The sequence below is a fragment of the Ambystoma mexicanum genome, chromosome 9 (assembly GCF_040938575.1).
Source record: "Ambystoma mexicanum isolate Mex_15411 chromosome 9, UKY_AmexF1_1, whole genome shotgun sequence".
Lineage (NCBI taxonomy): Eukaryota > Metazoa > Chordata > Amphibia > Caudata > Ambystomatidae > Ambystoma > Ambystoma mexicanum.
Window position 1 is genome coordinate 949,504,665 of NC_090931.1, and position 576,716 is coordinate 950,081,380.

A 576,716-nucleotide genomic window follows, 5' to 3' on the forward strand; every position below is an offset into this window, starting at 1 on the left:
GGTGCGGGTGGTGGGAGACATGAGTGGGGACCGGGTGGAGGGTGCCCCTGCACTTCTGGGGGGTGGGGTGGTGGGAGACATGAGTGGGGGCCTGGTGGAGGGTGCCCCTGCACTGCTGGGGTGTGGGGGTGGTGGGAGACATGAGTGGTGGCCTGGTGGTGCTGCCCCTGCACTGCTGGGGGGTGGGGGTGGTGGGAGACATGAGTGGGGGCCTGGTGGAGGGTGCCCCTGTACTGCTGGGGGGTGGGGGTGCAAGGGGACATGAGTGGGGGCCTGGTGGAGGCTGCCCCTGCACTGCTGGGGGGTGGGGGTGGTGGTAGACATGAGTGGGGGCCTGGTGGTGCTGCCCCTGCACTGCTGGGGGATGGGGGCGATAGGGGACATGAGTGGGGGCCTGGTGGAGGGTGCCCCTGCACTGCTGGGGGGTGGGGGTGCAGGGGGACATGAGTGGGGGCCTGGTGGAGGGTGCCCCTGCACTGCTGGGGGGTGGGGGTGGTGGGAGACATGAGTGGGGGCCTGGTGGTGCTGCCCCTGCACTGCTGGGGGGTGGGGTGATACGGGACATGAGTGGGGGCCTGGAGGAGGGTGCCCCTGCACTGCTGGGATGTGGGGGTGCAGGGGAACATGAGTGGGGGCCTGGTGGAGGGTGCCCCTGGATGCTGGTGGTGGTGGGAGACATGAGTGGGGGCCTGGTGGAGGGTGCCCCTGCACTGCCGGGGGGTGAGGGTGGTGGGAGACATGAGTGGGGGCCTGGTGGAGGGTGCCCCTGCACTTCTGGGGGGTGGGGGTGGTGGGAGACATGAGTGGGGGCCTGGTGGAGGGTGCCCCTGCACTGCTGGGGGGTGGGGGTGGTGGGAGACATGAGTGGGGGCCTGGTGGTGCTGCCCCTGCACTGCTGGGGGGTGGGGGTGGTGGGAGACATGAGTGGGGGCCTGGTGGAGGGTGCCCCTGTACTGCTGGGGGGTGGGGGTGCAAGGGGACATGAGTGGGGGCCTGGTGGAGGCTGCCCATGCACTGCTGGGGGATGGGGAGGCATGAGTGGGGGCCTGGTGGTGCTGCCCTGCACTGCTGGGGAGTAGGGGTGGTGGGAGACATGAGTGGGGGCCTGGTGGAGGGTGCTCCTGCACTGCTGGGGCTGGGGGTGGTGGGAGACATGAGTGGGGGCCTGGTGGAGGGTGCCCCTGCACTGCTGGGGGGTGGGGGTGGTGGGAGACATGAGTGGGGGCTTAGTGGTGCTGCCCCTGCACTGCTGGGGGGTGGGGGTGGTGGGAGACATGAGTGGGGGCCTGGTGGAGGGTGTCCCTGCACTGCTGGGGGGTGGGGGTGCAGGGGGACATGAGTGGGGGCCTGGTGGAGGCTGCCCCTGCACTTCTGGGGGGTGGGGGTGGTGGGAGACATGGTTGGGGCCTGGTGGTGCTGCCCCTGCACTGCTGGGGGGTGGGGATGGTGGGAGACATGAGTTGGACGTGAGTGGGGGCCTGGTGGAGGGTGCCCCTGGATGCTGGGGGGTGGGGGTCCAGGGGGACATGAGTGGGGGCCTGGTGGAGGGTGCCTCTGCACTGCTGGGGGGTGGGGGTGGTGGGAGACATGAGTTGGACATGAGTGGGGGCCTGGTGGTGCTGCCCCTGCACTGCTGGGGGGTGGGGGTGATAGGGGCCATGAGTGGGGGCCTGGTGGAGGGTGCCCCTGGATGCTGGGGGGTGGGGGTGGTGGGAGACATGATTGGGGGCCTGGTGGAGGGTGCCACTGGATGCTGGGGGTTGGGGGTGGTGGGAGACATGAGTGGGGGCCTGGTGGTGCTGCCCCTGCACTGCTGGGGGGTGGGGGTGATAGGGGCCATGAGTGGGGGCCTGGTGGAGGGTGCCCCTGGATGCTGGGGGGTGGGGGTGATAGGGGCCATGAGTGGGGGCCTGGTGGAGGGTGCCCCTGGATGCTGGGGGGTGGGGGTGGTGGGAGACATGAGTGAGGGCCTGGTGGAGGGTGCCCCTGCACTGCTGGGGGGTGGGGGTGGTGGGAGACATGATTGGGGGCCTGGTGGAGGGTGCCCCTGCACTGCTGGGGGGTGGGGGTGGTGGGAGACATGAGTGGGGGCCTGGTGGAGGGTGCCCCTGCACTACTGGGGGGTGGGGGTGGTGGGAGACATGAGTGGGGGCCTGGTGGTGCTGCCCCTGTACTGCTGGGGGTGGGGGTGATAGGGGCCATGAGTGGGGGCCTGGTGGAGAGTGCCCCTGGATGCTGGGGGGTGGGGGTGGTGGGAGACATGAGTGGGGGCCTGGTGGAGGGTGCCCCTGCACTGCTGGGGGGTGGGGGTGGTGGTAGACATGAGTGGGGGCCTGGTGGTGCTGCCCCTGCACTGCTGGGGGGGGGCGATAGGGGACATGAGTGGGGGCCTGGTGGAGGGTGCCCCTGCACTGCTGGGGGGTGGGGGTGCAGGGGGACATGAGTGGGGGCCTGGTGGAGGGTACCCCTGCACTGCTGGGGGGTGGGGGTGGTGGGAGACATGAGTGGGGGCCTGGTGGTGCTGCCCCTGCACTGCTGGGGGGTGGGGTGATACGGGACATGAGTGGGGGCCTGGTGGAGGGTGCCCCTGCACTGCTGGGATGTGGGGGTGCAGGGGAACATGAGTGGGGGCCTGGTGGAGGGTGCCCCTGGATGCTGGGGGTGGTGGGAGACATGAGTGGGGGCCTGGTGGAGGGTGCCCCTGCACTGCCGGGGGGTGAGGGTGGTGGGAGACATGAGTGGGGGCCTGGTGGAGGGTGCCCCTGCACTTCTGGGGGGTGGGGGTGGTGGGAGACATGAGTGGGGGCCTGGTGGAGGGTGCCCCTGCACTGCTGGGGGGTGGGGGTGGTGGGAGACATGAGTGGGGGCCTGGTGGTGCTGCCCCTGCACTGCTGGGGGGTGGGGGTGGTGGGAGACATGAGTGGGGGCCTGGTGGAGGGTGCCCCTGTACTGCTGGGGGGTGGGGGTGCAAGGGGACATGAGTGGGGGCCTGGTGGAGGCTGCCCCTGCACTGCTGGGGGGTGGGGAGGCATGAGTGGGGGCCTGGTGGTGCTGCCCTGCACTGCTGGGGGGTGGGGGTGGTGGGAGACATGAGTGGGGGCCTGGTGGAGGGTGCTCCTGCACTGCTGGGGGTGGGGGTGGTGGGAGACATGAGTGGGGGCCTGGTGGAGGGTGCCCCTGCACTGCTGGGGGGTGGGGGTGGTGGGAGACATGAGTGGGGGCTTAGTGGTGCTGCCCCTGCACTGCTGGGGGGTGGGGGTGGTGGGAGACATGAGTGGGGGCCTGGTGGAGGGTGCCCCTGCACTGCTGGGGGGTGGGGGTGCAGGGGGACATGAGTGGGGGCCTGGTGGAGGCTGCCCCTGCACTTCTGGGGGGTGGGGGTGGTGGGAGACATGGTTGGGTCCTGGTGGTGCTGCCCCTGCACTGCTGGGGGGTGGGGATGGTGGGAGACATGAGTTGGACGTGAGTGGGGGCCTGGTGGAGGGTGACCCTGGATGCTGGGGGGTGGGGGTCCAGGGGGACATGAGTGGGGGCCTGGTGGAGGGTGCCTCTGCACTGCTGGGGGGTGGGGGTGGTGGGAGACATGAGTTGGACATGAGTGGGGGCCTGGTGGTGCTGCCCCTGCACTGCTGGGGGGTGGGGGTGATAGGGGCCATGAGTGGGGGCCTGGTGGAGGGTGCCCCTGGATGCTGGGGGGTGGGGGTGCTGGGTGACATGAGCAGGTGTGCAGGGTAGTCCCCTGTGGTGTCGGCTGCCTGCAGGGGCCGTGGAGGGTGTACAGGGAATACCTGGGAGCACACAGCCAAATCGCGTGTAGAATTTCCCGCGTACCCCTGTCATACACGTACCCAGCCAAATCGCGTGTGGAAATTCCTGCGCACGTACCCGGCCAAATCGTGTGTGGGACTTCCCGCACACCCCTGAAATCCACGTACCCTGCCAAATCGCGTGTGAGACTTCCCGCGCACCCCTGAGATCCACGTACCCAGCCAAATCGTGTGTGGAAATTCCCGTGCACGTACCCGGCCAAATCTCGTGTGGAACTTCCCGCGCACCCCTGAAATCCACGTACCCTGCCAAATCGCGTGTGGGACTTCCCGCGCACCCCTGAGATCCACGTACCCAGCCAAATCGCGTGTGGAAATTCCCGCGCACGTACCCGGCCAAATCGCGTGTGGGACTTCCCGCGCACCCCTGAAATCCACGTACCCTGCCAAATCATGTGTGAGACTTCACGCGCACCCCTGACATCCACGTACCCAGCCAAATCGCGTGTGGAAATTCCCACGCACGTACCCGGCCAAATCGCGTGTGGAACTTCCTGCGCACCCCTGAAATCCACGTACCCTGCCAAATCGCGTGTGAGACTTCCCGCGAACCCCGGAATACACGCACACGTTATTTTTCAGTCAGCGGGTGTCCGTGTTTGTGGGTACCCCTTTGCACGTCATTTGTCCTGGAGGGCCACAGTATAGGACATTCATCATGGCTGTATATAGGTGCTATTTGTTGGCGCACCTTTTGGCGCACATTTATTAAAGGGGCAGAGACGCTACCGCCTGCTTTCTTGTGGCGGTCGTGTTTGTGCCTGTGCGCTGGTTTGACCGTGTGCTTTCTTGCCCTATTAGATTCCATGAATACGTGTTGCAGGCGAGCGAGTGGGCGTTTCGCGCACTTGCACCCTGTACTTCCCCCGTGATGCCAACATTTTGGCAAGTTGTTCCCCATTCCGAGTGTTACGCCCCTTGTTCCGCCTACTTTTGTTGTGTGCGCAGCGCTATGTGCGATTTTCGCTGTGGCCTGTGCGATTTTCGCTGTGACCTGGCGCACGCTGTTAGATGGCCTGTGTGCCAACGTGCGCCGCGCACTTTTTTAGCGCACATCCGATGGTTTTCTCGCGCACGGCCTTCCATGAATCGATGTGCGCTGCTTTTCGTGCGATTTTCGCACTTGCACTGCGATTTTCGCTATTCCGCTGCGAATCGCACGTTTTTGGCCACTTGCGCCGCGCTAATTATTCCATGAATCGGCTTGTAAATCTCATGGATACTTCTTTGTTTTGTGTACTTAAATTTCAAGTATAGATATGCACAACAACGCTAACGCTTTGGTTCTAATAATTTTATGTAGGCATTTTTTTAGGCATTCTAGGTTTGTGTGATAGCTTAGAGTCATTGGACACATGCTATTCTACTTTTGTGCGCACCCATGCTGTATAATATTCACAATGAATAGACATACCTTCATAGAATATGATTGGACATGTTTTGAATGTTTTCTTACACATTCATACCTGACCTTTCAAGGCATTTACAATTGCAGTATTAATATTTGTAGCATCCATTAAGTATCTTAAGTATCTGTGGAGCATAATTAAAAGATCTTTTTTAAGTTCAGAATTTGATGTGATGATTGCAAATAACAACCACACTGCCAACATATCATATAATGGTGAGCTGTCATTAGTAGACCAGCAAAGTGAACACTTTTGTGATCTGGCACTGGGGGATATAGAAATCTGTCCAATGGTTCTCAACAAACTATTTGTTCATGACATTGTGGACAATCATGTCTCCATTCTAAAATGCTCATATGAAATGTCTGCACTTTCGTTCTCTTTTTCTAAGACCTGCATCATACTCACTCAAAATGATTGGGCATTTTCATGACTTTTTCCAGAAAATTACATTAGTTTGTTTCATAGTCACTGCATGTCAAATAGACATTGCAGAATGTGTGTCTTGTGGTCTTTCATCAACTGATATTTTAAGAGTGGTAAGTTCAGCGCATTGCTTTATTTCAAATGTTGAAGTTACTATTTGCTTGAGTGATGTCATTTGAAACAACATACACAAAGCTGCATTTGAATATCATGCAACCCTGGTTTCATTACTAAATCTACATTGGGAATACTGAAACTCTTTCTTTAGTTTCTTTCACTGCTACATCTGGATCTTTTGTAAAAGCATAGGAACATTTCCTTTGAAATTGCTTTGTAATGTTGCTTATTTTTTGTTGCGATAACTCTTACAGGTCTTGGTAACAAACCAAGATGAGAAGCGTACAGTGCAGGTAGTTTATTTTACACTTAAACACATTAAATGTCAGCTACCACTTTTGACTGATAAAAGTTTACTTAAAAAACAATTATTTTTTATGTTTTACTTGTGACAGTGCTATATATGACATTCCTTCTTTAAAAACAGTTTGACCTATGTCTACCAGGGCAGCATCCAAAGTCAGTGCTTAAGATATATGTAGTTATTGCATATGTAGAACACAATGGATACAGTGATCTTTTTACAAATATATCTTTGAAAATCATGAATCGGGCAGAGGTACGACAATCAAGTTGAGGTTCCTCTACAGTATCAAATGTTACTAGAATGTACTCTACACTCTCCCCATTGTTCTATTCACCAAGCCATTTTCAACATTCTAGTTTCGTTTTAACATAACCCATGTGTTTATGGACTTCTTTTTTTTTTTAACTTTTTTTTATTTGTCTTGACAACTCACGGACACAGGGAGCCACATGACTCCAGCAGCGATAACGATACACATACGTTATTACCAGTATACATTGAACATCTTATGGAAGAAAGCAGGAGATTAGATAGCACATAAAGCATTGGCATTCGAGACAAAGGTGATCAAGATCACATAATGAACACATTATGGGGAACAACCTGGAGAAGAATGAGCAGAGTTTGAAGTAGAAGCCATGGCAGACATGTAAACACGAAACCTTCGCCAGATGTCTCTTGGCCTTGTGTGTGGGTGCTGCATTGCACACCAGGCTTCTTCCGTGTCATGTGCCCATCGTATTGTCCTAAGCCACTGTGTGTATGTGGGTGCCTTGGGCCGGGGCCAACATAGCAATATACAGCGGACCGCCAGTAACATACAGAGCCCCGCCAGTTTCTTCGAATCCCGTCCCAACTGGGGGAAGTCATGAAAGAGACAATGGCCCTCATTACGACCCTTGCGGAAATCGGAAAACGATGGCGGAAATGCAATACCGCCATCGAATAGCGCTCGGTGCGACTATGACCCGTCACCGCAAAGTACGAAGCCATTAGCGACACCGTAGTGAACGCCAACGCTAACTGCACCAAGCACGCGCGCGCGCGCCATGCGAAACCGCAAACACCACCATGGCGCAACGGTACGCCAATTCCGACCCTAGCGGACATGTACCTAACGCCATCAGGCATGGCGTAATGTACCATTCCGCCATGGTGAGAAGTACGGCATCGCGAATCAACCGTAAACGGCCCCACTGAGTGCCTGTACACCGCTCCCTGCCCACAAAGTACAACTCCCCGTAGGTGCAATGAAGCCACAATGCAACCATTGAAATGTACAAGTCACCCATGCATGGCAACGAACAAAAGAAACACAAGAGGGGCCAATGGGAGCTGCAGGGCACAGATGGCACGAATACAGAAGCCATCCCAATGGACATGACCACAGTCCCCCACCAAGAAACGCACGCAAACACAGGCACCTGTGACCAGCCATATTCCGAGAATCACATCATTCCACCAGTCCACCTGGCTGACCGGCATCTGTTACACAAAACCCAATCCCCCGCCCCTGAGCATGACAACATTCAAACTGTCATATTGGCAGCCCCCATCCCTGACCTCACGGGCTTAGTAGGCAAACGCGCCCAGTACAGTACCACGCAACTAAACTCCGAAGCTGGAACCCAATGCAGATCTCCTCACAATACATCGCCCCCCAAATAGGCATATGCCACATCACTTGCAAAGAAAAACGCTACACGGGCCAAATCAGAATAGAAATTTAATGCACATCAAAGTCACCAAGCCGTTACAGCCATCAGGCCATGAACTCCTAAACACCAATCACCATTGTGGGCTGCATCCGCAAGAAATGACCAGCCACTACTTGTGTGTCGTCCTGTTCCCTCATGGTACACAGAGCCACATTCACGTACGAAAAGGCAACATGGAAGCGCACAGAACCGCAGGGCCGTCCCAATGGGGAGGCACTAGTCCAGCTGAAAGGCCGAAATGTTGCTCCGAGCCACCAGTACTGCGTAAGGGCATGTGGGCCATTGGCGATCGTCCCATAAGATCGTAATGCTGCTCCACTGATTAACACGAAGCAGCAGGTGTCGGGAGTAAAACCCATCTGCAGGAGTGGCATACAGATGGCAGTGGCAAAAGGGGAGGAGACACCTGTCAACCAAAAGAAAAGAAAAAGAACAGAATGGCCATCAGAACTACATTCCAACAACTCACTTCAATGATCACACGAAATCCACAGCCATATGCATGCTAGCCCACTCCAAAGGATCATCACCACCCCAAAACCACTTGCGACTCCTAACCATCTATATCGAGGTGCAAACACCATCACAAACGAGTGTACCTGTGCATGCGTCTGTCAAAACAGAATCCATCAGATGGGAATGTTAATGTGCATGGACACAAGTGACTGAGGGCGTGTCGAGACAGGGAGGGCTCAACAAGGCCAGATAGACGATGGTCCCACCATGGCAGCCCTGCATCACATAGCGTAGGGGAGGCGGATAGATCCCAAGAAGCCCTGTACATGGCAAACTCTGTATCAAATCACCTGCCCATGCATCCATGCATCATTCCCTCATCCCGGAATCAAAACGCCTGAATAATTACTCACATAACATTAGAAACATCCATTGAGTCTGTGCGTTATGCAGCCTGCAAAATCCACAGTGCCCCAGCCCGTAATTCCAGTGTTGTGAAGTAACATGTATTTGGGAACGGCCGGCCTCATCGCCCACGTAGCAATTGCGCATCCCAAACTATTCATATCAATCATTGCTTCCTCGCCATGGGCCCTGTCTCAAGGACATTGAACAACAGAACGTTATATTTGCAGTCAGACCTGTGGGCATCTCCTCGCCGCTAGCTGGAAACCGAAAGCGCCGCCCTTCGCATTCCACATTTGCAACATCACGTCGAAGAGGCATCTGTGGCCGTTTGAAATCACTAATTAATCCATCTAGTGCGGCTGTGTGTGAAAATGGCAACTGCCTTCACCCACAAATGGGACGCCCCGCCCGTCATTGCAACTCGGTACAGTGATGCATGAGGGCCCACCGTTACTCGAGTACTACGTTCCACTGACCCTTCACAAGTCTGTTCGCGACTGCACAGATAGTATGTGCAACAATGGGACCACAGCAGAATGAACATGTCAACCAATGTTACACGGCCATCGGGTACAAATACATGATTGCAATAGCAAGATGCCATTCCCCGATTTGCAGCGTTGTGCGCGGGACGTGCTCGGCCAAAGGGGAGAGCAGTTTGCACAGGTGGAATTAATCACCACAGGTGGAGGCCATACAGCCTGAAAACACATAAATTGCACAGCCAGTCTCCTCCCACAACCACACCGAAATGCTACCGGCAGGACTCGCGATGTTGGCCCTGGGGGACCTGATAGCACTGCAAGTACTCCAACTCCAAGAAGAAGACGAACACCAACTGCAACCGGCCGCATGAAGGAGACGCAGGAGGAGGAGGAGGCCAAGGCAGGGCCAGCAAGGGCCGCCAGCACAGCCACTACCACCACGCAGGCAGCCCGCAATCCCACGCCTCCGAGCACATCCGTTCAACCTCACTGATGAGCAGATCCACACCCTCTACCGTCTGGACCGGGACACCATAGCCGCCATTGTGGACATGACACAGGCTGACCTTGTCAGCATGATAGATAGCCCAACCGCCATCCCACCCCTACTGAAGGTGGTGTCTGTACTCCACTTCCTGGCCACAGGCACCTACCAGCACACAGTCGGACAGTTGCATGGCATTTCTCAGCCACTGTTCTCACGGACACTATTGCAAGTGCTCGATGCCCTCCTGCAGCACGCAGACGACTACATCTCTCTACCACGCTCGGAGCAGGAAATTACCAACACAAAAGTGGGATTCCATGCACTTGCCGGCATACCGGGTTGCATTGGTGCCATCGACTGCACCCATGTGGAATTGGTCGTCCCACATGCCATGGAGGCCCAGTACCGCAACAGAAAACAATTTCATTCCCTGAATGTACAAATGGTGTGTGACTCCAACAGGATCATTACACATTGTTGTGCCCGATTCCCTGGATCAACCCATGATTCTATGGTCTTGAGGAACTCTACAATACCACGCTACATGGAGTGACACGCAGGGAACAGATCCTGGCTACTCGGTGAGTCTCATTACATGCATGATTATGTGGGGAATGTGATTTGGCAATGACCTGGCAGGAAGGGGGGGGGGTGCGTACGTAGCAATGGCATTCCACATCATACGTTTCTCGTCCACATACAGGTGATGCTGGATATCCACTGAAGAGATGGCTCCTCACACCAGTCCGGAACCCACGGGACCAGCATGAGGAGGACTACAACCATGCCCACTCACGTACCCGTGTAGTCATTGAACAGGCATTCGGCCTACTGAAGACTCGTTTCCGCTGCCTCAGCAGGTCTGGCGGGGCACTCCTGTACCGCCATGAGAAGGTTGCAAAGATGGTGATGGCATGTGTCATGCTCCACAACATGTGCGTACGTAGAAATGTGCCCATGCCCCCTGACGCAGAACTGCAAGCACCTGATGATGGTCATGATGAGGGTGGGGATGTGGCAGCACCTCATGGAGTCTGCGAGGCACCGGAGGCCCGTGACATTCGTCAGCATCTCATTGATGTATGCTTCTAGCACTCACGCCTGGTGGCTGATACATGGACACGGGACTCGTGGCACTGTGCGTGTCTGGGACATGCACAATATGGACTGTACGCCTATGATGGCCTAGTACACAAAAATCAATGTCCACACATCTCATTGGTTGATCGTGCACTTTTTATGGCATATGTGATGTCATGTTGAACACCCTATCGACCCGCCACCCAAGTGAGCCCAACACACCCCCTCCACCCTCCTACCTCCCCCCCGAACCCCAGTGTCCAAAGATGCTCATTGTCAGTGGGCTGTCGCTATTGCAAGCCCCCTCTGCGGGTATCAGGGGCACCCCTGCCTGTGGAGCGCAGGTTCCTTCCAGATCTACGTTGGGGGCTGCCCTGGACGGAACTTGCAACGGATGATGTGTCTGCCTGCTCACGTCCATGCATGTCCCTAAGGGTTTGCGAGAGCTCAGTGAGCACACGGCGCACTGCGGCAAGTTCGGCACATACGTCTTTGGACGTCGCATGCAGTTCCCCCCTCAGGCTCTCGGTGCTTCTCTCCATTTGGACTCTCAGGCTCTCGGTGCTACTCTCCATTTGGACTCTCAGGCTCTCGGTGCTACTCTCCATTTGGACTCTCAGGCTCTCGGTGCTACTCTCCATTTGTGCCCTTAGCGTCTCTGTGCCTCTCTCCATTTCTGCCCTAAGTGTCTCAGTTGATGTTTCTATGTCTGCCTTAGTGCCCCCACATTCATCGGCATGGTCCTTGAGGAGCGTGGCCATTTGCTGCTGTTGCACGATTAACTGGTCGAGGGACTGTTGCCTCTGCTGGGCCATGCCCATTTGCGGGGGTGTCACAGAGGGGCTGTTGTCCTCATGTTGCCTTGCCACAGGGCTTGTGGGGGATGTCCAGTCGTTGTCTTGTGGGTGCCCCTGTGTGGTATCCTCATGTTGTACGGGATGGGACAGACAGGGGGATTGGGACAGGTCATGGATGGATCTGACTTCGACATCCCCGTTTTCTGTGTCGGAGCATGCTGCCATCAATGGGGTGTCACCTATGGTGCTGCTGCCACCAGAGGCAGTGCCTTCTGTGGCATCCATTGGGGGGACCTGTGGTGGTGGTGTTGTGGGCATGCTGGCTGCTGGGGTGCCTGTTGATGTTCCCTCCTCTGTGCTGCCACCTGATTTGTGCTGCTGCCGTGTCTTGATGCGTGCAGCTGAGGTGGAGGGTCTCTGGCCGTTGGTCTTGGCCCTCTTTGCAGGTGTGCTGGTAGGGGTGTCCTGTAGCTCGTCGTTTGGATCGGACCCTGTGGTGGAGTAAAGGAGGGCGAGGGTTAATGATGGGTCTGTGGGAATTGGAATGGCATTGTATCACATGCTCTGGGGTGGTACCTGAGGGTGATTTGGGTCGGGTCCTTGGAGGTGCTTTGATTTGTGTGTGGAGTGAGGGTGCAGTTGTTTGGCAGCCTGCAGTTAGGGTGTGCCTGCTGCACGTGTAGTGCGTGTATTAGGGGTTTTTAATTATTTATGTATTTATTGTGGGTTTTTACGTGCGCTATCAGGCCGATGTGTGTGGCCGTTCTCCTGGACATGTGTTTCTGTTGCACTATGTGGACGCATGGTACTTCACATGGATGGACTGTGTGGATTTGGCATTGTTTTATCTGGTACACCTACCTGAATCTTCGGATGTCTGCACTCCTTTCTCCATCCCTCCGACTCCCTCTATGCTCTCCATTCCGATGGTGGAGGCACAGATTTCTTCCCAGGGGGTCAACTTGATGGGTGATTCAGGACCTCCCCCGGTGGCTGTGGCAATGTTGCGGTTGGCAGAGAGTATGCTGCGGACGCGTATCCGCAGGTCGTCCCATCGCTTGCGGCATTGCTGTGGGGTGCGGGGTGCGGTCCCCACCGCACTTACCCGCTGTGCCACCAGAGCCCATATGGTCTTCTTGTTTGCAAGTGCCGTTCTGGTCATTTGCGTGGAGAAGACAACGGCAGCATTCTCCTGGAGGGTCTCGGTTAGCACGGTGAGTTCCTCGCGGGAGAAGTGGACCTGCCGCTTGCGGTCGCACGCTTTCTTCGCTACTTTTCCCATTTGTCTTGGTTTCGCTAGGGTGGGTGACGGGTTGGGGTGTGTTTCAGGGTAGTGATTTTAGTGGTTGTGTGGTTTTAGTGGTTTTATAGGTGTACGCCGGGATGTTTCCCGTTCCGGGCCCATGTTTTTACTTCCGTTTCCGTATATTTCCGGTCACCGTACTTTCCGGTAGGCGCACACTGCGGTGACCGCTAAGAGGGGTGGCGGTATTGCACCTAGGGCGCCGTACGGCGGCGGTGTGGGCCGTTTTGGGGTCATTTCCGCCATCGCGGACTTTGCACTTCCGCCGTGGCGTGGTGCTCGTGCCCGATGGGTCGGAATGGGCCGCACTTTGCTCCTTCGTGCAATGGCGGAAACGCTATTTACGCTGTGGCGCTCCGGTCAGTCACTTTCCGCCAGGGTCGTAATGAGGGCCAATGTAGTGGGGTGGGGTAATCATGTGTTCCAATACATCTGATAACGTGGTGCAGATGTCAGACCACAATTGGGTCAGGGACGGGCAGTGCAAAAGCATATGTATGTAGGTAGCCTGATCTGAGCCGCACCTGGGACAGTAGGGAGGGGATTCGCTAAATATACAATGTAGTCTCTGAGGCGTGTGATGATATCTCTGCAGCACTTTGAATTGTATTAGCTTCAATTTTGAGTTATAAGACACATTGTGGGTGCGAGCACACATTCGGGACCATCTCTCGTCAGTGATCTCAACTTCCAGGTCCTCCTCCCAGCTGGGCCTCAGTTTAGTAAAGGGTGGAGCCGCCCTAACCTGCAGTTGGGAATAAAGCCTCGATACCTTGCCCCTGAAGGAGGAATAGGAACAGAGTTCCGCAACTATGGGTTCATCAGGAGGTAGTGTGGGGATGTCCGGGTATCTCGATTTGAGGTTCCTCCGGACGGAGGAATATTGTAACCACGCTGTGGGCCGCCGCTTGAGGGAAGGGGGGAGTTCAGTCCACTCAATAAAGTTGCCCTGTGTGTATATGTCGCGGAGTGTCAGGAAGCCAGCATCTGACCAGCGGTTGATGATGGATTGTGAAGCGGATGGGACATCAGGGGAAGAAGCTCCATAACGGCAGGTCTCCATGGAATGGGTGACGTGTATCAACCATGGCCCACAGCTTGGCCAACGCTAAGGATGTACTGGCTACGGGGTTTGCAGAGTCGAGGTCGGGGTTTAAGGATAAGGGAACCAATCACTCGGTCAGAGACTGTCAGTTTCTCTAATTGAACATGTGGGGGGGTCAATGGTATTGAACCAATGAGATGCACATTGGGATTGAGCTACCACCCAATATCTGGTGAAATCTGGGGCGTTAAACCCACCTAATTCCTTAGGGGTGGTCAGTGTTGAGAGTTTGAGGCAGACTGCGCCCGAGTGCCACAGGAAGGTGTTGCAGATTTTGCGTAGTGATTTGAAGAATGCGTCCCCTAGCCATATGGGCAGATTGGTAAAGCGATAAAGAAGTTGGGGTAATACCACCATTTTAAGTATTCCAATCCTGCCTGCAAGCGAAATGGGGAGCCTAGTCCAGCTAGAAGTTTTCGTGACCAGGTTCTTCAGATAGCTCTGGTAATTATCCTCACACAGCTGTGATGTGTGCCGGGAGACCACCACCCCCAGGTAAGTGATGCTTGAATGGGACCAGGTGAATCCTCCGAGGTCCAATGGGGGTTGTGTGGAGTCCGTGAGTGGGAATAAGACAGATTTGGAGCGGTTTAATTTCAACCCAGAGATGTCACCAAATTGGACGACGTCCTTAAGGATAGGGGCCAGGTTGGTATCAGGAGAGCGGATGTATAGAAGAGCGTTGTCTGCATATAGGGAAATTATATCGGTCTGACCCGCCGTACGTAATCCCTGGTAGGAGTGTGATTGGTGAAACATGTCGGCAAATGGTTCAATGGTGATGGTGAAGATTAGTAGGGAAAAGGGCATCCCTGCCGCGTCCCTCTGGATATCTGGAGGGGGTGGAGCACCTGCCCTCTGTGCGAACTCTAGCCGAGGGGGCTGTGTAGAGTAGCTTAACCCAGGCTCGAAAGTTGGGGCAAAACCCGCATTTCTCTAAGACTCGCCAGAGGTATTTCCAAGACACCGAGTCAAATGCCTTCTGCATGTCCAGGGTGGCTGCTACCGCCTGTGTAGTGGGGTTGAAGAGCCTTCTTAAATTTAGGGATTTGGATCTACCCGGGACAAGTCCTGCCTGGTCAGGGTGGATAATGTGGGGCATGACTGGGGCTAAGCGTTTGGCCAAAAGTTTGGCGTATATTTTGATATCACTGTTAATCAGTGAGAGGGGACAGTGCGAGCCACATTGGGTAGGGGGCTTGCCGGGTTTGAGGAGGACTGTTATTAATGCCTCGCGGAGGGAAGGACTTTCGCATGACTCTTCCCATAGGGCCAGGAGGTGCGGGACCAGGAGTGACTTGTATTGCTTATAAAACTCCATGGGGAGCCCATCCAGGCCGGGAGCTTTACCCGACGCCAACGACTCAATGGCCTCAGTTAGCTCATCAGTGGTAATGGGGCGTTCCAGACAGCAGCCATACTCCTCGGATAGGACTGAGAGGGGGAGATTATCCAAGTATGAGTCGATTTCTGGTATTGGGGAGCCATTGTCCTCTGAGTATAGGGAGGTGTAGAACGATAGAAACTCAAAATTGATGTCCTGAGGGGAAGTGGCCAATGAGCCATCAGACCTTGATATAGCTGTGATATTGGGAGCTGCGAGTTCACGACGGAGCAGTCTAGCCAGCATACGGCCAGGGCGCTCCCCCTCCCCATATTTCCTTACCGAGCGGGGAGAGTCTAGGAATTTGACCTCTCAAACCAGCCAGGCAGCGAAACTTGTCCAGTTCCGTGCCTAATGCTGACAGCATGGATGGGGAGTGGTCTAGAGCATACTGGACCTCAAGAGTGGATAGGGTTGATTCACTAACAGAGATGTCTGCCCGGATTCCCTTTAGGATGCTACATCCCTTGGATATGGCAATACCTCTTGTATACGCTTTGAAGGATTCCCAGAGTATGGTTTGTGTCGTTAGAGAGTCTACGTTAACCTCAAAGAACTCCTCAATGGAGGATTAAAGTTTGGTAGCGAAAGCCTGATCTAGAAGAGCATGGGGACCCAACCTCCATTGTCTCGTCCTTTCAGCGTCCGGGCCCCAGTTTAGCGAAATAAGTACTGGTGAGTGGTCTGATACCGTTCTGGGAAGGATACCCTGGTAAGATATGGACCTAGCTAGCATGTCAGTTATGGGCCACCGGTCTATTCTAGAATGGGAATCATGGACCGAGGAATAAAACATGTACGTGCAGGAATCGGGGTACATTAGCCGCCATGCGTCTACTAATGCCAAGCGAGGGAGCGTAGTGATTATGGTATAGGCTGCTTTGGAGAGTTGGCGGGGTCGAGAGCCCAACCTTTCTAGGATGACATCCAATATTTTATTAAAATCGCCTCCCCATATAATCGGGATTAGGGGGTAGCTTTCCAGGACCAAGGCTATGTGCAGATAGAAATCGGGATCGTCAACATTCGGGCCATAGATGTTTAGGATGGCTACCTCCTGGTGTTGTAGTTTGCCGATGGTCAATACATATCTACCTAGGGGATCAGCATTTGAATGGGTACACACAAATTTCAGGCTTCTGTGAATTAAAGGGAGCGTGCCATGGCTCTGCGTGGAATAGTTAGTGTAATATCTTTGGGGACCCCATTGTTTAGCAAATCGTTTGCATTGTTCAGAACGAGCGTGGGTTTCTTGTAGGCATAAACTTTTAACTCCATGGCGTTCAGCAAGCAGCTGTATCTGCCGCATCTTTTTGTAGTTGCCCAGGCCGCGAACATTCCAACTCATAAACGTCAGGTCGTTATTCGCCATTTGTGTGGTAGTGTTATTTGAGATTCTGGACAGAGACTATCAAGCAAAAGGAGAAGAGTCATTCTGGGTGTACGTGGATCCCTACCAATGTATTCGTGGTGTGCTACTGTAGTGTACGCGGCGTACCTGGTGGCTGTCAAGAGTTTTTTAACATAACATTCCCCCCTCGACCCCACACCCACATCTCTCCCCTAATCAGAGAAACGAAACCTCAACAAACCCAACCCAACCTGAAACATAACAACAGCAAACTTTTCGGCATCAACGCCTGGGGGTCTGTTAGCTGGCCTAGCATTGGCGCGACAGACTATGGCGAGAGTGAGGAAGGTATTAATACAGCTGGAGTGGTTAATGTGTTCAGCAACAATTACTTATGCACTGGGTTGTAGGTGACGTCAAGAAGGGTTGCAGCCAACTATCACTGCCTAGCCTTAGTGGATAGGTTTTATCATTTACCATAGTAAGCATAATCTTTAGAAGTCGCGTGCATATTTTATATCTAAGGGAGCGCCGGGGTATCAGTAATAGTCAAACACAATTAGACCATACATTGCAGTGTGACCGGAGATGCTAGAATCAGCTGAACATGGAAAACCAAAGGAAAAAACCAATAGCTTTTTTTGAATAATATAACTGACATTCTGAGCAAGGCTACATGCAGCCTATTACTGGCATAGGATGACTTCAAGGTATCAAAATCAATTGGACCTCCTATACGCAGCTGAGGGATCAGCCAGGGGCGTGCTCGTCGAGGAATTTAGAGGCCTCCTCCGGGATCGTAAAAAAGAAAGTTTTGTTGGAATGTTCGATCCTCAGTTTGGCTGGGAACTGCATGGAGTACTTGACTCCCAGGTCTCGGAGTCTCTTTTTCACAGCAGCGAAAGTTTGACGTTCCCGCTGCACAGCCACGGAGTAGTCCGGGTAGAGGTGGACCCTGGCCAATCCCAGCACAAGTTCTCCTTTGATCCTGGCTGCCCGTAGGAGGGCGTCTCGGTCCCGAAAGTTCAAGATCCTGGCTATAATGGGCCGTGGGGGAACCCCCGGTATGGGTTTAGCGGTCAAGGATCGGTGTGCTCTCTCAATTGCAAACTGCGGGGAAAGCTTGGGGGTGTCGAGGAGTGTCATGAGGATGCGTTCCACATAGTCCTACATGGGCTCCGTGATGTTGTCTTCGGGTATTCCAAAGATGCATAAATGATTACGTCTCGAACGGGATTCGAGATCATCATTTTTCCTTTCCACTGCAGCCACCCAATTAGTAAGAGTGGAGACCGCGGCTTGGAGAGAACTCAGGTCATCCTCAACGGCTCCCACCCGGGTTTCAATTTCAGCGACTCGGCCGTCTGTTTTTTCAATATGGGCTTAAATGGAGGAGATGGTCCCATTCATATCGTCTAGCTTAGTATGGAGTGTGGTGAATCCATCTCGGATGTACTCTAGCAACTTCTGTGAATCCTCTGAGCTCGAGGGGGTTGAGGTAGTGGGCGGTTCCTCAGGGGCATCGGGCGCTGGCTTGGAAGGTGTCTTGGTGAACATGTTGAGGGAGCTTTGTTTTTTCCCAGCACCGGCCCCCTTGGTCATGGTGGAGATTAGGGCTGGGGACCAGGTGTCCGGAGGAGCGGGTGATTAGAGGTGGAGGAGCACCCCAGTGGAAGCAGCAGAACCAGGAGTATCAGAGGCGGTAGTTATGTGGGCTCCCAGGCTGCCAAGCGCCCCCTCCGTACACGGCCAAAGTTATATTCAGAGGGCCCCTTAGGTTTGTATGTCTGTGTCGCTGCAGTGGACTCCCGCGCCCATCCACCTTGAATTTGGCGCGGGGGAGAGTACCACAATAAAATAGGCCAACAACCGGTGCAACCACCGTGGTGGGTCTCTCGGAGTTGAACTGGCATAGGTGCTATTCCCAGTGGTGAGGACCCCAAGGCCGGTATTGTGCGAGGCAAACAATGAAGAACTGTAGTCAAGGAGTGCGGCTCCGTTGAAGGACACACGGTTGGGCCTGCCAGGTCCGGATCCAAGGGCAGTTTGGTCTCAGAGATATCCCCCTGGCCCCAGGCCTCAGCCTCCACGGCGGCACTCGGCCCCACAGAGCATTCAGTCAGTAATGTTGGAGGGGGCCAGCAATCTCCAGTCCAGGCGGAGGTGTCACCAGGAGGCGCCCTGAGACTCAATCTCCTGGGGGGATGGGCCATATGTGACAGAGGGCTGACGTGGTGACCCCCCGGGAGGATCGTGATGGAATGAACAGTAGTATTGGGGGGATGCCCCGTGTTTAAAGGCCGTTGGAGCCTATCCTCAGGCAGTGGAGGGGGAAGGGGGCCCTAGGCAGGCCCACAGCTGCAGGAGACGGTGCCCCAGCACCGGACAGACAGCCGCTCTTAGTCCCCCCCAGGCTCCTTACCTCCACGTGCGGGGGAGCGGGAGAAGGCAGGCGAGCGGTCCAGTGAAAAGGAGCCAGCCGCGGGGGCTCCGATCGTCCGCGGGGCCAGTTCAGGGCGAACAGAGCATCAGGTGCCTCAAGGAGTCCGGTTTCCAGGATGCGGTTGTGCTGGCCGATCCACCAGCGGGGGCGTCCGACAGGCCCATGAAGGGATGGTGCACTGAGGAGCGCCGGGCGGTCCCACCAGCGCACCGCTGTTGAGCGCGCTCACCGGGCCTGGGCGCCCCTCCCCCACAGAGGCCACCTGCGCCGGGGCGCTGAGTGTCAGTGCAGAGCCGCACTCGTTGGAGCCGCGTCCAGGGGGTAATTCAGGTGTTGGCAGCTTCACCACATCGGCGGTCACAACGGTGCCCACAGGGGTTCCCCCAGTCCAGGAGTAGATGCAGGTGGAGAGTAAACGTTCATGCAGTGGTCACTACAGTTTGAGAATGTGTCGCTGTATTTGCGAGGTGAAATTAGAGGATATATGCTCTGGCAGTCTGGAGCTCCCAACTCAGGCGGCCATCTTGCTTTCGGGGCAACAGCGCCCCCTGTTTATGGACTTCTTTAACACAGACTCTAGGCCTGCTGTTTTTAAATTTATTTTTCTAATTTATTTAATCATGCTTTTGCTTTTTTTATCTAATTCCTTGGGCACAAGCTTGACATCAAGAACATCAAAAGACTTTGGGCCGTGTCACGAGTATGGTGGTATCTTGGCAGTAAATCTGGCAGATACAACAAAATAAAATTACAGTTACTGCCATTTGGTTCAGCAGAAATATCGCCAGATTACAAGTGGTCGTAGGTGGTCCTCATTAAATGGAGTCTATTGGACTCCATAGACATTTCAGCTGAATTACCACAGGCAGTGATTCTGCCACATTACCGCTGATTTTTCCCACACCACCCAAATTGTAATGAGGCCGATCCTCACTACAACTGGTTCCTTCTCTAAACTCACCATTACAGAGATGAACTTATCACACTCTGCAATTGTAGACATCAAAGCAAGACAAGAAATGTTCTTCTATTGCAGATTCAACAAGACATCAGGTCCAGTTGAACCTGCATGAAACATGTTGGAAATCAGCCTAGTTTTCAAAACTGTTTGCACAAGATCATCAAGTAATCCTATGTGAATGCTTTTTAGCATTCATGCATACTCAAGATCTGCAGCCTCACACACATAACAGTACATTCCTAGCATTTAAAATAATTCTAGTGGTTTAGATTACCAATTATACCAATAGTTTTTTGGTTATCCTTTGAATTAAGCATTGAAGTGTTTGCCGAGTGTTTGGAAGGAGAAGGAGAACCTCTGTTACGTGCTGGAAGGAGTTTGCCCTTGCTACTGGAGTTTGCTTTCTGTTTCCATCAAATCCAGACTTTAAAAATACACTCCTAGATGCGGAGCTTCGTGGAGTGTTTGCCAAGTGTTCGCCTATGTGTGAGCAAATGGACCCTGAAGTGATTAATTTACGCACTCGAAGTAAGGTACGTGCCCTTGATCTTGCCCTTAAACAGTGCCCTACTATTCCTCCTCCAAACACAAATACAAACTCTGACTTCAACACCAGTAGCGCATTATTCCAAACACCTTTGACAAATTGCTCCTGACCCCGGCTTGATGTCTTGTCCTCACCGGGAGGCTCCCTGGTTTGCTCAGAGCTTGTTGTGCCTCGATCCCCGGGTGCGCCACCCGGTTTGTATGTGGCCAGGCACAGACTGGGTGGTGTTTGTGGGGTCCCCGGGGCAGTCGTATCTTTGCGTGCTGTTGGGCTGGCGAGCCCGGATTGTCTTTCTCCTGTAGAGGCCCGGGAGCTATGCTGCACCCTTGGTGGAGCGGGCACGGCTTTTTCATCCCTGTATTGTAGGCCCTTGGGTGGCTTGTGTGGATGTGCGGGGGGCGGTCGCTCGCCGGCTCGGGGGGCGTGTTTGGTCCTCATGTTGCTGTGCCTCCCGTGGGCGCTGGCGCCCATCCGCTGCCTTCGACTTCAGCTCACGTGTGTGTCTCGGCAGCGTCTCCTGAGCCCATTGAGCCTATTGAACCCATTGAGACCATCGAGGGAGGTGACGCTGCACACCTCCCCGTGTCCATGCACACAGTCTTGAACACTATAAACGAGCCAAAGCTTAAATGAAAGTACAAATATGCCACTCTCTAAAAAAGTCAACCTTCCAAACACATGCGCCATTGTACAGATCTTCGAACGCTCCAAAGACACAGAGAAACTGGGAACACACATTTTAAAAAAACAATCAAAAAAAAGATGCCACTCTAGCTCAGAGATTGGAACTTTGAGGTGGCATTTTAATAGAAAGTTGCCCCCAAATGTTGAAACGAAAATGCAAAAAACCTAAAAATGTCAAGTTCCAACAAACTTACAAAGAAGTGTATTCCTAAGAGCCATATCACAAGATGCAAGCGAGTTGCCCGTTACGCCAGAAATAACTGACGGTGACCTATTAGTTGAATTGAAAGAAACATAAAGGAAAATCCATCTCGGAAAAAATTATCACTACGACTGCAGTTCTGGAAGTACCTCCCGGTCGAGCAAACCGGGATAAAATAACACCTAAAAGCAAAAATTCACCAAAGCAGAATGTGTCAGATGCTCTAAATGAATCATGGGCTCCAAAACAACCTCGGATGACTTCACTTTCAAACGGAGCTTCAAAAGTTATACAGCTTGAGCCTTCTATCCCTATAGAACTCCTTGCATCGCCAGCCAAAGACTCCCACCAGAGTTTCGCTGAGCTAAAATCGCAAAAGACTATACTGTGGAATTAAGTGACTCCGCCTGTGCCAATCGAAATTGCTCTTTGGAAATAACATCATTACAAGAACAAATTTCAAATGTTCGACTACACACAAAAGCTAACTCAAAAGAGATGCTATCACCTGAAGACGATACCTCCTCTTCATTGGAGTATAGCTTAAATGAGAGCAAAAGAAGCATAGAAATCACTCCAAAAAAACATAAGAACTATACTCATAAAGGAGCAGCAAATGAATCAAGACGGCTCAAAGAGGCTCAGGAATCTCACATAGTTTCAGTAGCTATAACTATGACCCCTTTCCTTAAATTCTACAAAATTCTGAACGACAATAAGCGAGACCAAACCACCATGATCGCGCTAATGAGCAGCAAAATTATTTATGTCAAATCAGTTATGGAAGCAATTAAAGAAAAGCAAAGCAGAGAAAAAGAAATGGACGGAGTAGTCTTAAAAACGCTGATCGATTTGCTACAGGACGCTAAATCAGACAAGCATTTTTTCCTAGAAAGCATCCGAGAAATTGTCTCGAATCTATCATCACAAGTAAAAGATAAAGGAACGCCAGAAATAAGAAATACAGCAAGCACTGTTGAGCCAGCCAGTGACTCTCATACCATCCAAATCACCGAAAGTGTGGTACAACGAATTTTGATGCCTCGATTACCTCCCTCTGGAATCTCTGATACAACATCTCAGATCCCAAAGACTCCAAGTAGTGAAACGGTAAAGAAAACCTTTTCTGAAATCCCTGAGCTTATGCCCGATAAATTTGTGAGGCCTCCTGATCAAGTTTCGACTAACCCCTTTTCAATATTTGATCCAACTGCCACTCAAAAATCGGAGGCAAAAAAGTTGGACAATATACAAAAAAAAGCCTAAAACGTACATGCAAATCAAAACATTTGAAAAATAAAGACACAAAAACATTTAGCCGCAATCTCTATCCTCTGATGACTCTAGTGTATATGATGCTAGTATCCAGGAATTGTTGGATTGCTCTGTCTACGAAACAGAACATTTGCTGGAAAATGAAACCCAAGAAAGGGTGATTGTGGATTTCAATATATACAAATCCGAGGTTGTATGTATAGATGCCACAGCAAACAATAATAAGATCACAGAAAAATTGTTAAACCTAAGTGAGAAATGGGAAAAATGCATATCCAAATGCATAGAAGCAAGCAAAGAGCCCAAGATGGTACCACCTCGAAATGAGCCTCCACAGCAAAAGCTGAATAATCTCAAAACATAAATCTCAGATAGCGTGCTGCCAATACCAAAAGAAACACAAAGAACATCAAAAATAATTGGAGTAAATAAAAAATGGAATAAACCGAAGCAAAAACCTCCAGTGAATACAGTTGTGGTCCAGGAACGTATGTCAAGAACACCTGATGGTTTAATATTGAACAGATCAGCTATTATGAAGATTCTACAATAAATTCCTCAACTAAAAACCATAAAATTAGAGGAAATTCTGTCTGTATGTTTTCCTATTGAATCACGAGTTGACCTAGTCGAAATTGTCACCAACTCTGTGATAAATGCATCTATTATGATAGAGGCCACTGAAAACTTCAGATTACTATGCTTCATGATTAAAAAAGGGAAATCCAAAGCTTTGCATCAAGAATACAACAGAAAGGGTAAATATAGAAACAAGTACAACTCATTTCCAAGAAAATGAAAACAGAGAATCCCAAATAACAAGCCTTGAAAAACTACACCTAAACAAAATAAAAATAACCATCAAAAGCTTTCAGAATATAGCCCAGCCAAATGCTACAACTCAAGAATCAAAAGATGTTCCTAATACTGGAATTGGTTGGTTGTAACGAAACCAAAATTGTATCTGCCCCACAAAATAAATTCAAAGAGATCAGTGAAAAATAGGGAGCTAGAATACCAGAGGCTTCAGACACCTTTTTAATGATTTCAACCAAAATCTTAACAGCCTTGAAATCATTGATATCCAAGAATCATGGCTAATAATTGCACCTATCGTAGATGGATACAATGTGTTATTCAACCGGGCTAAAAGTGGTCTGATTGGTAGGCCCTCTGCAAGCCTAATAACCATGATTAAAAACGGATCTGGGATAACAGTGATTGAGTCCACAAATATAAATCCATATATACAATCGACAATAGTGCAAATTGAGTCTGAAATACCAATGCTACATCAATCAAAAAAATTGTCTGTAGAATATGAGGTGTCTCTACAGAGTTTTAAAGAAAGAACAGGAAAATATATAAAACCAAAATACAAGAAAATGCCTGGATATGACTTAGAAATAGTGACACAAAAAAAACATTTGTGGAAAGACCTATATGCACTAACAAATCAAAATCATGAAGAAAAAATAGAAATGATATGGAAAAGGAAACAAAAATACAAAAATTGGCAAAAGACACATAAAGCGTCACTACTACAACATGATGCTGTATGTCTGCAAAAAGCCTTGAACAATACAAATAGCAGAACCCTATGGGACCTGTTAAATGAGAAACATTCAGCCTCAAGCCTTATAAATCCCATTTCAGAGACCATCTGGATTGATCACTTTACAAAACTGTCCAATGAAACAGAGCAACCATGCTTAACAAACAACAATAAAGATGAGGCTGTTGTTGCATGGAACATCAAGTTCAACAATGAAGACCTAAAAATGCTGATCAAGAAAGCAAGTACATCACGGGCCCATGGCCCAGATGGCTTATCAAATTCAGTGTTAAAAACAGACCCAGAAAAATGGTCGAAATACTGCGGGATGCTCTTAAATAGAATTGTCAACGTTGGAAAAATTCCTAAATCATGGAAGTCGGCCATCGTTGTTCCTATTTTAAAAAAAGGAAATCGCATGGAGCCTAAAAACTACTGACCAATTGCTTTGCTACACTGTGTTGGAAAGACCTACTAATGCATTTAAAAAAATTGATTAAACAAGCAAATGCCTATGACAAACGCCATTCCGGTTTTGTTGAACAGGTAGGTTGCAGCTTGAATCTCTTACTTTTAGGATTGATGAAAAAAGAGCCTTCACAAACAAATAAAAATTGTACATGGCCAGCATTGATTTGTGTCAAGCATTCGATAGTATAAATCGAAAACATCCGTGGGAAAAACTGGAAGCAAAAGGGTGTCCCCTGGATTTACTTAAAGCAATAAAAGAATGACACTCTAACACACCAATAAGAGTTAAATTAGATCAAAGTGCCAATCTATCGAAAACATTTTTGACAACAAAAGGCCTGAAACAACTCTTTCTGTTAAAGGCCACACTTTTTTGCTTTTATATTGAAGATCTGCAATATTCCTTGGACAACAATTGATCCTTCTGCCCAAGAATAAATGATAGACCAGTTGACCGTCTATTATAGGCTGACAATCTAATTATATTAGATCATACCCAAATTGGCCTACAAAGAGCTTTAGCCCAGGTCGGAAAATATGTCAACGATAAGGACATAAAAATAAATGCTGAAAAGTCAGAAATTTTGATGTTTGGTGACAGAAAATGGAAAAAAAGTAAAAGCGACAGGTGGATCTTGAACAGTATGCAAATAAAGCCAAGCAGCGAAATAAGATACTTAGGTGTACAACTAAGTGGGACAAAGAATGAAGAACCTTAGAAAAAGATGTTAAAGATGAAAACAAAACAACTTAATGTGCAAGGAAACATCATTAACAAAAGATATGGAAAGTTCTACCTCCAACCTGTAATTACATTCTACAGACTTAAAGTAATACCAACACTAACATATGGTGGAGAAACTTGCATGAACATCAGAGAAGACTTCTGGAATGCCTTAGAAGGGTTATTTTGGAAAAACATTTTACCAATACCGAAAGCCATCCCAATGTCGGTGATTCGCCATGAACTTGGCTTGACAGCACTATATGCATATATTATGTATAACAAGCTTATGCTCTACAGAAAATCAATGAGTAGTATAATGCCACCTCAATTCGAAGTGTTCTGCGAAAACAACAACTGCACAGAAAAGGCAGTCAGAGACTGGAAAAAAGAGAGTGATCAGACTCTTGAAGATTTGGGCCTGAATAAAAACACTCTAGCAGAAAACCCAAAGTTAGTTAAAAGAACGATATGGGCCGAGGATTGGTCTAAAACTGAAACAAAAAGAGCATTATCAAAGACTCATACACTTCTAAAAACAAATTGTGGTGTGATCTCTATAACACCTGAATATCTGAGAACATTTCCAAATTGTAAACAAAGAGACCTATTACTGCGTTTTTAGACTCAATGTTTTGCATAATAAAACACCTATGGCAAGATATTACAAAGAACCAATATGCACAAAGTGTAGATTAGCAAACAAAATGAAGAATCTCTTAGACATTTGGTACTATTTTGTACAAAATTGAGATATAAGAAATATATATCTCAGGAATAACATTGCAGATCTATGTGGCTTAGATTCAGAAAAATGGTGGAATCTGATATATGATTGTCGAACACCAAGAATCAATTAGGCAACAGCCACATTCCTGGAACAAACATTTAAAATATTAGAACATTGCAGTGAAATGATAAAAAATAGAAGTACCATCAGGTTGGAATAATAAGCAAAACAGTCATTGTACAGCTAGACAAAACCAAAATGCTTTGTTTGATTTAATGTTGAAAGTGTAAATCAATTATTGTTTTGTGTGCGATTTGGCTGTTCTTATCTTTGTGCATGATCTCTTTTACACTAAAGCAGAAATTTTGAAAGGTTTGTAATAAACCATATACACTTAATAATTTTTTTATTTTTACATGAATCATCTCGAGGAGTGGTTGGCCTTTCACAGGAGTTAACTGTAAAAGATCTCCAAAAACAAATACATGAATGCCTCCAAACAAAACATCACAATAATTCCCCAAGATGTCTTGCATGTGCAAGGGATCACGCTAGCGTCAAGTTAGACACCATGCTCACTTCATCCACAATCAATACTTGTCATTTTTTAAGAACTCATCCTACTTCTCATGCTGCATTAGGTGCAAGTTTTTGGTGCTCACGTTTATTATCATGCCTCATCAGTAGGATCAACAATCAATGTCGAATAACTCCACCTATATTGAACACTGTCAAGCCTGCGGGAGCATTCACAATACATGACCAACAAAACTTGTTCACATTTTGTATCATTGATCTCAAATCATGAATTTGAAATGATTTCCCAGTACCAGCTTGTCCGCTCACATAAATAAATAAAGGCTGGTAATGGACAGAGGAACATTCATTTGTATCATATATAAGATCATGGTCAAACCTATCTTTTATCTTACCATACATTTCATTCTGCTCTTTGTTTGGAGTACACACTAAAGTCTCCACATTCGATGTGAACTTTTCATTTTTTGAATTACACTTTTGACTTCCTCCATTGTGATTGCAACATCTAATTGATTAATTGGATCTCCTACCACTTTTTGAATTCCTTGAAGAGAATACTCACTGCCGTCTGGTGTATCCTTTGCAAGTCCAGCTGACAATAGTTCTTCTTGTTGTATTTCCTCTTGCAATAATTGTAAATATTAGTTAAACTTTGTATATGTGAAATGTCTTTTCTTTGCAAGAAATGCTGCTTCAAAAGTTTGAAACGTCCAAGAAGATATATCTCATTAAATTTCTCTGCAGTTTGGAAAGACAATTTCATGTGGTTGATGAGACTCACTTTTTCATGTTTCACCATGCAACCAGTACATCCATTTACTTTATGCCATCCTCTTTCAGTGGCACCTTCCACATTATGATATGAGTAGTGTCCTGCTACTTCATAGAAGCAAAGGGGTTCTAAATGCAACCACGTTATACGAATGCCATTTCGCTTCAGCATGCTCTATACTCTAGCCTCACAAGCAAAGAATACCTTTTAGCCCTCCTCTCCTACATCGCAACTATATTCCGCTGCCTGGTACTCGGGCTCCTACTGGTTGTAATACTATACTCCCATAATACTTAATATGTACTACTGTTACCTACTATGCCACCCACTGCATACCAACTTTGCTTCACGCTGTACCCAGTACTATGATGGCACTTATAGTAATTAATGTTCTGTCTCTAACACGCTCAACATTTAACTGATTTGTCCTATGTATCCAATGTAGTTCCCTACAAGAGGCGAATGTCCCATTGATACATATACCTATCACCTGATTTGGCCTATACATCTAATGCAATTCCCTATAAGAAGCGAATGTCCCATGGTTACATATACCTATTACCTGATTTGTCCCATGTATCCAATGTAGTTCCCTATAAGAGGCGAATGCCCCATTGTTGCACATACCTATTCAATATCCGTGTCATCATACCTAGCTGTTTGGTCTGATTTCGCTAACTGTTATTGTTCTTTGCTATGTATGCAACTCTCAAGTTTTTCCAGCGCCCAGTTACCTCAGGGTTCGGAGCGCGATACAAATAATAAACAAATACAAATACAAATGTGAAGACCTATTTGGATAATAGGTATCAATTACATTTTTGAGTCTATGTACTTTACTGAGAAATGTATCCTATCTGCAAGATCATCCCAGTCATACTCTGTGCAACGTATAGTCACAAACCAAGTAGGGGGGGGGGCACGTTTTGCATCATGCATTGAACCTCAGAATGTCAACTGTACCAATATTCCTTGAGGCCTCTCTTTCTGGCAAGGATATCTGTAATCTTTGCTTCTAAAACATAATCTGTTTGCTTGACCTGCTGTACCATCTCATTAGCAGAAACATTTTGAAATGTAGTCCCTGTTTGAAGTGTATGAGCAACAGAATAGCTCAGAGTTGAAAATTCACTTTCATAGAGTAAGTGAAAAACATATTCAATATTGGTGCAGAATCTGGAATCCTCAGAATACATACATGTACAACAGTATTCTGAGGAAGAAATTGGGGGTCATTCTGAGGATGGAGGTAAGGTAAAAACGATGGCGGTAATGCATTACCGGCATCGCTTACCGCTATGGGCTATTCTGACCAACCAGACCGCTATTTACGGCATCATACTTTATGATGCCGTAAATAGAGGTCCAGGCGCGCGCGCGACACAACATGCCAGCATTACCGGTATGCCGTAAACCGGAGCTGATCATAAGCCATGTGGACATGCAAATAACGGCCTACTGAAGCCTGAAAAGTACCTTACCGGCATGGAGTAAATACCGGCATCTCCGAGAAGGTGTTAAGAACCCTGAGCAGTGTTACCAAGAGCCACAGGTACACACAATCAGCACAGGTGGAGGCAATGGAGTCTGGCACAGCACAAAATGAGCACACCCACACACCACACCCCCCCCCACACCAAGATGATACCAATAGTAGTAGCATTACTGGAGCTGGAGGCCCTGCTTGCAAGGCAGCAACAACAACCACAGCCCTCACCACAGAGGAGACACAGGAGGAGAAGGAGGGTGAGACAGGCCCAGCATGCTCCACCAGTGCAAACACCGTTACCACACCGGCAGCCACCAATCCCTCGCATCAGAGCCACCCCCTTCAACCTAACACCAGAGCAGATCCACACCCTGTACCGGCTTGACTGTGATACCGTCACCACCATAGTGGACCTGATACATGACGACATAGTGAGCCTCATTGAAATACGCACCGCCATCCCCCCTCTATTGAAGGTAGTGTCTGTGCTCCACTTCCTTGCCACAGGCACCTACCAGCAGACAGTGGGGCACATGCATGGCATATCACAACCCTTATGTTCCCGGATACTAGATACCCTCCTCAAGCACACAAGGGACTACATATCCCTACCACGGACTCCCCAGGAGATATTCGATACAAAAGTTGCCTTCCATGCACTGGCAGGCATGCCAAATTGTATAGGTGCCCTTGACTACACCCACGTGGAGTTGGTGGTCCCGCATGTCATGGAGGTGACATATCGCAACCACAAGCAATACCATTCCATCAACGTGCAGATGGTATGCAACGCCAGCAAGATCATCACATATTGCTGTGCCCGATATCCAGGATCAACTCATGACTCTTTGGTCCTGCGGAACTCCATGCTACCACGCTATATGGTGCGACATGCTGGACGACGTGCCTGGCTGCTTGGTGAGTTGCCTGACTGGGCCATGGCAGTGCATCTGGGTTGTGAGGTGGGGCGCTGCATACCCCACCTGGGTGGGAAGGGAGGAGATGCATACTCCACCTGGGTGGGAAGGGGGGAGATGCATACTCCACCTTGGTGGGAAGGGGGGAGATGCATACTCCACCTGGGTGGGAAGGGGGGATGAATACTCCACCTGGGTGGGAAGGGGGGGAGATGCACACTCCACCTGGGTGTAAATGTTGACGCCAGTGCACGATGTGCACCTCACCGAACACTGTGCCCCAAAGCAAGTGAAACGGTACATGACTACCAAATCCCACAGTGATGAAGTAAGGCCGACACCCAACACTACATGACTAACAGGCAACCAGGCCACATCCCACAACACATGCACCACTCTTCGGCAGCCCTCACACACTGTAAGGGCATCCTGCACTATGCACTGCATATGCACTATGTCGCTGCCTCCAGCATTTCACCACACAGGACAGTCATCCCTGGGAGTGCATTGAAGTGAGCCTAACAGGGATACCACAGCGTGTCACTGTTTCCGCACACCCATAGGAGTGCTGCAAGTCACCATGGTACTGATCAGTGCAGAATGACAAATATGCTAGTGACTACAGCCAACACTCCCTACTACCAAATCTCACAGAACACAACACATCAATGATTTTACTACAACACTGCTGCCTGCATATACAATGCACGTGCAAGAAGCTGTGAGTGCACACCATAACCCATCTTGAAGATGCTACCCCCTCCACCATTCCATTGCACAGGACACACAGCAGGGCCAGAAATGAGGTCAATGCACCCAGGGACATGTGCGTATGGGCAGAAATCACCTGCTGCCATGTAAGACCAGTACAGTGGTCCGCCATGAATGTACGAACACTTACCTTCATTCCCCTCTCGTGCAGGTGATGGTGGCTATCCCTTGAAGCCGTGGCTCATGTCTCCTGTCCGAAACCCACAGAACAGGCACGAAGAGGACTACAATTGTTCCCATTCCCGTACAGGTGTGGTGATTGAGCAGATCTTTGGCCTGTTGAAGGCACGATTTTGTTGCCTCAGCCGGTCGGGTGGGGCACTCATCTACAGCCATGAGAAGGTGTCCAAGATCACCATGGCATGTGTAATGCTGCACAATATGTGCATCCGTCGGAACGTGCCCCTGCCCCCTGACATGGAACTGCTACCACCTGATGATGAAGAAGAAGGGGAGGAGGAGGAAGAAGTGGCAGGACAGCATCACAGTGTCGATGCACAGGAGGGACGTGCCGTGCGGCTACCATTGATTGGACAATATTTCTGACACACAAGTCAGCAGAGGGTGTGAGGATGTCTGGACATAGGGCACTGGGTGTGGGGTTACATGTACACTATGCACTGTGCAATATTAAATGACACATGTGCAATGATGAATGTCCATACTGTTTTTTTTAGATGAACAACCGGTGTATTTAAAGGGAAAATTTCAACGTGATAAACAAACCGTCCACCACCCTCACCCCCCGCCCCCTCCCACCACAACTCGCAAACACACCCTCACCCCCCTCCCCCTCCCACCACAACTCCCAAACACACCCTCACCCACCTCCCCCTCCCACCACAATAACCCCACACTAGTCCCATAGGGTGCACATAGCCCACATGTGGATGGCAGTATTGTCACTGTGCGCTCCCAGAGCCCGGGAGAGGCATGTCCTGATGGTGCATCGTACGGAGTGACCAATGGAGAGGGCTGGTCTGGGTTGAGTTGCTAGTTGAGGGGGTGTCCTCATTCTGGGGCTGTTGTGCAGGATGTGCAGCCTCCAGAGCATCTGCTATCCGGCCAAGGACCTCACAGAGCTGGTTGGTGCTGTCTGTTATGACCTGGCCCAGTGCCCTCAGTGCATCTACGGCTGATGTTGTGGCCCTGCTGGGGATCGGGCTCACGTGTGTTTCCGGCGCTTCCTCAAGGGAACTGGCCACAGGACTGGCATGTCCCTGTGTTGCTCCTTGGCCAGATAGCTCAGGTGTGTCGGTCTCACCAGAGTCACTATAGGAGACCTGGGGGTTGGAGTGGGCATCAGGGGTGTGGACGACTTCAAATGTGTCCTCCTCAGTCGCTCCACAGATGGAATTGGGGCTGTCGGCAACATCGAGGGGGGCCGTGGCTGCCACCTCCCCAGCCACACTCGACTCCTCAGACCACGGCGTAGGGCATGTGTCTGCCGCCAGTGCAGGGTGGGGTGGGGGTGGGGGTGGTGCAACCTCCACAGGCCTTGCTGGGGCCGGTGATGTGCGTTCAGGTGTTGTCTTCCTGGCTGGGAGACGGTAGCCCCTGCCTTGGCCCCTGGAGGTGCTGGGGCGGTTGCTCTCCTGCTCCTCACTGTCATGCTCACTACCTGTGGGGGCGGAAGAGAGGGACGGCATGAGTGATGATTTGAGAGGCAGCATTTATACATGGCTATAATAGCACATTCAGATACTTGTGGGTTATCAGCATTTCGGTGGGGAACGGCACATATTTCAATACTTGGGTAGTAGATGCATGCATATGTCTGTGTCACTCATGTTGGCCGGGTACTGTGTTGTCTAACATGCACACTGTTTACATCAACTGCCTTTGCGGCAGTCCTTTGTGGTGCGGGGGGTGTTGCCCACAGCGCTCACCTTCTGCACCAATAGTGCCCAGATGTCTTTTTTTTTAGCAACGCCATCTTCCGCAGGTCGGTGCTGAAAACGGTGTCCGCATGCTCGTGGAGGGTGTCCACTAGCATTTGCAGTTCGTCAGGGCTGAACCGTTCCTTTCGGAGGCGGGCAGCTCCCTTTTTCGGCACTTTGGGCATTCCTCAGTAGTGGTGGTAACTCTCCGGTATGTCAACAATGTGCCAGGTGTCCTGTCTGGTGAGGATGGCAGTGGATTGTGTTTTTAAAGATGGCCGCCGTGCTCCTTCCAGTTCCTGTGCGATGACGCTATTTCCGGTTCTGCAATTTAACGGTGACCGTAAATAACGGTGACTGCTATTTGCAGTCAGCGCTAATGCCGCATTGCTCCATGGCGGTAGTGTTCGCTACGGTGCGGTTCATGCCGGTAGTGGGTTTTTCGGGCATTTTTGCGCCATGGCACTACGTCCATTACAGGCATGGCGCAAAGCTTGTGCCCGCAAACTTGTAATAGTGTGCTTTTAGCTGTCTATTGCCAGCTCGGACACGCTATTTGCACCATGCCGGTAATGGACGGAACTTACTTCCAAACTCGGAATGAGGGCCATTGACATTTCACCATCATCCAATATACCACCTTTCTGTAGGAAAAAACATAGGTAAACATTGAGCTTCTAGATTTTTTTCTCATATACTGGTGCACCTTTTATTTGTTTAATGTGGTATAATTCAAGACTGTCACTCATCACTTCTCTTGAGTGTAAAGGATGAATAGAGTAATGTTCATACACACTGTTCCCTTTGGCAACAGTCATATGCTGAAACTGACCTTCATTCTGCTTTTCTGACACATATGGCACATTCAGATTTTCTATATATAGTTTATTGTGTGTTACTAGATACTTTAAAGCTCTGTGAGGAGCAAGGAATGAGACATGGGCATGTTTGTGGCTACAAACCTTTATTGAAATAATAATGGGGTGGGGAAAGGCCTTACTGTTCCTAATCTAGGAGGTATTTCCCTACCTAAATCAAAAACGAAAGGAGTCTTTCAGTTGTAAAGATGTCCAAAGCAAAAAATGTCCTGTGTTCGTTATGCTATCCTTGCCCTCTCACAGTAAAAATAACAATGACGTGCTTAGGGTAATGTGTTTGGCTTGAAAGAGTGCACAAATATTAAAGTTCAAAAAAAGCTACAGAAATGGATAGTGTTCACAGTTCCAAGGGTGGGCTCCCTTCTCCAGGTTTCTCTTCACCAAAGTAAAATGTTCAAAAATAATAACCAAGTTCAATTATTCCAAAAGGATAACTCCCTCCTCTTGGTGTTGCAATTCACTTGTGGGGAAATGACTCCTATGCCTAGGTTTTCTCCTCATGGAATGCAGCTCAAATTCCTAAGGGTATGAATCTTCCTTTGTATTCCCTCTATAGCATGCCACAACTTGGATGCGGGTTCCAGACTCACAGAACACCTGGTATACTCCCCTGCCAGGTCTGTTGTACAGTTCTTTTCAACAAGGGATATTGCTCTTCCTTTCTGTTTGGCTTCAATTTTCTAGTTTGCCTGATATACGCTCCTGCCAGGACTTTCAATTTCAACGTTATGGTGCGAGTTCCAGACTCACTGTTCACCTGGTGTACTCTCCTGTCAGGACTTTCAACACAACAGTCCACAGATTTGGGACCAAAGGGGTTAGTTAGCTTCCCCAAGTTCCCTTTCCATTTGGGGTACTTGTATTTTCCTTCTTCCCACAGAACTGGGACTATGAAGATTAGCCAAGTAGCAAGCCGTAGTGATTCCCATCCCACTTGTACTTAGGGGTGAATTCTCCCACCTGGTGCCCCAGCCTTTTACTACGGGTTCACTGGTGCTTGCATGGCTTCTGTAGCTTCTCTGAGCGCTGTTTGGGTCCTGCTTTGTGTCTGCTTTCTCTCTTCAGTTTGGACGGCTCAGCTCTGCGGCAGATGGCATTTGGGCATTTGGTTGCATCAGCTTCTCTTGCCGGCACAAAGCTTCCTCTCTGCTTCGCATCCCTCGTCCTCAACTGTGGTGCTTGTGGGAGTGCATCGCCAACACAGACACCGCCTTTTCTGCTCTTCAGCATTGTTCGCTTCCTCCTTTTCCTCCACGATTCTCTTGTGCCTGTCTGTCCTCCTGACAGATTGGTTTACCAGGCATGAGCTAACTGGTCAGATCTCACTCTGTTACTCAGCTATCCCAACTTTGAACTTTGAATCCATCTGGGAAAGGTCACATTTCTCCAACAATTGGACTGCTTGTTTTGGTTCCATTGAGCAATCTTCATTCTTGTTGCCCTCTTCTTCATGTCAGTGTTTGTCAGTAGGTTGGTTTCAGAATAGGGAAAGATTTTGTCAAGATGCTTTGCGGGTTGCTGAGGGCAATTAAAATATGCCATCAACATTTTTCCGGAAGCTGCACAGGTTCATATCGAAGTGCATTCGGAACAACAAAACCCCAAGGCCATCCCAAAGCATTTTAATGACTCCAAATATTATCAGGCTGCATAAATAAGGGTCCTAAAAGATTGGTCCATGGGGGAATACAGGGAAACCATGGTTGCAGGTGCGTTGGGTAGCCAATGTCTTAGAGATGTTCTTTGGCTGCCGAGATCCTAATATACATCTCAGTGAGATTATGGGGACAGTAGTGCATACATGGAATGATGTCATTAAAATATATCACCTAACAACATACCCTTACCCACTCATGCCCTTGTTTAACAATCCACAATTAACCCCTGATCTCGATCCCAATGCTTTTAAAGAGTGGAAGCGCGTGGGTTGCGAGAGATTGAGAGATAGGTTCCAGCGAAAGGACATCAAACCATTTATACAATGCAAACAAGAGCCTGCTTTGTGGGAAACATCCCTATTCCAGTACTTCCAAGTTAGGCACTGGATTTTGGCCCCACCTGTTAAGGAGGATGCAGTAAGAGATTTAACATCTTATGAGAGATTCGTAACTTCTAACCCTGGCAACAACGCGTTGATCTCAAATATATATAATCATTGCTGGTAGACTCCAACATTAGGGACTCAATAAGGTACAAACAACTATGGCCTAATACTCTGGGGGAGGAATTATCAGAGGACGGGGAGGCATTATGGATAAGGATACCTAAACTTACTAGATCACTCCAACTGAGAGAACTTTGATACAAACTACCAGTGCAATGGCACAAAGAAAACCTGTTTGTTTACAGAGAATGTTACCATCTATCTCTGATAAATGTTGAAGGGAATGGAATGATAGGGGATTGGGAACACATATGCTGGAGTTGCCCAGTTGTGCAGCAGTACCGGGATGAGGTCACCAAATGTATGGTCGATATGTTTTCTCTGTGTGTACCCAGGTCCTTGAGATCATGTCTTCTGGCGGTCCGAGATCTGTAATGAAAGCTTTCGTTATATTACAGTTATCTGCACTGCTGGAGGTAGCACAAAGATGGAAAGGGAAAGAACCACCTGAAAGCACTGACTGGCTCTCCAAAGTTTGGAATTTCTTGGCACTGCAATGGTTAACGTATTCTATACAGGGATTTCATGCTGAATTCACCAAAGACTGGAATGTGATCCTGAACTTTATACAAAAAGATTACATGGTTAGACAATTTCCTCAAAAACTATGTATTTTAGGTATTGCATGAAAATGTGGCCTTTGGAAAAGATTGCATGGTGGTCTGGCATATATATTTGAAATGCTTTCATTTTTATGTATGCACTCTGGATTTTGGAATGGAGGGCGGGGAATGGGAACGGGGGATGGGTTGGGGTACGAAGGGGGGTGTTTGCTGGTTGTAATATGCTGAATACTCCAAAAAAACGAATTAAAAAAAAGATATACCATCAAAGCATGTGGAATGGAGTGGATATCGCTAAGAGGGAACGGAGGATACCATGTCTCATACAATAATGCCTCACTCCCCCATTAGGGATCCCTCCTCTCATGTGATCCTCTCTCAAATATCCACCGCAGCAATAGGATCAGCTAGTGGCTGCTGTCCCCTGACCACATAAGAAGAGACTACCTCCGGGAAAGGTGTGATGACATCATCAGATTCATCACTGCTCCCTAACTTTTCCAATATTTATAAGCTGTTCCCATGTTTGTTTATCCCTTGTTGCAACACCGTTCACCAAAACACACAAATAATCATCAATGTGATGTTTTATTTTCAGTGTAGAGGTAAATATACAACTGTACCTTTCACACCTCGGGCTAATTCCTTTTTAGGGAAATTTGATGTATTTAATTGTAGTCTATCAATAACTCCAAAATGATGAACAGTTTGCAATGCAATTTCATCAAACACATTCACATGTTGATGCACAACAGGAATTTCTAGCACATCCATGTTGTTTATTTTCTACTTGAAGGAATGTTTCCTGTTTGGAATTTTTTTTAATAATATCTATCTACAAGTTTCTTGTCACTTCTAGCGAACCGTTCTTCTACAAACAAATGCAGATTAAGTTATTTCCAAACATCATCTGCATTGTCTCTTACTTTCTCTTATATGTACAGTTTCTGGACTTGATATTTGTAGAATCTGCATCAACAAGACACACAAACATACTCAGGTTTTTCAATTGAAGATGACGCAAAAAGTTACATTCCTCGACCATATTTCTGAAAAATGTGATCCTTTGAAAACATAGGATCATCATGTACACATCCTAGAAGTGCTTCTTCAGATTTGAAATAAGAGGTTTCTATCATCTCATTGTAGAAACTGGAGTTTCTATACACCCAGTTGTCAACACCTTGTTTAAAAGTGCAAAGACATCCGTGGTGGTTTGCACTAATACAGGTAAAAAAGATGTATTTTGCTGTGATGTGCAGTCAGCTTACCCATGTGGTGAAACTGACTATCACATCTCCCTTTCACAAAACATTCTAAAGAATGACCCTGAAGTCCAATTATTTTACAGATCTCACAGTCATCAATTGTTTTGTAGTACCCTTATTTGACGTTTTAATTGTAATTTTTGTGTAATAATTGCAGGAATGGCTCTACATGAGTAACATATACACAGTGAAGAACATTTCCAAGTAAGATTTTCTTTTTATTTCTCTTGACCACTGTTCAAAAGTATTTTCTTCATTTCTCCCTAATCCTCTTCACTTTTAGAAATCACATTATCTTTACCTTAGTTTCCTTTCCTGTTTGTGTAATAGTAAGTGTCACATTTCATTTTTAATGTAACTCTCTTCACTGCAAAATCTCTCTGAATGAGAAGTGTGGAAGCAATCTTCTCTAAACACATCACATATGTTTTCTTTATTAAGTACTCTAAACGATTTACTTTTTATCAAAGAATCCCTTATTCAATCGATTTACTGCTAACATTAACTATTTTCTTTTTACATGACATGCTTTTGCAATGAGTGCCTCTAATTTCTTTTTCTGCAAGAAACGCTGGAGATGAATGCAATTTGGTTTTTACACTCTTCAAAAGATTTGAAACCTTTTTTTACACACATCCCTAATTCTGTTCATTAAAAATAAAGCAGAGGAGATCGCAAAGAGGAGCAGACTGACTGTAAGTGGGAGCTCCCACTTCCTCCCATTAAATGAGATTATATTGTGCCATAGTTCCACCACTAGAGTTGTCGACCCTGGGAGGGGGTCCCACGCGGCCAGTTGGCATTACTGTGAAGGGTGAGGTGGGTTCTGAGTGTATAGAGATGACTTGGCTCCGTCGAGGTCAGTAACTCGAGTGAGCAGTGCGACCCAGCCCTCGGATGGTGACTTGGCCTTTGAAGTATGGTAGTGTCCTCATCAGGGAACCCACCCGGGTAGACTGCCAGGGGCAAAACTGAAAAGACCTTGTTTTCGCCAATTCGGGGAACATGCCTACAGAAGAGATGTAGGTGGTGCGCAGCAGGTTGAATGAGAATGGAGGACCGGAGGGCCAGTATGGTGGATGGGCAATGCCCCACTGAGTGAGTGGTCTGCTACAGCATTGCCCAGCTCTCAGCAAGCCGGCTGAAGAAGCCTGGCTGCTGAGATTCATTGATACGACTGTACAAGACCATGGAGTAGCGGTGTATTTCTGGAAGGGGTGACGACATCCAGAGGATGGGTCAGTGAGCTGTTTTGGGAGGAGGACTAGGTGCGGAACCACAGGCTTTGAAAAGAGTGACTGTGAGGGGTGACACGTCTGTCACCACAGAAGCACAGTGAGCAGCAGGCAAGTGGAATTAACCCTGAATGGTGATGGGGAAGTGGCGTGACTGAGTCTGCTGCAGATCAAGAGTTGCAGGGGCATTCTGAGCTGTGTGGTAACTCCTGAGAGTAAGAAACTGATGACAGAGGGGTGGCTTCCTTCGAGGTTGGGCTGTACATAAAAAGCGTGTTTTGCAGTGCAGGAACAGGCTCTTGGAGCCTACAGGGGTCCAGCCTGAATGCTGGACTGAAAGTGTCTGATATTATGTTGGAGTGAAGGGTCTGATATTATGTTGGAGTCAAGGGTGCCACCCGAACTGAGCTGCAGTATCACCACCATTTAGAAATGTAAGAGAGAGTATGAGATGGCAGCGGAAGGGGCGCCTCCATTGTTGGAGGCACATTCTAGTCTGGTTATGAAAGAAGACATTGGGGCATCCTCCCCAAAATGTAGGCATTGCGTGCTGACATTCAGACCTCCATAGCTGATCTGAGAGGCCGGGTACAACCAATGGAGGCTATAGTAGAGGGTCTCGAAAATAATCAACTGAACGCATATCAGGTGGAAATGTGACTAGATGCCAGGCTTAAAGAGATCGAGGTGAGAGAAAAAGTGGTGCTTCTCAAGCTGGATGATCTTGAAAACCGGGAATGAAGGAACAGCATCAGAGTCCATGGTATATGCGAGTAAAACGGTGAATTGCCTCTTAAAATAGAGTGAAAGATAAGAGAGATGGTCAACCTCCTGTTTGAAAAAGACGGTGGGAAAGAAATACTGATAGAGAAGAGCACACAGAGGAGGGAAGGCAAATAGTAATGAACATGGAAATGAGGAATATAGGATCACTCAGCCACAGAGGCAACTCAAGCATTGAGTCAACTTTCTGACCTGATATCAGATGTTCGGCAGCCCTTGAATAAGGAGGACACAGGATGATGTCCTCAGCCTATGGGCTCGACCCAGGGGAAAAGAGGGACAAGAGGCAGGACATTTATGATACTGGGCACTCCATCTCCTGAGAAAGGACGTTGAAGTCTGTAGTCACAAAGGGGAAGAAGGTGGACGAGATGTGTGATTGCCTTCTATGAGATCATTGAAGGTGGACCTAGGATTGAAGGGGTACGAGGGAGTTCGACCCAAGGCACCTGCCTTTTTGAATAGGGTCTCTTGAGGGGAATATTTGTTTTATTATGGTTGAACTTGTTGATTTGGTTTTGGGAGGGCATGGAAATGGGAATAAGAGGATTCATGGATTTTTAAGGGTTTTTTATCAATGGAAAGAATAAAGGGGCTAAGGCACTAGGGAGTTAGTAATGGATATTTCTTATGCAGACAGTCAGAAGATATGGCACCCAAAGTGATGGTGACATCGGAAGGGGTACGGCTTAGGATAGGAACACTGAATGTTAAGGGGCTGAACTTGCCTACGAAGAGCTTGCTGGTAGTGCAAGAGTTCCCGAGGACAGGTCTGGACATACTTTTTGCACAGGACATGAGGTTCTAGATGGGGAAGAGAGACAGGTGAGGGGAGTCTCGATGTGGGAAGTAGTTTGGGCATCAAGAACACTGAAGAAAGGAAGGGTTGGGACTCTCTTCCAGAGGCAGTTGCATTTGCATCTCACAACATTGTCTAAACTGATGTATGGGCCCCTCCCTATTGTACAGGGTGTGCTTGGGGGAGTGTGAGAGGTAATGGCCTCAGTCTATTGCCTGAATCAGCCGCATAGGAGGCCATCCCCTAAGCAGGGAAGTGGGTTTAAGTGGATCATGGAGATTAGAGGACAGACAAATATATAAAGGGATGCCCACCCCTAGAGGAGACGGCTTTACTTTTTTTTATGGCCCGCTTGCAATCTGTACAAGGATTGATTATTTGCTCATGGCACAGAAGTTCAAGAATAGGGTCTGCCAATGTGAGATAAGACCGGTCGGATGGTCATAACATGACTTGGTGTATTTGGACATTGAGTTGTTGGGCCTTAGTAGGGAGTATTCCAGCCAGAGGTGCAAAATTTCTCTCCTGCATGACCGAGTGTTTGCGGAGCAGCTTTATCAGTGCAATCAAGAGTACTTTGCGTTCAATGAGGTGGACACACGCACAGTGTGGGTGCAAGGAAGGTTACATGAAGAGGCCTGTTGATAAAATAGGGGGTGCATAAGAAATGGGAAAGGGCACTGATTGAAAACACACCACCTAGGGAAATAAGCGAATTGGAGAGGAAACTATATGAGGTACTGGAATAAGTAGAAGAAGAATGTTTTAGGCAGAAACATTGAGTATTGAAGTCTTTAGGGATGGGTGATACAGTTCGAAAATTGTGTTTTTTAAAAAAACAATACTCTGGAAAAGGGGACAAGGCAGACATTTTGTTGTCCTCAATGCTTTGATCATAAAAAGCATAGAAAAGGGTAGACAAGATACAAGATCATGAAGGGGAGGAATATCAAACCCCATAAGGCATTGCTGAGAGTTTTGCTAGGTTCTGCGTAGAGCTGTATAAAGAAACTGGAGGAGGAGCAAGGGTGGAGATGGATCACTATCTTGAGGGGGCTTCCTTGCTGTTCCTGTCCCTCAAGGAAGTGTACTGTCTGGATTCCCCAATCACAACAGAAGAAATTCAGAAGACAATCAACATACTGCTGACAGGAAAGGCCCCTGGGGAAGATGGATTCACTATTGTTTTTTATAAAAGGTACGCAGGGCCATTGTTGCCAAACTTAGCCAAACCATTAGAGTCCGGAATGGGATGTCGTCCAAACTGAAGCACAGGACCTAGAGGTCCTCTGGCAGAAACGGAAACAGAGAGTAGAGTATTTTGATTCTGCTGAAGGAATATGGTGGAGTGGGATTCCCGAATATGTATATTTATTTTAGGGTGGCACAGTTTACGGCTATCGTCCTGCATCTATGAGTGGATAAGGACAAGCAATGGGTAGAACTGGAGAATCACTGGCTAATGCTGGCAACAATTGGAGAATTGTATGGATCCTGAGGAAGGACGTGATGAGGAGAATCCAAAGGCATGCAATGATAGGCATATACCGCAACCTCTGGTGAAAGTGGAAGGCCATGAAGGGCGTCATCACCTGGCCCTGACGCTGAGTCATCTTTGGACTCCTCCAATCAGGGATGACATCACTTTCACCCTTGGTTTGAGGTTGGTTTGAAGAGGGTAGGGGAATTGGTGAAAGGAGAGGAATGTGTCTCAATAGAGGTGTTGGAGGAGGGTTTGAATATAGGGCAATTCTTAGTATTTATGTATTTACAACTGAAGGGGGTCCTTGTGGCCAACAAATGGAAATTGAATCTGCAAAGGAATGTGACGGGAACTAAAAGCATCTTTAATACCTATTGTGCGACCATGGGCCAGATATCCAACCTTTATCAGTCCCTGATACTGGTCTCAGGGGGAGGAGCAGGGAACTTCAGAAAATGAGATGAGAAGGGGACCTAGAAATGAGAGGTTATGGGCGAAGTTATGTGTCATGCACACACAACTTTGATTGCTTGCCAGTATAAATTACATGTAATTGCTTTACAGATGGCAATACGACCCGGTACACCCATCAAAGATATTCCCTGTGGTGAACCCTGGTTGTTAATGGAAATACGGGAAAAAGTCCACATACTGGCACATGTGGTGGACATATCCGAAGATGCAATGTTTTTTGAAGATGGCGCTTCGGTGGATCAGGGACCTAGATGGGATTGAGAGAGGTCTTAACCCTATTTTGGTGTAGTCTGGTTTGGAAGAAGTAGAAGGGGAACGGAGGCACCTCCCACATATGTCCCACTACACCCTCCTGGTGGCCAGAGCATATATTTTAATAGGGTGGAAAATGGAGTCACTCCCCAGTGAGAAGGTATGGGTCTTAAAGGGGAGAGAGATATAGGAAATGGAGAATATCATGGGCGACCTCCACTACTTGAAACCATCACAGGAAATGGAGTGGTCCGCATTCTTGTGGAAATACCACATACGTAGTAACCCACCACCAATACAGGGAACTGAACGGGTGCATAAACGACATCATTGATTGCCGTTTCAATGAAAAAGGGGAGTTAGGTTCCCAGGGATGCAGAAGCTGAAAGGTTGTTAGAGCTGGGAAACTACACGGCTGATGTTATCTTCTAGATTTTGCTTTCTTGTGGCATATATTGATGCTCTTCTTTCAGGTACCTCTGAAGGAGGGGTAGGGATAGAGGATTAGGGAGTGGGAGTGGGTGAAAACCAGTAGAGAATGTTTATGTTTATACAATACTATCTGAAATACCTGGTATTGCCCTGGATTTAATTTTCTCATAGGTACTATTTGTCAGAAATACCTTAGGTAGCTTTACACATTTCAGAAAGGCTCCATAAGGAAGCTGAAAAGAAAAATTCACTAAACCTTTCGTTTGTTTAATATTTTGAAAATGTTTCCTTATAAAGACTACACAACACAATGTTTAGTTCTCCTTAAAAACTCATCCTAAACGTATAACTGTACATGCGAACAACATGGCTATTCCTGAGCAGCATAATTGGCGACATGATGCCGACGGTCCCAACAACTATGGACCTAAAGTTGAATGTTACCAAAGTACATGTTAATTGTAAGGCTTGTTTATAAACAACATTTATTTTTGTTCCAGTTGGAGCAAAGATATACAACTGATTCGGGGAACCCACTCTACAACACGCGACATGTAACTGTGGGAGACACATGGGGATTCCAAGTTGATACCAGTGCACTTGATTGACTGGCCCTGTGCCTTGCTGATCCTCATACCAAATGCCAGCCTGACAGCAAACTGTAGGCGCTTGAAACTGAATGGCCTGTCTGTCGGAATGAGTGGAGTGCAGGGATGAATACATCTCCTTTTCCCTTCTCGGTCAACACTGTCGCTTCAATTACGATGGGCAGCAATTCTTTTATGCACTGCATTGTGCCATTAAACAGCCTAGCTAGGTCGAGATTGCGAAGCAGCATGATGGGTGACCGTACTTTCAGTCGAAGATGATGTGATGATATTCCTTCGGCACGATTCGTAAGAGAGTTACAGAAATGCCTGTCACAACTCTTTGTATAGCAACAATTTGGAAACTTCTGGAATGCTATCTACCTTCGCCTCTCAGGTCCATTTGTCTTCCATACACCTCACCTCAGCTTCCATACAACTTTGTTTCTTGCCTCTCATACGCCTTCATGTCCCAAACGCCCAAGCTTCTCCAAGCCACAAACCCACAAACAGATTTTGACTTTTATATATAGATGTGAAATGGATAGTTTGTTTGTGTCATTGCAATAAACTTACATTTCCCCCCACGAAAGTAAAGCAGTGCTGGGTTTTGTTTTTTCAAATGTCGCCTGCTTTTTTTAAAATTTGCTGTAATGACTTCACTGCACATTTTGTATTCAGTTTCATACTTACAATTAATGTAGTTCCATTTGCTTCTGTATTTGATGTGGCTTTTTATTGACATTCTCCATTTCACATACTTGCTCTTTAAAATGCCTCACAATACTTATCTCATTAAAGTTTTGTACATACAGAACATGTAACACGAGTCTCAACATTTTCAGAATTACAAACTTTACTTCCATGCGGAAGTCTTCCTTTCTTTTCAAAGACTTACTCCATTTCTTTGAAGGCATTATTGATGTAGTCTATAGAAAATAAAACAGGCTCACAACAAAAAAATAGCCAAGCATATCAATCAATAAATGTAAAATCAGTATAATACATGTGGTAAAGGACTCGCATTACTCAACAGAATAACCCACATCTGTGTACTATAGTGATCACCCCTACTTAGGGGGCATACAGGTCAGGAAATGGCCTGCCAGTCAAAGCCTAGGTAGGCCTGAGTGAAGTAGAGAAGTGGTTAAAGGGTATGGTAGGTCTAAGAGGGATGAGGAGGGTGATGCGGCAATAGGGACAGGCTTCCTGTTGCTTCCCCTCAATCAAGATGGTTCCACCACGCGAAGGGCTTTGGGTGGCTGAAAAATATAAGCAGCACACTGTGTGTTGACGCCTGCATTTCCAGCCACCTTATTGATTGAGCACCCTTTCCCAGTTCCACATGGCCTAACAGCTACTACCAGCAGATATGCTCACCAAGTAATAGTGCCATTGTAATTCACAATCCAGTACAGTACTGAAAATGCCTTCCTTTCTCTCTATAGACACACACTCCCCTTATTATGGATACACCAAATGCAATCTACCAAGTATAATTAAATGAAATAAAGGGGTGTGGAAAAAGTGAACGAAGTCTAAGGAACCAGAAATGGGTACAACATGTGATAGAAACATAGAGCATCTCCTTGCTGCATTCCCACAATACAATTAAAACTATTGGGGAAATCCTCAGGTGTTTTTGAAAACATGGGATTACTCTGTGAGGTTTGAAAACCATATACACACACACCTGATTTACTAACATTTCTTCTCCAGGTGTAAATACACAATTCATTACACATCCCACAAAATGAGAACAATGTAGTCTATGAAAACATACACACCAATACTCTGTATGTACAAATCAATCATATATTTTCAATGTGCTCATTTAATTTAATAACATTACAGAATTAAATGGTGAATACCCTTTTCTATTCATTATTAAAAGGAACATGCTGCTAACAATAAAACATTTTAGACTTACAGTGCCCAAATGTAAAGTATAATTATAATTACTTAAAATCAAAAATCAAGAGAAACAAAATAATATATTCTGTCTCAAGGAAAGATCCCAAAAGGAAAAAAAAACCCTACTTGAAATTTGGAAACTACACTTTAAGCCCTAATTATCACACTAAATTGCATTATCATTTAGCTCTAGTTGTATGGTCTACTCGACACGAGTCTGTCTGCCTCCATCACCCAAGACCACATACAATCCCCACCACAGCCATACATAATGTAACCAGTTTAGAGAAGAACACTTCACATTTAAACAAAAATGTCATTTAAACAAAGATGCACTACACTCTACATGCATATTTCATGTAGCAACCTGTGTAATAGTACACATGAAACATGTATTAGTGATGTACAAGTGGTTATTACTTCAGTTAGCATTATACTAAACTTAATGTGAACCTGCTAAGTACAAGAATATATTTTATTTTTCTTCATACAATGACTCTACACTTATTATAAAAGGAAATCTCCACTCTAGCTAGTCAGATGAAAGAGAAGAAACACTTGGAAAGGTCAGAATAATGTTTTGTGGCAATTAGACAACAGTAAAAAGATGGTCATTGCTACTGGAGTGAAGCATGCAAGATCATATTCTATAATTTAGGCACAAGTGAAAGGAGTAGACAAAATGTAATCCTTTCATTTCCCCTCATCCAATTGTGAAGTACCTCAGAGCACCATGGTGAAAAATGCAAAGCAGCATTACAGAAGTGAGAGGACAACACTTAAAGAAATACACTATGTTGTCTTCTTACTTACATTAACATACATTAGTAAATAAACATACTAGTCAACATAATGTATTTTATTATCACATCACCACATGGTGTTTAGAATAAAAAATCAGTCATATTAAAAAGTCATATAATCAATCTGTACAAATAATGTTAAGTAGAAAATGATTCCTATTCATAATACAGAAACTGCAATTTAAGCCTCCACTATAACACTTTATTACATCATTATGTAGCCCCTGGCTTTTAAAATGTGCTCCAAAATATGACACCTGCAGGTTAAGCCTCGATTATAACACTTTATTACATCATCATGTAGCCCCCAGGTTTTCAAATGTACTCCAATCAAGAGTGCCCGCCTTCTTCAGTGCACAGCAGAAACAACCCTTATAACAATCACCACTTCCTACCCATCAGGGAAGTTAATTAGAGAAAGATATTCCACCTCTAAAATAAAATTGCATTTAATAAGAAATAATCTACACCCGGCATGCATTTTTTAATTAAAAAAACGAAATTATTTTCCTCTTTAATAAGATATATCTGTTATATGAAAATAACTTACCAACACCTTCCATAAGGTTGCTCTCTAAATTGACATAATTACTGACCATATTAATTGATAAACACGGCTATCTTTCAATGTACACCTAAACAAACAGTAACTTTTCACAGCTGCCACATTTCTACCTTAGCATATATAAACATACCAATTACAAACACAGAACTAGTGACACAATATATGCACCACAAGAGGTGATACAAGAATTACAAATCAGCTTTCATTTTTGCAAAAATGATTGACAGAGTGCAAACATGATCATTCAAGATAAAACTGTGTAGTTTGTGATTGACTATTCAGTGTTTTGGTTAATGACGTATTGTAGAAATGTACTTATTGACATTGATCTAAATTTACCTGATTTTACAATTAAATGGTTTGGAATGCGAGAAAGAAGCAGAGAGCAGCCAATTGTCAAACTCGTTCATTGCGGAGGTAATGATATGGGGAATGTCCAATGCATTCCTCTGTCTTGTTTTATTACTTATTGTGCTTTCAGTCAAATTCTGACTTTTTACACAAATTTGTCAGTTAATTAATTTTGAAACAATAGCAAAAAAGACAACAACAAAAGAGGAAAAGAAGAGAGTTAACACACGAAGTAGAACAAGTGATCCACGTACAACATTGTACCAGGACCTCTGGACTGGCAGCACCTGCGAGCTCTCTGCGATTTAGGACCCATCCCAGCCTGCACCAACTGCACGGGACCCTGAGACGAATCGGCCCGTCCACCGAGACAGCCGACAGAACAAGTGCCATTCATGCACCGTCTATCCTGCATTCTTCATGGGTGACCCTCATAACAGCCTCCTGCTACCACAATAGCAGACACAACGGACAGCACCGCCATAGGTGCATCTCCTGACGAAGGCCAGCGCAAAGACAGGCGCCATTCTAGCCTCTTTCTTGGCCGAAACACACCCCGTGTCGATCCCTGTGTCACAACTCCACCCCCCTTGTGTACGTTTCATGTAAATTGTGTTGTGTGCACCATGTGTTTATCATGCCTTGGACTGACGCAAGTCTGAGAGCACACCTTTCCCTGCCTACTAGGGTTGTTACCCCTTCCAACTGTGGGAAATCTGTTTTTGATTGAAGTTTTGACCTCTGCAGTTTCGAGGTCTACACACATATGTGTTATCACCTTTTATAACTAAACCTTGTCCGTTCACATTGTACCTTAAGCTCTCCGCGCAGGCCTCGATGAAACAAGGTGGCATGAGGGGTGTTGAATTGTGGGGGGGGGCAGTTAACAGCATAGGCAAACTGTCTGCTGGGTGAGTCTAACCACAGGGACATGAGGGGTGTTGAATTGGGGGGGGGGGCAGCTAACAGCATAACCAACCTGTCTGCTGGGTTTGTCTAACCACAAGGCCATGAGGGGTGTTGAATTTGGGGGGCAGTTAACAGCATAGGCAACCTGTCTGCTGGGTGAGTCTAACCACAGGGCCATGAGGGGTGTTGAATTGGGGGGGGCAGTTAACAGCATAGGCAACCTGTCTGCTGGCTGAGTCTAACCACAGGGCAATGAGGGGCATTGAATTGTGGGGGGAGCAGTTAACAGCATAGGCAAATTGTCTGCTGGGTGAGTCGAACCACAGGGTCATGAGGGGTGTCCAAACATAGCATAGCATAACATGCACGCGGAGAACATGTACACACTGCATGCATTAATCTATCATCACTCCTGCAAAATACCTGTAACCATTACCAGGTATCCATTGAACTGCAGAGAGACTGGGTAGGCCAATAGAAGGCTAAGTAAGATGAGGAATAACACCAAGCAACCAGAGGATGAGGATGACGATGACGATGAATGGACGTGCGACACAGCAAGAAAATATTGAACACTACGTTTGATGGACTGTTAAAGACACAGCACTGGGCATGGGTCACACTGGGCACTGGACACTGTACATGATTAAATAGACACACACTGAATAAGCAATATCCTTTCATGTTTGTTTGAAACACTAGGTGTTTTGCATCAAGATGAACTAAGTACAGATGTGAATTATATTGCCTAACACTATTATCCCATTTTATTTACCCCACACACGGTTCCCCAAAACCCCTCCCCCACTACTCCCTCCCCTACTACCCCTTCTCCCCCACACCCTCTACCCCCACAGCCCCTCCCCCACCACCCCCACATCCAACAACCCCACACCCACAACCCCCACAACCCCTTCCCAACTACTCCCTCCCCACATGCACTAGTAACATGGCCTATTTACACCCCCTTTTTGGAGGATGGGGGTGAGCCTCTGGTGGGTGATTCAGTCGCTGTAACCGATGCACAGGGTTACTCTTGTCAGTGTTGTGCTAGAGGATGGCCCAGTGGGGTGGTGATGTGCCGTTGTTCGGCTATAGCATTCACCAACATGTTAATTGACTCAGCCATGGCAGACATCACTCCATTTCCCTCCCGCACACGCCCCGCCAGGTGATACACACCCTCCCTGCCGAGTAGTCGTCCCGTATTACGTAAAGTGTCCTGCATAGTCTGCCATGTCAGTTGTGACTCAGTGAGGTACTAGGTGACCAAGGTGTGCATTGCCTGCTGCCGCTCTTTCATTCTAGTGAGACGCCCCTAAATGTCTTGTATGTGCCGGAGTCCAGGTAGTGGCAAGGGAGGTGGGCTCCGAGGGCCTGGGGGAGTAAACACAGCTTCCTGCTCATGGCCACCGTCGCTATGTGTGTCGGGCCCACTGGCCTCCACAGTGATCTGTGCTCCAGAGCCTTCTGTTGGTGTTGCAGGATTGTGCACCTGGCTGGGTGGTGGGGATTCAGGCTCTTCCTGCAGGCTGTGGTCTTGGGATTCAGGCTCTCCCTGCTGATGGGCTTGCTTGGCCGCAGGTGTTGTTGGCTGCCGGGGCTGCTTGCCGGCTGGTGTTGGTGGCTGCCGGGGCTGCTTGCCAGCTGGTGTTGGTGGCTGCTGGGGCTGCTGTGCAGCAGGTGTCTGCTGGTGACATGGGGGCTTGGCGGAAGATTTTGTGGCACACTCCGGTCTTGCTGTGGAGGTGCTTGGCTCCTGGCTAGAGCTGGTGGATTTGCTGTGGCGGCAACGTGCACCAGTGGACCTGGATGTGGTGGCATGTTCACCCTTGCTGTCAGATGATGTGCCTGTGGGGGAAAGTGAGGCAGGGCATCAGTAATGGGTATGAATCCATCTGACAGACAACAATGCTAGTATATTCAGAGTCATGTGCATTGTCATGGACATGGTGGAGGGCATGGCATGGTGCACACATGAATATGTGGGGGATGCAGTATGGCAGCATCTTTGTGGTGCGGCCAGGGAGTGTGCAGTGTCTGTTGGCTGAGGTACTGGTGTCTAGTGGGTTGGGTGTTGTGGCCATGCCACAGGGGCTGTGTGCTTGCGAAACAGATGTGTTTCACTTGTGGACATTGCTGGGTTGATGTTGACACTGCGGGAAGAGACATGGTGGATGTGACAAGTGTGCGTCTGGTGTAATTGATGTGTGCATCTTGACATGAGGTGGATTTGGCCATGTGGTGGCACGGCGGTGACGGCAGCAGTTGGACAGCGATGTGTGTCTGTGTGCATTCAGATGATACTTGAGTGGACAATACAGGGGACATGTGGGGTGTGTCATTGTGGTTTGTTTCTTGTCTTCCTGCCAGGTACATTGTATTTGTGTGGAAGGAGGTTGTTGGTGGGTGGAATGGCAGCAGGGATCTGGTGCCACTTACTTCACATTTGGACTTGACCATTGGCTTTGGAGATACAAGATGTGTGATGTGACTTTGGGATTAACGTTACGGACACTCACCGGCATCATCAGATATCGCTGCTCCCATTTCTGCATCTCCAACTCCCTCTATGCTCTCCATGTGGAGGACGGTGCTGCAGGTCTCCTCCCATGCTTGCAGTTTGATGGGGGATGGTGCGCCACCTCCTGTAGCCAGCCTTGACTGCGCACTGCGGCGAGGAGCTTGCGGACACAGAGACGGAGGTCATCCCACCTCTTCCTACAATCCCACACATCCTCCCAAATGGCCTTTTTTCTTAGTTGTGCTGGATGCTGCAGATCAGCACGGAACACCACATCAGCATGCTCCACAAATGTGTCTGCTAGCATGTTCAGTTCCTGTTCACTGAACCAGGGTTTGCAGCGACGGATGGCAGCTTGCCTAGCTGACATGTTCCTCTGTGTGGGCATGTACTTGGTTTTCGAGTCACATTCCTGTAGAATGAGGATTGCAATGGATTGTGTTTTAATGATGGCCGTCGGTGCATATCCTGTTCCGGCGCTATAATTACGGCGGTGTTGGTGCCGGAGTCGGTGTCTGCGGCATCGACGGTGCCGGTATCAGGGGTTTTGGGGCCATTACAGGCATGCCGGTGCTAACGTTTCCGGCATGCCGGAAAGCGTGTGCACGCTGACTCAGAATCTACCGCAGATTCCGGCAGCAGTGCTACACAGACACAGTAGCACCGGCATGCCGATAATTTTCTTCTTTTTAACCGGCAAACTCGTAATGAGGCCCATTGACTTGCACTGTCCCGATTTGGCTGAGGTTGGAACCGCAGCTACTTCAGTGGTTTTTGAGGGATATAATTTGCTTTAATCACAAGGCACCATGTTTTTGCATTCCTTGCACACATTCTTTTCTTTTTAAAGATAGGAGCAATTTGCATCTGCTTTTGCAGGACCAGTGGCGATTCTCCTGTTTGGCAACCGGTGCTGGTCTTTGTCTTCTGGTCTACGTGCTGAGAAGTGGTTACTTTCAATTTGCACTCAGGAGAGACATCACAATTGCTTTTATTCTTTTCCTTTGCTTGTGTGGCTAAGGTAATATCATTGCTTAAAGCGTTATTTTTGTTTGAGCGACCTTCTAAGTTAGAGATTTCATTAAGGGCTTTAAAATAGTTCATTTTACTGGATTTCCTCTGCGTCTTCAAATTTGTTGTTTTTCAGCAGGTTTGGCCATAATGTCCTTTGCTGCAACTGCTAACTTCTAATTTTTCTTCCAACCTTTTTTCTTTTTCCCCCTCTGTTGGTGATTTTTTAAAGTGCCTGTGCCGGCACACCTTTCATTGGCTCCATTTCGGCGATTTTGGGTATGGAAGAGTTGGCAGACTTATTGTTAATTATTCTGCCAATTTCAGATTGATCCAACTCTTGATGGTCTAACAATTGTGCCAATCTCATAAATTCCTCCAGTGCAGATGTTGAAAGCGGAGTGTCATCCCCGTAAAAGGATTTGTTTGTCTCTACATCAACAGTTACTTTTATACTCTCTGGCTGTTTTTTAAGATCTATTAATGAAGATATAACGTCCTTCCACATATATTCATTCTGTTCTTTCTGTTTATGGTGATACATTTTTAACTCATTGAGTACATTTGAGTGCTCTTTGCTGATTCAATACAATCGGTATATCAGATCTTTTACTTGACTATTACTAGCTGGACCTACCAACGACGATTCGCAAATACCAACTTCTTTCGAAAGTTCCATACCTGAATAAATATGTACCTCATTTTTCAAGAGAGTCAAACACATTAACCAAAGAGTTCTAATGCTTTCATAGTGGTTTCTTGTGTGGGATCTGTTGGTAATCTACTTTCTGGGATGGTGTTACTCCGCTGTGATGGATTTCCTCTAAGGGTTGTACTTCCACTGGATGGATCGAACTGGATGTTATGCAGAGTTGTCGTTGCATGGTGATTTCGATCCTCTTTAGTATCTTCATATTTCCTCATATGTGGATTTCTGTGGAATTCTAGAGGTATCGCACCAGGTAGATTTTTGTTAGAATGAAGATCTGGTTCCCCACTGGAACCCATAGTAGTTTGTGGTGCTAAAACACTATTATCCGCAAAATTGTTAATGCATCTAGACTTCGGGATAGATGCTTGCTTCTTACTAATTCACATATTGTGTGTTTCACTGTAGAGGTTGAGATTGTGTACTTAAGGTTTTGATTGTAAGCTTTTTTGATCAGATGGCTGTGCACAGGAGAGAGTTCCAACAATGTAGAACTGTTGGCAACTAGGACACAATCATCATCCAAGTCATTGGTATTTGTCAAATGTGGGCCTCCTAAGGAAGTCAGCATAGCACATGAGTTAGATATACTGAATTGAGTATTCTCTATCTCTCCAGATGGATCAAATTCTGGTGCTCTCAGATCATCCATCATTGGTGCACTTCTAAGATTGTACATGTTTTGTGCAATGTTGACGCTTAATAATACAGCAGCATATTTAACAGATTCACACTTGTACTTTCCTTAAGTTGTGACCTTAAAATGGCATTTTCCACATACCCTATAAGTTTTTTCCCAAACTCCATCTAGGCGTATGAGGCACTGCTGAAGTCAGGATCAGTCCTGTGTGCTGTACCGATGTCGCAGCACCCAGGGCAAGCTGAGGCTGAATGTGAATGTATTACCTCGTTCGTGATGGGCCCTGTGGCTCTCCAGCGAACATAGCAAAACACACATGCAGCACTCCGCTGTGCTCCGCTTTAGGTGGCGACTTTATACTGCAAACTCCACAGGATCCGCCTTTAGAAAGGCAATAGAAGAAAGACTTGACACATGTCCAAAATCCTCAGGGAAAAAGATAGTGACACGCAGCTTGCAACAAACACACTTACAGCACTCCGCTGTTCTCTGCTTTAGGTGGCAACTTTATGCTGCAAACTCCACAGCATCATCCTTTAGGAAGGCAAAGGGAGAAAGGCTTGACACAAGTCCAAAATTCGCAGGGAAAAAGATAGTGGCACACAGCTTGCAGCAAAACACACTTACAGCACTCTGCTGCGCTCCGCTTTAGGTGGCGACTTTATACTGCAAACTCCACAGGATCCACCTTTAGAAAGGCAATAGAAGAAAGACTTGACACAAGTCCAAAATCCTCAGGGAAAAAGATAGTGACAAGCAGCTTGCAGCAAACACACTTGCAGGACTCTGCTACACTCCGCTTTAGCTGGCGACTTTATGCTGCAAATTCCACGGGATCTGCATTTAGAAAGGCAATATTAGAAAGACTTGACACAAGTCCAAAATTTGCAGGGAAAAAGATAGTGACATGCAGTTTACAGCAAACACACTCACAGCACTCTGCTGCGCTCCGCTTTAGGTGGCGACTTTATGTTGCAAACTCCACAGGATCCACCTTTAGAAAGTCAATAGAAAAAAGACTTGACACGAGTCCAAAATCTGCAGTGAAAAAGAAAGTGACACGCAGCTTGCAGCAAACACACTTGCAGCACTCCCTGTCTATGGCCCTCATTACGACCCAGGCGGTAAATTACCGCCTGGGCCGTGACTTTACCACCATGGCGTAAACTACGTTTACGCCATGGTGGTTGGCGGACTTACCGCCCCATTCCGACCTTGGCGGGGCGGTAAGTCCCCAATCCCCATTTACCCTTCCCCATTCCCATTTTTGCCCCATAGGGCATAATGGGAGTGGGGAAGGCGTTAATTACGCCACCGTAATTTACGGTGGCATAATTAACTCCATGGTCCCTTAGCGCCCTGGATTTTAACACCTGCTAAAAGCAGGTGTTAAATCCGCCATGGCGCTAAGGGACCTCGTACTCAGGCGGTAAGGGTCGGCGCTGTTTACGGCGCTGTAAACCCCTTACCGCCTGAGTTGTAATGAGGGCCTATGTCTTTGTTTAGAAAACAAAATTTGGCACACACCACCTTCATTTTTGCCAATATAACTCAGCAGCAAAAGTGGAAGTGGACCACCAAATTGAATTCTAAAATTGAGAAATCACAGAGAAATGTCCACTACGTTGTTTCCGCTTTCATCAGAAATCACAACGTTGTGGATTCCCAATAACAAAATACATTTGTATATGTCTAACCACTATAGACATGACAGAGTACATTTAATTGATGACTGAAATGCACTCTTCCTTAGGAACATTCAGTCAACCAAAAAAACTCTGTTAAAAAAATAAAATTAATATAGCTCAAACAGCCCTTTCAAGGACTACCTAATATATGTATATATAAATGTAAATCTACAAACCAAAATTGTTTCTAAATTACTTCATTCCCACAGGAATGATGCAACTATAAATAAAAACACAATGACCACACTATATTTTCAATGAGTATATACCTTCTACAGATTCTATTCAGAGAACACGTCTCTTGTCCAATTTCAGTATTACATTCTTTCAAAGAATTCAAATATATTGTTAGAACTTGCCTGTGCTCTTTTCTCAATTGAATTATTCATTTTATTTTGCCAAAAAGGTCAAATCCTGTGCTGCCAGTCAGACATATAAGTGCAAAGGCTTAACACAGACATCTTTGTTCAACCACTCCATCCAAAGATATATGGTAAAACCAGAAAAATCTGGTTCGCCAATTCTTTTCACGCAATTGCCCTATACTTTCCATATCGCTGTTAGTTCCATTCTCCATAGTAGATGTTTCCACACAATCTTCCAAAAAAACAGAATCATCATTTGACAAAGCAATGAAGGAGTTTCCGAAATCTGTTTCAGAAATTATATTAATTTTACTACCACAAAAATATAACATACATTTCCACCACTACTACATGAACAGTATTGAACTTCATATATGCAAATAACACGCCACTTCCCGAGGAGACTATATACAATAAATAATATCTTCCAATTACACTACTTATTTCAAAACATGCCTTCTGTAAACCAATGACAACATGATTTCAAACTCATTCTGACATTGGCTGAACTTCCCAACTTTCCCAACTTCCCAACTATCGAGGTCATGAAAATGAAATAGAAATGAAATAGAAATCACTCATCATATTACTGCAGCTACTGAGACACAGCATTCCCGCAGCATTGAAACCCTGCCTAAAAAAACAAAATGTCTTTTGGAGGCACCCCGGTCAGTCACGACCGCAGCTATCGAAAAACGTGGAAATCCTGCAGCTACACAGTTGATCTGAAACCAAGTTTTAAATTATATTTACCAACTAGAGTACCATAGGCCACACCACAAATAAAAAGTTGTAGGCCACTATATACACCAGAAAAAAAATTGATTCATTTTCAGTTTTTCCGCTGTTGGTTCAGCCTGTTTACATGTCTTTCAAATGCTCCCGACGTTCATGGTCTCCGAATTCCTGCAGCTATCTAATAAATGGGAGCCCACCAAAAAACCACACTGTCCCATTGTTGGAACTCCTATAAGTTATGAGCGTGACTATTGCAAGAGCAGAAATCCTGCAGCTACACAGACTATCCAAAACAACATTTAAAATGACATTTGTCAACTAAACTGCCATAGGCCATGCCACAAAAAACATTTCTAGACCTTTGAAAATGTTAAAATGAAGATAATCCTGTCCTTTTCATTTTTATTCTCACTTAGTTTGGCCCATTACCGTGGCTATACATGGCGGACTCCCATTGTGGCTTTGAAAACACGGAAACGAAGAAAAACCCATTATTTTTGGCTTTTGTTTCACTTTGTTAAACCCATTTATCGCAATTCAGCATGAAGACGCTTGCTGCGACTTTGCAATGCAGCCTTTGGTTGGTTCTCTGCCATACCCGCGGTAATTGCACCACACCCCAGGAAATATACATGATTCTTCCTTTGCTTTTTTACCTTGAGTTGAAAGCAAGTCTTCTCATCCCTTTTTGTCTTCCCTTCTCCCTCAACCTTGCTCGACAGTCGTCAGGAAATGTCCAGTTGAATAAGTCCACTGTCCAAAACTAAGCCTAACTGACCCTACCACTATTCTAACAAACTAAGATCAGGAGAATGTTTCCCTTCTCCCGATTGTCTCTGCGGGCAATGGTTTGCCTCCTGCTTCAGAGGTCTTGTTAATAGGATATTCTTAAACAGTCTCTTGTCACACAATGTATGAGTTCTTTTAATTCTTTCACAAGGCCCTTGGACTTTTCCTTCTCTTTAGGGTTTGTTCTCCAGGAACCACTATCTACGCTTTGCTTTATGCTTCGGTTCAGACTAGCCAGTCTTGGCAGTTTCTGTAACATACACTTTCTTATGAGTGGTATGCTCTCTTTGCAATTAATGTCCCCCTTTACTTTCTGGGGTTTGTTTTGTATATCTTTTCTCTTATGTGTGTCCCTGGACTTTACGTCATTGACTACTCTTTAGGGATTGTCCCATTCACTGTTGCTCAAACTTGGGAATACATTCCCTCCTTGCCAAGGTGTTGGATCGTCAGACATTAATGATCTCTTTCTTAGATTCCATTGTGATTCAATTTATGAAATTATTAAAGTTCACCTTTATCAACTTTACATTGTCATTTTCACTGGGATGAGTTTCTCCTGTTGAATAACGATTCCCGGTGCCCCCTCACCCCTGTTACCTCTGTTCTTACAGGGGAACATCTCCAGGGCTTCAACTCACTCAGGCTCTTCTCCTTCGTTCTGCCTCTCTGTCTGTTCATTTCCACTGGTTTGCCACTCTCTGTCCTCTCTCGCTCTACATCACTGTGGGTAAGCGGCTTGTTCAATGAATTCTCAGCCTGATGGTTTTGGCATTGTTGGTCGAGCATATGCCTGCCACAAAATCGTCATGGCCACACCACCCAGAAGGGGATAGGTATCCCCTTCTCTCCCATTTTTTGCTGCAGGCAAATGCTAAGTCTCCAGCAGTCCGTTCTGGGTGTCAGAACACTTCTGAAAGTTGTGGGCTCCACGGCTCTCCTCGACTCTGTCTCTCTCAGGTGGTGCGCATTCTGGGGGCCTCCCCTGCTTGCATATGCATCTCTCTTTCCCACTTTGACTCAGAGTGTCCTCCTTTTTTGGTTCACTTGTCCCAGTTGAGTGGATGTCTCTCTTTAAAGAGACAGAACCCTTTTCCTTATAGCAACAACAACTTTTAGCTTTGCCTTCAGCCAAGTGTCTGGATTTTAAATTGTTCTTTAGGTCAGACATTCCCATGGATGCTGCCATGGGGAACGGCTTAGGGAAATCCTCAGAGGAACAGGAGTCCTTGTCCCCTATGGGGGAGTCTATCCCAATGAGGTCACGCTTGCCCAAATCCCTAGGGAGGGTCTTGCGAAGTGGGCTCACCTCCCTAGACTCAAGAAGGGACGGATTCCCTCGATTCATCACACTGTCCACTGTTTTATGGGAGACCGTGGGCTCTCCATGATTACATGACCACATAACAATTTTTAAGTGGTCGAACAGATTCAAGCCAAATTCAAACCTTTAGAAATAATAGAGGTTTAAAATGGCTCAAAGATGGCTAGAATGACTTCTCTATGACCATTCTAATGATTCCTGGGAGTTTAAGGGAATTTATAGGGCCTGCACTTCCTGCCTGGATCAGTTGCTTTGAAGACACACCAGACGGAGAGTGGAGATGTACTTAACCCATAGAAATCCTTTCTGTCACCCCACATACTCTTTTATAAATGTATTTTATTTCTGTAGTTGAATGTATTTTTATTTGAGAAAAGAGTTTTATTTTCATTTACTTTGGTTTAGAAAGACTGGAAAAAGAAATAAGTGCATGGTTTATTCAGGGCCAATGTTTTTAGAGCACATTGCTGCTCCCTCATTTTGAAGATGATTTTCTTTCCAAAACATTTAAAATTGGCAATACTGTGCACATTCCATGCTTCCATGCACTGCATCTGGTTGTCACACCCTTTGTGAACATATGTCAAACTGTAAAGCAAATGGTTGCAGTGGTGCAAAGGATCTGCACCCATTTCAGTCAGTTCTAGCATGCAATAAATGCACTGCACCAATTACAGGTGTACCACAAGTTGTTACAGGGACAACCTAAAGACATCAATGACAAGTTGTTGGAACTCCACTTTACAAGTTTTGGCGAAACTGCTGGAGCAGTGCAATGCCACCTCAGACTATTGCAACACACACAGCAAAGCACTAGATAAGGTTTGCTTAACACCAAGCCAGTGCCAGACGCTGTCCAATGTCTGCTCTGTGCTGCAACCTTTTTTGGAGGCTATCAAGAGGGTCAGCCATCACAGTGTGCTTTGTAGCTTTTTGGCATTGGCTGCAGTTTAGTGGTCAACATATTGAATAAAACATTGCTTTGTCTCAACAAGAATCTCTAGTTATGTATTTCTTTCAACCTAAGAATAGTACAAGATCACCTACACCATTAACATACATTGCTCTGGCTCTTTAGTTAGACTAATGGTGTGCAACTCACACCGCTGACTTTCACTAGCCAAGGTCCACAGTTCTGCCATTATTTTGAATGCCCCATGCAGAGGCATTTTTCCAATGGGTATGCACCCCTCACTTTGACATCAACCAGAATTACCAATAAACTATTGCGAATACTGAACCTACCCACAGCGGTACCCACTCACACCTAGAATTTGTTTAAGCCATCACAGTGTGTCACTCAGTGAAGATCTCTCTCTGGTATACATCATTGAACTAAACCTCTCCAACGAGGCCAAGGCCTGCAACTTTGCAGGTGATGAAGAGATAGCACAACCTGTAAGGTACCTGCTTGGAGCCTTGCGTTGGGATCCACAGGTTGTTGGAATGAAAACTAACATCGAATACCTGCTGCTTCCTTTTTAGACCCACATTTCAAGGTGAAAGTGCCTGCTTTTAGTCATTCTGTTTTGGAGGAGGATTTCCAATAACTATTGAAAGGAGGAGGCACTTTAAAAGCATCCAAGGATGCATCGCTGCAGCGTTTCAACAGCAATTTGAAGAAGAACGTGGGCAGCAAGAAGAGTTGCAAGCACCCCTAAGTTTGCCAACAACACTAGGAATGTCTGAATGGAGTGCACCAATGGCCGCAAAATCACTGATACAAGATGATAGCTTCTTGACCAGTGCAAGCTTAACCTATGGAGACGAAATGCTTTGAGAGACCTTCTCACTGGCTCTGGCCTCTTGAATACTGATAATGCATCGACAAGACCAGACTGTGGACCATCAGCCACACAGACACTTGATGCCTATCTACTGGACACTTCAGCCATGGCAAGAGATGATGGCACATTACAATATTATAACAGCAAGTGGTCCGTATGGCCCACAGCATTTATGATAGCTTGCACTGGCACTGCTAAATTGCTCACTTACAAGTGTGCAGTTGGAGCTATAGTCTCAGAGTGCAGGAGGAGCCTATCCATGCTGCACGTTGAACAATTTACTTTAAAAAAAATGAATCAGCACTTAATTGCAGAAGACTCTGGGAAGTCAGCTACCCACAGCTGATATAGCAGCTCAGGTGAAAACAATGAGTTGTCACCTGTCGCTGCAGCTACCTGTCTGACACAAATAAAGTGGAGCATGGTTGTTTCATGGTGCATGTGGTTGGGACACTGACAAATCTAGTAGTAACTAGTTACTGAGAGGCCATTATCAAGTGCTGACTTCCTGATGATGAGGACATGCCATCATTTTTGAGCCTGTAAAGGGTTACCATCCAACTGTTGTTTGTCACAACTGTCCAAATGCATTTACTTCTCCGTCCTCATTTTATATTTCACCCCACAAAGTTAGAGCATTTTTAAGTCAGTGTGTGAGCTTTTAACAGGTTGTTTTGTTCACATCGACAGTGGTCTGTTGTTAAAAGATCTGATATTCAAATGTATTCTGTTGTCAGAAGCATTTTGCAGCTGCTGTCAGTAGCATTTTCAGGCTTTCTTTATGTTTTCAGTTAATTAATATATATATAGACACATATATAAATATATACATATACATATCACTTCAGAATTATTTGGATGTCAGCATAATTCCACGTGGCCTAAGAACCTTAACCTTGCCATCATTTGAGGAACAAGACCTGGAAATGTTAAGAGAATGGGGTGACTCTACAAATACCTGCTCAGGACCGTTTTTGAAAACCCTCATTCAATATACACGGATAGATAGAGAAAGAACATTGGTCAAAATGGAAGAAATTAGCAATCAATTTTCAGAAATACCAGTAAGCAAGGAAGGGACGAAGTTAAGAACAAGCATTGAAGAGAGCTTAAAGCTATGTGAGGAAGATATTAAATTACACAAACAAAGAAAATGTCTTTGTGACAAAGATGACTACGAAAAAGGCAGAGTTTACACCTTAAGGACAAGGGGAAAAAAGAAAACAAGGAGGGGACAAAGGAGCAGGCAGCTCAGAGTCAGATGGAAATTCAAGAACGCGCTCTGGGAAGAAGACTGTGAAGTAAGCCATCACAGTATTCGACAATAGCATCATTAACCTTTCAATGATAAACAGATCAAAGTTCTCCAATATGGATTCAACTTTTGCCCAACCTTTTCATACGATTATGCCAAAACTAGAGTTGACTTCTACAAATACATACATGTATTACCAGATCTAGCAGAACTAGAATCAAGTGGATGCTCTGAGGAAATTATTTCCCTAGATACTCTTAACATCGACACTGACTGGCCTATAACTAGCAAATTAAAGGCCAAGTCAAAATTCAATCCCCAGTTTCAACCGGGTGGCAAAATAGAAACCTTTCAGGATTTAGTTATTCATAACCTTAAAAAAGTAAGATCCCAGAGGAACAAAATAAAATCTAATTTCTCATTTAGAGAGAGACGAATTCTGAAAGAACTGCAAGAAGTCAACAACATCATCATTAAAGCCTTGAATAAGGGTACAGACATTGTTATCCAGAAAATTATGTGATGCACGCAAACAGGCAATTGTTGGACACAACTTGTTATGAGAAACTGGAAAACAATCCGACAGACTCAATTAAACATAAGGTGGAGTGCTTTGTGAAGAAATGGCTTGACCTGTGTATTCTTGATGAAGATGACTGCAAGTTGCTAGTTAACAAATTTCCCACTATACCTACCATTTATTTTCTTGCTAAAGTCCATAAAAATCCTACTCATCCTCCCGGCCGACCCATTGTTACACTTAATGGAGCTTCTTTGGAAAATATGTCCAAATACGTAGACCAAACCCTCTTACCTCTGGTCTTCACCTTACCCTCATACTTGCATGACACCAAAGACTTTCAGAGCAAGATAGAAGGAATTGCATGGGAGAAGGATTTTATGTTTGCTATACTTGATGTAGTCTCCTTTTATACCTCCATTCAACATAGTGATGGCAAGAGAGCCTGCAAATATTTTCTTGACAGCAGATCGCTCAATTATTTAACTCACGGGCAGATGATTATTGAGATGGTAGACATGTGTCTTACTCATAATGTTTTCCTGTTTGAAAATGATTATTATAACCAATTGAGAGGAACTTCTATGGGTACAAGTTTTGCTCCCGCATATGCAAACCTAACAATGGAGTGGTGGGAGAAATTTGTTGTGTGGCCAGAAAGTAACAGCCAATACGCAATGATGATTTATTTGTTCTTTCGAATGGTAAAATGCAGGACTGGCTTAACTTTGTGAAAATATTAAATCTCAATGACCTCAACTTAAAATTCACTGAAACCCACAGTCGGGAACAAATAATCTTTCAAGACGTGTTAGTCAAGACAGACAAAAAGGAAATCATTACCAAACTGTATCACAAGCCAACCTGCTTGAACATGCCACATTTCACCAACAGTAACCACCCCACATCACTGAAGTGGAGTATACCGTCTGGAGAATTTGTAAGAATACGACGTAACTGTAGCAAACTAGAACGTTTTGACCAAGAATGTAAATATACAGCTATGAAATTTGTCAAACAAAGATATCCCAAAGCTGTTTTGGAGAGAGCATATTTTAAAGCTCGTGACTTAAATCGCACTACTCTGCTCTCGACTAACAGGATATCAGAGAAAGAAAGAGAAAATGATAAAATCAGGCTCATTCGCACATACGGTGCACATGCTAATATTATAAGAAAAATACTGCAGCGTCATTGGCATGTTTTACAGTCAGATGAATCCTTACCGCCATTCCTTGAAGAACGTGTCGATATATCTTTTAGAAAATCTGCTTCCCTTAAAGACTTGTGGGTCAGCAGTTTTTTGCCCCCTGCATTGAAAACCTCGAACAACATTTCACGGTTTAAGGAGAAAACCAGTGGTTTTGCCAAATGTACAAAATGCAAAGCATGTAAATATGCCCTAAATAGAACCAGCTATACACATCCTGTACTAGGTCACTCAGCAGAACTAAAAAGTCAAATCACATGCAATACTGAGTTTGTTGTATATGCTTTATTGTGTTCCTGTAACCTGTGGCACAATTGGAGTACCATAGGCCAGCGTAAATTAAGAATTTTACAACAAATGAGAGCTATAAAAAACTTTGATCCGTTATATCCTCTGGCGGTTCATTTTAAGGATGTACATCAGGGCAAACTCGAAAGCTTGAACTTTTTTGGGCTTTACCACATCAAAGCCAATCCCTGCGGGGGGAATTGTGAACTTGAACTGCGCCAAATGGAGGAAAGGTGTATTTTAGATTTCGAACTAAAACACCTAAGGGACACAACCTTGATGAAGAGTTATATACATTCCTAGGGAGCTGAGTAGTTTAGATTGATCTTTTTGAACTTATCTGATTTTTCTTTTTCTCTGCTCTCTTTGCTTTTTCTTTGGCTCCATAAGTATGCAATCTATATATGAATATTTATGAAATCGTTGGTCTGACTTAAAACATCATGGTTGATTGCTAATGTGTGGTACTTGTCTCTCATCAGATTGTGTTTAAACTCACTGTTTTTGTACAGTTTTTGTACAGTCTCTATTCTCTATATATCTTTTTCAATTTAATTGCTATTATTGTCATTAACGTCGGAGGTTGGTACTATTAAATGCCAAAGTATTTTGTGCCCTAAGCCCAGGGGTCAACATGGATGTCAACCTTTTAAGTTTTATAGCTAAGAATATTTTAAACAAGATAGCTGCACTATGCACTTTATAAATAGCTCTTGTGTGACCTTTTTGTTTACAGTTAGAAGTATGCATTGTGCACTTTATCCAATGTTTACAATACAAGCACATTGTGCTTTAGACATTGCTCTGAATAAGAGGTTTCTTTAACATTGAAACTAAATATCTATGCATTTAGCACTCCAGAGATCTTGTACGATCTGATTGTTTACAAAATAAGAGAATGCGCTATGCACTTTACCATAATGTTGACAAAATATCTCATCCTTGACATAACCCATGGCCATAGACAAATGCAAATATGTAAGCATTCTGCACTTTGGTCATGAAACATCCATTTACAGTAAGAAATAGGACATGCTGCGAGATAAGTGTCGCATTCGATTCCTACTGCATTAGGCTATTTGGATTTTTAGAATTTTGTATGAGCAGCATTTTATATGAGCAGCATTTTAAACTTGTACACACAAGGCAGCATGGGGCAATCTCAACTATGCAAATTTGCCAGGCCGCCATTTGCTGCAATTTTATTTATAATAAGTACTCTTAATTGCTGTGTTTAAAGAAGAGGCTGGTTAGCAATGACCTGTGCTAAATTTATTGGCATTTTAAAGTATCTTACCTTCGATGCAGTCTTGCCCTCTGCAAAACAATATTCCTGATGGTTCTTTTTGGCAATATTTGTTTTATAATCAAATACATGGAGGAGTGTGTAAAATACAACTACACGGAGTCACTTTCCTATTATAAAATGAGTCTTATTACAAGAACATATGTTGGCTCAACTACATTCCGAAATGGCCATAGCTTTAAATAAACCTTTGAGCTGACGCACTGTGAACCTAGTGAACCAAAAGCAAAAAAGGACAACACATTGAAACTACCATAGAGACTGTGACTGTTTGTAAATATATGTGAATTCTCTCATACACTTTTTTGTATGTGATCAAGCAGCAAGGTGATGTGAAACACGTTGTACCGTGTTTTATTTTATGCTGAATGCTGAATAAACTGGATACTTAAAGGATTATATGAATATGCTTTTGGTGATTTATTAGGAAAGAGCCATATGCTGGCGTTCGACTTTGTTCTACTGTGTGCCATCCCCTCCGGGAGAGAAAGCAGTTACTTTCCCTTGGTCACATATATACATTTATATATATATATATGGTAGCGTCCATGTAGTTATGGATAAGTTGGTGTTTCCATAGGAAGAGCACTTTTGGGTGGCTTATAACTTCGCTCCCCCTGGACGAATCCTCACCAAACGTTGCAAAAAAAGTATATGGCCCACTCTGAATTATTTTGCAAAGTTTGGTGAGGATTCGTCCAGGGGGGGGAAAGTTATTGGGGGGGTCCCAAAACGTTTTTTTTCCCATAGACTGAATGGAAAAAAACTTTGCGCACGGCTACAGCCTGAACCGCTGGACAGATTTACACCAGGCAGGAGCGGCGGCCTGGTCCCGAAAGCGTGCTTTTGCAAATTTGGTGTAAATCCGTCCAGTAGTTTTTTAAAAAATTATCAAAATGTAAGGCAAAAAAATTAGTGATATCTGTGTTCGCTTCGCGGACGGACTTCCCTGTTCGCTCCGCAGACAGCACCCCAATTGGCCCAGTGGCTTGCGTCATGTCCGCAGACATGCGACGTGTTCGCTGATTGGTCGGCGTGGTGCATGATGCGCGTCAGATTTTCTGTCGCGCCCGCCATCTTGCATTTGCGGACGTCCGCAGACAGCGTGGTGAAAGTTTGTTCAAAATGTGCATTTAGTAGAGTGTGTTGGTGTGTAGATGTCTTTGGGGAGGATGGGGGAGTATGAGATAGGTTCAAAGTTGCATTTTATTTATGTGCTAGACGCTTTTGTTGTGTTCGATTTGTCTGCGGACAACACGGCTGTTCTGGAATGTTCGTAAATAAACAGAATGGATTCGCTGTCAACTTCTAAGAACACTCGTGGGGTCTTGGAATGTTTGCAGGGGGTGTCCTGGAGACGTTGTCTGTATTGTTCGTTGACAAGGTGAAAATGTTTTAAGAACAATCGCAGTGTCCTGAAATGTTCGTACATAAAGAAAATGGGGGTGTCCTGAGGACGCTGTTTGTATTGTCCTCTGGCAAGTTGAATGTGTCCTACGACCTTCCCCCTGTCCGCGGACATAAAAATGGTTGCAATGCTTGCATCTATGGGTTTGATATGCTGCGGTGGTTGTGGCCAGAGTATAGAATGTTGGGTGCATGGCCATTTGGCCATGCACCCAAGAGTGTATGCCCTGGCCACAACCACCGTAGCATATCACAGCCATAGTGGCTTTTAACTTTGGGTCAAAAACTAATTTATAAGGAACAATGTTATAAGCTTGTATGGGTGTGATATGGTGCGATGGTTGTATTTATCTTGTTATACATACTATTTGGTTTAGTAACGGGAGTCCATGTTTTTCTTGTTCATTTCTGTAATAAAAGAAAATAGCATGTTAGTATTAGTATTTTATAATTACTTATTATATTGTACAATCAACATTTTCTTCTTTTTATTGACCTTCATATTTAGTAGATTACAAACTAGAGTGCTGTGCAATTTGCAAAGTTTCTGTGTTTGTTGCTAAAATCATTGGGTCTGTGGGAGAAAAAAAATCCATGTTGGATTAAAAAAAAAACCCTTTTTCTGTTATGCTACAGTTTATTTATTTGTTTGTTTTCCGCGTTTACTTGTTCTTTCTGCCTAATGCTTTATGCATTGGATGGTTTCAGTTTTTGTGAGCAGTAAGATATTAGGTATTTGTTTGGATATTGTAAAATTTTGGCCCAGTTAGATACCAGTAGGCGTATTCTAACTGTTTATGTTTTGATATAATTTCGTGGTATTGATTTATCTGTTTGCATATTTGTAAATTTTGGGACAGTTAGATACCAATTGGCGTATTCTAACTGTCTATTTTTTGCTCTATTTGAGTGGTATTATTTTATCTGATTAATTGTTGTAGAATCTTTGGTCAGTTAGATAGGTTTTGAAATATTGTGATAGTTTATATTTTTTTACTACAAGTGTACTTAAGGTTTAAGTACAGTTCAGTTATCAAATTTTGGTTTTAAGAACATTAAATACGCGTTTTTAAGATTAGCTGGTAATCTCTGCTTTAGAGTAACGGTACTATCATTACATTCAAACTATCCACATTTTTTTTTATATATGCAGTGTAGTTCCCTGAGTTGGTTGTGGCTCCTGCGTGGTAGATTATACCTATTGTTGTGAAGGTTTTCCTACCAAGTGATATTTGACCATGTGTGAATCCAGTCAGCTTGCAGTTGTTTTTCGTACCATCTGCATTGCAACGTAGAAGCCTTAGTATTACGTATTTACTATGTGTTTGTATTAGTAATGTGGAGCGATTATCCGAATTGCATGTAGAACTTAATCTACCGCGGTTTGCATTTTGTACAAGTTGCTGAAATGGAACGGATTCACAATTAGGTATTGATATATAGACAAAGCGCTCATTGGGGATTTGTTCTTGTGTCACATTGTTGCAGAGAGTGCATGTATGTTTCCACATGTATGAAATCTGGAAGATTTCATTTATAGGTATGTTTTTGTTTTCCAGTACTAATAGTAAGTACATTAGAAATTCTTGTGGATCTTCCTGTGAGTTTATAGTGAATTTCACCATTCCAGCACAGTAGTCCAATTGTTGTCTTATTCCAAAAACACTATACGTGTTGTCAGGATTGTTTGCTGCAGTTCTGTGAAGTACTAACATTTGCAAACACAATGGGTCTGTACTCTGTAAGTAAATGTTGTCAACAATTGGTGGTAATTGAAATGGAATATTCATTGCTACATTTGCGTAGCAACTTACACCAACTATATTTGAGAATTTAAATGGTCCAGGTAGTTCTGTATCTAACTGCTTTTTTTGGAGTTTGTCTTCCTTCTTTAAAGAAGTACCTGGCTTACTTTCCCTAATTGATTCTTTTTTGCTTGTGGTACTTGATGAAGTTTTAGTTTCTTTTAATCTCTTTGGAGGATTTGCAGTGACATCCTGTGCATTTCTGTTTGATTTAGTGTTCTTTCCAGAACATTTTCCTTTTTGTGGAACAGGATATGTTTGTAGATGGGGGGTGTATAGTGAACGAAGTCTGTTGTATTCTAAAATGCAAGGAATATCAGCGTTTACTTTACTTGCATCAAAGTTTATTAGAAATAGACCGTCAATTGTACGTAGGCGTGGCAGTGCTACGTAGCTCATCGTTCTTTAAAGCCTGTGTTACCAATGTCTATCATTGCTTTGTCTAGAGTAAGACCTTGTGATTTATGAATGGTGACTGTGTATGCAAGAGTTAGAGAAAATTGTTCTCTGCGTACATACATGTCTTTGAAGAGAAGGAATCGAGCTGTTGAGCGTCCTATTCTTTTTACTTCTGAAAGTTTGTCAAAGAGAATATTGACAAACTGAATTTTGTTATCACGTGGGTATGTTTGAAAGCCAACAACTGTACCCAGTGCTCCATTAACTAGTCCTTGGTCCACGTCAAGGTTACGTTTAATCATTACTCTGCAATTTAAGGATACTTTTAATATCTTTTCCATGCCTGCTGTGTTTGAGATTGATTTTTCTAAACTATTTAGTCTTGCTGTGGCTTGGTCACACATGGGTAGTGTCATCTAGTTTGTCTGTGGCGCTAATTTCCATAATTGGTTGCATTTCTTTGCTTAACATTATTTCATTGAATTTGAAAGAGCTTGCAAGTGTTGGCATTAAGGCCATGCAATTGACATTTTTGTGGACTAATTGTTCCATAACATCTGTAGCACATGCATTATCACCATAAAGTGCATGAATGTGCCGGGTTTTCAATATTGCTTCTGCTTCTCTAGAAAGTATACCAACTCTGATACTTTTTAAGATGTTGGCATAAGTGAGATCTGCAGATTGGCGCATGTTTTCTGTTAATTCTCTGTATTGGAAATGTTGCCAAAGGTTGACATTTCCAATGCTGCCAACAGTTTTACGGCATAGTTTGTGTCCTAATGTTTTAAAAATAGGTTCACCTTTTACAGGTGTCAATTGAAGAAGATCTCCGAAAACAATGATGTGTTTTCCTGCAAAGAGCTCTTCATAGTTTGTTTTGAGTACTTCTTGTAATCTGAGGTGAATCAAAGCCAACATTAGGTTGGACACCATGCTCACTTCATCTATTAGTAGCATTTTCATTTGTTTCAATACTCTGCGTACTTCCATTGCAGCTTCTGCAGAAAGTTTGTAATAATCTAACTTGTTTTGCTGTTCTACTGGCAGGGGTAGTAATCGGTGTAAAGTGACACCACCTATGTCGTAGGCAGATAAACCTGTGGGGGCAGTGACAACAGCTGATAGTTTGTTGTTTGTCAATTGTTGAAGGAACTTACTGATGATTTTGATTAGGAATGTTTTGCCAGAACCAGGTTCACCACTGACATACAATAGTGTAGGTTTGTAATTTTGGCAGGTGCATTCTTTGTTTTCATGTTGCACACCATGTGCAATTTCTTTTGTTATTTCTTGAAAAATGCTACGTTGCTCGTTGTTTAGTTTTGATTGTAGTGTAGTTAAGTCTTCTTTATCTGCATAATGACACATGGTGTTTTCTACTTCTATCATAGCTAATTCTGCCTCATTTGTTATTAGTGGTTCTCCCAGTGGTTCCTGGCTTCCTGTGACAGAAGGTTGACTACTGTCAGGAGTGTCCTTATCTAGTTGGGCCTGGAGTTCCTCTTCGTGTTGCTGTTCATTGTGCAACATTGTTTTGTACTGTGCAAAGTTTACATCAGTTATACTGCTTTCATTGGCTTTGAAAGCGTCTTCATATGAGTCATAGGTATCTAGTATTTCTTCTTCTTTTCTCCATGGTTTAAAGAGTTGTAGCAGGGACATGTAATATATTTCTTTATGTTGAGGAGTCTTTAATGACAATTTGATATGATTAATTAAATTTGGTTTGGTGAGTTTTACTAAGCTGCCATCACAGTTTGTCACTTTGTATTTACTGTTTTGCTCATCAGGTTTTATATTATTTTTGTATGTGTAGTTTTGGGCTATGTGGTATAGACACATGGTTTCCAAAGTGCTACTCCTGTTTGGGTAGTATGTGTCCAATAAATTGTTTTTTTAAAATGTCTTGGCTGTTGGGATCATGTTTGGCTATTGTTTCTATATCTTCGTATGATTTTAGAACTCTTTTTCTAGATTTAGCTGGACCAAGACTTAGCCATACTATGTTTGCAGATTTACCATACAATGCAGTACCAGTTAATCGATCAGCTGCTTCATAGGATCTACATTCTCTATGGGACAGCATTTTTATGCCCAAGCTGTATAATTTCTGAGACACTGTTTTATCTGATGACAGGTCATTCCAGAGGTCTTGGAGCTCTGTCTTTTCTGATTTGGTTAAGTATGCTGTGACATATCGTGCAACTGCAGTAGAATTTTCTGCAATGTACTGCACATCTATGTTTGCATTCCACAAGTGGGCAATGATTGCATTGTAATCATTGATATATTTTTCTTCTTCTTTTCTTTTTATGCAATATGTATTTTTAGGTGACTTACCTTTAACACTATGTCTAACTGAAGACATGAGGTTGTTCACTTGACCTGTATTTGTAACTGGTCTAGGGAAACCAAATCGGCATTTGGTGTAGTATTTCCCTTTGTTTTTGTATTTGCGACGACAATATTTGCCACATTTGTGTCTTTGGAATTGTAAGATTTTTGCATGAAGATCACTATTTGTGGATTCTGACGGAATTTCACAAGTGACATATTTTTCAATAAACTGTAAAACAGTGGCATCACTGTCTTGACCAAATTTAGGAGCATCTTTAATCCATAAAAGCATGTGGACATGTGGCGCTCCTCTGGCTTGGTATTCTTTTCTCCAAAAGAAGTGTTGCACTTCTCCAAGGGGAGGAACAGTTTTATTACAAATAAAATGTAGCATAGCAATGAAGCGATGGTGAAAATATCTAGAAACATTAACAGGATCCTGAGAACAAAGTTCTCCAGGTGTTAGTATATCTATGTTTATTTTGTTTTTGTTTGATATATGTAGGAACGCATGTAAATCTTCCCATGCATATTCTGCGCAACTTAATGTAACAAACCAAGTGGGTGGGCCAAGGTTTCTGATCATACAACGTATATCTCCATGGCGTTGAAACCAGTACTCTTTAGTACCTCGCATATTTGCTAATAGATTTGTAAGATTTGCCTGTAAAACCTCATCTTTTTGTTGAACTTTTTGTAATAATTGTGTGGCTGTCATATTTTGAAAGTGTGATCCTGATTTTAATATGTGTGCAACTCCGTAACATAAAGTTGCTAGTTCACTTTCAAAGAGTAGGTGGAATATGTATTCCACATTATGTCGAAATCTGGGATCTTCAGAATACATTCGTAATGAGCGATATTCTGATGCTCATATTTGAACAGGTCTATCATCGTATCTTCCTCCTGTGCCAGTAGGAAAGAGTAGAGGAAAAGCATGTGCTTCTATACTTTTTTCCCATGTGCTGATTGGTGATCCTTTTGTTTGACTCATTTGGTACGTTTCCAGTGCATCTTCTATGGTGTCATTAGAGTGCAATGGGTGAATTGTATAATGGTCTAAAGTGTTTGCTATTGTAGCAGGATCAAATTGACCAGTTTCTTGTGTCTCTTGAATTATTTCAGTTGTATCTTTCAAGTTTTCTTCGATATTAATTTCTTTGTAATAATCATTTTTCTCTTTGAGATATTGCAGGGCTTCTCTAACTTTATGTAAATCTACCAATAGTTGCCAAATTTTTTTGTCTTTTGTAGGTACTCCATTTACCAAGATAATTAAAGATTGTTGCATTGGACGTTGCACTCCTAGAGTGTGCACATTTTATTTTAGATCTAATGGTAAATGCACTACTTTTCCACAAATACCTTGCACTAATTCAGAGGGAGGTAATTTTGCAGTTTTTGGTTGAAGGCGTATTATTGCTTGAAATGGATGAACTGTTTGAATTATGATGCTCTCATATAAATTAAGTTGTTGAAGGAGTTTTGGTAGTGGATGTAATTCCAAGTTATTTGAGATAGTACGTGAAGGAGTTTGGTTGTTGTCAAGTTTGGTAGTGCAGTAACTGCAAAGTATTATGGGGTCAGTTATTTCGTATTTGTTTTCTGCTATAACGTAGAGAGCTAATTCAAACCATTTAGAATCTTCATTGTCTTCTATTTTGTATGAAAGGTCTATAGTTTTTGTGTTACTTTTATAACACGTTCTGCGGCAACATACACACACGTGGTTTGGTACTCCAGCTGAAGTGCTTTGAAATTTTAGTATTTCTTTTTTGTATGTGTGTAGTGAAAGGTTGCCATGTGCAGATTTGTTACGAAGTTGGTTGACAGCTAATTCATCTTGTAAGTGGGTTTAATTTCCAAAATTCTTTTTCTGTATATACTCGATTTCTTCTAGCAGGTCTTTTGGTGTACCATGTAGAAGAATGTTATTTAAATTGGCTAGTGCTAAAGCAGGACTTTTTGCATAATACAGTTTATAAACTAGATTTCTTATACTTGCATGATGTGTTGATATCCTTTTGATATCATGGACGGTTGTTTTGCAAGTAGCTCCTGATATGCAGGCCAACGAATGCCCTTGCAGTTCTGTGTGCTTGCGTACTGGACAAGCATCCATACTTTGCAATATTTTAATTTTGATTTTGTCTTTGCTTTTCACATATTGATTGAGGAATAGGCGTAAAGATTTGAACATTTTATTGGGAATGTTACACATTGACGTGCATGGCCATGTGTAAATTAGATGTTCTGATTCAGTTGAATGGAGGGGTAAATCTAAGTTTTCAGGGCATATTTTTGTAAGGAGTACTTCTTGTTCCATTATGGTATTATTAACTTTTTCATAACTTCGACCACTGCTATGTATGGCAATTGTATTTGTTTGCTTTTGTTTGTATGCTTCTTCATTAAAGTATGGTTCTGTGCTTGTAGTGTGACTCCATTCACCTCCACAGATATTTAAGAAGTTATTTCTGTTCACATTTCGTTTATTGAGAAGTCTTTTTTGAAATTTAGTTATTAGTTTTGTTAGTGGTTTAATTCTGTTTAACACAACAATAAATACGTTTCTTTTGAGAAGAATTGCACTGTCTATCAACGCTTCTAAGATTACTTTCCTACGATAGGTTTGAAGTGTTGAACCTGGTTTCTCTCCTGTTTTTATCAGATTTTGAAGGACTTTGTGACGGAACATTTTGGCTAATATACTTTTCTTGGTATGCTTACTTTGTACTATATCAAGATTTATAGAAGATGTTTTATTTGTAGTGATAGTTGATTTTCTGTTAATAGTTTTTTGGGTCGTTTTACTTTGTGATAGAGGAGGCAAAGTTTTTGCACTAGAAACTTCTGTTTCACAACATGACTGTGTTAGCTGTTGTGTTTCAACGTTTTTTACAAATTCTGCTATAGATGGGTGTTTATGTTGGAGACTTTTCTTTTCATTTGCTCTACTTCTGCGTCCCTTTCTACAGAGTTGCTTTTTGGTGTGCATTCTTTAGTGTCTGTTGAAAAAAATACAGAAGGTATGGGTTGGGGTTTTCTGCAATGCATGTGTGTTGTGTGCATGATTGTTTGAGTAAGATGATAAAGATGTATGTAATGGTGTGTGATTGTGAATTGGGAAGTTGAACTACTAGGGATGGGCATTCTTCAATTAATGTGTTACTAAACTGGGGTTTAGATGGCAGAAAAAAGTAAGCCGGTGGTGTGGAGAAGAATAAATAATATAGGTAAAGCTATACAATTAAAACAGTTGTTTGTTCTACAACATCTACATTCTAGCGGCTGAGTTGGGTAATTTGTGTGCCGAAAAATAGGAATTTGAGGGCCATTCTGACAGGAGATCACTGTTTAAGACGGGGGGGATTTTTGGTCAGAATGGTGCAGAATCTCTATTTTAGGCACAGAAATACCATGAATGCACCGTACAGTGCGTGTGAGTTATAAATCAAATATTATGGTAACAATCTACTTACTTTTTTTTCAAAAATTAGTAGTTTGCTTCTTAGTTGTTCTTTGTAAATCAAAATCGGCTGCATCTATTCAGGAGAATGGGCTTCACTGTAATTGTAAAAGAAAGAAATTAGTAATTTGGTTGCTATATAGCACTGTTTTCATTTTAGACCTAGATTTTTTTAAATTGAAATGCTCAGCGCCTTCCTGAAAACCATTAAAACTATATTATGACTAAGAGTAGGAAAGAAAATATCTTTACTATGGTTTGTGGAATTCATAATCTACCAACGTATACCACTTTTCTTGTAACTAAGCTTTTCCACGTAATAGTGAGTCATTGTCATCATAGCTCTCAGCCATGTGTGTCGCAAAGGCTGGTGAAATCACCTGATTTTGTTTTTGGCGGGTGAGACGCCCATTGGAATGAATGGGCATGCAGGAGGCTTGGCGGGTGAGTCCGTCCTTTACAAGGCGGGTGACACCCGCCAAAAGCGTTTGAGTTGAGAGCTATGTGTCATAGCCTGCTTTTGCACGTAATAGTGAGTGAATGTCATAGTCTGCTTATCCTATCTAAATGTATGTAAGTACTTATATAAACGAAAAAAATTAAAACCAATTATGTGTTTGTACAAATATTATTGTTTGAGATTTGATCATAGAGTGTGTATGTTATTTTGTGTGATCATATGTCGTGTATATATTTTATTTAAAAATGTTAGTTTAATAGTATTGGCATGTGTGTGTGTATGAAGAAATTAAACGATATAAAGGTTTGTAAGTGACAGGTCATTTTAGGACAATGGAACAATGATCGTCCATTCATTTTTCAGATTATAAAAGGTAAAAGTCGGTTAGAAAATGTTTTCATGTACTGTGTAGAAAATATGCATACCTGTACGTTCTGTTCATGTATATGGATATGGACCAAGCTGCAAGTAGAAATATTGGAGATTTGTATAGTATTTCTCGTAGATCGTGGTTGTCAATGGTATGAGACTTGTACTCCGAGAGATACACTGTACATTTGTAGTGCTGCTCTATGATGATGCAGTTACATGTAGAGTTATTAGATTTGATTGGTGGATGGTCATGTGATTGCTTAGCTACATCCAATCAGGGAATGGCACAGAGAGTAGAATTGAAATGGTAGAAGGGCTGTACATGTTACGATACGTTCGCGGACATGGCGGTAGTTCTAGGACACCGCATATTACATCCGGGGAATTTGGGGAGGGGAGGTATGGAAATGAGATTGGATGAAGCAAGGGATTTGTCAGTAAGGTTTAGTGAGTGTGTTGTGCTAGGAGAGGTTTTCTCAGATATTTTTTTTCCAGAGAGAAGAACAGATAGCTATGGCTGAGTGTTTCAAAACACAGATTGTATGGATTTTGGGAGACTCGTGGATTCATTGGCTGAAGGTGCATGCAGAAAGCTGTGGAGTATCTATAGATCTTGGATTCCCACATGTGGAAGTGCACTGGCATGGAGTGCGTGGAATGAAGTGGTTGGACTTGCTACCTCTCTGTACAATTTTGTAGAGGAACATCCAGACATAAATGTAATTCATTGTGGAGGGAACAGTTTAGGACATGTGTCTGGAATTTCTTTGCAATTTGCAATGAAAGAAGGACTTCAGAAGATAATGGACATGTTTCCAAACTCTAAAATAATTTTTTCACGGATTGCACAGAGACAAGTGTGGCTTTGTTCTTTCTCATGTGGTCCACAAATGGAGAAAGCAAGGTGTAATGTTAATAAGGCTGTTTGTGCCTTCCTAAGAGATTTTGGCATGTCCTCTTTTAACAATGAAAATATTTTGTTTCGTAGTACATACATTTTTCGCAAAGATGGAGTCCATCTTACTTATGCTGGCAATCAGATTTTTCTGAGAAATGTACAAAATGCATTGCAACCTTTTTTAGAAATACAGCATTCGTTTTAAAGTATGTCTACATAGTTAAAATGTTTTACATTCAAACACCTTCCAACGGCTCTTTTCAGAGCCACCATTTCCTGTTAGAGAAAAATGCATTGGTTTCAATAGGGTAGCAATGCAATTGTTTTTCTGTTCGCGGACCGTCCGCAGCCTTTCACGAAATGGAAATGGCTATGCTTTATGTATCTTCACTTCTATTTTTTAACTGTGAAAGGCGGCTCTGAAAAGAGCCTTATTTTTTTTTTTATTTTTGTTATTTTGTATTTTTTTTGTTCTTTTTTATACACGACACACTAGGAGCGGAGGGAAAGGAGGATAAAGGGAGGGGGACACCAACCAAAGGGATAAGAAAGGGCGAGCTGAGAGAGGAAGATGTAGAGTGGGTTTTATTTGGGTAGTGAGCAGGTCTTTTGGTGCTCTGAGACGATCGTCTCAAAAGCACTCCGAAGTCGCTCCCCCCTGCAGAGTACTGAGTCACAGTACACACATACAACTGTGACCCTCGACAGGTAAGGGTCATCAGAATTCTGTATGGCCTGTGAGGCAGCTTGAGGAAGACGCTGTCCCACAGAGGTGTTCCTTGTGGTGACAGGATCAGGAACGGAGGATGAAGTAGAGGCAATCAACCTACTACGCTTCTCGCAAGGTACAACCTTGCGAATGGCCCCAGTGTGGAATCAACGCAGGTGTCGCTTCATGGTAGTGGTCCCAAAGTTATACGAACCATGCTTCCCGCGACTGAGTACCATTTTGCACTCATTACAGGTGACACGGTTCGCATGAGACTTAGGACCGTTTCCATGAACGGTAAACAACCGCCACACCCAAGATTGACGCCGACGGCGGGTAGTAGGGATTTCTTCTACCTCATTCTCGTCATCCTCTTCTTCCTCCTCTGTATCCTCACTCCTGTTCCCCTCTTCAGGCCCTTGGGGAAGTGGTGGTGGTGGAGGGGCAGGGGGTGGTGCTGAGGCAGATGTAGCACCATGTGGTAATACTCGAGCCATGGATGTCATAGGCTTGGAGATGGAAATCTCAAAATCTGCAAAGTATGCAGCAAAATGCAGTGTGCTCTGTGGAATAGTCAGTAACACAATGAGAATGTGCTCTAGGGCGTGGTCTTATATCGGGGTGCTTGTGCGCGGGTCGCGGAGATGCGCGCCGTCCGCAAGACAGATTGAACATCAAAAAAGGTTCAAAAAGTCACAAAAACTATGTGGAAAGTTAGGATTAGTATGTGGGATTTGTGGTATGGTGATCTTTTAATGAGAAATATTGTGGATTACTTGGAAATGTACTTTTAAACTGGCCGGGGACACGAACAGTGTCCGCATTTAGAGCATGAGATGAGTGTGGGCGCGGTTACATGATTGTTTTGTGAGCATGTTCGCTAAGGTAGCGGTCGTCCGCAGGACACCCAATGTACGGACATTGTTTTGCGCATGCATGTTGATGTTCTGCGGACAGTGTTCGGGTCCTGAACTAATTAAAAGTGCGTCACATGTAAAACGAACAGTTACGGACAGCCGTTTGTTCTTAGCACATTTTAATTTATGTGCTAACAATACGGACAGACATAACGTTTCAAGCACACCCCCATTTTCGTTTATTTACGAACAATTCAGGACACCACGAGTGTTCTTAGAACAGTTTCTACTTGCTATCGAACACTACGAATAGGCATAGTGTTCTTAAGTACACCTCCATTTTCATTTATTTACGAACATTTCAGGACACTACGAGTGTTCTTCGAACATTTTCAACTTGCATGAGAACATTACGGACAGATGTAGTGTCCTCAGGACAGTTACATTTTCGTTTCTTTACGAACATTTCCCAACAACCGCGGTGTCCGTGGACACCTAAATTGGTTTTATCACACGGAACTGAAAGTAATTACAACACAATATAAGAAAAGTAACTTCATTTCATATATATATACAAATTATGACTGGGAAGGTGGGGCAGAAACGGAAACAAAAACAGGAGAATTAGGGATATCTAGATAACTGGGATCAGGTGAAGAAGGGAAGGAAACCTCATCGAAACGCTTTGGTCCATAGACAGGGTTTGGGGTTAACTGCGTGGGATAGGGTGAGGGGGGACAAGTGCAGGTTGGACAATGGTGTGCTGTTGGGGGTTTCACATAATTTTCCACAAAGTTTTTCAAATCCATAAAATTTTGCATAAGGCCATCCATTTTTTGATTAATCTGCTGTAGAGTGATATCCTCTGATTGCTGTTGTGAGATGCTTGGAATTTTTGTATGGTCTGTAAAAAAAAAAATGTATATGTTAAATGTATAAATGTATACAAAATTATATTTATTAATTGGTTTATATAGTAAAGTGTGTACCATTAGGTGGACTATTTTCTAACATTTCCTCTCGTGGGAAATGCTCCTCTAGCCAGTCAAGAGTACTACACATTTCTGTGAGAAAACAAAAAAGTAATCTGTTTTTTTTTTCTAATATAGAAAGTTTATAAATGTATGAGTAAAAAGAAGTGCACTTACTATGTCTGGTGAGATATGTAATCAGTAGTGTATACGTCTGGTCTTGCTGTTGGTTGTGGAGCATCTGTGAGGTAATTATGGTGGAAGCCACTTTATCTTCTTTTGGTATATTCCATTTTAAAACATATTGTATTTACATGAATGGTTAGTGTGTTACATATATGGGTAACATTTTTTAAGTATTACTACATATACTTTGTATGTGTGCTGCTTTGTGAATTTGTTAAATGTTCCTATGTTATGATATAACTATTACACATACCTGCCCAGATTTTTTAGGTGGTGGTCCTGTTGTCCAAACATGTCTGCGGACCGTCAAATTCAGTAGAAAGGGTTTGGTATGTTCCATATTATATGTACATAAAGTCAAAGTTACAAAGTTATTATTGTTAAGTTGTGCTACTAAAAAACTATGAAATTCAGTAAAAAAACTTTGTTAAAGGGACGTTATGGTTAAGTTGTGCTACTAAAAACCTATGAAATTCAATAAAAAAACTTTGTAAAAGGGACGTTATGGTTAAGTTGCGCTACTAAAAACCTATGAAATTCAGTGAAAAAACGTTGTTAAAGAGACGTTATGGTTCAAAGTAAAACTGAAAACCCCCTGAAATTTGGCAGTTATGGTAAGATAAGCAACCATAACTCGTGCTACCACCGTGCACTGCTAACACTAACACCCAGGACATCAAAGATGACATCATAAATGTCATTGATGACATCACTGATGACATCACATGTGCATTTACCTTTCATGAAAAGTCTGTACAAGGGATTCTTAGTGTAATATTAATAAAAAAGTGTCAAAGATTATTGGAATAAATATCAAGTGCTAATCAGTGCATTAAGCTATGCATTGATATAAATAGCATTCTATTATTAACTTCAATCCAGTATACTAAGGTACTCATGTAGAAACATAGGCATTGTGTGCAGCATACATGATGGAGGTGCAATATTCATAAGCTTGCCATGTTGAATATTGAACTGATAATTGTTTTCATATTAGAGTTTTGCGTACAGTGAAATGTGTGATAAGTAGGTAATAAAACCCACTTACTACATAATTGCATTATTATACACAAATCACAAAGAGACAACACCACATACAAATTTGAATATATACAAGGGAATTGAAGTAGGAAAAAGAAACAGCAATAGTAGCAGAAAGTGTTCATAACCTAACTGATTACCTTTATGCAGAGAAATGATTGCTCTGTTTCAAAGCTGTGACTTACCCTATCTATATATATCACATGATGTGTCTGGACCCTAAGGAAAATAGTGTGAGTACAACATATAAAAATATGAGCATATACAGGGAAAGTACAGTAATAAAAAAACATCAAAAGTATCAGAAAGTGCTGATAAATCTACTGATAATTTTAATGCACAAAAAGGATTGCTGTCTTTCAAGGTTGTGACTTCTCCTATGTATATATTTCATATGATATGACTGGACCATAAGGGAATTATTCTAAGAACATACTTGAAGGATAAGTCTACGAATATAGTCATTTACAATTTTTAGTTCCTGACTGTTACTGAAGAAAATCATGTGGCCTAGATATGTCAGGAAAGGAAAAAAAGGGAGAGCCAGCCACGTGATATCATCAGTGATGTCATCAATGACATTTGTGATGTCATCTTTGATGTTCTGGGTGTTAGTGTTAGCAGTGCACGGTGGCGGCGCGAGTTATGGTTGCTTATCTTACCATAACTGCCGAATTTCAGGGGTTTTTCGGTTTTATTTTGAACCATAACGTCCCTTTAACGTTTTTTCACAGAATTTCATAGGTTTTTAGTAGCGCAACTTAACCATAACGTCCCTTTAACAACGTTTTTTTACTGAATATATATATATATATATATATTTCATAATACCTTGTAAAAGAAGTCTCTCAGAAAAAGAATGCATTTGCATCTTCACGTTGGCTTTACTGGGATGAATGTATGGATCCCGGCCTAAAACACAATTCAGGTGTTCTGGCTGCGCATCCATATGGTCTCTCAGAAAAATGATGTAAGGGCATCTTCACTTTGGCTTCACTGGGATAAATGTATGTTTCCCAGCTTGAAACAAAATTCAGGTGTTCTGGCTGCACATCCATGTGGTCTCTGAGAATAAGAATGTACGGGCATCTTCACTACTTTGGCTTCACTGGGATGAATGTACGGATCCGGGCCTGAAACACAAATCAGGTGTTCTGGCTGCACATCTATGTGGTCTCTCAGAAAAAGAATGCCTGTGCATCTTCACTTTGGCTTTACTGGGATGAATGTATGGATACCCGTCTGAAACACAATTCAAGTGTTGTGCCTGCACATCTATGTAGTCTCTCAGAAAAAGAATAGGTGCATCTTCACTTTGCTTTCACTGGGATGAATGTATGGTTCTCGGCCTGGAACAAAATTAAGGTGTTCTGCCTTCAGATCTATGTGGTCTGTGAAGGCATCATGAAGAATGACACAGACAACAGATTCCAAATTCAAAATAACCAAGTTTATGTCAGGAAGAAAAAAGATCTAACTCACCCTATACTTGAGTGGGATTTCCCTACTTAAATATAACTATTTAAGTGGCCCGTCCGATCACAGACTCTCCCCCACCAGGCAATGAATGGCGCGGAAATTTGTAAAGACTTTCACTTGCCACACATCCGTTCTGATCTGAGCCTTCATTTCCATACTACAAGACCCAACTTCACAACCTTGAAACCTCGGAACCAAATCTTCTGAGCACTTTATGACTCTTTCTTGTAAAAATCATATTTTTTGATTATACACAAGTAAATAAAAAATAAAAAAATATAACTAAGGAAAGTCTGAGTCAAAGAGTTCAATTTAGGAGTCTGTGTCCAAAAACTATGCTTGCCCTCCCAACCATAACTATACAATGTGTAGGGATGTAAGCAACCGAAAAGAAAACAGTGTTCAACACAAAGTACTGAGCTTCTTCCAGCTCGCACCTCTTTCGGAGCTCCCTTCCCCAAGTATGAAACAGTTCAGCAAAGTAAAGTAAAGTCTCAGAATTTGCTTCCGAGAATTAAAATGTATTAGCCTCTTCAGGTCTTTTCAAATCTAGCTCAAGTATTCCGGGCCACACATTTTGCGTGGTCTTGCAGAAATTAAACGTGCGTGCACTTCACTTTGGCTTCTCAAGGATGAATGTATGGTTCCTGGCCTAAAACAAAATTCAAGTGTCCTGACTGCACATCTATGTGGTCTCTATGAAAAAGAATGCCAGTGCATGTTTCTGCGTTTACTTCACTGCTGGGAATATGTGGTTCCATAAATTCGGGCTGCACGTTTCAGTGATTCCACAGAAAGAAACATATGTGTGCAAGAAGATATAGAAATGCAGAATAACATGCCTTATAAACTGGGAAATATTTTTTTACATTTTTTCAAATTGTTGATTTTATATTGTTTTTTAAATTCTTTTGCGGGAAGGATAAAAACCAGGGAATGTAAACTTGGACAAAAGAAAACATAAAATAAAGGGAGTTACTAAGACTGCCTCAAATGGCTCTGCCATGGGGCACGATGATATTTTTTGAGGTGTGCCACCCTGGTATCGTCCTTCTCCCTTACAGTGGTCTCCGATACCACAGAATGACAAATACTGCAGACCTGGGAGAAACTGTCCCTGGAAAGCTGGCAGTCCCTGTGACTTTCAGGGGGGAAAGGCTTCCTTGCCTGCCGCTGCTAGCCTTTCGTAATGGGTGAAATGGGAAGCATTTCTCCTGGCCACCACCTCTTCACCAAGGTTGCACATGACCATGGCAGCCTTTTTGGTGAGTATCTGTCAGGAGCAGCAGGGAAGTATTCCCAGGCTCCCGAGACCCCCAGTGATATCTGAGGTGGTGGCTGCTGCACCTCAGCAGCCTGGGGCACAGACTGCTGCTGAGTGGCCTGGGGCAGTGGAAGAAAGCAACCCCCTCTTTATTTAACTTGCTTTTTATCTTCACCCTTCCCCTTCAGCTGTGCCAGTATCTTCCCCTGTCTGCATTTGAGAAAACCTTGTTTTTAAAACCAACCAAAGACAAAACCGTTCCATACCACACACCTAGTTCATGCTCCCTCTTGCTCTATATTGTGTCTCTTGTTTCACTCCCAGTCGCCACCCAGAGGCAAGAACAGGAAACAGGAAGTTTGTAATTAAGTTTCACTTTCTCTTTAAGTTGCACCAGTTAGACACAGTTTGGACTACTAGATACATATGGTTAGAAAAAGATCAAGATGATTTGAATTTATATGTTCATTTAAAAAAGCTGTAATCCAAATCGAGCAACAGAAACCTATTGGTTTGAAGTTGATTGAGCTGATTCTAACTGCATACAAGTCGAATCAGACAAATCAGAATGTGAAGTCTTGAGCAGAATCGAACCACTCCAAAACACTTTATGGTGCTATTGATTTTAAACATTTCCAGTTGGCTAGATTCGACCCAATGATAAGACCTGTGGTTCGGACTGCAGGACAGTTTAAATCACTGTAAAATAGTCGAAAATCTCATGAACCAATTGGCAAAAGGTTAGACCAGGCAGACCACCTGGTCAAAAGCTACATAGTTTTACACTGGCATTCTCCTCATCAGAGGCTCAGCATATTTTGTGGATGCACCCATGGATCTCTTGGAGACCTGAAGTGTTTGGGATCCCCAGTGACCCCAATCGGGGCTTGGGGGCAACATACACTTCTTCGACCCATCACATACATTTCTACACAACGTTCTTGTTACGGTTTGCATTGAAATAGCAGATTGGTCAAGAAAACAGGCAATTATAATGTTTTCTTATCGCCCTAGAAAGGTGGTGTTGAGAGGCAGATAAATACGTCTTCCATAGCTTCTGCCCCTCCCCCAATTCAATACTGCACAGATGAGAAACGTTAACCACTAAGACAGCCGTACCGCCGTCATAGCAGGCAGGCATAGAAGGAGATGGACACAATATAAACTGAAGATAGCACGAGTAACCACACTAACGATACAATAGATGTGCATGCAAATTTGCACTCAACCAGAAGTAAGCAAACATTAGGTAACAGATGCATTTATGCATGAAAAATAACATAGCATCCATAAGGCATGAAGAATACTAACATAAGCAATGTATAAGCAACATGAACAACATGCAAATATAGCTCACTCACTTAGAAACGCAACAGAAAGGGGTAGCCATCTTCTCCAAAATGGAAGCCACAACACGCTTCAAAGTAAGCAAAATGCTGAAATAATAAGCTCAGACAGTAGCTAGCAACCTAAGTCAAGGCTACAATGAATAAGGGAGGGTAGGAACGGCAGAGAGAAAGCACAAGATTACGATTCCCAAGACGCAAGCCATATATTCTCTGATTAATTAAGAGTACAACCAGCCTTTGTCGGCCAAGTGCAGGAGAATTATAAGCCAAAAGACTCCATGAAGAATAACTCAAGGGTGGTGGTAAAAGAAACCATAACACTTGCACCAATATTAGCTAACATCCTAATAAATGTAAGGTAAGTACTTCCAGTAGGTAGGTAATACCAAACACGGTCCCATCACACGTGACACATAATTGAAGAACGCTGTCTATTCATTAGCAACAAACAAAGATAAGACACCTGCCTTACTCCTTATACATATCTCCAAACACGATATGGCATCCAAGGCCTATACAAAGAGATCAAGCTGGCTCATGGCCTAGAAATGAGGGATAGTATCTTCTTTAATTGAAAGCAAAGCAGTCTGTGGACCTCCTGTCTGCCCCATGCCTTCACAACATGTCAGTAGTCCAAGGTTGGTCAGTAGAAAGCCAACCAATCAAAACATCTGATTTTAGGCTGCCCATTACGTACTATGCCAACCAATAGCTCATTGTAGAGATGATGGGCCTCATCACGAGTTGGGTGGCAGCCCTTAAATGCGACAGTAATGCTATTACCACTGCATTTAAGGGTCCGTCTGATCACTAGTCTGGCAGTATTTACCCCCAGCTCTAAGTTGGGGGTAAATGCGTCAATTTAACACCCAATTTTGGGCGTAATTAGCACACGCCAATTGCGCAGAAAATGCCCCATTGGGTCACATGGACCCAAAGGGGAACATCCATTACCGCCCAACCCTTGATCTGGTGCTAATAGCGCCAGACTGGGTGACAGTAGCCCTATTAGCCCAGGTGGTATCCCAGTGGTAATACTGCCGGGATAGCGCCCAACTCGTGATGAGGCCTGATGTCTTTTTACCTTTATCAATTTAAAGGTGGTTTCAGGAGGAGCCATCAGACAAGCATTACCCAACCAGAAATGTAACTCCCATAGAATGTATATGTAGACATCACTATTAACTAATCCCAATGACCCATAGGTGTTGGTAACTAAGATTACAGTATGATGTCAGTTATGATGAATATTGAATATATAAACTGTTTTTGATAAGAATGTTAAGAGTGGAAAGAGTTTTATGCTTGTATGCTGTCCATGCTTGATGATAATAAAGCTGGTTTTTGCCATGCACTTTGTCTAGTCCGGGTGGATCTGGCTCCAGAACATCTGTGTAATTTGGGACTAACCAGGCATCTTAACAGTGGAGTACATTTTTGCAATCTCTGGAAATTTAGCCCTGACTGATTAATTTAATTTCCTTCCCCACAGTTGGTAAATATTCTGTGAAATGGTTCGAAATGTTTTCAACTTTACTGAATTAATATACATTTTGGATACCAGTTCTTTCTAGTAAATATCTAGTCTTTTTTTAAATTATTGTCCAGGTTTTTGTTGAATACTTGAAGTATTAGTTTCTTGATTCCCTGTTTAGTCCAGATGTTCGCTAAAAGGATTTTCTGCTTTAAGAAAAGGGTAATAATCGGGCAATATAACTGTGGAGGTGGCCTATATCGGCTGGTAATGGCCATGTTAAAGGCCGAGCAAAGCTTGGACCTTAGGGGCCGATTCATGGAACAAATGTGCACTGAAAAAAGTGACGCAAGCTGGTGCAAGGTAGCGCAAGCGTGAGAAAGCAAGCGCACGTGTGCGATTCAAGGAAGGCACTGCGCGTGTTTTCCACTGGTTGTGCGCCAAATCCCTGCGTGGCGCACACGGGCGCACACATCATTGCAACAACCTGAACGCCGTGCGCGCACACACCAAAAAGGGGGCAGGACACGGGGCGTAACACACGGAATGGGGAACAACGCGTGAAAAAGAAGGCGTAACTGGGGAAGTACTGCAGGCAAATACACGGAATGCCCACACGCAGGCGAACAACTCTTATTCATGGATTTGAATACGGGAAACAAGTGCATGCTAAAAGATGCAAACAGGCGTCAGCACGTCTGCCACAGGAAGGCAGGCGGAAGCGTCACCGCGCACAGTATAAAAGCACGCACAAACAACAAACACGTACATACCGCTACGATGAATGCCCCATTTGTCGCAGCACTGATCGTGGGACACCGCAGGAGGAGGAGAATAGCCAGGGCCCGCATTTTTCCCCCCAGACTAGCCTTTTTGGGATGCCTGACGACCAGGTCTACGGCAGGTATAGGTTTCCACCTCGTATCATCCTAGACCTGGTCAGGGAGTGGGAAGATGCCATTACATCCCCCACCCTCTGCTCCCAAGCATTGAGCCCCTTGGAGAAGCTGCTCAATGTCCTGCATTTTTTGGCCACTGGGTCATTTCAGCGGTATACTGCCATAGTGGGGAGGTCTCACAGGCCACGCAGTCATGCTGCCTACACCAGGTGTTGGCAATCATGACTGCGCGCCCCTCAGTCCGCAGGTACATATACATGCCCAGAACACCTGCAGAAAGGCAGGCCGTTGTCCAGGACTTTTACTGGGTGGCACACTTCCCCAAAAGCCTCGGTGCCATAGATAGCACCCATGTGGCCCTACATCCACCTAGGGCCACTGAGCACATCTACCGAAACCGCAAGCACTGGCATTCTATCAACGTGCAGGTGGTATGTGATGCCAAGGGAATCATCACCTCTCTCTATGCAAACTACCCTGGCTCCACCCATGACAATTTCATATACAGAATGTCCGCCCTGAGCCGGGCCCTGGAAGCTGGGCAGCATGGCGACACATGGCTCCTAGGTGAGTACAAATGCCGGTGCACATGCATGCATGTCACACACAGACAAATACACAAACCCCAATAATCACAACCATTATCACCTCTCCAGGGGACAGTGCCTACCCTCTGAGCAACCACATGATGACGCCAATCCGGAACCCCACCACACCACCCCAGGTAAGATACAATACTGCCCATATTACAACCAGGGCCATAGTGGAGCGCACATTCGGAGTGCTCATGTCACGCTTCCGCTCCCTTGACCGCTCTGGTGGGCAGCTACTCTATGCACCCCCAGTAGTGTGCAGGATCATTGTGGCAGCATGTGTCCTGCACAATGTTGCAACACGGCAGGGCGTACCGGTGGACATGGTGGTGCCCCCACATCTCCAACCACAGGCACAGGCACTGCCGATGGGAGGGGATAGGCCACGTGGCGAGGCAGCCCGGACCCAGCTTGTGGCCACATTTATTGCCTAAACTCCCACCCCTGCGGAGTGCACACAGGCCTGGTACATACCAGGTGACAATCGATGATGACAAAGAGACAGTCAACTGTCACAACCTTACCACCCTTAGAATGTTGCCATAGAAGTGCCACATTGTGTGCATCCCTAGCTACTCAAAGCTAACCAATCCTGTGTGACCACACATGCAAGGTGTGTATCACACAGACCTGCAAAACAGGCCATGTCAATCACTGGTATGTCACACAGAGCCACCAAAACCACAACATGAAATGGCAAGCAATAGCAAAACACCAACACAGTAACAATGATGTACACATTGACATGTGAAAAATGCAAAGTGGCGTCAGACAATGATGCCTGACATGGCATCAGATGAAATTACTGACCAACAACCTCCCACACAAAGCAAGTCATACCCAAATGCATAACAACAGTTGTAGCTTGAACATAACAATGAATGCCTGTACACATGCACATTGTGCATGGCAAAATCAACACTGCATAATACGTGTGTTGTATCCATCTCCTCCAACACACTGCTCAGCACACAGCATAGTGACCAGCCATTCTATGCAACGCACACCCTGAGCATCACATGAAATAGACAAACGAAATAAAAAAAATCACGCATGTACAGGATCCACAAATGGTCATAGATCATGTGCTGCAGGGACACAGTGGGCCCCAGAAAGAAAACTGAGTGCACATGTGAACATGGAAGGGTGGTTGTACATGTTGTGGATCATAGTGCGAGTGTGTGTGTCAGTAGGGACATGCACTCAATACATGCATGTGCAATCAAGTGACCATCAGTGTCCTCATCACATGTGAACATTGCCCATGTGTACACCCCTGCATGTCAAACCACAACTATACCCTCACACCTGAAAGGTAAACACAACACATGAACAGCCATTGATCAGCAGAATACATCATGTACATAGGATACCACAATTACAATGTCAGGGTGCCCATCACACTGTGGGGCAAGGCAACTGTCGAACAACAAAATACCCCCCCCCCTTCCCTCACATATCACCATGACCCACTAAACTACTGCGCATAGGGTATGTAGCCTCCATCCTTGAAGTTCACCTGGCCACAGGATCACCCTTCCCCTTTGCCTCCATCTTCCACCTTGCGTGTAAAAAGTGTACCGCACCCTCATAGACCACCTTGACTTGCAAAAACACAAAATCAAAGAGAACTCAAAGCAGGCAAACACAGAAGCCAAGCAAAAAGCCTGCAGGCAGCAAAACAAGCCAGAAGAGCATCCAGTAGATGACTTGAAGAAGCAGTACATCACAAAGGCCAAGTACTAGCACAATGATGGAACAACCAAGGTAGCACAGTAAAACAATGTCACAACAGGATGTGTACCATGTGTGGTACATAATATAGAATGATGCACCACGAACTGATGTGTACTGTCACAGCTCCTGTTTACAGCTGCAGGAGTGGCACGAACCAACCACCCCCACCGTGGTCTGGGTGCCTGCAAGGTCAAACTCACACAGGCCTCTGAGACCCTGGTGGGGAAGGAGGGTCAGGGATATGCATTCGGGACAGGCATTGGTATACTGAATAACCGGAATGAGGGGCAGGAGAGGGGAGTAGGATTGACAAGGGAAAGTAGGGAATGTACAAAAACATAAGAATCACATTAACACATACACAATCAGACCAAATGTGTAAATCATGCACATAGTACCAAATTACTCAAATTGAAGTCAAAGAGAAACTTATCTCTGGGGTGAGTGCTGGCCTCCTGCCTGCGCACTCTCAGGTCTGGTAACATGAGCAGTTCAATGCTGCAAAGAGAGCCAGAGTCACTAATCTGTGCGTGCCCATAACACACACACACCACCATGCATGCCCCAAAGTAACACAATACGGTACAAACAAACTATCGGGTGTGGTGCTTCGTACCCATACGTAAGATTCCCCCCGTGATGGTTCATACACAGTCAATGCAGTAAGTCAGGCGCCGGTGGGTGCGTGGCAAATGGAAGACCAATGTGTCACGATTCACACACCATCCAATGTTCCCTGGGTAAGCAGCCAGATGCATTTAGCAAGGTACGACTTCAGTAAAAGTCGTGTACCAGCATAACCTAAATAAAGTAGGTAGTGCATGTGGCAATTTCTACCTGAAAATGAAATGCACTGCACACAAGTCTGTCCCTCGCTGTCTGTCCCTGTGAGCTGCTTCTTTCCCTGTCTTGGAACTCTACATGGCTAATACAACTGCCCCAATGGACCATGGTGGACTGGAGGATATGTGCCACTGCCCCTGCATGTGCCCCTGATAACTTTCCCATCAACTAGCCATTAGTCCACCAACGCATCTTAGCTGTACTGTGCGCTTCAACACCAATATCTGTCCAAACTCACCGTCAGTGGTGCTACTTCGCATGCATGTGCAACTGGCCCGGTGGACGGTTGGCTGCGGTGTGGCCCCCTTGTGCTACTCACCTTGCCTGGAGTTCCTTGAAACACGTCAGCTTCTGTAGGATGTATGAGCGCAATCCCTGTGGCTCTGCCTGCGCACACATGCGCATGTCTGCACCACTAAACGTGGCCATCTTCCAGACGTCCAATGGCCCATGTCTGCTGGGAAAGGTGGTCTAGAGGCTCATCGCCCTGCAGAAAGGGCAGAAAACACATGATTAATGCATGAAATTTCCCTGTGTGTGTCTCCTCAGGCATGTCATGACTGGACCATGTCAGAGACGTACATCAGAAATCACTCCATCAGTGCGACTTTCACAGGCAAAGGGTGTTAGCCACTGTTTACAGCATGAATTGCATCAAGTACATGTACAGCAAAGATAAGAAACATACTACACAAGTATAGCAATTAATGCACACATGAATCATGAAACCACCCATCTAGCAAAGGAAGAACTGTGGTCAATATCACCCCTATTATTCCCACTAGGGGTGTCAACACAAGTAGTACAGCAGCAGACATGCCACATATATGACAGTCCAAAGCCCTTGTGTAATAGGCTGTAACAGCGAACCATCCTTGCGAGCCCATGGATAAGGGAAGCAGGAGTGGCATATGTGAGTCAGGACCCCAAGCTGCAAACACATACACGAGACAAGCTTGAAGGGACCAGCTGGAACAGGCAGTGGATGCTTTCAAAAGCCACACAGTACCACGCCGTCACATGAAAGCACAATAGACAAGCAATTTTAAACTATATTAACTAATTAGACTAACTATGAAAAACCTACATTACCTAATTAAAGTAACTATCAAATTAAAAGTTAACTAACTAAACTAAAAGAAATATCAAAAATGGCCACATACGACCCAGGAGAAAGGACCCAGGAGGGGGGAGGTACAGGGTGCTGCTCAACACCCACATGCGATGATGTTGAGGAAAAAAAAAAACTCCATGGGCTTAACGCCTGCACAGCCCGACCTATGTGGGAGATACCTCATCGTCTGAGTCTGGCTCTTCCTGAAAAGGAGGATGTGGCACAGGAGCCTGACCACGCCTAGCCGCAGCTTGCCCCTCGTCGGCAGCAAGTCTGCCGGACGGGTGAGCCTGGTTCTGTGTGGCGATGACACGTAGGTCTGCGTGCAGAACCTCCCGTGATACATGTGCTTCCTCTTGCAAGGTAACACGTGTAACACAGAGTTCTTCCTGCAAGGCCTGGCAGGACAACTGATGCACCTCCCGGCAAGCACGTAGCTCAGCCGAGATGGTACACTCAAGCTGCTCAAACATCTCCTCTGACCACGCCCTCTGGGACATCAAGAGGACACCCAGATTGGATCTGAGGTACTCATACTCAGCCCTCAGGGCCTCAATGTGTGCCTCTGCGTGACCAGCAATTGCTTGACGCAGAGACATTTCAGCCTGGCGTGCCCTGTCTGAGGCTGCCATTCCCAGCCTGAGCGAGCGAACCGTGGACCGTGCTGCCCGCGGCTGGAGAAGCACCTGCCGAGCAGGGGGGAGCATGGATTGGGCCACACGCTCCATGCTCACAGCGATGTTCTCCATTGCTGCCCCCTGGCGTTCAGCATTGGCAGTCATGTCTTGCTCCCACTCAGTATACCGCAGTGACACGCGGCCACCGCGTTGCTGGGCTTGACACCTGCGGGACCCAAGGACCGGGTGTCCTCGTTGTGTTGGCACCACCCACGGCTGCACGACTACATGCCCCGTCGACGTGATGGCCCAGGCACATCAGTGACTGGTGTGGAGAGTGACCCTGCGTCCCAATCCACCACAGGCAGAGGTTCCAACACTGTCTGACCCCTCAGTGCAGGTGTTGTGGACAGAGGAGTGCCCACATCAGAATCACTCACCCTGACATATGGACCTGATGCACATCCAACTCGACATGGACGTCAGAGTGGTCATCAGGGCTGGACTCATTGCCAGCCAAAGACAAGATGGACTGTAGTACATGTGGGTTTTTGTGGCCTACCACCCCACGGCCCCCACTTGTGCCAGGTTGCTGTAGTGATAACAACCCTGTGCCTGGCATGACAACACCATCCTCTGGCTCCATTGCGTCATCATCTGAAAAGTAGAGAGAAAAACGGTCACTACCATGTTAGATGCACACAACACACACACACACACATAGACATCACACAGACACCAAACACATCAAGCAGACATGTCACACACAAAAGAGAACCTGCCATGCATGCTGGATCAACTTGACATTGCTTCTGTGATTAGGCATGTAGAAGGCTGTTATATCGCTCAGAAGTGGGTTGATGCAGTGCAGCAAATTTGTACGTTACTCACTATCTACATGTACAAGTACTTCATGATGTGTATCAGAAAATGTGAAGGCAGTGCAACGTCAACTTCAGGCATCACGTGCAATGTGCATGAATTGGGTAGCATGGCTACAAGCAAACCAGCCCTCCTCCCAAGTGCAAATGCAGGGATGCCTTGCATGATATCAAAAGGATGACCATAGACCTGTGTATTGACAGACAGTGTTGACTAGCATCAATTGCATCATGTGAGTCAAGTGACAACACAGCTGCTGATGATAGGACAGTAAGCAGGACACATGATGAAACCTCTGGAGTACACCCACGTGTGAAGAAGACACTACACCAGTTGGACAGAGTCATTGCGCATGAAACCGTCTGAGATTTGTGACCTACACAGACTGTCACACCCTAAACATGTGTGTGACACAGGACTGAGCCACAGTGGCCATGGGAAGGCTGATGAAATGCCATGTAATGTAGGTCACCTTGGACACGTACTACAATGATCATCCAGTCATGGACACATAGGGGCATGCATGGAATGCACATGGAGCATGGTTGGCCACTCATGTCCCTGCGGAGCATCTGACATCTGCACAGTCCAAGTGAGACAACCTGCATTAAGTACAAAAGTACAAAGGATGTACCACACAGCATATGTCTGGCAGGTTGGCTGATGGAAGTTAGCATGTAGACACGACGCATAAACAGGTAAGTACTTAGCAGCAAAATTGATGCAGACCAGTGCAAAGGTGAAATTGGTGTGCAGAGGGGGGTGGAGGGGCAAGGGAGCAAGCCTATGTGGAGTACCCACATGCAGGCAGAGGACACATGCACGTCAGTCATGCTATGACATAGTCCCAGGGCTGAGAAGAAGGTCCCCCCAGGCTACATGCAGAAGGGCCAGTGAGCTGGAACACGGACCGCAGGGGCATCCTGGTGACCAGCATGTGAGTAGGGTGCAATAGTGGTGATGCGGACAGTCCCTGTCTGCTCCACATGTCCACCATCCTGCAGAGCAGCCATGCATCAGTGAAGCATTGCATTACATGCACATCAGGACCATGTACACACATCACACAAGTAAAACACACATGTCCTCAACAAACACGCAGCAACACTCACTGGACTGGGCATCAAAGGCTGGCATCTCTCCCACTCCTTTGACCAATTCAGGTGGTATGAACTCCGCAACAAGTGACTCGTGCGGAGTGAGGTCTTCCTCCTCAGGTGCAGGCCCACTGCCAGTCACCAGAGTCAAGTTGAAATTTGAGGCACGCTTAGCCTTAGCACTGCGTTTGAAGTCATTCCAATGCTTTTTGCACTCTTGCGCCGTGCGCACCTCATGGCCGAATGCACTCACATGTTCCTCAACTTGCTTCCAGTGGGTATCATGGTGGGCAGCCGTAGTCTGACAATTAGGCCACACTAGCATGTCACGGCTGTGGTCCCGCACGTAGTCCACGAGAAAGTCCAGTTCCTGCTTGCAGAAAGGCTTCTTTCTCGACATGCAAGAGGTCGTGGCTGTGTGTGGGGTCCAAGCCTGTGCTGCAGGTGCACCCTTCCTCCTCTTGGATTGTGGCGCAGACCCTGGCTGGCAAATGTCGCCCTGATCAGTATGGCCAGTGGCACCGGTGGATTGAGCAAGGGAGTGGCAGGTGGAGGGACGACCAAAGGCCTGACTTACGTCAGTGGCAGCTGGGTGCCCTCTAATGGACCCTGCGCAGCAATATCCACTGTGGCAGGGTCATTGACCGTGACTGTCCTGGTTGGTAGACTCACAACCGGGGTGTTGTTGGCTGCATCTGCCCCTGCACTTGCCAACACCCAGCTGGTTGGGGCAGCAGATGACATTACTGCCCCAGGGACACATGTCTCGGTCAGGGCAGCCCTGCGTGCACCTATGGTTTGCCTCCTGCCCTGTTGGAAATCTTCCAAGGACTCTTCAGGTGCCAACGCAGCCTGTGCTGGCAGACCCTGAGCCTGGGTGGTGGTGTCCACAGCTGCACCTGTAGCTACCACTACCCTTGGGCCCGAGGCAATCGATGAAACGGACTGCCGGGTCACATGGGCGCCAGTGCCAGATGCAGAAGCTGCATCTCCCGGAACCACAGTGGGTGGTGGCATGACTGCACAGACACATGGCACAACATTGTTGACAAGTGGCGCACCCCTGCCTCTTCCCCCTCTGCGGCCACCCTGGACACCCTGGAGTCCCACTACTCCCCGGTCTCCCCAGCCATGTCCCGACCACGCCCACCATGAGGAGTATGCCCAGCTGAGGCGCCCCTCACCTTTGGTGGCCTCCCAACCATGGGACAGATGGAGTAGTGCCGGCACAGATGGAGAAGTTCCAATGGGAGGAATACACCACAATTGTCCTGGGCAATTGGGGTGAAGGGGGTGGGATGCAAGATGTTAACAGCACCCCTGCACCTGCAAGGCTGTATGTGACCCCGGTGATGAAGTGACAGGTCACGCAACGCTCAGAAACCCCAAAACTGCAGTAAAACCGTGCACGCAACCCCTGCAGCCTACGTGCGTGGAATTAACCTCCCGCAGTACGCGGTGGCACCCAGGAACACGAAAAATGCCTACGCGTGGGACACGCAGGCTACTATGACCTCAAAAATGGGTACGCGATACACAGGGGCACCCGCAGTCAGAAAAATAGCGTGCATGACTCACCGTCAGACTAGCGCGATGATGAAAAACACGCGTAGCCAATACCCCCGCCAAAATAAGAGATACGTCCTTGATCCACTGTGAAGTTGTGATGGCGCGCGAAACAACACAAAGTAGCAACACACACGTCAGTCTCCACGAAAGGCACGTACAGCAAACTGCTGGCCCAGCTCACCTTTAACCCGTGCTGAGGGAAACGCCCGCATCCATCACATCACTTACGCTCTTAGGCCCTTTCCTCGAATTACACGCATTTCACGTGCTGATCCACTATGCACCTGTGTTGAGGGAAATGCCTGTGCGTGCTACATCACAGATGCGCTTACGCGCTAAGGGCCTTTCCTCGAATTACACGCTGACGTGCACTTTTTTCATGTGCCAAATCACTCTGTATCAAGCTGGCCAAGCGAAAACACACGGAAGACCACGCTCCTGCCCAAAAGGCCATTTTCTTGCCCCCAAGAACCCCGAGCACGCTCCCACCTGCCATCTGATGCTGCCTGCCTGCTGCCCACGTGCCCTGCTATTTGGTGCCTGCACGTCATCCATCTGCAGGGGTCCAGTTGCTGTGTCCACTCCTGCTGGAACAGAAGACTCCCGACTGGGATACCATCGCTCCACAGCCCAGCCCCAGGACCCAGTTGCCCACCCACGCCTGCCTCGGGGGTCGCCATGTCGGGGCAAACACCATCTGAGTCCACTGGCGACCCCCAGCCAGAGAGGCAGAGGGCCACCAGCTTCAGTGAGAAGGAAGTTGGTGTCCTGGTGGAGCATGTCCTTGGGCATTATGATGCCCTCTTCGGAACATCATGCGCCAACAAGGAAGGACGAGAGAGGATCTGGGAGGACATAGTGGTTGCCATCAACGCAGAGGGGGTGGCAACCCGCGACATCAAGCACATCTGGAAGCGCAGGGAGGACTTCAGGTCCAGGACCCTCTACAAGGCCTGGCACCTCGAGAAGGCAGAGGATGCAGAGGGGTGCTGGGTCAGCCTGAGCAACATCCAGATGAGGGTCCGCGCCCAGATCCTTCGGAGGCAGACCCGTCTGGAGTTGAGCGGTAAGTGACCAAGCATTGCTGTGTGAGACAGGGCATGTTGCAGTGTGCTGGTAGTCTGATACTTGCCTGTATGTGTGACATAGGCCATGTATGGATGTGTGTGTGCAGGGACATCATGGTCATGCATGTGAGACCAGTAATGTGTGAGCCACATGGATGGTGCATGTGTTCCAATGCAACATGGGGAGCTGTATGCGGAATGCACACATGAATGCATGCCAGTCTATGTTCTTGGACATGGAGGGGGGGTGAGGGAAGGGTGCTGCTCTCATCTACATGTATGGTGCACATGTATGTGTGTCTGAGAAGTGTGTGTGTGACTTTGAAACGTCATGGATGCATGACACATGTCTGTGACGATGTGTAGATTCACTAATGAAGTGCGGTCACCGTTGTATCCACTGTGTCTGTGGTGTACGAGCCATGATGCATGACCCTCCGGTGATGTGTGTGCATGTGATCAGTATGAGCCATGTAGCATGTGAGTTTTAAGGCAACATTTTGGTTAACAGAGGCCCTTGTACATGGATGCTGATGTTGATTGCATGCGCCGTGCCTGTTTCTGCATGTGTGATGTGTGCATTCACCCATGTGTTGGGGAGGGACAGGATGGAAGTGTCGTTTGACAGTGCCTCTCATGTATTATTGCTTCCTGTCTAGGGGACTATTGTACAGTACCCTGATGCTTGTGTTCTATGTCTCCCTCTACGCAGCGTCAAGTGAAGAAGAGGGCAGAGACGGCGCTGTGGAGCTAAGCGGCGCGGATGCCTCCACCGGGCGGCGACGCAAGGCCCAGTCACCCTCCCAGGAATTGCCATCATCCGGGAGAGAGGGGACTGGTGCCGTGTCTGCCATTACGGCTGTAGCGGAAGGGAGAGCCCCCATAGGGGCTTGCAATGGCGGAAGACGGTGCAGAGACATCCAGGTTGGTGGTCTCCACAGAGGAGGGGGAGCCCGCTACTGAGCCGCACATGGGGCCTGGTGGGGGTAGTACCACTGGTGCGAGTGGTGCAGTCCAGGGCCAGGGTCAGGAGGCAGCACAGGTCGCCGTGGAGGGGCCTGTGCATGTCGCTGTCCCTGACCCTGTGACTGCACCACCATGCACCAGCAAGGATTCCCCCTCCCAGGCCCTTCCGCAGGTAGGGGGGAGGCCGACATCATCTGCCTCTCCACTACCTGCGGACGAGGAGTCCCATGACCGTATGGGCTCCGTCCTGATTGGGGTCGCCTTGCGCACGCGTGTCATTTGTGATGACGTGCGTGCTTCCTGGGGGGAGAACACATGCCATCACGAAGAGCAGCGTTGCACAGTTGAGAGGTGCCCTGGTTGGTGGGTTCCCATCCCGGCCACAGTCGGGAGTCAGTGGTCCAGCAGGGGTGTACACCCCAACAACAGGAGACCAGCAGATGGAGGATGTGCAGGCATCATCGGACAGGGCACATGGACAGCAGGAGCAGAGCAGGGTCTAGGTGGGAGCAATGATGGCTCTGGGCCATCCACATCAGAGGGGCAGGCATCGGCCTGAGGGCAGGAGGACCCTGGAATGGGTGTGTCTTCTGTGTGGCTGCGGTTGGGCCAGCGTATAGATGCAGAGCGGCGACAGGCGGAAGAGGCACGGCTCACAATAGTCAGGGCGGAGAACTCCATGCAGAGAGCACTGAGGCATGGCGAGTGCCTTGAGGCTATTCGCAGGGAGTTGGAGTCCAACGTGGCATCGTGCCTGCGAACCCTCGGGGCCATGGAAGAGGACTGCCTCCAGGACATTGAGCAGGAGTTCGATGATGCCCTGGCCCGGGACATCGGAAAGTGAGCCGTCGGACTAGCCTGCCGCCATTGTAAATAGTTTTTAGTGTTAGGTTTCATTTTCGTTTTCATTTCTTTTGGGGTGATTGGACTATGCCCCACACTTTTGTATATAGTTATTTCTTAGGTAGTTTCTTAGATAGGTTTCAGTTCTTTTGTTGGGCTCATGGACCCTTTGAAAATTGCTTGTACATAGTTGGACATTGGATTTATGTGTACATTTTCTTTGGATTTCACCATGGAGCAATGGAATTTGATTTTTACGTTTCCTTTGGATTTGTTTTGGTGGACAGAGAATTTGGACCATTTTTCTTCAGGATTTATTTGGATTGCATCTACATTTCATTTTTCATATTTTTGGACATGCATTTCATTTCATGTTTGTATTATTTTTTTGGCTTTCATTTCATTATATTGATTTTGTTAATAATACATTTTGATATTTTAATTCCATGTGTGGGATTCGCTCATTGGGCTCATGCATGTCAAAATGTGGTTTTACACAATCTATGGCAAACAGTGTGTGTGTGTGACGGACATGTGTTGATGTACATGGTTGACTCATGATTTGTGTCCTGACATAGGCATGTCGGTGTGGGGTGCATTGGTGAGAACATTGCATGTCGAGACTGGGGTGATTTTTGTGCACATGAGGCCCATGATTGTGCAGCTTCCTTTCGTGTTGCAGGGGGACATGAGTCGGGGCCTGCTGGCAGGTGCCCCTCACTACTGGGTGGATGGGGGTGCTGGGGGATATGAGTCGGGGCCTGCTGGCAGGTGCCCCTCAATGCTGGGTGGATGGGGGTGCTGGGGGACATGGGTCAGAGCCTGCTGGCAGGTGCCCCTCAATGCTGGGTGGATGGAAGTGCTGGGGGACATGTGTCGGGGCCTGCTGGCAGGTGCCCCTCACTGCTGGGTGGATGGGGGTGCTGGGGGACATGAGTCGGGGCCTGCTGGCAGGTGCCCCTCAATGCTGGGAGCATGGGGTGCTGGGGGACATGAGTCAGTGCATATGGGCTGGCTGGGGGGCTTCGCCAGGGTGGATGGGCTGCCTGTGGGGCATGGCCAGGGGTGCAGTGTGTACCCCTGTGTTGGGGTCTGCCTGCAGGCCCTGGGGAGGGGGGAGAGGGCACACCTGGGAGGACACACACTGCCAATTCATTGGGGCACCCCCGAAATACACGTACCCCGCTTGCACAGGGCCAATCGGATGTTAAACTTCCCGTCCCCCCCAGAAATACACGTACCCCGCTCGCACAGGGCCAATCGCATCTGAAAATTCCCATGCACCCCGAAATACGCGTACCCCGCTCGCACAGGGCCAATCGCGTGTAAAACTTCCCATGCACCCCCGAAGTACACGTAAACCGCTCGCACAGGGCCAATTGCGTGTAAAATTTCCCGTGCACCCCCGAAATATACGTACCCCGCTCGCACAGGGCCAATCGCATGTAAACTTCCTGCGCACCCCCGAAATACACGTACCCCGCTCGCACAGGGCCAATCGCATGTGAAACTTCCAGCGCACCCCAGAAATACACGTACCACTCTCGCGGGGCCAATCGCGTGTGAAACTTCCCACGCGCCCCCAAAATACACGTACCCTGCTTGCACAGGGGTAATCGCGTGTATAACTTCCCGTGCACCCCCGAAATACACGTATCCCGCTCGCACAGGGCCAATTGCGTGTATAACTTCCCACACACCCCTGAAATACACGTACCCCGCTTGCACAGGGCCAATTGCGTGTAACACTTCCCACGCAGCAGGGTATGTATATTCGGAGGGGTGCGCAGGGATTTTTATGGACATTTTCGTGGTTGGGGGGCTGTATGCTGGTCCACTGGGCTGTGCGCCATGTATGGGATTTGTGCGCTGTTCATGGCGCACGGGGAGGGGTTGGGGACGTAACTGGCGCTGCTGCAGGGTCGCTGCGCTTCTCTGCGCCACGGCTGGTTATGGATGTTGAAATCCATGAATACGCTGTGCGCGGAAATGGATTTTGGCGCACGCGGCTGGCGCAGACTTCCGCATGCACACACTGTGCGCCAGCCGCGTGCGCCACTTTTGCGCTGAGTTCTATGAATTACCCCCTGAATACCGAGCCCTCTTGTCGTTACCTGCGGATACAGTCCATCCTGGCGGGCAATTTTGCTATTTGCACCGTGGGCCTGAGCACCATAGTGCTAATAGTCTTTGTGTGTAATAATAAAACTACAACAAAAAAAAAAACTACACCAGCGGTGCATGTCTGGGTCAGTGATCATAGAAATGGAAGACAGGCCACATGAGGAGCCATCTTTCATTTCTTTGACCAAGACGGTGGAGCCGAGGATGGCTAGCACCATCTCCCTGGATGCTAATGAGAGATGCGAAACAAATCCCCAAACCAATCAGCAGTTATTTTACCAAGACTTACCAAATGACCAGGTTCACCCAGCAAGAGCACACTTTATTGAAAGTGGATAATAATAGGAGTATGCTAAAAGACAGCTTAGTAAATAAAAGGTTGAAGGGCATGGGACTTGCTTTCCACTGTTGGGAGAGATCAATAACCAAAACAGGCTCAGCAGTAGGCAATTGCAACGAATGGTAAGCAACAGTACATGATATTACCTCTTTGAAAATAAACATGCTACAGGCAAAGACATGTTAGCTAGGTATGGGTAATATGTGAATAACTCAATAAGGTGTTTTGTATCACACATACAGTTTGCCTTGTGGCCACGTAACCCCATGGCGCTGCAAACATATGCCTGTGCTCTGTGCTCCTGTACTCCACAACCCCAAGGTAAACATATCTCATTATATTAGATATCTTATTTTGTAGAGATTCGAAGATTTTGACTGTACCTTTCTTACATCTTGCAAATATAGGCGTTTTGGAGGACTCACATTTGAAATGTATGCCAATTAAACTAACATATGTTGATTATCCTTGCCGAAAAAGCTACCGTACGAAGAACTAGCACTGTATAACTAGTGCACCATACTGCCTTTCTCATCAGCGACTATATATGGAGAGACAAATGGTGAGCAATCAGAAAACACATTTGAGAAACAAAGCACACAGCAAGGTGACAGTCTCCATTTCACTGACTGCTCGGCTTGCTCTGGCTGAATGCCTCTCCCTCCCCTCTCTGACACATACTGTCTGCACACATTTTCTATTATATTTTCTTGCTACTTCTGGAAGCTGATTGGCACGTTGGGCACCCAGGTTCACTACAGCAAATTGAAGCCTGACAATTTGGATGGAGTTATATCTTATTTAGAACTGTTCACCCGCATAAGCAAAAAAAAAAAAAAAAAAAGAACAACAGGAAAACAATTTGAAAGTCAGCATTATTAGAGGCTGTTAAAGCGAAGGCACGGCCGTAGCAAAGTATCAGGAAACGTATATAAATATATTTTTTAAACTATCGTTCTGCGAGTGAATTGTCAGATATATATGTTTTCAATTCAGTTGAAGAGTATCCGTGCTACTGGAAATCTTAGTCCCAGACAGTCAGATGCGTTCAATCTTATACATCATTATACTCGAATGGTTTCTGTGCTTACATTTGTTTTGTGGGGGAAACCAGACTGATATGTAAATTGACAAGTGTCCTTGTCTAAAATGTGATTGTAGATATTCCTGAGTAGGCCCCATTCTACAGAATAAGATGTTTAGCTTTGTTCGTTCTCAGTCAAAGGGGCTCTCGCACGTCTGGAAAGGTATATGTCTAATTGGATTGCAAGGTACATGTACATGTTGTCAAGATATGTGAGGAAAATGAGTTCAGCACATTTATAAAAGAGTTTATTTGTCCAATTTATTATGAAATGTATTGGTTCAAACATGAAAGGTGATACACGTTGCTGAATAAACTCTGGCTATCATGTTTAGTTCTGACTGAGAAAAGGCAGCAACCATTCTGCAAATGCAACCCAATGGGTTGGAATTTTGCTCGCTTGATATGGCCTTCCTCTGCCTGCTGAAGACATACCTGCCCAGTGGTCTTAGGGGGGCACACAGTGGAAGTATAGAGTGCTGTGTTTAATCTACTATACACTTAAGAACCAGAGAATTGTTAGTCTAGAGGATCGGTGCACCCCAAAAGCTATGTTTGGACCACTCCATCACAGCTCCAGCATATTTTCAAATGTGAATAGTTATGAACTAAATGAGCTGAAAATGGCCTACAATTAAACGAGAAAGCTAATAATAAGAGCAACTGTTGTACAAGGTAACATGTTACATCTAAGAAACAAATATAGGGCTTTTGTAGAGCTACGGATCAGCCATTGAAACAGGGTTTGAAGCAGGCATCAAGTCCTACAAAACAAAAGACGGGGGGGACTCTTTAACATGCAGTGGGGTGTTGCATCACCAGACATGTGCATATCAATGTGACAGATGAAAATGTCATTCAATTGGCTCTCCATGACCATATACATTGCAGAGAATGAATGGCATTTGCCTTTCATAAAGTCAACACCCGCAAAAAACGAAGAGACGATATTTATTTCTAATAATGTTTGAAAATGTTGAAAGGTGTGTATGTTTTAAACTCCAACAATCAATGACAATGTTTGCCCTGGATGATGCAGTCCTGAAATATGTCATTTAAAGTATAGTTGTTTTTTCATGTTTATAAGGTGCAATGGTGAAGTGCCAGGCCTGCGAACCTGCTGACTGTGGTTCGAATCCCGAGGTCGACATAAAATCAAAGAAGACAGTCAAATGTTCTCATTTTACACAAAACTTCTAAAATACACAAGGGACTGTGTCCACCCTCGGAAAAAAAGTGGGTGGACTCTGTCCACCACGTGTAGCCTCGACTTGAGCCCTGGTTTGACCTACTGCACCAGGGTGCTACTTTTTTCTCTTAGTTTCTTGAATGCAAAGTGATTACCTATCAAGTGGTGCCAAGTGGTAGTGATTATGCAAAGCCATTGGTGAACATTATCAACACCAATCTCTTGTTGTGGCAATGAGCTAGAGAAAGCAATTTGAACCATTGCAGGTGTAATATAAACCAAACAGCCTTTATCAATGTAGACCTTCAAAAATGCCATGTGTCCATAAACCACTACACACCATCGCAAAATCCAGGTTTCATTTTTCACCACTTTCAAACTAACTCCAGAACATTCCCCCGAAATGATTCTAAACTTAAAAAACGCATTAGTAATTATTCAAAATCACATATTTAACTAACGCAGTTTCATAACAAACCATAACAAATGGGAATATAATTTTAAAGTAACATTTAACAACACACACCAAATGAATATTTCAATCATCTGGTTTGATGTTTACATGCCCATGTATAGATTTGTAAAAGCATTAAAACTAATATCCTACCTATCAAAAATACACTTACAACATTACCAGAAACCCTGATAAGTAACATTACTTTACTTTGACTTCTGCGTACATATACCTCGAGAACAATCCACCCACTCATTCAATAACGACCACAACATTCTAAAACTATTGAAAGCTTCAACTGGCTTGATTGGTTACAATATAAAACAAATAGTATATCAATACATCACCAAAAACCAACACCCCTTTACTATTTGTGGGACAAACCGTATATATGTGGATCAATAACAACACCAACTGGCACACAGCAACACAGTAGAGAAAATATGCATGGCACTTCAAATGACGCTCACAGGAAAGCTGTGAGGAGTCAGATATGAACGTCTGAAGGCAGGCTTAGTTTGGGTTAACGACTTGTATTAAAGGAAATGGGGTTGGGATAAGGCCTCTATGGGCCTCGTCACAAGTATGGCGGTAGACTTGCTGGTAAAACTGGCAGGCTGAAGGCAAACTTGCAAATTTTTCCGGTGCCCGCGAATGGGCAATTACCGGGTCATTACGGCTCTGCTGGGCCCAGTAATTGCCCATTCACGGGCACCAGAATGAACTGCTCCCCATTCCCATTGAGTCCCATAGGGCTCAATGGGAATGGGGAGGTTGGAAGTACCGGCACCATTCAGAATGGTGCCGGTGCATCCAACATGCTCTGCTCACGGGTGCCGGTATGCCTGCCAGGCCAGTCCTGGTGGGCGGGAAGGCACCCGCGAGCAGAACTCGTAGTTTGCCAGTAAAGTAACAACAGTACCGGCAAGCTTACCAGTATCGTTGTTACCGGACCGGCAAACTTATAATGAGGCCTCTGTCCCTATACTAAGAGGATTTTCCCTACCTAAAAACAAAACTAAGGATATGTCTGTGTCAGTCTGTCAAAGCAAACACTGTCCAGTGTTCACATTTCTATTCTGACCCTCACACTAAAACTAATGTCTAAGGTGAAAAGGGGGAAATGTCTTTAACCTTTGCCAGTTTGGAATAGCGTTCATAAAGGAAAAGATAATTCAAACGAAAGTTTCTTCAAGGTTGAAGTTCTTGACTCCAGAGGGTAGTTCCCTTCCCCTGGATTCTTCTTTTGCTCCTTGAGGGGTTTCCACACACAGCTGTCTTTTGGGCCTCTCTTGGCAACATATACTACGTTCACAAAATCTGCCTGGTTTCACAATCTTGGTTTCTTTCAAAAACAGTGCTTTGGGCCTTTTATGGCCAAGCACAACATTTACACACCAACTGTTTGACTTCTCGTTTGGTTTATCAAAATTTTCTTAAATTGCCTGGTATACCCCCCTGACAGGACTTTTGTGCTACACACTTCAACTTGCCTGGTGTGCTCTCCTGCAAGGATTTCTACTTTCCACAATTGAAATTGCTCGGTATATTCGCTAGCCAGGACCTCAAATAGCCATACTCGTGTCACTGCCGTGTATACTCCCCTGCCAGGACCTCTACTTATTCGGGTCTCTCACCCGTTCCAAAAGTTCTTTATATACGAGATTTGATAATGTATCCTTCTGATACATTATCCTCATTCTGCTTGCTTCGTATTGGCACTGTATACATTCACACATCAGAAAGGGTTTCATTTTTATTCAAATACCCTTTTCCCAATATGTCCACAATCTTGCTTTCCTTTATGTAAGTAACATTCGATTGTTTTCATCCGGAATTTATTCTGATACTCACTGGTGTCCCCGTTGCTCTCAGTGGGACTCCCCAGTCTCTGGAGGCGTTGGTTTCTTCTCCCACGGTCGGTCAGTAGAGGAATCTCTTACGCTTCTCTATCGTGGTCTGCTTTTCTTTGTTCAGCAGACCTCTGTGGCTTCCACCCGGCTCGCCTGCTGTTCTCTCGGCTTAAGTCAGTGGAGAACTGCTCTTAACCTTCATTTGAACATCCAGGAAGGCTTTACCAGTTCCTGGCGTTCTCACAGCATTTGTAGAGAAGCCCCTCAACCCTCACAGCAGAAAAGATATAGCTCACTAGGGGCAAAGGCCCAGTATACCTCTTGCAAGGAGAACAAAGCTTTATTTCTACAAAAATAGAAATGCGCCAGCAAAGCACTCTGCTGCCATGGAACATTCTAGCAAAATAAGCACAAAAAACACTTAAAAAAGGCACACAGTGTCATCACTGATGTAAGTTACATAAGTTACAAATCCGAGTGGCTAGTTGGCGCGACCCTATACCCAGAGACGTTGCTAGGGGGGGCTAAGTGAGCGATAGCCCCTGGTCTTTTGGTTGTAGCCCCGAATAGAATCTCAGGAGCTACAACCAAAAGGCTAGCTAGCCCCCAGTCTCAGCAGTTCTGACATCAGAGTATCCCCGGGTCTTTTCCAGACCTAGCAACACCCCTGCCTATATCTAGGCTACCTGCTCCACAAGCGATGCAAGGCCAATGGTCCCAGTATCTTCATCAACTTGGGCTCCTCCTCACATGTCAGAGAGCATGAAGTTACACTAATTGCCAATTAGGAAATAAAAACAATACATTCTACTTCTCTAACCTAATGTGCACCTGCTACTGCAGACAAGGGCTAAGAATATACTTTAAGACCATGCCATTTCACACACTAGTTTGATTCCAGACACGTCGGCGCCCATCCAATGCTTCCCTCCCTCATTTTAGTCATGTCTGTGTATCCCTCCAGGCACCTCGCAGCACAAATCAAGTGACCTATGGTGAAGGCAACTGATCCCTGTTTTTAGATCTTTTCTGACCGATTGGGGGCTTAACAGTTTTATAGCCGGTGGTCTGGGACTGACTGGTACCTTGGAACGCTAGGGGGTGGGGGCGTTTGGGTGCTAATACTTAGAGCTGGGACAGGGAAGGTCGGGGGCTTGTGCCCTCCTTCTCGTGAGATCGTTCTTCGCAAAGGGCTCTCAACTCCCTCGTGGCCTTGCAGGGCGCATACTTTCTGGCATACAAATGCTGGCAACATGAGACAATGAAGGGTCCATGAATTTCTGCAGCTCTGGCCTTTCTCATCAGTGCCCATGCTCCCACCTATTCCTGCACGCATACACTTATTTGTCTGGCTGCAGCGCAAATCTAGGCCTCAATTTCAATACGGCCGCTACAAACTAAGATGGCAATTGATTGCCAATGTACATACAGCTAAAACATGCATCGCCCTCTGCACACTTTACTCCCTGCTAACCTCCCATCCCCCGTAACCTCCCCGAGCCCCTACTACAAAATAATCTCTTAGAAAAAGGAAGAAATCAGAGGGAGACATTTTTTTTTTTAAATACAGAAGGCTACTATAAAAGTTGCAAGGTTAGTCTACAAACATTGCAAATGCCAACGGGATGGTTCAAACAATTATTAAACACTAAGCATAAAATAAAAACAAAATTGTTCAAACCTTAATTCACCCGCACAAGTAAAAAAGTAAGATGGACTCACATGTACATTTTAGATCATCTTTACAACATAGGACATTTAAATCGGAATAATAAACATCAATAAATTACCTCAAAACATCCACCCCACATTCACTAAAATAACGGGCTCACGTCAACAAATACTCTTTACTGATGCAAAGTACAAAGTAGCATACAGATAAAATAAATTTACAAACATAACTCACAACATTACTCATGCATTAACACACTAACAATAATCCACAACAAAAGACTAAGTTAAAGGCATGGTCTAGTAAAAATTTTTATTGTCCCTACGGGTCCGCCATGATTTTTTAAGCCTAAGTGGCTCGATTTTAGAAAACTTTCCTATGGACCTTACCCGAGTTTTCGTCCATTTTCTGATAATCCTATCTTTTCCCCGATCGCCCTGGCTGACCTGCTTTTGCGGCACTAAATCAATTCCCCTGCCCCTGAGCCTGTCATCAGCAGACTCGTACCGCCCATTTCCCAACGCCAAAGCACGTCTCGTGTCAACATTCGCTGCGCTTCAGCTAATGACGTGTCGCCATGGAAATGGCAGGACGCCTCTCTCCTCAATAAGTATAAACAGACCGTTTCACAACACACAGCAGCCGATTTTCGATTCCATTCCTCTCTCTGTGTTACTTTGAGTATTCTGTGACTCGTTTCTGTGCTCTGGTCAGCTACCTTCGCCGCTTGTAGCCCCTGCGAACAGATACCAGTACCACCGCTATAAATTATTTTAGTTTGTTTAACACACAATGGCTACAATAATGCCCTACATGTACGAGCCCGAGTATACCGAGGAGGAACTACTGGAAAGGGAAGCACGCGAAAACGATGGGGATTCGGACGGCAGTTGGCAGGACGAATCAACAGATGAAGAGCCTGGGCCTAGTCACATGGACGGCGTCTCCACCTGGTGCACATGCAATCGGTGCGAGCTAATGCCAACTGAGGACGACAACTGCTGCTGCCGAGAAAACTCGGGATGCCTGGCCTACATTTCGGAAGGCGAGCCACGACCGCAATGCATCACCGAGCTGCCAGACTTCAGGGCAGCCTGCCTCACACGGGCCGTGTGGAGAATAATGATGGTGCTTATGCACGAACTTCGAGCAACTGTTCGTCCTCGTAATCCGAGTAATGAGTAAGAATACTCTGCTTGTCATGCCACTCCTATTTCATGGTCTTCTACTATATCCAAAATTACATCTACATATCATTGTAACGCATGTAAGTCGTTGAATAGTGTGCATTGTCTAGATAGCATTTGTCCGTGTAAAATGCCATTAGTTACAAGAATTGTCATTGACAACAAATGTTTATTAAACTTATCTTGGCCATTTAAAAACAGTTTGTTTCATTCCTTTTCACAGGTGGTACAGGCTGGTGGCCTATCGTTCCTTTACATGGTGGCTTCACGGGAGGCTTGGACACCGCGTTCGAAGAGTGATACCCGCCTGTGCCATTCGTGCCATTAGAGAAACGTTCCCGAGTGACAGCGGTCAGTACAGGGGATTTTCTCTCGCTGTGCTGCAACCTGACCTGTATAATATTTAAAGTCTTGTATTTTTGTGTCATGAAAATGAGATACAAAATAAAACACCACATATATTTTAACAACGGTTGTCTCGATTTTTTAAATGAATCAAGTGTGTCTCCATTCAAGGATGGACGTCAGACATCTGTGCTCCGAATGGGTGAAGGTCTGGTTGCTGTGAAGCAGGGTGGTCACTATCTATCTAAACTAACATAACATATTCTCGATAATGCATGCACTAAAACACACTTGTTCAAAGTCTTTCAGTAGGTTATGTCTCTATAAAAGTCACACATATATCTATAGTAACATTTACCATTGGATTATACAGTCTTGACCACTATAATACACCGGTTGAAGTGTGGGTCTGTGCTCACAAGAATCTCCGGTATGTGGCATTTGTTATTGATAAGCAACGATATACTATCATTGATATAAAGGCGATATACTGTATATTGATATAAAGGCGGTTCGTGACGGTGGATGAGCGCTGGCATGGGGGGCTGTCAGGGGCGCGAAAGGCCAAGGTGCCAAACTGCATGTACACTTCAAAAGGTAGACCACGCCAAGGGGCCATTGTTCACATGGTCTTCTCAGACCCCGTGTCTCCAGGCAGGCCTCTGCTGAGGCAGGCCGCCCCCCTGCAATACACATAAGTGTGTCTCCATTCAGCAGTCTTCCTGTGCCTTATCTGCACGCCCCAGGCCCATCCATCCCACCCCCCTCTATCAAAGGCGGTTCACACCCGGGGATGAGCGCTGGCATGGGGGCTGTCAGGGGCACGAAAGGCCAAGGTGCCAAACTGCATGTACACTTCAAAAGGTAGACCACGCCAAGGGGCCATTGTTCACATGGTCTCCTCAGACCCCGTGTCTCCAGGCAGGCCTCCGCTGAGACAGGATGCCCCCCTGCAATACACACAAGTGTGTCTCCATTCAGCAGTCTTCCTGTGCCTTATCTGCACGCCCCAGGCCCATCCATCCCACCCCCCTCTATCAAAGGTGGTTCACACCCGGGGATGAGCGCTGGCATGGGGGGCTGTCAGGGGCGCGAAAGGCCAAGGTGCCAAACTGCATGTACACTTCAAAAGGTAGACCAAGCCAAGGGGCCATTGTTCACATGGTCTCCTCAGACCCCGTGTCTCCAGGCAGGCCTCCGCTGAGGCTGGCCGCCCCCCTGCAATACACATAAGTGTGTCTCCATTCAACAGTCTTCCTGTGCCTTATCTGCACGCCCTAGGCCCATCCATCATACCCCCTCTATCAAAGGCGGTTCACACCCGGGGATGCCCGCTGGCATGGGAGGCTGTGACGGGCGCAAACGGCCAAGATGCCAAACTACATGTACACTTCAAAAGGTGTCCCCCACTAAGGGGCCATCGGTCACATGGCCTCCTCAGACCCCGTGTCTCCAGGCAGGCCTCCCCTTCAAGCAGGCCACCCCCCTAATACCACGACATACATACGTCATTCATTAACAAACACACCCCAGTTTCTAATACTTTAAAAACCACTCGATATGTCTCATGAGAACATCTTTGTGCTTTGCAAGTCAACTCCTGAACGTGCTACCTGGGAACCACTGAGATCTATGCTAATCTGCTCGTCGTCGTGCTATCCGTGAACTTCTGTGACCGCTTCGAGCATACCCATCAGTGCGCTACCTGTGGCCATCCACCTATTCTCCCGCAACATACTGCTCTGCTTGCTGAATCCAACTGTTTGTTGGTCAAGGTAAGGCCATGTATCCCGGTCATATTTTGCAGATTTTTAAATTTCTATCTATTTTCGAGTAGAGTACACAATAGTGCTATGTTCATTAGTCTCATTGCTATTGACTTGAGTTTCCATTGCTATGCTATCAATAGATCTATTTATTTTCATCTGTGTCTATTGTCATTGAATTGCATCCTTCGAGGGTCCAGTCTATAATGTAAGCATGTTTCCTTCTCGTGCAAGACAGAACATCCAAGGGACGAGTCACATGTTCAGATTTCAGTCACATCAATTATACATTTCTGCAACTTATGCAAATACTAAGCAGCACATAATGAACTGGTATAGTTCCTGCGACCAAAACAAACCTTGCATTGATCATTGTATGATTCATTTACTTTTGTATCAAATCTTTACTCTTGAAGATTGTATAATAATGTTGATATTTACTTTTCAGATTTATCAACAATGCCTGCCTGTTCGATTAGCGGTTGCCCTTCGAAGACCCATGCGAAATCTGAAGGAACTACAATGCATGTATTCCCGAAAACTGTTGATCGAATAAGAGAATGGGTCAGACATTGCGGATAACCACTGGATGAGCTGGAAAGTAGAGTCCAACAAGTCTTAGAGGACAAGAGGGGTGATCTATCCGCATCTGCAGCCGGCACTTTTCCTTGGACATGTACACAACTTCTTGGGTAACAAAGAAGAATAAACGGCGAACGACACGGAAATTGCGCGAAAACGCTATTCCCACTCTATTCGTCCACATTCCGCCACCGGTGAGTCAAGTGTCCGGATTTAGCTTTCGGCCTTGCGGTAGTGTGTAGCCGAATGGATTAATTGATATTGTAGGTGTTCTATCCCTTGTAATAATTTCGATATTGATATGAGTGTATCGTTTTTTGAATAATGACATTTATCAATATATTCTTTTTCGATTTCATAACCCACAAACGCAATGTATATATATATGGGGACAGGGAACTGTGCTGTATTGAGCATTTTTCAAGTATTCTGTCGGCTTACATGGCTATTTTTAATATTGGCATTTCATTATCAATCATTAATTGACCTTTACAACTTCTTGACTATCCCTTTTATCTGAAGCAAGAACATTCTACATCCTTGACGTGGTCGCAGTTATCAACCACTTCTAGCGCGTATCAGGTAATCTTACTAGGCTAATCCGCTACATACTTGTTTTATGCATGTCAAGTAATAGTTTTATTCTATTGTGTAATTATTTTACCGAATGTTTGGTTACTGCTTTCCACTGGTGTTTGTTTTCAGTTATAATTAGTGTTATCCATACTAATGCAAGTACTGTCTTTCAGGGAGATGCTGAAGCGTCCGCCACATCTACAACATTTCTAGATGTTTTTCAACATCAGGAGGTATGGATACTGACAGCTCCATCGAGCATCATCATCAGAGCTGGAATTCTTGTCGTTTCATTGTTCTACACAATGTTTCATTCGTGGTTAGCCGTTGATATATACCTGTGCTGTCGACCCCAGGTGTGTGTTATGTTTTCACAATTGTAATCCTCACTAATGCAAGTACTATGTTTCAGGCAGTTGATGGAGCATCAACCCCTGCACTTGATGCAGAGCCTGACATTCAAGTATACGAATCGCCGCAACAGCTTTCGGAATTGCGCACTACATTTGCAACATCCATAGATATTCTTCAGCTGTACGAGGTATGGATAATGACAGCTCCATCATGCGTGATCATATAACGTGATTCCATTTGCTATACTTTCTTCCCTATTAACGCAAGTGCTGTGTTTCAGGGAGACGACGAAGCTTCCACCACAATCACAACATCTCATTTAGATGATGCAGATGTAAAGGAATCGTTGAAATAAGTCGATGAAATGTGATCATATTTGGATTTTCCTCGATTCTTTTGGACAATGCATCTTTCGCGGTTATCTCTTTATATGTACCTGTCCGTTCAACCCCAAGTGTGTGTTATGTTTCCAATATTGAAAACCATACTAATCCAAGTATTGTGTTTCAGGGAGACGACGGAGCTTCCACCACAATCACAACATCTCATTTAGATGATGCAGATGTAAAGGAATCGTTGAAATAAGTCGATGAAATGTGATCATATTTGGATTTTCCTTGATTCTTTTGGACAATGCATCATTTGCGGTTATCTCTTTATATGTACCTGTGCCGTCGACCCCAAGTGTGTGTTGTGTTTCCAATATTGAAAAGCATACTAATGCAAGTACTGCGTTTCAGGGAGATGCGGATGCCTCCTCTCCAATACAACCATTCATGGCAGTCCATGCAGAGCCAGAGGTATGGATACTGACAGTTCCATCGAAATAGATCATCACTGGTCGAATACTTGTCGTTTGATTGTTGCACACAATGTTTAAATCGTATTTGGCTATTGAGATGTACCTGTGTGTTCGTCCTCACGTGTGTTTTATGCTAACAATATTTTGATACATAGTAATGAAAGTACTATGTTTCAGGGAGACGATGGAGCCTCATTCCGTGCTGTCTATGCGGATACAGAAAATATAGTCGTTGCAGCGCAAGAGGAAGGGAAGACATGCGGAAAAGAATCAGAGCTACAGAGTTCAGATGTTGAAGGTCGAGTCAAAAACGCTGCAAAGAAAAAAAAACAAAAAAAGGTTAGTTACAAACAGTTCATAACTTTAAAAAAATGTTTGTGCTGGGGACTATTTTATGTTTTCTTCCAGTCAATTCTACTACACTCCATCTTGTGTTTAAACTGAACATCCCTTTACCGTGGGTGTCAGAACTATACACACACAGGCAGTGAAGCGAATGAGAGATGTGGCTTGCCAGACCGTGTACACTATGGAGGAACTATTAATTGAGGCGAGGCGTGTTCAGGCTCGAGATGCTCATGTCCAATGGCCAGAACATGAATTAATTGTGTTTGGAGACTACAGCAAAGTTGCATTGGACCATAGCTACAGTGCGACCGCACCACCTCAAGAAGATGTTATTGAATGTATTGAAGATAGCTCTGAACTAGTTGCAGATCAATTTACACAATCTACACCCGACAAAAATTTGCCACCAAAAAACCTGTCGACATTGTTGTGTTCTCCCATCAATGTTGAAGTAATAGATGTTGAAATGATAGAGCATGAACCAGCCGCAGCATCCATAGACGCATCAGAACTTGATATCAGCGATATTACTTTCCAATGTGTTGAAATCTCCACAACGTCAAAGGCCGAAACAACGTTGACGCAGGATGACAGTCTAATGAAAGACAGCAAATACATTGTATTCGACAGTTGTTTGATGGAAATTATAAGTATGCTGAAATGTGTGCATTCCATTAGAGGGAAAGTATGTGGGAAGCCATTGATTAATGTGACTCGTCAAATAAAAGGCAGTAACGTCAAAATAAATGCCGCCTGTAGATTAAATTATAGGTTCTCATGGTCTGCACAACCGATGCTGGGGAAACTGCCAGCAGGCAATCTACTGTTTGCAGCTGCATCACTTTTTAGTGGCTCCAGTTTTAGAAAGTTAGAGGCTTTCTTTCAGTTTGTGGGACTCCATTTCATTTCTAAAGCACTGTACTACACATACAAACGTGATTATCTGTTTCCGGCCATTAGTGATGCTTGGAAAATTGAACAATTGTCTCTAGCAAGTACATTCGAAGGCAAACTATTCAGGCTAGCCGGCGATGGACAGTGCGACAGCCCTGGATTTTCTGCCAAGTACTGCACCTACCACTTTCAGGACCTGGATAGTAAGAAAATTGTGAGTTTGGTGGTCGTGCAGGTAACACAATGTACATCCTTAGTGGCCATGGAGAAACTAGGTTTTATAAAATCAGTGGAATATCTACAATCGAGGGGAATGCACATCGACCTCATAGCCACGGATAGACACGTTTCAATTGCCAAGGCAATGAGAGAGCAAATAAATGCCGCCTGTAGATTAAATCATAGGTTCTCATGGTCTGCACAACCGATGCTGGGGAAAATGCCAGCAGGCAATCTACTGTGTGCAGCTGCATCACTTTTTAGTGGCTCCAGTTTTAGAAAGTTAGAGGCTTTCTTTCAGTTTGTGGGACTCCATTTCCTTTCTAAAGCACTGAACTACACATACAAACGTGATTATCTGTTTCCGGCCATTAGTGATGCTTGGAAAATTGAACAATTGTCTCTAGCAAGTACATTCGAAGGCAAACTATTCAGGCTAGCCGGCGATGGACAGTGCGACAGCCCTGGATTTTCTGCCAAGTACTGCACCTACCACTTTCAGGACATGGATAGTAAGAAAATTGTGAGTTCGGTGGTCGTGCAGGTAACACAATGTACATCCTCAGTGGCCATGGAGAAACTAGGTTTTATAAAATCAGTGGAATATCTACAATCGAGGGGAATGCACATCGACCTCATAGCCACGGATAGACACGTTTCAATTGCCAAGGCAATGAGAGAGCAAATAAATGCCGCCTGTAGATTAAATCATAGGTTCTCATGGTCTGCACAACCGATGCTGGGGAAACTGCCAGCAGGCAATCTACTGTGTGCAGCTGCATCACTTTTTAGTGGCTCCAGTTTTAGAAAGTTAGAGGCTTTCTTTCAGTTTGTGGGACTCCATTTCATTTCTAAAGCACTGAACTACACATACAAACGTGATTATCTGTTTCCGGCCATTAGTGATGCTTGGAAAATTGAACAATTGTCTCTAGCAAGTACATTCGAAGGCAAACTATTCAGGCTAGCCGGCGATGGACAGTGCGACAGCCCTGGATTTTCTGCCAAGTACTGCACCTACCACTTTCAGGACATGGATAGTAAGAAAATTGTGAGTTTGGTGGTCGTGCAGGTAACACAATGTACATCCTCAGTGGCCATGGAGAAACTAGGTTTTATAAAATCAGTGGAATATCTACAATCAAGGGGAATGCACATCGACCTCATAGCCACGGATAGACACGTTTCAATTGCCAAGGCAATGAGAGAGCAGTTCCCACATATTAAAAATCAATTTGACGTATGGCATCTTGCTAAATCAATCAATAAGAAAATCTCGGCTGCAGGGAAAAAAAAGGTTTTGAAAGTATTTTGCAGTGGTCACATTCTATCACCAACCATCTTTGGTGGAGCTCAAAAACTTGTGAGGGATCAGTGGAAATACTACTTGAAAAATGGCTGTCACTGATGTACCACTGTACCAACGTTCACCGCTGGACAGCAAATTAACATTTCCAACAATGTGAACATGGCCCTTTGTCCCCAGAGGAGGCACGGAAGAAGTGGTGATTCCATCTTCACCGACACACAAAGCCATTGAGAAGATTGTTTTCGACAAAACTCTATCAAGAGGTTTGAGAGGACTGACAGAATTCTGTCACACAGGAGATTTGGAGGTGTTCCACAATATGTGCCTAAAGTACAGGCCAAAGCGCTTGCATTTTAGCTTTCGGGGCATGAAACATCGCACTCTTCTAGCGGTCTTGGCCCATAACAGCAATGTCGGACGTGAACAATCTAGGACTAGGGGTAAAGTAAGGATGCCTCGCTACACTAAGGTGTTTTCAAAACGAAGTAAGCAATGGGTGATCAAACCAGTCTATGATGAAATGCAGTTCAACTTTGTGAAAGGCCTTATTGTTGCTGTGTTAGAGAAGCACAGATATGGAATTTTGGACGTTTCAGTGCAGAGCAGTGATCCATTGCCACCGAACATTGCGACTGTGCCATGCCCACCCGAAGCACAGCTGATTGTGAAGTACAAATCCCGGTTTAAATAATTGCAATACGATTGTCTTTTTGTAAATAAATGTTATTGTACAGTGTACCTGTAAACCTAACCCCTACAATCACCATCATGGGTGGCGAACAAGCTGGGTGTCATCTTTGAATTCTCTCTATTCACCTCACATATGTGTATGTATATATTTTTCTCATGTCTCATCTCATGTAAATGTAAATGCTGCGCACTGTTAACGGAGGGGAGGCTTGCATATGGCAAATAATAAAACAAACAAACAAACAATAAATCTCACTTTTAATTCAACTCCTGTGGTACTTTATACTTTCCCTGACCTTCCGCCAAAAATTAAATGTCTCAATTTGAGCTGCAAAGCTCGCAGACAACGGGGACAAAATTGGGGCACTTAGAACACGCCAGCCAAGCGGGCCGTGGCATTTGGGAGAGAAGCCAGTTCGCATTTGCACATTGAGGCGCACTACATAGACGGATTCTAAACTTCAAGTTCTCACAGATGCCTATACTACGTGATGTTGCAAATAAAGAATGCGAAGGACAGCGCCCAGATGAGGCCCACAAGTTGCACTGGAAGTATAAGGGTCTATTGTTTTTTGACCTTGAGACAGGGACCATGCCAAAAGAACTACATTTGAAGGGAGTGCGCAATAACGTAAGAGACGATAAGGCAGAAAATTCAGAAACTAGACCGAGTTTCATTTTAGTTCAGTATACGAAAAATCGTTGTCAAGAGCACGGTCCGTTTTACAGACTGCATTACGAAGAGACACAATGGAAATTTCAAATATAATGTAAGTAAATCTTTACATGCTTTTATACCGGAATGAAGATTTAATGAATGGATGCATGAATAAATGAATGAATGAAGAGCTAGGAAAAGCAAGTAAAACTGTTCGTAGTGGGCACATGGGCATGCAGGGCCACTGGTCTCACTGATCTCGGTCCTTGGCCCAGCCACTTTTCCCTGCACTGCCTACCTGCACTACGGGACTGTCTCTGTATCCTTCAGCCCCTTCTCCCGGCATTTACCTTGCACTTGCCACCAGCTGGCCCTATTATTTAATTTGTATTCAACTAACCATGTACAGCCCTTCCCCATGTGCGATCAGAAAGACACCTGGCCTAGTAGGATCGTTGTCTGTCTGCCCTTGTTCCCCACCTGCTTCGTCACGCCTAGAAACACTTGAGTATAGGCGCGTTACAAATGCCATATCATATATCATATCATTCCTCACGCATGTAGACTGTTGTTTATCATTGTGTGTTGGCCTCAATTTATCTCGTTACTTTTCACATTGATTTTAGAGACGAACATACTCCATTGAACTATCCTTGCAAGCAAATAGTTTCTGATCGGCCGTAATAAATAAAATGAGTAATATTAATGAAGTTTGGCTAGCAAGACTAATTATCATTTTTTTGTTTTCATAACAGGTATTTGATCCCTTTCTGCCACTGCCATCTGTTTGAGACACCGGCGGATGGATTCTTCAGCAGACACCTGCAGCTTTGTGTCAACAACTGGAGCATGATCACCATATTATGGGACGATCGCCAAGGGCCCACATGCCCTTACGCTGTAATAGTGGCTAGAAGCAACATATCAACCTTTAGGCTGGACTAGTGCCTAGTTGATGGAACAGCCTTGCGGTTCATCGTGCTTCCAAAGTGATTCTTTTTACGAAAATGAACACCCTGTGTACCATAAAGGAACAGCGCGTGACTCAAGATGAAACGGAACAGTTATTGCGGATACAGATAAAAGAAATATGTCAATTGCTGAATATTCTCTAAATATTTAATGTCAAATAAATGTACTTTACCAAATGTACCGTGTTGCTGTTTCATTTTAAAGTACAGTTTCATATTCCGAATTTTGGCGCGCTGTGTTGTGAGTTGATCTGTGTTGGTTTCCGGGTTCTGTGTGGAGTCACGCAGAAGACGACTGGGCGCGTTTGCCTACACAGCACAGTAAGTCACGGGGAGAGGCGGGGAATATGAATGTTTTAATAATGTCAGGCTCAGGGGCGGGGGAATTGATTTAGTGCCACAAAAGCAGGTCAGCCAGGGCGATCGGGGAAAAGATAGGATTATCAGAAAATGGCGGCTTTCTGGTGCTTGTTTTCGCGTGCATTTAATGGACGAAAACTCGGGTAAGGTCCATAGGAAAGTTTTCTAAAATTGAGCCACTTAGGCTTAAAAAAACATGGCCGACCCGTAGCGACAATAAAAAATTTTACTAGACCATGCCTTTAATAGGTTAAACTTTAACGTTGGCATTCACAACATTTGTAACTTTTTTTTCTTTAGATATTAAGTGTACCTTTTTTGTGAAAGGTTTTGCCGATTATGTTTCCTCTTATAAGCCAAATTATGCAAATATGTTAATGAGTTAGTGTGAGTTGGTTGTTGGACAGAGGAGTCTATGGTCTGGCATGAAAAGATTGATGGCAAAAAACAGTAAATATACAATGGTGGTCCTACCGAGATTTAGTAACAGACAGAATATATCAATGTTATATTGACAGCTGTCTGTTGATCTGTACAGGTTCTACATAGGAATATCACAGGAATAGGTCAACATATTGAAGTAGAATGATGTTAAAGTACAATTTACGATGACATATAGCAGACACAATTGTGTTGTTTTTGTGAAATTAATGCATTTTAATGTAATGTACTGTAAGCTTTATATGAAACAAACCAATGTTATTTCTCTTGTGTGCATAACAAAATTAGCCATCTGGCCTCTTTGAGGAAGAGTAGTCCTTTAAGAGAATATTTGTGAGAAAAACATATCTGTAAAAACAATGAACATTTTACAACCTAAGCAGTTAATGTAACCTCAACGTTCATCCAAAGAAACTATACCAAAAAGCTATCATGAAAAGCTTAGATAATACTTTTAAGCCTGAGACCAGGAGGGGGAGGGAACCTAGTACTGCCTAGTACCTTGTGAATAATTGCTGCCAATTTATATATGTACTTGCCTGAATCAGTATATTGGTATTAACATATGTGTGACACAAAATTTCTTTAAAACGTAGTGTCATTTAACCAGGAGAAGAAAATAGGAAATAACAGAAAAAATTGCATTTCAGACTTTCCTAAATCCTTCCTCAGGGACCAGATCTGTCTCTGTCCTAGTAATTCATCCCCCCAATATCCATCTGACTCTTAAGGTTGTCCATAGGGTAAACAATAAAGTAGCTATTTGGCTTTTCTCTTATAGTAGCATGAGAGATCTATTTTATTGTTTTCCTTATTGACAACTATTATGTCACAGATATATTAGTACCAATATACTGATTCATGCAAACAGAGATATACATTTGCAGTGATTATTCGCAAGATGCCAGGCAGTACTAGGGTTTTTCCCCTGGTCTCAGGCTTAAAAGTGATTGATTTACCACTGTCTAAATATTGAAAGAAACCTTATTAACTAGACTTTATCCATTTCATACATATCATAGGTATGGGCTTAGATAATACTGTCATAAAGGAGAAATATGTGTTACTTAATAGGCATTACGACTAAAACTAGAATTTACATAATGAGACACGGATGGAAAAGAAACCTTGAAAATGCATTACCCAATACAGAGAGCAGGCCAGTCACTTAAGAAGCATACCAAATTGAGATTGGAATGTCTTAATATTAGATCCAGATATTCAGGATGAAATATGTAACTCAGTTTCATTAACATTCTCCAAAAGTCCATCTTTGAAGCTCTTTTATTTCCTAGTCATTTTAAATGGTTTAGGAAAGAAGCAAGTTGATTGACCAAAATGCCACATGAAGGAGGATTTGATAAATGTAAAAAAAATCAAGCATAACGTATGGAAATTGAATTAGATAAGTTCCTCTATTCTGAAACAAATAACTTGAAATAACACATATTAAGTATATCTGCTTAGATGCCCTTGTAGGTAATTTCATGCAAGAACAATTTACATGCTAAATATTACAATCCTGCAATATTTTTGAGCCGTAAAAATGTATAGATTAAGTATCATATGTGGCAGTCCATTTTTAGCAGGAACATGACAATGATACAAGACTGCTCAGGTTCCTTGCGATTGATGTTGCATATTTGTCAACCAGGTGTGGTGCCTGTAGTCAGTGTTCATCATGAAATTTGATACAGTACAGATCAAGGGCCATACAAAATACAATAACCTTTTTGTGCTTTTGGAACAATTACAAAATATCTGATCTTCCCTGGCAGTGTTTAGGCATGGCTGACTGAACCCAATTGCAAATTTGAATTTCCCTAACAGATATGTGTAACATTTGGACCACATATTGAAACACTTAGAGCATTTTTCTTATCACAGTCATTCTGCTGAGGTGATCTTTCAATTATACGATTACGATCATTGGGTTCATCTATGTGATTTGATTGTATGTATTTAACAAAACATGCGTTAGACATAACGCCTTTATTTGGTTAATCATTGTTAAGTGTAACTTGTTTTAATTGTGTATTTAACAGAAAATAACTTTTTAGGCACTCTGCCTTTATTTTCTCTAATTTTAAAGAATGATGACTTGATTTTCCACCATCATTGCATTTGTTCCATCCTGGGGTTGTGTCCCTGCTTCTGCACAAACCTTAGTCACTACTTGATTGTTATATAACCACTGCAGTTGAGATCAATTGCAATTTTGACCAAGTTATCCTGATTTAGAAGTGGAGGTTAACCTTGCTTTAGATTTTGACACTGTTTTTAACAAGTTGTAGTTTTTCTAACAATTACACATGTGTTCTTTTTGTAAGATTTTTATTAAGAAAAATACATTTTATGTTTAGTGCTTCTGATAGACAGTATGAATTGGAATTTTTGAGAACATTGTATTTTTGGTTTGAATTGTTTTTTTACAACTGTTTTCTGTTAGAACATATTTATGGAAGTCCTTTGTTTGATGATTACACTGAATAAATACCATTGTTGGATGAAACATGCCATGTAGCATATGGTTTGCGATATCTGTCAGCCATGACTACCTTTTAATTGTGGAATACATTTTATCACAATAGTAGGATGATGCTGAAATATCTCTTACTTTCGGAAGTTTGGGGAATGTTTATGAAAAAGCATTAACGGTGTTTAGGCATCAAATGCTGACTCCAAGCAAGGCTTCGGCAGAATGCAGACCAGAGGATATTTGTGCTGATAAATATCACCATACAAAAGTTTATGGGTAATTGGAACCGGAACCCATACCTAATGTTACCCCAGATTTAATTCCCACATTCATCTTCCCTCGCATCACTTCATTGTTAAGCCATAATATTTGGCATATAAAAGATGAACACTGATTCATATAAATTTGCTACCTCATTTTCTGGACATTTTGGACCTCAGACATGGAGGATGTGTGGTACAGGTATATGGTTGTAATTCACAAAAATGCATTTTATTGAACAAAATGAAAAATATAGAACAGCATTGTAAATGCAGCAGTGTTTTCAGCCCCAATATTTCACTGCCTACCAAAGCTAAATAATCAAGTCAAGGTAAGCATGTATGACTGCCAGTTTTTAACTGCTTCAACCACCTGATTGAAAGCTTGCAAACTAATTGTCCAATAGTTCCACAGTTAAAAGATTTTAAAAAACATGAAACATTTAATATACATGTATTTAGCTAAGACAATGGGTATAATCATATTAATAATTGTAACACCAAATTGCCCCTTAAATGTTCCCAATTTACCACAGGAATTATCAGATATGTTTCCTGTTGAAATGTGCATCACAAGTCAGTAATACCGCAAAAAAACTAAAACATTGTATGTATAAAAAGATCCATAAATACTGCCATGTGCAAAATCTTGAGCAGGATAGACAAAAAATGCATCATATGTACAAAATAAACTGCACAGTATGCCAAGAATTATCTGTGTTCTCCAATTCAGTTTTTACATTACGGGATGGCCTATACCAAAGACTATTGCACTCCCTAACAAAATCCTTTTATATTGATATGAACATTCATTTATAGATGTATTGATTTATTTATGTATGTATTTATTTATGTATTTATTTATTTATTTATTTATTTATTTATTTATGTGTTGGTGCCTATACAACAAAATGGTGTCTCCAGGCACCACAAGGCAAAGTGGGGAGGGAACAAGGGGAGTAAATAAGGATGGCAAAAAACAGTAAATATGCAATTGTGGTACTACTAGGCTTTGTAACATTCAGATGTGCAAGTTCACTGAAGAGAAGTGCAGGAGATAGGGGGGCAAAGAGGGAGCAAGGTATGGGGAAGTCCTGAATGTGAGCCCGAGTACGAAGTGCCGATGGGTGCCGGGGAGGAAGCCGCTGGCTAAGGTCTAGTGCGGAGGAATCCCATGGGTGGGATGTACAGCCACAAGGTAGGGGCCCAAAAAGGCAGTGCTCGGGGTGCTGGTGTCGACTGGCAGGGGCATGGTAACCTGAGAGATTCATGAAGTTCCAGGCCACCACTGTCAGCAGCAGTGCAGTGATTAACAAGGAAGGGAAAGAGGCAAAGAAGTAGAGAAAAGCAGCGTTTTGAGGGATTTCCAACACTTAAGGAAGACCAGCTCAAGCCTGAGAGGGGCAGGGAGGCTGTTCCAGACAGAGGCACCAGCCGAAGATAGAGACCTGCCCCCCACTCTCTACTTGGAGAAACGTTTGATAAGCAGAGAGTTGGAGTTAGAGGAGCAGAGGGCTCTAGCAGGGAAGTGTTTTGGGAGGGAAGGTTGGAGATAGCGTAGTTTCAGGCCCCAGAAAGCCTTGTTTATGATGTAGAGTGTCTTGAATGTGATCCTCGCGGCCACCAGGAGCAAGTGGAGAGATCTCAGGGCTGGAGAAATACGGTGCCAGGCTTGAAGCCAAGGATAAGTCTTGCAGCCCTATTCTGGATTAGCTGAAGGGGGTATAGATAGGAAAGGGGGAGATTAAGGAAGTGGCTGTTGCAGTAGTCCAGCCTATAGAGAACCAGGGCTCTGGAAACATTGAGCTTCTGGGGAAAGGTGAGGAAAAGGAGAATGCCTCTAAGGAGGTCAAGCTGGAAGGGGGCCTTGGTACCAAGGTCCAAGATGTGAGTGGTTTAGGAGAGAGAGGAGTCAAAGATGACTACATGGTTTTTGGCCTCACAGGATGGTGAGGGTAGAAGGCACAAGGAAGGCAGCTAGAGGGTGCGAGGGAAACAGAGTGCAGGTGTCCCAATAAGAAGGATCTCCGTCTGACTGGCATTAAGACAGAGGTCGTTAGCCACACACCAGGCCTGGATAGCAGTCAGACAGTCAGGGATGACAAAGGAGCAAGAGGAGGTAGTAGAGGGACGTTTGAAGGAAAGCTTTGTGTCATCAGCATAACACGGGAAATGAGGAGAGAAGGAGGAGATCAGGTGAGCTAGAGGGGCGAGATAGATATTGAAGAGCCATGGTGATAGGATAGAGCCCTGGGGGATGCTGCAGGTAGAGAGTGAAGTGGGGAGGGGAAAGGGCTGAGCTGCAACTGGGAAGAGCGGTTAGGGAGGGAAGAGGTCAGACAATCCAGAACCTGGTCCATGATGCCTAGGGTATCAAAGAGCTGTTTTATGAGGATAGAATGATTGACCATGTCAAAGGCAGAGAAGAGATCAAGGAGAATGAGAACAGCAGGCGAGTTAGAGTCAAGATTTGCAAGCATGTCTTCACTGGTGTTCAGGAGAGCAGTTTCCCTGCCTCTGGATGCCCGGAATCCAGATTGATGGTCATGGAAGCCACCAACAAGTTCAGTATGAAGGATCAATTGGGAAGGAAGAACTTCTTCAAGGGTTTACCCTGAAAGGGGGTGGCAGAGATCAGGCGATAGTTACCCCGGCAGGAGTGGTCAGACATGGCTTTTTTAGGAGAGGATGCACAAAGGAGTGCTTGAGGGATAGAAAAAAAGAGAGAGTGGCGAAGGAGTGGTTACAGAAATTGGCAAGAGCCGGGGCAAAAGAGGAGAGGTTGTCCTTAATGGGTTTAGAAGAGCAGGGGAGCACCTGTTTGGATGAGACCTTCATAGAGTGGACAACTTTAGAGACCTCATCAGGTGCTACGGGCAGGAGGGGGAGAGTGTGGGTGGTGGGTGGAAGGTGGAGGGAGCCAATGAAGGCAGGAGAGCAAGAGCGGGAGTGGAGGTGGGGAGGTGGAGCGTGAGGACAGCATGTCCTGAATTTGAGATGTGAAATGGGAGGCAAAGCTGTGCAGAGAGCCTCGCAAGGAATGAGAGAGGTGGAGAATGCAGTTTGATTGGCAAGTTCAAAGCAGGTTTTGAAAAGGTCAACCATGTTGTTAGTGGCTCCGGAGATGCAGGCTTGGATGTGGGCCCTCTTCTTGGAGCGGACAGAGAAACGATATTGCCTTTGGAGCAGGCAAGAGGCCAGTTTGTCAGGGGATGAACCTGAGATCTGCAACTTCCATTCAGCAACTCTGCACTTATGTTTCAGAGATGCTTGATTGGAGTCATAACAGATGTTGCACTTGGAGGCAAGTTTCAGATAGTTCCTCATGACACGGGCAAGGATGTTGAGGGGGTTAGAGATGGAGAGGTGAAGGTTAGCAAGGCCAGAGTCCAAGGGAGAGTCAGAAGGAGGGGAGGGGGATGAAAATGAAAGCAAAAGCAGCGACTGATACTTGCTTCATCCGTCGAATGACGACAAAGTAGTCTGGCAGGGTGGGGGGCGGCTCAGATGGAGGACTGAGGGGCCCCAAGAGGGAGGAGTGGAGAGAGTGGTCAGGCCAGAAACAGGGGGTGATGACCAGGCTAGAGATAGGGATGTCTCCAGAGATGAAGGCATCCAGAGTGTGTCCGGCTGAGTGGGTCAGACCGGAAGGAAGAATAGTGAGAAAGAGGGGGTCACAGAGGTCATGGAACAGTGAGCGGGGTGATTCAGGAGAGTCGAGGTGAATATTGAAGTCACTGAGGAGGAGGAGTTTGGAAGAGGAGGTCAAGAGGGATGAGGTGAGGTTGGCCCATTCAAGTATAGATACCAATAAAAGCTATGTTAATGGATAATATGATTTCTTACTGCTGCAAAAACCAACACTATTTATATCATCATGTTTTGCCATCACAAACATGTAGCTCCAACAAGGCCAACGTCTAATAAAAATGTACAATGCCCATACAGTATGTCAAGTTCACATGTCCATGTTATTTCATAAGCATAAAATAATGATCAGATCGGCTGTATAAACCCATATGTAAATATCAGACGAGATCAAAGGAAGGAACAAGTGCAAGAGTGTACTATTTGCTCTTTTGAGTAGTTATCTTTTGTGTAGTCAGATATTCAAATTTGGCTTCTGCTAAACACATTCTACCAGGATTCATGTTGTAGGTCCAAAGTATGGAAACTGAAAGCAGACTGTAGTGTGTTTATAATCAGTGTTGGGGAGCACCGTTCAACATATTATGCATCAATATCAATACCATCATATTATGCAAAACAACGCCCTCAGAGCTGCCCTCAGTATCCCAAAGAGAGATCACATCTCCCAGGCGAGGAAAGTTGCCGACTGGCTCCCCATCAAAGAACATATAACATTCAATGCCCTCACGATCATTCACAGGTGCCTCTCTCAGACTGCCCCAGCCTACCTAGCAGAAAGAATACACCAGGCTCCAGCCCACAGACCAAAACGAGACCAATACTCTCACCTACTCTCAGTCCCAGCCTTTAACAGAGCAAAAGCTGGCGGCACGAGCTTCGAAGTTCTAGCCCCAAAAGCCTGGAACACCCTCCTGTGCAGCTTAAGAAACGTAGAATCTCTCACAGTGTTCAGAAAAATGCTAAAGACTGAACTTTTCAACTAGAACGCCGAACATATTGTCTCAAACTCTGTTCCTCTGTAACCTCGGAACACCCTTTAACAATGTTCATTACTTCTGTGTTCTCTGTTTTTTGTACTATTGCTTTCTAATGTTTTGCCCTAAAACCTGCTAAGTGAACATTTTGTAACACTGCCACGATGCCTCCGTGCCGTTGGGTGCTTTATAAATCCAAATAAATAAATAATGTGATCAAGCACCAAGTTGGTGTGAAACGTGTCATTGCAGCTTTTCTTTTTCTGCCTGCTGGATTCTCTGACACTCCTTTGTCATTTGCCTTCCTTGGAAATATATGCATATATACTTTTTTTTTTAAACAGCTCAACCTCAAATGCTGTTTCCTAGGTTGCAAAACAGTTAAATCAATAAACAAAAACGTGAGCACACTCGGTCTGTATGAAGAGCAAAATGCTTTCATTTTATTTTCTCACAAAATCAGCATAAAAAATGTAACAAAATCAGCATGGATTTACTAAACAGTTTGTGCAGTCCTAAATGTGTAGAATTACGTCACACGTTCCATCCCAATTATAGACTATTGTTATGTCCAGTATGTTTGCAAATAACACAGTAGAAATAGTAAAGTTAAAGGCAGACAAGCGAGAGCTCTTAATAACAAGCAAATAAAAGGCACTTACAGCACTGTTGCCCAAGCATCAAGCCGCACCTATGCCGTTTCAGACACCAGATCAAAATACCACGTTGCTAACAAGCTCAAAGGCCTTCCAGAAGCCTCTATCACTCACACACCAGGTAGGTTCTCCACACACAGTGTTGCTTATACACCAGCAGCAGGTCAGGGTCGAGCTCCCAGGCCCCTCCCTCCCCTGAGTGTAGATAGCGATGTCGGTGAGTACGCCAATCCTAAAAACAGCAGACTTTCTGTACACTGCACTAATGCTGTCACCTCCCTGCAACAACAATACCTGTGCCGGTAGGGCCAGAGAAAAGCAGCAAAAGAGCAAGCCTGGATGCCTGCAACCAGGCGGCAGTTTCTGGATTTCAACTGCTCACTCCAGGCATCGCACACCTACGTTCAACGCTCCTTTCCTTTAGTCGACAAAGCTAGACAGCGCTAGAGGAACGGACCCAGCAACGCACAACAGCGTGTTAAGCTGCACTGAATGAAAGATGGTCAGCTGCTTCCAACAAACCCAAATAGGATATCCCTTTAGCTCTTATGAAGGACCCTACTCGGTTTAATGGACACATGATTGGATTGTTAGCCTTGCGGGGACAGAGGTGGAAGATGTCTAGAGAACATTGGTCTGGATAGGTAGGGGAAACAGGGATGGGTTTCCTACAATGCTTGTTTTGTTTTGCTTTGTTTTGTTTGTGCATTTCATGTCTAAACTTTTGTGCTTGTTATTGTGCTTATATTTATTCTTCATGCGCTCAATCACAAAGGGTAGGTTAGTTCTTTCACTAACAGTTACCTGCTTGTTGACAAACGATTGCATGATACCAAAATCATAGTTCTCTTATTCTACACCAACAACATAACAACAAATATAAGCCACTGCTCCTTGGTATTCACAATTAATTAACTGAAAGACATATTAGTTTCATTAGTACACTCAATGTTTGTCAGTCCCGGGAGGATAGCTCAGCTGCAACGTGCTCGCCTTGGAAGCAAGACGGCCCGAAGCAAGATAACACGAAGCAACACAGGTTCGATCCCCGGGTCTGCTCTTAGAAACCTCTGGGTATTTAAGCGCGTTATAAATATGCAACTAAGACAAAAAAACTCCTGTAACAGCACCTCGATGCCCCCGGGCTGTGTGAGCGCTTTAAAAATGCAAAAACTAAATAACAAAATAAATGTTCCTTAGTAGTATTGGGATGTGCAAATTAGGCTTTGCTTACATTTGGCAATGTGCTCCATAATTATGCAGAGTCTTCTTGTAATTGCTGAGTCTACTTTGCAGTCTTTTGCAGTGGGGCTGCTTGCAGCGAGTGCACTATGGAAATCACAACACTAGCATTAGTCCAAACTCACACCTCAACATCACTTGATAAATATTACACAGGACAGTACTGAACTCCTCTTAGGAAGCATGTCACACACCTATAATCAGAACTTTGAACCCAGGACTTAGCTAGACTTATCAGTAGAACTTGGGAACTGATAACTGGGATCCTAGTGATTATTCAGTGCCCTTTTTCCTAGACATGTGATGCTATCAACCCCACATATCCCTCCAAGTATCAAGCCTGAATACTGAAGGAAAGACTTGCTTTTGGTGCAACCATACTCACTATCGCCAGTTACACCAGCAACTTCATCAGTCATTCAGGATGATGTTGCCTCCTGTGATTTATAGCCCATGCATAATTGTATCCCTGCATTACAACACAGATAGTCCTGATCATCACATGGAAACTCTTGGAGACTTACAAATGGCTCAATAATCCGAAGAAACAATACACAAGCATATATGTACATGACATGTTCTTTTAGTTGTATGATGGTGGAACCTGCGGCTCTCTGTGACATGTGTTTGTGGAATTTTCAAGGTTGGAGTTGGATATGTGAACAATGACAGGAACAATGGTGGATGAAGCGTACATACAGGCTGAGGCTCCCTTGATGCAAAGGGAGATTCCTGAAGGTAAGATTACTGGAAGGACTGCTGCCTGGAGGAAGTCAGTGCATGTGTGGCTGAAATGAGAGAGGGAGAGCCGCTAGTTCTTAGATGTCCTTGGATGGAAGGTTGACCAGAGGGATTCAAGTGCACCTTTCAGATCCTTCAGAGCCTGAAACTTTCCAGCAGGGATACTCACAGAAGGAGAGTGGGTGGCCTCGACCCATGGCATTACCCATTAAACCTTGAAAACTTAAGGTCTAGGAGAAATACCTGTTGTGAATCCTGAGAACGTCAGGGTCCAGGGGGGACCTGTTCTGCATTCTGAGACACCACAGGTCTAGGAGCGACCTGCTGTGCCCCTCTAGAAACCCAAGAACCAAGAGGGACCTGTTCTGCATTCTGAGACACCACAGGGCTAGGAGCGACCTGCTGTGCACCTAAAGAAACCCAAGAACCAGGAGGGACCTGTTCTGCATTTTGAGGCACCACAGGTCTAGAAGCGACCTGCTGTGCACCTCACGAAACCCAAGAACCAGGTGGGACCTGTTGTGCATTCTGAGACACCACGGGTCTAGAAGCGACCAGCTGTGCACCTTGAGAAACCCAAAAACCAAGAGAGACCTGTTGTGCATTCTGAGACACCACGGGTCTAGGAGCGACCTGCTGTGCCCCTCTAGAAACCCAAGAACCAAGAGGGACCTGTTCTGCATTCTGAGACACCACAGGGCTAGGAGCGACCTGCTGTGCACCTAGAGAAACCCAAGAACCAGGAGGGACCTGTTCTGCATTTTGAGGCACCACAGGTCTAGAAGCGACCTGCTGTGCACCTCACGAAACCCAAGAACCAGGAGGGACGCGTTGTGCATTCTGAGATACCACAGGTCTAGAAGCGACCTGCTGTGCACCTTGAGAAACCCAAGAACCAGGTGGGACCTGTTGTGCATTCTGAGACACCACGGGTCTAGAAGCGACCAGCTGTGCACCTTGAGAAACCCAAAAACCAAGAGAGACCTGTTGTGCATTCTGAGACACCACGGGTCTAGAAGCGACCTGCTGTGCACCTTGAGAAACTCAAGAACCAGGTGGGACCTGTTGTGCATTCTGAGACACCACGGGTCTAGAAGCGACCAGCTGTGCACCTTGAGAAACCCAAAAACCAAGAGAGACCTGTTGTGCATTCTGAGACACCACGGGTCTAGAAGCGACCTGCTGTGCACCTTGAGAAACCCAAGAACCAGGAGGGACCTGTTGTGAATTCTTAGAAACTCAGGTCCAGGCATCTGTTGTGAATCCTGAGACTTCTAAGGTCAAGGGTGACCTGCTGTAAAACCATATTAAGGCGAAAGCCTGGGAAGACTGGTCAGTGAGTTTTGTCAGGCTGAGGGAAAGGGCAAAATGCCTTTGCATGGCCTTGAGGTGCAAGGTGAAAGCAGACATGCCTGAAGAAGAGTCAATAGTTGGATTTGAACGTTTTGCTGGGCTGTTGGCTGCCCTCCTACTGTACCCCTTCCCCAATATATAGGAAGACTTTTATCACACTCCCACTAGTCCCTGACTCTGTGGGTGTGTGGGAGCACTATCACAGTACCAATGACTCCTGCTTCTGTGGATGTATGGGAAGACTGTATTACACTCCATCTTTCATTTGGACAAAATGTCAGAAGGTTCTCTACCTCTTGCTGGTAACCCAGTTGCTTGTGGTCAACCATGAGTGACTGACAGGTTGCCTGAGCTGTATAAGATCCAGTGCCGGTAGCGACCCCCGCCAATCACTCCTCATATTGGATATAGATGGTGTCAGTATTATTATCCCCACCAAAAATATTGCTGTACATATGGTTGTCGGGAACGGCCATAGCAATATTTTAAGTGGGGATAATATTAGGGTTTTTGGGAGCGGGGGTTGTGGGGGTGCCCCTGGCTCCTTTTAAAATAATACGGGGGCTACAGGGGTGTCCCCCGCAGGTTCCATGCCTTAATATCGCCGCAAAAATATGGCGATATTTTTGTATGGCAATATTTTTGCGGGGATATTAACACATGGAACCGGATAGACTCTGCGCTCAGATCAGCGATGGGTACTCCACACTGCCGGTTTTGAAGATCCTGCTTCCTATTTCCTTCTTAGCGTAGAGACTGGCCGAGCACCTGGACACTGAGTGCTCTTGATAGTGGAAGACCAGTGACGTCATTAGGATGAGTGGAGTCATCTTCAGCCAAATGCCTCTTGTTGACCCTGAATTGCGTGGGTTTGAAATTAAGTTGGTGTCACCATGCTGAATTCTCCCCTCAATTTTGGAGTGAAGTGTACTGTTCAGGACACTGTTCTGCTCTCACCTAATAGGTGAACTGCCAAAGGCATGAAAGGGGAGACAAGGCGGGAAGCAATGACGAATCTGTATGGAGTGCTGTTAGCGGGCCAGGTCCTATTACAGCACTGTGGGGGCATCAAATGCTGAGTACACTCTCTGTGGGGACCCCCACATTTAAAGCAAGATGAAACAAACGCGAGCTCCAAAACCTCTCACGAGCAGCCTTCAAAGGCGCAGACAGGCTCTGACTGGATTAACATTTATTGACTGCGTAAACCGTCTTTGTGCTTTCGGACAAGGGATACATGTGTTTAATTGCAGAGGCTGTTCTGCCATCTGATCATCAGAGTGGAAACCAAAGTTTTACTAATCGGTCCCTAATTAAAGATTAGAAAGTCTCCATTACTAAAGAAATCGGGCATGCGCGGCCCGTGACCGAGCAGTCCGCCGGAATTACAGCCAGTTTACGCTCTTAGCGCACTGGAAAACGTATTACGCCTTAGCGCTGAGAAAGCACTTTGGTATTGATTTTACAATACACAGGTATTATGATTTATGGAGTGCTGGTGTCACTCTAACAAGCTGAAGGACACACAATATCATCTCCAACATCATTAAAATTCAGAAGCCTCTAGAACTAACTCATCAACCGTCGTGCGTTGTCACCGACTACGCAGACACACTCCACTTTTATAATGCACTCAGCTTTTATGTTAGTTCTCTCCTTGGATATTATGTGCACAAATTATAGGCTAAAATTAATTTACGTGCTTTATATTTGTTTCAGCTAACATAATTGGTTCATAAATTGTTATTGCATTTTCAAAGAAAACTATTATTTAGCAGTGACCTCAGCCATCAAAATTACAGCATACATAAATATATATTTATAAATGTACCAGTTATCTTTACACATACAGGGAGGCTGAATTGGGAATCGTGTTGGGCTGGACCGCAAATAGCTTGTATGGTACATTAGAGCCCCCTATGGGTCAGGCAGGGACATTGACAGGCAAAACCCATACGCGATTGCGATGAAAACTGTGCCTTCCAACATTTTTTGCTGCTGTTGCTTTTCTCTTGCTGTGTTGTTAAACAGAAAGCCGCATCATTTGGCAAATTTCTGTTTGACTGATTTCAATCTACGGCAGGAAAATGAGTGCAATTTACGAAAATGCAGCACACGCAGGGATCAGGCAAACGCGCTCACTTTAACGTGGGGTTATGAATACCTTCAAGAGAGAAGACACGCACACTCTTTAAAAATGCCAAATCTAGGGAAACACTTATTGGGATGTTGATATTAGGATTTTTTTTTACAACATGTTAATATTCATTTTCATAAAAATATTGAAGCGAGAAAAATACTAACATATAAACGGACAGGCTGGGTGTATTCTGAACTGGCAAGACCGAATAACAAACATCAAATTTAAAGGGCATAATAGAATATTAAATTGAAGAAAATAAGCATAGCTTGACAGGTTCCATTGCAGATGGATACTCTGCGTGTATTCATGTTTTGAAAACGCAGTACATACTTAGCCGAGTTTAATTCTAATGAACATGGGAGTACAGGCCGGTGCAGACCTCTTGCATAATGTACCCTCAACTGTATAATACAGACACCTTGCAAAGTGTCAAGAAGTCCTGCCACCTTTTAAAGTCACAGAGCCACAAGGCGATTTTTAAATATATGTATAGTGCTGGTGTTTTATTCCTTATAGTAAATGGGAGGCAGCACGTCCCTCGTCTAAAGCCCTGGTGGCATTTTCCCTTTCCCCCCTTATTTAAATTCAGAAATTGTCCTGCTCCTTCTTGTCTTTTGTTTATTACCTTCTCCGCCTCTCCTTCTATCACTGCGCACCAAATGTCATTCACAAACTCATTTGAAGTAAGGCGAGGAATTCAGCGAAGTGGACCGCCATTAAGTTCGCATCTACGGCCAGCGTCGGACGAGTTTAATGAGCTCCGGCTGGGGCAGTGAGAGCGGCTGACAGGATCCCGGGCCTTTTACCGCATTGGGCGGGAAATGGTCGCTAATGGCGCCCGCCGCGTTCGAACATGTCAGACATGATTACAAAGAATCTCTATGGATTCCTTCTGGGTTGTTTTTTAAAGTTGGAAAACCCATTCGTAAATCCACAGGGATTCGTGCCTCCCCATCCGCACCGGATGCAGGCGGAGCAGAGAGGTGTTGTTTCCTTGGCAGAGCAGGGAACTAACTCAAAACGAGGCTGTGTTTGCTTCCATCTCTTTCCAGTACGATTGTGCTTATAGGATTTGTGAAGCCACAGAGCCATGTAGAAATGTAGAAAGGGGCGCCGAGTGGGGGGAGTGGTGTGGGGGGGGATGCTGGTGCTGAGCCCCCCCCGCAGAGAGAAGAGACACAGTATGGATGGCCCTTTGTTCCATCCATACTGTGTCTCTCTCTGGCGGCCCGGTAAAAACCGGGACAAACGATGTTTAGAAATTGTGGGACAGATGCAAAGCTAGAGGCTCTTGCTTTGCATCTGTCCCTCAATTTCTAAAAATCGTTTTGGGTTGGGTATACTTCTACATCTGTGCACCGGGGTTCACAGATTTAGAGGTACACCCAACTCAAAACGATTTTTAGAAAAGGAGGCACAGATGCAAAACAAGTCTCTCCCTCAATTTCTAAAAATTGCTTTGGGTTTGGTGTATTTGTACATCTGTGCACCCCTCTTGGCAAGAGGGGTGAACAGATGTAGAGGTACACCCAACCCAGAAGGATTTTTAGAAATGGAGGCACAGATGCAAAGCAAGTGTGCCCCTCAATTTCTAAAAATCATTTTGGGTTGGATGTATTTGTACATCTGTGCAGCCCTGTTGGCAAGAGGGGTGCACAGATGTAGAGGTACACCCAACCCAAAACGATTTTTAGAAATGGAGGCACAGATGCAAAACAAGTCTCTCCCTCAATTTCTAAAAATCGTTTTGGGTTTGGTGAATTTGTACATCTGTGCACCCCTCTTGGCAAGAGGGGTGAACAGATGTAGAGGTAAACCCAACTCAGAAGGATTTTTAGAAATGGAGGTACAGATGCGAAGCGATGGAGGGGGAAGGGAGCATGGGCAGGGAGAGGACAAATAAGACTGCATGTTTCTGAGTGTGCACGTGGTGGGGGTGAATGCTATGAGCGGGGAGCGGAGGCGTATGAGCCATCACTTTCTAGTAGAGCTGTCATATTTGAAATGAGGCAATGCTGGTACTCCTCAGTTAGCTAGCTATACTCTTGATGGGATAGTACTGCTGTTACAGGGCTTCTATAATTGTTGAATCTTCTCAGCGATAATACTATGCTTTTGTTGAGGCAATGTTAGTTCATCTTAGTGATGCTGCTATACATTTGATTGGACAACATCAGCACTTCTCAGTTGAGCTGCTCTTATTGACAAGGCCCCCGCACTTCTCAACAGATGTATTTCTTTTTATTTTAATTGGTTATTTATAATGCGTGTACTACCCAGAGGTTTCTAAGTGCGGACCGAGGGAGTGAACCTGTGTTGCGCAGACCGAGGGAGTGAACCTGTGTTGCTGTGTGTCGTCTTGCTTCCAAGGCGAGCACGTTGCCCCTGAGCTATCCTTCCCATACTCTAAAGATCTGAAGTACATTTAATGATACAGAACCAGAACTATTGAGCAAGTCTGTCATCATCAGAATAACTCAACACTGTTGTGGTTATACAAGAGCTCATATATTTAAAGGGATGGAATTACTCAGAATGTAGCAGCACTATTCAATAACCCAACGTTCTTAAACATAGTTAATGTGAAAATACCACAATGCTCACCATTGGGACAGTACTACCACTTCTCACAGAGGCTTCTACACCTTTTATGGGGCAGCACTGCTCCAGCCTACTGCTCACATGCTCAGAATTGTCATTTCTCAGCAGGACTGCAACACTATACCATTGTGTTCATTGTGTTCTGTATGTTGAGTGCTTCTTCACCACCAATGTGGATTCATGGCTCTCTCCCAGTGTCTAAATAGTAGATCTGTCTACATTCAATTGGCAACAGGCAGGTCCGGAGCTGCCTGCTGTCCATAAACTGCCTCTCAGGATGTTGGGAGCCGTGATGGGGCAAGGGATAGAAGGCTCAAGCCTTTTGGATAGCAGAATCATCAGGCTCTTAAACCCTGCTCACTCCTTCTGGAGGGGCCATGGGGCAAAATGAGCCTCATCCCACACACAGGGGGTTGTTACCCCTTTATCTCTCCTGAATGAAAGAATGAGCTCTCTCAGACACAAGTTATTTATTTAACATTTATAAAGGGCTCACACAGCCCGCAGGCATCGAGGCGCTGTTACAGGAATTGTTTGTTTTTCTTAGTTGCGTAATTGTGTTTTTTTTTGTCTTAGTTACGTATTTATAACGCGCTTAAACACCCAGAGGTTTCTAAGCGCGGACCCGGGGATTGAACCTGTTGTTGCTTCGTGTCGTCTTGCTTCCAAGATGCGCACGCGCACGCTGCCGAGTGAGATTACCAGCAACGGTTGATACTATGCTCCAATGAGTGAGGTGCCCACTGAATATATCACACTGTTTATAGGTGTGAGACCCATCCTGAATGCTTGTCCAAAGAGCCTTGGCCGGAGTTTCACACTGAAGAAGTGAGCATGTGATCTGGGATCTGAAGCCCACACACGTGCAGGGGATTCCCTTGCTCCCACTTGCGAGATTTGCACCAAATTAGTGAGATTGTGCTGCAAGGTAGGAGGCACACGCACAGTCTTTGCTCTGACATTTGACGCACTCACAGGATGGGACGGCACTTCATTCTCCCATCCTAGTTGTGTTGCTCAGCCTTTTGAGGGCTACTACAACCTGGATGATTATAGAGGGGTGGAGTAGGAGCAGTGATGGCCTACTGGAATGCAACTCGAAGGCTTAAATCTCCTTCTTACTTGACTTTAGTATATGCAGTACATGCTAGCCAATGTTTCCACTGTTCTGCGCTGCGTGCGCCTCCACCCCCCATGCGCCGTTGCACCAAGTTGGCGACTACATGAAAATTTGTGGTCCTATAACTGCCAGTGATGTCACTTCCTGTATTTGGGCCCCCTCCTACCCTCCCGGGAAATTCATAAGTCGGCTTCCCTGCCTGTAGGTAGTGAACATGCTGGGAGTTTACTAGTTTGGGTGCAGGGGTAGTGAGAAGCTGGAATGGATAGAGAGTTTCTGTTTTCCTATCTTAGCCATTTCTTTTTCCAAACAACGTTTCTTGCATTTACTTAATTTATTTCTGTTCCTCTTTTTTCCCTGTCTCATGTTTCTGCACTTTGTGTTGTCACCACCTTTCTTCTAATTTTGTATTTTTCTACCATTGCTTTTCTTTTTTCTAGTTCTATTCTTTTCCTTGAGTCCTATTTCTGTCTCTTTTGAGCATCCACCCACCTTTTCAAGCGGTCGTATTCCTATTTGCTTCATTCTTGCTGTCTTCCTTATAACGCGCCTTGTAGACACTCCCTGCCACGAACTAGAGATCCTCTATCCGGACATGCAAAAATACCACAATAGCCATAACTAAAGGGCAATGGTAATAATACAGCTGTAATAGGTTATTGCATTTGGGTCATGACTTATTCACTCATTACAAGTGAATTGTGGCATCACAGCTTGCTTGCAATAACACCACGAATAACAATAAATTCTAAATGTACCACACTGTCCCATTTATCGAACACGCGAGTTAAAGCTAGCTCTGGCAATAAAAGCAGCATTTCCTCTGAACCCGCTACATCTGTAATTTTTTTGTTAAAAGCATGCGCGCACAGATATGTATTTCTTTGTTTTGCATTTATTGCAGCGCACAAAGCCCTGAGGCATCTGGGTGCAAGTTGCAGTGGATATGGTGTTACAAGATGTGGTAAGGTCTTACAGACATGTTTTATATGCAGCCCAGGGCTGAACGGACCTAACCAGGTAGGGTGCAGGCAGTTACAAGTACAGCACAAGGCTCCTGATTCAAGGAAGCCTTATATAGTGGCACAATCCCATTGGAAGACGCTCTTTGAATCAGGCCCATAATCAGGCAGGTTGCAGGCAGTTACAAATGCAATGCAAGGCTGATATGGCAGAATCAGCACAGTGGAAAGAAGAGAGGGGATAATAGTCAGGTTTTAGGTATTAGTGAACGTGTATAGTGGGGTGGTCTTGCCTGGTAGCAGAACCCAGCAATGACTGTTATCCACTAGTCCGTCAGTGAATAGAGTGCAAAGTATGGGTTTGTTGGGTTGCGTACGCCTAGCTCTAGCTTAACCTAGTCATTTCTACAAGTGAGATTTTAAATCTATTATTTTATTGGTTCTGAAGCAAAGTCAGATTACAATTCTTTAGAAATGATAATCCTTTACAAAGGGAAGCACAGTCTACGTCAGCTGACAAAGCCTCACCGGGGGACAGGGGCTGCATCTGCAGAACGCGGCAGTGGGGTCGGGGGTCAAAGCTGTGATGGCGAGGGTGATATGGTTTTTTAGATAGGAGACTACCTCTCTATATGTGATATGTTTTTAATGAAAGACAGCACAGTTTCACTTTTCTCAGCACACATATTGTGGCAATTCCAAATTGATGTTTTTGTATAAATTAAGCAAAACATAACAGTAAATGTACAGTAAAGAGGAATGTTTCTTTTGCCAGTTGACACTATGTGCCACTTTTGGTAAATTAGGTGGCGGGATTAAAGCAAGGAAAATGATGTCATTTTATGAACATTGCTGTACAATTGGTAATGGCGTCTCATGTTCAGAAATGATACAATGTATGCGTTCAAGTGCTTTCAGGTGCTAGCAACATCAAACAGCGCCAAGAGACCACTTCATCGGTGAGGGCCAAGCTCTCCATGTGTCCCAAACCATTGACATTTGCAGTCACAAGATGAGCACACACCCTTTTGAGACATGGTCAAGATAACCTAGAACCGAGTCGTCCAATGACTCTGACTTATAGGAGTGCTGTGAAACATCAAAACGTTATTAAAAATGGCATCTAGGTGACACAATAACACTGCACAAAAAACGCTATGTTTTATGGCTTCTCCTTACTGATTTTCCATGATTAAGATTGCAAATGCGGCCTTGCTGTGTTAGGGAGAATCTTCGAATTGTGTGTTTCATTGTATACATTTCCAATTATTTTACTGCTGGATATATTTTATTTCATTGCCCAGTTGAACTATTAAGGTCTGGCTAAAGAGGGCTTCAGATCTCTGCGCCAGTTCTTTCGGCAGGACGGTGTCCTTCAATGGCTCTGTGACGCAGAACAAGTGCATCAGGGCGAAAGCTCTGGTAGGGTCTCAGTCACTTGTAGAAACCAGTTCAAGGGTATAAGTGGGTCAGTGTGCTGTTGAATGTTGCTTCACATCCTGTTGTATTTCTTTTCAGTGTATTGCACTGAACACACTTTCCAAAGTAGAGCAAACTGGGTGCTAAAACACCTTTTCCGGATGATTTCAAACCTAGGTAGACCATGATAAGTTTCATACCACTGTCCAACTCATCCCTCCACTCAATTCCTTGTTATCCGCACTGCGTGAAACTATAACATGACGTACTGAAATAAAGCAGCGCTACCTGGTCCAAGCAACAGGGCTTCACGTTTATGCAAATTAGACCTGAGGGCTTCTGTAGCATGCATGTGCTGGCTAGAGGAAGTAGTACATATATGATGCTGTAGAGAAAACAAGGAGCCTGTTCCAGGCAGACATGATTAAGTGAGAGCATTGCTAATTCCTCATAGTGGTGAATGGCCAATAACATGCCTTACCAAACCCCAATAAGTCGCGATGGCAAATATAGAGGATACGCCTTTTTCCGTCCAGCGGGTACATTACAAATGGCTGTTGTCCTCTGCAACAGCAGAGCCATGCCTGTTGACTAGGCTAATGCGTGTTTGGAACGTATTCCAATGCTGAATCCTGGTAATTCTGACGAGTTACAGTGGCTTTCTTCTTGTCTAAAAGCTTTCCACATTCCCCTTCTAGAATACATTCTGACTGCAGTTGTGTGCATGCATGACACACACTGTGCAATCGTTTATCGGATGCATAGTATTTTTAACCTAGAAAGCTGAACTGTCATTGCAAGCAAGATGTACACAATTATATAAATAGGGATAATAAAATGAGCAGTGATGAGACTGCATTCTTGCAGGTAGCAGGTGAGTACACAGGGCCCGACCTGGTGAAAATGGGCCTTTTCCCCACAACGTATACAAAACGATTTCACAAACCATACTTGCCGGTGGGTATACACGGATGAGCATGTAGAAAAGGACTAACACTGTTTGTTTGGTTGACAGGAGGCAGGCACATGTGTGTGACACGCATCTATGGTGCTGCCACTACTGATTGAATTCCTTGCCTTCCTGTGCTTCTGGACATGTTGTTATCTGTGTGTGGGGGCCGCATTCAGGGTCAGACTGTACTACACTGTGCTAACACCAGGGATTGTGACTTGGAAGTGGGGGAGGGTAAGCAGCCTACACACAGGGAAGGGAAGTATGATGCACTCACCTAGTGTTTAAATCCCCTTGTGTCTTGCAGGTCTGTATTGCGCAGTGTTGCTACTGACAGATGCGATCCAGAAACCAAAAGCAGGCGCTGCGTGTGACAACGGTGCCCGTGGCCAATAGACCAGCTGGCCCACTTCATTGATCTGACGTATGTGCATATTTTAGACCTGCCACAAATGTTCCCGTGTTGGCAAATCACATTTCTATGCTGTGGGGCCCATCAAACGTATGGTTTGGATTCTCGTAGGAATTTGTTTGTGTCTGATGTTCATAACTCCTCATGGTGTGATCTATTTATTAATGGCCATTTCTATGGCGCCTGTACACACGTGTTTCAAGGCGCCACAAGTCAGAAAAGTGGTGTGAGTTGACAGGAGAGAGAAACAGCAATACATGGGGCCTCATTACGAGTCCGGCGGTAACCGCGGCAGTAAAACCGCCTGGTTACCGCCGGACTCGTATTACCATTCCACCTCCGTGATTCCCAGAATTACCGGGGCATTACAACCCCGGTTTTCTGGGAATCACGGAGGCGGAATGGTGTTAATCCCCATTCCCATTGGGTCCGATGGGACTCAATGGGAATGGGGATCATGGAAACACCGGCAGCATCTCGTAATGCTGCCAGTGTTTCCTCGTCTGCCTGCAGGCGGGCGATGTTAAACCCGCCAGGTCAGACCTGGCGGGAACATCACCTCCCGCCTGCAGGAGTCGGGATCAGGTGGTCCAGAAACAACGGTGGCGGCGGGTTTACCGCCACCGTTATTTCCGCACCGCCTGAGTTGTAATGAGGCCCATGGTCTTACTAGGGCTTGTGATATGCGGTTCATGCAAGTGCAGAAGAAGTAAGTGCATGGTGAGGGGGCAGGACAGGACAGAAGGACTGGGATAAGGGAAAGGGGGAGGGAAGAAGGGCAGGAGGGATGGGGCGCCAGGGGCAGGCCAACTGCTGAGTGGAGCCTGGGGGGGGGCAAATGCAAGGGGAAAAAAGACAGGGGTAAAGGTTCACAAGGGCGAGGACAGGGGGACCAGATTCTGGCTGGTCGGGAAAGGGTGCCCGACGGCAAGTGCTGGTTAAAGGATGCTGGGAGGACTGGACAAGGAGGGCCTGGCCCCTGTATGGCACATTAGAGACCAGGCGTCAGTCACAGCAGTAGGGGACATTAGCCAGGGAGGGTGAAGGAAAAGAAAAAAAGGAAGGTCTTGAGAAGTTTCTGGTACTTAAGGAGATCTGGCTCAAGTGTGAGAGGGCAGGAAGGGTGTTCTAGAGGGAGGCTCCTGTTGAAGAAATAAATCTACCTCCACTCTCTGCTTGGAGAAACGCCTTATCAACAGAGAGTTGGAACTAGAGGACTGAAGGCCTCACATACCCCCCACCGCCCTTACGTGCTCGGGCTCATGGCTCTGCTGCTCCTTCATGTCTCTGTCCACAACCATAGATAAAGAAAGGAGACTTGATCCTATTTGTATTTTCTATGGCAACAGCATCCTTGTTTGTTTTTTCAAATGGAATTGGGCTTGTGCAATATGCATGGAACCCATCACCCTTGAAGAAAAAAATTATTCACACCCGAATCGAGTACCTGGATGTGAATAGCTATCACCCCTACTTGGGGGGCATACCATGTCATTAACGCCCCTGATCCCTCCACCCCTAGGCTCAGGCTAGCAGGCCGTCACTAGCCCAGTATGCCCCTGACGCGAGGGTGATTGCAATCTTGAACTGTGCAGCCAGTAGGGGTAACCATTCTTTGTTACTTGCCCCATGTTCTTTAAATCAGGTCCTAGCACCCCTTTCATCAAGCTCTCCTTTCTTCTCTTGGCTCTCTTTAAAAGGCCCCAAACCACTTTTGATCTTATATCTTGCTCTTCCACCCTCCGAGCCCACTGCCTTTCTCCTTCTTCATGTTGTGGGAGTCCCCTCAATGTCGGGCTTGAAGTTGCTTATTCACTCCACTCTCCCTGTGATTGACTGACCGCTCTTGCTCCTTGTCAGCCTCACAGTTAGTATTCTGCTTCACTCCCTTCCTACTTCCTCTGGGGCACCACTTCCTCCTAGCTTTTGCTCCATATGGTTTCCATCATTGCGGTTTTTCTTTCTCCTTTGCATTTTATTTCGGTAGCTCTCCACAGTTACCTCCATGCACCTGTGATCTTTTGGCTTGACTTTACCAAATGCATGATTTGGAGGAATGGGGGGTAATGCATTCACTGGGCACTGCCTCCTTTGTCAACCCCTTCTGCCCGTTTCTCTGTCTCTTGCCACTCTCCCTCTTCTCACATTCATAGATGCTATTATCCTCTCGCTTCACAGCACTTTCATGTCTCTCATCACTTAGTGGTTGTCTGCTTTCTACATGTCCCACTACTCTCTTGCTTTGGCAAACCCTGTTTTTTTTCTGCTTAGTTTGCATACTAGCCACCCTTCTAGTCGTGTTCACTTACTTTCCCGTGCCTCCATTCTCACCCATCCACTGTTCTTTCTCCCAATACTTCCTTTTCTATCTTGGGTCTGCTTTCTTGCTCCTTCTTGTTCTTCAAACATCCTACCTTTCTTATCCATTAAATACACATTGAAATAATTGCCACATCACACCTCCAACCTCCATTTGACTAATGTGGTGTCCTGAACATTGCTTCTCAATAGTGTATCCTGCTGGTTGCTGCTCCAAACCAGGCAAGACAAAATACAAAGAACAACTCCTCATTTGCAACCCTAAACTGTCTAATGGTGACTCCTACACTACACCACTTCTGGTGAAACAGTTACTGATATACTAATTTATTTCTATGACCTAATAGAGTAGGAATCCCTCATACTTCCCAAACTCAAGTTGGTTTGATATGTTGAAATAAATGGGGTAAATGAAAGGCAGCATGTTCTGCAGGAAGCACTCACTTCCATGAAGTTGGTCATTAACATTTACAAGAACGGCATTTCTACAGTACATGCGAGTCATAAGAACCCTATTATCTTTTAATCCCTCCTCCCTACTCTTCTATGCGCCCTTTCTATCATTTCTACTTTCTTCCCTCCATCTTCGTCACATGTTTTGTATGCTCTGGCCCTGGACTCTAGACACCAAGATTACTCCAATCATCAACCACATCTGCTGCCCCTGACGTGCATCAAGCTACTTTGGATGTAATTACCTTTTCTTTAATCTTCCTTCCCCTAATCAATCCCTGAAATTGAAACCTTTCTTAATATTGGTACACTTAACAACAGATCTGCAAATTAAGGGTATTCAGTCAAAATATCTGAAACATAACACAGAGGCAAATTTCAGAGTGGCAAAAACACAGAAAAACACAGCGACCATTAATTAAATAATTAAATGGTAGTGGGGTAAAGGGGTAAAAACTGGCCGGGATGGGATTGGGGTGGCGTTTTAAGGGTTAAAAAACAGGGAGGATGGAGGGATCCCCCAAATAAAATAAAAAAAGTATCAGTGTTTTTTGGTATTCTTGCCTCAGTGAAAATTGACATTCTGTAATTATGGTTGGTAAGATCACATATAACCAAATTAAGTAGCTGCAAATGTCCCTAATTTACTAAAAGAATCGGAGATTGATTTCCATCCCATAACCAAAACTTGTTTTTCTAACAACTAAAATACACTAATGGGCATGCCCCAATATCCACTTCGACCGAAGGAAAAACAAGTCAAGGGTGGTGTAACCCTTGATCTACCCCTTCCAGTTTTCCTGTCAGTAGGATTACTTGTCTGATACTGTTTCCTTTAAAAGCATTGCATCAAGTGTATTCTCAATACTTGCATCGCAATAATCACCTTTTTTAACCCCCCAGGCGAAGTCTTGCTTTGCAAAAAAGATGGCGCAGGCTAAATTTCCGACCTGCATCAGTATCTAATTCCATCGGCATCCTGGTAGAATTCAATATTAGCTTGACTGACCAGCTATAAACACATGTCATTATTTGTATCTGAAAATTCGGCCACCTGTCTCCCCCCACATTGGAGGCCACATTTGTATGCCATTGTTTTTCCTCACAGCTAGGTTTTGACGATGTCTGATTCACCCCTTTCCAAAGAAGCCTTTAATCAACCAGTTCATATCTGACTTTGGGTTCATTCAAGTGTAACCTATGAAGCAGGTCTCCACAGAACCCTCCCTTGTAATTAGGTCACCCAGAGACCTTTCTAGCCACCCTGTTTAAGAAGTTCACCAGGAACGTGGACTTTCTAACTCCCATATTCACCAAACAATCAAGCCTCCTTCTGAAATGAAACCTTGGTTTTACTTTAAACTAACTTTTCTAAAAAGAACAAACAGAGCACTCATGCAGAAACTAAAACCTTGATGACAAAAAGCTTGTTTTACACAATTAAAATGATATGTTGCTACCATCAATACTAAAAAGAAAACCTTCCCACATGACTGCATTGCACAAGCTAACAAGCCTGCTGCAGCAGTGTTTAGAATATACAGAAAGACCCCGTGGTTCAGGAAGGAAAGAAGACCATATCAGACCCCTCATAAAATATCTAAACAATCACTGATATCTCCTCCTCTGGAGCTGCCCCCTCTCATAATCTGACTTTACATTCCAGTCCCTCTGCTACCTCTTCACCCTACATCTGACCCATGGGTGCATCCCCTTTGTACAGGGCGCTTCTCAGCTATTTAAGGTTATATGTGATCTTACCGTCCACAATTACAGAGTGGTAAATTTCATTGTGGACAAAATACTGAAAAACAACGATTTGTTAAAAATTATTGGGTGGGTTAATGGGGTCCCCCCTCCCAAGTCTGCAGTTTTTTACCCTTATAACGCCACCTCAACCTCTTTACCCCATTACCCTTTATTTATTTAATTCATATTTGCAGTGTTTTTCAGTGTTATGGTCCACTCTGAAATTTACCACTCTGCAATGTTTTAGATATATTGACTGGATACCCTATTTAGCCGTGTTTGTGCTTTATAAATCCAATACATACATACATAAGGTCCATCCAGGAGTAAAAGTATTCACCAGTAAGACCGGAATCTGAGCATATAACCTCTTCTTCTTTCTTCACAGACAGAGTACTTCTGTTTAAACAACTATTGCCAAAAGAGCAAGATTATCTGCTGATCTTCCTGCACTGGTTAAAAAAGGCTTAAGCCACCTTCGTCTCCTTCAAATCCACCCCTCAATTTGACGTCACCTCAATAGTAAGAAAACGAAACCATCATCACAGCAGGTATACCATTGCCTCATAAAATCACATTAAAGACTATGTAGGCTCCATTGCACATTCCTTAATTGGCCCGATGAACTGCTCTTACGAGTCAAGCATGTTTCTCAGCCTTCTTAAATGGACACACATTTCTCAACTCTCGAGGAAAGCCAGATATGGTCTGAAAGATCCCTCAAACTACTGGTGCATTTCTAATGCACCCTCCATTGGCAACACCCTTGAAATTCCTGCCACCCATCAGCCACATGCCAGTGAATCCCACAATCTTTTTCAGAGACACAAATCAGGATTTCAACCATCCAGAGGTATATATTCAGCCCTGCTCCACATGAGGGAGGAGCTTATGTAGTTCTCCTCCTTGCCATACTTATCCTCTTATGCTGTTAGACGTATCCGCTGCCTTTGACACTGTCAAGCATTCTACCCTCATAGGCCACCTACAATCATCCTTCTGCGTTGAATACAATGCCTGTAAATGGATTTCATTCTTCTTGTCGCATAGTGAACATCTGGTTAGATCGTGCACTTTCCTCTCTTCAACCTGTCCTGCACTGTGGAGTCCAACAAAGTGTTATACTTTTGCAGTGGTCATCCACCAAGTAAATAAAGCCCTTAGCAGATCTTATCACTCTATTTTCTGCTACATTCAAAACATATGCTGACTGCTTTCAGTCTTAGTGTCTCCTCCATTGGTTCACTCTTCATCACATCCTGCCCTCTCCAATTACACAACTGGATGATAGATAATTGTCTGTGTTTCAATGCCACATAAACAGAGAACACTTCCATTCCACTAGCTCTCCCAATTGCCTCCTTCCATTGGAGTGCCACAAGCGCTTTCCCCTGCTGCAAAAACATAGGAGTTATATGTCAAGGTTATCACCAGCAAATCAAACTTCCAGCAGCATGTACTAAAATTCATCTGGTCATTCTCTAATTTCTCAGAAAGAACACTGGTTACAACAGCTAAACTGACATCTCATCTGTATAACTGCGACATCCTGCTCCTGGGGCTCCCAAACACCTAATTCACAATTCCCAGATCATCAAGACAAGGAGCCAAGTTGATGCTCCACTTGGAACCAAAAAAGCAATGGGTGGAAGATTTTGAATGAATCTGAACCACTGGCACTGCTCTGTGCAACCTTCCACACAACTGATCTTTAGCCTGCCTGAGCCATTGTAAAAGGGGTCCAGCCATATGCAAATCACTCAGTTTAAAGGCCAAAGCTAGAACCAACTCCTCAAATATAGTCAAATATCACCCAGCACTAAATACACATGTTCCTTTATTTAAAATGTATTACACCTTGCACATAGATTAAGTAGCTCTACCTGGAAATGAAATACATGTGTCAATATGTTCAGGTTTTGTTGAGGTTAGCAATCACGGAAGTGAACTACTGATATTGCTAAGTGTGAAGCTATGAAACTGCTTAGTTTTCGATTTGAGATTTGGCTTCTTAAAGAACTTCTTGTACCCTGTACCTTTTTGTGGAATTCAAGAACTCATTTTCTTTTTTAACGTTTGTTTACATCTTGTTGCGATTGCAGTCCGTTTGGGCTACATTATCCAGATCACCGTGGGCTGTACTTACTGATTATCCTGGTGCTTCTACGCCAGCGCTTCTGGGGCAAGCCGGTCTTTCCCGGTCTGTGCTGAGTCACGATGGCAAGACAGTGGCTTTGTCTGTCCTCCAATGCGCACTTGAAAAGAGTGTGGTAAGAAACTAATCTTGTTGTTTGATTCCAACGTTAATTATACTGTGGGAATTTACCCTTGAGAGCCACTTGGATCCACTTATTCATCTCAAGTCATGTCTCCCTTAATTTTCGTCTCTCAATTATCATGGGTTACCTTGACAACCTTGATCCTCTACTTGCAGCTCAGAAAGCAAGACAAATGCCGGTCGTCGATAAGTATCTCCACATGAAACTTGACTCCTTGGCTAGCACCTCTCCTGAGCAACCTTCTCTGGTGCTCCTCTACTACCCCAACCGAGTTTCTAATTCAGAAACATGTGCTTTTGGAAAATCAGTCGACCCGGCTACATATCTACCCTACACTGACTTGGCTTGCAACCTTACTCCTCCTGCACCTCTCCGCTCAGTGGTCTCACCTCCCTTGGTTAATTCTGCTTCACAAAATCTAAGGTAAGACGCCAATAAGACAAGTACATTGCTTTTACCCAGTTTTATGGTACTAAATTCACATCCTTGAAAACGCTGCATAATAACTGCATCCCAGCAACGTCACTGAGGTGCGATTTGCTAAACACTCGCTCTGTTATTAAGCACACTATAAATATGCATGGTTATATTCTTGAATTCGATCGGGACTTAATATGCCTCACAGAGACCTGGACTACAGACACAAGGGGTTCAGTAATTTCATTAGCCATTCCTGAAGGTTATGCCATTGCTTCCCAAATCAGGCATCAGGTCACGGGGGCATTGTGGCCACCATTGCCAAAAACCATCTGAACCATTCCCAGTACCTTGTGATTGTTCCTATTGTGAAACTCGTCATGTTAAAATGTTCCCTATCGCTTGTAGCTGTATTAACTTTGTTCTAGTTTATCATCCACCTATAGACACGCCAAACTTCAACGAAGAACTTACACACATCCACAATGGTTTACAGGGACCAAGCTGCTCTACGCTATTGGTTGGAGACTTTAATCAGTGGGTCAATAATAGCTCTGATAAAGAAGCCATGGGACTAGAAATAGCTTTAAATAATATTGACTATCATGTGTTCAACATCATACCGACTCATGACAAAGGCCATATACTTGACTGGGTAGTGGCTAGGAACCTTACTGTGCAAATTGACAGCACAACACCGTGTACCTGGTCACCATTACTCCATATCCTTTCAAATTAATTTACAAAATCCACTTCCAAAAGGAAAGAATTTAAAAAAACGAGTTGAAAATCATAACTTTAAAAAAGTCACTGTCAGCCACTTGAAAGAATGTCTGAATTTTATTATGACTTCTACCCCAGAATCAGATTCCCCAACGATCCTCGTTGATGTATTTAACCACACTCTGGGTTCTATGCTAGACAGAGTGGCCCCTATAAAAATGTAATTAGTTAGAGACAACGTTACCCATCAGAAGTTATACACTCAGGAACTTAACTTAATGAAGAAAAAGAAAAAGACATGCCGAGACAAAATGGCATAAATGCCCGACTGAAACAAACAAATACACATGTGAACTTTTAGACAAAACGTAGAAATTGGCAATTTGTGAAGCAAAAAAGAATTTCTACAATAAGCAGATTGGGAATGTGAATAATAACCCCAGAAAACTGTTTGAAATAATTAAATCATTGGAGAAAACGGACACTCCTCCCATAGGTTTCTCTCGAACGAACCAAGATTGCTTCAACACATAACAGGCCTTGAGGCTAAGGAAGACGAGGCCTGCTCTATGATCAAGCACAAATTATCTAAAAACTTGACTAATATACCCCCCACTCAGAAAACTGTGCCTAAGAAGAAACATACTGCATTGCACTTTTCCTCTACTACTGTACATGACATGAATATGTTGTCATCACTATGCCCCTTTCTGTGTCCAGAAAACACAATTCCTTCTAACTTAATCCTTGATTATAAAGAAGTCTTTGCCCCTTTCCTTGTTAGGCTTGTAAATTCATCATTTTTTAGCTGTCAGGTTCCTGATGGTATCAAAAAGGTTTCCATCACACCCCTAGTTAAGAAACCCAGGCTTGATCCTAAAGATTCTAACAACCTAAGGCCCATCACAAATTGCAATTTTTTGCTAAACACCACCCAGTTCCAGTCATTTGTCGAAGCATCAAATATCCTACAGGTGAGACAATCTGGTTTCCGCCCACATCACAATACTGAGACTGCCCTCCTGAATCTGCAAACTCACACGTTGAACATCGCACACAAAGGTAAAACCAGAATGATTGTATTATTAGATCTGTCAGCAGCATTCGATCTTCTGGATCCTGACCGACTCCTCCATACTCTGAGAGATATAGGGCTATGCAGCCCAGACACCATCAACTAGGTGTAGTCCTTTTTCTCACATCGGACTTCCAGAGTCTGTTGAGGTGATGCTATGTCACCCCCAGCTTCTATTAGCAGTGGTGACCCACAAGGGGCCATAATGTCTCCCCTGCTTTTCAACCTTACCTCAGGCTGCTATGTGACCTCCTCAATGAGTTAAAGGTTTTTTTCACTAACTACACTGACGATACTCAGCTAGTGTTCGAGCTAACAGGAGACTCTGACATTGATTTAATCAGTTTACAAACCATCTATAGGTGCATTGAGGCCTAGATGAATTCAAATTGAATGTGTCTCAATGGGAATAAGACCGAGTTGATGATATTTGGCACTGCTTGTACCATTTCTAAACTTAACCCCAGGTACCAGTCCTTCTAAATCCATGACTGTAGTTTTCAAGTGTCCAAAAGGATAAATACCGTAGGCTTCCATCTAGGTTCCCTGCTTAGCTCTAAACTCATGTTAACTAAACTGTGAAAAACTGCTCATACTATTCGAGACTATTGAGGAATCTTCGACCTTTCCTGCCTGAATCCAACAGCTCCTCTGTTGCACGGGCGACCATTCTGTCGAGATTGGATTACGGAAATGCCTTTCTCATTGGTGCCCTTACGAAAAATCTACAGGATTTACAGGTTATACAGAACGATGCCATACACATCATCAAAGGGAATTCCAGGAGAGAGCACATCACTCACAGCAGACAAGACGTACATTGGCTCCTGATCGCTGCTCATCTGCAATTTAAGACGGCAAATCTTATCCATAAATCACTATATGCCTTGATCCCAATGAACATCAAAAACATAGTGTCCCTTTACGAGCCTTCAAGAAAGTTATGCTCATCTACACTAGCACTGGTTAAAACACCAAATTTTAAACTTTCCAACAGCTTAGGAATATTCCTATAATTGCTGCCAAAACATGGAATCCTCCTGATCTCAGATTCCTTAAGGAGCACTGCACTTTTCGTTGGCAGCTAAAAACATTACCTTCCCACTGAGGCCTCCTTAATCCTTTTCCTTTGCCTACTTGTCCCATTCTATATGTTGTACACTTGTGTTTTTGTTCTGGTGCCCTATTGCCTGTGGGTTTCCGGCGTCTTATAAATAAATAAATACAAATAACTAAATAAATATGTGAGTTTAAAACAACACACACCTATGCTTTGCTGGCTTTTTTCTTAATTTGTAACACAACGCAACTTTTCAATAATAACACTACCTCCTTTACCCCTAGAATGTTTCTCAACTAATGTCACATTATTACACAATCACACTTTATGGATTATTTGTAAGGTAGCTCAAGATAGAAATGTAGCTACAGAATTTCTTTAATATGTGAATGTAAGTTATTTCCAAAATATAGAGAACACCCCCACCTGAGAGCATGGAATAACTTTGGTAAAGTATCATGCTATATAACATTTTATTTGCTGTTTCTCATGTAAAATAAAGCTTCATAGCATAAGATTAAACATATTCTATTATCCGAAAACTCACCTGTAAAACACAAATTCTTACAAAAAACTGTCAATGGACTCCCCTCTTCATTTTACCACAATAAACATTATCTGTCCAGTTCTTAGTTATCTGCAGACTCAATGATCGAAAATCTGAGAATGGAATAACTGAAACTAAAAATCCCAAATCTCTTTTTTAAAGCAATATTAGTGGCTCTCAAAGAAGCATTTTGGATGTCTCTTTTCACAAAAAAAGTTACCATCTGCACACCCAAATAGCATGTGCATTTTTGTTTTCATCTCAGCAGCATTTTCGTTAAATAACGGTTCCCTCGTTATTTAACAAAAGTGCTGTCGAAATTCTGCAGTCCACCTGTTTCCATTAGAAACAGGCAGATTACAGCGAAAGCCCTGTCGTGCTTTGCGAAGATGCCCAGGCTCACATGAGAATTTTATAACAAAAAACAAACAAAATCCTACCATGTGTTGTTACATCCCCCACAGGACTAGCTGCTTACTACATAGGTGAATGGCCTTATATTAACTCCTACTGCTCCAAGCTGGGTATCAAAACTTACAAGAATATCACAAACTTTTTGAAGAGGCAGCAATTAAAGTATGCAGAATTCTAAGTGAAATGGAGATTCTCCTAATAGATTAATTCATCACAGAATGCAGGACGTAGTTAAGACTAGACATGAAGACATTTTTGCAGAGAAACATATTTCTGTATTTGGTGATCTGGTACAATTAGCCCTACTCAGCGGTCAACCTGTTTTCAAAACATTAGGTCATAAAAAATGTTGTACACTACTTGGAAACACAGGAGATGGCCACATCTGGTGTAACCTTTGCTTCAGAGAACTACTACAACATATGTGTCATGCAGCAAACCCTACCTGTGCTAGAATAGTAAAGAACATCAGAATAGATCTATTTTCAAAGCATGCCAAAACCACTTCAAATGTACACTTGTAATATAAACTGTCCAATTGCGTAACATCCTGTGCCACTTTGCACTAAATATTATTTTAGATATCAGTATCCAAGTATTAGCTGGTTACGTTGCCCATTGCACTTCATAGCATTATGACTTCTATTAATAATGCTTTACTATTCGTACAATATCTTGCGGACACTGTTTGCGTGGCACATTGCACTTTAAATTAGTTTGGTTTCAGCCAAAAATGCTTATTTGTTTGGCATTTTGCATCATTTAATTGTACGTAGAATGCGATTGCAGCATAGTTTAGTATCCTTTACAATGTATTTTATATTGAAACACATGCTGTACTTAATAAGGAGTTTGCGATTGCATGATACATCTAATACTGTCTTTGGATTTTATGACCTAAGTAAATATCATATGCATGCACATGAATCATGTAATAGAAGGCACAACAATGAATTCCAATCTGCAAGAATTACGTGCTATTTATAGAATGTATTTATAATCATGTACGGTTTGTGTGCTGCAACAGATAGCCAATGAGAGTGGACTGTGTATATTTAGCAATGCATAAATAAAGTATTTTACCTGTGCATATAACATTCAAAGATGTCCGCTTGCAAATGCACAACTGGTATCTAACCCCGGTTCAATCCAGTTAGCAGTGGTAACAAAAACGTAGGACTAGTCCTGGACCCATATGCATTGCTAGCATTCAATCCCGATGAAGCCGTTTCAGGGCGAAATGCGTTATTTGTTTTTTCCTACTGCCCTCATGTCCATGGAAATCTATTAATAAAGGACTATTTTTGGCAACTACTGATGGGATTGAGTTTCCAATTTTTTTCTTCCATATTCCAGCCTGAGTGCCGCTGCATCCTGGACTGCTTTGCAGTCAACCTTTTGCTTTTTGTAATATAAACTATACAGAAAACAAATAACAGGCCCTGAACTGATGCACCAGTTAACACACCAAAAATAATAATCCATGTGCTTAATGTTTAACCTTGCAGTTTGTGTCCAATTTAATTAAATATGCTTCAAAATGAAAGCAGCCCATCTTCCACATCAATAATAAAGACAAATAAAAATTTCATGGAACAGAATTTCCTAGGGCCAACAAGCGACTGTGTGCCTAAAAAAAAAGAAACATTTGTACCAAACAATGAAGAATTAGAAAAAGTATTTTCTCTCTACCTCAACTGCAGCATGTGTATCTCAAGCAACCTGGGCATCGGCCAGGGTTTAGTTCATGCTGGAATGTACTCAGTTAGACAAGAACAATTATCTATTTATCTTCTGTATGCTGCAACAATTCTCAAGTCTCAAGGTCTAACCCTGGACCATGCACTGGTAGACATAGGCAATACAGTCTTTAGAGAATAAATGATTTACATGTCATTCTCACTTGTTTGCACGCAGGTCTAGTGTTACTAAACTTCAATGCAAGTAAAGTAAAAGCAAATATTCCTTGTACTCTGCAGCAGAATGGGCTTCATCATGTGTACACTCCACACTGGGAGGTATAAACAGTATCCGAAAAATGTAAACCTTCAAAAAGACTAAATAAAAAGTATGAAAAAAAATAAGAGCTCCATGAGGTATCTATTAAAACCATAATAAAAATGTCAACATCCTCAACTCCACATCCGCTGGTATATTTACATTTCAGAACAGCACCGGAGCAAATTGTTATACAAACATTGCTATCAATCTGCTGTTTCAATTGGCATCACTTGTTAATAGCATTTACTTGCATGGCTCACAACAGCTATGTGCTGCAGTAGCTCACAGGCACAGAAATGCAACAAACAATCATGATACAAATCACACTATATCCTGCATAAGAGATTTAGTGGATACCTTTACGGAGATTATGAAATTCACTCTAAACTCACAAGAGGATCCCTTGGAATTTCTCAGGTACTTATTATAAGTGTGAAAGAGAGACAATATTCCTGCCAATGAAACTCTGGTGATTGAATACACTTGGAAACATACATGCAGTGTCTGCAAGCATGTTTCAAACGTCAGTCCCCCAAATTAATGATTTATGCATATATGTTTACAAAACTGTGATAGTGTACTATTACAGCACTTTTTTATAACAGAAAACACGTCACAGCATGCTGTCCTCTTCTCTTCACTATAAAATAAACAAAAATTGCCTATTTATCATACAGATACTTCTACGATATATAGCAAATGGAACAAAGAACAATGGTAAACTTATCAGCTTTGCATATGGAGAAGAGTCTCTTGGTGAACAAATACTCACATAGTTAGCATAATATATATAATGTAGGTTTTAGTACAACATATGGCCATTACATGGTGCATGTAAAACATGTGGGTGTTTGGTTGGAGCGTAATGATACTTGCTTCATGAATAAACTCTGAGGAACTGAAAGTGTACAGAATTCCTGCTTAATATCTTTAAACCAAAAATCATATTATAATTGCATACCTGCAGTGTTCATTCATTTTAATGCAACAGTTAGAATACCCATCTTCAGAATACACATATGTGTGTCTAACAGCTTTACAAGATTAAGCACACAACAAAGATGATTACAGAAACGTATTCATGTACTGTTACTTTTAAATTTATAACATCAAAAGTATTCCGGCATTCTGTTTGACATAAACTACATTGAAAAGAAAGCCTGCAATGTAAACACATTAAACTTGAGATCATAAACTTATGCCTGCAGTGTTCATTGTTTTTAACATTAAAGTTAAAATAACCAAACAATTGTCTAACTACGCTACAATGCTGACTACACTGCAATGGTTTATGGCAAATATTTACCATACTTTTGTATTGAAACCTTTAATATTGCAAATAATACATTCTGTTTTCAATAACCAACATTCAGATGAATATCTTGATTTCTAACTAAACTTTACATTTAATGTAATACTGCCATTGTTCACTAAGGTTGACATAATAAACCTATACCTGCAACAGCCACTGTTTTTAACAGTACAGTTAGAATATGTCAACAGGTTGCTAACTAAATTAAAATGTTAGCTACATTGCAGAGTTGGTATTATCATATACTTGTAACTAACAACTCTTTGTGAACTAAACATGTGTGTGTTTTTTAATCACTCTTGGATTTATTTCCTTTGACCAAGGATTATAACTATGTAACTTTAACACCAAGCTGCTAAATTGTTGTATTAAAACATGATACATATAATGTACTCTCTATGAGGGTAAAACAAAAGACTCATGTTCTCCACATTCTATTCCATTTCAAATGGCTTTTTCTTTGTAGGCATAACAGTGTATACACTCTCATTTCACCCTGGCACAGAGCATGCCAGAAATTATGCAACTACAACCACACCCACTGGCAATGACTGCTTTACCACAGGAAATACAATGGAGTGTAAAAGCCTCATTCACCGACCTGCAACTAAACCTGGTGTAAATTGATTTATCCACTTTATCCTAAAAGAATGGCAAAACACACTAACTCTTTTACCCTGGCACTGACAATGGCAAAAGACACTGTGGGCCTTATTCACAGAGACTTTTCCTATTGGATTGCACCATGATAAAACACTTCAGTGAATTAGGCATAATTCTGCAGACATGTCCTCTTTACAACACTGCAACCACAGCATTGTCAAGGCCAGGGTAAGGTGGCCGGGGCCCTGGCCTATAACAAGGCCCCGGGGTCATTTTAGCCTAGCGCAGGCAATTAGAAGATCCACTATCTTCTATACTGAATTTCCCACAGACACATTACCCACCCAACAACTCTCACCTAAAGTTGTGACGCAATGTAAAAGAACAGTCCTAGTCCTAAGACTAATCAAACTGAGCATTTACCAGGAACAATGGTCACTTTACCCTGACACTTATGTTGACAACATTCACTAACCCCTCTTCAGAAGTACCACCAAGCCTACCATAGACTCAACCGTTGCCACCTGAGCTTTTTCTTTTGTTTTTACTGAAAAAAGTCTGCAGACACAAAACAACATTTTTGGGACATTTGTTTCTGTTCCCAGATAGCACCACATTTTCTGCTGACGCTTCCTCTTTACAAAACTACAAATGTGCAGCATCAGTAGGTTATAATGAATGGGCTGTGCCTAGAAAATAAACTGTAGAAGGAAAGATACCATCCACTGCATAGAATAGCTCCATTTATTAACTTAAATGTGGGACCAATGATGACAAGACCTACTACTCCTTTTGCAGAACTACCACCCAACCACCTACACACCCACATTTCGAACACTACCTCTTAACAATACTTAATCCAGTGCATCTTCACTGCCAGGGAAAAGTGACCATTGAGCCTCCTCTGTGTCAGGCCATGTGCCAATATACTCTGCCATTCATGAAGACAAGACATTCTAACCTCTTTACAGAAATACCACCCAACCTAGTATGCAGCCTATAACTCCCACCAGAACGTTTTTCTTTTTTTACTCAAAAGCTTTCTGAAGACACAAACAACATTCTGTGGACATTTGTTTGTATTCATAGATAATGTGTAAAACAGTGGCTTTTTGTATCCCTTAGAATATTTATTCCACCTCATCCTCACCAACCCAGATGTTATTTTACATGCAACACTAGTATAAATAACATTGTGTTTTCAATTATTTTTGACCACACTGTTTGCTGACTGTCTATATAAATATTTAGTTTGCAAACCAAACATGCCTTTGATTTCAAAACATGTTGGCCTTCCACCATCACCTAACTGACCAAATTGATTCTTTTGTTGAATCCAGGAAATTCAGAGGTCCCTCTGATAGGTTGAGATGCGTTCACCGATACAGAATCAGTCAGGGAGTCCATGGACCGAGTTGAGATATCGCAAATTATTTTGGGTCCCACCTTTTGAACATGTTTAAGCAAACATCGATTTGAAAACACTGAATTTACAAAAGCATGCTTTCAAGAATAATGCCGATCCGCAGAAAAATTGTGTGAAAATCGACCCAGAGGTACAGACTGTAGGCAAGACAGACATTTTGTAATGCAATTTAATGGAGATTTCATAAAGTTTGTCACCTCCCCGACTTGATGAAACGGCCTGAATATTTTCCCCAAAATGCAGTCAGGTTTGTAATTTCTTTGAAACATGTTTTGTGTGGAATTGATACATTGTGCCAAACTTATAAGCTATTCAAAATGTGCTTTAAGGAGAGCAACTTAACCATAACGTCAGGGTTTCCATCGCCAGTAAAAAATAATATATTCAATCATTTTGATATGTATACTATTTCTACACGTTGTTTTTTTTCAATTCTAAAGTAAATTTACTTCAATTTGTTGTCACTATTTTCTTACATATTATTTAAAGATATCATTTTTAGTAATAGTGGATCTATTTCTAAAAACAAAAAAAATATATTATGAAAATGTTAATATTGTTATGCATTATAATACATCTTGTGGAATTTTACTGAGCAAGCACTTGAATCATTTCACTTTAACAATACATTAGTAATATGTCATTCTTTTCAATTGATTAAATGTTTCTAAACATTACAAATAGGAATGTAACGTCATTTTACATTTATCTCCATGTTATAACAATGTGTTTGGTTTTTTTTCTCATTCATATTCTTTTACTGTGACTTCAAGGAGATTTGAAGACATTGTGAATGACCCATGGAACATTCCAGGATGAGCATAATAGCAAGTTGCCTACTCACCAGAATACAAGAAAGGCAAGAGGGGTTGTTGACATTGTCTGTGACCCCATAATGTACCCGCACATGGGCAGTCAGTCGCTGGAAGCCTTGGCCTCATGCATCAGGTCTTTGTGTGGGAAGAGGTGCAGCAGTCAACACTGAGCCAATCCAGTATAAAAGGAGCCCTGTGCCCTTCTGCTCCCCTCTGGTTGTAATGCAGCAGAGGAATCAGGACAATGTCTTCCTTCATCACATATGGGGGGCTGTGATATGTGTAAATGGCCTGGGCATGGTTCCCTAAGCCACACCGTGGACCCACACATCACCAATGTTCCATGCCACATGCCACATAGTCAATGCTGCAACCTTTTGTTTGTATCACAGCAGTCAAAGGTGAAATAAAAAGAATCAATATATATAAGAGACAGAGCTCAATAGAACAAGTTGCACGGAACACTGATGTTTCTAAGAAACCATATATAAACTTTAATTAAATACACATAAAGAATTAAGATTCACACAACTAATAACAATCATCAAGGAATTCCTATAAAAAATATCTATTAAGATAAACATATAAAAAAACACAAGGATTTCGTCAATTCCAAACGAATGGTGAGGTAACAAAAGATGTGAAATACATTCAGCAATCTACTGGCAATGTATCAGTTTCTAATAATTATTCGATAACTCAAGTTGTTGTATTCCTGTATACATCCAGGAAGGTGTCTGGACATGTTTCTGTTCTTAGAAAATTTACTCAGAGAACATTCATCAGGAGGGTTGTCAAAATCACGAAAATCCAAATTAAAATCATCAACTGTTTTCGGAGTAGATCAGTATAATGTACACGTGCAACCTTTCGTGGTGCACGTGGGGGCTCACACCGCCAGTAAATCAGGTTGTGGTCAGCTACAAAGTAGCTGTAGGCCTGAATGTAAACAGATCCGTAATCAATTAGGAAAGGAGATCCGTAGTCAGTTTGGAAAAGCAGGAGGAGAAGTCCCTTAATGTGGCTCCTCTTCAAAGACACGGGCCACTAACATTGGTAAGTAATTCTTAGTCACAAGACCAATGTCATCTCGTTATATAAGTGGTCTGTATCTCAGAGTGTGCCAGTCTCGCATTTGAGCCTTTCAGTCTGGAGTTATCCACTTCAGACCAATACATGCATTTGTGTCTCGAGTGCAGGAAGGCGGACGTCTGATAGGTACGCGGATAATTAAAAAGGCAATTGCCCCTAAGACTCGGCACACTCCGGCGGCGTCTCTAACCAAGGGCAAATGGCAGGGGACTCTGTGTATCCCTGTCGCTATGGTGATCGTACGTGGGTCCGTTATCCCGCTATCAACATAGTGGAATAACCTGAGCAGGAGCTGTCCTGGGAAACAGGAATCAAAGGGCCCTACACAAAAGGACTATCCGCACATCAGGGTGTCGCATGCCAAAAGTGCTTTTTATGCTATGGACCAGTGAAGGTGGTCAAGTTACCACAAACAGAGGGAGCTCAGTAAAGTTGGAGGAAGATTCCACCATCATTTTTCTCAATCTCTTCTCTCTCCTTTCTCTCTCATCCACTTCTATTAGCACAACACACTTTGGGTATGAAGCAAGCAGGCAAAACCCTGTCACAAAAAGAGGGATTGGACCCTTTAAAGTTGGCCTGCTTTTGTCCAATCACTTATGGACTTTCCCCTATAGAATAGGGGGTTTCCGACTGCTACTTTGATTCACCTTTGGACATCAAGACATAAGGAAGAATTCATATAAACCTCCTTTGGGAAAATTGCCCTTTCAAGAGCCTTCTTCAGGTGAAGAAGGAGGATTCAACGGCAGAGGCAAGCTCAGCTCCCTATACACTGTAGCATATGGCCCCACAGGGCCCAGTAAGTGTGGCTAAATGCTTGTCCCCTGAGGGAACACATAGAAATAAAAACGCAAACATCAGGGTAATAAAGTTTTTTATTTAATGTGTAGTGTGGTTTTATTTCTTTGTGTCCTGTGTGTGTATGCGTATTTTGGACTGAACCATCCAGCCCACCATGGGGCTGGATGGAATGTTTAAAAAGAAAAGAAGAAAGGAACAATAGAATATAACTCCCCTGCCCAAGAATGGGTTGGGCAGAGGAGAGGAAAGGATTAAAAAAGGATTTAAAACAAAAGGGCAGATGAACAAAGACATTTGGAGAACAGAGAAAGAATGGAGAAGCTGAAATAGACTTACATGGTGAGGGTGCTGGGGGTTGCTGCCTCGAGAGGCCCCCCAGAGCCTAAATCATAAAATTGGCACCAGGCGGCGCATGGGGGCCCTCCCTGGAATGGATCCAAGGGGCTAAGTTGTTGATGTCAGGGGTAGCTCGGCCACCCTGGGGCTGTGGTGAATCTCCACCCATCCGGGGCTGTCCGGGGACCAGACCAGGTGGGCCCAGCAGTATCTGGGACCAAGGCAGCATGCCACGTGCTGCCTGGGCCGATAAAGAACAGCCCAGCCTGGGCCGTGTCTCGGGGGGCCAAGACCAGGCTGCATGCTGCATGGCCATGCCCCCCGGATGGCCCACAATGCAGCCCCTACATTGAAGTACTCCCAGGCTGCATATGTTAGGAGCAACCCGGGAGATCAAGTGAGGGAGCAGTGGAGTCCACTCTACCCAAGAGGGTGGAGTACTGAATAATGAAGTTATGGGTTGACACTCACAGCCGACCCACGTGAAGAGGAGAAGGAAGAGGAGGTCCCTGGCTGCTTCGTGGAGTGGTCCAGGTGAAAGAAAGCCCTGGTCTGCACATTTGGGACGCCTGGATGAAGATCGTGACCCACCCCCAGTAGTTGAGGAGAAAATGTAATTCTGTGGGATTTTAAATGAAGGGAAGTTTTGAATACCATGGTTGCATGGCAAAATAAGTATAGAATCATGTATTACCAGGTGTTTTGTCTGAATTTTTGACAGAGGGACTGTGTGACATCATTAGTCCAAGATTGCCGCTGCTACAAGTCATGAAACAGAATGTGATCTACAACTCCTTTCAGTGTGATCCTATCAAATATTTTCTGAGGTCTTTTTTTGTACACCAAAAAAAAGAATTAAGATGATCCTTAAACAAATTTGATATCTCTTATTGGTAAGAAGTTTCTGTTCGCAATTAGTTTTTTATGATTTCTAAGATAAAGTGTCCTATTTTTGTTACAGGTTCTGGTAATTGGCAAGAAAATGTGAAAATATTTAAGAGCAGTTGACACATGAAATTTGAATCTATCTTCCAGTAAAATATTTTTTTTAAATGTCGATACCTCCAGATAGCAAAAGTAATTTAAAAGTAGAACTTCCACCATCAGCCAAAAAAAAAAATGGATAACAGAGTTTTCCTTGTGTATCTTATGTCAACAATTAAATAAATCGCCCCAGGTTAATCCAAAAATGTTATGAAATGGTTTTAGAGTGTATTAAGAAGAGAGCCAAGTGGAACAATAATGACTACTTGAACATAAATCTACAATTAGGCAACTTAACACCTGAAGAACTGAAAAATGAAAAAAGCATCATGATACTCATAAGGCAACCATGGATTGAAGCAAAAGATTGTATGGAGAGAAGTTATGTGTGGCAAAGACGTCTATCTCCAGCCATGAAAAAGAGGAAGAAGTTAAACAAAGCTACACTACATGATCACTATGGACAATGATCACTTTTGCAATAAAGAAGGAAAAAGAAGAAATCAATTATATTTGATACCAACTGATTCAGGAGGCATCAGTTTCAAGAGAGAAGTTCAACTGTCTAATAATGACACATTGGAGATTCGTTTTAGCGATTATAGAAATCCTGGAGACCCTCACACACGGGAAATTACATATCACAAGCTATGTTGAAACACACATGTAGTGAATGTCTTACAATGCAAGCCGACACTAGGCGGAAAGATGCAGCTAACTTCACAGTCTTACGAAGCACCAAAAGTTGCATTTGTATCTTCAATCAGTGATTTTCTCCTTGAAGGCAACGAAACACCAATGGGGGAAATTGCAAAGCTTGCATTGAAAATTGCAGCTAACAATGGTTTAGAAGAAGAATAGATGAAAACAAGAAAATAAATCAAAGGTTTCATAGAGGAAGAACTTGAATATATTGCCACTATTTTTAGTAATCCCAAAAGGTTAATTGAATCACAACAAGTCCCACTGAAAGTAACAGCAGATGAAGAATTTGAGGATATTAAAAGAAATATGAAAACCCTTCTTGAAGCAGCTAGGATTTTTACGGAGAGACATACTAACTTGTGAAAAATGGAAATTCACTGGAAGTTTTGGATAAGTGAATGGGGCAGATTTTGTTCCAAGGGAAGTTGTTCTTTTTTACAAGTGGTGCTGTCAAGGACAGATAGACATGAAAAGTAATTCAGAAAAGCAGGCTACCACTGTAATGGACAGGGCTCATAAATTGTCACAGATGTTTATATATGAAATGTTATCACCACAACAAGCTTCCTACGTGAGCATGTCTAGCACACAGCATACCAGTGAAATGCCCCTGCAACTGGCAGTTGGGCTCACAATGCACACAGCTAACCGCAGAAAATCCATCATTGAATTTCTGCATAGCATAGAATAGATTACGCCAGAGTCCTTCGGTTTGAGACCCAGATGGCCACAAAGATAATAAAATGCCTGGATGGGTGTGGAGGATCTTGGGTTCCCTTAGAGGTGGTCAGAGGCAGATTTATCTATTGTGTTTCTGACAACATTGACTTCCTCAAGGATACTCTGTATGGTAAAGGAAATGTGAACGGTACAGTTATGGTGGCCTATCGGGAGAAGGAGGAGTCAGATGTCAAAGCCCAATCGAAATATCAGGACCATCATCACTTCGATCACTGTAGAAGATTCCTCAGTCCCTGTCTGATGTCATGTTTCGTAATATTACCAAAGTGTGTAGATCACAGAATCCTGTAAGCAGCCTAATCCCTGATTATACAAAGAGGAAAGCATTTATTTTAAATACCAACAGGCTTGAGGATCTAGTTTGGATGATGTCAGAAGTCTTGCCGTTGAGTGATTATCAAGAATGTTTCGATGAGGTTGATGGCTACACATTGTTATCTCACTGAAGAAACAGAGACTGATGTATGTGAGACAGAGTCACAACCACTCACTACAGTTCTGACTTGGTCAAATCACTATTCCAGTATAAGTGATCCTCCAACTTAAGAAACTAGAGTCTGCGTACTCCCACACATAGATGCAAGCCCAACCAGCACACAAAGACAACTCACATTCATGAAGAAGTTGCAGAAAATAACATCTGTTGTCACCCCAGAATCAAAAACAGTTGTAACCTTGGATCTTGGCCATTACAAGCCTGTTTTAAAACTGAGTATGTCTAAAAAAGACTTGTCGAAGAATTGGATGCTTAGACCAGGTGAGCAACTTATAGTAATGGTGATCCTTTGAATTATTGTTTCTTTCTTGGATGGTACAGGAATTGATGCCATCTAACTCTACTTTATGATGCGAATGTTGTGTTGAAGATTCTATCAGGGAAGTGCATAAGGAGAGCTGTTGAAGCACACTTGGCACTAAGGCTTGCACTTTTCACATGCATTATCAATGAAGTCTACAACGAGGGTGGTGAAATAATCAAGGAAAGGATAGAACCTGAGCTTAAGAAGTTACTTAAAAGTTTACACGTGGATGATTCCCAAGAAACAAAATCAGTCGATAATTACTTTGTGAAAGTTCTGACAAATTTGAATGTGGTGGCCAAAATGGGAGCATTTGAGGCTAAAGAATCTCTAGAAAATCCAACACTAAGAGTTGCTCTTCAGTACATTCATATGGTGGACCCAATGCTTTTATTTATCAGATCCATCTAAACTGCAAACTGAGATGTACACCTTATACTACTTTTTCACCCTCGCTTTGATAAAATGCGCAAGTGTGATAGCCTGGTACTTAGCAGAAATGAAATAGCTTGAAAGCAAACACCCGGACTTGTGTAGTGAGTTTCAGAAAGGAATTGGATAGTAAGCAAAATAAAAGTACCCTTTTGTGCTTTAGATTCAGATGAAGCCCTAGAACATCAAAACCGTGCAATGAAAGTACTTGGTGGTGTGGTTAATACTACTCAAAGGAAACAGGCTCTAGCACGATTCTTTTTAGCCTTGCATGAGGTGTCAAGGTTGTTTGCAGAAGCAAAACAAATTGTAGGAATCTCAAATTGCAAACGGTCAAAACATTACCACCTAACTGCATCTGAAGCAACATGCCAAAAGGAAAATGTTGAACAGATCTACAACTCAATCATGACTAATCCTGTGAATTATGATGGAAAAGAACTCAACATCTCGACAAAGGCGGGTTTTGGGGCAAAAATTCTGAAAGACACATCAAGAATGACAGAAAAGGTTTGCCAAATGTACAACAATTTTAAAGAAGAACGGATTGAATCAGACAGTTGTAGCCTGTGGGCACCAGTGAAGAAAGAGACCCTTCTTCTGTGTAAAGGTGCATGCAAAGTTGTTAAAACAAAAGTATCAGACACCATAGTGCAGATCTTTCTTTGTTCACAAATTTGCTGCTTGCTTCACGAAGTCGAACTGACATTGATCTACAGGACTGCTTGAGTAATTATGGATTATCTGCAGTACTCCTTTCAATGTTGGACTTAGATGGTACATTGATTTTAGTTTTTAAAAAAAGCAAGCTGATGAATTTACTGGAAGAGGAACAACACACAGAGGTTTCCCACAACAGAGGTCTCTTCATTTGTTACTGAGGACACATTATCTGAACCAGACCAAACACGTTCAGCAGCTGTCCTTGACGGAATGGCTGAAATGCAAGCACTGCAGAAACCATCATATGTGAAGACATGCCCTAACCTTGCAATTGAATTCAGCAAGAAAATAGGACCTTTTTTTGAAACGCATTTAGTATTTGATACCTACACAGAAAATTCATTCAAGGACTTCATGTGAAGGAAAAGTGCAGGAAAAGCAAAAACTGTTGCGTACAAAATCATGTATTCTACGAATATTTATAATGTTTCCATGAGAACCCTCCTATTGCATTCTAAAACTAAAGATGAGGTAAGAGCTTACATTTCAAGTAAAGCAATTCTGCATGCACAGATGATAAAAAGAAGCCTGGTAGCCATTTGGAGAAATGAAGCAAAGCCATCAGATGGAAATGATGTTGGAGGCATTGAAAGCACACATGAGGAGGCAGACACAAACATAATTCTTCACTCCCTTTATGTATCACATTGTCATGGTACTATCCTCCATACTTTTTTCACCTGATACCGATGTTTTCGTCCTTTCACTGTGAAGGTCACTGTTTTTCCCATCTGACAGCATGTTTGTCACAGGAGTTGGAACTAATAGAAGATTTATAGATCTCAAATGTGGGCGCTCCTGCCTAGGGCCTACACAAGTGCAGGCATTACTAGGCCTTCATACTCTTTGAGGGTGTGATGTTACGGGGTGCTTTACGAAGAAAGGACAACTATATTTCTGGAAAGTTTTCAAGAGTTTAGAAAAATAAATCCTTGAAGATTTGGGAAGAGTTCAAAGTCTAGAAGAATTTGAGAAGTAAGATGAACAATTGATAGAGTCATTCATTTGTCAAGTTTACTCGCCAGGAACAAAGATTTCATACATTGGTCAACTGCTTTGGTGGATATTCACAAAAAAAGAGATGCAAAGTGAAAATCTGCCACCAACAAGATCCCCTCTAATACCATACATCTTAAGGACTCGTTACCAGGTGATGGAGTGGCAACACGCTGATCAACAACACCCGAATCTCCCAAAGCCATCACAATTCCAACAACATGGTACCTCCTCTTCCGACCAGAAGTAAGAAGGATATAACTCCTGAAAATATTATCCCCCTCCTCCTTCCAGCTATATCTGGATTGGAAAGAGATGCTCCAATCAAATTGCGCAAAGCTAAACAGGAGGCCCACTTAAATGCCTGGTTTACGCCTCATCTTAAAGCTCTAAGATTACAAAAAAGAAAGCTCCAATCCACCTGGCGCAACTCACCCACTGAAAACAACAAAAACAACCTAACTGAATTTGCCAAATTTTACAAAAAAGAAATAATCAAAACCAAGAAGAATACCTTTAATGACAGGATTACGAAAGCTAACTCTAATACTAAAGAGCTATTCGCCATCCTCTGTGAAATGGAATCCCCAATTCAACCTATAGACAATGCCCCTAAAAACAAAGTATAGTGTACCAACATACAAAACGTCCTTTCCAACAAAATCTCCTCTCTTCAATGCAAAATTGCAAAAGAAAAGGCCACACTATCACCCTTGGACCAACAAACACCTCAACCGCAGGAGGATAAGACTACCACATCCTTCAGATTCAAGACCATGGGCCTCATTGCGACCCTGGCGTTAACCATGGTGCTATTAGCGCCATGGTTGACGCCGGTATTTTACCAACTCCGCCATGGTGAACGGCGGAATTACCGCCCCATTCCAAGGTTGGCGGGGCAGTAATTCCCCATTCACCATTGGCCCTTCCCCATTCCCATTCTTGCCCCCATAGGGCTCAATGGGAATGGGGAAGGCGGTGATTACGGTACCGCAAATTGCAGTACCGTAATTACCTCAAAAGTCCCTTTGCAGGTTCCTTCCTTAACGGCTGGTAATTAGGGGTACGGGTTTAACTGCGCCAACACCTTTTACGGCGCCGTTAACCCCATACCGCCTGGGTCGTAATGAGGCCGCATCTCCATAATCGACACAGAAAAAATAATACTCTCCCTCAAACCCTCAAACTGCAAGGGCGACTCCTGCCCAGCACAAATAATAAAGGACGCAGCTAGGGACCTAGCTCCCTTTATCTCCAAGCTTATAAACTCATCCTTTAAATCCAACACGGTACCCACCAACCCCAAAGAATCATGGGTCCTCCCATTACTTAAAATACAAACCTTGGACCCCACCATCCCCACCAACTATAGACCAATCATCACCATGCCATTTTTACTTAAAATCCTAGACAGAGCTGCCTACATACAAATCCAGGACTACTTGGAAGCTAACCACCTGCTTGGCTCACAGCAATCTGGCTTCCGCCCACTCCATGGCACGGAAACAGCTCTGCTAGAACTCAAGACACAAATTGAGGAACTAAAGGATAATGGCAAACAGCCTTGCTCCTCCTACTGGATTTGTCGGCAGCTTTCGACTTGGTGTACCATGCAGTCTTATGCAACCACCTCAGATCTGCCACCAACTTCACCGGAGATGCCATAGCATGGGTCCAATCCTTCTTAGCTAATCGCACTATGCGAGTCTTCTCCACGTCTGACTCTGCTGACCCTATCAAAATAACCTGTGGTGTCCCACAGGGATCTTGTGTCTCCCCCACCATGTACAACATCTTCACCAAGCCTTTGTTTGACAAGTTGGACAGACTGGGTGTCACCTCCCATGGCCTCTGCCTGAATGACAATAAAACGGAGATACTAATCTTAGGCTCTGAAACTAACGTCCAAAAACTAAGCCCAAACTACACATCCTTCAACATTGATAACAACCCTATCAAGGTGATGTCTGTGGTTAAAACCCTTGGATTCTATCTGGACTCCTCCCTTACTCTCAAGAAACAAGTCAACTCCCTTGCCTCTTCTACCACCTACACCTGCAAACTCATCCGCGCATCCAGACCATACCTCTCCAGTGCTAGCTGTATCACTCTAGCCAATGCTCTTATCATGTCTAGGTTAGACTACTGTAATGCCCTGTACTCAGGAGCCAATAAATACATCACAGACAAAATTCAAAGACTGCAGAACAATGCCTTGAGAGCAGCACTAAACATCCCTCCCAGAGAGCACATCACCAAATTCAGGAAAGAGGTTAACTGGTTAAAGATAACTGACAGAATCCTACTCAAAACAGCTTCCCTCACCTCTAAATGTCTAAACAACCTAGCTCCCCCATACCTAGTGGAAAAAATCACGAGGAAAACATCCACGCGCCCCACGAGATCTGCTAACACCTTTAAATTAGAGACTCCTAGGTTCAAACGCTCGACGGCGGGAGGAACTAGTTTTCCTGTCAAAGCGGCTCACTGCTGGAACAAGTTACCACTCGACCTTAGAACTGAAGAACCGTACCCTAAATTCATACACAAGATACTTAAATGGCTGCGTGCCAATGACACATAACCTGACTGACACCTAGCCTACTTCTACCTGGCCCATTCTGAACCTTCTGCTTCCATGAACTATTCCGTACTTGAGACAGCTGAGCATGCATCTCCACCTACCTACCTAGCCCATATATGATACCTAATCTTATGAGTCTGACTTATAAACTTGTTTATATATCTGTCTGTTAGATAACTTGCTAGAGTGCCCTGGACACCTCTAAGATATGCCCTGTACTTGCACATATGTTTGTATATAGTCTTGTATATATTGTTTGCCTATGTTTGTTATATATTCATGCCAAATACTGTAATAAGCTTAAGATTTCTTATACACTGTTGCGCCGGCTGTAAAGACTGGAGGGGGTGTATCTGTACTCCTGACCTCTAACACCAAGACTCAATGAAGAACATAGGCCCGGCAGCGGGCATCGGGTGTCAGCGTCTATGTCGACGATCGCGACTTGACCACGGCTGGCTTTTGGATCTTTACTTGTCACCATCTTTGTGGACTTCGGGGGGTGGGAAAGCCACTGGCAAACTTTCCTCAGTCGTCGAAGACCTTGACTTTCTCTGCCGGGACAAAGTGGTCGACGATGATGGCAAGGGAGCCCTTGGTTTAATGATCTTAGGCAAGGTGGAGCGGTGTGTCTCCAGTCGTCGAGCAGCACAGCATCAAGCTGTCCTCGCTTCTGGACAACACGACTCAACGGGTTTCCAGTGGTTAGGGAAATCCTCCAAACCCCGGTCGATGGCGATGGACTTCGATGGCCTTGATGTCTTAGTGCTTTACTTCAAGATTTCTCTGCGTACCCCATCTCCAGTCAACAGCCTTTCGGGACTGACTTCCAGGGTGCCTCGATGAAGATTAGCTTCTGCACAATGTTCCCTCATAGCTCAGGAAGAGGTCTCCTAGACAGGTCCTCTTTCGGATCAGTCCTCGACAGACTTAACAGCTTTCACATTTAATCAAAGGAAAGCAGCAGCAGTTCTTCGTCTACCAGCTGGGGTTCACGGATAAGCAGCTTCAAGTTACAACTTCAGCTTCTGAACAAATTGGGAAGTGAGAGGTCCCAAGATATACACATCTGTCCCTCTTTCACTCAGCTGAGCCACGCTCAGTCAGCCAATCAGACAGAAGGGCATTTATACAGTCAGGCAGCCAATCAGGCTCACAGGCATTCAGGCTATTCACTTCCACCCAGACACCCATAACATGGAATGTGGATTGGGACAAGCACATAAACCTTTGGCACACCACACTGCATTCATGTCAGTTTCAGGCATCGCTGTCTAATTCTTTGTGTCACCCACACAGAAACTAGACATGCATATTTGTCACACACTCTATTCACACAGGTCCCACCCCAAGGTGTACCCACAACATACAGACACTGGGAAGGCTCCAGCCAGTCGTGCCTAGAACTCCCCCGAATACCATATATGGTTCTTCCACCCATCAGCCAGTCAGGGGAAGAGACAGAGTCAGGGTCTCCAAGGACTTTGGGAAACAAGCTAACAGGCAATAGAAACCAAGCGACCACAGGGACCATCTTGCCTTCTATCAGGAATCCATTGATTCCTATGGCAGTGCCTGGGTATCCCAAAATGGTGGATACTCAGTGCACCTGTCAAATTCAGCATGGCGCTGCCACCAGCCCATACCCTGTTCTGTGGGTCACACAGGTGCCCAGAGACACACACACTAGGGGCACAGGGTTGTACCCCACCCATGGGTGTCATAAGGGTATCCCAAGGGTCTCTGTTCACCACAACCAAAAAGAGGAAGAACTGCACTGCCAGGATTCCCAACTGGACTCCTGTGCAGAAAACAACACAGAACACACATGATAAGTGAGTACAGGACAAGGACATGGATGCCCTGTCCCGCCAATGCATTTCCAGCATCACAATGGCACACAGGCCCTCTGCCACAAATTCAATCAAAACAGCAATACATCATTGTATATTTAATTATCCATGCATCCCCAGTAGGCATACTTTGCCTTCATTCAAAATCCCATGGACTAGATAAGTGTAACAGATGCCCCTCAACTACAGTTTCAGAGTGGTGCCCCCAGCCAACAGGGCCCACACTGACAATAGCAGATGCTGTGGGTGCATTGATGAGCCAATGGGGCCCACCCTGAAGATGCTGAATAGCCGCGGGATATCGCAATGAATGTGGCCCCCCTCCCCCCTCACGTTGGCAGCCTGCCATGGGAACTGTCCCTGACCTAAGCCAGGAATGGATGCTCCGTTGCTTGGGTTAGTGCCACTCCCAGGGGACATTGAAGGTGACTCTTGCTGTGGATCAGGACCTGCACCAAACCTCCTTAGGATGAGAGAGAAGAACCTGAAAGGACTACCCTTGTCCTAGAGTGCCTGTAGTGGGTTTTGCAGCATCCTGTGATCCAAGACAGCCAGGACCCCTTTTTTCACTGTTCAGCCACCTCAAACAACCTCCGATCTCCCTTTGATGCCACAAAGCAAACGGCAACCACTAGTCCTGCCTTTGGCATTGGCTCAACTTCGAACAGCCACGCTCACATCCTCAAATCCTCAAATCAGCTCGACTTTGCAGTACTCCAGCAGAGTCTGCTCACCTGCCTGGCTCGAATACCAGTTCACCACGCTCTTGAATCCGAATCACTATGCAGCTGGACTTGAACAACTGGATCATTGCATCACGCATCGTTCTGAATAGGTGGTACTCATCATCTCGAAACACACTCAATCGTTTAACCCCTTCTCGTGATTCCTTCGACCTGCACTTCCCAACGCTGCTTAGAAATCACAAGGAGCATCCGCTCAACTAAATTCGATGCCAACTCACAGCTGGGGGCAACACGACTCAATGCCTTCAACACCAATTCGACCCACAGACACAACCGCTTGCAGTCTGGTTCAACGCAATCGACAGCGAACATTGGTGGGATTTAATAGTGTTTTATATGTACAGTTGTGTTCAATTTAAGTATACGCAATTTTATAGAACCTTGATTCCTTAGACCTTCCTTTTAGTTGAGGCTGTTTTTAATTCCTGTTCGAGTTGCTACAGGATCACATTCACAGCCCTTCTGAGAGTAAAGCTTTCTTTCTGCCCACATTACACAAACAGTGAAGGAGGTACATCTCTTGAATGTGCCTGTTTTGGCTTTATGATTGGGATCACTGTTGGTTTGAAGATGAGTGTGGGCTGAGTAAACAGTTTCTCCACACACATCCTTATACTCCTGCAGAGCAGAAGTGATTTATTCAAACAAGTCTTCTTCAACTCCATCGATTCTCCCCATTGAGTTGATGCTGAGGCTTTCCTGGGACAGACCTCCCAATGCAAGTGTACACAGTATATGAGGCATTAAGAAGGCAGGTGGTCGGGAGGGATTAACTGACAGTTATAGATTATTTAGTAACAGCCTGTCCAACTGAGAAGGGCGAGTTTGTGGTTCCTAGCAAGGGTGAGAGGTGCTAAGAGAATAGAGGGATGAGATGATGCAGACAGTAGAATGGTAAATTTAGAAGAATGCTGTGATAGAGGAAAGATCGAAAGTTGGCGCTTGTTTACGTATATCCCTTAACTATTATTTAGCGTATTAAATCTCATTTAGATATTTCTAAACAAGGATAACTATTGACAACATTTTTGTTGACTTTAGAGATCTTCTATGGGTAGGGGGATTTCAAGGTTTAAGGTATGAGTTCGCTCAATATTATTTTCAGGGTGAAACATATTTAAAAACTGCAGTTTCTATACGTTCTAAAATTACGTTACAAACAGCATCAATTGCTCAGAAAACCAATGTCCTGTTGTGTGATTCCTTGAGCCTGTACTGGCCATATTTTGAAATTTGGGACAATGTATGTTGCACATTTTCCACTAATAACTATTACATGGGTCAACTTGGCATCTAGCTGTAAGATGCGCCATAATATCTACAACACTGCAAACCTGGGTGTAAGTAAACTGTAAACCTTTCATTAAAATGTAGATGCTGCTAAACAATATTATTGGCCAAATGTGTTTAAAATGCACCATATTCCATAACCTTCTTACACGTTGCTTGATGGTGAGCGCTCATTTCCCTTGTGAAGTGGCATTTAAATCCTGGCAGGTGGTGACCAAAGTGTGTCACCGAATAAGATTTAAAATGTCTTTGTATTTGTATCGTCATACAACAATTACCCACATGTTTAAATACATTCGTTTTTAGAGTTCCCATAGTTATTCAAAGTTTATGGGATAGATGTACCGGAGGCGATGGAAAAAGGGATTTTGATATTCATATGTAGGCACGTCTGTGAGGTTGTTGCTACAACAGGTATAGCAGGCTAATCAAGAGGGGGGAAAGGAACTTTAATTGTATTGAATTCTAATGTATATTTGCATACTTTAGGATTTTGCCAGTGTTGCCGGATGTTCATATTTGGAAGAAATGGGTGTGAAACACACAAAGGATGGACACATGCATTCACTTTACACACATGATATTAACTGATACAACCTTGGTTGTTGCTGACCATTTCAATCATAGAATATGGAATTTTGAAATAAATGACACCTATCCATCGACCTTCAGGTGAAACATCGGGAGAAAGTGCATGTCTGTGGGTTCATCAGCAAGTGTGATGCAGGACCTTCAGTCATCCTTTAAGGAATAGTAGATAATGCCTTCTTTTTGGAGAACATACTATGTGGAGTGCTGTTGACACACATAAACATCTTTTTATGCACAGGACATCCAAAATCATAGAATAACTATGGGCAACCATCAAACACTTTTATCTGCTGCAGCATTCACAGAGAACCAGATACTGTCTTTATCAGAACCCACACCATCAATGAAGCCATCACGCCCATACAGATGGTCTGAGCGCAGCTCAACTGGTAACTGAACCAGGTCCTCAGACAAAGAACAAAGTAGAGCTGCTTTATGTCATAAGAATGTTGAGGGTAAAGGCCCTTATTAGAAATGTTTGTAGCAGAAACATTGATCATGTTAACAAATTCTCCTAGTGATCATTGAAAGAAATGCAGCTGTAACCAACATGTGAGCTCAGCCTACCATCCTGATTTCCTTGCCTGTAGCATGGATCCTCATGACCTCCATGCCTTTGACCTCAACTCTGTGCCCTTCCTACCTTTAACATGGATCCATATTACCTCACTGCAGAGATTAGTCATAATTGGGGGATGTAGGATGGCAGTGCAGACTGGTGCTATCTTGTTTTTTATTGGGGGTCAAACGACAACTCTGTAGGGTGACTGTTCTGTGAACACTCCAGTACCTATATTCTTCACCAAATAAAACAAATGTGTTGTCGCTTTCTTGACTGAATCATTACCACTGTTTGTATGTTGAAGCAACACCACCCTCAATGTACCTCAATCCACATCAATGAGACCCCTGAAGGTGCCATAGAATGTTGTAGGTTTGGTGTAGAGATAAAGTAACATTCAGTTCTAGTACCCCCACTTGGATACCTCCTGCAAACTAATGCCAATAATGCTGTGGCATTAAGACAACTTTATAGCTGGGTTACAGTGTTCTGTTACCATATATAGGAAGTGAAACAAAAATGCATAGTGTCCTCATTTATACAGTGCAGCAGTATATCGATAGTTGAATGTTGTCATCCCCCACTTGGACATAGTTTTCAAGCTTAGAAACTGCTGTTTCATCGTAGTTGATCATTTTCTTCATCTAGGTCCTGTTTAGTACATTGTCTAAATGTAATCTGCTCACATGTTTTGCCACAGAACCCCCCCGTAGTGTACACATTTCAAACAGCATGTAAGCACTGTTAACCACCATTCATATACTGTGAAATAAATCTCACAGTTTCCTTCTTTATTAAACATCTATAGTACACTAGCTGTTGCATGCGGCTTCGCTTGCATGGATTGGGATTTGGTGCAATTATTTTCAAAAGAGTCAAAAGACACATGAGTTTTTTGTATGAGCTCACTCTGGAACAGGCCACGTAAAACTGCCCAAGCAAGAAGCAGTCTTCCATTAGGTCAATACCTGCTACCTTTCACGTCTGCCCCTGAGATTTGATGATGGTCATGGCAAAACAAACCTTTAAGGGGAACTGAAGTCTTTTGAATTCAAACGGATATTCTGAAGGTATAAGTGGTATTTGTGGAATGAACACGGACTCCCCCTGGCCAGAACCGGTTAGCACCGTAGCCTCAATCACGTTTCTGTGGAGAGCTTTCACTTGCAATCTGGTGCCATTACAGATCTTAGGTTGGTTGAGGTTCTGCAATAATATCACAGGTGCTCGACCTTGAGAAGACATTTTTGTTCGGGAAGAGCAGGAGAATTTAAAGTGTTCAAGAACTCAACAGGGTTGGGGACTGCATCATCACTTTCAACCACTGAGTTTTCAGATTTGTACTCCATTTGGACTCCTCCGAAAGAATTACTATGTATCTTATTGATTACAGCAGCCATGCGGTTCTTTGGCATTAAAATGGCATGCTCACATAACCATTCTGTGGATTTCAACATTAGATTTTTTATGGCAGGCTAAATTTGGGATGTGAGGTTTGCTAGGGAATTGACGACTGTGCCTATGTCAGAAGAGATGACAATTTTGACCTCACATACAAGATACTCTCCATGACCAATTTATTTTAAGAAGTAGTTCGGAAACTTACTTTATAGATTTAAATGGGAATTTTTACTTTTCTAACGTCTTCGGTTTCTGAGTTATGGGTGTCCTTAAACAAGAATTCACCCCTCTTTTCAACCTACCATAACTGGATTTTCGGCAAATGGTAAAACACATGTTTTTCTATTTTTTAAGAAGAATTTGCCCCCCCTGTTTGCCCCTTCGGGACGGAATTTCCAAAAATCCTTTCTTAGTGAGTGACTCTGTCATGAAAACAATGCACCTTCCAAATTTCACGTTCCTAAGTTAAACGGTTTGAGCTGGGCATTGATGGGTCAGTCAGTCAGGACTTCATCTTTTATATATATAAAATACTATTGATCACCTGTAAAGGTTTGCCATATGGCAAAGATGTAGAAGCAATAGCTTTTTTTCTTGTTGTTAATAATAAATTGATGCTGGCAATTCTCTCTTAGAAAGAGTAGTCTGCTGACCATACCCGCCCATCCACAAATTCCATGCTAAAAGCACAGTGTACACCTGTGCCCACCTTAATCAGTAGCGTGATCTGTTACTCCTGCTTGCAAGTGGCACAGAGCAGATTCAGATGTGCCATCTGACTGCAGAGCTACAGTGACAGCGCATATGTGGCATATATATGCAACCCTGTTCCCAAAACCACATAACTGTGAAAGTTACTATTGTGGTAGCTGTTGTAAACTCTAAATATAGCCATACCTGAGTTTAAGGTATGGTGGGCAGTATCTCTCATACTTAACGCCACATCAAATCGATGCCAAACATGTTTCAGCCCTGTGAGCTCATCTCAGATGTCCAAGGGTTTGTCTATTCTGGGCAGAAAGCCTGGCCCTGCCACCTTGCAGGGCAAAATACTTCATGGCTGGGCCTCTCCTTTGATCCATTTTGAGGTCTGGTAACACCTCTTTTCAGCAGGAGACAGTGCTTTGGAAGCAGGCATCAAAAGGTGCACCCATTGCAAAAGGACTAGCCTCACACTGGGGTGCTGCGTACCAAAAGTGCATTTAATGCTATTGAGTTAGTGTAGAGAGGAGGAGCTCAGCATATCTGAAGAAAGATTCTACCATCTTGTTTCTCTCAATCTCTATCTCCCCTTCCGGTTGCCTCCACATACTCTAGCACAAAGCACTTTGGGTGTAATGTCAGAAGGGAAAGACCACTTGTCTCAGGCACAGGGATTGGACCCCTTAAAGCAGGTGGGCTTTATTTCAATCACCTGTGGATGTTTGCCTTTAAAAGAAGAGATCTTTCACCCCTTCTTAAATTTACTCTTGAACAAACACCTGAGGAAGAATTATTGGTTTTCATTTGGGAGAGGTGACTTTCCAAAGCTCTCCACCAGTGAGGTCAACACTGAGTGTCCAAGGAAGAGGTGAGCTCTGTTCCCTATCCATCCCCCCGGGCACATCAAGGGTGACCTGCTGCACAAGACCCCCATCTCTGCAAGTCACACCGAAGCCCAGGACAATTCCAGATCAGATCATTGTTGCCTCAGCTGGAATTTGAAGTCAGTCATGCCATGTTCAAACCACCTGGGGCGCTCATTGAACTGTGACCATTGAATTCTGCATGGGACTGCCCAAATCCAACTGCACATCCAGTCACCAGGATCATCGCAGTTGAACAGACTACCAAAATCGCCCATGGTAGCTATCATGCCCCCCTGTGCCCTGACACCCCACACCCACTGTAGGTCCTCCAGAGCAGCACTCACCCAATTCACGTACACATGCACCCCCAGGGGGCGAGTTCATGGAGCAACCTGATGGGTTGCTGAAGGCGGGCATGGTGGACAAAGCTAGCCCAAAAACAACAGCAGGAGCAACCTGATTCCCTTGCTCCCAAATTTCTACGAGATTTTGCAATCTCGTGGGATCAGGAGGTACTTTCCAATAATGCTCATCACACAGTTGCAGCCCTGCCCTCTCCTTCTGCAGACTTAGCTGCTCCAGCTCCACTACACAAACACCTGGCTCCACCACACGTTCTCCCATGAACACTCCAATCCACAAAAACAAGGTCATCGAAATAACAACCAGGTTACCGGATACAGGGTAAAACTGTAACAAAGGAAAGAGACCTGAGGAAGATATGGGAACAAACTAAAAGGTTTGCAGACACAGGGGAGGACATTTGACTAAAGGAGGGTCACTGGGACAGAGAAGTCCCCAACGCCCTTACTGACCGGATTTCGCATCTGGGCTCTTTTCATCAGCAGCAAACGCACTGCACAACTGCTCGTTCAGGCTTGAACGCTGCTGCCACGTGGGAACTACAGTTCCCAGAGTCCCTACATCATGGCATGGCATCAGGCATTTCAGTGCCGGCGATTCCGCAACGAAGCCGGTGTACACCAGTCCACAGCGTCCTATGGCGCACTTCGGAAAATTCTGTGAAAATTTCTCCGAACAAGCCTGAACAGATCACGCAGGTATGGGGTATTCGGAACTAGGCAAATTACTATCCCAAGCAATAACCCTACAGAACCAAGAGTTAGTACAAACCTACATAAACTCCAGATTGGATTCCCCTAGAACTTCCCCATCAGGAAATGATTGTACTGCACGAACTCCAGACCCAAGCATAGAAACCGCTATTCAAACATGCACAACAAATGAAACAAAACCACTCCAAATTAAAATTGCATTACTCAATACGAGTTCCCTAAAAAAACATGCACAGGAAATTCACGATTACATCATAGATGATAATCTTGATATCCTATGCCTCACTGAGACTTGGCTACAGGAACCAATGGGCCCCACTATTGACATTGCTGTGCCAACCAATTATACCATCTTCTTTAAAAATAGAGAGACTGGGAAAGGTGGAGGTGTAGCAATAATTGCCAAACAAGATCTTAAGCTATTTTCCTCCCCTATACAATGCACTGGATGTGAGGTTTTACACCTCAAAATGACCCATAGCCACAATGACTGCATTAATCTGATAGTCATTTATAGGCCCCCATCATTGACCTCTGATTTTAATGATGAATTGACAAGTCTCTGCAATAATCTGAAAGCATCAAACACAGGAACAATAGTCCCTGGAGACATCAACAGTCAGAGGGGCAATATCAAAGACCCCAAAGCCATAAGCCTAGAGAAAGACTTACTAAATTGCTCTTTCACAGTAATAAATAAAGACCCAACTGCTGTCACTGACAATCAGCTAGACTGGATAATCAAAAATAATGCTGACATAACAGTTCTGGAAACATACCCAGGTATCTGGTCAGATCATTATAAAATTGAATCCAAGCTAACTCTAAAACAAAAAACAGAGAAACCAAACAACTCCCTGAAAATGGTTCTAGACAGAAACTTTAAAAAAATTACGCCTACCATCCTATCGGAAGGTATCAATCAAATTATACTTAAAACCAAAGATGATGACTCATGTGACGAAATTGTATCAATATACAACAAACACACAAGTGAATTACTAAACGTACTTACTCCTTTGAAAAATAAACAAGTCCGGCCCAATATAAATCATCAAAAATGGTTAAATTCTGCAGCCACTAAACTAAAAAAGAGAAACGGAAACTAGAAAGGAAATGGTCAAAAGACCCCATGGAAAACAATATAATGAACTGGAAGAACGCAGACATTAGAAACAGGACCAAACTAACTGAACTAAAAAAAGAAACACTATAACAAACAAATCGCTACTGCATCTAACTCCACTGGAAAACTCTTCCAGATTCTTAAAGCTATAGAAAAACTGATAGCTCTCTCCCTGCCATTCCAACCAACAGAAAAAGATTGTGGCACAGTCCAAACAGCCTTTCGCAACAAAATCATTAAGGCAAGAGAAACAATGATAAATTGTAAGACAATCAACCTCCCTATCCCGGACCAAACACGTGAGAATAATTTTGAATCGCAAAGTCCCAAATCTCATTTCAAACCAATAACACTGGAAGACATGAAGAAAACTCTGTCAAGTATTAGATGTACTTCCTGCACTGAAAATGTGCTGTCACCGAAATTAATGCTTGATAATGCTGAAATTTATGCCCCATTCCTCAAAAGAATGGTAAATGCTTCATTCAGGGACCATATTGTCCCTGCCATAACCAAAACAGTAACCGTAACACCTTTGCCAAAGAAACCTGAACTCGACCAACAAGACCCTCCGAACCTGAGGCCAATTACTAATTGTAATTTCTTGCTAACAATACTAGACAAGATTGCCACCGAACAACTCCAGGAATTTGTTGACAATAACAACCTGCTTCACCCACAACAATCAGGTTTTAGGACAGCCCACAGTATAGAATCAGTGTTACTAGACCTGCAGACAGAAATACTGATCATTCGAGACAGAGGCAAGACAGGCTTGCAAATCTTATTAGACCTCTCGACAGCCTTCGATCTGCTTGATCACCAAAGGCTCTGAGAGGCCCTGGATCAATCTGGGAATTGCTCACAGGAGGCCATAGACTGGGTATCAATGGATAGGCAATCCAAGATTATCTGGGGCAAACACTCCTCGCAAACTAAACCAGTGGACCGTGGAGTACCACAAGGCGCTAGTTTCACCCCCCTGTTGTTCAACCTATACATGCATTGCCTATGCACACTACTGACCCAACTCAGCATATTTTTTACTAACTTTGCCGATGACACCCAATTGGTGTTTGAGCTAAGTGGAGACTATGAAAAGGATAGCGAAAAACTCTCAACAATATACAACACCATTGAATGCTGGATGAAGACAAATTGGAAGTGCCTTAATGCCACCAAAACTGAGCTAATGATCTTCGGATCACCGTGTGCCAGGAAAAAATGGAGTTCATCACAAACCACGTTCAATACCAAAAAGACACCAATCAAAATATCCAAAAAAGACAAACCATTAGGCATATACATACAGGCATCTTTGGGAACAGAAGCCCATACAGCCTACCTCAAAAGGAACTGCCAATACCACCAGAAACTACTGAAAAAAATAAGACCTCTGTTAAATCAGCAAAATAGCACAACCATAGCCAGAGCCACAATCCTCACCTGGTTAGATTATGGTAACTCCGTACTACTGGGCGCCAGCAGCAAATGCTTAAAACAATGCCAAGTGATCCAGAATAACGCCATAAGAACCATCACCGGCAAACCTAAAAGGGAACATATCACAAATGACAGAAAAGACCTAGACTGGCTAGCTATTGTGGAACACATCATTTTTAAAACTATTACTCTGGTACATCGAGTACATCTGGTACATCAGGAAAAAACTTAAGACACTCCTGTTCAAATAGGATACCATCATCAAGACACACTAGGAATTCCATTGCACCCACCAAACACTGATATGTAATGTGTGGCCCACGCAATTGTCTCGTCATTCTGAACCACTGTGTCTGTCTACATGTAATGCGAACTGATGCCCGCGGGCTGCAGCGCTATAGAAACATATAAATAAATTAAATAAATAAATAAGGTAAAGTGACAAACAATGAGTTAATCATGCTCAAACGCCAAAGACTTTACAGAATACTTCACTGAATACAGAAGGTGAAACACAACAAGGGATAGCCAACAACCAAGAGAACATTTGCCCATCTTGTGCCATATACAGATACCAGGACGACTGCGTTGTCGGACCCAGTGAAGTAACTGGTCCAACCCAGCTTCCAGCCTGCCTTCAGCTCCACCAAAGGTGCACCTACACTTCACCTTGCACTCCACTGATTAGGGTAGAGGGAGCCCTTAGAGAACAGTCACTCACACCACTCGTGTGCCTTGCTGAGACCTAGACTATCGCTGCCCAATCAGGAAATGTGGTGGGGTCTTCAAGATGCCCCTGCACGGCCCAGAGCACAGGTGAGTGTTACAGTGGCCTTCACAATCCATTCCTCCTTGGGCACCTGATCAAACAACCACATGGAACAGTGCATCAAGTAACCAGCATCTTAGTCATCAAACTGACCCTGGTGGCCCTCACGATCTGCCCTTCTTCAAGCATCAGTTCAAACTTCAGCGAGCTTCAGCTCGAAACCTGCTCGACACTGGTCCCCACCTGGAACTATGGGACACTACATTTGAGCTGCTTCAAACCTCATGAACAGCACCTAGAAATCTGGTTCACCGTTGTCAAACTTCCAAAACCAGCAAAGTGTATTATTGACTGATAACAGCCCCCTTGGTCCAGCTTTGGGCCCTAGGCACCGTAGAGACTAGTCAGGACACCATGAATCCTTTTTACAGCAAAACACATCCTTTTTTTAAATATATTTGTTATTTATTGCCATTCATCCCCTGTTTTATTACCCACTTGGCTGCATTTTTCAGCCTTTGCATTTTCTCTGTTCTTTCCACAGTGGTGGGTTTTGTGTAGTGTTTTTTCTATTTAGTTATTAATGCAGATCATGGCCCTCATTACAACACCGGCGCTAAACCATGGCGCTATTAGCACCATGGTTGGTGCCGGTGTTGTAACGGGTCCGCCATGGTTCAATGGGGAATTACCGCCCCATTCCAAGGTTGGCTGGGCGGTAATTCCCCATTGAACCATGGCCCTTCCCCATTTCCATTTTTGCCCCATAGGGCTCTATGGGAATGGGGAAGGCGCTAAGTACGGTACCGCAAATTGCGATACCGTACTTAGCACCAAGGTCCCTTTGCGGGTCCCTACTTTAACGGCTGGTCTATACCAGCCGTTCAGGTCGGGTCCCTCAAAGGGACCTCGTAGTAAGGCGCTAAGTGTTTAACAGCGCCGCAGCCTTTTACGGCGCCGTTAAACACTTAGCGCCAGGGTCCTAATTAGGCCCCATGTGTTTAATTAAAGTAATAACGGTACCGGTGCTACCATCATGTTCTGCTCGTGGGTGCCGGTACGGCCACCAGGTCAGACCAGGTGGCTGCAAGGGCATCTGCAAGCAGAACTCCTAGTATAGCGGTACAGTAGCAAAGGTGCCGGTAGCGATACCAGCGCTGTTGTTGCTTTACCGCCATACTTGTAATGAGGCCCATTCTGTGCATTATTCAGGTGTGGTCAATTCTGTCACTGCAGTATGTCGGTAGCAGTAGTGGCCTTCTATGTTCACAGTTTGTCTGTGTGCTGAATGGAAGCTGCGGCAGTGTGTGATTCAGATCTATGTTGAATTATTAGAGGTCCGGTGGTGAGAACTGACTCAGAGAGGAGCATTAATTTGACCTTTCCATGTTCAAGAACCCTATCTTGTTCTTAAATTGCAGGCTCCCCTAATAATTCTGGCATGGAAAGAAGACAAAATAATGGTCCCCTTGTTAGGTGGTAGGGTACCTTGCTGTCCGGCACATCAAAGTCAAGGTATTTTTCCATGAAAACATTATTGAGCAACATTTAATTCACAGGGATAATAGAAGATAGTGCAGCATCAGGTTAAATCTTGATAGTGCATGCAAGATTGCATTATACAATAACTGTCCAAGTATCACAAAATGAACAAAACAAGAACATCATAAAAATTAAAATGATTTGATCAATCTAGGTCTCTGAATTACTGTTAGGATGTTGGATGGTTGAGCGAATTCCAAAAAAGGAAGGCAAGTTGCAGTGCAGTTGGAAAGGTTCCCCTTCAGCCAGGCGGCAATTGTTTTCTTTCATCTGGGTATAACTTGAGAGCTTGGCGCTCTTATCCAACTGTTGTTCCAGGATGTCACATCAAGTTCTTTTTTGGTAATTGGAGTCCCATTGATTCACAAAAGGTTGTGTGTTTGTGATCTCAAATCACTTAAACAAAAGTGAAACTCGATGTGAGAAAAGCCCTGTCAGAAGTGAGTGCTCAGTCCCATTTTGGTTATAATTGACATTACAAGCAATGTGCAGCTGGAAGGCCCAGTGTCTAAATTGAAAATAATGCAACTCTTCTCCACTAGAAAGGAAACGATCAGATATGTATTTGTTTAAGGTTTTGAGTTTATGGTTCACTTATAATTGGCATAGGCGAGAGAGGACACCAGCTCGACAATGTTGAAAGGCATCAGAACTTTCCAGAGGGAAGTGTGGATTGTCCCATATCAGTGAAAAGGGATAGTATGTGGATTAGAATTTGGCCAAGTACCTCATACTGTCCCATCCTGATAGGAGCAAAGAAGTGGAGAACAACCCAACTCTTTGGTCTGATTTGCATGAGTCCACAGTAGTGCATGTAGAGGAACGGTGCAGTAGGTCTGTTTGAGGTGACTCAATTGTTTGGTAGAGTGACAATCTAACCAGTCAGAACCAAAATATAAGTGACAGTCTTCCAAGCCCACTCTTTTAACGACTAGCCATTAGAGGTTTTGATGACACTCTCGCCGTCACACTTCACCAGATATAATGAATAGCTTACATTGGAATCACTGGAGTTTGGAAAACATGTATCTCATGGAGAGGGTTTGAAAGGTATGTAGCAGTTTTGGTATGACATTCATCTTAATGGTTTGATTACTCGGTTCAGCTATGAGATTTCCAGCCATTTCCATTGTGTCAAATTGTCAGACAGTTCCATTAAAAGCCATAGTCATTACATGGTATGCGGTAACCATGGCGCTGCTAGCGCCATGGTTGCCACTGGTATTTTACCGTGTCCGCCTTGGTGGATGGCTGAATTACCGCCCTACTCCAAGGTGAGCGGGGGCGGTAATTCCCCATTCACCAAGGCTCTTCCCCATTCCCATTTTTGCCCCCATAGGGCTCAATGGGAATGGGGAAGGAGGTAATTCGGTACCGCAAATTGCGGTACTGTAATTAGCACCAAGGTCCCTTTGCGGGCCGGTTCCTTAACGGCTGGTAAAACCAGCCGTCGAGGTCGGGTCCCGCAAAGGGACCTCATAGTAAGGTGGTAAGGGTTTTCCGGTACCGGTGCCCTTACCAGTACCGGTAAACCCTTACCGCATTTGTGAGGTAAATACCTAGGTAGCTAAGGTACCGCTTTGTCCACCCCGAATTGTGTTGCTGTTCTAGACTCATTATATTTGTTGATAAGCGCTGTAATATTGAAAAGATGCAACATCTATGATACTGTTTGAAACCGAAGAAATGTTTAAGCAGAATTAAGGCAGGCCATTTTACTCAGAGAATTGTTTGCAGTTGCTAACAATGGCCTTGACCTGCTGAGCCTTTACCGTAGTGGTTATCAATTGGTGATTGGTTGAGGGGGCACCTGTGCTCTTCTGACTTTGGACCATATGGTATCAATGGGCTTCATTATTAGGTCAGCAGTAAAACCCTCCGGTAGGCAGCGGGCTACCACCGATCCCGTAACGCTGTTTCCGCCTCGTGATATCCCGGTGCTACCAGGATTTCATGCACGACGGCGGAACAGTAAATCCCCATTCAATAGGACTCCACAGAAATGGGGACACTGAAGCACCGGCACCATTGCTAACGGTGCTGGTGCTTCAGTGAAAACTCTGCTGGTAGGGGCCTGAACTCTCGGCAGGCCAGGCCTGCTGGGAGATCCGTGGCCCCTACCGGCAGACTTGTAATTTGGCGGTCCTGAAAGGGTACCGGTACGTTGCTACTGGCACCCTTATTTCCAGACCGCCAAACTTGCAATGAGGCCCATTGAGTAATGTGTGTGTTATCGGGGTACAAACTGGGAGGGGTGGCCATTTGTGGGGCTGAAATCATTTACCTGAGTCAACTGCTATCATGAGAGATAGTATCCTGATGTCAACTGGTGGAAGCCAGGGAACAGTCATAGATTTTGGTCAGGATGTTGATGGATGGGTGTTGTGTGCTAAGGCTGGAAATGGGAGTATAACAGCTCAGAGCTTGTAGGAGGAAAATGTCGGAGTTGCGCTAGCACTGGTCTCTGAGTCTGCTGAGATGAAAAACATGGGTTGTTCCTCCTCTCGTTCTTGCTGGATTTCAAAAGTAGGTGGACCTGCCAGTGCCCCTGTGTTTTACTCAGGTACAGAACGTTGGGCTCTAGAGAGGCCTGTGTCTCTTTCCAGTGAGTATTGAAAGTGGTCCTTAGAAGATGTAACTGTTTCATCTGGCTGAACAGTTCCTCCGTGTCATCCTGAATGTTAAGGGGAAGCGGTATAGGTGTTAGGATTTTGTTGTGGTGGCGAGAGTACTTCTCTTGCACTCTAAGCACTCTCCTGTAATTTGGTACTATCAACCTCTGCAGGCTCCCACACTGCCTACAACTCCGCAAATGATCGAGCCTGTTGATAGGGTGTTCAAACCTTTGCTCATTCTCTAACTCAGTAGTGTTGTTAGGCAACTTACTGTGTAAAGCCTCCTCGAAACACAGTTTAAGTGACAGCTCTGCCACTGCTTGGGACACCTGAGGGACTGGTGCTAAAGGAAACATATCTACAATATGTCAATGTCCTGGACATAGTTTTACAGTTTCACAATATACAGGGTAATAGTGACATACAGTAGAGAGTGAGTGGCAAAGACAAAGCAACAAACATGCAGTACTACCATAACTTACACTTCAGTGAAGAAGTGGATTTTTTTTCTCTGTGGCAGTAAAACTTTCTTGGTCTTTCAAGACATTCAGTTTCTCAGCTCCCGTCCATTTGTAGATATGCACTTTATGTCCCAACACTGGTCAATCTAGGAACTGAAAATATTCTTATTGCATAATCTACTTAGTGGGGAACCTTTTTGTCTTTAATTATTTCTCACTATCCAATAACATATTTTTCCTTGGAGAATACTGTGCTCAATTTAGACCTGACTTGAACCTGACTTTTGAGTAATGTTCTTCAGTTTCCATATCTCTTTCTTTTTCATACAACAACGTGCATTGTCACATCAGCAGGGTGTCTATCATGCTAAATCTTATAAATTGTGCAGTGACTGGAATCTGTGGGTGTTCTTGGGTTGCAACAATCGGTGAGTTCACCTTGAAGGTGTTCGTTAACACCTGCATAAGTATAGGCAGCCCCAAATCTTCACTATTGACCTTTCATTGTATGCACTAAATCCGTTCATATTAATCAACCTATTATTTAATTGTACTTCTTACATATTGTAATGTTGGTGTGTTTCTATATAATAGCTGCACAGTCTGTAGTTACTTACATACTAAAATCACAATTAAGCATTCAAGTTCCAATTCCGATCCCGCGCTTAGACAAGAATCGTTGAAAAAAGATGAATTATAATAGAACAATTATAATACAAAGTGCTGAATGTTTTCTGAAATATGTGGCAATCACAACTCCTGTTAACAGATTCCAAAAGTACAGTTTTGGTAATTTAGTTTTCCAGTCCAGTGCTATACAAGATTAAAAGGAAAATAGTATTGGTCGTCTGAGTGGGGAGGGGAGCAGGAGTGAGATTATGTTATTTATGAGCAAAGATGAGTTTAGGGATCTCATGACCTTCTCTGTTTCTCTGATTAACCGCTTATTTCCGGTTAAGGTCTCAAGTGCCCACTGTCGTGTTTATATTTTGAAATACTGCATGTTATATGTATATCACTTTATTAGTTGTCTGTTCTAGGCCCTACCTTGCAACTTAAATGGTTGAACTTCAAACGAAAAAAAAGCAAAGCAGAGCATCATTGATGAGAAGCAAACCCAGCACTTGTGGCTGCTTCTTTCCTCAGGTGAGTGTCCCTCATTGTTGTTGCTAAGACTTCACCTGATGGCATATGTGCCTCTGGGTATTGACTCGGGAGGATAGCTCAGGGGCAAGGTGCTCGCCTTGAAAGCAAGACGACATGGAGTAACACAGGTTCGATCCCTCGGGCCACGCTTAGAAACCTCTGGGTATTAAGCGCATTATAAATAACCTATCATATCATATCATTACTGGCAGAGCATGCATGTGCAGGCATGATGACCCCTGCTGGATGGCAAGGAGGCTCCTAGCAGAGTCCAGTCTTGTAAGGATAGTGGAGGATGCTACTCTAGAGTTTCCTTAGTATCTGATAGAGTGTCAAATCTAGCTGCTCATCACGGATTATTGGTGCATACCTTACATAACGCAGCATGGGTCTCAGCAATTGCATGCTTCACTCCATTGCATCCTGGTATGGCACAGCGCATAACGGTGCAGTGTGTATGGGCTAGTTAGAAAATCAGTCACATCACAATGAAATGAAACACAGGGATCCTCTCAGATCTTGACCCAGCCTAACTCTACGTGAAGCAGTATACAGGAGAAGACCGGAATACTACCATTGTGGTATGTCATGTAGGGGTACCTTTCTCAGGTGGGACAGCACATTGTGGGTGCAGACAGACCAGTGTTGGTTGCTTTTGGGTCTGGAGGTCTTGGGATACCACTGAAGATTATTTTCTGTAATTCAGCATATGGGTTCATATGCTTACATAATGGTTAGCAGTACCGGATAAAAAAGCAACTGCAAATTGTGGCATGGCCTGTATTCTGGTGGTGGCATAAGATGATGTGGTGTGTGAAAGGGGTAATGATCTTGGCACCACATAATAAAGGGTGAACCAGTGAATGCAGCAGAAATATCTGTTACCGACCATTGCCGCAACTTATTGCACCATAGAATAGCTAAGCCCTGATGAGCCAAACAAGGCTGACCTATTGTCTGTGGAGAAGCTGTGTGTGGCAATGTTGGGATAGTTATAACACTTGAGAACTTAGCTGTATTACCTGCCTTCATCAGTCTGCTGTTGCTCGAGTGGTGGGCATTCTGGGATGTGCCATTGCTTGCATACACTGTGTGTGGTGCGTGTTCATGTTTCTCTGAGTGTTGCTGATCTGCAGACTCGGGCCACTACTGGTTGCAGTTCTGGGTTTACTGAGGGTTATCGTTGCATATGTGTGGGTGAGTGGGATTCATTATTGTAGAATGTGCTCATATTTCCTCTGGTTATCTCCATAAATCTCCATAGTGGAGAGTCTAGGACCGGCGTGAGAAATATGTTTGCAATTGCAGAAGGTGCTGTAACTCTGCAGCCATGGCCCATTTCTTGACTTAGTCAGGGATAGAAGGTGTGTCCGATCTTTGTTCATGTTTCCTCAGTGAAAGTGCTTGGTTGGGCAGACCCCATTGCCTGTGAGCAGGTTGGAGGAGTCTGTTCTGAAGGGTGAGGGATAGGGTCGAAAGAGAGGATCTGATGATTGGATGCTTGGTTAGCATGATGTTTGTTGCACTTAATGGGGGAGATAATTATAGGTGGTGTGTGTTCATTTTGATTTATTTATTGTTTATTTGTACAGAACATATACACAAGTGAAGTGCTTCAAAGCGCTTCAAGTCAGGAAGGGAGCAAGGGAATACAGTAGTCATTCTTAGGCCTTGAAGTTTCCGAATGATTTAACAAAGAAGTATCTAGTGTACTAGGCCTGACTGCATTTCTCCTAGTGCAAGTGCATGAAGTGTTTCAGGCACAACCAGATTAGGGAGGGGAGACAAAAGGGGTACAGACAGAACTTTCTAGGCCTAGTAAATTCAGGTCATGCAAGTGTACGGATAGAGTGCAAGGGAGGGGGACGGGGAGCAAGTGCGCCCAGTCCAGCAGGGTCCTGGGTTAAGTGCAAAGAGTTTAACCCTCTAATGTAAGGTATGCCAAAAGTGCAGTAGTGCTGAGCATGGTGCAGAGGTCTGGAGGCAAGCGCAAAGACTGGCGGGGGAGCCTGGGACCTGTGAGGCTCTGAAGGTGAGCCAGGCGACCAGAGTTAGGCGAGTGATGGAGGAGTGAGGCGGAGAGAAAGAGAGAGGAGGTTAGCAGGGGAGAGGGAGAGGGAAATAGGCAGAGAAGAGGAAGGTCTTGAGGAGTTTCTGGAACTTAAGGCAGAGAGAGGCCAGGAGGCTGTCCCAGAGGGAAGCACCTACAGAGGATAAAGTTCTACCCCCAAATCTCTGCTTGGGAAAACGTCTTACCCGCAAAGAGTTGGAGGAGGATGAGCGGTGGCCTCTAGAGGGAGAGTATTTAGGAAGAGTGTTGTACATAGTGCAGGCCCCAGCCCAGGAAGCTTTGTGGACTAAGCAGAGGGTCTTGAACTTGATCCTAGCAGCCTTGGGGAGCCAGTGGAGGGATTTCAGTACCAGAGAGATGTGGTCCCTGAGTTTGAGGACAAGGATAAGTCTTGTGGTTCTGTTCTAGATGAGTTGTAGCAGATGGTGAGTGGAAGTAGGAAGGTTGAGAAAGAGGCTATTGCAGTATTCCAGCATAGAGAGAACCAGGGCTCTGGAGACGCTGAGCCTTTGGGGGAAGGTAAGAAAACGTAGAATACCTCTCAGGAGGTGCAGCCGGTAGTGGGACATTTTGGAGATGTCAGAGATGTGAGAAGAGAAGGAGCGAGTGGAGTCAAAAATGACCCCCAGATTTTTTGCCTCACTAGCAGGAGAGGGTGTAGGGCCAATGGAGGCTGGCCAGTGATAAACTGGGAAAGCAGAGGTCCCAATGAGGACAATCTCTGTCTTGCTGTCATGACCCTTGCCCCTGGCCCTCACTTGCAAGTTAGCCTTCCAGTTAGGGCCAGGACAAAGGCCTTAAAACCTCATCCAAGACTCTGTTGGAGTCAGTCCTGGTGCCTTTGGCGCCAGGCTCATAACCATCATGAAGACCAACATTAGAATGGGACTTTTTACTTGGGAACTATTTAACTTGGGGGGGTTCAGTCAACATGGAGGCACACACATAGCTCAGTTACAAGGAACTGAGCTATGCGGTCTAGTCTTTTGGGTGTGGCAGGCCTGGGACTACTTTACCTGGACTACTTTGGGTGTGGCAAGCCTAGGACTATTTTACCTGAACTACTTTACCTGAGACTATTTAAACCACACCCAAACAGCAGAGCATGCTTTGCGTTATTCTGCTGTGGGCAGCGTAACGCTCACCGTGTCCAGTTCTTTGATGCCAGTTTACCTGAAACCAAGGACCTGCAGAGAGAGAAAGAACTCTACGAAACTTACCTGGAACAGTATACTGTCTTAAATCCATCGCTGACTTCAGTTCTACTCACCTGAAGGTACGAACTCCATCATCCGGCACCGCATGCATCCTGGAATACCATAAACTGGAAAGAGGAGAAAGAAAGACAGCATTAGTAAGCGTTTACTCACGTTTCCTCCCGAATGAAGAAAGCCACACAATTCTTACCTGCGTAGTCATCTCCTGGTCAGTATCATTGCTGGAACATTACAGCGCTCTGCGAGGAACATCGCAACCTGCAAGGAGAGAATAAACACAGGTTACCAATATAAAAGGCGGAAAAGCACTGCACATCACGCATTACTCACTGGACAGCATCGCGCACACCGCGCTTTGGCCTACCGGGCCATGCTCATCTTCAAACTGATGACAACACCAAACTACCTTTCCATACCTAAAAGGAAAGAAGCAAGACATTATTATTCGGAAATAAACGGAACATAAGAACTGCATGTAAAAACTGTAAAGCAGCAAACCTACGGAGTCGCAGCAGGCCTGGATTCCCACAGGGGGGCTTGCACCAGTGAAGTAACTTGGTCGCTGCTCGCCCCCACATCTATGCGCCCCTGCCACGAGGAGCAGGATGGAGAATCCACCTTTTACCATATTTAGGTGAGGAGAAGGCCCAAGGGGGAGGAAGGAGTTGAGGCCAAGGGAGGTGGGAAAACATAAAGACAATCTGGTATTGAATCCAGCTCTCCTATATTGCAGACCCATCTTTAACCAGAGGCATTACCATGGGACCGGGAGAGGGTTCGAGAGTGCAAATCATCCAACCAGGGCTGGGCGGCGTCCCCGTGGATACCAGGTGAGCGTAACACTTACTGGCACTAATGTAGTGATCGTTAGCAGCACACCAAGAATGTATTGCGGACAGACAGTTAGGATAGAGTGAGGAGGAGGAAGAGTCTGAGGGTAGCCTGAAGGAGAGCTGCGTGTCATCTGCATAACATTGATAGTTAGAGGTGAAGGAAGAGATCTTGTGGGCCAGAGGGGGCATGTAGACATTGAAGAACCAAGGGGATAGATTAGATCCCTGGGGGACGCCACAAGTAGAGAGAGTGATAGAGGAGAGAAAGGACCCAAGTTCCAACTGGGAAGGATGGTTAGAGAGAAAGGAGGCAAACCACAACAGGTCCAGATCTGTGCTACCCACAGGAGATCAGGATGTTGTGATTTACTGTGTCGGAGGCAGAAGAGAGAGCGAGAAGAATGAGGACAGAAGGAGAGTTACAGTCAAGATTTGAGAGCATGTCTTCTCAGGTGTTCAGATGAGCAATTTCTATGCCTCTGGATGCTCTAAAGCCAGACCGATGGTCATGGAGACAACCAACAGATTCAGTGTAGAGGATAAGCTGAGAGATAGTTAGTTTATCCAGGGGTTTGCCCAGGAAAGGAGTGATAGAGATCAAACGATAGTTTGCCAGGATAGAAGGGTCTGCAGAGGGTTTATTGAGCAGAGGATGCACAAGAGTGTGCTTGAGAGAAGAGGGGAAAACTGAATGTTAACTAGTATAGCCAGTCTGAAGGCTGTCAGTGCATTTGTGTGGATTCTCAGGGGGCTCAGTGTTAGTGTTGCTCTCAGGGTATATCATTCCAAAGGCATGCAGTAATTCCTTTGACTACAAGTAATTTATGATCTTTTACTTCAACTCTTCTATGTTTATTTGTTGTTTCGTTTTCTATATTGAATGTCTGTGAGAGTGGGTTGAGATAGGGTAGGGTAGAGAGGAGGGGGTGGCACTGGGGGTCACTCCCATTAAAAGCAAAACACGAAATAATCAACATAGAAGAGTCAAAGTAGCAGACCACAAAGTAAATCTGGTTAATGGAGTCAGAGAGAACCTATATCAAATTGTGGTTAGTGGATCAAGTTAATTTATACTAAACCAGTCCAATGAAATGAAGGCTCTTGTGTTTGTGGTGTAACAGCAGTTTTATGGGTTAATGAGAACGCATCTGTTGGTCAAGGCGAAGTGAGATGTTCTTGGTGCTGTATGGTTCTGGATGTGACACAACTGATGAGGTGTTTTTAGTGGCTTAGGAGCAGATCTTTAACTTCTGATTCTCATTGATTAGGCTTCTTGTAGTTAATATGCTACTTCTGGCTACTTTTGGCTCGAGCGTCCAAGTCGTACATTTGAGACATTTCACATGTTGTCAAATCCTTGGTATTTGGCTGCTTTTGACAATAACCATGCTTTGAGTGATTTTCCAAAGGACGGGTGCTCTTGCAGTAATGAGATTCTTGTAGGATTGTATAAAAGACAACTGGAGTCAACCTTGTGCGATAAAATACGTTTGCCTACTTCTTTTAACCTCATCCACCAACTCGCTCGAGACACCTAATTATAAATTCACAGGTCTAAAGATCTAATAGCAAAGTTTTATTTGATCAGGTGCTACAAGATTACAATTCCTGTTAATTTTAACTAATCAAGCCACGGAAAATATTCACCAAATATGCATCAATTTGGGTCTGTTAACTTATGGTTAACCCACCCTACAGTCTCATATCCCAGACTTCAGTCTGCTTTGAGGTAGAACACAACTATCCCCTTTGAGAAATATATGAAAGAAAATAATTATAGAAATAGCGCAAACTTCATTAGAAGCCTCTGCGATCCCATCACTTCGATGTAATACAATCCACTTTTATAATTGCAATCAATGAGCCTATGAAGCCGTTTCAATCTAATAAATTCATGCACAATTAAACCGTGTAGATGCCTGTGCATCAAAAACAACCTCTATAGGTATTCTATAAACAGCCATTTAACCATCCAGCGCATGCCGCGCAGCCCAGCGCAGACATAACAATACTTTTTTTTTCTGTTAGAATAATGAGGCATAGTTTATTATTTCATGCTCTGCTGCACTTGGGGACCACATCCATTTACCAAAATAATACCAAATTAGTACAGTAAACATTGAAATCAGACCTTTTCAGGCTAAGCAGTGGCCTAATTTTCTCTTCAATCTGCTCTTAATCTCAATTCATCAATAACGCTGCCTTATTATAGGGCCTTGACAGCCAGCTAGGGCTTTTGATAAATTATACATCTCAAGCCAGATTTAAAATTTGAAGCTCAAGTGCTAATTATCTGTACAGGCCTAGTTAATAACGAGATTTCTTGTTAAGTATCTGATCACAGCATGGGCGTCATTTGTCAAGAACCTCAAGTCTACCTTGGAGACCAGTGCCTCGCGTTCTCCCTTGCCTACCATATGTAAAATCGGTATCTTTGTTTCTATAATAACCTTTTATTAGGTAGCCGACATAATGATTAAGTTCACTGTAGACGCATTCAATGAATTAGACAATTACCCTTGCTGCTTTATACTACTCAGGCTCCTAGGAAGGCAAAATAATTAATATTGAATTTTAATTTGATGTGTTCCACATTTAAACCCCAATTTGCAAAGTACACCTGGAAAGATGCCGCTGTTTGCTTGCAGTTTGTGCTGATGAACTCAAGGCTCCTGCAGTTTGAATGCACAAGCACAGACGGCGCGCTGCGCCACAATCACTTCTCAGCGGAGTACAGAATTTGCCGGCATTAATGGGCAAGGTAATTACCTAGGTCTAACTTTATAGTCTTTCCTCTAATGAAACTATAATCTCCCAGGTCTATATGGTTTAAGCATTTACATGTTAACGATTTCGCTGCTGCCACTGCCGTTGGCTCGGTCGTTTCCAAATTAGCTGCTTAAGGAAGGCACTAATTGTATTTCCATGTCCTTAGCACCATTATTCCACAATCATTGAGACAGAATAAAAACAGATACAGTTTGTAAAGTAGGTCGTCAATCATAACACTTCCTCCGGATATGAGGGTCTTTTTTGCATTGTACCTTTGCACACTACAGTGCATTAGGGCAATACTGGCTGGACATTTGGCTTTCTCGGATTTTAATTCCTTGTCATTAACTGTTTCATTGTTACACTTTCCCGGAATGGAAATGAAACTCTGAAATGGAAGAAGATCAAAATAAAGTAAATAGCAAAAATAAAGTCATGTTAGGTTATGAAAATAAACATTACTACACATCTAATTTAAATAGAATTATGTTCAAATATATGCATGTATTTTAATAGTGTGTTTTTGGCATCTGACTAGTTTTGCAATACAGGGGGAAATCCCGGTTTCCCTCCAGAGATCAACTCAGCGCCCCTTTTTCTAGTACTTACCTACTTCCATATGTGAAGCTAGCTATACTTTCAAACAAGGGGTGAGCCCCCACTAATCCCAAGCACCCTACCAGCACTCTTCCACCATACTTGCTGGCTCTAAATGACACTGTGCCTCGCCAAAACTGATTTTTTTTTCTTTTGATGTATTTTATATGCTGTAACCAAATAGCAAGGCCAGGTTATTTTTTGATTTCTTCAGTTTTTAGCTTGGCAGCTGTTGTCAGTGGAAGTCATTTAGCATATTTTATTTCATTTTAAATGTGTTCCTAGGCTTTCTTGTTTCTAGATGATGCAGTCTGCAGACAGGGTCGGACTGGAACAAGAAATATGCCCGGTCACGCCAAAAAAAGTGGCCCACCCCTCGCCTCAGAAAAGTGGCCCACCCTTCGCCTCACGACCCTTGACCTCTGATGACATCACCGGAAGTGATGCCATTTGACCCACCCCAAAGTGACATCACGGGAAGCAATGAAACATGACCTTTCACCCCTTGACAAAACAGGAAGTGGCATCAAATAGCACTGTTTCTAAGTACACTAAATTACTGCGAATCCAAGCATACGTCCAAGGCCAAATGATAGTATGTTATTGTATAGCACTTACGCTTAAGCTCTTTTTTATAGAAAAAATATGCATACAATATCACCCAACCTGTGTTGATAGTCATTTATTCATCTAAGAAGGATGAAAGGCTTTTTTCTTTTTTTTAAAAGTAAAAAAGAAAAAAAAAAACATTTTTTTTTCTTCTAAACCGGCCCAGGCATTGCCAGAAACTTGCCCTCACTCCCCGGGGACGATTTCGGGCCAACCACTGGCCGAAAGGCCGAGGGGCCAATCCACCCCTGTCTGTAGAGGCACGAAAAGCCTAAATGGTCCCAGAGGAAACAACCTCTCATGCTTCCGATCCTCTGATGCGATGCCTGAATTGATAGGAAAGTGTATTTTTACAGTGTGGCCCTTTGACGCTACCAGGATCCCGAAGAAGTTATATTACCAAAGAGTGATTTGTTTACTGCAACCTATGTCAACGTATTGCAAGTGTATAGATCTGAACACTCACGCTTCTTCCTCATTTATTATATGCCCTCCTCGTCAAGGAATGGCTCCTCCCTAACACCTAGGTCCACACGCACACTCCCCACGTGATCTGAGACTGGGCCATCTGCTCTCCCCCTTTTCCTGCCCTGGATGTTCGTAGATCCCTTGCTGCCTTAGAGCCCTTCCTCCCCTCCCCCGCTGTTAACTCCCTGCTCCTTTGTATTTATTTTGCATTCTTAGTAGCGCACAAAGCCCATGGGCACCTAGACGCTGTTACACACATACAGTGGACATGTTACATACAGGTGAGTTGCAATGATACATCAAGAAAGTTCCAGTGAGTGCAGTAGCAATCAACGTTGGTAGGGCCAAGGCGAGAGCAGTGAGTTGGACTCTCTGTCTCTGCTTCCCTCCCTGTTTACTTCCCCTTATGACTTGTAAAGGACCCGTTGCTTTCCAAACCTAGGTCAGCACTCAATAAATACACTAATAATAATAATAATAATAATAATAATAATGCCTAGTATACATGTGAATCCCCGATGATCTGTTAAACAAGGTAGGGTGCAGGTGATGGTAAATAAAGGGCAACATGCCAGCCCTACCTGAAATAAAAGGACTTAGCTAATTACTGCATGCACTGCACCGGACCCCAGAGTTATTCACCTGATAGAACATTTGTATTGCAATCTTGTGTTGGTTTAATTATTTTTCTGTTTGTTAGAACCAATGTAGACACCAGGTTAGATCCACGTTAGTGAACAAAGATCAACATTTAAATAAATAAATCTATGTGCTATTAGCTTATTGTATTGCCAATTTTTGTAACACGATTATTTAAATTAATGATCCATTCATGTCATTGTATGTCAATATCTTGAGGTTTTGTGACAAGATTTCATAAAACAGTGAACCAGCCTCATTTGTCAACTGATTACAGCAGAAGACTTGTCGACTTGTGGCCCATGTTTCAGACTCTTGGTTTTGGCAAGGTGGAAATATGGGGTGAAGGGCGTTATTATGAGGTAGCAGTTATCTGGCGTTCAATCCACTGAATTGCCGTATAAAACCGCAACCCCCACGTGTGCCCATGTACTTAACACAGAATTATGAGTGTTGGTAACAATGGTGTTAATCCCCATTTTTGGAGTCCATAGGACTCCATGGGGTATTTTGGGAATTACATCACAATTACACCACAATTTTGGGCCTGAAAGTAGAGGAATTGCCACCAGCAATCTCTCCAATCCCAGGAGCTGGTTGCGAAAGCAACCTTCCCTGCCTCCAACCCGCTCATCCTCAAAGGCTACCCCTGTGATGGCGCATCAGCGGACCAGCACATTGGCGGCATGTCGCTGGGTTACTGAGCAGCTTGCTCTTGCATTCATGTGCTTGTGTAGCCAACAGTAGCCTTAATTCCCATCCAGGGTGAGGAAGAGCAGTAATCCTGTTTCACAGGCTTCTCGTGGTGACAGTGAAGAAGCAAACACTTGCAGTAAGACTTGTTCCTCCCCAGCTGCAAGTTAGAGTACTTCCCTTTCTAAATGCAAGGGGACCACTTAAATCCTCGTATGCAAGGCCTGATTCTAATCTGCAGCATACTTGCATGTTGCAGCGACGAAAGTGGCAGGTTTATCATGAGGACCTTTAGGGTAATGTTGTATGGTGATTTCTTTTTAAATGTGTCTTTTTGTTTTGTCTGTAGCATTTACAGTGGTGTGTCATGAGAACATAAATGAAGCTGAAGTCCGAAAAGCTAATGCTTATGATTTGTGTTTAAAGTTACTTTTTTCATGCCCACTTCTGCTTCCCTTCCATTATCCTTTCCTAATCATACCTTCCCCCCTTCTGTCTGACTTTTAATGAAGGAATCTCTCTAATACCTTTTTTTGTTATGATGATATGATATGGCATTTGTAACGTGCCTATACACAAGTGTTTCATGGCGCGATGAGGCAAGGGAGGGGAACAATGGGAAGACGGAACAAACAATCCGACTAGGCCAGGTGTCATTCAGAACGTGCATGTGCGTGGGAAAGGGGGCAGGGACAGTGCAATACAATGGTATAAGATAATAAGTAAGTGACGGCCAGGAGGTGGCAGGTGCATGGGTAAGTGCGGACAACAGGTGTCGTGGGCAGGTAGGGGAACTGTAGGGATACAGAAACAGTCCCCAAGTGCGGCTGTTGCCTGCTGGGCAGTGCAGGTGAGGGAGACTGGCGAAAGTGTCCAGGAAGCCAGTGCAGTTCAGGTGGCAGCCAGGAGGTCAGCAGAGGAGAGGGGGAAAGCAGAAGTAAAGAGAAAGGTTTTGAGGTGCTTCCGGAACCAAAGATGTTTCTCCTCAAGTTTAAGGGAGGCAGGGAGGCTGTCCCAGAGGGAAGCACAAGATGAAGAAAGAGATTTACCACCAACTTGTTGCTTGGAGAAGCGACTGACCCTGAGGGAGTTGGAGGCGGAGGAGCGAAGAGCTCGAGAAGGAAGATATTTAGGAAGAGAGAGTTGAAGGTATTGAGGCCCCAGAAGGCCTTATGGACAATGCAGAGGGTTTTGAACTTAATCCTTGTAGCCACTGGGAGCCAGTGCAGAGATTTCAGTCCTGGAGAGATACGATCCTTGGGCTTGAGGCTGAGGACAAGTCTCGCAGTCCTGTTCTGAATAAGTTGCAGAGGGCGGAGAGTAGAAGCAGGCAGATTTAGGAAGAGGCTGTTGCAAAAGTCCAGCCTAGAGAGAACCAGAGCTCTGGAGACAGTGAGCTTCTGGGGGAAGGAGAGAAAAGGAAGAATACCTCTGAGGAGGTGCAGCTGGTAGTGTGACTTCTTACAGACGTCAGACATGTGAGGATAGAAGGAGAGTGTGGAGTCGAAAATGACCCCGAGGTTTTTAGCCTTGCAGGTGGGAGCAGGAAGAGGGCCAAGGGAGGCCGGCCAGAGAGTTACAGGAAAGGAGGGAGCAGGTGTGCTGATGAGGAGGATCTCAGTCTTACTGGCATTAAGGCAGAAGTCATTGGCGGCACACCACTCCTGGATAGCAGACAGACAGTAAGAGATGAGGGAAGTAGAGGAGGAGGCCGAGGGTAGCCTGAAGATGAGCTGGGTGTCATCTGCATAGCACTGAAAGTTGGGCATAGAGCAGTGATGCGGTGGGCAAGGAGTACCAGGTATTGGTTGAACAGCCAGGGGGAGACGTTAGACCCCTGGGGGACACCACAGGTAGAGAAAAGTATGGCGGAGAGGAAGGACCCAAGTTGGACCTGGGAGGGTCATTTGGAAAGGGAAGACGTCAGCCACGCCAGAGCCTGATTAGTGATACCCAGGTTATCACGGAGACCGTTGAGCAGGATGGCATGGTTGACATTGTCAAAGGCAGATGAGAGATCAAGCAGGATGAGGACGCACAGGGTGTTAGAGTCAAGGTTGGAGAGCAGGTCTTCATGTTATGTTGAGTTGTTGTGTATTCTACTGTGCACCGCTGTGCATGGTTTCTAGGATGGTCGGGCTTACTTGATGCACCCCTGTGGTATCCCTCTTCTGCTCTTTGTCTTTTTCTTGTCCCCTGTTACCCTGTTGCCCCCCCCTTTCCTTTGCTCTTAATTTGGTTTCTTTTTTCCTAGTGACTTCCTTCTCTTTTAATACTAATCCTAACCTTGTCACCCCATCCTTCCCGTGTTTCACTAAAGGGCTGACCCCCTAGACCTAAGAACTGGTGGAGAAAGGAACATGATATACAAGAAGTGTTCTGTCAATGCATGCTCTCGGTCCCTGACTAACAGAGTTTCTCCTGTGCTAGTGTGAAGCAGGATTAATTCCTCCTCTCGGAAGTAGGGTCAGCATCAACCTGTAGTGTAGCAGCTGGAAATACTACTCTGTGAAGGTTTGCAGACGTTTTGGTGAGGGGGACATGGCAAGTTCGCCTTCGTCAGTACCGTGATTTATTATGTAACCCTGTCCGAAAGGACACCAAAAATATTGAATTTTAATATCTATAAAGAATTCTGGGAAAGATGCATAGAAACTGATGTTGTGAGTAAAGAATGAATAATGATTGAACTCACCATACAACGGTCACAGAGGGGGCCTATACTCTCATGCTACAGTGCAGTTAAAAACACTGTAAAATTCGCAGAGTTTCAGGAGATGACCGTTGGCTGTAAAAAAGAAAGGGTGGGATGAGGTATGTGGGCTCATGAGTCACCCGGCAATGTACCATCACCTGTGTGGATATGTGGAGCAAGTCAACCATTCTTCTCGTTCCAGCTTTGGCTGATTGGTGGGAACCCAATGACTACTGTGTGTTTTCTTCTGCATTCAAAGTAAGGGCTTATAAAAGGAACATGGAGTCCTGATGCAGGAAGATAGCAAAGTGTGCCCTCGGAGTATAAACAGTAGAGGTGAGCTGGAGCCATTAAGTTATTTTTCCCCTTTCATTCCAGCTTCACAAAACCTGAATACCTGGAAATTGCATGGAAATGCTAGTTAACTGTGTGGGTGGTTGGACTTTTGATAGCAATCCCCGATATTTGTCAAAACACTTGGGTGTGGATGGCAAAGAATGGTATACACTAGGTATTTATGATGTGGGTAACATATAATAAATAAATAAATAAATAAATAGACGTGGGTACCAGAATAAATGATCCTTGCTTGCTTTAGTTACCCGTGAAGTCCTCTTTTCTTAATCCTCCTAATTTATCATGATGGCAATTTGTTGTTCTTTCTATTCAGCATAAGGTCACAGACGAGAAGTGTAATAGTTAGTTCTTAATAATTCATTACACAGTTATATATTGTCATGAACACGTAGCACGTGTCATACAATTATAAGAATGCACTTCACAGCACTGTGGTGGAAAGATTACACTTAGGACGCCGAGAAAAGAAACATTTAGTCAAAACACATCTGATTGCCCAACACAAAGACCAATGCATGGGTTACTTCATCGTCCATCGGTGCCATAGCTCTGATGGTGAGTCCCCCCATAGAAATTCTAACATGTCCTAAAACAAGCCCCTTTCCTTCAGATGGGATATAAGACACCCACCCTCAATCGCTATCTATGATAAACATTTTGTGTGAATCTGGTCCGTTCTTCGTAATCTGATTTGTCAGTTGCTGGGTTACAACAGGCACTGTTTTCAAAGTATATGTCTGCGCATAGAGCAAGTCGCCCTGCTTCTTCTGAGACCATGCACAGTTATGCCCAGGACAATAGGAGTCAGGCACCCTGCTCCTTCCTGCTCCTTGCTGGCCGCAAAACACCCAAAAAAGCATTGTGCTGAATTAAATTATTCACTCGTCAAGCCCAGTGGTTCATCAAGCTATTACTTGCTATTCCAAGGGCATTTCTTGTGGTTTTCCCTCACTGCCTCCAGATGATGGGGAAGCATTAAAGAGACTAATAAGCACAACAGGTCCTCCTATTTATGCCTTTTCTTCACAAATTGCAGTACTTGGAAACCCCATATAAAGAATTTAGCACGGAGAACGTCTCTTAGGCTTGAAGAATTTTTAGGATTTTATCTAATATCCTTGAAAATGGGCCTCATTGCAAGTTTGGCGCAAAAGGATACCGGGCACCGTTAAGGACACCGATGCCATTAATCCCTTTGCACCCTATTCCGGCATTAAGGACGGGAACCGTTAAGGGACTTTACAGCTAATAACGGTACCGCAATTTGCGGTACCGTTATTAGGGCCTTTCCATTGAGCCCTATGCGGGCTCAAATGGTAATGGGGAATGGCTTTTTCAATGCGGATTTACCGGTCCCGCAAAGGTCGGAATAGACCGGTAAATCCCCATTGAACGAGGGCGGACTCGGTACCGGTATTGGAGGTAGTCATGGTGCTAACAGCGCCATGATTACCTCCAAACTCGGAATGAGGCCTAATGTGTTTGTCGATTCTCTGTCAGGGGAAACTATCTAGAGGTCTCCAAAGGTTTCTAACAGGGGCAACCCTGTTACAAGGAATCTAATGGTGTGGTTGAAAGTTGCTAAAGTGGCACCCTAGCAGATAAAAGTACAACCAATCAGCTTATTTTGCTTCATTTATAGTTCCTTATCTCGTGCTCGTGGTGGATCAACTTTGAAATTATGCTTAATTTGCTTAACAAACGACCATGGCTAGTTTACTCATCACTGTAATCAAAGGTAAACATTTTGCTTAACAAACAGCCATTACAAAAGCTAAAATAAATTGCACTAACAACATACTACAAGCTAAAAATGTGCCAAAGATTAGTGCACGAAATCCAGGAAAATTAGTAAACGACCACAATAAAAGCTAGCAATGCGCCAAAATGTGTGCAAGAAATCAGAGAAAATTAAGACAAGAAAATCCAGGCAATTAGTCTTAATAACACTCAACAAGTACACATCGACAGTGACACAAAAACCTGTAATTCAGTCATTATACCACCCAAGAGAAAATCTACCTTTGGAGACACCATAGCAGAAACAAGCCAGACAACGAGCTGATGCAGCCTGACAAGATAGCAGGAGACCCCAGAACAAAGGCAAAACAGAGAACAACTCGATGCAGCTGGACATGCTTCAAAATGACAGCAAGTGGAACCAGATCAACATCAAACAAGACTCCAAAATAAAATGGCCAGGCAAACTGAGGTCATCTTTTTGTTCATGCCCCTGTTGGAATGAAATGCAAAATTGTGTATACTGAAGTGTTCAGTCACAATGTTAATCATTCTTAAGTATCTATATGTATGACTATGGATTGATATAGTATACAGAACTATTTAGCCAATTATCCTATTATTATATCTCTTTGCTATCCAGTGGACAACCATATGAATAGTTTCTCTACTTTTTATCTCAGGCAACATCGGGTATATCTTCTAGTTTCATGTATAGGGCTCTCAGACTGGACACATACTTTGAGCATTGCAAGGCAAAGGTTTGCTCAATGATCCTCTATGATAGCAAAATCTAGGGATGCTCGAACTGCGATGAATTGGGGGTGGTGCTAAATACATTCTTGCACCAGATAATGGGTGTCCCTCCTGGTGCTCAGCCTAGTAGTGCTCTAAGAGCTGAGTTGGTGATATCAATTCTAGATATCCTAGATTTATAATCTTCTTGCTAAAATCTCATCTGGGCAACTAAGCTAATCACAATGTGAATGCCAGAGTAGCAGAGGTTGCGGCTTATCCAGGTATAGACAAATATAGATGGTATTATAGCGGTGTTAAGTTGTGGCCTGCTTCATTTAGGAAAGTGAGGCATTTAACAGGGTGTGGCTCATTATGTATTCTTAAAAAGTTATTAGGCATAGAGCTGGTCATAGAGGAAACGAGAAAGATCTGCGAAATGTCAATCCTCTGCCTTGCTTAATGCTATACGCAGACTTATGTCTTCAGATACTTCGACCAGGGGATATCTGTTTGATGAAATCCTCTGATGTAGGACACTTTTGTTACTTGTCCAGTTAAATGTACTTCCACTAAACAAACGAGCAAGTTGGGTGGATGAATCTACGAAATGTGCTTTTATTTTTGAGTAAGCACTGGTTAAGACCACCATTTTGCTAAATGGAATCAGGTAATGCATGCAAGCCATGTTCTACTTGATTAACTGTGATGGCCAGGTGCTCAAACATAGCTTATGTTAAAGCTGCACTTTGATTGCAGGCATTCCTGAATGACAGGGAAATATGTTGTCTTATTTTACAGATTTTTTATTAGTTTGCAGCAGGGCGATTTTAGATGAGGTAAATAATACAGTTTTGTATAAATGTCATGAATTATGTTTTATAACTTTTATTTTGTAATCGGTTAATGGAGAAAACTGATTCAATAAAAGTTGTTGTTATTGTTGAAAAGGTTCTCATTCTCTCCTCTTACCCTACCAAGGAGCCATAAGCATAGCAGAGGGAATGATAAGGAGCCTGAATATTTCCCTTTGTTGCTTCTAGCCAGCTCCTGTGGCACCTGCTCCCTTTGCACCTCCCCCGCATAAGCCTCTTTTGCTATACCTGATTCTGCAGCTCCTCCTGTTACTCTGCCTGCTTCAGTGTTGCCTGTTCCATGTTTCCCTGCTCCTGTGGCTCCCGCCCCTCTAATTCCTCACAGCCTACTTTTTCTTTTTCACAGTTAGAGGAATGTGTTAAAAAGGCAGTTGACGTGCTCCTGTATCAGGGATGGAGTATCAGAGGATTATGCAAGCAAGGGCAGGTAAAACCTTGGAAATAAAGTAGAGGATGATCATGAAGAGGTTCCCCAAGATTCTTCTGGTAAATTCAATAAAAGGGAGGCTTTGGAGGCGATCCTTTCATAGCTTTGTTGCAACTTGGGATGTGATGATCCACTCTATTGCTGAAGGTGTTACAATCTATCAACAACTGGCACCTGCACTTCTGTGATTTCCTATTGTGCAGGATATTAAGGACACCCTGCTGATAGGATTCAAGGAACCTGACAAAACTGGTACTTTCCTCTGGTTTAGTCAAGAATCCCCCCAGTTTTGAAGGTTAATCGTTGAAGCTTGATTCCTTGCTTCCTATATTTTCAAACACAACTTCAGATGATGCTGGTACTTGGGATCCCAGTGACTGTAAATTTGAGGCCACCTAAGATGTTTGGCTTCCTCTAATTCTATGGGCATTGTGGCTACATATACTGCAACGTCCCTTCTAGAGGTCTTTGGACTGTGATTGAGAAGAGCACTGGCTTTATGAAATGATAGGTTATTTATAACACGCTTAATACCCAGAGGTTTCTAAGTGCGGACCCTGGGATCAAACCTGTGGTGATCCGTGTCGTCTTCCATGGCGAGCACATTGCTGCTGAGCTATACTCCCGAGACAAGGTAATAACAGGTAATCATGATAGGCAAACAAGTACAGTTCTTGTCTAATATTGAAGATGACACTGCAATACTGGCTCTTGAAAGTCAATGCGGTACAGAGGTTTTCTCTTGGATGAGTAACTGTCATGGGTCAAAACCTATTTGGAGAGCATCCAGTGGTGCAACTTCCAATATTGAGCATGATTGATACATTATTTTTCACAAAACAAGAGATAACGAATGAGGTTTCTGTAACTAATTCTGATTGTGACCCTCTCACACAAATGGAGTGACTTTCTCACAGAAGGGAGCCACTCCCGTAATATTTGTGGATAATCCCTCTGCACTCGAAAGCAGGTACTCTACCATGAATTACCTGTTCCTAGCCACTTGCAAGGTCACCTACAAGTGGGCAGGATGCCACTGGGGTATATGCCTTTGCATGCAGTGCTCCAATACTGTGCGGTACCTCTACTCCCAAATGTCAATATAAGCACTACATGCATGCATGCCACATTAGTAGACCCTATCCATCATGCTACCACAAGCACCACCACCAAGCGGCTGTGGTGATGGCAACATGGCACTGCTGGTGGGTGGTGCCCCTGGTAAAAGCTATCATTTGCAATGCATGGCAGGCAAAGGTGATGGAGCAGACTCAAGGGGATTTGGGATGGAGGACTGCTTCTACTGGTGTGTGGCAACAAGTAGATACATCCTCCTGGGAGGAACCTGCAGACACACACTCATTGCTAGAGCTTCTGTGGAAGAAGGGGTCAGTGGAAGATGACTTGTTTACTCTGTAGTCAGAAACACGCTCTGTCAAATGTATTTGCACATTGCCATGTTTCGCAATATTCAATCCTTCATTCCTATTCACTACTTCACAGCTTCCATACATAGGGTGCATTTCACAATCCATCCTCTCTGTTAACAATCGTTCCACAAATGTAACTGTACTGTGACTATTTTTGCTTATGTCTGTAACAATTTTACTTGGACCCTAATGTGCCCAGATACCTCAGGGTCCGGTGCGCTATAGAAATAAATAAACAAACAAACAAACAGTCAATTTAAAGTACCCCCAGAGCCTTGGCAATGTGAGTGCATTTTGGGTTCAGTTCCGAGCTGTTCTACCTGATGATTGACAAGGGTAACCTGTTCTTACAATGGTTTCCAAGGCCAGGTACAGGGCATAAGCCTCAGTGCCTTTCGTTAGATTCATCAGCTGGGGGACTACCTTTGTCTCTTCCACTTGTTTCTCTTCAGTCTCCATCAGCTACATCCACTACTCATCCTTTTCTGGTCAGCCCCGCTCCTCACACACCTCTGATGCACGCCGTCCCTTCTCAGGTCCCACAACCTCCTAACTAACTCCCAGGTTAATATACCCTCAGACTCCAAGGAGTCCTGTAGTGTATCTGCAGTTCCCACAAACTTCTCCTGCATCCCCATGAAAGCTATGGCCTCTCTAGTCTCCTCGCCAAATCCTTTTACCGCCTTGGCCATAAGAACGTGATGCAAAGGCATGCTCCCCGCCCTCAAATGGCCCTGTCACCTCTACCTCTTCTTTCTCTTCTGGCAATGGTAAACCTTTTGTTGTCACCCCTGATTCCTCTTCTCTTCCTGAGACGTTCCCAATTACTCTGTCACCTGAACCAAAACCTGTTGTGGCTGTGGGCAACTTGTGTTTCGAACTGCCTCCACAACTACAATAAGAACAGACTCACCATCCTCCTATAGGACCTTGTAAATATCTTTTCTCTACGAGAAGAAATCCTCCTCTGCCTGCTCCACCTCTCCCTCTAAGCAAAATGCCCCTCCTGCTTCATTATTTCAATCTGTTTCCGTGAGGACTCAAGAAGGCCAAAAACAACGAAAACAAGTGAACAGGGCAAAATAAATCAATTGAAATGAGACTCACATCAACTATTGGAAAGTGTTCTCGGACCTAAAGACACAGGAATGTGACAATAACACAGGAAGGATTTTCTGGTCAACACACAAATTTGAAAGTGCTTTAGGTTTCGCAAGAAAGTGACAATGCACAAAGATTGCTTTAAAGAAGAAAAGTGGGGGTAAAATGTAAGATGGACCGTTGCATTTTTTTTGTTCTGATACCATTTTAAAGGAGAAGTTAGGGGAAACAATAGACGACATTATGTAAGACCTTATAGCTCAAGCACACAGCCAAATGAGACAAAAAATACAAAATTAAAAAAGCCCTATTTTCGGGTAATCAAATAAAGGTGTTGGGAAACGTTTGGGGTGGTCATAGTTTTTTGGATGGCACAAAGGTTCAAGGGAAGAACAGGATGGAGAAAGTAAAGTTGGCAAATGGAAGTGAATAAACACACAGAAATAGAAGGGAGAAAAAAGGCTAAACACGTTCTAAAATATTCCTTAACTCTACACCTCTACTCCTACAGCCAAACAAAACCCCAAAACAGAATATGAAAGTGAGAGAGGCCGTTTATAGGGCCACCAAACCTTCCCAGATATTCTTGGGATCGAATTGGCCTGCTGAATCTTCCTAAGACATTCTGAAATGCTGGTCCCCCACTGTCCTCACACGCACTTGCCTGGTTGAACTTGCATAGCCTACTTCTGCAGGAGTCTGTCCTGATACATTCTGGTTTCACCATCACCGTCTTGTGGCCAATGCTGGATTTGACTTTTATGGATTTCATTGATTCACGGTGTGTCACCCTTTCTCAACTCTCATGCTGGACTTCCTTTGCATCTTGTACTCATGGTGGCCCTACATCATTCAGTTCCCATCTTCATCTTGTATCCAGGCTTGAAACAATATGTGTTTCAAATGATTTCTGCAATTGCATTTGCTCTCCCCTCTTATTTCTCCACTCTTTTTGACTGCTTACCCTCTGTTCTCTCCTCCTCTCCCTTTCTCCCTTTCTCCCATTTCCTATCTCCTCCCTTCCTCCCCTTACTTTCTTCTATGCACTTACTCTATCAGAATTGTTCCTGGACCTAGTATGATAGCAACCTCGTCTGTCTCATCCTCCCTCTCCTTAGTTGTCCCCCCTCCCACAACCCCTCTAGCACTATCTGAAATGTCAGGCCTAGTACGTGAAATGTCAGGCCTAGTACGGTAGTCACCTGTCTCTTTCCATTTCCTTCCCACTCTCCCCCTCCCTTCCTTATCTATGTTTTAGCTCTTGCACTATCTGAAATGTTGTCAGGCTGAGTACGCTAGTTAATTTCACATCCTTACTGTTCATGGCCTGTAAGAATGTCATTGTATTTTCCCTTGTTCCCTCCCTTGCATTGAAGCGCTTTCAAACATATTGTGTATAGGCGCTATACAAATAAACTATCATATCATAGCTCTTTGAGCACTATTTTGGGTTTCTAGCAAATCCTGCAAGATCTTGGGAGTGTGCCAAAGCCCTTCTTTGGGATGTTCACCGAGGTGGAAGTTCCCCCAGAAAGGGTTTGCACTCTTGCTAGCTGATAAAGTCACTCAGCAAACTAATTGCTCACTTTAGAGCTCTGTGTGCAGTTATTCAAATCCTGCCAGTGCTGACTTCGCCCTCCATCTTATCAAAGCTGATAATTTGAGGATCATTGTACTGCATGTGTACAGCACTGATTATTTCAGTGATTTGAAGAAGTAAAGAGCTAATGCATTATATTGTTATGTCTGTGGATACATTCATATGTCCCCGAAGAGACACATATGAGATGTGCATAGATATTCATGTGCTTGAAGTAGACCTAAGCGTGTTTCTGAACAATCTTTTGAATAGCTAAGAACAGTGGAAAAAACGTGAAAGAATGTTCAAATTCTAATGAAAGAACTGAAATCAAACATTGCTCGCATAACACACAATACAAATGTTAACATAATATAAAACACAAAGATCGAAATCTTTATAAAATGTGTGGCTTCTAAGATTGAAATGCAAATGAACTCTGAACTGAAACGTAAGGGTGGCTTGCTCAGCAATGTCGAAGGACCAAGGAACCTTAGGGAAAAAAATGCTATAGAGGTTTCTGAGGTGGTCTGGGAGTAGCATTCTACCAAAGACAAAACGGATGTGACATCTGATAGACTGGGAGAGACTACAACATTGAATTTCGCTGGCATATCTGTTCAAAATAATGAGTACTTCCAATGCCCATCTCTATTCTTGCACCAAAAGACACGCATGCTCTTCCAGATAACTTAGAAAATGCCACATGTTACTAATCTGGCATTTCCTCCCCAAGATATAAGCGAGTATAGAAAATACATATTTTATTTGAAATTGAGCAGTACTGTGATGTCCTAATTGTACCCCCTGCCAATTTAAGATCATGCTTCGAGGACTCCCTGCAAGGTACTGAGATAGCATAAGCACCGGAGATCAGGGTTGCTACACTCCTATTCACACCTATTCATAATTTTACTGCAGGTAATGATCAGCTTGCTCTAAAGCATATGAGTAATATGTATTATGTATATACAGCATCTATATTTTAGTGGGTCATAACGTTTCATTGCACCTAATTATAGGTTCCCCTCATGAACCATGCAGTACATTGTGAGATACATTAGGTGTATATTGGTCTGCATCAAACATGTCTACTGAGAAGAAGGAAAAATAGATACATGTGAAATATGTATTTACATCTGGAGATGACATCCTCCTTTCATAAACTCCATGCTGAAAGCATAGTGTATGCCTCTGCATGGCTACATCAGTAGCCTGATTGCAGCGCCTGCCCTACAGTGGCACCAAGCAGGTTCAGGTCACAGGTACCCTCTTGACAGCTAAAGTGGCAGCCAAAGTCACTGCAGCACATGGGTGGCATTTAAAATATGTACCCATATTTCACAATATCATGATTATAAGCTGCCTGACTTAAGGCATGGTACATGGCGCTGCTCATAATCAATGCAGCCACATTCAATTTGATATCACACATATGTTAGCTCCTGTGAGCCAGCTCAGCTGTGGGTGAAGATGTGTATTGTGAACAGACAGCTGTTCCTGCTAAGTGACAGGATAGGAATGTGGCCAGACCTCTTCTTTCATCTCTTTATGAGGGTAGGTAACACCCTCCTGCAGAGACAGCCACCCCACAGGAAGCTGTCCTGGGCCCAGGCATCAAAAGAGCACGCATTCATATGGGAGTAGCCTCCCACCAGGGAAGGGTTGGCTTAGTGTAGAGAGTGAGAGCCCTGTACAGTTACGGAAGGATTCCACCATCTTGTTTCTCAAACTGAGGTCAACCCGTGTTCAACGCTGCGAGATCCCGCTGGCAAGTGCCAAATCTTGAGCCGCTCAATGCTGCTTCATGCCCTCACTGAGACGAGCACCTGCTAGGCTTGAATCAATCGATTGAAGTCCGGGACTGTCTCAAAACTCTGGAAAGTCACTTGCTGACATGGACATGGTATTACACTATGACTCAACCCGGCTCGCCCTCAAACTGCCGCTTTGCTGAACTGCACACTGGAGCAACAGGATCAATGTTTCAACACTTCCCACTCACAGACCAAAACCAATGGAGCATCAGTTATCGACGCTTTCCAACTCAACTCGACCCAGCTCAACTTCGAACTGATCCTGCTGAGTGCCCCGACCTGAGTCAGCAAAAGCCACCTTTGAATAGCACAGAGCTACCACAGTCAAACCTGCTCAACACCCACTTGCCACTTCAGTGCACACAATCCAGCATTCCGTAACTGAGCACGATCTGCTTTTATCACTGCCGGGTTTGATGCAGTTGACCAAACAAAGGCCTAAAATAAGGTACTGTCAGCCAATAATAACTGCCCCTGGTCCATGTTAGGCCCTGGAGACTGGTTAGGTCACTTTTTAACCTTTTTCATCCAAACACATATCCTTTTTGTGGTTTATAATTTGCCTATCACCCCTGTATTCATGCTCAGAGTGATACCTTCTTCTATCTGTCTCATCTTCTCTGTTCTTTCCACAAGGGTGGTTTTGTACAGTGTTTTCAGTTTAGTTTTCCGGCAGATGGTGTGTTTGATTAAAGTGTATATATTTTTAAAGACCCTTTATTGTACATTTACTTTATTTTGGAGTGTGAAACTATTATTTAGGTCACTACTGGCTCACATTCACACCCCTTTTAAGAGGATAGCCTTCCAGTTGCCCACATTGCCACAAAAGGCAAAGGAGTTATAGCTTTACACTGTGCCTCTTTCTCTTTATGATTGTGTTGGCTCTTGGTTTGTAGAATTTTCGAGGACGAGTGGGCTTTTTAACCTCTACGTATCCTTGCACGCCTGCAGTGCAGAAGCCAAATCACACTCAATATGTGGGAATGCCTAATTTAACACCCCCTAATATACAATCCCACCCCACAATTCTGGGTCAATAATCAGGGTGGTAAAATGTCTTTTTATTCTAATAAAATCACTTGAAAGATGGTCCAAGAACTTTATGTTGGGGAAGACACCACAATACAATATTGGTACATTTGTAACTGGTTTTCATTAATACAATGTACCTGCCTGTACAATCACACTAAGAAACCATGTACACATGCATTCATAAAATAGATCAAGTAATTCTATTTCTGAATCAAATCTAATTAAATAGGATAATACCATTTCTAAACAACACAATCTAAGTCCACAATTACATCTCGCTGCTTATCGGCCAGTGTATTCAACTACGTCACATAGCAAATTAAAGAAAATATTCCATACACTATCAATAGCAAGTATAGGTATCAGATGTTTTTATAGAAAAACAACATTCATGTCAAACACTGTTGAAACAAATTACCCCTATGTGTAGAAGTGGTGCTGCGGGTTTCTAGCATATGTGCGGAAGTAGTATACAAGCTGTAAGAACGTGCATCAGACTCTTTAGGCATGTTTTGAGGGGCACAAAGCTATCCATTTAAAATGCCCTCTGTAGGGAGCCATTCACTCAACATTGTAATACAATTTTTAAGATTTTCTAAAAAAGAAATGAAAACCCCCCCTCCCACTTTACTTTGTGGATCGAGACCTACTGGTGCCGGGTCCTCCCCTATTGTGTGATAGTACGAGCAAGGAGTTAGTGTAGTTTACCCTGGTATCATTTTATATGGATTCGGAAGCGACACATCTAAGTACCCGTTCATCAACAAATATCTCTATGGTTTTCAGAGGTCACACACTTTCAATCAATCATTGAGATATGCAAATGTGCCCCTCTTCACGAATTCAGTATCAGCTGTGAACACCTGTGGGATTCTTCTTGATTGGCTTTGAATTTAAAAAGAGCTGTGCACAAATTACATATTTTCCCATGTATAACACATCTGGATTGATTTTTAAGCAAAGTGTAATTGTGATGAATTCTTGCACTCGTAGGTCACTATCAAAGAGGATCCAAAGATTTAGAGACTTAGCTGAGGGAGCAAGAATGGCAGGTGGGAAGGAGATAGGAGAGGGGAAGGGTGAGTTTTGCAAATCTGCTTTTGCAGATCTGCTCTGGAGGTTGATCCTTTAAAATCTTGTGGAACACTCAAACCTCTGATACCACCATTGTCCCTGTTGGTGTCACACAAGGATCAGTCCTTGGACCTCTGTGATTTGCCCTCTATTCCTCTGCGATAGGAAGACTTATCTCATCCATTGGCTTTCAATATGACCTTTTTGCAGATGACACTCAAATACTTTTCTCCTTTCCATCCTTTGCTCCATCCATCTCGGAAAAGATTATAAACTGTCTCACTGCAATTCGTCACTGGATGTTTTTCTGTTGCCACATGCTGAAGTTTAAAAAAAAAAGGAATCCGTATTTCTCCCAGCTTCAAATGTCATCCATTCTCTCTCCCATCTCCTCCTGCATGATATTCTTGCTCTTTCACCCAAGACTCTCAAATTTGGGGTCCTCTTTGATAGTGACCTTTGAGTACAAGAATTCATCACAACCACTGCCTCTGCTGCTTGTTTAAACGTCCTCAACCTTCTGAAAATGTATCCTTTTCTGACTAGCCACTCTACAAAAACTCCAATCTCCACTCTTGTGCTGAGCCAACTGGACTACTGCTCAATCCTACTACTTGGCTTTCCTCTCTACTTCTTCCTCCCTCTAGACAAAGTCCTCAACTTTACAAAACATACTTTCTACAACTCACCCAGATCTCCCCCCACTTCTACCTACTGACAATATGAGGCTTGGCTCTCCATGCACAAACTCTCTTGTCAAATTCCTTCTACTAGTCTATAAAGCTGTCAATGGTCTTTCTCCTCAGTACCTGTCTGATTGTACCTCAGCTTACTCACCAGCCCGTTCCCTTCAATCTTCCTCTGCACTCAACCTCACTATCCCATATCCTCCCTGCGCCTCCTCTCACCTCTGCTCTTTTTCCCTTCTCACACCACTTCACTGCAACCCACTGGCAATAACAATCAAAGCCAGTCCAACTGTGGAGCTCTGCAAAGTTTGGCTTAAACTTCACTTACTTGCTAAAGAGGGAGTTTTCCCTTCCCTCTCCCCCATCCTCCCTACCATTTCCCCACCACTGCTACACAGTGATCCTTAGTAATATAATAGAGTATATGTATTTAATTTTTTTCTTTAGTTTGAAACACTTGAACCCCCTAGGTTAAAGTTACCTTTGTTGGTCACCTGTTTTCTTATAAACATGTAATTTCTGTTTGGTTTGTATTGTCCCTGGTATATGTCATTACCTTTTTAAATACCTTCATAAACTGGCTCACTACTTGTTCCCATCATTATGCTATGGCACAGGAACCATAGTGGCAGTGCTTCCACCATCTGTAAATGTGTTAGTGTAAGTACTTTCTGATCAGAATTGGCTTCCTTGTTTTTCAAATACATTCAAATAAAAATAAAATGCAAATAATGACACTAAGGAATGTCCATTCTCACTTTTAAATAATTCTTTAAGATAGAGAGCAAGCAAAAACCCTCATATATTTCCAGGGACTTTCCAGTCAGCTCGACCCTTCTGGTCTCATGCTCCCTCCTATAGGAAAGCATGTTTGCCCCAGGTACATCTGCTTCAGGCTTTCTAGTTGATAGGGTGCCTTCCATTTCCAGATATTATCCAAGATTGCCACTAATGAAATTGGAACAGCGGTTACCCTTCTCTTCAGCCTTCACTATCTTAGTTCCTTTCTTATTACCTGTGTGTTCCTTCTTAAATAATGGGAATTATCCCTATACTGTTCCATCATGACATCCCACGTTTTAAATGGTCAAGTTTTTGCATTGGCTTGCTTAACATGAGAACACTCACATAGAATACACCTCTTAATTATCATAGGAACATGAGAACACTCACATAGAATACACCTCTTAATTATCATAGGAACATGAGAACACTCACATAGAATACACCTCTTAATTATCATAGGTTGATCAAATTTCTAAACATGTGAGAGGGTGGGGGTTGCATACGCTGAACAGTTTTGGATTCAAAATCAAGTGTATTCCATATCTCATCATAGCAAAATGACATATTATTGAAATATGGGTGTCTGGGTTCCTAAAGTCCTTACAAATTTAGGGATATGCTACATGAATGTGTGTGATGAGTATGTGTGATTATGTTTGATGGAATTATGAATGTGCATAATTAGTATATAATACTATGTCGAGTATGGTCTCGATTTGTAGAGGAGGCATTCATGGTTGCAGAACACATGTTCTCTTGATTCTAACTCATATGGTGTTTGAATTATGTCAAAAATCACTTTAAAATACATTTCTGGTGTGAATTTAAATAAGTTCAATTTCCTTGAATTATAAAACATTGTGTGCATGCATGCCTTTCAGTTAATTACTGGCCAGGATAAACTGGCAGGTGCCTCCCTTGTTTGCAAAGTGTCTCATAAATTCCAGCTGGAGGAGTTTATTGGGAGGCCTAGTTAGCAATGTGAAACCTTAAGTGCATTCTGGCTGTTTGAAACCTGGAAGCTTGATGAACAGAGCTCCTAGGATGCAAATTCAATTTAGATGGTATCTCTTGAGAGGACCATGCATTTAGCTCTGCTGCAATGTTGAATGCATTTTTCCATAGACATATTTTCCTTGAGATGGGTCAATGTGAGTGGGAGTCATCTCATTCAAAATAGTTTACTGGCAGGCTCTGGAGAGCTGGTCTTTGTTGTACTGATTGTAATTGTTTGCTTTGGTGACTTAGATATACATGCCTTATTTGTCTCCATATGGAAAACTAATCTCTTGGGCGATCCCCCATCAAAATTGCCTTTCCTGGTTTGAATTCAGCTTGTGACAAAGCTAACTGATGAATCAACCAAAGCCACATCAGAATTCCATACCTGGCCATGCAGATCTAAACAGTAATGTATTCCCTAGTTTAAAGTTTCACTTATAACTATGACACTTAATGTATTTACAAATTACCTCTACATGCATTTACATGTGCATTGCAATACTTATCCTACATACATTCTTGAAAGGCAATCCCACTTGATTTTGATTGCTGTTGAAAAACAAGCACAGAATGTGTTCATGCAATTAAAGTGAATACATTGGCTGATATGATTTTCATACTGGAAATGTTATGATATTACTGGGCTCTCTTCAGAAACTCGTCGATATTTTCAAATAACATATGGTATGTTATGTTAATGTGAGTTATACTGTTCACCGCTGCCATGTTCATGGTCTCGAGATGCTCTATATGAATTAGTACCTGTCATTTAGCTTTCAGTACATTGTTCCAGTGCAGAAGGTCACCATTCTAGATGACTGCAAAAAGTTTATTTTTACAAAAGGGGCTTCACCATTACTTGCTCAGAGTTTAAAGATGATCATGAGTCATTCATTGGGCCTTGAAAGTACATTTTCACCTATGCAGTTCATATGAATATTCCTTGTGTGTGGCAAAATCTGTGTCATGTGTCAGGTGTTGTCTCTCAGATTAGCATGTAACTGGCTGCATCCATCAGGTGCATTTTTTTCATGGTGGCCAAAGAAAAGCACAACATGCTCATTTATTTTTAATTGCATTCAGCCATAAATTTGACTTTTCAGATGTTCTTCACATAAGGTATTAAATATTAGAAAAGGGGTAGCTACTTTCTGTGCTGTTAATGTTCTGGCTAGAAGTGCTAAGTAAATGTTAAAGGTGCAGGAGCCAAGATGCATTCCTGCCTCACTCCTTGCTCCGTTGGTATGCAAGATGTTAAATGCCCAAGCTAATATAGCCTTACTTACATACATGTGTTCTCATGCAAATAAATAATAATAGTCAACATACCTTCTGGGAGCCCCCCATACTTGGGTTTAAGCCACAATCTACATCTGTTGACTGTGTCGAAGGCTTTTGGCAGATCAATCAAAGCTCCATATATAATAGGACTGTTCTTTGACCAATATTTATCATTTACAGTATTTATTATCAAGCCATTCGGTGTCATGGACCTTGCAGAAGCCAATCTGATGTTTTGAGATGGTGCCTTTCTTTTCTGTCCAGTTTTCCTGTCCCTTTAAAATTATTCCAGAAAAATGTTTACCATCAACATCCAAGAGGGCGGTAGTTGGCAAGATCTGCCCGATTTTTAAAGACCTGGTTAGTTGGCCCATCAGGGCCTGGTGCCCTCAACCTAGCTGCTCAGATTATTAATTCTTCAATGATCTTCCCTTCAAGATGTAAAGCCCATGAGGACTCTATTAATGACTTCATAATCACTGGATTTGGCTCCTTTAATAAATGTCCAATATATTTAAACCAAGCAGGGACTGCAGTACTCTGGAGATATCCCTGAGAGAACTGTTGTCGATTGACCATAGACGAGAAATGTTTGTAGTTTCCTGGGCTTATCACTTCTAACATCAATTGGCCGTCACAGACACTATGTGCAAACCTATGTTGCTTGGACAAATTCCTATATTCAGTGCATAACTTCTTCTTCTCTTCGAGAAAAAATGGTAGAGAATTAATTTGATGTTTAAGGTCACAAATTGCCTTTCTAATATCTTTTCTTCAGCCCAGAAGTCTCCTCATCGAAGTTGTGCTTATGCCTATAGAATTATTGTCAATTTTTCATTTTTGGCTGGTCCAGGTCCCACAAAAACTCTACAAAGCCTGCAGGCATGCACCGCTACTCCAGATCTGATTCTGCGGATTAACTTAAGAACTCTGATAGTTTCTTATTCAAAATTGACCCTTCATTTTTTAATTGTACTATTCTATTTTTATTCTAACTCCTGTGTGGACGCTTTTCACCACAAACTGAATTTTCAGGAAGAAAGAAGCTATTAGCGCCTTATGGTCACTAGAACCTAACTCTCTTATTCTGAAAGTCTCACCTTGGCTGATAAGATCCACAGAAAGCACCAAATAATCAATTATTGTTCCTGCAGATCCTTTCTTCCAAGTAATTACAGCAACCAGATCCCCATTAACATCCCCATTAACAAGCCGCAAATTTCAATCTGAAATTGTTTTTTTTCCACCTTTCACCATTTAGTTTCCTTAATGCGTTCTCACCCTTCGTGTGTACATTAGACAGACAATATGAATTTAGATTGTCAGCCAGCCATAAGCTATCCTGTCCATTTCTGGAGTTCACTGCCGTGAACAGAAAATAAAGATCTTCCGAGAAGGCGGAGAAGCTTGAACTTTCCAATAAAGGTTAAACACCGCCAATGCTTTTTTTTACATTCCCCACTCTCAGAGACACCCTTTCAACCATAATTCCTTGCACCTCTATACTAATAAGTTCTAAATTTAGCATAAGTGAGTTGAGGGCTGCTGTACATAAGCCACCCGATGGCCTGCCACAGTTAGGATGGATTGTCAGTTCTATGTCCTTAAAGACATCTAACTTAAAACTCTCTTGAAGCCAAGTTTCTTGAAAGAAGATCAAGTCATTGTTGAAAAGATTAACTCACTCATGGCTTTGCCCCTGAAAGAGCCAGAGCCCTTCCTGTTCCAGCCTATAAAATGCATCTGTTCCTTCACTAGAGAAAATCCTCACCCTCATTCAACTTCTGAAATATCTGTGTCAGGATGTCCGGCAATAGAGACAGAATCTTAGTCTTATTATCAGCTGAGGGGACATTTTCACCTCCTCTTGGCTTCCAGCTCTATCCGCCCTGGAACTCTTGTGCTCATTTATGTCCATACCATTTCCCTTAATATCATTTCTGTGGACCTCAAACCTGTTACTTAATTTTATTAACTGGTGATCTGGCGGGCTGGCCGATATCTCTATTCCCAATTTTCTAAATTCAGTAATGGTGTTCAGCATTGCATTAGGACCCATCCTGGTCTTTAAAGCTACTTCTACTATATGAGTTGACTCTTCATAGGAAAAACATATATATATATATATATATATATATATATATATATATATATATATATATATATATATATATATATATATATATATATATATATATATATATATATATATATATATATATATATATAATATTGTGGAAAGAAAACTAAAATAAGTCAAGAATTCAAGAATTTCCCTCATGATTGGCAATAGAGTGCCATGATTTAACACCTTGTAACCATCTTCTGTGTTCAATTGTCCTAGCCAAATTGTGGGTGCTGTAAAAGGCTTGAGAATATGTGTCTTCATCTCATCTCCTTGGTCAGTCTGAGGCATAACAGTTTGCCCCATATTTGAGCTGTCTGCTTGAACTGTCCCAGTATCGGCTACCCTCTCGATTATTGACTGGTCAGTATTTGCTTCCTGAATATTTCCTGTGGGTGCATTCAGAACATTAGCCATGGGCAAAGTAGGAGTAGGCTATGACTAATAGTATTGAGATGAGATAAGGCAAGTTAATGACTGAATTTGAATGATGTGGATAAATAAGGAAGGGAATGAATGAATGATTGAAAGTGGAATAAGCTTTTAATGTGTCCTACCTCTCTTTTCTTATTATTTATTATGGAGAAAGTATGTCAAAGTAATGTTAAAGGTTTATGTAAAGAGAGAAGCAATCTGATGTTTTCTTTTCTTTCTTGTCAAACCAATAAAACATTGGAAAAAAAAACAGTAGGCATGGATAAGTTTCTCATTGATGGATTCTCCGCCTGGTCTTTGTTGTTTAAAATGATGTTCAAGTTCTTTCTTCCTCTATAAAAATAGCTTCCCACTGAGTCTGCTGGGTAACAGGCTTTCTGTTTGCATACACACACCAGATTTTTGTGGTTCAATGGCTTCAGTCTGTGTCTCAAATGTTTGTAAAGGAAGCACCAATGTCTGTCTTTGCTCTGCTGTTTGTCCATCAAACAAATCCACCTGTTGACTAAAGGACTTGGAAAATCTGGATTTTCCGGCATTTTTTTGCTCTTGCTTTCCTTTGTTTTTTTGCTCTAATATTCCTGTTTCAGTTTCAACTGCCTCCAGTACTTGTTTGGGCTTCTTTTTCTTTCCTTTGTTTTTTTTTTCTTTGCGGACACAATGGGATCAGTTTCACAGTTGAATAAGAGGTCACCATCTCCAACACTCTAGGAGGCATAGCTATCATTTCCACTGAGGTCCCAGATTGATCCACTGCTGGTCTTGGATCAGCCGCAATCTGGGCCAATCTAATTAATTCTTCAGGACAGAATTTGAGAGTGTGGTATCATCTAGAATAGTGTTTATGGAGTTTATCTCTAATTGTGTAGTAATAGGCTCCGCCTCTTGGTCCCTCGAAGGATGAAAGTCCTTTAGGCCCATATTATCTCCTCTCATCAATTTGAGTTGAACGTTAAAACTGGTCAAATTATCATTACATTTTGACAAAGTTGGTGATTGTTCTCTATGGGATCATTTCAAATCTTTCAAGACATCCATCAAAGAGATGTTTATTGCACTTTTTAGACACACTAGTGATGATTCGCAGCAACCTAGTTCTATAGTCAACTCAAGAAGAATCCCTGATTTGGTTTGTACTTAACTTTTCAGCAGCTCAAACACATTAACCAAAAATTCAGTACAGAAAGTGTTGGCTCTGAGGGGTCCATCTCACACAAAAGCAGCTGAACTCCTGCAATAATAGTGAGCAAGGTCCCTATTGCTGGTACATTTATTAGAAGTAAAAGGACCACTGTTCGTTGGTGTGGTAGCCACAGGTAAGAGATCGGCAAGAAAGACTTGCTTCAGTATAAAGTCCCTATTAACTATGTTTCCACCCTAATCGAGTCTGAAATCGGGGGGACTCTTATGAGAGGGGCATTGCTGATCTTGACATAATTAGTGTTAAAATATCTACATCCCCAAGACTGCAGATCTTCTCTTTCAGAAAAAGTCTGTTATTTTCCTTTTCATCAACGTTGTAGAGAGAGTATATTCTAAGTTGTTCCTATATGCTTTGCCTATGGTCCGTTCCATGTAGGGCAACCCAGAGACAGGTGTTGAAATCAGCTCTTCCTCAGAGACAAATATTGATATATGGGGTTTCTGGGCTTCATTGCTATCTGGCCGTGGTGCATCATCCATTTCTGGTCTTCTGAGATTGTCTCTCATGCTCCCACTTCTTAAGTTACAGATCGTGGGCATTAGAGCCACTTTACTAATAAACCTTGCGATCGAATTACAGTTATTATGATTGATTGTTCTTTTTCTTTTCTTATATCGTTATACACTGTCTTTTACCTAATTATAGTCAGGCTTCTTTTCTTTCTCTTACCTTATATCGTTTTATCAGTGCACCATATTCCACAACTGAAGTGCAGGGAAAGAAATGGGTTAGGACTGTACAACCGTTGTAGGTCTGGAATTACATTCTAACTTCACGATTATCTGTAACCAGTACCGAGCAACCATTTTATAGCGACCAGTTGGTGCCTGGATACTTCCGCAAATTGTTCAAAGGATCTTGTGCCTCTGTAATGCAGGGGGTGCTCTGTCTAAAGACTGGGAATTACATTCCCAATTCACAATTATTTATGTCCAGTGTTGAGCGCTATTTAACAGAGCCATCAGGTGCCCAGATACTTCAGAAAGTTATTCAGAAGGTTGTTCAAAGCCTCTTACAGTTCGCTACTGAGCCACAATGAGTCCAACGCAAATGTTTAGTCACTCACCGCTCTGTTGTTGCTCCTCAGTGTCTTAGTGCTTCAATGCCTATGGCCAATGGGACCACAGTGAAGAGATGGTCCCTGGAAGGCCCCTCCTCACCCCCATGAATACGTCTGCTTGAAGAGCAAAAACACACAAAGCAACTCACTATTTGGCCAACCCCCAGGAGGGCCAGTGACATATACATATGTGGACAGATACCCTCTTAGACATCCATTCAAATCTTATTCAGCTAATGTATTTTTGGACACAGGTGCCGCAACACTGGTCATGGACCCAAATGACTCGATGGATGACGTTGACTAATGCAGAGAAAACAACGTGCTGACATCATTAGTGACACCACAACATAGCCACGTTAGTCAAGCAGTACACTACCAGCCATGCAAAAAGTTACACAAACAAACACGTGAACACACAAAGAACATGCTTACACAATTCTGTAGATAGAGCACAGATACATATACATACTGTCAAAAGCTTTTATTATTTTTCTCATTAGCCAAATACAGAAACGCTGAATGCAAGGCAAATGAAGAGAAGGAGAGCATTGCAATTAACCCTATGGAACTACAGGATGATGTAAGAAGCCTGAAAGGACCAAATACGACTAACCTATAGGAAACATAGTACGGTGTTGATATGTAGAAACCATAGTATAAGTATAATGAGGATTTCACAAGGCCACAAGCTGCAGGATGGGAGATGAGGGAAAGCGAAAACAACTGGACAGAAGAGCAGGCCAGGGCTTGCAGCTAAGGTCAGAGACAAGCAATACATTCCAAAACCTAAAACACAAGGGGCCATCTGCAGAAAAACAGAATAAATCCTCATAAATTGCAGACCAGAAGAGCCTGATTTTGTGGTCTTCAACCACGTGATGCAGCCGAGCTAGCCAATGGTCATTCTTCCACAGTGGGAAGACAAGCAGTTCTCAGAAACACAGACATGAAGTGAAACATGGAATCATTAACAACGTTGCAACTGTGAGGGTACTGTCACAGACAAAACTGGTACTGCTAACAGTTATATTGGGAACACATAGTCATTCTCATCACCTTGAGAAGGTGCACAGAGCGCTGAGAACAGAGCTGGGTCCCAGGCCTGGGGAGATCACCTCCAGCCAATAAGGAAACAGAAATCCAAGGGTGGATGGCAGAGGGCAAGGTCCAAAGGTAATCCTGCGACCCTCTAACAATGTAATAGATAGTTTCTTGGGGAAGGAGCAGGCTAGCCACCTGACATGTGAGGGCCAATCAACTAAGATGTATACGTGCTATCCATAAGGGATACCACTCCAATCACCCAACTAGAGGGGCCCGTAGGTTTTTCAGGGAAGGGCCCATGTTGTGACGCAAGGGGACAAAGACATGGGCTCAGGAGCAGTGATTCTGGGAATTTTCGAATGTCCTGTATGACCCCTGTCGGTTTGTGTAATAAAAGACAGTTCTAACTTGCCCTTGGCTGAGTCCTCCATTTGTATACTGGGGGAGGGTTGTTGGGCCCTGGGAGCTTAATGGGTACGCTCGTAGTAACCCACGGACCTCTGGTATATCTAAGCCAACAACGGTAAAATGGCAACACACTCCTCTGCACTGCGCCACGCTCCCCTTGAGGGAGATGTTTTTATGGCTCACTGAACACTTCCTTTCTCTGGTATGTAAAGACGTACTGCATTGTAAAGCTTCCCACATGGCAACACACTCCTCCGTACTCTGCCACGCTCCTTTTGGGGGAGAAGTGTTTATGGCTTACAGACCTCCTCCTGTCAATGGTGAGCAAAAACAGAGTACACTGTAAGGCTTCGCACATGGCAACACACTCCTCGGCACTCTGCCATTCTCTGCTTGGGTGAGAAGTGTTTATGGCTCACTCCACGAATTATTTTTGTGAATCAACTGAGTGCTTTACAATCATAAGGGGAAGAACCCAGTGAGGGCCGCATTTAAACAAGGGAACAGGAAGCTTATAACAGTGGATTAGCAAGCAATTATCTGCAAGCAACCATGTGAGAAAACAGAGGGGAGCAGATCACCCAGTCTCAGGTAGGCTGGGGAATGGAAGGTCTGTGGACCTAGGTATTAGGGAGGAGCCATTCCTTGAACAGGAGGGTCTTGAGCTTCTTCCTGAACCATAAAAGTGATGTGGCGAGTCTGATCTTTACTGGGAGGAGGTTCCAATCTCTTGGGGCGTAGATACAGAAGGCCTGTCTTCTGGCTCCTTCCTTCGTGCAACAGTGGAGTTCAAGTCAAGGTGGATCGTAGGCCTTCGGAAATTATGTGTTTCTCAGGGAGGTAGCTTGAGGACTTTAGAGGGACAGCCTTGCAGATGATGTAGCAGGATTTGGGGATTATACAGATTGCAGTGGGAGCCAGTGCAGTTTGATGGGAGTTGGGGTGATGTGGTTGGTTTGCGGAGTACTTTGATGTGTCGTGATGCAGCATGCAGGACATATCTCAGAGGTGCCAGGGTAGACAACTGAATGGCATAGAGTGAAGAAAAGCATTGCTCTAGCGCCTCTCACTTTAGATTCATCCAATATTAATTTTTCCTGACAACCATGCACAGCTTTCAGATGAGGCACCCATGGGACCAGGCTATCAAAGGTTGCACCTGCACATTTTCCAGACACCGCCTTACTCCTGCCTCTTCTGCTTAGCCTTGAACATTGCCTACAACTCTGCCTTCCCCCAAAAGGTGTCTGCCACCCATGCCAAATCCATCTCCAAGAGTTAGTCTTCTATACGTCTAATCATCTAAGAGTAGCATCATGGACTTGAAACTACATTTTATAAGTATACCAGCAACTGTTCTTGTGTTTATTTATGTATGCATACTATCTTTTTCAGTTTCTCGTGTGCTGCATCTGCCTCAGAATTAGGACATATGTATATAGTTTAATCTAGGGTGTCATAAGTGTTTCAGCACAACTACCAGGGCATACAAGCATTCTGTTACTATTATTCAGAGGATGTCAAGGAGTTCCCCCCTTCTCACCTGAGTCTGATCTTTGCTGGATTTCTTGGTCGATGCCTTCTTGCGGACGGATCGGGTCTTGAATAAGGCTGCACGAGTCTCTTCCGACTCCAGCGTGCCTTCAAAGTTCCGGGATGCAACGATCCAGGAATCCAGGAAATTAAGAAAGTACACTACTCAGCACACGAGTGCAGGAAGTAAGAAAGAAAGGAGAGGGACTAGGAATGGAGTTAGTAGGGACAGAATCAGGGATGCAATACCGCGAGCTATGGAGCACAGGTCTGGTCGCTACTTCGCAATAGCATTGAGACGCGCGGAGCCATGGGGGGTGTGGTCTATTAATAGAACACGCTACGTCCAACGTGTAGAGCGAGGATGGTGTTCCACGCTGGACGGCCATGTTGGGAGTACCAGGGAGTGCAAGCCCCGTTGAGACAAGGACCAGGAAGTCCAAAAGGGCCGCGTTCTGTAGGTCATGACAGCATGCCTCCTCTGAAGACCCGTTCCTCCAGGTTTGCCCGGGTGTATCAGGTGAAATTTTCTGAGCAGTCGAGGGGCCTTATGATTAGAAAGTTGTTCCCAGGTTCTTTCACTAGGAGGATATCCCTTCCATTCAACCAGGTATTGAAGCTGACCCCGTTTATACCTGGAACCGCATATTCGGGACACTTCATATTCCAGTTGGTTGTCGACCAGCAGAGGAGGGGGTCTGCAGGATTTCCGGGAGGATTGGATGTAGGGTTTTAATAAGGATGTGTGAAAAACTGGGTGAATTTTCTTCCAGGATTTTGGTATTTTGATCCGGTATGAGACTGGATTTATAATTTCCTTGATGGGAAATGGACCATAGTACCAAGAGGCCAATTTGTTTGGCCGTAGATGTTGGGGTGGTAATTTCGAGGAAAACCAGGCTTGATCACCAATTGCATAAGAAGGCCCTGGTCTTCTTTTGGAATCTGCATACCTCTTGGTCTGTGTTCTGGCCTTCTCTACATTTTTTTTGGCCTCCTGGTGTACGTTGATGAGGGTTTCGATCCAGGAAGTAGGTACCAGTGTGGGATGAGGGAGAACAGAGGGTAGAACAGATGGATGGAAACCTTGGCTACAATAAAAGGGACTGGTCTTAAGTGCTGAATGAACAGAATTGTTGTAGGCAAATTCAGCCACGGGTATCAGGAGCGACCAGTAATCCTGAACCTTGGTGGCGAAACATCGAAGATCTCTTCCAGGGTCTTATAAGCACGTTCTCTGGCCCCGTTGGTTTGGGGATGATAACCTGATGAGAGGGCGAGTTGGATTCCCAAAATGCGACAGAGATGTTTTCAGAATTGTGAGACGTATTGAGGTTCTCGATCAGATATGATCTTGGAAAGAAGTCCATGCAGACTGAATATGTGTTCCAGAAAGATTCCAGCAAGTTCGGACGAGGATGGTAGCTTACACAGGGGTGTAAAATGAGCCATATGAGGGAACAAGTCAATGATAACCATGATGGTCGTGTATCCTCGGGAAGATGGTAATTCCACAATGAAGTCTGTAGCAATGAATTCCCATGGCCTTGTTGGCAGTGTAGGTTACAGTAGAAGACCCGCCGGTCTCTTGTTATCATGTTTATTTTGACTACAGATAGCACAAGCTTGGATGTACTGTACGTCGGTCTTCATTCCAGGCCACCAAAACTGTCTTTTAATGAGGCGGAGGGTGTTGGTTATGCCACGATGTCCGGAGTGAAGGGTATCATGACAGAGGTTTATTATTCTTTGTTGTAATTTCTGTGTGGGAATGACCAGTGCATTGTCCTTGAATAAATATCCTTCCTTGACTCTTAGATTCCATTGATTCTTCCTTGAAATATCCTTCCACAGATCAGAGGATTGGCTTTGCACTCGAATTTCTTCCAGGAGATTGACTGCTTGAGCTACAAAGATCGTGTGGGGAAACATCTTAGGATAGGCCCTATCTTCAGTAGTTACATAGTCAGGACATCGAGATAAGGCGTCAGCAATCAGGTTTTGTGATCCGGGAACATGAGTGATGTGGAACTGGTACTGGGTAAAGAAGTAGGCCCAACGCGCCTGACGACTGTTACTACACTCGAATGACTGTAGAATTTGAAGATTCTGATGGTCCGTGCGTTCCTGAACTGGATGTCTAGCACCCAGAAGTAGATGTCGCCATTCAGTGAAGGCTTGGCGGATGGCTAACAGTTCCTTTTCCAGGACGGAGTAGTGTGTCTCACTGAGAGTCAGGGTTCATGAAAGGTAAGCAATGGGGTGTTCCAGTTTATCCTCAAATTTCTGCTTCAACACTGCTCCTATGGCATAGTTAGAGGCATCCATTTCCACTAGGAATGGTCGACTTATGTCGGGTTGGGCTAAGATGGGGGCTTGCGTGAACTCTGTCTTTAAACATTGGAATGCCTTATCTTGCGGTGTAGACCTGATAAAGGGGGTGTCTTTCTTCAAGAGCGTAAGGATCGGCTGAACGATCTCAGAAAAGGTGGATATGAACTTCCGGTAGAAGTTGGCAAGCCCCAGGAAGGATTGAACTTGTTTCACAGACGTGGGAACGGGCCATGCCAGTATGGCCTTTACCTCTCAAGGGTCAATACCAATTCCTTCTGGGCTAAGGATGAATCCTAGGTAGTGAACAGAAGTAACGTGAAACAAGCATTTTTCGGGTTTGGCTAAAAGTTTGTGTCCACGGAGTCATTGTAATACTGCCTTTACATGTTCTTCATGCTTTAGAAGGTCCTTGGAAAAGATCAATATGTTGTCCAGCTAGACAATGACAAAGAGGAATAACATGTCAGAGAACACCCTATCCATGAAATGCTGAAAAACTGTGGGGGCATTAGCAAGTCCAAAGGGCATTTCTAGATATTCATAGTGACCAAAGGGTGTTCTAAACACTGTTTTCCATTCGTCTCCTTCCCGGACACGGATCAAATGGTAGGCACCCCAGAGATCCAAATTCGTGAATATTACGGCGCCTCTCAGAGCTTCCAGGATATCCGAGATCAAGGGCAATGGTTACCGGTCTTTGAAGGTGCATTGATTTAAGCCACGATAGTCGAGGCAAGGTCTGAGTTCCTTGGTGTCCTTCTTGGGAACAAAGAACAACGAAGCACCCGCTGGAGATTTTGAAGGTCGTATGGCGCCATTTTCAAGGTTGGTATCCAGGTATTCTCGGAGGGCCTTTTTCTCAGGTTCGGAAAGGATGAACATTCTGCCGAAGGGAATCACTGCTGAGGGATCTGTATCTATGGCGCAGTCTTCAGGTTTGTGAGGGGGTGAGGCCTGGACTATGGCAGTTGAAAATACATCAGCATATCCCTGATAGGCCTCAGGGACTTGTATGATATTGGAAACCATGAGTGGTGTTTTCTGGTCTCTTGGTGGTTCTTTAGGGGGTGTCAAGGAGGGATCCAGAAATAGACAGTGAGACATACAAAACTCTGAGCCTATGAATAGTGATCCGGCTGTCCAATTGATATAAGGATTGTGCTTCTGTAACAAGGGCATACCCAACACCATGGGGTAGTGAGCTGACTTAATGATGTCGAATCTAATCTGCTCTTGGTGATGGTTTATGGAAATTTGGATCTCTTTAGTCTGCAGGCTTATGGGCCCTGAAGTGAGGGGCCTTCCGTCGATTGCTTCCACCGGCTGCATGGTGCTTCGTGTCTCATATGGAATGTGATGACTAACAACCCAATGAATATTTCCATAGCTCCGCAGTCTACCAAGGCCAAAATGGAATAGGTCTTATTTTTGGAGGGTGATAGGAAGGCCTGCAGTATCACCAAATTGTTTTGTCCAGGAGAGTTCAAGGATGGAATTGATGTGGAGCAAACATCTCTCTCCCGAAGCTCTGCTCCATCTAGGATCGGGAGCTGGTGTTTCCCGAATGCCGAGGGGAGGCTAGAGGACATTCCCTAACCAAGTGTTTATCTGAGGCACAATACATGCACAACCCCGTATGAATCCTTCCCATCCTTTCTTGCAGGCCTATAGGTCCACGGAAGGCTCCTATCTGCATGGGTTCTGATTCAGTGACTGAGCCTGGGTTTGTGTCCGTCTTGGTGGTGCTCTCAAAGGACACTTTCGGAGGATTTCCTCTGGATTTCTTCTTCTCTGCCTTCCTTTCCTGAATACAAAAGTCTATTTGCATTGCAAGGTCCATTAGTGCCTGAAATAAATTTGGGCGAGCCACTCTGGCCAGCTCATCCTTAATCTGCTCATTCAGGCCTCTCCTGAAAAGGGTAAAACTCACCTCAGGGGACCAATCAGCTTCCTTGGCTAATTGCTTGAATCGGGTTAAAAAAGTGAGCATATCCAGAGATCCCTGCTGAAAGTCTAACAGGCGTTCCTGGGCACTATAGACCTGCTCTGGGCGGTCAAACATGGTTTTAAGGGCCTGTATGAACCCATCATAGTCATCTAGGAGAGCATCGCCAGAATTAACGAGGGGCGTGGCCCAGCTTAAGGCATTTCCTGAAAGGTGAGAAATTATGAAACCCACCTTAGCCCTGGAAGTCGAAAAGTAGTAGGGCTTAAAAGTAAAGTGGACCAAACATGAATCCAGGAATCCACGAAGGGTTTGTGCCTACCCATCGTATTTGTCAACTATGCCGCCCAGCAACACACTTTCTTTTGTGGCAGAATCACAGGATAGAACTAATTGTTTGAGAGCGTCGTTTTCCGCCTTTAGATTCTGTACCTCGGTTGTTAGTTCTTGCATACCAAGCATCAGGTCCTGAACGGCCGCTTCCATGTCCATATCAAGTTCGGTCGGGTGGCGTCTCAAACTGTCAAGGAGTTCCCCCTTCTCACCTGAGTCCGATCTTTGCTGGATTTCTTGGTCGATGCCTTCTTGCGGACGGATCGGGTCTTGAATAAGCCTGCACCAGTCTCTTCCAACTCCAGCGTGCGTTCAGAGTTCTGGGATGCAACGATCCAGGAATCAGTGAAATTAAGAAAGTGCACTACTCAGCACACGAGTCCAGGAAGTAAGAAAGAAAGGAGAGGGACTAGGAATGGAGTTAGTAGGGACAGAATCAGGGATGCAATACCCCGAGCTACGGAGCACACGTCTGGTCGCTACTTCGCAATAGCATTGAGACGTGCGGAGCCGCGGGGGGCATGGTCTATTAATAGAACACGCTACGTCCAACGTGTAGAGTGAGGATGGTGTTTCACGCTGGACGGCCATGTTGGGAGTACCAGGGAGTGCAAGCCCCGTTGAGACAAGGACCAGGAAGTCCAAAAGGGGCGCGTTCTGTAGGTCATGACAGAGGAAGGGAGCATTAATGTGCACCCAGGATCTCCTAATATATAGATTGCTTAGGTGCTTTCTTAGACTGGAAGGCCTATGCTGGGGATTGGAATGTTCCCTGTTTTTTGCCAAAGTTCACTGCCTGTTTTATATGGAAACCCCCACATATCTGGTGTAACAGTGCTTTACCATTTTGTTACCACTCTGTGGGTTTGAAAAATACCCCATAGGTCATAGGACAACAATGCACTAGAGAGAGTACACATGATCCTACCTGTTGGGGGTATGCCAGGAAAAGTGCACTTGTATGTTATGTCTTATTGCCAGGCAATTAAATTCTTGGTGCTCACATTTCTTATCAAGTGCATGAAGTGTTATAGTTGAGACCAAGCTTGGGATGGGGGGACGGAAAGCAGTGGGGCGGGGGGACAGGACAGACGAAATAACTGATCCTAGTACATTTAAGTCATGCATACATACAGGCGGAGGTGAAGAGATGGATAGGGTCATTGGGGGGAACAAAAAGTCTGGTCCAACAGGTCCCTTGGTGTGGGGGGAACAAAGAGTCTGGTCCAACAGGTCCCGTGGTGAAGTGCAGAGATGTTGCCCCGCTCAAGGAACGTAAGCTGAAAGTGCAGTAATGTTGAACAAAGTGCAGCAGCCCAGAGGCAAGTGCAAAAGACTGGCAGGGGAGCCTGGGACCTGACCTATGGCTCTGGAGGTGAACCAGGCAACCAGCCAGCAAAAACTGAACAGAGTTAGGCAGGAGAAGCAGGGTGGAGAGAAAAGAAATGATGTTGCAGGATAGAGGGAGAGCAATGGAGGAAGAGAAAAGGAAGGTCTTGAGGAGTTTCTGGAATTTAAGGTGCTCCGGCTCAAGAGACAGAGCGGCAGGAAGGCTATTCCAGAGGGAAGCACCTGCAGAGGATAAAAATCAACCCTCAAATCTCTGTTTGCAAAAGTGCCTCACCAGCAGAGAACTGGAGGAGGACGAGCGAAGCCCTCTAGAGAGAGAGTATTTAGGGAGAGAGCATTGTAGATAGTGTGTACCCCAGCCTCAGAAAGCCTTGTGGATTATGCAGAGGGTATTGATCTTGACCCTTGCAGCCACGGGGAGCCAGTGGAGGGATTTCAGTGCCAGAGAGGTGCGGTCCCAGGGCCTGAGGCCAAGGATAAGTCTTCCGGTTCTGTTCTGGATGAGTTGTAGAGGACAGAGAGTAGAAGTAGGAAGATTGAGAAAGAGGCTGTTGCAATAGTCCAGCCTAGAAAGAACTAGGGCTCTTGAGATGATGAGCCTCTGGGGGAAAGTGAGAAAAGGTAGAATACTTCTGAAGAGGTGCAATTGATGGTTGGACTTTTTGGAGATGTTCTGAAATGTGAGAAGAGAAGGAGAGAGTGGAGTCGAAGATGACCCCAAGATTTTTTGCCACTTTGGATTGGTGAGGGCACAGGGCCAAGGGAGGCAGGCCAGTGAGAAAGTGGGAAAGCGGGAGCAGGGGTCCCAATGAGGATGATCTCTATCTTACTGGCATTCAGGCATCGATCGTTAGCAGCACACCAAGCCTGAAATGCTGATAGACAGTCAGGGATGTGCTAGGAGGAAGAGGGGGAGGTCGAGGGTAGCCTGAAAGAGAGCAGTGTGTCATCCACATAACACTGAAAGTTAGAGCTAACGGTAGAGATCCTGTGGGCCAAGGGGGCCATATAGACATTGAAGAACCAGGGGTTAAGGTTATTCCCTGGGGGACACCACAAGTAGAGAGAGTGGTAGAGGAGAGAAAGTGTCTGAGACCCACCTGGGAGAGCCGGTTAGAGAGAAAGGAGGTGAGCCAGCCAGGACCTGGTAAGTGATGCCCAGGGTATCACAGCGATGGATGATCAGGATGTTGTGGTTTACTGTATCAAACGCAGAAGAGAGGTTGAGAAGAATGAGGACAGAGGGAGAGTTGGAGTCCAGATTTGAGAGCAGGTCTTCACGGGTGTTTAGAAGAGCAGTTTCCATGCCTCTGGATGCTCTAAAGCCAGACTGATGGTCATGGAGACAACCAACAGATTCAGTATGGAGGTTAAATTGAGTGATAGCCAGCTTCTCCAGTAGTTTCCCCAGGAAAGGGGTGATGGAGGTTAGGCGATATTTTGCTGGAATGGATGGGTCGGCTGAGGTTTTTTTGAGTTGAGGGTGTACAAGACAGTGCTTGAGAGGAGAGGGGAAAACTCCAATGGTGAAAAAGAGGTTGCAGACGTCGGTCAGGGCTGGAGCGAGAGTGTCAATATTGTCCTTGATGGTTTTGGAGGGGCAGGGGTCCACCTGTTTGGAGGAGTCTTTCACAGACCGGACTTGATTAGAGACCTCATCTGGTGTGACAGGGGAGAGGGAGGAGAGAACAGTGGGAGGGTGAGGGCGGCCAAGGGGGGCCCAAGAGATGTTGATGCAGGGGGGAGCAGACGAGAGAGAGGACAAGAGGTCCTGTGTTTTGATGGTGAAGTGTGTGGCCAGGGCCGAGCAAAGGGCCTGGGTGGGTGCACTGGAGGATGCGGCTGCAGGAAGGTTGGCCAGTTCCTTGCAGACTTTGCAAAGTGTGGCTGTGTTAGATTCCGCCAAGATGCAGGCTTGAATGTCGACTCTTTCCTTGGAGCAGATGCAGAGTCTATATTGCCTTTGAAGAAGGCGACAGGCCAGTTTGTCAGAGGGTGCACTTGCATATCCCATTTCCGTTCCACTGCTCTGCACTTGCGTTTAATGGCAGCCATATCAGAGTCATACCAGGAGTTTCACTTTTCAGCAAGCTTCAGCCGGACTCTCATGACAGGGGCAAGAATGGCAAGAGTGTTGGAGATGGCACGGTGAAAGTTAGAGAGGGCTATATTAGGGTTGGAGTCAACGGCCGGAGTAAAAGGAGCAGAGTAGGCAGCGGCAAAGGCAGCCACTGACACTCTGTTCATGGGTCGGATGACCTTGAAGGCAGGAGGAGGTGTAGGGTGCGCCATTGCTAAAGGAGAAGAGAGCTTCAAGTGAGAAGAGAATGATCAGTCCATGAAAATGAGTTAGTGAGAGGAGTAGAGATTGGGATGTCTGTGGAGATGAAAGCATCCAAGGTGTGGCCAGCAGTGAGTGTGCGTTGGACCAGAGGGAAGAATGGAAAGAGAAAGGGAGTCACATAGGTTTCGGAATAGTCCTGAAGAGTCAGGAGAGTCAAGACAGATGTTAAGATCTCCCAGCAGGAGGAGTTGGGAAGAGGAGGAGAGGAGAGAAGAGGCCAGGTCAGCCCATTCTGAGAGGAAGAGGGTGGACTGGCCGGTCGCTGATAGAAGGTGGCTAGAGTAAGAGAGGCGACAGGTGAGAGAGTGAGTCTGCAGACCAGGCATTCAAAGGAGGAGTAGACCTGAGTGGGAATAATGGAAACAGGGATCCAATCAGGAAAGATCAAGGCTCCTCCACCTCCTGGCCTGTTGGGCCTGGGCACGGAGAGGATCTTGTAACCTTCAGGCAGTAGTGTGTCACAACGTGACTGCGCTGTCCTTAATCCATGTTTCAGTAAGAGCAAGAACATCAAGGTCCAGGAGTTCCAGGAGGTGGCAGATGTCAGAAGAGTGCTTGACAGCAGAGCGAGAGTTTAGTGTGGCTACGTGGAGCAGGTTGCCACTTTTGAAGGATTTACGTGGGGGGGATGTAAGAGACAGAGGACCCCCGCAAGAAGCAAGAATGCCTGAGAGATAGAGGTAGGAGGAGGCAGAGGAGGCAAGGAAGCTCCAGATGCAGTAGCAGTGGGTGGATTGCCACTTTTGAAGGACATAGTTGCACATCCACAACTCATTCAACTATTTCCCTGCTTAAACCTTATTTCTTATTGGTACATTGTTTTTTTCAGTTGCTTGATACCCTGTCAGAAGACCCATTGGTGCTGCCTCTGTAAGGGGTGGTGCCCCACTGCCACTTATGGATGAGTCATTTCCGTTGCTTGAGAGCAAGATTAGCCTTAAAGCAGCAGTAGACCACATTGTGATAGTGGTGACGGGCAAACACACCTGGCCATATTAACATTTTCTGAGAGCAATAGTGTAGGGATAGATATAGAAATTGGCACAAAACTATCCTCAACACAGGCAATGGGAAACTCGCCTTACAATGATGTGCTTGGCTGCAGCAATGTAAAACTGACAGGACAGTGTTCACATTAACATGGCATTTTTCTGGTAACAATGTGAAAGTTGCATAGTGACAATGTAGAGATTGGCATGATAATGCACTTGCCTTACCCAGGGTGAAAAGCTGGATAACAATGTGAACGTGGCATGAAGATATACTGGAGGCAGTGTGACGCTAGCATTTGTGACACAAGTGAGAGTATCATGGCACATTTGAGCGGCAGCTATGTCAGCCTTGCGCATTGAACATCATATGTTTTGCAGCAACCTTCATTATCTGAGAAGACCCTCAAAACTCCAGCATCTCTGAATATTCCAGCAAACCTTGTGAATACTTTGAAAGGACCCAGAAATATGCTAGCACCAACTGGCCTATAAAAGGAGTTCTGACTATTTAATTTTAAGCAATTCTGATTGCATTTTCTTAACTGGCTCAGGAACAACAATAAAGCTTTAAGTACTGAGAAGCGGTAATTATCATCGGATAATGACTCAGCCTCAGATTTTTGGACGAGGCGAAGCCGAGGGCTATAAATTGGGGAATTGTTTTCATTCCAAACTATAAAGACAAGGGTTTTTATTGTGGATATCAATATTAGCACACATACGGAATTTGTATTGTTACTTTAATGGAGCTATAGCAATAAACGTTATACATTGTGTATATGACTGTTTGTTAGTTTTGGTATTTGAATTGCACACGCTCCTCTCTGCTTTTACACGTTTGAGAAACATTGTTTCTGTGATGCTCTTCAGGTTGATGCTCAAATCAGAAAGTTTGGAACACCTTGTATACCAGAGATTACAGATTATATTCTAAAAAAAATGTGATAGGAGGAGAGGAGGTCTACAGTATTATTCATGTGCTAGTAAAGCAGTATTGCCAGGAGCTGCATTCAGTATGGGTTCTTATGAGCCCGCAAGCCTGAATTATGGACCTGAGCGAAGAACCCATATCGCCCTGCAGGAGCGGGAAATGTTGCTATTGGCAGCAGGCCCTGGAACCGGGCGCTAGACATTCCCCTGTGGGGTCGAGAGAGCAGAACAAAACAAACAACCTTCAACGATGGCCACCCAGCCACCGGCACTTGGCTTCCTGAGGCCTGAAGACTGTCGTTGGTTTCACTGGTTCAAAGCACGTGTGGTGGACAGCTTGTGAGGCAGGATCTATCTGGGATGAGGAAATGGAGTACCCCACCCAGGAAGGAGCAGGGACGGGGGAGAGTGGGGATGGAAGGAGAGGAAGTGGCTGGCACCCTGAGTGGGCATGGCTCGCGTGAGTCATCAGGAGCCATGACCACACCAGTGAATGTTGCCTGGAAGGTTCTGGGTCCTGATTAGCACAGGATTCCATAATTCGATTCAGGATGCTAATGTGCACTATATCTCCTGAAACAGTGTTCAAAACGTGTGTAATAAAATCTCGTGGAACAATATTTAACATGTAGTGTAATTTCGTCTGGAATACAGGTTATATGTGCCATTTCTTCCAGTGTGGTATCAGCACACTGTATCAGCTACTTTTTCAGCTATGTGCAAACATTTCTTTCTGCTATGACTTCAGTGTTTCTGTGAAGTGCATCATTTTTCGTGCGGACACGAGGAAAACCTCTTTCTACATCAGCCATCCTGGGCGCGTTACTCTTATACTTTGCAAAAGGGAAGACCCAGCGTTAAGGCTGGTGAAAAAAGTCACTGCTTTGGTGCAAGGTTGTTTTATGAGGCGCCCTGACATCAGGTTCGGTCTGGCCTAAAGGGCAATAGGCCCAGGGCTGAACCAAAAATACAAAATTCTGGTGTGGGCTATTCATTCCTTTTGTGACATTGTTGCAATAGTACCCAAGGGGGAGTTTTTTTTATAAAGTGTGATGCAAATTGTGCATTTTAGAGAATATTTATTCAGCAACACTGGTTAAAACTACTAGTTGCAGAGGGAATTAACTCAGCACACTGGTCTAAATTGGCCCAAAAAGTGGCCCTATTTAGACCAGTATGCTGAGTTAATTCCCTCTGCAACTAGTAGTTTTAACCAGTGTTGCTGAATAAATATTCTCTAAAATGCACAATTTGCATCACACTATAAAAAAACTCCCCCTTGGGTACTATTGAAACAATGCCACAAAAGGAATGAATAGCCATTTGCAACTGTGGGCCATTTTTTCACTGGTGCCTGACACAATTGTATTGCCTAGTCCGACCCTGACCTCTGAAGTAGTGAAATTATCTGTTTCTTTTCAGAAGTGGCTCTTAAACCTATGAGTTTTTAAACACTTTTTTTTACAAGATGTTGATAGAAAGGGGACCTCTGGGACCCACTCTTATCTAGTTGTTCTTAGGGTGGAAATAACACCCTGCAATCGTAACCCTTCTGGGTGGAGAACCGCCTCTCTAAACAATTAAGGGCTGGATATGTATGCTGCACCTATTTAAAAGCTTGCAAGGCATCATGGAAGCGGGGAAGACACATAACCTCTTTTTCCACAAAGCATTCGAGAGCTCTAGTGTCCTAAAAGGAGACTGCTAGTGTTGAATACGTCACATGTGGAAATGCAGACCAGCATTCACAGGCAATGTTTCCAGTATATTGAGCCACTATACGCTCAGGTGACATGGCTTGCACCTGGATAAGGAATGGCACAAATGGTGATACCTCTCTGTTTCCTAAGGTGGGACACTGACGATAGAGTGAAAGGGAAAAAACAATGGAGTAGGGTTCGAATGGCAATATTATATACAATGAAACCCGGATTAGAAACCTCTGGATTTTAAGCACGTTATAAATAACCCATTACAATAGAGGTGACAGTGTGGCACATCAAAAATGATGTTAAGGGAACCTTATCTGGAACGTTGTTTGCTATTGTTACTAAGAACATTGGTGACTGTAATCTGTTCAGATCATACTCTGCCAATTGCAAATCATCCGTGGTTGTGCTCCTATGAACTACTTTATGAAAAATGTGCGCTCATTGGCGAATTTGATGAGCACATCGAAAAAGTCTTTGCTTTCTCATTGTAGAGCAGGCCCCTGCAGATTTCTCCAGTGTTTGCATTGTAACACGAGGCTCTGCTGGCGGAGAACTCGTTACGTGTAAGGACGTATGTAGTGCTCCAGTTTCGAAAGGGTTTTACATCGCATGATGTTCTTGTGGCTTAAATAGCTTCTACACGAGAGCGCTTTGTGGCCTGCTGTGAGCGTGTGGCCTCGGGAAAGCTGACCTTTCCCTGCAGCTTGAGGAGGGAAGACCCCGGTGTGTGGAGCTCCTTATCGTATTAACCTCTTGCACGGCTGTCGCGGAGACTCCTGGCCATAATACCTGATCCACAAATCATCTCAGAAATAATACCAAAGCCGTCCCCCTGCAGTGCGGCACTGGAGAATAGTGTATCCCTGAGCTGAAAAACTGCAGGAAGAGCACATGACCGATCATCTCTCTGCAGCAGTACCTGTGCCTTCGAGGGAGACTATGCCAACTGGGCCCTGTCCCAAAAAACCATGCAAGTAGAAGAAAACCGCAGGACAGATTTATTTTACTTGGATGATTTTACGGAAAGTGCAGGCCACTCTATTCATGTACGATTGGCTCACTGCATCCAAAAGGCTGCTGTGAGCACATTTTATAGCGCCTGCCCCTTAAAGAGGCCTTTATTCAAATAATATACAACGAGGAAATGATATACAACGAGGTGGCACCTCGCCGGTAACCGCATGCCACCCAGGTTAAGGGCCACAAGTGAAGTGAGGGACCCTAAATACTGGCCACAGTGCAATTACTGGCTTGATCGGCCCAACACTAAGGGCCTCATTACACGGATGGCGGTGGACCAAGATGCATGCCGGTAAAATACCAGCACCGCCTTGGTGGAAAGGGGAATTACCGCCCTATTCCAAGGTTGGCAGGGCGGTAATTCCCCTTCCCCCTTTGCCCTTCCCCATGCCCATTTTTGCCCCATAGGGCTCTATGGGAATGGGGAAGGCGCTAATAACGGTGCCGCAAATTGCGGTACCGTAATTATCTCCCTGGTCGCTTTGCAGGTTGGTTTTTAACGCCTGCAAAAAGCAGGTGTTAAATTCACCAACCCGCAAAGGGACCTCGTAGTAAGGCGGTAAGGGTTTACCGGTACCGGTAAAATACCGGTACAGGTAAACCCTTACCACCTACCGTGTAATGAGGCCCTAAGGTTTATATCGCCATTAGCACCCGCGAGTACACGCTATATAAGTACATTATAATAAAAAAACAAATAAAAAGGTACTTAACTTCAGGCCTTCAACACCACTTCTGGAAGACGAAGTCCATTTTCAGTGTTGGTTACAATGACATGATCAGCACTGCACTTCCTCATCACAGCCTTCCTGGCACAGGTGCCGTCCTAGCCTTGGAAGCATTACGACCCAGGCGTTAAGGGGTTAACGGCGCCGTTAAAGGTTGCGGCACCGTTAACCCCTTAATGCCTTACTACGAGGTCCCTTTGCGGCTCCCGACCTTAACGGCTGGCCTGGACCAGCCGTTAAGGTAGGGACCTGCAAAGGGACCTTGAAGGTAATTACGGTACTGCAATTTGCGGTACCATATTTACTGCCTTCCCCTTTCCCATTGAGCCCTATGGGGCAAAAATAGGAATGGGGAAGGGCCAATGGTAAATGTGGAATTACCGCCCCGCCAACCTTGGAATGGGGTGGTAATTCCCCATTTCACTATGGTGGAATCGTTAAGTTACCGGCGTTAACCATGGCGCTAAAAGCGCCCTGGTTAACGCCGGGGTTGAAATGAGGGCAGACATGTAGTAACACAGGTTCGATCCCCGGATCCGTGCTTGGAAACCTCTGAGCAATAAGCGCGTTATAAATAACTTATCATATCATATCATACCTGGTGAAGACAAGCACAGAAATGTGTAACAATACGATAGTCCTGCACAGTTTCATTCTCAAACTAGGCTTCTGCTTAGCAAATTAGGAATACACTCTCAACTTGAGTTCTCCACTTATTTTTCTGTTAAAGAAGTATGCACATTGACTTTAGTGGCAGAGCATCTCAGCAAACTAGCGGGAAACTGTTTAGTGAGGGTTTCCTCTAATTTTGCATGCAACAAATCCCACAAATTAATGATTTCTGAGGAATTCTTGCAGTTGAACTCGTTTTCTATTAGATGCAAACTGCATAGGGACCACCAAGGTTTGCATTTGCCTGCTGCTGGGTCCCCTGCAGGCAATTATTAGGATTCACAAGGCAGAGGGCAGAAGGAAAGATTAAAGTGAGGAAAACTTGCCTTTACGCTTGCATTTTTCTCATGAAAAAGTAAACGCTGCTCTCAAATTACCTGGTCTGTTTCAGGTGCAAAACCGAGGCGGATTCCATAGGAACCCTTTTGTTTTATACATGCATGAAAATCTCATGCAGGTGTAAAACAAGCAAACTGACAAGACGGAGTGGGCCAGAACACTACAGTTCTTATTTCTTCTCAATGTCCTTTCTCTGCCTTGTCAGTACAGCAGAATGCGTCAGAGTGGGAAATGGAGACATTACGCCTGACTTTTACGTTTCAATTTCCCCCCACCCTACTTAAATTGAAGCTGAGTGAGCTTTTCTGGAAGCATAGATGAAAACACACATCATTTAAAATTTCCTGAAGAAAACAATTATTCATGTTATCCCATTACACTCCATATTAAAAGTAGAAACATAAAATGATAATTTCTAAGGCATTACCTGAATTGAAACCATAGCAACCACATTCACAAAAGTTTGGGGATCTGCCATTTAAGTATGTGTTCGTTGGAAGTCAATGCATAGACACATTTTGACAAACTTTCAAATATTACATATGGATAAAAGAGTGATTGGCACAATTTGTTCCAATATTGTGCACAATATAATAAAATGTTTAAAAATCCACCTTCAACTGGCCACCAGGGGGCGCACGGATGAGTACCTCGCCCATGTGAGCTCCGTTCTGCAGCCCGGAAAGCGTCCTGACCCCCCGCTGCGGATCCCCCCACCACAAAGATTATGAGTCGTTGCCAGCTGAAGGTGCCTGCCGTCATCTGGGCGAAAATCCAATGAAAATTGGAACTGTTTTCATAAAGAAAACTAATTGTGAGGTTCCGACTTTCTTATGCGCAATGTGCAGAGAACTCCCGGCCACAACAGGCAGGCTATGCCGGCGCAATTACCCCGCGTGAATAGACAGCGACATCCAGTATACAGCAGAATGCCCGAAGGCGGATGCAGTATATGGCCCCACAGTGATCACCCCGTGGACCCAGGGTGAGAACCCATACCATCAAGGCAGCGCAGAGCGCGAAGCAGGTAAAGAAAACCAGCTCTGCGGCCCGGTGCAGCACGGCAAACAAGTGACGGTGCAGGGGAACACTACCTCGCCATCGACGCCTGCAGAGAACCGTCCACCACCAAAGTGTCTGGAAACGGGAGCCTGCAGCCCTGTTTCGGAGGAGCTGACCTCTGGGTGGGCTGACCCCAGCGACGCCCACAGCCCAGGGACGAAACATCCCCTTCGGACAGCAGACGGCCCAGCGTATATTTGAAGTTCCTGCCTGTGCAGAGCCCTCTCTTACACGGGGTTGGAAACATCGAGAGTGGAAAGACCTGAGTCCGCCGCACAACCGGGCAGTGCAACACCCCGGATCCCCTGACATTTTACGAGCAGCTCTGTGGGATGGTTCCCCACCTCGCCGTGCCTCGCTCCGGTACACGTTACAAATGAGCAGAGAGGGAACCGAATCCAGAGGAAGGCACGCTGACAGAGGGCAATACATCAAAGGACAGGGGATAATGTAGATTACCCCTGCTAGCTGCGCAGGGAGTATTAATTCTATTAAAGACTAGGAGGCGAGCATTATGCTTCATCTTCACTTTATTCTACTCTTCACAGCAGTTCAACAAACACAATAAAACTCTTGAAAAGTGTCCAACAACAAAACTTTTCTCTTAACACACTACAAAGTCCATGAGCCTCTGCAGTCCAAGCTCCTTCAGTCAGCCACAACCCACTTCCTGTGCATGGGCTCCTCCTCTGCTTTTACTTGCTCTGAATGTCCATATAACTTCCATAACTGTTCCTCGCTAACGACGCGAAGCCTTCATTAACTTGATAACTCAACTGCCGAGAAATTCGGCCTTCTAGATTCCTTTGTCTTCAGTTACTCTTCTGGTCTTCCCCTAATAATCAAAACAAATAGAAAGTCTTTAGGGTGGTGTCTACGTGTTGTATTTACTATCATAAGAGCAATACAAATGTAAATCGACAGAACAATACTCGGGTGGGAATTTAATGCTCGCCTCCTAGTCTTTAATAGAATTAATACTCCCTGCGCAGCTAGCAGGGGTAATCTACATTCTATGACAAGACTGGAGGCGAGCATTATGCTTGTTCAAAGCTCCCCAACACCGTAACTGCTACATTCTCTGTTGGTTTAAAATAAAACTCTTTAAACATGCGTTCACACGACCAGTCTGCTGCTAACATTATTTCCCTTAAAGATACACCGGCCCTTACGGCTCTTGAGGCCATTGCCCCTCTCACAGAATGAGCTCCATACATGCTCACATTCACTCCTGCAGCCTGCATAATCTCTTTGACCCATCTCGCGATAGTTGCAGTAGTTACTGCGTGAAAAGGCTTCCTACGAGCTATCAGAAGCTGCGTAGTACCTACTGCTCTATATTCCGCCGTCCTGCTCTCGTATTCCTTAATGCAACGTGCAACGCACCATTTCACCTTACTCGGAAAATAGGGATAATGTACCGAGGTGGTCCCTGTCTTAGTTCTCTTCACTATCGAGAAAGTCACTCCCTCTGGCCCGAACGACCTCCTGGACACCTCCAACGCTCTCACGTCCGACACTCGTTTGCAAGATACCAAGCACAATAGCATAGCTAGCTTGCCTGATAGCTGCTTGAGTGAGAGATACCTATCTGATGGCCAATCCGCTAGTAATCGTAGCACTACCGCTACGTCCCACGTTGAGCTATATCTGGGCTCCGGTGGCACTTTAAACTTTGCTCCTCTAATGAGCCTTACTACTGCCGGGTGTTCTCCTGCCGGCGCTCCTTCAATCGGCAAATGGCCTGCTGAAATGGCCGATCTGTATACCCCTATAGTACGGAAGGCTCTTCCGTCCTGCAACAAATGCGCTAAGAAGTTCAAAATTTCCACTACAGGCGCTGAAATGGGATGAACACCTCTGTTCTTACACCAGCTGGACCACCTAGCCCAAGCTGCGTCATAGCTCCTCCTAGTGGATGGCGCCCAGGATTCAGCGATAAGCTCCGCAGCTTGCTTCGAAATTCCTGGCAGCGCCCAGCGTCTCCTGATATTCTGCACGCGACTAACGGGAGTGTCCCTCTCACTCTCAGAGGATGAGATGACCCAACTGGGTCCGTGAGTAGTCGCTCTCCTTCTGGTAGTACCCTGGGTATGTCCGTCACTAACTCCATGAGCGTCGGGAACCATACCTGGGACTTCCACCCGGGCACAACTATCACGAGCTCCGCCTTCTCCCTCCGACATTTCGCTAGAACTCTGTTCAGCATTACAAAGGGAGGGAAAGCGTAGTGTGTGCCTCCGGACCACTCCTGCAGGAAGGCATCTGTTCCTTGTGCTCCTGGGTTTAACCTCCAGCTGAAGTAATTCCTTGTCTGAGCGTTGAGCCGGGAGGCAAATAGGTCTATGTGCACCGGGCCCCATCTCGCGTTCAATTCTCAAAAGACTACTGGATCTAGTCTCCAGTAGCTGGAGTCCGTCAGATACTGCGAGTTCCAGTCCGCCACCGAATTCAGGGCGCCTGGTAGATATTCTGCTGTCACTGACGTCTTCGATTCTAGGCAGAAGTGCCACAAATCCTTTGCTAGCTCCGCTAACATCTTGGACCTTGTCCCCCCTAGGTGGTTGATATATCGTACAGCCGATATGTTGTCCATCTTCAACAGGACACAAGATTTTACTCTGTCTCTCGTGAATGCCTTGATCGCAAACGAACCCGCTAGGAGCTCCAGACAATTTATATGAAGGCGAAGTTCCTCTTCGCTCCACTTGCCTCCGGTCTGTAAAGACCCACATCTGGCTCCCCAGCCCTTCCGGCTGGCATCTGATTCTACGATCAGATCCGGACTGTCTCCGAATATGGCTCACCCATTCCAGACGTCCATATTCCTCAACCACCATTCTAGTTCCGTAATGGATTCCGAATCTAGGGGTACCGACTGATGATACTTCAACCCCTGCTGGAGGTGTCTGATCTTCAACCTCTGCAGCGCTCTGTAATGCAACGGGCCCAGAAATATGGCCTGGATAGATGCTGCCAGCAACCCCACTATCCGCGCCAAAGTCCTGAGTGATACCTGCTGCTTCTCTAAGCATGCCCTGATCTCCCTCTTGATATCTTTTATCTTTCGAGGTGGGAGTTCTAGCGTCGCTTTCCTGGTATCTAGCACAAACCCCAGGAAATCTAACCTTTGTGCTGGCGTGGTGTCGGACTTCTCTGTATTCACCAGAAACCCTAGTGATCCCAGAAGGTCCTGCACCCACTGTGTCTGATAAACCAGCACCGCCCGATCCTCTGCTAAGAGTAAGAGATCGTCCAGATAAATGATCATCCGCACTCCCTTCTCTCTGATTGCCGCCGCTACCGGCTTCATCAGCTTCGTGAAAGCCCAAGGAGCTGATGCAAGACCGAATGGCATCGTCTTGAATTGCCAGAACTGCCCCTGCCAGTGAAAAGCTAGGAATGATCTGTACTCCCTGAGAACTGGGATTGTCAGGTATGCGTCCTTCAAGTCGAGATGCGTCAACCAGTCTCCCTCTCTCAGGGAGTCCCTTATCTGATGGATACCCTCCATCTTGAAATGTCGGTATACAATCCATCCGTTGAGCTCTTTGAGATTTATAACTGGTCGCACTTTCTCCTTCCTGCGGACCAGGAACATGTTGCTCACAAACCTTGGAGCTGACTCGCACTTCTCTATCACTCGCTTGCGCACTAATTGCGCTAACTCGCTGTCTAAGCATGCTTGCTCTGCTTGCGCCAGCTTCTGCCTCTGGGGTCTGCTGAACTGTACTGGGTTTTCTACAAAATCTAGGAGCAAACCTCTGACGGTCTGCAATACCCAGGAATCGCTTGAAAGCGCGCGCCAATTTTCCAAAAACATGCGCGTCCTCCCCCCTACGGGGGGATACTCCTTCGCTCTCACCTGGTGTAAAACCTTGGCCTCGCCCTGATCCTCTGGATCTGCGTCCTCTCGGGAACCTCCCTCTGGACGGGAAAAAGGTGTCTTGGCCCTTGTTCTCCCAGTACTCAGCTCTGGATGTTTGGGATCTTCTTCCCCCTTGGCCGCGACCGGCTGCTCGACCCCTGAAACGGCCGGTCCCGCCAAAAACTCTACTCGGGAAGATCCTGCGGATCGATGCCTGGGCCTTCTCTAAGGACGCATACGTTCCGACAAAGCGTCCCATCTCCTTCCCAAATGTCTCACCAAACAGGAGACCCTGAGCTCCTTCTCCCGCTTCATAAGAAGCCAAATCACTAAGCTTAGAGTCTATCTTCAGAAGGAGACCTCTTCGCCGCTCTGACGCAATGGCGCAGTTAGCGTTCCCAAGAAGGCAGACTGCCCTCTGGGCCCAGCCGGCGAGAGCCTCGGGGTCCACCTCCTCCCCGGTATTCTTTGCCCTCTCTGCGAGGTCCATAATCTTCGCCAGCGGGCCGGCCAGGTCCAAAACTTTTTCCTGGCAGCTTCTCCAGGATCTATCGATGCCCTTGCGCGGGTCCTTGACTGATTTCGAAACAAAGGTCAACATCTTTGGGTCGAGTTCGGGGGCCTCAGCTACCTTTCCTGGAAGGTCCGGGCGTGGACACACAGCCCGAAGGCGCTGCCTTACTTCTTTATCTAGCGCCTTGCGCAATCTCGCTGCCATATATTGCGTCACCCGGGGACATGGCTGCCATTCGGAGGACCTTGGGTTGCGGATACTGTCTGGGTCGAACATATCGTCCTGGGGCTCCAGGAGATGTTTCTCTTTTCGTACATTCTTTCCCCCGCTCGGGATGGCCCAGTCATCTTCTGCGACTTCCTCGTCTCCCTGCGAGGTCCGATCCTCTACCAGCTCTTCTTCCAAGCTAGGGTCTTCTCCAGCGTTTTCTTCCCCTGGAGATGAGGTCAAGAGGTGTGGCACTGTTTGACGCTGCATATAAGCCTCCTTTAACTTCGCAAACGCGTCAACCACCTCTGGGGCCTTGTCTTCTGCCCTTTCCAAAGAGCCCCGGGGGTCGTCAGAGAATTTTCTCTTAAGGGCTGTCTTACTCCCCTTACTCCCCTCTTCTGAGGGTTCAGCGGGCGTGCTTTTCCAGGTCTTGGTGCTTGTACTGGGTTGGGATAGCCACACTTCCAACGACTCCAGTCTCTTCTGCAGGGGCCTGACCCCTTCCGCCACTGCATCTACTAGGGAGGTACGCAGCACTTTCTTAAAGCTGGCAGCGAGGTCCTCATTCTGTTCCTCCTCGCTCCACTTGAACTCTGACATTATGCTGTTGTGCTCTGTGCCCAAAATACCTGCCACAGGTGTCTTAGCACGCCCCTGCTCCCTTAGATGCACTGCTATAGAATATTTTTTTTTTCTTTTCTTTTTTGTTGCTGCACCGACCTCCTTTGCCTTCTGGCCAGCTGCGAGACCTCGCTTCAATGCACTGTCTTTCCTGTGTATAGGGCTTCTCACTGCCCCTCTCCTCTAGCTGATCTCACTCAGCTGTTGTTCTGAAGCGCTGCGACCGAGGGATCGCTTAATGTGTTACAGCTTAAAGCTGTGATCTCTCCCTCTCGAAGCCTTTCCCTCAATACTGTCGCTTCGAAACGACGATCGGCTTCCGCGCGAGGCAGAACTCGCGATTGGCTCCTCCCACCCGCGGGTGGGGGCTCGCTCGCGGGAGCGCTATTCGCTCGTCCTCCCGAGCATAGCTCCGCCCACCCGCGGGTGGGGGCTCTCGCTGCGATTGGCGCGTCCCGCGCTCGCGTGTGCTGGCTCCTCCCCTCCAAAGGAGGGGGCCATTGCGCAAGCAGCAATGAGCTCGCTGCGACGCTCGCGAGGCCGGCCGCACCCCGAAGTGCCGGTAATGCGACACGGGGTCGCCGCCTCGCGAGCCTACTCAACTGCGTCCCCTCGGGAACGCTACTCACCTGTGGGACCCTGCGACGAAGTCGCCGTACCCTAACACCAAACACCTACCGTGCCTGACGCGCTGCCCGCGCGTACTCTCTGAACACTGCCTATAGAGGCAGAAACAACCTCTGCTCGCCTATTAGCGCACAACCCTGTACTGGTAAAGCTATTAGCTGTCCCAATAACCACTCTCTCCAGTCAATCCCCACAGACACACGGAGAGGAAAAATATGGTACTTATCTGCTTGAAGAGCAGTAAAAGAAGAGGAGGAGCCCATGCACAGGAAGTGGGTTGTGGCTGACTGAAGGAGCTTGGACTGCAGAGGCTCATGGACTTTGTAGTGTGTTAAGAGAAAAGTTTTGTTGTTGGACACTTTTCAAGAGTTTTATTGTGTTTGTTGAACTGCTGTGAAGAGTAGAATAAAGTGAAGATGAAGCATAATGCTCACCTCCAGTCTTGTCATAGAATGAGTGGGCGTGCGCTCTCTGGCAAGGCGCCTGCTTTTCCCTGACTCGTGAGGCTGCTCTCCCAAGCACAGTAAACAAGAGCACTACGACTGCTCATTATCCCGACAGTACACACAGCGAGGTGCAGTCGTGCACGCTATACTCAGGAAAGTCAAGGAACTGAGTAGACCTTACCCTTTAATCCACATAGGAAGGGAGTACCTTGAAGCGGAATACAGGTACTGAAATCAATCTGGAATTACCCAAGAATGTGCCTGACATTGCGGCAATACCCCCACAGCTCTGAAGCACCCAATGAACTGACATATGGAGGTAAGGCACAGGTGAGGTCACAGGTGCTCGTGAGCCCCCGCACAAAAAGAACTGCAACGAGGAAGGAGCTAACTGGAAGCTCCACTACGTGGTGTCGACTTATCATGTCCTGCAATAAAGGAGATACCCACTGTAAACACTCCCAAGGGAGGTAAAATTTGTATTTGTTTGTATTTATTGATTTATAAAGCGCCTTACACCAAGGCGCTGTATAGGACTCTCCATAAATAAATTGTACACCCAAAACCCTCAGGGTCAGACGGGCCTTTTGCAACGCATGAAGTAACGGGACTGGACCCGAGGGGGAAGGGAAAGGGTAGTAATCCCGGAATTGCTGCCTAACGAATCCAACACTCACCCTGAGAGAACACTAGTGGTATAGATCTCTACCTAACAGAGTGGGTGCCCTCCCTGGAGATACCTCCTCTTGAAACTGAGGCCTCCCAGAAGACAGAACACCTCCCCTGCACCACTGACCGCTCTACATCCCCCTTGAGAAGGTTGGGCCCCCGAATCCAGGGCGTATGCCCTCTTCTCCAGCTGAAGGAACTACTCACTTCCCATCGCCAACAGAGGGTCCGGAAGGAGGACATACTATAGGGGGTGTATCCGGGAGAAACATCAAGTGCCATGATCGCATGGACTTCAGGGAGAGACTTGCCCCATACAGATTCTCCCCACACGACACTCACGTGGCCGACCCCCCGGACTCTAGAATGTCGACCCAGAGAGCAGAGGCAGCCGCAACCAAGGCTGATGTAGCAGATTTACTGAATGAAATGAAAAGCATGAGAGCCGACATAGGTGGGAAATTCAACAAAATAACACAAAGAATAGACAAATTGGAGGAAAGACTTGAGGAGGTGGAGCACAACCAATCCTCGCTGAGCACTTCGGAAACTCAAATGGACCAAAGAATTGTGGACATCAAAGCAAGAGAAGAGGAGTTCTGCTTGAAAATGGATGACCTGGAAAACCTCAAGCGACGCAACAATATACGCATTTTTGGCGTACCGAAACGAGAAGGGGAGACCAACCTAGACCTGAAAAGAACACTACATACGCTCATGAAACTCCTGTTTGAAGATGACTCCATCAATGATTCCAAAATAGATTGCATGAACAGAGCAGGGGGTGCTGCAGGTGCGCCGAAAATGGTGTGAGCTCGGTTCCATAATTACGCAGACAAAGCCAGGGTCCTGGAGAAGGCCAAGCAGAAACCGCAGATCACCTTGGATACGGCGAGAGTATTGATATACCAGGACCTGTTGGCCCTCACATTAGCCATGAGAAGAAAGTGCGGCCCACTTACCAGATGGCTGAAGGAGAGGGCGTACACTATTGATGGGGATACCCCTTCTCACTAACATTCAAATGGGAAGGGAGTATGATCAGGCTCAAATCTGAAAGAGACATTCAGAGCTGCAAAACCGACCTGATCGGAGAGCAAGGGGACGAAGCAAACCATGAAGGAAAAAGGGCAGAAGATAGGGAATGGCGGATCAAAGGCCCGAAGCGGAAACGTATATCTGGATCCAGGAAATTCAGGAGAATGAATGCATCCCCAGATAAGGAACACTGGATTCCCCAACACTATGGGTACCCAGACCATATGGACACACGTCCACAGGTCTGAGTAGATGTAAAGCCACATGTTCCTGAGGAAACAACCATGCGACATGCAAGGAGATACACCCATGAGGCAGAAGCGCCTGCTCTACAGGCAGGAGGGGAAGATATTTACAACCTCGATGGATGCTGTTCTACCATGTGTCACGCAAGGAGATACACCCAGGAGACAGAAGTGCCTGCTCCACGGGCAGGAGGGGAATCAATATATTTGCAACCTCGCTGGATTCTGTTCAGAGATTGAGATTTGGAGGGAGAAGGTAAGAGCGCTTCCTGTCGGAAAATCTAGGCACGGAAATACACGCGGAGGGCGAGACATTCTGCAGTTGAACTGATTTGTTAAGTGACCACAGTTGGGGGCGGTGCAATTTGGGGCTCAAGGTTATAAGGTATAGAATACAATGGGGCCGCAGGAAAAGTGGACTCCTCTGGTGGTCCGAGATCAACCAGGTACAGATGTCCCGGTGGGATCGGATGCCAACATGGAAGCGTGGGGGAGGAAGGGGGAAGGGGGTATTGGAACATACCTCTTTAAAAGCGATTGGTGGGCAGCGAGAACCGTTGAAAACGATAGCTGCATGTGCTCAGGGTGCGACTGGTATAGGCACAATATAAAGAATGGTGACAACATCTGAACTCTTGGGAGATAGGCCTTTCAGGGTGGGGACACTAAACGTAAAGGGCTTGAACTCGGCCGTGAAGAGATTGCTGGTCTGCAGGGAGTTCAAGAGGGCACGATTGGATGTGCTTTTTCTGCAAGAGACCAAATATATGCGGGGAGAAGAGCGTAGAGTTCTACATTCCAGATGGGGAACAGAATATTGGAGCTCTAGCCCTCTCAGAAAAGCGGGGGTGGGAATATTGGTGAGGAAGGGGCTAAAACTGGAAGTTATCAAGTCATGGGCAGACACAGAGGGAAAGACTCTTGTGGTGGTGGGCAAGGTATGCGAGAGAGTGTGCACACTTGCAACGCTTTATGCTCCAAATGTGGGGCAAGCCAGATTCCTACACGTAACAATTCCAAAAGTAATGCTGGAAGCCAGAGGTCATGTAATATTGGGAAGGGACCTTAATTTATGGGCACATCCCGTATTGGACAGAAAGTCTGGCAATCCGGAAGCACACAAACCCACATAAGGGGGTCGAGCTAGAGTAGTGGGGTTGATGAAAACATAAACTATTGGAAATATGGAGGGTTCTCCACCCTACCGAGGAAGGATACACCTTCTACTCTGCAACGCACTCCACGTTCACCAGAATAGATTACATGTACCTCTATGAAGAAGCGTGGAGAGTGGCAACTGTGTCAGAGATATTACCGATCTCGTGGTCGAATCACAATATGGTCACCGTGGACATGAATCTATTGACTCTCCCATACAGGGGGGCAAAATGGTGCTGTAATTAGACTCTTTGGAAGGACCATCTTTTTTGGGAGGAGATGGGGAAGGGGATAGAGGAATACTTTGACTGCAACAACACAGGGGACGTGCCCAAGGGAGTGGTATGGGATGCTGGTAAGGCGACATGGAGGGGGATGCTGATAAGAGAAGGTGCGTGCACGTAAGAAGCAAGAAAGGGCATTGATTGAGAAGGGCCTACGGGATAAAATTGCGCAATTGGACATTGCCGTCCCCAACTCAAACGAGGTGCGTGCCAAAAAGATAGCTGAGGCCAGGCAGGTAAGAGAGGAGCTCAGACTCCTAGAGGAGGATCAGGTGACTCATACGTTGCTGTTCCTTAAGCAGAAACACTATGAAAAGGGAGACAAAGCAGGCGCCTTACTCACAGCTAGACTAAAGGGCCAACGTGCGGAATGTGCCGTTGTCAGCATAGAAGGAGAAGGAGATGCTTTAACCAAGGACCCGAAGGAAATTGCAGAAAGATTTGCGCGGTTCTATGAGAACCTATATGAATCAGAAATGGTACAGGAACATGTGCAACTAGAACAATATCTACAAGCGGTGGACATGCCATGGCTCTCCCGTGAAGATATAGAGTTACTAGACACCCCAATTAAAAGTGAGGCAATTGAGCAAGCGATAAAGCGACTGCCGCTGGGGAAGGGACTGGGCAATGACGGATACACAGCCGGTTTCTATAAAACCTTCAAGTCCTCTCTCCTTCCCTTCATGGTGGAGCAATTTAATGATATCCTACAAACAGGAATAGCCCGAGAATCCTTCTCAGAGGCACTCATAACGGTAATCCCCAAGGAAGGTAGAAACCCTAACCAGTGCGGGTCCTACTGTCCGCTTTCACTGTTGAACATCGATGCTAAAATCTACACGCGAGTACTGGCAGCCAGACTCGAAGTGCACATGCCCCGATTAATACGCTCGGATCAGGTGGGGTTGATTCTAGGGAGGCAAGGAGCTGACACCATGCGCAAGACACTGCATCTAATTCACGAATCAGAGAAAATGACGGGAGACCTAACTCTCTTATCAGTCGACGAAGAAAAGGCGCTCGACAGAGTGGAGTGAGGTTTTCTGGAGGCGGTATTAGAAAAAGTGGGTCTGGGTCCTATTTTTAGGAGGGGAGTCAAGGAAGTATACACATCTGCCAAAGCGTTGGCGGTCGCTAATTCCGAATACTCAAAATGGTTCCACCTGGAAAGAGGCACTAGACAGGGCTGACCCTATCAGCGATACTCTTTGCACTCTCTGTGGAACCTCTGGCCCAGGTACTCAGAATGGACCACCGAGTCGAGGGTCTACAAGTGAAGGGGAGGGAATATAAGGTCGCCCTTTATGCAGATTATATTCTCTTGCATATAAAGAACCCTATGTCATCGATAACAAAGGCGATCCAAATAATAGAAGAATATGGTAGGTATTCAGGATTTAAGATCAATAAATCCAAATCCATATTATTCCCATTACAAGATCAGACCCCCAAAACCATTAAGATATTAGCCGGGCTCGGCCTCGAACTAGGTGGCACCAATCCTCGATATTTAGGGATTAATCTAACGCGAGACTTGGGAACGCTATATGAAGCAAATTATCCCAGTCTAACAGCCAGTCTTCAGGCAGATTTAAATAAATGGCAGAACCTTACTATCTCATGGGTTGGACGGCTCAATGCTGTCAAGATGATCTTTCTTTCGAGATTTGTTTACCCCTTCCAAATGCTCCCTGTGCGACTCCCAGAGGCATTTTTCCAGGAAACTAAAAGGACCATTTTGAAATTCGTGTGGCAGGGGGAAAAGGCAAGAATAGCATACGATATCCTGGTCCTACCTAAGGAAAAGGGAGGAGTGGGGCTTCCCATCTCCAAAGATATTATCAAGCCACTCAACTAAGAGTTCGGGTTCCCCACTTAAGAGGACAAACGGTGTTACGATGGGTGCACCTTGATAATCAGAATCTGGCGGCTGCCACTGTCGCAGAGTGGCTATGGGTCCCCAGAAACAAACTCCTCAGGAGGCTCCGAAATCATCCAATACTGGGCAAGCTATGGGATATCTGGAGGCAGGGGGCGGAATTGAGGGGAATAACTACAGGGCCATCACCGCTAAGCCACATATGGGCCGTGGGAATCCGCAAAGAGATCCCAATCTTGACCGATTCCAGGCATGGTTCGAAGCGGGTCTTGAAAGGGTGGGCCAGATCTGGAGAGGAGGACGCTTCCTCTCAATCACAGAACTCAAGGAGTTGTTAGGAATAGACCCATTACCAGTCTTTTCCTTCCTGCAGCTAAATGGGGTACTCATGAGAAATTAATGGAAGGAGAAGTTACAAAGACATCTCACCCCCTTTGAAAAACTGCTTGACACAACAATAGAAAACAAACACCTGATCTCGGTTATGTATAAAAAGTACTGATAGAGGCGGGGAAGGGGTGCACTGCCCAGTGGAGGGAAAGGTGGGAACCTGACAATGGTATGGAATTGGACCCTGACAAATGGACAAAGATCTGTAGAGGGGCTGCCCAAGCATCAGTAGCCACTCAATACAAGCTTCATGCCATCAAACTCCTCCACAGATGGCAATATGACTCAGATAGATTATCTAACATGTTCCAATCTACTAGCCCCATGTCTTGGCGTCAATGCGGAGAGGGCCAACTTCTGGCATATGTGGTGGGAGTGCACAAAAGTGAAAATGTACTGGGATGAGGTGCTGGGCTCGATCAGGCAGATTGATGGGACCCCCGAGAGGCAACACCCCTCTTGGTACTATTTAGCTTGGAAGAGTGTGATGGTGAAGTAAGAAGGCTAACTGGGATTGTTGCCCCGCTCCTATTGGCAGCAAGGGCCTGTCTGGTGATTAGATAGAAAATTGGATTCCCTCCAAGCAAAAGAGAATGGGTTAACGTTGCCACAAATATTTGTGTAATGGAGAGAATCACAGCGTCACTCCATGGAAAAGCTGCACAATATGAAATGATGTGGAACGATTTTGTGAATGAGTATGTTGTCACTGTGCCACAGAGAACCTCTGAGGAGGAATAAAATATGTACACACCTGCAGGACGACAGAGGACACCGCCATGTCTGACGAAGTTAGAAAATGACCAATCAATGCCTTTGAAAATGTATAAGTACCAGCCATGCATGCTACGATTGAATTTGCACATGATAACACAAACTCATAAATATAAGAACTTTTTGTTCCAAGGGGGGAGGATGTAGGGGGGAGGGTGGACATAAAAATTGATGTAGAGCACCATATGGTCATGTTAATAAGTTGAGAGGGGGGGAAAGGAGGACCCACCATAGATGTGTTTCAACTGTATGGTAAACGTTGTGTATTATTTGTTGCAAAACTTAATAAAGACAAATAAAAAAAATAATCTTCAGGTGTTGCTGTCGGTTCATATGATATAATACAAAATGTGCACTCAGAATGGACTGAATAGGTTTCTAGTGACTTGACTGCACTGAGATTATGTACACACACGATTATTATTATTATTGTTATTATTATTATTATTATTAGGGTATTTAATGAGCATGGATGTAGCTTCGGGAAGCAATGGAGGGCTTTAAAAATATAGGGGGAGAATATGGTGAGGGAAGCAGAGAAACAAGGGAGTGGGAAGCAAACAAGGGGGAGGCGGAGGTTGAGAAATTACACAGCAAGAGATCTACAAGCGCTCAGGGGAGGAAACAATGGGGCACAAGATCCAATCTCAGGTAGGGTGGTGAGTGAAGAGAAGGCCTGTTCTCTTGTTTTTTTCCTTCCTGCACCGCCAGTGTATAAGAGAGAATAAGAGAGTATAAGAGAATCCAGGTATGCACATGTCCAAACTTCTAGTGGATCGTAGGCTTCTGTAGATGTTGAGTTTCTCAGTGAAGTAGCTTGGGGATTTAAGAATGACAGCCTTGTAGATAGTACGTGCTTGCAGGGGGAGCCAGTGCAGTTCGATGATGACCGGGTGATGTGGTTACATTTGTGGAGTCATTTAATGTGTCATGCTGCAGAACACATATTAGGGGTTCCAGGTTAGTTGCCGGAAGGCCTTCCAAAAGAAAGGGCATTGTCCCCAACCAGGTGGGAGAGAACCAAGACTTAGAATATCTGAAGTTATTTTCTGGTATGAAAGGCTTGAGGTTCCTCAGGAGAGAAAGTACATACCAACCAATTTGTATCTTCCGTGCTATTTGCTGTTTGAAGGTGAGGTGTGTGTCGATGTCAAACCCAAGGGACTTGGCACAGATGGCAATTTGGGGTGTGAAGGCCTAAAGGTTCACATCAGAGAGATGGGTCTGGATATCACGGTGTTCGTTGTTATTGGTCAGCAGGAGGAATTCCGTTTTTGATGGGTTGAGTTTCAGGTAAGCACTGGACATCCATGACAGGATCCATGTGAGGCAGGCCTTGAGACTATGGATGGCGTTCATGGAGGAAATCTTGCGGTAGACCAGAGTGTCCTCTGTATATTGGTGAATATGGATGTTGTGTGGAGTGAGTAGGGCTCTATGTGGTTCCATGTAAAGATTGAAGATCACAGTTGAGAGGGTGGATCCTATCAGGACTCCACAGGTGATCAGTAGAGTTGGTGATCTGGAGCATGTCATTCATACAAACAGGTGGCGAATAGCAAGGTAGGATTTGAACCGCTGTGGACCATCTCACTAATCCTCATACAGAGATGTAGATTGTTGGTGAGTGTCTGGTTGTCTACTGTGTTGAATACTGCTGAGAGGTCAAGGAGAACCAGGAACCAAGCATTGCCATCATTGAGGATTTTAAGGGCATTGTCAATTACCATGATGGTAGCTGTTTCTGTGAAACAACTGGGTCGGAAGCCTCATTCTTAGGATTATGGTGAATTAGCTATTCATGCACAGCATATTGACATTCACGAATTACACTTGTTTAAATCTTTTGGAAGATGCACAAATGAAAATCCATAAATTCCATGTTTGAACTAGAATGCAACATATGTGAGTATAGTGGGGAAAAATGTAAGTCATCCACAATTCACAAAGAAATGCAAGTAGTGCCCAGACTGACAGATCAAAGATCGGAATTAAGGCATCCAGCCATATACTAATGACACGCCAGTCACTAGGATCCAAAGTCAAATATATTTATTCAATAATAGCTTTTGATCAAATGGATCACAGCGCCCGATGATGTGTAAGGCAGACACCGTGAGGAGAGAGAGAGTGTGAGCACAAGTATAACAGGCACATATATAGCAAACTTCACAGCATTAGAAGGCATTTCCTGGCCCCCTTTGTCCAGACATCATCAGTCTAGGGTTCAAGGGGTTACTGCGTAATTTATTATACTAAAACATTCTATACTCTTGCTACCAGTGCCATGACAATTTACTATCTGAGAACTGAGTGCATCTGGATGGAGGAAAACGTATCATGTTCCCTATAATTAGGTGGCATTCCTTGTTTTACCAGCCAATGTTATCTCTCTGTGCTAAGGTCAGACAGTTCTGAAGCAGAAATGAATAACAACTCCCGCGAGGGAGCACATACAGCCATGTATAATACTTTCTTGCTGCCTGCTATAATGGTGTAACTAGACAGAATGGCACCTGGGTTTGCAGATTACTCACGCTTATGTTTAGCTTCAAGGTTCTCTCATTATAAGGCAAAACAAATCATGTGGCAGCCTGCCATTCCTAACTATGTAAGCAACTCAAAGTTCAAGCAGTGGTCGGTTACTGTGCTCAAGCTGAAAACCAGAATATCTATATATATATATGCAATGAGCAGAGAGCAGAACAAAAACTCAAAATGGCCTACTTACACAAAATGGCTTCTCAAGCAATGGTTTCAGGTTCACATGTTGCGACATTGTTTCATGATGCGAAGGTGATACAAGTGCGGTTAGGCCAATATATACTCAGACGGCATAGTTGCATTTACATTTCTACAAGACTGGGTTTCCTTTTATCTACAGTGTGGCTTTCACCTCGACAGTGTAGACATGCTGATGGTCACAATCAGCTACACACCACGCATTTTAGTCTCAGTCCTTCAGTGATGGCCACATGTATATACCTGTTTGTTTTTAAATCCTAACCCTATGCCTATTTGCTTCATTTGTTCACTCCAAGGGGGAAAAGCCTGCTGTGTCTATCAGACCACTATTTATGCTCCACACAACGTTAGCCTGTTCATTTATTATGCATGAGTAGTTGTGCATCTAATTTGTTCATATTAATTATGGGAGATATTATCGCAAAGATGTGCTTCACAGCCAGAAATATAAAACATGAAAGACCATCTGTGAATTAGTAACATTCCCATTATGTTTAGTGTATATTGTACAACTATGCATGCAGTACGTTTGTACTGTGCATGTATGATACACTCCCATTGGATGTTATCAACTAATCTAATTGATTTGATGTTGAAATAGTTAAACTGCACCAATGGCTAGAGGCCTAACAATTGCTGCTTTTGTCTGACTGGTTAACCGAGCGATGTCCCTGCTGAGTCCTCATCCAAGGATTTCTCAGGGATTTAAATCATTTATGAGAACCAGAGAGAATCTGGTGTCTCCTGGTTAGAGTGCCCAAAGGTACCCACCTTGCTGTGCACATCACCCTACACAGCGAGGTGTGTGAATTCCACTGATTTGGGGTGCACTGTCGTGTACAATTCTAATAAGGTCCAGCCTACTGTACTAAACGGATCTCACTTCCTAAACCCCTGTACAAAATCCAGTGCTGAGCCCACCAGCCTAATATTGTTCCTGACAGAGTGTGTGGGACACAAATGGTGCCATATATTGTTATGGCTTCTGTCTTCCTCAGTGAGTGATGGCTGCAGCACCAGAACCAGGTATGTCCGAATACTGGAATGGTGTCTGGATTTCTTGCCAATATCCACTCCTGAGTGAAAACCTACTGATTTGATAGTTGACAAAAGTTTGAATGGATGCAATAATGTGATTGGAAAGTAGTTCAGCAATCGGCACCCACATTTCCTATTTAATCTAAGAATTTCCATCCATACCTTGTTGAACCTGAGGATGAGGTATGAAAAACCAAATAAAGAAGCAAATCCAAGACAAATCATGAAGAACCTCTGTCACGCTGTGAACCTTTCAAGTCTCCCCTTTGAAGATGAAGTTCTGCCATTGTGTGTGCTCATCACCCTCTTCCAATGAGCAAAGGTGGATCAGACTGGTTCTTTCTTCCCTTGACACAATGGGACCAGATGTTTCTTACTCCAACAGACCATAGGGGGGCCCTGCAGAGATTCCGATCTGAGAAGGCTAGAATACCAAATGTCTGAGCACAGCAATAGCCAGCAGTGCCAGAGACCTCTGGATGTGGCAAGTATTTTTAGTAGAGTTGCAAAGATTGTATGTGCTCCAGGTGCACGTTTTAGCTCCTTCCTGAAGTAGCACTGTGGCCGGCTACATCTTTTAACAGTAATCAGAGATGCTGGAAACCACAAAACTAGTCACTAGGACTGGACTGGTGAGATCACTTCAATGGCTTTGGCAGTATTTCTTTGTCAGAACGCCTGTCGAAAACCCGACTGTGAGGGTCTAGAAAAAATCATTTGGCTGTTTCAGGAAGAACCATGTCACCTGCTAAATGTTAGCACTTGGAATCATGAGCAGAATCATCCCACCTGCTCCAGTGTACTGCACTGCATTCATCAGAGCAATGAAGTGCCACATTTTGAGCTCTCACCAAAGGTTATGTGTGAACTCCCAAAGGAACACTAATCTCCACTTTGTTTTTAAAGAAAGTTGTGCTGCCTATTGAATTGAATAATTAAAGATGATCGCACAAAGAACTGCCACTACACTTGTAAACTCAGGGCAAAGTGCCGGTTGCCTAACAAAGTCACATTGTTCGCCCTCCATTTGAAACAACCGGCACATTTCTGCAAAGGATTGTTGCCCCATATTGAATATTTCAAGAATACAGAACTTATTTTGAGAATCACAAACCTAATGTGAGATTTCCTTTTGTGGGGTTTACTGGCAGGCCCAAGATCCAATTAACGGAAAGGCCATGTTAGGCCCCAGGCTGCTGAAATATATTCTTGTAATGGTAAAGGTGCATTGTGAGCTGATGGACAAAAAGGCAGCCTTTCATTTTCAGCTGACACATTAAAAATGTTGTGTGCAAATCAAGAGAAATACACTAATTCAAAAGGGCTTTGCATGCCATTGTCAGAACTCGTGAGGCCTATTTTTCAACACCTGCAACCTTGCTGACAAAAGAAAGTTACCTTGAACCTGTGGGCATTTTACAATTTGGATGAAAAGGACTTGTTTTACAGTGAAACATCTTGGCCTAAACCATTAAAATAAAGATCAAAAAGATCATAATGTCAAGTTGACATTGATGTCATGGTGAGAGATATTGAAAGGCTTCACATGAAAAGTAGAAGCAACATTTAAAAGGCCTCATGTGCCCAAAGAAATATAACATTCACAAATATAAGTGTCTGTTTCTAGAGGCATGACTGTAAGTTTGTATTTCCTGAAAAATGACCTTAACATTCAGTTGCAAGAGACATGAATTTAAGTTTCCATTTCCCCGAGAAAGGCTCAGTCTAGTCAGAACACTAGTGATCAAGGAATTTTATTGGAGTCTGTTCTCAGAGATAAGAAATACAGGCTGAGAATAAAGGCTAATGATTTTACTCCAAGCTTAAACCAACAATGCAATGAGCTAGCAGAGCCTAGAGCATATGTTTCAAGAGAAGTGAAACCTCCAACAAGAACTAAAACTTAGTATGCTGTTGATGGCCATAATAATATCTACGTAAATATGTGGCCATCAGTTTATATTAGAAATTACCCTTTGCCCATTAACCCTTGAACCATTATAGTTACAAAATTGGGGCAATTTAAAAGCATATTACGAGCCTGTTGTGCTTGTTCAATTTGTATCAAAATCCATTATGTTAATGTTATGAATCTGAAAGTTTGGGAGCTGATGGCTTATTAAATAAGATATTGGGCCTCATTATGATTTTGGCGGTAGCCATGCCGCTATTGGCGGCATGGCTGCTGCCAAAATCGGGTCTGGGTCCGGATTCCCAGAATGGGGAATTACTGGGCCATTCTGAGTTCGGAGGGCCTGGTAATTCCTCCCTCCAGGAACCCGGATCTTCCCCATTCCCATTTCAGCCCCCATAGGGATGAATGGGAATGGGGGAGGGATCAAACAATAGGCCGATTACGAGCGGCCCGTTGTTTGCTTCCTCTTCCCCTCGCGGGACCCGGTAAGCACGTATGGTTTGACCAGGTGTTACTTACCGGGTCCCGCGAGGGGAGCTTGTAATGAGGCACAATGGGTTTAATGGGTCCGCCTCCTTTAGCGGGTCCCGTTAACCCGTTCCGTCTCACTTGTAATGAGGCCCATTGACATAAAAAAATATGGGTTGATAACTCTTATAATTGTTTTGTTAAGTGCGAAAAAGTGGCATTGCACCTTCAATCTCCTGGAGGGAAGGGAGTAATTTTAATAAGTATGGCATGAATAGAGGAACCCCAGAAATATATATGTTGTTATGTTTATTTGTAAAACATTTTCACTGCAAACCTGCATGCATAAAACAATGTCAAATGAAAACTTTGGTGTGTGGATTAATTCCCCCCCATCAATTCAACTTCATAACTCAGGAGCACCTATCCAGAGAGAGGGCCTGGGCTTTGGGTAGCAGAAGGGACATTTCCAATGAAAGTCAGAACCAGTAAACGGGCATCTCCTCATTTTAATATTTTGGAGATGTGGCTCAGAGGGTAAAAAGGTATTTCACAATGAGAGAAGAAACAGCTTCCTTAAATCATCTGGAAAGACTGCCTGACTCTCCCTGGGATAGAATGATTTATGATAGCTGCAGGATTTGCCTGGGAGACAGCAATTGGAAAAATCTAGGGCCCTATGACCAATGAGAACCAAATAGAGGAATTAATGCTGTTGGCTATCTTTGACTTAAGTACCTGACCAGATCCAGGTCCCGTTGCGGTAAGAGCAGCCCTGCTGACTTTCCTGAGCACCAAAAAAAAATGGGATTTCCAATATAAGTAGCTTGTCCAACAGAACCGGGTGTGTGGGGGAACTGCTTGAATTAATATCTCCCCTTAATAGTGGGTGGGGTGGCAACTGAGTCGACCCTTAGCATATTTGACTGACTAGTCATTTCATTATCTCCCATATAGATTGACACATGGAGAGTGCAGGGGAATTTGAAACCTCTGCCCGCTTTCCTAGTGCTAAATCAAGTTGTAGTCATTTAAAGTAATTGGGTACACTTATTTGCCTTGTCAAGCCCAGAATTCCCTAAAGGGAGGGAGTATCCTTGTCTAAAAATGAAATTCCTAACTGACCTGGCCTGTAAGCAGAGGGGTGCTGAACATAAATGAATTTGAGGTTTTTGGTGCCAGGTAAAGAAGTGCTGTGTTAAATGCAACAAAGTGTAATTCCTATTTGAAGAATGCACTCTCTTTTCTGAGAGTGAGAAAGTGACCCTGATAGAAGAAAGATTTTGTATTGCTTTGGTGTGAAGAAGGGAGAAGGATTCTGTCAATCCAAAGTAGTATAAAAAGTCTGTTGTGATTTCAAAACTGCTGTGCAGGGAAATTAAACATACAAAGTGTTGGATGTGTGATCTTGCTTTTGAAACACAGAAAAATGTTTCAGTTGTTCTAAATTTAAACCTTATGAAGGAATGCTAATGCTCATGATCTGGTCATGTTCCATAGTATTGGTCAATTCTGCAAAAAAGGGGTTTGTGGGACAAGAGGTTTGAATTGTTTATTTGGCCTGTGTTCCATGTACAAGATAAAAGTAAAATCAGAAAAACATGAGATTTTGTTTTGAAGCTTTGTTTTGAGCCACAGAGAAGGTGCCATGTGTAATCATTTAGTGCAAGTATTACAGGAACCTATTGCTTAATAAATATATATTCTTTCTGTACCCTGACCTGGTTCTTGGCTCATTGGTTGCACAGAGGGAGGGGGGGTTCATGTGGCTCTACAGGGCTATCTTGAACAAAATCAAAATAACTGTTGTGGGGCACCTTAATTGGGGAAAGGAAGGAACTCCCCATGTTAGGACTGGTTTCCCAATATATCGTTACAAGTGGAGGCTTGTGTGCCGGAATCTAGCTTGCTGTTTCTGACTCATGGCAAGTGCATAGTGACAGGCTATATTCTGGTGTTACCGCATTAAGGTGGATAGAAGGTTGTTCATGCAATTGTTAAAGTACCAGTGTGACCTGACCCCCCAAGAGTCAGGGAGGTGTATAGAGGAATAGAGGAATTCAATTGTGCAGAGTAATGCAAAAGTAATATGATTGAGTTGACATTTGGCATGGGTTGTGGAAATCAAGCAGGAATAGGGTAAGATGTTTGCCCCTGTGCAGAGAGAGTTTACAAAGTTTCAAAAAGCAATCAACACTATCGAAATTAGTGATTCCAAGAAGCATCTCCCAGCTAAGTGATGTATTTGTGGTGTGTGGACAGAGAATAAATCTGGGAGCTGGCAGACTAAAATGGTAAAATAAATCACATCAGTAGGAACTGATACTTGGCAAAATAATGGTATTTTACCTCAAGCTTTAACAGAATTCTACATGACCAAAACTATTTGTGAAGAGAAAATTCAAATGGCCCAACTCACAGCTCATTCATATTTGCATTAGCAATTAGTTGAAGAGCGATTGCAAAATAAAGAGGACAGGGCCTCATTACACGGAAGGCGGTAAGGGTTAACGGTCACCGGTAATGGTACCGGTGACCGTTAACCCTTACCGCCTTACTACGGGTCCCTTAGCGGGTTGGTACTGCTTTTTAACAGGCGTTAAAAACCAACCCGCAAAGGGACCAGGGTGCTAATTACGGTACCGCAATTTGCGGTACCGTAATTAGCACCTTCCCCATTCCCATTATGCCCTATGGGGCAAAAATGGGAATGGGGAAGGGCATTGGGGGAAGGGGGAATTACCGCCCCGCCAACCTTGGAATAGGGCGGTAATTCCCCTTTCCTCCAAGGCGGTGCCGGTATTTTACCGGCATGGACCAAGGTGCTAAGAGCACCTTGGTCCACCGCCTACCGTGTAATGAGGCCCTGTGTGTTGAATTAGACTGAAGTCCTGAAACAGGCCCAGAAAGCACTCCCACAACTAGATGATAAAGCACAGCAGAGCCAAATTATTATTGTTATTATTTTTTTTTTCATTTGTGTTTTAATCAAATTAGATTTTTACAAAAAAAAAAAGCAGAAGTAACAGAAGACGAACAAGGTTGTCAGTTTCATTAATTTGATCTTGAAGTCTCAGAAAAAGAGGCTAGCCATTCAAGCTTTCAGGCGTAGAGTACTCTCTCTATTGAAATCAGACCTCGGTCATCAGTCATTTGTTGGTTCTTTTGGCATTGGAAAAGAGTTTTGTATATGTTGTAGGATGTTATAAGTTGCCAATAACCAAGATCTGTTGTCTCCCATTATCATTTTGGACCAGCAAAGGTTGTCATCCTGTAATACGAAATACAAAACCAAATACCTAAAGTAATGACCTCTTATCTTCGAAAAACATGCACAGGAAAGGAGTAAATGCCGGACAGACTCCGCCACATCAGGTATACCACAGAAACGACAGCCGTTTGTAATGGCCAACCCCCGAATGGTCAAAATTGAATTAGTATGAAGTAGGATCAGTCTCGCTCTTAGTAGCAGATTCCTTGCCTTTTTTGAGGGAAACTGTTTTATGAATGGTTGTGGGTCGTTTAGTTTTTTCGGGAATAGAGGAAGATGACGCATCAGTTTGTTGGCCGCTGCTGTTTCGCCTGTCTTGATCCAATGCAGCTCTTTTATTTTGTTCAAAACTTTCACAGGATTTGTTTTAAGTGTCTCTGCATCTAAGGCAACTTCGTGAAGAGTTTCCAGTTTCCGTTGAACTCACCTGTTTAGCATTTTACAGCTTGAATCCGAACCTTCTCGAAAAATGAGATTGTATAGTGATGGATGTTCTGCCAGTTGACATTTTCGAAAGAGCATCAAGGAGTTACATCTCGCTGAGGCTGCTAGCGAAAGTAGACTTAGTTATTTTCTGATGCAGGCTATTGCAGTGCTGTTCGGCAGTCCTAGTACTTTCCTCCAGAATCGGGCCTCTAGTATTGACCAGAGAGAGGTTGGGATGTTAGGCATGGCATCTGCGCCATAAATCAGTGTCGGGACAACTTTCATCTTGTAAAAATGTAATACTGGAATTAGAGAAAATCGATGAAATTTCCTGTCAATTGCACAACCCTAGGCCGTGAGTTTTTTAGTTTTGTCTTTCAAAGATTTTTGCATGCCTATTTCGTTCTTGGAGTTGTCTAGTGTCACTCCTAGGTATTTAAATTCTGCAACGTTTTCTATCCCTCATCCCTCCAAGACCAGGTTTATTTTTTGTTCCTTTTTGTGCCTTTTGACACAGTCATGAATTTGGTTTTGTTTTCATTGATCTCCAAGTTGTTTTCTTTCATGTATGACTGTAGGTTGCTAAATTGGTGTTGCTGACCTATTGGTGTGAAGTCTAGGAGTATCAAATCATCTGCATACAAAAGTCTATTTATTTGGGTTTTGCCAATTTTTGGAGGAAACATACAAAGCTCAGTTTCAGAATTTTTAATGTCACCAAGGAACACGAGAAATAGTGCCGGCGCCAATGGGCATCCCTGTTTTACTCCTCTTTGGGTCTGTATTTGTTCGGAGAGTGTGCCTTGTTGGTCTAGTGGAACTCTCATGGCTGTATCAGAGTACAGGGCTTTGATGGGCACCAGGAGTGAAGTCGGGTAGTTCCAGCTCATTAGTTTCTCCCAAAGGAATGACTGTCCACATGGTCAAAGGCTTGTGTGAGATCCACAAAGACAATAAATATCCTGGGACCCCCCCTCTAGGACCTTGTGCTTCAAGATGTTTATTGTCAGGATAGTGAGTGTAGTTCCCAGGTTTTTCTTGAATCCTGTTTGTAAGAAGCCCGCACAAGGCGCTCTCTTCGCCCAAGCTTTGAATTCGATTAGGAGCAAGGACCCAAACACCTTTTCAATACAATCCAGCAAGGCAATCGGCCGATAGTTAGCTGGATCGCTCTTTTTCCATTTTTTGTAGATTGGCACCACCGTAGCTGACTTCCATGATGGTGGAACTGATTTCAATTTTGTACATCTAGGCAAAAATTTGCTCAAGAGAGCTGCCCATTCCTCTGGGTGTGCCATTAGGATCATATTCGTTATTCCATCGGGCCCTGGCGCTCTAGAGTTCTTGAGGGTCTTAATCAGCCGAGTTATTTCTTCACCATCGTCCAAACAGATCCAATCTGCCTCATCTGAACTTTGGTTGAAGATTTTGTTGGTTTTAGGTGGCAGAAACAAGGAGCTAAAGACGTTCACCCATGAGGTTTCACCAATGCTGTTTGATAGTGATGTTTCTTCTTTTGGGCTTGTTGAATTTAAAAGGGACCAAAATTCTCTGCTTTTGTTTCCCTGAATGGCTATTTGGATAGCTTCTGCATCTTGCTGGTAAAGTGCAATCCAATGGTTTTTAAGCCATCATTTATATCTCCGGGTAGCCTCAATAACTGTTGGGTTTATTTTTGTAGGTCCTGAGAGTTTGGCTTTCCTCTTCACTTTTCTTAGTTCTTTTCTTTTTTCTACCAGGCTCATATCAAACACTTGCCTTTTGGAGCTAGCTTTGTTTAATTTGCCTGTGTCGTTTTATAGATCATCAACAATGGAACATAATCAATTTGTTTCACTGGTGCTTGATGTTCTTGGGATAAATATTTAGTCCTTAGGTCAGTTATTGCTGCAGCTGACATTTTTAACCTTGATCCTTGGTTGTTTATCTCCAGGTGTGAGATGGATTTCGTAGTTGAGGTTAATTTTGTTGGCCAAGTAATACGCAATAAGTTATGGTCACTTGCGGCGGTCTGGACCACCTCCAACAAAGTCATTGTTTGAGCAAGTTGACTTGATTCGTAGATGTAATCAATCGTTGCACTGGACGTGTCACGTTCCCATGTTGGCAAGGTATTTTCAGTTTGTAGCACCTCGACTATGTTGTGCAGCTCCTTTGATGTCATTAGTTTTACCCATTCTGCTCCTCTTAAGTCAGCCGCCGATGTCTTGTTGACAGAATAATTGGCAACGTTTTTCCTGTTACAGGTTGTGTTAATATCACTGCATATCAGGAGTGATGGAACCAGGTGTACTGCGGTTGCTTCATCAATTGCATTTTCTATCATCTCAAGAAGTTGCTAGGGTCACTTGTGATTGGGTTCCAGTATACGTTCATGATCATAATCGTTGACTTTGTTGCCTTTGTTATGTTAGTGTCTGAGTTAGACCACTCTTGCTTTATCATTAATAGTGATTGGTTGTGTATTAATGCTACTGCGGCCGATATTCCACAGCCATGACGTATAGCTGTCAGAATTCCTGACGACGGTCGTCCACAAAGGCCTTTTTTTGCCAGAGCTAGAAAGACTTTGTAACCGTCAAGAGATGGAGTCTCTGTCAACCAGGTCTCTTGTAGACAGATGACATCAAATTCGCCCAAGTTTGTATCACTTCGAGCTGTCAGATGGGCGTGACCCCTAGTGTTCAATGAGCATAGCTTCATATCCCTCATAGGCTTCTTTAAAGTTTCAAGTCGTTCCTTGCCCTGCTCAGGAGTCGAGGGTTTCTATCTCTTTTGATGTGTTGAGAGAACTTTCAGCAGCCAGGCCCACAGACTATGCGTTGAAGGTTTTTTGGGTGGACTACTTTCTCTCATGACCTGTTTGCCTGGTCTTGTTAAGCTCTTGGGTCGCTTAGCTACACACTGAGATGGCAATGTCGCCCATGTGGGTCTCATTGCTGTCATAAATCTCCCCCCATCTCACCTGTGATCGGGATCTCCCTTGTTCGGCCCAGGACTCTTCCTGTGGGTGGTTCGGGTCTTGAATAGGCTCGCCCGAGCCTCGTCAGGTTGCAGAGCGCGTTCAGATTTCCAGGAAGTTCGTGGTTCCAGGGTGTCCAGGATTAGCGATAAACAAGCAATGTAGGGGGGAATTCCAGGAACAGGAAAAAAGGCAAGGAAGGAAGTATGAGGATCAAGGAAGCAAATGTAAAGAGAAAACACACGTCGGGTCACTATCGAAGATAGCGTTGAGACGCACGGACCCGCAGGGGCATGACCAATTTATAGTACATGGTACGACGTGAAAGCTAGTGCGTAGCACGGAGCTTGGTACGGCCATGTTGGGAGGAACGAGGAGTACAAGCCCTTTGTGACAATGACCATGAGGTCCAGAAATGGCAATTTCACCGGGTCATGACAGCATGCCCCCTCCGAAGACTGGTTCCTCCAGGCTTGCCTGGGTGAATAAAATGGAATCTTCTGAGCAAACGAGGGGTCTTTAAATTAGAAACTGGTTCCCATGTTCTCTCACTAGGGGGGTAGCCTTTCCACTTGACCAGATATTGTAATTGACCCCTTCTATACCTGGAATCACATATCCTGGACACCTCATATTCCAACTGGTCGTCCACAACAACAGGTGTGGGTTTGAAGGGTTTTCGAGTAGAACTAACTTAGGGTTTCAACAGGGAAGTATGGAAGACTGATGTATCTTCTTCCAGGAATCCGAGAGCTTAAGTCGGAAGGAGACAAGATTGATGATCTCCTTTATAGAAAATGGACCATAATAGCGAGGAGCCAATTTGTTTGGTCGTAGATGTCGAGGTAACAGTTTTGAGGCTAGCCAGACTTGATTGCCAACTGAATAGGAGGGTGATGGTCTTCTCTTAGAGTCCGCATATCTTTTGGTTCGAGTCTGGGCCTGTTCTAACTGATCCTTGGCCTCTCTATGTAAGTCGATCAGCGTCTGAATCCAAGAGTCAAGGGTAGGTACCGGAGTAGATTCTGGAAGAACTGATGGTAAAACAGACGTATGATAACCTTGACTGAAATAGAAAGGGCTAATCTTGAGAGCTGAATGATCTGAGTTATTGTAGGAGAATTCGGCTAAAGGTATAAGGAGAGACCAATCGTCTTGAACCTTGGTGGCAAAACAACAGAGATATTGTTCCAGGGTTTACTTGTTCCGTTGCCCCATTGGTTTGTGGATGATAGCCTGAAGAAAGGGCACGTTGGATTCCCAGAACACGACAGAGATGTTTCCAGAATTGTGAAATATATTGAGGTCCCCGATCCGAAATAATCTTGGAAGGGAGGCCATGAAGACGAAAAATATGTTCCAGGAAAATTCCAGCAAGTTCTGAGGAAGATGGTAGTTTATACAATGGTGTAAAATGAGCTAGATGAGTGAACAAGTCAATGGTTACCATGGTCAACAATGAAGTCAGTGGCAATAACTTCCCAGGGTCTGGTTGGCAACATAGGTTGTAGAAGCAGACCCGCCGGCCTCTGATTATCGTATTTGTTCTGACTACAAATTGCACAGGTCTTGATGTATTGAATTACACTGGACTTCATCCCTGGCCACCAGAACTGTCTTTGTATAAGACGGAAGGTGTTGGTAACCCCTCGATGGCCGGAGTGAAGAGTATCATGGCATAGATTCATTACCTTCTTTTGAAGTTCTTTTGTCGGAATGACCACTGAATTGTTCTTGAATAAATATCCTTCCTTGATTGTCAAACGCCAGAGATTTTTCTCGGATATGTCCTTCCAGAGTTCAGATGATTGAGTCTGTACTCTGACTTCTTCCAGGAGATTGATCGCTTCAGCTACAAAGATTGTAGGTGGAAACATTTTAGGATAGATCTTATCCTCCAAGGGAACGTAGTCGGGACGCCGAGAAAGGGCATCGGCAATCATGTTTTGCGGTCCAGGAACATGTGAGATTTGAAATTGATATTGAGCAAAGAAGTAGGCCCATCAAGATTGTCTACTGTTCCTGTACTCCATGGATTGTAGGACCTGAAGATTTCGATGATCAGTACGAACTTGAACTGGATATTTAGCACCCAGGAGTAGATTTCTCCATTCAGTGAAGGCATGACGAATGGCCAATAACTCCTTCTCCAGAACTGAGTAGTGAGTCTCACTGGTAGTCAGGGTCTGTGAAAGGTAAGCAATGGGAAGATCCAACTTATCATCGGATTCTTGTTTTAAAACTGCTTCTATGGCATAGTTGGAGGCATCTGTTTCCACTAGAAAAGGACGATTTATGTCAGGTTGGGCCAGGATGGGGGCCTGAGTGAATTCTTTATTCAAGCGTTGGACTGCCTTGTCTTGTGGTATAGACCAGTTGAATGGAACGTCTTTCTTCAGGAGATTAACAATGGGTTGAACAATCTCGGAAAAGGTGGGAATGAATTTCCGGTAAAAGTTGGCAAGCCCCAGGAAGGACTGTATTTGCTTTACAGATGTTGGGGCAGGCCAAGCCAGTATGGCCTTTACCTTTGAAGGATCCATACTAATTCCTTCAGAACTAAGGACAAACCCCAGATAGTGAACTGATGTAGCATGAAACAAACATTTTTCTGGTTTGGCTAAGAGTTGATTTCATGGAGATGTTGAAGTACTGCCTTTACATGTTCTTCATGTTTCAAGGAATCCTTTGAGAAGATCAATATGTCATCCAGGTAGACGATAACATTGAGAAATAACATGTCAGAGAACACCCTATCCATAAAACGCTGGAAGACTGCGGGAGCATTAGTCAGACCAAAGGGCATGACTAGGTATTCAAAGTGACCAAAGGGTGTTCTAAAGGCTGTTTTCCATTCGTCTCCTTCCCGGATACGGATCAAATGGTAAGCACCTCGGAGATCCAGTTTCGTGAATATCACTGCACCTCTCACAGCTTCAAGGATATCCGAGATCAGGGCTAGTGGGTATCTGTCTTTCAGGGTGTGTTGATTTAGGCCCGACAGTCCAGGCAAGGTCTGAGCTCTTTGGTATCCTTGTTAGGAACGAAGAACAATGAAGCACCAGCTGGTGATTTTGAAGGTCTTATGGTGTCATTCTCAAGATTAGTGTCTAGGTATTCCCAGAGGGCTCTCTTTTCTGGTTCTGAAAGGATAAACATCCTGCCAAAGGGAATCACTGCTGGGGGTTCAGTATCTATGGCACAGTCTTCGGTATCCAGGTTTAAACAATGGTTCATACAGAACTCCGAGCCCAGGAATAAGGATCTGGCCATCCAGGTGATATATGGATTATGCCTTTGTAACCAGGGCATGCCCAAAACCAAGGGGTAATGGGCTGATTTTATAATGTCAAACACAATTCTTTCTTGATGATGATTTATGGAAAGATGGATCTCCCTTGTTTGCAGACTTATGGGTCCTGCGGAAAGAGGTCTTCCGTCAATCGCTTCCACTGGCTGTGAAAAACTTCTTGCTCCATATGGAATGTTGTGACTTCTGACCCAATCTTGATCAATGAAGACTCCCATTGCTCCGCAATCCACCAAGGCCAGTATGGGGTAGACCTTGTCCTTGGATGGCGATAAAAAGGCCTGTAATAGCACCAATTTGTTTTGTCCAGGAGAGTTCAAGGATGGAATTGATGTGGAGCAAACATCGCTCTCCCGAAACCTTGCTCCATTTAGGATCGGGAGCTGGCGTTTCCCGAGCGTCGGGGAGGAGACAGAGGACATTCTTTAACTAGATGTTTATCTGAGGCACAATACATGCATAAGCCTGTGTGTATTCTTCTTAACCTTTCCTGCGGGAAATTGGTCCACAAAAGGCTCCAAGTTGCATGGGTTCAGAATCAGTGCTGGGACTCTTGGCAGATTCTGTCCTTGTAGTATTCTCTAGGGAGTATCTTTGAATTGATACTTTATTCTTTTTCTTTTTGGCCTTTCTTTCTTGGATTCTAAAGTCTATTTGCATAGACAAGTCCAGGAGGGCCTGGAATGAACTAGGATGTGCCACCCTGGCTAGCTCGTCCTTAATCTCTTCATTTAGACCTCTGTGAAACAAAGTAAAACTGGCTTCCAGGGGCCAGTCCGCCTCTTTGGCTAGCTGATTGAATATGGTAACATAGGTCAACATGTCTTGAGATCCTTGTTGGAAGTCAAGTAGCTTTTCTTGGGCACTGTGAACCAGCTCTGGTCGTTCGAACATGGTCTTGAGGTCCGCGATGAACCCTTCATAATCATCCAGGAGAGCATCCCCTGAATTGAGTAATGGAGTGGCCCATGTAAGGGCATTACCGGAAAGATGCGATATTATGAAGCCCACCGTAGCCCTAGGAGTTGTGAAATAATAGGGCTTAAAGGTAAAATGTACCAAACAAGAATCCAGGAATCCACGTAAGGTCTTTGTTGAAGCGTTGTATTTATCAACCACTCCTCCCAATAATACGCTGTCCTTGTTCGCGGAGTCGCGTGACAAGACAAGCTGTCTTAGCGCCGCATTCTCGGCTTTTATATTCTGCATCTCTGTGGAAAGTTCTTGCATTCCACGCATCAGGTCCTGAATAGCATTCTCCATGGTAGAATCCGTATTGATCGTTCGGCGTCTCAAACTGTCATAAATCTCCCCGTCTCACCTGTGATCGGGATCTCCCGTGTTCAGCCGCAGGACTCTTCCTGTGGGTGGTTTGGGTCTTGAATAGGCTCGCCCGAGCCTCGTCAGGTTGCAGAGCACGTTCAGAGCTCCGGGAAGTTCGTGGTTCCAGGGTGTCCAGGATTAGCGATAAACAAGCAATGTAGGGGGGAAGTCCAGGAACAGGAAAAAGGCAAGGAAGGAAGTATGAGGATCAAGGAAGCAAATGTAGAGAGCAAACACACGTTGGGTCACTATCGAAGATAGCGTTGAGACGCGCGGACCCGCAGGGGCGTGACCAATTTATAGTACGTGCTACAACATGAAAGCTAGTGCGTAGTACAGAGCTTGGTACGGCCATGTTGGGAGGAACGAGGAGTACAAGCCCTTTGTGACAATGACCATGAGGTCCAGAAAGGGCAATTTCACCGGGTCATGACAATTGCTGTACACACTTCTCTTGTGTTTTCAACTGGAGAGGTCTGGCGGCTGCGTCCAGTTGGGTGTTGTTCTGGTGACTTTAGTCCGCGATGGTCTATTCGGTTTCTATGAGTACCATCAGCCGTGTTACTTCTGGGAAGAGTTTTTTTGGATTCTCCCCTTTGCTCCTTGTGGTGTTTTTTATCTTCCGTTTCTCGATTTAAGTTCTTCCAGAAACATTTCTTTGTTGCGTGGAGACCTTTCTGGTTGATTCAGTTAAATCTTAGCCCATTTTCAGCAGGCTGGTAGTTTCCTGTTTTAATAGCCTTAAAGCAGATGAAGAAGCAATGTACAAGTGGACAAGGGCTTTCCCCTGTCTGTGGCTAGGATCCACTATGAGTAGGTCATCTGATTTTATGCTACTCAGGTGTGGGAAGTAACTGAACAATGCCAGTACCGAGCTCCCGTTTAGGATAACTTCATCTTCATTTCCTTCAATCTGTTCCAGTTTCAGGATCCATCTTGTGGACTCCTTCTTCTTGCGGCTTTTGTTATACATCTCTGTTTTTGTTCTAGTTGGCCCGGCAGGGCTTTTTTATGGCGATCCGGTATTGGTCTATAAGAGGTACTACTTTTTTGTTATCTCTACACGATGGAGAGGATTTAGGATGGCTCTCCTGAAGATGCTTGTTACTGACCCCTCTTCTTCTGCGGGGCTCAGACTCTCTTGGGACCTTTGGGTTTCTGGAAAATTCCTCAGGTTTTCCATGTAAGTTGTGACCTTGTCCCCTCACTTCACGGCCGCTTCCTATTTCATGTTGGCCGACCTTTTCCCTTTATTCATCTCATCTCTTTTTCTGTATTCGGGAGTTGGTTCATCGAGAATGGATCTGAGAGTATTCACTCTTCCTTTCACCCCTCTGTGCTGGGGATGATTTGTCATGAATATGAAAACGTATGTTCATCAGGGCTTCGCACTCCAGGAATTTGTCTATTGTTTTTGGCGAGTTTTGTGCGACTGTAGTGGGCACCACCGTTGTTGTTCCTGGTGGGCCACCTGTCGTGTCGCTTCTGTGTGCCTTTTTATTAATTTTTCTTTTACCTTTGGGCGTCTCGTTGCAGGGCCAGTTAAAATGAACACCGGCTCTAGTACTTTGGTGCTTGGGGGTCTCTCAAGTTTTTCATCGTCCTTTTTGTTTCGTTTCTCTTTATTGGTTTTTCACTGGACATCGTAGTTAGATCAATCATAGTCGTTGTTTGCGATCCAGTCTCTTTTTTGGTCACTGGTTCAGTTATTTGTGCTGGTGTGTCCCTTGGAGATCTTGAAGCTCCCTCTTTGGATGGTCTGTTTTCTTTGATTTCCCTGGTCATGATGAAGACTTCTAAAGACATCAGCTTATCTAATAGCTTGGCCTGTATCGACGTATGGTCCTTCAAAGAGTCACTAATCCCTTCATAAGGCTTCATGAAGGGAGCTGGTGCTATCGTGACCGTCAACATTATTGACAGCATGTCTGGTTGCTTTATCGTAGAGGGACCCATGTTTGGTTATGTGTAAGGTTGGTGTCTTTATTTCAAGTGTGAGTCAGTCCAAAAAGGGACGGAAGCTGGCCGTGAGGAGCTGTGTGATCTTTGAGGGTCCAATGAGTTTCTTTGTCTTCCGGTCACGTTTAAGGGATCCCAAAGATCTTGTTCCTTGTGTGGTGTCTTGTGGTTTATTTTACCCCACTTTGAACTCCCAGTTCTTTGGGGTCTGGTTTTTTGTGACAGCTCGGTTAAGCATTTTCCTGGTGGATTTGGGGTTCCCGGCAACTCTAGGTTGTCGGGGTATTCTCTCAGGGGGGTCCTCAAAGACAAGAGAACTGTCAAGTTCGATCAGCTTCGCTTGCACCTGAGACATTATTTTAGCCATTGTAATCTGTGAAGCACTAGGTTTAATCCAATCTTTTGGCGTGTTGATCGTTGCTGGGTCCTTTGGCACTGTATTCATTATCTCTTGCGGGGGAAACGTGCCTTCATCTAAATGTTCTCTCAGCGAGCCCTCAGAGGCGTGAGAACTATTGAGTACAACCGGCATCTCTTGCAACCATGTGGTGGTTTCTTACCAGTTGTGGTCTGTGGGTCATTAGATGTGGTCCGATCTTTTGGCGAGTTGTTCGTTGCTAAGTCCTTGGACACTGTGTTCAGCCTCACTTGCAGCACAGGCAGCCCTATTTCAGGTGTCAGATGTTCTTTGGTTGCTTTAGGGATTGAGACTAGCCTGGGACTGTTGGGCCGACTTGCTTCTGCGTCTCTCCGGGTTTCTTTTGTAACAATAATGCTCGGAGTCAGCCTGGCACATTCCACATCCTTCAATTTGGTTAAGGTCTCGTTTGAGTTTTCCGTGGCTTCACCGAGTGGCGTTGTAGCCTGCACAGTGTGCCCATCCAGTCGTCACTGTTTTTCTACCGGTATACAGTCATTTAAAGCTTCAAGAATGTCCGAGTCAGTGAGTTCTTCTCTCCTGACACTTCTGGCCAGGGGTCTGAGGCTAAAAAAGTCTCTTAAGTTTGTGTATCCCTTGGGGATGTTGTTGCTCTTTCTCAAAGGCTGTAGATTATCTTTTGTGTATAGTCCTTTAGCTGACTTGCACATTTTTAATGTCTTTTTTTTAGTTTTACCCACAATCCTTTGGAAGTCTGAATTTCTTTGCCGCTTTTTTAAATTCGCTGTGTCGTTTTTGTTTATCAAGTCAGTGGGGCTTACTGGGATTGAGTCAGGCACTGGTGCCATCTCGAGCTCCATGTGCACCAGTGCCTGAACAGACATCACGCTTCCAGGGGGCGGGGCTGGGCTTTCCCCCCAGAATGCAGGCAAGGACGGGGCTCGCTCCAGCAGAGCCTGGCCCTCAGCACCGGGCTACCTTGGCACCACCAGTGGAGATGACTCCACCTCTCCCGCCCCCAACGGAGCACGTCCAGAACCATACACGGGCTCTGCGGCTGGGCCCAGTCCCAGCATCGGCACTGCACACGACCAGCCCCGACCGCACAACTACCGGCCCGGCAAGCCGTCGTCTCCCCCTTTCCAAACGCCACCACCCGCGGCCCACCGAGCTCTCCTGGCGCCTGATCAGTGCCCAGCACAGGGACACACAGGTCAGTGGGGGAGATTGTTGGCAATGTGCTTGAGTTTGGAGATTGTTCAGGGGTTATAGTCGTGTTTTTTTTTTTCCTTTTGATGTTGGCAACAAGTCAGGATCAAGCGTGTGGGCACAGTCCCTTCGCCTGCACGTCGCCACTTTTCCCTCCTCCTGTGCTACAGCCCACGGCTCACCCAGCCCGCCTGCCGTCAGACCCTCACCCAAAGTAGGGGCACCCAGGTCAATGGCGGTGTTTGGGGATGAAGAGCTTGGGTCTGGTGGAAGTTCAGTGTTTGTATTCGTGCTCTTAGTTTTGCTCTTTGGTGTTTGGAGGGGGAAAGCACCATTAGTCTGACCAGGTATTTCTACTAACCGCTTTGTCTCTGTTGTTGTGCGTAGTCGAGTGCTATGGAGACAGCGTCCTTCATCTTCATCAGGAACTGGAGGGGTAGTGGGGAGGTGCATTACAGCCCTGCCTGTCCTGCCTGCCAGGACTGCAGGACTGTCACACTCCGTCACTCTGAGGCCGCTCCGCGGTTCTGGGTAGTCTTTGTACTGTGGGTCCACCCACCAGTACTGAGGTGGTTGAAAGACTCAGGAAGAAAGACTCAAGAAGTCGCAGTAGGATCAGTGAAGAAGTGGAATAACGGAGTGAAGTCTCTCCTCACAGGTGCAGGACTGTCACTCTCCGTCACTCTGCCAAATTATTTAATTAAAACAATAAAACCTCATTGAGCAACTTCAAAATAAGGTAAAAACCCACCTACAGGCCAGTGCAGAGCGTGAAATAGAGTTTGCTGCACTGTGAGAAGCATGTAAAGAGAGGGCAGCAACTGTAAGCCACCTTCAATACCAATTGAATGACCAGACAGGTCACAATAGAGTGTTGTTGGATGAGATTATGGCCTAAAAGAGATTGACTCACAACAGGAGTTTGATAAAATATGTCAGGATTTAAATATTCTGAAGCAATAGAAATTACAGCTGATCAAAGACCAAGACACATTAAAGTTGAAAATGGATGCAGAAAAGGGTCAGTCAGGTTCTCAGGAACAGACCAGAATTAGGGAAGAGAATATAGAGCTGATGGATCATTTGAAGCAAGCAGAAGTTAACCTATCACGGTTAGCGCATTGTAGGGATGTCCAAGAGAAAGAACTTGGTATCTTCAAAGAAAAGCGCCTTGAATATATGTGTATAACACAAGACTCTCAGAGAGAATATGAAGCACGTCAAGATGTAGTCCAAAAAATAAAGGATCGATTGGTGGCTCAGAGCAGGGTGCTCAAGGCCAGTCAGACCTTGGTGTCAGAGTTAAACATTCAGTTCCCTGAATACAAACAGGAAATCAGGACAAAGAGAAGCAAGTGTGAAAGTTTAATGAAACAGAGAAATATAAACAGGCCGTGAGGCACCGTGACCAATCAGGGTATGGGAAAGGGATCTCTGATCAAGGAGAGATGCCCCTCCCATCTGGGACCTCATGCCAGCTACATAAAACCTCCCATGTACAGACCAGAACTGACTTCCTGCTTACCACTTATAGAGAACAGGGAAATATAAGGCAGGCCTTTGCTAAAGAGAATAGGATAAAACTGTGGGGCGTGCTCGTGTCCATGACTGTCCCAGGGAGATCTTGTTTGCGTTAAAGGGCATTCATACAGAGTATAAACCTCTGTTCGATATGGTCCAGGTGGTCAGTGTATAGATTTTTTTAATGTGAACGGGGGTTCGCCAGTACTGTGTTCTGGCCCCAGTCCTTTTTACATTTTAAATAAATGGACTAGACAAGGCCCTGGTGAACTCCCTGGTGGATTACCCCAGGGTAGGAGGTAGGGATGTTTCCAATTTCAGCCTATTCCTATGACACAGTACGTATGGCTTGCACGCCTAATGAATTGCAAAAACTGATCCAGGTTTATACTGAAGTTATGAATAACCTGGACCTTATGATTAATACTTCCATGTCTGCTGTGATGACCTGTGCGAGAGGTAGAAAGGTGGTTAAGATGCACCTGTTGCTATGTAATGTGACCTCAATCCCAAGGGTTGAGGAATTTGATTATCTAGGGGTCCACTTTTCTTCTATAGTAACAGGCTCTGCCCATATCCAGAAACAGAAAATTAGGATGAGTCAGTCCCTTGGGGGCCTAGCACCTTGTATGGCTATGTGCCAAGGCCAACATTAAGGTATGATCATGAAGGTATACCAGGCCCAGAGCAAGGTTGCCACAGTTTATGGTGCACTGCTGTGGGGATATACATATCCCTCGGAACTGCACATTTTGATAAATACATTTTTCAAAAGGCTTTTCGGTCTTCCACATTCAGCACCAAACCTTTGCAGTTCATAATGAACTTGGGGCAGGCTATTTAGACGATGTGTTGGGCCTTGCTCCGGTGTTTGACTGGCTTCGTATATGGTGCAATACTAAGGCGATTTTAACTCATTTTCTTATTATATCTTTGTTGGATAGGGCTGATTGGTTTAAAATTCCCTGGTTACTTTTTATCAATAAACAATCAATTATTTTACAGGCACCAGCACTTTTCTTTTCCTGCACTTTGACACCTGTCACACAACAAAATGTGAATAAGATCCTTTTTAGTGGTAGTGTGAGAGATCAGTGAGTGTTTTAAAAATGGTATGTCAATGCCAATAGATCCTCGGCGTCTATCAGCTAACCTGACATTTTACAGCCTTATATCGCTTGGAGTCATAACAAATCTGATAGGTGGCTGATCACTAGAGTTAGATCTAACTGTTTGATGCTGAAGGCAAATACTGCCACTTGGCATGGTCTTCCAGACACTTTGTGCTGCCCCTTGTGCGGGTACCCAGCAGAAGATTATTTTGCATTTGGTGATGTTTTGCTCCGCCTACCAACACGTTATAAAAGCTACTGTGCTTCCTCTTCTCAGGCATTTTAACTTTACTCAATGTCGTCTAGCTTTATTCTACCTCATTCTGGTCAATGTACCCTATGCAACCTGGGCTCTCTTAAGTTCTTTAAGGATGGCTATGTTCGTAAGGAAAGCTGCCATTGGTGATTTATTGTAAAATGAATGTCTGCTTTGGCTGAGATTTTTAATGGTTCTCACCTGAATGCAACTTCATTTTGTCTGTTTTCAATTTTTGGAACACATATTTGTAAAATACGTTTCTTGAATGTTGTTTTTTTATTTTTAATCTGTGTGTATGTTTAGCCAAATAAACATGATGATGCTGATGATGATATTGTTTCTGTACCCCGGCCTGGTTCTTGGCTCATTGGTGGCACATTGGGAGGGATTCATGTGGCTCTTTATGAGTCATAGACAGGGCTAGCTTGAACAAAATGAAAATAGCTGATGTGCTGAGTGGCACGTTTACGGGAGGGGAACTCCCCATGTTAGGGGTGGTCTCCCAATATATTGTAACATTTTGAATCAATCACTCTCTGGTTTGAAGTAAAGTCTCTTTCTGTATTACCAGTTAACCTGTTAGATTATGTACCTGCTTTGTAAACATTTGTCATAACATTTGTCATATTTACCAACATTCAGATAAAGCATTCTATGTTTGGTAAATCAGTGTGGAGTTTTATGTTATTCAAGTTAATGGTGTGTTACCCACAAAATTGACTGGGAATTAGCAAGGAAGAGTTTTCTTTGAATCTAATGGTAATTATTTGTGTACCATACACAAACAATTACCATTAGATTCAAAGAAAACTCTCAATTGCCAATTCCCTGTCACACAAGGACCCAGCACATTCCACAGCATCTACACACCACCTCACAGGTGTAGTATCTTCCTAGATGATGTTGCAAACGTACTTTCTACAGCTTCAGTATCTCACATGACCAACATATTACTTAGAGACTTCAACCTTCCCAGGCCACGAGTAAGCAGAATTACCACAGATGCTTTCCTGTTTCTGGCACAATCGGTGGATATACTCTTACCACTACTAGCACCTGCACACATTAGGGGTAAGAACATATCCTCTCCCCTCCTAATCTGTTTAGGCCCCTTTGTGCTCAACTAGAAAGACCATGCAGCTATCCCATTCTCCTGATCACACTCTTTGACTGACAGCCTACAAGAGTCAGGATAAATGCTCCATGGTGGCAGGTAGCTCCTTCAAAAACCTTCCAGTGCAGGTGCCAGATAATAGTTTGTACAACCTCTCTACCTCTTTAAATATTCATTTCACTTGTAGAAACCTCTAACTGAACCTCAAAGGAATTGGCAGCTACTTTTGCTCTGGGAACATTGGGCTTCACCAGAACCAACCATCCACCCCCTGTTATACTCATTATTTCTCTATCAATAAATGTTGCATTTGAGCTCTTGTACCATGCCTGTGCAAGGCCCACAAACCAGAGGACCCTGTACCCCTCAAGGCATTGCATTCCAAATGTCCAACCCTGATATCTGGAGTTAAGGCTTCTTATTATACTACCACCATTGCAACAACCTCTTAAATGAATAAACCACATTTCTCAGCAGGCAAACACTGTTTGTTGTCTCAGCAGTCGAACAGTGTTCATACCCCCAGAACAGACCCAGAGCTCCCAGAATCTGGTGAGAAGTGTCAGGCTATCAATAGGATTTTTATCAAAAAGATCAATACAATCAGGCTCCCCTTCAAGAGATCCAAATCCACTGACTCCACTTCCTAAATCCCCCAATACTCAATCAGTTCTTGACCAACTTCTCTGCCATCTCGCCTGAGGATCTCGCCTGAGGACCTCTCATACACACTTGCATCCTTAAAACCAATCGCTTTAACCAACTTCATTATCCCGGCCACCATCCTTAGAAATGTATCAATGCTGCCTCACTCGGCTAGGGTATGTTCCCAGACATCCTAAAAACAGGATTTGGACTGCCATTCCTGAAAGAACCCACCCTTAACCCGGAAGGCCCAGCAAATTTCTGGCCAATTGCGAGCCTCCTGTTTATTGGAAAAGTCACCAATAATGTAGTTCCTACTAAAATACATACAATAATCAAGCAACTCAGTGTGCCCTGGGATTACCAATCTGGATTGTCCTCCAAATTCAGAACTGAACTGCCACTATCCTGGTGGTCAACAGTGCCCTTCAGATTTTCAACAAAGGGGGCTTGTGCCTGCTAGTCCTCCTAGACTTCCTGGCTACATTCGACATGGTCGGCCATCACACACTCCTTGAACACAGCTCACAGTTACCTGGCACTGTCCTGTCTGTCGGCTCCCTCCGGTTTGAATGCCACTCTGTCACCCGTGAAGATGCTCAGGATTCCATTCTTACCCTGGTCACATTCAACCTCTATATGAAACCACTGGGCTCACTCATAGATGACCCCAACATTGTGATAAAACAGTATGGAGATGATACACAGTGTACCTAAAGGTCAAGGGGACACATAATGCAGAACCCACAAAGACCGAATTCGTAGTTCTGGACCACCCCACTAAGCAGGAACCCACTCACAGTTGAGAGACAAAATCTGCTTAGACAGATACAAACCTCACCTCATCAATCAGAAAAATCTCTAGACTTAATTGTGGACAACAAATTATCCTTCCAACAATTCATAGTGAAAAAGGCTCCAATTACTTGATAGCAGATCTACTCAAGATCAATCCTTTCCACCGCCTCAGGACTTCCCATTGATTGTGCAGGCCCTAAAGATCCTGCATATTGTTGGTGTAATGTCCTCCTTGCAGGAATCCTGGTTTCTGACGTGGACCACCCACTCAAAGCAGCCCACAACACAATGGCTCACATCATCATCAGTTCTAGGAAATTTGACCACATCATATAACACAATGCACTAATTACACTGGCTCTCCCTCCCCGGTAGGATCTGCTTCAAAACAGGGTATTTAACCTACAAGGCAACCACCCTGTTTTGCTGGCCTACCTTACAGCCTAAATAAAAACATGGCTGGAATATTCCCATCTCTCAATAAAACCATACCCAGACTGGAGACTGGACGGGCTCACAAGGAGAAAACTGGGAAGCAGTCCATGCCATGCTATGCTTCGGTCCTCTGGAAATCCATCCTGGCGGCAATCTGAACTGATCCAAGTATAATTCTATTTAGGGAAGAACTGACGAACTGCCTCTTCCAAAAACATCTTGCTATATCTCATATTCGAACTATCTTGTGTACAACCCATCCACATATCGTACTTTGATCATTGTTACTAATGTTTACTGAATGACTTATTAAAGTCTCGCTACCAATGTTTTGCTCTATGACCTGTGCAGCACTCCATTTCTCCTGAGCTAGGTTTGTGCTATAAAAAAACTAACATTAATAATAAATATACTGTTATCTGATGCCCCAAGTACCTTACTAAGCATTTCGTTTGGCTGCTTATCAGAGCTACTCTAGGAGAGTGGAACCATAAGGAATGCAAAGAACTCTTAGTTTGGTGAGGAACCTGTTGAGGTACCGAAGAACAATTGCAATCATTGCTTGGTTCCTATAGTGCTGTACCTCATTGACAACATGCAGCTCACCATTCACAGATGTTTCATTTGAATAAACCACATTGCTAAACCAGGACGATTTGCAGCCTTGGAGGTAACGCCAAAGGAGGCAGTATTTGCCAAATAACACTTGTTAAACCACCTACCTCATTTCCGGCATGGAGATTAGCAATATTTCAAAGGAGACTGACCAGTGGCAATACAAATTGTTTCTCCAACACCATGTCACTTCTCTTCAATACCCAGAAGGAACATATTGGATGAGATCATTGGTAGGTGGTTGGAAGTGGCCATCTCAGAAGCCCACCCTCTCACCACCTTTTCTGGGTAATGTATGCCAAAGCCAGAATGGACTGTGAATTTAAAGAGTACAGTAGTACTAGGACTCACTAATGTAAACTATCCAATTCCAGCCTCAAAATGTCGGTGCAAAAGGAGACAAAAATCAACAAAATGTACCACGCGTTCCTTTTGGGGATTACTACTAGTGTTGTTCTGGAAATAAAACTGCATGTTACCACAAGTCTGCTGTTACCTTTATATTACAAGACTTGTGTTATTACATAACAACCCCAGGCTACTTTTTATATATTTTGAATATGGTCGGTACAGTTTCTAGAGTGAAATAGCTCACAGAGTACATGGGGCCTGCATGCACTGCAGAATGTTAGTGTGCTTTCCAATGGGCACCCTTGTGCTCAGGAGAACACATCACTCCTCTACTTGTGGTTATACCCTCATACATTGCACAGTGTTTGAGACTACTCCATTGACTAGGCACATGAGTGATATTAGCTTCATGCAAGATGACTCAGTTCAGAGAGTTGCGTATGTATGTTAATACACACCAGGGCACCACTGATTATTCATCTATCATCAGGCCTCTAGGGTGGCAAGGGTCAGACCCCACTTGGAGGGAGTGCTGGTTATGGTTCCAGCTAACTATATAGGAAATGCCTTCATCAAGAGTACTATTTTAAAGGCTCATTTCAAAGAAGAAAGACTCAGCAAGGAGATGATGTGATGGCCTAAGTAATTTCAGACAAAAGGCACACGTGCTGTTAAATCTATTTGGATGATTAGCCTGGCAATGACTAATCGGTTTTATTCTAGGCCTCCTGCCTTGTGGACTTTGTACACTATACAATGCATTCTGCTCATTGTGAGCCATTGGACGTTTTTCAGTGCCACTGTGGTGTTATCTAGCTTTCAGAGGTTCAAACAAAATCTGGCCTCTTGGTGTTGCATCTATCCTCTGAAGCTTTGGGTTTTGTATCTTGGGAGCTCCCCCATAGACTATGCCACAGCTAGTGGGGTAGACTGGATTTAGCCAAATGGGCAAGGCCTGTCCTCTATTCCAGACGGACCAACCAGTGATATAAAATAGATGGGAGGGGAAGAGTGTGGAGTGGGCAGCTGTAATGTTCATGAGTTAACTGGCATACTGATTGTGGTGTGCTGATAAGTGAACCCACACCTGATTGCTTGGTAAAACAAATCAGTGTACATTTTGTATAAAAATACATTACATGTTATAATATTGTATCCTGTGCTGCTGAGGCCCTGCATATGCTGTCTGGCTGCTGTTGATCACTAAGCTCTTGATTGATCAATTAATCCTATTATGTTTCCTGAATTCACTGTAGTAGAGACGGTTTATGAGTTCACCATAGCACAATCTATGTTACATTTGCATCTTTCTTTGGGGACTATGTTGATCGTGCGCAATGAGTTCATTTCCATGATTGTTCAAATTCTAGATCAGTGTGTCAGGCACTCGTTACAGAGATCTGTGTTCATCTGCCAGATCACAGTTTCAAAGTCCAGCAAGGTGGAGTTAGCCTTTCCTCTCTATGTCAAGTCAATTAGGGGGCATTATTGAAGTGAATATGAATAGCTCAACAAGCTGTACAGGTGGGACAGCATGCTGTGCAACCCTAGGTCCTAGAGATTTGTCACTTCATTATTGTTCAAAACAGAGGGAACATATGCTCACCATTGGACAGTAAAAATGGCATGTCACAACCTTCTGGAAGCAATCCCTACAATGGAGGCCCATTTTCAGCTGCTCAGTAGCTATCCTCATTGTCTAGAGATCCGGTTTGCATAGTCAGGGGAACCCAGTGCTAGACTCCATTTAACTTCAGACACACAATGACCGCACTTGGTGATATCCATTATAATCTTAAACTTGTTGGGTATCATGCCTGCTGCAATACCATCTGTATCCTGGGGTTTAAGGAGGTTGTTGAAGATCCAGACTTTCAATATATTCATAGTAGAATTGTTTGCAAAGGCCTTTCCTGAGTGAACTAATTGACATTTCAAGAAGGAAATGCATTGTGCCCATAGATATTCCTTTCAGCAAGGCTGCACCAGTGACAAACAATGTGCGATAATGAAGAGCTGGCCAATGTTGCCAGTGGGAAGACTATTCTGATATAGGCTGTCCTATCAGACCAATTCCTTTAAGTGAGCATTGTTTATTTGTGACCCAAAACTACATTGATAAGAAATGGCAGCTTTGCAAATTGAATGACCCATTGAAACCTCTCAGCCAAAGTATTCCTTTAAGAAGTGGCCAAATTCAAAATCTTCCCAAACATTTATCCTGGTGCCTTTAATTACAGTGAAAGACATTAGAAATGTTGGAATTATGGATTGGTCTTTGGCATAACCTGAATTGCAGAAGCAGCCATGCCTCCCAATATGCTGTATTTTTAAAGGGTTAACTGAGCAAGGCATGTTCCTTTTTTCATTTCTGAGTTGGCCCTCATTACAAGTCAGGCATTAAGGGTTTAACAGCGCCGTCGGCGCCGTTAACCCTTAATGCCTGATTCACACTTTAACGCCTGCTTTTTGCAGGCGTTAAAGTCCAAGGCGCTAAGCGACCTTGGTGCTAATTACGGCACTGTAATTTACGGTGCCGTAATTAGCGCCTTCCCCATCCCCATTATGCCCTATGGGCCAAAAATGGGAATGGGGAAGGGCAAATGGTGAATGGGGAATTACCGCCCCACTCACCTTGGAATGGGGCGGTAATTCCGCCATCCACCATGGCGAAATCCGGCATGGACCATGGTGCTAATAGCACCATGGTCCACCGCCTGACTTGTAATGATTGTGTGTTAATCTTGCATGGTACATACATGCATAGGCCAACTTGTCATGGCATCTGGCATCTTTATAAGTAAAGTGCAAAGATTATCCCCTGGCTTTCCACATTCAATGGTCACATACCTTACAGTTATGGGATCTCATTATTTGCTGTGCTGTTGAGTCTAAGGCTATGAAGCCCTTGCTTCTGCACCCTGACAGTAGCTCTTCCCTGAGAAGCTCACACCAAGCTTCCTGCAGACTTGCCCTAGACCTGACAGGGCATCTCCTGTAGAAATCCCAGAGAAGGGCGGGGGGCAAGACATTTAATTGATTTGTAACCAAAGATCCCCTCAAATGAACGAGAAACTGCATATCATAGTCTTGTGTGCTAACCACGCTCCAAGGAAGATTCTCGCCTGCGGTATGGTGGAAAGTGGGTTTATGCATTCTCCAATTGTTGGTTAAGAGCAACTTTTAAGTAACCAACGGGGCCTCTTGTGAACCTTGATAAGACCTATAAATCTGGGTGCCAACTTCTTGCAGGGGGTTGAAAGGGGAAGATATAAGGTAGATAACTACACTCCTTTGCCAAGTTTATAGTTTCTTCTTCACATAACCCTTTATCTGCCTGTTCCTTGCTCTGTCAGTCTAGAAAAATGGATACCTCTCATGATTGACGGCAAACGTATTTTGGTGGCCGAATGACAACTGTCTCATGCACGAAACGATAGAAATGCAGGTTTCCGAGTTTACCAATGAACGGCCATTTTGATGTAACAAGGATCGCCATTTTGTTTTCTGTCAATTGCTCATTGCTTTCTGTTCAAATTGCTTCGCAGCACATTTTCTGCTTACACTGCTTGACTGTTAAACATTGTTGTCTGAACGTAAAAGGACAAGGCCGCAGGGCCACGAGGCTAATGAGAGTTTGTTGAAACACAACGTAGGCAGCTCCGGGGAGGAATGCCTGGCTCCCTCCCGAATGTAGCCTTAAAGCAGAGCCACGGGGCATTTAACCATTTCACAGCTGCAAGCCAGTCTCGTTATATGGTAGAATATGGAAGAATAAAGCAGCCAAAGGCTTGAATTATGCTCTTCTTACGGCCCCCTTTACTGAGCCCTGTAGAGCGTGTCGGCTCCCAGGACACGAATAGCACCTTATAGATAGCAAGGTCTGGAATGTGACTCTTCCCCCGTATGTAGCTCGATTCCAAGAACAGAAGCACTGTGTTCTGTTCAACAAAGAAAAGATGTCTCCACACTTGCAAAGTTGCATATTGTTACTAGAATAGACATTTGAAGGTGTCATATTCGTCAAAAGTGTCCATTATCAAACCGAGTTCAAAGAAACCCAATAAAGGGGGGTGTTAAACATGTCACAGCTGATTGTATGATATGCATTTTGTATATATGTAACTGATGTACGTAATTCGCTCTCTTGCGTCCCTCGAGGTCTAGAGATACACGTCGCGGGGCGTGAGACCGAGTTCGCCTGTCATGATGCCTAGCCCCGGGGAACCAGACCAGGCCCAGCAACCCCGGAAGCAGGCATTAAGTTGTTTTGAGCAAGCCCAAAAGCCCCTGTTAGGGGCTGTTTGGGTTGTGGTCCTGGTGCCTATGGCGCCAGGCTCATATGGAGAGTCAGTCCTGGTGCCTATGGCGCCAGGCTCATAGAGTAAACTTACCTGATGCAGACCATGCTGCAAGCTTACCTGGTGCAGACCATGCTGCAGAGCTCCAAGCCAAATGAGGTTTGGAAGGGACTATTTTACCTAGTGACTATTTTTTTACTCGGGTGGGGCTGGGGAAGAATACTCACCTGGCACTACTTTGGAGGCTATTTAAACCACGCCCGAAGAGCAGCACACGCTTCGCGTTATTCTGCATCCAGCAGCGTAACGCTCACCGTGTCTGCAAACCTGCATCCAGTCTTCTGCCACGCCCGCCTCGAGTCTTCAGATCCTAGAAAAAGGGAGGAAAATAAGGAGAAAGGTTAGAATAAGAGCAAACCTTCGATCCACCACACCTTCGAACTGGAAGAAAGAAGCATTTACGCGCGCCGTCTCGCCTGCTGCAGCGCCGCGCTGAACTCACCGGCCCTCGCAGCATCTTCACGATCCACCGCATCCTTCTGCATGTTCCGCCGCATTCTGGCACCTAAGGGGAACACAAGCAAAGATGAGCCAAGGAAACAAACAGAGGCAATAGTAACTACCCCCATAGACTTACCTGATTACCGCCAGGGGTACTATTCCTCTTCACGGGTCAGCGCAGTCTCCATTGCATCCTCGCCGGACCCCGGCCCCTAAGGGGAACAAAAGGACGACATGGTGAGACAACGGGACAATAAGGGGAACTCTTCTCACCGCAATAGACTTACCTAATTTTACCGCTGGAGGCATAATTCCTCGAACTTCATATTTTCTCGCCACACCTGAATAAGGGAACAGGCAGCTTACATTCTGGCCTTATTTTATTGAAATGTGTAGGATAAGCCAAATCCTTACCTGAACTTCGTCAGCTACCACGAGGAGCTCTTCGCTGGAGTCAAGATGCAAACTGCAAGGAATCGGACAAGAGTGAAAGTCAGACATGTGAACTCTTACGAACTACATATTTTTGGAGTCATTATTGTTCTGGAACTCACCGATTCCTTCAAGCCAGTGAAGCAACTGGTTATCAACGCGCCCCTGCGCTCATAGCAGGATGGAGAGCTCATCTTTTCAAACCATCAGGTGAGACTATAGGAGGGGACATCAAAGGTGATCTGTGGGGAGAACAGCGGGGGTGGGGGGAATTTACACTCGACTCCACGAGTGGTTAATTCCCTTTCTCCATTTGCAGAAGGATATTCCTACGGGCCAAGCAAACGAAGCTAGGAGGGCCAGTCCAGTCCGTCATCTCGGCCCTACACGTCACATTGGTGAAGACCGCAGCTGTCCAGTTCAGATCGACGCCTCTGTGGGAGCCAGGTGAGCGTAACATGGCCAACTGAGACTATTTGTTTTGCGATAAACCCTAGCTTTGGGAATACAACCTCGTGTCTGGCGTATCTATCATGTGTGGTGACCTGCCTTGTTCCCATAGACGTGAGGGACCCCTAGGGGCCTCTTTCAAAATGGCGCCCGAACAGGGACCCTCCCCCACTTGTTCCATCTTGTACGTTGTAATTGAGTAAAGGCGGAGAACGACAAGGACGGGACGCTCGAGCCGGGATCAAGAGGTGGTCGGGGCGCCCTGTAGAAGTGATGAGAGATTCCTTTGCAGATCTGCACACACCTGATCCCTGATCGACGTATCTGGCTAGAGAACAAGGAGGCGAGGGTCCCGAAACGAGGCAGAAGCCAAGAAACGCAGACACAACGTCATTGGTTGCGTCAGTATACAGACGAATTGTGTCCTGGAGGACAAATTGATTTATCAGGTGAGTCATTCCCTGATTCAGAGTAATCCTGATATTGGTTGAGAGTTGACTTTGCAAAATCAAACGCCCTAGGTAAGGTTGATTAACCAGGGGGAAGGTTGAAACATGCCTGGGGTATTGTCCACCTTAGCAGGGTTTTTCCTCTGTGATAGACAATCTTTGGAAGATGGCCAAATTGCACCACCTGGGGGAACGCCGGCGTATGAGATGTATGTGAAGTATGGTGTGGGAGTGATAATATTCTGTGAGACTTGGCATAGGCAAACCAGAAAGCAACAAGACCATCAGTGGCCGATAAATGGTAGTTTTGAGATAGCGAGAATAGATCATTTGGAAAGAGTGTTGATAAGGATGAAAGCGCGTCCCGCAGCATTTGATATTGTTAAGGACTGCAGAAGGGAAGCAATGCTCTGATTTAGAAGTAGAGCGAAGCATGCGCGCAGGCATAAATCAAAAGGTGAAGTAGCGGAAGAAAAGGAGGAGGAGGAGTGGACTGAGAGTCTAAGAAGGTCAGGTAGATGTGACCAGTTAAATATAGAAAAGATATACCCACAACGAGAATTGAACATAGCAGATGAAGTGATGGAAAACATATTGATCCATACAAAACAAGGCCCAAGATCAGAAGCAAGGCCAAACACGTCAGTAACTATTGTTCAAACCCCTCCCGTAGCTCAAAGTCTCCCTCCCGCAGCTCAAGCCCTCCCACAGCCACAGACCGCGCATGTAACAATTCCTATTAGCCAACCAGGCCCACAGCAGACACTCCCCGTTCCCATTGTCCCATCCGCACCTCCGGCCTTAGATACAGACTCGGTACCGTCCGTCCCTCCAGGGGTTGAAGTTGAAACCACAGGGGCGAGAGGCGGGACTGAACAAAGTGGATGCACGAGGGTAACTCGCAGTGCGATCAGCAAAGAAAGGAAGGTGGAATTGCAGCAACAGGCAGAAATGTATATAGACGGGAATGATGGGATGGCAGCATTGGCTTCGATGTATGACTTCCGAAGAAGCAACGAAAGACAGGTAGTGTTGGAATGCATGGGTGAATATTTGGTGGAGAGATGGAAACAGTTAATTGGGAAATTACCACTGCAGCGATTGTTAGACTTGAATACATTAGCACGTTGTAGACAAAGAGATGAAGAAGTGAGGGAACATGTGTATGGACTTTTTGAACTGAAAAATGAATTGGATAATGAATATGCTGAAATGTATACTGCACCTGGGTACAGGGGTAAGGATATCGGGAGAAATAGAAAGGAGGTGGTAGAACCATATATACAGCGACGACATTCAATGTCGTCAGTACAGAGGGGCGACAAATTGGAAGTATGTATACGAGAAGCGTTCAGATGGATGTCGGATCCCAGTATCCCCACAATGGAGATACATGAGATATTTGATGAATATTCCATGCCCATGAAAAGAAAAGCACTGCAGTCGATGGCTGAACATTTACTAGACAAAGATATAAAAAACGACAAGGCCAGCCCCCCCCGAAATAATGGCACTATATAAGAGAGCACTAGATCGAGGGACAGGAGAGACAGCCCTATCGCTTGATCTGGGAATATTATTACACATGAGACAAGGAGGGGGGACAGTAAGTGGGGCATTTCCGATGAGGGAGGTCCCACCTACCTTTGTGCCTAAAACAGAGGTTCCCGCAGTGGGCAACATAGTGGCACAGGTAACGCCAGCCCATTATACCACCCAGTATGTGCATGTCCCCTTTTCCAGACAGGAGGTGAACAGCATAAAGCAGACGATTCCCGATATAAGAAAGAATCCTGCAGGATTTTACAAGGAAATAGAGTCCTGCCTGCAATCATCCGTGCTTACCACGGGTGACATAGACCTAATATTCCCAGTGATTCTGCCAACAGACATATGGAAGCAAATAAGAAAGGTGGATGACGCAAAGGCCTATGGCGCCACATGGGTGGACTTGGTAATAGAAGACAGGAATAAAGCGGTTGGAGGGACACCAGGAGCGAACATGGTAGCATTACCAGCACGCATAATACAGAAATTAAAAGAAATTGTCCCAGAGAAAATAATTCAATGGGACAAGTTGACTGCATGTGTGCAAGGCAAGGATGAGTTAGCAACAGATTATTTTAATAGATTCGAAGAAGTATTCGCAGACTTCAGTGGGCAGGATGTAAGCTCGAAAGCAGGGAAGAGGCTATTTGTTGATAAATATGTGAGGGGGTTGAGACTTCCAATTCAGAACCTAATAATGACATCAGAGAGTGCATGGCAAGCAAAAACGCTGGGTGAAGTATTGCACATGGCCCAATATTATGAGACAAGAGTGAATACGGGAAAGGACCAGGAGGAGAGAGATAGAGTAAATCTGAAAACAAGGGTGTTACTGCAGCAAGTAACAGGACATAATAGAGGAAGAGGGAACGCACAGGGGAGGAGTAATTTGAATATGCATGGGGGGCCATTGGGACCAAATCAGTGTGCATACTGTATGGAGGAAGGAACAGTATGGGAATCAGAGTGGGGGAAATAGAGGAAAGAATGGGAACATTTTCAATACGCAGCCAAATACGTATTACAGTAATAGTAGTAACTACACATCGGACGATGTGTTATTTCGCCAATAGGACAGCCCAGGGCAGGGGTCGGAACCAGTGTCTATTCCCGTGAATCAGAGAGGACCCTACGTAGAAATGGGAGTCGGGAATAAGGAGCACCGCTTCCTTATAGATACAGGAGCGCAAAAGTGTTCAACAGACCATCACTTGGTTCCGGATATACCACTGTCAGGGCAAAAGAATGTTTCCGTAGGGTTCACAGGTACACCAGTCATAAACCCAGTGTCCCAACCAGTCCCAGTTAGTATAGGACCATTCACTGAACATTGTCCTTTTCTTTTAACAGACAATTGTGGGGAGAACTTGTTGGGATTGAACTTGTTGAAAAAGCTAGGTGCGATTATACATTGTACGTCAGACGGGGTGTTTCTAACGATTTGGCCACAAGAGGCCCCTATGTCAGAATTTATGTCAGAAACCTTGCCAGGGAGTTAAGAGAAGTGCCAACCTGTATATGGGCGATGCATGACAACGATGTAGGATGCTTGAAGATAGAGCCAGTGAGGATCATTTTGAAAGAAGGAGTTACACTGCCAAGAATTCCCCAGTATAAAATTTCAGCTAACGGAGAGAAAGGATTGAAAAGTATTGTTTCAGATTTGGTGAAATTAGGAGTAATTGAAGTAATTACAGGCAGTACATGTAACAGCCCGATTCTTCCAGTGTTTAAGAAAGGAGGCAATGAAGTACCATATCGTTTCATAATTGATTTGCACGCGCTAAACAAAGTAGTAGATCCACAATTTCCTTTGGTCCCAGACGTCACTACAATATTGACAATGATACCTGCCTCAGCAGAATACTTTAGCGTAATTGATCTAAAAAATGCTTTCTTTAGCATACCTGTGGACAAGGACAGTAGATATTTGTTCACGTTCACATTAGGGGGACGATCATTTACATTCACGCCATTCCACAAAGATATACGGAAAGTCCAAGTATTTAAAGAAGAGCGTTAAAAGAGCAGCTAGACATATTAGAATTACCAGTGGGGTGTGTACTATTGCAGTACATAGATGATCTTTTGATCGCTGCTGATACAGAACAGATTTGTAAGAAGAGCACCGTATTACTACTGTCACACCTAGCAGCACATGGCCATAAAGCTAGTTTGAAGACGTTTCAGTATAATCGAAAGGAGGTAGCTTATTTGGGCTACCTACTTTCGAAAGAGGGGAGAAGGCTAACGCCATAACGCATAGAAAGTATTTCTTGTATGCCTATTCCAAAGACACAGAAAGGAGTCAGAGCCATTATAGGCATGGCTTCTTATTGCCGACAGTGGATCGGTAATTTTGCGTTAATTGTGAAGCCAATGGTGCTATTAACTAAGAAGGATGCAGTGATGCCTTTGCAATGGAATGAAGAATGTCAGAGAGTGTTTGATCAATTGAAAACTGCATTATGTTCTGCTCCAGTTTTGGGGACGCCGAATTATGAAAACGTTTTTAGATTATTTGTATCGAGAATGAAGGATGTGCATTAGCTGTTTTGACACAGGAACAAGTTGGAAGAAATAGGCCGTGCTGCGGCAATTTTTCTTCTGCACTGGACCCTGTAGCGTGCGCACTACCACAATGTTTGTGATCTGTCGCGGCGGCTGCTGCATCAGTGAAACAAACGGAAGGGATGGTATTGGGGCATACTTTAATTCTGATGGTGCCACAACCCATAGATGTCCTATTAAATAGGACACAGACGCAACACCTCACCTCCGCTAGACTGACAAGATATGAGATTATCTTGTTTGTGCCCAATATTCAAATTATGAGGTGTAGCGCTTTGAATCCTGCAGAATTAATGCCACTGCCCATAAAAGAAATTGGTGACAACGAATCACCACCCCATGATTGCTTAATGGTCACTGAGGAAGAAACAAAGGGGAGAGTTGATTTAAGTGACATCCCACAAAAGGAGCCAGATGGAGAGTTATTTTGTGACGGCTTTTGTTTTAAACTACCTGATGGCACGACAACTGCCGCTTACGCTATCACTACCCTAGAGAGAGTTGTAGAAAGCAAAATAATTCCCTACAACTCGGCACAAGCCGCAGAAATAATAGCATTGACCAGATCCTGTGAGATTTCTGAAAATTTGAACGTGAATATCTATACTGATAGTCAGTATGCTTTTGGGGTGGTTCATAACTTTGGTCGACTCTGGGCTGAGAGAGGTTTCTTGACATCACATGGTGCCAGAATTCAACATGGCCCTTTGATTGTACGATTGCTGCCTGCACTCACGTTTCCAAAGCGCCTAGCAATAGTGAAATGCGGGGCACATAAAAAGGTAACATGCAAAGTAGGAGAGGGAAACACATTTGCAGCCAGAATTGCGAAACAAACTGCCACCGATTTGAATAATAAAATGATGACAGTCCAGACTGAGGAAGTACCCTGTATGATAGAAGATGGAATTGCCACTGTGAAAGAAATGCAGGCCGAAGCCACGGCCGATGAGATACAAGGGTGGGCAGAGGGCTCTGCTGAGTTAGATTTAGAGGGTTGTGTGGACAAGGGAACTAAAAACTGGATGTTGCCAAATTCTTATGTGACTGCAATGGTCACAATGGCTCACAGCCCTACTCACATCTGTGCGAAAAAAATAATACAGCACCTATCTACGGTATGGCAGAATGTAAACATAAAGAAGAATGCAGAGAGGTTGGTGCAGAACTGTATCACGTGTTTCCAACACAATGTAGGAAAGGGAACAGCGACTCCAATAGGCAGTTTTGGCCCACCCTCTATGCCTTTTGAGGTAATCCATTTTGATTTCATAGAGATGGAGAGGTGCCAAAACTTGAAATATGTCTTAGTGGTGATCTGTGCATTCAGCAAGTGGGTGGAGGCATATCCCTTGAAAGACTGCACAGCAATGAGTACGGCAAAAGTAATGCTTAAAGAATACTTTTCCCATTTTGGCTTGCCCCGTGTCATATGGTCAGATAATGGTCCACATTTTGTGGGCGCAATGGTGTTACAGATATGTGCGGGTCTTCAGATTGATAAGAGATTTCATAGTTCAAGTCATCCGAGTTCGGCCGGTCTTGTTGAGAGGCACAACGGAATTCTCAAGTCAAAAATTAGCAAGATATGTGCAGGGAGCAAGTTGAGTTGGGTGGATGCATTACCGATAGCACTATTGTGCATGCGTACATCTGTACAGGCTAGAACTGGGCTCTCCCCGTATGAGATTGTGATGGGGAGGCCGGCGAATGTTTGGTGCGCACCTCAGCCAAAGCGACTGAGTGAAGTGAAACATCCTGTACTTAGCACTTATGGTGGCCTTTTAATGCAGAAATTGCGTTTGATTCATCAGCAGGTGCAGGAGGCTCTACCCGTAAGATATACTGGTCCAGGGCATGCGCTGGAGCCAGGCGACTGGGTGCTGCTAAAGAACTTTGAGAGAAAATCGTTGTTAGCACCCAGGTGGCGCGGCCCCTATCAAGTGCTTCTGGCAACGCAGACGGCAATACAGGTGGATGGAGGAAGTCGTGGATCCATGCCACCCATGTCAAAAAGATCCCATCTCCACTGAAAGACTTGCCCAATCCGGATGACCAGAAAGAGATAGCGGTCCCAGAAACGAAAGAAACTGCTGCCAGTCCACCGCTGCTAAATCTGTCCGAGCGGAAAGTGAAACAAAGCCTGAAAAGATTGCCAAAAAGGGGGAAGGGCAAAGAGTGCCCCAATGGTGCCCAGCAGAACCTACATCACTGCTGGCCGACACGAAATCTGCATTGCAAATAACGTCAGATACAAAACGTGTACCCCTTTGGCGCCCACCAGCACTTGCCATTGCGCCAGAACAAAAGACCGAATTTGCATCACTGTCACGGCACACACCAGCATCTGCCATTGCGCCGCAGGCTGACGCTGAGCCTGGATTTGGAAGTGCATCGGCACTGTTCACGGATCACACAATACCAGGAGTGAGGCGATATGATATGCGGCCTCGATAGACAGAGTGATCAACAGTTCTTTGGTGTTTATGCTAACCTCTGGTTCCGTTCATGGACGGAGAAGGAACTAGAGGTGTAGAGGAGAGAAGCGTGAGAATTGTGCAAATCGGACAATTCAAGACTCGCGGCTCCTCGGTGCGATCATAAAAGTACAAGTGTCCTGAACCAGAGCGGACAAGCTGGGCGCACGTGGTACTAAGGCAATAGAGAACTGTACAGAAGTCCTCTGAGCAGTAGGAGAGAGGATAAGTGATCTTGCCTAGAACGAATAAGTAAATCAGGCTGCAGAGGGCTGGCAGACTAAACTGTTGACAATTGCTTTGAACTTATTGACATCCGGACAAGTGCGGCAAAGAGAGATATCCATGACAAACTTTATCAGGAAGAAGAAGGACGGTGAGAAAAATGTCGGAACCGGTTTCAGCCTCCTCCTGCACCACGGCTGAGAATGAGTTCGTTATAAAGACTGTAAACTTAGGGAAAACGCATGGTAAAAAAAATTGTATGCAGGCTTTGTCGATAATAATGTGCTTCATGAGTGTGGTAGCACCAATAACGACAGCGTTGGTGTTATGGTATGTGGAATCTATACACCCATTGGGAATGTTTTTACCAATAGTTAATATATCCACTACTGAAAGCCCGGTTCAGGTGATTACTTATACCTTGTCCCCAATGGAAGAGAGACACAGAGAAGGGTATGGGAACAATACGCTGTTACTTATCATGTATATGACGCATGCAATTCTAAAGAAAAATAATTGTTGGATATGCGCCCATTTACCGCAGCTGCGGGGAAAGGAATAGGGTGGTATATACAACCATTGCCATTGAGTTCTGCATGCAGTGCATCTTTAAGTGCAATGTTCTATGGAAAGTGGAATAAGAGTAGTACGGGTCAATTAGACAGAACAAACATGAATGAGTTTGAGGAAATAATTATGAGGCCTGTGGGTTGTTCCATATTCCATAAAGCACAAGTGATGACCCCAGAACCTACGCCAAAAAGTACGCGAAAAATAACACGACAAAATAGACAAGATAGATTGTCCCCACCAGTTAAACCATCTGTGATGACGTTTCGTGTAAGAACAGACAGGAACAAAGATGCAATTCCCCCTTCTTACACGGTAAATTACAACCTGAGAACTGTCCCTTTTTGTCTAAAAAAGAAAGGCTCCTATTTATTAGGAACATTTACTGGATGCATGAATACAGCGGTATTAAAATGGGAAATAGAACCAATATATGTGGGAGATCCAGTCTATTTCATATGTGGAGAGAAAGCATGTCCTTGGTTGCCCAGAAACTGGGGAGGTACATGTTTCCTAGGTCTACTGTTCCCGGGAGTGTTCCTCTTAGAAACAGCAGACATGGCCAGACTATCCAGATCTAGAAACAAAAGGAGTAGCAAAGGTGTTTTGATAGCGACGGACGTAGCAAAATCATTCGTTCCATTCTTGTCCCAGATAGTGAACTCCTACAACATAAGGCAGCTGTCCAGAATACTAAAAGATACCATAAACACAACGACAGATATACTATTTAACATGACGTTGGAAGAAAAAGGAATCAGGTTAATGGCGCTGAAAAATAGAATGGCTCTCGATGTAATCCTGGTTGATCGTGGGGGAATTTGCAAGATTGTGGGATCAGCGTGCTGTGTATTCGTAGATGACTATTGCCCTACGATTTTTGAAGCAATAAAGAAAATGCATGTCCTAAGCTCCGAACTCCCTACTGGAGAAGGGGGCTGGGGAATAGAGTACTGGTTTTGGGGGATACTGTGTTCTTGGGGATGGAAGTTGATCTCGATATTAGTAGTGGTGTTTGGAATATTCATAACGTGCTGTTGTTGCATACACTGCCTATCGTTAGTTTGCACTGAGGTAACTGAGGGATGTACTAAGGGATGTACGCATATGATGACAAAAAGAAAACAAATTTATGGTCGGGATGACATAGACACAAATGAAATGAAAACAGTGAAAGAATTAATGGCTATAGATATTAATGAAGATGATGATGCTTATAACAGCATGCAAAATTCAGACATAAGTGCTTCAGACTTATCGTCATCAGAGGAGGATACAATAAATGAATGAGACGTTTGGCATACGGCCAAAGGAGGGTTTGTCAGTCTAGAAAAATGGATACTGTGCATGATTGACGGCAAACGTATTTTGGTGGCCGAAGGCCAACCGTCTCATGCACAACACGATAGAAATACAGGTTTCCGAGTTTACCAATGAATGGCCATTTTGATGTAACAAGGATTGCCATTTTGTTTTCTGTCAATTGCTCATTGCTTTCTGTTCAAATTGCTTCACAGCGCATTTTCTGCTTACACTGCTCGACTGTTAAACATTGTTGTCTGAACGTAAAAGGACAAGGCCGCAGGGCCGCGAGGCTAATGAGAGTTCGTTGAAACACAACGTAGGCAGCTCCAGGGAGGAATGCCCGGCTCCCTCCCAAATGTAGCCTTGAAGCAGAGCTGCAGGGCATTTAATCATTTCACAGCTGCCAGCCAGTCTCGTTATATGGTAGAATATGGTAGAATAAAGCAGCCCAAGGCTTGAATTATGCTCTTCTTACGGCCCCCCTTTACCGAGCCCTGTAGAGCGTGTCGGCTCCCAGGACACGAATAGCACCTCATAGATAGCCAGGTCTGGAGTGTGACTCTTCCCCCGTATGTAGCTCGATTCCAAGAACAGAAGCACTGTGTTCTGTTCAACAAAGAAAAGATGTCTCCGCACTTGCAAAGTGGCATATTGTTACTAGAATAGACATTTGAAGGTGTCATATTCGTTGAAAGTGTCCATCATCAAACCGAGTTCAAAGAAACCCAATAAAGGGGGGTGTTAAACATGTCACAGCTGATTGTATGATATGCATTTTGTATATATGTAACTGATGTACGTAATTCGCTCTCTTGCGTCCCTCGAGGTCTAGAGATATACGTCACGGGGCGTCAGACCGAGTTAGCCAACTGAGACTATTTGTTTTGCAATAAACCCTAGCTTTGGGAATACAACCTCGTGTCTGGCGTATCTATCGTGTGTGGTGACTTGCCTTGTTCCCATAGACGTGAGGGACCCCTATGGGCCCCTTTCAGCTCCTGGAATTGGCTTGTCTTTTTTTTGTATATGGTTTACATATGAAACATTTACAATTGCATTTAATAACAACAGCCACACAATTCGTAGAAAATACATATCAAATTTATACAAAGTTTATATAAAATCAGTGCAAAAGTAGAAAAATTCATAATATCAAAATACAATGTTAAATCCAGATTTCATACGTGGCACAAATTATTGCAACCCCCCATAGTCTACAGTAGCAGCTTAGAATGTAAACCGATTAACTAGAAAAGGCTACAGGGGAAGGAAAAGTGCCAATGGAATGGAAACAAGAGAGGCCCTTAGAGAGAGGGGGAGCCCTAATCAATTTAGGGGTGCAAAGAGGTCTAAAGATTTGATAAATCCAGCAACCGCCAAGCCCTCCACAACATTAGAGATAGAGAGACATCTTAACCAGATGAAGTAATCTGCCCCAGAAGTCCTAGAGTACTACATTTCCCCAGGTATAGAAGCGACAGAGGGTGTTAGTCTCTTTAATCAGATTCCTTCTGTTCAGAACTTCTTTGGTGGGGAGAATATTCCATCTAAGTTTTATAAGGAGAGAACCAGAGTAGCAATTTGGGAATTATGCCATAATGAAAGATAAAGTTCCTCTTTTCTTATGGTAAAATTTTAAATCACTCAGGGAGGAGTAAGAGTGACATTTTTCGATTGTACTATTCCAGTCATGGGTATAGAGGAGTTTTTTTACCCTGTCTGGATTAGTCGTTAATGTTGCCCTGTCCGTGGACAAATCCAACAGAGTCCTGTCACAGAGTTCTCTGAACTTAGTAAGGTAAACATTCCGAACCAAACAACCCTGGTAAAAAAAAAAATTTCCTAATTCAGTATACAGCGAATCCTCTTTAAGGCAAAGCAGAGAACGAAATAAAGCCAGAAACCACCAAAGGAATTCAGCTCTCATTGACACAAGTCCCAATTCAAACCTTATGGCCACAGTTGGAATATTGTTAGGCAGTTTCAATACCTTTCTCCAGATGACACCCTCTAGGGTGTCCCAGAAAATGTGAATATCCATATAGTGAAGCTCCATACCATATGTCAGCTTTGGGATGACCTTCTGGCTTTAGGGAGAATCTACCATATTTTTTGGCCAACTTAATGGTCTGAGAAATAATCGGTATGGCCTTATGTCTAATAAACCGTTTAAGTTCACAAACCGAAGGTTGGGCTAAGATCAAAAAACCCAGATACAACATTTTTTGGGCTCTTACAATTGGTTCCCCTCCAATTTTCCAATCAAATTTATTCCCCTTTTTTCCCTTAGAAATTACCATAATGCGGGTTTTATTTGGGTTGATTTTTAACCCATTCGTTACAGCATACTGTTCAAACTTATGTATCAGTCTTTGTAATCTGACTTTGGTATGGTCAACAGGAGAAAATCGTCAGCATACGCCAACCATGAAAACCTGAGATCCCCCAGTTTAGCACTCACCAGCCCAGCATCCCTGAGAAATTCACCGGCATATGCCAGATAAATGATGAGGAGATAGGGTGCCAAAGAGGAGCCCTGTATCACACCTATCCGTGTTCTTATTCTTCTAGAAAGATTCCCCTCCAGATTCAGGCGTACGTGTATCCCCGAATTCTTGTACATAGCCATAATAAGTTTCAGTAAACCTACAGGGAGACCCTACTTGGAAAGTTTAGCCCAGAGACGAGACCTAATAACCAAGTCAAACACATTTGACAGGTCAATAGAGGCAACATATAGTGAACCCCCATATTTACTTCATGCTTAATCTTGGAGAGCAGTTAGAATGAAACCATTTAGGTTAGTAGACTGTCCAGCCCTAAACCCCATATGATATTTATCTAAGATATGGTTCTTCATAATCCAGTCATTAAAATGTGAAAGTAGCAGAGAGGCAAATAGCTTGCAGTCCGCATCGATCAGTGAAATCGGTCTACAGTTCTTAGCGAGATTCCGCTGACCTCTCTTAAAGATAGGAATTATGTGAGCAGTCTGCCAACTAATGAGTATTGTGCTGCTCCTCACTACATTTTGGAAAAGCATGGTTAGTATATTGGCCCACATTTCTGGTGGCGCTTTCATTGTATTATTAGTCACTCCATTCGGACCTCGAGCCCTTGAGTTCTTAGCTTTAAAAATTTAATTTAATACAGTCTCATATTCAAAGATTGGATTCCCATGAGATGATATTTATGCCCTCCTCTGTAGCTGGTTCTTGGAGTCCCTCTTCCCCTTGTCCAAAAAGCTCAGAGAAAAATTCTACCCATTGGACCTCTGAGATACTGTTCAGTTGGTCAGTTACTGAAATGGTGTCTTGGACAGAGAAGAGAGCCCAGAAAACCCCGAGATCCCTTTTTCGCCAACACATGTAGAATCAGCTCAGCATCTTTTTGGAGCATGCGGCTTTTTTTTGCAATACAGAAGTTTTTATATTTCTGTCGGATGGATCTGATCTTAGCATTTTTGTTCAACTGGTCAGAATACAGGTTTCTCGGAGCAACTTCAGCATAAGGGACCTTTCCTTGACCACCTCTTCGTCAAACATATGCACATGTTCTCTTTTAGAGTGGCCCTTTCTCAAACTATAATAAACCCTACCATGAAGAGCTTTCAGAAATGTATCATAGTGTGGTATGTTGAAGACAACTTGTTTCCATAGAATAGATGGATTATTGAGTGTGGCCATAAGTAGGCTGTTCAAGCAATTTATATTTGCTGGGGCCCAGAGGGTTCCATGTCATTTCATCATGGGATGTTTTTTCGGGGTTTTTTTTACTGCTAATTATTTATCGGAACCCCCCATTCCCTTTCAGTTTATATCTATTACCAAAAACCCACATCCCATATATATAATTTTTTAACACCCCCCCCAAAAAAATTAGATGTTTTTTAAAATAAAAAATCTGTGGTAAAAAACCCTGTGAAAAAACATCCCGCGATTAAAGGATGTTGTACCGGCCTAGAAAACCCCACACATAACTTGTCCCACAGTTCTCAAGTTGCGTGGTCCCCGTGTGAGCACATTTTTGGATGGCAGTTGAAAATCGATAGTCAAGGTCCCATGATCACTCCATTCATTGAAGTTCACCTGAACATCGGAGGATAGTGGAACCAAAGATTGGTCTACAAAGAAGTAATCTATGGTGGAGGTAGAAAGACCCCTCCTCCAGGTTGGAAGAAGAGGACGGGCAATATCAGAAGTTCTGTTAAGGGATACCAGCTCCACAGATTCCAAGGAGAGGTTCCATAATTTGCCCCAGGAATATTTCTGACCCCTGCAAGCAAGGTCCTCCATGTCCTGGCCCAAGTCCCCATAGTCATCATCAGGCGTGGTAGAACAATCTAAGTTCAAATCCCCGGCGAGGATCACTTTCCCATTAGTGTTCATGGTTTTCCATGTTAGGATCACTTCCGTTAAACTTTCCAAAAAGGGCTGTAGAGGTGCTAACCCTTGGTGCCAATAAATGTTGATCAGTAAGATGTCCATCGTGCCCTCTTTTGAGGAGGCCTCAACCACTAATATACCAACAGGCATATGGAGGATAACCATGGTCAGAAGACCAAGAATAGACTTCAGACCAATAAGTAGTCCCCCTGACGCTCTATCCCCCAGACTAGGTTTAACGATTTGGGACCAAATTTCATAACAATCAATATAAGGGGTCAAAAGCAACCAAGTTTCCTGCAGAAAAAAGCAATCAGTACGTTTTAGCATAGAGACTGTATCTATGTTTGTAAGAAGGTGTAGATTCCCCCTAGTATTCCAAGACAGGCATCTCAGGCTACTAGTATCAACTATCTTCATCTGAGAGGCCGAACTTATCTTGCATTGATCAAATCACAGGGCAGAGGTAACCTGGGCCCAGTCTCGTGCATCTCCATAATTCCTTGCTGGAAAATGCCTCCGCTGGGGTTGGAAAAATCTTTCTAGATGATAAACCATTGTCAAATTTCCCCTGTACTCCTCGGTTCTTCCAGGATTCACAGGAATTTGAGCAGTAATTCCCACAGGCCACCCATTTCTCCCAATATGAGATCCAAAACCACACTTGATTTAAGGACAATGTTACTCAGATCTGCTCATTCCTTGAGTGGGAAATAGATCCTTTTCAAAATGTTCCCTCAATTGAGGCATATGGGCATATCATCACCCCAGAGACTGGTAAGTTCTAAAGTCTCAAGGGGTTCTTTAATTCCCAGAGTTTGTGGCAGGTTATCCGAAATATCCCTACTAAATTGTTTACGATAATCCTCTTGAGTCTCCGGGCCCTTTGCACCCCATAGATTTGTCCCCCTATGTGTGGTATGTGCGCCTATAGGTAGTCTATCCTGGTTACCAAGGGAACCTAAGTTAATAGGCCTCATTAAAGTAGGGTCCAAAATATTTGGGACATAAAGATCTCCCACTGTCTTAAAGCCAGTTGTGGCGTCCCCCAAGGCTGATTGGGGGATACTCATATGAACCCTTGAAACATGTCTTACCTGGCCAACTTTTAGAGGATTTTGGGTATCATTAGTATTAACCTTATCAATGCCTCTAGGATAGTGGTAGTGCCTTCCACTGGACTAGACTTCACTCTATATAAATCCAGTAAAAGTTGTTTACCCGAGGCAATATTGACAAGGGTCGGAATATTAGTAGTTATGGGGATCTGAATGGCCGATGGCTTAGGAGTGGCTAACAGGTTCTCGCTTGGAGCATTATCTATTAGCTGTTCTTTTAGGATATTGTCTGAAGGTGAACCTCTCTCTTCAGTGTCAATCACCTCTGTTTTATCTATGGGAGTATTGGAAACAGGATGGCCTCAGCGTTCGATAACGGGGACAAAAGGAAGATGGCCGTTATTGTCCCCCAAACCAAGGGTCTTTAAGAACAGGTTGGTCTGAATGCCTATAGCTGTTTTCAAAGGAGTTAAAGTTACCCTGTCAGCCATGATGCCAAGTTTAGAGGCCGGGGGATTCCTTTTTTCCCCTCACATCCCAAACCAGGAATTGAATTGCCTTGAACCGTAGTAGTGGGCAGCTCCACCACACCAGAGGCCACTGCCCCCTTAGTTAGTGTGATCGTCCCTTGAGGATAAAAAGACTTTGGTAGAACCAGATTTTTGAAAATGCATTTGTTAACAAATTCATTTTGTTGATATTTTTCTGGTTTTTAATTTTCTTAATTTGTTCTAAGAGTCTTTTCCCAACTAGAACATTACCTTTGACTGGGGGGGTCTTCTTTAGTTACATCTACAATAATAGGAACCTTCGCTAGATTTGGCAGAACCTTTACCCCTAAGGTAGTGGCAGGAACAACTCCCTTATCCAACATATATTCTTTCGATGTTACAGAATCAGATGCACCAGTAGGTGTATGTGGGCAAGAGGTGAGTAGATGCAGTTTATCTGTAACAACATCAGTGTCACTTACGGCCACAGGACCTGAGGCCATCAGGGTAGGACCCCCCCCCCGCTCTGCCTGTGGCAGCAGAGGTTGAGAAGACAAGGGCAGGGGTGGCTTAGATGTTATAAGGTTATTTTCCCTAATAATCCTCGCTAGTTCTTCAAATCTATCTAAAGTATGTGGTGCAACATTGAGTCACCAGGTTTTTCTTTTATAGGATCCGTCAGTAGACCCCTTTCTCTTAACCAGTTTTGATTTTCTGAATATTCATCTATGAAATCCATGAGTTCAGATGGAGAACCCATATAGGAAGCATCACGTGTCTGTTGGGTGACATTATTAGTATCAGGATATCTAGGTTCCAAATTACTCTCGGAAATGGCTTCATCTGCTCACTCAATGATGCTAATATCATCGATTTCGTTGTGTGGAGCCTCCTCGGAATCTAATTTTTTCACTACTTCCGCAAGGTGCAAGTGGTCTAGGCTAACAACTGATAAAGCCGGCAAAGCTGGCTTAATTTGGATGCAAGTGGCAGTTCTTTTACGAAAGTAATTGGATATCTTTTTTCCGGGAATTGGATCCCCCAACCTACCCATTTGAGATTTGGATTTAGGGACGCTAAGCTGGGGTTTCATTAGAGGAGTTTTAAACAAATGGGCTCCTGAAATGGAGCTATCCAAATTCTCATCATTAGTGGAGGATAAGTTTGTATACAGTACTGGCCTCATATTTTCTAAGTTATGTAGAGTGGAGTCCTCCATAAATGACTTAGAAAAAGAGGCAGTGTGGTTAACAATACCTCCAATGTGTGTTAGGTGCTCAACAGTGGAAACATCTAATACAGAACTCTTAGCATCAGGGGTTTACTTGGGGTCAACTTCATTGTCATCCGTCAGTAAAACAGGCCGATTAGTATTAGACGGAGGACAGTTAGGCCCAGTTTGTGTGGCTTTCACCATTTCCTTATCAACACCCCCAGTAGAAGAGTCCCCCCTCATGATGCTGCCACTGTCCCCCAGATTAAGGGCTAGGGTAGCCGCTAGTCGCTCTTCCTGAACATCAATAGAACTATCATCTTTCCCATTAAATATACATCTGTTGTCACGCATCCTCAGGGGAGTGATGCCCAAGGTGTTATAGACATCCATCCTATCCTGGGGGTGAATTTGAGCTTGCACAACAGTTGTTAATTCAACAGGAATTAGTGGGCATAGGCTTGGCTCCATGGTTATTTCTTCCAAGCAGATATCATCTTTGCCAGACAAGGCAGTAGAGGGCAATTGGACCAAAGTACCTTCTTTGATATCGGGAATGTTGGACTCTTCTGCGAACTTGAGAGGATGAGAGGTAGCCTCCATGGCTGATGGACTCCTAAGGCCTTTACGTGCCATTGGGAGGAACCAAAAATGAAGTCAGCCCCAAAGACCAGAGCTTCAGACAAGAACTAATGAGGGTTTGCAGAGTCACAGGGGAAAATTAGATAGGCAGAATAAATATGGAATTAATTGAAGGACACAATGTGTATCTCACCAATGTATAACAATAATGATAAAATTCGTAATATAAAAATAGGATGTAAAACCTCATATAGTTGCACTGAATTGAGAAGGCATGCTCAGGGGAGAATTATATTTGCAGCCCCTAAAGCATACAATAAGTGTATCCACAAATCAAATAGTCCTAGGAAAAGAGCGAATCTCGCAGCTTCCCAGGTTAAGCTCACGTTCAATAGCAGAACATGGTTTTAACACCATTTTCCCTGATTTTGGGTCTGGCCAGGCGTCCTGAGCGGGATCCGCTGCAGACCTCGTAATAGGGCAGCCCAGATTGAACGGTGCCGGTCTCTTACCGGCACCGTTCATTCCGTGGCCGCCTTCCTCCTAATGAGGCCCAGTATCTCTCCAAGAAGGCTGCTAGGGTATCATGTATGTTGGTCTAGTGCATTTGGTCTGACTGGCAGCATTATAGGTGTATTATGCTAAGTGCAATAAAGAGATCAGATTGTTCTATCTGCCATTTATCTGAGATGGTGACTGGAGAATCTGTAGCAATAGAGAGATGGACATAATAAGCTTCATAATAAACGGCATAGAGCTGCAGGGTGCCGTGGGTCGGCATTGTTCCCACCAGGAGCGCCTTGCCTGCAGCCGGAGAGGAAATGGGGAAAGTGCAAGCCAGGGTTACGGCGGTGAGCACTGCACTAAGAGGCGCAGAGGGAGCCAGGAGAAGTGTTGTCAGCCTGAGGTGCTCTAGATGCAGCTGTGCGTGTTGGCCCCTTATCAAGCACAAGAGCCGCGTTGGGAACTAAGGAAGTACTCCCAGTGGGGACCGTGGGGGAGCAGTGCCAGAATACCAAGCAGCAACATGGAGAGCGGGACTCCGGCCCGCGGTGGTGACCACTCGATAGCAACGGTCAGCAAGAATAAGTGAGGAACTGGGGCCCCGATGTTTGAAGAGACTACTGGTTGGAAGGCCTTTGAAGGAACATTAGGACCCTATGGGCTTACACATACACCCAGGCAAAGTATTGGGAATGCAGGCATGAGGCCAGAGAAGAGCACTACTGGGAGCCAAGAGCCTGCCGTGACTCTGTCTTTTTGGGGATGTGGGCCTCCTCTATGCCCAAGGGCTGATACAGCGCACCGAAATACTTGCGATCAGCTCGCCCTGAGCGAGGGGGCTCCTGCTCCTGGACACCCTGCCAGTACTTACACCACAGACCCATCCTGGCCATCCGGATCTGGGAGGACTAAACGCTTGCATGGCACCATCTGAGCTGGGAAGAGACGCGGTAGCTGCGCGCAGCAGCTTACTGGGCCATAGACAAACCCTGTAGGCTGGGGGAGCCCCCCACCTTCTCTCCCCCTCCACAAACTATGCTGCAGCCTACTGTGACATCCTGTTCTCTGATGTACCTGGGCCTCAGCACCCCTACGAACTGATCCCCCACTGAGGGGTGGCTGCACTATTCATTTTTGCCTCCTCCACTAGCATCCTGGTCTATATCTGTGCCTATATCACTCCTCCTAGCCTCATAACCTTCACTTCTCCCTCTTTCTGCTTGTCTATTGTACAAAACCGAATTTAGCTGTGTATTTTACATCCTGGAAATCCATTTAGCTGTGTGTATTTTACATCATGCACTCTAATTGCACTGCATGTATGCCTTTTTCTTGAAATCCGAATCTAGCTGTGTGTATTTTACATCCTGCACCCTAATTTCACTGCATTTTGTGCCATTTCCATCCTGCGCCCACCTCTCTCACCAAGTATGGAATGAAAAGCACAAAAAAGACATGTTACGTGCAAACCCTGGTCTCCCCATTGCAGACACCTATGTCAGTGCAACATCCAGAGAGGCAGGGTCAGACTGGGACAAGAAATAGGCCTTGACACCCAAATAAAAGTGGCCCACCCCTCGCCTAAATAAAAAAGTGGCCCTCAAAGCATCATCCGTGAATCGTGTCAATTCACGACTTTACAGAAAATGCTACTTATGAAGGGTTCATGTGTCTGTTGCATGTTATGTTTTGTGTAGAAAGTGATAACATTCCTTTTGTTCTTTTTTTAAAATACAACATCATCACATAGCTAAATACTTACTTTGCAGAACCAGACTAAAGGCATGTCTACTCGTTGCCATCAGTAATGAAAATAGAGTTGCATTTAATAAGCAGTGCAGCCAAATGATGACACCAGAAAGTACATTGCCAGTTGTATTTATGCTCAAATATAACATTACAACACAACTCATAAAATAACATAACTTTGCATATAGTTCTGTGGCACGGTCCACAGCTCCGAGGCACAGGAGTGGCATGAACCAACCACCCCCACTGCGGTTTTGTGGACCTGCTGCAAGTTGATGCTTCTACAAGGCTCTGCAACCCCACCAGGGAAGGAGGGTTAGTTGACGATGGTTGGATAGGAAGGGGGAAGTAGGGAAACCGGAATGAGGTTTAGGGAGAGGTTATGTATAGGTTGGGGATGTTAGGGTAAAGGTTTGACCACTGTGCACACTTCCAGCAAGCTGTTACACTCATAGAAACACATGTCCCTGCTTCTGATTTTACACACACATACAATATCACTATCACAGTATACAAAGACACAGCAGCATAATAAACACACATGAGGTAGTACAGCACTTCGTTCAGGTCAGTTGTCACCCAGAGTGTCCCTTGTTGTCTGCAGCAATTTAATTGTGCCAGGATGTGTCGTGGTAGCTGTTCAAATACTAAAAAAGAGTGCTACATTTAGTGCACATATCAAACAGTGCCACATGTGGCTGTTCACGTGCATGTACACATGCAGGAGCTTTAGAGAGGCTTCACGTGGCTACTAAACATGCACAGTAGGTGCTGCATGTGGCTGTGGTAAGAAATGCACAATGAATAAAAAAATAGAACAGACAGAATGAGAGCGGAAGAGAGAGGAGTAGAGAGGGGATGGAAAGCGAGACAGAGAGAGATAGATGATAGTAGTGGGAAAGAGAAAGACAGAGTGAGAGGGAGAAATAGAGGCAGGTGGTAGAGAAAGAGAGAGAGGGTGGACCCGTATCAGGGGGATTGTTCTGCTGAAATCCACATGCTCATTAGGTAAATAAAACGCTTTTCAAGACCACATGCACACCAAGGCACAAGTTCTGATTTCCAGTACAGCAAAAATCAGGTTGCCTCATTGATTTAAAAGAAAATGCACAACATATACCGGCCTTAACAATCTGTGCTTGCATTACCGCTGTAACACATTTTCATGCTGCCTCTTGTCCCTGTTCTGCCCCACCCATGCTACTCTTCTTGTCCAAGTATTGCTCAAAGCTGCTATCCCTGCTTGAATTCCACCCCATGGCTGCCATTGTGCTGCCCCATATTAAATTGAATGGAAAATTGTTCCATTAAAACACGACCAGAACAGGTAGGTAGGTAGTAACAAAATGACATCCTGTTCCCCAACTTAACTGTATTTATCCTTCTATGTGGATTCATATGAAGGCACTAGGAAGGGAACGAGGAGGTTTTGCGCTGTTTCTGGCTTGAATGATGATGCTCTTTCACCCAATCATGTAACAGTAAGCATGCAACAACCTTGCCACACAGCGCAGTACTCACTGCTCCTGTGCAGTGCCCTCCATGGCCGGACCAAAAACGCAAAATGCTGGTGTGGGCCCTCAGTTACTTCTGAGGATCTACTCCAAACAGTATGTCAACATGGCACCATCAATATGCTTTCAAAGTCCGACCGACAACACATACAACAAGTTCACAAAACCTCAGTGGGAAAAGGAGAAGCCACACAAATAAACTATGCAAGGTATGCCAATGTTCTCCCTCTAACCTTCCCCGGTCATGATTTTGCTTAGAATGTTCAAGGTGAAAGAATTAATATCAAGGAAAAATGTGTGGTCTCCCTTGCTACCCCTAAAAAAGAACTAAAAGCGAAATCTTTTTTTTTTTTTAAATGGAAGCTCCTGGGCTTTGGCCAGTGCCATGTGGCTCTTATTTTTCTGGAGTGGCTGGCTTTCTTGTTCACGCCTCTTTAAAAAAAAAAGGGAGTTCCACAAGCGTAACACTTTGAGCAGTGACCCTAAATAAGAAAGGATAGGAATAAAAATAGTCTTTCGGGAATTCTATACATTTACCAGTTTATTGCTATCTACTACAGAGTGTAATTTGCTTTCTGACTTTAAGACTATTCAGACATGTCATTGCTCATTTTACTATTGTCGGTAAGATAGCTATAGCTGGTAGGATAGCACAGTGAGTTGAGCTCTCGCTGCTACGATGTGTGTGTGTGATCTGCAAGTTGCAGGTTCAAATCCCGGCAAGGTCAACTCAGCCTTTCATCTTTCTGAGGTCTATAAATGAGTAACAACACATGTTGGTTTATAATGTATGTATATGTGTTCCATATAAAGCTCTTAAGCATAAGTGCTATAAAATAACACATCATTATCATTTGGTATTGGACGTCTGCTTGCATTCAAAGGAATTTGGTAATATGCGCCTATACACACTGATATTAACGATACATATGGTAATTCATTTTTGTATGAAATGCATATGACATTACAGTGATAAAGAATCCATATTTATTGTGGTGTACTTACGATCAATGCTATTTGATGCCACTTCCTGTATTGTCAAGGGGTGAAAGGTTGTGTTCCATTGCTTCCCGTGATGTCACTTTTTTTGTTTTTTATTTTTTTATTTGTGTTTAATCAAAAAGATTTTTTACAAAAAGAATCACATGAAAACAAATTCTCAATGAAAAATGCTGATAGTGTCAAGAAACGGAGCAAAGTTCAAAGTCTGTGGACAGTTTTGCTAGCATGCTAACTAACTAGGCGGGTCCTGTGAAAGTAGAGCCGTGTTTATGTAATTCAAGATGTTAGAAGTTGCCAATTGCCAGCTTGTTCTGTCCCCGCCTATTAGTTTAGCCCAGCAGTTGTCTTGGTCACTTAATACAAAGTCACTCATAGTATCTGGTAAGTACTGCGCTCTTAGGCCTTGAGTGCCCGAGCATTCCAGAATCAAGTGCCGAATTGTCTCTGTTGCAACTTGATCAGTGCAGAAGCGGCATTCTTTTGTTGGTGAGTTACCTCTAATAGCCAGGATTTCGTTTGTTAATAAGAGGTTCAGTCTTGCTCTCATGAGCAGATCACGAGCCCGCCTTGACAGAAACATTTTAATATAAGGTTGTACTTCATTGAATCTCCTTGTGTTGGGAGGCAAGTGTTGAGTCAATTTGTTGTTTGATGCTATTTCTCTTGTTCTTATCTAGTCTAGTTCTTTCAATTTTTTCTGGATTTTAGTTGGATTTGCGAACAAGGTTGCCTCATCACTTTCAACTGATGCTAAAGTATCTTGATTCGAAGAGAACCAGGCAGTTAATGTTTTGTTGGTACCTTTCTCTGCTTCTTTCAGTATCAGGTATATTGAGTGATCTTCTGACATTTTACATTTCCTAAATAGCATCAAAGAGTTGATTTTTACTATGCCTCCCAAGGACAGCAAACTTAAGTAGAATTTGGAAGTCCTAATATTGATCTCCAGAATAAAGCTTCTATTTTTGGCCACAGGGCGGCTGGTAGAGTTGGCATTGCGTCAGCGCCATATGTTAACGATGGGACAACCTTTTTCTTGTAAAACTCAAGGACTGGTAACAACGAAAATTTGGCAAATTTCCTATTGATGGCCTTCCCTTGACCAATCAGTTTTTTTGTTTTCAATTGTAAATGAGTCTGCATCGCTTTTTCAGAACTCGAACTGTCCAGGATTACACCTAGGTATCTGAATTCAGTCACCTTTTCAATTGGTTCTTTTGCTAGGTGAAGTGTAACCTTTTCAGATCTTCTGGTGTTGGCCGAAAAAATCATACATTTGGTCTTTTTTTCGTTTATGTCCAGATTGTTTATCCTCATGTACTCCTCAAGGCTGCTCAGCTGGCGTTGCAGCCCAATAGGTGTATGATCCATCAATATTAGATCGTCAGCGTATAACAATCTATGTATGTGGTCAATCCCCAATTTGGGGGGAAAACATCGGACTGTTGAGTTTACTGCCTGTAAGTCGCCCAAAAAAGCCAAAAACAGCGGAGGGGCCAGAGGGCACCCCTGTTTAACTCCTCTGGCTTTTGGAATGGATTTAGAGAATAGCCCTTGCTGGTCTAACTTCACTTTCATGCTGGTATCAGTGTACAGGGCCTTTATTGGATCCAAAATCGCTTGAGGACAGGCCCAGTCTTGAAGCTTAGCCCACAAAAGGGCTCGATCTACGCAGTCGAAGGCCTGAGTAAGATCAATGAAGATTACAAAAATGCATGGGCCTCCGTCAAGTACTCTGCTCTTTAGAGCACTTAATAGCAGAATGTTGGCCGTGGTGCCCAGATTTTTTTTGAATCCTGTTTGGAGGTGGTCTCTGCATGGCGCAGTTTTTGCCCATAAGTTAAATTCCTCCAGTAGCAACGAGCCAAAGACCTTCCCTATGCAATCCAGTAAGGCTATTGGTCTGTAGCTTCTCGGGTCTGCTTTATCCCCCTTCTTATAGACTGGTACTACATTAGAAGATTTCCAGGATGGCGGGATTGATTTTAATTTTGCACATCTTCTGAAAATTTCACTCAAGAGTCTGGCCCATTCTGATGGAAAAGCCTTAAGATCTATATTTGTTATGCCGTCTGGGCCAGGAGCTCTCGAGTTTTTCAATTTCGTTATCATTCTTGTTATTTCTTTTTCATCATCTAAGCAGATCCAATCTGTTATATCAACTTCATTCGATGGCCTTAAGATAGTTTGTGTCTTCTCAAATAAACTCAGGAAAAAATTCACCCAAGTACTCTCTACGATGTTAGAGATAAATGCTGGTTCAAGTTGAGAAGAGGCCGAGTTTAGGAGAGACCAAAACACTCGGCTGTTGTTAGATGTTATTGCTTTTATGATGTTTTCAGCGTCTTGTTGATACAGATTTGCTCTGTGATGGTGGACCCAAGTTTTATATTGGCGTTGACTCTCTTTCGCTACTTTTAGTGCCACTGGGGTTCCTATTTTGATTGCTTGCCGCTTCAATCTTTGCATTTCCTTTTTTTTCCACCAGTTTTGTATCGTATCTGTGGATATGCGCTTTTTTAGTGGCACCTTTTCCCGTTTGGTGGCTGTAAGTAATTAACAAAGGGAGGTAGTCAATCTGTTTTTCAGATGTCCCATATAACTGCAGATGGTATTTTGACTTAAGGTCACAGATCGCTGCTGCCGATAATTTCAGTCTTGTACGCTGCGTGTTAACTCCTAGTGAAAGCTGTTCCATTTTTGCTTCAGCCCTTTTCCTGGGCCAAATGGCACAAAGAAGGTTGTGATCACTAGCTGGTGTTTCAATCACTTCAAATACCGTCAAGACCGATAATAAAGAAGCCGATGCGAATATGTGATCTATGGTGGCCATCGAAGCATCTCGTTGCCAGGTCGGAGGCCGAAGAGGGTCAGGAAACACGCTGTCTAAATTGTACATCTCTCTTGACTTCATCAGTTTGAGCCAAGCCAATCCTCGTCTAGACCTTTCCGACTCATGGGAAATTGATGGATTAGAGGCCTGTGTACAGGTGGCATTTAGATCCCCACAGATCAAAAAGTAGGGTGCCAGGTGTTCTCCTATAGCTTCATCAATTGCACTTTCCACCATTTCCAGATAGACCAAGTCAGTCAATGATGCTGGATTCCAGTAGGTATTTGCTATAATAATGACTGGTGTCTTTCCCTTGTTTTCTTTCGAGATGCCATCTGACCATGTAGCCTTAACCAGTAATAAAGAAGTGTTACAAACAAGGATTTCTTCCAAGGCACATCCGCAGCCCTGCCTGCAGGCTATTAGGAGACCAGAGGATGGTCGACCCATCGCCCCTTTCTTAGCCAGAGAAAAAGCTATTGCATAGCCGTCTAGTGTTGGTACTTGTGTGAGCCATGTTTCTTGGAGACACAATATGTCATAGTCAGCCAGTTGTATGGCTCCCTGTGCAGTCAGGTGGGAGTGCCCTCTGGTGTTCCATGAGCCTATTCGAAAGAGTGGTCGATGTTTTGCCTCTTCATTGTAGTTGTCGCTCGCCTCGGTTTTAGCATTGCATTGCTATCTCTTAGCCTCCCTCTGGAGGGCTTTTGGTAGCCATGCCTATATGCTATGAGATGTTTTCGTCTCTGAAACTGATCCGTGGTTTACCTTTGCTGCTGGTTTCTCTATGGTTCTTGTTATCGTGATAGCCATTTTTTTATCACTCATGCTTCTGGCACTTTTGTAATCATCAATCTCTTGGTTATCTGTTGTCAGAGTTTTTCCTTTCCCTTCTTTAGATTGTGCCAAGTGATGATTCGTGGTCTTCCCCCGGTATGTGGCTTTTTTTCTGTCTTTTTCGTACTGTTTCTCTTCTTCTTGTTTATCTCCTTCTAGAGATAGCTTTCTTTCAGATCGGCTTGAACGGTGCCCTATGTTAGACTTCCTTTCTTCAGGTTTAAATACCTTGTCACATCTGGTCTTTGGCCTCGGGGCTATCAACCTTGACGATTCAGTGATATCGTAGCCCAGTCATAATAGGGACTTGGTCTCTTCTATTAGAAGGTTGTGTACCCTTTTAGAGGATAGGTGTAGGTGGGAAATGGCTTTTCGGTGGATCTGACTTGGATCGACAATCAGCAGCTCCTCCCATTTGATAACTCCTAGCTTTGGAATGAAGGCAAAAAGTCTTAGTACAGAGCCTCGGTTCAGTGTCACATCGTCTTCATTTCCTGGAATTTGTTCTAATTTGAGCACCCATCTCTTCTTTGCAGGGTCCGTCTCCTTATTGTGATGGTAGTCATTTTTTGTTGATGTAGAAGCGCTACTCAAGTTCTTCTTATAGCTCTTATTTTCAGGTATTGTTTTGTACAATGACATGTCATTTTTAGATGAGCCGATTTTTTGCCTTTTCGGTGTATGTTCCTTGTGGTAAGTCTCCCCGGACTTCCTCTTAGTTTCACTAAAATGTGTATTTTTTTGACTCTTTTCTTGAATACAAGTTGAATTTATTGTGGGCTCATGAGTCCATCCTATCGATGTGGACGTCAACTTGCGTCGCTCCTCCAAGGTTAACTAATTACCAACTTTTGCCTTTTTTGCTAGATCTTTTATCTGATGTAAAGGTTTTCCAGTGGATGAAGGAGAATTCTCTTCTCTTTTTTCATCTGTCATGTGCTGACTTAGATTCATCATTTCTTTATCAGCCAGAAAGTCTTCTATCGACTTTGGGGAGCCCGCTGCTCCGTGAGTGACCCCAGAACTTGCACTAGGGGGTCCAATCTCTTCATTCTCAGCCAGGACCAGTATGAGGTCTTTTGTGTTGGAACTGGGCACGACGACCTTCGACATGAGGGCTTTTTTAAACACTGGAGCCAGTAAAGTTTCTTTGTTTGTTGATCGAGAAGCACTTATGTTGTTTTTCTTTGTTGCTATTGTTTGTTTTTCTGTAGTATTTTGATCACCTTTTCCAGAAGCCCCTTTTTTCAATGTGATGTCTCCTGTTTTAGTGTTTGCTGGCTCTGGTGTGATGTGATCTATTACATTGCTGATGCACGGCCCATGATTAATAGAACTTTTTGGCCCCACGTTGTAGTTTTCCTCTGTCAGGTCAATCCTTAGTTCAGTTTGCATACTGGTCGATTTTTTCATTTCCATGTTCAAGCAAGTAGGTGGTACAGAAACCAGAGAGGAGTTTATAATTACCTTTCCCAAAAGCAGTTCGGCCTCTAGTTTCTCTCGGGCCATGATGTGAGCTTCCAGGTATGTCAATTTATTGATCATTGTTGCTTGAATATTTGTGTGACCTTTCAAGTTTTCGCTTATTGTTTCGTATAGCTTCATAAATGGATTTAAAGCTATTATCATCGCCGACATTGTAGAGAACATGTCCCCTTTCTTCGTTGGTGTTTCCGGGGGTGGAAGTTTTGATGAGTTGATGGGTCTTGCTTTATCTTGTAAGTCTTGAATCCTAGACTTTCTCATAGGTTGATTGTTCATTATACACCCTACAGACCCTATCGAATGTCTGCGGGATTCTTGCAATCGTGGATTTTCATTGATGTTTGGTAATCCAATCGATGGTAGATTTATGGACTCTGTGCCATGCTTTTGGAGTTTTTGTTGAAAAATGTCTAAAGGTGAGGGCTCTCTTGATCTCCCTGGGGTTGGAGGTACTTTATCAAACTCGGGCCTTGTCAAAGGGGAAGTGGTTCTTCCCATCGATCCGTTTTCCTTATAGGTCGAAGTTTCCATCTGTGCTGCTGAAGGAGTTTCTGTGGTTAGACGACCACTTTGTCTCTCTAAAATTAGCAGCACCTTATCTAATTCTCGCCTTGTCAAAGGCGGAGTAATTGGGCCAATGGATCCTTTTTTCTCATCAAGTCGGTCTTCAATGTGGCCCACTAAAGAGAGGTTATCTGATGCAGCTCTAGGCTCATTAGATACCTTCCCCAAAAACACTGGCTCTGACAAAGGTAAAGGAAGTGGGCCACTTGTTCCGTTTTCCTCCCCAGTTCGATCCTTAGTGAGGGCAACTGGAGGGGGTTTATCCTGAGATACCTAGGGCTCGTTGGATATTTTCCCCAAAACCACTGACTCTGTCTCGGTTTGGTCAGGGGTAACCTTTTTTGCAGAAGTTTGATCTTCAATAGATTTGCATAGGAGAATGCTTGGTGTGGGGCTCTGGTTATCTCTTAATGGCAAGTTAGTGTCCTTTGATCCTATGAGGCCCTCATTTTCCCCTTCTTCTATTAGATCTAAGGACTCTTCCGGGAAAGGACAGTCAGACTGATGGACCGGCTCAGCAAGTCTTCGCTGTTTGGCTAGCGACCAAAAGTCCTTGACTGCCTGTAAAATTTCGGTGTCCGAAAGTTCATCTAATTATGGTCTGTGAGGTTTTTTTTGGAAATACTTTTTTAAATTATTCCCTTCTTTCAAGCTTGCAAGTTGTCGCTTTGGCACTCTCCTCTGATTTTCACTAATTTCAAGGCTTTTTTTATAACGGGCTTCAGCGTTGTTTTAGATTTCGCCCGAGTATTGCTGGTGTCTCGCTTTCTCCGCGCCTTCCCCATAGCTTCTGTGTTGGTGTTGTTTCTTTTTCTTTTTAAGCCTTTCTTTACTACCGGGCTTTGAACGTCCCGGAGCCTGTCTCCGGCTTCTGATGTAGCAAACCACTCAGGCGAGATGTGGGTTCGCAGGAACCATATGGAAAGTGGACCGTAGCTTGAACCGAGACTGTTTGACCAGCAAATTGCTGGTTTATATCTGGGGGCGGTGCCTCCGAAGCCGGCGAGCCTCCGACTTCCTGGTCCATCGCCAACGTTGCTCCCCCTCTGCTCGACACCTCGGTCAGCAGCATCCACCTCTTCGTGGCGATAGACGCCTGCTCTCCCCGTGTCCCGCACGGCGTCCGGGCCACACTCTCCATACAGATCGGGGCCGAGGAGGGCCGCTCCATGCCATCCCGCCCCTCCCTCTCAACAACATCTAGGTCAGCACCGCTCAGTCCCTCTCCCTCCTGCTCACCCGCCCACGCCAGTCTCAAGGCAGGCAGCCCGGGGACGACAGCCAAACCTGGGAGGGGAGGAGCGGGGCCACAGGGAACCAGCAGAGGTAAGAGTTCTGAGGGAATTTGGGGCTGCAGTGATGTAAGTTGATGTTGATTCTCATTAGGTTGCATGTGGACAGATTTATGCAAATGTTGTGATCGCTCACCTTTTTTAACGGTGCCTGTTACTCGCTTTGACAGTCAAAGTCTCTGAACCCAGGCGCGGGCGGAAGCTGCGCAATTTCCTTGTGTCATCCTCTTCTTCCGCCGAGGTTATGGAGCCCATTCCTTCATGCCTGATACGCATGACTGCAGAACTGCTCCTACTCGACTCCTACTCCGCTCCGCTCCGCTTCAGAATAGAGTTTTTGTCTATTTGCTCCGCCCACAATGAATGCAATAGACACTGTAGACACACTACTCCAGTAGCACAGGGTGGACTGCAGGACTGCTCCTACTCGACTCCTACTCCGCTCTGCTCCGCTTCAGAATACAGTTTTTGTCTATTTGCTCTGCCCACAATGAAAGCAATAGACACTGCAGACACACTACTCCAGTAGCACATGGTGGACTGTAGGACTGCTCCTACTCGACTCCTACTCCGCTCCGCTGCGCTTCAGAATAGAGTTTTTGTCTATTTGCTCCGCCCAAAATGAAAGCAATAGACACTGTAGACACACTACTCCAGTAGCACAGGGTGGACTGCAGGACTGCTCCTACTCGACTCCTACTCCGCTCCGCTTCAGAATAGAGTTTTTGTCTATTTGCTCCGCCCACAATGAAAGCAATAGACACTGTAGACACACTACTCCAGTAGCACAGGGTGGACTGCAGGACTGCTCCTACTCGACTCCTACTCCACTCCGCTCCGCTTCAGAATAGAGTTTTTGTCTATTTGCTCCGCCCTCAATGAAAGCAATAGACACTGTAGACACACTACTCCAGTAGCACAGGGTGGACTGCAGGACTGCTCCTACTCGACTCCTACTCCGCTCCGCTCCGCTTCAGAATAGAGTTTTTGTCTATTTGCTCCGCCCACAATGAAAGCAATAGACACTGTAGACACACTACTCTGGTAGCACAGGGTGGACTGCAGGACTGCTCCTACTCGACTCCTACTCCGCTCCGCTCCGCTTCAGAATACAGTTTTTGTCTATTTGCACCGCCCACAATGAAAGCAATAGACACTGTAGACACACTACTCCAGTAGCACAGGGTGGACTGCAGGACTGCTCCTACTTGACCACTTTGGGGTGGGGTCAAATGACATCACTTCCTGTGTTGTCATCAGAGGTCAAAGGCTGTGTCATGTCACTTCCGCTAGCCCTGGCATTTTGTTGAAATGAAGTCACTGCGTGTGGCTCTAAGGAAAAACAAGAATCGCCCCCTTGCATAAGGGATTTCTCTCTAAAAATTTAGGTGCTAGACATCAAAGACACCAGTCCTTTGAGCTAGATCCAGCAATAACAGATTCCTTCTGAGAAGGGTTGCACTTTTGCTCAGCTCAAATTGAGATTATATCTCCTAGAAAGAAATCCCCAATTAGAAAACTTTGGAAAAAACAGGTTTAGAGCTGCAGTTCCATCTCATAGAGCAGAGCCATTTGGCAACTTTCTTCCTTACATTCCGGCTTTCTTTTGAGAATGTTACTTTATTCCCTATGGTGTGATTTTTAATATTCCCTGATTAAATTGCTATACTATGTTTCCTAATTCTATACAATATCCACTTCAAATTACAAACCATGTTTGACTTTTGATGATGTGTACCATCATTTAGGCGCATATCCATTGTATAGTCATCCGCTACAGAAAATTAACGATAGACCATGTTCAAACAGGGACAACGCATCTAACACAGAAGCAGCTGGCAGGGTATAATGAGCCACATTTCTAATACAGGAAGACATATGGAATTCACACTGGTGTAGGTGGTTGGTTTCTTACACTGGGAGGGGAGCAGGCAGTGTTGGGGGCAGCCAGTCCAGAGCACACAGCTTTCGGGATTGACTGCTGAGGTAGTTAGGATGAGGAATATCAGACACAGGGCTTTAGTAGTTATTTTATGAATCACAGGAACTATGGTGGGGGCCTGAGTGGCACGCAGGTTATTCCTCAGGGCAAACCTAGAGAAGGTCTGTCTGGCTGTTCTTGTAACAGGTTTTCATCGCGAGTCTGGACAGGCTGCGGCTAGTAGTGTTGACCATTGTTGCTGAATCAATATTCTTTAAATTGCACAATTTGCATTACGTTTTCATTTATCAAAAAAATCCCTGGGTACTACCTCAAACAGTCTGTCACAAAAGAAATGAATTGCTATTTGCAACTGGCCTGACCTATGCTGGGCCCCTTTTTTTGGATGGTGCAGCCCGGGCCGAAACAATTGTATGGCCAGCCCCAGCCCAACCCGCCTCCCCCTGTCCCTGAAGTCATATCCTCTGTCATCGACCGACAATCTATCACCCCCCCATTCCCCTAGACCTCCGCTACTTACTTAGTTGCCGCTGGTGGTGACGGTGTCACAATGTTGACTCGAGCCGAAGAGGACTCGGAGAGTGCATGCCAGCCCAGGCCACTGACTGAGGCAGGCCAGTGTTGGTGGACTGGTGTTGCGGTACTGTTGCACAGCGGGAGGGCCTCGGGTATCGGTGTGCGCATCGTGTGGGCCAGCAGCAATGGTGGTGAGCCACTGGCCCAGGAGTAGTGACACGGGCCGCAGTGACGGCACAGTTTGCAGTTTGCAGGCAGCCTGACCTGGCTGACCCCAAGAGGCAGCCCCAAGGCAAGCAAGCTGCATAAATCATGTGGCACTGGTGGTCATGGTTGACGTCTCAGTCTGATGTCCTCTCTGTCTCCTCCCGGCTAGATTAGAGGCTGCCAGCTGCTGAGGCTGGGCAAACTTGAACACTTAGGTGACTCTGGCGGGGGGGCCGTAGTGATTGCAGTGCGGCTGGCCTGCTGCTGCCTATGTGTGTGCGTGCGCCAGAATGAAAATTCTGGCCCAGGCCCAGCCAATCACCCCCAGCCCACCCCCACTGTCTCAAGAAAAGTTAGTGTGCCCTTTCTCCTGCTCTAGGCACATGGAGTCTAATTGGCTGGCTGTGCTGTCTCTGCTGCCTGCAAATTCCCCAGCCCTCAGGGCACTCAGGCAACAAAGTTGCTTTCAACTTTGCAAGTACAAAAACACTTTGTTGTTGGCACCTGTAAAATTGAAAGCAACTTGTAAATGGACTGTGTCTGTCTGTGTGTGCAGACAGTGCAGTGTGCGAGCCGAGGTCAGGGCGTTAGTGTTATAAAACAATTAGGAGAGCTGACTTGCGCCACGCCGTTGGATGCCATGGCCAGCCAGTCACTGAGACAGGCCAGAGCACGGCCCCTCTCCCTCTGCATGAACTCATCAAAGCAAGGTAACCAACGTGCGTGTTACCTTGCTTTGATGAGTGCTGCCTGCAGCCATCAATCCCCAATCCGCTAGGAGCTGGCTCGCCGCCAGAGAAAAGTAACTTATGTTACTTAAAGTAACATAAGTTACAAAAATCAGTATTGGCAATATTGCACATAATAAAACCGGCCCAGGGGTAGTTGTTCATAAAACCGCCCCCCAGGTCCTCAAAGTCGTTCGGCCATGGGCCAAATGACCGATAGCCCAGTGCAACCCTGCAGAGAGGTCTTCACGGATATCCTTTTCTCTGTCCCCTCTCCTGGTCTATGGACTGCTCATCTCATTTCTACTCCATCCCCTTTCACTCCCTCTCTAATCAATGGTGGCACCAAGTGGGAAGTCCTCTTGGCTGGCTTATCATCCACACGTTGCATCGTTAATATCTACCACCACAGGCACTATCCTGGTCCTGGGTCCTCAACCCAACCTCCTTCTCTTTGACCGGATTCTGGCTTCCCTCATTAACTTCCTTCCTTCTGTTGCCTCTTCCCCCACCACTCTCACTGTCCCTCCCCCTCTGACCTGAGTACCACGCCTCTAAACTCCCCCTCAGAAAACCTTCAACGGCAGAAACCTCCTCCACCTGGTGACTCTTAACGTCCGCTCTGCCAAGAAGCACTCTGCTGATATCTGCCTCCTCCTTCTACACTGACCTTGACATTCTCGCGCTCACCAGGACTTGGTTCAATGACAGCTCATTCATTGCTTTGACTCGCTCCTCCATGATGGCTCCACTGTCATTTCCAAGCCTCGACCTCACCGTGTTGGCGGTGGGGTTGCCTTAATCTATCCTGAAGGGGTTCATTCTTCCATCCTACCCATCCAACTCTATTTTTCCTTTTAGAGCCTGGTCTGCAAGTTGGTCATCTCTCCCTCATCCACTCCGGCCATTGCTACCATTTACCAGCCTGCAGGCGCTTCCACCCTGTTCGTCTCTAAATGGGCTGATTTTGGCTCCCCCTTACTTTCAACCACCTCCAACCTCCTCCTCTTGGGTGACTTCAACATCCAATTGGATTCCCCCGCATCAGCATCCACTCTTTTCATGGACCTCTTCGCCTCTCTTTCCCTCTCCATTCTCCCCTCCGGTCCAACCCACTCGGCTGGTCACACACTTGATGCCGTCATCCACTCCGACCTCTCTCTCTCTCTTCCTCTGGTCAACCTTCTCTCTCTTGGTCAGACCATTCTCTCTGTTCCTCCCACATGGTCCCTTCGGCCCTCCTACCTCACCCTCAAAAGCCCTGCCAACCTCGTTCTCAAACATTCACCCAATGAAGCAAGTGTCAGCTGCTGCCTTTGCTTCTACCATCATCCCTCCTTCCCCTGCCTCATATTCTACCACTGACTGTGCTCTCAGCAAACTTCACTCAGCCATCACCAATACTCTTGACATCCTTGCCCCAGTCATGAGGATCAACCTGAACCCGCCTCGAAGTGTAACACCTGGTATGACTCCGAACTTGTAGGCCTGAAACGAAAGTGCAGAGCAGTGGAAACAAAATGGCAAAACTCAGGTTCAAATTCTGACAAACTGGTCTGTCGCCTGCTCCAAAGGAAATACAGACTCCCAAGAAAAGGGCCCCCATTTAGGCACGTTTATCTGGTGCATCCAATAACATGGCTGGACTCTTCAAAATCTGCAGGGAGCTTGCCAATTCTTCCACAGTCTCCTCCTCCCATCTTCCATCAGTCTCTGTGCACCGCACTGGCCTGACACTTTGCCACTAAAACTCAGGACATCCTGAACACCCTTATTACTCACCCGCCAAACCCATCCCTCACTCCTTTGTCTCCCTTGGCCACTCACCCTACTCCTTCCGCCTTCTCCTCCTTCACACCTGTCACACCTAAAGAAATTAACAGAGTTGTCCACTTTATGAAGGCTTCTTCCAAACAGGTTCCCCCCTGCTCATCCATCACCTTCAAGGACAACATTGGCTCTCTTGCCCCTGCACTTGCTGACTCAGTAACCACTCTTTCTCCTCTGGTGATTTCCCCTCCTCCCTCAAGCACTCCCTTGTGCACTCACTCCTGGAAAAACCTTCAGCAGACCCTACCTTCCCATTCAAGTACCGCCCTATTTCAATCACCCCTTTTCTGGGGAAACTGTTGGAGAAGCTGGCCTTGCCCCAACTCAACTCCTGCACTGAACTTATTGGTGGTCTCCATGATCATAAATCTTGATTCCAAGCATCCAGAGGCACGGAAACTGCTCTTCTGAACACCTGTGAAGAGCTGCTCGCATCCCTGGATTCCAACTCCCCAGCTGTCCTCATCTTACTTGATATCTCCTCTTCCTTTGACACTGTCAACGATTCCATCCTCATACAAAGCTCCATGATACCCTTGGTATCTGGAATAGGCACTGGAATGGCTGACCTCCTTTTTAACTGACCACTCTTCCGAAGTCATCTTGCGCACCTCCTCCTCTCCCACCTCCTTCTGCACCTGTGGTGCCCCCAATGGCATCTATCCTTTCCCCTGGCTCTTTAATATCTATCTTGCTCAGCTGGCCCTCTTGATCTCCTCCTTCTCTCCAAACTTTCAGTGTCATGCAGATGCCACTCAACTCTTTTTCAGACCTCTAGCTGACGCTCTTGCACCTTCCTTCATCCCTGACTGCCTATCTGCTATCCAGGCTTGGTGCACTTCCAACGATGTCTGCTTCAATGCCAGCAAAACTGATATCCTTCCGATTGGGACCCCTGCCCACTCCTTCTTCCCTTCTCTTTGGCCTCCCTCCTTGGGCTCTCCTCCTGCTCCTTCATCTGAAGCCAGAAACCTTGGGGTCAACTTTGACTCCTCTATCTCTTTCCTTCCTCACACTCAGAACATTGCCAAGAAGTCCCACTTTCCACTATACCTTCTCAAAGGAATTCTCCCTTTTCTCGCGTTCCCCCAGAATCTCAATGTTGCCGGAGCACCGGATCTCTCTAGGCTTGACTATTCCAACAGCCTCCTCCTCAATTTCCATCTTCCTCTCTGCGTCCCCTTCAGCTAATCCAGAATAGAGCAGCAAGACCTATACTTGGGCTTAAGCCCAGGGACTGCATCGCTCCGGCCCTAAAAAGTCTCCAATGGCTCCCGGTTGCAGCAGGGATCAAATTCAAATCCCTCTGCATCATCCAGAAGGCTGTCTGGACCTCACGATCTGCAATTCTTACAAAATATTCTCCTTCTAGACCTATATGTTCCTCTGGCACCAACTCCTGGTGTGTAAAAAGTTTCTCTAAACAGAGAGCAAGAGATTGCTCGCTTTCCTCAGCGGGATCCCTCCTATGGATCAGCCTCCCCCTCCCTCTGAGTCTTGAGCAGGACCTTCTTAAGTTCCGTAAGCACCTCAAGACTTTCCTCTTTTCCTCCACCTTCCCCTCTTCCCTCCTCTGCTAGTCTCTCAGTTGCTGTGATTGGTGTCTTGGACCCTTATGCATCCTCGGGGCCCCTGACCACTCACACCCAATCTCCCCAGCTTCTGTCTTCCTTCAGCACTTGCCTCGGTGCACCTTCTGCACTGAAGACTCACACTTTCCCATCCAACGCGACTCTAGGCCGCATAGTACTTACGATTCTTTGCACTTCATCTGTGGCTCGTCCTCGAGCAGGACACCCCAGCACTTACCCCACTGCCCTCTTCCTTGCTGCCCTTGCACATTCTGAATACTCACAAGGCATAGTAGGTTCGGTCGTCTCTCCACCACTGTATATTTTTGTTTTTTTTGTTTTTGTATATTTTAATTGTACTTCAATACCATGTTCCCTCCCTGTTGCCCTGTGAGCGCTTTGAAACGGAATTTATTTGATGTATAAGTGCCTAACAAGCAAACAATTAACTAAACTAAACTAAACTTCGAGGTAACCTGTATTCCTCCGTCAATCTTCCAAGGTAATCAATGCAACTTTAACACATTCTACATTTTGCAGAAAAAAAGTGACATCTTCCCTAGCATTGGGCAACTACAGAAATGTAACAATATTTGTATTCAAAACGGCATGAAGATAAACACACTGAAAACTAAGGCACTGTGTTATTCTACATATTGAAAGACAACAAAAAGACGATTGGTTGATCGTACTACAAGTACATAGGATTTAGGCTGTTCAAGCCTCGACATATGCTGCAGAGTTCTGGTGTTGCTGTCCAGGGTTTAAACTTGAATCGCTATAAAAGCTAGTTCTGAAAATCCATTGGGCTACGAAAATCTGTGCCTGATCTCCTGCTACATTTAGAACTCGACTAGGTGGTCATTGAATCAATGGTAGAAATGAAGCATCGGATGTATTGGGTTCACCAATGTACCAACAAGTATTTGGCAAAATATAGGGATACTCTCAAGGGAGCTCTAACATAGGAGGGCACTTATTCTTTACTGTGGTTCAAACACATAACATGTGTCCTAAGTTCCCACTATTTTGGGTAACGCTGAAAACATGAGTTGCAGCAATGACCAATTGTTGAATGAGCCATTCTTTGATAAACAGATATCCAATATTTTTGTAATATGATATAGGACACCTAAAGCATTGTCATATGTTTTAACCAAGGACAAAATAGGCTATAAAAAATTATTCTGCAACTGACTTCACTAATGCACAGATGGACCGCTGCTCATGCTAATTTATGTACATACTGTTCAGTCTGAGAGGAAACAGTGTATCATTATTTATTTCTCTGCCCAATGTATGATGACATCAGATGGCTTAACCTCAATGTGTGTCAGGAGTTAAAGTCTTAAGCATGCGAATCATGCAAAAATAAAACCTGTAAAGTAACTTGACAGAGAGGGTGTTTGTTGTTGCTCATTTCATGTATAGAGCTTGACTATGATGAAAAGATTATTTGAGAATAGCATTATAGCCTAATTAACAGCTACCTTGTTAGATGGTTTTCTTACTAGTTGTTCTAATAAGCATGTATATAACATTGTATGTGATTTTATGATATCTATAAGTTTCTATCACATAACCGTCTTCAGCTTTTATCTTGGATTATGTGCAATATTTGTTGCAATATGTAGGAAGTGGTTGTATGCGAATTGTTCGTTTTACAACTGTTCGAATTACAATTTACCTTTTCACAATTGACCGAATTGTGAAGGTAAATTGTAACATATATGTGGGGGGAAACCCCCCACAACCCCCCACCCAATGCCACCAAACACCCCAAAACCCATATAATATATATATATATATATATATATATATATATATATATATATACACATTACATGGCCACGGTAGTGGCCATGTAGTTATGGTTAAGTTGGTGTTTCCATAGGAAGAGCACTTTTTGGGCGGCTTATAACTTCGCCCCCCCTGGACGAATCCTCACCAAACTTTGCAAAAAAAGTATATGGCCCACTCTGAATTTTTTTGCAAAGTTTGGTGAGGATTCGTCCAGGGCGAGAAAAGTTTTAAAGGGGGTTCCCAAAACTTTTTTTTTTCCCATAGACTGAATGGGAAAAAACTTTGCGCACGGCTACAGCCCGAACCGCTGGACGGATTTACACCAAATTTGCGGCAGGAGCGGCGGCCTGGTCCCGTAAACGTGCTTTTGCAAATTTGGTGTAAATCCGTCCAGTAGCTTTTTAAAAAATTACCAAAATGTAAGGCAAAAAAATTAGTGATATCTATGTTTGCTTCGCGGATGGACTTCCCTGTTCGCTCCGCGGACAGCACCCCGATTGGCCCATGGCCTTGCGTCATGTCCGTGGACATGTGACGTGTTCGCTGATTGGACGGCGGGGGGCGTGGAGCGCGTTAGATTTTCTGTGGCGCCTGCCATCTTATATTCGCCGTCTACCGCGTACAGCGCGGTGAAACGTGGATAAAAAATTGTATTTAGTGCCCTGTGTTGGTATGTAAGAGTGTTTGGGGAGGGTAGGGGAGTATGAGATAGGTTCAATGTTTTGTTTTTTTATGTGCTAGACGTTTTTGTTGCGTTCGATTTGTCTGCGGAGAACACGGCTGTTCTGACATTTTGTAAATAAACTAAATGGTGGGGTGTTTAGAGGACGGAGTATGTGTCATTTTTGTTCGCAAGAAAGGTAAAAATGAGCTATGAAAACTTGCGGTGTACTTAATTGTTCGTAAATACACAAACTGGGGGTGTCCTCAGGACGCTGTCCGTATTGTAATCTGTCTAGTTGAATGTGTTCTAAGAACACTCGCGGTGTCCCGAAATGATTGCAATTACACAAAATGGGGATGTTCTGAGAACGTTGTTTGTATTGTTCGTTGTCAGGATGAAAGTGTTTTAAGACCACTCCTTTTGTCCGCTAATAGTACAATTACCTATGGGCGTCAACCAACCTTTTGTCCACTAAAGAAACGATAAATCCGGCTGGTGTGCGCCGACATTATGTGATAATTCTATGACTGGCGCTATTGACCTGGCTGACTTGCTTTTGCGACACTAAATCATATCTCCCGCCCCTAAGCCTGATATTATCAAAGCATTCATATTCCCTGCCTCTTTCCGTGACGTTACAGGGTGTGTCATCAAACGTGCCCAGTCCTCTCCAGTCCTAAGTGACTTTACACAGAACCCGGAAGACAACACATATTATGTCACAACACAGCGCGCCACAATTCGGAATATGAAACAGTGATTTAAAAGCAAACAGCAAGATTGTAAATTTTGTAAAGTACATTTATTTGACATCAAATGTTTAGAGAATATTCAGCAATTTGCATTTGTCTTTGTTGTCGATCCGCAAAAGTTCATGTTGAGGCACGCGATGTTCCTTTGCGGTACAGAGGGTGTTAGATCAGCTTACAACTCAGTGCGCCACAATTCGGAATATGAAACTGTGGTTTAAAAGTAAACAGCAGGATTGTACATTTGGTAAAGTACATTTATTTCACATTAAATGTTTAGTGAATATTCAGCGATTTGCTATTGTCTCTGCTGTCAATCAGCAAAAGTTTATTTGGAGCCACGCGTTGTTCCTTTGCGGTAAATAGGCTGTTGGTTTATGATAAAAGCAGTAAATGGTCGCTCTGATAATCGGAAGGTTGCTCCAAAAACGAGCCATTAGACCACCCTATTGGTTGGTATGTTGTTTGTAGTCGCTAGTACTGCGTAAGGGCATATTGGTCCTTGGCGATTGTCCCATAAAATGGTGAGGGTCATGAAGTTGCATATTTGGACCTGCACCTGGCAGTTGAAGACCCCATCCGCTGGAGTCTGTAAATCGTGACAAAATGGGGCCACATACCTGTTTTAAAAAACATAAATTAGTCTCACCAGCCGATCTTCATTAAAAATCATCATTTTATTTATTAGGGCATCAAACTATTTGCTATCGAAGATAGTGCAACGGAGTATGTTAATAATAAAATAATAATATTTTCCCATTCATATAGCGCCAAGAACCGTGAGGTATCTAAGCGGTGCTTATTATTAACCACGGTGTGTGGTGCTCATTTATCGACCACGGAAGGATGAAAGGCTGAGTTTGGCCTTGCCGGGATTCGAACTTGCGTTAGCAAGCTGTGCACGGATGTCAAAGCGAGCGTTGTACTCGCTGTGCCATTTGACAGGCTACAGTGAAGTGGCACTGCGAGTAGAGCGCTTGACCGCCTATAGACCAGTTAAATTATTTGTATTAACCCACCCTGTGTCGTCTGCCTTTTTCAGAGCCCTCTAAACAACAGGGGATCAATTCGGCGGTGATAGTGCGCTGTAGAAAACATTATGCCACTTTCAACTTGAGCGGTCTTTAATGCTACGCTATTGTAATTATATTTGGTATAAAATAATCTAAAGGGTTACTTACCGTACAATTGCAATTTCCATTGTCTACGAGTGGTGCAGTCCCAAAATACGACTCTGCATGTGCCAACGATCTTTCGCATAGTGATATAATATATAAAAGTGGTTTCGTTTCATAAATTTCATCCTTATCTTCTCTTACGTTTTAGCAACACTCCTTCAAGAGAAGTCTTTCATCACAATCTCTGTCTGTCAAGGTCAAAACACAATACAACCTTATAGTCCGCTTCGTGAGCCTCTCCGAGGCCCGAGAAAAAAATAGAAGCAGCTGACCTTCACTGTGAACGAGCATAAATTCTTACTTTGCAACATTCTGTGTAAAGCCATGTGTAGAAGTTGGTTTTTGCACGCCATGTTTGTATATTTTTTGCGTGATATTGAAAAAAGCTTGTTTAAAGGACGTTATGGTTTTAAGTACAGCCGAAAGACCCCTGAAAATCGCAAGTTATGGTAAGCTATGAAAAATAACTCGCGCCACCACCGTGCACTGCTAAGACTAACACCCAGGACATCAAAGATGACATCGCAAATGTCATTGATGAAATCACTGATGACATCACATGTGTATGTACTTTTCATGGAATTTGTGTACTAGGGATTTTTATTATAATGTTGCGAAAAAAGTGTCAAGGATATTGCAATAAATATCATATTGTTATTAGTGCTTTGAATGATGCATTGATATAAATAGCATTGTATTATGGGATTCTTTCTAGTATACTGAGCTACTAATGGAGAAACATAGCATTGTGTGCAGAGTACAAGATGAAAGTATAATATTTGTAATGTTAATATGTTGAATAATGAAATGATAATTGTCCTGAAATGTTCGAAAATTCACAAAATGGGGGTGTTCTGAGTACGTTATTCGTATTGTGTGATTGCTTAGCTGTATGCAATGAGGGAATGGCACAGAGAGTAAAGTGGACGCCGTCCGCGGACACCGCGGCTGTTCGTGGACAGGGCGTGCTACATCCGGGTTTTTCCAGGAAATCCAACATGGAAAGAAGATGGATCAGCCAATCAGATGTCGAGGTTGTGGATTTGTGTTGAAAGAGACTGTGTGTGGTGAAGATGGCAGAAGTGGAGAAAGTCAGGGTGTTGGTGCTCGGAGATATGTTTGTGCATGGTTTACAGCAGTACGCTGAATGCAGGCATGTTGCAAAGAACTTTGATGTGAAAGGAGTGGAGGTGGTGTGGAGCACTGTGCCTGATTGCAATGTACAGGGAATTGTACAAGTTTGTGAGGATATGGCCATGATGAACAGTCTGCATGTGGTAGTTTTGCACTATGGTGCTTTCCATTTGGGCAACGTCAGTGCCCCTACTTTGTTGGCTGATTTGGAACGCTTGGTTCAAGCCGTAATGAAGATCCTTCCAAATGCGAAAATAATTTTTTCTGGATTACTACCTAGGGCAATATGGGACAATAGTTCAGTTTTTTGTCCTCAGCAAAACATTGCTAGGTGTGTCATCCACCGAGGCATGTGTGCCTTCATGCTTAGAGCTGGTTTGTTCTCTGTAACAATGAGAATATTGATGCCAGTAATGCTGTTAATTTTAAAGAAGATGGCATTTCTTTATCTTCTACGGGAAATGCCTTTCTATTTTGGAATGTAAGGGTTGCTTTGGAGAAGGTTATGTAAAGATTTTAGGAGTAAAAAAAGAAAAAAGAACAAGAAAAAAAATACAAAATAACAGGTGTCTGTCAAGCATCTGTCAAAAAAACAAAAAACAGCTCTTTTCAGAGCCAACTTCAAAGGGGAAATGGGGCACAATATTTAAATTTACGTTCACCACGCTCAGATTTTCGATATGTCCGCGGACATGGCGGTAGTCCACGGACATGAAAATCACTACGAGGGGTTAGTATGTTCTATGTTACATCTATATGAAGTCAGGGATATTATGGTTAAGTTGTGCTACTAAAAACCTATGAAATTCAGTGAAAAAACTTTGTTAAAGGGACGTTATGGTTAAGTTGCGCTACTAAAAACCTATGAAATTCAGTGAAAAAACTTAGTTAAAGGGACGTTATGGTTCAAAGTAAAACCGAAAAAACCCTGAAATTCGTCAGTTATGGTAAGATAAGCAACCATAACTCGCGCCACCGTGCACTGCTAACACTAACACCCAGGACATCAAAGATGACATCACAAATGTCATTGATGATATATATATTACCAAACCGATATATATATATACGGTCAATTGTGAAAAGGTCAATTGTGACGCTTTAAATTCGGTCAATTGTTTATTCGAACAATTGTAAACAAACAATTTGGGTAATACCGTAGGAAGTATCTGCAAGATTTGTTGCCAATATATGTTTATTTGATTAAGGAAATGTGTACAATTTTGGTGGATTGATTGAGGTATTTGTATAGCGCAGCAGGACGAACAAAATCGTATCAAGGCGCGGTTGTTAATGTAGCCACAATAGCTCTGCATATAATTATCAAATCATTGAAAATTACTCTACCCCCCTTAATACTGTAGCTCAAGCTTATGTAAACAAATACTTTTTTTAATTGTTTTCTAAATAATGCCATAGATTCCACTTTTCTTAGCTCAAGCAGAAGGATATTCCAACATTTTGTCCAAAAAATGAAAATCTACAGTCTCCTCCACATACACATCGTGTCGAGGGAATAATCAGCAGATACTTATACTTCGATCTTAAGGACCGTGTTGGTCCATAACCATTTAGCTTTTCCACCAGATACATAGGAGCTAGGTTATTCAAACATTTAAAAATGATGCATCCGATTTTAAATTTAATCCGATCATCCACCGCCAACCAATGGATTGATCGGAAAAAGGCCTTATATTGTTATGGACTTCTTTACCCCAAACACCAGCAAAACCACAGCGTTTTGTGCTTTTTGCAATCAGTGTATTTGTTTGGCAGGAGCCCCAGTCAGTAAATTTTTGCAGTAATTATTTGGAATTTAATAGGGCTACTACCACTGTGGCATGATCTATTTGAGGAACATAAGGAAGTGCCTGCCGAAGCAGCAGAAAGGTTGTAAAAAATGGCCTGTACTTTGGCAGTGACAACCCAGATCACTCTGCCATATGCACCCCAGGTTCTTAATCCTGTAGGCATACTTCAATTCTGATCCCAGTAAAGAGGATGGTGGAAGACCCTATGTGGACCGAACAAAATAAATTCAGTCTTCTTTGGATTAGGTTGGAGCCAATTAGTGGAAATCCAACCTCCTACTTCTTTCAGATAACTACTAACCTGTGTAAAGGATTCCTCTAAGTCATTTAACCTAAGGAACACATGAGTGTCATCTGCATATGACTGAAAGTTGACCTTATATCTTCTCAGGATGTCCATCAATGGGTGTAAGTAGAAATTAAACAGCAACAGCAATAGGGAGGACCCCTGAGGGAATCCACAATGCTGCGGCTGAGTATTTGAAAGAAAGCCCCCTAGTTTCAACTGTTGTTGTCGTCCTGACAAGAAAGAGGTCAACCGTTTAAGGGTGCATGCTGACACATTCCCTATTGTTCTCAGTTGCCCAAGGAGAATATTGCGATCCAATGGGTCAAAGGCCACGGATAGGTCTAACATTACGAGAATGGACAGTTGTCCTTGGTCTCCCACTCGCAATACTTTATCTCACATCGCGTTCAATGTAGTTTTAGTTCCAAATTTTGGATGGAACCCTGATTGTGAAGGGTCCAATAGGCCTCTTTTGACATATTCCTGAAACTGTATTGTGACCACTTTCCCCAAACATTTGCAAGGCCAAGCAAAACCTGCAACTGGTGATAGTTCTGTAAATTATCGGGATCTAAATTTACCTTTTTCAGCAGTGGAGAGATTATGGATAGCTTAAGTTGATCAGGAACTATCCCCTGGCTCAATGACACATTTACAAAGCTAGTCATAACATGTGTTATGTCTGATGCTAACCGCTTTGCTCACACGCCGGGAGGGGAAAAGAAGGTCGTTTGTGGGTTTAAGTGCCTTTAGAAGAGTGCAAATGATCTCTTCTGATACTGCATTGAAACAAAACGGAGTGCCATTTACCTCCAGCAAAGTGCCTGTATCGGGGTGTCTAGAGGCCTCCCTTACTTTGGTTTCCCTCTTCTCTGTGATACTTTCTTGTATTAACTTGATCTTATCCAAGAAAAAGTGATTTAAAACGCTGGCCTGTTCTACTGATGCTTCCTTCCCGCAGAGTGCATTTTTTGGACAAACACATTTTGAGATAACCAAAAAGAGTTCTGTTGCATGATTTGCAGCCGCATCTATCTTTCCACTTGGGGAGTCAAACTTCACTCTAAAAATGGCTATTTAATATTTTGTTAAAGTTGCCTTAACCTTATCTGCACTTTCAAGGGTTCTGGATTTTCGCCATCTTCTTTCCAGTCCTATACATGATCTCCTCAGATCTAGAAGATGAGTGGTAGACCAGAGTTTTTAAATTTACTTTTGTACTTTTGCTCTCAAGGGGGCATTGCAAGCACAGACGGTATCCATGAGTGTGACCCCTTTTTTTAACAAGACATCACATTCATGTATTAGGTCAGTAAAACCAGGTTCTTTCCTCAATTCCGGGCCGAGTATTTTCTCCAGTTCTTTAAATTTACAGACTGGAGGCAAAGTATTTGCGCTAAGTGACTGTTCTGTAGGCCTGTTGAGATTCACTGAGAAGAGCCTAAGATAATGATCTGTCCAGGAAATAGAAAGGGTATACCGCATTATAATTCCTTTCCCTCTTACCAATACTTCATCTAAGCAGTGACCCAGTTTATGGGAGGCTGATACCACTAAGGAAGTAAGGTTGTGTGAATTCATCATCTCACACACTCGTTTAGAATGTAGACCTGGTTGAACCTCTTACCAGATGTTAAGGTCCCCAAACAGAGGATTTAGTCATATTTACTTGCTATATTTATAAGATAATGATCCAGTCCTTCCAGAAAAATACTAGTCGGATCTGGAGGCCTGAAGCAAGCAGTATTCTTCTTCAACTGTGTGGTGATGTTGAGAGAACCAAATATCCAATTTCTGCAGTAATATCGACTGTAAAGATTCAAAATGTGAAATGTTTATCAGAGATTTATAGATTATGGCTATTCCTCATCCTTTCTTTCTGGTATGTTCAATATTTATGATTGAATATCCCTCTTGTAAAATAATATGTAACATAGCATGTCATTAATTACTGCAGCATGGGTCACTGCTGACCTAGTGCTTAGCAGGGCTGCATTAAGGGTTCATTTATAGTAGCTTAGTCAAACTATTCAAATTGAATTGAATGGCTGATGCCTATGTTAATCGGCGAAGGTGATATAAACCTTGCCTTGCACTAGCATTAGTATCTGTTGCCTTGAGTTGCTACTATGGTTAATGTACTGTAGGGATACTCTTACTTTAATGGATCATTTGATGGAGATTTCTTCTATGTTTATGTAAAGCTGCTTTTCACACCATATACTATATATATATATATATATATATATATATATATATATATATATTGCAGTTTTTTTTAATGAATTGTTATTTGTTTGAACTGTTGGTTTTATGGATGTATTTATCTGAATTAAACCCTTTTCACTGATTGCTTGCACTATTTAAAACATGGCCACCAATAATAGTGTTGTACATGGTGGAGAGGCTTTCTTATTGTTCCATGGTTGGTGGCCAGGTATTGTGGCACCATTTCAAGATGCAGTGTTGATCTTCTGTGATAGCACCACCAAACAGTGTTCCTTGAACCAGAATCATTCAAGGGTTTGTAATATATGTATATTCTGTCTTTCTACTCTGTTCTGGGCCTGTCCATACTCCCCCATGATTCTCACCATAATTTCTGTAGTGTTTATAATTGCCAACAACTGTTACACTGAGAACATCTCTGGTGGGGACAGGTGCCTTACTATTTCCTTTTCCTGGCACGTAAATGACAAGATGAAACCAGCAAAAGTATCCATAGTGCTATTCTTTGGTTGGCTTGAGATACTGTAGATTCTTGTAGTCTGTAAGCACCAGTATAGGCTGGGAAGTACTTTCTAGTATGCGCCTCCATTCTTTGATGCCTTCCCTAATGGCTAATAGTTCCTTCTCTAATAGTGTGCAATTCCTCCCTCGTCCTTTAACAGTCATGCAAAATATGCCACTGAAAATCGTCATGTGTACGCCAAGAACAGATGTGATGCATTTGGTTCAGGTGTTAATTTACAGTGGGGCACTGGTAGGTGCAGAACCATATATTGGGTAAAGGCCCTCTTTAATTCTTGGAATACAGCACTGCTTAACTGGTCCACTGAAACACGTGTTGATTCCTACCGAATCTGCCTGTATATAGCACTTGCTAAAAGCAGGTGGATTCAATAGGAATCCATGAGAAATGTTGTTTGTAAAGCATAATTTTCAGCAGCATTTGCATTTATGATAAAACTGATAGGAAAATTAAAGCGTAAAGGTGATTTCTCTGGGTTTTAGCTACTGTGCTTACTGGATCTCCTGCATATTATTGAACCTCTTCCTGTTTCCTGGTCCTCTCTTTTGAATTTCCCTGTGAGGTAGTTATATCCTGTTGAACTATCAGGTTTCTGGACTTCCCCTGGATTTTGGATTTGTTCTATTGGATTTCCTTTTGGTTGTTCAAAGTGGAAATTGACTGGTCTGTTTGGCGACATTGCTTCCCTCCTGGATTTCTTCATTGGATCATCATTTGGTTGTGGCGTCTTCTTTTAGCTGGATATTGACTCTTTTAGAACAGTACTTTTGTTTTTGCTCAACATGGATTGCTGAACCTTGACCAGTGATTTCACAAATCCATTACCCTACCTTGTACCTTAGCCTGCGCCCTTGTTCCACCCCGGAGGTTGCATCTGTCCCTTAGCCTGCACCCTCGTTCTGCCCAGGCAGTTGCTTTCTGTACTGGATTTCCCCTTGTATCCAGTTACTGGCCTCCTTGGTTTCCTCTCGTTAAACACAGGTAAACACGTACAAGACTGGTCTAATCTGTTTTCCAGTATCCTTGCTGTGTGTAACCTTTATTATTTCTTTGTCAACAGCTGGTGTGTTCCGAGCGGCATTCCTGTTTCCTCCCCTTTAATTTAATTGGCTGGTCAAGGGAGTAATAATATTTTCCCTGGCCGGCACATGGAAGAGAAGGACCAATAGTTTCCTTGGGTCGGTTCATTAGACTAATCAACCAAGCGATTCTTCCCACTAGGAAACAAAGTGGAGGGTAACACTTATAATCTCTTCTTCCCCCAGTCTTATCAAGTACCCAGTATGGACACAATCATCATTTCCGTAGAGCTTTTGATGGAAGTTCCATCAGGCTCAGCTGTTTATCTCATGCCCATAAATGTGAGCGAGACAAAAGGGAAGGTTTAGAGTGCAACCTCTGATGTTTGGAGGGAAAGAAGTAAAAATCGCCCTTTTGAATTTGTCATATAAGCCGATACAAGTTAAAAGGGGTGAGCTGGTTGGACCTTTGGTGTATGAAACCCCATGGGAATCTCTGCCCCAGTGTGACAAGAGGCAGGGAGATTGTGCAGACCCAGAAAAACAACTTGAGGTGAGAGGGGGGGCTCAGAAATGTTTTTGTCTGACTCACAGTGAGAGACAGAGAACATCTCTGAATCCAGTTACACACAAAATGAGCCCAGCTTAATATGGGAAGAGAGCAGAACCCCAGGGATCCCCATAATATCAGAGATTTCTCTCCCGGGAGAACAGGACATTGTAATACACTTGAAACTATAGTTATTCCAGTTGATGATTTAGAGAGTAACGGAACACGTGAAAAGGTAATAGAGTTCTCTTTAGTAAAGGCTCCAGACAAGGAAAATCACGACTCTTATGCCTTCCTGTTAGCTAAGAAAACCTCTAATAATAATAATAATAATAATAATTTATTTTGTATATAGCGCTACACACCCATAGGTCTCAGAGCGCTCAAATAACAGAAGACATTACTCTAAAGAAAGAGAATTATGAAGTTTTGAATCCAACATTTTTCGGACCTCCTCGCTGGGGGGTAATTCCACTCTGTCTGAGGAAGATATTTCATCAAGTTTAGCAACTTCCTTGACAGATGAGAGTGAAGAGGAACTTGTTTTCTCATGGCAAGATTTTGGGTTTGCTCTCAGGTGGTGACCCCTAAAACAGGAAGTATCTAAGGGAAATTTAACATCTTTTCTAACCCCATCCCGCCCTTGGATCCAAAATCATGTTTCTCTTGTGGGGAGCATGGTCATCAGGTGGGTTGTTGCCCCTTGAATATAATTGATCTCCCCACCACATCATTGTTAAAGGATTTCATTAAGGGTGGGAAAGATAAGGAAACAAGGGCTGACCATCTTATGTGAGTATTGTATGTGTCCAACCCAGTGATATGCTAACAGAAAGCCAAGAGAAACCTCTCCCAAAAGGGAAGAAAAATAAGAAAAGGGTAAGAAAGAAATCTGATGTGATGTTGTGTACTGGAGAAAATAATAGTTATCGGATCCCTGTAGTTTTCCCTGTAGTTTTCCAAGGGCTCAATTTGGACTCAATTGGATACTGAGGGCAAGAATTCTGCAGTACAGGCTAACATTCATCCACCTAACTGAGATCATAGCAATGGTAAAAGATGCTATACAAATGCCTGAATGCCCAATAATTGGAAATCCATTGCCGGCAAAGAAATAAGTTGTGTTCATGGTTAAACTGAGAAGCATCCCTTGACCACAGTTGCTGTTACCATCTTGGGGAAGTGGCAGTGATTCCTGATCTTCCTACCTCGTTAGTTTTGGGTTGTGAAGTCCCCCATTTCAATGAATGGGTTTTCCGAGTATAACAGATCAAATTAAAAACTAAGGAAAATCTCAATAGTCAAGTAAAGGAAAAATATTCTTGGTACTGCCTTCAAAATGTACACACTCGAAAATAATTATTTCCATATAGTACAGTCTGGGACTGGAAAACTGGTGGGCCTATTGTGAATACAGGGGAGGCAGGCGAAGGAGAGGAATAGGAACCTGGATTGGGGGGTCTGGTCTTTAGTGGAAGGGTAGGTAATAAATCCTACGGATCCCTCACTAAACCCATGCCTAAGGTCTCCTCCCAGGTGGCCAAGGAAAGGCAGATGCTTCCTGATCCTGACCTTGGGGGTGGTGTACTGCGGGAGGAGACAAGGCATAGGGTGGTGAGGAGATCCCATGGCATAAAATGCAGTATTTGTCCTCCAAAAGGGAGAACCTTTTATAGTTGGCAAAACAGGCAATGGCCTATTGTCACTATGATGTATCTGAACCACATATAAGATCTGTGGTTATGGGCACAAATGACATAAAACATGAACAAACCCCAAGAATAGAACGACCATTCAAGGAACTTAAGGATAACAATCCTCTCAAAACAGTCGGGATGACTCAAACTTGCTCAGCAACACCAGAAGAAACATGAAACATGCGGTTAAAAGGGACCGTTGTGTTAGGAAGAAGTTCGATGGCACAATCTTCGGGTCTATGTGGAGGCAAAGATTTCAAAGCCTCTTTCTCAAATACTTGCTTATACTGTTTATATTTATGTGGTGGAGTCATAGCAACCGTAGGAACTCTCACGTTGCTAGATGAAGGCGATGAAGCAGTGCATGTAACTGGCAAGGAATCGTAGATGCAGTTCATTAGACAGTGCTCGGAACCCAGGAATAGAGGCTGTGCGTTCAGATCTATGTAAAGGTTATGAGTGGTAAGCCATGTTATTCCTAAAATGATGGGGTAATTGGCTGCTTGTATAAGATCGAACTGAATCTTTTCTCGATGGTGGTGAATAAGCATCTGCAAAGGTACAGTCTTATCTATTATGGGTCCACTTACCAGAAGACGTCCGTCGCCACCTTCCACTGGAACCAGAAACTCTTTCTTTTGTAGTGGAATGGCCATCTGTTTAGCCCATAAGGCATCCATACATAGACCTTGCGCCCCTGAGTCTACCAATGCAGAGGCCTTAATTGAATACACATCCGAGACAACTTTGTTTTCAGAACTTATTCACGAACAATAAGGAAATTAATTACACATCTGCCAAAATCTTTTCATATTCTTAAAATGCACCTGCACTGAACCAGCATCAGGCTGGAGGAGTTTTCTAATTGATCCACACATTAGATTTGTCATGAATGCATTGTATTTACTAAACCTGGGACCTTTATGTATGTCTGAATTCTATGTAAATTCTACCAGTCACCATTTCTAATAATTTTCCATAACACACGCTTAATTGGAATGCTGTATGCAAAGTAGATACGATTGCCATGTAAATGGCACAATCTTTGATGAAATTCTGTGTCTAATTTAATGCAAGATGTACAATTAATGCTTATTGTAGATAAAGAAGAAAATCAATCTGAGCTTTATTGGTGGTTTATTATGTCTTTATATACAAGGAGCGGAAACAAAGACTTCTACAGAGTATCCGTAGTGAGATTAAACGCTTTGCGACAATGAATTAGCTGTAGCAGAAAACAAACAAAAAAGCATTTTGCTAATGCTGATTCATGAAATTAACATATCACTATAACATATCATTAACATATCATATAATCAAAAACAGAAGTATGTCACTGAGAGATCAAGATCTTACAACTGCATTCAAAAGTGAGAGAAGGGCCCCTGAAGTGACAATGGAGTGATTCCTGAAGACCTTTGCTATACAGCGTAAAACTGGGGGATATATAATAGGAGAACACCTGCTGCATTGGATTGGCTTCCAAGTTCCAGCACATTCTATTCTTCTCGGCAACCTGCCACTCTGTTGGTAGACAAAAGGCAACTTTCAGTCCTGAATACAACTCCTTCTTATTTATTTTCTATTTGAATTTGTTTTATAAGGTGACGTATTGTATACAAAACATTTCAACTCACGTGAGTCGTGGGGAGGAGGGGCCAGAGGAGGAAGAGAAGGAAGGGAGAGCAGGGAAGAAATCATAAAGGTTAAGGAAGATTACCAGGGGAAAGAGCATAGTATGTATAAAGACAGGGTGCCGAAGGAGTGCATTGCTGATATACAAATACGAGAACATTATTTAGCTAATTACCAAGTGAGACAAAATACAACTGTTAAAGGTGCACGCAGACATCCAAGACAGTTTAACAGGGCAAATGTTGGCTTAGTAGAGCCACAAATGTTACCCAGAGACACACTGGCAAGCTAAGTCAAAGATGGAGGTGGAGAGACACTTATACTGCAGTGTGAGGGCTCTGTTCAGCAGCTGTCTGTTAAGGCAGGTTTTCTTTTAATCTGGTCTGTTTTTTCTAGTTGTAAACTGGTGGGATTTCCTTCCAGAGAGAGGGGTGATGACGGCGAATCCTGTGTGTTGTTTCGTAAACCTGTCTGGGTGAGCTTGTTTTGGTTGTCTGATCTGAAAGGCCTGCCTTGTTGGTAAAGGTTCAGGAAGGTGGCGAGGTACTTGGGGCCGACATTGTTTTGGTGTCTGTGCACCACTATACGCACGGATTAGAGGGCAATTTTAGAGTGGACGGGGAGACATGTGAGGGCTAGAAAGCCTGAGGATACGGGGTCCTGGGATTTCAAGCCTAGGATCAATAAATGATGGATATGCACCTTTTTCTGAAGGTAAGTGGTTTGCTATTGTATTTGGCATAATTTGATTAAAGATGAAATATTATGGTTTATGCAACCGAGAGGCCCAATACAATCTTACATAAAAACACCCACAATCTTCCAAAGGAGATTTAATCATGAGAAGAAGAATATGAGGTAAACATTGGCTGGTAAATAGATGCAGAAGATCTGTTGCAAAGATGTGACATGAAACCCGTACACTTCTTTCACGTCTGCGGCTCGATAGTGCCGGCGTGCAGTCAAAGCCGAAGTTCAGGTGTTTAGAAGACTAGAGCTTCCAAACACATACATCAAATGCGGTGTCTAATCCCTTGGGGCTCTTGGGAACATTTCTAGGTTGAGAAGCAATTTGACACTATTTTCTCTCCCAGGAGGCGACCGCTTGTCATCATTACAGATAAATACATTCTTAGCTGGAGTAAGCAAGATCAAGCAAACATGTGGCATCCGGCATGCTGTTTTTTCAGAGAACACACAGGTAAGGGCTGATACAACGCCGTTTTTTTCTGCACCCGTTACATTTTGCCAGCATCAGAAGTGCACTCACTCGGTTATCAGAAGCGTGGGTAAAGGCCATTTTAATGACTCATCATTAATATGCTATTGAAAGGACTCCATTTCTGCCAACAGCTAGGAATATATTTTCACTCTCGTGGGCCACTAGTCAGATATTACAGTGTTTGACCCGGAAGTGATGTGGAAGACTGCTGCTCTGGGTCGGACTGGGACAAGAAACAGGCCTGGTCACCCCTAAAAAAAGTGGCCCACCCCTCGCCTCACGACCCTTGACCTCTGATGTCATTTGACACCACCCCAAAGTGACACCCCGGGAAGCGATGAAACATGACCTTTCACCCCTTGACAAAACAGGAAGTATCATCGAATAGCATTGTCCCTAAGTACACTAAATTACACTGACTCCAAGCAGACGTCCAAGGCCAATTGATAATATTTTATAGTATAGCTCTTATGCTCAAGCTCCTTTTTACAGAACAAATATGCATACAGTATCACCCAACCTGAGTTGGTACTCATTTATCGAGGTAAGAAGACTTAAAAAAAAATAAAAAATAAAAAGTGAGAAAAAATATTATTTTTTCAAAAAAAATGTTCCCTTCAAACTAGCCCATGCATGGCCAGAAACCGGCCCTCACTCCCGAAGGCTGATTTCGGCCCGGCCACGGGCCGAAAGGCCGAGTGGCCAATCCGACGCTGCAGTGCTGCTCCCATTACTTTCATGAAGGGACATAACAGTAGGACCCATGCAAACCATTGTAACACATGGCAGCCTGCAATACCTGTAGAAAATATTGTAAATAATGTTCTTATTAATGGCTACCTGTGACATCATTACTGATCTGTAATACGGAAATGACATCACTGCCACTCTGTAATCAGTTATTACCGTTACATTGTGATGTTGGAATGCCTGCAGAATTCCAATAGTGCAGCGCTTAATTATATAGTGACAAGCTTTGCAAACTCTTTTCTTGTGGAGTAGCTTTCTGTGACAATTTACAGTCATTAACTGATAAAGAACTGCTTGTGGTAGTATGTTTATTCTATTCACAGCTGGGGGTTTAACAAATCAGGGGAAGAATATGCATTGTATTGCTTATTTTAAAGCACAACATGAAAAAGTTTTAAGATGCATTTTTATTAAAGTGCTTAAATAATTTCGTTGCAACACATTAGAAGTTGCACATTCGTTGTTTTTGAACACAAATCCTCCATTCATTAGATTTATCAGCAACTGGCAGATATATTGCATTACATTAGGCAAGAGGCCAGGTATTAAAGGGGATGACCGTGTATGGCCATGTATGATAAGGAATAAAATACCCCCTGCTATACATATAAGAATGCAACTATATACATAAAATCATAATGGAAGTCACATTGGAGTTCTGTGAACCTACAAAGGCACTCGCTCTTAGGCCTAGTTCCTCAATTGGGTCACATAACTCCCTGGTGACTTGCAGTATCCTTATAATGTGTGCTCAGGGGTACTTTATGCCAAATATCACACTCAGTGGCATTCATTTGATCGGGCTAAGTGCCATTGGTCCAGTTTACACTAATCATCTCCAAGCAGCTCATACACAAACCATGCACTAAGGCTGAAGATACCCATACACAGAATTACTTCTACACAACGAGGGTAACCAGGTATCAAAAAGCCAACCAAAGTTTGGATAAGCCTAGGACTGCTGCAATCCTATGAGATGATAGGTCTCCCCAGACCTATACATGTAGAGACAAACACCATATGAATCTCTGGATAAGCGCTGTCCAAATTGTTCATTTCAACTAAACGTGCTCCAAAACGTCAGAAACATAAATGAATAAATTCAAGTACAATTTAACACATTGTTTCCATAGACCCTATGCTGTTTATTAAATCCTAGTAAAGGCCCAATTTGTGCCGACACGTGTTTCGACCGTCTTCGGTCTTTCTCAAGGCGAGGCCTGAAATTACATTGCAACCAATTCATACCATGTCAATTGAAACCTAACGCTGTGACAATTGGGGGCACTACCGCCCCAATTGTCACAGCAATAGGTTTGAAACAGGATTGTAACCTTGCGGCCACCCTGTTCAACCTATATCTGTCAGATCTAGATAAGAATTGGGGAAATAAGAACTTGTTCTCTGTTAAAGTTGGGAGTATTTGCCTGAAATGGATTGCTTTTGCAGACAATAAACTTAAGAGAGACTAGAGGTAATATTTCCTATGACCGATAGTGAACAGCCCTCTATAAACAGAACTCTTAAACAATACACAATGTTCACTCGGTCCCTTGCTTCCCCAAGTCCATATTTGGTTGAACCTTACTGTATGAGGTTAATAGCCATTAAATTCTCATACTACACCACATTGTATCAAAAAATAGTATTTTATTTTTCATATTTGAACAGTAAAAAACTTTTTTCTTTTATCTTTTCTTCTTCACAGTTCCAATTTTTTAATCTTTTTTAAAAAGGAGTATTTCTGATAGTATGCAAATCACAATATCTGCACCGTTACCATGCAATATCATTGTGTACATTTAATCTCATGTAACAGTTGACCATTTAATAATTAGCAAAAATTCATCTCTTAACCTGGATCTACAAGTTGCTCACCCCTATTGTCGAGACAAGCAATCCAGTCCGTAACAACCTTTCACTTATTCTTCCTAAAAATCATGCTTACTTTCATACCACATCCATACCATACCCGACATGTTTAATTCCTTACACACTTACACACTATTGACAAGGAAATTCTTCAGGGGTAAAATTTACACAACATTCAATTAAATGCACAATCGTATCAGTCTTCTTGTAGACTTAATTTCTTGCGGGGTCAGCTTTCAATGAGATCCCATATCACTTTTCTTTAGGGTCCAACCTTCAAAAACGAATACACTGTGGGAAGCAAGTGTGGGATAATCGAAATTTAATATTCGAGATAATATCCCGGTCGACATTTATATTATGCACAACCTGCTATGTGTCAATCATCAGCGGAAGGGTGTCATTACTTAGACCATCACCTTCTTTACATCTGTTATATCTTCACACCTCCACCCCTATCTGCAACTAGGTCCTTCAAGACCACACCCATGCTGTTATAACTTCAGGTCTAATCTTTAACTACGACACTGAGTATTTCACAACTTTATAATCAATTAACCCAAACATGCGGTACAGTTAAGTTGTCCAAGTCTGTCTATGAATTTGCTTTACCTTCTACAGGCTGACTTCTTCTTATGTGTCTTCTTGGGGGGTCCCCCTCGATTTACAATCCTCTTCCTAGTTAAAGTCTGTCTGATGTTGGGGTGTGCTTGGCTCTCAACTGGATACCACTATCTGCGATCACTGGGAGGCATGCCTATTTAAGACAAAAACACAGGTAAACCAATTTGTGTAGCTTGGCTTGATGTTTATTCTATTTGTCAGTTCATCGTGCTCAAAACGACCCTGCATATCTGTATACTGACCTAGCGCGATTACTTTGTGGATTCCTGTTCTATTTAATAGTTGACTTTATCCCGTGCCGCTCCTCATTTAGATAAATCTTCTAAATTTTCTCACGTGGGATGGGACGACTCTCTATATATAGTTTTCTAGAATGGAGAGAGGCACATCAGGTACTCGGTCGTGATTCTTCTTCGTACCGCTGTTCATTTAAAATTAGAGTGGGGATATCACCAAAAGGCTTTATGCTCTTACCTTTAACGAGCTTGCCTTTGCTGCCTTGTACGGGGTTACAGTCGCTGCTCACATGTGGCTGTCCTCTCTCTCAAGTCACACTCCTATCTCCGCCTGGTGTCCGTTTCTACCTGTTCTCATTACGTTCTCTCGCTTTTTATTGAATTTCGCCCCCCACATAGCCAATTAGTCACGTGATCGGGAGACAGCACCTTAATGGTCTCTTTCTCTTTAAAGACTATGTCATAACCTATCTTGCCTTCGGCCCCCACTTAGCCCAGCCAAATGTGGTCGCTACATCATCCCACCGCACGGGAAAACCTCATGGTTTCTATTGAAGTCGGCAGCCAAAACTCCATCGGCATTGGCTGACACATATTTCCCGCTACATGAGTATCGTTGGTTTAGTTTTTAATGTCCAAACATCCTGCGCCGCTCATTTTTTCTTAACGTTCGCTTAAAATCGTTTCAACTCGATGGTTAATGTCATTTGTTATTTGACTGGCGGGTCACCAACACCGCGCCACAGCATTTCCCCACATTGTAGTCGTGATCGTATGATATTCACGGGGGTATGTGCACGACAAACAACCACTACTGATATTCCTGATTGAGTCATTTCAATATGGATGGGGGACCCATGGGAGTGGATTTTAGGGTTCCCTTACAAAACTGGCTATACCACATTGACTGTTTCCTTCTTCCTGTTGGACCTTACTCTTGGTCGTTTTTTCTTCACAGTCATCCTAGAGAGGTTGTACATAAAACAGCAAAGGCCAGAGTTGATTTTATTTATTCACTCTTCTCGTTCAGTCCCAATTCTGTACTTTTTGTGAGAAAAATTAACTAACTTTCTCCTGTCAAGGTTCAAATCGTTTGTCGGTCTAACCACATAGACCACAGACCATCTTAGTTCCTCTACTTTGTGTATCATTTCAATGAAATGTCCCACAAGGCGGAGCCGAATGGACTCTATTTCTTATGCAGCTTTTATGCTCTGTGATACAGATTTTAATGTTTCTTTCCGTCTTCCCTATATATATCTTATTACAGGGGCACCAGATGACATATACAACAAACACTGAGTTGCAATTAGTCAGAACTTTCTGCTTCCAAGGGTTCTTTAGACCTAGATCGATTTCCATGGTTTTTTTTGTCTGTTGGCAGCAGGTACACGATCCACATGGGTAATGCCCTTCTGGGGCTCGCATCCCCCAGGTCTCTGTTAGTGTCATTTGTACATTAATGCATGGACACAAGGGGAACCTCTTATCAAAAAAACTTACCTGGAGGCCAAGCAAGTTTGGTTCTCACCAATCCGAAAATCCAGTGAAGTAACTGGATACCAAAGCGCCCCTGCATCAGAAGCAGGATGGAGAGCTCGTCCTTCCAGATCCTAAGGTGAGACGCTACGAGAAATCACAGAAGGGTTTCAAGGAGGGTGAGAGGGGAAAGTGGGAGGCCGATTGCATTACGCCACAGACAGTTAATCCCCTATTTTTGCCTACAGAAGGATACTTCTGCGAGCCAGACAAGCCAGATTTGGGGGCCCGTTCCAGTCCGTCTTCCGAACCCTGCGCATCACCTTAGAAGAGGTCACAGCAGCGCGAACCAGGCCAGCGCCTCCGTGGGAGTCAGGTGAGCGTAACAGAATGCAAAGCCTTCCTACAAATTCCCACCCAGGCGCTATGGAAAGTTCTGGGACTGATCAGTTGGCCCAATTACTGGGGGAATTACGGGCCGAAGTACAGGCCGCTCGTCAAGAGACTAATGGCCTCAGGAGGGAATCAATAATATCAAAGGAAAGAACTGATGACCTGGCCAGACAGCTTTTGCAAGGTCAAGCTGGGCAAACTCCTCTACCCGGTTCCAGAGGGAACCCCGCCCCTATGGTTTCCAGTAACCCTGTGCAGATTAATCTACCTGGAAACATGCCGCTGGCCCCACCCGAACGCTTTGCTGGGGACCCCAAACGATTCACCATATTCATGAATCAGTGTCATTTGAACTTCCTATGCAGACCTGGGGCCTTCCCTAATGATCAGACCAAGGTAGCCTTTGCATTGTCATATCTCAGCGGCTGCGCTGCCGATTGGTCAGTTCCACTGGTTACTCAAGATGACCCGATTCTCTGTGATTTTCAAAGGTTTCAAGCAAGCATGGAAAGGTTATTTGCTTGACACTCTCAGGGGCAGGCTCTGGATGACGAACTTCTATCCCTGCGACAGGGCAATCAGGACCTCCTATCCTATATTGCAACCTTTAATAGACTAATTGTGGAAAAGGGATGGCCAGAGGATAAAAGAGTCACGTTGTTTTATCGAGGCCTTCGCGGAGAACTTAAAGATGTCTTGGCCCAAGTTGTAAATCCGCCCCAAGAATGCACAGAGTATATAGACTTAGTGATCCAATTGGATCACAGACTTCAATACAGAAAAGCAGATCGGTCCAGGTTTGAGACTCGGGTGTTGGTCAAGACCCATGCTAATCCCAAGGGTGTTGATGTCTCTGAGCCTATGCAAATTGGAGGGGTTAAAGGACCCTTAACTCAAAAGGAACGTGAAAGGAGGCGGCAGTTAAAATTATGTCTTTATTGTGGGAATTCTGGACACTTTCTATGAGATTGCCCGGCAAAACCGCCCCGAAAGGCGGTAGGAGCCGCTGATAAAAACCATGAAGACTCTGTTTCGAGAAACGACTCCGCCCGACAAGTGTAGGGGTCTGCTTGCCGAGCTTGAAAACTAAGTCTCAGACCTCGCATTTCATTGTGCCAATGGTTCTCGTAGATCCAGAACAGCCTAATTGGTTGCATGCAATGAAGGCATACATCGATAGTGGGGCTATTGGAAACTATGTGGATCGTGAATTGGTCTCTAGGATTAACCTCCCTCTCCGTCCTAAAACCAGCAAAGATGTCATCACCACAGTCGATGGAACTGAAATTGCCTCTGGACCGGTAACACATTCCACTACTGAGGTGACTCTTATTGGTCCCGACGGTCATCGGGAGGGTGTTGTGTTTGATGTTATCAAGGCTCCACAGTTTCAGGTTATTCTTGGAATCCCTTGGTTAGAGACACATAATCCTCAAATTGATTGGCAAGCTAAGAGAATAACCTTCCCGGATTGTACACAAACCTGCTACCCAGAAAACCTGAAGATTAATCTAGCATCTGTAACCTCTGCCTCCATGCAACTATCTCCGGAATACCAAGACTTTCAGGACGTCTTCGAAAAGGAACAGGCCAACACGTTACCTCCTCACAGATCGTACGATTGCCAAATCGATCTGGTGCCCAGTGCACAACCCCCTTGTAGCAGGATTTATGCCCTTACCGAACCTGAGAATCTGCATTTGAGACAATATTTGGATCAATACCTAACTAATGGTTTTATTCGCCCGTCAAAGTCCCCGGCATCCTCGGCTTTGTTCTTCGTGCCCAAAAAAGAAGACGACCTTAGAACTTGTATCGATTACCGCGCATTGAACCAGATAACGGTTAAAAACCGTTATCCTCTGCCTCTGATCCCTGAACTCCTTGACCAGGTGAAGGACGCTTGCATATACACCAAGTTAGATCTCTGGGGGGCTTATCATCTGGTACGAGTTAAAGAAGGCGACGAATGGAAAACTGCCTTCCGTACTAAATATGGATTATTCGAGTACCAGGTGATGCCTTTCGGATTGTGTAACGCGCCGGCTGCCTTTCAATACTTCATGAATGATGTCCTTCGGGAACTCATCGATGTTTGTGTTGTCGTATAAATCAATGACATTCTGGTGTACTCCTCTTCGGAATCTGATCACAGAAAACACGTCAGGGCAGTACTTGAAAAACTGCGCCAACACAAACTATTTGCTAAATTGGAGAAATAGTCGAGTTTCTAGGTTTCGTCCTGACACCCAAAGGAGTCCGAATGGACTCAAGAAAAGTGGATGCCATCCTCAAATGGCCATCACCTAGCTCTGTAAAAGGGGTTCAAAGCATGCTCGGCTTTGCCAATTTCTATCGCAGGTTTATCCCGGAATTTTCACGCGTGGTACAACCCATTACTGCACTCTTGAGGAAAAATAAACGTTTTGAATGGTCTGAAGAAGCCAAGCAGGCCTTTCAGGATTTAACAGCTAAGTTTACCTCTGCACCTATATTGAAACACCCGCGTCCAGATCTCCCTTATGTCGTCGAGACTGACGCATCCAGCCTAGCCATGGGAGCTGTCCTGTCCCAAAGAGATCCCGAAACCAACCAACTGTATCCCGTAGCATTTTGGTCCAGAAAATTCTCGGCACCCGAGGTTAATTATGCAATCACAGACAAAGAACTGTTAGCCATTAAGTCCGCTTTTAAAGCCTGGCGGCATTATCTGCTTGGCGCTCGACATACCATCACAGTGATCACTGATCACCAGAATTTACAGTATTTGAAAACCGCAAAGGCTCAGTGATCACGGCAGCTCCGATGGGCTTTGTTTTTTGCTGAATTTGATTTCGTGATTACCTATCGACCTGGCTGTTAGAATGGCAAAGCAGACGCCTTAACCCGAATTGGAATGGGAGAATCTGATACAAACTCAGAACCACTACCAATAATTCACGAACAGAGGATTCTAGGCATGACTTCATTACAGACGCTTGAAGACATTCAAGCCAGAGTGAAACAACTCCTGGACCCTACAACCTTACAGGAATGGATACAAAAGGGATCAGACTTTACCATAGATAATGGTTTACCTTATTTCCAAGGACGCTTATTCCTGCCACATAAGGAATTAAACGAACTAGTTATTTCCGGTTATCATGATACATTAATAGAGGGACACCCCGGTATTGCCAAGACAGAGGAAAAGGTGAAACAACAATTTTGGTGGCCCTCTTGGTGAAAAGATGTTAAATCTTTTGTGATGTCCTGTGGTGTTTGCGCCCAAAATAAAAGTCAAAAGAAAAGACCAGCCGGAGGTCTCCTTCAACCTCTATACATACCACCAGCACCCTGGCACACCCTATCAATGGATTTTATTACGGACCTGCCTCCTTGTTCGGGGTACAATACTATTCTGGTAATTGTGGATTTGTTTTCCAAAATGGCCCACTTTATTCCTTTGAAAGGTTTACCTTCAGCTTCTGTCCTAGCCAAAGAATTCCTCGAAAATATTGTTCGGCTACATGGATTCCCATCTATACTAATCTCTGACCGGGGAAGCCAATTAATTTCCCACTTCTGGCGCAAATGTTGTCAAATGGCGCAGATCGACGTAAGATTATCGACCAGTCACCACCCTCAGACCGATGGTCAGATCGAGAGGATAAATCAGACCCTTGAACAGTACTTACGGTGTATGTTACAGCAATCTGAAAGCAACTGGAAAGACATTCTTTGGATAGCCGAATACGCATATAATAATTCGGTACACTCTGGAACTGGCCACAGTCCTTTTTATACTTTGTTTGGGCATCACCCTCGAACCTCAAACCTTGAGTCACCTCAGAACCTCGGAATGCCTGCAGTAGAACATCAGCATTCTACAATTGCCCAAGCCTTCAAAGAGGCAACTACGCATTTACAACAAGCCAAGAGAAAATACAAGGAGAATGCTGGTCTACATCGGAGTGAAGCACCTCCGTATCAGATTGGGGATCAAGTGTGGTTAGCTACCAGACATTTACCACTCAAAGGGCCTCGAACCTTTAACCCAAAATATCTGGGACCTTATTCTATTACGGCAATAATTAATCCAGTGGCTGTTAAACTTGATTTACCAGCTAGTATGCGAATTCACCCTGTTTTTCATGTGTCACTTCTGAAACCAGTGGTACCCGGAACCCGACTACTGAAACCTCCAGAACCTATTCTAATAGTTGGGGAGCCCGAATTCGAAGTGAAGAACATTTTAGACTCAAAAATGTTTAGGTCACAACTGTTCTACCTAATTGATTGGAAGGGGTACGGACCTCAGGAGAGGTTGTGGGAACCAGCGACCATGTTCATGCACCTCCATTAGTCAGGAAATTCCACCGACTCTTCCCAGACAAACCAAAACCCCCAGAGGGAACAACCTTGGGAGGGGCCTTGGGGGGGAGTGCTGTCATGATGCCCGCTACCGGGGAGCCGGTTCAAGCCCTGCGTCTCCGAAAGCGGACATCCAGTCCCCAAGGAAGGACCCAGCAACCCCATATAGGGGCCCTTTGGACAGTGTCCTGGCGCCTATGGCGCCAGGCTCATAAAAGACATCAGTCCTGGCGCCATAGGCGCCAGGCTCATTATGGGAATGCTTGGGTGCACTTACCTGATGCAGACCATGCTGCAGGATCCCGGCCTCCTTGAGGCCTGAAAGGAACTACTTTACCTGTGGGACTAATTTACCATCCGGGGGTGGTCGGGGAAGGATACATACCTGATTGGAGGAAGGATACATACCTGGAACTTCTTCCAAGGCTATTTAAACCCCACCCGAACAGCCACACGTGCTTCGTGTTGTTCTGCATCTAGCAGCTGGACACTCACCGTGTCTGCTCCTGCATCCTGACTTCTGCCACGCCTGCCAGCATCCTGGATCACCTGCAAAGGAAGAGAAGAAGAGAACAGAAGAAGGAAAAGTCCTTACCTGCTAAATCCGCATCCCGGAGACATCTCGCCGACAATCCTGAAAAGGAAGACTTTAATTTAAATGCTCATCGCGTCGATCGCTGCAGCGCCGCATTCCACTCACCTTTACAGGGCGCCTCCATGTTCAGCAGCGATCATCCGGGTTCGCAGTCACGCCCCAGCGTCTAGGGAGAAAAACACCAGAACAAAAGGTGAGAGAGAGAAGGGAATAAGGAAAGCTAAATCTCCATGTTAAGACTTACCTGTTGATCCATTCCCTCTTCATTTCGGGTCCGCGCCGCATCTTGGCATTTCCGGACCCCGGGCCCTAAGGGGAAAAAGAGACATCAGCGTTAATGAGCGAATGAAAAAACATTACCAAAAAACGCTCATTAAAGACTTACCTGATTTCTACAAGGATTTCACCTCTCATCTCGGGTCGGTGCCTGTTCCCCGGGAGCGGGCATCATGACACACATCTCCTTCTGCAGTTCCCTTCCAGACACCAATACCATACCAAAGACTATTATTGCTCGACTCACCCCTTATGACCTCACACTACTCGTCACCTATCACACGCACATTTCTGGCAACACCCTGAACCTTTACATCGCAAGCAAAAATCATGCCTCTGTTGATAATCAGTTTCTAGGTATTGTGGTATAACCATTTTGTTATCCTTTTCACGCTCACCCTACCACACAAAATCCCACCGCATGCCACACATTCCCCCACCCACCAGTCAGATAAACCACACACATAACAGACATTGCTTTAGTACCACTCAACCACTCCACCCCTCTCCACATGCACATCCCTCCATACTACTCCACCTATCCAACACAATCACCACACAAGCATTAGACACAATTTCACCCCTCAAATTACAAAAACCCAACAACAACCACCGCAAACCATGGTTCAACATTTCCCACATCTCTCAAGCAGGAAGCCAGACACCTAGAAAGAGCCTGGGAAAATAGCCGCTGGCACCGTACACAACTGGTTCACCTTCTTTCTCACTGAGAGTACATACTTTGTTTTCATACCCCCTTATCAATCATACCCCAGCCCTGTCAAATGTGGGGTCCTGCAAGGCTCCTTCCTATCTCCACTCCTTTTGAGCCAATATATTATAATATATGATATGATAAGTCATTTATAACGCGTCTGTACACAAGCGTTCCTAGACACGACAAGACAAGGAAGGGGCAGACAAAGGAAAACAAAACAATCTTACTAGGCCTTGTGTCATTCAGATCGTTCAAGTGCAAGGGGAAGGGAGAGGGGAAGTACCAGGGGGAGGGAGGGAGAGAGTGCAATAGCAAAGCTCAAGTAAGTGCCACTGGGGTGGCCGGCTCTAAGTAAGCGAAAGGCGGCAGGGGACTGTAGAGTTACAGATACAGTCCCTAGTGTGCGGTATGCCCAGAGGCAGGGCATGGGGCTACTGATTGTGAATGGGCCTGGTCTCCATAAGGTTCAGAGGAAGGCCAGGTAACCAGTTGGTACAGCAGAAAAGAACATCAGCCGGGGAGAGAGAGCGAGAAAGCAGAAGCAAAGAAGAAGAAGGTCTTAAGTTGCTTCCGGAATCTGAGGTGGTCCTGCTCATTTTTGATAGAGGCAGGGATTCTTTTCCAGAGGGAGGCACGAGCCGAGTAGAGAGATCTAGCCCCCACTCTGCCTGGAGAACTATTTTACCCACAGAGAATTGGAGGTAGATGAGTGGAGGGCTCGAGAAGGAAAGGCTTAGGAAGAGAGAGTTGAATTTAGTGTGGTCCGTGGCCCCAGACAGCCTTGAGTACAATGCAGAGGGTCTTTAACTTGATCCTTGCAATTACCGGGAGCCAGTAGAGAGATGTCAGGGATAAAGAGATATGATCCCTGGTCTTGAGAGCAAGGACAAGTTCTGCAGTCCTGTTCTGGATTAGTTGCAGAGACAGGAAGATTTAGAAAGAGGCTGTTGCAGTAGTCCAGCCTACAGAGAACCAGGGCTCTGGAGACAGTGAGCTTCTGGGGGAAAGTGAGAAAAGGAAGAATACCTCTGAGAAGGTGCAACTGGTAGTGGGACTTCTTAGAGAGGTCCGTGATGTGTGAAGAGAAGGAGAGGGTTGAGTCGAAGATGACACCAATTCTTTTTGCCTCGCAGGAAGGTGCAGGTAGAAGACCCAAGGAGGGAGGCCAGAGTGAATGAGGGAATGCGGGAGCAGGGGTCCCAATGAGAAGATCTCGACCATAGTGGCATTAAGGCAGAGATCGTTGGAGGCAAACCATTCCTGAATCATGGGTAGACAGTCAGGAATGATCGAGAGAGGAAAGGAGGCAGAGGAGAGCATGAAAGAGGGCTGAGTGTCATCGGCATAACATAGAAAGTTAGGAGAGAATGTAGAGATGAGGTGGGCTAGAGGTGCCAAGTAAATGTTGATGACCCACGGTGAGAGGTCAGAGCCTGTCACGACCCCCATCTTAGGTGCTCTTGCTCTCACCAAGTCAGTAGGTCATACATATACACTAGAAGTGCACTCTCATAGGTTTACACCCACTCCACGCACCCAACGCAAGGAAAGACCCAGTTGGACTAGGGCTTGGCGCACTTAGAACCAGTTCTGCCCATTTTACACCTTGGTATGATTCACAATGGAGGCAGAGGTGAGTTGCAGGGGCACCAGAAGCAACGGACTAGTTGTTGTTGAGTTTGGGGTGTGGCTGGCTATATGAGCCACACCCCAGCGAGAATCCATGCTTCGCATTCCGTCTGCCCTGAGCTGCAGACACTCACCGCTGATCCAGATCCTACTGCAGTATTCCTTACCCGCTTCCAGCATTGCAGCATCGCCGACCTCAGCACTTCTCCAGCGGCTCGAGTTACCAGCAATCGGCTCCACAGTTCCAGCGGCCCCTCCTCTCGTACTGCTGCAAGTTCCTACTTACCCGTGAACTATTCCACAGCGCCGGCAGCTCCTTCTTGACACCTGGCCCGCGCGGCTTCAAGCGGCCGCATACAGACCTGTCTCCGGTCCTGCAGCGTCGGTGAGCCCTCCTTTTCGTCGCCGCTCCGCCTTCCGGCTCCATCTGCCATCCTCCATCAATAGAACACCCTGAGGGAAGAAAACAGAAAAGTCATTGAATATTGGGAATCAAGGAAAGACATTGAACATTGAGAATTAAGGAAAGACATTGAACATTGGGGATCAAGGAAAGACAGTGAGATGAGGACTCACAACTGTGGAGAGTAGGAAGTGAGAACTGTTCAATCCTTACCACTTACTTGGAATCATCTCAGTAGAGACGCTTCGAGCCGCAGCAGGTCTGGGCTCAGAAGGGGTCAGTGAAGTAACTAACCTCAAAGAACTCACGCGCCCCTGCTCAGCATCACCAAAGCAGGATGGAGAGCCTCCTTTTCATATACATAAGGTGAGCTAGAACACAGTAAGAGGGTGGGTGTTAACACTGACAAGGGGTGCCGGAGTAGTGTGCTGAGAGCTGTTAGAGGCATTAGACCCTTTCCAATTTCATCGTCCCTTTTGTCCTTGTTCCCACAGAACACTCATCCCTGAGGAAGTAACCAGGAAGCGGAGGCCTGCAGAGGTTCTGGATACACCCGCAGAGCCAAGGTGAGCGTTACAGATCCCTGGGGAACACCACATGTGGAGAGAGAGTTGGTAGAGAGAAAATACCCCATTTGGACCTGGGAGAGTCAATCAGATAGGAAGGAGTTCAACCAGGCTAGGACCTGATCTGTGATGCTCAGGTTGTCACAGAGACGATTGATCAGGATGGCGTGATTGACCAATGTCGAAAGCAGAGGAAAGGTCAGAAGGAAGGCTAGAGTCGACATTAGAGAGCAGGTCTTCACAGGTGTTCAGGGGTGCTGTTTCTGTGCTTCAAGCTCCTCTAAAGCCAGACTGATGGTCATGGGGACAACCAGCTTTTCCAGGAGTTTTCCCAGGAAAGGAGTGATCCAGATCGGGCGGTATTATGCCGGAGTGGAAAGATCGGCATTAGGCTTCTTAATGAAGGGGTGCACAAGGAATTGCTTTAGGGCAGAGAGTAAAGTTCCAGGGGCAAAATAGTGGTTTCAGAAATCGGCCAAGGCTGGAGCTAGGGTGTTGATATGGTCCTTGATGGTTCTGGTGGAGCAGGAGAGCTTCTGCTTGGATGACACTTTCATAGATCAAACTTGTCTAGAAACATCATCAGGAGTGAACACGGGGAAAGAGGAGAACGGAGGAGGAGGAGAGGGGGAAGTGGCCAGAGAGTGGCAGAGAGAGGTAGAGAGAGATGAAGAGGCTAGAGAGGACAGGATGTCCTGCGTTTTAGTGGTGAAGTTAGAAGTCAGTGCCGTGTAAAGGCCCTGGGAGGGAACAGGAGAGGTGGAGACTGCAGCAGGATTGGCCAGATGTTTAAAACCATGTAATACACTGTTCATTTTCATGAGAAAGTATTCCCATACACAAACAAGTCTGTAATACGAATTCCAAATTTGTCTAACTTAATCTGGTGTGCAGATAGCAAACATTGAATGGAGGGACTGAAATAGACTCACATGCTTCACTCACTCTGTTAATGTCAGATGGCCAAGGTGGAGATTTAAGAAATTCAACCAAAAAATAGTTCAGTAAAAAAAAAATCTAACTTCACAAATAGAAACACTAAAAAAATACAAAATAAACAATGATTTATCAAATTAGTGACAAGATACATCTTTCATAATCTAAGTAATTAAAACGAGTCACATGCCAGTTTCATAGTATGCACACTAGAATAATCCAAAAGCCCATGTCATATTTGAATCAATAACTGCTACGATTAATGTCAGGACTACCCTATAATGACTACAATCAAACCTTTTCAAAGATTGGATAAAAATGTGCTTGCTAAAATGTGTATAACGAAGCCAAAATAAAGCAGATGCATTGGGTTTTCAAGGGTTTGAGGGGTCTAGAACATTTTGCAAGTATACAAGCCAGCCTTTGCACCCTTTGTCATTTATGATTCACTTGGCTGCTGCCCAAATCTGGCATTTGTTATCCATCTTCTGATAAAACATAGGGTGATATGGTCAAAATATAGCTCGCAACCAAAACTGTTCTTCAAATGAAGGTAGGTATTAATAGATGGTAAACCTCTTGCGCGTAGGAGTGGCCCTTCTCTCACTCTCAAATGTAAAGGTTGTTCAACTTGTTTCTTGTCTGTGAGGCCAATCTCATACCTTTGTCGTACCACTGGCAAAGATAAAGGTTATTTAAAATATTTCTAACATGCTTGAGCCAAGGTATCTAATGGCTTACTTCTGGGTTGATCTATAAAAACTGAAGAGCGGTGGTTGGAAGGTTTTGAGTAAGCCTAAACCAATGGCATTACATTGTTAAGTGGTATCTGGCACACCTTTGTGGCAGGATTCAACCAAATACTCATTCACAAGTTAATTTCTGAAGAGGACATTTCCACTCCAAACTCAGACATACCAGACTAAAGGTATGCCATCTCTTTGGGAGTTATGACTTAGGAAAAGTGTTTAAAAGTAACAGAGACCTGGCTCCTATGAGAACACATTTCACTGCCTGATGTAATCATGCCTCTTGACTAAGCTTTATATGCCCCTTCAAGCACCAATATAGTTAAAAAAACACTGCCATTAGCTGGGGACACGTGGATAGCCACTTTTATTACATGTTGTTTCAAAGTTAAATTATCAGCAAACCCAATCCCCAGATAGTCAAGACATTTATCTTTTTCCAATTTTTAGCCATTAATAAAAATTACCTTTTTTGTTGTTTTGTCAGTCCTGCCCAAAGCACTGACAATTTTGAATAGTTTAGGTTTGCTTGCAACCCAAAAGGAGATGTACCCATTGGTGGATCAACCTATGAAGGGCTATGTGATCTTGCCTGAACTTCTATATCTTACTGAGCTTTCCAAGTTTGAATATTGTTCTATATTACTGCTCAGTAGGCCCTTCTCCATCCCCAGGTCCTTCAGGCCTTCACATAAAATGGCTCCCTCTACTTGATTTAAAGTTTTTGAAAGGTCCATGAAGGCCAGATTAATGTAAACCTTCTCTTCACAAGCATATTTCTCCACCAGAATTATTCACCATACTAAAAGAACTAAAGTTTCCTATCCCTACACCTGACATGTGTACCAAAAACAAAACATGGTGTTCAGATATCCAACAGGCACTATCCAATAAAGTAACTACCCTCCAGAACAAAATAGCTCAAAGAAAGATACCTTGAATTGCCACCACAATCTAACAACCTAAACCTAAACCTCCCCCACAGTGAAATACCATCTGACCGTCTCGCCAGATTCCACTTTACTAAAACCTCCATACCTGAGGAAGAAAAGGTCATTCTTTTAGTCAAGCCATCCAATTGCCAAGGTGACCTTTGTCCGGCTCAGATTATAAAAGATGTCCCAAGAGATCTTGCCCCTTTTATCTCTAAACTGATTAATGCTTCCTTCTCATCTGACACCATTCCCTCTGACTTGGAGCAATCTTGGGTACTCCCAATGCTAAAGAAGCAAACTCTAAGCCCACTTATTCCTACCAATTACAGCCCTATCACGACAGTACCATTCTTGCTGAAAATACTCAACAAGGTTGCATACACCCAGATCCAAAAATACTTGGAACTGCACTTGGGAGCAAGAGAATCTGGTTTTCGCCCTCTACATGGGACGGAAACTGCCCTCATCGACCTAAAACCTCAGGTCGATGAGTTAAGAGACAAAAGCAAAACAGCCCTCCTCCTACTGTTAGATTGCTCAGCTGCATTTGACCTGGTGGATAATTAGGTCTTATGCAGCCAGCTGGACTCGGCAGCTCACTTTTCTACAGAGGCTATCAGATGGGTAGAATCATTTTTGAGTGATAGAACCATGAGGCTCTTCTCCCCATCGGCAACAGCTGACGCTGTCCCTATCACGTGTGGTGTCACCCAGGGCTCTTGCGCCTCCCCTACATTATACAATATATTCACCAAGCCCGTGTTCGATGATCTGAACCTTCTGGGTATCACCTACACCAACTATGCAGATGATACTCAGATTCTCCTCCCACTTTCTGGAGATTATGACAAGGATTTGGCACTGGTGAATAGAGTGTATCTCATCATCCTGGCATGGATGGCCACCACGGTCTATACTTGAATGATGATAAGACAAAGCTTATCATCCTGGGTACCCACCTCAACCTTAAATAATTAGGCCATGCATATTCCTCATTCACCATTGATGGGACCCTTATCAGGGTAGCCAAAGAGGTAAAAACCCTTGGCTTCTACCTTGACTCTACCCTTTCCTTTGACAAACAAGTGAAATCAATGGCCTCCACCACTGCCTACACGTGCAAGCTCATTAGGACTGGCAAACCTTTCTTATCGAATGACAGCTGCATGATCATGGCCAGAGCTTTAATACTGTCAAGGCTAGATTACTGCAATGCTCTTTACATTGGCGCCAATAAAGCCATTATCCAGAGGATACAAATCCTCCATAATAATGCACTAAGAGCCGCACTAGGTGTGAACAAAAGAGTACACATCTCTGCAACTAGACGCCAAAACAACTGGCTCTCGACCCATAATAGATAGACTACATAGAAGAATATCCATCAGACCCACAAGAGCTAGCAATGCCAATTGCCTCACAATACCAAGATTCAGACTGACCAAGGTTGGCGGCAGTAGCTTTCCTGGGAAAGCAGCCAAACTCTGGAACTCCTTACCACACCCACTCAGAGAAGATCAACCATACTTGTACTTTAGATGTAACTACATTAACCTGCTCAAATCCAATGATGCCTAGGTTGGTCTGCTGGTTTATTCACACCCAGGTTGCTTCCGCGTAATCCTTCTAATCATATTGTAAATATACGCTTGCTTTACTTATGTATCCTACCTGTTTATAACTTGTATATATGTATCATTGTGACCTTACCCTGTAACTCTGTAAGCTTTGCATTGTCTTGTTGCTGTGCCCTGATACCCGCGAGTCTGGTGCGCATTAGAAATAAATAAACAAACAAACAAACAAACAAACAAACCATCATGACTAAGTGGAGACATTGTTCCACTGTCCCAATACAGCAGCAGAACCCAAATTGTACCTCCAAAAGGACCTGCTTTGTCTCGCACCACTTTTCCACATGAATATGAAGCATTTACCAATCACATTTGTAGAAGAGTGTTTAAAGGCTATGGAACTCCTATGACCTTTTTGAAATAAATACAGGCATTATAATATCATTATCACATATTCCCTCAAATTGCATGGTAATTAGAATGCCTCTATGTTGGTTGGCTTATAAGGTTTCTCGAGGTTCCGTTAAATAACCCGACCAGACTCCACTACAGACCTGTTTTTTTTCCTGATGATTGAGGTCTAACAATACAGCAAACTTCTCGACTGATACTTAGTTACAGATTCCATAGAGGCCACTCTTTGTACTAGGTCAAAATGTCCTCTTCCTCTACCCCCTCAACCCTAAGTAAATGAAAATAAATTATCATTCCTGGGGGTTTGCCACCAATAGGTCTCTGTGTTTATCTACTTGCTCTAACCCATGGTTCATTTAAGCTCAAAAGGTGCAGGAGTAATTGAAGCTAGCCGCTGTTTCTAGATCTCTCCAAAGGTGAGAATTAACATAATATTTAGCTTTAGCAATAGCAGATTTATATTGGCACCTCGTATCCATTTGCCATCCCTCCCTTTGTCTTTAAGGCTTTCAGTTTTTCCTTAAAATTCTTAGACATCCTGCTATTAGTTTTAAGCTGCCCTTTACTTGTGTTGCCAGTTTTAACTGGCACAATGTCCTGAACCTTATTCTTTAGACTACTAAATGCTTCTAAAATATATGGGAATAATCATCCTCCAAACAGACAAGGATATCCTTATCCATAGTCTACACACATTTGTTAGACTCATTAGCTCAGTGGTTAGAGCAGGCATTTCTCAATAGCAATGTTGCCAGATCAGCCTCTTGTTGGGCAGAAAATACTCAGACTGGAAGATTGATATGTACATTGGGAAGAAGAAGGGCAACATTTGTTAGTAATAAAGCTAGGAGGAATTCTAGTCCAATGTAATCCCAATATACTTCAATTTCAAAAACCTTTCTCTTTTCACGACACACACCTTTCTTAATCCTCAGTGTGGATAGGGGTGTGAGGTCAACACCAATGTATTATGGACACTTTCAACCCTTTTTTCATAACCATACCTGTAACATTTCACTAACGGATATACTATATTATAAATCAATCGACATTGGAGGAATAGTGGCTCTAATACATGTGTATTGTGTGGGAGAATCAGAAAATATCCTACCATCAAATATCTATAGTAAATACCTAACCATAATATCACATATCCATGTTTCTTCCATATCCATCTTTTGAGCATAAATTGTGTGTCAGCATAACTGTATTCGGCTTTAAAACAATAAAATAATCATTACATCACAATACATAAAAATAATTGTGCACATATTGCATCCTTCTGGTAATCTAGGTACAATCAAGTCCATACATCATGCTGCCTCTCCCAACCCTTGTATTAAAATCACTTCCTGTGGGGAACTCCTTGCAAGGGTCCCAAGCGTACTTAATCTAAATGTTCATCAATATCAATCATATAACCGACTGAGGAAATATCCTTAATATACACATTTATCAATGGCATCACATGCAAATGATTATTTTTGCAGGTAACAATTTGCATCAGAGCTGTTTACATGTTTACAGAAATGGACATCAGGTTAAGGTACAGAGCACTATTCAACCACAAACCCCTCGAGTTGCTGCCGCACTTTGCAACATTCTGTGAATTAGAATCTAACATTAAAGAACATGTTTGCATGTCTCTTGCAAGATGATCATTTCAAAAGATGTTATCTATTCCAGCCAGTTTCCAACCCACTCCGTGGCTGTTAAGTCAGTGATGTTCCATGATTTGCAGCACAATGAATAGGCATATGCTCTGTTGTCATTCATTATTTGCTTGTTTTGGCCTTTGCTACCCTCTCCACTGTTCACTCTTTTGTATCATTGCATATATATAAAAACGTTGGCATCCATTCCGTGCCTCTAACCTACAATTCAAATCAAGTGGAAACATTGATTATGCACCGCTATTTTGAAGCCTTACTCTTTCCACTACAGCGGCTAAAAGGGCTTCCTACAAATGTTTTACTTACCATCATTGTGGCGTGTATGTGCCCATTGACACTGAGGCGGTCAGAGGTGTAGGGTAGGTGGGCAGCTGCAACAGCATTAAAAACCGGAGGATTTAAAAAACAACAGCTAACCCTATTAAAACCTGCATGCTCCAGAAACAGAATGGGAAGATGGAAAATTATCAATTGTGACAACAATTGCCTCATTATTGGAGTTTACCACAACACAATGACCCTATGTATCCTTCTTACCATTTCCCACCTAGCAGACTCTTCTAGCAAATGACAAATTCTAAAAACCAACACCATTGATTTCCACATTCCCTGTGAAGACAATGTCACAATTTCCTCATTAAGTTAAAATGGTCCTCAGGATTTAAACATTGTAGAACAATGGAAAGCACAATAACACATGAGTTACAGTCTCGGGGACTATGGAGGAGTTTTTACTGATAGAGGTCAAAGGGTATGGCATACCAGCTTCATGTATTACAACTGGTAGACATTTGTAAATCATGTAAACTGTCAGAACTTAATTGCAACGTTGTTATCAATACTAACACTGCTTGCTTATGGTCTGACCACCACATTATTGATTTCTCCATCCCTCACCCCAACAAACCTTAGCTCACTGCCATACGCCTACAACCAGCTCTCATTTGCATCTCCTGGAAGCTTGCAAAAGAAAGTATCCTGCCTTGGCCAGATACACTGAGCCTTAAACCTCCATTCTCTAACGACCCCATCACATTAGCAAACATATATGCCTCTACTTTGTCTATGGCAGTCAACACAATCGCCCGTTTAGTCCCTCAAAAAGCCAAACCAGTCAGACATTGTAACTCTTGGTATACCCCAGATTTACTGGAACTAAGTAACAGGAAACATCAAGCTGAACTAATGTGGCAAGAAAATCCTTCAGCAACCCAGAAAGACGACTGCAACAAAATTGCCAAGAACTACAAGTCAACAATCATATCAGCCAAATCCATGTCATACAACACGAGAATCTCCAAAGCTAGCTCAGACAACAGGGAGATCTTCATCATCTTCAAGGAACTTGAAACCCCTACCCCCTCACCCTCCACCTTCACCAAGGGTGAAGCATGGTGCATAAGCATCCAATCAGCAATGTTCAACAAATTTAATATGCTGGACACAATAATCCTGAACAATCTAGCCAACCGGCACACACACCACCACCCTTGCCAATATCCCTGCCTCTGACCCCCCTAAACACCCAATTCACCAGTTTAATTTTAATGAGACCTCGATACAAGAAGTCCTAGCCATCAGCAAATGCCTAAATCCCTCCAGATGCAAAGGATATGTTTGTCCTGCCTCCATCATCAAACACTGTGCAGCATCTCTAACGCAGCTCATCACCACACTCATAAACACCTTCTTCGCAACCAGCACAGTGCCTGCAAGCCTTAAGGAAGCCTGGGTACTCCCCCTTCTAAAATACCTTCCTCAGATCCTACTATTCACACCAACTACAGGCCCATCACAACTGTCCCCTTCTTGCAAATAATCTTAGATCGGTCAGCCTATCTGCAAGTTCAAAACTTCCTAGAAAACAACAACATCCTCGGTATGAGGCAATCCAGGTTCTGTCCGGCTATCGCACCGAATGAGCCCTGCTGGAACTCAAAAACCAGATGGATAAGACTAGGGATAAGGGAAAGCCTGAACTCCACATTCTCCTGGATCTGTCCGCTGCATTCGACTTAGCCAATCACAAAATCTTATGCCACCACCTAACTACCGCTGCCAGCTTCTCCCCGTCAGCTACTGCATGGAACTGCTCCTTTCTGGAAGGAAGACCTATAAGAGTTTTGCAGAAAATGCCAGTGCGTCCCCATCCCGGTCCAATGCAGGGTTCCGCAAGGCTCATGCATGTCCCCTACGCTCTACAAAATCTTCACTAGGCCCCTTTTTGACATCCTGGACACTCACGGCATAGCCCACACCAACTATGCCGTTGGCACCCAGATTCTACTTCCTCTCATGGGTAAGTACAAGGTAGAATCTGACACACTTAATGACTCCTATTCCACGATCCAGGATTGGATGGCAGCTAACCATCTGTGCCTAAATGGGGACAAAACCGAAATCCTTCTAGTCGTACTCCGTACAGTCCTAAAGAAACTCAGTTCCCAATAGGCAGCGTCCACATTGACAACAGTCTGATCCAGGTATCCTCATCAGTAAAGACCATACGAGTCTACCTCGACACCACACTTTCCATACGAGTCTACCTCGACACCACACCACTATTGCATCCTCATCAGCCTACAGCACCAAAGTACTAAACGCTTCAGGATCTTTCCTCTCCAAAGACAGTTGCCTAACTATCGCATTAGCAATCATAGGCTCGTGGATAGACTACTGTAACGTCCTCTTTGCAGACACCTCCTCCAGAATCCGGCAGAAAGTACAAGTGATACAAAAGAATGCCCTTCCAGAAGCACTTAATATTCCTAAAAAATAACAAATCTCAGCTTCCAGAAAAGCCATTCATTGGCTGCCAATACGACAGCGCATCATATTCAAAACTCTGTCGATCACCCACAAGTCCCTTTCAAACACTGCCCCCCTTACCTTACAGGTTCAATCACCAGAGCCCAATCCACCAGACCCTTCAGGACACCATATGGTCACCGCCTATTCTTACCTAAAGTCAAAAGAGTAAAAGCCAGAGACTCATGCTTCCCTTACATCGCAGTCAAACACTGGAATGCCCATCCACCTTCACTCCAAGCAGGACAATCATAGTGGGTTTTCCGCAGGGCCCTAAACACCCAGCTGTTTCAATAATCTGCCATGTTTTCGCTCTGCGTTGGCCGTCTGGGCACCTGCACCTGCTTTATCTGTACATTTCATCTAATATTGTCTGTAAAAAACGTGCTCCTGTCCCCACAGCCTCGATGCCCTAGGGTTGTTTGCATGCTTTACACATGAAATAAATAAATGAATTATGTTATTCAAATGTTCAGATAATTTACTTTTTTGACTTCATGTCCTGACTGCCTTTTGATATTTATTTCCATTCCCTTTTTTGCAACAGACTTGCTAACCCTAAGTGTTTTGGCCCCAGTGTTACAGGTATTGCATGAATGATTCAGTATCCCCACCAGGGTCAACCTTTTCTATATTTATATTCATATTTAATATTCATGAGCATGTCCTCTGAGGAAACTACAATTGGGGCTAAGCAAAGATTGTGTACAGCCAAGCTTTTATATGAATATAGTGTCAAAGTGGGGTTGATAAAATGCCTATATGTGTTGGAATAGAAACAATATTTTGCCTCCCATTGTAATAATTGTATGTGTATTGGCCTACGCCAAGTTGTCTAAACATCATGCGCAAACAAACTCCACGACAAGGTCTTGACCTTAGAGAAATCAATGTAAACCGCCATCTTGGATTAAGCCGCCATTTTAGGTTCTCTTGTTATGTAGAAGTCACCCTGACCATCAAAATGGAGGCCAAATGACATTTTGAATAAGATTCTGGCCGTTGTGACCTCCGTACAATTGAATAATTAATATGCCTGCAGGCCACTTGCCGGGGTCGCGAACAGAGACCCTGTCCTACTGTTGACCTATATGTAAATGTACTACTTATATCAGCGAAACTAATCGAAATGCATATTTTAAAGGTTGACCTGGCAGGGAATCCTAAGACCAGAATTATATTTCGCAGAATGGTTAACCCCCAAGAGGGTTGGCCAAAAGCTGGACAAATTGTATAAAAGGCCCGGGTATTCCAATATGTGCTCTCTCTCACTAACACATCGAACCCTCGTTGAAATTCGTTATGTTACACTGAGAGCCAAATAGCTATCCGTTTGTCAATTGACTTGGTAACTGTTATAGCTTGAAATAAAGCACTTGTATGTTTCTTTGTAACCTGTGTTGGTGTGTTTCTTTTTGGGCTTCCTGGCCTCATATTATTTTTCTGTTTTCACAGTTGGCGCCCGAATAGGGACCCTCAAGATTGATGCCGGATCATTGAAGGTTGACGCAGGCTATCGAACCGGGATCGGACGGTGTGATACTGCGGGCCCGATCAAACGAGACGCGACACCTCGGCAGCGCTGCACGATCCGATCCTTGGACGATAGTCGTGTGGTCTGACACGGCATCTTGACGAGGGTCCATTTTTGAGGCGGGCAGATTTGTCGAAACCACCAAACATAAGGTAAAATTCGTTAGGTAAGTTCTTTGGTAAACCGTACGGTCCTCCTTAGGTTTGGTCAGGTGTAGTCGTGACCCGACTCTTAATTTAACCCTGACAATTTGAATTTGGCGTATTGTATCTGCAGACACAATTATTGACCAGGTAAGACCAATTTTCTGCGAAATGCCTGGGAAATTGTCTAGCTGCTTTAGGGCACTGTTCCGCAGCGATCGACAATCCTTGGAATTTAGCCGCCCGGCACCACAGGAGGGGTCGCCGGCGTGTACTATGTACTATAAGCATGGCATTGGAAGTACAGTATTTAATGATATTTGGCACAGACAAACCAGACATGCCTCCGAATTTCAGTGGCCAATCAATGGTAGTTTTGAGATCCCCCGTATTGAATACCTAGAATCGGTCTTGTTAAAGAAAAAGGCCAGACCTGCAGCATTTGATGTTTTGCAGAATTGGAACAAAGAAGCGTTGCAGTAGCTTAAAAGTAGGGATAAACATGCACGCCGTCATAAAACAAATGCCGAAAAGGCGTTGTTATATGATAAGGAAAAACATTCAGAGTCAGTCAAGAGTATGGATAGGGCTTTCTCACTCGGTATCCAGAAAATCTATCCCTCTAGAGATTTTCATGTTTCCAAAGAATTTATTGATAAATTGTTAAACGAACGCAGGCCTGGTGCCTCTGCGCCACCTCCGTATGATCCTCTCCCTGGTGCTCTGCCCATTCCTGCTGTTATTCCTGCTGTTATTCCTGTTCCCCCTGTACAACCTATTGTTCCTATTCCTCCAGTTGTTGTTCCTCCACCTACTCTACCACCCCTTCCCCTTGCGCCGATAGTCGCACCTCCATTGAATTTGCCCGCACCTCTGCTCCCGAGTGGTTCTGTACCGACTGAAGTTGATCAGGGTGCGGGGTCAAAGACTGTTAATCGTAATGCTGTCTCTGCAGAAAAGAAACGGGAATTATTTGCATGGGCTAAGCATTGTATGGAGATAGGTGATCAAGCTGATGTTTTTTCCACATTATCAAATATGAGCAATTTTCCCGAGAAAAATGTTTTTATTGAAGGTTTGGGGACTTATTTATGTGTAATGTGGGGTAGATTACATAATACAGATCTCCCACAAGGTTTGAGGGATCTGAATACTTTCGCGTTTTCGAGGGACACTGAGGAGAAAGTACATGGTAATGTTGAGAGGCTATTTGAGTATAGGAGGGACTTAGAAAGATTACGGGATGAGGATGATGAAGATGACAGTATGTATGTACAGAAACGGTTCCTTCCGTGTCGTAAATCGGCATCTAAGGAAGTACGAATTTGCACCAAAGATGTGATTCGATGGATCTCGGATTCATCGATAAAGCAAGATTAAGTGTATGACACGTATAGTCAGTATACAGTAGAAATGCAGAGGAAGGTGATTCAGGTAATGGTACAGTACCTGCAGGATTTATGAGTAAGGAAGAAGGTTAGTTGTCCTACAGAGTTATTGGGTATTTGTAAGAGGGCTTTTTCGCCCAACACTTCTTCGGCTGCCTTAGCGCTCGACCTGGCTCTGTTGCTTAGTAAGCGATCGGAATTACCTATATCTCAGTTGCCAGTGAGAGAGGTTCCTCCGACATTTGTCCCAAAGGTTGAGATCCCTGCTAACGTTGGGACAGGTGCACCCGCTGTGGACATTCCTGCACATTATGTATCGCAATTTGTTCACGTCCCGTTTTCGTGACAGGAAGTGAACACTATTAGACAATCAATTCCCGATATTAGGAAAAATCCGACAGGATTCTACAAAGAGATAGAGTCCGTTTTACAGTCCTCTGTGTTCACCCTAAGTGATATTGACTTGCTATTCCCTGTGCTTCTGCCCGTAGATTTATGGAAGCAGGTTCGGACAATAGACGATCTGCCAGGGTTCGGAGATACATGGGCTAACATAACTAGGCTTGATGGGGAAAGACCAGCTGGTGAGAAACCACCTCAGGTGACACTCACTTTGCCTGTTAGAATTGTTGCAAAATTGAAAACCATAATTCCTGAGAAAAGAATTATTTGGGACAAGTTTACGGCCTGTGTTCAAGGAAAATCTGAAGGTGCCACCGAATTCTTTAATCGATTCGAACAGGTATTCTCTGACTTCAGTGGACAGGACTTGGGCACAGAGTCTGGGAAAAGGTTGTTCGTGGACAAATTTGTGCGTGGATTGCTGCCTGACATCCAGTCACAAATTATGTCCTCTGAGAGCGCTTGGCAGGCGAAATCCCAATCTGAAGTTTTGCACATAGCTCAGTATTATGAGAACCATGTTAATAATGAAAAAGAGAGAATAGAGAAGAGGAAAGGAGATTTGAAGACTAAAGTATTGTTACAGCAAATTGTTAGAAATCCCAGAGGAGGTAATTCACAGACCAGAGGTCAGTATGTTCCGAAAGGGAACGTCCCCTTGGGTCCTGTGAATATTAATCAATGTGCCTATTGCCGCCAGGAAGGTCATTGGCGTGCACAGTGCCCTGTCCTTCGACAGAGGTCAAACAACACATTTGGGAGTATGGGTAGACGACCTAGAGGTCGCCCCGGAGTGGGGGGCCCTGATAGAGGTCAGTTCTCACAAGATCCCCAGCAACCTTTTTCACGGGATAATCAGACTCCGAGTGTGGACACAAGAAACATATTTGATCACCCTTCTGCTGCCTACCTTTCTGAAGAGCTTCCTTTCGATGATATCTTGTTTTGTTAGGATTGCCCGAAGCAGGGTTTGGAACCTTCACCTATTCCCGTTAGTCAAAAAGGTTCCTACGTTGAACTGTTAGTGGGGAATAGGAAACATCAGTTCTTGATAGACACTGGAGCACATAAGTGCTCCATTGATCATTCTCAGGTTCCAAACATTCCACTGTCAGGGCAAACTAATGTTTCTGTAGGGTTTTCTGGCATACCAGTTTTTTGTCCGGTTTCTTCGCTGGTGCCTGTTTCTTTGGGTCCCTTTACGGACCACTGCCCATTCCTCTTGACTTCAAACTGTGGAGAGAATTTGCTGGGGTTAAATCTGTTGAAGAAACTAAATGCAGTAATTCATTGTTCCTCTGACGGAGTGCGACTGACGATTTCTCCACAGCAACTTCCCAGTTCTCAGTTTTTGACTCGACCATTGCCTCCTGAGTTTAGCGTTGTCCCAGAATGTTTGTGGGCGGCTGACGACAATGATGTCGGGGTACTACAAGTTGAACCCATTAAAATAGTTTTGAAGCATGGAGTTAAACTACCACGCATTCCGCAATATAAAATATCAGTTGAGGGTGAGCGTGCTTTGAAGTGCATTGTTTCCGATTTTGTGCATCGAGGAGTGATCGAAGAGATTGCAGGTAGTTTATGTAACAGCCCGATTTTACCGTGTACAAGAAAGGCGACAATGCAATCCCATTTCGTTTCATAATTGATCTACGCGCTATTAATAAAGTTGTCACCCCACAATTTCCAATTGTGCCTGATGTGACAACGATAATAACGATTATCCCTGCTACAGCTACTCACTTTAGTGTTGTGGATCTGAAGAATGCTTTCTTCAGTATTCCTATACACAAGGATAGTAGATATTTGTTTGCGTTCACCTTGGGGGGACGTTCGTTCACATTTACTCGTGCACCTCAAGGTTATACTGAAAGTCCAAGCATTTATAGTAGGGCTTTGAAAGAGCAGCTTGACACCATTGAATTGCCTTCTACTTGTACACTGCTTCAGTATGTCGATGACTTGCTTTAAGCTGCAGATTCTGAAAGTGCTTGTAAAGAAGGCACTGTATTGTTGCTTATTCATTTGGCTGAACATGGTCATAAAGCTTCGCTTAAGAAATTTCAATATTGTTGTCAGGAGGTCGCCTATTCGCCTATTTAGGCTATCTCCTGTCAAAGGAGGGGAGAAGATTGACACCTGAAAGAATAAAACACATTTCTGGCATGTCTGTTCCAAATACACAGAAGGAAGTCAGAGCCTTGATAGGTATGGCTTCTTACTGTAGGCTGTGGATCCCGAACTTCTCACTAGTGATAAAACCAATGTTGGCCTTGACGAAGAAGGGCATTTCTTCGCCTCTGCCATGGAAGTCGGAACATCAATGATCATTTGAGCTTCTCAAAACCGCTTTATGCTCTGCACCGGTTCTGGGTTCTCCAAATTACAATAAGGCCTTTGTGTTGTTTGTACATGAATGTGATGGATGTGCTTTGGCTGTGTTAACACAGGAACACGGAGGGAAGAATAGACCGTGCGGCTACTACTCTTCCGCCCTTGATCCTGTCGCATGCGCTTTGCCAAGATGTTTGAGAGCCGTCGCTGCTGCTGCTGCTGCCGCGTCTGTAAAACAGAGTGAGGGAATGGTCCTATGCCATGATTTAACCCTGATGGTACCTCACTCTGTAGATGTCCTATTGAATAAAACCCAAACACAGCACCTGACCTCTGCACGGCTGACGAGGTATGAATTGACCTTGTTTGCCCCTCACATCCAAATTAAGAGGTGTTGTGTTCTTAATCCGGCTGAACTCCTACCTTTCCCTCAAAATACTGTTTGTGGTGACGAAGAATCACATGACTGCCTGTATACTACTGAACAGGAAACGAAGGGCAGGATAGACCTCATAGATACCCCTTTGGATAATGCGGAAGGGGAGCTGTTTTGTGATGGCGCCTGCTTCAAACTCCTGGATGGTACATCTACAGCTGCCTATGCAGTCACTACATTGAGTACGGTTGTTGAAACTAAGAGAATTCCGCATAACTGCGCGCAGGCCGCAGAGATTATTATAGCGTTGACCCGAGCTTGTGAACTCTCCAAAGGGCTTACAGTAAATATATATACTGATAGCCAGTACGCCTTTGGGGTGGCTCACAACTTTGGGAGGCTCTGGTCGGAAAGAGAGTTCCTAACCTCACATGGGACCAAGATTCAGCATGGCCCCCTGATAGTGCAATTGCTCTCAGCACTCGCGCTTCCTAGTCAGTTAGCGATCATGAAATGTGCAGCGCATCGTAAGGTCATAGATGATGTGGGAAAAGGGAACGCTTTTGCTGACCAGATAGCCAGGCAAATGGCCACAGACCTTAGCGCAGACATGTATGCTCTAAGAGAAACAAGAGATGCCTATGTAATGGATGAGGGTATTGGGTCTGTACGAGATATCCAAGCTGATGCCACAATAGAAGAGTCTAAAATGTGGGCCGAAGGGATGGGGAAACTAGATGAAGATGGGTGTTGGGTGGATACATCTGAAGGGAAATGGTTGCTCCCTGATTCATATGTGCTGGCGATGGTTACGATGGTACACGGTCCTACGCATGTGTGTGCTCAGCAGATCACGAAAATGTTAGAACAAGTCTGGGTAAATGATAAAATTTTAAAGATCGCGCAGCGCTATGTCCGAAATTGCATGATTTGCTTACAGCACAATGTGGGGAAGGGGACAGTAACTCCAAGGGGTAGTTTTGGGCCTCCTTCTGTTCCCTTCGAGGTCATCCACTTTGATTTTATTGAGATGGAACGATGTAACAATCTAAAATATGTCCTTGTGATCATTTGTGCTTTTAGTAAATGGGTTGAGGCCTTCCCCGTTAAGGATGCTACTGCCATGACCACTGCGAAGACTATGGTAAAGGAATTCTTCCCACGATTTGGGCTGCCAAGAGTAATTTGGTTGGACAACGGTCCACATTTTGTTGCAGCAGTAATTTTGCAGATATGCACAGCGTTACACATTGAAAAGCGATTTCACTCAGCTAGACATCCTCAAAGTGCTGGGTTGGTAGAGAGACATAACGGCATCCTAAAGAATAAGCTTGCTAAAACATGCGCCGGCACCAGACTGAAATGGCCGGACGCCTTACCTATTGTATTGTTAGCCATGCGTGCCACACCTCAAACTAAGACTGGGCTCTCTCCATTTGAGGTAGTGATGGGGAGACCTGCTAATATTTGGGGTCTTCTGAAGCCTAAAGCATTGAGAGAGGTTGAAAATGTATTGCTTATAGACTACTGTAACCAGTTGACTAAAAATCTGTATTTCATTTATCATCAGGTTCGATCAGCTTTACCTGTACGGTTTACGGGCCCAGGACACAATATTCAGCCTGGAAGTCGGGTCCTGTTGAAAGCCTACGAAAGGTCTCCCTGCCTCGCGCCTCGCTGGCGGGGACCCTACCAGGTGCTGTTGGTCACCCAGACAGCAGTGCGGGTGGTTGGAAAGAAGCATTGGATCCACGCAACGCAAGTCAAGAAACTTCCTCACCCGACGCCACACGTTACAGAAGAAGCAGAACCCCTTGCTGATGCTACAATCTCAGATCCTGGAGTAGCAGGTAGCGCTGTGAGTGTGTCGGAGAATATCTCTGAGCCCGTGGAGCTTGGGGAACAGTCCATTTTGTCTCCACACTCTTTGGAAAGGTCACTTCCAGAAAACGTTGTTTCAAGTTCTGCAACTTCCGTCGCCCCTAATACGTTGCTTCCCTCAGGAAGCAACGTTACCTTATTTCCGGATCAAACAGTACCAGGAATCACCAGGTACGACCTTCGGCGAAGAAAATAGAACTACGGCATGGGTTTTGCCTGTGCATCTGGAAAAGAACAGAGTCATTGAGAGTTTTTGTTCTTGCAAAGGAAGGTTTTAGAAAAAAAAGGGATTCTTCTGGCTAGGGTTGGGGAAGGACTAAGAAGTCGCGCGACCATAGTGTCGCCAGCAACAAACATTGGGGTCGTCGATGAGAAAAAACTACGATGTCTGCCACCTCCACCGCTGCTGCTCGCATTGGACTTGTAAATAAGGGGGTGACCAACTCAGACAATGAACAATGTGCCTGGGCCCCGAAAACGTATTGTTGTGTTGTGATGATAGTAATTGGAATTTGTATAGTTATTGCCGTGGGACTCTGGTACTTTGAAAAAATGTATCCTCTAGAGCCTCTTTTGCCAATCGAAATTGTACCTACTGCTTTGACTCCCTCTGTACACCTTCATACTTTGTCACCTAGGGACTCCCAGCATAGACGAAAGTATCATAGTAACACTTTAATGATAATAATGAATTCAACACATGCCATTTTTAATAATAGTAATTGCTGGATCTGCACCCATTTACCGCAACATGGAAACAAGGGGCTAGGATGGTATATTCACCCTTTACCTTTAACGACTGCTTGCTATGCCTCTCTTAGAGCACTATTCTTTGGCCGTTGGAATGACAGCATCTCAGGGAACTTTGATGGAACTAATTTAAATGATTTTGAGAAACTATGAATTGACTCCCCTGGGATGCTCGCTTTTTGCAAATAGAAGTAAGCCTAATGTTGCATCTATTAGGCCATCTGATAAACTGTCTCTTCCTTTCTAAACTCTAATTTCCTTTAAAATGGCTCTGATAGGCAATAAGGACGCCGTGCCTCCTTCCTACTCCATTATCCATAGCCCCGATTCAGTCCCCTTCTGCGTACAAAGAAATGGCACTCGGTCAATGGGAGATTTTGAAGGTTGTGTGAACATTGTAAATTTGACCGAGAGAACAGGCCTCTGTATGTAGGGGGGCCTGTCTATTTAGTTTGCGGTAGTACAGCATTTCCCTGGTTGCCCAAGGATTGGCAGGGAACCTGTTATTTAGGAATCCTGTTACCTGGGGTATTCATAGCTAGCACATTGGAAGTTTCTAAGGCTCGCCCACGGCGGGACCAGAATGGAGATACCCCTGGGCAAATATTGGGAGATATAACAAAATCAGTTGTGCCATTTTGGGGACAGATAGCAAATTCTGAAAATATTAGGGGGCTAGCAAGAGTACTGGAGAGAACCATCAACCGGACCACGGATATACTCTGTAATATGACACTGGAACAGAAAGCAATAAGATTGGTAGCGCTCCAAAACTGGATGGCATTAGATGTCATTCTGGCAGAACGTGGTGGAGTATGTAAATTAGTGGGGTCCGCTTGTTGTGTTTTCGTACCAGATTCCTCACCGACAATTTTCAAAGCAATACAGAACTTTCACATCCTTAGTTCACAAGTGCATGTTCCTGTGGGAGATTGGAGTATCAGTGCTTGGTTCTGGGATTCCCTACGATCCTGGGTTTGGAAGGTGCTTTCTGTCATACTGGTTATTTTGGGAATTCTGCTATTCCTTTGTTGCTGTATCCTATGTCTACCTAGTATATGTGCAATGTTAGGGGGATGTTGCGCTCAGGTGGTGAGCACAATAGGACATAAAGTGTATGCTCCAGATACAGCATCTAAAGAGTTCGTGTTGCAAGAGGTTCTGATGAACGACCTAATGGCTATAGATATTACAGATAACGATTCAGGATGTATTGACGACAATGCATGGAGTTATTTACAAAGACATTAGAAATGGTATTAGCACTTGGCATAGGCCAAAAGGAGGGTTTGTCGGAATAGAAACAATATTTTGCCTCCCATTGTAATAATTGTATGTGTATTGGCCTATGCCAAGTTGTCTAAACATCATGCGCGAACAAACTCCACGACAAGGTCTTGACCTTAGAGAAATCAATGTAAGCCGCCATCTTGGATTAAGCCGCCATTTTAGGTTCTCTTGTTATGTAGAAGTCACCCTGAACATCAAAATGGAGGCCAAATGACATTTTGAATAAGATTCTGACCATTGTGACCTCTGTACAATTGAATGATTAATATGCCTGCAGGCCACTTGTCGGGGTCGCGAACAGAGACCTTGTCCTACTGTTGACCTATATGTAAATGTACTACTTATATCAGCGAAACTAATCGAAATGCATATATTAAAGGTTGACCTGGCAAGGAACCCTAAGACCAGAATTATATTTCACAGAATGGTTAACCCGCAAGAGGGTTGGCCAAGGGCTGGACAAATTGTATAAAAGGCCCGGGTATTCCAATATGTGTTCTCTCTCACTAACACATCGAACCCTCGTTGAAGTTCGTTATGTTACACTGAGAGCCAAATAGCTATCCGTTTGTCAATTGACTTGGTAACTGTTGTAGCTTGAAATAAAGCACTTGTATGTTTGAGGCCCTGTATCTTTATCAGATTTCTTATATTGCAAATACTATATACAATGGCTCAGAAACTGCACATTCAAAATGGAATTCAACTTTTCTTGTTTAAACAATGCACACATAACTTTTCTGTGTGAAATGCAACGCCTTGCAATAGAGACTTATTATGAGCGGAGAAAACAATTAAGAGAAGACGACCACAGCACATAAGAGCCTAAAATTGAAGTAGAAACTCTACCACATGATGTGCTGTTTTCAAAACAATCTGATGGGTCATGATAACGCTGACCGGAAACAACCACTTCTCCAATTTTTCCCAAGTAGCAGATCAGGTACCAAGGTGGTGACAACAATTCACTTTGAATGCTTGGCACACACCTCAGCCCTCCAAAGTCCTGCTCCCTTAGTAAATCTGATGGTTTGTAGTTTTCCTAGTGGATTTTCTCACCAAGGCCAAACGCAGGGCATCAGGGGCAAGCAGAAGAAAACTGGAGGCAAGGATTAACTAAACTAACTGCCATTGCAATATCTTTCTGCTAGCCATCAGAGGAGAATGTTCAACACAACTAACAATGTTACAGTATAGTCAGGCGATGTTCATTCACCACCACCCCGTGTCTTTACATCTCCTGGAACTCCTCCTAGTGACTTCCCTCCTAGCTTATCCCCTTCCATTCCACTCTCCTACTCCCAGTGGTCACCGCCGCCCCATTCCTCCCCAACCCCCAGCACCATCCCCACTTGAAGTGAACGATTCTGTCATCCATTGCAGACTTTCTTCTGAATTGGCCTCACTATCTGATACCTTTTGTTCTCGTCCTCCCATGTGCCTTTCTAGAAATGCAAGCCACTCAGGTCCCAGTGATCTCGGGCATTCCTGTAATAAGGCACAGGTGGTTACCCTGAGAAAAATGTTTTTCTCCTTCCCTTTCCATTCTCTGTGAGTGAGGGAGTATGGATCTTTTCCTGTAAATTGAACAGCATGCTCTGGCTGCAAGTAGTACATTCCTAGACATAACTATAATTACATGTGCGAGAGGGTGCCAAGTCTCTCCTCCTGTTCTTTCATTCCAAACAACACACACAGCGGGCCAGTGGCCTATCCACCTCATCCACCTCCTTTATCCACTCTGAGACTTCCTTCCAAAAAGACTGAACCAAAGCTCACCCCCACCACATAGTCCAATATGATCCCATTTCGCCACAGCCCCTCCAGCAATCAGTTCTTCTTACCCACGCATACATTTTCGCTGAGGAGTGAATTGCCATCTGGTTAATGACCTGTAATTGTGTGATTTATATTGCATAGATATGGAGGCTTTGCATATTCCCTACAGCATATTTCCCCCCACTACTTGTCATTGATCACCATGATCATCTCCCTATCCCGCTGTTTTTACTGGGTATGTTCTTTGGCATCTCCTGCTGCCATCAGTGCTATATACATGTTAGATAGCAAGCTCTTCAAAGTCAACTGCTTGTCTAAAACCTTTTCAAATTCTGTCAGTGGTCTTTTTACAAAAACGACCCACCTAGAGTCTGTGAGTATGCCCTTCAGCAGCATGTAAATAAAAGGGGATATGGAAATGATCCCCAACGCCTTCTGGGGGCTATCTACGTCAATAAATGTACAATTTTCCATAGTTGGCCCACATTTAGCAGGCCTCGCTCATACCGTAACTGGAATCTCAATGGTTCATGGATCTGGTCATGAATCGGGGGAGCCTAAATGCAACTAAGGGGCGAGGGACAGGATGTCATACCCTTCATATCGCCCTGCTTTTTCCAAATCGACCAGAGCACCTTCAGAACTGGATGAGTACGAACCCTCCTTGGGATCCCACTACCTGATACCCATAACCATTCCCCCATTGTAACTGGAGAAAGCAGATCCTTTTCCAAAATTGTTGATTGTTTGGCCATATTGCCTCTCAGGTGGTCCACCAATACTCTATAATAGTTTTCCAGATTTAATGTTATGTTATGTTGACTTATACTGTGCACTGCTACCACCCAGGGGCAGGTTAGGGAGGGTAGAGGGATAAGATAGGTCCAGAACCAGGAGAAACCTGCATTTGAGTGTGTAGGGTTGCAGATGGGTTGTTTGTGTGCACTGGCTTGTATCCGTAAGGGTTAACCCCAGTGCCTGGGTTGCTTGTTGTATTTGAATGTATGTTGTGCTGGGTGTGTGTTTTTGTGTGATTTATGAGTACATTGGCTTGTGTTTAAGGTTATGGTTGTGAACACTGGCTTGTTGTGTCCTTAGGAGTATGGCCAAGTGCCTGGGATTGTTGTTGTATGCGAGTGTTAGTCATGTTGGGCGTGTGTTTGTGTGTAGTTTGGCTAGCCCATGGGTGTGTGTGGCACACGGGATGTGTGTAGGAGTGGAGCGGGAGTGGGGGGGTTAGTACATTGGGTACTCTCAAAGCCTTTCTCGGTTGCTAATCTTTGATGCATGGCTATTCTTCACAATTTTATGTAATTGTGACGCATGGCTAATCTTAACACATCTATCCAAATGAGACACATGGCTAATCTTCACAATTCTATCTAAGTGTGACACATTGCTATTCTTCACAAGTCTATCTAAATGTGATGCATGGCTATTCTCCACAATTCTATCTAAATGTGACGCATGGCTATGCTCCACAATCCTATCTAAATGTGACGCATGGCTATTCTTCTCATTTCTATCTAAATGTGACTCATGGCTAGTCTTCACAATTCTATGTAAATGTGACACATGGCTAATCTTCACAATTCTATCTAAGTGTGACACATTGCTATTCTTCACAATTCTATCTAAATGTGATGCATGGCTATTCTCCACAATTCTATCTAAATGTGACGCATGGCTATGCTCCACAATTCTATCTAAATGTGACGCATGGCTATTCTTCTCAATTCTATCTAAATGAGACACATGGCTAATTTTCACAATTCTATGTAAATGTGACACATGGCTAATCTTCACAATTCTATCTAAGTGTGCCACATTGCTATTTTTCACAATTCTATCTAAATGTGACGCATGGCTATGCTCCACAATTCTATCTAAATGTGACGCATGGCTATTCTTCTCAATTCTATCTAAATGTGACTCATGGCTAATCTTCACAATTCTATGTAAATGTGACACATGGCAAATATTTACCTACCCATCATATGTGACACATGGCTAATCTTCACAATTCTATCAAAATGTGACAAATTGTTATTCATCACAATTCTATCTAAATGTGACGCATGGCTATTCTTCAAAATTCTATCTAAATGTGATGCATGGCTTTTCATCACAAATCTAACTAAATGTGAGGCATGGCTATTCTTCACAATTCTATCTAATTGTGATGCATGGCTATTCTTCACAATTCTATCAAAATGTGATGCATGGATATTCTTCAAAATTCTATCCAAATGAAATGCATTGCTAATCCTCCCAATGTGTCTATTGTAACAAATGTCCTGACCCCAAAATACAATTGGGCGTAACACATTTTGTTTACCACAAAATGTATCTAAAGCCTGCATGGCTTTTGCCCGCTAGTACACATGTAGGTGCAACAATTTCCTTACACAATTCAGTACAATGGTTAACTATGGAGCATGTCACAATGGCTGATTATGGAGGGTAGCACACTCAACCCCGAGGCTAACTATGTTAGCACCATTTAGTAGTAGTAATGGCTGGGTTTCTGGAGCACAGTAATGGTTGTGCTTCCCACCCGTATTGCCCTATGGTGGCTAGTTATAGGGTGTGGAAACATTCAACACAAATTAGCTATGCTGCGGAACACAGTGGCTTACTATGGGGCGCAGCACAGTTATATCTCAGAGTGCAGCAGGGGAATATAGCTAGGCTATCCCAACAGTTTGGGTGCGATCTATGGGTACCTTACGTAATTAAGGCTACATCCAGAGTACAGCTATCTTACACACTTAGGCCGTCATTACGAATTTGGCGGTAGCCATGCCGCTATTGGCGGCATGGCTGCCGCCAAAATAGGGTCCGGGTTCCCAGAATGGGGAATTACCGGGCCATTCCGAGTTCGGAGGGCCCGGTAATTCCTCCCTTCAGGAACCCGGGACTGGACCTTCCCCATTCCCATTTCAGCCCCAGTAGGGCTGAATGGGAATGGGAGAGGGAGCAAACAACGGGCCGATTACGAGCGGCCCGTTGTTTGCTCCCTCTTCCCCTCGCGGGACCCGCTCTGCACATCTGGCAAAACCAGACGTGCAGAGCGGGTCCCGCGAGGGGACCTCTTAATGAAGCGGTACGAGGTTGACGGCATCGGCAACTTTACTGGCGCCATTAACCCCTTACCGCCTGACTTATAATGAGGCCCTTTGACTGCGTGGCAAAATGGCTACCTTACACAGTTAGGCTAGATGATAATAGGTAATAAGAGTGGTGTGGATTTGCTGGAGTAGAGTAATGACTGTACTCCCTGTCCACACCACATTTACTTTTTACATCGCTCTAGGTTGTCTGCGTCAGGCGTCCCAGGTGAACACAGGCAAACAAAGAGTGGGGCTGCTTCTTCAGAGGACTGCCCTCTGCCCTTGGCCGACCACCGGCTGCGCAGGGAAAGACTACCCAAGCAGTGTTGCAGAAGAGTGTAGAGGAGCAGATGAATGCCTTTGCAGGAAGCCCCGCCCCCATTCTACCTATATGTTTGAAGCCGTAAATTGTGACATGCACAACGCCAGTGATGGTGCTTATTCCACGAAGAGCCTTTGAGGCAAGATATCTGTTGAGATGACCTTATGTGATTTACCCTTGCAGAGATGACAATCTCTCTCGGAGGAGGTCCCCAAAGGAATATGAAGATGAGAACAAAAGAGGCTGGTGATGTCACAAGAAATAAGTGTGATGCACTGAGAAGATTGGTCGAACAAGAAGATGCATAGATGTGAGGAAAAAGGGACTGTTGCCTGTAAAGAAATGTTGTTTCTAGGGCTTGTGTGTGTAGGGGGTTGGGAAAACGACACTTCCCATAGTCCTTTGCTTGGCAGTTGGCTGGGAGAGCAGGTGCAGCCAACTGCTATTTAAGGACTCCCCCTGCCCGTGCTGCCTGCTGTTGATTGATGGTGTGACACGGGCCGGAGGAAGCAGAGTGCTCAGTTGGAGCACGTGGAGATTCTGGTATGCAGAGTATGGCCGGCAGTGATCTCTTTGAATCCCGGGCCCGGCGGTGAACTTGTAGCTCATCTTGAAGAGCGGAGCTGCTCACGGCAGGGCACCATTCAACGCAGGATATTTCCTGCCTGGGGGGTGTCGGTGAGCCCCCCAGGCCTCAAATAAGTGCTTACTTTGAATGTAATTGATGTTGCGACTCCGTGTTTTCAGGCAGAGTCATTTGGAACGTTTGTGAACACTTTGTTATGAACCTTGCACAACTGTGCAGGCATTTCGAAAACGCACATATTTGTTTGGTCATCATTTGAAACGTTTGTGAACACTTTGTTATGAACCTTGCACAACTGTGCGGCGCGTTTGGGAAACACACATATTTGTTTGGTCAGTGATTACAAATACACGTGTGAAGGCAACACAGGTGTTTCAGGACTGAGAAGACTCTGTGCAGGGGGAAAACAAGGGGCAAGGCATATCATGCAGTAATGCTATGTTGTTTGTGGCTGCATTTGTCTCATTTCATGCTGAATCATTAACCATGTTCAAAGTCGTGTTCAATGTGTTCAGTGAGTTCAGGTATCATGAGTGGAGCATTGAAGCCTACGTTTAAGGGGCATTGCTAATCAAGAAGTACTGCCTCCATGACTAAGAGTATGTAGTGTTCAGTGTTATGTTCCATTCATGTGTTATGTTCCATTCATGTGTTATGTTCCATTCATGCTTTATGTGCTTATGTTTGTGGCATCTTGAGGGAATCGCAAATACATTGTGATGAGTTAGTATTCTAATTTAGGAGGATACTGACAGTAGATAGATTGAGACAAGCCTGGTATGGTTACCCTAACACCCCCTTCCTATCCAAAACCCCTCCCTAACACTCTTCCCCCTTAGGCTGCCTCGGGGTACCTGTGTTTCTACAATCAGGAGCCTGTGTCAACAAAGGTGGGAGGGTTCACTACATTTGGCCTCCGTCGCTAGGAAGGAGTTGTGTATACGTCAGGGGTGTGACAATAGCGCTTATAGAATCTGATGAGGAAGTAAAGAATAAAGAAGACTTTCATATGTGGAGTGAAGATTGCACGTGTAAAGAGCACTGCAGAAAATGCAAGCCGTTTTATAACTGTACAGATGCAGTAATGCAAGTAGATTAAGCATTCAAAAAGGCTGGCTATTTGTAGTGAATAGACTGAAGGCGGTACCGCCATTATATAGAATTCTGGACCTCGGTGTCACATATTTAGTAAGTTCAGACCCGTGAAGAAAGAAGGATCAGAGGGCTGTGTCGCAACAAGAAAACAGCTGAAGATCGAGGAAAGGCCTGGAATAGCTGTCTGGCCTGGTGTCAAAGGATGGAGTGGCCAAGAACCGGATATCTACCCTTGAAGAACAGTGTACGTGAGAAACTGAATCTGCCCATGTTACTGTGCGAGGAAAGAACACCATGAGGGCCAAGTTTATTAATTCAAGACAATTAAATGCTGCAAAACAGACCGAAATACAGTCTCCTGTCACGTGAGTGGAGGATGGAAATAGAAGTAGATGTGCAGACCTGAGCTACGATAAGGATGTGCCTATGCTCCCTTTAATTCTCAGGAGCTGGCACTTTGCAGATGGAAGGCGAAAGTGGTCGATTGGAGGAGGAAGTCCATATCGAAGGCTTCGAAAGGAATGAAGCGAATGGTGAGTAGAGTAAGGGGAATGGCAAACTAAGGGGATGAAATTGTGATAGTGTCGAAAGCAATGGTAAAGTAACGTGAAAGAAACGGGAAAGTAACGGAAAAAGTAATGGGGGTAACTGGAGATTTTATTTGTATATAAAGATTGAGAAAGCCTGAGAGTCCTAACCCAAGGGGTTTTAGAAGAGATTGTCTTACACTCCAGTCGGAGTAGTTTAGGTTAGGTGCAGGACAGGTCGCATAAGATGGCAATCTTAACTCTGTGATCAGGGTATTATTAGCGGCAGAGATTAAGAGTGACCACTAAGGTTTATGTAAAGAGTCAACTTCTCTGTCTGTGTATGTATTTGTGTTGAAATTAAGATGCAGATGAGTAACACAAAGTTATATTGTCTATCTAGGTAAGCAATCGGTACCGATTCAGTGATAGACAGAACAAATTGGAGAAATAAAGGTCTTGAGCTGCGATTGTTGGAGCGTGCTCATATTTGTTGTTTTTATAAAGGTATTTTGTAAACACTGGTAAGTATTGACAGTCAATTGAGACTTGTCACAATGGGAGACATTATTTCTCTGATGCATTTATGTAAGACATTGCCAAAATAAATGCCCATATTCAAACAGTATAGCGCGGAATGGGTGAAAGGCACAGCAGGTAAAATGTTCATGCCATGGCCACAGGGGGGATCACTGTCAAAAGGGGGGAGCACTGTCGAAAGCAGTATTGCAACACATGACCACATACTTGCATGCTGCGTACTCGGGAAAGAAGTCAGATAAAAGGTTAGCTATTCTAGAGCTTTGGAGGATGTACCAAGAAGAGAGGGAGGATACGCCATCTGAAGAGTGGATGCTTAATCAGTGTAAGGAGGAAGATGTCAAGACTTCTGCTCGCCTTACCTCGCCAGAAGTAAACAGCGATAGTACGGAAGACATAGGATTATATCCTTTAAAGGACCTGAAAGTGGTGACGGGGTATAGTAAGCCAATATATGAACCACCTGCATATAGCAGTGATGACAGTCCAGAGGAGAGTAAGAGAAAAGAGGAGATCTTTAAGATCTTACAGGTCAAACGGGAGAAAAGCAAGTGAATGAATACATTGACAGAGAAAGAATGAGAGATTAAGAGATGGAAAGGAGAGAAGGATAATGCTGACGAAGTAACGCTTGTACAGAATGAGTAGATGGGAGGACAGATATTGCTCAAGCTAGATGGGAAGAGCATCGAGGAAGTAAGGCAAAGAGAAGATCAGGACAAACAGGATAGAAAAAACAAGAAACAAGAAAAAAGATTAAAGGAAGATGAGCATAAAAGAAAAAGCCGACAGCAGCAAGAACAGATGTATCAGGAAGAACAACAAAAGAAAGAAGAAATGGCAGAGGAGCAAAGGAAGCATGAGAACAGGCAGAGAGCAATAGAAGAATGGGATAGCCAAGAAATTAAAAGAGAGGAGGAGGAAGCGCAGACATTAAAGGTTAGAAGAATACAAAGACAAAGAGAAGAGGAAGAAAGGAGAGCAGGGGCAAAGAAAGAGGAGATATGACAGGAAGAAGAAAGAGTTTAATGGGAGCCGAGAAAGTGAAGGGAATTAGATGAAGAATTAGAATGAAAGAATGAAAGAAAAGACAGCGGGAGCACGATATTGCTCGCATTAAAAAAGAGCTAATGGAACCAAGTCCAGCAAAAAAATGGGGCAGAATAGAAGAGTTCCTCCCATTACATGGAACAATGTCAGGGCCATCTAGAGTAGCCTTAGAAGAGAACTTTGATATAGGAAGCATCAGGGATAGGATCGATAAAGCCTATCAAGAATTAAGGGAAGTAGTAAATCAGGAAGCCGAGGGAAAGGAGATCACACTTTGGTCTTCCAATCACAAAGCAAAAGGAAAATCAGTTTAGCCCCGAGCATAGAGCCTTATCCATAAGTAGACTGACCTTAGATAAGGGTGAAGGGGACGAGATTCATACTAGTTGGGGACTACATATGTCAGACAAGGAAAGGCAATCCTTCTGTGGGGAGGCGGGAGGAGGTGCATGTGCCCCAGAGGGAAGCCTGCTGGCGGACAAGGAAGTAATATGGTCTGATCTAGAGTAACGAAAGGTTAGGACGCCAGATCCCATAGCATATCCAGAGCATCCCAAAGGACGATCGTATAGTGAGAAGAGAGAATCACCACCATATGTGAGCAGGTTAAGGTCTTTGCCAGGAAGGAGGCAGTCAGGAACCATTGTCTCTACTATGGATAGGCAGACGATGGGAGCCGATTGCAGGATAGGGTTTATGCAGTTTGCCTTATTGGAAAAAGGAAGAGCAAGGTTTCAGTATATTCCATGGAGGCAGATGTACAAGGATAATTTAAGGTTCAAACTCCTAGGTTTAACAACAGGTGCGGGAAAATGGGTTTATAAGTTAGAAAAAATGACAGGAGGAAATGCCTTGGCAATAGGGGACATTAAGGGTCTCTCGTCAGCTATTCTTGGGGAAAGAACTGATGACATATGGAAGAGAGCAGGCTACTGAAGTGTGACAGCACAGAGCACTGCGCACGATTGAGCACCATTTAATAATTGTAGAGCAGATAACTGGAGGGCTCTCAGGGTACAGTATCCTGATACGTCAGACATGGGTGCAATCATGACATGTAAGATGAAAGAAGAAGAGGATCCTCTTGCTTACATTCAGGACATTCAAGAGTGTTGGACTCTTGAAACAAGGGAGCCATGGGAAAAAATGGTGGCATTATTTTACCACATTTTATGTCACGGGTTGCCAAGCAAATTCAGAGGCAAATGAAAATGCAAGTGGGAATGGAAGCAAAACCATGGGCAGAAATACAGTCGGCAATAGTGCATCACTGTCGACTGTTGCAGGAGAAAAATAAGAATAGAGAAGAGGTTAGGAAACTCGAGAACGCTAAACTAGTTCAGAAGAAATTGCCAAAATATGCCATAGAAGGGGCGGTATTGACAAGCGGAGAAGGGCTAGGAGTACAGCAAGCAACGGGTACATCGCGGGCAAATAATCAGCGCCCGATGGACCACGGAGGGAATGGGTTTGTACCACGAGGTAGAGTCATAGGGTATAGAGGAAGGGGTGGATTACAAAACAACCAAGGTGGGTTTTCAGTACATGTAGAATGAGAATCAGAATGCACAAGGAGGGTCCAACCAATGGGGACTAGTTAGGTGGGCTCATCTTGTATGTTGGACTTGTGGGATGACAGGACACATTGCAAGCATATGTGGCAGCCAAGAGTATGTACAGAATGGTCGATTCTCAAGAGGGGGACAGTTCATCCTCCAGCATATAGCTCACAAGCTAGAGAAAGGTTTGCCCAAGATCAGACGATGTATCAGACAAAGCAAATGCAACAGGCACAGCAGCCACAGCAATAACAGCAAGCACACATGAATCCACCACAAGGGCAATTGCAGCACGCCCCTATGCAGATACAGAAGAATGCAAACACAGGACAGTTATTGACACCTAGAATAGTGTCACTGTGGTGGGAGGAAATCCTTTCATGGGTAAAGGGGTATGTACGTATCCGCAATAGGAAAGCTCACAGGGTGACTTGATATGTTCAGTACTATCAGTGACACCAGACCGCCAAGAGGAACCAAGGCTTTATGTTACTATAGGAGGCAAAACGTTTTTGTTTTTAGTAGACACTGGGGCTACTCATTCATGTATACGAGAGGGAAAATATCCAATGTCGGGAATTGCCATGAATGCCCAAGGGTTCTGTGGAGCTAAGAGTTGAGTTCCTTTTACTGATGAATTACCAATCTCTAAAGGAGAGTGTGACATGTCTGTTCCATTGTTGTAGTCACAGCAGACACCAGTTAACATTTTGGGAAGAGATTTGATGACAAAACTTACGATTTCTTTAACTGATGAAGGGATAGTGTGTTCCACTCCTGGAATACATCATATGAAAGTGGGTGAATTTTTATTGCCATCTACAGAGAAAATGACTCTGCGAGGAGTCCCCGGGAGGATAGCTCAGACGCAACGTGCTCACCTTGGAAGCAAGATGACACGAAGCAACACAGTTCGCTCTTAGAAACCATCAATGGAGCCCAAGGTTTTTCTTTATGGGGTGAGCATTCTGTTGACGTAACTACCTGGCTTAGTGGGAAAGACTATGAGAATACCTGATTAATTTTTGTTTAGACCACAGATCCCATGGACGAAGAGGCGGTAACAGACCATCCCAATAGAATTAGATGCAGCCATAGTACAAGAGAAATGGAAATGCTCAAAGAAATGGATGATGAGGGTAGACCATGGAGGACAGTGATAGTTTTTGAAGACGGGTGTAGGTTGACTGATGTCACTGACGATGACATGTTCAGAGATGACGCAACAGATGATGTAGTGTTATTCATGAGCATCACATATTGGATTACAATACAGAAAAGAGTGATCCCACAGAGCATGAAGATAATGCGGCAGCACCCAGCATTTTTTGATGAGAACTTGGAGAAAGTGTCAAGCGCCTTATGGACTACAGGCCCTTATGATGTAGGCCAATTGACGGGGGTACGGGAAGTTAAAATAAAGTTGAAGCCAGGAGCAATTTTACCTCAAGCAAGACAGTACCCAATGTCTCGAGAGGCAGATGAAGGTATTTTTAAAGCAATCTCAGCACTGATGCAACAAGGTATCCTGATACTGTCAGAATCATTGTTCAACACTGCGGTGTACCCTGTGAAAAAAATCAAAGGGAGGGTCGTCGAGATTTATTCAAGATATGAGACCGATTAACCAGATTTAGAGGCAGAGTTTCCTTTAGTTCCTAAACCGGCGACAATACTATGCAGTATCCCAGTAGAAGCTTGATATTTCACTGTGATCAATTTGAAAAATGAGTTTTTCTCAATCCCATTGCACAAAGACTCACAAGACCTGACTCCATTTACTTTTCACCAGACTCGTCTGAAACAGACTAGGCTATCCTAGAGATGGACCTAGGCAATACTGATTTGAAGAGTGCTGCGATACAATACGTAGATGACATTTTAATTTGTAGCACCACAGAGAATGATTGCAGGCAAGACTCGAATCAGTTGATGACTATCCTAGCAAATAAGGGATATAAGGTAGACAATGAGAGGTTAAAGTACTGCCAAGAAGAGGTGTTATACATAGGCCAGTTGATCTCGCATGAGGAAAAGAGGGTAACGCCTGAAAGAGCTGAGGCAATTATGTAGACTGCAAAATTGCACATGGTGAAGCAGATGCAACATTTATTGGGACTATGTAATGATGTGAGAGCCTGGGTGTTTGACTATAGTTCATACACAAGACCCCTTTTTCAGGCTTTAAAGAAAGCACATGTGAACAAGGAGAAAGTAGAATGGACTGAGGAAATGGTGGGGGGAGTTTGATGAGTTAAAGAAAGCAATTTGTGCAGCTCCTCTTTTACGAATTCCCAATTATGCCAAGGAGTTTTTCTTGTTTTCGTACACAAATGAGACATTCATGATTACAGTACTTACACAGAGGACCATATTGGGGTATAGGCCTGTAACACATTACAATGGGATTCAAGACCCAGCTATGAAAGGAAACTTTCCTTTTGAACAGTCATTGGAAGCTTCCGCGTTGGCAATTGAGAAATCCACAAGCATTGTAATTGGCTGCTCTATGACGCTTTTTGTAGAACATGCTTTTTTGCCATATTAGAGAAACCCAAGGGTACATTGACATCCCAGAGATCTACTGCTTATGAAGTGATGACCTCAATTCCAGCGATTAAAATTGTCAGATATAAAATAGTGAACATTGCCATATTTGTTGCTGAGCCAGTGACAGAGGGCGAGCATATGTATGATTGCGCAAATTATATAGAGTTTTATGATGATATACCACATGTAAAGGAGAATGCATTGTCAGGAGGGGACATTCTCTTTATTGATAGTTCTTCGAAAATGTATCAAGCAAGTGGAGAAAGGCATTCTGGTGCAGCAGAAGTTAGACACAGAGCAAATGGCAAGTTTGAAGTTGTAGCAAGTGCAAGACTACGTCTCACTATTCAGCGGAATGGCAGAATTGGTAGTGCTTATTGGTGCACTCAAAAATCATGCAGGGCAGGAAGTGATGATGTACAGTAACTCTGCCTATGTGACGTCAAACGTACACGCAGGGCTAGCAAGTTGGCAAAGAAGGGGCTACCTCCAGTGCAGCACGCATCTTTATTGGACAGGCTTATTAAGGCACTACAACTCCCAGGAGCCATAGCGATAGTTAAATGTGCAGCGCATACTAAGCAAACTGACTTTATTTCTTTCGGGAATTAAGTCGCAGGCGAAGAAGCCAAAAGGGTTGCGTATTCACCAGATGTTTCAAGTTTTGATACTCCAGATGTTAAGGAAAAGGTAGTTACGATCATGATAATGATAATGATTTAATCATTTACCGAGAAAGAAATTAATGGAGTTTGAAGGAAATGCACCACGTAGGAATTGTGCAAATGTAGGGGGGCTCTTTATCTCCCACTGAGGCATTATCTCGACAGGACAGTACTGTAAAGCCGGTGATGCCAGTAGCTTTGTTAAGGGTAGCGCTTGAACAGCTGCACTATCATGCGCATATAACTAGGGAGAGTCTTGCTGCAACAATTGCAGAAGACTGGTTTGTACCAAACCTGTTAGAACACTTTGCATTTTATATAGTAAATTAGATCGTATGTCAAATGTTTACCGCTGAGCATATACTGCAAATGATTAGAGGAGTAATTCCTTGACAAATGGTCCCTTTGAGCATTTACATATCGATTATTTTGATATGCTGCAAATATGTAGAGGATACAGGTATTTGATAGTGGTAGTATTTCCCTTCTCCAGGTGTATCAAAGCAGGTCTGTGTACACACCCTGATGCCACTTGTGCAGCAAAGTTTTTAGTATGTGAATTCTTTCCAAGATGGGGAGTGTGTGAAGTGCAAAGATCTGATAATGGGCCACTTTTTGTCAATGAAGTATTTGAACAGTAGGGTTTATTGTTGAGTATTAAACACATGTTTTCTTCTACTTATCACCTGCAAGAAAACAGGAAATGTGAAAGACTCAATTGCCTCCTTAAAAAAAGGATTGCCAAGCTCAAGTTGACACTGAAAAAGGGATGGCTGTATTGCCTGCCATTAGCTTTATATGCCCTAAGGAATCAGCCTGGTTCGGACCATCACCTCATACCCTACGAACTAGTGACAGGAAGAAGAATGAGAACATGTTGAACTCCTCCATTGAGGAGTAGAAGTGATGCCCAGAAAACATCAAAAATGTTAGGAAAATAATTACCTGATTATTTGACATGTATGACCGCGACTATCTCTCTAATGTCAGATCAACTCAAGCGCCAGTGGGGCCGGTCTCAGAAAACAGATGAAAATCATTCAGGAACTGGATCTTTAGAACTATTATCAGTGCGTATGCTCTTTGCTGGTGACACCATGTTGATAAAGAAAACTTCACTAGGAAGTGGCATGAGCCAAGTTTTGATGGATTACCTGTGATAGAGAACATTACTCCCTCAGCAGTGAAAGTTCAAGGCAGACAAGCTTGGATCACCTGAACAACGTCAAGCTCTACACCGGCAAGACCGCAGCATCCCCAGCCATCGATAAAGAAGCAAGACAAGAAGAATTTCAGCGTGTGCAGACTTGATCGATGACAAAAAAGAAGGACGATAAAGCAATGGATTAATAAATGCAGATTTGCATTTGGATTGTGGCTTGGACACTCCTTACAGATATTATAGCAGGTGTGCAATCCTTTTGCTTGAGCCACAGGAATCTTTGACAATGAACTTTAGAGAAATGCTAATATCGTGATTATGCTTAAACAACAACATTTGGTTAAAAATTGCAAACGTGAACAGTACCGCGATTAGTTTCTCACCGAATATTTGATGGGCTGATTTTATGGTATGGTTCTCCCCAAAAGTAATGTGCGTCATATCGTGCTTGCTATTTTTGTGTATATTCTTTGAGCTTATCCGGTTCTTGTTAGAAGAGATGTGGACATCCACACTTTTTACAGGATCCTAAGAATGGCCCTCTAATTAGAAGGCTGCTCGTGGCAATAGTAGAGAAAATACTGCATCTGACAAACCTATTAAAGTTACCTGAGTAAAGTTTTTTTCCTTCCTTAAATTGCAGCAAAAATGAGAAATGTTGAGGATAACACAATTTCAGAGAATGAGCAAACTCAAGAGGTTCCAGAATGGCATAAATGGTAGGGATTATTATGTTGGTTTGGTTTACAATATACATATGCATAGTAATGCTATGTGTCTTTCTGTTTCTTAGGATTCACCTTTTTTATACTTTTGATCCAAAAAAGGCAGAAGTCCCTGTGATTTCCCCCACTCCAGGAGGTCTTGTAGATTTTCCTGTTAGCAAAGAGTCAAGGTCCCTTTTGTTTTCTCTCTGGCATAGAGCTGATTTAGAGTTGTTTCCATGAGCTGCAAACATTTTGTTGAGACACAGGAGAAATACAGAGGAAGACAACAATAGGATAAATATTACAGCACACTTGGCTAATAACATGTGTTATCAGCACTTGAAAAAGGTGGGAGAGAGAACGTCTAAGGAGGGTTGCTATGTCAGTGCCCTCATACCTTATGCCATGGGAACCTCTAAGATATTCATAGCTACAGAAGCACCAGTGCAACACACACATTGCCTGGCACATCTCACACTCTGCCAGACGAGAGGACAATTACAGGATCGAACAGCATCCTTGGTATGGGTGACTAAAGAGACAGCTCAAAGAAAAGATAATTATTTGTAAGATTTGAAGACAAGAGAGAAGTCAGAAACAAGGAATTTAGTGATCAGATATGGACAGTCTGGAATGAGTGGAGCAGGAATTCGGATGGAAGAAAACAAGATGTTAAGTTTTCAAGGTAAATATAAGGAAGAGATACAGAGATGTTGGGAAAGAGGCCAACTGCAAATTAAAGGAACAGTGTTGACCCCAGAAGGATGGGCTAAAGGCCTGATTGTTTGCAAAGCACCAGCACTAACAGGACGACATGAAGCAATTGTAGGACATGCAGAAGGACAAAGTGTAGATCACTGGTCGAAGATTACAAAGTTTCTGACATGGGGCGGCGATAAAGGAGGATCGTTGCAGATAATACCTCTAGCAAATGCATCCTTGTGTTTCAGAAATAATGGCACGAGGAAGGTTGGAGAGAATCATCAGTGGGGCCGAATATTTGGTGTACCAGGCATGTAGGATGATACAGTAGTTCTGATTGACCATTGTTGGGCTTGTGGGTCTAGAGCCTACATGAAGATGCCCAAGGACAGGGGAGGATGTGTTCTATAGTGCTCATTCATGTTCCAACATTAGTGATTCCGAAGAGTGACCTGAACATTGGAGAGTTTCCAAAGGCAGATGCCCATTTAAGGAGGAGAAGATCATTCAAATTTCTCAACCGAACAAAGAAGGAGAATTACTTTTCAGCTAAATCGATAGAAGCCTTTGATGATATTCCACATGAGCACAGATTGTTCAGCCAGACTTCTGCAATCTTCACAAGTATCTTTATGCCAGGAATCCAGACAATGGCGAATGCGAAGTGGTTACAGATCACTCGCTGGGAGCTCCTGCAGATGATCAACACTACCATAAAGGTATTAAATGTGATTAAAGAAGAATTGAGGGCGATAAGATAGATGACCCTCCAGAACAGATATGTCCTTGATATGATCACAGCAATGGATGGCGGAATTTGCGTCAAAATCGGATAATCATGTTGCACATTCATACCTTCTCATGATGACGAGCATGGGACCTTGACAGAGGCCCTAATGTTGCTGACAAACCTGCATGATGTCATAAATCACCAATGTATCAATTGTAGGTAGGTCAATTTAGACCTTCCAAATGATACAACTCTCTGACTGAATGAAACAGGCAGAGATATGGATCACTGGAAAGGGCGTGGGACTTGTGTAGGAAGTATGCCTAGGATAGATAAAGTATCATAAGAAACTGTCCCAATCGAATTACTAAAATAACACAGTATTAGCATTAATTCCGACACTGACCTTATGGCAAAACTGAAGTAATCCACAAAAGTTTCTTGAAGAAAACCAGGAGTTGAACAAACGACAAAAAAAGGGTAGATTAGTAAGGGAGACTTATCGCGAACGGCACAAGGCTCTCGCTAGATACCGGGTTGGTGCACCACAGGATAGCATCCAAAGTACTGTGCACAATCACCTTCCAATAGTTCATGAAATACTTCCTTTGCCACGAAGAACACAAATTAGAATTTCACCTGTTAACTGTCACAGGCACCAAAGGTTCAAAGTAGTTCAGAAAACCATGTGCAGGATTGCACGCGATAGCATACACGAAGCCAGGCAAACTGCGCTTGGAGACAGCGTTTCCACGTGGAGATTTAGCACGGGAACTGGATACATGCAGCACAGGGTAGCCGCACTTGAAAACAGCGTCCGCGTGTAGACATTTAGCACGCGAACAGGTTACACGCAGCTCAGGACAGCCGCGCTTGCAGACAGCGTCCATGTGGAGATTTAGCAAGCGAACAGGATTCATGCAGCTCAGGACAGCCGCACTTGCAGACAGCATCCGTGTGGAGATTTGGCATGCGAACAGGATACACGCAGCTCAGGACAGCTGTGCTTGCAGACAGCGTCCGCGTGGAGATTTGGCAGGAATTAGCGTGTGGAGGAAAACACGCTAAAAAAAGGCCAAAGAAGTTGCGGAAGGGAATCCGAGAACGCAGGTCCGGAGTTCAGCTACAAAACGCCAACATTGACTTAATCAGAAGCAGCGATCAGAGTTTCTATGCTACTTATGTACTCACTGCCGTGATACACGTGACAGAACTAAGTCACGTGAATTTAAACGACGTGAAAAATGCAGACGTCGTTTTCCGGGCAATGCATCGAACAACCTCCATTTTGAGTAGAATGGTCTAGTGGTTCTATGGGCGTAACTCATTTTGTATGGAGAGGTCGTTCCTGGTCCAGAGATATGTCCAGCAGGCATGACACATGACCAGTTGGAAGATGAGACAGAAGATATTGCAGATGACAGCTGGTTTGTGTCTATCTTCTTATGGGTTCCACAATGGATGGCGAATATCTTCAAGCTCCTGGGAGCAGTATTGGTGATGATAATGTTTGGATTCTGTGTGATCAGGATTATAATCAAACAGTACAAGAAGACAGCAAAGAAAGCAGTAGGAATGACGATCATGATCAATGTTCAGTCAGGGTTTGGACCCAAGGAATTGACTGATGAATAAATCAGAAAATATGTAGAGGCCAGCATCTTAGCACCTGAGGAAACAAAGTTCCAGGATCCAAGAAATCACAGGAAGTATGTGGGATGATGGATTTACTGTACTCAAAAGGGGCAGTGCAGTCACATGACCTGGAGTGTTGATGAACATGTAAAATCAGCAGGATCCCTGAAGGCAGTAGTGAAAATCTGGACTCCAAAGAAGCACTTCATTAAGAGAGAATACCAAGATGTGGAGACTGGTGAAAGAGTGGTTCATGAATCAACCAGAGGGGTGAGTGTAGAGGAGCAGATAAATACCTCAGCAGGAAGTCCTTAGTGGGTCCCGCGAGCAGCCCAGGATGCTAACAACGGGCCCGTCATTAATGGGCCCGTTGTTAGCATCATCCCCATTCCCATTGAGCCCTTTCGGGCTCAAATGGGAATGGGGATGTACCAGGTCCGGGTTCCCTGAATGGGAAATACCGAATCTTCCATGATTGGAACGGCCCTGTACTTCCCCCTTCACGAAACCCGGACCCGGTACCCGGAATAGAGGTAGCCATGCCGCAAAAAGTGGCATGGTTAACTCCTTCATCGTAATGAGGCCCAAACTCCCCTTTTCTCATGTGGCCTGAGGCCCAAATTGTCTCTCTCTTAATTTCGAATTCCTCCCCTTCATTGTACCTGGTTTCCTGAACAAAGAGTTCATCTAACTCTTCCTGTCGGCACAGGGGAGTTCAGACCCTTCACATTTAATGTGCCAAACCTCACGTCATCACACAAAATAGGGTTTCCATTTTGATTGCAGTGGACAGGGATGTACATGTCCCTCTGCACCTTCCACACATGCAAATATGCAAATTACCATTTTACGTCCAACTCCGCGCCTACAACTGTATCACATTTCCTCAACCAACTAGTCTCCCACACCCTCTTCATTGCACCAACCCTCTGGTCGTGCTTCCTCAGTCCTTGTTCAGCCTCCTGAATTTCCATCCCCCTTCCCTCTTTCCTCTGCCCCAGAGCTTTGTGGTCCCAGGGAGCTGTGAGCTCCTTACAATTGTCTTTGGTCAGGAGTAGGTACTTTGGAGATGTCAGACAGGTGGGCCAATTCCCCATCTGATTATTCCTTGGTGGTGATGCAATATCCCTAATCCTCAAACTCAAAGCTCAAAGCAAATGGGTAACCCCATCTCTACTTCACTCCACTTTCTCATAACCATGTCGTCAGGGTTCTGCATTCTCTATGTTTCGTAAGAGTCAAGGATGACAGGTATCGGTAATTATTGACCCTGGAATCTTCGAAGTTCAGGTTGGTATGTTTCCTGGCCACAGTTAGTATATCCACTTTGTCTCTGTAGTAGTGACACTTTGCTAGAATTGAGCATGGGCCCCCATGTGATCCGCCAGCTCAGTGAACCCTTTCAAAACTAAAGGCCTTTACTTCTTTCCTGTCAGCTGCGGCGAGGGCCTTCAACATTAGCTTGACTTTCTTCTCAAGACTCTGGGGGCTTTCACATTCACGTACCCACAGTATGCGGATGTTGGCCCTTTGTTTATTCTTTTCCAGGTCATCTATCTATAGTTGCATATCATATTCCTTAACTTCCAGATCTTTTATCCATGCATCCTACCTCATTTTCATCTGTCACCATTTGGTCATTTTCCAGGACTTCAATGTTCTCTTCTGTTTTCTCCTCACAAGCTTTTTGCTAATTTGGAGAGGCGTGACTGTCCCCACTCATAGACCTGATTTCCTCCAGTACCATATTGATGTCCACTCTGGTCACAAGTGCCCCTACGTGGGGTGCTGCAATGCCATCTCGAAAACCAGCATCTCTGGCTCCACCCTCTGTTGTTTCCCTCACTGTAACCAGGTAACTGGGTGATTAGCTTCACCACACATTAGTTAAAGTGAGGTTTTGTCAAGTAGCTTCTGGGTTTGCAACTGTGAGGTTCGGGCGTCCAGGAGTCCTCAAGCCTTGTTGGGCAGTGTGCATCACCCTCGCCCTCACCAGGAGAGCAGGGGGCAACTATTCCCCTTTTTAATTTTGGAGCGCCCGATCTGATAACTCTACAAGGAAGTGTCTCGCTCCCTGGGTTTTCCTTACTGCACTCTAAACCGCCCGTCCTGCATTAGTGATGCCTCCACTTTGTTCTCTTTAACATGTGAGAGACAGGCTGAGAGTTTCACCGCAAAAGGGGGGTTCAAGTGGCTCCGATCTGGCCTCTGAATAGTGGGCCCCTCCCGCTTTAGGCACAACATCTGTTGTCTCACGCTGCACCCAGCTGCTGTATGCGTGAGCCCGCTCCTATTGGGAAAGCGTTCATCCTCCTCTCCTGCCACCTTGATGGATCCAAAACTGGTGGCATGTGTTCCTGGGTGTAGAAGGTAAGTGGGGGTTCCTCTGTTGTCCGGTCACCTCCATGCCATTATCTCTTTAAGTGCAGGTCTCAGGGGTGTTAGGAGGAGCTGAGCGTTCAGGCATCCATCTTGCCTGAACCCCCTGGTGGTCTCTTCCTGGTCGGCATTTTTTATGTGCCACATGAAGAATTAATTGTCAAAGCACAGTACACTCAACTTTATTCTAAATGTTTGCCAAACTGGAAATGTACAAAAAAGCATAGTTGCAGTGCTTTCCAAAATTGAAACATACTACCTAGTTTACGGATATGTTGTGGTATAGAATTGCACAATCTGGTGGCTGTGACGAATCGTGACAATTCGGCCCTTCCCCCCTGGGGGGAACCACTTCTTTTGAGTCTAAGGAGCTGAGCCCGCTCAGCAAGACCGTCCTTAGGGGTCTGGGCAAGTGGGACCTCGCAGGGAGTGACTACCCTCTCAGGGGTAAGGACTCCCATTCTGATAAGTAACTCCCAGACCAGAATATATTATCCGCCTACATGAGAATTGGAAAGTCTGTTACTTCTATTTTTAATCCACTGAATACTGACATTTCTTCAGTCTTTTTGACTTCAGGTAATCCAGGATCTCGCCTGAACATCACAGTCAAAGAAGAAGGACACACCCTTTTTATTTGTGATGATGCATATAAAACCAAGAGGAACTTTGAATCGAAGAGGAACTCCTAAGCAGGGAGAAGAAAGAATCCTATGCAAAGGCAAACCTCTAATAGAAAGCCTATGGAGGTGCAGAGCCAGGCTAGACCATGCAGCCAGCGGTAGCGCAGGTATTAAATGAGTTACTCACAAGATGCCAGAAGGCTGACGTCCTGGCTGACTGGGAAGCCAAGGTCAGGAAGGAGACAGAGAAGCAACCATCTCATCTGATCGCGTGACCTCAGGGAAGCCATTGCGGGTCTGGGGGATGGTAATCGATGCCAAGACCAGACTGCAAAAGAGAACCTGGATCCCCGAGCTCTGGACAAAAAATGCATTTGTTGCTTAGAAGAGCCACAGCAGGAAGGCGAATGCTCATGAAGAGAGTACACAATTGAGAGGTACGAACATTGATAATCAAGGCTGGGGAATCTGGCAATGTTATGGGAGCCTGAAACACCCAAGCAGAGAGAAAGGAAGCTCATCTGAGGGTCATAGGCCTTCGAAGAGCCCCAAGAAATTAAGACACTGTCAAGACTGGGGAAGCTGACAACGTTACAGGAGTCTGATAAACCTGAGGAGAGAGAAAGTGAGCCCATAGGGCTTCGGAGTGCCGTAAGAAACTGAGAAGCTAGAGCCGTAAGAAACTGAGAAGCTTCGATATCCCGGGCAAAGTTTGCCCTAGTGCACAAAACATTGGGGCTTTAATTGAAAACATTTGCACCATAACAAGTGCCATTTTCCATGGTATAAGCACTAAGGCAACAATGTTCCTCATGCAAAAAAACATGCACTTACAAAACATTTATGTAACAGGGCAAAGTTTGCCCTAGTACTAATATGGAATGGTAGTAGAACAAGGGCTCCTGTACCTGTACCTGTTTCATTTCTCACTAGATTTATTTCATTAATGTTATCAAATAATAATAGTGCTAATATGGTGCACCTTTGCAATTGCGCCGGGGCAAAGTTTCTATAAGCTGTCCCCAATTGTTCTAGGAAAAGGAATTTAAGGCTACTGGACATACACACAAGACCCTTGTAGTCATATACTTTGTTTCATCCCAGAAAAAAATAAAACAATAATTATATACAATAATTTACAATACAATACAATACTCAGTCAGTGATGGAGGCATTCATTCCTCTACACAAAAGAACCAGCATCCCAATCTTCTTTACATAGAATGGTATCTCTTGTCCATGTAGCCTGGGCCTGAGACAAATGCACACTTTCCCCATCACACACAATATATGAGCGATGTGTAACCCTCTACCCAACTGACAATTATGTATAACACCTGACCAATACCTCTCGCAACGCTACCACACTCTATGCATAATGTATGCCCAGATAATTCAGGTGGAAGTAAGTTTGCCAGATAAGTGTGGGAAGTTGATTGAAAATGCGTGTGACTACCTTGCAGCATTCGACTGAAAGGCTGTTCGCCCACATTTGCATTGCCACCCTCTGTGATTGGTGACCCTCCTACGTGCATTGCCCCTTTAAGGGGATGTGTCCCTCCCACGTGTATTGCCCCTTTAAGATGGGCCATGACTGTGTCATGGCCCTTGTGAATAAAAGGAGCTCCTGCAGGCACGTGAAACAGAACGGCTGCAGACTCCGTGGAAGGTTGGTCTGAGTCCGTGTCTCATTAATGGTGTAGGCCGCAGGCCTACTTGTGGGAGGTACAGGCCTGCAGGCCCTGTTGCCATGGGACCCTCGTGCCAGGACGGTGGCCGAGGTCCGCATGGTCAGGACCCTGGCAGGCTGTGCCCCCACCCCGATGGCGCTGGTGTCCCATAGTGCCACGGGGCCTGCCGGATGGACATGGCAGGCCCAAACTCCCACAGGCGCTGGGCCTGTTTGGTGCTGTGAGGAAGCAGCACCCCGGGGGCGCCTGCCGGATGGACATGGCAGGCGACCCCCAACAATGGCGACGAGGGCTGGAGCCCATAGCGGCGTCGGCCGCCTGAGGTATGGAGGAGCTGGGGTGGCCCAGGGCCCCGGATGCGTGGGCCCGGGCCGCCTGGTGCCCCGGTTCGCAGTGCGGTGCTAGCTGCACGCAAGGAGAAGCGGTGTCGGCCGCAGAGGAGCTGGCGGCCCCTCCCGCGAAGTGGGAAATAAGGACGGCGAGCTGCCGAGGGAGACGCAAGGCAGTCCCATAACAATGAGAGGTGGCCCCGGGAGGAGGAGCTGCTGCCTCCACCCCGTGCGGAGGGGGATGTGCGGCGGTGGCCGTGTGAGCTGCCCCACCTTATTGTCCCGAGGAAAGAAGAGGCGGCACGAGCCGTGAAGGTGTCAGCTGGAAGGGGGCCGCCGTACAGCTGAGGCGGCCCGAACCGCGAGCGGCGTCGGCCGCATTCGGAGGAGGGTCTGCCCCCCCATGAACGGGGGGGAGGAGGCTGTCTCCCCGAAAGTATCTGGGCGGTAGCCGCGACGTGGGGGCGCTGCCCCTCCCCACCCGCAATCCGCAAGGAAAGGAAGAAATGCCCGCGTCGGCCGCATCAAGATCCCTGGTCGCGGCAGGGAGAGGCTGCCCCCGCACGAAGCGTACAAAACAGCTGACGCGGCACCTCATCCCCCATGGGAGGCGGGCCCAACATCAACCGAAAAAAAAAAAAAAAAGGGAATGGATGCCTGCTGGAAGACAGCGGGCTCAGTGGTACAGTGGGTCCTCCCCGGCCGCGGCCCTCGGCAACGAGGGTGCTCGTGCGGCCAGGGGAGGAGCCAGCCTTCAGCCCCTGTGGCATCCGCCACGAAGAAGTGAAGGAGTGAGAGTGACACTCCCCTCCCAGGCGGCATCCGCTGCACACCGAGGAGTTATGCTACCCCGGTCCCCGGATGGAGAAGAGGGGGCGGGCCATCCCAGCGCCCTACTGGCGGTCCTGTTCCCCTGGCCGCGGTCCTCAGAAAAGAGGGCGCTCGTGCGGCCGGAGTGGGGATCCGCCTGGAGGCCCCGCAGTGCGTGTGGGGTCCAACGAGCAGCTCCCTGCAGCACCCGCTGCATGCATGGAGGAGGCCGGCATGCCGGCCATGGCAAACAAGGAGACTGGAGGGGGTAGACTCACCGTGGGAAGGGGCGTGAGACGGCCTGCACCAGCGTGCCTCTCCATGTTGTGGAGGCAGGAGGCAAACTGCCCAACGCGGCAAACCCCGCCGAATGGAAAAGAACACCTGGATTACACCTCAGGTGTGCGCCTCCTGCTCAAGCACCTCCACCAGAGCAGAGGGAAAGACTTGCCCCTCCCATACCGCAATCTGGGGCTATCTGCTGGAAAGGAGGGAGGTGCTCCAGTGGCAAAGGTTGTGCCAACAGGAACCCTCATCGTGCCCCGGCGGCGTTCCACAAGCGAGACAAGGAGAAGCTGTGCTGGTCCCGCCCCCTGAGCCGCAAAGAAACGAAACGGCTGATGTCGCAACCAAGCGAGCAGTGGAGGTGCCCTGAAACAGAGGGGGCAGAGGGGCCCTGTCTGCGATCCTACCTGACCGCGGCCCTCTGCAATGAGGGTGCTCGTGCAACCAGGGAGGGAGTGGACCTGCACACCTATACGGTGTCCGCCGCAACAGAGATGGAATGAGAGCGGCCGTGTGAAATCCCGGGCCACTGGGCGGCGTGAGTGATGCAGGCTCCAGACTGAGGCAAAGGATAGAGGCCCCACGTTTGCTCTCGCCATGGGTGCTGGTGGCCCCCCTTTTGTGATCCTGGGCTACCGGCGGTAAAGACTGCGTGCTCCTGTCATCAGAGCAGACAGGAAGTGAAATGAGGCCCAGCCTGATCCCGGGCCCTGCAGCGGTGTAATGAAGAAGGTGACCTGATTCGAAGTGCTACTGCCGTGCTCTGGTAGGAGCGAAGTGAACACCGGCAGCCGCCCCGGCACAATCCTGGGCCCGGCGGGGAAAGCCAGGGAGGTAGCCAGCCTGCAAACCCTGGCAGCATTGCCGGGGCTGCGAAGAGGGAGCTGGCCCAAACCCCGCAGCATCCGCTGTTTGGAATGGCAACGTCTCGGGGTTTCAATTGCAGCCCGGATCAACCTGAGGAGCAGAGAAGATAAAAGGCAGCCCTATGCTAACGGAGTGTGGCACGGACCCAACACCAACTGTGGCCACCCCGTGGCCAATGTGGGACTTCCACCCTCATGCTTTTTGGAATTTACAGCCACCCTGCCTATCCCACAGGTGGCCTCGACATCCAGCCACCAAGGTTCCTGGACTGCTGGCCACTGGTGTCGCCCTCCCTGCCATACCATCGTTAGACCAGGCCAACGTGGGTTTGGGGGCGGTACCTCCGGCCCTCTCCCCGAGTTCGGCCAACAACTAGTGTCTGACCGAACCGGGAAGGGGACACTCCGGCCTGAGGGGGCACTGCGGGCAAGGGGGGGTAAGTGATACCCTGTCACCTCTTGTCCTGACCTACAGCACCGTCCCGCAACGCCTCCCATCAACAGCTTCAGGAGCAGCATGGACGCCCCGCGACCTGCGTTTCACTACCCTGCTCTGAACAACAGGGGACTAGGCCGATGTGGCCCCTGGGATCCGCCAGGTGCGGCTTTGCCGGCTGTGCTCTGTACCCTCAAGGGACTTGGATCTGGGGGAAGTGACTCATGCACGAGTTGCCCACAACATCAAGGACCTATGCCGATGTGGCCCCTGGCACCACCTGCCAGGTGCGGTCTTGCCGCCCGTGAATTATGCCATCAATGGACCTGGACTTTGGAAGTGACTCCTGAACCGACGCTGATGAAGGGCGAACTGGTCTGTGGTCCTGCAATTGCACAAGGAGGACTCAGTAATCTTGTGTGCTTTGATGTTGTGAACCTACATAGTGACTACATGTTTCAAGTGCTCGCAGGAAAGAACTATGATGTGAAGCTGTGGTCCCGCAGTTGCAGGGTGTGCATGTGGTGCCAGCCGCCAGTCATGGTGTTGTCCCGGCATTTGCTGTTCCGAACCCCAGGTTAATAAAGGGTTTTGTAAACTGGGAGAACTGCCGGCATTTTTCCGGCAGCTCACTGAGCTCGACTGTCACCCATTGAGTGTGCGGAGAATTGGTTAGTAGTTTGTCGTTCTGTAACAGGGGGGTGCATGTATGCCTCAGCAACGTTTGTTTATTGTTATGAAAAAGGAGGAGTGTGATGGGTGACCCTCCTACGTGCATTGCCCCTTTAAGGGGATGTGTCCCTCCCACGTGTATTGCCCTTTTAAGATGGGCCATGACTGTGTCATGGCCCTTGTGAATAATAGGAGCTCCTGCAGGCACGTGAAACAGAATGGCTGCAGACTCCGTGGAAGGTTGGTCTGAGTCCGTGTCTCATTAATGGTGTAGGCCGCAGGCCTACTTGTGGGAGGTACAGGCCTGCAGGCCCTGTTGCCATGGGACCCTCGTGCCAGGACGGTGGCCGAGGTCCGCATGGTCAGGACCCTGGCAGGCTGTGCCCCCACCCCGATGGCGCTGGTGTCCCATAGTGCCACGGGGCCTGCAGAATGGACATGGCAGGCCCAAACTCCCACAGGCGCTGGGCCTGTTTGGTGCTGTGAGGAAGCAGCACCCCGGGGGCGCCTGCCGGATGGACGTGGCAGGCGACCCCCAACACCCTCTAGCCCTAGCCTCACACGCCCATTGGAATGTGCCCACTCAGTCCGATCAGAAATGCAAGTTATGGGTGAGTTGGATCTGCACCCACATGTCATTTCACATTTGAGAATCGTACAGAATATATGCAAGGGCAATTTCTTCAAGCGCAAGTCCTCATGGCCTATGGAAACATCTTTGTAAATCGGCTTCATAATTGATGCGTTGCCTGGGCGACACGTACACGTTTTGAAATGTTACACACAAAACACCATGGAGTGCTAGTTAACATCAAAATACATCAAAGTTATTAACATCTGTCTTTCAGTACACCACAAGAACATTGCATGCTATCAGGGGCGTTGCTAGGGGGGGCTAAGGGGGCTATAGCCCCTGATCTTTTGGTTGTAGCCCCGGATAGAATCTCAGGAGCTACAGCCAAAACACTAGCTAGCCCCCAGTCCCAACAGTTCCGACATCAGCTTAGCCCCGGGTCTTTTCCAGACCTAGCAACTCCCCTGCATGCTATCCTGCAGCAACGTCATTCACACTAATATGAATGCAGCACGTGCAGTAAAAGTGCTTTTTAGTAGTCTGCAATAGCCCACTCATATGGTCTGAATCACAGAGTATTTGGCTATGAGAATGCGACATTATGAAACACTTCTGTGAATCCGGCCCATAGTGTCACGTGTAAGGATAGGGGTGTGGCTTTACCTAGCGCTCAGGGATCTTGACACTGCGTAAAGGAAGTTAATGCTCATGCGTGAACCAGTGCGGCCTCACACAGGAAATGGCGCAGCAGCTTTTTAATCGCTGTGTAACAGTGGTTAGAAGGAGGTGGCCAATGCAAGAGGAAATCCCAGATTGCATAGATAGCAACATTGTTGCCACACTGTGATATGAATGTTGCCAATATGGGAATTCTTGATGCATTAGATAAGGCAGATTTACTGGGCCAAATTTCTGGTTTCAATTTAGAATGTTGGTATGAAATGAAAAGTACCAAAGGCTGTGCTGCAAGGTAAGGGAGTCAATTGTAACATTAACATAGAGGTTCATGGGTGATCATTAATGTTTCAACCAAACAGTACCTTGACTACAAGGAGCTGAGGACTCAGACCTCACATCACGGATAGAAGATTGCTTGGGTAGAGATGTGCTACGTGTCCTTCCCATTTTCAACTTTGTGTTTGCCAGGAAACTGGAATATATTTCAATGTTTTCATTAACAGATGTTTGCCTGTAACAACGGTAACTCTGCTTAGGAGTTACATCTGTCTTCTCTGCCTGTCTTCCTTTTACCTCGATCAGGCTTTTCTGGACATTGGTTAGGGATTGAATCAGTACATCCTTTTTCTGGTTCACATGTTTTTTCTCCTAATTACTCGTGGGTAAAATAGCACACAAGCAATTTCAAGTTAGCACTATATCTCCCTCCTTTTTATCCGGGTCCCCGTCTTTATCCCCTTTGTTTTTCTGTGATTAAATAAATAACATGATTTAATTTGTATGTATCAGCATAGTTACCTTTGGATTACTTTTGCCTTTAATCTTGGCACAAGAACAGGGGCTTTGTGAGCTTTTAATAGCGCTGCCGGTTGCGTTCAACTTACATTTTATTTTTGTTGTTTCTTGGGTGGCCAGTCTCACTTTGATTTTGATTTATAGCACGTATTCTGTTCGTGTTTTCTTTCTGTTTGTTCACTTAGCAATTTCATTTTCTCGCAGAGTCTTTCTTTCCTGTTTGCTATTCTCAGCACTTAATTATGAATAACGTAATATATTCCACCCATTTGTCTTAATAAAGCATGTGTGCATAAAACCTCTCGGTGGGTGTCTACACAGAAATACCTTCCTTTGGTAACTCTTCCTCTACCCTTTTGTGTCATATGTGCTCTGCATTCCAGCGTTTACACTTATTAAGATGTTTGGACATACTCAGTGTGACAAGGCTAGGGATTAATCAAGGAAAAGGTTGCAAAGTGTTAGAGAGAGAGGGCAACATCATTTGAGAGTAGGAGGAGCTAGGAGGCGGCTCTAGTAAGGCAAAGATAGGTGTTCTGCATGTCATCACTGGCTCAGTTAAGGCAGTGGGTCAACGGAGAAGGCAGTCACATGCTGCTGTGAGCCATCTGCATTGTTTAATAACCTCTTATACAGTGGTACAATTAATACTGGTGATACATCTTGCGGCAAACATCCTCCAGGCTCCATCTCTCTCTGGCCTTCTGGCCCAGGACGCGGCTGTAACAGCACCTCTGGCTGCTCCCGTGATGGCTGCCATGGGTGCCCACCTCCTCTTTCCCTGCCTGCCCTGTCCACCAGGCCACGTGATAGTGAGGTCACTCCCATTGCACCTGTGACTTACTCACGTGATCTTCGCGTGATCCTGATAGCGATACATCTTGGGACAGATGTCCTCCTGGCTCCATCTCTCTCTGGACCTCCGGCCCAGGACGCAGCTGCAACAGCACCTCTGGCTGCTCCCATGATGGCTGCTGTGGGCGTCCGCCTCCTTCCCTGCCTGCCCTGTCCACCAGGCTGCAGGACAGTGAGATTCCTCCCACTGGACCCATCAGTTACTGACAAGATCTTCATGTCATCCTGCTATCCTCTTTAACTGCTCCTGTTGGGTGTTCTGACCCCTGGACGTTCTTTCCAAAGGGTGTCTTCTCCTAAGGGCATCAACCAGACAGCTGCTCTTCCTGTGTGCCCCTGTTTACAACGGTTTGCATGCCATGGTACATCTCCTTCCCTGTCTTATCTTTCACCATGTTGCCTTCACTCTCCTTGCGCTGCCCTAGTCTATTCTATGGCAGTCGCCTGCCCATATTTTCTTTGTCTTTGTGCTTTGTGGCCATCTCTCTCTGGCCTTGTACCCATCTTTTACAGATGCTTTTATTATTCATCCTCCCATCCCCCATTCTAATATCTCCCTATGAAGCTCTCACTACCTCTATGCCTGACACTCTTATTCCCAATAATTTTTGTACTCAGCCTACCAAAAACCCATTCACAAACTCTCACAACCCACACAACTATATTTATCTAAGTCCCTCTATCTATGCTCCTCCCATCTCTATTGGACTTGTTAATGATCGCTCCATTTGTAATAAATTACAACTAACACTTGACAATTTCTTCCATCTCAACCTACACTTCTTATGCCTAACTGAAACTTGGATTCCCCCCTCTAATACCTTAACGCCTGTTTCTCCGACTACATATTGCTCCTATCTTTCCCATTACCCTTGCATCACAGGCAGAGGCGGTGGAACTAGCATCCTCAATCCCTCTACTTATTCTCCCCTTCCTCCTCATCCCTCTCTTCCGCCTTTCTCTTGTCATTCAAGCTCCTTTATATTTTATTCACCATCTCTGTCTTTCCTAATTATCTACTGTCCTCCAGGCCCTCTCTCATCTTTTCTCAGTGATCTTTATTCACTCCTTATCTTCTTATTACACCTTTCTTCCCTATTCTTTGTTCTTGGCAATATCAGTCTTCACTTTAACACCACACATGTCTCACTGTCCTTTCTTTCTTTACTTGACTCCTACCATCTATTGTATTATCCTTCTCCTTCCTCCCATTTCTCAAGCTCCTCTCTCAATCTATTTTTTCATCTGTTCCCCCTACTCTCACTTATTTCTCAACTAATTTTCCTCCGCAGAGCATTTTCTGCTACCCTTCTCCTCCTTTCCTGCTTCCTTCCACTTCACCTCATACTTTCTTCTGGAGCAACCACATATCCTTTGTCCCTTCTGTTTTCCTTCCTGCTTTAAGCTCATCTTTACCTTCTCTTCATGAATTCTCATGTCTTTCGCTTGACTCTGCTATTAATTCCCTCAATTCTGGCATCACTTCTACTCTTGATTCTCTTCTGCCTACCCACCCCTTCCACCACCTCGTAACTCTCATCAGCCATGGCTTACTCCAGATCTCCTTTCCCACAGTGTGCTACTCCATTGTGCTGAGAAACGCTGGAAAAAATCTCAGGCTCCTGTCTGATCTTCATTCTACCTATTTTTCTGCTCTTACAACTATTAAAAAACTGTACTTCTCAGAAAGAATTCTCTCTCACTTCGCTAATCATGTCTTACAAACCTTAAGCGCATCCTTTCACCCCCTCCCCAGACCTCTTCCCTCTCTCCCTCTGATTTTGCTGATTTCGTTACTAACAAAATTAATCAATTTAGATCCATGCTTTCTCCTTCATCCCTCCCTTTTGATTAACCCGTCCAGCTTCCTACTTTATTGACTCATTCTCCACCCTAGAAAATTCTAATACTGCCTCTTTTCTTTCTTGTGGCCACCATATGGATTCCCCACTTGATCGTATTCCATAACCTCTCATCCCTAAAGTCTTTCCCCATCTTCTTCCCTATCACGCCACATTATCATTTCCCTATCCTCTGCTAACTAAACCTTTTGCTTGAAACATGATGTCATCAGCCCCATCCTTAAAAAGCCCTCTCTTGACCCCTGCATTCCTGACAACTTTCGTCCCATCTCTTTACTTCCTTTTCTGTCCAAAATTATCGAGCGTGTTGTCTATACCCAAATTGCTGCCTATCTTGATCATCACTCTCCCGCCCCCTCTCTTAACTGAAACTGCCCTTCTCTCAGTCTCTAACTCACTTCTTTCTGCTTGCCATTTTTAACACTCCTCTTTTCTCATCCTATTCGATCTTTCTGATGCCTTTGATACCGTTGACCAGCCTACCAATATTTGCACCCTTTCATCACTTGGTATTCATGGTACTTTTTTAAACTGGCTTGAATCTTATTTGACAAACTGCTCTATCTCAGTCTCTTCTGCTGGCCAGTGCTCCTCCACTTTCCCACTACATCACGGTGTTCCTTAAGGCTCTGTCCTGGACCCACTACTCTTCTCGCTATATACATTTCCCTTATCCTCTATTGTCTCATCCTGTGGTATTTCCTCACACTCTCTTGCGGGTGACTCGCAAATCTTCGTTTCCTTTGCCGTTTTCTTCGATACACTTCATTCTACTGCATTCTCCTTTCCCTACCTCAGCCCTGAATATCAGTGTTGATTTTGATTCCTCTCTCTCCTTCAAGTTTTGAATCTTGTTTACTAGGCGCACTTGCTGTTTCCATCTTCATAATATCCTTAAAGCTCGTACTTTTCTCAGATTCCATGCTACAAAACTACTTATCTCTATTCTTATCTCAACCTGATTAATGCCAGCCCTGCTTATTGGCCTCCCATCTTATCACCTTGCTCCACTTTGCTCTATCTTTGATGCCACCATTTGGACCCTCTGCTCGCTCTCTCTCTCTCTCTCTCTCTCTCCTCGCTCCTCTATTACACCTTCTTTACGCTCATTTTCTTGACATGCCTTGGGATCCCACCTTCTTTTTCATTTTCTTTGCATTGTATTCAAGTGTCTTCATGGTCTCGTCCACACCTATTTTTCTTCTCTTTTGCCCTTCCGTGCCATTCCGTTCTCTCCGCTCCCTAAATCAATATCGGCTCACTGTGCCCAAACCCACCTGTGGCTCTTCCCATTTTCGGTCCTTTAAACTTCTTACCCTTAAACCTTGAAACTCTTTCCCCCCTACATTTTCGTTTACCTCCGTATCTATCTCTCTTTCATTTGACCATTAAAAACCCTTTGCTCATGTCTGACAATTACTAATCATGTATCATTGTACAGTACCATTTTAACTGTTCAGCGCTTTGGCACTAGCTCCATCTAAATAAATAAAACACAAATACAAATTTTATACTGCCCTATGCACATGGTGGAACGCTTGAACTATCACTCCAGAAAATGTATCATTATCATTATTATACTCCAGGCTAGATAAATAATAATTGAATGAAATAAAGGGTGTGCACACGCTTTTAGTGCATAAGAGTTTAGATTTAGTCACCTTAATTTGGGGATCGAGTTCCCGCTGGTGCACAATTCTGCTGTGGATAAGATGCACTAGCCAAGCTTGAAAGAATGCTATAGAAAATGTTTGACTTTTTTTACCATAATTTTGATATACTCATTTAATGCAGCAAAGTGGTTGTTTTAGCTGTGTGACAAATCATGGGATCTAGTCACTTCTCCCCAGAGGGGAGCGCTTACTTTTTATATTATTCCCCCTGGGGCGGCAGTAGGCAGGACCTCACAAGAGAGACTCTCTTCTTGGGGACAAGGACTCCCAATCTATCGAGCAACTCCCTAACTCCGTTATGTATGCGCCCCTCGTACTATCAGGAATTCAGATAAATCACCCAGAACAAGTTACTGTTTGCTATTGTGACATCAATCACAAACCTGAAGTTAAAAACACAGAGAAGAAGAAAAGTAAAGAAAACATAGAGATTGTGAAATGGTTGGAAGCCAACCATACTGGAAAGAAGAAGAACAAGCAAGTAATAGAGAGTACTTGTGAGAAAGAAAGAAAGAAAGAAAGAAAGAAAGAAAGAAAGAAAGAAAGAAAGAAAGAAAGAAAGAAAGAAAGAAAGAAAGAAAGAAAGAAAGAAAGAAAGAGAAAGAAAGGAAGGACTACAGTCCTATGCTAAGGATGTCCCAGGAAATTTAAGTTAAAAGGGAAGAAGGACTAACATACAAAAAAGGTGTAGACCAGGTGTTTCAGAGGAGCAAGAAGGAAGAAGCTGCTGAAACCCAGGAAATCCTCAGTCAAGAGCATTCAGCCAGCCGACAAGAAAAGAAAGCGAGGAGAATGTGAGAAGCCATGCCGTATATGCCTGAGATCGGAAGAAGCTGTGGTGTGACCCAGGGGAGGTGGACTTTGCAGTCCTTGAACAACATCCCAACATCCAGTATTGACTCCGCAGAGCCACAAGAATGAACACGAGAAAGAAGGAGTGAACACTGGAGCCCTCGACACTCCGGAGCACTTAGGGATTTGTCCTACTTGTCCCAGTCAATGGTTAAGAGTCAAGCCAAGTGTAGAGCACTTAGGGACACATCCTACTCGTCTCAGTGAGGGGATACAAATTAAAGCAAGTGTAGAACACTTAGGGACCCAATCTACTCATCCCAGTGAACAGGCACGAGCCAAGAAAAGTGAATGAAGAATTACCTATTGGAATAAGAAATATAGAGGACCAGAGCACCCAAACCTAAGTGAAGAAAGTAGCAAAGAGACACTGCAAGTTATCATTCAGGATAAGTGTCAAAACCCTAATTTGATAAATGAAGTTACTTTTATTCATGAAGGAAAGGGGATAACCCGGAGGTGGAAGAGCCCCCTTTAAGTATTGAAATAACTTATTCAGAAGTCACCACAAACTATTTAAGAATAGCTTACTGAAGCTGTAAAGACTTGTCCAGGAGAAGGGAGTCATTCTCCTGGACCTTTTGGTTGTTTTGCTTAGTGGTAGGATTAGCTTTTGGATGGAAGACATACTATTGCTTAGGATTACACTATTGACGAGAGCACCCTAGTTAGTTTTGTGTTAGGTAGGACAAACCTTTAGAATAAGGACAGGAAGGCCTTTTCTTATAATTTAAATAAACTCATATATTTTGGAAATTTCACCATTTGGTCCGTCTCCTTCTCTTGACCTACCACAGCTGTTTTATATTTGTATTTTGATATGTACATGGATGATTTCAAGATGTAAGTACAGTAGTATTGCTTTTTACAGATTGTTTAATAATGTAAGCAATTATAGGATCAAATGGAATGTATTTAAGATTTGGTTAAACTAATAAATGCACAAAATAAACATAACATAAATACAAAATACTAGCTGTGCCTGGCATAACATACACCATTCTAGCATATCTTATAGGTCAATATTAGTCTGTAATTCATAGGGTCATTTCTGTCCTCCTTCTTCAATATTGGAATTACCACTGATTGCTTCCAGAAAGGGGGCGTAGGCCCCTGTGACTTATAATGGTAATTGAAAATGCTAAACGTATCAGATGGAATGAGAGACATGCACGGTATAAGAACAGTATCTAAGTTCCATTGATCACACAGGCCTTTATGATGTCTCTTTGTAGACGCGTAATAGTCAACCTTGTTCCGTTGCAGAGTCCCCGTGATGGCATAAGATTGCGTAGTAGCATAATTACAGCACCTATTTCCAGTTTTAGCTCATGAGGAGGCATTCGTCTAACAGTGTTTCACTCTTTAGAGACTGAAACGTTTAGCCGTTAATTGACTGTTCATTGACAATGAAACCGCTGTGCCCTGTGTGAAGAGAATTGGGGGTGGAAAGAAGAAACGTCTGAAAGTTTGCGATAGTGGAAGGTGCAGGTGACCACGTAGAACCATGCTCATTCTGCTTGTTGAAATGGTAGCTGTTGTTGAAGTGGGTGCACTTTGTCCTTTGCCATTTGGACAGCAGAGGGCAACCTAACACTGATAAATTGCATCAGCTGAGTACAAAAACATACCTAAGCGTTTTAAATACATAGATGTTTCACACTGCCGTTTTTGGCAAAGTGTGTCTGCTCAATGAACAAGTCTTCAGGTCCATTGTCCTCAATGCACAGCATTTGCCGAGTGCTTTTAGTCTTCTCAGCAGAAAGTACACATCAACCATTCATACAATGCCAGGACTACCTTGGAATGCCTTTTGTACAGGTTTACATATAAAGTACCTTTTTGATGACAGCACTTTCAGCTACAGTGGCACTGATACCATGTGTTTTTTTCACTACAGTCTTTTAACCATGGCTCTTCAATTGTAAGCATCCTATGGTAACTGCTAAAATTCAAGCACTCGTTTTTGGTTTAGATATGTTTATCAAGTATTGGATGCAGCCTGTGTGTGTGATATTGTGCATTCGTGTAAATATTCTCAGCTGGAGCCCAACTGTAATCAGTTGGAGCATCTGTTGTGTAATCCACCTGCAACGATGTCATGTAGTCTGCTGGATGTAAGTAGTCTGTCCTATTGCCTGTTGCTGCATTTCCTGTAGCAGCGTCCTCAAACTAAACATGGGATCCAAGTATCCTTGCTAGGTCAGTTAGTAGGAGACTGCGATACATCTTGGCTGTGTCCCATTTTCAAATTAGAATGTTGGCCAAAAGGCAATTTTGAGACAGGAAACCTAAGTAGGTCTCAATGGTGCCAGAATGCTCGTTTTTTCAGGTGACATGTAAATCGTCTTTTCCTGGGGTTGTGAGTAATAGGAAATTCATATTTTTATCACTACACTCTTTACATCCAAAAGAGAAAAGAAGAAATGTTTTGGGCATTTGAATTAGTTTAGAACGAAAATTGTGCCATTTGTAGATTCATTTCTAAACTACTTGGAAATTGTTTGAACGATGGATGATGTGTGTCATTGTATGATGGTGGGCCAACAAGAAATGTTCTTTATAATGGTTGTAATTTCCTTTAAATCCCATACAATTCCAAGGATAAACTGCATTTTGTCTGGTGGTTCAATTTATAGGTCTTTATTTTATACTAAACAGCATTGCTTGAATAATATCATTCAGAGTGTCTTCATGTCTTTATTTTTTTTCGCTTTTCAATGCAGTGTTAACCTGTTCTTGACAACCAAGCGTGATGCTATATTCATCATAGAAACTTGGCTCACACCAACCTCCTCGCACATATTTCATGTCCTCTTCCCACCTGAAAACAGCATCCAACAGCTTAGCCGGTCGGAGAAGACCGGGAGAGGACTGGCAGTCATCCAGAAAATCAACTGGCCTTGTACTGTACCCAGTCTATCACTAGTAGATTTAATGGAAACTCTAAATTGCAATCCCCTCTATTGCAATCAGCCACTTTCCACCTGATCTACAGACCACCTCACAAGTGTGGTATGTTCCTGGATGGGATTACAGCCTTACGTTCTACAGCTTCAGCCTCTCACATGACCAACATCTTTTTTGAAGACTTCAACCTCGTAGGACCTAAGCAACCAAAAACACCAAAGATACACTGCTTTACCTGGTAGAAACACTAGACATAACTCAATGCATATTAGCCCCCACAAAGCTAACCAGTGTCAGGATAATCACCTCATGGTGGCACATCACTCCTTCAAAAACTGGAAGCACTGGATATCAGTTTCTCCAATGCCCCAGCTCTGCGTACACCACTTCACTATTAGAAGCTGCACCTCAAAGGAGTTGGCAGAATCTTTAGCTCCGGAATCAAACCTTCCACTCCTGGTACACTCAAAAGCTCTCAATAAATAAATGGTCTAGTAGAGTTCTTGAGAAATGCTGGTGAAAAACCTCCAAACCAAATGATCTTTCATCCCTCAAGGCCTTACATTCCAAAAGGTGGGTCCTGAAATCCAAAGCCAATGCTACTTAATACACTGACCCTATTACAACAGCCTCTAACTAGAGCAAATTTGTTTTTGCCACAGTCACACACTGCTAGACTGTGACGCTATCTATGAGTACTTTATCAACAAGATCAATACCATCAGGCTTCATGGGCTCCTGATACTCTGACTCTCCTCCCTATATCTCCTAATGGGCTGTCCAACTCTGAACCAACTTCTCTCCCCTCTCACCCGAGGACCTCTCATATATGATTTCATCCTTAAAACTGACCTTTTACACCGTCAACATTCTCTCAGTCACCATAGTTAACAAAATGTACCTGTCTTGCCCTTTCTGCTCTTCTTTTTATAGTCAAAGCATTCCTTCAGAGAGGATATGTTCCCATATATCCTGAAAACAGGGCTAGTATTCCCACTCCTGAAAATCCACCCTTGTCCTGAAAGACCTTGCAAACTACCGGCTCCTCATGAGACTTTCATTTATCAGCAAAGTTATTGAGAAGGTAGTTGATAACCAATTACCTACAAAAAGTGTTCAAATCTGTCCGCTCTGCGATTACCAATTCAGTTTTTACCCCAAATACAGCAATGAAACTGCCACTGCCCAGGTGGCCATCAATGATATGATATTCTATGGCATTTATAACGCACCTATACACAAGTGTTTCAGAAAACACACAATACACAATGTTCTACAGATTATTGGCAAAGGAGACTAGTTCCCCTAGACGTCACGGCTGCATTCAGCGGGGTGACAGTTACACATTACTTACCATCCATGCACACAGGAGGGGCTTCTCTGGCACTCTCCTTAACTGGTTAACATCCTACCTATCTAGCAGACACCAGATGGGCCAGATGGGCTCCCTCAGGTCTGAATGCCTCCTCATCACCTGAGGGGTCCCACAAGGTTTAATTCTCTCTGGTGACCTTTAAATTCTATATAAAATGAATGGTCTTACTCCTTGGTTACCACAGCATCATGATACACTAGTATGCAGATGATACGCAGTTCAGTTCAAAGGTCAAGGACCTTCACTCATGCCTTGCAACCATTCAAATGAGGATGACAAGTTCCCACTTAATGCTTAACCCCACCAAGACTGAATGTGCACTCCTGGCCCACCCTTTCAAGCAGGAACCCACTCAAAGGTGGCTCAATGAAATGCGCTTGAATGAGTTCAACCCTCCCATCACGCACTATGTAAAATCCCTGGCATTCATTGTGAATAGCAATCTGTCCCTCCAATAACACATTACAGAAAAGGCTCAAATGGCTTGGTATCCGATCTGTCTACTTCCCAAGATCAAGCTCTTCCTCCCACCACAGAACTTCAAAATGGTTTTGCAAGTCATAGTGATCTGCTGTAGAGTTGAAAGTAATGAACTCTTCACAGGGCTCCCAGCTATTCATGTGGCCCGCTTCAAAGTAGCCCATCACGCCAAAGCTTTACTAATCACTTTCTCCAGGTAATTTGAGCACATCACCCCCACCTTGTGATAACAACACTGGCTCCCCAACCCAGGCAGGATCTGTTTGAAAACCATGTGCCTCACCTACAAGGCAACCGCTACCAGTATGTCAGCCTACCGACAAACAAATTAGCACAAGGTCATCTTGCAGTAAGACCATCACCAAACTGGAAACTAGATTGGCTGACAAAGAGAAAAATAGGAAACAGTCGTTCTCATGCTACACTCCACTCTGCTGGAAATCTATCCCAATGGCAATCTGGACTGCTTGAAGTCTTATTCAATTTCGAAAAGAACTGAAGTCCCGGCTCTTCAAACAACACCTTGGCTTGACCTAGATTCCGGCTATATTGTGCAGCTCTGACAGAGGGGTTAACCATCAGAAAGCCCACAACGGCAAACGTCATCATTATTCTCTAAGTGTGGATCACATTGGGGTTATGTGCCCCGTTCAGACATGGTGCACCCCATGCCTCGACTGGGCTGTTGAGCATTTCACTATTGCAGTCCAAGCAAAGGCAGAGCGAAAGCCACCAAGAATAAGGCCTGCCTTCAATTTAATGTGTTGTTCTTCTAGATTTCACATTACGTATTCACTGTGTGCATTTGTGTTCCTCTTGTGTACAAATGAATGCAACCACAGATATTTATTTTGTAATATGTGATGTTTGACACAAGAGGCAGGATTTATACAACATATGCTCTGTATTTACAATTCACAATAAGTTACAGTAACAACAATGACATTCTGACATTCACTAGGATTATGAGAGTACAAAAACACCCAGACAGCAATCCAATCCGAGAGCCTTCCAACCCTCCGTCAAGATTACCAACTGCTGTCTTCTTACTGGAGCTACCCACAGTTTTGCGTGGCTAGGATACCTACCTGTAGAAAACCTCCCCAAGGAAGTGATCAGAACACCTAGTCAAGGAGTCCCAAAACCTAGTCAAGAAGTCCTATGTAACCAAGAGTTGCACGATGGCCATGGTACAAAAAGGCTTACTTCCCTTTGCCAGGCTTGCCTTGGTATGCCCAGCCATCAAAATGGACCTTATGATTGAATGTTGACCTGAGAAGCCTACAAGTCAGTCTTCTCTAGCCTAGCATCCATATTGTTCAATATTATGAGGCCGATTCATGGAATAATTAGCGCGGCGCAAGTGGGCAAAAACGTGCGAATCGCAGTGGAATAGCGAAAATCGCAGTGCAAGTGCGAAAATCGCACGAAAAGCAGCGCACGTCGATTCATGGAAGTCCGTGCGCGAGAAAACCAGCGGATGTGCGATAAAAAAGTGCGCCGCGCACGTTGGCGCACAGGCCATCTAACAGCGTGCGCCAGGTCACAGCGAAAATCGCACAGGCCACAGCGAAATTCGCACATAGTGCGGTGCACGCAACAAAAGTAGGCGGAACACGGGCGTAACACTCGGAATGGGGAACAACTTGCAAAAACGTGGGCGTCACGGGGGAAGTACAGGGCACAAGTGCGCGGAACACCCACACGCTCGCGTACAACACGTATTCATGGAATAGAATAGGGCAAAAAAGCGCACGCTCAAACCAGCGCACAGGCACAAACACGACCGCCACAAGAAAGCAGGCGGTAGCGTCTCTGCGGCTGTAAGAAATGTGCGCCAAAAGGTGCGCCAACAAATAGCACCTATATACTGCCGTGATGAATGTCCTATACTGTGGCCCTCCAGGACAAATGACGTGCAAAGGGGTACCCACAAACACGGACACGCTGACAAAAAATATGTGTGCATGTATACCGGGTTGCGCGGGAAGTCTCACACGCGATTTGGCCGGGTAGGTGTATTTAAGGGGTGCGCGGGAAGTTCCACATGCGATTTCAGCAGGGTACGTGTATTTCAGGGGTGCGCGGGAAGTTCCACACGCGAATGGGCCAGTGCGAGCAGGGTACGTGTATTCCATGGGTGCGCGGGAAGTCCCACACGCGATTCCATCAGGGTACGTGTATTTCAGGGGTGCGCGGGAAGTCCCACATGCGATTTCAGCAGGGTACGTGTATTTCAGGGGTGCGCGGGAAGTTCCACACGCGAATAGCCTGGGCGCGTGTATTTCAGGGGTGCGCGGGAAGTTGCACACGCGAATAGCCTGGGCGCGTGTATTTCAGGGGTGCGCGGGAAGTTTTACACGCGATTTCAGCAGGGTACGTGTATTTCAGGGGTGCGCGGGAAGTTCCACACGCGAATAGCCTGGGCGTGTGTATTTCAGGGGTGCGCGGGAAGGTCCACACGTGAATAGCCTGGGCACGTGTATTTCAGGGGTGCGCGGGAAGTTCCACACGCAAATAGCCTGGGCGCGTGTATTTCAGGGGTGCGCGGGAAGTTCCACACGCGAATAGCCTGGGCGCGTGTATTTCAGGGGTGCACGGGAAGTTCCACACGCGAATAGCCTGGGCGCGTGTATTTCAGGGGTGCGCGGGAAGTTCCACACGCGAATAGCCTGGGCGCGTGTATTTCAGGGGTGCGCGGGAATTTTTACACGCAATTTCAGCAGGGTACGTGTATTACAAGGGTGCGCGGGAATTCTCACATGCGATTTGGCCAGGTACGTGTATTACAGGGGTGCGCGGGAATTATCACACGCGATTTGGCTTGGTAAGTGTATTACAGGGGTGCGTGGGAAGTTACACACGCTATTAGGCTGGGTGGGTCCTCACAGGTGTTCCCTGTACACCCTCGACGGCCCCTGCAGGCAGCCCACAAAACAGGGGACTACCCTGCACACCTGCTCATGTCCCCCTGCACCCCCACCCCCCAGCAGTGCATGGGCAGCCTCCACCAGGCCCCCACCCATGTCTCCCACCACCCCCACCCCCCAGCAGTGCAGGGGCACCCTCCACCAGGCCCCCACTCATGTCTCCCACCACCCCCACCCCCCAGCAGTGCAGGGGCACCCTCCACCAGGCCCCCACTCATGTCTCCCACCACCCCCACCCCCCAGCAGTGCAGGGGCAGCCTCCACCAGGCCCCCACTCATGTCCCCTATCACCCCCACCCCCCCGCCACCAGGGGCACCCTCCACCAGGCCCCCACTCATGTCTACCACCCCCCAGCAGTGCAGGGGCACCCTCCACCAGGCCCCCACTCATGTCTCCCACCACCCCCACCCCCAAGCGGTGCAGGGGCAGCCTCCACCAGGCCCCCACTCATGTCTCCCACCACCCTCACCCCCCAGCAGTGCAGGGCACCCTCCACCAGGCCCCCACTCATGTCTACCACCACCCCCACCCCCCAGCAGTGCAGGGGCACCCTCCACCAGGCCCCAACTCATGTCTCCCACCACCCCCACCCCCCAGCCACCAGGGGCACCTTCCACCAGGCCCCCACTCATGTCTCCCACCACCCCCACCCCCCAGCATCCAGGGGCAGCCCCCACCAGGCCCCCACTCATGTCTCCCATCACCCCCACCCCCCAGCCACCAGGGGCACCCTCCACCAGGCCCCCACTCATGTCTCCCACCACCCCCACCCCCCAGCCACCAGGGGCACCCTCCACCAGGCCCCCACCCATGTCTCCCACCACCCCCACCCCCCAGCCACCAGGGGCACCCTCCACCAGGCCCCCACCCATGTCTCCCACCACCCCCACCCCCCACCATCCAGGGGCACCCTCCACCAGGCCCCCACCCATGTCTCCCATACCCCCACCCCCCAGCCACCAGGGGCAGCCTTCACCAGGCCCCCACTCATGTCTCCCACCACCCCCACCCCCCTGCCACCGTGGGCACCCTCCACCAGGCCCCCACTCATGTCTCCCACCACCCCCACCCCCCAGCAGTGCAGGGGCAGCCCCCACCAGGCCCCCACTCATGTCTCCCACCACCCCCACCCCCCAGCAGTGCAGGGGCAGCCTCCACCAGGCCCCCACCCATGTCCCCCACTACCCCCACCCCCCCAGTCACCAGGGGCACCCTCCACCAGGCCCCCACTCATGTCTCCCACCACCCCCACCCCCCACCATCCAGGGGCACCCTCCACCAGGCCCCCACTCATGTCTCCCACCACCCCCACCCCCCCAGTCACCAGGGGCACCCTCCACCAGGCCCCCACTCATGTCTCCCACCACCCCCACCCCCCACCATCCAGGGGCACCCTCCACCAGGCCCCCACCCATGTCTCCCACCACCCCCACCCCCCTGCCACCATGGGCACCCTCCACCAGGCCCCCACTCATGTCTCCCACCACCCCCACCCCCCAGCAGTGCAGGGGCAGCCCCCACCAGGCCCCCACTCATGTCTCCCACCACCCCCACCACCCAGCCACCAGGGGCACCCTCCACCAGGTCCTCACAATCCCCAATCCTGTGCGTCATGGTCAGCCTCCACAGCCAAAAAGCCCTACCAAGTAACCCATTCACCCCCATGGAAATGGAAATTACATGTTACACCCCCAATGTTCATGAAGCTAATTAACCCATGTCCGTCACACACAATGGTTGCAATTGAATGGGAAAACACCCAACATGACATGCATGAAACCAATGAGATGATACCACACAGTGAAGTATGAAAACAAAAATGTATAGAAAAAAATCAAAGAATGCTAAAGAAAGGAAACAAACTACAATGGGAAAGAGAAAAAATAAGCTGCATGTCCGTATAAAAATAAAAAACTGCAAATCAGAATCCAAAAAAATTTCGTCCAAAGTCTATTGTAAAAAAATCTCTATGCAAGAAAGAACTATGTAAAAAACTACCAAGGGTCCATGAGCCCAACTGAACTAAGGAAACCTACTAAAAAACCTAACTAAAAATCAACTATATACAAAAAGTGGAGCAGTGTCCGTCGACTCCAAATCATAATAAGAAACAAAGGAAACCTAAAACTAAAGAACTATATACAAAGGCGGCGGCCAAGTCCAGCGGCTCACTCCGTGGTGTCCCGGCCCAGGGCATCATCGGACTCCTGTTCGATGTCCCGGAGGCGGTCCAGTTCCATTGCCTCGAGGCACTCGGCCCGCCTCAGGGCCCTCCGCATGGAGTTCTCCGCCCTGACCATTGTGAGCCGCGCCTCTTCCGCCCGCTGCCGCTCCGCACCTATGGCGTGGCCCAACCGCTGCCACACGGAAGACACTCTCTGTCCTGGGTCCTCCTGCCCTCTGGCCGATGCCTGCCCCTCCGATGTCGAAGGCCCCGAGACTTCATGGCTCCCACCATGTTGCTGCTGCTGCTCTGCCTCTGCCTGTGCACTGCCTCCTGCTGCCTGCACATCCTCTGCCGGCTGGGGTGCAGTTGTTGATGTGGCCACCCCTGCTGGACCTCCGACTCCCGACTGTGGCAGGGATGCCTCCTCCACCAGCCTGGCCGCACCGTCAGAGGCAGCTCCACAGGGCACCCAGGTGACTGATGGGTGGGAAGATGGCACAGAGGACGACTGGCGCGTAGGGTGTCCAGTTGAGGAGGGGGTCGCAGCAAGCCCCATCAGACGGCGGAATCCGGCCTGGGTGACCTGTCCCAGCAGGCTGACGTGGTCAACGAGCCATTCGAGATGACGTGCAGTCTCTCCATGAAAAGACTGCAGGTCACCTCGCATGGCTCGTTGACGCAACGCCACACCAGCCAGGACAGGCTCAACCCGGACCTGGATGGCCACGTCCGCAGGCAGAGGAAGGCCAGTTGACGTCAGCTCATCCCCTGCCTGAAAACGGGTCTGGACGTAGGCATCCCTGCTGGTGCAAGATGATGCAGGGACAGGATCGGAGACAGGATTGCACACAGGCACCTCCGCGGTCGCCTGTGCTGCCTTCTGTCCCTGGTCCTGCACTGCACCACTAGCACCAGTGGGATCCCCACCTCCAGACCCCGTCTCTGTTGCTTGCACGGCCTCCTCCTCCACCAAACCCCCCACCAACCTGGATGACTCTGTGCCATCTTCCCCTGTTGGGCCTGTGGGGTCCCAGCTGCCCCTTCTGCTGCCGAGGAGTCCAACTGCAACCTCCGCCTCTTGGACCTCCCCCTGGCAGCTGCGGCCTGGGACGCGGCACCGGACTCCTCACTCCCCGACGAGATGACAACACGGGAGGGGAGCCGGGCCTTGCGTCTCCGGCTGGCGGTCGGATCCCCGCCGCTGTGCTCCACAGCACCTTCTCCGCCCTCTTCATCAGTTGACGCTGCAGACAGGGAGAAACAAAACACAGGCATCAGGGCACTGTACAATGGACACATACACACATGACAGTTGCACATGAGTGGCATTGGCAAACCTCAGACATGTCATCACAATCACCAACACACATGTCATTGCAACTCGCACACATGAGCCATACCACAGCCATATCGCAACTGCCAGCACCATCCCTACACATACAACAGCATGAGCAGCCAAAGGGGAGCCAGACATCACATGCAACACAGGAAGTGCACCACACATGTACACACACCACCACACTTGCATGCATGTGTACACCTCTGCCAAGTGTTGCACTGTTCAGACAGGCATCCATGTCACATCTGCCAATCAGGCTTACACATACCGCAGTCACATGCATCCATGTTGCATCACTGTTGCACCCTTGTCAAATACACACACATGCACATGTACACAGTGCACGTACATGCAGCCCAAAACAACATACATGCCTGACATCAAGGACATGTCTACTTACATACACATTCATCCAAACATGTGTGCACGCACAACTGCATTTGCCATGCAAGCCTACACACACAAGCACCATCCATGTCTCGCACATCACAGCCCTCGCATGTGTCAGCCCCACGGCCCTGTACACTCCCACCCATACTCGACCCCATACAAACAGATGTGCAACCTGCACAATACCGAATAATCACCACACGCACTGCTCACAATCAGGATGCATGTACACTCCCCGCTCGACTCCAGACGGGTCTGCTTCTCCAGGACCTGGACGTGGAGCACTGGGGATATGCGTTCCAGGACCCCCATCTGTTCTTCCGACAAGTGGCCCCGGCGCTCCTTGGCATCCGCTGCCTTCAAGAGGCGCCGGGCCTTGTTCAGGGTCCTGGACCTGAAGTCCTCCCAGCGCTTCCTGACATGTTGGAAGTCCCGGACTGCCACCCCCTCCGCGTTGATGGCAGTCACGATGTCAGTCCAGATCCGAGTCCGTCCTTCCTTGTCGGCGCGGGAACTTCCGAAGAGGGCATCATACTGCCCCAGGACTTGCTCCACCAGGACACCAACTTCGGTGGCACTGAAGCTGGTGCCCCTCTGCCTCTCTGGCCGGGGGTTGTCAGTGGTCACAGATGGTGTTTGCCCCGACATGACAACCCCAGAGGCAGGAGTGGGTGGGCAACTGGGTCCTGGGGCTGGGCTGTGGAGCGATGGAATTCCAGTCGGGAGTCTTCGGTTCCAGCAGGGGTGGTCACAGCAACAGCACCCCTGGCTGATGTGCAGGCAGCAAATGGCAGTGCACGTGGGCAGCAGGCAGTCAGGGAGCAGCAGATGGCAGGTGGGAGCGTGCTCGTGGCTCTGGGGGGCAGTAGTTCGGCCTTCTGGGCAGGAGCGTGGTCTTCCGTGTGCTTACGCGTGGCCAGCTTGGTACGGAGTGATTTGGCACGTGAAAATCCTGCACGTCAGCGTGAAAACCGAGGAAAGGCCCTTAGCGCTTAAGCGCGTCTGTGAGGTGACCCGCACGGGTGTTTCCCACACAGCACGTGATGACAGAGCACACGTGGAAAGACTGCATGTCAGAGTGTCATCGCGTGTAATTGGACAGCACGTGAGAGTGTCATCGCGTGTAATTGGACAAAAGTGCGGGTACACGCGATTGGCCTATGTACGTGTATATCAGGGGTGCGCGGACACTTACACACGCAAGTACGTCAGCGCACCTGTATCCCGGGGTGCGCGGGAATTACCACACGCTATTGGACTGGGTACTGGATTTCAGGGGTGCGCGGGTCACACGCTCGCCTACAACACGCGCAACGCATAAATTTGCGCGCTAACAAAAGAACAAGCTCAGACCCAGGATGAACATACCGTTCCTAGCAGCAATGGGCGTGGGCTACCAAAGGAGGAGGAGGAGGATAGTCAGGGCCAGAATATTCAGACCCAGAACCAGCCTTTTCGGGATGCCTGATGACCAGGTGCATGGGAGGTACAGGTTTCCACCACACATTATACTGGACCTGGTGAGTGAGTGGGAGGATGACCTCACATCACCCACCCTGTGCTCCCAAGCACTCAGCCCCCTGTAGAAGGTCCTCAATGTACTGCACTTCTTAGCCACTGGATCATTTCAGCGGACAAGTGCCATTGTGGGTGGTGTATCACAGGCCACCCAGTCACGCTGCCTACACCAGGTCTTGAACATCATCACTGCACGGCCATCAGTCCGCAGGCACATATACCTGCCTAGAACACCTGCAGAAAGGCATGCTGCCGCCCTGGATTTTTACGGTGTGGCATGATTCCCCAAAGTGCTAGGTGCCATCGACTGCACCCATGTGGCTCTACGTCCCCCCAGGGCATCAGAGCACATCTATAGGAACCGCAAGCACTGGCATTCCATCAACGTGCAGGTAGTATGTAATGCCAAGGGAATCATCACCTCAGTATATGCCAACTATCCCAGGTCAACCCACGACAGCTTCATTTACCGAATGTCCACCCTAAGCCGGGACCTAGAAGCTGGGCGGCATGGCGATACATGGCTGCTTGGTGAGTATGAATGCCACTGCACATGCATGCATGTCAGATACTGAGCAAGGTCACAACCCCACCAATGATACCAATCACCACCTCCACAGGGGACAGTGCCTACCCTCTCAGCCCCCACATGATGACGCCAATTCGGAACCCCACCACGCCACCCCAGGTAAGATATAACACAGCCCACATTACAACCCGGGGCATAGTGGAGCGCACATTTGGAGTGCTAAAGTCACGCTTTTGCTCCCTTGACCGTTCTGGCGGCCAGCTGTTGTACGCTCCCCCAGTAGTGTGCAGGATCATAGTGGCAGCATGTGTCCTGCACAACGTTGCAACACGCCGGGGCCTGGCCGTGGACATAGTGGTGGCCCCACATCCCCAACCACATGCGCAGCCGCTGCGCATGGGAGGGGAAAGGGCACGGGGGGAGGCAGCCCGTACACAGCTAGTGGCTAATTACTTCACATAGAAATCACACCCCTGTGGAGTGCACACTGCCCTGGCACATTCCATCTGACAATCAATGATGACTCAACCTGACACTGATCCTGAATGTCTGGAGAATGAACCGTGAATACCATATCAGCCTGAGATTGTTCACCTGGAAGTGTCACAATGTGTGCATCCCTACCCACACAGACACCACCAATGCAGTTTTGTGAAGTTACACATTCAAGCAGCTAAAATGAATACCCACTTGCAAAATGCAACAAGAGGACAGTGCCATGTCAGCCAACCCAACCCCAGCACCGCCACACGACACACCGTGCCATGTCATGCTATTTGCAGGTAAACAAAGTAATCCCCACAACATGACACTAGTGTCACTATGTACAGTGTCCCTATTAGAAACTTGCAACACCTGAAATGCTCACAGCAATGCCGGACCAACAACATACTTGAGCACGTACTACCATTAACATGAAATCACAAATGTTACATATTAGTAGTCTCACCACCTGGAAATGCCTGCACTCCCACCACTACCAACTGTGCACCAACTGTGCAGTGTTGGCGCCATGTAGAGTTGTAGGTGCACTGCTGCCAACATGGACCCCATCTCCAGACTAGAGGTCCTTGTGTAGACATGAGGAAGGGACCTGCAAATTGGGAGGTAGACACAGAAGATGAGTTACACATCAATGCAACATGCAGTGTACAACACAACAGCAATATGCACAAGGAATGTATACACAGTATTGACTACAGACTGCCCACACAGCTCATGGGAGTCCAACGTCACTGTGTAATTCACTGTCACTTGGGCACACCCTTTGCAAGCCCATGGAAACGGGATGCAGGAGGGGTGTGTGTGACTCAAACCCAAGCATCTGAACCAAATACATTACAAGCCTGCATGTGCCCAGCCACAATGCAGCATATTCCCACAGGAACCACGGAAGCCAACAAATCGTCCCAAAAAAATAGGGAATAAAATAAATAAAAATAAAAATAAAAATAAAAATAAGAAACAATCAAAAATGGCCATTGATGGGCCCGGGGGGGTTGGGGAGGCCACCCAGGAGGTCCGAGGACATGATGAACACCAGAACCCACCTGCGTGGATCCTGGGAAAATAAAACACCTCCATGGGCTCATGGCCCACACGGCTACCCTATTGTGGGAGTATCACTGCTGTCGCTATTATCACCCTGTGCAGCTGCATCCGGAGGTGGTTGCACTATGGGAGGCAGCCCACGCAAGGCCCTAGTCTGCTCCTCCATGGCTGCAAGCATGCGGGTGTGGTAGGTCTGATTCTGGAGGATGAGTGTGCGGAGGTCCCCATGCAACAACTCACGGGATGCCCGGACCTCCGCCCTCGTTGCCTGCATCTCAGCTGAGAGCGTACGGGTGAGACGCTCCAGCTGCTGTTCTGTCCTTTGGTGTGTTGAAGCCTCAAGCTCAACAAGAGTCGTCCTGAGGTGAAGGAGCTCCTGCCTCAGGGCTTCCCTGTGGCCCTGGGACTCAATGGAGATGGCCTCCTGCAGAGTCGCCAGTGCCGCCCGCCTGTCCCTGCTGGACCCCAACATGTCCTCCCTGTGTGACTGGCAGATGGAGTCGGTTGCCTGCTCTAGTCGCTCCATCAGCCTTTCAGGGGGGACAATGGAAGTGGCCACCCTATCCATGGCCTGAGCCATCATCTCGGATGATGCAGCCTGTTGGGTTGCCATACCGTAAATGGATTGCTCCCATGCGGTATTGCCAGGTGGCGTACGGCCACCACGTCGGCGGGCACCACACCTGTCTGGGGCAAGGCGAACTGCGCCTTGCTGTGCCGGCACTGCCTGAGGCTGCAGGACTGCATTCCCCCTCTGATCTGCTGGCCCAGGAACAGGATCAGATGTCGCGGAGTGTGACCCTGCATCCGTAACCACCAAAGGCATAGCTGCCAACACTGACATCCCCATTGAGGGTTCTGACCCTGGTGCAGGTGGGTGAGACAGAACAGAATCCCTCCCTGGAACACTCACCTGTGACGGCACGTAGGTCTCATCCGAATCAACACCTGAGTACAGCTCGGGGGAGGTGCAGCCAGAGACACCCCTTGAGAGCACGACCTGCAGCACTTGTGGGTTCTCCCCCACCACCACACCACGTCCCTCACTGTTGGTTGGTCGGCCCTCGGACCCCTCCTGGGTCTGCACCATCTCCACAACCCCAGCAGTATCAGGTGCGTCTTCGCCTGCAAAGACATAAAAACAAAGAAATGGAAACAGGCATTAGCACCATGGCACACAATGAGGGCTGAGAAGCAAGAGAACCAGTACTTGATTGACACATGTCCCACATGACTAAAACCCTCCCATGCATGCACCCTCACTGCGTATGAAGGGCAGGCAAATGGCACACACTGATGACACCAAGATGGAAGATGAACACATTTTCTGCATGCTGCCTGGCAGTGGCATCACACATTGGCCTGTGATTGCCAGGTGAAACACACATGCCATCACACAGATGGCATGTACCATTGCTATTGAGTGAAGATGGAGAGGAGGGCAGCACCTATTCATTCAGTCCAGTTCCCGCATGTAATCGCTTTTCTAATTCTAACAGGTCAGATTTTTCACCTGGAGCTGCCAGTCTGAAATGGTCCAATTGCACAGGGACATGTGTGTACAAATGATATCCAGGTAACAAAGTCACTCCACTTTACCATAGCCATGTCAGACCTGTGACTAGTGGACAGCGACATGCCTAGTAAAAGTGGTGGAATGCAAACAATCTGACTGAATGAACAGTGAAAAATAAGCAACTATGTTGTGGCAAGGTGACACTTCAAGGGCAACTGGCGTGCAGTTGGGCTAGATGTCTACTGTTGGCAGAAGGGATACTGCTATGGCCAAATGCAGCTGCGCAGGAAGTATTGCATGAAGCACATGGCTGACCCATACGACTCAGGCGCACACACTCTCACCTGGCACACAAACAGAAGCCCTCACACACACACCATGCACATGGATGACACACACATGCATGTGCACTCACCGGACAATGCCTCGTAATCAGCCAGATCTCCCACGCCTTGGATCTGTTCCTCCGTGACGTAGGTCCCAGCGACTGACTCATGTGGAGTGAGTTCCATGTCTACTACTGGAGACCCACCTCCAGTCACTAGAGTTGCGGCATGACTTGAGGCCAGCTTACTCTTTGCCCTGCGCTTTAGGTCATTCCAGTGCTTATAGCAATCATTGGCTGTGTGCCTCACGATTCCAAGGGCACTGACGATGTCCGCAACGGTCTGCCAGTGTGCCTGGCGTTGTGCAGGTGTGGTCTTGGATCCTGCAACAATGACCATCTCGTTGTCATGTGCGGACACATACTCGACAAGTGCATTCAGTTCGTCATCCGTGAAGCTGGGCTTCCTGGATGGGCCGGACTGTGTAGCCGTGTCTGGGGCATCAGCCTGTGCCGGACGAGCACTCTTCCTCTTCCGCTTGGAAGGTGGTGGTGATCCTGAGTGTCCTGCGCCGCTCTGGACACTAGGGGCAGGAGCCCTGGTGGACTCTGTATCAGGAGTGTGGGATTGCACACTCAGCATGGGAGTTGGTGCAGGCATTGGCTCTAGCGTGATGGTGTCAGGGGGAATGTCAGCAGCATGGACTAGGACCGACACTGTCCTGGCTGGGTGTGTGAGGGCTGGGGTGGATGGAGCCGCAGCTGCCCCTGCAGCCTCTCCGCCCTGCCTCCTTGGTGCAGCAGATGACCTTGCTGGCCCAGATGCACGTGGCATGGTGACATCAACGTGCACCAGCGCACGTGTAATAGGCCTGCTGACCTGGAAGTCAGCCATGGAGTCAGCCAGATCTGGTGCCACAATGGGCTGGTCCAACAAGGGCTGAGCATGGATGGTGTCAGCCACATCAGCCTCAACGGGAGGGGGGGGATTATGGGTGCCCTTGACTGGTCCTCCACACATGGGGGCCAGGCTCACCCTGCAAGTAATGACCACGTCCCCTACCGGATCCACCACGGCCACCACTTGTGGCTCTTCCACCTTTGCCACCCTTACGGAATCCTCGCCTCGCAGCCATGGCACTGATGTAAATGTGCGTATGGGAGTGGCTGTAAACTATTGTCCTGGGCAATTGGGGGTCAAAGGGGTTGGGTACCAGATGGTAATTGTACCCTAGTGCTCTTGCAAGGCTGATTGCAACCCCTGGGGAAAGATGACGGGTCACGCTACGCACAGGAGCCCCAAAAAAGGGAGATGACGTGCACGCAACCCCTCCTAGACCACGTGTGCAGAAAGAAAAACCTGCACTACGCTGTGGCACCCAGTAACACAAGAATGAACGTATGCGTGTCACACGCAGCCTAGAATGACCTCTGAAGGGGTAGGCTACACACGGGGCAAGCACAGATGTTAGATACGTGCGTGACTCACCGTCTGCCTGGTAAACGAGCGTGTAAAAGGAGCACGTTTGGTTGGCAACACCCCCGCCAAAAGAAGATTTGTACGCTGTCTGAGGAGACAGGACAACAGTAGAAGGGAACACTGTTTGAGGGAACAGGCCCAGGTAAACCAGTAAAAGCGAAAAAAGAGAAAAAGCTGTCATAGGTAACAGGGAATACGAACTTGAAACGCCGTGAAGTAAATCGCTTTTGAAACGACAAGAAGTACAGAATTCACCCACTCGCTCTCCACGAAAAGCACGTACAAGGAAAACGTGTTCTACACGTACCTTTTATACAGGCCCACACGTCCAGCGTCACTTACACGGCGTGTACGCGCTAGGGCCATTTCCACCAATTACACGCTTTGTCACTTCTGCGTGTAGGGCCATTTCCACCAATTACACGCTTTGTCACTTCTGCGTGTAGGGCCATTTCCACCAATTACACGCGATTACACTCTGACCTGCAGTCTTTCCACGTGTGCTCTGTCATCACGTGCTGTGTGGGAAACACCCGTGCGGGTCACGTCACAGACGCGCTTACGCGCTGAGGGCCTTTCCTCGTTTTTCACGCTGACGTGCAGGATTTCCACGTGCCAAATCACTCCGTACCAAGGTGGCCACGCGTAAGCACATGGAATACCACGCTCCTGCCCGGAAGGCCGAACTACTGCCCCCCAGAGCCCCGAGCACGCTCCCACCTGCCATCTGCTGCTGCCTGACTGCCTGCTGCCCCTGCACTGCTGGGGGGTGGGGGTGGTGTGAGACATGGGTGGGGGCCTGGTGGAGGCTGCCCCTGCACTGCTGGGGGGTGGGGGTGGTGGGACACATGGATGGGGGCCTGGTGGAGGGTGCCCCTGGTGGCGGGGGTGGGGGTGATAGGGGACATGAGTGTGGGCCTGGTGGAGGCTGCCCCTGCACTGCTGGGGGGTGGGGGTGGTGGGAGACATGGGTGGGGGCCTGGTGGAGGCTGCCCCTGCACTGCTGGGGGGTGGGGGTGCAGGGGGACATGAGCAGGTGTGCAGGGTAGTCCCCTGTTTTGTGGGCTGCCTGCAGGGGCCGTCGAGGGTGTACAGGGAACACCTGTGAGGACCCACCCAGCCTAATCGTGTGTGTAACTTCCCACGCACCCCTGTAATACACGTACCAAGACAAATCGCGTGTGATAATTCCCGCGCACCCCTGTAATACAGGTACCTGGCCAAATCGCATGTGAGAATTCCCGCGCACCCCTGAAATACACGCGCCCAGGCTATTCGCGTGTGGAACTTCCCGCGCACCCCTGAAATACACGCGCCCAGGCTATTCGCGTGTGGAACTTCCCGCGCACCCCTGAAATACACGCGCCCAGGCTATTCGCGTGTGGAACTTCCCGCGCACCCCTGAAATACACGTAGCACGCTGGGAGACATGAGTGGGGGCCTGGTGGAGGGTGCCCCTGGTGACTGAGGGGTGGGGGGTTGATTGACATGGGTGGGGGCCTGGTGGAGGGTGCCCCTGGTGACTGGGGGGTGGGCGGGGTGGGAGACATGGGTGGGGGCCTGGTGGAGGGTGCCCCTGGTGGCTGGGGGGGTGGGGGTGGTGGTAGACATGAGTGGGGGCCTGGTGGGGGCTGCCCCTGGATGCTGGGGGGTGGGGGTGGTGGGAGACATGAGTGGGGGCCTGGTGGAGGGTGCCCCTGGTGGCTGGGGGGGTGGGGGTGGTGGGATACATGAGTCTGGGCCTGGTGGGGGCTGCCCCTGCACTGCTGGGGGTTGGGGGTGGTGGGAGACATGAGTGGGGGCCTGGTGGGGGCTGCCCCTGGATGCTGGGGGGTGGGGGTGGTGGGAGACATGAGTGGGGGCCTGGTGGAGGCTGCCCCTGGTGGCTGGGGGGTGGGGTGGTGGGAGACATGAGTGGGGGCCTGGTGGTGGGTGCCCCTGCACTGCTGGGGGGTGGGGGTGGTGGTAGACATGGGTGGGAGCCTGGTGGAGGCTGCCCCTGCACTGCTGGGGGGTGGGGGTGCAGGGGGACATGAGCAGGTGTGCAGGGTAGTCCCCTGTTTTGTGGGCTGCCTGCAGGGGCCGTCAAGGGTGTACAGGGAACACCCGTGAGGACCCACCCAGCCTAATCGCGTGTGTAACTTCCCACGCACCCCTGTAATACACGTACCAAGCCAAATCGCGTGTGATAATCCCCGCGCACTCCTGGAATACACGCGCCCAGGCTATTCGCGTGTGGAACTTCCCGCGCACCCCTGAAATACACGCGCCCAGGCTATTCGCGTGTGGAACTTCCCGCGCACCCCTGAAATACACGCGCCCAGGCTATTCGCGTGTGGAACTTCCCGCGCACCCCTGAAATACACGCGCCCAGGCTATTCGCGTGTGGAATTTCCCGCGCACCCCTGAAATACACGCGCCCAGGCTACTCGCGTGTGGAACTTCCCGCGCACCCCTGAAATACACGCGCCCAGGCTACTCGCGTGTGGAACTTCCCGCGCACCCCTGAAATACACGCGCCCAGGCTATTCGCGTGTGGAACTTCCCGCGCACCCCTGAAATACACGTACCCTGCTGAAATCGCGTGTAAAACTTCCGCGCACCCCTGAAATACACGCGCCCAGGCTATTCGCGTGTGGAACTTCCCGCGCACCCCTGAAATACACACGCCCTGGCTATTCGCGTGTGGAACTTCCCGCGCACCCCTGAAATACACGCGCCCAGGCTATTCGCGTGTGGAACTTCCCGCATACCCCTGAAATACACGCGCCCAGGCTATTCGCGTGTGGAACTTCCCGCGCACCCCTGAAATACACGCACCCAGGCTATTCGCGTGTGGAACTTCCCGCATACCCCTGTAATACACGTACCCTGGCCAATCGCGTGTAGAACTTCCCGCGTACCCCTGTAATACACGTACCCTGGCTAATCGCGTGTATAACTTCCCGCGTACCCCTGATATGCACATTACCCGCTTTGCGTTCCTTGTTTGGCAGCCCTGTAAACTGGTCCAGGGTTTGCGCAGCCCTTTGCGATGATTTAGCGATTTTGATGGCTTTTCCTTGCGCGAGGGCGTTCTTGGGGGCGTTACTGGCGCTGCTGCAGGGTCGCTGCGATACGGCTGGTTTGGGAGCCTAAAATCCATGAATACCCTGTGCGCGGAAATCGGTTTTTGTGCACGTGCCTGGCGCAGGCAATCGCACGCGGACACTCTGCGCCAGCCGCTTGCGACACTTTTCTGCGAAATTCTATGAATTACCCTGTATGTTGGGTGTCTTCCAGGGAAAAGAAGGCATCGAGCACAATGACAAAGTGAACATACTGAAGTGCCATATTCATTAAGGACTGACTTACGTAAAGTAGTCTCGGGAAGAGAAACATCATCAACCCAACACACAGATACAGTCATACATCCTGTGAAACTGTCGCCAGAATGCTGTAAGCTACATTGCTTATGTCATTGCACACCGGTTAGCTCAATCACTCAGTTGTCAATGGGCCTCATTACAACCCTGGCGTTGGACCATGGTGCTATTAGCACCATGGTCCATGCCGGATTCTGCCATGGTGGATGGCGGATTTACCGCCCCATTCCAAGGTTGGCGGGGCGGTGAATCCCCATTCACCATGGCCCCTTCCCCATTCCCATTTTTGGCCCATAGGGCTCAATGGGAATGGGGAAGGTGCTAATTACGGCACCGTAAATTACGGTGCCGTAATTAGCACCAAGGTCCCTTAGCGGGTTGGACTTTAACACCTGCAAAAAGTAGGCGTTAAAGTGTGAATGGGGCGTTAAGGGTTTAACGGCGCTGCAGCCTTTTACGGCGCTGTTAACCCCTTAACGCCAGGGTTGTAATGAGGCCCAATGTCTTTCCCTCCTAACACCAGGATCCACACAGGAATCAACACCCTCCCATCCTCAATCAGCATGCAGGCGCAGGCACCCATTGCATAGACTCACAAAATAGACTTGCAAAAGACAGAAGAAAGTAAATGAATCACTCAGGCCATAGATGAACCTGACGGCAATGGAAAAAGACATGAAGCAGCATAAAAAGCAGATTCGCCATAACAATGTGGGCCTTTGTTTTGTTCCAACATCTAGAAGATATCCCTCAAAAGAATATTGTTCACAATGAGATCATTCTTATTTTAAAACCAATGCTACCTGTCGAAGTATTTTATTATTAGATGTATCATCTCCTTGTTCTCTGGCCATGTGAATGCTTTCTTCTCACTTTAAGGACACATCAATCCTGTATCATTTTACCACCTGAAATGAGAAAATTCACCGTCTGAGATATTTTCAACAATGTAATTCATGAGGTAATGCCTTACTTCTCCTGGTGCCCTGACGAAAATTCTTATCTGTGGAAGTCACCATTGTAGATTTTTTGTGTGGTCTTCAGCATTGTGTGTGATTGATGTGAACCGTGAAAGGAAAGTAAAAATAGTGGGCAGAGGAGTGGGCAGCCACTTGAATTTTCATCTCCAAACTGAGAAATTTTGTTAACCTTCCATGCAAATGAGACCACTAAATGTGGGCATATTGGGCCTCATTACAATCCTGGCAGTAAAACTGGTGGTAGCGTTAGACACCCAGGAAGGGTCAAGCTGGGATTTATTTTTTAATTAAGGCTAATTATGACCTTGTACAAACTACCAGGTTTTGAGTATATCCTGCATGGCATGTGTTTATTGATGATGAATTTCATGTGGGCTGAGCCAGTTAAATGGCAAAACTGAAAACACAATTAAAGTAAGGCAAGGGTGAAATGACTTGCTTCAGGATGTACTTTTTCAATATCCAGACAAGTTATAAAATGAGTGAAATGATCCTGAGTCCTACTTGTGTACAAGTATTAGCTCAAACACTTTCATGTGTTTTGTTCTTAGATAATAAATTAAATAACAATTGTTGTCACTTGTGGTAGGAAATCTTACTTAACACCTATATGTTCTAAATCATGTTTTCTAAATCACGTTGAGTGAATTGCTCTAAATGAACAAGTGCATAAGGGTATCCAGCAGATTATATATGGAAAAAGCCTTCCTTCCTGTACATTATAAGAATATTGCAAGTCACAGAGGAATTTCGTGAGAAAATAGAGGAATTTGGCCTGATGCTGAGTTTTTTTTTCAGAGTCACTGAAGTCTGAGGTGACTTGCAATAATATTTCTAAACCATACAGCAGTGGGCACTGTTATGATGTACTTGTTATGTGTGAACGGGTGCAAGGAATGCTGATGTCAGCCAGCAGAATTCTTTCTGATGAATCTAGCTCCAAGGTTACAGCTTGGGCAGTTGAGCCTGGGTGATGGGATCCAGTGGTCTCCTAGCTAACAGCTGCGTGATGTAATTTACAATAAAGTACCTGTAAATAAGTTCAAGAGGACTACAGAAGCTGCTTTCTAAAATTGCCAACAAGGTAATCAAGAACCCTGCAACTAAGAGGAAGAAGAAGACTGCTGAGGGGGGAGAAGCTGAAGGAGAATATGAACCACTGCCCCCCAAAGAGCCAGAAGTAAGTCCCATCACCCAGGGAAGCAGAGAGCAGGTCTGTGTCATAAGTGAAGAAGGAAGGGCGGCCAGTACAGCTTCCAGGGGGTGAGAAGAAAGTATGGCCCAGTGCAGGATCCGACTGGCAGTCTGAAGAAGTGTAGTACCTGTTCCTAGAAGAAGAAGCAAAGTGAGGGGGTAAAGTCAAACCCATGTGTAGTGGGGCATCCAGTGAAAGATTGACCCCAAGAGTGAAGTATGCCCCAAGAACGAAAGTAAGAAGCAAGGGTGCTGCACTCAAACTGCACAACAGTGAAGTAGAACAGTGATTGAAGGATAATGACTGATGTCCGGTTTGAGGATGTTTTGTGTCTATTGATCATGGCTACGGTTGCCGTATGAGGCTGTGCTGCCTCGCTGCTGGCCGTGGAGATGCAAGGGGGCTCGGTGCCGAAGATCACCGTTGGGATATGAGCAAGGCAGGAGCTCCTTCACAGTCACCGGAGCATGTGGTGACGTCAGATCCTAAGCCAAGGGAGATGGCGATAGAGTAGAAAGTTTGATCTCAAGTTTTGCATGCGCTTTTATTTGAAGAGCGCTCAATTGTTGATGCGCATGAAGTTAACTGCATGAGTTAAGGAGAAGGTACTGTGTAGGCATATTATGAGGAAGGAACCTTACGCTGTCACAACGTGCGGCATATGACGTCTGCGTTCAGGCGAGTGGAAGTTGAAGGCTCTGAGAAAACAGTGCAGCCTCCGTTTTCGAACAAGGTCATCAAGAAGAGGATCAAGAATGAAGAAGTGAAGCACCCGCATGAAGAAGCAAAGCTTCCATACACAGAGGGTGACAAAGCAAGGCGTGACATTGTGTTGGGCGCAGCCTCGGTTTCAAAGAAACCGAGGGATAATCGAGGAGCGAAGCGCCATCCGTGCGAGGGCTGTAAGAGGACGTTCCCGAGTGGCGGGAAGTTAGAGTATCCTTTACTGAGTTTATTACTGTCTGCAGTGCGCGTTTTGAAATATGCTTTCAAGTTCAATGTGTTATGGAATCTCTAACACTGTGAAATGCGAAGGAATTGTGCACATGGAGTAGTATGGTATGAGTTTGTGTGGCTTGCTCAGGCTGTTGATAAGTGTAGTCTCACTTTTTGAGGATTTTCAGGATAGTCTTTTATGGACACATAAAGTTTGAAGTTAGCAGAGATGTCCAATGCTTAGGAATGAAGTATAGTGGGGGGATTGAGCTAGAGTAACCTACATGAGGATTTGTAGGATATAAGATGCCCAAATGCAACATGGACCTATAGAGTATTTATGCACTAGCAGCAGTATAAAGTTTTAGTGATATGCAAATATTACTGTTGAAGATGTGATTGTGTAGCACATAAAGTCCAAGAGTTTTAGTGTCACAGAGAATTGGTGTGTGTGTAAGTGAAAGAGTGTGAAGTCAGCGTGTACTGTTTCCCGTGTAGCGGAAGGTAGCGCCCTCCCAGTGTGTTAAGTATGAAGTCTGTGCAGGGATTCCATCCCAGAATAGTGGAGTATAAAGCCTGAAGTCTGTGTAGGGGTTCCGCCCCAGTGTAGTGGAAGGTAGCGCCTTCCCAGTGTCTTAAGTATGAAATCTGTGTAGGGATTCCGTCCCAGAGTAGCAGAAGGTAGCACCTTCCCAGTGTGTTTAAGTATGAAGTCTGTGTAGGGGTTCCGCCCCAGTGTAGTGGAAGGTAGCGCCTTCTCAGTGTGTTAAGAAAGAAGTCTGTGTAGGGATTCCGTCCCAGAGTAGCGGAAGGTAGCACCTTCCCAGTGTGTTTAAGTATGAAGTCTGTGTAGGGATCCCGTCCCAGAGTAAGGGGGGGTAGCACCTTCCCTGTGCTAATTAGTTTGAAGCTGTGTAGGGATAACGTCCCAGAGTAAGGAAGTAAAGTCTGAAGCTGTTTAGGGATAATGTCCCATAGTAGTGGAGTGCAAAGTCTGAAGTCTGTGTAGGGATATCGTACCAGAAAAGTGGAAGGTAGTGCCTTCCCCGGTGTGAATATGTCTGAAGCTTTGTAGGGATATCATCCCAGACTAATGGAAGGTAGCGCCGTCCACAGTCCAAATAGTCTGAAACTGTGTAGGGATAACATCTGAGGGTAGTGGAGTGCAAAGTGTGAAGTCTGTGTAGGGATAATGTCCAAGTAATCTTTTGAGTTGAATCTCTCTAAAAGATGCTCAGCGTGTCTGTGTGGAGTGAGTCCCTCATGTCTATGTTTCCTGTGTTTGTGTCGTATTGGAGAGGAGGGGAATGTGTTGTGATGCGCTTCCTGTGTTTGTGTTGTATTGGAAATGGAGGAGATGTGTTATGATGTACTTGTTATGTGTGCACAGGTGCAAGGAATGCTGCTGTGAGCCAGCATGGAATGCTGTGTGAGCCAGCAGAATGTTTGCTGATTAATCTAGCTCCAAGGTTCTAGTTTCAGCAGTTGAACCTGGGTGATGGGACCCAGTGGTCTCCTAGCTAACAGCTTGATGTAACTTACAATAAAGAACCTGTAAATAAGTTCAAGAAGACTACAGAAGATGCTTTCCAACAGGCACTTTATGCCTTATAATATGTTGGCACATTATCATCCCCTTTATACTTGACCTTGTGCTTGTTCTGCAGCAAAGCAAAGAGTTCTTCCTCTTGTCTTGTGATGTGGAATAAGTGTAGAACCTGTTTGGTTGGAAAAAACACTTTTATAAAAATGTTAATAAAACACATTGTGACAGCTTATGAATACTAGAGCTGCAATTGATTGTGAAACAGTGCTCAAACAAACACAGAATGAAAGAAATAAGAAAAAGAATGAAGAAGGAATAAAGCTCTGCTTCCCCCTTGTGACGTTTGAATTTATAAAGTGAAATGAAATTACCACTTGAATATTCTCTAAATTATTTGATTTGCTCCAATAGCTGGTATTCAATGTATCAATATCTGCAAAGTTGTTACTTCTGCATAAGTTGTACATTTAATTATTTCAACCGAGAAGGATATCTGTGCCCCTCAAATAATATATTCACTGGTTCGTGAATGCAGAAATGTAATTTAACAATAGAATTCTGTAAGAAAAACCCTGTTTCTATCACGGAGTTCACTATTCGACACTCTAGGTGACGTAATATGGGTCACTTATTAAACATTTATGCAGTTTAATATAAATGCTTGTAAACCCAAAATTGTGGATTAGAATAAGCAGTAACATACAGATTGATACATTCCTGCACTCCTGTGCAAACCCTATCAGAACACTAAATAATTATACTGCCATAAATACATCTTCATTTATCAACCAATGAAATTGACTTGACAAAGAAAATGAGTACAACATGAAACTGAAAATATATTAATTGGTGTAATATAGCGTTTGAGAGACAATTGAAATGTCCCTGAGAGTGTAGCCTTTCACACATTGCAACGACTGGCACCAGTTATTGTGACATCATGAATCAACTGAACGTTAGTAATGCAATTTTCTTATTGTGTTACATTTGTATTACAATCGACCTGTATTAACAAGATTAACTACAGGAATCGCAGACTTGGATGACTTCAATATACTATCCAGTAGTACTTAGTCCATGGTGGATGGGCCTGAAACCTCTGTGGACACTCTCTGAAATGTCAAGAACTTAATTATATTAATTCTGCATACTACGCACAAATCAGAATTAGTCTAAAATCAAGTTCCCACAATATCTCATGAAGATGACTCAGCCTAATGCCAAAAACATAATTCACTGAAAGCTGCATGTCAGGCTAAGCGCCTGAGATGTCCCTATATCAGAAAGGGGCTTTGTAACGTGAAGTACACCGCTTCAGCTTACGTTTCAAGCAAACTCATGATGTCCTAAACAGAGCTTCACTCATAGTCCCAGCAGAAGAAGATCCGAACTGAAGAGGGTCTATGTCACTGTACAGGTAGAACAATGTAGACGGCCTGTTTCCACTACCCAGCATGACATTAAACCAGTCTTAGTCAATGTGGAAAAATTTGACGGGGTGTCTCACCAACCGCCAATGGTTGTAATGATAATTAAATTCAAGATAAATGTAAATTGGTCCGTGCAGTGCCAGGGTCCTAAAAGTTTGATTTAAAAAATGAGGTAATTTAAACCATAACTGCTTTTCACTTACAGAAGATGTGAGACATTACCTTCTGTGGGTGATGGTCGTTTAAGGTGAGCACTATTCTGGATGTGGTATTATAGGTTAGTTTGCCTGTGAAAACTAAGGAAACACCCGGGAGAGGCACGTATGTGTATAAGTTCAAATAAAGCAACATCACTAATCGGTTGCTTACAAGGTTCCCATGTGGCAATGCATATTAATTACCTAATGTTGGCCCATTCCCAGTTAGAAAAAAAACAGGAAACTGCAGTGACATCCTACGGCCTGTGTTAAGAAGAAGGTAAAGTGGGGAGGGGTTATATAATCCAGTATGCTACCAGTCCGTGTTAATTTGATGCCAACTAGTTGAAACATGTTGGTCAAGAAAGAGATCAAATTACACTGACATTTTACAACTGAATTGAATTAATGATAACATTTTTTTTTAAAACGGAATCGGAATCCCCCAAAGTTGTGCGCTGGGGACTTTTTTTTCCAAAACGTCCCAATAATAATTTTAGCTTTACTAATTGGAGAAAACATGAATTGACTAATTTAACAAATCCAATATTTCAACTTGTGCTGTGTTTGCCTGTTCTGCTGCCCATGTGACTGAGAGACAGAATGTCTGTGAACGTGGTGTGCATTAGGGCACGGAGAACGTTGGGTGAGTGATTTGAATGCATATCCTGAGTCTCATTTGGGAGCTAGGCTAGTATGTGTGAGTGGGCATAAGGTTGTCACCTCTCCTCACATGTTGCCCTAAGGTTACTTATGAATTTACTATCTAACTAAACATGAAGCCCTCATCCTGTTTACAATCCTGCCTCTTGAGTTATCTTGACTATCTCCTACCAGTGTCAGAGAGCAGAGAATAGAAGGCAGAGTTGAAACACAAGCCCCATAAATTGTGGCATGCAAAATCAGAACCAATCTATCACATTCCTGAAGCCTCAAAAAGCCCCAAAAAGCAAATACACATGAAGCAAGAAAACAGGAATCCACCATGTGGCAAATGCTATCGATGTGGTCAGGCATTTCCTCATGAAGAACATGTCCTTCCATCAGAAAGAAAACTAGTAACTGTGACAATGAAAAATCATCCAAGTATGCAATTCTGCTACAGTGAAACATAAACACATCTTCAAAAAGGATTCAGCAAGTCATATTTTCACCATGATGTCAAGGCGTCATCCACCTCCACTACCCATCACTGATAGTCACCCCAAAGGATACATGTACATTATGTATGCATCCACAAATCAAACAGGCAACGATCTTGAAATTCTGGTAAGTGATCATCCGGCTATGTTTGTCATAGATGCAAGTGCCAATGTGAACCTCATATGTATCTCTGAGTGTAGAAGAATGATGAAAAATCTGCCTCTGACATGTTCAAAACTTCAAGTGTTTCCATGAGCAGTGAAAGGTCCTGTCATGGATCATGCAAAATTTAAGGCATTGCTTGGATACAAAGAAAAGAAGATAATAACAGAAATCCACGTCTTACGAGGAGAAGTCCCAGGGAGCAACCTATTAGGATACTCAACAGCTGTTGCAAGAGCTATTGTGGCTGTCTCTTTCACCATGAACTATTCGCATCCAATTGTCTCGCAATTTCCTGCTCTATTTCAAGGAATTGCACGTCTGAAGGGTGACCCCCATTAAATGTCATATTGTTAGATCTGTGGAACCCATGGCCAGGTATCTTTTTTGGAGTGTCCATAAACCAACAACCGTGAGTAGAAAGCAAAATCATAGCTCTACTGCAAAAAAGACGTAATCGAGCTGGCTTCAGGACCTACACAAAGGGTGTCTCACATCGTAGCAGTTCCAAAAAAACACTTGACAAGCCACGTTCGAATTTGTGGAGATATGAGACAAGCAAACATGGCTTGATAGAGAGTGGCATCCAGGCATGCACTTAGCCTTCTTGGAAGAGTTTAAGTCTTTTCAAAACTTGACCTAAACAAAGTTATCACCAATTAGAACTTGACACAAACTCTCACTACATAACAATCTTTTCAACTCATCTAGGTCTTTGCATTACAATGCACTTATTGATGGATGGCACAGTTAATCAGGATCTTATTATTATAGACCAACAAGGTTCAAATTGTAGTCACCATATTAGGGATTTTTCACAAATAGGGAAAATCCAATTTAAAGCAAAATCTCAGCTTCCTCCGACACTTTCTACATTGGAACAAAGCAGACTCTTCTCCTGTAATTCTCAGGCCCACTGCAGGCAGGGTGATAGGAGGCCTATACAGACCTGTTGAGATACAAACCCTTAAAGTTGGCTGAGAGGAGAGTGGTTAGAGATTCTTCAGAGGCCAGGCCTTATAAAAATCATCAACCCCCTAAGAGAAGTGGAGATTCAATCGGCAGCTTTGGCTCGGCCATCTAATGAGACCCCCAAGTCTTGTCATTGTTTATATTTGGAGAGTATAGGTAGACTTCCTGAGGAAAAAGTTCTAAATAGAACCAATATTATGAGATCAATAGCGAACATAATAGGATTGGGAGCTATCCAATCATGTGACATTGCTTGGGTCGAGTTCCTAAATTAATACAATCTAGATAGAGTGAGGATGTATGTCCCTTCTGAATTGGTGTTTGATCTCCTATTGGCAGCAAGGAATCAGTTCAATCATTCTGGGTATTGTGGGAAACATAGGGGGGTTATTCCATCCCGACTCGAGAGTCCTCTATTCAGGTGGCCAGGTGAGGGCCATCCCTTTTGAATCCCAACCCTGGGGCTGGACGAGCGAGGGAGGATCAGCTGGGTAGAGGAGTCTGGGGTTTGATTGATAGATTGATTGATAGTTTATTTGTATAGTGCTTATACACATGTGTTTCAAAGCGCTTCAAGGCAGGGGAGGGAGCAGGGGAAAAATACAATAACATTCTTACATGGCCTTGAGACATTAAGAATGGATTATTTTTTTATCTTACTAGGCCTGATGACATTTCAGATAGTGCAAGAGCATTTGACAAAAAGTGAGGGAAAGGGAGGGGGGAAGGAAGGGAACAAATATGACTATCATACTAGGCTTGACGACGTTTCTGATAGTACACAGCATTGACAATAGAGGTGGGAAGGGGGGAGGAAAGAGAGAAACAAACAGTGACTATCATACTAGGCCTGACAACTATTTCTGATAGTGCAAGGGCAATGACAGTAGGTGAGGAACAAACAGTGACGATCGTACTAGGCCTGACGATATTTCTAATAGTGTAAGTGTGTTAGTTATGGTGAGGGGAGGAGGAGAGGAGAGAATGGTACAGGTAAGGTTGAGCTCGAGAAGACAGAGAAACGATGGGTAATGTGTGAAGATACAGTGTAGACAAGTTCAGTGTTAAGGAGCAAACACACAGGTGGAGTGAGCTCTGTCAAGATACAAAAATCAATAATGAACACAACATGATGAAATAATCCAGCATGTGAATACCATGATTCAAAAGTCATTCATGGGCACAACATGATTCAGGGCCACCATGATTACGAATGATTCAAAAGTCCAGGGTGATAACGTCGAGATTCAGGATGGGTGAACTAGGGTGATTCACAAAGTCAATTCAAGCATTAGTAACATATCAGTGAAGCTACCTCCATAAAGTGGAATCACTAACTAGTACATCACTGGATTGGTTTAACAGAGCTGGAAGGATTGAAAAGGTTACATGTATTTAACAATGTTTGTTTTAGTAATGTTGTGTTTTTAAATTGTTTAGGAAGTTAACATTTTATTTGTGAATTGTAAATTGGAAATATCTTATTTGTATTGAAAGGTTGAAATTGTATTGATCAAAACCCAAGGTGGGAACCTCAACAATTTCCCCCGAAAACCCGCTGGCCGCCATTTCCTGGATACCAATGCCACTGTGATCAAGTTCAGGGTTTTGAATGAAAGGTAAGCCTTTTAGACCAAGCGGGCTTGCGTATTTGAAAGGGAGATAAGCAAGCTCACTTTAGTATATTTAACTTTTTGTAGATCCTGAGCGGAACGAATAAGTGCGACGATTCGTGAGGAGCCTAGCACTCCGTCTCCGTTCTTTGTGAACAGTTCCGTGTCAAGTAGCTCTACACACAGGAGGCTGGCTGGCGTATTAAAAGGAGACCGTGATAGAGATTTATTGACTCGTATGAGTTTTTACGTGCGGAAGAACAAGCGCTTACGAACGAAGGTATCTCTTTGCATTTGTGTGCCGCTTTCTTTTTGAGACCTTTGCAGGCACTTTCATATTGGGTATTGTTATTGAAGTGAGTATTTGTTTTTTCACCAGATTAGCCTGTATTTGAAGATTGAGCATCTCAGGCATATATTAGAGGCGACTGGAGCACAAGTTACCAGGCAAACCCAATCTGGGTTTGCAGGTATGACTTTATTTGTATTATACTGAATCACGACATATGTGGGGCGGGGATGGGATTAAAGCGTGAGCGACGGCACTAAATGAAAGGAATCTATGTTTTTGTGTCTTATACCATTGACCATAAAATTAGTAAAGGGTCTAGATGGTTTATTGAAATTTTGCCGATATGTGTGAGGCATTATTTCGGTCTATTTCTGTATTTAGGCATTCAGCGAATATTGGGACCTAAACTGTGGTTTAAAAGAGGAATTTGATGGGTAGAGAGATAGATTTGATTGATTTCTCCCCTGGTCCATTATTATTGCGAGCATTACTGAATGAAGGGAGACAGCAATCTATTTTTAACTATTTTTAACAACATGTTTATTTGTTTGTTTTTAGAATTTGTTAATGTTCATCCAATTCTGATGAAGACTTATATATTTTGTCAAGTTGAAATTATTCACCAACTGATAAGCCCGCTTTCTAAAGAAGATCTACATTTATGGGCACCAATTGTCGATACTTTGTCTGGAATGAACAACCATTAGCTTTATATTGGAAATGAATTGGAAATTAATTGTATTTTTCTTCAATATCTTAAAATAATGGAATGTTTTAGGGATTCATTTAGTTTGAATGAGTGTATGGATGGATAATTTGTAGGATGTTTTTATAAAAAACTGATTAAAATGGTTAATGATTTTTTAAATATTCAAATCAAAATAAAATAAAATAATGATTTGATTTCCTTAGTTTTCTGCCTTCCTTCCCCAGTTAGTCTCGCTCTCCTGGCACCACCTTGTGCTTTAATGAAATTGTATTGAACAATACAAATAAAATACCTTTCCTAGTTGCCAATATAATAAACCCAGCTGCAGTGAGGTCAAAGAGCCCTAAGTCCATGATAATGCACCTGACTATCCACATTTCTCAACTTAAGTTAGATTGGACTGACACAGGGTTGCCGATCTCCTAACTCCTGTCATTTTGGCCCATATTCTGAATATGAGGAGAAGAAAATCCAATACCTGGTAGACTAGAATAATGTGGACATATGAAAGGTCTTAGGAACCCATGCACTATGTCCATGGGCCAAGGCCGATCAGGTAATTCTATACATTATTTCCTGATGGTCTAGGCCCTGTTCCAGGGGCTAGTGTAGGGGTGATTTCAGGTTCTGTGGGAACAATGCATTATCAAGAAAGCCCATGAATCTACTGAACTACTTATTAGCCCAATGCAACCATTCCATTCACTTACACGTAGCACCCAAGGCTAGTAACCAAACACATAGGATCCCTAACACTTACAACAGGAATACAACATTTATTTAGTAGCGGGAAAGCCCGGTCAGACTTTTGGAATTCTGAAAGTTCATGAAAACAGCTCCTCAGTTGAGGTGCGTTGCCATACTTAAGGAATGCAGAACACAGATGCCACTGCTGAACTTCAGTCATTCCTGGAGGAGCTCTTGTGTTACTTATAAAGTCTTGCAGGGTCTCTGAGGCCATTGTGGAGCCGGGTATTTAAACACAATCCCAACCAAAGATTGTTTTTTGCAACAGAAGCATTAAAAGAAGGAGGAGCAGGTTCTGAGAGAATAGCATTTACATGTAGCAATTTGTGGCTTCGCCATCCAGCAGGAATCTAGTGGATCCATAAAAATCCACAAATGCAAGTCCTTTAAATAAAAGAAAAAATGGAAAGAAGTACAATGTTAGGCAGCCGAGTCAATGTTAACATGATCAATGATAGTGTTGGTGCAAAGATCGCATGAATACCTTCTCATGAGTAACATTGGATTTGAAGAAATAGAAAGATATTAAAGGTTTGAAATGTTTAATAACTGGTCTTAATATGTGATTAATGTAATCAAGAACACCAAAGGAACTGGGAAGAACAGTAAATTAACATTTCCTTAAGACATTCCCAGGAAAGTGTAAGCATGTTGGAAAAGGAATAGTGCAACCCTAGTGAAAGAACTCTAATGGTAGAACGTGTTGGCCAATAAACCTAAGACAATTTAAAGCTTCTTGCTGATAATTATTCTAAGAGGCGCTACACCAAATACTTAAATAATGCTATAGAATAAACTGCTTTCATCTGTTATTCTATCGAAACTGCACCTTCATAATTATCAGACCAAGCTCAAAGTAAGCTTAAAATTCAATGTAATCTATGAAGAAGACCACAAACCTCAAAGGGGCCAACTTGATCAGCAGGAGATTGAAGAAAATTGCCAAATAATTATGAGAGAATGGAACAATTAATTCAGATGAATAGAGGAACAGCTTCAACAGTTTTATTGTATACTTACAAGCCTTTTCTCTGTGGCTCACCGCTGGGCAAACATGAGAGGATCTGAACATTACATATAACCAGCTATTGTAGCAATCACCCATGCTTAGGGGGCGTACAGGGCAAGTAACAGCAGGCCAGCCTGAACCTAGGTGAGGGTTCAGGAGCATTCCTGGCCATTCACACACCCCTTAACAGGGGTGATTGCTATTTGCACCCAAGGGTTGTCTGGGGTGTAAATAGTTCACGTTTTATTTTATTAGAGACAGGCTCCCTACATATTGTGTAAGCCCAATCTCCAGTAAATGAAAAGGAAAGGCCTTCTTCACATATTTAGCAGCGCCACGTTGTGATACTAAAAACTGATGCAGTCGTTATCAGTAAATCTCAGTGTTGGTTTAATGTATCATTGTAGCCCCATGTGAGATACGTGTTTCAGCAAGTGCTATGCCTTTTTCAATCAGGGCATATCTTGGTTGTATTTCTGACACTTTTGTCTCGAGTAGTACGGGTCGGTTGCATAAGAATTATGGGTTAAATCCCACCTTGTAGTTCCTGCTACAGTCTCCAAACACTGGGCCTCATTCCGAGTTTGGAGGTAATCATGGCGCTATTAGCGCCATGACTACCTCCAATACCGGTACCGAGTCCGCCCTGGTTCAATGGGGACTTACCGGTCTATTCCGACCTTTGCAGGACCGGTATGTCCCCATTGAAAAAGCCATTCCCCATTCCCATTTGTGCCCCCATAGGGCTCAATGGGAAGGCGCTAATAAAAGTACCGCAATTTGTGGTACCGTTATTAGCTCGAAGGTCCCTTAACGGGTCCCGTCTTTAAAGCCTGGTAAAACCAGGCGTTAAGAAAGGGACCCGCTAAGGGTACTCGGAATAGGGCGCAAAGGGATTACCGGCTCCGGTCTCCTTACCGGTGCCTGGTATCCCTTTGCGCCCACCTCGTAATGAGGCCCACTGAGATTTACTGATAACGACTGAATCAGTTTTTTGTATCACCTAAGGTGGCGCTGCTAAATATGTGAAGAAGGCCTTTCCTTTTCATTTACTAAGAACGGAGCAAGGGGTAACCTCCGTACCTTCATGAGCATGCAACACTCCTATAGGCGCAGGGCAATTTCAAGTTGATATTTCAAGACCCCATTTACTGTAAAGCCAATCTCCAGTAAACAAAATAAAAAACAAGATGGCCATTTCAATAATAAATACAAATGGACTGAGTCCATGTTCTATTACTATGGTGACTGTGGACTGGACAGAGCGCCGGGACTGGAGAACAGAGCTCTGGTCCAGCAGTTAAGTGGTGAGAGGGGAGGAAAGTGGGTGGGGGAAGGTGTGAGATTTCTTTGGGGCTGCAAGAGAGGGTCGGGGTGTGGGAAGGCAGCAGGGAGGGGCTTCCTATTGCTTCCCCACAATCAAGAAGGTGGAACCAGGCAAAGGGCCTAGGGTGGCTGGACACGAATGGATGAATTACAACATCTGGAAAGTCAAAAGACTGGTGTTTTGGAACGAGAAGAAGCTAAAAGGGACGCTTATGATAGAAATACTATCTATTTTTTGAAAAATATGAACTTGAGTGGAGTCGAACTAAACATGAATAGGATGGTAAATTTGTTACATAGTGTATGAGCAATCTAATGAAGTAAGAAAGAGAAAGCTCAAAATCTGAAGGATTTTATTCTCTGAATATGGGAAAATGGTAAAAGAACAAGCCAATATAATTCAAAGTTTGTATACATCATATATGAAACATTGTGCAGAAGATGCAGCAACCGATAATGTTGAACTCCATGATTATATTCATGATATTCCCATAGCGATCCTCACTGAAACTCAGCTAGACATTTCAACAAAAGTGGTAGATCCCTTGGAAATGCAAGGCACAATTTAAAATCTCACCAATGACAAAGCGCGAACCAGGCACCATTTCAAATGTACTTCAAATGCATTCAATACAACAAAATGGTGCACTTCCTACTTCAACTATTCAAATCAATCCAAGGGTGGCATAGCCCCTATATCATAGAAATGAACAAATGGCTTTCCAGTACCTAAAAAGACTAAGCATTCATTGTTTCCCCCTATAGACCAATTTTACTTATCAAGTAAAATTCACAGTGTATGACTTTATTGGTCATTGAAGTACCACACGACAATGGCAAATATCTCACTGTCATGATAGTTAGCCATCAGGAACAATAGATGCCCAAAGGCCTTTAATCATGTGGGATGATGGTATATCTGTGGAAGTTCAAAACATGATAGGATTTCCAGAAAGAATTCTCACATGGATTATTGTGCTTTATTTCAGTTAAGGTGCTTCAATTATAATGAACATTTCAGTTTAGAAAAAAATCCATAAAGTAAGCCAGGTCTGTCGATCTTGCTCAACATTAATGGTGAAACCATAGCCATAACATCTGCCATTCGCAACCTCGTCTGAAAATCAATCTGAATGGATGGCAACCAGCTTTGGGGAACAGTATGCAAATAGGCTATTGGTTTCTACATTCAATACTAAACCGGCCTTAGATTAATTATACAATCATTATCTGGTCACCATATCAACATGAATTGAACAAAAATGGTCTCTATAACACTAAGAACATACCCCAGTCACTCATTCCAGTCTCAACCGACCGGGTGCACTTGATCCTCCCCTCCCTGTGACCCTCTGTGCACTTGCTCATTCCTTACACACCACGCCTGAAGATCGTCTGTCTGTTTCTCCCCTGTCTTCACCCCTAAATGCACTGTTAAAATTGCAGAATTGCTGCAAGGCCTGTCTGCTATATCTCATAATGTTAAATGTATTTTTTACGTACTTACTCTGCCTGTGCAGACTATTGTTGTCTCAGATTATCAAGGGGTCTGATCGACTGTTGTTTTTTCTCTGTGTTCCCACCCTCCTTGAACGCTTTGAAACACTTGCCTGTGTATATGCGGTATATAAATAAACAATACCAATATCAATACCAACATCATTTTCTGAAGAAAACATAAGAAATGGAAATTGCGATCTTAATGAAGCTAGATGCAATTTCCACAAAAAATACGTTTTGAAGAATTTAACTGTAAATCAAATGCACCTTGTGCCTTGTCAGAAGTATCAATTAAGTGAAAAGGACTAGTAGTGGGGGTGTCTACCCACCCACCAGTATACCGCCAAGGTGACAGACACCACTCACTGAAGCAGCCCTACAGAATATAATCGGATGACATCAATTAAGTAATCATGAAGAGGCAACATGGCTGAACACACCCACATACACATAGGTGTATTAGTCATGAAGCACATGCATCCCTGCAAAACAGAGACATTGAGGACAAACTGCTCTTATGCATGAAAAACATGCGTATAATCACTAATATAGAGATCACATACACCTTATCTCTCTTATGCAGAAATGGCAATTACACAAGAATACATATAACTGCTTGCTGACGCTGAATGCAACTAACATGATTGGCCATGTAAATCAAGATGGAAGGCACAGCCACATTGAAATGAATGGAAGGCACTGAAGAGGTTCAAGAACATAGGGAGAGACCTGACACAGTGATTTCACTGAGAAACACAGACCAGGCTGTCAGTGCAGTCATTGTGCATCTTCTTGCCAAGGACGCAGAGAGAGAGAAAGTTGCACATTAGCAGAAGTGATAGGACACCTGCATGTATAAAAGCTGAAAATCCTTATACATGTGAGCATGAAAATTAAGTTTGTGGTGGCTGCGCATGTGATCTGAACCTGGAAGACAAAGCCTATTCATTTGAGCCAGACATAGACCATTGTTCCCACCGAACTGAAGACAGATGATACAAAAGTAATACAGCATGAATTTGGAAGCTAGAATGTCCTTGGTTGCAGTCAGAGGATTCAGAGAGTGGTAACCCCATTGGAACAGGTGGTACCCTGGGCCCTTGTCAACCACCACAGTTGTGATCATGTGCTGGTAACTTTCCAAGGCTGATAGTTCACACGTTGTTGTAAGACCCAATAGCAGTGCACTTGCCTGACATGCCTGTATTTGCAACATTTAGGAGTTGGTGACTGGAGGAGCCACCAACCACGATTTAGCCAATGAGAGTAATAATCCAATAGACCTCTTGTATGTAGCCTACCCCACTAACCAATCCCATCCAACCTTAGGTATGTGAAATGTATCATTTGTTTGTGACATCAATGTGCCTTAAAACCAGTGAGAGAGCTTTGAAAATCATGCAATATCCACATCTTGATGCCTATTTGTAAAGCTTTTAATAAAAACAGAGTTTTGTCAAATTTCTGGACTTGTCCGTTTTTCAGTGTGGGGGATTTCCCCTTGATCATTTCCTCTTGCTCATATTTGGGGAAATTAATAGACCCTGTGCCTGACTCCAGACTATATAGCTAAAATATTGTTTTTATTTCAGTCATTACCTCTTACAATTTCCATGGCATTCGTACAAGAACTACAATCAACTGCAATGCAAATTATCTGGAAGTCCAAATAGTCCTGAAATCGGGGTGGTAAATTGATGCAACTGAAATTGAAGGAAGGCTAATGTTTTTGATTTTTTAACACTCATGCATAAAAAGTGTGCCAAAATGTTTTGCTTGTGCTTTTTACAAATCAGGTCGTTTTGGTGGTTTTGCATGATGAAGCAGGGGTAGATCTCTTAATGTCCAATATTGCCATCCCCTTCTGCTCTAGTAAGGTTTTATGCACTACACATTAAGGGATATAGCGTAAACAACAAAGGAAGAGAGATAACTCATGAAATGTGTTGCCTGCTTGTCTGCTAGCCCAGACCATCCGTCGGAGGCTCGCGACCCGCGCCGCTCCATTTCCCCAGCTCCTTCTCTCCCTCCCTCCTCCTGGCTACTCTCCTCCCTCTGCCTGGCAGCCCCCTGCGGCTAAGGGCCCTAAGGCCAAGGGCGGCTCCAACAGAAGCAGATCCAAGAAGTGTCAGCCGGTGTCTGCAGGGGAAGCAGTGGCCAGCCGTCAACCATCATCCACAAGGACCAGTAAGGTAGGAGTGGCCTGGGCAGGACTAGAGCCACTTACCAAACCCAAAAGTAAAAAATGATTGCACTATATGATGTTTAGGTTGCACTGATAGGCCTCTCTCCCACTATACAGGTCCCTCAAATTTAGCAGGGACTCCGTCCACAAATTGCATTGTATGATGTTTAGATTGCACTGATAGGCCTCTCTCCCACTATACAGGTCCCTCAAATTTAGCAGAGGCTCCGTTCCCAAACTGCATTGTATGATGTTTAGATTGCACTGATAGGCCTCTCTCCCACTATACAGGTCTCTCAAATTTAGCAGGGGTTCTGACTCCTAATTGCATTGTATGATGTCTAGGTTACACTGATAGACCTCTCTCCCACTATACAGGTCTCTCAAATTTAGTAGGGGTTCTGTCTCCTAAATGCATTGTATGATGTCTAGGTTGCACTGATAGGCCTCTCTCCCACTATACAGGTCTATCAAATTTAGCAGGGGTTCTGTCTCCTAATTGCATTGTATGATGTCTAGGTTGCACTGATAGGCCTCTCTCCCACTATACAGGTCTGTCAAATTGAGCAGGGGTTCTGTCTTCTAATTGCATTGTATGATGTTTAGGTTGCACTGATAGGCCTCTCTCCCACTGTGCGGGTCTCTCATATTTAGCAGGGGTTCTGTCTCCTAATTGTATTGTATGATGACTAGGTTGCACTGATAGGCCTCTCTCCAACTATACAGGTCTCTCAAATTTAGCAGGGGTTCTGTCTCCTAATTGCATTGTATGATGTCTCGGTTGCACTGATAGGCCTCTCTCCCACTATACAGGTCTCTCAAATCTACCAGGGGTTCTGTCTCCTAATTGCACTGTATGATGTCTAGGTTGCACTGATAGGCCTCCCTCCCACTATACAGGGCTCTCAAATCTAGCAGGGGCTCCGTCCCCAAACTGCATTGTATGATGTTTAGATTGCACTGACAGGCCTCTCTCCCACTGCGTGGGTCTCTCATACTTAGCAGGGGTTCTGTCTCCTAATTGCATTGTATGATGTTTAGGTTGCACTGATAGGCCTCTCTCCCACTATACAGGTCTCTCAAATTTAGCAGGGGCTCTCTCCCCAAATTGCTGTGTAGGATGTTTAGATTGCACTGACAGGCCTCTCTCCAACTGCGCGGGTCTCTCAAGCTTAACAGGGGCTCTGTCTCCAAACTGCACTGTGTGGCGTTTAGACTGTGTTGGTGGACGTCTCTCCCACTGTGCAGGTCTCTCAAACTTAGCAGGGGCCTTGCCTCCGAACGGCACTGTGTGATGTTTAGATTGCACTGATAGGACTCTCACCCAATATACAGATCTCTCAAATAATCTAACTGCGCTTAGTCCAATACTCTACCAATCCCTGAAACCCACTACCCCCACTACCCAACCCAACTAAATTCCATACCAGTAGACTGTTAACACCCTAACCACCCCCACCGACAGTGCACCCTTAGGAAACATACCCTACCCCCCGAAAGGAAACAACACTGAGCCAGAGAACACCTCAGCGTATCCAGAGAAGGAAAAGACTAAACATCTCTCAACCCTACAATGCGCAAATGACCAATTCCGAGAAAAAGACGAAGAGAGGAAAGAACAAACACACCAGAACAGCATCCTAGAACAACTATAGACTGGACCCCCACAGGCAGGAACACAAACCGAAGGAACTCTGAGAGAAGAGAAAAATCTCTCTACCTAACTCCATACCTCGCAGACAACTGGCCACCACGCCAATCCAACCCAACATTAGAAGCAGCAACATCAATCAACCTAACACAAGCAAGTAGAAGAAGGATGACCAAAACAAACAACATACAGACGACAGACCAAATAACCCCCTGCATCACCAAAGCAAGAGGAACTTCCAATCAACAACCACAACCCGGAAGACGAACCCGATGAAAACACAAAAAACCCAAGACAAAACTGAGAAGAACTCTTCGAAGATGCTGACACCCCAAAACCTGCAACCCAACAAGTGACCGACCAAGAAGGAAACCTCAACACCGAGCGGAAAACGATCTCGACAAAACCCAAACCAAACAACACCTCCAAACTTCACTGCAATCTAATAACCGCAAGATCCATGTCAAAACACTCAACAGAGATCTTCGACCTACTCGACGACAATGGCATTGACATCCTGTTCATCACAGAAACATGGCTGGACGACAACTACAAAATCACACTCCAAAGCTGCCTTCCGACAGACTTCAAATCCCTGCAAATAAACAGAAAAAACAAAAAAGGAGGAGGCATCGCTATAGCATTCAAAGAACACCTGAAAATAAAAACTGACGAACCACTCAACATCCTCAACTGCGAAACCATGGTAATTCACCTAACAGCGAACCCAAAAACCAACATCACATTCATCCTGGTATACAGACCACCAACATATGATGCAACATTCGTCGATAACTTCATAGAAGCCATCACCAACTTAGCCATCAACCACAAACACCTAATCATCCTGGGGGACTTCAACATCGGTTTTGAAGACAGCCACGCCAACTCCCAAAACTCAATAATTGAACAACTCAGCACCATGAAACTACGACAACTAGTCAAAGAAGCAACGCACTGGCAGGTCACAACCTAGATGCAATTTTCGCCAAAGAAAAACTCATCACCACGGCACCTCTGATACAAATACTGTGGAGCGACCATCTCATCATTCCATTCGTGATCACTCTGCCTACCCAAGCCTACATCCAACATCCGAAACTCACAACCACCACCAAAAGAAACTGGAAACGCGTCAAAGAAAGCAACCTATTCGAACAACTGGAATTAACGAAACCCTCAACTACAGAACTGGAACTAGCTGACCTAGACGGCAAAGCAGAAATACTGCACAAATAGATCGCAGATACGATAGACAAGAACGCCCCGGAAAAACCGTTCACCCCATCAAAAAAAAGAGCAATGGCAAAATGGTTCACCCCACTATTAAACGACATGAAAAAGGAAAACAGAAAGATGGAACTGGAATGGAGGAAAGAATACAACCCAGGGAAAAAACACTGTACCAGAAACAAATCCGTGCATACAAGAATGAAATTCAAAAGGCAAAGAAAAGACATTACGATGACAGAATCAACAATGCCACCAACACATAAAAAGAAATGTTTAGCATCATTAAAGAAATGAGAAACCCACCAGGCTGTGAAAACACCCAACCCCCTCAGAAAAACTATGCAATGACCTGGCAGATCACTTCAAAAAAAAAATCAACGACATCCGCCAAACCATACAAAAGCGACCAACCAACCACAACATACAACCCAGCGAACCCAACTCAGAACCACAACACAAACTCCAAAGCTTTCCTGAAATATCAGCAGAGGCATTCGCAATGCTGGTTAAACGAAGCAAGAAAGCGGGATCACCCATCGACCCATGTCCCCCAGACATCTACAAATCAATCCTCGCGCAAGGATCGCCAGCAGAATACTACAGAAACCTTCTAAATCTATCACTATCAACAGGGACTGTACCGAAGATCTTCAAATCAGCATACATCAAGCCACTCTTAAAAACACAAGTGGTGACGTAGATGACCTTTCCAACTACAGGCCGATCTCTAACATCCCGTACCCAGCGAAACTTCTAGAAACCTACATATATAAACTAACCTAAGAACAGGTAGAAAAACACCACCTGCTGGACCAAGCTCAAATCGGTTTCAGACCAGCGAGAGGAACGGAAACAGCACTACTATCCATCTGGGACGACCTCAAAACTAACGCAGACTCAAACACTACTTCAGCCCTTATTCTGCTCGACCTCTCCGCAGCCTTTCACACAGTTAGCCATGACACCCTGACCAAAAGACTAGAAAACATAGGCATAACAGACACAGCATTACGCTGGACCAAATCATTCCTAAAAGACAGAACAGAAACTGTATGGATAAAACCTTTCAAATCCACTCCACGAGTTAACGACTGTGGAGTACCGCAAGGATCCTCACTATCTCCACTATATTTCAACATCTACCAGACTCCGGTCATCAGAATCTTCAAAAAATACAACATTACATGTTACAACTACGCAGATGACACTCAGATCATATACAAAATCAAAGACACTGACACCGACCATTCAACCCTTACCGACTGTCTAAAAGAAGTCTTCGACTGGATGGATGCCAACAACCTGAAAATCAAACCAGGAAAGACAGAAATCATGATTGTATCCAAAGACCAAGAGAACGAAACCACCATCCCATGGCCTACGGAAATGGGAAAGGCACCAACACCATCAAAGGTAGTAAAATATCTGGGAGTCCTAATGGACAACAACCTAACCCTGGAGCCACAAATAAAGGCAACAGTGAAGAAATGCTTTTTCCTCCTCCGGACGGCAAGAAGAATTCTACCTTTTCTCTCCTTCGTGCACAAAACACTCACTATCGTCACCCTAATCATGTCTAAAATAGACTATGCAAACAGCCTGTACCTCGGAATACCTGAATACCTCCTGAAGAAAATGCAGCAGCAAGACTACTCCTCAAACTATCCAGAAGAGATCACTCCAGTCCTAAAAACCCTACACTGGCTCCCAGTTAAACATCACATCACCTTCAAAACAATGTGCATAACGCACAGGGCAATCAGTGGACAAGGAGCAGAATTCCTACAAAAGAAAATAACAGTCTACAAGCCAACGAGACCCCTCCGATCGAGCAACGAAATCTGCCTGGAACTCAAACCATACCTCAAGAAAAAACTTGGAGGCACCTCCTTCTACCACTTAGCCGCAAAAACCTGGAACAACATCCCAAAGGAAATAAGGAACACTGAAGATCACCTAAAATTCAGGAAATCACTAAAAACCTGGCTCTACAACACCACAGACTAAACCTGAAAAATGAAACTGGTAAAAAGGATAACTAAACCGAAAAGACATGGACATCCCTGACCGGAGAGAGTAAAGCCCACGGCAGCTGGACGGGTGACATCGGATAGACAGGAACACAGGCGGGACACACGGAAACTGAGTCAACTAACCCAGACAATCCCACCAACTCTTTCGCCCGCCCCGTAAATTAATTACCGCCAGGTACCATGTTGGTGTGGAATTATCGAGACATTGACAATCCCCCCACTACCTGAAAGGTTGTCATTAGCAGATGCATTGGCCACTAGAGTCTAAATGGAGGATAAGGGGACCCATGAGAGAGCATGTTAGAGGTGGGGGCTAGAGGAGGAGTAAGGAACCTGTAGGCCGGACAGACCCAGATCAGGACAAGGCCGCAACAGGGGAGACTATGCAAGCCGAGCGCTTCAATTCAGGATAGAGATGCAAACTAACCAACCCTACTAACAACTTCCCTTTCTGCATGCACCTCTCAAACTCCAAACCAAACACAACCAAAACCTACAGCACAACAAACCGCACAAACTTCACTACATTGCAACAACAAAAACAAAAACACACATAGCCTTGCACAACAGTACACGATGACTACCGGCCGCAAACACCCCAGGCCCAGCCAACGGACCCACCGGGCTGAGGCCGCCAACAGCACATCACTGTTCTCTTGCATTTTTCCTGCTTCCTCCCACTAACTCAACCTCCCTCTCCCTTTTCAGAGCTGCCAGAGCGCCAAGGGACCACTACGGTGGTGATAGTGCGTGGTACAAATGTCCTTTAACATTAACATTAACTAAATAAACACAAAAGTAATTCTTAATGTAAACTGGGACAAAGGATAGTATGCCAGAACCGCTTCACATTCAAAGAAATATATGGTGATTCTCTGCATATAATTTCGCTAAGACCGCATATGCACAGTCAGAAAAATAACGTGTTGGAAAAAGAAATGAAATATTCTTGCACATATTACATCACTATTGGTACTCAATTTATTTAGACACATTTCCGATGGTGGCTATAAACAAAATCTCTAGATACAAAATTCAAAATGTGTTTGTGGTGGGATTTGTGGCATAGCGTTGTTCCTTATACAATTCCACACCGTTTCACCAATCTGCACCAAATTTTGCATAGTTATCTGTTATGACCCTCCGGACATTACTAGCTTCATGATATTTGGACAACCCACACTTTCACCAGATTTCAGCACCTTTCCACATGCGACAGGTGCCTGAAATTGGTGAAACATCAATGTGGTCATAGAAAGACCGGTCCTGACACGAGGAATAAAACTCGAGGTCCAGACCCTAGGATGCACAGTTTCAAAGATATTTGCACCGCAATTCACCACAACAAACTGCACAATGCCAGGGTGGGGTGACAGGTGGGGGGAGAGCACAGAAGGTCCAGTATACTGCAGCACACCAACTCTCGCCTCCTCCCAACGTCTGTTCCAAGGTATGTCAGCCAGCCACACATGCCCATTCTCAGTGCAGTTTACTTCAGGGTGCAAAGCACATCAAGCAATAAGGTAATCGAAACAACAAACTAGAGGATTAGTGTCATCATGTCTGTCTACAGAAACCCATTGAACGAGTAATTTTGTTATTATATAGTGATATTTTGATTATTTTTTATTAGACATATGGTTTATTACAAACCTTTACAAAATTCACCAAACGATACCCTCAATAATTATACGTCTTCATCATCAATACAATTTCCTGCAATTACATGAAATACATTTGGATTGCATTCAACTCTTTGAAATCCATCAACATTTCATGTAAAAAAAATCTAGTTCATGTCTTTGTAGTTAAAAATCTAATTTAAAAAGGTTATCAATCCAAAAATGTATGTAAAATGTTCTCCCATCAAAAACGCAACCCACCATTCTTCTATTGTATGCATTTTTTTCCTCAATAGATAAAATAAATGCATATTTAGGGTAAACGGTTTAGTATGCGTTGTTAATTTACTCTAATTTTTCATAACATCATAACAGAACACTGAGTTGTTTCATAGCCTACCTTCCATATTCTTTTCCAATCATCAGTGCCATAATTCCCCCCGTGCCAACTGGTATGACCCCCATTACAAGAATGGAATTACCACCACTTTTACTGCTCTGCCCTATTCAGAGTTTGGCCTTCATCTGGAGGATTTACCTGCACAATAATGATGGAGGTAAATCCTCCAATTTTCTGCAAAAAAAACAGCAAAATTGTTGGAATTACCACCAGCGGTAATTCCACCAAAATCTGCATGGAGTAAATGGGGACTAACTCTATCTACCAACACTTGTAACGTGGCAGTAAATCTGCCGGACCAAGTGGCAGTAACTGTATTTCTGTCTGGCAGTGTTGGATTTTATCGCCGGGATACTGCCAAGCGCACAATGAGCTTAATTGTTTTCATTTTTAGGAGCTCTTTCAATACTTCTTGTTTATGTTTTGTTAGATATTGTTGTAGTCGGCAAGTGTTCCTTTTGAAATAGAGAGTTCTCATATCTTTTATAACAACTTTGTTAAAAGTATGCATAACATTGTCAGCCAGTAGACATGGAACAGATTTGGATTTGGGTTTTAACTAACTTGGTTCAGTAGCATCTGTGCTTATCTGTTGTTATTCTGTAAATCTCATAACTGTGTATTCTTCTCCTGTTTCCTGAACATGCCATGTCTACAAGAAATGGCCATGTTAGTTTTTTGTAATAACATAAATGTTAAGTGGAATACACATTAGGAAAGAGAGACAATTTAGTATCTAATTTTCCCTCCTTTCTTCTTTTTTCCATATATTGACTAAACATTAGCTAAAATGTGCAAATTAACAACATTGCGGAATTTCACAGGATTGCACGCCATCTGTGCACGTAATAACGTCATTGTGTACTTATGCAAATGTTTTGACATCACAATGACCGCTAACTGCCATGGGTTTTTCCCCCAGTGCCAAGGCCTTTTTTGGTGATTTTGGTTTTGCCTTCTAATGTTTTCTGTTTCATTAACCCCTTAAGTGCCAAGGATGAGGCATCTCGTCCTTGGTAACAGGGAGGTAATCCCAAGGACGAGATAACTCACCCTTGGTACTTAAGGCCATTTTGTTTTTTTCCGTGTTGCTGAAGCATTAAATGTAATATGCCTACTAAAGGAGAGAAACTCTTTTCTTCAAAGATAATTTCTAAACATTAATAACGTAGGATTGTGCTACATTTATCTACAATTTCTAGCTCTCTTTTATAATTACTATAGCATCCCACTACAAGAAAGGAACATGAAACACAACAACATTTGAGAACATATATTGCAACCTGCCTATTAAAGTCAGTAAGCATGTCTGTTACTATACTATACTATACTATACTATACTATACTATACTATACTATACAAAAAGGAATATTTAGCCATCTATTAGCGCTGTAATTTGATGTATTGAATATGAGCCTATTCAAAAAGGCGAAAAACGTGTAGAGGATAATATACATTAAGAAGATACAGAATTGCACTGTAAACCGAGGAAAAGTATATATTAAAAGAATACCAAAACTATATTGTGAAGATAAGACACTATGGGCCTCATTATGACTGTGCCGACCGGGAAACAATGGTGCCAGTAGTTCCATACCGGCACTTTTTTATGAACCGGCATAGTCTGAGTTGAGATGCTGGTAACACCAGCACCGCAAGTGACACACAGCGTTGGGCAACACCGCTGCTGGTATCTGCAGAGACACGCATCGGCTGTGCCTGACATACTGGCATGGCGTTAGTAAGTGCACATTTTGAGCTGCACGGACATGCAATTACTGACATGGACATGCCGGTATCAACGTGAAAATGATGCCGGAAACATCGGCATTGCGGAGCAGGTGTTAAGTAGATTCATGTGTGAAGAAACATGCCACAGGTGCACACCACAATGCTAGCAGTAGCAATACTGAAACTAGAGGACATGCCTGAGGATTATTACTTGAAGAGGCAGGGAGGCAGAGGATGCACTTGAGGAGAAGGAGGGCCATCATGGCCCAGCAAAACCCCATTGTCCAACCGGTTGCACCACGCAGACAGCCACCAATCCCATGCTTAAGGGCCACACCTTTAAACCTGAGCCAAAGGCAGATCCGTCCACACCCTGTACCGCCTAGACAGGAACACCATCATTTATATAGTGGACCTGATCCATGATGACCTGGTCAGCCTCATAACTATACGCACAGCCACCCACCCACACCCCCTTGCTCAAGGTTGTGTCTGTGCTACACTTCCTTGCCACAGGCACACACCAGCACACAGTTGGCGAGCTGCATGGGATACTGCAACCCTGTTTTTCATGTGACCTGTTCCAGGTCATTGATGCACTCCTGCATCACGTTCGAGACCACATCAGTCTACCCAGGACAACAGACCAGGTCAATGGTACGAAAATAGCCTTCCATGTCCTTGCAGGCATACCGAAAGTCATTTGTGCCTTGAACTGCACACATGTGGAGCTGGTGGCCAGGCATGCTGAAGAGGCTAATTATCGCAAAAGACAACTGTATCATTCACTGAGCGTGCAGATGGTGTGTGATGCCCACCTTATCATCACCCATTGCTGTGCCAGATTTCCCGGTTCCACCCATGACTCCATGGTGCTGCGCAAATTCTTGCTGCCTCAGTACATGGCACGTTACGGTGGACAGCGTACCTGGCTGCTGGGTGCGTCTAATTACAAGGCCATGTTCACAGTGAATTGGGGGGCAGAAAAAAGCATAGTGTATCTGGCTGCTGGGTGAGTCTAACTACAAGGCCATGTTCACAGTGAATTGGGGGGCAGAAAAAAGCATAGTGTATCTGGCGGCTGGGTGAGTCTAACTACAAGGCCATGTGCACAGTTGAATGATGGCCATGTATAACACCCATCCTCGGTGGCTGTGCACATGGAATGCTTCAATCCACCTTTCATCCCACTTCTCTGCACTTTGAAAATTACAGATACACCATGAAATTGCACATGTGCCGGATATGGAGATTAAAGTGGAAAGATGACCATGAATAAGAGTAATGATCATAATGTGTGTCAATAGTACAACACGTACAGTTACTAAATGTAAGCAGAGAGGTATCTACTTTGTGTTGTGCGTGCTTTATACGTGAAAGTGTACAGGTGTCACTCAAGGTGCTACACATGCCTGAGTGCAAGGTCTTGGCAGGCATGCTACAATTTAAGAAATATATCCAGTGCCTGCATGAGATCATCAATTCTGTACAGCTATAAACTATAGAACTACATGCACCACAATGCAGCACAACGGAATGAGAACAAGAAGCACTAAGACAGTCAAGCAAACAGACAACACCTGATGCACAGACAGAGAATACTTCTGCACCCACCCACATAACAGCGTTTGTCAGCACACCAAATGTCCAGGTCCCCTTCCTGTTAGAACCACACAATCACACATGCATCTGAATTTAAATCTAAAAGTACCCTAGTACAGGGACATCTTGTTATTTTTTCTTTGTAACACAATAATGACAGATCAATTTGTGCCAGTTGTACTAAAAGGGTCAGAGCTCATGTTGTGGGATATTTTTACCATGCCGATAGGCCCCACTGCCTCACTTTACCAATGTGGAAAGAAACAGCCAAATATGGATGCGCTAACCCCTGTGCGCGCAAAAAATCTGCAAAACTGCGCACAGGTCACACTCACCAAAGGCTGCACACCCCTGCCACACACAGTCATAGTGGGGGGAAATCAGAACTCACTGCAGGAGAATGCCAGTGGGTGCTGTTACATGTAACATGAAGCAAGGTCACAGAAATGGGCTAAAAACCGAAAATGCCTTTTAAAATGCCTTTTAAAATGCAGCTTCCCCAACCAATTGCAACCTTCAAAGTGCTGTTTTGGCGCTAGATTCATTCATTTTCCAGTGAACCATTAAAAATAAAAGTGTACTGAAATCACAGATCCCCCAGGTGGCTCAGAGAAACCGGGCCTCACTGACTGACAGCAGCTAAGAAATGTATTTTATGAAAAACCAGTCCAGCAACAGTTTATTTTCAGTTACACAGGAACAATGTGGCTAAAAGTGGCAACATGTAACAATTTCAGCTGTACAGAGAAAATTCCAAACAAAGGCTGGATACATATATCCAGATTGCAAAAAAGAGCCAAACACTCAAGGACAGAAATAATGCAGAGTTAAAAGTGTATGTGCTGCATAACAAAAGTGGATTTAAAAGACTCAGTTTAAATGTGCTTATTCAGGGAAGAAGGGCAAAAATCGCCTGTTTAAAGGCATTTTTTGTGAAGGGCCTAATTCTTTAATTATCAAAATCCACCTATAAACTGTGTTCAAGTTATATGTTGTAATGAAAGCTGTAGGTAATTCTTTAAAGTCAAAACCCAGTTTGGAATTAAATAATTAATTCTGACTTGACAGTGCCCAGCCTGGGAAAGATGACACTTCATGTTAACACCTTGCTGCAACAGGAAAGCTTAATTGATGCTGGAGGTTCTCGCATATTGACAACAATGAACTGATTACACATTCATCTGGGGCCCAGCCAAGGACAATGGCAGGCTGCCTACTGATCCCTACAGGGGAGGGCCTTGAGCTTTCATCTCAAGAAGAGGACAACCCACACTGATCAAATGAATTTGACAGCTGTTGCCTGTTGAAAGGAAAGTTACAAAGAAAAAAAAAACTGCCAAGAACTTTTGGTCTTTAAATGCCTATTTGTAATTAAGCTTTAAAGACTTTTAACTTTGCAACATGAAGAAGGACAAATCTAAAAATTGGTAGTTGTAAATCTAAATATATGCCCTTTCTTTGGAGACGTGAGAGAACCCTGTACTGCATAAGGAACCAAAGATATACCAAAACACTAATTGCGCCAAAACTATTAATGCTGAAATTCTAATATTGTATACCCATGTTCTAGGGGGGATTGCGCAGATATGTTCTGAATTAGGAATTGTGAGGCCAAATCTTTATGATTAAAATTAACAAAATTCCACAGAACAACAAAGCCAGCTCTCACTGAGATGGGAATTGAATGTAAAGATAACCCATCAAATATGTAATGCATGTGTCCGACTTTATTAGGGGGGCATGCTGATAGAAATATGCATTTGTGGGAAAGTTAAGTTTTGTTCCAAATCAATGTGGGAGTTCCCAAATCACATCATAAAAAATGACAGCTCTTTCTGACTTCCAACCAGAAAAAGGCAAGTGCCTTTGACTTATCACAGCCGTGGGGGTGTGGTTTGAAATTCTGCCCCTACCATAAACTTTGTGATGTCACTTGGCATGATAAATATAGGAACTTCACCATGCACACACACACACACACACACACACACTGATTCCTGACTTCATCCTGATTTCCACACAGCGCGTTGTTCCTGTCTTCTTCATCCTGTTCCAGAACTTTTCAGAAGGGCCAATCCAATCTAATCCAATCTGAGGTGAAGTCCAATTGACGAGAACTGCCCAGCTGACCATCCTGCCAGAGGTGCCCTGCTGCCGGTAGACCCGATCTGGATAAACAGCACCCTGACGGTCCAATCTTAATTTGCAGTGGATTGTAAATATCAACAGGAATCATAGTAACCCAAAGTATAATTGCCTTGTCCTATCCCAATCTCAACCTATCCTTTCTTTAACTTCAGAACCTCTAATATTGTCAGAACCATTCTTGCAACCTTATTTACAATCCCAAAGTAATTCCCATAAAGAAAACGTAGTATCCGCCACATGAAGAGTTACAAGTGACCGTGTTTAACTGTTGAGATTCCTGAGCAGCATTCTATTTTTCTTAGTCATTAATATAGTAAATAAAACCAATCTGTCATTTTTAAAACATTTTTTCTGCTTTTCTCTGTTCATTTTTTCAAAAACGCCTCTCATTAAAACTTACATAACTTCTTCAATTTTATAGCTAGAGATTTAATTTCAACTCTCAGTTAAACCTAAGACCTGTAGCTACATCCACATCCTAAAACAGTATATTTGACCCGTTTTTATTAAAAATTGCATAGCGGAAAATAGACGCATTTTTGCACACTTTTCATTGTTTCACAAAGCCATTTTCAACTGTCATTTTAAAAGTGTCAAAGTTCCAAAAAACACTTTTTCTCTCTTGTTTGAGGAGGGAAGATTATATTCAAACACTGTATTCTGTTGTTCTTTCCTAAATACCTGCTGCTTACTGACATCTGTGTAGAACTGCTCAATTGAGAATTAAGAAATTTGCAGGGGGAAATCTTAACTTAAGTGCTATCTGTTCACAAACCAAAACTGTCTTTTCCCTGTGTTTTATCTTCTGTGCTGCTTAAAAGTGAATTCAATTGCCTTACTTATTTTCTGATTGTATTGTCACCATCTTGATGATTGCTGCCCCATATATATATATCAAAATTTGTGTTTGAATTTAAATAAATAAATATTTACCTTTACCAACCAGCCTTATTCCTGGTTCACTGTGCCCTGGGAGTATTTTGAGACGGGTGTGATATGAGTGGTATATCACTCAGAATATTGAACCTATAGACATAATAAATAAGTATTTCATGTGCGCACTACATGCTAGGTGAGACCCGGGTGTGTGCCTGATTGAAATCCTTAACAATGTTGTCTGTGAATTCTCCAAGTGAATGCCACTGCAGACGACACACTCCACATGCATTTGGACATAGTGCATTTCAGGTACCAGATAAAGGACACATGCTAGCTGAACGTAATTTTGCATGTGCATGTGTGCCCACTAAAATGAACACTATAGAGCCAGTGCCAACATGACATGGCCAGAAGAATGACATTGTGCACTTTCTGTTGCCCCTGTGCACTTGATGCTGGTTATCCCCTGATACCATGGTTGATGATACACATGAGGCAACCACACAACATCCACAAGCAGGCATACAATCGTGTCCATGTGCGTACTGGTGGTACCATTGAACAGATATCTGGCCTGTTGAAGGCGAGGTTCCGCTATCTGAGCAGATCGGGAGGAGCACTGATGTACAGCCAGGAAAAGGTGGGAAAGATAGTGCTTGCCTGTGCCATGTTGCACAACATGTGTATTAGACACAATGTCCCCCTGCCCCCCGACATGGGCATGCACCCACCATATGCTGAGGAGGACAGTGACGATGATCAAGCAATTACCCAGTGCTGTGATGGCATGGATGGACTTGTTGCATGAGATAAACTTATACAGCACTAACTCTAATCACCTGTCACACAGGCGGCACTGGACAGCTAGCGCACTGGACACTGCATGTAAATACACTCACACTGAATAATCAATGTCCAGTCATTATTTCTGTTTGCAACACTACCTATATTGTGTGATTTGAAAGTATGTACAATTGAGAAACGACTACACTTCTAATACCGTGCACCCCAACTATACCTCCCCAAAACCCCTCCCCAACTATCCCTCCCCGCAACCTTTCCCCAACTATCCCTACCCATACCCCCTCCCCAACTATTCCTCCCCACACTCCCTCCACAACTATCCCAACCCACACCCCCCCCCAACAGTCTGTAGCCAACTCCTGTCCTGTTTTACTATCTACATTGGCAAAAGTCACTGAAAGGGCAACTATGGGTCCATGACCTATTTGCAGCCACTGTTATGCTCTGGTGTGTGGCTGTATTCAGGGTGAGACAGCCGCATGGAGCGCCACCTTGGGCTTCTCTGCACTGAACTCCATTGTGTGGTGCTAGCTGAGGGAGCCGGTGGTGTTGCCAGGGGCCTTCAGTCCAGGAAGGGCTGGAGCAACATGGCCATAGTTTTGGCGATTGAGGACATGACGCTGTTGCCCTCCCTCACCATGCTTGACATTTGAACTATGGCACATGTGCATCGACCAAATGCCTGTGCATTTTGGCTGGAACTGGCCTGCACGCTCTCTCACATTAGCTGCGCCTCATTAAGATACTGTTGCACCAGGGATGTGAGAGCATCCTGGCATTGCTCCATCCTGGTGAGACGGCCTTCTATATCCCTCACACTGTGGTGGGGTTGAGATAGGGGGCTCACTGGGCCCATGGGACTGACGGCAGGGCCTCTTCAATGCTCTGGTCTGTGTCACCAGTATCAGGACCATCTTCATCAGCTGAGTTCTCTCCAAGACACCCTTGTACACGTCCTTGTGGCTGTGGTGGAGGTGCCACAGGGATCTGTGGTGGCTGTGGTTGAGGTGCCACAGTGATCTGTGGTGGCTGTGGTGGAGGTGCCAGAGGGAAATGTGATGGCTGTGGTGGAGGTGACATGGGGATCTGTGGTGGCTCTGGTGTCACAGGGATCTGTGGTGGCTGTGATGGAGGTGCCACAGGGGCCTGCGGTGGCTGAAGGGATGAGGTTGGGGTAGCACTTGGATGTCTGCCTGTTGAGGCTGTGGAGTCCTGTGTTGAGGTGGTCCTTCAGCAGCAATGCCTGGTGCCCCTTGATGTACTGGGCTGGCTGTCCTCACTGTCAGATGATGTGCCTGAGGGAGTCAGAAAGGCAAAGCATCAGTGATGCGTGTGGATTGATGAGACAGACATGAATGTATTACTTTTTGATGACAGTGCTGTGTCAGGGACATGGCGGGGGACATGGCAGGGTGCACAATTCTTGTGTCATGGGTACTGTGCAGGTGGATGTGTGATGTGCCTACAAGGTGTTTGCCGTTCCGGAGATACATCTGCGGTGTACTTGTGATTTCTGGGTAGGGTGTTAGGGGTGTGCCGCACAAGCTGTATTATGTTGTGTTGTGGCAGGTTGTGCCATGGATGTGTTCCACATGTGCCTGCTGCCAGTGGCACTTACTGCGTTGGTGATAATTTGGTTTCATGGGTCGTGCTGGATGCTACGAGGGGGTCACATGTTTCCTTGGTGTGTGACGCTGGTCATTTGTTGATGGTGTAGGTGCTTGCCACTGATGTGACTTTTTGCCTGTGCTAGAACGGCAGAAACAACACAAGTTATGCTGTGGCAGGGGGATGTGTGTCTGAGTGCCAGCAGGAGCATGTTGTGTTGACCATACAGGGTGCTTGTGATCTGTTGACTGTGTGAATGGGATATGAGTGAGGTTTGTGGGCAAGGTGTATGTCAATGTGTTCAACCAGGTTGCAGGGGGGTGCCCGACAGAGCTGTACTGGTGTTGTGCACAACACACTGGATGTGTTTGGCAACTATAGTTTGTGCAGGGTGGACAGGGAGGTACCAGCAGCCTTCTCGGATGTTACGCCTCCGGCCTCCGCAGCACCAACTCCCTTGATGGATTCAAGGTGCAGCACACTGCTGCAGGTTTCCTCCCAGGGCTGCAGGTATATGGGGATGTACTGCCGCCTCCTGTGGCTATACCCTGGGTGCGCTGGGCTGACAGGAGGTTGCTCACGCTCAAGCGCACGCTGTCCCACCTTTTATGGCAATTACACACAGTGTCGGCGGTTGTGCCAACTGCTCCCAGGTGGCCTTTTTTCTCAGCTGTGCCTGCCTGCGCACATCTGTGCTGAACAGTTGGTCGGCGTGCTCCGCAATTGTATTTGCCAACATGTTGAGTTACGCCTCGCTAAAGTGTGGCTTGCGCCTCTGGGTTTCAGGTACCCTTGATGTCATCTTTATTTTGCAAGATCAGTGCTCTGTATATGTTTATCAGTCCGGTGCTCTGAGGATTGCAATGGATTGTGATTTATTAATGGCCGTCGGTCGATTTCCTGTTCCGGTGATGACTATATTTCCAGTCATGATAATAGCAGCAACGTTGTTACCAGTGCCTGTGTAACGGGGAGCGTGATGCCGGAATCAGAGTCACTGGCACCGAGGATGGCGGTGTTGGGATTTTGGGGGTGTTTGGTGTAATTACTGGCATGCCAGTGCCACCGTATGCGGCATGCCGGAATCCGTGTGCAGGGCAACACAGAATCAACCGTTGTTTCCAGCAGCTGTACTTCACGGACACAGTAGCACTGGCACGTGGTAATTATGATTTATTACCGCCGGATCTGTAATGAGTCCCAATGTTTATTATAACTTTTTCACAAGGAGAGAATGTACACAAAGCTAATATACATTTTACTGCAGAATAAAACACTTCATGAGCATGCATAAATTGCACTCAGTAAATAATTAAGCATGCTCATTTAAGAATTGTCACAAATAAAGGGATGTACTGAGAAAATGCAAAGACTGCATGAAGAGATGACTAAAGGAAACACAAGATTAGCATTGTGAGCCCACAAAACACATGGAGTTAATTAACCATGCATACTAAAGAGTTTGTTCCTTCTGTCCCATTTATTATATATTTTGTACACTTATTTGTTTAGCTACCATGAGAAATGTGTCTATATAAATTGAGTATCACTAATGATCTAAAATATGCAATAATAAGCCTTTTCTTTTTTAAACAAAAGTAATGCAATCAATGGACAAAAATTGCAATCTGTTAGATGAAGCTAAATGTTAATCTACATATTTAACTCAAGAATACATTTCATATTTTCTTTTGTTATGTTTAACAACCACATTCTGCACACAATTAAAATCACCGACTTTTGAGATAAATAAAAATAATACATCTGGATGTAACACAAATACTGCACACAGTGGGGAGTGAACACTCATTACATCTGTCAGGTCTCTCCTTGAATTACTTTTATGTTTATTTAGTTATCACATCTATAGTTAAATCATTTGAAATGTAACAGTAGGAATTTTAAATGGGTTCCCTGTCAATTATTTGCTGGTTATTTCCTTTTCATGCAAAACTGACACCATATCTGCCAGCCTCTGATGTTCATGCTGGTGGGGATGCCAGGGATTCCTATGGAAGGAATCTCATATTGTTGTACCTGCTCAAAGCTTGCAGATTCCGTAGAAATCCATGTAAGGGACTCCCACAATGCACTACATGTAAGTCCTCCTTATCCTGTGCCTGTACCATTCGAAACCCATGTCATGCCATGGTGCCATGACGATTCGCCACCTCTGTGTTGCCTCTTTTCCGGGGGATTCCCGCAGTGGGGATCCATGCAGAGGGTGAGAGCTGCCTGCCCCCACCGTCTGCCTGGGCTTCCCCCGCTTTAACCTCACATTGCCTATGACCTCAGCTTCCTGATTCACTGTATGCTAATCCTCCCGCTAAGGAAGTTGTATCCGCATTTGAACTGAACGGCAGATACAATCATTCATTTATATAATGACTGAGCATGAATAAATGGAAGGGAAGAAAACTACATCGACGGACAGTTACTCAACATCACATCTCACACTTCTTGCAAACATTAAAGTTTGAAGAATTCAATAGAGATCTGCATTATACTCTGTTATTTCATACATTGTGTGGCCTTACTTCATTAATTGCATCCAAATACTATTCAGAAGATTGTTTTTGCACTCGCATGCATAAAATCTCTGTTATTACTGTATCAAAGACATTTACCTATTGACAACTTCTAATTGCACTTGATCTATGTTATATTCCACCCGAATATAAATCTATATTTTGCTCACAAACCTTTGTCCACATGTCTCGAAATCTTTTGTAAACCAGGTCCTATGTTTCATGTTTAGAAACTGCTTTGCATAACTATAGCATACAGTCCATGTTATGTTATGTTATGTTATGTTACGTTACTTGGCATTTTTATAGCGCCTTATGTATCATTGGTATGATCTCAAAGCGCTGATAGGTTGAACGCCCTCAGGAAACGTAGTTCGAGTGAGTAGAGAGAGAGAGTGTCGTACGGGCGTGCGTGCACCGGAAATGTGTGCAGCTGGTGTAGTTGTTGGAGGATAGCTGCTTCCTCACGATAGGTGCGCTGCTGAGAAAATCAGTTGGATGTGTGCAGTCTGGTGGGTGGACACATAGACTGGGTTCTGGCTGTGTTAGGCCTGAGGGACGCCTATGCGAACAAAGAGTATTGTAGATGTATGCCGTGAACAGTCACTGAAAGTATTTAATGTAATATGATGATTTGGATTAAAAAAAGAGCATAATGCAGCTTAATTTTACACTGACAATAAAAAAAGCAACAGCTACAACCTATAATCAGTGTGAGTTGTCGAAATTGAATGATAATAGAATAAGGTTAAAAATGTATCCAAATATCTGCTTCAGGGAATTGTTTGATACTAGCTTTGAGCTGTTGTCCCGATTTGTGAAAGGGCGCACTGCACATAGTTTAATGGACAATATTCATTAAGCCTCATTACAACTTTGCCGGTCCGGAAACGACGCTGCCGGTAAGCTTACCGGCACCGTTGTTTCTGGACCGGCAAAGTACAAGTCTTATGTGCGGGTGCCCTCCCACCCAGCAGGTCTGACTTGCTGGGTAGACTGGCACCCACCACAGACGTTCACGGAAGCACCAGCAACGTTATTACCAGTGCCAGTGTTTCCGTGGTCCCCATTCTCATAAAGTGCTAAGAGACTCTATAGAGATGGGGAACAACATATTACCGGCGCCTGACTTTCAGGTAGCAGCAGTTGTAATACCCTGGTGTTACCGGCAAGCCAGGCGCCAGTAACTGTTTACGGATCCGAAAGCTACCTGCCAGTTTTACCAGCACGGTTACCGCTGGACCCATAATGAGGCAGAGCTTCATGTAAAACTGTTTAAACCGTTGAAAAAATATGTGCATACTGGCTGTTTTATAGGTTATTTGTCTCCTTAGCAATTATCTTTTAATTATTTAAATAGAAACAAAAGGTTTCTTTTAGTTTTGGTTCTGCTGTTTGGAGAATTTTTCAAAGCAGGATTGTTACACCAAATGCAATATGCAATACTCCAGCTGCTTTAAGCTTGGTGATGCTATTTTAAACATACAACTATTAAATCAATCTGCAGATGACTAGAAATCGATTCACGTTGCCAGCAGTAAGTCTGTATTACTCCTTATTTATTCTTCTATATGCCGGCAGGAAAAAGTGAACATTTCTTGTTAGCTTCATTTTAAATAGACTCTGGGCCTCATTACGAGCTTGTCGGTCCAGATACAATGGTACCGGTAAACTTGCCGGTACCGTTGTAACCAGAACGGCAAACTCCGAGTTGTGCTCGCGGGCACCTTTCATTCCGCCAGGTCTGCCCTGGCGGTATGAAAGGCACCTGAGAGCACAGCATGCCTGTAGCACAGGCACCGTTATGAACAGTGCCGGTGCTACAGGGATCCCCATTTCCATTGAGCCCTATGGGGCTCAAATGGGGATCACCCGATTCTGGCACCCGCGAAAGGCCAATTACCGGGTCCGGCGGGCCCGGAATACCCCAGTAATTGCCCATTCGCGGGTGCCGGACTTTCTTGCAAGTTTGGAGTTACCTCCAACCTTGTAATGGGGCCCTCTCTCTCTCTCTCTCTCTCTCCAGGAGTAAGTCAACAGTAATGCAGAATCACTACCGGTAACGTCTTTGTGAACCAGCCCTTTATTCATTTGATTACTTCATGAAAGTTGTTCGTATCTAAGACACTCGACAGAAAAACATTGGGCTAGTTTATCCAAGTAGACGGCGGCAATTACCTTATTGAATAGCTCTCAGCAAGGTTTGAAGGTAGATTGTATTATTATGGCAAATGCTTTGATAACTTACAAGAAATCCACATTAAACCAAGTTCTACTCGTCCTGGTCAGAGCCCTTCGTCTATTGGGAAATTTGTGTCTGGGAAAAAGCAAAACGTGCTAGACTTTTATATTTAAAACTAGGCTAAGAATTCCAGTCCTGCTCCGGGAATAAAGTAACAAACCAATCACGCAGAAGGGAGATGAGAAGGACCAGGACAAGGTTTAATGAAGATTACTGCAAAGTAAAAAGAGAATTAGCACTTTGTATCTCTTCCTCTTTAGAGTCAATAATGTATCAGGATATATCAGGCAGTGTGTTATGGCTTATGGTTCAGATTCATTGGTTCTTGTATAAGCAGGCTCTGGTGTTATTATTATTATAATTGTTCTTTTATAATGCGCTTAACACTGGGGACCAGTTTCTAAACGCGAGTCTGTGAATCGAGCCTGTGTTGCTATGCGTTGTCTTGCTTCCAAAACAAACTCGTTGCTCCTGAGCTATCCTCCTGGAGTGTTTACGTTTGCTTACCTGTAAGGTTCTATGGAACGTTGTGTTTGTTGTAAAGTGCCCATTGAGCTGCCATTCCTGGAGAAACGGGCTGTGGAGTGTCATGGATGAAACTGTTTCCCTGATGCTGTGGACAGTCTCTTAATTTCCCCTGAGGTACACCACTACAATTTGGCGAAGAGTTGCGGCTGGCTGGCATCCCACGGCGTGGCACAGGTTGACCCGTTAGTGTGCCTAGGCAGAGCAGAGAGGTGGTTCCCGTTGCCCGCGCGACAGAGCGCTGTTGGTGGTAGGCTGCCAGGGTGCAGGGGAGCGGCGCTCTCTCTGGTTTGCTGGCCCTGGCTGAGCCTGTGTTGTGAGGATCCAAGGGCGAGGGGGGGGCAACAATGCTATGTCCTGTTTTGGGATGTCGTTCAGGCCTAGACAACGGCTACTGGAGACACGGCAAGCAGTACAGATGGATTCTGGTGCCTGGGTGAAGCGCTTGTGGGGAGAAGCCAGTTTCTGCTCCAATCAGTGACTCCAGGTGGATCTGTGTGAGGCAGACTCTGTTGACGTCATTTGGTGATGGCAGTGAGGGGACAGAGCCACTTTCTGAGGAAAATCCAGGTGGATTTACATTGGTTGCAGTGATGAGGGGACAAAGCCAATTCTGAGGCAACTCAAGGTGGGTTTATGGGAGGATGCAGAGCACCCATGCAAAGCCACACCCAGGTTTCCTAGCATGTCCTGGGGAACCACCGATAAGTTGGGAATTGTGGGTGGACTCCTTTTTTTTACATTTTTTTTTATTTCTATTTTTTATTTGTATTAGTTCAATTGAATCAACCTTTCAAATGTAGCAAAAAAAGAAAAGTATATACATAACAATACAAAATAATATACATATTATTTACATTTACATAACAATTACATTTCATCCACGAAACTCACGAAAGAATTCAGAATAGGATTGGTATGTTCTCATTTGATCAATGTATAATAGGATCAACAAATGATTTATGGGCATTTTCTTTCCATTTGAGGTTTCATACTATCATAAAATAAAAATACAATTTTTTGCTATTTAAAAAAGTCATGGTGCATTTTGAAAGAAAATGTGTCAAACACCTGATTAACCATGTTTTGTTCTGCAGCAATAGGTTTCGTTTTTTGTAGCCTCCAGATCTAAACATGTTAAAAAATTAACAGTTGCAATTTGTAAAGGTCAATAACATCCACCCAAGATTAGTGACCAACATAAACCCTGATCAGAAAGGCATAAGTATTTACAGTGCCTTGTATAATGTATTTCACGCAATGGCCGTAGGGCACAGCATTCTGTGATGATGTGTACTAATGTTCACGAGTGTCCTTCAACAAGCAAAAACGGCAGAAGTTGTCATTTGTAGCTAATTGTTTCCGCTTGGCTTGCACATCCCTGGTGTTCCACAAATGAAAGCATAATCTTAGGATGCCATTACGCAGTTTGAGTGAGGGGCTCCGGACCAAATATGGGGGTAAGGTTCGTAATTTTTTATGTGGAAACCGGGCCTCCTCCTTATTATGGTACGAAAGACACAGGGTTCTGGTGGTTATCCAGTCAAGCTCAAACAGTATTAATTTTGCTTTGTCAGGATTCTGTATTAATAGATCTAAAGACACATCTGCCGAATTTACTATAAAATAGACCTTTGTGAGCCATTGGGCCTCATTACGATCCAGGCGGAGGACCATGGTGCTATTAGCGCCATGCTCCATGCCGGTGTCCGCAATGGCGGAATGGGGAATTAGCACCCCATTCCGAGGTTGCTGGGGCAGCAATTCACATGCCGCCATGGCCCTTCCCCATTCCCATTTTTGCCCCATAGGGCTCAATGGGAATGGGGAAGGCGCTAATAACGGTACCGCAAATTGCGGTACCGTTATTAGCACCAGAGTCCCTTTGCGGGTCCCTACTTTAACGGGTGGAAAAACCAGCCGTTAAAGTCGGGTCCCGCAAAGGGACCTCGTAATCAGGCGTTAAGGGTTTAACGGCGCCAACACCTTTTACGGCGCCATTAAATCCTTAACGCCAGGGTCGTAATGAGGCCCATTGTCTGATGAATGCGTGATTAGTAGCAAATACATTTAAGGGAGTCGAAATCAAGCATTTCCTAAAAAACACACACAAGCGCCACTGATATATGGCATGTCTTGAGACAAAACCCAGTTCATACCTTATCCAGGCGGCAGGTATACAATTTGGAAGATGTAAAATACGCCGCCAATATTTTGCTTCCCATTTGGCAAACGGAAAAGGTGAGTTAGTATTTAATGTTTCAAGGCCATATAAAAGTGCCAGGATTGTTTTCATATTCCAAAAAAATAGTGCGGCTTGATTGAAAATTTCCCATATTTGAACATTATAATTCTGGCTTGTGAAATAGATTATATAAGTTTTGCCTCTAATTGTGCTATGTGGCCTTTTGCGTGATACTGGCCCTCGAACAATATAGCAAGGTAGGTATACTGGGGAACCATTTGTATGGGAGATCGATGAAAGGTCCTAACAAATGATAAGGGGCCCTGGCGCTTGGGTGAGAAGGCAACAATTTGTGTTTTGCTTAAGGTGATTTTCAGCTCGTTTCTTTGAATATAGATATAGAACACGTTGAGCAAGCGCTGCAGACCTAGTTGTGTTTTTGAGATGAGAACTAGGTCATCTGCATACATAAGGATTGAATGGGTTGATCATTGAGTTTTGGAGAGTCTGATATCACGTCTGTCAAGGCAGATCTAACATTGTGAATGAAGTAATTGAAGATAGCTCAGGCAAAGAGGCATCCTTGCTTAAGACCCCGAAATGTAGTAATTTGACCAGATAATGATCCGTCTAACGTTAGACTAACTCTGATGGAAGTTTGAGAGTGCAATGAGTGAATGACATCATACAATGTGGCTGGACAGTTATCTTTGCGAGGTTTAGAAAGCAGAAGCACTCGACTCACCGAGTCGAAGGCGGCATTGAGGTCAACACAAGCAAAACATACCTGTTGTTTAAACGTGTGACATTGCAATTTGACTGAATTTAGGGCAAACCGATTAATGGTGGTGCCCATGCCAGCAACGAATTCTGTTTGATTAGGATATCGGAGCTGGGCTTGTAGAATCCAGGTATTAAATTCGCACAAGTTCAGTTTGGCGAAAAGTTTTCCTGGCGCATCCAGTAAGGCGATTGGCCGATAATTGGCTGGCACACTACGATCCCCCTTCTTGAAAATAGGAACGATTATAGAAGTTTTCCAAGATAGGTGGATGGTACGTGAAGTTAGTATTTCCTCAAAGATAGAGTGGAGGATATTAGCCCATTCATCTGGGTGGGTTTTGAACATAAAGTTCGAGAGTCCATCTGGACCCATCGCCCTGGAGGAGCTTGCCTGCATGATGATAGTACGAATACTTTCTATAGAAAACTGTAATTGCCATGAGGAGGCAGATGTAGGTGTACATATCATTTTAGAAAAGACTAGGTCGGCATATAAAAAGGAAAAATGGGAAGTCCAGGTTAATTCTTGGATGCCATTGATTTGTGTGTCTCCCTGGAGCTGACATCTACAATCATTCAGTAACTGCCACATGGTGGCAGAGTTTTTGTTAGCCGTGGCATGTTGCATTGCTTCACTATCCTGTTGGAATTGAGCCACCGTTTTACTCCAGTTTTTATATCGGCATTTGGCTGTTTTAAGGTGCTGCCAACGGAGTGGATCTTCTGATGCTGCTAGTTTTTTCTTAAGGTTTTTGAATTCTGCTTTAATACGATGAGTCTCTGCATTACAAATGTGTGGGTGTCTTATTTGATTAAGCCGCAGAATGGTAATGGTCTTCATGAATGGTTTTAAAAGTATTGCTTAGTATTGGGTTACATTACATTATAATCCACACTATTTTTGAAGTTGACTAATGTATCTGTATTCCACCGGAGACAATTTCTTGAGGAGTTAACTATCGCCTCTGCATGGAAATTTAACTTGTCTCTCGTTATCGCAGAATTCCAGGAGGATTGTACGAGCAACGGTCTATGATCGCTGTGAGGTTGGTCACTGATGTTCAATTTGTTTATATTTTTGAACAATCGAAAACTCATGTACATATAATCAAATGTACTAGTGCTAGACCCACGCTGCCACGTATGTTGGGGAGGTATGTCTCCTTCGACGGCAGTCCAAGTTGAGGTAACCCGCAATGATGGTGCCTGAGATTGTATGGTTCATCAGAATCATGTCTAAGATCTCAATTAGACGAGAAACTGAAGAGATATCCAGAGAGCAAAACACTATTATTTACAAAAGTATCAAATTATTTTATTTATCATGATACAAAAATTTAAACAAGTCAATTAATGGCATTCTACTTTGTAGAGCATCAATAAATCACGTAACACAACAGCATAGATGAACAAATAACTGTGACTAAAATACATCCATCTCAACAAACATTCATAGTGCAGCATCCAAACCATACATCATACATAGTGACATTCAACCAACCAACAATGGCTAAAAAGATAACTAAATTAATTAACATTATTTGCCAATTGGGAGTGGGACAAACATTCATCACATCCCATTTGAATATTTTAATGTTTACAAATATATTAGACAAACAGCAATAGAATTCATTAAAAACAATCTATCACAAGGGCGGATCTGTGAGGAGAAGTGTTGTGTAGATCACATCCCTAAAAGAATAAACTCAACCGGTTTCGACGTAGAGTGTGTAGTAAACAACGTCTTCATCAGGAGATACAAAGCAAGAAGCTGCAGAAAAAGAACATTACTACATAAATATGCGGCAGTGTCCCATCACATGAACTAAACTCAACAATAGATTGTATATAGCCACCATGTGCCACCTGTTACGAACCAATAAAACTAGACATTTGTGCTGGGGAAGTATATCTAAATGAGAACAACCCCAGAAGCAGGGTTTTATTTAGAAAAGCAAGAGGCGAGGCACCGACCCTGAGAGTGTAAAAATTATAATTAAAATTAATAAGGTGCACCATAGGGGCCACAAAGGTCGAAATGACCCAGGCAGGAAAACACTAGACACCCCCACATGCGGCATAAAAATATCATGGCTAAATAGATACAATATGCTAGACTAAACAAACCTTATATAAGTAGCCATTAATATGCAAAATGCCAAGGATGGATCGTATGCTGGAATCGTATCGCCAATGGAGTTATGACTAGTGGAAAATGAGAAGTTGATTGAAGCACACATAAGGTAAAAAAGTGACTACAACAACCAAAGAAATCAAATGCGAGCGGTCAATTGTTACCTGTAGTTAACATGACACTGCTCTCAGTAGCCCCCTTCAAGGATTATGGTACGGTGGCTTTCTGGAGGGTGATGCAACGAAGCAAATCGTGTCAGCAGATGTACGCCTAGTGTACTAACAAACAAAAAATAATATTAGCCTAAACCGCATATGACAAAAACAAACTAAAGATATCCCTATAAAGTCATATACAGTTAAAAAGTGGCTATTAATTAAAAAATTAGCTGGCTGCTGGCAGAAGTCTAACAGAGGAACTGTATACACAGACTTAAGTACGTAAATGAGAAGTGTCTATGATACTGCAGGCTAAGTAAAGCACAAGTCTTCATATACGAATGCAGCCGAATTTGTATATTCATACAGACGACAAAACTTCATCTCAGAACAAGGATTGTACAATACTAAAGCGGCAGTGTGAAGAGCGGCAGATCATATTCGTACTTACTTGAAGTTAACACCCGGATTGGCATGGGCGGCTGGAGTTACTAAGCACAGCCTAGCCGTAAATCTCAATGGCCATGCTACATCGGCCGTGTGCAAGCAGCCGACTGAAGCCGTCGCTGCTGTGGACGTAAGTCACGTGAAAGATCACGTATCCTCAGTGGGAACGTGTTGCGTGTGCGTAACGAACCCAAAACGCACCCAATTTAAAAACTCTATACAAAAAGGAGCAGTGTGACTCATGGAGGTGACATGGAACTAGAATAGAAACTATGTACACCATACAATGTCTGTACAAGGAAATTATATATCTGCTATTGAACTCCCATGTTTCCATGGAGTTCAGGCCTTTGTGGAGGGTGCCTAAATTAAAAATCCACATTTGTTCTTTGTAGGCCAATTTGTTGGCAGTATGCACATGGCCACTTGCTGTGTTTTTTTCGATGCAAAACCATCTTAGTGAATCTGCATCATGCCCCATCTCGAAAAAATGGGAAACCAGGGGGGCAGTAAAACAACGCATCCTGATCTTGGAACGATGTTCATTGATGCGCACATGTACCTCCCTGGAAGTCTTGCCTATATAGAACAGATTACATGGGCACTGAATGGCATATACAACATTCTTGCTTTTACAAGTGGTGAATGTACGCAAGTCCCATCTTCTGCCAGCATTCTCAAAGTGTGTAATTTTTTGGGAAAATCTGCAGGCCATACAAGAGGTACAAGGGTAATGACCTACCACAGGTTGAAGGTTAACATCCCTAACCATGTTACCTTGTAATGGTAACCTGTTGGCTCTCGTGAGTTTCTGCGCCAGGCTCTTGCCCTTTTTAAAGGCAAAAAGAGGTTTATGCAAGTTAATCTCAGCAGAATTCAGAATTCTCCAATTTTTAAGGATGATCCCCTTAATAGACTCACTGAATTTGCAGAATGTAGAAACACAGACAATTTGTTCTCTCTCTTTGTTTTTGGGGCGTACACTAAGTAGGGCATCCCGGTTGGTATACCGCGCTCTTTTTCTGGAATGTTTGATCAATTTTTTGGGGTAACCCCGAAGTAACAATCTAGCTTGTAGTACATCTGCATGTTTGTCAAAATTGGAAATATTAGTGCAATTACGTCGTAACCGTAAGAACATACCATACGGTAAATTCCGTAGTAGGCTTTTTGGGTGTTGGCTCTTGAATTGCAAAGTTGTATTGCGTTCTGTAGGTTTTCTTTATAATTCTGTTTGTAAGCATCCTTCATCCACAAAAATGGATAAATCAAGGAACGCAATCCTAGAGGTCGAAAATTCAAAAGTGAATTTAAGATTGGGATCTACCTGATTCAGCCAAACCATAAATGTATTCAATGTAGCAGAGTCGCCCTCCCACAGCATTAAGATGTCGTCTATGTAGCGACGATACAACTTAATATGTTTGACAAAGGGGTTGGTGACGCTAAGCACATGATTTTCTTCAAACAAAGACATAAAAATGATGGCCAAGTTAGGAGCAAAAGTGCAGCCCATCGCCGTGCCCTTAGTTTGCAAAAAGTAGGCATCCTTAAACTTAAAAAAACTATTGGACAACACTAGTTCAACACAATTAATAAGGAATTCAGTAGGGACAGCATGAGGTAAAGACCGTCTGTCTAGCATAATGCGTAGACTGGGGGCAGCTTTGTCTTGGGGGATGTTAGTATAAAGCGCCTCAATATCCAAAGAGACCAAAATGTGTGTGGAGGAATCAAAAGGGCGTGCTTCAACCAAATTTATAACATCCCTAGAATCCAAAAGAAACGTGGGAGTGGCCATAGCAAGTGGTTTAATAAAGGTGTCTATATATTTGGACAGAGGCTTTAAAATGGAACTGCAGCCAGAAACAATGGGACGACCGGGAGGTTTCAGAGTGTCCTTGTGTACTTTAGGAATAATGTAAAAGAGCGGAATTCTCTCTTCAGACGAATTAATGAACTCATACTCCTTAGAGGACAAGAATCCTTCATGAAGACCTCTTTCCCTCAATGTAAGAATCTTCTTTTTTATAGATGTAGAAGGGTCACCAGTGATTTTTTGATAGTGGCCTGGTATGCTGAGAAGTCTGTAGACTTCTTGATCGTACAAATCTGCGTCCCAGACCACTATCCCCCCGCCTTTGTCGGCGGCTTTAATCACTATACAGACTTCTCAGCATACCAGGCCACTATCAAAAAATCACTGGTGACCCTTCTACATCTATAAAAAAGAAGATTCTTACGTTGAGTGAAAGAGGTCTTCATGAAGGATTCTTGTCCTCTAAGGAGTATGAGTTCATTAATTCGTCTGAAGAGAGAATTCCGCTCTTTTACATTATTCCTAAAGTACACAAGGACACTCTGAAACCTCCCGGTCGTCCCATTGTTTCTGGCTGCAGTTCCATTTTAGAGCCTCTGTCCAAATATATAGACACCTTTATTAAACCACTTGCTATGGCCACTCCCACGTTTCTTTTGGATTCTAGGGATGTTATAAATTTGGTTGAAGCACGCCCTTTTGATTCCTCCACACAAATTTTGGTCTCTTTGGATATTGAGGTGCTTTATACTAACAACCCCCAAGACAAAGCTGCCTCCAGTCTACGCATTATGCTAGACAGACGGTCTTTACCTCATGCTGTCCCTACTGAATTCCTTATTAATTGTGTTGAACTAGTGTTGTCCAATAGTTTTTTTAAGTTTAAGGATGCCTACTTTTTGCAAACTAAGGGCACGGCGATGGGCTGCACTTTTGCTCCTAACTTGGCCATCATTTTTATGTCTTTGTTTGAAGAAAATCATGTGCTTAGCGTCACCAACCCCTTTGTCAAACATATTAAGTTGTATCGTCGCTACATAGACGGCATCTTAATGCTGTGGGAGGGCAACTCTGCTACATTGAATACATTTATGGTTTGGCTGAATCAGGTAGATCCCAATCTTAAATTCACCTTTGAATTTTCCACCTCTAGGATTGCGTTCCTTGATTTATCTATTTTTGTGGATGAAGGATGCTTACAAACAGAATTATATAGAAAACCTACAGAACGCAATACAACTTTGCAATTCAAGAGCCACCACCCAAAAAGCCTGCTACGGAATTTACCATATGGTATGTTCTTACGGTTACGACGTAATTGCACTAATATTTCCAATTTTGACAAACATGCAGATGTACTACAAGCCAGATTGTTACTTCGGGGTTACCCCAAAAAATTGATCAAACATTCCAGAAAAAGAGCGCGGTATACCAACCGGGATGCCCTACTTAGTGTACGCCCCAAAAACAAAGAGAGAGAACAAATTGTCTGTGTTTCTACATTCTGCAAATTCAGTGAGTCTATTAAGGGGATCATCCTTAAAAATTGGAGAATTCTGAATTCTGCTGAGATTAACTTGCATAAACCTCTTTTTGCCTTTAAAAAGGGCAAGAGCCTGGTGCAGAAACTCACGAGAGCCAACAGGTTACCATTACAAGGTAACATGGTTAGGGATGTTAACCTTCAACCTGTGGTAGGTCATTACCCTTGTACCTCTTGTATGGCCTGCAGATTTTCCCAAAAAATTACACACTTTGAGAATGCTGGCAGAAGATGGGACTTGCGTACATTCACCACTTGTAAAAGCAAGAATGTTGTATATGCCATTCAGTGCCCATGTAATCTGTTCTATATAGGCAAGACTTCCAGGGAGGTACATGTGCGCATCAATGAACATCGTTCCAAGATCAGGATGCGTTGTTTTACTGCCCCCCTGGTTTCCCATTCTTTCGAGATGGGGCATGATGCAGATTCACTAAGATGGTTTTGCATCGAAAAAATCACAGCAAGTGGCCATGTGCATACTGCCAACAAATTGGCCTACAAAGAACAAATGTGGATTTTTAATTTAGGCACCCTCCACAAAGGCCTGAACTCCATGGAAACATGGGAGTTCAATAGCAGATAGATAATTTCCTTGTACAGACATTGTATGGTGTACATAGTTTCTATTCTAGTTCCATGTCACCTCTATGAGTCACACTGCTCCTTTTTGTATAGAGTTTTTAAATTAGGTGCGTTTTGGGTTCGTTACGCACACGCAACACATTCCCACTGAGGATACGTGATCTTTCACGTGACTTACGTCCACAGCAGCGACGGCTTCAGTCGGCTGCTTGCACACGGCCGATGTAGCATGGCCATTGAGATTTACGGCTAGGCTGTGCTTAGTAACTCCAGCCGCCCATGCCAATCCGGGTGTTAACTTCAAGTAAGTACGAATATGATCTGCCGCTCTTCACACTGCCGCTTTAGTATTGTACAATCCTTGTTCTGAGACGAAGTTTTGTCGTCTGTATGAATATACAAATTCGGCTGCATTCGTATATGAAGACTCGTGCTTTACTTAGCCTGCAGTATCATAGACACTTCTCATTTACGTACTTAATTCTGTGTATACAGTTCGTCTGTCAGACTTCTGCCAGCAGCCAGCTAATTTTTTAATTAGTAGCCACTTTTTAACTGTATATGACTTTATTGGGATATCTTTAGTTTGTTTTTGTCATATGCGGTTTAGGCTAACATTATTTTTTGTTTGTTAGTACACTAGGCGTACATCTGGTGACACGATTTGCTTCGTTGCATCACCCTCCAGAAAGCCACCGTACCATAACCCTTGAAGGGGGCTACTGAGAGCAGTGTCATGTTAACTACAGGTAACAATTGACCGCTCGCATTTGATTTCTTTGGTTGTTGTAGTCACTTTTTTACCTTATGTGTGCTTCAATCAACTTCTCATTTTCCACTAGTCATAACTCCATTGGCGATACGATTCCAGCATACAATCCATCCTTGGCATTTTGCATATTAATGGCTACTTATATAAGGTTTGTTTAGTCTAGCATATTGTATCTATTTAGCCATGATATTTTTATGCCGCATGTGGGGGTGTCTAGTGTTTTCCTGCCTGGGTCATTTCGACCTTTTTGGCCCCTATGGTGCAACTTATTAATTTTAATTATAATTTTTACACTCTCAGGGTCGGTGCTCGCCTCTGGCTTTTCTAAATAAAACCCTGCTTCTGGGGTTGTTCTCATTTAGATATACTTCCCCAGCACAAATGTCTAGTTTTATTGGTTCGTAACAGGTGGCACATGGTGGCTATATACAATCTATTGTTGAGTTTAGTTCATGTGATGGGACACTGCCGCATATTTATGTAGTAATGTTCTTTTTCTGCAGCTTCTCGCTTTGTATCTCCTGATGAAGACGTTGTTTACTACACACTCTACGTCGAAACCGGTTGAGTTTATTCTTTTAGGGATGTGATCTGCACAACACTTCTCCTCACAGATCCGCCCTTGTGATAGATTGTTTTTAATGAATTCTATTGCTGTTTGTCTAATATATTTGTAAACATTAAAATATTCAAATGGGATGTGATGAATGTTTGTCCCACTCCCAATTGTCAAATAATGTTAATTAATGTAGTTATCTTCTTAGCCATTGTTGGTTGGTTGAATGTCACTATGTATGATGTATGGTTTGGATGCTGCACTATGAATGTTTGTTGAGATGGATGTATTTTAGTCACAGTTATTTGTTCATCTATGCTGTTGTGTTACGTGATTTATTGATGCTCTACAAAGTAGAATGCCATTAATTGACTTGTTTAAATTTTTGTATCATGATAAATAAAATAATTTGATACTTTTGTAAATAATAGTGTTTTGCTCTCTGGATATCTCTTCAGTTTCTCGTTTTACGATAATACTCTGGTCCAGAGGATAGAATTTTCCTGCATCTTTCCGCTTTTGCATTGTTGTAAGATCTCAATTAGACCATCGTAAAAAATGTCATCGCCATGACCGCAGTATTCCTATAGATATTGATAAATGATATCACCTGTGTGTGACTAACAACTTGGACTAGTTGGATCTGAGCACCAACAGAGGACCACGGCTTAACACGCAGACCACTAGAGATATGCACTTCCACCAGGAGACCAGAAGACGGTCTGCCTCCAGTGGGAAGCGCAGGAAGCAAAGTGATCTCATAGCCATCCGATAATGGGCAGGAAGTGAGCCGCGTTTCCTGCAATGCTATCACCTGGCAAAAGTCAGACAACTTGGCATTGGAAGATTGTAAATGAGAATTGCCCCTAGTATTCCAACTTGCTATTTTAAAAGTGGCCGAGGTAGGACAAGTTGGTGGGTAATATTGTTGAGTGGAGACATTGTCCCGATTCGCTCCTTGATAAATGTTCGGTTTCACCTGAGTATTTAGGTTTTTAGGGTGGACACATGCTGCATCCTCTGCTAAAAGGAAACTCATGTCGAACAATTGCATCCTGTACCTCCAAATGGAATCCTGCACTACTCCAGATGGGAGCCATAGTCTCACAACTGTGCGTGTTAAGTCCGAGATGAATTCTATTTGGTCAATTTCCTGTGTTGATACATTGCATAGCTCAGGAACATCTCCAAAAATGTTCAAAACACTCTGGTGATTTAAGTCATAGGATGAAAAATTCCCATCTCGGCATTTTAGAATAAAGGTATGAAAATGAGCACTGCGTGGATGTAAATGGCGTGAAACTGGGTGTAAATTGGGTTTCTGTGGCATCCATTTTAAGGTAGACTCCTTCAAGGTGTACCTCCGAGCAGGTGGAGGTGCAAACTATACTGATGACCAGAAGGAGGCCGTATTGCTAAACTGTTTTGGAACTGAGGGTTTGAGTATTTTAAGGCACTTTCACAGCGAGGATGTTACGGTGCAAGCTGGCGGTGAAGACGAGTGTGTTGTCAGTGCATATAAGACAGCCCCTAAAAAGCTTGCCAAGAGGTTTGGGAAGAAGCTCAATGTGGTTCACAAGAGGTACCATTTTTTTCTCCAGTATACAGAGACCTGATGAGTCCATGGACAGTTACATCCCTGCATTAAGGACACTGATAACTACATTGCAGCTTCACAGGCGTGCCAGAGGAATACATCAGGGCACCTGCCATACCAAGAACAGGGAGAGTCTATGGATAGGCAGGGACCTGTCACTGGAGAGGGCCATGGAACTAGCATGAGCAACCGAAGAATCTGGAGGAGTATCCAGGCAGTGACACACAGGTACACACAGGTGTGCGTGGAGGGTGTACAAGCTGTGTATTCAAGCAAAAGGGTGGATGCTTCCAAAATTGCTAAAGGCAAGAATGATTAGCGTGGAAAGGTGAATATTTCTTGTGGCAAATGTGGATGGATCTGTCACGTCACTGGGGCAAAGGCGTGCTCAGCCACAACTCTGCAGTGCAGACATTGCAGACCACAAGGGCATTTTGACAGTGCAAGTCCTTGAACAGTTCCCGAGACAAGGTGGACAAGTCAAGCGTCAACTTGATGGAGGATCCAGATGTTGTTACAAATCCAAGGCAACAAAAAGAGTGGACCAAGGGCACATTATCACTGTGAATGGGGTGGACTTGGAGATGAAGGCTGGAAGCAGGATCACCATACACCATGATCTCTCCAGAGTTATATGAAAGCAGTTGTAAAAAGTCTGTCAACACCCTTTTGCTGGCAGACCTAAATCCTAGCGTGAATGAACACATTTCTATTACAGTTTTAGGGTATGAATCGGTGATCATTAGGTTCAAGGAGAGAGAAACAAGGGGCAAGCTATATGTCGCTCGCAAAGGTACCAGTGTTCTGTGTTCGAATCAACAAGCAGCATTGGACATACAGATAAGTCCGGAGAGGTAGGTACCCATTTTGTGTGTGGAGTCTGGTGCCCAGATGTATGGTGAAAGTCTCAAGGTGGCATATCCTACTGTTTTTAATGACAAATTGGGGAAGTTTAAGGGTTTTGCTCATAAAATATTACTCAAGAGGGGAGCAATGCCAAAGGCAAGCAAGGTGAGAAATGTTCCAGACCTAGCTAGGGAAGGACTCAAGTCAGAGGTAGACAGGTTGGTAGCAGAAGAGGTGATTGTGCCAATTGAGGCATCAGAGTTGGTTATTGGCTGTTGTCTTGGCCAAGAAGCAAGTCAGCAGATTGAGGATGTGTGTGGACCTCGGGGATCTGAATGCCAACATTTGGGTGGACAGGCATCCACTTTCGAACATGAATGTGTTTTTGACCATTATGGGGCAGGTGTCATGGTCTTCGATGTTTGATCTTTCATCAGAGTACCACCAAATAGAAATGCACGATTCTTCTTGTCATCTTACATCTTTCATCACAATGTTTATGGCATACATGTTTAGCAGAATGCCTTTTGGTTTGGCATCTGCAGTTTCAATGACTCATCCAGGGGTTGTTTGGTAAATCCAAAGGGATTAGTTGTTTCCAGGATAATATTTTGATGTGGGGAAGGACAGAAATGGAGCATGATGAATGTATCGGCTGTTGGCAATATAAAAGGGGAAGGGTTTGACATTTGAGAGGTGTGGTGAATGTACATAGTGTTGCGTATTTTGATCATACTACTGATAGTAGAGGTATAAGGCCAAGAGAGGATTTGGTAAGTGTTATGAGGGGAATGCCTGCACCAATGTCCAAGGAGCAGTTGAGACAGTTCCTTGGCATGGCAGAGAAGTATGTGACATTGATTCACATATCAGAATATGTGAATCTCATGAGGGGATTGCTCAAGAAGAATGTGAGTTGTGTGGTCGGTAGAGTGTCTGCAAGAGTTTGACATGCTGAAGAAGAATGTGGATGAGGTGCCATCCCTTGTGATATTTGATGTGTGGGCCAAGATGGTGCTTAAAGTTGGCACTAGTGATGTGCGGTTGGGGGCTGTTTTAGCCCAATGGCAGGCAGGGTATATAGGCCCACAGCTTTTGCGCTGAGAAATTTGAGAGATCAGGAGATGAGGTATTTGGTTATTGAAAAGGAGGCTTTGGCAGTGTGTTGGGCATGTTCGCACATTGTTGTGGGCCTACCTTATGTATTAAGGACTGATCACAAGCCTTTGGTGCATGTTTTAACTACACAGGGTTTGAGTTCAGTGTCATGCAGGATTGCGAGATGGATGGTGGATTTGCAAGACTACAATTTCGTGGTGGAGTATGTTCCATGTCAAAGGAACGCTGAAGCAGAGTGTTTGTTCAGACTGCCTGAGCCAGATGGGGAGGCACAGTATGAAGGAGCTGGGGTGCATGTGGCATGAGTGATACAGACTGTGGATAGAAGGGTATGGTGTGAAGAGAGTGAAAAGAAACAGGAGTTATCATGGATACATACCCAAGGGTTTTAGAATGGGTTTTACAGAGTGAGCTGATAGTGAGGAGGATGAAAAGTATTCAATGGTGCTGAATGAGTGGGAAGAAGGGCCTTGGGGTGTGACAAGAGGTGATTGGTTGATTCCCCCTGTAACAGTGCAGAGCAAGTCGGTGGCTCTTGCTCATGAAGAGCACCTAGGAAAGACACTCACAAAGAAAAGGTTGAGGGAGCCCTATACGTAGCCAGCAATGGACAGTGACGTTGAGTCCACAGTCAGCAATTGCGTTCCAATGCGTGTTAAGCGATAAGAGTCAAGTAGTTTGGAAGCAACCAGCGCATCCTGTCGTGGTGCCAGAGAAGGTGTGGTGTGAGGTGGCATTGGACATCATGGGCCATTTGAGATTTTGGGGGAGGATGCCAGGTATATTCTTGTATTGGTGGACTATACGTCAAGGAGGATAGAAGCTAAATCGGTGCAATCAGTGACCACAAAGTTGGTTTCTGAGTTTTTGAAGGTTGTGTTTCACTGACAGGAAGAGTCTGCCAAGAAGCATTGTTACTGATACTGGTGTCCACTTTGTATCACAAGAAATTCGTGTTTTCGAACACAAAGGGGTTTTTAGCACCACAAGATGGCACTCTACAATCCCAGTGCTAATGGGTTAGTGGAGCAGACAAATAGGTTTGTCAAGAAGGTGATACAGTTGGATTTGGTTAGCAATTTGGATTGGAGACTGGTATAGGCGAATGCCATGAGGGCTCATAGGGACATGTTCAACACCCTTACGAGGTAACCACCTTTCGAGTTGATGAGGGCCAGAAAGCCCAGGAGCAGATTGAGAGCAGTGTTGTTAGGTGTAGGCACGAAGTACACTGTGGATTTGGATTTGGTTTTGAGGAAAGTGAGGGAGAAACAGAAAGTTTGAGTGGGGGAACACAATAAGAAGTGTGGGAAGGAGTGTTGGGTTAAGGTCGGGATGTGGTAAGAGTGAAGAGTCCTTGTTTTGTGAAGTGGTGGTTGACGGTGTATCTTGCACCTCTGACGGTGGTGGGTGTGAGGCAAGGACATGTTAAGTTGTGTGACGGCACAGTGTGGTGAAAGAGGAGGATTGCAGTGCAGGGTTCGTTGGGTGCTTGGTGGGTGGATAAGGATTTGAGTGTCAGCAAGAGATCACGTTCCAGGGTTGAAGTAGAGAGTTCTGGGAAAAAGGTTGTTGAAGGGGAGGACAGTGGGGTGTTGGGTGCCACCAATGATCGTGGGGGTTGCACCTTGTTATATGGAGTTATCGGATGCTGCCACTAGTGTACTGTGTGGTATGGAGGTGTCAGATATCAACAGAGATGGTGGGGGTGGAAGCGGATAAGGCGGTGCAAGATTTTGGAGCAAGAAGGAAGTTATACCCAAGAAGTTTAATTATTATGTTTGGGATTAAGCTTTAATTTCCTTTGCTTTTGATTTTATTGGGGGTTCTGGTTCATTGGTTCTTGTATTAGCCTTCTTTGGTGTTTACATTTGCTTGCCTGTCAGGTTCTTTGGAACATTGTATTTGTTGTGAAGTGGCCATCGCTCTGCAGATTCCTGGAGAAATGGGCTGCGGGATGCCACAGATTATACTGTTTCCATGAAGCTTTGTACCATCTCTTCATTACCCCAGATGTGCACCACTACACGGTGCCCAGCCTTCGATAAAGACCTAGTGACATAAGTCAGGCAACAACTATGACTTATAATGGAAGCAGGTTACAGCATAAATCACAGGCAGGCAAAGTGACTAACAGAACAGTCCACAATCAACAGTCACACAAGAGCTGCTACCCCAATAAACCCAAATGGTACCTCTGCATTATCATGGTCCAGAAATCTTGAACCACCACCATTTCACACAAATCAGGTGCCAAATAAACAAGAAAAAAATTGAAACATTCAATAAAAACAAAGTATGAATATGGAAATACAACAAAGAGAAGACTTGTGAAAGGTGTTCTTTAAAACATAAAAATGCATACTTCTCCTGGCTATGAAAATGTGTGGCAGGGACTAGGAAACTACTGTACAAAAGAAAGATCCCAAATGCCCTTGGGATGCACAGATGTGCATAAACATGGATATGCAAAGGTGCTGTGGCTAGCTCCAACAAAGAAATCTACACCAGCTCGCATGGTCACACAACAAGAGACCACAAAAAGGTTCTGACTACAAAGGATACAAGGCTCAAAGGTGACCCAAGATAAAGGCATGCATATATGTCAAGCCCTGATAATAATAATCATATTAATAATAATAATAATAATAATTATGATATTATTATTATTATTAATAATAATAATAATAATAATAATAATAATAATAATAATAATAATAATAATAATAATAATGTGTTGATTTATATAGCACTTTATACCAGATTATTTCCGTTTCTCAGTGCTGTAATAATCACTGCCACCATTATTACCCACTTTTAGTACTCAAGTTACACATCTTAGGAGTTTGAAAGGCTGTCGACCCAACTGGGGTATTGAACTCATGTTGATGTGCATAGTCCTGATTCCAAGAAGGTGGTGTTGCACTTGAGCAAGTCACTTGATCATTGAATAATGTGTAAAAGCATGTTCAACTCCACCAGGAGGATAACAGGTATTCAGGACTTTACCCAAAAACTGCCAACGGTCAGCTCCAAATTTCAGACTAAATGTACAATAGCATGTCATCAAACAGACAGAAAGCTCTTAGCACAGCAAAAAAAAAACCTAAATAGTGAATCCAATCAGAGTCACCATGCAAAGTCAGACTTCTTGAGAAACCTTTGGCGGAAGCAACATTTATCCAACAATAATATCCTACCGGTCATTTCTTCCCTTGAATACCAGGATTTGCTTCTTTTTAAAAGAATTTTTTTTAATTTCTTTTTTTATTGATAAAATTGTTTTAGTTGAAACATTTCTACTTTTTCAATAAATTATTACAGTACATTGATGAAGTGTTGGCATAAACAATTAGATGATAATTAACAGGTGTGTAAAAACATAAATTAATGAACTTAAGAACTGTACATCGTATTCACCATTGTGTAGAATGTTTACAAGATGATTGATTTGCAAATGATAACTAAAGAATCTTTTGTCATGGAATTCTACTTTGAAACACAGAATCATATTTTCAAGTAGTGGTAAACTGAATTAAAACATTAGAAGACCAGTTGGACCTTCTTCTCACACATTGTGGGATTACAAACATGAGAGCACAGTAGAAAGAAGGATACAACCAGATAAAAGGCAAGTACCATATACAATCAGATTCTGTCTAAGATGTATATAAGTAACAAAATGTTTGCATGATCCTTTAAAAACGTAAGATTTGGGGATAGATACATAACACATATCGATTTGTATTGCGTGCCAAACCGGAAGGTATCTGGGTGCATTTGCACAGCGTTGCAGGTATACTTTCAGCATGAGTTACAATAGTTACAATTAATTTATGAATAGTAAAAACAGAGAGTATATACATGGTAATACACAGGATAATGCAATGCAGGTTTGGAAGAAAATATAATAACAGTCAGTGGCAGTGGTTACAGTGCCAGAGAGTCATATAACAACAGTTGAGCCGGTTTAGACTATCCAGGTGTGTCAAAGGTCCTTGGCTACGAGCCAATTTATGGTATTTCGCCTAAAGTTAGGGAAGGGTTCGTCCTCTCTCAAAGAGAGAGGGCATTCCAGAGTTGTGCCGTCATAACAGGGAGACTGCTCCCCCCGCTTTTTTTGTTTGAATCTAGGAACGACCGACAGAAAGAGTTAACTGTCCTAGTAGGGCGTGAGGTAGATTTTTTGACAATTCTCTCAGAGTGGTAAAGTGGGGCAGCTTCATTGAGACATTTGTGGGTCAGCGAGACAGTTTTAAGCATAATTTTGCCATTACTTCTGTCTCCTCAGCTCCGATATGTGCTCTCTCCTAGTTATGCCAAGAGCTGTTCTGACCGCATTGTTTTGGAGGATTTGGATTTTATTAACAATGTACTTGCACGCACCCAGGTACAGTGCATTGCAATAATCCAACTTGGAGAGGATGAGGGCTCTGGCTAGGATAGTACAGCTTTGTTTGGAAAGAAAGGGCTGCAGGCCCTGATCTGTTTACAAGTATATGCTGTAGAGGAGGCCATGGCATTGACTTGTTTGCTTAGTGTGAGGGCTGAATCGAGGTAAAAGCCTAGGGTTTTTACCTCTTTTATCCCTTTAATATTGTTCTCATCAATATTGAAAGAAGTGTATTTTGTGCTAAGTTTGCTCAAGTTGGCTACAGTTCCGAGTATCAGGAGCTCAGTTTTATGGTCATTCAGGCATAGGCCGTGGGCGGCCGTCCATGCCTGAATGATTAGGTAAATTATATTCACTAGGGCCATGTCCTTGTTGTAATCCCCGGTAAGAGGTATGCAGATCTGAGTGTCATCTGCATAATTAGTGTAGGTGACACGCAGATGGTCCAAGTCATCGAACAATGGCTTCGTGAATATATTATACATTGTTGGTGAGACACAGGAGCCTTGTGGCTCACCACAGGTTATTGGAATAGGGTCAGCAGCATCTGAGGGAGAGAAAACTCTCATGGTCCTATTGTTCAAGAAGGATTTCATGGCATCCTGTTAAAAGTGAGCAGCTCAGGCGAGGTGTTAACATAGTACTTTATGATCCACGAAATCGAAGGCGGAGGATGGACCGAGGAGAAGTAAGAAGGCCATTTCCCTTTATCTTTGAGTTCATCGATCTGGGTCTTTAAATCTATCAGCGCCATTTCAGTACTGTGTTGTGGCCTAAAGCCAGATTGGCGGACTCCCAAGAGATGGTTAGTCTCTAGATACTCCTGTATCTTGATGTAGGCTGCTTTGTCTAATATCTTAAGTAGGAATGGTGCAGTAGTGATTTTATAGCTGGCTTATGCCTGGGCTTGAGTCTTGATAGAGCATTAACAAAACTCATGATCTTCAAGTAGCTTTAAGGATAGGAGAAATGTAATTGTTGCAATGTTCAAAGAGGCATTAGTCGCGTAGAAAATTTGGACCCACATTTGTTCTTTGGTTAGCAGTTTAAATTCCTTGAGGTGTTTGAAGAAGGCTTGATTTCTGGCTGCTTTGAGAGAGGAACATTCTGTGATGAAGTGCTGGAGGGTTTTGTGGTGTTCTGGCATTTTACAGAACCTACACAAGGTGTCCAATGGTGTATTTTTGTTATAAATCGCAAGTCTCATTTTAGTCTACCATAGATTCAAACGGTTACCAGTCAATTGGTCGAAAACATTTGGTCGACAGGACAACTGGTCGACACCATTTGGTCGAATGCCAAATGGTCGAATTTTTTTTTTTTTTTTTTTTTACCCTTTTTTTGGTTTTTTTTGGGGAGGTCCCCCACCCAACCCCCTTTTTTTTCTTTTTTTTTCCCCACACGAAAACCCACAAAACACATATATATAAAAAAAAAAAAAATTCGACCATTTGGCATTCGACCAAATGGTGTCGACCAAATTGCAGTCGACCAGTTTGCTGTCGACCAATTGACTGGACACCGATTCAAACGTAGTGGAAGAAGGGCACTAGCATATGCTTGGTTGAGGAATTTGGAAAGGTACGCAGGTAACTGGTGCATTGGTTTAAGAAGGAAGGTACCAGCCTTAGAAATAGTATACATAGTGCATGTTTCCCATGTGCATCGCCAATCCCACCACCAGAGCTTTAATTTTGCTTTGTCAAGCGACTCTAATAATAGCTCCAGTGTTATGCCAGCGTCATCCAGAAGGGACTGGCATTGCGCTTTCCATAAGTGAAAGGGACAGGGCGTAGGCAAGGAGAGAAGTGATCTTAATATTGGAAAGAGATTATGGCCAGTAGGCGAGGACACAAGACATTTCCTATCTACAGCTAATGTTGGCCAGGAGACAATGGCTGATAGAGAGATTAATCCTAATTCATTCCTGATTATGGGGATTGTAGTGCTCAGAGGGAGGCATAGGATGGTCTTCCAATATACTCCTTCCAGCAAGTCCCACCTCTGTGAAGAGAAAGGCAGTTTAGATTATGCTCCATAAGTAACTATCAGTAGCACTTTGAGCTTGGAAAATGTTATTGCTAGCGTGTATGAACATTTTCCGTATTTCCACCGGAGGGCTTTACCTTGGATTGTAGGAAATGTTATTCTGGTTTTAAATTCTGTTTTGTATGGTTGATCAGAAGGATGAGTGTTAAAGTTCATGCTAAGGTATTTGTACTGAGCTATGTGAGCTACTGAAACATTACACAGTGTCCAGTTAAACTTGTAACTGGGTTTGGCAAGTGGTGATGAAAGATCAAAATGTTCTATTTGGAGGTATTGATGGACAAATGATTGACGTTTGCATAGTTACCTAGAGCAGTTAGTTTTCACTGGAGGCCTAGTGGTATTCTGTCGAGGGTAACTAAATCAACAGCATAAAGAAGCCATGCTACCTCTGCTGAACCCAGTTTCGGTGAAAAGGAGCGAACTGCTTGGAGGGCTGTATTTATGTCATTGATGTAGAAATTAAATCAAATCAAAGCAAAAATACAGTCTTGTTTCAAGCCTACAGAAGTCAGAATGGATGCTGACAGCAGGCCATTTGTGGTAAGTTTAAGTTTGATGGACGTGTGGGAGTAAAATTGATGGATTTTGAATAATATGCAGCAGGCATTTTTCATTTAATAGTTTTGTCCATAAAGGTTACTGAGAGATTGAGTTGAATGCTTGTTTAAAATCGAACAGGTTGCTTGGTGGAGAGAGCTTGCTTTTTAAATGCTGAGAGAATCAATAGATTTAAAACAGTACCTACTCCTTTGATAAATCTGATAGGTCTCGTAGGACAAGCCTAGCAAAGATTTTGCCTGGTACGTCAAGGAGTGCTATGGGCCTGTAATTACTCGGGTTGTTGCTGTTGCCTTTTTTTAAAATCGGTATAATAATAGATTCTTGCCATGAAGGAGGAATCTGCCCAGTGTGGATAATTTCACCAAATATGATCTCTAGGATAGTTGCCCATTCAGATGGTTGAGCCTTGAGTGTCACGTTGGCCAAATTATCAGGCCCTCGGGCTCTTGATGAACTCAACTTCTTGATAAGGAGAATTATATCTAGATAGTCAAAGCCCATTTTTAAAAGTTCAGATAGGTGAATGAGATGAATTGGTGATTGCGGCATAGGTTGGTTGAGGAGCTCATTAAAATGCTTGATCCACTGTTTTTCGTCTATAGTGTTTAATGCTAGGGATTGCCTGGCATTCGGTGCAGAATGATTTAATAATTTCCAAATCTCTGAAGCAGATTTCTTGATGACTGCTTTCAGCATTTTTTCAGCATCTAATTGCTTCTTGTTTGCTAATATTTGTTTAATTATATTCCAGTTTTTAACTTTTAGGTTGGCTCTCTGGACTACCTGAGTGATGGGAGAGAGGGATCTCAGACGTTGTCGCAATTCCTTTTTAAGGTCATTGATATCTGGGAGATAAGTATATTTGTGTTTAAATAACGGACGATTTCCAATCCTGGGTTGTCTGCATGATTACTTATAAATAATCTTATAGTTAGTACTCTTAATGGTTTCTTTATTTGCAAGTGCTTCAGTCAACTGATGTGTTAGAGCTATTACTTGGGACGGTCACCACAAGAGGCGATTTCTGCCATGATTAGCCTTATCGGTTGATTATAGTAGGAAGGTGTCAGGGAATTGTGACAGATCCAATGTACCTCTAAGATCTGATGATCACTCGCAGAGTTCGGGGTGACTTTAAAGGTTGCAAACAGCATGTTCGCGCTAGAGAATATAAAAACATATTCAAGCGTGGAGGAGATAGAGCCTCTCGACCAGGTGGGCACTGGTGGAGTGTCCTCACTAGATGACCATTTAGCATGGTGAAAGCTCTAATTTGCATGACTGAGGATCATTTGGTTGTGCAGGTTTTTCAATGTGGAGAATTTGCTGCCAGACAATTAATGTTTAAATCCCCTGCTATAATGGTAGTATGAATGTGGGAGATTAGCAGGATCAGATCAAGCATCATTTCTATTTTACTAAAGAAGTCAGATTTGTCGGTGGATAAGGGATTCCAATAGATGTTTAAAAGTGCTCTTTAAGGCTGCAAGGGATGAAGAATATTTGCAGGTGTTATTTTGGTTAACTGAATGCCAGGAAGGGGGACTGCCAGAGCTAATTTTGACTGCAACGAGTAAGCCAGCAGCTGTGTGCCCTTGCAGAGCCTTGATTGCGGGGACCAAGGCTACATGATGGTCAGGCCACAATGGTTCAGAGGTAAGCAAAGTTTCTTGTAACATAACAATGTCGCAGAGGTTGAGAAAAGCTGCTTTAGATCACATGAGATTGGAGAATCCTCTTGTGTTCCATACTGCTAGTGAGCAGGAGTGTGAATGCAACAGAACACTACACCAGTGCGGAATGGACCCGGAAGCAGCTTGGGCGGCTTCTGATATCCACATTCACCTTGAATTAGGTAGGGATGGAGCCAGGTGGGTAGCTTGTTGTGGGACGAGGGGGGTTTCTCCCTTGCATTGGCAACATCTTTGCTGGGGTAGTTGCAATGCTTGTCTGCTATCCACAGAGAGTCACCACTGTTGTCGAGTTTGGTGGTTCTCTAATTGGTCTATTGATGGTGAGTGGTGTTGAACTTCAATTAGAAGACCTTGTCACTTTTATCGGCTCTAGTCTGCCACACAATGTTTTTTATACAATTTTAGAGGGGATGTGCAATTCCACTGTATCAAAGTTAGTGTCTAATGTATCTGATGGTGTCTATGAAAATTGTTAGCAGAGTTGATCTGTTGGGGTATGGATCAGAGCGCAGCCTATCCAACATTGTTATGATCAGGATATCTGTGTCGAGCATGAATGGCGTACTGAGAAGAGGGACAGGATCATTTGAGATAAGTCCTTCAGTTACACCCGGTGCTTGATTCATACTGGTAGGAGGGGGAGGTGCCTCAAGAGTTACATTGTGATGTGCATGAGAAGAGGCATTGACAGAACTTGAGGAGGTTCTTATTAAGGTTCCATGCTTTTGTGAAAGAGTCTTGAAGACTGGAAGCTCAATATCCATATTGACACAGAAAACTTGCTTCTGTTTATTCGCCACTATTTGCGAGCCATGAAGACTCTGATGGACAATGTCAATCGTAGGTGGCGAATGGGTGGAATAAACAGAAAGATCCATCAGTTCGGCATTAATAGAATGTAAATCAGATGTATTTTGATTTACAGGTGGCAAGCACACATGTTTGTCATTTATAATCAGAACACAATCATCACCCTTACCTTGGGATGTTGCCAAGTGACCCGGAGGAGGGAGAGTAGTAGAAGGCAATGGGGAGAGGTGCTTGCCAGATTCGATGACTTGGACAACAGGATCGGAGGCTGTGGGAAGATGGAAGTTCCTCAGAATATTTAGGTTATCTAAAAATTTCTTTATTTTTTGGTTGATATTCTTTGTGGTGTTAGCAGACTGATGTGTTTTTTTTTTCTAGGTACGTTTGTAAGTGAAGCATTGCATTTCTTTTTTTTGTTTCTTTTATTTCTTCCTTGTTGATTTGATTGAAATACATCAAACAAGGGGGTCTCAGAAATAGAGTTTTCTACAATCTCTGGCGATGTGGGACGAGAATAAGGTAGGTCCAAAGATGGAATCAGGGGAAAATTTGATGGAATGCTGGATGGAGGTTGGGTATTATCTGTATAGCTCTCTGCCCCAGTCACCGGCATTGATGAAGCAGGTTGATGAGGCACAATCTGGCCTAGTCTCCAGAACAGGGACCTTGAAATCAGTCATTAGTTGGCAAGCAATCCAGTCGATTCTAGCCCCCAGGTATTGAAGATGTGTAGACTGAAGGGCAGCCTTATGATCTAAAGACTCATAAAGTTTTGTCAGAGAAAAAATGCTTGAGTTGACAGCATTGAGTGCTGTAGTAATAGCAAGCGTAGAAGTCGATGGGAATCCAAACGAGGGTTGAGGGGTAGGTTTTGAGAAGGAAGCAACTAGTGAAGATGCGGAGGCTGACAGGGTAATATTTGCAGCGGTCTCCTCATTGGTATAAAGGTTTGGCGAAGTGGATAGTCTGGTTGTTTGACCACTGCAGCTTTGGGAAGGGCAATTGTCATGAGACAGCTGAGGATTGGTGCAGGTAATTTGAGTAGAGTGGTTAAGAGGGAAAGCTGTTGTCAGGATTGTAACCCCTGTAACCACTTGCGAGTAGAGGTGGGGATTAGTGAAGAGTCTAGCACATGGATGTTTGCACACATGTCAGGATTCAGTACAGAGTCAACAATAGAGTTCGGTGTGAGGTAAAGTTAATTATCATAATCAAGTGCAACCAGAGTCACGCATGCTTGCTGCGTCAAGTCAGATAAAGTGGAAGTGATGTTAGCAGGGGGAGCAGGGCAGGAGCTTAGGCAATTCGGGGCAAAGGATACTGCCAAAAACCGTGCTGCGCAGGAATAATGGGAGGCAAACTTAAGGGCATTGCCAAATCATCTTTAGAGCCCAAATAATCTCTGATATCTGCATTACCAGAGCGTGCTCGAAATTGAATCTGGAGCCGCGGGGTGAGGGCTTTGTGCTGCAGGTTGTGGCATAAGTCTAGGGTGTTTGTCTGCAGAGTCAATGGAGGCAGCGGCATGTCTGTTGTGAGGCGATATGTCACCATTGAAAAGTGCAGGGCGGGGGAATTGAACAAACGAATAAAGGAGAGGTGAAAATGATAGTTGCCACGCAGGAGCTTCAAGGAAGAGAGAGAGAGGGCAAGCGACACAGTGCTCCAAAGGTCAGCAGTCAGCACTCCACAGAGCAACCTTGCAGGGGTGCGCGCTCTTGGGCATGTGCTTGCCTCAATTTAAGGATGTCACGTGATTAGTGGGCATGACTACACGGGGAGAAAAAAGTAAGGAGAAAATGAGTGTACAAACACAGTAAAAAAGGTCCAAATAGATGCAGGGTAGGTGTACAAAGTACCCTGCAATGTTTGAAGTTGTGAATGAAGATCCAGTGCAGATGTAAAGTACACAGAAGAAAGTTGAAATCCAAGGCGCGTCGAGGAGTACGACGAGCAGGACAGCAGTCAGCACTCTACAGGGCACTCTCGCAGGGGAGTGTGTGATGGGGTGTGTGCTCACCTCAGTTGAAGGATGTCACGTGATTAGTGAGCGTGACCTGAAATGTTTGAAGTTGTGAATGAAGATCCAGTGCAGATGTAAAGTCTAACGTGACCAGGACTAATGGACTTGAGAATTAAATATTTGGGAAAATCTGTGAACAATTTAAACTGGTTACTAATGAACTGTGGAAACATATACAGGAAGGTAATTATGTACCAATTAATTTGGCCACTATGACATTCTTAGGAGAATGTATTGATAGATTTTGATAGAACAATGATTATGCTGGTGTATGTAATTTTAGACGTAATATTTTAATGTGATTTTTCTATGGTTGTTACATGTCAGTGAAAGTCACGTAATGTGCCAAACACGAAAATACATTTGAAAAAAGAATTAGAGGGTTATCTTTCTTACATTGAAAGATTGTATTGATTATCAAAGAATTAGACACATAGAAAAATAAGATTTTCTTAAATGTATGCAGGCATGCAATAATAATAAATCATTATCTGAAAAATTACTATGCCTTACTAACAGCTAAGATTAACAACCATATTTCCTTAATCTATGAGAGGGTCCTAATGATATAATAACTCAGAGATTGCTCCACCATACCCATTTGATCAATGACTTCAAATCAAGTGGAATTCATAATCCGTGTAATTTGACTGCTTCCTTGTTTTCTGCTTCTCCAAACACCTAATGCCTTACCTATATATTCACCTACTTCCCAATTACACAGTAATTCACCACTGACCAAATCGTATGTATAGAGGCAAAGATGTAGTAGATCATGTTCTGCCCGTTTCCTATTATGCATCAATCAATAAAACATGAAGTAGTTAACCCCCTAAAGACAGCCTTCATTGTATCATAGACAGTTCTATGCTTGCCTGGCCCTTTGTTACACTCTCAAAGCACCCTTATTTACATCCATATCATATTAAAATATTCTGTGTGACAAATGTTTCCGATCAAAATACCATGATCAAGCTTTGTTATACGTACCCTGCCACACCATCTTCCTTAGCTAAAGAGATTGCGCTGAGAATGAAATCCACAGGGATTATTGGCAAAAAGAGGGTAGGATATTGGTACTCTTATGCATCAGAATTGATGGCACACAAATGAAAAGGAGAGCGCCCCAAAATATCCCTATATTTTAAGGTCCTCCTTCTATTCTTAATTGATAACATATTTTGCATGCATTTGGATCCCAATTAAAATCACTACAGATGAAGTACGGAGAAGGCTAGCACCTTAACCTTCTGTACCACATCGTCAAAGGTATCTACATCATGGGTATAAAGGGTACAGATCAAGAGGTCCTGTCCATAACATCTTATTTGTGCCACTAACCATCTCCTCATTAGAGCATAGGGATATCTAACTACTTTCAGAATAGTACGACATATTAATTTAGTCACTCAACACTTGGAGACATTCTGCCTGGTCCACAACACTCTATAGGCCACTGGCGGATTGAATTGTCTTACCTAGATATTCTATTCAAAACAATGTAATTAAAAATTGTTAGAGAACAACTAGAATAATCATACTCTAATAACCATGAAGTGACATTTTTATGGATAATAATCCACTAAGTAAACTCAAAATGACAGGTGACAGCTTGCAGCTGCAGAATTGACAGGTGACAGTTGTGTAGCTTTAAAAATGACAGATGACACGATTTCTAGGAGGCTGTTCTAATTAGGTTAAAATAGTTTGTATTAGATTATTTTAACTAAGAGATTGGGTTCTGCACAGTTCTGGCGATACTTACTCCTAATTTTGAAAGGAATGGGCCTCGTCACGGATCTGGTCAACACGTCCAGCGGCGGTTCTCTCTGCTCGGCGGGTCAATCAGGCACCGGTTCTGCTCACAGCGATCCGGATCTCTGGTTCTGCTCACAGCGGTCTGGGTCTGGTCTGCGGTTCTGGCAAAAATTCTTGGCAAAGAATTCAAACAGCTCGCCCGCCTGTTGAATAGTTTGGTTAGGTTTGCTGGATTCTGAAGGCCTGCTGAGAATACTTTTGCTTGCAGTGGGCCTTCTTGGTTCAAAGTTCTGTACTCTCTGTTTAGCTTGGAACTCTAGGTGTTGGATTTCTGGATGTGAAGTCGTCGGTCAGCACGCTCCGCAGCAAATGGAATTGAATCTCTCTACCTGTCCCAGCAGTCTCTTTTTATGTGTTTTGGAAGTGGGTGTGTGTGTGGCATAACTGAGCCTGACCCTCTCTACTTGTCATTGGCCCAATTCTCCCCTCTCCCACGATTGGGGGAAGGAAATGGATTGTCATCATGATGAGGTCTGCTTATAGGTCAGAGGATCCTCCCCTGGTCAATTTGCCCACAAATCTATATTTGATTCAAATACATATTTCCCAGATACACAATTTGTTGAAATTACATGTACACATTATATATTCCTTATGGTCCATGCTTGTCCGCCTCTGATCTTCCTGGGGGCTTGCATTAAAAAATGACAACATTTTGCGCTTTTTGACTGGTTTACCAATATCGGACATTTACCAAAAATTACACACATGTGCGCAAGGAGTATGGACATTAATTGATGAAGTGTCAGATTTTTAACATACAGACATTTGGAGTAAGACCCTATTTTCCGCTAGCAACCCCCCAGCATACACCACAGGGTCCTAACACCTCTTAAAACGTGCACAGAAAAATCACAAGAATAATGATATTACTTATATATTTCTGACAAGTAAGTACTATGAATTATCCATCTTTTTTAAAATTATGCTCTGGCCCAGATGGGTGTGGATTAGGTTCCAAAGCACATGGGGGAAACTTCTGTCTGCCCCCGCCTCCAGCTCGGGTGGCTCCCAGAGGCACTTCTCCTCCCACTTCTCCCAAGAAGCCACTTTACGGCCCCCCCAATATAACATTTGCCTGAGTCCAGGACAAGGCTTTGTTCAACCTCCTGCAGGTGCCCCTCCCCTAATCTAATCAGAGAGGTGACAACTCCTTTTGGTGGGGAAGCAGGATGCAGCTAGGCCTGGGAAGAGTGGCTGAGCAGGTTTCTCCTGTCGGGGGTAGTTGTCAGGCAGAATTCAGCTAAATGTCACTTTAGTTCCCAGTTTAAATCAAACTTACAATTTTTACATATACATTAAATAATTACTTCCTTCAAGTCATTTCAGAATATAGTTTTACATTGTGTCAACCTCTTAGCAAGTCTTTCCTTGGCCTGGTTTGGGTTCCTCTGTTCAGTTTTACACAAAAGTCTGGTGGTTTTAAAATGCCGGCTTTCTGATAGTGGTGAGTACCGTTATTGCATCCATTTTTGGGATCTGTCTTGAATTACATTAATAGAGTGGTCTTTTGCTTGATAGTATAGGACCCTTGCTTAACATTGTTTTGATGGCATCCTTACAGTAGAGTGGTGATGTGCAACCCCCCACAAGAAGGTTGTATCTTTGGAGTGGTCTTGTGCCAACTGCGCAGTTGTCCTGGATTCTGGCGTGAATGTGGGCAGCGATAGCTCATCCCCACATCCACCCAGTGTATTGATTTAGTTTGTTCTGGGATAGATTAATGGGCGGCAACAGCTCATCCCCACATCTACCCAGTCTAAGGATTCAACATGGGTCAAAACCCTTGACAAACCCCCCCGCCCGACTGCGCTTTGATTCGAGTCGAGGGGAAGTCGGGTGCCAAGGATGTTTTGAGCCCTGTGCTGGTATGTCCGCATTATCTTCTTCCAATTCTGTAGATGGCACAGTTCAGCATCTTTTCCTCCACCCAGTTGGATCGATCGGTTCTCCTTGCCGGCCCTGATGGGAATATTGGGCGGTACCCCGGGCCCCTCGGGTCTCTGCTCCCGGTCCCCGGTCGTCCTCCTTGGTCAGTCTCCAGGTTTTCTTTCTCCTAGGATGACAAAGGAAAGCGGCAATACCTATTCATAGACATTTCTCCCCCAATATTGATATAGTGGGGCGACATATACATTTTATACTTTAATAGACATAGCATTCCAATTTTGAAAAGCAAGATATAATTCAGAGACAGTGGCTTACAAGCGTCATAATATTTTAGAGACTATATGTGGGATATTTTAGGGTTGGAACTGAATTAATCTGGAGCGGTCCCCTCTGGTATTGCAGAGGACTCCTTCAGTTGCTGCAGAGTGTGCCTGGGATGGCAACACTTTAGCTGATTTATATGTACCCACTTGTCTTCCCCTTCTGCCAAACTACCTTTGGGGATGCGGATCTTATGCGCTACAGGGGAGATCTTGTCTATAATTTCAAACGGTCCCTTCCATGTAAGCAAACATTTTCGCTGTTTGGCCTGGTTCCTTTGGAAATTGTATAGATAGACCCGGTCCCCCACCTCGTATACTTTCCTGGTGGTTTTCAGGTTGTAGTGGGTTTTCATGCTATCAGCTGATCTTTCTAGATTCCGCTGAGCATACGCAAAAGCATGTTGGAGGTGTTTCCTCAAATTCTCCACATACTCATGAGTTGTGGAGGCATTTATCAATGTCTGCTCTTAGGTCCTGTAGAGCAAATGTTGAGGAAGCACCATCTTGCGTCCAATCATCAACTCAAATGGTGACATTTTGGTTGCAGATGAAGGGGTAGATCTGATGGCCATTAGGACCAGAGGTAATCGGATATCCCAACTTGGCCCAGAATCTGCCACAAACTTTTTTAATATGCTCACAATGGTTTGGTTGTATCTCTCTACTGCTCCAGAAGAAGCTGGCCTGTAAGCAATATGTAGCGTCCTTTTGACCTCCAGAATCTCCCACATCCTTGTCATTACCTCGCTGGTGAAATGGCTACCTCTGTCTGACTCAATCCTTTGAGGTAGACCAAAACGGGAAAAGATGTGGTTAATCATCAGGGCAGCTGCTGTTTCTGCCTTGCAGTTTGGGACCGGGAGACATTCCACCCACTTGGTAAACAAGCATGTAACGGTCAACATGTACTTGTTTCCTCTAGACGAGCGAATTACAGGGCCTACAAAATCGATTTGCAAATCTGACCATGGCAGTGTCATCCCCCTCTTTTGGAGAGGCGCACGGTGTGTGATGGATGATGGCTGAAACTGTGCACACACAAGACACCCCTTCAAGTATTGGTCGAGGTCCTGCCCCATGTGTGGCCAGTAGCAACCTCTCTTAAGATTTCCAGTGTTGTGTGAAACCCCCCATGACCGGCGGTGGCCACATCATGGGCGTGACTTAACATCAGGCTTCGGAATGAGGTAGGAACCACCCACTGATCATGGCCAGCTTGGGATTTCCTTACCAACAAACCGTCTTGGATTCAGAACATTTTTGGACATTTCATCAACACTCTAAGGTCCTCCTTCCCAATGTAATCGGTATCCATCAGGGGAATGTTCTCAGGGTCCTCAATGTGTTGGTAAGACTTACCAATTATTGGATCCCCCTTCTGAGCTGTAATCAAATCAGCATCAGGGGTCTCCTTACTCCATTGTGCAGTTGAAAGATCATTGTGAGCATTGGTCTGGGACCTAGTGATAGCAGTGACCTGGATTTCCCCCAACAGGGACTCTATTTCGATTAGATCCCCTTGGATGGCCCCGGTTTTGGCCAGCTGATCAGCTAAGTCATTTCCAGTTTTGTCTGGTCCCTCTACTTTGGAATGCCCCTTGATCTTTTTCCAGTAGATGGTCATCCCATTTGATGTGACCAGATCATCAATATTTTGGATTAACTTCCCATGTTTCAGGGGTTTGTTATTAGCACATAACATGCCTCTGGTTTTCCAGTTAACCAGGTGTTCCACGAACCCGTTCCGTACATAATCCGAATCTGTGATTATGACCAGTTCGTGGAGTTGATGTTAGACAGCAGTGAGGATGGCCTGATGCACAGCCATCAATTCTGCCACCTGACTATTTCGGGGACCAATTTTGTATCCAGCGGAGGGTTCTGGAAACTCCTTCCCCCATGCATTCCCTACGCCGGCCACCAGTTCTTTCTCCCCGTTGTTGTCAACATGGTAAGAGCATCCATCCACATAGACAGTTGGTATTCCCTCACACTTGTCTTCTTCAAAGACTTTGTGTGGGGAATTAAGGTATGCCTCCATGTTGTCCTTGATTTTTAGACTTTCGTCCTCGAGACAGTTTTCTCTGGCACAATCATGCAAGTCAGCCAGACCTTGCGCGAGGGAACTCTTCTTGTTTTGGCCATATCTGACCTCCACAGGAAAGCCTTGCATTGACAGAATCCAGGAAGTAATTGGGGAATTACTCACATTTCCGGCCCGGATTCTGTCACTCTGGAGATATTGCAGAGGCTGGTGTGGAGTCTCCACTATGATGTGTTCCCCTGGATAAATGGGCGGTAATTCTTCAACGCCCACAACGTTGCCAGGAGTGCCTTCTCACAATCGTTGAATTTTTCCTCCACAGAGGATAAAGTTTTGCTCGCATAGGAGATTACTTTATTGACCTTGTCATGCTTTTTGTATAATACTTCCGTCAAGCACGTATTAGAGAACCCTGTCGCCAGGAAGAACTCCTTGTTTCTGACAGGGTAAGCTAGGCAAGGCGCTTGTGAGAGGCTTCTTTTGAGTTGTCTTACTGCCTCGGATTGTTCTGGACCCCATTCCCACTTGACCCCCCCCTTCAAGAGATGAATCAGGGGTCTAGTGATCTCTGCGTAGCCTTCAATGAAATTTCTGCTGTAATTAGTCAGTCCACGGAGGCTCCTTAGTTCCCGCAGACTTGTGGGATCCTTCAGTTTCTGGAGTGCTTCCACTTTCTTTTCCTGGGGACAGAGACCCTGAAGAGTAATCTCATGCCCCAAGAAATTAACACAGGTTCTACACCACTGTGCTTACTGAAAGGAAAGTTTTGCTCTGGCGGCCCTCAACTGCGTCAGAACATAATGAATCTCCGGTATGTGTTCCTCCACAGATGAACTTTTGATGAGGACATCATCTATATAAGCCAGGTTACCCCTCGCACCCAGGACGGGCATGGCCTTATGTAGGAAAATGTTGAATTCATTACCGGAGTTGAGGTATCCGAAGGGAGTCCGGGTCCAGGTGTACTGCTGGCCCCCAAAGGTAAAAGTCAGTTTGTATTGGTCCTCCCTACTGACAGGCACGGTCCAGTATCCATTGGTCAGGTCTATTGCAGTGAATACTTGTGACCCTTGAATCTGGGCCGACCCTTGGTCAATGTAGGGCAGAGGCATCGGGAAGTATGGACCCGTTTGTTGAGCTCCCTAAGGTTGTTGCAGAGTCTCCACTGGCCGTTTGGCTTCAATATTCCCAGCACCGGATTATTGAAGGTGCTGTGTACTGGACGGATTATTCCCCGGGACTCAAGGTTCTTAATTATTTCAGTAAGGGACTCCATGGATGCGAGAGGCAAACGATATTGCTTCACAAACACTGGAGTCATTCCAGGGTCTGTGGGAATTGTTGTGGTGTGGATGTCGGTGCGACCACAGTCATATGAGTCTACCGCAAAGAGATCTTGGAAATCCAAGAAAACTTGTTTCAACTTTTGCTTCTGTTCCAGAGTCACGCAGGCATCAGCTAGGTTGACCCTCTCTTCCACCATCTGCCTGAAGCCGGGAAAGACTTCTGGTTTGGCTATCTCAGCGGCCTCATCCAGCTGGGTGGAGAAGGCCCTGGTCAGAGTGCTGATTTGGACTGGAGGCTTCAGGTGGGAAAGACAGCCCTCATGGACATGGAAAATCACCTCATCCCTCCTGAAGTCACAAGTCACATCAACCTTACCATAAGGGCAAGAAGTGTACACCAGGAAGTTCCCCCCATGCCGGGTGAAAATCCTGTCTGGTGTTGTATTGTCATCACTGTCACTGTCAAAACAGTCCTTGGGGATTTGTCCTATCAGTTCATTTCCTAAATCAATGGAGAAATGTCGGTCATCAACCGCCATCCCAATGATGGTGCCTGCGGCTAGAGTAATACTCTGTAAGTCAGTGTTATCCACCTCTATTGGAATGGTGTCATGTTCTATGTTGACCAATGGTGTTGGGTTTACCCCCAACCCTTGCCGTTGGAGAGAAGCATTTAGATGTATATAAGCATCAGGGTTTTTCAATTTTTGTCCTCTTTTAACTTTCACTTAAAGGGAGAATTGTCAGGTCCTTTCTGGGATGGTGACTTCCTCTTTAATCTGAATTTCAACTGCATAAGGTAGCAATTGAGCTGACCTAAATGCTTTTCTGGATCATCAAAATCCATGGGATTATCCGCTAATCGGGACCACGCTTTGAAGTTTATTAGGTCCAAACTAATGGCAAAGCGATTGAGAATGTCACTGCCTAAGTAAAAGGCGGCAGTGACGTCTCGCACGACCCAACAATTATGGACTATGCTCTTGTTGCCAATGGAGATTTTGAGCATACACCTGCTTGGCAGGAGATGTTAGCAATGAGGTGCTTCCAGGTCCATTTCACATTTGTCTATCAGTTTGAATGTGGGAATGGCTAGATCTTTTGGGAGTTGGCGGAACATGGCTTCGCTAATGAAGCTCTTACCGTTGTTCACACACACTCGAGCGAGAACAGAGTCCTTCCCATCATTTAACTTAACAGGGATGAACAACTGCTCTACAATTTGCTGAACATCAGCCAGGCTCTGAGCTGATTTCACATCTTTCTGGGCTATAGGAGTAGGAATGTCTGATTGTGAATTAGTATAAAATTTCAGAGTGTTTCCTTCCAGTGTGGAATACCACTTTAAACTGGAAGGAAGGCTGATTTTCAGAAATAGAGAGGACCCCCCATCACCAGTCTGTTGTCCTACTGCTATTACTATCACATCTGGAATTTGGTTGTTCTGGAAGTGAAATTCTACTTGGTCAGATTTTTGTTCAACCATGTGGCAGGTGCCGTTTAAACTAACATGGTTGACACTCTGTTTTAAATTTATTGGTCGGCTAGTCTGGGTCCAGAGGATCTTGTTTACACAATCTATTAGGGGTGACAACCTTCTCATGAGGTCGTTCCCTAGTAAACAAGGGGTGCCCTCTGGAGTCACTACTATGACCGGGTGTTTCACCTTGTGTCGCCCAATTTTAATGTCCAAGTCTGCAGTCCCTTCAACGGGAATTTCCTTCCCGTCAAAGTTCTGCAGTTGTCCAGGAAGAGAGGTGAGAGGAATACGGTAATTCTCCCCACTTCCTGCATTTAGTTCATCAAAGGCCCTTTTGGACAGAAGGGTAGCTTGGGATCCAGTGTCCACCAGTGCCGAAATTGTACCCCGCCCCTGTACTTGTACCAGGGCATAATATCTTCCCTCCTTCTCCTCAAGGGGGCACAGATAATGCACATTTTTGGTCAACTGGTGGGCTAACTTTCTGGTTTTGGACATTGCTAGCGAAGAGATTTGGGCAGAATTCTGTGGAGAGCCTGGGGAATCTGAAAGAAAAAGTTGGCAACTGGAACTGGTTTCAGGTTCTGGGCCCCCCTTTTTGGAGGCAGTCATCAGGATGGGTTTGACCCATGGGATTTTGGTATTGTCGGTTCTGGGATGAGATGATGGGCGGCGGTAGCTCAGTCTCCACATCTCCCCAGTCTGAATTGGCATCCCTTGGGACCCATTTTTCCTTGGGAGGAGTTCCCCCATCTCTGAAGGAGAAGATCCTTTTCCCAGGATCTTCTGAGGATCCCTCTCCCTCAAATTGGAAGACCTGTACCTCCTCCACAAGGTGGGTCTGTTTGGGTCCTTTGTTTCTCCTACCCCCCCTCTGCTCCTTGGGAGGCAGGCTTTCAGGGGCAGGAGATTTTGTTTCCGGTTCCTGGTTTTCCAGGGGCTGTTTACAAGTTGGGAAGGAAGCTTCCTCCAAGGCTTTACACCCCCCTTCCCCTTGTGCCTCCTCCCTGGGAACCGGTGGGTTATCGGGGTGCTGCCCCCGTCATTGTTCTGGAGCACCAGGTCCAGAGTTCGGGGCATTCTGTGGTGACATGCTCATCTGAGGGTTCTGTTGAGCCCTCAGTATGTGACCCAGATCCCGTGCCATATTTTGGACCTGGCGCTCAAGTTGTGAAACCCGCTCAGGCTGATAACGGGCTTTATTTTCTCCCCTGGGCTGATCCCGGGAAGGGTAGCTATCTCTTCTCTGGTAATACCCCGGATTTGGAAGGTTTGGGTACCCCTCAAACCTTGGCCTCCCCTCTCCCGGATTAGGTTGTCTGGGCTCAGGGAATTGGGGAAATAAGGATGGATGATTTTGGGGCTGTAAATTGGGTGGATACCTGGGGAAAATGTTCTGCCCAGGATTTGGTAAATTTCTGCCCTCCTGGGGGAAGTTAGGAGGGAAGTTCCCCGGGTCAGTTGCTTGGCTGGATCCCCCCCCTTGGGCTGGAGGAGTCCACACATAACCCAGGATTGGTCGGTTTCCCTTGTAGCGGGGACTTACATAGTCAGGGAGCGGGGACCCCATTTGTGGGACTACCTCCTCGACTCCCTGTCTGTGACTGGCCCGAGGGCCTTCTGGGCTGTGAATTATTTGGTGCAGGCAGGCTTTTAGGCCCCCCCCATCTCCAAATCTAAAACGGGGGCAACCTTTACCTCCGCCACCTTGGCAGCAGCAGGGGTGCTGTTGGTTTTGGGGTTTTTCTGCGCATTATTTTTTATTTACGATGGGCTTCTGCACCTCATAGATCCGGGTAGCCTGTTCAATGACCCAGTCTAAAGATCTTTTCTCATGAAAATCTCTCATGAGCTGGGTCATTATGTATTTGGGTAAGGCATGGAAAAACGTATTGATAAATTCTCTGCTATCCGTGCGCACCCTTCTGGTGGTCTGCGCAAAAGCATGCTTTAATTCTTGCACAAACTCTTGTGGGCCTGATCCTCCCCACATTGCAAATTGTAGGCTGCCTTGCGAGCCTCTTGAGGATTTCTGTGCACAGAAAAATGTTTCAAGATGGCCGCCCTGTATGTGGACCACCTTGAATGGTTTTGATCCGCCAGCCCTGCAAAGAAACTGGAGTTTTCTGGTGAGAAGGTCCATTTGACGTACTGGATGCAGCTACTGCTGTCCTTCAAATGGAAAGTCTCCATCATTTGCTCATAGAGCTCCAAGTGTTCCCAAACAGAATACTTGGCGTTCTTATGATAAGGTGTGATGACACTCCTTACTGCCTTTATTTGTTTCAATGTGTCCTTAAGCAAGGCCCTTTTTGCCTTATTGGCCTTTTTGGTTCGGGTCACCCTGGTCCATTCATCCTCTGACTCCGAAGCACTGCTCCAAGAGGTGCCCGTCTGATCTTCCAGGTTTTCCCGGATTCTGCGAGCCTGGGAATGGCTGGCAGAATGTGGGGACCTGGTCTCCTTCGTCCTGTAATGCTCAGAGGAGTCTTCAGATCCCTTCTTGCTGCCAGGATTTGATGGGTATCCCCCCACTGACCTAACTGGGCAGAGGTTTTCAGGATGCCCTTAGTGGTCCTACCCTCCTGGGGTTCCCCACTAAATTGCACTGTGCTTAGGTGCCCATACCCGGATGCCCGCCCATCCATTCCTGGGAGGTACTGGCCAAGAGTCCCATACTTCTAGCTGGATAGTAATCTGCCATCCCTGTGGCCCTGGGCTTATGTGTGCGAGGGGACATGGGGGTGGCAGAGTCCAGGGACTGGGAGAGATGAAGGCCTCTGGTACTAGGGCTCCTTAGGTTATGCTCAGGAGTTTCTCTTTCCTAGCGAACCTCATCTCTATCCGCCCCTGCTCCCTGTTGCAATGCAAGAGTTTGCGCTTTCAGTTCCTCAGTTAAGGCCTTACTAGACTCTATCAGTCTCTCCTGCATCGCTACCTGTTTCTGGAGCCTATCATTGTGCTGGCAGAGAGCCTCATTCTCTCTCTGTGCCTCCTGATTGGTCCTGGAGTACTGGGCCAGTCTTTGCTGCAGGAGGGTTACCTCCTGAGCTGTGTCCCTATTGGCCTGCTCCTTTCTTGCCAGAGCATCCTCCACCCTCCTGGTGTGCTCTAACACGTTCTGGTGTTCTTTTTGGAGGTCACCCAGTCCCTGGAGGGCCAAGTGATTTTCTTCCATTTTCCTTTTTAAGTGGCAGACTTCCTGGCCTAAGGTATCCCTTTCCTGACTATGAGCCTGCTTCTGTGCTGCCAGGTCGTCCCTTTGCCTTTGGAAGGCACCAGCTTTCTGACGCTCCTGGTCAAACTCTGCCTGGGTATCCAGGTCTTTCAAAATCAGTTTATTGCTCTCTGCCTTCTCCCTATCTAGGTGTCTTTGCAGGGTGACTACCTGCTCAGCACATGCCCTATTGAAGTCTAACTGTTGCTCCAGCTGCTCTTTCTGGCTCTGCAGTAGGGAGTCCAAACCTTCTTGGTACTCCTTCTAAAAGGCCGGAAGTCTGGTATCCTGGTCAGCCTTTTCCTGTTGCAGCACATCCATATCCTCCTTTATTTTAGTGATGTACTGTCTGCTGTCATTTTCTGACTCCTGGCTCCTGAGCAGCCTCTGCTCAGAAGAGTCCAGATAAGATTGGGCCTTCTCTAACGCCATCTGTTGCCTATTTGCCAGAACTTGGCCTTCAGCACATTTATTCTGTATGGCTCCCATATATAGGTACAAATATGCCGCTATCCTGGCAATCTTATTATGTTCATCTTTGGCTTTAGGGGCCATATATAGTTCACTCAGGGCCACATGTAGGGGACCCTGATCTCTCGATGTATCTGACCCTGTTTCAGTGACCTGTTGCGCGATTGCCTGCAACCAAACAGTTTGGTCCTGATGAGTCCACTCACCTCTCACAAATAGCTTATGTAAGACGTTCACTCTGGCTATTTTGATGTCTACCAGTGTTGTCATTCTAGAATTTGAGTTCCTTCCTGAATTACAGAAGTTTGTATTTTATTTTTGCAAAATAGACTGTTTCCTTAGAGCGTTCCTTTGAGGAGTGCTTTACAGCGTAACACAGCGTGGTGATCCGACCGGATGTATGTCTCCTGTCAGTTAGCACACTTTATTAATCTGCACAAGTGATAGATCTAACCCAGAATCTCCGTCTACGAGCCCCCACTTTGTAAGCGATATTCAATCAACACTACAGCTAAGTCAATGCCTAGTCTGGGATGCTGAGGAAAATCCTTATTGATGTATTTTTATGTCCAGTTCAGTACTCTGGATGACAACCCTTGTATAACACCCCCCTCTTAGAATCCCCTTGACCCACTGAGCCAAGAAGTAGGTTTGTTGTGCAAATTAAAAGGTTTATTTGAAAAATTAACAAGATATATATCACCCTTTTATAATAAATTAATATTGGATATCACACTTAAAATATGACAGTGATCAACAATGGATAATGTTCTACTGGTAAACTGATTTGGTTACTTAGAAGTAGTATAGAGGATTAGGTAGCTGAAATGCTTTATGGTTTCAAGGAAATGCAAGGTGGAATAAATGGAGTACAGAAAATAAACTGATATGGTTTCACAAGAGATAATATGTTCACTTTTCCCCTGGTGGCAATTCACCCCCCCTATATGCAATGCAAGGAGATGGAAGTAACACACAGTCTTCAGGAATACATTCAAATACAATACGGAATTCAGTTCCCCCCCCCCCAGCAAGCTTAGACAACAGGTATGCTTTTTAAAACACAGGCCCAAAATGCTTTTAAATGTGGTGGCAATGGATGGGAAAATGTGCTAACTGATTTTAATTCCCTCTAGAGATTCAGGGTGAGTGAGAGATGCTTGTTGGTATTAGTTCAGGCTCACTTTAGCAATGCTCTATGAGTTATTACCAGGTTGCAAACGGACTTTAACAAAGGAAAGAATGGAGCTGCTATTTTGACAAGCGGAGAAAATGAGCCAGGAGGGAAGTCAGTTTTAGGTTTGTTGGAAAGCCTAGAATCACAGCTTTAAAATGAAAGTTACATTTTGTTCCTAGCCCAAACGGTTCAAGAGATACGGACGATATAATAACGGTAGTTTTTCGGATTTAAAGTAAACTCAAAATGACAGGTGACAGCTTGCAGCTGCAGAATTGACAGGTGAAAGTTGTGCAGCTTTAAAAATGACAGATGACACGATTTCTATGAGGCTGTTCTAATTAGCTTAAAATAGTTTGGATTAGATTATTTTAACTAAGAGATTGGGTTCTGCACAGTTCTGGCGGATACTCACTCCTAATTTTGAAATGAATGGGCCTCGTCACGGATCTGGTCAACAAGTCCAGCGGCGGTTCTCTCTGGTCGGCGGGTCAATCAGGCACCGGTTCTGCTCACAGCGATCCGGATCTTTGGTTCTGCTCACAGCGGTCTGGGTCTGGTCTGTGGTTCCGGAAAAAGTTCTTGGCAAAGAATTCAAACAGCTCGCCCGCCTGTTGAATAGTTTGGTTAGGTAGTTTGGTGAGGTTTGCTGGATTCTTAAGGCCTGCTGAGAATACCTTTGCTTGCAGTGGGCCTTCTTGGTTCAAAGTTCTGTAGTCTCTGTTTAGCTTGGAAGTCTAAGCGTTGGATCTCTGGATGTGAAGTCGTCAGTCAGCACGCTCCGCAGCAAATGGAATTGAATCTCTCTACCTGTCCCAGCAGTCTCTTTTTATGTGTTTTGGAAGTGGGTGTGTGCGTGGCATAACTGAGCCTGCCCCTCTCTACTTGTCATTGGCCCAATTCTCCCCTCTCCCATGATTGGGGGAAGGAAATGGATTGTCATCATGATGAGGTCTGTTTATGGGTCAGAGGATCCTCCCCTGGTCAATTTTCCCACAAATCTATATTTGATTCAAATACATATTTCCCAGATACACAATTTGTTGAAATTACATGTACACATTATATATTCCTTATGGTCCATGCTTGTCCGCCTCTGATCTTCCTGGGGGCTTGCATTAAAAAATGACAACATTTTGTGCTTTTTGACTGGTTTACCAATATCGGACACTTACCAAAAATGACACACATGTGCGCAATTAGTATGGACATTAATTGATGAAGTGTCAGATTTTTAACATGCAGACATTTGGAGTAAGACCCTATTTTCCGCTAGCAACCCCCCAGCATACACCACAGGGTCCTAACACCTCTTAAAACGTGCACAGAAAAATCACAAGAATAATGATATTACTTATATAATTCTGACAAGTCCGTACTATGAATTATCCAACTTTTTTAAAATTATGCTCTGGCCCAGATGGGTGTGGTTTAGGTTCCAAAGCACATGGGGGAAGCTTCTGTCTGCCCCCGCCTCCAGCTCGGGTGGCTCCCAGAGGCACTTCTCCTCCCACTTCTCCCAAGAGGAAGCCACTTTACGGCCCCCCCAATATAACATTTGCCTGAGTCCAGGACAAGGCTTTGTTCAACCTCCTGCAGGTGCCCCTCCCCTAATCTAATCAGAGAGGTGTCAACTCCTTTTGGTGGGGAAGCAGGATGCAGCTAGGCCTGGGAAGAGTGGCTGAGCAGGTTTCTCCAGTCGGGGGTAGTTGTCAGGCAGAATTCAGCTAAATGTCACTTTAGTTCCCAGTTTAAATCAAACTTACAATTTTTACATATACATTAAATAATTAGTTCCTTCAAGTCATTTCAGAATATAGTTTTACATTGTGTCCACCTCTTAGCAAGTCTTTCCTTGGCCTGGTTTGGGTTCCTCTGTTCAGTTTTACACAAAAGTCTGGTGGTTTTAAAATGCCGGCTTTCTGATAGTGGTGAGTACCGTTATTGCATCCATTTTTGGGATCTGTCTTGAATTACAGCATTTTAATAGAGTGGTCTTTTGCTTGATAGTATAGGACCCTTGCTTAACATTGTTTTGATGGCATCCTTACAGCAGAGTGGTGATGTGGAACCCCCCACAAGAAGGTTGTATCTTTGGAGTGGTCTTGTGCCAACTGCGCAGTTCTCCTGGATTCTGGCGTGAATGTGGGCGGCGATAGCTCATCCCCACATCCACCCATTCTATTGATTTAGTTTGTTCTGGGATAGAATAATGGGCGGCGACAGCTCATCCCCACATCTACCCAGTCTAAGGATTCAACATGGGTCAAAACCCTTGACAAGGTTGAACAGCGACAAATGGTCTCCTGATCCTTTGGGTATTGGGTCATTTCGGAATTAGGAAAATAATCCATCAGAGTGCTGTTTCATCATGGGTCATGTTGTGCATCCCCACAGATTGTTTTCTTTATGCAGATGCTGCCAAAATTGCTTTCATATAACCCCCTTTAATATGCCAGAGAGCTTTGTGGGCCAGGGAGGTTAATGCACAGCTGCAGTGACATCCTAGTCATTGGGGTAGGAGGCACAGAGGGTGATGTTGAACCCATGAATAAATTATCTGAGGGACATGTCGAGTTTGAGAGATGTGCCACACTGTCAATGGAGGTCAAAGGGTAGATAAGGACTGAACAACACAGGCCCTATTGAGAATTTAGGGAAGAAATTGCCCAGAAAAGATAGGCAATATCAAAAACATACTGGTTATGCCCTGCCTTGTTTCTGTACAGAGGGAAAGTTGCCTCTGTTGCAGAGTGCCATAAATGTATTGCATGCCTAGTAGACACCATACTATGCTCGTATGCATGATAGGACTGCAGCACAGTTGCCTAGGCACTATGCACATCCCTAAGTGGTGACTGTAAGAGGCTGACATCTGTCTACCACTCATTACACTGAAGATTTTACACCCACAATATGCATATTTTATTATCAGTCTACACCTGTCACATTACATACAGGACGTGATGCTCTTGGTCCATCACACTTTACAGGGCCAGTAGAAGAAAAAGTAAGTGATTATGAGGAACAGGTCAAGCAGGACTTACGGGCAGAGGAGCACTGCACTCTGCAGAGTAGAAAAGGTTACCATGGCAACTCACTGTACTGCACACTTACTGATGGTCTTGTCCCAGTGTATCATAGGTTGGACACCATGAAAGAGCTTTTGCACTGTACAGCTCATTGATCCATTGGGACCCGTACTACCCCTTCATGTTTGGCCGTGAGTGAAAGGCATATGACATGTTCCCCTACATCTACAAAATAATAACTAGGCAACCAGGACTTGCACCTGCCTTCCTAGTCCTCCTTAATGCCACCATCGAGCAAGGGGCTAACCTTCTCACCTTTAAAACAGCCTTGATCAAACCTATCCTTAAAATAAAACTCATCTGTGGGGCATGGTTTGGCATAGCATGGAGGTAGAGGCCCTCCATGAGAGCTACACTGAAACAAAAGCCTCAAGCCTCACTTGTACCCCATGCAGTAAGCCAGTGTGCAGTGGAGTGCCCTGAGACGAGAGGCAGTCCAGATATCCAATGACAATGTCTAGATGCCAAGGAGCGGGCCCCCAACCCCCGGCCCACGATCCTAAAGTGAGGTGGTCGCAAGATGGCACCCAAAGAGCTGGTATACTATACTTTTTTTAAACAAGTTTTTATCAACCGGTTCACATCACCACAATATCAGACCACAGTATTACAAACATTGAGACATGCATTCACTTGCCCAAGAGTCTTATACATTCTATACTTGAGCAATTAAGATACCTATTGTCAACCCCCAGTGTTCTGGATAGTACAGTTTCGGGGAGTCCTGATGGTTGAGGGTTTTTTTTTTCTTTCTTGTGAGTTGGGCCCCTCAGTCTACAACTGTATCGTGAGCCAGCAAGTAGGCCGTGAGAGGTTCCCATATATTCTTTGGTTTGTTCAGGGTCCCACAGAGGGCGGCATAATCCCTGTCAGTGTTGCTCATCCAAATTGAGTCTCTAAACCATCTGGACATCTCTGCCGTTGACGCATTGGTCCATTTCATCAATATACACCTTCTAGCCACTATCATGCAGGTTGCCAACAGTTTACGGTAATGCCTCGGTACCCCAGAGGACCACCCAAACATTGCGCACACTAGTGTGCACGGGATTGCATGCCCCAGAATTTCTGACATTATCTTCATCACCTTTCCCCAAAAGGATCTCAACTTTATGCACACCCACAAACTGTGTGTGATGTGTGCAGGTTCTGTGGGGCATCTTGGGCACCAGGCTGACCTGGAAGTGTCATATTTGTGAATCTGGGTAGGGGACATGTATGCCCTATGTAGTGTTTTAAGTTGTATTAGCTGCAACCTGGAGCTGAGGGCTCCCGTGTTGGTAACTCTGCACAGCACCTTCCATTGTTTAGCACTAAATGACTCCTCAGTGTTCTCCTCACACCTGATTTTGCAGTGGGGGGTTTCGCGGGATGTTTCTGCCGGAATAATTTTGCATATGGATGAGAGCACCCCTTTGCAAGCTGAGGAGTTCCTGATATAATGTAGTAGTGGCATGATGGGTGGCATCGCGAGAAAGGCTGGATACCATTCTCTGAACACAGTTTTCATCCTTAGGTGCTGGAATCTTCACTGGAGCCCCAACCCCACCTTATCAATCAAGGTCTCTTGTGAGATGAACACCCTAGCTGGGTATCAATCCTCCATCCGTTCAATGCCCGCACCCTCCCAATCCCGTACCAGTTCATGTCACAGGTTGGCTTCAGGATTTCTATGTGCCATAGTGAAATGCCAGGTTGAAATGGGTGTCCCACCCCAAGTCTTTTCAGAGCCCTCTTCCATGCATGCACTGTGCATGCCACCGGATCGATCCCTCACTTATCCGCTACATTGCCCGAGATCAGTACTCCCTGTAGGGAGTGCGGTGTCACTGATCTCCGCTCTATGCGCACATGAGGAACGCACTGCACGCCCCGCATCCAGTATTGGGTGAACAACAGTTGGGCCACCAGGAAATAGGCTTCAATGTCCGGTGAGCAAATCCCTCCTTCCTCCGATGGTTGTGTCAGCCCTTCTCAACTGATGTGTGGAGCTTTTGGGTGCCATGCCAGCTTGATCAGTTGGGAGCGCACCTTGCAAAAGAATTCCACCCCAGGCAATACCGGTATGTTTTGAAACATTTAGAGGAGCTTGGGTACTACTATCATTTTGGCCACGGCAATCCTGCTAATAAGCGTGAGGGGGAGTCTACACCATCTGTCTACGTTTTTCGTTAGAGTATGCAGATATTCCAAAAGGTTGTTTCCGAATAGTGAATGGGCCTCTCTGCTGACCTTGATTCCCAGGTATGTGACGACTGACTGTTCCCACCCGAACCCTTCAGTGTTTGACGGGCATGTGGTGGTTCTATTAAGGGGAAACGATTCAATCTGAGTCCGCAGGCTACTCCGAATTCTGCTACTTCATGTGTCAGGGGGGCTAGGAAAACCTCTGGATTTTTGTGGTACATGATAGCATCATCAGCGTACAACGAAATAAATGAGTTAATTCAACCCCCCATAGGCAAGCCTCTGTGCCCATGGAACTTCTGCAACCTGCATGCTAGCACCTCGATTGCTATAGAGAAGATTAGGGAGGAAAAGGCGGCATCTCTGTCTGGTTCCCCTACCCAGTTTGAAATGGTCTCATAGCGAGCTCCTGATACTTATCAGAGCACCCGAGCCTGCATACAGTAGCTTTACCGCCCTCAAGAAGTACGCTGGAATCCCCACCTGGGATAAGACCTCAAACAGGTAGTCCCACTCGACCAAATCAAATGCTTTTTCCATGCCCACCAGCAGCGCAGGCGCCTGCCTAGAGGGGTCAATCTGAGCAATAATCGGGAAGAGCCTTCTCCGGTTCAGCGAGGTCGACCTATCAGGTATGAACCCTGATTGGTCACTATGGACTATCTGAGTGAAATACAGGAGTAGGTGGTCTGCTAGTATTTTGGCAAAGATTTTCGTGTCTAGGTTAAGCAGTGATATCGGACGGTAAAACGAGCAGTCCAACGGGTCCTTTCCCTGCTTAAGGATTAGCGTTACCACTGCTTCACTCATAGTGGCCGGGAGCTGTCCCGACTCCATGCCCTCCTCCTATGCTCCTAGCATGTGGAGTGCCACTTCTGAGCCCCATTCTTTATAGAATTCGGCTGTTATACCATTGGTCCAAGGAGCTTTGGATGATGAGAGATCCCGCACTGCCTTCAATATGTCCTCTAGCATGAAAGGGACCGCCAGGGCTTCCGCTACATTTGCATTGATCCTGGGGAGAGCTGCCGCCTCAATATATTCTGCAAGTGCCGTTTTCGGGAGGGAGTCTAATGTTGAATACAGGGATTCATAGTACCCATAGAAGACTTCTGCTATTTCGCAGGGCCTCACCACTATACCCCCCCCTGTTGAGCTCACAGCAGTGATTTCATTGTGGCCCCCGCTCATGCCTTACCAGTGTTGCTAGGTGTCTGCCAGGCCTTCCCTCCTCCCCGTATCTCCTCCCCATTGCTGCTTGCGCAAAGCACTTCACCTCCTGTTCAGCTAGCTCATGAAAGCGGTCTAAGGCCTCCTTTAATTTAGCGAGCATGCTCGGCGCGTTCAGTCTCCCTGCCTCTTCCTCCCAATGTTTAATTTAAAGCTTAGTTTCAGTTAGCTTCCTACGGATCAGCCTTAGTACCCCCATTTCCGTGGACAGGCACCCTCCCCGTAGCACCACCTTAAAGGCCTCCCAAAGCGTTCCCTTCCCAGTCACCATGCCCAGGTTCTCCTCAAAATATTTTTTAATTAAGCTGTGTATGTCGTTTTTGAAGGCTATGTCTAGAGGCGCAGCTGGTTTAAACCTCCAACGTGCCGGGCGATGTTCCCTCCAGGCGTATGGACCATAACACTGTTGAATGGTCCAAGAGCGTCCTAGGGAGTAGCTTGCATTCCTCCGTGCAGTGCACCAGGTGCGGGCATGTCGAAAATGTAATCCAATCTGGATGAGGTGTTGTGAGCCATCGTGTGGTCAGTGAAGCCCTCCACCCCCAGGTGCAGCAGCCTCCAGATATCCTGCAATTCAAGTATTTCCATAGAGTTCAATACCACCCCAGCCACCTTTGACCTCCTTCTCTCGCCTACCGTCCTGTCTATTCGAGGGTCCAGCACCACATTCCGGTCTCCTGCCGACAACAGGTTGGTGTGTGCAAATCTGTGGTAGATCACAAGAAACGTGTTGAAGAATTCTGGGTCATCCACATTTGGCCCATATATATTAACTAAAGTTAGTGATGTGTTACATATTGATCCGGACACTATGACATACCTCCCCCCTTGGTCTATGATGGTGTCACTCACCCAGACACCCAGCGACCTGTGCACCAGCGTATGCTGAATATGGCATGTAGAAATTACCATATCCCCAGTTCCTAGCCACTCCTTCATTCCCTTTACCTTTAAGGTGGGTCTCCTGAAGCATGACTATCCTTGCCCCATGTCGCTCACAATATTGCATCACTTTCCGTGCATTGCGTGGGTTATTCAGCCCCCTCACATTCCAATTTATCACCTTATATGGCATTACTTGGGTGAGGGCAGAATAGGAAAGCTGGGCTGCTCCTTTTGCCTATACCTTCTACTGATGGGCTCATGATCCAACTGAGACAATGTGAATCATTTTGCAATAACCCAAATCTGCCCTAGTGGTGGCGTAACCCCTCAATTCCCACCTTACCCCAACCTTTCCCCAGATCTCTCCCCGCACCCACAATGCCCTCCCCCAACTAGCAGTACCCCCTTCCCCTCCCTTACAACCGCCCAAACTTGGTGCCTGCATGAGCAACATCCCGGGGACACTGAAGTGACCCTTCACTCCCCAATGTCGAAGGGAGGACAAGTTATTCATTTCTCTTACTGATTCGCCGCTGGGCTGTCTCATTACATGTCCATTGCTGGTGCTACTATGTCCATTGGGCCAAAAGTACCCTGCTATGTCCAGTCGTACCGTTGCTGTCGTGGGTAGTTAAAGTATTACTGCTCCTCTGATTCTCCCTGAGACAAGTTCTCAGATCGCATTGGAAGTTCTGTGCAGTAGGTCATTGTGGAAGCGATTCTATGAACTCATGAAGAGTGTGCCCTTCCATTGTGTTGCACCCACAGCTTGGATGGGTATTGCATCGAATATTGAAGCGCCCGATCGGGGCGCGCCCTTTTGGCTGCGGCAAATGACATATAGGCCTTCTGAACAGCGGGGGTGAAGTCCAGGTAGAAGGACACTTTGCAGTTTTCAAATTTGAGGTCCCCAAGTTCCCGTGCTCTTCTCTGGACAGCGTCCCGGTCTCGATAATTAAGTAGCTTTGCTATCACCGGTCTGGGGTTCTGCCCGGACCCGGGGAATGTTGCGATATTCTATGAGCCCTCTCAAGCAGGAACTGAGATGATACAGTTGGCCCTTGCAGCACTTCCCTAATAAAGGTTTCCATGAAGACCTCCATGTTCTGTTGCGGGACCGTCTCTGGGATACCCACCACCCTGATGTTGTTTCTTCTTGACCTAGCCTCCAAGTCCTCATTCCTGTCTTTTATTGCCTTCACCTCTCTCTGCAATTCCTGTACCGCCTGTACAATTTCATTACTGGTGTCCTCTAGTGTGCTAGCCCTGGTTTCCACCTCTGAGGTTCTGCTGTTCTCTTTGTCAATTCTTTCCTGCATCCTGTCGACTTAAATGTCAAGCCATCCAATTTGGTATGGATAGCAGCAAAACCATTGAGCATTTCAACAAGGACCATACTCAGCTCGGACACGGGGGCATCCGCACTATTACCAGCCGTTGCTCCCCCCAATGCTGGTGCTTTCACCATTGCTGTGGGCACCAAGGGGGCGGTTTGCTTTGCTTCTGTCATTCTTCTTTCTGAGTGTACGGGAGGCAGGCTTGTCTCTTGTTGCCCATTGCCAGGTGGGTACTCTATGATAGACAATTCACAGTTGCCTGCTAGTTTACATTCTGCTGCAGGGTGTGGTAGCTGCCTCAATTCAAAATAGGGCAGTCACCGTCATTCTTCGTCCCAATCCCCATGATGTGAGCCTAGCATAACTGACCCCCCCGTGCCCTCTGCGCTGATGTGCCCTGTGTGGGTGGTGGGACTATCCTTCCTCTCAGCCTCTGATGTGGCTCGCTTCTCTGTGCACTCACCACAGTGGTCCCCTTGTCCCAGCTCCCCTATGGAAGCGGGGGGTATGGTGCTTGGATTCCGGCCCTTGCTGTGCTTGCCGCCTTTTCTGTGGGGTAACCAGGGTTCCCTCTGCTCACTCTGTCACAGCCTCCGCGGTTCGCACTCCACTTTATTGTCTCTTAGCGCCCCCCGCAGTGTTGCCTGTTGCTTCTTTGCAGTACAAGAATGTATTTGACCTGGGATGGGGGACCCTTGGCGGGCACCCCGTCTTGTGTCCTCGGCCGGGGTTACCTTCCAGTGTGCCCTGCAGTGCCCCCGCCGAGCTTCACACCTCCTTGTTGATGGATTGAGGGCCACGGGTACTAGCCTCGTTGGGGCAGCCGCATGCATATCGGTTGCAGCACAGGCTACCGCCCCGCCTGTCCCGCTGTCTCTCCTCTACTGGATGGCATGGGGTATTTTTGCTGTTGTCTACCCCTGAGGCAAGGAGGCACTCGCTACGCAGACGCTGGTTGTGGCTCGTCTCTGTGTGTGCAGCTTTCCGCGTTGGCCCCCTGCTGCATTTGTTGCAGGGGGATGTGGGACACCCCCGCGTGGGGCTCACAGCGATCCTGGTTCCCAGCAAGCACGCCTGGTGATCCACTTACTTGTGGAGCCCCTCAGAGTTCAGTACGAGACGCCACTATTCAGGGGCCCACCTCCGGTCCTATGCCCTGGACTGACGGTTCTCCCCATCCAATGATGTTGCTGCCGTTGTGCTCCTCCTCCTTCTTGGGGCCTGGAACAGTTCACGTTGCTGCGTGTTCACTCCCTGCGGCACCAGGCAGGATCGGGGTCTCCCCTCACCGCGACCAACTCCATTCTTCCTTGCTGGAGCTCCTCCTCAGGGTGCGGCCTGGGGCACTCCACTCCGGAATCTTGGACAGACCCTACAGTGTGCCAGTCCAGCGCCGGCACTGACAGTTCGCTCGTGCTGCCTCGCTCTGGCTCGGGCGCGAGAGACGCACAGGCACCCGGATACTATATACTCTGGGCCGTACTTTCGGCCTCCTATTGCCCTATGCACAGCTGCTCGTTAGCCGGGTTTTAGGGCTCAGTTTCTTCCCAAACTTGGGGTACTGCTTCACCAACCCTCCACACGTATAATGCTGGGTACACAGCCGTAGTATAGTCCGATGGGTGCAGATAAGCCCTCCCCTCACCTCTGGCCACAAGGGAGCTCACAAGAATGCAGCCATCTTGGCTTCAGGCTCTCTAGCGCCCCCCCTGGTATACTATACTTATACACACTTGGTCGGGATCTTATCAGGTATAGACAAATTGCTATTGTGAGCAAATTTTGTAGTTGGAGAAAATATATAGAAAATGTTTATCTCTGGTATTTCCCCCACATTTGATCAGGCCCTTCCGCGGTCCTGGGACCCCAACAGGCTTTTCACGCTGGGGGACATGTTCCCAGAGGGCAAATTCTGTGACCTTGCGGATTTCATTGAGGAGGTGGGGAGTGGCCAGTTTAAACGCTTCCAATACCATCGAATGAGAACTGCGTTTGCGGCAAGATGGTCAACATTTCCGTTAGAACCCCAAACGCATGAATGCATTAGAGCGATAGTGTCCACGAGCAGTCACGGCAAGGGGGTCTCGATGCTGTATTCTCTGGTGCAAACCCACTCCCCCTCACGTAACATGATGAAAGAGATTTGGGAGCGGGATGTGGGTACCCAGATAAGTGATACCAGCTGGATCCGCTACTGTCAGCTTACCAGATCTGTCTCTGTGAATTCTGGGCTCCGATTGATCCAGTTTAAAGTCCTAAACCAACTCCATAACTCCCCGGCCAGAGTGGCTAAATTCGTGGACAATTGCACGTGTCACTGCCCCAAATGTGATGCCCCTGATGCACGGCCTTACCATATGTATTGGTCATGCCGAGGGTTGTAGAGTTTTGGAGGGAGGTCACGGAACTGCTTGAAGACATAACGGATATCCCAGAAACTCTTTCCCCTCTGAAATACTTATTTGGAGACATTGGTAAATTGAAGGAGACAACACGACGGTTGTTTAATATTTCATGTATTGTTGCCAAGCGTTGTATTCTTAAATGTTGGAAATCTGCAGCCGCCCCAACCAGGGCCAATTTTCTGAAGGATCTATGTACAGTAAATGACAATGAAGAACTCTTCGTATTGTCGGTCCTGTCTTCCTGCCGCCCTAAAGACATTTGGACCCTGTTACGCCTTTACTTATGTGACTTGAGTTCCGAGGCGGACACTACGCCCACATCCTCACCGTGATGAACATTGCCTTGTTCTTTCTTTGCACTTTCTGCTCCCCAACCCAGTACTTATTTCTATATATGCTGTAAGTAATTCAACTGTGGTATGATGTTTATTTGCTCTGTTATGCTGTAAACCTGCTCTCTTAATAAAAATATGTTTAAAAAAAAGAAAATGTTTTAGATTTTATGATCTGACTTTATAGAGGGTTATAATTTTTGCAAAAATCACAGCAAATTGTATTTACACTAACATCACTTACAAAAACATTTTCATACAAAACAGTCATAAAAAGTAATTCATAAAAATCTCAAGAATAAGATGCTGTGGGCCCTTTTCATGGAATATTTTCCCGGTTCAAGGTGAATTTGAACTGCTGAAAAGTGACTTTGCACTGCTGACACAAACCCTGATTCATGGAAAGAGTATTTTTGTTGGGCAAGGTGCGGGCAAAGTCAGCGCATAGCCATTTTTGCAGTACATTTTTGCACGGTTCCATGAATCAGGTTTTGTGTCAGCAGAGCAAAGTCACTTTTCAGCAGTGCAAATTCCCTTTGAACCGGGCAAATATTCCATGAATCGGGCCCTATATCTCTTAGGGTAAATACCACTGAATAATTGGATCAAGTAAGGTGTTAGTTAATTTTGCATCACAACCACCATACACACAAATGGTTGTGTTATTTCATTAAATACCCTGTTTTGGAGCATTTATCTACACTATTAAGAAACAAGGGATGTCGACATTTTGTGTTTCTGCCTTGTGGAGCAAATTGCGACATGCTGCCTTGAAATGCTGCGGCCTTCATCAGGACGGTATTGTTCGAGGCGTTTCTAATTAATGAGCTCTCGTGTTAGACAGTTTGATCTGGTCTCTTATTGTTGTGCTTCTTTATTTTTGTAGTTGCCTTGTAAATTATCTTCAGGTGCCTCGCAGTCAGGCTCACCAACAAGGGACTCAGGCTGTCACGCAATAAGGCGCAGGACACCAGCATACTATACATACGTCTTACTTTATTAACACCCTAACAGGAATTGCCCTTTTCCCCACGTCCTCATCTCTAGCCCCAACGTCACTTCCCGTAGAGGTGGCTGCAACGGCAGCCATCCCACATAACGATGTGGAGAGGCTGCCTGGGATGTTTACTGCACACACTGACAGGCAGCTAAGTAAAGGAACTTGTATTTTCAAAGGGCACAATTATTGGCCCTATAGGACATGTTTCTCTTGGACATGGTAGGGCTGTTAATATGTGCTCAATGTAGCTTCTCTTAGCATGCAGAAGTGCCTATTTGGTTGTTTGGTGCCCTCATAAGTAGGATTTGCTGAAACTGAGCAACGAAATGCCCGCTCCAAACAGTGTCAGAGATCTCCACTTATTGTTATAACACACAGAGCGCTGAGACAGTGCAGGTGGGTTGCCGGGTCATGGTGGGAGGCTCCGCCTACCCGCTCAGTGGAGCAGGGGTTGTGGCCACATCTCCTAGCTCCTGTGGGGTGGGGCTGAGTGTGGAGAACTCTCGTTTGTGGATCGGTGCGCACGGGGAACTCTTGGGTTCTTTTTCTCGCCTGATGGTGCCTAAAGGGGGGCAGACCGATCAAGAGCATTGTAAGGCCACAGAGACTTTGGCATTTCCAAGGAGCATCAAACAGAGGAAGCAACCTGGGCCCCTCTCATTCATGGGGAAGTCACAGGGGAATTAGCATGTGCTGGCTGGGAATGAAGCTGGAGGGATGACCAGGGTCATTTCGAGCCACCGGACTTTTTTGCTCTGCATGTTCTTACTTGATGCACAAGATCTCCTTCCAACACCAGGCAAGAGAATCTCAGACTTGAGAGCTCCAGATTCAGACTCATAACAGTTTGCAGGCAGAGACCCAAAGTGTATACTGCTACATTCTCCAACCGGGGACCTCTGGCATTTTGCAAAATGGTGAAAAAATCAGTTAAACCCATGAAGGGCAGTGGTATTCTATCTCGTATACAAGCTCAAGACAAAACAAAGAAGCCAGAGGTCATTACAATAGCCCAGGTTCAAGGAACTCCAGCCGACACCACTGAACTTAATGACTTAACCACACTTGCTACAGGACCTACTTCAAATATTAGCTGAAATAAATCCAAGCCAGCACTGCAGGCATAGCTAAAAAACATCTCATCAGTAGACACACAAATCAAGGCAGCCAAGTTCTGCATTGACGAGCTAGAGAATTTGACTCGTGACCAAGGGTATGAGATCTCTGAAATTGCTGATCAAGTGCAAGTATTGGAACCTTATTACACAATGCAATTGAAGCAAGAGAATGCAGAGAATAGGTCACAGAGAAACAAAATTCGCTTATGGGGCCCCCTTCTTCAGGTACAAGACCCTGAGTTGAAAACCTATGTAGCAGACCTACTCAGATCAGACAGACCCTCAAATCCCCAGATGATGTTGAGATTGAATTAGCCCACACATATCAGATGTATTCTCTGCTTCAGCAAGACAACAAACTACTGACAGATGTTCTAACAAGAGTGCAATACCGCAGGGTAAAGGAAAACATCATAAATGAGGCAAGAACCCAGTCTGCAATATTGTTCAAGTGCTCTAAACCATGAGTGTATGTGGGGGACGTGAGGGTGAGGAATACTTAGGACAGGGAATTTTGCTACAAACTAGGGATAGAAGAATCAAGTTATGGGTTATCAGATGTTTGAGGTTGACTGATCTTTATGCATCTTGTGATGCAGAACTCACTTGGATTTTCATTGTTGTTTGTATATATTATGATAACAGAGACCACATATGTATTACATTTCTAACTTTTAATGTCCTGGGATTAAACGCCCTCATAAAAAGAAAATAGGTCCTGCAGAGACTACATGCACTAGAGCCATGCTTCAATAAATCCATCTTGTCCCTCAGGATTTACAAAGGCTGTATTGTAGTAGATCTGTGTTGCAATTTGTTTCCTCGGCAGATTCTAAAAAGAGAGGCATGGCTATATTGTTCTCAGAAGGAACTCCTTTCACTAAATCTAGAATCTTGGAGAACCCCAACGTAAGATACCTTCTCCTGAAGTACACTCTTTTTGGCACCTCATTGCACTCATATTAATTTATCTCTCAAGTGACAACATGATTACCTTGCACATTTCCTCCTGACATTCATAGCCTTTATTGAAGGGGAAGTTGTAATTTGTTCCCAGATAATAAAGACTGATAAAATGCTCTCCAATTCAATTTAGACTTTAGAAATGCTTTGACTTTAACAAGTGTTTTCCAAGAGGTGGGCTTTGTTAAAGTATGGAGATTCCAACATGGTGAGCAGAGGGGGTATGCTCATTTGTCACACATCCAGAAAGGTTTTCCATGTATAGATGTCTTCCTAATCTCCACTTCACTGATCCCATGGATAGCAGACTCCAATATAGGTGCTAGGATCTTCTTGGATTACTCCACAATATCAGTCTGCCTGAGAAAAGCTAGATTGAGACTGCAACCTTTTTCCAAGTGGAAACTATATGAACCTTTGCTTAAGAATCCAATCGTTCCCTCGCATTATCATAAGCAATAGACAACTATCTTGAAGATTAAGTCAGGGAAGATGCTCTCCCGGGCATCAATTGGGACATGCTGAAGGTAGTGATCAGGAGGAATTAATCAGTCGATCTGCAGTTATACCAACTTCGCGCTGCTTTGGGGCTTCGACGTTCTGGCCCATCAATACGACTCGTTGTGATGTCCACTGGCTTCCCATCAAAGCCCAGATTGACTTTAAAACCTTGTCCATTGTGCACTGATGCATCTACAAAGAAGCTCCCATTTACCTGAACAATTGCATTACGAGGAAACACCAGATTCGCTCCGCGGACCATGTCACTCTGACCACTGCCCGTTTCACACGTGTCAGGGCAGGTGCCGTGAGTTTCTAAGTCACTGCCCCGACCTTCTGAAACTGTCTTCCTCCCCATATTAGAAACAAGCCATGCCTTGAAGAGACTACTAAAAACATTGTTGTTTGGAAAACATGGCTAACATTCCTCCCTGTCAAAATGTGCTCCACGTACTTCTCTTATCTGCACCGGATGTGTCTGCCCACCATATACTGTCCTGCTTTATTATGCTACTAATTTCTGTGGTGAAAAAGATGTGATACCTTCGGATTTGGATGTAACAAAAATGTAATAAATAAATACAGTACATAAAGAGTGGTTTCACTGCATCTAGCGAGATCACTGTGGGAAAAATAAATTGAACTCATGCGGAAGGGTTCACATAAAGATTAAAAGCAGCTTTAATTAGCCAAGACAAGCCTAGAATCCGTGCTGGCCGCTGACAGAGCAAACACATTGTTAAGAACTAAAATATGCTACTACACCCAAAATAACGAGGCAAACAAGATCTTAGCCTACAAGTTGCACCTTTTAAAAAAAACTAGGAACAACATTGCTTACCTCAGGGACGACCACAGCATCTTTCAATATACACATAGTACAAAAATACAGATTCTTATGATTAATTATCAACAGCTGTTCACAGGAGACTCTCTAGAAAGAGAGTGACTTGCAGTCATAATATCATAAATTAGACCACCTCCCACAATTGTCCAATACTGAACGGGAGCAACTAGAACTCCCCATTTCAAATGAAGGTATAGAATAGGCAATGAAGTCACTACTCAACCAGAAATCCCCTTGTCCGGATGGTTACCCGCCTCTGTTTTACAAAATATTATTTTCACAAATGCTCCCCTCCCTTGTCTACCCTTCACAAATCCTTTCTGAATACAGGTGCAGTCACTAAGTTGATTGGAGAGTCTGTGATGACCATATTTCTGAACCCTGGGAGATTGGCCATCCAATGTGACTTATACTGTCCTATTGCTCTTCTCAATGTGGACACCAAAATCTGTTCTAAAATCTTAGCAAATAGATTAATGGGGGTGTTATCAACTTTGATAAGATGAGACCAAACAGGCTCCATTGTCAATCAGCCATTAATCTAACTGATTTGGGAGATGCAATTCTGTCTCTATGTTCCTCCTGTTATTAGATGCTAATAAAACCTTTGAAAGGGTGAATTAGCATTTCCTCCACCTAACCATGTGGCCATTCGGTTTTGGCCCTACATTAATCAGGTACAGCCTCACGAATTTTCATTCCCAGAGAACCAGATTTTGCATAATGGGGAGTACTCTCCCTACATCCCAAACTCCAGAGGGATCCTTCAGGTGTGTGACTTATCTCCATTACTGTTTGCCCTGCTGATGGAGGCTATGGCTAGGAGGATCCACTCTACGAAAATAATCAAAGGTATTTTGATTCAAGAGATGCATAAAATAACCCTTCATGATGTCTGACACTGCAAAGTCTCGACCTGCTCCAATCAGTGAGCTTGAGGCCTTTGAGGTAGCCTCTGGTTTTTCAGTGAATTTTACTAAATCGCATGGCTTGAACAACTTGGAGAACCTGTGTGCCATGGCCTCTTTACAACATGATTTTCCTTTCCTTTCGGTTATCTGGGCATTAAGTCGACACTCTGTTTTGCTTTGATTTATCAGGCAAATTTACCGCTTTATTTAAAGCCTTGGAAGAGCATATGTGAAAACCAGGAAACATTCATGCAAGCCAGATCTTAACTTTAAAAATGAATATAATCCCTAGGTTGTTATATACCATGCTCACTCCCCCAGTTAAAGACCCATCCACATTGATAGCAGACTTGCTTAATAAAATGCTTTCATTTCCTTCGGCAGGTCGCAAACAAGGGTATATTGGTCAATATTAATGACCAACAGATATAGAGGGGGGCCTAGGTTAGCCCCATCCAGGTAGATACATAATGACCCCCCAACTATCCCACATGTTTGATTGGGACGTGGCGGACCGTAGGGTCTTATGGACTGATATTGAGCAGTTTGTCACCAGTCTAGCCTTGGAGAATCTACCATGCTTAGATTTGGCAGGTGAGGCTTAACAAGGCACATTCCTCCATTCCATTCTCACATCCCTGTTTTATTTGAAGTATTCCATATGACAATGCGGAGTACAGAGCAGGCCGGGCCCCTCCTCTCCAATATGAGGCAACCCAAGCTTTACACCAGGCTTCTGCAGAAGGATCTTCTTTGCATGGCTGGAGGGAGGCCTTTGCCAGGTTTTCCAACTTTACGGAAAATAACAAGATTTTTGGAAGAAGGTGCTAGTACAAATCAAAGAGATCACAGGGATCACTCAACCCACTGATGGTGGTCAATGGGGAATGAGGTAGAGTTGTTTTATGGTGCTAGGGGAACATCAACTTCACTTATCACTAAACATCTGACTGTGGCTAGGGTACCCCTCACCAGGTGTTCAGACATCCTTCAGAATCACTTTTCTTTATTCCTCCATGTTTGGTCTCCTATACATGAATTTCATTCGAAACACCCACGAGTGATCAAATCACAGATTTATAAATAATGAACACTAACCTGTTGCAATGAAGATGTTCCAAGGGGCATATGCGGGAGATGGAAGAAGGTTAAAATTGTAAGTGAAGAAATGGGGGGGAGTAGAAAGTGGTCCTTGTGCCGTTGCTTTGTTTTATTTTTTGGAACTCCTGATTTTCCTGATATGTAGGAGATATATATATATAGTCCACGGCCCATGGTATAGGCCGTGTAGTTATGGTTAAGTTGCTAAACCCATAGGAAGACCACTTTTTGGGCGGCTTTTAACTTCGCTCCCCCCAGATGAATCCTCACCTGGCTTTGCAAAAATAGAATATGGCCCGCTCGGAAATTTTTTGGCAAGTTTGGTGAGGTTTCGTCAAGGGGGGGCAAAGTTATAGGGTGGTCCCAATTTTTTTTTTTTTTCACAGACTGAATGGAGAAAAACTTTGCGCATCCGTACAGCCCAAACCGCTGGACGGATTTTCACTAAATTTGGGGCAGGAGCAACGGCTTGTTCCAAAAAGCGTGTTTTTGTAAATTTGATGAAAATCCGTCCAGATAAAACAGCATAAAATGTAGGTCCCAAAAAATGTGTGATGATATCTGGTTCCGCTCCACAGTCCCATTTCCCTGTTCGCTCCACGGCCAGAACTCTGATTAGCCGGGAGGGCCCGTGATGTCCGCGGACATACGACGGGCCCGCTGATTGGCTGGAGGGCAGCGTGATGTGCGTCATAATTTCCGGAAACACCCACTATGTTGTATTCGAGGATAGTGCGGCACTGAAAGGGGCTCAAAAACATGATTTGAGACATCTGGTGGTGGGAAGAGGGGCTGGAAAGGGTGGGGGAGTGAAAAGTGGTTCAAATGATATATTTGTTTAGGTGGAAGAAGATGGTGGTGTGTGCGCGGTGTCCGCAAATACTTTGGCAGTTCGCAGGTAGCTCCTCAGGCAAGCAGCGTCTGTGTTGACTGCAGGCAGTGTTTATTAGGGTAGGATAGGTCCTGAGGCGAGCACTTTATGTGGTAACTGCAGGCAGTGTTAATTAGGGAAGGGGAGTGGATTGTAGATGATATGAGGATAATTCTATAGGGTGTATCATGCTGTGTTGTGTGTGGCAAGCCCCTAGACTCTTGGGTGCATGGCCTATGGCCTCCAGCCATGCACCCAAGAGTCTACCCATTGGTTTCAAGCACTGTAATAGTATGTGTACGGAAGTGGACAGGGCTTCAGGCGGCTGGCTTATTGAACCCAAGAGTTTGGCAATTGTTTGCAAGTACTGCAATAGTATGTGTACAGAAGTGGATAGGGCCTTTGGTGGCTGGTTTATGTGTGTGGGTTGTGGGCAGTGCGCAGATTGTTGGGTGCATGGCTTGAGGCTGTAGGCCATGCAACCAAGAGTCTAGGCCCTGGCCACAACCACTGCAACATAATATAGCAATGTTGTCAACATTGTGATAGTGGTGTATGAAAAGCACAAATATGTCCACAGACTACAATGTGCAGATTACAAAGAAGTAAGATACCAATAATGGTATACTTACTGTTTGTATTGTTGAGGGTCTATAGTATGTCTAGAAAAGTGTACAGGGGCTTAGGTGGCTGGTTTATTGGAGTGAAGAGTGTGGTGACTGGTTGTACGTATTGGAATGCTATGTGTTTACAAATCAACAGGGTTTCAGGTTGTTGGCTTATGTGTGTGGTTTGTGACCAGTGTACAGATTGTTGGGTGCATGGGTGTGTTATGTTGTGGTGATAGTGACCAGCTACTACAGTGTTGGGTGCATGGCTGGAGGTGATGGAGTCAACAGTCCAGGAGTGTGCCCTCTGGGTAAAGTGTTAGAATACTATGTGTACAGAAGTGGACAGGGCTTTAGGTGGATGGTTTATGTGTTTGGGTTGTGGCCACTGGGCAGATTCTTGGGTAGTTTACTGTATTATGATGTATTAGTTGTGGGCAGTTAATCGAATCCTGGGTGCAGAGGCCATGTATCGAAGAGTTTGTGCATTGGTTGGAAGTACTATAATAGTATGTGAACTGAAGTGGGTAGGGTCACATGTGGCTGTAATATGTTTGTGGGTTGTGGTAACTGGGCAGATGTTTGCATGCATGACTATATTATGTTGCAATGGTTGTGGCCAGGACCTAGACTCTTGGGTGCATGGTAACATAACACAGCCATGCATTCAAACATTGTGATACTGGTATATGGATTTGACAAATATTTGTATAGAGTGCAATGTGCAGAAAGCAATAATTATATACTTGTTATTTGTATTGGTGAGGGTCTATGCAGTTTTGATGTAGTATGTATAGAAACTTGTACAGGGCCTTGGGTGGCTAGGTTATTGGTTTGAAGAGTGTGCTGACTGGTTGTATGTACTGGAATACTATGTGTACAGAAGTGGACAGGGCCTCAAGTGGTTGGGTTATGTGTGCGGGTTATGGCAGTGTTTAGATTGTTGGGTGCATGGCTATATTATGCTGTGGTGATTGTGAGCAGCTATTAGACTACTGGGTGTATGGCTGGAGGACATGCACTCAAGGGTGTGTGTATTGCCTGTAAGTAGTGTAATAGTATGTGTACAAAAGTGGATAGGGTGTCTATCAGGTGGTTTGTTGGACTGTTTTGAGAATCTTGCTTGTACTAGATTGTATGCAGTGGGATGTAATTGTGCTAGCTACTATAGTTTTAGGTCTATGGTTGGAGGTGATGCACATAATAGTCCAAGTGTGTGCACTGGTTGCAATACTGTTATGGTATGTGTAGAAAAGTGGTAGGGTATCAGGTGGCTGGCTTATTGGAGTAAAAGGAATAGTGTGCTCAAAAATATTATTGTACCAATCGTTTGGGCCGTTATAATCATATTTTGAACAATCGTAAACATTTTTCCTATGCATCTTACCTTAGTTTCCCTCACTTTTAAAGATGCGAAAAGAACATGTTGGGCGCGGCCATCTTGTGCTAATCTTATGTGTGAATAGATCGCCCTACGTTTAAGTGAGGGTGTGGCAATAAATCAAAACACCCGCCCTCGATGATGACATCAGTTGTCCCAACGATCTGCTCCAGCTATTTTCATTACGTTCGTAGCCCAACGTGCCACGTCATCACCAACGCCCACTCATACAGGAAGATAAACACACGATAAAACAGACCTGCTCACACAGAGCGTACCTTCTCTGTCTTGCCATAAATAGTATTTTGTAAGTGAATATTTCAATAATACATCAACAATAGTGTGCAATGTTGCAAGTACTTTTATTTTTCAAAGAATGTTCACAAGAAATTGTAAGCTCCATGAAACTAACGATTTTTGAACTTTGCGGGTAACTTGGGGCTGACAATGTTTTTTGTCCTTTTGTCTCCATGTCTTGCCATATGTCACATCAGCAAAACAATTCAATGATGGTCCTTGGTGGTCCGTGTGGGAGAACACAAGTCTTTTTTGCATTATGAAAGGTGAAAGTTCTTGTTTCTGCGACTTCTTACATCGTGAATGCTGACAAGTTGCTCCTTATTGTCGGAACTGCAAATGGACATATAGGACGACATCGATCGTCCCAGATAATGGTGAGCAAAAAACACTGCTTATGGTAATCCTCCAATGTTGGTTTTAGAATCTGTCTGTTGGCACTTGGAAGCTGTGACACGGGCAGTACGGTAGAAGGTTACTGCGAACGAAACACAATAACAATACATTTAAGTAGCCGCTCTTTATTTTAATATAATATGTTAGCGTATAACTCATAACTGTTCGAAACCTAATCATAAGCACAACACAGCCAATCTTTAATACACAAATGAAAACAAAATGTACTGTTTGAGACCACAGGTGGCGTACAATTTGAGTGCTGTGAATTAGGTATAGCTCTGAATGGGATGGAGATCCACATGGAGAAAACGAAGAACAAGCATAGCAATCATTCAGCTTGAACCCCAGAGAGATGTCATTGTAACAAAGCGTGCATGATTACTGTTAGAAAACCGAGCACAGTGCACATGGACATTTACGCCACCGTCGATTAATAATTATGCATACAGCACTCTATCCTACTAATTTTTAATCCCAATAAAATTTTTATGTAAACTTCAATTTACATAATTTCTGGAAATTCCATGGTTAGATTGTTTCCACGGGCAATTGCTCTGTACGACGCATCTCACACTTTCAGACTACCTTGACGTTACATGTCTGCTCTTAATATAGTTAAAGTTATCTTTTCTTTTTTTTTCTATTTCGCAGAATGTATGTCCTTCGAGCAATTGATGCGTAGTGTTGAAGGCCAAATTACAATACGCACTTGTCCTGTTCAAAGGCAGACACGTTTACATTTCGATTTCCGGAAAGAATGCGGGGAAAAAAAGACATTGAAGCGGGACACTGTTAGGATATTATCGTGTATTTCACAATGTAATTAGTGTAGTTACATAGACCTTAGCATTACCTACATGGAGAGATGATCCTACCTTACACACGGTGCAATGAATAGATGGATGAGCAAAAAAACAATTGTAGAATTACACGCCCTATGTAATACTGTTATGTACAGTGTTTTACGAATCAACGCTGGATATTTAGACACTGTGTGCGACAGACTGTGTGTGTCAGACGGCTGAGCATATGTGGGAGGCAGGGCCGTATTAAGCACTTTTTGGGCCCTGGGCGCAGACATTTTTGGGGCACCCCTCCACCAAACCAAAGGAAGATTATAAGTGGGACATGGTTTTCAAATAGTGTTTCCATTAGATATTAAAAGAGTAAAGCAGAAGTTTAAAACTTTAAAGAGTAGAACCGACTTTAAAATATGTTTGCCCGAGTCCTGCACCATCTGGTCCAGTCCATTCTGTCTCCTACCCATTCCACTCAAATGGCATACATAAGAAGAAAGATCAAGTAATGGGCAAAACGATGCAACCGGCATGCAAGGAGGCAAATCTTACAGAACACAGTACAGTTATGTATGAGATAAGGATGCATTCTGTGTTTGAGTTGTGGCCACTTGACAGATTATTCAGTAGCTTACTGTATTATGATGTATTGGTCATGGGCAGTTATTAGAGCCTTGGGTGCAGGGGCCATGCATCAAAGAGTTTGTTCATTGGCTGGAAATACTGCAATACTATGTGAACTGAAGTGGATAGGAGTTAGGTGGCTGTGTTATGTTTGTGGTTTGTGGTAAGTGGGTAGATGTTTGCATGCATGGCTGTATTAGGTTGTGGTGGTTGTGACCAGGGTCTACAGTATTGAGTGCATGGCTGGAGGCCATAGACTGTAGAGTATGCACTCAAGAGTGTAGGCCATGGGTACAAGCACCACAGTATAATATACCTATGCATTCAACATTGTGATACTGGTATGTGGATTGCAGAACTATGTGCACAAATTGCAATTTGGAGATTATAGAGAAATATGACATCAATCATTTTATACTTACGGTTTGTATTATTGATGGCCTATGCACTTTGTGTGCATGGTATGTGGAAATGTGGGAGTCATTGTTGTTTCATTCTCTGTGATAAAAGAAAACATAACATGTAAGGGTAGTTAGTTCGTCATTTTGTAGTTCATTGCATTGCAGACATTTGTATACTTTGTGGACCCCCATAATTAGTACTGAATAATTACCATGCTATAAGTACCATGCTTTAAACAAGTGAACTGTGCAATATGCACAGTTCCTGTGTTTCTTTGCATAATCATTGGGTCTGTGGGGAAAAAAAATCCATGCAGGATTTTTAAAAAAAAGTCTACATTCATTTGTTGTTATGTTGCACAGTCTGTTTTAGTGACGTGTGCACTAGTTACAGCAATGTTTAAGGTGCACTGTTGCATAAGGAGGAATTGAAATGGTATATAATTTGTCTTTTGGAAGTGGTGGTAGCATGGTTGCAGTTAGATACCAGTTGGCGTATTATAACTCTGTCTACAGTTTCTCATTTTTGCAGGCTATGTTTAGAAGCTCATGCATTCTTGTTGATACATTTACATTTTTCAATATTGTGAAGTGCTATTGCAGCACTATGGGTTACTTAATAATATGTGTGTATTTCTTGCATTGGTATGGGCATTGTTAGACAGTTGTTGCCTTATTCTTGTAGTTGGTGGTTTCAGAGGTTACTGAGGACAGTTTTAAACCCTCACTTATTGTTTTTGTGACTGTAATCATTGGGTCATTGGGGAAAAAATTGTATAGCAGGCAAACTGATGTATTTGTTGGATAGTTGCTGTATGCTAAGTAGTTCCAGTTCCACAGAGTAGAAGGTAATTTCTTTCTGTAATTATGTATGTACTGGTGGGTGTTGGGGAGTAGGTTATTCTAATTTTGTAGATCAATGAGTACATATTGATTCAATAATATTAAGCAGACATTTGCAAGATTTGCTGGTCATCTCTGCTTTAGAGTAATGGAAGTGTCATTGCACTCAAACCATGCTCATTGCTTTTTAATGTATGCAGTATAGTGACCTGCACTGGTTGTGGTACCTGTGTGGTACATTATGGCTACTGCTGTGACGGTTTTCTTGCCAAGTGATACTTGTCCGTGTGTGAAGCTAGTAAGCTTGCAGTTGTTTTTGGTTCCATCTGCATTGTGTCTTAAAAGCATTACTATTATGTATTGGCTATGTGATTGTATCTGTAAGGTGGAACGATTTTCGGAATTGCAAGTAATACATAATATGCTATGGTTTGCATTTTGTACGAGTTGCTGAAATGGAATGGATTCACAGTTAGGTTTAGATACATAGACGAAGCGCTCGTTAGGGACTTGTTCCTGCATCACATGGTTGCAGAGTGTAGATATATGTTTCCACATATATGAAATCTGGAAGATTTCATTTATAGGTATGTTTTTGCTTTCCAGTAGTTGTAGTAAGTACATTCGAAATTCCTGTGGATCTTCTTGTGTGTTCATAGTGAATCTCACCATTCCAGCCCTGTCCAATTCCTGGCTTATTCCTGAGACATTGTAAGTGTTCTCAGGATTGCTTGTTGCATTTCTGTGAAGGAGTAGCATTTCTGTGAAGGAGTAGCATTTGGAAACACAACTGGTCTGAGCCGTTTAAGTAAATGTTTTCAACAATTGGTGGCAATTGGAATAGAACGTTGATTGCTACCTTTGCATAGCAATTTACACCAGTTGCACTGGAAAATTTGAAGGGACCAGATAGTTCTGTGTCTGAGTCATGTGATGGAAGGCCACGTGGTTTGTTTGAAGAGGTAGTTCTCTTTGTGCAGTTCGGTATGTATTTTCTTCTGCAATTGTTGTGACACAGCAGTACGGATAGATAACAGCAATTTTCCTTTTTAGTCTATTTGTCTGTGGTTTTGGTAGTTGATGGAGTATGAGCTGACTCAATTTCTTTGGTGATACTGTTGGGAGATCATGTATAAATTCAGATTGCATTAGTTTTCTTTTACAAAGTTTGTGTTTTTGAGGAACAGGGTACATTTTCAGATGGGGTGTGTAGAGTGCACGTAGTTTATTGTACTCTATGATGCAAGGAATGTCAGTGTTGACTTTACTTGCATCAAAATTGACTAGAAATAGCCCTTCAAGTGTACCTTGGCGTGTCATTGCTACGTAATGCATGCCTTCTTTAAACACTGTGCTGCCAATATCAATCAATGCTTGATCTAAGGTTAGACCTTACGATTTATGAATAGTGTCTGCATATGCTGGAGACAGAGAAAACTGTTCTCAGCGTACATACATGTCTTTGAAAAGAAGGAATCGGGCTGTTGAGCATTCTATCCTTTTAGCTTCTAAAAGTTTGTCAAAGTGGATGTTGACCAACTGAATGGTGTTGTCACGTGGATATGTCTGGAAGCCAACCACTGTACCAAGTGCTCCATTAACTAAACCTTGCTCCACGTCAAGGTTACGCTTTAGCATTACTCTACAGTTTAAACACAATGTTAATATTCTCTCTAAACCAGCTGTTTTAGAGATAGATTTTTCTAAGGTATTCCGTCGTGCTATGGCTTGTTGACACATTGGTATTGTTATACCGCGTACGCCCATTTTGTCTGTGGAGTAAATTTTCACTAGTGGTTGCATTTCTTTTTTCAGCATTGTTTCATTGAATTATTCACAGCTTACTAGAGTTGGCATTAAGGACATACAGTTGACATTTTTGTGTGCTAATTGTTCCATGACATTAGTAGCAAATGTGTTATGCCTGTATAGCTCATGGATGTGTCTGGTATTTAGGATAGACCGAGCTAGTACACCAATCTGAATGCTTTTTAAAATATTGGCGTAGGTGAGGTCTGCAGACTGACGCATGTTTTCAGTGAGTTCTCTGTATTGGAAATGTTGCCAGAGATTTACATTCCATATGTTTCCAAGATTTTTATGGCATAGTTTGTATCCTAAAATTTTAAAAATAGGTTCACCTTTCACTGGTGTTCATTGAAGGAGATCTCTGAAAACAATAACATGTTTTCCTCCAAAGAGGTCTTCCTAGTCTGCTTTGAGGACCTTTTGCAATCTGAGGTGAATCAAAGTCAACATTAGGTTGGAGACCATGCTTACCTCATCTATTGGAGCATTTTCATTTGTTTCAAAACTCTGCGTAGCTCCACTTGTTTTGGTGTTCTACTGGAAGGAGTAGCAATCAGTGTAAAGTGACACCACCAATGTTGTAGGCAGCTAAACCTGTGCGGGCAGTTACAACAGCTGAAAGCTTGTTGTTTGTAATTGTTGGAGGAATTTACTGATGATTTTATTTTTAGAATGTTTTTCCTGAACCAGCTTGACCATTTACACACAGCAGTACAGGTGTATAGTGTGGACAGGCAAAAGTTTTAGTTTCGTGTTGCATACCATGTTCAATTTCTTTAGCTACTTCTGGAAAAATGGTACGATGCTCATTGTTCAGTTGTGGTTAGAGTAGAGCAAAGTCTTCTGCAGATTGCTCATACTGACACAGGTGTTCTCTACTTCAGTCACGGTTAATTCTGCCTCATTTGCTATGAGTGGCTGTCGAAGTGGTTCTGAGCATCCTGTCAGAGAAGGTTCGACTGCACTCAAGAGTGTTTATATTTAGTTGTGCTTGAAGTTCTTCTTCTTTTTGGCATTCATTGTCCAACATGTTTTTGTACTCCATAAGGTTTATATCTGTTATGGTGCTTTCACTCACATTGAAAGCATCCTCACAGGATGCATGGGTGTCTAATACATCTTATTCTTTTCTTTGTGGTTTAATAAGTTGCAGTAGGGCCATGTAGTACAGTTCTTTGAGTTGAGGAGTTTTTAATGACAGCTTCATATGATTAATCAGGCTGCATTTTGTAAGTTTCACCAGGCTGCCCTCACAACTTTCGACTATGTATTTACCTTTTTTCTCATCTGGTTTAATGTTATTTTTGTATGAGAGGTTTGTGGTATAGGCACATTTTTTCTAAAGCAGTACTCCTGTTTGGGTAGTATGTGTCCAATACGTTGTTTTCTAAAATGCCCTAGGTGTTGGGATCGTTTGTGGCTATTGTTTCTATGTCTTGGTATGATTTGAGAACTCTTTTTCTGGATGCAGCAGGACCAAGGCTTAGCCACACTATGTTTTTAGATTTCCCATATAAGGCAGTGCCAGTTAAATGGCCTGTGGCTTTGTAGCAGCCAAATTCTCTATAGGAAAGCATCTTTATGCCAAAGCTGTACAATTTCTGTGACAGTGTTTTGTCTGATGATATGTCATCCCAGAGGTCTTTCAGCTCTGTTTTCTCTGCTTTGGTTAAGTAGGCTGTGACATATCGTGCAACTGCTGTGGAATTGTCTGCAATGTAATGCACATCTATATTTGCATTCCATAGGAGGGCAATGATTGCATTGTAATCATTGAGGTACTTTGATGCTTCGGTTCTTTTTATGCAGTATGTGTTCTTAGGAGATTTGCCCTTCACACTGTGTCTAACCGAGGGCATGAAGCTGTTTACTTGTCCTGTTGCTGAAACTGGTCTAGGGAAACCAAAGCAGCATTTGGTGTAGTATTTGCCTTTTTTTTTTTTTATAAATTTACTTTATTGTTTTTTTTTTTTTTTCATCTTCAACAAGTACCAAGTAATACACAACACTTTTCATTCTTGCATGCCTCTCCAAGTGTTCCTAGAATCAGTGAACATGAAAACGAAGAAAACGGGTAACTTGGAGTTGACAAGCATATAACTAAACAATTGATACTTGTCCCCCTTCCCCCACCCCCTCCCCTTCCTCCCCCCACCCTCCCCTGAGTAGCGCTCCAATAACAATGTATTTATGTCCTAACTAACAGTAAGTGTAGTACTTCTTCCTACTTCAGTAGTAGAGTTTGCGTATTGGGCTTAATGCCCTGAGTTTTACTTTATTAGCTATCTTGCGTAGGCAAGCTAGCCGGCGGAGGCAGTTTTCTGTGTAAGTTTTGTTGGTCACAGTGGCGTGTTCATGTTACTCTGTCTCACGGTGTCCCGATGCTTCGAGTAAAATTCTAAGAAGGGCAGCCATATCATGTGAATATTTTTCTTAGACTCCTGGATGGCTGCCGTAAGGTTTTCCATTTCATAAATAGCATGTGCTTTGGTAACCCATTCATTTTTTGTGGGCAGGGATGGGGATTTCCACTTAATCGTCAAACAGACCCTTGCTGCTAGGAGTAGATTGCGGGGCATATGTGTGAGTATTACATTAGAGTCTTCTTCATTTGGTTCTATTCCAAACAGGACCAGCATTGGAGTTAAATTTCTAGGTATTCCCTCTATGTCATGTATCCAGCCCAGGACCTCCTTCCAGTATGTTTGCACCTCCCGGCAGCCCCACCATTGGTGCCAATAATCGCTAGTTTCTCCACAACCTCTCCAACAAAGGGGAGAGGTGCTATGAAACATTTTCGACAATCTTTGGGGGGTATAGTGCCACCTTACCAACAAGCGTGCATTGCGCATTTTATATTGCACTGATATAGATGATGACCACACTGCTCTATGAATGGTGTCCCAGACTTTTGGTTGATCTGTAAGGCCCAACTCTAGTTCCCACTTGGTCTCAGATTGGGGACGTTTCGGACATCTTCTCGTGAGCAGGGCTTTGTACATACGTGAGATCAAGCCCTTCATTGTTTGGGGTACACTTAGTATCTGCTCGAATGGGGTGAGGGAGCGTTTTAACTTTGTACCCCATCTGACATCGTTCAGGGCGCTTCGCAGTTGTAAATATAACATGGGGGTCACCTTGTTACCTCGCATCGGCTCTCGTGCTTCTTCATAAGAGATAAAATTGCCCTCCTTCCACATCTGACCCACTCTTGTCAATCCTGCGTCGAGCCATGGTTGAAAGTGCCGCACCTCTGCTATGAGGTCGCGAATGGGAGGGGCCCAGATAAAACTGAGGGGAGATGGCCACGTGGTGACTCCTTTCATTACCCGGGAGGGACGCCACAGGGACCACAAGACTTTAAGTACTGGATGTTCTTTTATTCTGCGGGTCATTGCTGATGGCGGGACCCACATCCAATCTCCCAATGTGACCGGCGCAAAAATATCATTCTCTATGGCTACCCACTGTTTTTTGGGGTTTTCCCAAAGGTGGTCTGATAGGACTCGGAGCTGGGATGCATTATAATATTCCTCTAAGTCTGGGTACCCCATGCCGCCTGACTCTTTAGATTGAATTAGTGTCGAATAAGGGATTCTGGGTTTCTTATCGGCCCACAGATACCTTAGGAGTGTGCGTTTTACTTCAGCCATGAACGGTTGCGGGACAATTACCGGTAGGGATTGGAATAGAAACAACAAACGGGGTAGGACATTCATTTTTATAGAGGTGAAACGGGCAGCCCAAGACAGTGGTAGCTTTGTCCATCTCCGTACGTCCGCTTGAATAGCTTTCCACAGAGGGACATAATTAGCTTTGAAGAGGTCAGTTATGGGAACTGTTATATTGACGCCCAGATATTTCACAGAGTGAGGTTGCACCAGGAACCCCCAGTCCTCCTTTAGGTGTTCTAGCGATTCGCTATTGGGTTTTAGAGGGACCGCTATGGTTTTCTGCAAGTTGGCTCGGAACCCTGAGAGGGCTCCATATCGAAATAATTCTTGAAAGAGGGCTGGAATGGACTCTGTAGGTCTGGTTAGGTATAACAGAATGTCATCTGCAAACATAGCTAGTTTATATTCCTCTCCTCCCCGCGGGATTCCATGTATCAGGGGGCTTAATCTTATGGATTGGGCGAGTGGTTCAATGACTAGGGCGTATATCAGGGGGGACATCGGGCAGCCCTGTCTTGTGCCTCGCGTGGGCGTGAATGATGCCGAGGTGATACCATTGACGGATACTTTAGCTTGGGCAGAATGATAGAGTGCTTTGGCCCCCTGGATCCATGTGCTTCCCAGCCCGGCCCACTGTAGTACTGCCCTCAGGAAGGGCCACTCCACGCGGTCAAATGCCTTTTCGGCATCGATTGATAAGAGGAGAGGGCCTTCTCCTGCTTCTCTAAGTGTAGCCATGAGATCCAGGGTTTTCCTTATGTTATCTGCCCCCTGTCTCCCCCTTATGTACCCGACCTGATCGGTGTGAATCTGTTGGGGCAGAACTATTGCTAGCCGTGCTGCTAGAATGCCAGCGTAGATCTTTGCGTCTACATTTATGAGCGAGATAGGGCGGTAAAATGAGCATTCTAGTGGATCTTTACTTTCTTTGGGAATGACAATAATTGTGGATTCAGTGAATGATTTAGGTGCTTGGCCCGTTTCCAGGATCGAGTTAAATAATTTGGTGAGGAAGGGGGTCAAGGAGGCGCTATTGGTTTTATAAAAGGCAGGTGTGTAGCCATCTTGTCCCGGTGCTGAGCCCGCTTTCAAGTTGGAAATTGCTCTACTAACTTCAAGGGTGGTGATCGGATTGTTCAGTGCTCCAAGGTGATCCTCTGATATTGGTGGTCGGGGGAGCATGTGTAGATATAGATCTATAGCCGGGGTATGCTCGTTTCCTTCTGTTGTGTACAAGTCTGAATAAAACCTGGCAAAACGGTTGACTATATCTTGTGGTTCGGTAAGAGGGGAGCCCGATTCGTCGTTGATTTTGTGGACTGCCCTCTCAGCTCTTTGTTTTCTTAGTCGATTAGCTAGCATTGTGTGGGCCTTATCCCCCTTCTCAAAAAACTTCTGCTTAAGGTACTTAAGCTGTGTGAGTGCTTTGCCTTGCCATATATCTCTCAGTTCTCCCCTGAGGCCTTTGATTTGACTTGTTAGGTTTGCATTGTGTGATGGGTGCTGCCTCAGTTTTTTCTCTAGAGTTGTTATCTCTATTCTCAGTTCCTTCTCCCTGAGCTGCCTGAGCCTTTTCTTGGCTGCACCCTCTACCATGAGGATCCCTCTGATTGTCGCTTTGCCCGCTTCCCAGACTGTATTAAGCGGCATATCATCTACGTCATTTGTTTCGAAATAATCAGCGATAGCATCTGTAAGAGTTTCCTTAAATAGCGGGTCTCTACACAGGAAGTCATTACACATCCATCTACGCTCGGGTCTAGGGAGAGGGCCTAGGTCTAAGTCTACTGTACATAAGTCGTGGTCGGACCAGGCCACGATTTCTATAGAGGATTTTAAGATGGCACTTTCCTCCTCGGCCCCCAGCAGTAAGTAATCTATTCTCGAGTAGGTCTGATGCGGGGGAGAATAGAAGGTGTACGCCCTTTCCTCTGGGTGTGTTGTTCGCCATGAGTCTATTAGGTGGTGTTCTTTTAGCAAGCTCCGGAATCTGTCCCCCTGTAGGTGGCTGGGGGGATGGACATTGCGCGCCACTGAGAGCCAATCTTTTTCTCTTTCCGCTACAACATTGAAATCACCTCCACAAATCAGGGTTCCCTCCCGCCAGTCCCCCAGGAAGTCGAACAGTGGCTCATAGAAAGTGGATTGGGCTTGGTTTGGAGCGTATACGGAGCAGAGAGTCAGCTTGCGTGTTCTCACCCTGCATTTCAAAGCTACGAATCTGCCCCCTTTATCTCTATGTACGTGCTCTATGTGGAGGCCTAGGGATTTCCTGTACAGGATTCCTACCCCCCCTTTCTTATGCGGGCCTGATGCCCATACTGCATTTTCTATGTCCCTGCCCACAATTTTACGTTCTTCCCCTTGGGTGTATTTCGTCTCCTGAATAAACAAGACATCAACTCCGGATTGTTTGAATTGACGACCCAGCATTGATCTTTTTTGAGGGGAGTTGAGGCCCTTCACATTCAGGGAACCGAAGACAACACCATAAGTTCTAGCCATTGTGTTCAAATTGAATCTTGAACCCTGCCTTACTCATACGTAACTCACGAAGTGGTGTAACTTCTTGATTTTGTTTTAGGCTGTTATCCTGTTGTAGTGTTTCTCTTATTTGTGAAGTAGTACTGTGTTTCGGCTTTTCTGTTCTGTAGGTTTGCTTGTTTCCCCTCCCCCCTCCCCCCCACCCCCTACAAGATGCTACCGGGAGCATCTCGTACTTCAGAAAATGAGACGCCCTTTTTATGGAAGGGCCACACTAAAGAGACCCCTCTCCAGCGACATTGCACTTTGGTTATTTAGAAAATAAACAACTGGCGCGGCCTGCTTAGTGCAGGTTATGCATTATGTTAGTTCCTGGGCCAAATTTTAACATTACAAACTCCCAATCAGTCATTGGTGCAGAGTACTTGGGTGAAAAAGGTTAGAGGCTGGTGCTCCCTCGTGAGGCCTTAGAGGAAGCAGTGCTTATATGTTCCGTAAGTGTCGCTCAAGGAGTGTTGAGTTTCTTGAATTTCCATTTGGATTGTGCTCGTCCGCGGCGTGGTGGTCTTGGTGCTGGATCGCGCATTGGGCCAGTTGGTTCTCTCCTGGAATCAGAGTTCATATCTGCTCCCGTGTTCTGTAGGTGCTTCAGTGCTCGTTCTGCCTCCTCGGTAGAGATAAGCCTGAACTCCTCGCCATCGTACTCGAAGGAAAGCGAAAACGGGTACCCCCAGCGGTAGCGAACTTCCTTTTCCTGCAGCCAACCCGTTAGGGGCCGGCATCCTCTTCTCTTGGCCAGGGTCATTGCTGATAGGTCTTGAAAGAGTTTAACCTTTGAGCCCTCGAAGTCTATGCTGTCCTTGTTCCTTGCCTTTAATAAAATATCTTGCCTCTGCGTGTAATGGTGGCATTTAACAAGGACTGAACGGGGTCCGCGTGGTGGGCCCCCTGCTCTATGGACCCTGTCGAATTGCAGCGCGGGAGGGCTTTCGCCGGTATAGAGTGAGAGAATGAGGGATTTTATTTTGCATTCCAGGCTAGACGGGGTTTCCCCCTGCGTTTCCTCCAGGCCCATAATTCTTATGTTGGATCTTCGCTCTCGGTTTTCCAAGTCATCCATCTTTGACTCCATGTCTCTTTCCTTCTGCTCCAGGTCTTGAAGCCGAGCCTCGTACTGCATAGTGGTAATGACTCCTGATTGCTCGTTATTCTCCACAGCGTCCAACCTATCTTCCACCTTGGCCATCTTTGACTGGAGATCGGTGACGGTTTCCATGAGACTTGTTTTTATCGACCTGATTTCTCCGAGAAGGAGGCGAATGTCCGATTTTGTGGCACTGTCAAGGTCGTTACCTGGTATCTCAGAGGTACTCTGCACTACAATTTGCTCCATCGCTTCGTGTGGGCGACTAAACCCGCGTAAAGTTGCCAGGGTGCCTGGATCCAGTTTGCACGATGGTTGTGGCAAGCGCGTGATATTTCCCCGGGTCGGATAATGTTCCTGCTAACAGTGTATAGTTGCGGGCCCCCAGGTCCTGCAGGATCCCTATGGCGGGGACTGCCTCTCGGCGCTTTATCCTCCGGAGGCTGGCTTGTTTCCGCTATTGCTCCTCTCTGTTTGTGCTCTTAGAGTGTGGTCCAGTGACAGGTGGCGATGGCTTTGCGGCAAGGCGATAGTAACATTGCCATGTGTTACTGGCCTAAGTGTATGGGGATCGCGTAGGTTCACCTTTCCTTTTTCTTCTTTCTCTTATTTCGTGTCTTTTGTTGTGCTTGCCTTTCTTTTTTTTTTTTTTTTTGTTTCCCCTCTTCTCTTTCAGCAGGGGGTCCGCGGGGCCGTGCACCTATAGCGTCCTCCACCGGCGCGCATCTCCCAGCCTTGTGCTTGTGTGTCTGCTGCCACGGGGGCCGCCGTTGGGCAGGTACTGCTGGGGCTCTCAGAGCAGTGGGTGTATTGCCTGCGCGTATTGTGTACGCGTGGAACCGGGTACCCCCGGTCAGTCTACGGTGATGCACGTACTAAATCTCAGGCCTTATAGTAGGGGGAGGGGCAAGAGGGGCCGGCTGAGCCTTTCCCCTTAACCCGCCTGCCGTCGCACCCCTCCGCACTCCTTACCGTATGTTCTTTTCCTCCATCTGGCTGCGGCAGGGGTGCGGGTCGGGGCCGCGGGGGATACCGCTCTCGTCCGCTTCGGAAGGGCGGCGATCCACGGCTCCGGTTACTCGTCCGCCATCTTTGGAGGCACTGTGACGACTCCGGACGTTCCACTTCTCAGGCTGCGTTTTCTTGTAAACCGTCCGCGGTTTTCCTTTAAACCTCGTACGAGGCGCCTCGGTACCTTTGCTCACGATGTCGTGCCTGCTGCATATCTGAATTGGTCCAAAATAAGTGTTATTTTGCTCTGTGGGATATCGCTGGAGAGGGAGACACAGGCTTAAGCTGCCTGCATGTCCGCGCCCCCTGGTGGTCTCCTTGCCTTTTTTTTTATATTTGCACCGACAATACTTGCCACACTTGTGTCTCTGAAACTGCAAAATTTGGGCATGTAGGTCACTAATTGTACTTTCTAAAGGGATTTCATAAGTGACATATTTGTGAATGAACTGCAAAACAGTCTTCACCAAATTTTGTCATGGCCACTGGGCAAGGGCCCATGTCTTCATCACCTACAGGGTCCAAATGGACACAATCCTGGCGCCTCTGGCACCAGGCTCATAGAAAAGTGTGCTTTGCACACTTTGTGCCTAAGGCACATGCATCAGGGATGGTTTTGGCCATAGAGGATCATTGGGGAGCACGTGCAAGAGCCTCTGGGAGTGGCAAGGTGGAGCCACAAGATGGGGCCAAAGGGAGGGGCCGGGGCCAGTCTATTTAAGGCCAACCTGCCCACATACTGGCACTTCATGTTAGTCTGTTTTCTGCAGCGTAATGCTTACCACCGTCCTTACCTCTTTTCCCTGCTCTCCTCCTCGTCGTGCATCTTACCTGATTCCAGCTACTCCTGCGCTGAAGGCGCATCTTACCTGATTCCAGCCACTCCATTGCTGAAGGTGTATCTTACCTGATTCCGGCTACTCCATCGCTGAAGGCGCATCTTACCTGACTCCAGCTGCACCATAGCAGAAGCGCACCTTACCTGTCTCCAGCTACACCATTGCTGCATGCGCATCTCACCTGTCTCCTGCACTCCACAGTCTGCGGCGCATCGCATCTTATCTGACTCCCATCGCCATCGGAGTTGGAGTGCTTCTTCACCTGATCCGGACGTCCTGCTATGCAGGAGCTTATCTTCCATTCTTCATCTTCACGGAACCTCCATCCTGCAGCCGCGGACCGGCCTCTGAACAGCCAGCCTTCGCTCGATGCTGCCAGACTTCTCCTGCAAGAGAAGCGAGCACAACAGGTTAGGAGTCATATAAATAACTAACGCTCGGCCGTGCCATTCCTAAGCCTAGCGTTCTAAATTAAAAGCCAACTTACCATCTAGTTCAAAGGCTTCATCATCCTCTGGGGAATCACTGGACTCGCTTCTAACACTGCAACTCCGGGCATCCATCTTCACACCTACAGAGGAGAGAAAAGACATTGAAAGAATTACGAACTATAATCACAACAAAAGACATTGCACAAATTACGAACTACAATCACAGCAAAATACATTATAATAAACGAAAAATAATCATTGTTAAAAGGCTCACCTTCTAAGTGGTTGGTCGCAGCCGGTCTGGAAAGCCACTTCCACGGGCCAGTGAAGCAACTAGGTCCACTCCAAGCGCCCCTGCTACAAGAAGCAGGATGGAGAGCTCAGCATTACAAATAAACAGGTGAGCTTGCATGGTTAAACTCTTGCGCGCTTCGTCCTGGCACGAAAGGGCTGAGGGGAATCACACCACCACCACGCCATTCTCATTGCCTCTCATCTTCTCTCAGGTCTCAGGGGCAATATCAGCATACAGAGCAGTTGATTCCGCAGCAGCTGGGGGAGAGAGTCGATCCAGGGGAGCCAAGTCGAGGGAGGGCTCCAACCGTGCCCCAACATCTCTGCAGAGACCAGGCGAGCGTAACAGAACACAAAGTCTCTCTGAATCTCTGCCTGGGCATTATGGAAACCTCTGAAATTGACCAGTTGGCCCAATTACTGGGGGAGCTGCGGGCTGAAGGGCATGCCTCTAGGCAAGAGACCAATGCCTTGAGGAGAGACCTTATTGTAGCCTGGGAACGGATGGGTAATTTGGCAAAGCAAATGCTCCCGACACACGCAGGACAGGTTTTGTTACCTGGGATTGCACCAACTCCTTTGCCACAACCATCACCACCAGTGAACGTGGTACTTCTAGGGGCAGTCCCACTAGCTCCACCAGAGCGTTTCACCAGCGACCCAAACAAATATGCCATATTCAGGAACCAGTGCCGTCTCCACTTTTTGTGTCGACCTGGGGCCTTTCCTAACGACAGCGCAAGAGTTGCCTTCATACTTTCATATTTGTGAGGCTGTGCAGCTGACTGGTCCATACCATTAGTAACCCATGATGATCCAATACTTCAGAATTTTGGGGAATTCCAATGGGAATTGGAAAAATTGTTTGCCAGACACACCCAAGGACAAGCTTTAGATAACAAATTATTGTCTCTCAGACAAGGAAGCCACGACTTGTTAACTTACATTGCCACCTTCAACCATCTCATAGCAGAGACTAATTTGGCCTGTGGAGAAAAGGACTACACTTTTTTACCAAGGGCTACGTGGTGAGTTAAAAGATGTACTAGCTCAAGTGGTCAACCCGCCCGAGTGATGTGTGGAATATATTAACCTGATGGTGCAATTGGACCATCGGTTACAGAACCGAAAAATGGACTGCATGAGGGCTGAAGGAAGGTCAGTTTACATGCGACCTCAGGACAATCAAACCAGAACTCATGAGTCCACTGAACCCATGCAAATTGGGCGATTACGAGCCCCTATTTCTAAGGCTGAAAGGGAAAAAAGGAGCCAACAACATCTTTGTTTATATTGCGGTCAAGCTGGACATTTCCTCCGAGATCGCCCTATAAAACCCCCCAAGAAGATGATGGGTGCCACGGACAATGGCAACAAAGAAAAGGAACAGAAGTTGGAAAACTCAGACGCCCAACAAGTGTAGGGGTCCACTTGTCGAGCGGAATAAATAAAGTTGTACAGACCTCACACTTGGTTATCCCGGTGTTATTAACCCATCACCACAACCATCAAAAGTACATGCTCTAGAATCCTACATTGATAGTGGAGCGGTGGGAAATTACATAGATCAGAATGTGGCCACATGGATAGGCCTTCCGCTTCAACAAAAACCACAATCGGAAAACATCACTGCTGTGGATGGCCTTCAGTTGGGTTCCGGTCCAGTAACACAGCACACCGATAAGCTGACGCTGATATGTCAGGATGGTCATCGGGAAAGCCACCCAGTTCCAAATGATCCTAGGAATGCTGTGGCTTGAAACCCATAACCCAAGGATTGACTGGCGCACAAGGAAGCTGACCTTCTCTCAAGAATGTGCAGAGAGTTGCTACCACAGGGACGTGAGGAATCTACAACTCAAGGTGAAACCCATCCTAGGAATTTCTCGTTCATTTCTGTCGTGCTCCACAGAATCCACCTAGGGTCTGAGTCAGAATTCCCACGTATTGCCACTGAAGATATTAGACTTTCTTCCTGAGAGCACCACCTGCAGGGTAGTAAAACCTGTGAGGTTGAGGGCTCAGGCAAAAAGGCGGGACAAAACAGCCGAGCTAGAAGGGAGAAGAAACAAGGCAACTTTTACACACTGATGTGGCAGAAATGCCAATCTCCCACCCCCGCAATTCCCCAGGCTTACCTGTGTATGTCCCCAGATAGGTTTGTACCTACTGTGATGTAACACAAGCTCTGTCCCAAGGGGAGTCCGAAAGGAGTTCCAGAAGAAATGTCAATGGTGTTCTGGACAAAACAAGGACACAAGTGGAGGTAAGTCCACAATAGACACAGAGGGATCAGCAGAGCGTCCTTACAGCGGGCAATGTTCCACAAAGAGGACCCTGATGTGAACGGAACGAGGGCATGGGTAGGGGATTCCACATGGGGCACCGAAGAAACCAAAGAAACAGCAGAGCGTCCTTTACATCAGCGTAGTATCCCAAGTAGTATTGAAAGAGCACAACCAGCACTTCAATAGTAATCTGCAGAGCGTCCTGTAATTGAAGCGCAGACAGCAGATCTTCAAGGGTGATTGTGGGTGAGGATAGAATACAGTTTGCAGCTGTTTGAGGCTCGCCGGGGTTAGAAGCCGCGAATGGGTATTCAGTCTAATTACTTTGTCGGCGACAGGAAAGACAAAATAACGGCGATCACCACCATTCCAGGATAAGGGGGGGTTGAATACGGAGCGGGACTAGGTGAACAGACATCAAAAGCCGGCGTGCAAGGCAGAAACAGTAGCAGTCCGTGTTCAGGTACCGAGAAGGTAACACTGTCAAGGCACAGAGATGTGATCCGTAATCAGAGTCAAAAAGGACGAGCTAAGGTCAGATAACACCGGGAAGTCCAAACAAACCAGGAATAGAAGGACAAGAGAACAAACGCTACTACTGTGAAAGACGGTTTAGGAGCAGCGAGTTTAGGGGGGCGTGGCCTAAGTAGGAAGCAGATTCAAATCGAGGCTTGAGACGCTCGCAGATGATGCTTGATGCCTGAATTGAGCGCAAAGTCGGTTGGGTCCTGTAGTTTTCTGGTGGCGTGTGCGTTGATGACCCAGACACCAAGGTAAACGGCAGGTCTTGTTACCTATGCGCTGGTGTTGCCACTTCTGGATCACGACAGTTACCCTCTGAATACCAATACTTTTTGGATGTGTTCCAAAAGGAACAAGCAAACACCCTGCCTCCACACAGAATTTACGACTGCCAAATCGATCTGATCCCAGTCCCTTGCAGCATAATTTACGCTCTGACTGAGCAAGAGATTCAGCATCTGAGAACATACCTAGATCAGTACCTAGCCAATGGGTTCATCCGCCCATCCAAGTCCCCAGCCTCCTCAGCTCTCTTCTTCGTACGAAAGAAGGAAGGGGACCTCAGTACTTGTATAGATTACAGGGCATTGAACCAGATTACCGCAAAGAACAGATACCCTTTGCCACTCATTCCTGAGTTACTTGATCAAGTGAAGAATGCGCAAATATATACAAAATTGGACCTACGAGGAGCTTACCATTTGGTAAAAGTGAAAAAGGGCGATGAATGGAAGACAGCATTCTGAACCAAATACAGGCTTTTTGAGTATCAGGTTATGCCCTTTGGATTATGCAACGCACCAGCAGCATTCCAGTTCTTTATGAACGATGTACTTCACAAACTGTTGAACGTCTGTGTCCTTGTATACATCAACAACATTCTCATCTAGACAGCATCCAAAGAAGATCATGTAGGCCATGTAAGGGCCATTTTGGAAAAGCTTTGTAAGCATCGGCTGTTCGCCTAATTGGAAAAATGTTCTCTACATGTCACGGAAGTCGAGTTCTTGGGCTTCTTGCTTACCCCACAAGGGGTTCACATGGACACTTGCAAGGTGGAAGCTATTCTTCAGTGGCCATCTCCGACATTGACCAATGGAGTGCAGAACATACTCTGATTTGCCAATTTCTACCGGCGGTTCATCCCGAGATTTTCTCAGATTGTTCATTTTATCACTTCTTTATTAAGAAAGAATAAAACATTTTCCTGGTCTCCTGAAGCCGAAAAAGCCTTCCAGGAATTAAAATTGGCTTTCACCTCAGCACCCGTTGTTCGTCATCCTCAACCCGACCTGCCCTATGTAGTTGAAACCAATGCCTCCAGTGTGGCCATGGGAGCTGTTTTATCACAAAAAGACCCGGACACGGGGCAATTACACCCCATAGCATTTTGGTCCCATAAGTTTACTGCACCGGATATGAACTATGCCATAACCAACAAAGAGTGACTAGCAATTAAAGGAGCTCTTAAAACCTGGACACACTACCTTCTAGAAGCTAGACATACTGTTACAGTTATCATGGACAACTGTAATCTGCAATATTTAAAAACTGCCAAGGCCCAATCTTCACCTCAGCTTTGCTGTGCTCTTTTCTTCGCAGAGTACGATTTTGTGATTACATACAGACCAGGAGTGCGTAACGGAAAAGCAGACGCTCTGTCACGAATGGGAGAGGACAAGGACACATTTATACCATCAGAACCAGTACACATCATTCCTGAAGGGCGAATTCAAAACCAGATCTCAATAACCGCCTGCTGGGAAGACGTGAAGGTCAACCTCCAGTCTCAAATGGACCAAACAGCCCAACAAGAATAGTTAAATAAGGGGGACCAGTACTCTATCAAGGATAGTTTACCCTATTTTTAGGGGAGATTATACCTTAAAGACAAAGGAACACAAAACAAAATGATAGCAAATTACCACAAGTCTTTAGTGGAGGGACATCCCGGAATTACTAAGACACGGGCCAGAATCAGGAAGAACTATTGGTGGCCAACTAGAGAAAGGATGTGGTCCAATTTATTGCAACCTGTGGGTTTTGCAAGCAACAAAAATCCCAAAAGTCAAGTCCTGCAGGATTATTGCGGCAGAACCATGGCATACGCTATCAATGGACTTCATTACAGATTTACCACCCTGTGACAGCTTCAACACAATTTTAGTTGTGGTAGATTTATTCTCCAAGATGGCACACTTTATTCCACTAAAAGGACTTCCTACTGGTGGTACTCTGGCTACTGTATTCTTAGAACAAGTAATCAAACTTCATGGTTTCCCCTTGGTACTGATTTCAGATCGAAAAACGCAATTTGTCTCAGCCTTCTGCAGGAGTTGTTGTAAGATAGCGCAAATCAATCTTCGCCTATCCACCAGTCTCCATCCCCAAACCGAAGGTCAAACTGAGAGGCCAAATCAGACACTAGAGCAGTACCTGAGATGCATGCTGCAACAGACGGAAGGATCCTGGAAAGGCATTCTCTGGTTGACTGAATTTGCCTGCAATAACTCTATCCACACTAGTACTGGGCAAACCCCATTCTACATCATGAATGGTTGACATCCTCGGATGTCCTCCTTTGATCCGCTTGATGAACTAGAAATGCCTGCGATCACTTCTCTACATAAAACAATTACTCAAACTCTTAAGGAAGTAACCAAGAATCTAACCAAGGCCAAGGAACAACAGAAGAAGTTTGCTGACAGGCATGGAAGGGAAGCTCCGCGTTACCAAATTGGCGATAAAGTATGGTTGGTATCCAGAAATATACCTTTAAAAGGATCTCAGGTCTTCCGTTCAAGATATCTCGGACCCCATCAAGGCCATCATCAATCCTGCCACTGTAAAATTAGATCTTCCCACCAATATGCGAATCCACCCATTGTTTCACCTTTCCCTTCTGAAGCCTGTGAAACCAGAGACTAGAATCAAAAAACCACCGGAGCCTGAAATTATCGAAGGGGAACCTGATTAAGAGGTTAAAGTCATTCTGGACTCCAAGACAGTAGGATCAAAACTGTACTACTTAATCGACTAGGAGGGTTATAGACCTCAAGATCACACTTGGGAACCTGTTGAATTTGTCCTTGCAACTCGACTAATTAGGCTGTTCAACCGTGATAACCCCGCCAAACCAGAACCAGAGAGAAGAACGCCTGTGGGGGGGCCTTGAGGGAGAGTGCTGTGATGGCCACTGGGCAAGGGCCCTTGTCTTCATCATCTACAGGGTCCAAATGGACCCAGTCCTGGCACCTCTGGCACCAGGCTCATAGAAAAGTGTTCTTTGCACACTTTGTGCCTAAGGCACATGCATCAGGGCCGGGCGTGGCCATAGAGGATCATTGGGGAGCACGTGCAAGAACCTCTGGGAGTGGCAATGTGAAGGCACAAGGCAGGGCCAACCCACCCACATACTAACGCCTACTGCCATCCTTACCTGTTTTCCCTGCTCTTCTCCTCGTCGTACATCTTAACTGATTCCAGCTACTCCATTGCTCAAGGCGCAACTTACATGATTCAGGCCACTCCATCGTTGAAGGTGCACCTTACCTCATTCCGGCTACTCCATCACTGAAGGCGCATCATACCTGACTCCAGCTGCACCATCGCGGAAGGCGCACCTTACCTGTCTCCAGCTACACCATCACTGCACGCGCATCTCACCTATCTCCTGCACTCCATAGTCTGCGGCGCATCGCATCTTACCTGACTCCCATCGCCATCAGAGTTGGAGTGCTTCTTCACCTGATCCGGATGTCCAGCTATGCGAGAGCTTATCTTCCATTCTTCATTTTCGCGGAACCTCCATCCTGCAGCCGTGGACAGGCCTCGGAACAGCCAGACTCCGCTCGACGCTGCTACACTTCTCCTGCAACAGAAAAGAGCACAACAGGTTAGGAGTCATATAAATAAATAACGCTCGGCCACGCCATACCTAAATCTAGTGTTCTACATTAAAAGCCAATTTACCATCTAGTTCAAAGGCTTCATCATCCGCTGGGGAATCACTGGACTCGCTCCTAACACCGCGATTCCAGGCAGCCATCTTCACACCTATAGAGGAGAGAAAAGACATTGCAAGAATTACAAACTATAATCACAACAAAAGACATTGCACAAATTATGAACTACAATCATGGCAAAAGACATTAAAATTTACTAACAATAATCATTGCTAAAAGACTCACCTTCTAAGTGGTTGGTCGCAGTCGGTCTGGATCGCCACTTCCACGGGCCAGTGAAGCAACTAGGCTCACTCCAAGCAACCCTGCTACAAGAAGCAGGGCGGAGACCTCAGCATTCCAAATAAACAGGTGAGCTTGCATGGGTAAACACATGCGCACTTTGTTCTGGCACGAAAGGGTCGAGGGGGATAACGACACCACCACGCCATTCTCATTGCCTCTCATCTTCTCTCAGGGGCAATATCAGCATCCAGAGCAGTTGATTCCGCAGCAGCTAGGGAAGAGAGTCGATCCAATGGAGCCGAGTCGAGGGTGAGCTCCAACCATGCCCCAACGTCCCCACAGAGACAAGGTGAGCGTAACAAATTTAGGAGCATGTTTAATCCACAAAGCATGTGGATGTGTGGTGCTCCTCTGGCTTGATATTCTTTTCTCCAAAAGAAGTGTTCCACTTCTTCGAGGGGAGGAAGTGTTTTATTACAAATGAAGTGCAGCATGGCAATAAAGCGATGATGGAAGTACCTTAATACATTTACAGGATCAAGAGAGCAGAGTTCTCCTGGTGTTTTCACGTCTATCCCTGCTTTGTTTTCCTTTGTTATGAGTAGGAAATCGTGCAAGTCTTTCCATGCATACTCTGCACAACTTAAAATGACAAACCATGTGGGCGGGCCAAGGTTGCGTAGCATACACCGTACATCTGTGTGCCGTCCGAACCAGTATTCTTTCGTACCACGTATGTTTGCCAAGAGATTTGTAATACTTCACTGTAAAACTTTGTCTTTCTCTTGCATCTTTTGAAGTAGCTGCGTAGCAGACATGTTTTGAAAATTGGAACCTGTTTTCAATGTGTGTGCAACTCCATAACATAGAGTTTCTAGTTCACTTTCAAAGAGGAGGTGGAACATGTATTCCATGTTCTGTCTGAATCTAGGGTCTTCAGAATACTTTTGCAAAGAGTTGTATTCTGATGCTGTTATTTTCGTGCATCTTTCATCGTAACTTCCACCTTTTCCAGTAGGAAAAAGTAGAGGAAAGGCTTGTGCTTCTACACTTTTTTCCAATATGCTGATTGCCGATCCTTTGGCTTGCCGCATTTGATATGTTTCAAGTGCATTGTATTTGGCATCTTGAGAGTGCAGTGGGTGAATTGTATCGTGGTCTAAAATATTGGAGGCTGCAGTAGGATCTAGAAGTTCAAATTGGCCAGTTGTTAAGGAGTCCTGAATTATTTCGGTCATTTCTCTCAGGTTGTCATCAATGTTTATTTCTTTGTAGTATTCATTGTTGTCTTTAAGATATTGCAGGGCTACTATAACTTTGTTTAAGTTCACTAGTTGCTGCCAATTTTTCTGTCTTTTGTAGTTACACCATTCACCAGGATAATCAAAGAGTGTTCTATTGGCCGTTGCACTCCTACAGTGTCTACATTTTCTTTGAGATCTAATGAAAAATACTTTGCCACAAATGCTTTTCAGTAATTCAGTAGGACGCAATTTGGCAGTTTTTGGTTGTAGTCGTAATATTGCTTGAAATGGGGGTACTGTTTGGATTATAATGGTCTCATACAAATTAAGCTGTCGGAGTGGTTTTGTCAGTGGGAATATTTCCAAATTATTACTGATAGCCCGTGACGGCATTTGGTTATTGTCAGGTTTTGCAGTGCCGTATGTTCATAGTATTGAGGGCAAGGTCATTTTGTATTTGCTTTCTGCTTTAAGGTAGGGAGCTAATTGGAACCATTGGGATTCCTCATTGTCTTCAATTTTGTACATTATATCTGTAGTTTTCGTGCTCTTTGTATAAAAAGTTCTGCGACAACACACACATGCTTGGTTTGGTACTTCAGCAGATGTGCTTTTAAACTTGGCTATTTCTTTTTTGTATCTGTGTAATAGAAAGATGACATCTGCAAGGTTGTCGCTACTGTTTTCTGAAGTTACTGGATTTTGTAAGTGCTCTTCAGTTCCAAAATATTTGCTTTGGGTGTTGTCTATTTGTTCAAGCAGTTGTTTGGCTGTACCATGTAGGAGATTGTCATTTAAATGTTCCAGTGCTAAAGCAGGAATTTCAGCATAGTAAAGTTTGTGAATGAGATTTCTTACAGTAGAATGGTGTGTTGCTAACATTTTGATATGGTGGAAGGTGCTTTTGCAAGCAGGTCCAGTAATGCAGGCTAATGAATGTCCTCATAGTCCTGTGTATTTGCACACTGGATAGGAGTCCATAGTTTGTAGTATTTTCATTTTTCCTTTGTCTTTGGCTTTCACATAGTGATTGAGGAACTGATGCAAAGATTTGATAGAGTTTTGGTGTATGTTACACATTGATGTGCATGGCCATTTGTATATGGGGCGTATTGGTTTGGCGGAATGGAGAGTTGATTCTAAGTTTGATGGGGATATTTTTGAAAGCAGTTTCTTCTTCCATCATGATATGTCTACCTTTTCATACCCTCTCCCCCACTGCTATGTATGGTGATTTGGTTTGTTTGCTCTTGTTTGTATGATTCTTCATTGAAATATGGCTCTGTGCTGGTGGTGTGACCCCACTCACCTGTGCAGATGTTGCCAAAGATATCTATGTTGATATTGTGTTTGTTACGAAGTACTGGTTGTAGTTTTCTAATGAATTTTGTTAGTGGTTTCATTCTGTTTAAAATTAATATAAAGAATTTCTTTTTGAGGAGCATTGGACTGTCTACAAGAGCTTCCAGGATCAGTTTTCTGTGGTAAGTTTTAAGGGTTGAGCGTGATTTTCCCCTGTATTTATAAGATTCTGAAGGACTCTGTGGTGGAACATTTTTTGTAAAATACATTTTTTGGAATGCTTACTTGTGGCTACGTTACCATTTGTAGGTGCTCTGTTAGAAGTAGTGGTAGTTGCAATTTTTTTAGTACATTTATTTTTATTTTTACATTTTGAAAGAGGAGTTAAAGTTTGTTTCCTGTTAGGTGCTTCCATTTTCGTTAGTGACTGTATAAGCTGTTTTGTTTGAACTTTCTGTACAAATTCTGCTAGAAGCAGATGGCTATATTGTATGCCTTTAGGTTAATCTGCTCTATTTCTGTGTTGTTTTCTACAGAGTTGCTTTTTGGTAGGCATTCTGTAGTATCTGTTGGAGAAAAAAGGAAAGCATGGATGTGCAGGTTGTGTATTGTATATGTTTGCACTGTGCATGAGTGTTTGAATATGAGGGTAGGCATACACATAGAGGTGTGTGATTGTGTAATGCGCTGCTACTCTAGATTGGGTAGGCTGTATTGGTATCTGTGTGTCACTATAATGGTGGTCAGATGACAATAGGAAGTGGGCACCTGTTGAGGTGCAATGAGTAAGAATGAAGCAAATACTGTTGGTTGCTGGAATTGTGCATCCTATAATACAAGAATACTGCACTGTCTGAGTAAAAGGCAGATCACTACGATAGTATTGCACTTACTTTGTTTGATGTTTAGAGTAGGTTTTTTTCAAGGTTGTATTTTCCCTTCAGACACCACTGGCTTTCAGGAGAGAGGTGTTCACTGCAACTGCGAAAGAAGGAAGTAAGAACATATGTTTGTTAATGGCATAGTGATTGCCTTTGGAGAATACATTATTTGAAATTGTAGGAGGATGTCTTGGCAGGAAGAGTTAGTGTGTGTGTGTGGAATTGGATAGCTTTGTATATGAATGGGGACTTGGGCGAATCAGCATTTTTGGTAAGGGGGCAGTGGTTTGTTTATAAGTGTGCCGTATGAGGTGCACTTTAGAAAGTGTGTGTGTTGTTGTAGGACTATTCAGTTTGGAATGGATTAGTGCAAGTTGTAGTAGGGTGAAGAAAAGGTTCGGAAAGATGTACAGATTGGAAAGGAGAATGTTTTTGTGGAATTCCATTAACTTTTCTGTAGATAGATACTTGCTTCATGAGTGGAGCATCATTTTAGTTGTTTGATTTATTTATCCACATCTGTAAATAGCACTCAATGCGCACATACATTTATTTGCTTTTTAAGTATTGGTGTATTCTGTGAACTGTGCAAGGTAAGTGGCAGTCACCCTGTTGACATGCATGCAATCTATGTACATGCTATGGTTTGGCAAGATACATTCATTTTTCCTTTTAGTGTGCATTTTAGGAATTATATAGGAGGAGTGTTAGTGGGGGAAGTGGTTGTAAAAATGACAGAAGGAAAGAAGAGAATAACAGTTTGCACATTGCAATGGGTGATATGGGTTACTGAAAATATGTAAAGCACACAGCATTATAAGTGCCACTTGATGATAGGTGATGGGACAAATGACAATATGCTTTTTGAGTAGGTTTTGTAGGGTAAGTGGCAGATAGTCTCTTTACAGGCATTTATAATAGAGTTGCAAATGTACTGTACACAAAATATTCATACCTGTAGTGTGTGTTGATGGATGGAGATGTGGATGAATCTGGAATCAGAAATCTTGGATAGTATTACAGTACTGTTTGCTCGAGGCGCTTTGCAATCACAGGAGACCTGTACTCTGAGTGTTTAAAGTAAATCTGGAGTGTTGAACAGAGATGATAGAGTTAGATGTAGAGGTTGTGGATGTGTTTGGTGGATCGTTGTTTGACTGCTCACCAGTAGCCACTGATGTAGTGTTGTAAAGTGTAAGTGGAAAGGGAAGAAGAGCTGCCCCTGTGTTAAGAGATCCGCGGACACTGTGGTAGTCTGCAGAGCGCACTTGCTACATCTGGGGCTTGTTAGCATGGTTGGCATGGAAATGGGAGTGTACTATGGGGGATTATCCAATCATGATATGATATGATATGGCATTCATAACACGCCTTTACACAAGTGTTTCAAGGCGCGACGAGGCAAGGGAGGGGAAACAGAGGGAAGACAGAGGCAGCGATCCTACTAGGCCAGGCCAGGTGACATTGAGGTTGCGCACGTGCGTTGGAGGGGGAAGGGGAAAAGTGCAAGGGGGGCAGTGCAGAACATGGGATGAAATGTGAATTAATGAGGATAATAAATAGAATAAATAAGATAAGAAGTGCAGCCAGATGGTGGCAAGTGCAAGAGTAAGTACAGACAGCAGGTGTCAAGTGCTAATAGGGGCTTTAGGGATACAGAAACAGTCCCCGAGTTCAATAGTTGCCATGGGGGCAGTGCAGGTGTGCAACTGGCAGGGGGGGAATCTGGGCCCGAGATCAGAGGGTAGCCAGGTAAACCCATGCAGTTTCAGATTCGTCCAGGAGATCAGCAAGGGAGAGGGGGAGAGAAAGCAAAAACAAAGAGGAAGGTCTTGATGTGCTTCCAGAAACAGAGATGGTTCTCCTCAAGTTTCAAAGAGACAGGGAGGCTGTTCTAGAGGGAGGTCCCAGCAGAGGAAAGAGATCTACCACCAGCTCGCTGCTTGGAGAAGTGACTAACCCTGAGGGAGTTGGAGGTGGATGAGTTAAGTGCTCGAGAAGGAAGATATTTAGGGAGAGAGAGTTGAAGGTATTGCGGTGCCAGGCCCCAGAAGACATTGTGGACAATGCAGAGGGTTTTGAACTTAATCCTCACCTCCACTGGGAGCCAGTGCAGAGATTTCAGTCCTGGGGAGATGCAGTCCCTGGGCTTGAGGCCAAGGACAAGTCTTGCAGTCCTGTTTTGGATGAGTTGTAGAGGGTGGAGAGTAGAGGCAGGCAGATTTAGAAAGGGGCTGTTGCAGTAGTCCAGCCTAGAGAGAACCAGAGCTCTGGAGACAGTGAGCTTCTGGGGGAAGGAGAGGAAAGGAAGAATACCCCTGAGGAAGTGCAGCTTGTAGTGTGACTTCTTAGAGACATCAGAGTTGTGAGGAGAGAAGAAAAGTGTGGAGTCAAAGATGACCCTGAGGTTTTGGCCTCACAGGTGGGAGCAGGAAGAGGGCCAAGAGCAGCTGGCCAGAGAGAGACAGGGAAGGAGGGAGCAGGAGTGCCGATGCAGAGAATCTCTGTCTTGCTGGTCAGGCAGATTTAGAAAGAGGCTGTTGCAGTAGTCCAGCCTAGAGAGAACCAGAGCTCTGGAGACAGGGAGCTTCTGGGGGAAGGAGAGGAAAGGAAGAATACCCCTGAGGAAGTGCAGCTTGTAGTGTGACTTCTTAGAGACATCAGAGTTGTGAGGAGAGAAGGAAAGTGTGGAGTCAAAGATGACCCTGAGGTTTTGGCCTCACAGGTGGGAGCAGGAAGAGGGCCAAGAGCAGCTGGCCAGAGAGAGACAGGGAAGGAGGGAGCAGGAGTGCCGATGCAGAGAATCTCTGTCTTGCTGGTTTGAGGCAGAGATCATTGGTGACACATCACTCCTGGATGGCGGACAGACAGTCAGAGATGAGAGAAGGAGAAGAGGTGGCTGAGGGGAGCCTGAGAATGAGCTGGTGTCATCGGCATAGCACTGAAAGGTGGTGCAGAGAGTGTGTTCAGGGTGTGCTTAATAGGAAGGGACAGTAATACTTTGTTTCATTGCTGTTTTGGTTGGCTAGAGTTACTGTATGGATAGTGGTTATTTATTTGTATGTGATCTGGAGAGCTATGCAAAGGCAAGAGGTTTTTCTGCAGATCTTGCTTTTCCAGGCATTGAGGCTTTATTGTGCAGTGTGCCTGGCCGCAATTAGCCGGCACAATTTGCAGATTGTAGAAACGTGGCTACTTTTGGTAGTCCTGATGTTTTGGTGGTGTACTGTGGAGGAGAGCATTTGAGCTACATCAGTGCTCCAAGTTTGGTTCATTTACTGAAGTTGTTTGTGGAAGACCCAATGGTGCTTTTCCCTAATGCAAAGGTAATTTTTTCTCAAATAATACCAAGAGCACGATGGAAGGATCCCAATGTCTTCAATACCCAGAAAACAGTTGCAAGGTGCCTTGTTAATAGTGCCATGGATGAGGTTTTGGGAAGTGCGGACATGTCTGTTTTCTCCAATGAGAAATTGATTCCTTTAGGGCGCAGTACTTTATTGGAGATGGCGTTTCGCTGACCTTCCTTGGAAGTGCTTGTTTCTTTGGGAATATAAGGGATGCTTAGCAGAGGTTGATGTAAGGCAGTAAGGAGGAAAAGAAGAGAAAAAAACTGAAATAAAATAGAAAACTAAAGGTGTTTCTTCAGTAGCACCTACAAATAAAAATAAAAAAGGCTCTTTTCAGAGCCACCACTATAGGAAAAATCTCCTACCCTGGGTAACATTTCTCTCCCCACCACCTTCAATTAGCCGATTTATCCACGAACCCTGCGGTAGGTCACGGATTGCACATGCCACATTTGGGACTTTTGAGGATGGCAGGCATGGAAATTGGAGTGTGGAGGGCTGGTGATTGGTCAATAAGGTTTCCTGGGTATGGTGTGCAAGGAGAGACTGTGGCAGAAGGGCTGTTTGCTGAGAGGAGGGCAGACGGCTATGGCTATGGCTGTGTCATTCAGGAGGCAGAGCGTATGGATTTTGGGGACTCCTGGATACATTGGTTGGAAGTGCGTGCAGAGCACTGTGGAGTGGCTGCACATCTTGGATTCCATCATGTGGATGTCCACTGGTATGGAGTGTGTGGAATGAAGTGGCCGAATTTGGTTCCTCTTTGTGCCACTTTGGTGACGTTCCATCATCCAGATATTATTATTATTCATTGTGGAGGGAACAGTTAAGGACAGAGTAGTGCATCGCAGTACATGCACAATACAGTGACCTTCAAAAGGTAAGGGTCTGCTGCAGTGTGGTGCGTATGGCCTGTGAGGCTGGTTTAGGGATATGCTGCCCCAAAGGAGAGTACCTTGTGGTGGCAGGAGCAAATATGGAGGATGCTGCAGAGGAACTCAACCTACTGCGTTGTTTGAAGGGTATGAATCTCCAAACTGCTGCCTTTTGGATCAACCTCAGGTGTCGCCGCATTGAGGTGGTGCCGTAGCTGTACAAGTCTGGTTTGCTGCGACTGAGCTCCATCTCGCACTCAGTGCATTGCACCTTGCTTGCACAAGCTTTGGGCATGTCTCCTACGGTGGTAAACAGCATTCACACCCAAGACTGACACTGGCTGCAGGCAATGGGGACTTCCTCTAACTCATCTTCGTACTCTTCTTGATCCCTCTCTACATTACCATGCCTGTTCCCCTCTCCAGGTCCTTGGAAATGGGGTGGAGGTGGTGAGGGTGCGGGTGGTGCTGAGGCAGAGGCAGTAGCAGCAGCCATGGTTGCCATTACTAAAGCACAGCTCCAAAAGTAGTACAGCACAGCAGAATTGAGAAAAAGCAATTGGAGCGGCAAGAAGCAATCTGGACCACTGCTCTGTTCTGGACACACGAAAACCGAATGAGGAGCAGCTCTGGGGTGTGGCCTTTTATAGAATGCTGGGGAGTGCTTCAAAACCCAAAGCGGGCCCAAAAAGTTCAGAAAAGTGTCAAGATCGCCTGTGGCATAGGCTGGGACCCCTGTAAGGGTGTAGTTTCATAGTAAAACACCTTGAATTGCCCAAAAAAAGCAGGTTTTTAGATGTCCGGGGGGCCTGTACCCAGTCCGTAATAAGGGCCGATGCTCACCGTAGGTGCGGTCACATGGTGACGTCGTGGACACCTATTGCGCGGGATATGTGGTGCGTATGTGCATAGGTGTTCTACAGATAGGGTTGGGCTCCCCAAACTAATGAAAAGTGCAACACACGTGTGGCGGACATTTTTTAACAGGCGCACTGTTCGTAGAACTCAGGAGGTGGGATACTTTTTTTCAGACATGCCGGACAAGGGTGGTGTTCGCAGGATCCAGGGGATGATACACGCATGCGCCCAGGTGTCCGCTGGACAGGCGTGAGCTCCCCAAACTAATTAAAGGTGTGTCATAACTTTGCGGAGATGCAGAAAGGTGTGGTGTCCTACGCACACCTCCATTTTGAATGCGAACAGGCTGGACAGGCGTGGTGTCCGTAGGACACCTCCATTTTGATTACGGACAGGCCGGACAGTCACACGCTCCACAGACATTTAACAGGCTTTTTAAATATGGGAAACACACACACACAGCAACAGTATACATATAAAACTTTATTTACACATATTGTGATGTCCTCTTTAATGTCATGGGTGTTAGTTGTGGCAGTGCACAGTGGTGGCGCGAGTTATGGTTGCTTAGCTTACCATAACTGGTGAATTCCTGGGGTTTTCGGTTTTACCTGTAACCAGAATATGGATAGGTTGTTATTAGTGCAAAGAAACTATAATGTCCTTTTAAAATAGTTTTTGCACTGAATTTGATACGTTTTTCTTAGGGCAACTGTACCATAACATCCCTTTAACAACATTTTTCACTGAATTTGACAGGTTTTTTTTAGTGCAACTTAACCATAACGTCCCTTTAACAAAGTTTATTCCCTGAAAAAAAAAAAAATATATATATATATATATAGTAGTGGCCATGTAGTTATGGTTAAGTTGGTGTTTCCATAGGAAGAGCACTTTTTGGGAGGCTTATAACTTTGCTCCCCCTGGACGAATCCTCGCCAAACTTTGCAAAAAAAGGATATGGCCCACTCTGAATTCTTTTGCAAAGTTGGTGAGGATTCGTCCAGGGGGGAAAAAGTTATAGGGGGGGTCCTTTCATTTCTTTTTTTCCCATAGACTGAATGGGGAAAAAACTTTGCTTGCGCCTACAGCCCAAACCGCTGGATGGATTTTCCCCAAATTTGGACCAGGAGCAGCGGCTTGGTCCCGAAAGCATGCTTTTGCAGATTTGGTGAAAATCCGTCCAGTAGTTTTTTTTAAAAATGACCAAAAAGTGGGTCATAAAAAATTAGTGATATCTGTGTTCAGTCCGCAGACACACTTCCCTGTTCGCTCCACGGAAAGTGTCCTGATTGGCCGATCGGCTTACGTCATGTCTGCAGACATGCGACGTGTTCGCTGATTGGACGGTTTGGAGCATGATGCGTGTCAGATTTTCGGTGGCACCCGCCATCTTGGATTCGCGGAAGTCCTCGGACAGCGCAGTGAAACTTGGTTCAAAATGTGTATTTAGTAGAGTGTGTTGGTGTGTAGGAGTGTTTGGGGAGGGTGGGAGAGTATGAGATAGGTTGAAAGTTGTGTTTTTTCATGTGGTAGACGTTCTTGTTGTGTTCGATTTGTATGCGGACATCACGGGTGTTCTGAAATGTTCTAAATAAACTGAATGGGGGGTGTTCTGAGGACTCAATATGTGTCTGTTTTGTTCGGAAGCAAGATGAAACTGTTCTAAGAACACTCGCGGTGTCCTGAAATGTTCGCAAATAAACAAAATGGGGGTGTCTTGAGGACGCTGTCCGTATTGTTCGTTGTGATGTTGAAAATGTTCTAAGAACTCTCGCGGTGTCCTCAACTGTTCGTAAATAAACAAAATGGGGGTGTCCTGAAGACGCTGTCCGGATTGTTCGATGGCAAGTTGAATGTGTTCTAAGAACACTCGCGGTGTCCTGAAATGTTCGCAAATAAACAAAATGGGGGTGTCCTGAGGACACTGTCCGTATTGTTCGTTGTGAAGTTGAAAGTGTTCTAAGAACTTTCGCGTTGTCCTGAAATGTTCGTAGGGGGTGTCCTGAAGACGCTGTCCGTATTGTTTGATGGCAAGTTGAATGTGTTCTAAGAACACTCGGGGTGTCCTGAAATGTTCGTAGGGGTTGTTCTGAAGACGCTTCCGTATTGTTCGATAGCAAGTTGAATGTGTTCTAAGAACACTCGTGGTGTCCTGAAATGTTCATAGGGGGGGTTCTGATGACGCTGTCCGTCCTGAGGATGCTGTCCGTATTGTTCTCTGGCAAGTTGAATGTGTTCTAAGAACACTTGCAGTCTCCTGAAATGTTCGCAAATAAACAAAATGGGGTGTCCTGAGGACGCTGTCCGTATTGTTCGTTGTGAAGTTGAAAGTGTTCTAAGAACTCTTGCGTTGTCCTGAAATGTTCGTAGGGGGTGTCCTGAAGACGCTGTCCATATTGTTCGATGGCAAGTTGAATGTGTTCTAAGAACACTTGCGGTATCCTGAAATGTTCATAGGGGGTGTTCTGAAGACGCTGTCCGTATTGTTCGATAGCAAGTTGAATGTGTTCTAAGAACACTTGTGGTGTTCTGAAATGTTCATAGGGGGTGTTCTGATGACGCTGTCCGTCCTGAGGACGCTGTCCCTATTGTTTTCTGGCAAGTTGAATGTGTTCTAAGAACACTTGCGGTGTCCTGAAATGTTTGCAAATAAACAAAATGGGGGTGTTCTGAGGATGCTGTCCGTATTGTTCTTTGTCAAGTTGATTGTGTTCTAAGAACACTTGCGGTGTCCTGAAATGTTTGCAAATAAACAAAATGGGGGTGTTCTGAGGACGCTGCCCGTATTGTTCGATGGTAAATTGAATGTGTTCTAAGAACACCATTGGTGTCCTGAAATGTTTGTAGGGAGTGTCCTGAAGACGCTCTCCGTATTGTTCGTTGTCAAGTTGAAAATGTTCTAAGAACTCTTGCGGTGTCCTCAAATGCTCGTAAATAAACAAAATGGGGGTGTCCTGAGGACGCTGTCCGTATTGTTCGTTGTCAAGTTCAAAATGTTCTAAGAACTCTTGCGTTGTCCTGAAATGTTCGTAGGGGGTGTCCTAAAGACGCTGTCCGTATTGTTCGATGGCAAGTTGAATGTGTTCTAAGAACACTCGCAGTGTCCTGAAATGTTCGTAGGGGGTGTTCTGAAGACGCTGTCCGTATTGTTCGATAGCAAGTTGAATGTGTTCTAAGAACACTCACAGTGTCCTGAAATGTTCGCAAATAAACAAAATGGGGGTGTTCTGAGGACGCTGTCCGTAGTGTTCTTTGTCAAGTTGATTGTGTTCTAAGAACACTCGTGGTGTCCTGAAATGTTTGTAGGGGGTGTCCTGAAGACGCTGTCCGTATTGTTTGTTGTCAAGTTGAAAATGTTCTAAGAACTCTTGCGGTGTCCTGAAATGTTCGTAAATAAACAAAATGGGGATGTTCTGAGGACACAATCCGTATTGTTTGTTGTCAAGTTGAAAGTGTTCTAAGAACTCTCACGGTGTCCTGCATTTTTTGTCAAGTTGAAAGTGTTCTAAGAACTCTTGCGGTGTCCTGAAATGTTCGTAAATAAACAAAATGGAGGTGTTCTGAGGACGCTGTCCGTATTGTTTGTGGTCAAGTTGGAAGTGTTCTAAGAACTCTTGCGTTGTCCTGAAATGTTCGTAGGGGGTGTCCTGAAGACGCTGTCCGTATTGTTTGCTGGCAAGTTGAAAGTGTTCTAAGAACACTCATAATGTCCGCGGACATTGAAAGTTTCCATAGGCCATAGTTGAAATGTTTTACTCTATGGGTGTGATATGCTGCGGTGGTTGTGGCCAGGGCATACAGTGTTTGGTGCATGGCCATTTGGCCATGCACCCAACACTCTATGCCCTGGCCACAACCACAGCAGCATATCACATTTATAGTTGCTTATAACTTTGGGTCAAAAACAAATTTAAAAGGAACAAAGTTATAAGATACTATGGGTGTGATATGCTGCGATGGTTGTGGCCAGGGCATAGAGTGTATAATATACTTACTGTTTGGTTTAGTAACTGGAGTACACGTATTTCTTGTTAATTTCTGTGATTAAAGAAATTAGCATGCTGGTATTAGTATTTTGTAATGACTTATTACATTGTATAATCAACATTTGTTTTTTTTTAGACCCTCATATTTAGTAGATTACAAACCAGAGTACTGTGCAATTTGTTTGGTTTCTGTGTTCGTTGCTAAAATCATTGGGTCTGTGGATAAAAAAAAACCTTTTTCTGTTATGCTACATTTTATTTGTTTGTTTGTTTGCAGTGTTCACTTGTTGTTTCTGGCTAATGTTTTATAAATTGTCTTGTTGCATTTTTTTGGAGCAGTAACATATTTTTTATTTGTTTGGCTATTATAAAATTTTGGAGCAATTAGATACCAGTAGGCGTATTCTAACTGTCTATTTCTTGATATATTTTAGTGGTATTGATTTATCTGTTTGGATATTGTTAAATTTTGGGACAGTTAGATACCAATTGGTGTATTCTAACTGTCTATTTTTTAAATATATTTTAGTGTTATTGATTTATCTGTTTGGATATTGTTACATTTTGGGACAGTTAGATACCAATTGGCGTATTCTAATTGTCTATTTTTTGCTCTAATTTAGTGGTATTCATTTATCTGGTTTGCATTTTGTACAAGTTGCTGAAATGGAATGGATTAACAATTAGGTATTGATATATATACAAAGCGTTCATTGGGGATTTGTTCTTGTGTCACATTGTTGCAGAGAGTGGTATGATTTTGTTTTCCAGTACTTGTAGTAAGTACATTATACATTCTTGTGGCTCTTCCTGTGAGTTTATAGTGAATTTCACCATTCCAGCACAGTAGTCCAATTGTTGTCTTATTCCATAAACACTATGGGGCCGATTCATGGAACAAACGTGCGCCGAAAATCCATGCGCAAGCAGGCACAATGGAGCGCAAGCGTGAGAAACGCAACGCTCGCGCACGTGTGCGATTCAAGGAAGACGCTGCACGTGTTTCCCGCTGTCCGTGCGCCCAATCCAGCCATGGCGCACGCAGGCATACACGGCGTGCGCTACGCGCACAGCAAAAGCGCACATAGCGCGGCGCACACAACCAAAGTGGGCGGAACAGTGGGCGGAACACGCGGAATGGGGAACAACGTGTGAAAAAGAAGGCGTAACTGGGGAAGTACTGCAGGGAACTACACGGAACGCCTACACGCACGCGAACAACCCGTATTCATGGATCCGAATACGGGAAACCCGTGCACGGCAAAAGACACACACAGGCGTCAACGCGTCCGCCACACGAAGGCAGGCGGGAGAGTCCCAGCGCACAGTACAAAAGTGCACGCAAACAACAAACACGTATATACAGCTACGATGAATGCCCCATTTGTCGCAGCACTGATCGTGGGACACCGCAGGAGGAGGAGAAAAGCCAGGGCACGCATTTCCGCACCACGGACAAGCCTTTTTGGGATGCCTGACGACCAGGTCTATGGCAGGTATAGGTTTCCACCCCACATCATCCTAGACCTGGTCAGGGAGTGGGAAGATGACCTTATATCCCCCACCCTGCTCCCAAGCATTGAGCCCCTTGGAGAAGGTGCTCAATGTCCTGCATTTTTTGGCCACAGGGTCATTTCAGCGGACTACTGCCATAGTGGGGGGGGTCTCACAGGCCACGCAGTCACGCTGCCTACACCAGGTACTGGCAATCATGACAGCGTGCCCCTCAGTCCTCAGGCACATATACATGCCCAGAAAACCCGCAGAAAGGCAGGCCGTTGTCCTGGATTTTTTCAGGGTGGCACACTTCCCCAAAGTGCTCGGTGCCATAGATTGCATCCATGTGGCCCTACGTCCACCTAGGGCCACTGAGCACATCTACCGAAACCGCAAGCACTGGCATTCCATCAATGTACAGGTGGTATGCGATGCAAAGGGAATCATCACCTCTGTCTATGCAAACTACCCTGGCTCCACCCATGACAGTTTCATATACAGAATGTCCACCCTGAGCCGGGCCCTGGAAGCTGGGCAGCATGGCGACACATGGCTCCTAGGTGAGTACAAATGCCCTTGCACATGCATGCAAGTCACACACAGACAAATACCCAAACCCTAATAATCTCAACTATTATCACCTCCCCAGGGGACAGTGCCTACCCGCTGAGCAACCACATGATGACGCCAATCCAGAACCCCACCACACCACCCCAGGTAAGATACAACGCCGCCCATATTGCAACCAGGGCCATAGTGGAGCGCACATTCGGAGTGCTCAAGTCACGTTTCCGCTCCCTTGACCGCTCTGGCGGGCAACTACTCTATGCACCACCAGTAGTGCGCAGGATCATTGTGGCAGCATGTGTCCTGCACAATGTTGCAACACGGCAGGGCGTCCCGGTGGACATGGTGGTGCCCCCACATCCCCAACCACAGGCACAGGCACTGCCCATGGGAGGGGACAGGGCACGTGGCGAGGAAGCCCGGACCCAGCTTGTGGCCACATTTTTCACCTAAACTCCCACCCCTGCGGAGTGCACACAGGCCTGGCACATACCAGGTGACAATCGATGATGACAAAGAGACAGTCAACTGTCACAACCCTACCACCCTGAGATAGTTGCTATGGAAGTGCCACATCGTCTGCATCCCTAGCTACTTAAACACAAGCTATCCTGTGTGACCAAAAGGCACACATATGACATGATATGGCCTATAAACAATTATTTCAAGGTGCAATGAGGCAGGGAGGGGGGAACAAGGGAAGACAGACAACGGTACTACTAGGCCAGGTGTCATTTAGATTGTGCAAGTGCAGGGGTAGGAGGAAGGGAAAAGTGCAAGGGGAAGGTGAGGGGGGGGGAGTGCAGTACAGGGGAAGTAGACCAAAAAACAAATACATAGGTCAGCTGGTGGCAACTGCAAAGGTAAGTGCAGACAAGTGCTGGGAAGGGGGGGCTGTAGGGATAGAGAGACAGTACCGCAGTGCAGGGGTTGCCAGGGAGGCAGTGCAAGTGGAGAGTGGCTGGGCCAGGGACCGGGGTCGGTGACAGTGGCCCAGTTGCAGATCCAGTGCAGTTCCAGTGAAGAATTCCGCAAGGGAGAGGCAGAGAGAAAGCAGAAGCAGAGGAAGGTCTTGAGGTGCTTCCCGAACCGGAGATGGTTCCCCTCAAGTTCAAGTGAGGCAGGAAGGCTGTTCCAGAGGGAGGGCCCTGCCGCGGAGAGAGATCTACCCCCAGTTAGTTGCTCTGAGAAGCGGATGACCCTGACATGCAAGGTGTGCATCACAAAACAGGCCATGGCCATCACTGTTATGTCACTCAAACCCTCCCAAACCACAACATGACATGGCAAGCAATACCCATACACCAACACAGTAACAATAAGGTACACATTGCCATGTCCAAAATGTACAGTGGCATCAGATAATGATGCCTGACCTGGAATCAGATGAAATGACAGACCAACAACCTCCCACCCAAAATAAGTCATTTCCAAATGCATTACAAGAGTTGTAGACATAACATAACAATGAATGCCTGTCTACATGCACATTGTGCATTGCAAAATCAACACTGCAGCTTCTGTATGCTGTGTCCTACTCCTGCAACACACTGCTCAGCGCACAGCACAGTGAACAGCCATTGTGTGTGATGCACACCCTGAGCATCACATCTAAGCGACAGACCACATCAAAAAGCAAATTAGGCATGTACAGGATCCATTATTGGTCACAGAACATGTGCTGCAGGGACACAGTGGCCACCAGAAGGCAAATAGTGTACACGTGGATATGCAAGGGTGGGAGTACATGTAGTGCATCAGAGTGCAAGTGTGTGGGTCTGCAAGGACAAGCACTCAACATATGCATGTGCACTCAAGTGACCATCAGTGTTCTCTACACATCACAAGTGAACATTCACCATGTGTACACCCCAGCATGTCAAACCACAACTATCCCCTTGCACCTGAAAGGTAAACACAACACATGAACAGGCATTGATCAGCAGAACACAACATGTACATAGGATACCACCATTACAATGTCAGAGTTCCCATCACACTGCAGGGCAAGGCAACTATCAACAACAACCCCCCCTCCCTCACAAATGACCATGACCCACTGAACAACTGCACCTGGGTCATGGAGACTTCAACCCTCAATTCCACCTGGCCACAGGATCACCTTTACCCTTCGTCACCATCTCCCACCTTGTGTGTAAAAAGGTGCCTGCACCCTCAGAATCCACACTCATTTCCAAAATCACAAAATCCAAGGCATAAAAACGAACCAGAACACCCTCCAGTAGATGACTTGACGTAGCAGTACCTCACAAAGGCCAAGTACTACCACAATGATGCAACAACCAAGGTAGCACAGTAAAACAATGTCACAACAGGATGTGAACCATGTGTGGTACATAACATAGGATGATGCACCATGAACGGATGTGTACTGTCACAGGTCCCGTGTACAGGCGCGGGAGTGTCATGAAACAACCACCCCCTCCGTGTCCCGGGTGCCTGGAAGGTCAAACTCACACAGGCCCCTGAGACCCTGGTGGGGAAGGAGGTTCAGGGATATGCAGTCGGGACAGATGTTGGCACACTGGATAACTGGAATGAGTGGCAGGAGAGGGGAGGAGGAATGACACATGAAAGTAGGGAATGCACGAAAATGTACTACCTGCATGAACACATACACAATCCAAACAAACTTGGACATCATTGTCATGGCCTTCTGTAGTCCAGGCTTAGGAGTGGTATGAACCAACCACCCCCTGTAGGGTTTTGGTGCCTGCAAGTTCGGGGCTTACACAGGCATCCGCAACCCCAGCGGGGAAAGAGGGTTAGGGAACGTTGCTTGGATAGGTACGGGAAGCAGGAACACCGGGTAGAGGGTACAGGGTTCAAAATTGCATAGGATTCCGGGTGATTAGGGGGAAAAAAACATACCAAATTGAATCACACATACATCCATGCATTAGTGCACCCCCCAGCAAGCCTATGCAGAGCAGTTTTGAAAGAAAAACAACAAGACACTTAGCTCTGGTTTTGAGTGCTGGCCTCCTGCCTGTGCACTCTCAGGTCCGGTTACAGGAGCACTGCAATGCTGCAAAGAGAGCCACAGTCAACAACCTGCACGTGCCAATTACACAAAAACACACCACCAAACATGCCCCATAGCAACAAACTACTCTACAAACAGACAATCTGGTGTAGATGCTTCGTACTCATATATAACATTACCCCTGTGACGGGACATACACAGTCAATGCAGTAAGTCAGCCGCCGGTGGGTGCGTGGCAAATGGAACACCAATGTGTCACAATTCACACAACATGCAATGTTCCCTGGGTAAGCAGACAGACCCATATAGCAAGCCATGACTTCAGAGCAAGTTGCGTACCACCATGACCGAAACAAAGTTGGCAGTGCATTTATCATAAAGTACATGGAAATGAAATGCACTGCACCCGAGTATGTCCCTTGCTGTATGTCCCTGTGAGCTGCCCCTTTCCATGTCTCGGAAGGCTACATGGTTGATACAAGTGCCTCAATGGACCTTGGTGTACCGGAGGGTATGTGCCACTTCCCCTGCAGGTGTCCCAGAGAACCTTACAATCAACAGCCATCAGTCCACCAACACATCTGAGCTGCATTGTGTGCTTCAACACCAATATTCGTCCAAGCTCACCCTCAGTGCTGTGACTAAGCCTGCATGTGCAACTCGCCTGGTGCAAGCTTTGCTGTGTTGTAGCCCCCCTGTGCTGCTCACCTTGCCTGGAGTTCCTTGGAACACGTCAGCAGTTCTAGGATGTAGGTCTGCAATCCCTGTGCCTCTGCTTGTGCACACATGTGCATGCTGGCACCAACAAACATGTGGGCCATGTCTGCTGGCAAAGGTGCTCTGGAGGCTCATCCCCCTGCAGAAAGGGCATGAAACACATGATTAATCCTTCAAAGTCACACCATCAGTCCGTCTTTCACATCCAAAGTGTGGAACACTATCTACAGCATGAATTGCAACAAGCACGTGTACAGTAAAGATAAGAAACATACTACACAATGCATAGCAATTAATGTACACATTAATCATGAAACACCCCATCTAGCAAAAGCTGAACAGTGGACAATAACACCAAAATCATCCCCACTAGGGGTGTAAACACAAGTCACACAGCACCAGACATGCCACAGATATGACAGTCCAAAGCCCTTGTGTAAAAGTTTGTGACACCGAACCATCCTTGCGAGCCCATGGATAAGGGAGGCAGGAGTGGCATATGTGAGTCAAGGACCCCAAGCAGCAAACACATACACAAGACAAGCCTGAAGGGCCCAGCTGGAACAGACAGTGGATGCCTTGAAAAGCCACAAAGCACCGCACGTCACATGAAAGCACAATAGACAGGCAATTTTAAACTATATTAACTATTAACTAATCACACTAACTATGGAAAACCTACATTACCTAATTAAACTAACTATCAAACAGAAACTTAACTAACTAAACTAAAAGAAAAATCAAAAATGGCCACATACGACCCAGGGGGGAGGGGAGGCACTCAGGAGGGGGGAGGTACAGGGTGCTGCTCAACATCCACATGCGATGATGCTGAGCCAAAAAAAAAAACCTCCATGGCTCAACGCCTGCACAGCCCGACCTATGTGGGAGATAGATGGTCGTCTGAGTCTGACTCATCCTGTAAAGGAGGACGTGGCACAGTAACCTGGCCACGCCTAGCCGCAGCTTGCCCCTCGTCGGCAGCAAGTCTGCCGGACGGGTGAGCCTGGTTCTGTGTGGCGATGTGACGTAGGTCTGCATGCAGAACCTCACGTGATACACGTGCTTCCTCTTGCAAGGTAGCACGTGTAACACCGAGTTCCTCCTGCAAGGCTTGGCTGGACAACCGCTGCACCTCCCGGCAAGCCTGTAGCTCAGCCGAGATGGTACGCTCAAGCTGTGCAAACCTCTCCTCTGCCTGCTGCCTCTGGGACATCATAAGGACACCCAGAGTGGATCTGAGGGAAGCATACTCCTCCCTCAGGGCATCCATGTGCGCCTCTGTGTGAGCAGCAATTGCTTGACGCAGAGACGACCTTTCAACCCGGTGTGCCCTGTCTGAGGCCGCCATGCCCAGCCTGAGTGAGCGGGCCGTGGACCGTGCCGCCTGCTGCTGGAGAAGCACCTGCCTAGAAGGGGGGAGCACAGATCGGGCCACACGCTCCATGCTATCAACGATGTTCTCCATTGCTGCTCCCTGCCGTTCTGAATTGGCAGTCATGTCTCGCTCCCACTCAGTATACTGCGGTTGCGCGCGGCGACCGCGTTGCCGGGCTTGACCCCTGCGGGACCCAAGGACCGGGGGTCCTCGCTGTGTTGGCACCGCCCGCGGCTGCACAGCTACATGCCCCCGTCGACGTGATGTCCCAGGCACATCAGTGACTGTTGTGGAGGGTGACCTGCGTCCCGATCCACCACGGGCGGAGGAACCAAGACTGTCTGATCCCTCAGTGCAGGTGTCGCAGACAGAGAAGTGTCCACATCAGAATCACTCACCCCTGACACATGGACTTGATGCTCATCCAACTCAACATGGACGTCAGAGTCGTCATCAAGGCTGGACTCATAGGTAGCCAGAGCCAAGATGAACTGTAGCACTTGGGGGTTTTCCTGGCCTACCACCCCACAACCCCCACTAGTGCCGGGTTGATGTAGTGGTAACAACCCTGTGCCTGGCATGACAACACCATCCTCCGCCTCCATTGCGTCATCACCTGAAAAATAGAGAGAAAAAAGGTCACTACACATGTCAGAAGCACACAACACACACACACCGACAGCAAACGCATCAGGCAGACATGTGACACACAACATATAACCTGGCATGCATGCTGGATCAACTTTGAATTGCTTCTGTGATCAGACCTGTTGAAAGGTGGCAGTTTCCATGGAAGTGGGTCTATGCAGTGCAGAAAATGTGTACGCCACTCACTACCTACATGTACAAGGACTCCATGGTGTGTGCCAGGAAATGTGAAGGCAGTGCAATGTCAAATTCAAACATCACGTGCATTGTGCATTCAATGTTTACCATATCTAGAAGCCAAGCACCCCTCCACCTAAGTACCAAAGCAGGGATGCCTAGCATGGTATCAAAAGGCTGACCATACACCTGTGTATTGACAGGCAGTGTTGACTGGCATCAACAGCTTAATGTGATTCAAGTGACAACACTGCAAATGATGCTGGGACAGTAAGCAGGACACATGATGAAAACTCTGGATTCCGCCCATGTGTGAAGAAGACACAACAACAGTTGGACAGAGTCTTTGGCCATTGAACAGGCTGAGGCCTGTGAGCCACACAGATTGTCAGACCCTAAACAAGTGTGCAACGCAGGACTGAGCCACAGTTGACATGGGAAGGCTGATGAGATGGCAGGCAATGTATGTAACCAAGGACTTGTATTACAGTGATCATCCAGTCAAGGACACATAGGGGCATGCGTGCAATGCACATGGAGCATGAATGGGCACTCATGTCCCTGCTGGACATCTGACCTCTGCACACTACAAGTGAGATACCCTGCATCAAGTACTAAGGCTGTACCACACGGCATATGTTTTGCAGATTCTACATGAACAAGAAAGTACACATTGGCAAGATTGAAGAACACCAGTGCAAAGGTGGAACTGGGGTGCAGAGTGGCGGAGGAGGGGCAAGGGAGCATGCCTACATGGAGTCCCTGCATGCAGTCAGAGGAGACATGCATGACGGAAGCATTGTATTACTTACACATCAGAACCATGTACACGTCACATGTAGCGGCAATCATGCACAACACATCCCACAAGTGAAACACACACGTCCTCAACAAACACGCATAAACACTCACTGGACTGGGCATCAAAGTCCAGCAACTCTCCCACTCCTTCGACCAATTCAGGTGGTATGAACTCTGCAACGAGTGCCTCATGCGGAGTGAGCTCTTCCTCCTCTGGTGCAGGCCCACCGCCAGTCACCAGAGTCAAGCTGTAATTAGAGGCACGCTTAGCCTTAGTGCTGCGTTTGATGTCATTCCAAAGCTTTTTGCACTCTTGCACCGTGCGCACCTCATGGCCGAATGAACTGACATGTTCGGCAACATGCTTCCAGTGGGTGTCACGTTGGGCAGCTATATTCTGACTTTTGGCACCCACTAGCATGTCACGGCTGTGGCCCCGCACGTAGTCCACGAGGAAGTCCAGTTCCTGCTTACAGAAAGGCTTCTTCCTCGACGTGCAGGAGGTCGTGGCTGTGTGTGGGGTCCCAGCCTGTGCTGCAGGTGCAACCTTCCTCCTCTTGGACTGTGGCGCCCTGACCAGTATGGCAAGTGGGTTCGGTGGATTGAGCCAAGGGAGTGGCAGGTGGAGGGATGACCAAAGGCCTGACTTGTGTCAGTGGCAGCTTGGTGCCCACTAATGGACCCTGCGCAGCAAAATCAGCTGTGGCAGGGTCATTGACCGCAACGGTCCTGGTTGGCAGACTCACAACGTGGGTGCTGTTGGGTGCATCTGCCCCTGCACTTGCCAACACCCGGCTGTTCGGGGCAGCAGATGACATGACTGCCCCAGGGACATGTGTCTTGGTCTGAGCAGCCCGGCCTGCCCCTATGGTTTCCCCCCTGGCCTGTTGGAGATCTACCAAGGGCTCTTCAAGTGCCAACGCAGCCTGCACTGGCAGACCCCGAGCCTGGGTGGCGGTGTCCACAGCTGCACCTGCAGCTACCACTACGCTTCGGCCGTGGCAGTCGATGGAAGGGACTGCCGGGTCACACGGGCACCAGTGCCAGATGCAGAAGCTGCATCCCCCGGAACCACAGGGGGTGGTGGCATGACTGCACCGACACATGGCACAACATTGTGCTTAAGTGGTGCACCCCTGCCTCTTCCCCCTCTGTTGCTGCCCTGGACACCCTGGAGTCCCCCTACTCCCTGGTCACCACGGCCACGTCCCCGACAACGCCCGCCACGAGGAGGACGCCCAGCTGAGGCGCCCCTCACCTTTGGTGGCCTCCCAACCATGGCACAGATGTAGTAGTGCTGGCACAGATGGAGTGGTGCCAATGGGAGGTGTACACCACAATCGACCTGGGCAATTGGGATGAAGGGGGTGGGAAGCAAGATGTTAACAGCCCCCCTGCACCTGCAAGGCTGTATGTGACCCCGGTGATGTAGTGACGGGTCACGCAATGCTCAGGCACCCCAAAACTGCAGTAAAAGCGTGCACGCAACCCTGCAGCCTACGTGCGTGGATTCAACCTCCCGCAGTACGCGGTGGCACCCAGTAACACGAATAACGCGTACGCGTGGGACTCGCAGGCTACTATGACATCGAAAATGGGTGCGATACACAGGGGCACCCGCAGTGGGAAAAAGAGCGTGTGCGACTCACCGTCTGACTAGCGCGATGCAGAAAAACACGCGTAGCCAATACCCCCGCCAAAAGAAGAGATACGTCCTTGATAGCTGTGAAGTTGTGATGGCGCGCAAAACAACAGGAAGCAGCAACACACGTCGGTCTCCACGAAAGGCACGTACATCGAATTGCTGGGCCCGCTCACCTTTAACCCGTGCTGAGGGAAACGCACGCGCGCGTCACGTCACTTACGCGCATGGGCCCTTTCCTCGTATTACACGCGGATGTGCAGTTTTTCACGCGCGCTGAAATGCTCATGCACGCCTGTGTGCGTCACGTCATAGGGGCGCTTGCGCTTGAGGGGCCTTCTGTCCAATGAAATTGCGTATGCGTGCAGATGCGCTTACGCGCTAAGGGCCTTTCCTCGAATCACACGCTGACGTGCCGAATTTTCACGTGCCAAATCACTCCGTATCAAGCTGGCCACGCGTAAGCACACAGAAGACCACGCTCCTGCCCAGAAGGCCGAACTACTGCCCCCCAGAGCCCCGATAACGCTCCCACTTGCCATCTGCTGCTGCCTGACTGCCTGCTGCCCACGTGCCCTGCCATTTGCTGCCTGCACATCAGCCAGGGGTGCTGTTGCTGTGACCACCCCTGCTGGAACCAAAGACTCCCGACTGGGATTCCATCGCTCCACAGCCCAGCCCCAGGACCCAGTTGCCCACCCACTCCTGCCTCTGGGGTTGTCATGTCGGGCACTGCAACATCTGGCACCACTGACAACGCCCGGCCGGAGAGGCAGAGGGGCACCAGCTTCAGTGCCAGGGAAGTTGGTGTCCTGGTGGAGCAAGTCCTGGGGCAATATGATGCCCTCTTCGGAAGTTCCCGCGCCGACAAGGAAGGACGGACTCGGATCTTTACTGACATCGTGACTGCCATCAACGCGGAGGGGGTGGCCGTCCGCGACTTCCAACATGTCAAGAAGCGCTGGGAGGACTTCAGGTCCAGGACCCTGAACAAGGCCCGGCACCTCTTGAAGGCAGCGGATGCCAAAGGGCGCCTGGGCCACTTGTCGGAAGATCAGATGAGGGTCCTGGAACGCATATCCCCAGCGCTCCACGTCCAGGTCCTTGAGAGGCAGACCCGTCTGGAGTCGAGCGGTAAGTGTACATGCATCCTGATTGTGAGCTGTGCGTGTGGTGATGTTTCAGTAGTGTGCAGGTTGCACATCTGTTTGTATGGGGTCGAGTAAGGGTGGGGGTGTACATGGCCGTGGGGCTAACACATGCGATGGCTGTAATGTGTGAGACATGGATGGTGCGTGTGTGTGTAGGGCTTGCATGCCAAATGCAATTGTGTGGGCACACATGTTTGGATGAATGTGTATGTAAGTAGACATGTCCGTGATGTCACGCATGTATGTTGTTTTCAGCTGCATGTATCAGCACTGTGTATATGTGCATTTGTGTGTATTTGACAAGGGTGCAACAGTGATGCAACATGGATGCATGTGACAGCGGGATGTGGAAGCCTGATTGGCAGATGTGACATGGATGCCCATCTGAACACTGCGACACTTGGCAGAGGTGTACACATGCATGCAAGTGTGGTGGTGTGTGTACATGTGTGGTGCACTTCCTGTGTTGCATGTGATGTCTGGCTCAGCTTTGCCTGCTCATGCTGTTGTATGTGTATGGATGGTGCTGGCAGTTGCGATATGGCTGTGGTATGGCTCATGTGTGCAAGTTGAAATGACATGTGTGTTGGGGATTGTGATGGCATGTCTGAGGTTTGCCAATGCCACTCATGTACAACTGTCATGTGTGTATGTGTCCATTGTACAGTGCCCTGATACCTGTGTTTTATTTCTCCATGTCTGCAGCGTCAACTGATGAAGAGGGCGGAGAAGGTGCTGTAGAGCACAGCGGCGGGGATCCCACCGCCAGCCGGAGACGCAAGGCCCGGCTCCCCTCCCATGTTGTCATCTCGTCGGGGAGTGAGGAGTCCGGTGCTGCGTCCCAGGCCGCAGCTGCCGGGGGGAGGTCCAAGAGGCGGAGGTTGGAGTTGGACTCCTCGGCAGCAGAAGGGGCAGCTGGGACCCCACAGGGCCCAACGGGGGAAGATGGCACGGAGTCATCCAGGTTGGTGGGGGGTTTGGTGGAGGAGGAGGCCGTGCAAGCAACAGAGATGGGGTCTGGAGGTGGGGATCCCACTGGTGCTAGTGGTGCAGTGCAGGACCAGGGACAGGAGGCAGCACAGGCCGCCGCGGAGGTGCCTGTGTGTAATCCTGTCCCTGATCCTGTCCCTGCATCATCTTGCACCAGCAGGGAAGCCTACGTCCAGACCCGTTTTCAGGCAGGGGATGAGAAAACGACAACTGGCCTTCCGCTGCCTGCGGACGTGGCTATCCGGGTCCGGGTTGAGCCTGTCCTGACTGGTGTGGCGTTGCATCAACGGGCCATGCGAGGTGACCTGCCGTCTTTTTATGAGGAGACTGCACGTCATCTCGAATGGCTCGTTGACCACGTCAGCCTACTGAGACAGGTCACCCAGGCCGGATTCCTTTGTTTGATGAGGCTTGCTACGACCCCCTCCTCAACTGAACCCCCTACGCGCCAGTCGTCCTCCGTGCCATCTTTTAACCCATCAGTCACCTGGGTGCCCTGTGGAGCTGCCTCTGACGGTACGGCCAGGCTGGTGGAGGAGGCATCCCTGCCACAGTCGGGAGTCGGACGTCCAGCAGGGGTGGCCACATCAACGACTGCACCCCAGCTGGCGGAGGATGTGCAGGCAGCAGGAGGCAGTGCACGGGCAGAGGCACAGCAGCAGCAGCAACGTGGTGGGAGCCATGAAGGCTCGGGGCCTTCAACATCGGAGGGGCAGGCATCGGCCGGAGGGCAGGAGGACCCAGGACAGAGAGTGTCTTCCGTGTGGCAGCGGTTGGGCCACGCCATAGATGCGGAGCGGCAGCGGGTGGAAGAGGCACGGCTCAAAATGGTCAGGGCAGAGAACTCCATGTGGACGGCCCTGAGGCGGGCCGAGTGCCTCGACGCAATCCGCAGGAGGTTGGAGGTGGACATGTCAACGGCCCTGCGGACCCTCGGGGCCATGGAGGAGGACCGCCTCCGGGACATTGAGCAGGAGTTCGATGATGCCCTGGCCCGGGACATCCAAAAGCCGTCAGACTAGCCCGCTGCCCTTGTACAGAGTTATGTAGTTAGTGTTAGGTTTCCTTTGTTTTTGGATTTATTTTGGACCTTTTGGACATTGGCCACATTTTTGCACATAGTTTATTTTATTAGTTAGTGTTGTTAGATAAGTTTCATTTCTTTTGTTGGGATAATGGACCCTGGCTTGTTCGTCTGTACATAGTTCACTGTTGGATTTTATATTTCTTTCACAATTTAGCCATGGAGCAATGGCTTTCAATTATTATTTCCCATTGATTTACTTTTGTGGACAGTGACTTTGGACACCATTCCTTTGGATTATGATTTTTGGTTTTGCTTTTTTTCACGGACATGCTTCTTTTCATTTTTGTACATTCCCATTTCTGTTTCTTTATTTTTGAATCTATTTATGTTTCCTTTAATACATATTTTTTTATCGAACTTCAATGTGTAGTATCATCTCATTGGTTTCATGCATATCATGATATGGGTTTTGAGTTCACTGACACCCATTGGGTGTATGTGAGGGACATGTGTTTGTTTCGAAACTTGCAATTGGTGTTCTCTCATGTACTTGCCATTTCTGAGTGGGTGGATGCAATACTCGGGTGGGTGTTTTGCATTTGGAGGCTGACCATAGGGACCAGGGATCTAGATTGTGATGACATGTTGGCTGGGGAACATGAGTTGGGGCCTGCTGGCAGGTGCCCCACAGTGCTGAGGGTTGGGGGTGGTGGGGAACATGAGTTGGACATGGGTGGGGGCCTGGTGGAGGGTGCCCCTGCACTGCCGGGGGCTGGGGGTGGTGGGAGACATGGGTGGGGGCCTGGTGGAGGGTGCCCCTGCACTGCTGGGGGGTGGGGGCGGTAGGGAACATGGGTGGGGGCCTGGTGGAGGGTGCCCCTGCACTGCTGGGGGCTGGGGGTGGTGGGGACATGAGTTGGACATGGGTGGGGGCCTGGTGGAGGCTGCCCCTGCACTGCTGGGGGGTGGGGGTGGTTGGAGACATGGGTGGGGGCCTGGTGGAGGGTGCCCCTGCACTGCTGGGCGGTGGGGGTGGCGGGGAACATGAGTTGGACATAGGTGGGGGCCTGCTGGCAGGTGCCCCACAGTGCTGGGGGGTGGGGGTGGTGGGGAACATGAGTTGGACATGGGTGGGGGCCTGCTGGCAGGTGCCCCACAGTGCTGGGATGTGGGGGTGGTGGGGAACATGAGTTGGACATGGGTGGGGGTGGTGGGGACATGAGTTGGACATGGGTGGGGGCCTGGTGGAGGCTGCCCCTGCACTGCTGGGGGGGTGGGGGTGGTGGGAGACATGGGTGGGGGCCTGGTGGAGGGTGCCCCTGGTGGCTGGGGGTGCAGGGGGACATGCGTTGGTGGGCAGTAGTGCAAGTTGACATGTGGGTTGGCTGGGGGGCATGGCCATGGTGGATGGGGTGCCTGCAGGACATGTGCAGGGTAGGCCCCTGTGGTGTGAGCCACCTGCAGGGGCCGTGGAGGGTGTAGAGGGAACACCTGGGAGGACCCACACGTGCAATTCACGTGTGGTGCTCCCTGCGCACCCCTGTAATACACGTACCCTGATGGAATCGCGTGTTATACTTTCCGCGCACCCCTGATATGCACGTACCCTGCTGAATTCACATGTGAAAATTCCCGCGCACCCCTGATGTACACGTACCCTGATGGAATCGCGTGTGGAACTTCAAGCGCACCCCTGTAATACACGTACCCTGCTGAAATCGCGTGTGGAACTTCCTGCGCACCCCTGATATACATGTACCCTGCTGACTTCGCGTGTGAAACTTCCCACACAGCCCAAGATACACGTAGCCAGGAGATTCGCGTGTGTAGCTTCCAGCGCACCCCGAAATACACGTAGCCAGGAGATTTGCGTGTGGAACTTCCCACGCACCCCGAAATACACGTAGCCTGGACATTCGCGTGTGGAACTTCCCGCGCACCCCTGGAATACACGTACCCTGCTGATATCGCGTGTGAAACTTCCCGCGCACCCCGAAATACACGTAGCCAGGACATTCGCATGTGGAACTTCCCGCACACCCCTGATATACACGTACCCTGCTGAATTCACGTGTGAAAATTCCCGCACACCCCTGATGTACACGTACCCTGATGGAATCGCGTGTGGAACTTCAAGCGCACCTCTGTAATACACGTACTCTGCTGAAATCACGTGTGGAACTTCCCGCGGCACCCCTGAAATACACGTACCCTGCTGAAATCGCATGTGGAACTTCCTGCGCACCCCTGATATACATGTACCCGGCTGACTTCGCGTGTGAAACTTCCCACGCACCCCAAGATACACGTAGCCAGGAGATTTGCGTGTGTGACTTCCTGCGCACCCCTGATATACATGTACCCTGCTGACTTTGCGTGTGAAACTTCCCACGCACCCCAAGATACACGTAGCCAGGAGATTTGCGTGTGTAACTTCCCGCGCACCCCAAAAATACACGTAGCCAGGAGATTCGCGTGTGGAACTTCCCGCGCACCCCTGGAATACACGTACCCTGCTGATATCGCGTGTGAAACTTCCCGCGCACCCCGAAATACACGTAGCCTGGACATTCGCGTGTGGAACTTCCCGCGCACCCCTGGAATACACGTACCCTGCTGATATCGCGTGTGAAACTTCCCGCGCACCCCTGATATACACGTAGCCAGGACATTTGCGTGTGGAACTTCCCGTGCACCCCTGATATACACGTACCCTGCTGAATTCACGTGTGAAAATTCCCGCGCACCCCTGATGTACACGTATCCTGATGGAATCGCATGTGGAACTTCAAGCGCACCCCTGAAATACACGTACCCTGCTGAAATCGCTTTGGGAACTTCCCGCGCACCTCTGAAATACACGTACCCTGATGGAATCGCGTGTGAAACTTCCCACGCACCCCTGAAATGCACGTACCCAGCTGAAATGATGTGAGGTACTTCCCGCGTACCCCAGTGATACACGTAGCCCGCTTGCCGTGCTGGTACAGGGTTAGCGCAGCCCTTTGCACTGGATTGGGGATTTTGATGGCTTTTCCCTGCGCGAGAGGCGTTCTTGGGGGCGTAACTGGCGCTGCTGCAGGGTCGCTGCGCCACTGTGCGCCACGGCTGGTTTTGGTAGCTGGAATCCATGAATAGGCTGTGCGCGGAAATGGGTTTTGGCGCATGCGGCTGGTGCAGGGATCCGCACGCGCACACTGTGCGCCAGCCGTGTGCGCCACTTGTGCGCTGAATTCTATGAATTACCCCCTATATGTGTTATCAGAATTGTTTGCTGCATTTCTGTGAAGTACTAACATTTGCAAACACAATGGGTCTGTACTGTGTAAGTAAATGTTGTCAGCAATTGGTGGTAATTGGAAAAGAATATTCATTGCTACATTTGCGTCGCAATTTACACCAACTATATTTGAGAGTTTAAATGGACCAGGTAGTTCTGTAACTGACTGCTTTTTTGGAGTTTATCTTCCTTCTTTGAAGAAGTACCTGGTTTACTTTCCCTAATTGATTCTTTTTTGCTTGTGGTACTTGATGAAGTATTAGTGTCTTTTATTCTCTTTGGAGGATTTGCAGTGACATCCTGTTGCATTTCTGTTTGATTTATTTTTCTTTTATAACGTTTTACTTTTTGTGAAACAGAATATGTGTTTAGATGGGGGTGTATAGTGAGCGAAGTCTATTGTATTCTGAAATGCAAGGAATATCAGTGTTTACTTTACTTGCATCAAAGTTAATTAGAAATAGACTGTCAAGTGTACGTAAGTGTGATAGTGCTACATAGCTCATGCCTTCTTTAAAGATTGTGTTATCAATATCTATCATTGCTTTGTCTAGGGTAAGACCTTGTGATTTATGAATTGTGACTGCGTATACAAGAGATAGAGAAAATTGCGTGTACATGTCTTTGAAGAAAAGGAATCGAGCTGTTGAGCATCCTATCTTTTTTACTTCTGAAAGTTTGTCAAAGAGAATATTGACAAACTGAATTTTGTTGTCACGTGGGTGTGTTTGAAAGCCAACAACTGTACCCAGTGCTCCATAAACTAGTCGTTGGTCCACGTCAAGGTTACGTTTAAGCATTACTCTACAATTTAAGGATAATTTTAATATCTTTTGTAAGCCTGCTGTGTTTGAGATTGATTTTTCTAACCAATTTATTCTTATTGTGGCTTGGTCACACATAGGTAGTGTCATACCATGTACATCTAGTTTGTCTGTGGCGCTAATTTCCATTATTGGTTGCATTTCTTTACTTAACATTATTTCATTGAATTTGAAACAACTTGCAAGAGTTGGCATTAAGGTCATACAATTGACATTTTTGTGGGCTTATTGTTCCATAACATCTGTAGCACATGCATTATCGCCATAAAGTGCCGGGTTTTCAATATTGCTTCTGCTTCTTTAGAAACTATACCAACTCTGATACTTTTTAAGATGTTGGCATAAGTGAGATCTGCAGATTGCTGCATGTTTTCTGTTAATTCTCTGTATTAAAATGTTGCCAAAGGTTGACATTTCCAATGCTGCCAACAGTTTTACGGCAGAGTTTGTGTCCTAATGTTTTAAAAATAGGCTCACCTTTTACTGGTGTCAATTGAAGATCTCCGAAAACAATAATGTGTTTTCCTGCAAAGAGCTCTTCATATTTTGTTTTGAGTACTTCTTGTAATCCGAGGTGAATCAAAGCCAACATTAGGTTGGAGACCATGCTCACTTCATCTATTAGTAGCATTTTCATTTGTTTCAATACTCTGCTTAGTTCCATTGCAGCTTCTGCAGAAAGTTTGTAATAGTCTAATTTGTTCTGGGGTTCTACTGGCAATTGTAGTAATCGGTGTAGCGTGACACCACCTATGTTGTAGGCAGCTAAACCTGTGGGGGCAGTGACAACAGCTGACAGTTTGTTGTTTGTCAATTGTTGAAGGAACTTACTGATGATTTTGATTAGGAATGTTTTGCCAGAACCAGCTTCACCACTGACGTACAGTAGTATAGGTTTATAATTATGGCAGGAACATTCTTTATTTTCATGTTGTACACCATGTGCAGTTTGTTTTGTTACTTCTTGTAAAATGCTACGTTGCTCATGTTTAGTTTTGATTGTAGTATAGTTAAGTCTTCTTTATCTTCATACTGACACATGGTGTTTTCTACTTCTGTCATAGCTAATTCTGCATCATTTATTATTTGTGGTTCTCCCAGTGGTTCCTGGCTTCCTGTTACAGAAAGTTGACTACCGTCAGGAGTTTATTTATCTAGTTGGGCTTGGAGTTCTTCTTCATGTTGCTGTTCATTGTGCAACATTGTTTTGTACTGTGTAAAGTTTACATCAGCTATAGTGCTTTCATTTGCTTTGAAAGCATCTTCATATGAGTCATAGTTATCTAGTATTTCTTCTTCTTTTCTCCATGGTTTAAAGAGTTGTAGCAGGGACATGTAATATACTTCTTTATGTTGAGGAGTCTTTAATGACAATTTGATATGATTAATTAAATTTGGTTTAGTGAGTTTAACCAAGCTGCCTTCACAGTTTGTCACTCTGTATTTACCTTTTTTTTCATCAGGTTTTATATTATTTTTGTATGTGTAGTTTTGGGCTATGTGGTATAGACACATGGTTTCCAAATTATTACTTCTGTTTGGGTAGTATGTGTCCAATAAATTGTTTTTTAAAATGTCTTGGCTGTTGGGATCATGTTTGGCTATTGTTTCTATATCTTCGTAGGATTTTAGAACTCTTTTTCTAGATTTAGCTGGACCAAGACTTAGCCATACTATATTTTCAGATTTACCATACAATGCAGTACCAGTTAAATGATCAGCTGCTTCATATAATCCACATTCTCTATGGGAGAGCATTTTTATGCCAAAGCTGTATAATTTCTGAGACACTGTTTTATCTGATGACAGGTCATTCCAGAGGTCTTGGAGCTCTGTCTTTTCTGCTTTGGTTAAGTATGCTGTGACATATCATGCAACTGCAGTAG